The 487,688-nt window shown below is 38.9% G+C and overlaps 35 protein-coding genes, 1 long non-coding RNA gene and 1 pseudogene across 67 annotated transcripts; 20 read left to right on the top strand and 17 right to left on the bottom strand.

Annotated features, from left to right (window-relative positions):
- Positions 1-3,333: 3,333 nt before the first annotated feature.
- Positions 3,334-68,283, top strand: LOC139109717 (sodium channel protein 60E). Of its 3 annotated transcripts, none has more exons than XM_070669003.1 (21): positions 3,377-6,952; positions 37,484-37,692; positions 40,090-40,310; positions 45,950-46,130; positions 48,211-48,288; positions 49,878-50,019; positions 50,596-50,730; positions 50,882-51,096; positions 52,640-53,115; positions 53,721-53,809; positions 54,295-55,649; positions 55,806-56,121; positions 57,216-57,332; positions 57,451-57,609; positions 57,711-58,007; positions 58,183-58,337; positions 60,464-60,950; positions 61,079-61,398; positions 61,582-61,941; positions 62,086-62,454; positions 62,746-68,283. In XM_070669003.1, the coding sequence occupies exons 1-21, from the start codon at positions 5,591-5,593 to the stop codon at positions 63,122-63,124; spliced, it is 7,422 nt and encodes a 2,473-aa protein (XP_070525104.1). In that variant the 5' UTR covers positions 3,377-5,590; the 3' UTR covers positions 63,125-68,283. The 3 variants fall into 3 exon arrangements, 2 of the variants coding, with proteins under 2 accessions (XP_070525104.1, XP_070525105.1); XM_070669004.1 differs by lacking the exon at positions 3,377-6,952 and adding an exon at positions 23,517-24,577; XR_011546886.1 differs by lacking the exons at positions 60,464-60,950; positions 61,079-61,398; positions 61,582-61,941; positions 62,086-62,454; positions 62,746-68,283 and adding exons at positions 59,376-59,516; positions 59,788-60,457 and having other exon boundaries at positions 3,334-6,952.
- A 1,690-nt stretch (positions 68,284-69,973) lies between these two features.
- On the bottom strand, positions 69,974-71,198 carry Nd-18 (NADH:ubiquinone oxidoreductase subunit 18). Its single transcript, XM_070669028.1, has 3 exons — positions 71,030-71,198; positions 70,370-70,690; positions 69,974-70,280 (listed from the first exon to the last, which is right to left on the bottom strand). Exons 1-3 carry the CDS (start codon positions 71,086-71,088, stop codon positions 70,103-70,105), a joined length of 558 nt encoding a protein of 185 aa, XP_070525129.1. The 5' UTR covers positions 71,089-71,198; the 3' UTR covers positions 69,974-70,102.
- Positions 71,199-72,739: 1,541 nt separating this feature from the next.
- LOC139109726 (peptidyl-alpha-hydroxyglycine alpha-amidating lyase 2-like) lies at positions 72,740-75,784 on the top strand. 2 transcript variants are annotated; one of them, XM_070669017.1, is made up of 9 exons: positions 72,740-72,851; positions 73,273-73,527; positions 73,856-74,057; positions 74,224-74,366; positions 74,480-74,678; positions 74,834-75,026; positions 75,117-75,311; positions 75,389-75,498; positions 75,635-75,784. In XM_070669017.1, exons 3-9 carry the CDS (start codon positions 73,902-73,904, stop codon positions 75,746-75,748), a joined length of 1,110 nt encoding a protein of 369 aa, XP_070525118.1. In that variant the 5' UTR covers positions 72,740-72,851; positions 73,273-73,527; positions 73,856-73,901; the 3' UTR covers positions 75,749-75,784. The 2 variants fall into 2 exon arrangements, with proteins under 2 accessions (XP_070525118.1, XP_070525117.1); XM_070669016.1 differs by having other exon boundaries at positions 73,650-74,057.
- Positions 75,785-75,924: 140 nt separating this feature from the next.
- On the top strand, positions 75,925-78,807 carry Morgue (modifier of rpr and grim, ubiquitously expressed). The gene is made up of 5 exons (XM_070669013.1): positions 75,925-76,392; positions 76,742-76,867; positions 76,989-78,055; positions 78,136-78,307; positions 78,473-78,807. Exons 1-5 carry the CDS (start codon positions 76,249-76,251, stop codon positions 78,587-78,589), a joined length of 1,626 nt encoding a protein of 541 aa, XP_070525114.1. The 5' UTR covers positions 75,925-76,248; the 3' UTR covers positions 78,590-78,807.
- A 256-nt stretch (positions 78,808-79,063) lies between these two features.
- On the bottom strand, positions 79,064-80,793 carry LOC139109731 (uncharacterized). The gene is made up of 5 exons (XM_070669026.1): positions 80,032-80,793; positions 79,839-79,948; positions 79,646-79,744; positions 79,378-79,497; positions 79,064-79,300 (listed from the first exon to the last, which is right to left on the bottom strand). Exons 1-5 carry the CDS (start codon positions 80,347-80,349, stop codon positions 79,189-79,191), a joined length of 759 nt encoding a protein of 252 aa, XP_070525127.1. The 5' UTR covers positions 80,350-80,793; the 3' UTR covers positions 79,064-79,188.
- On the top strand, positions 80,781-82,836 carry LOC139109722 (complex I assembly factor ACAD9, mitochondrial). The gene has a single exon (XM_070669012.1). The coding sequence runs from the start codon at positions 80,902-80,904 to the stop codon at positions 82,768-82,770; it is 1,869 nt and encodes a 622-aa protein (XP_070525113.1). The 5' UTR covers positions 80,781-80,901; the 3' UTR covers positions 82,771-82,836.
- Positions 82,837-83,119: 283 nt separating this feature from the next.
- On the top strand, positions 83,120-88,622 carry LOC139109719 (periodic tryptophan protein 2 homolog). 3 transcript variants are annotated; one of them, XM_070669007.1, is made up of 16 exons: positions 83,120-83,271; positions 83,722-83,834; positions 83,945-84,039; positions 84,119-84,247; positions 84,324-84,594; positions 84,683-84,864; positions 84,967-85,213; positions 85,321-85,825; positions 85,974-86,311; positions 86,394-86,541; positions 86,632-86,800; positions 86,873-87,016; positions 87,095-87,169; positions 87,266-87,485; positions 87,557-87,638; positions 88,230-88,622. In XM_070669007.1, exons 1-16 carry the CDS (start codon positions 83,254-83,256, stop codon positions 88,380-88,382), a joined length of 2,889 nt encoding a protein of 962 aa, XP_070525108.1. In that variant the 5' UTR covers positions 83,120-83,253; the 3' UTR covers positions 88,383-88,622. The 3 variants fall into 3 exon arrangements, with proteins under 3 accessions (XP_070525108.1, XP_070525110.1, XP_070525109.1); XM_070669009.1 differs by having other exon boundaries at positions 83,121-83,271; positions 87,557-87,713; positions 88,230-88,368; XM_070669008.1 differs by having other exon boundaries at positions 83,121-83,271; positions 87,557-87,734; positions 88,230-88,362.
- On the bottom strand, positions 88,280-90,613 carry Alka (glycine receptor subunit alpha alkaliphile). The gene is made up of 8 exons (XM_070669025.1): positions 89,821-90,613; positions 89,628-89,721; positions 89,390-89,544; positions 89,170-89,325; positions 88,955-89,095; positions 88,653-88,882; positions 88,557-88,587; positions 88,280-88,385 (listed from the first exon to the last, which is right to left on the bottom strand). Exons 1-7 carry the CDS (start codon positions 89,942-89,944, stop codon positions 88,576-88,578), a joined length of 912 nt encoding a protein of 303 aa, XP_070525126.1. The 5' UTR covers positions 89,945-90,613; the 3' UTR covers positions 88,280-88,385; positions 88,557-88,575.
- Positions 90,614-92,772: 2,159 nt separating this feature from the next.
- Positions 92,773-108,580, top strand: LOC139109728 (very long chain fatty acid elongase 4). Of its 3 annotated transcripts, XM_070669020.1 has the most exons (8): positions 92,774-93,295; positions 101,641-102,251; positions 104,798-104,879; positions 106,245-106,432; positions 106,579-106,659; positions 106,779-106,950; positions 107,170-107,447; positions 107,526-108,580. In XM_070669020.1, exons 3-8 carry the CDS (start codon positions 104,801-104,803, stop codon positions 107,691-107,693), a joined length of 966 nt encoding a protein of 321 aa, XP_070525121.1. In that variant the 5' UTR covers positions 92,774-93,295; positions 101,641-102,251; positions 104,798-104,800; the 3' UTR covers positions 107,694-108,580. The 3 variants fall into 3 exon arrangements, with proteins under 3 accessions (XP_070525122.1, XP_070525121.1, XP_070525120.1); XM_070669021.1 differs by lacking the exon at positions 101,641-102,251 and having other exon boundaries at positions 92,773-93,295; XM_070669019.1 differs by lacking the exon at positions 92,774-93,295 and having other exon boundaries at positions 100,328-102,251.
- A 91-nt stretch (positions 108,581-108,671) lies between these two features.
- On the bottom strand, positions 108,672-111,335 carry LOC139109721 (coiled-coil and C2 domain-containing protein 2A). Its single transcript, XM_070669011.1, has 3 exons — positions 109,671-111,335; positions 109,320-109,471; positions 108,672-109,242 (listed from the first exon to the last, which is right to left on the bottom strand). The coding sequence occupies exons 1-3, from the start codon at positions 111,331-111,333 to the stop codon at positions 108,700-108,702; spliced, it is 2,358 nt and encodes a 785-aa protein (XP_070525112.1). The 5' UTR covers positions 111,334-111,335; the 3' UTR covers positions 108,672-108,699.
- Positions 111,336-111,679: 344 nt separating this feature from the next.
- Positions 111,680-115,711, top strand: LOC139109720 (squamous cell carcinoma antigen recognized by T-cells 3). Its single transcript, XM_070669010.1, has 7 exons — positions 111,680-111,749; positions 111,822-112,290; positions 112,533-112,726; positions 112,826-113,724; positions 113,816-114,437; positions 114,545-114,692; positions 114,795-115,711. The coding sequence occupies exons 2-7, from the start codon at positions 111,858-111,860 to the stop codon at positions 115,229-115,231; spliced, it is 2,733 nt and encodes a 910-aa protein (XP_070525111.1). The 5' UTR covers positions 111,680-111,749; positions 111,822-111,857; the 3' UTR covers positions 115,232-115,711.
- LOC139109729 (uncharacterized) lies at positions 115,708-123,509 on the bottom strand. 2 transcript variants are annotated; one of them, XM_070669024.1, is made up of 5 exons: positions 122,882-123,509; positions 122,755-122,798; positions 118,746-119,003; positions 116,992-117,337; positions 115,708-116,322 (listed from the first exon to the last, which is right to left on the bottom strand). In XM_070669024.1, the coding sequence occupies exons 3-5, from the start codon at positions 118,977-118,979 to the stop codon at positions 115,955-115,957; spliced, it is 948 nt and encodes a 315-aa protein (XP_070525125.1). In that variant the 5' UTR covers positions 118,980-119,003; positions 122,755-122,798; positions 122,882-123,509; the 3' UTR covers positions 115,708-115,954. The 2 variants fall into 2 exon arrangements, with proteins under 2 accessions (XP_070525125.1, XP_070525123.1); XM_070669022.1 differs by lacking the exons at positions 122,755-122,798; positions 122,882-123,509 and adding an exon at positions 120,669-120,807.
- On the top strand, positions 117,346-121,620 carry LOC139109735 (uncharacterized). 2 transcript variants are annotated; one of them, XR_011546888.1, is made up of 6 exons: positions 117,346-117,587; positions 118,365-118,891; positions 119,447-119,988; positions 120,413-120,931; positions 121,169-121,397; positions 121,497-121,620. It is a non-coding gene; the product is annotated as an uncharacterized lncRNA (long non-coding RNA). The 2 variants fall into 2 exon arrangements; XR_011546887.1 differs by lacking the exon at positions 117,346-117,587 and having other exon boundaries at positions 117,757-118,554; positions 118,736-118,891.
- Positions 123,510-131,129: 7,620 nt separating the features above from the next.
- LOC139109767 (uncharacterized) lies at positions 131,130-134,699 on the bottom strand. Its single transcript, XM_070669081.1, has 3 exons — positions 134,416-134,699; positions 134,211-134,294; positions 131,130-133,722 (listed from the first exon to the last, which is right to left on the bottom strand). Exons 1-3 carry the CDS (start codon positions 134,635-134,637, stop codon positions 133,525-133,527), a joined length of 504 nt encoding a protein of 167 aa, XP_070525182.1. The 5' UTR covers positions 134,638-134,699; the 3' UTR covers positions 131,130-133,524.
- A 187-nt stretch (positions 134,700-134,886) lies between these two features.
- Positions 134,887-135,863, top strand: Vps37b (vacuolar protein sorting 37B). Its single transcript, XM_070669079.1, has 4 exons — positions 134,887-135,028; positions 135,132-135,303; positions 135,373-135,455; positions 135,543-135,863. Exons 1-4 carry the CDS (start codon positions 134,897-134,899, stop codon positions 135,804-135,806), a joined length of 651 nt encoding a protein of 216 aa, XP_070525180.1. The 5' UTR covers positions 134,887-134,896; the 3' UTR covers positions 135,807-135,863.
- Positions 135,864-136,380: 517 nt separating this feature from the next.
- Positions 136,381-137,140, bottom strand: LOC139109766 (dnaJ homolog subfamily C member 30, mitochondrial-like). Its single transcript, XM_070669080.1, has one exon. It carries the CDS (start codon positions 137,138-137,140, stop codon positions 136,517-136,519), a length of 624 nt encoding a protein of 207 aa, XP_070525181.1. The 3' UTR covers positions 136,381-136,516.
- Positions 137,141-138,539: 1,399 nt separating this feature from the next.
- Positions 138,540-142,347, bottom strand: LOC139109758 (F-box only protein 21). Its single transcript, XM_070669071.1, has 9 exons — positions 141,952-142,347; positions 141,345-141,614; positions 140,808-141,267; positions 140,569-140,699; positions 140,329-140,479; positions 140,027-140,236; positions 139,591-139,668; positions 139,203-139,503; positions 138,540-139,139 (listed from the first exon to the last, which is right to left on the bottom strand). Exons 1-9 carry the CDS (start codon positions 142,107-142,109, stop codon positions 138,946-138,948), a joined length of 1,953 nt encoding a protein of 650 aa, XP_070525172.1. The 5' UTR covers positions 142,110-142,347; the 3' UTR covers positions 138,540-138,945.
- A 253-nt stretch (positions 142,348-142,600) lies between these two features.
- Positions 142,601-144,741, top strand: LOC139109763 (glyoxalase domain-containing protein 4). The gene is made up of 7 exons (XM_070669076.1): positions 142,601-143,011; positions 143,086-143,135; positions 143,259-143,521; positions 143,645-143,800; positions 143,910-144,100; positions 144,176-144,291; positions 144,603-144,741. The coding sequence occupies exons 1-7, from the start codon at positions 142,922-142,924 to the stop codon at positions 144,619-144,621; spliced, it is 885 nt and encodes a 294-aa protein (XP_070525177.1). The 5' UTR covers positions 142,601-142,921; the 3' UTR covers positions 144,622-144,741.
- Positions 144,742-144,820: 79 nt separating this feature from the next.
- LOC139109756 (endoribonuclease Arlr) lies at positions 144,821-148,794 on the top strand. The gene is made up of 8 exons (XM_070669069.1): positions 144,821-144,951; positions 145,043-145,336; positions 145,439-145,516; positions 145,604-145,657; positions 145,736-145,939; positions 146,107-147,286; positions 147,812-148,226; positions 148,335-148,794. Exons 1-8 carry the CDS (start codon positions 144,903-144,905, stop codon positions 148,566-148,568), a joined length of 2,508 nt encoding a protein of 835 aa, XP_070525170.1. The 5' UTR covers positions 144,821-144,902; the 3' UTR covers positions 148,569-148,794.
- Positions 148,795-148,928: 134 nt separating this feature from the next.
- On the top strand, positions 148,929-154,735 carry LOC139109759 (endoribonuclease Arlr). 2 transcript variants are annotated; one of them, XM_070669072.1, is made up of 6 exons: positions 148,929-149,340; positions 150,868-150,987; positions 151,983-152,156; positions 152,336-153,149; positions 153,372-153,801; positions 154,025-154,735. In XM_070669072.1, exons 1-6 carry the CDS (start codon positions 149,289-149,291, stop codon positions 154,262-154,264), a joined length of 1,830 nt encoding a protein of 609 aa, XP_070525173.1. In that variant the 5' UTR covers positions 148,929-149,288; the 3' UTR covers positions 154,265-154,735. The 2 variants fall into 2 exon arrangements, with proteins under 2 accessions (XP_070525173.1, XP_070525174.1); XM_070669073.1 differs by lacking the exon at positions 148,929-149,340 and having other exon boundaries at positions 152,353-153,149.
- An 8-nt stretch (positions 154,736-154,743) lies between these two features.
- LOC139109757 (DNA mismatch repair protein MutL) lies at positions 154,744-159,138 on the bottom strand. The gene is made up of 9 exons (XM_070669070.1): positions 158,963-159,138; positions 158,789-158,881; positions 158,298-158,558; positions 157,936-158,097; positions 156,676-157,846; positions 156,454-156,587; positions 156,258-156,381; positions 155,788-156,126; positions 154,744-155,298 (listed from the first exon to the last, which is right to left on the bottom strand). Exons 2-9 carry the CDS (start codon positions 158,879-158,881, stop codon positions 155,090-155,092), a joined length of 2,493 nt encoding a protein of 830 aa, XP_070525171.1. The 5' UTR covers positions 158,963-159,138; the 3' UTR covers positions 154,744-155,089.
- A 191-nt stretch (positions 159,139-159,329) lies between these two features.
- LOC139109764 (26S proteasome non-ATPase regulatory subunit 10) lies at positions 159,330-161,772 on the top strand. Its single transcript, XM_070669078.1, has 4 exons — positions 159,330-159,734; positions 159,805-159,903; positions 160,966-161,254; positions 161,493-161,772. The coding sequence occupies exons 1-4, from the start codon at positions 159,624-159,626 to the stop codon at positions 161,687-161,689; spliced, it is 696 nt and encodes a 231-aa protein (XP_070525179.1). The 5' UTR covers positions 159,330-159,623; the 3' UTR covers positions 161,690-161,772.
- Zip (myosin heavy chain 10) lies at positions 161,769-186,054 on the bottom strand. 4 transcript variants are annotated; one of them, XR_011546892.1, is made up of 11 exons: positions 185,072-186,054; positions 174,561-174,717; positions 174,275-174,393; positions 170,316-170,339; positions 169,813-169,842; positions 168,594-168,686; positions 168,253-168,415; positions 166,832-168,168; positions 163,222-166,757; positions 162,839-163,020; positions 161,769-162,367 (listed from the first exon to the last, which is right to left on the bottom strand). XR_011546892.1 is itself a non-coding variant. In XM_070669066.1 (10 exons), the coding sequence occupies exons 1-10, from the start codon at positions 185,426-185,428 to the stop codon at positions 162,241-162,243; spliced, it is 5,943 nt and encodes a 1,980-aa protein (XP_070525167.1). In that variant the 5' UTR covers positions 185,429-186,048; the 3' UTR covers positions 161,769-162,240. The 4 variants fall into 4 exon arrangements, 3 of the variants coding, with proteins under 3 accessions (XP_070525167.1, XP_070525168.1, XP_070525169.1); XM_070669066.1 differs by lacking the exon at positions 162,839-163,020 and having other exon boundaries at positions 185,072-186,048; XM_070669067.1 differs by lacking the exons at positions 162,839-163,020; positions 169,813-169,842 and having other exon boundaries at positions 185,072-186,047.
- An 83-nt stretch (positions 186,055-186,137) lies between these two features.
- On the top strand, positions 186,138-188,861 carry LOC139109762 (L-allo-threonine aldolase). Its single transcript, XM_070669075.1, has 4 exons — positions 186,138-186,880; positions 187,227-187,344; positions 187,516-187,599; positions 187,769-188,861. The coding sequence occupies exons 1-4, from the start codon at positions 186,827-186,829 to the stop codon at positions 188,653-188,655; spliced, it is 1,143 nt and encodes a 380-aa protein (XP_070525176.1). The 5' UTR covers positions 186,138-186,826; the 3' UTR covers positions 188,656-188,861.
- Positions 188,862-189,041: 180 nt separating this feature from the next.
- Positions 189,042-191,423, bottom strand: Eif3d1 (eukaryotic translation initiation factor 3 subunit d1). The gene is made up of 3 exons (XM_070669074.1): positions 191,160-191,423; positions 191,037-191,082; positions 189,042-190,638 (listed from the first exon to the last, which is right to left on the bottom strand). The coding sequence occupies exons 1-3, from the start codon at positions 191,334-191,336 to the stop codon at positions 189,173-189,175; spliced, it is 1,689 nt and encodes a 562-aa protein (XP_070525175.1). The 5' UTR covers positions 191,337-191,423; the 3' UTR covers positions 189,042-189,172.
- Positions 191,424-191,528: 105 nt separating this feature from the next.
- Positions 191,529-192,890, top strand: LOC139109768 (ATP synthase-coupling factor 6, mitochondrial). The gene is made up of 4 exons (XM_070669082.1): positions 191,529-191,725; positions 192,092-192,237; positions 192,514-192,644; positions 192,781-192,890. Exons 2-4 carry the CDS (start codon positions 192,098-192,100, stop codon positions 192,810-192,812), a joined length of 303 nt encoding a protein of 100 aa, XP_070525183.1. The 5' UTR covers positions 191,529-191,725; positions 192,092-192,097; the 3' UTR covers positions 192,813-192,890.
- Dnapol-epsilon255 (DNA polymerase epsilon catalytic subunit 1) lies at positions 192,623-201,241 on the bottom strand. Of its 3 annotated transcripts, XM_070669063.1 has the most exons (16): positions 200,967-201,241; positions 200,786-200,906; positions 200,490-200,708; positions 200,163-200,389; positions 199,845-200,085; positions 199,421-199,737; positions 199,104-199,350; positions 197,781-199,013; positions 195,132-197,711; positions 194,839-195,005; positions 194,468-194,756; positions 194,313-194,390; positions 193,962-194,227; positions 193,703-193,835; positions 193,410-193,621; positions 192,623-193,335 (listed from the first exon to the last, which is right to left on the bottom strand). In XM_070669063.1, the coding sequence occupies exons 1-16, from the start codon at positions 201,047-201,049 to the stop codon at positions 193,032-193,034; spliced, it is 6,717 nt and encodes a 2,238-aa protein (XP_070525164.1). In that variant the 5' UTR covers positions 201,050-201,241; the 3' UTR covers positions 192,623-193,031. The 3 variants fall into 3 exon arrangements, with proteins under 3 accessions (XP_070525164.1, XP_070525165.1, XP_070525166.1); XM_070669064.1 differs by lacking the exons at positions 200,786-200,906; positions 200,967-201,241 and having other exon boundaries at positions 200,163-200,288; positions 200,490-200,578; XM_070669065.1 differs by lacking the exons at positions 200,163-200,389; positions 200,786-200,906; positions 200,967-201,241 and having other exon boundaries at positions 200,490-200,626.
- A 404-nt stretch (positions 201,242-201,645) lies between these two features.
- On the top strand, positions 201,646-284,154 carry Pnt (ETS transcription factor pointed). Of its 5 annotated transcripts, none has more exons than XM_070669156.1 (11): positions 201,646-201,885; positions 207,948-208,057; positions 214,671-214,869; positions 258,985-259,101; positions 262,323-262,526; positions 265,787-266,050; positions 281,698-281,904; positions 282,188-282,496; positions 282,676-282,957; positions 283,142-283,439; positions 283,551-284,154. In XM_070669156.1, the coding sequence occupies exons 2-11, from the start codon at positions 207,953-207,955 to the stop codon at positions 283,612-283,614; spliced, it is 2,049 nt and encodes a 682-aa protein (XP_070525257.1). In that variant the 5' UTR covers positions 201,646-201,885; positions 207,948-207,952; the 3' UTR covers positions 283,615-284,154. The 5 variants fall into 5 exon arrangements, with proteins under 5 accessions (XP_070525257.1, XP_070525256.1, XP_070525255.1 ...); XM_070669155.1 differs by lacking the exon at positions 201,646-201,885 and adding an exon at positions 202,277-202,573; XM_070669154.1 differs by lacking the exon at positions 201,646-201,885 and adding an exon at positions 206,594-206,983.
- Positions 284,155-284,377: 223 nt separating this feature from the next.
- Positions 284,378-285,824, bottom strand: LOC139109848 (ZZ-type zinc finger-containing protein 3-like; annotated as a pseudogene).
- A 307-nt stretch (positions 285,825-286,131) lies between these two features.
- Positions 286,132-294,145, bottom strand: Snx16 (sorting nexin 16). 3 transcript variants are annotated; one of them, XR_011546898.1, is made up of 6 exons: positions 293,163-294,145; positions 292,702-293,010; positions 292,491-292,618; positions 288,898-291,272; positions 288,731-288,809; positions 286,132-287,664 (listed from the first exon to the last, which is right to left on the bottom strand). XR_011546898.1 is itself a non-coding variant. In XM_070669162.1 (5 exons), the coding sequence occupies exons 2-5, from the start codon at positions 293,430-293,432 to the stop codon at positions 292,382-292,384; spliced, it is 747 nt and encodes a 248-aa protein (XP_070525263.1). In that variant the 5' UTR covers positions 293,433-293,449; positions 293,717-294,145; the 3' UTR covers positions 291,972-292,381. The 3 variants fall into 3 exon arrangements, 2 of the variants coding, with proteins under 2 accessions (XP_070525263.1, XP_070525262.1); XM_070669162.1 differs by lacking the exons at positions 286,132-287,664; positions 288,731-288,809; positions 288,898-291,272 and adding an exon at positions 291,972-292,421 and having other exon boundaries at positions 293,163-293,449; positions 293,717-294,145; XM_070669161.1 differs by lacking the exons at positions 286,132-287,664; positions 288,731-288,809; positions 288,898-291,272 and adding an exon at positions 291,972-292,421.
- On the top strand, positions 287,634-292,223 carry LOC139109812 (b(0,+)-type amino acid transporter 1). Of its 2 annotated transcripts, XM_070669160.1 has the most exons (3): positions 287,634-287,767; positions 290,036-291,334; positions 291,462-292,223. In XM_070669160.1, the coding sequence occupies exons 1-3, from the start codon at positions 287,680-287,682 to the stop codon at positions 291,524-291,526; spliced, it is 1,452 nt and encodes a 483-aa protein (XP_070525261.1). In that variant the 5' UTR covers positions 287,634-287,679; the 3' UTR covers positions 291,527-292,223. The 2 variants fall into 2 exon arrangements, with proteins under 2 accessions (XP_070525261.1, XP_070525260.1); XM_070669159.1 differs by having other exon boundaries at positions 290,036-292,223.
- Positions 294,146-298,136: 3,991 nt separating the features above from the next.
- LOC139109774 (zinc finger Ran-binding domain-containing protein 2) lies at positions 298,137-300,148 on the top strand. The gene is made up of 4 exons (XM_070669097.1): positions 298,137-298,508; positions 298,674-298,999; positions 299,092-299,294; positions 299,367-300,148. The coding sequence occupies exons 1-4, from the start codon at positions 298,435-298,437 to the stop codon at positions 299,466-299,468; spliced, it is 705 nt and encodes a 234-aa protein (XP_070525198.1). The 5' UTR covers positions 298,137-298,434; the 3' UTR covers positions 299,469-300,148.
- Positions 299,653-304,123, bottom strand: LOC139109773 (integral membrane protein 2C). Its single transcript, XM_070669096.1, has 5 exons — positions 303,826-304,123; positions 302,461-302,952; positions 302,247-302,361; positions 302,018-302,167; positions 299,653-301,934 (listed from the first exon to the last, which is right to left on the bottom strand). Exons 1-5 carry the CDS (start codon positions 303,904-303,906, stop codon positions 301,837-301,839), a joined length of 936 nt encoding a protein of 311 aa, XP_070525197.1. The 5' UTR covers positions 303,907-304,123; the 3' UTR covers positions 299,653-301,836.
- A 968-nt stretch (positions 304,124-305,091) lies between these two features.
- LOC139109771 (transcription cofactor vestigial-like protein 4) lies at positions 305,092-320,209 on the top strand. 4 transcript variants are annotated; one of them, XM_070669090.1, is made up of 5 exons: positions 305,092-305,405; positions 311,721-312,007; positions 317,045-317,206; positions 318,123-318,314; positions 318,499-320,209. In XM_070669090.1, the coding sequence occupies exons 1-5, from the start codon at positions 305,107-305,109 to the stop codon at positions 318,576-318,578; spliced, it is 1,020 nt and encodes a 339-aa protein (XP_070525191.1). In that variant the 5' UTR covers positions 305,092-305,106; the 3' UTR covers positions 318,579-320,209. The 4 variants fall into 4 exon arrangements, with proteins under 4 accessions (XP_070525191.1, XP_070525192.1, XP_070525194.1 ...); XM_070669091.1 differs by lacking the exon at positions 305,092-305,405 and adding an exon at positions 305,825-305,981; XM_070669093.1 differs by lacking the exon at positions 305,092-305,405 and adding an exon at positions 306,519-306,829.
- A 7,100-nt stretch (positions 320,210-327,309) lies between these two features.
- Positions 327,310-334,977, bottom strand: LOC139109769 (sorting nexin-13). Of its 5 annotated transcripts, none has more exons than XM_070669084.1 (11): positions 334,801-334,971; positions 334,448-334,523; positions 333,281-333,393; positions 333,025-333,124; positions 332,863-332,949; positions 332,656-332,780; positions 331,943-332,507; positions 330,290-331,858; positions 329,952-330,140; positions 329,650-329,864; positions 327,310-329,416 (listed from the first exon to the last, which is right to left on the bottom strand). In XM_070669084.1, exons 3-11 carry the CDS (start codon positions 333,391-333,393, stop codon positions 329,086-329,088), a joined length of 3,294 nt encoding a protein of 1,097 aa, XP_070525185.1. In that variant the 5' UTR covers positions 334,448-334,523; positions 334,801-334,971; the 3' UTR covers positions 327,310-329,085. The 5 variants fall into 5 exon arrangements, with proteins under 5 accessions (XP_070525185.1, XP_070525186.1, XP_070525184.1 ...); XM_070669085.1 differs by lacking the exon at positions 334,801-334,971 and adding an exon at positions 334,619-334,751; XM_070669083.1 differs by lacking the exon at positions 334,448-334,523 and having other exon boundaries at positions 334,801-334,977.
- A 2,095-nt stretch (positions 334,978-337,072) lies between these two features.
- Positions 337,073-484,737, top strand: LOC139109770 (alkaline phosphatase). 2 transcript variants are annotated; one of them, XM_070669088.1, is made up of 11 exons: positions 337,073-337,648; positions 337,734-337,917; positions 338,118-338,230; positions 360,190-360,437; positions 438,668-438,842; positions 443,994-444,172; positions 445,642-445,849; positions 447,226-447,366; positions 457,448-457,642; positions 473,333-473,454; positions 480,170-484,737. In XM_070669088.1, exons 2-11 carry the CDS (start codon positions 337,907-337,909, stop codon positions 480,626-480,628), a joined length of 1,851 nt encoding a protein of 616 aa, XP_070525189.1. In that variant the 5' UTR covers positions 337,073-337,648; positions 337,734-337,906; the 3' UTR covers positions 480,629-484,737. The 2 variants fall into 2 exon arrangements, with proteins under 2 accessions (XP_070525189.1, XP_070525190.1); XM_070669089.1 differs by lacking the exons at positions 337,073-337,648; positions 337,734-337,917; positions 338,118-338,230 and adding an exon at positions 338,827-342,065.
- On the bottom strand, positions 407,682-438,658 carry LOC139109772 (caspase-1-like). 2 transcript variants are annotated; one of them, XM_070669094.1, is made up of 5 exons: positions 436,555-438,658; positions 432,675-432,925; positions 420,450-420,625; positions 416,190-416,310; positions 407,682-408,210 (listed from the first exon to the last, which is right to left on the bottom strand). In XM_070669094.1, the coding sequence occupies exons 1-5, from the start codon at positions 436,659-436,661 to the stop codon at positions 407,903-407,905; spliced, it is 963 nt and encodes a 320-aa protein (XP_070525195.1). In that variant the 5' UTR covers positions 436,662-438,658; the 3' UTR covers positions 407,682-407,902. The 2 variants fall into 2 exon arrangements, with proteins under 2 accessions (XP_070525195.1, XP_070525196.1); XM_070669095.1 differs by lacking the exon at positions 436,555-438,658 and adding an exon at positions 436,503-436,519.
- Positions 484,738-487,688: the final 2,951 nt, after the last annotated feature.

Here is a 487,688-nt window from a genome sequence, read left to right as displayed (position 1 = left end):
CTTCACATCGCATAAATAAACGAGCAGGCATCAGCACTTGCCGAGAGATGAGAAGTTCGCGGCGCTATAAATCCTAAGTAGGGCTCGGTTTCCGGAGGTTTGAACAACTTATCCTTCATAAGTCCCGCTGATGACGTTCCACATTCTAGAGTTTCGCCGTCCCTTTCCGCTGTCTCTGAAGACTATTATAGTGCGGGAGGACACACGAGAAATGGATGAAAGAGAAGTTGCAATCACACGCGGTAAGGACGAGTGGATACGTAAGAATGAAAAGCAATATCCGGAACATCCGTTTCTCCATGCATTTAATGACAAGCTCTTTGCTGTCGTTATAAAAATGCGTCGATCGTCACGTAATATATTTATTATTAAGAAAAAGGTACGTAATTTGTCAGAATCCCTCTAACAACCCTGTAATTTTCTAGTAATCGTCTTGATTAACGCGAGGTATATTTCAAAAGGTTTTTCTTTGCTAGAATATTAATTAGTTTTATAAAATATATTTTTCTCAAAATATAATGTATGTATATAATATCTCCGGCTTTTTATTAATAACACGGCTTTCTGGAATTATTAAAGATTTGAGAACTTTTACTTCGATAAAAACTTTAATAATTTTATACTTGTAAAAATTTTACTATTATATTGCGTGATACGTCGAGTATTTGAAAAACTTTAATCGATATATTACTGTTCTGTGGTAAAACAATAACATGGGAATAATGCGGTTTATCTATGAAAATCGTCTATTATTCTGCGTTAATAAACGCAGCATGGCACTTTGTCCTCGATCTAAATCCCTTTGAATACTAAATCAAGGGCATGGTCTATTTCATAATTACGTCATGGTTGCAACTACACATATACATTCCGCGCAAATGGAAAACCATAAGCAACGCTGATCACATTTATGTGGCGAAGGCGGCTTATCTAACATCAGTAGCTTATCTTACAAGAAATATTACGGACATCATGCCGTAGGACAGGATTTTGCAGCAGCCATGCGTCAAGATGCATATTCAGGCACATCCGTTACGAGTATCAAGATAAAGCTGAGGTTTTTTTTGGATTCACAATTTACTATACCGACGAACTTCTTTTTAATATTTCTTCTTTCTCGATCGACACGGCAAAAAAAGAGAAATTAAAAAAAAGAAAAAAAAAAAGAAAAAAGAAAAACATATTTGCAATTCAAATATTCTCATTTTTGCGCACGGAATAATATTACGAAAAATTGTAATTTAATTTTGTCGATGGAAAATAAAGCGAAGCCTAAGTTCACGTTAAAAATATCTTCGATAAGAATTGAAAGATTTACAGAGAAATTGTACATAAATGGATGTGACATGCCATGAAAATAATTCGCGTACTAATTGCTCGAAGCGCAACAGCTGCATTTGATTGCGGGAGTTCGTAATTGCGAATTACTTCCTTGTTACGCGTCACCTACTTGGGCATCTAACATATTTTGAAGAGGTAGAAAACCAGCGTAACATTTTAACGTCAACAACAATCGCAAATCGTTCAACGATCGCCTGTTAATTATTATAAATTATTTGACTGCTAAACTGCAACCAATCAAAAGCTCGTTATATTTATTTGTTCAGTTCAATATCTATCCTGCTTGATCTTTAAGCTGGATAAATAACTCTGTAAGATTGCTTGCGCGATGAAAATACCTTATGCTCGTGGGAATGTACGCGAATACTTTCCGCGAGCAATACATCGTATTTAACGTTTTGAAATTCGCGTGACGCAGGTTGGTGAGAAACGTACGTTGAAACCTACGCGTTTACAAATCGCAACCTTATCGACTATGCCGTACAAAGAGGATACGCACGCTTCACTTCTCTATATAATTAACTATCATTACCGCGTTGCCTTCGAAATTCGAATGCAATTACCAAATCGTACCCTACTATCGTTCGAGCGTTCTAAATGGCGAGGCAAGTAATATCGCTAATATCGTCATAATATGAAGTATGCGACATATATCTTTTGAAATATAGGTATGTCATTGGATAAGGGGAACACGGTTGTGCAAGAAAATCACGTCTAGCTTAAGCGACCAGATGGAAGCCAGTGCAAAATAGCGTCTCATATATTATCGGCACGCTTAAGATTCTCTCTGCATGGGTCATACTTCACCCATTAAATTTAATGTCACCTTAGTCGCCGGATTTATATTCCTCGGATATCACGTAACGTCGCGGACCGATTACTTCCGCTTCAATTCACGAGAGAAGGAAATAATCATTTAATAAAGGAGAAGAGTGTAAAGCTCTGAAAAAGGCAGATAAAAACTTTCTTAAAGATTGCTTGTATTCTTTATCGCGAGCATAAATCATTACGCGATTAAAATTTTTATTTTAATTACCGATTCCTGTACAATGCCGAATAAGAAATCGATCACGCTGTCAGGCATTGCACCACGAGGTTTCTCATTATCGGCGGGATAATAAGAATCTTTAAATTTATGCCGTAAAAAAAATGAGAGAAAAAAAAAAAAGAGGGCAAGTTGACGAACTTTTTACACAAAGTACCGACTTTCATAATTTATAACAAAACGGAAAGAACTTATTCGAAAGTTTTGATAACAATATCGCATAACGCTGCCAAGAGTGCCGTTTAGTATACGCTTCGCGATAAGAGAGCCGCTTAAACTTAATCGCTAACAAGTCGACAAGCCGATCACAGCCCCCAAGCTAAATCGTCGATTCTGCCGATTTCGTTAACGAAAATCCGTTCTTCCTGATAGCGCTCGGGGCTCGATAGCCGTTCACCGTTATCGCGAAAGCCTTTTCCGCGGCGTGAAAATCCTGATCGAGTAGCGAGGAGGCGAGAATGATATGTCGCTCGCGGAAAAGGAAGAGCCGTCCGTTTTCACCGTTTCGCGCATTAACCCGGCTCTCATCCGGCGGAATTTAGTGTCGATTGGCGGATTAATTACAGCGCGTATCCTACGAAACGGGGGTACCGTTCGCCCGGTCCGTCCGCCTGTTTGCCGTATCCTGCTCGCCACGACCTCCGCCACCGCCACCGCCACCACTTGCAGGGGGGTTGGCTGCGCTCGTCGTGAATCCACGGGTGGGGGTTAGCGTCAGTGGCAGCGGTGGGTGTTCGTGCAGGTGCAGGTGCGCGGTACCCCCCACGACGATCGCCGCCGTCACTATTACATCGGCACCAGCAGTAGCGGCCGCCACCAACACCATCACCATTCCGCGCGGTCGTCCCTTGCCACCCTCTCGTTCTCTCGACGCGTTCTCGCGCGTGTACGTGCCTCGAGACCCCGCCGCCTATACGTATACGTACACGACGGCCACGCCGACGAGGATTCCGTGCGGCCGGCGGCGTTCTCCGGCTCGGGGTGGTTCGATACGCGCGCGCGCGCACGGTACCGATGGGGGTTCAGTGCCGACAGTGCCGCCACAGCTCTCGAAAGAGACGCCCGTGATTTTGCACCCCCGCTCGAGCAGAATTTACCGGACTATACGACGAGGGTGCACCACGGCTCTCTCTCTCTCTTTCTTTCTTTCTCTCTCTCTTTCTCTTTTTCTCTCTCTCTTTTTCTCTCTTTCTTTCACCTTTTTTTTCTTTTCTTCTATCTCTGTCCTGTCTTTTTCTCTCGTTCAAACGTCTTCTCTCTTTATCGCGAACTGTCCCTTTTTCTCTGCTTCCGGCTTCTTTCTTCGTTTTCAATCGTCGTCGTGCCTCTCGCCCGGCTCTGTCACTCTCGCGTCACGACGACCACCTCGCCGTTACCTCGCCGGATGACGGATGACGAGTGAGTGTTAACCGTGGGGGATACCGCGGATTAAACCGCGTTAGTCTCGCTACCGATCTCGATGCCTCGTGGTGGTGGGTGCTGGTGATAGTGGTACGCTGATACGAGCCGAGCACGCTGCTCTCTCCACGAGAGCGTAATTGTGTGTGGGCGGACGCGCCTTCCCTCCCATCTTTATCCCGACTGGTGCATACCTTAACGAACAACCTGCCTAATCGCGTCCTGGTCTCTCAGTCGCCGACGGCTCGTCCTCGAGACTCTTTTCGCGCGCGATATTCTGCCTGAACGCGGACGAACGTTGAAAGGATCGGGGTGATCGACCGGCAGACGGCCACGTTTTGTGTTTCCGGCGTGCACTTATTCAAATCTCATCCTCGCGCGAAATGAAGGCGAAAATAAGAGTCCGCGAGCGGAAACAGTAAGAACGGGAACTAGGAAGCGAATACGCGCGTCGCCGAACTGTTGATCGGACTTATCGATTAAAAAACCGCGATCGACTCGCGGAACACACAACACGTTGCAATGCGATTTACGTGACGGTTTACGTGCCACAGTGACGTGGTTGATAATCGATGACGGCGCGAGTCACGAGGGCTCACGTGGTTGACTTTTACTTGCCTGCTACGTAAAGTGCATACACGTATATACATATATTATATATATATATATATTTATGATTAAATTCACCGGGACCGTCAATAAAACGGCTTCAAGTTTCAGCGGCCGGTAGACGCGCGGCTGGTCGATCGCTTATAGCAGCAGGTAATATCATGACACTTTGCTAGCCGCCGACATTCGGAGTGAGCTATGTGCAGGCACGGACTCCTTGACCTCTTAAAGTCGCGACACGACACGAGGAGTATACCACGCGAGTATGTGTAAACCGCTCTCGACGAAGCGACAAGGGTAGGCTCGCGAGCGACGGTATAACTTGAGGGTCTGGCGATCGAACCTTCTGCAATTTCAAGGGGCTCGAAAAAACATCGTCGGATCGTGCCTCGGCCGCGTATTATCGCGAGTCGCAAAATGACGTGATCATCGTCGTGATTTATCTGAAACGGCGCAACGGCACGCGCTTGCTATTTCCGACGAGCGGGATCGCTGGAAGCTTGAAAGTGCGAGAAACAGCAGGTTGGGAGCACCTTTAAGGAGTCGTTGCCATCCATCACACGTGAACGTTCCCCGGCGTTCTCTATTGCCCGTCAATAATAAATGTATCAGATATGTATCTGCTTATCAGTAACCGTAGCGAATCATCTTAAGATATTGGAGAAATAAATCATCGCGTAGTGCAGTTTTGCAGCATAGTGCATCGATATATAAATCTACGAGGCGGCGGTCTTTTATATTGTAAACTTCCGGCCTTGGTTCGCCTGGTTGTACGTTTTCAAAAAGAGGCACAATTTCTGTATTCAAAAAAATATTTTCGAATGCAATTATCGCCTGTTAATCGACGAAAGTGTAGCCGAAAGTAAAGTACAATTTGAAAAATATGTCGTACACGAGCTTTCGCTAACGTCGCGGTGAGAAGTTAAGCCAGCGCTTCGAGATAGCGTAAATGCGATCGCAGTGATAGAAAAGTCGTATAAATCGACGAGATAGAAAGAGACAAATCGGCAGCACGAAATTGCCAGTGCGACATACCGCGATAATCACTTCGTTTAAACGTTTCAAAATCCAGCCAGTTGGTACGAATCAATAAAAGCGTATTGATTGATATTAATCGAGCACCGAAACGATCTAGCGATAGCATGAGGCCGATGAAAGTAGTACAGAATCGAAAGGGATGATCGAGCAAAGGTCCCAATGACATCTCGGCGGGGCGGGAGCGAGGGGTATAAAAGTCCTCCCAGCCCTCCGAGCAGCGGTTCGGAGGACAATGGCTTCACGAACCGACCCCGGGTGGCCGGGCTCTACGTGAAGAACTTGAGCAGAGAGGAGTTGGATGAGTTGGCCAAGGAAGGAATTTACGGGCCCACCGGGAATCCGGATGATCGACCTAGAGACGGCGGTAGTCAGAGGAGTCTCGATATTCCGGGTAGCAACAGGGACTTTGACGATCTCAGAGGAACGACTTCCAGAACACCACAGCCACCCAGGAGAGCCGGCGACGCGGCTAGACGTCGAGAACCTGGCGGATTATTCGAGACTTTAACACGAAGGGATCATCATGGCTCGCTCCCGATGGAAAGAAGTTGGCCGAGGCGACCGGAGGATCGTCCAGGACAGGCCTCGCCGGATAGGTTTGCTCGAGGATCCTCCGAATTTCCCGTCGCTTGGAAAGAGTCTGGCGTACGACTTGGCATTGACGCATCGCCCAGAGGAAGTTCCATCGACGTGCGGGTTACGAGCGAGGAACCCAGGGTGGCGGCTGGACCGCGTCGTTTCAAGGACGCTCCCAGGCGCCCCGAAGTATCCCCTCGCGCCACTTCGTCGATGGAACATAGCGGGGACCAGAAACTATCGCCGCCACCATACGCGGGACTAAGTCCGCCGAAATATACCGAGTACGAGGAACCGAGTTTTCGAGAGAAGATTTGCCCCAAAACTGCGACAAAGGCTTATCAAATTGACGATAAAGAACGTCCAAGTTCGCCGTTGCTGGAAGAGGGCAAGGAGGATCCGCGAGATATCGCTAAGTTGCCGGATTCGCAGGCGGACACCGACAAGGCGAATGAAACTACAAGTCCGTCGGGAACGGAAAAGCTGACCTCACCGGAATTAAAGAAAAGTGAATCCCCGCCGATGAAGAGAATCGGCTCCAGAACGCAGGATAGCACGAGACTACGGCCGCCGCTGGCCGGAACCGCCGGCACTTCCGCCGATTCCGGCACCGGCGATTCCGGAAGCGCGGAGATTCAGGCGGATGTCGTAACCCCGCAGGCCACACCGGGTGACATTCTCAACACCGGGGAATCTAGGATCGAGGGGAGGTCGTCCGGTGCGAGGACCCCCGGCAGCAAGAGCGGCAAGCAAACGGTCAAGCCGTTCACGAAGGAGAGCAGATTGGAGAACAAGACTGTGCAATTAGTGCGCGAATATGGTTTTCAACCGAAGAGAAAGATGTCGGTGGAGGACGGCGCGGTACTGCCAAATAAATTTGAACCGTTCCCAAATGATCTCTATGGCAGGCCATTGGAGGAGATCGACAATTTTATCTACGACGAGGTGAGTTCGCAGTCTCGCATATATTCTATCTTTGCTTCGTCATTTTTACTTTATCGCTGCATAAAACTGTGTAAAAAAAAAAAAAAAAAATAGTTTACTTGTACGTCATCGTATGAGATATATGTATTTACAATATACACGAACAAAAGATGTATCGCGATTATGTAAAATATGATTAAATTCGCCTCAAAACGTGAATGTATGTTTCATCTCTTTCATTTTTGTGCTCAGTATATTTCAAAGAAAATTAAATCGTCTCAGTCGTGGCACGTGTTCAGCGAGAGTTATGCAGCGTTAATATTTTTAAACTAGAAAAAGATTTTATTGAGCTTCTGCGAAACCAGAACGCAACTTCAGTTAGGTATAATCGCTGCCAGCTTATCATAGCCGTATCTTAAATTCACAAAGCCTCGGAAATGTTAAAGGACCACGCGACTGGGGATCGTTATAACACAACGCCGCGATGCAATTTCAACGATCGCGTATTTCCAGTTTATATTGCAGAGTGGCACCAAGAGGCCGAGAGCAAATATCGGGCGAACGTGCGGGATTTTCGTTTCTGTAAATAAATTTCTTCGGCCGTAAAGCAAGTGAAACGAAGGTGGCAAACAATAAGCGACAGTAAAAAGAATCAATGTGAAAGTAGAAAAGAGAGTCTGCTGGCGAAAGGGGATGAATGTATCGTTGCGCACGTGTGTGCACGGGTGTGTGAGGGCGAACGAAACAGACTTAAAATACTGTAAGAAAGAACTATGAGGGAGACAAGAGTTGAAAAAAGAAGTGCACGGCGAAAGGTCGACAACGAAAGAGTAAAGTAACGATAAGAGAAGAAATGGAAAAAGGTACGAAGCGAGAGCAAACTAGGAAGAGAAAACTCGGCGAGGAGGAAAATGGGAAATATTAAGCGATTTCGCGGCGCGTGCATTCGTGCGCTACATATCTATTTATATTAAAAATCGATCGACCACGACTATTCGTGACCTGTTCTCAAATAAGGAACCCCCTGTCGGATCTGCGGGAGATTATGTGGGTCACAACATGTGGGTTTCTTTAATTACTCCCTCTGTCAGTTTCCCTTCGCGAGACTTTTGTTTATTACGGGGAAAAAAAAGAAAAGAGAAAAAAAAAAAAAAAGTTTCATTTACATTGAATGTTCGGAATTTAATCCAACGACTTTCAGAACTTTCGAAGTATTTTACGTTCAGATCTTTCGCTCGGTGCTAGTCGGTATGAATACTTGACGTTATTAAGATATCAGACGTAGAATGTGAACGCTCAATGTGTCGATATGCAATCTCTCGCACGAATATCTTAATCTTTCGATCAAGCTCGATTATATAATTTCAAAGATAAAAGTGCATTCTACTTAACGTTTTAATCATTAATTCTTAAAAGAGGAAACATGCATAAAGAAAATAATACCTTACTACTACTCTTACCTTTTGTGCAGTGTTTGTATCCGAGGGCTCGTCGCTCGCTACGTCATCTTGAAATTCTGCAGCGATCTGAAACAAAAAAAAAAAAGATAGATTAGAATTATAATCCAACGTTTCATATAGAATTTATCGCATTAATATAGATGAAACGAATGCAATTTGCAAGTTCATAGTTTAAAGGTTAAAAGATGTGAATTCGGTGCCGATTGAACAAAAAAAATCTAGCTATTAGTTTCGCGAGTCATTCTTCAAATTTTTCAGCAAAGCGAGAATTACTGGCGAAAAGAGAAACAGACCGTTATATTTTTCCTCGTGGTGATCTGGCAAGAGAAAACTTTCGCAATTTGTCTATCGGAATAACGTAAAAATCGCGTTAATGCAACTTCCATTACACGCCTGATCGTAAATTGTAATAGAGTGTACGCGCGCGAGCGTACGGAATTTTATTTATGATGCTGAAGTAGCAGGTCAATAGCAGGGTCAACGCAGCAGAAAGAAAAACCTCAAACTTCATTAATCTCGTTAAACTCCCTTTACATAAAACGATATGAATAACTAAACGTGTACTTGATTCTTTTAATTTTTGTTTCCCGAGAATGTAACACCGACAGGGTGCTAATTTTCTAGTTATATTAATTTTTTTTAGAAGAATTATTTCAAAATCCTTTTTTCGAAAAGTAATGCAATTATTACTTGAGTAAAAGTGGATGCGACAGACGCGTAATAAAATTAATTAGTATAATAAATAACTCTTTCATTTTTTTTGTCCTCCATCGTGGAAGCAAGTGGCGTGTAGAAAAGTAAAATTGCTTAACGAATTTATCAACTTTCTTTTATCGCGAAAATAAATTTGTTCAAAAAAAAAATCAATTACAAAGACGCTTGTCGGGAGATTAATTTTACAAGATTCCACATTGCAAAGTGCCGCAGCAATATAAATTGTTACATGTACATAATTTAATTTATACTTTGATCTCGTAAATCATCATCGCGGATACGTTTGCACGAGTTTATTTACATTGCTGAAGTACCAGTTCAATACCGACGTCAGCGTGACCAAGAAGAAAAACCTTGAGCTTCAGTAAGCTCGTTAGATTCTTTATGCAGGAGAGCAATGAATCTTTTCTTGAACAACCAGCGAGTTGTTATTGCCTCTCTCTTTTTCTCACTTGCTTTTTCAGAATGAAAAGGAGCGGACGTCGTCATATTTCTTTCGCGCTATTCCTGTCGCACCCAGAGCAAAAACTGCCGGTCCACCGGGCGAGTTAATGTATCTTTAATATCGCGCGAGGCGCAGAGTCGAGAGAATAGAACGTTCGGTAAGAATGGAAGAGCATTATTTATCGGATGCAACGCTTCGCTACCCTTAACGAGTTATTGCGCTTTTCGGTATAACGATCCTAGTGGCGAGGAAAATCCTACGGTTTTCTCCTTCCTTTTTTTTTTTATTTTCGACAGTTGACCAATATCATCGTTATTATCAGATTTTACCTCGGCCGCTTCTCTATGATACAAGTAAACTAGGTTGCAGTAATTATGTTAATATTCCCATCAGGATTTTTTTATTACGATATACATAGAACAAATGGAAATTGAAAATAAAACAAATTTTATTCAATCTCCAATATTTGCGATAATAGATACTCAGTCGCAAACGTAAAAATTTTTCTTTAGCTAAATATATATTTCACATGTTGACAGAGAAGAGTTTAAAATGGTTTGAATGATAAAAAAAAAATCTCTCGCAGATTATCCGAGGAATTTTAACAGAATTTTTTGTTCCCTTAAAAGAAAATTAACTTGGAGTGACATAAAATGAACGACGTTTTAAAATCTCGACGACGCGACGTTTCGATTACGTGCGTCTCGCTAAATGAAGACAAAAAGTTCTCCAGTTTAATATGGATGAAAATGCTTAATCCAATTGTGGCGATCGTTTCGTGGAGAAAAACGAGGTATTTTTCTCGCCAAGCCAAGCCAAGGTTCCAATATCCAGTCTGAGCTCTTTGTACGTGGATCACGTACGCGATGTTTGATCTACGATATTTTCATCGTCTGTCTACTATGTACATACGCAAATTGACGAATTCGGCAAGAAGGATATACAAAAGAATCGATACGAATATCTCCTCGCAATAATTTGCCATGAAACCTAACTCTACGTTTCAGAGTTAAGCCTACATTGATTGATAAAATAGATAACTCTAATTGATAAAACTAATTACATACAAAAATTAATTATCTACAATGATTTTTAAATATAATTTTGAGATAAAAAAAAAAGTAAAACTTTTTAATTTCTTATTTAAAAGTTTAGAATTAAAAGAAAACTTTTATTTCTATCTATGTTAACCGCTAATTATCCACAAGTAGACGTAATTAACTATACAATTTGCTTATCAATTAATTTAAATGGATTTTACCACATAAAGTTTTATTTCAGTTCTTACAGCTAATGGAACATTTAATGCCGCAAAGTAAAAGCAACGAAGCGATAAAACTACGAGGCGGTCTTCAACAAAAAGAAGAAAAAGTTAACTCGAAAATCGAAGAAAGATATATATAATTGTCCAAGAGTATACGACTTTTATAAGTTGAGCTACGTGTCGTTAACAACTGCAGAAAATAAAACTGCTGAAAGTGCTGAATGGCATTAATGAAAATACGTCACGTAGTTTTCTTTATCGTTTTCCTTCAAAGTTATATCTTGACCTGCTTCTTTGAAATTTCTATGAGAAATCGAAAATCTATTGTTATTGTCGTCACTAGTTCGGTTTCCACGATATAACTTTCTCGAATCCGTGCTAATTTTGTGCCATTAGATTAAGTATTTTTGCCCGATTGTTTGATTCACCGTGTGATGAATAACTTTATCGTAAAAACAGAACTCGGTCGAATCCAATACATCTCTTCAAGTATAACACGCTAAGCGGAAAGGAAAATAATGGAGTACTGTAAAAATTTTTGAAACAAAAATATCCATGGAAATAACGATAGCTCTTCGGTAACTTTTTATTAAATCCATTAATTGAAGTGATACCTCTAGATATAGAACGCATATTGTTTTGCAATATTTTAAGAGTAAATTATTTTATATAAATTGAACATTTTTCCACAGAAAAGCTTAGAGCAGGGTGTGCATTGATGAAAATCTCTCAATTTATATAAACTATCCTGTGACTATTCGATTGTATCGAAATAAAGCCTATGTAAAATTAAAAAGCAACACCATCTGTCGATTTTAACTTAATAGCCGCGAATCTTATTAGAAACAAACTAATATCGAATGTTGTATTTAATTCGAGGAAAATATTTTACGACGGAGAACTGCGTAAGCGTAAAATATCAATGATAAGTAAAACATCAAGGTCATTTAAACCTACGAAAGCTATGAGCACGTCGCCCGTTTTCCCCGTTGCTATGTTTAATTTCCACGAGACACGTGATCACGCGAGCTTTTTAGAGCAACCTCGCCTTAAGCAGCTACGAAATTCGTATAAGTTCCATGGCATATTGTTGCGAGGAAAGTGGTTTGGTCATTTTACTTGTCCATTTTCATCCCCTTCTTGAATAACGTGCCGTACGAAAGGGAAACACGCCGATCTTAGTGAACGATAAGAAAACTCCGAGAGTCGTTCGTTAACCGAAGCGTTCTGAGAGAAACTGGAAAGAACTTATTAACGTGCTAAACGAAAATTCTAAATTGAAATACATTGTTATACGTAAGACAATATTTAATTTTTTTTTTCTATGTCTAAAACTTTGTTACATAATAATATATACGTATAACATTTAACATATTGAAATTGTTAAAATAAAAGTATTAAATTAAACTTCCAAAGAGTGCTTATTGAAATCTATAACTGAGAATAAAATAATACATATTAAAATATATATTATTTTATTTAATTTCCAATTAGTTTCATTATTGACTAGATAAATTTGAAATAACTTTATAATTTAATTAATAGGTATTAATTTAATTTATGTTACAGCGATATATTAATTTCACTATAATAAATTCTTGGGGAAAATCAATAAAATTTTATGGCACGCTAAAGAGAAAAGATAGAAATCTCTTTAATCTGGCTGAGCCGCGATAATATTAAACACGCTTCGGGTAATTTCTTTCTCCAACGATAAACTATCGTTTATCATATTTTTGCTAATGTTAGATTCAACTGTTTCAGCCATATTTATCTTTGTCACAGATATTCTTGAGCTCGGTTGCGATATTCCTTCAAATATAACGATTCACGAAATGTATATCGCCAGGTCGGAGCCGGACAATTAAAGTAGGCCGTATTTCCGTTTAAATTAAAATTAATCAGCCGCAGTATGAACTTTGTTTCACATTGCGGTTAACTGTTGATGACACCTGACATTTGTGAGGCTCGCGGTGTACAAGTGAGCACCAAATATCATTGGCTTGAATCAAAAGAGAAGAATTTATAATTTAATTCGTTAAGCATAATACATCTACTGATAATGTCACTTTCCAATAGGTTCATATATAAGATATTTTTCTGAATCACATGTAAAAAATTTATGATATAATATATTTATGACTTTAATAGTTAATATGAAATTAGAGTTAATTTTTCTCTAACAAGATAATTTTCAGTAAATTTTGAATCGCGAAAATGTATTTAACAGCGTAAAATAAACGTAAATCAATAAGAAAGTGTAAATTAAATTTCAAAAAGTGTGTCAGTAAATTTTACATAAGTTCACTTTTGACAGAAAGAGAACAGTTCTTGATCTTATTCCTAAAAATGTTTAATGCTTAAAACAGAAAAGAACTTCACGAGCTCCATAAATTCGTCAGTGTGCCGCGAGAATGAGGGACTTTTTCTTACTGTGCGGAATAAATCATAACGAGTGATTTGCGCTATTATTTCGCAATTTATATTAATATCGCGCTCTGTTTTCCGTGAATCAATAACTGGTACTCCCAAAGACATTTTAAGCGGTTAACGCAGCGACACGACTATAAAGAAGTTAAACATTTTCGCTGCAAAATGCGTCACCGATGATGCACAGAATTAGCAGCGGAATTTATCACTGGTGCGGCATCTGCACGCGATACAAACTATCGATAACTTATCCACATGCCACGGCGAAGTATGTCATATATAGGAATATACGGTTAACGTGATAAAACAAAGTTGTAATTTCGTGGCATTTCCCGTACGCGGCCATCGCATCGTGAATACTTTTCATAATTTCTATCGACATCGGTCTAAAAATATTCGCGTTAACAAAATATATTCTTATCTTTTTTTTTAATTTTTTTTTCTTTTACCTTATCTTCATACCTAGTCATTAGTTTTACGAACAATATTCGCGCGCAACCTGCTTGCTAAGTTTCTTTCAGTTGACAACTGCGAAAGAATATAAGATACAATAAAACCATATAATCTCACAGCTGTGTACATAATGTAATTTACATTCATACAGTTCACATACTCTACATATGTGATAATAGTTGCAACAAAGTTTCACTGAAAAATTAAATATAGGAGAAACTTTTCCGCTGTATATTTTCACCTTTAGAAATTTAACGTAAGGCACCTTTAAATTTTTAATCCCCCGCAGTTCAAGCGAGTGTATGAACATAATTTAACAGTAAATGCTGTATTTCGGTCACATTATTTCCAAAACTGATTACGGCGCCATGTGTTCAATAAAACGAATAACTTCGAAAAACTATTCGACTAGTAATTTTCGCGGACCATTATTTTTTAATTTAACGCAAATATTTAAAGCCTGTTAGAGAAAAAGAAAGAAAAATAAGTACTGCAAAAGGAGCATCCGAAAAAACATAGACTCTTTTTCCTACTTTGTGAAAAGTATAGAGGAGGAATACGACAAGAACAGAAACTTCCATCGTTCTTTTGTTCCCTTTTCTTTCTTTTCTCTCTGCCTATTTTCCTCTCTTCGAAGCGTATAAATCACCTCACCGACGCGATAACAGAAGATGCTGTAAGGAATAGTCCTCGCGTAAAATGGCGTTTAAAATATTGCCGTAAACTCCAAAAATCGAGTTATCCGACCACTCGTACAATCTATTACTTCCTCTCTCCTCGTTATTTTCATTATCCTACTGCGCACTAACTGACGAATTATATAACTACCGAAAGGAATTTGCGAAGCATGGAAACTATGGCGATAAATTTTGTTTTGTAATCGGATTTGATGTTCTAAAAAAAGCGAATATCTCAGAGGAAATAAATGATTGCAGCGCGTGTCGCGCGCCTTTAGAATTAAGAGAGATATATAGGGAAATTATGGATTATTGCATCGCATTCTCACTGCGGCACATTCGTGCATTAGGCTGTCCAGGAAATGGATATTTGCTATTAAATTACACGATTAATAACAACATCAGTGAACGTCAGTCAGAGGAAGAAACGTCGATCGTTTTTGAGTGATATTAATCATAGCGCGGACATTTGTACCCATCGAATTGCGTAAATCTGTCAATTATGTTAAACGAATGATGTCAATGGCAAGATAAGTATATAACAATATTGTTTGACGCACTTGTAATCGATACGACAAAACACAATAATAAATTCTGAACAGATTAAAACGTCTGTTTATTTATATTTACCTGAATATAAAATGAAATAATACGACAAATATTTTAGAGAAGTACACGACATTCGACTTCTAGACTTTTACATTTGGTATTACGCCCGCATTTTAAATCTAAAAACTGCCGACGTGCTTCTTCACGCAGCAGTGGTAATAGCCTCTCATTATTCAGCCATTAGGCTGTCGGCATGTCGGAAGTATAACGCGAAATATGAGGAACCCCAGCAATACACAGCTTCGCGATCATTATTTCTTTATGTTTTTGATTATTGCTCTCGTTATTGCTCGGTAAATGGGGGAGGAATCTCGCAATTCGAACGCGACACGAATGTATTCCTTAAGAGAGAAATGAAATAACGTATGATTTTGATACTTTATTTTATGGAACGTTATTTAGATACGATCATGAATGCATTCGCGAGCTCTTTCGTTATAAAAGTCTCGTATTTCTGCAGAACGTGACACAATGCAGGCCGTAAATGGTAGAAACGACCTCCGTAAGTAGGAACGACCCCGTCGTTCGGATATTTTTATCTTTTTTCACAAAGTTCCATTTTACGACTTAATGGAAAATCGTCCCGCGAACGAAAATCGTTTACAAATGTGGATTAAGACGTTTTAAAGTGCGACATTATACGAAGCGGTAAAACAAAGCGAAGACGCGAGTGAATCAGGTCCAATCGTTTCTATTTCAGTTCTATCGAAGTAATTACCGTCGATATCAATTATACGCGAATAAAAATTTAATAACCGATAATCTCCTTTAAATTTGATAGCGGAATAAATTTATTGTGACATTTTTGCACGGTGATTTAAAGCGGGAGGCGTTCTGCTTAGTTTACGGAGACATTACCAATCTGACGTTAATGTACGTAACAGTTCTGCTTAATGCATGTATAGCACAATGCATTATCACCTGGCATTGTGTCGTATTATTATCTGTAATCCGGCAATCGCGAAGTAACGAATAACGTCATATATACCTTTTTATTAATTTCTATCAATTCTTTTAATCAACCCTGATTGATTTTCGAGATGAGATTATAATTCTTTGCGGATGTAAATGAGAAAAGCCCGGCCTCGATATTCGGATAGGCGCGATTCCCAGCAAAAAGCTCGACATGTCCGTGCGATAAAAAAATTGAGATGACCATGAGGCCCCGTCCTAGTTCTCTGTGATGTCGTCCGCCAATAAAATTAACTTCAATCAACGATGATTGCATGTACAAGCGGCACCGTTAGTTATTTCATAACGCACAATTTGACTCGGCCTCATCTCACGAAGCAAACGATAATAATTCGTTTAACGTAGGTATGTGTCACCGCGGAAAAAACTTAGGAAACTTTTTAAAAACTGCTGATGAGAATGAGCCAACGCGACGTTGTTAAATTCAAGGCTCAATTACGGCTCGTCCGAGACAAATTTGTCGCGCGTATATCTTGGCAGTTTATAAACGAGTAGAGCTAAGAGTAAAGTCAAACTAAATATGCGGAATGCGCCAGAATGAATTTCTGCAGATGTATTCATCGATGCAGTTTTAGGTTCCGACAATTGAATTCCATCGAAGGTTCCGCGATCGCGACCGAAACGACGTTACGTTTTGAGTCTACAGATACGCGAATCGCGATGCGAGATAGAGCGAAATCGCATTGGCATGGAAGCGCGGCGAGAGGCTTGTTATCGTTTCCTTTGCTGCGCTATGCGAATCTCACGCGGCCGGCATCGAATACAACTGACAGGCACTGCATCGCACAACTAACTTTGATTGCAGCTTATTTGAATTGATGAATGGGAGCGGCTACGCGGCTCACTGGTCTGATTAAATTGCGTCAACCGCGGAAGTGTACTTTATGACGCTGGCTGCAATTGATAATATAATATATTTAGGAAATATGGCGCATAATTTTGGCCGGGCGGTTCAATCGAATTAGCGAGCGAGCGTTGCGTAAAGTCAGCACACTACAGTAGATGCGGCGAAAAACGTTTAGATACTATTTAGATACACGGTCCGTGCTGGGCAGTGATTAGACGACCGATACTAAACAGATTTTGCTTCTTTCTTTTTTTTTTTTAATGACAACTAGTACCAAGCTATTCATTAGTTAAGAAATATATTTAATCTGCGCGATCTAACCACTAGCTGCAAAATCAAATTAGCTAAATAAATTTCCACTCGGGTGCAGTAAGAAATTATCAAAAAAAAAAAAAAAAAAAATTTACTATTTACTTCGCTATAAATAATTAATAAAATATATTTCAGCAGGCTTAATATTTCTGAAATTTAGGACAGTACAACGTTTTTTGCGGCCGCATTTTTATTCAGATCTTTTCAAAAACAGAAGCTTTTCTCTCACGTTAATATAAAATGGGCAACCATTGGAATCGATCGACCAGATGCGACTTATATCTACCGGCGATCTTGCAGGCGTGTTCTAAATACGGATCAGCCTATTTTCTCCCTTTTCGTTAAATTCGAAGATTATTTTCAATCGGGCCACGGCGATAAGGTGATTTCCTTTTATTGGGCACCTATCGATCGTTTGACTTTGTATGTGTATGCAATCGAATAACGATATCGCGAGCAAATGTTTTATTCTGTCACAATAAAACATTTTATTCCACGGGGGAACGATAAGACCCACTATTCTTTTACGCGGTACAAGTCCTTCACGAGTTCGCAAATGTAATCGTTATAAAATGACCTTAACAACTAGAACGGGCTTCGAAAGTCTCACTGTTAACACGGTACATGCATTGTTTACTTTGTTAATTTACCACAAGAGATTCACGGCTCTTAAGAGCGTCGAGTTTCATGCCACTTTCCTGCAAAGTTTATTATTATTTTCGTCCCACATTTTTCGATTTGAAATGCAAATACTGGAAAAAAGTATAGCCTTCGATACGAGGCGTTTCACGTATTACGACAGTCATGCCGTCAAGAATAAATGTCTTGTAGAAAAATAAATTTTTCATTTGAAAGGTTTAAAGCCGTGGCAGGCCTCGCATTTCACCAAGTACGGAAATAGAGTACAGAAGTTATATCTCCCCATAAAAACTCGAGTCCTAACTTACCGGCGGTCATTTAAATTCGTCCGGCTTGTGATTTTGTTTTACGCAAATTGATATACGCGTCGCGGAAAGGGACCGTTTCCTTTTATTTATATTACCTCGGTTATCGATTAATTAGGTACAAATATTCTTGACCAATGTCCGAACTTACGGGGAAGTAATGTACATGCAGTTATACGTTTTTGCGTGTGTGACGCGATATCGCGAATACCGGAGCGCGCGTCAAACGTCGCGCAATTGAAGGCCACGGCGACAATCAACGATGGCACTTTGCTGATTTAATTAAATCATTATTTATAGTACGGAACGCGGGCGCGTTTCGATGCGGAATTTCTATGCGACGGCGAGGCGCGTAAGCGGCCGATACGATTGGACGGCGCACACAACGCAAGTTTCACGTAGTTATATTGTAGCCTGACGGCACACAGCCGAATGCAAACGGCTGTTGTGAAGTCTGGTGTGAAAGGAACGCTGACGAGGTCTATTGGAAATCTCCTCACAATGGGATAACGGGAATCCGTTTCGCGCGTACGCGTACGTAGACGGCGAAGCGTTATAACGATACATCCTCGCCCTCCAGGATGCCCTGGCAAAAGAGCGGCCGAGACAGCGGGAGAGACGTGGCGAAAAGCGTTCCCGTTGAGGGAGGTGTTGCTCGGACACGAACTACGATTGCACGCGAGATAATACCACCGTGGCAAGCAAAACCGGAAGACTTTCGAAGAATGAAAGGCTAATCGAAAAACACGACTCTTTCTATTTTCCTTCCGGACGAACCTTTTATTCGCGATAGCGCAACATTGTCCAAGGAATCTTTTTACGCCCGCGCTACTTATTATTTATGCGATTATGCGACAATTTTAATTTCTTCTCGCGAGCAATCAAAATAAAAAAAAAAAAATTTTCACAACCGAGTAATCTAATTTTTATTCAATCTAAATATAAAAAAAAAATGTAATTATTTTTACTTTGGCAATTAGTTATCGTGCTTTCGTTGCACATACACTTAAAGAGAAAATGGTAAAAGTCTTAAAAACTTAGGACGCTATTTAAATTAAGATTTTTAATTAACCCTAGCGCGTGGAATAATGACGCCATTGGTTTCCAAATACAGAAAGAGAAGAAATACAGATGCGTTACTGAAATATATAATTTCATATCCCTGTCCAAACAGTTAGTTTGCACGTGGCTTGCGGTCGACGTCGCGTAACCAGAGCTAGAAACTCCTCCCGCTGCACGTAGCAATCAAAGCGGTGGTAGATTTGTTATAAAGTTTCTGCTTTCGTATATCTGAGACAGGAAACTTTTGCATTCCGTGCACCGGCGAAACTAATGTCAAATATATTTGAAATGAATACTTCTTTGCGAATTATGTCTAGCACCGAGCTAGCCATTAACTGAGGAATATATCTGATTTACGTCATCTAACCACTAACTGCAAATTCAATAGAATAGCTAAATAAATTTATACTCGGATTGTTTAGAAACCAATGGGCCCGTCTATCGGCTTGACCCGCAACAAAAGATATTGGATATTTGTACCGGAGAGAATAAGATATCGCGACCTTTAATAAATTCATATCACACGGCTGCTTCTTTCTTCCGGGCGATTTTCTACCAAGAGGTTTTTCAATATCGCGGAAGGCCGAGGGAGCCCGAGCAATCTCAAGCGTGATTTCAATCATCTCGTTTTTCCGAATAATGCCGATATCAATATATTATCAATTACAATAGATTACGATAAATTCGAAATAGCGTTTACGAATTTTATATGACGAAATGCATGCGGTAGGTATCATATGCGAGCCTTAAAAATGTGATGTGTGCATTTCTAAGAAATTTTCGAAATGTGTATGATAAAATTGAACAAACGATAGGACAAATAATAAAAGATAAACCCGAGTAATCCAGGAAATATTTGATAGAATCCTCGACATAACGACACGGTTTAGTTCTGGAATGTAGTAATTTGTTGGGATCTACTTAAGAGAGTTACAACAATTGCCGGACAAGTTTCGGTTTGTTCACGGCGAGTTTGGTAAACTTTCACGATGTACATAACATGAGAGAAAATATAACATTTCTCTCTCTAGCTCGCGTAAATTTAGGAACAAAAATCTAACTTTATTTCGCTTTTTTTTACAATTTTTTAGAATTATTTTTAAGTTTTAAAGCTTCTATAATTAAACGATTTTTATTGCAAAAAGTTTTCATGTTGATTCTGATTTGATTCATAATTATGATGTAAAGTTCTGCATAAATCGATTAATGGTAAATTCTCTTGCGAATATGATGGATTGTAGCAATAAAAGAATTCTCATTGTCACGAATACATAATGTGTAAAGCTAGCTAGCCTTCCAACTATCAGATACGTGTTATAGAAATCCCTCGACGGCAAGAAAGCAAGAAATTCTCGATTAATATATGCGTGAACGTCAAAGTTCTTGACCCGAGGCATTTTCAACGTAGCTGACAACATAATTTAGCGGTTATCAGGAAAGTGCCACAGTATGCAAACATGAATTAAGAATGTTACTTAATGGCCAATGAATAAACAATCGATAAACTAGAATCAGATTAAGCTTTCATGAAACGTGGTTGAAACTAGTCTTTTTTACCTTTTTTCTTTTTAATACAAAAAAAAATACAAAACGTTATTCGCACACACATTCACCGCATCTGCTACTTCGAACCGCAATAAACGCTGTGCATGCAGCTTTAATCATTTTGTCATAATTGACACAGAGCAACTGCTATCGGCATTTATGCGACGCAACGTTATTTAATGACAATGAATGATTCTACAACCTAACTCTTCACGTGCCGCTCCACGTGCAAAGGAATCGCGTATAAACGTGGACGAGGATCTTCGATTTTCACCGGCGTATGCTTTTGCGATATTGATGTACAAACGCATTTACGGACGACTTTTATGCAGCATCTGTCAGAGTATATAATTTTCTTAGTCAAGAATCACGTTATGACCGATAATACCGTAGTACTACTGTAGTAGCACAGTGGAAATGTAGACGTTCGCGGCGCCCACGCGCACAGTAGTTAATATCGTCTTGCAATCAGACATTCAAGTCTGCATTACAGCTTGAAAGATTGAAATGCTAATGGCTATAAGCGGCGAATAACGGGCACGACATGAATATCTACCCTGTCGTTATTATTGCACATCCCATTTAAGCGATTTCGTATTTTATTTTATTTTTTTTTTTTTCAAATTTATTTATGGAAATGGAAGGTGCTTGATAAAAATGCCTGCACTAAAAGCCACCGGTTTCCCGGTAACTCAAATTCCAAGTTTTACCGCATGCATCCGACGAAACGCTTTCTCACGATACAAGCCCAGAGGGTTACTTAATTTTATTTCGCGGAATAATTTTAATTAAAGCAGAGTTTTATTACATCAACGTCGTAACAATATCGTAGTCGGCAATTGCGAATGTCACGCGCACGTTTACGGGGTGAATTTATTCGACGAAATATACCCCTCGCGATTTCTGTAGGTATATTTTTTTTTTTCGCGTATGAGAGCCCGTGGTGACCATGATATTAATTAGTGTCAAGACCGAACTCACGAGCAGGTCAGCATTTTATTCCCGTGCGCGACATGGGTAAATGGAAAATCTAGGAATAGAGCTTAAACAAAGCGCTTGCTTTTTTTTTTTTTCTTTATCACCACCTACTTCACCCGACGCGTTTTTCTACTTTCGTCGCTAATGTCGTATACAGTTCCCGGGGATAATTACGTCTTGTTTTGTTTCACGCTATTCGGATTACGCGCACATTCCGACTTTAAGCTCGTAAGTTGACGTCGGTGTTACGTATTTGTGGTCTAGATACTCTAGATAAATTTAAACATCTCGAATTGCTGATCCCGTAAATTATTTCCGTTCGTGTATTAATACTTGACACGTTCGCGTATTAATTATTTAATAAAAGATGGTAATTACTGTCACGCAGCGTTCGAGAATGTAGCCGCGTGAATTAATTACTAATGGAAAATCCATCTTTTCTTGTAAACAGATATTCTCTTCGCGAGAATCCAATAAATATACTGACCGACCGGAAAGGTGAAAGAAATAGCGTGTCACAAATAAACGGAGGCTATTTCCACTATTTTTATTCATACTGATTTCGCGTGCAAAAACGTACACCTCTATTTACCTTTGCTCCGCAAAAATCTAACTATGTCCGGTCCATAAAAGTTTCCGCGTTATTTACAACGAAATAAGAGAAAAGAATTTTTTTGTGCAAAAAAAAAAAAGAACACGTTTGATCGTTCGCGGTGTTTTAATAATTTCTTGCAAAGCTACACAAATCGCGAACCAAATAATAATAAAAATTATAAAACGGAGAACGTGAAACGTTACATTAATTTAACTAATCTATACATCATCGCGCTAAAGAGTGTAATAAACGTTTTTCCCCAAAAGTGCGATTTCCGTGTACGATTTCCGTTAATATTACGTGCGACGTATAGAGGATAAATATTTCATCCCTTAGTATATTTGCGGCAATTCGGTTTAAACGCGCACTGATTTACGAAGGTAATTTTAGCAAAGATGCAAGAAGTACGAGCGATATTTCGTCTCAGCGTGTACAAAAAGTTAATTAAAAGCCACGTACTCGAATAAAGCAGCTATTTGTGCCGAGATAATATTTTGCGCTCTCGAAACTCGGACAAACGTTCACCGTGTCTTTGAAGAGGTGGAGGGGGCGGAATAAAAATGCGCGCATAAACGCGGAATATTCGTCGTTTTACGGGCGATATCGCAGCAGCACGTGTGCACGCCTGTGTATTTCCGGGTGACATAAGCCACCGCTAAAAAACGCCAAGCGTTACGCACGTTGAAATTTTATGCGTGATATATACCGCCGACGTTATCATCGTTGCGCGGAGGATGCGGCGTTATTTCCGTGTGTTGTTTAGACGTGAAAGCGGGGCAAAAGCGGAGAAAAGCAATATTAAAAGAATCGCATGTTGCGCTGAAGCGTGACGGCTCAACTTTTGACACGGTTCTTCAATTATTGCACGCGTGTTTAGTCGACGACTGCGCGCCGTTTCAAGGCGCATTGTGATCACGTCAGCGGAGAGCTGTCGATAGAGGGAAGAAAAAAAAAAAAAAAAAAGGATGCGTCTTTCGAGGCAGGAGAGAGGAGCGACTGATTGAGTGTCGGCGGTTTCGCTTTCGAATTTGTGGTATCCGACGAGCGGCGCTTTCGCGAGGAACAAGCCGGCTCTCGTCGCTTTTAATTAAGTGAATAGCACTTACCACCGGCAAGTAGCGTCGCGTCGTCAGATCCGTGGACGTCTGCTCCGTATCGCGACTCCATCGTGCGAGGGACTCGTCCTCCGATGTAATTGATAAATCCTGCAGGCGTCCAAGTGCGATTGTCTAGAAACAAACAATGGCACGTTAGTCCAGTTAATCGAAAAAAAAAAAATGAGAAGAATATTAATTTTTCTTACAGCTTAAAACTTTCACTTTGATCTTGAAAATTAAATAAGTTTAATTCGCTTTTAGCATTCAACGGTGTTAAATGCACGGAGTCGCGAGATCGCAGCGGAATAAGCCCTCGCTTCTCGTTTGCGGAAATTGCTGTTAAACGGACGGAGAGTAACGCGGGTCGGGACTCGGAGTTGACCCCGCTGTCTCATTTTTCCAAATTAAAGTAGAACCCCGCTCGACGCGTAGAATTTTTCACGTCTCGTTCGAGAGCCATTTCGCCCCACGCGCGGACGTACTTTCTCGCGTAATCGCGGCGCATCTCTCGAACTGGCGCCATCGATCTTCGCGTCGCGTGTGGCGTTACGCGATTTACGTCAGCAGACAGAGCGTGGCGGCGACACCGAAATATGACGAGATGCGAGAAAAACCGTTACGACGCGCGTCCACGAACGATGGACAAGAGGGGAGGGGAAGAGAGAGGAGGAAGAAACAAAAAATTATCGCCGTGGTCGCGTTGAGACGTCCTCCGCGCTCTGAATCTTATCGAATCCCCCCCGCGAGAAAGCAAACAAGAGTAAGTCCTTACCTGCGCTCATTCTCACATCGCCGGAAACAATTAATCTACGCGATCGCGGAGGATAGGGGCAGAGCGTCCGTTCGTCGCGGAACTTCGGCGGCCATTTTGGGTATGACTGACAATGAATTACAAAGAGTCTAGATAGGGGTCGATCGTTTAGGACAACTAGGCGTAATCGATATTAACCAATATATCGATCGTGGCGCTACTGGGCGCGAGATCAACCACCGTCCTGAAATTCGGTGCGTGTCGCGAATCTAGTCTAGGGGCCACGGCGTAATTATAATGGCCGACCGGACTAAGTGCAGGACACAGTTGCGATCGCGTACGTTTCGGGAAGGAGTGGGCGATGAGTCAACGAGAGTAACAGACAGTTGTTTACAATCCGGGCGCCGTCCGTCCACCCCCCGATCACCTGGGTTTCGATGCCACGAGCGAATGGATTGCATTCCGGGAATTGACCGGCGGCGCGGAAAAAAGTATGTGGCTTCCTTACATATTTTTAAGCGACATATTTTGTGTGCCAGCTATCGCGAAAACGCCGCGACGTACTCTCTTTGGAATGTCGAAGTTCTCGAAAGAAAAACGGCGAAAAACTCGTTGTCGCGCGCTCGGTAAGAATATTTAAGAATAATTATGTATTTTACGTTGTGATTTTACACGAAAGTGAAGCGAGGGAGATGGAAAGAACTCAATGCATCAACTCTTTTCATATTTATGCCGTAGAAGTATGTAGTATTCTTCTTCTTTTAGAGAATAAATACCGCTGACTCTTGAGACTTTTGTCGCGATTTCGTCGCAGATCTCGTCTCGGTGTATCCCGTGAACCGAATTCCCGATTCAATCGCGGATATTGTTCGAAAATTTCAGTTTTATCCGGATTTTCGTCTCAAACGAGCAATATTGTTACGAGTTTGGATATTATACGTCTCTTGCATGTAATTTTGTATGTCTGTATACATATATATTTTTTTTTTTACGACCAATATTTCGGAGCACATCAATCAATCGTTTTCAACGACCTTTTGGACGATCGCCAAGTATAGATGCATTTCTACTTCATTCTGCGACAAGCTTAAGTAGATCCGAATTCGGAAAATCCCTTTTCTTTCGCTTGGAAAGCGAAAAATTACGTTCGCTTATCGGCTCGTATCGAATGGTCCGTAAAACGTTTCTTCGATCGCGCTCGATGCACGTATACCGTCATATTCTGCTCGTGCATTTCTGTCGCGTTCTACCTGCCGATCTAATTCACGTAACGTTGCACCGCCGAGAGAAGATCGATAGCGTGGCCCGAGAAATGTACTGCGATTACACGGAAAGTGTTTGCACGCACGAAACGACCGAGTCGCCTCATTAGGCAGCAACGAACGGGACCGAGGACTTGAACCCGTCGTCGCGGGCAAATTTATTTCGCGCGATAATTCATTTCGAGTGAATATTCCGCACGAAAAGCCGGATGCCGCATTTCGAAATAAATCCACGCTTTATTTCCCGTCATTTATTGAATGAACGTTGTTATAATTACAAACGAAATTATCTTTACAATCGTGAGCCAGGACGATTCAGAATTTTTTTTTTGTAACTACTTAAAAATACAAATAGACATTAAAAAGGTAATTTTTTAAATATTTATCTTTCCATCTCTCTCGATAAGCAGAAGAGCTTGATTTTTGATTTGCGATTTTACGTATTTTTGACCTAATTTCGTTATTGATAAATGCATGAACATACGATCGAAACGTATTTCGTTTGGGAATAAGAGACTTGACGAAATATGACGGCAATCGAAACATATTGGCTGAGCAAAGAGAGTCACATTTGTGGAACGAGATATTAACATAGAGCGCATTAAAAACATTAAAAGATATATTCTCTAGAATTACAAGAGAGAAAATTATCCGATCGCGTGTGTTTGCACTTTTTATTTGACGTTTTCGTCCCTCGATTCGTTCTTTATCTCCATCTGATTTCTCGCACGATTTAGTGACCAATATGAAGAGACAGAGCTAGATCTCGCGTTGATTAAATTTTGACAAATCGTTAAGCGAAAAGTAGAGAAGGGGAGAAAAACACGCTCGTACCGTTGAGAATTATTTCACTAGCAATTTTCCGTCGAGCTCGATTTACTTTATTTCCCACCATGAATATTCACCGATTTTTCTGTATCGTCGCAGATTCGTCATTGATTTGAAAACGAAATTTATTCAGAATAAAAGTTTTATTGTAAACACAACCAACTCTTATTGCTTTTCTAACGAGGAAAAAAAAAATTATAAGCGTAGTTATCGTAATAACAATAATGGAAAATTTCGGCAAGAATTTATTCGACGCAATGCAGGAGATTCGTCGAGTGTTTATAACGATGTGTACGTGCAGTTTCAAACTCGGTGTCGACGAAATATTGGTGAAACCATTGTCAACAAGCTATTTCTCAATAACACTCGAATAGAGCCACCCGTTCGTACAAAATGTGAAAAAGTAGCGTTTCTTATCTGAACGAGACGCGAAAAAACAGTCTTTCCTTTCTATATTTTACTTGCTCGGAATACTTTTCATATGTTTGTCCGAAAGGTTTTGTTATCACGTTGCCCGATCATTGAGTGTGTCTTATTACAGTAAAATTTTCATTGCCGTAAGTTTGATTTAAGTTTGAATTAATTAATTTAACAAATTACCGAAAGCAAGCACTTAAATTGCCAAAAATGCCAACTAATTGTATTAATTATAAATTTCTATCTTAAAATTGAATTAAACATTAAAATAACAAGAATAGTCGTTTGTATCAAAGATTACATATCAAAGTTATTATTAGTCCGCAGAGCTCATAATTTTTTTTCCCTTTTTTTTTTTTTACATTTTTCATAAGAAATGTGCTCCGCTGGCGCGTTACGGATTCAAGTGAGGAGGCGAGTGCGGATAAAAATCGCAAAGGGGTATATAGAACACGGTTGCATCGCCGGTCGATGCGCGAGCCGCCGTTCAGTCTCACATAGCTGCGTGCACCGGGCTTATTATTTTCCCTCACGTGCGGCGACCTAAACTGCCGAGGGTGAATTTTACCGAAGGGAAACACGGCGTCATGTATGCGCGCATTATGCACGTCGATCGTGAGATTTGGTGTCGTGCCAAAAGAGTCACCGGTTATATTCATACGATCTAATTGCATTTGTTAACTCTTTATCAATACACAATCTTTCGTTATCTCCGCGAGATAAATTTTGTAGATGTCGAATTTAACTTCCCTCGAATAAGAATCGGCTGTTAGTTAATCGGTTACCCAAATCTTGATCTTCCCCAATGGGAACTTTCTGAAGCACATTGCTGATACTCGCCGAGTTTGAAAACATTTCCATTTACTCCGCAAATCCTTTTGCCGTTTGAAGAAGCTATTCGAGGGAAACTTATAAGGCTTATGCGCTTTCTTAGGATTTGACTCAAATATTTTTATTGAAAGATGCTCAAGGTGATATTTAAGATAAATTTTTAATTAATTATTTAACCAGTTTGTTTTTCCAGTTGGATAACCGAGTAACTAACTTTGACAAGTTACTTTTTTTTCTTTCTGTTTTATTTGCAAAGAAGTAACAGGGTTTTATTGAAAAGTCCATCGCGGCACATTGCTCTCTCTATAACGTACGCTCGCTGCAAACAAGTTTTTGCGGGACAATCTCATAAGAAATAACAAGCGCTCGGGGAAATTTGAAATAAACGAAATATGTAGAGAAGTCGATCTTGACCACGCCAAGCTATTACAATAATTCTCTTGTTTTTCTTGCAAGGTTTATCTCTAGCTCATTCGCTTTGCGCGCGTATTTTGTGGAGATCTGCGGATCGCGATACACCGTAGAGCTCACGTCGCGGTGATAAAGTTCAACAACGATATTGCATTGGTGCAATTTATTTCCATTCGAGCTAAATGAATTTTAAATGCGCGTGACCTGCGTTTTGACATTTCTACATCAAAGGTTGAATCGTCACTTCGGTTTAATTGAGAATACACATCGGCAAAATTACAAGTGGCATTTTAACAAACGTTTTACCGCGTTAAACGGCCATGGTTTTAATTAACATTAAATTAATTGCGTATTCCCATTTCGTAATTATTAGCAGCTGTGTAAGCAGCAACTTGTTGTTGCTCCTCATCAGTTAGCGGACGTTCTCATTTAGCGAACGAAGAAAATTCTATGCGCTTACACGCCGCGTGACTTTTGACTTTAAACCTCATTTTACCGAAAGTTACGCCGAAGGTGGATACGCGTTTAACACGCTAACGATAAAACTGTTATTCCTACAGTATAATTTTTAAAAACATTTTGACACAACACGCCTTAGTCATTTATTTAGTGATTTATACTTTGCCGATGCGATATTACATTAGAAGGATTATGTTGTTAGCAATGAACATATATTACATGAATTATTTCGAATAACATTTTTCTACCAACTCGTCAAATTTTTCATTGAGTTTCGTAAATTATTTAAATTATTATGCACGATAAGACGGATGTTAAATTGCAATGGTATTGTTATACATATATTTTTAGAGTTTTGTAACAATTCGGATTTATCTAGTCAGCTTTATGTCCGTATAAAAGTTTAAAATCATTGGCTTGCAAAATCTTTAATGCACTTTCGCCTGTTAAGGCACTGAAGTGGATACTTGTAGCGTCTTGACTTTCGCTGCTCGTCACGATTACCCATTCGTTTATTTTTAACTCTTTATTTCGATCGTCAAAAAGAATTAATGCGTCCTTAACAGACAATGCTGATTCGAGTGTATGCACCAATAAAATTAATTATGACAACTTCACGGAAACCTAAGCTTCGCTCCAGATTCCCACTTTTATTTTTTTTTTTTTTTGCATCGTACGCTCTGTGTATCATGCCAGGAATAATTCCGAATGGCGAGGAGATGGCGTAAAAACGGGCGGGTTTCGAGGTATAGCGAGGAATTAAATTGGTCCAAACAAACCTCAAAGCGGTAAAAAGGATTACGCTCAAATATCAGTAATTTGAATTTTAAATTCCGCACGGAATTTGCCCGTTTCGCCAATTACGCGGGAATAACGAGCAACAGTTCGTTCCTCGAGTGCGATAGCGGCCGTTCCGCGTGAATATATCGGTGCGGGCGAAAAAAAAAAAAAATGCGTTCGCTCCTCCATCGTGGAAAAGTTCTCGCCGCGAAATTCAGAACTAAAATCGCGTTCCTGATACCTCCATTACCTATTTAGGGTACGCGCGGCAATCTTACGAGCCCGTACGATCCGGCTGGTTGGTGCATTGCGCTGAAATTGCGCACAGTAAAAAGAATGTAAAAGAATCGCACGCTCCGCCTACCATTACTCCGCATCGCGCATTCACCCCTGGCCACCCCGTATCGTTTACTCCACCATCCCTTTCTCTGCGCCTTCTTTCGTTACCCTCGCCGCCTCTCCTGCGGCTCAGATAGCACCTGCATACGTATAAATAGTACAGCGACGTGGCGCGGCACGTTTACGGAGACGCGCGCGGAGGGTGTTTCAACCGCGACCTATTTTATCTTCAACCCTATCGCACCTGGATAAAATTGTATAATTCCGCTGCGTAATGAACCGGCTTTAAACTCCTCAAACCGTACTCAGCGAAGTATCACGTCGCATTGTTTTCGTCCTCGTGCGGCTCATTCCGTTTTCAAGCAGACGATTTCACCCTAATTACAGTAATTTACGAATAAAACCACTTACAATTAGCGAGGTGATATTATATAATAATACTCCGTGGAGAGAGTTCGTTGATTACAGCACGAACTTAATTCTTTACTTCAAAACTTCGGAATTGCGCGATTAACACGGTGGTATTAAATAGGAAATGTACTAATAAAAAACTTGGCCGGCGTTACTAATAGTAAATTGAATTGATGATAAGCCAAGAAAGCTTTTGTAAAAAAAAATTTTTTTTCTTTCTTTTTAACACAAAATATTGAGCCAATAATGAACTGTGAGAAATCCTTAAATTTATGAGCGTCTTTTTAACAGCAAGTATCGTGTATTAAAATGACATAAGCTATGGACTCTGAGCGACCTTTCGAGTCGACAACCCCCGAGATATACATAAACGTGTGAAGCACTTTTCTCACACCTGCTTTACGGAAATTTATTTTTAGACCGACGGTCTGCGGTCTCGGACTTGACTTTTAAGATAAGGACTTTTTGTCCAACAACTTGCATCGCGCTCGATTAAACTTTTGCGATTGGATCGCCGCGTGGCCGTCGGTTTTTGCGCCCGTAAACGGCGACGACGATCGCATGATTCAGTGCCCAGCGGAATCGATATTACCCTCATCAAGTGCAAACGTTATCCCGAGCACCGTTGCTTGTCTTTACGCTACATCGATCTTGCAATTAACGGCAGAATTTATCTGCAAACGCGAAATTGAGACCGCAAATGGTACGCGTGTTCCCGGCGTACGTTTTGTCGATCATGAATTATATGTATTATCCCCATGGAAAGCGAGAATAAGCAGGGCTTTTTTTTCGTTTCTAATTATTGAAACACGTTTATCAAAAACAAACCATTCTGTTCTACCATGCTGTAATCGTCTGTATCACTGTCATGACTCGACTGTCGACAGCATCCGAATTAGGAATGTACATGTCACCCTTACAGAGTCTCACATCCGCAGAGTTTAACGCGTTGCCGAAGAATTTATACCCCGCGAATATTACGAGTTACGATCTAACTAATGGATACAGCCTGATCAACAGTTCGCGACTGTTTTTATTACCTTTCACCATTTACGTCTGCTCGTCTATTCTGCGCGCTATACACAAGTAAAAACTCTTTCTGCGAGCTTTATACGAATCGCGGATATACGTAACTCTTATCGCATTTGAAAGTGTATGCACCGATAAGAACCTCGTTTCAATGAAAAACTTATGCATAATACATTTTTTTGTACGTACTACGTTTAAAAAGAACTTTTGCGCTCCGGTGTGCAGATAAAATCATTTTCAATGATTTCATGAGGTTTAGCAATTCTCGAGAAAATGCAGGTTTAACGTACTGAAATTCTATTCGTCACACAGATTATAATACATTCGATTAATAAAACATTTTCCGCGATTTATTCCAAGTTATTCTTTTTATGCAGCGTTAATCTTAGACGTCTAGCTTGCTTTTAGTCTATTATTGAATACGTTAACACACTTATAGTTGCGTATAATTGTCTCAACTGAGATGCTGCATTATGCACCTTTCTTACTGACAAGCTAGTTATAGTTTCATAAGGACTAAAATATTATAGTTATCTATTGTTAACACTTTTTTTAAACTTTGCCAAAGTATTATAAATATTATCTATTTTTCTCCTATTTTTTTTCTTTCAATATTTCGGAAAATTTCATTTAAATGCAAATAAAGAACGGGACTTAAACATTTTATATCCGCAAGTGCAATAGTTCCGCTTCCACAGTAAGCAGCTTAAAATTAACGATTGGTAGGCTCTCTTTCCCTCAAGTCGGATAATAAAATCGATAAAATATTACCTCCTCTGGCAATGCATAAAAACATTAATCTAAAAATATTACAGTGGATACGCCCTCGTGGCCACATCGCGGGCAAAAAGGTATTAATAGGCTTAGCGGCGCGAGAGAGCGCGGTTTTACACCAATAACAAATGTTAAAAATTTATAACCGGTTATTAATTTAAAATCACGCCGCGTTCGGATTCAGTTAAAGCACGATACGATTTACATGATATTCATATTCATCCCACGAAGCGTCCGAACAAAGAAAATGTACACAATTGCGTTGTAAAATAAAAAGGTCGAAGCATTTTCGCGAGGTTCTCTCAGAGTTTTGGGTCAAGAACGCGATTTTTTAATCATGCAGCCTGGATACGCGAACGGTTTGGATAGTAATGATAATCTAATATTAAGTTAAATTCAAAAGGTAACAGAAAATAGGGAGTGTAAAATACATGGCTACGCTTTCGTCAAGTTTTTCCGGGGTTTCGGGTCAAGAACGTGAGGCACTTGAACAACTTAGATACATGCACTTCAGCTTGCGGTAAATCTCACAAAGTTTTTATCCTACGCTTCGAACATACGTGTGTGGGAATATATTTTTTAGTACGGGAATGAATATATGATACGATGTAACGTTCGCGAAAATATGCGCTTTTTCTGGCTTTGTTTAGAACTTTGTTAAAATACATTTTTCGGCTGTCAGGATTAATATAGCGTTATTAACATTTTTAAACATTCCCTTTGAGAGAGCCAATCCTTCTTTCTGTGAAAAAATTATGAACGAGAAACGAGTGATCTTATAAATACGTCCAAATAGCATAATATTAATTAAAGCGCTTTTAATTATACCGACGGCTTTACTTTTTTAATATTTCTACGTTTGTTCGAATAATGATTAGGTACAAAATAAAACTTCTCTAAAAATATCAAATAAGATTCTATTTAGCTCCGTATTTTCCATCACGATATTTTTAATTCAAGTTTTTATAGAAGCGTGAAATGCAGTAGTTTATTTGTTTTAAAATGTTAAATTTTTAGTCTTTATCTTTTTATTCAGATTTTCAAGACTAAAGACAGTTGAAAAGAAAACGTCTCGAAAATGAATATGAATCGACAACGAAAATTCCTATTTTATTCAACTATGGGTTTAGATCCAAACAAAAATTGACTAATAGAATTTGTTATACGTACAATAGAGCAAGCTTATCACGGGTATAAGCGTTCGGCCGTTCGTAGCGATTCAACCGAAAAATCATTTACTTTACCGCGAGTTTTTTTTTTTTCAGTCGAGCTGTTTCGCGACAAGATCGATCATCGGACGATCGCGTCCTATGTATGTACATCCAATCCGGATTTACACGGTTGATGATCATCTCGGATGAATCATTCAAAGTAACTGCGTCGGACGAGCGACTTCTCTTTTAGAAGCAACGCTAAATATGAACCAAAAGCCAAAACTGTCGTATAATTGTTAAAACAAAATCTTCCTGATACTGTATGGTGTGAATATAAACTGCTCGGCAATGTTTTATGAAAAGGCAGAATGTATAAATAAAACAGAAACGCGATACAAACGTAAATTCAATAATATTTCCAATTTTTGGATCAAAAACTGGGATAAATTCACGTAAATTTACATACAGGATTCGAGTAAGAGATTTACATTTGCAGGAAATGAGCTAGAGCATCGTTTTGACGCAATGATAAGCGCGGTTGCTCCGTTTCGACGATGACCCGAGGACATTTCGCGATTTCCACCCACAGAGAACGGCGAGCACTCTTTTCCCACCTCCCAGAATTTTAATCTCAACGGCAAAAAGTTCAGCGTGAACGGTTCTGATAGCAGTAGTTTTTCCGCCGGACTTGCCACGGTTTGCGACGGAATTTTTAGAGTAGTTTGCGAGCCCCGAATCGAGTCCTTTATAATCGAAGAGATAGTCTAATGCTAGCTTTTTTTTACGCTTCTCGCTTGAAAGTAAATTATTTCGGCGATTTCGCACAAAGAATATTAAGACTTTTTAAAGCAAATCGTTTTAAATCTTTTAATCTAAAGAAACACGAAGCATTGTAATTAACATTACGTAGATTTTGAGATAACTTGTAGACAATGTACATTGTTGAGGCATTTGACACCTCTTACTACTCAGACAAGGTTGTCTTCAGCGCGGCATTAATTCTCGATCGTGTCCGATGCATAATGCTTCAGCTCTCCAAACTGTGTTCGCAACATCCTGGTAATTTGACCACAGTTTATGCTAAATACACACAACGGCATTTGTGCGATGTACATGAATGCACTACATAATTTATCGGCCAACGTATGCGGACTATTAATTCGAAGATAATGCGAAATTTTAAATAAATTGACAACGTGCTTTAATACCGTTGTAAATCTAATTTCGTTTTTTTTTTTTAATTATTTTTATAAATAATAATTAGTAATTTAAAAAAAAGTTTTATCAATTGTATTCGCAATGAGATATTTATTTCATATAATATTAAAGTACGATAAGAAAATAATCGCGACATACAATTACGACCCTCCGTCGACCCTCGTCAGGATATTTTACGCGTGCTTACACCCCTTGTATTCAATATTTTAATTTAAAACCATTTAATGTTGGTAAAGATTAAAAGATTTGCGGTGAACGGGCCATAAAATTATTATTAACACTTGAACAAATTAATATCTTTATCATACGAAATTTAATACAACTTTCCAATTCATTCCCGTCTTTATTATTAATCTTTAAAGTTTTCAAATTAAATTATTGCCAATTATAATGCAATCTAGCGAATAAAGCGTAATTAATTTTCAATGAAGATTTGATAGATTTAATTTCTAAAGTCGTGACAGAAGATCTTGTTAAACGATCATTAGGTGCCGATTGAACTCTGATAAATAAGACCGTGGCAGGAACGTAAATCTGTTTAATTATCTGACCGCTCGTTTCTCTAAAGGAAGTTATTGCTTAACCACGAGATTATCGAAGCCGACTTGACCGCGTGTATTAACGCGCATCCGGCGGAAACGCATGGATTATTTATCTGGAACAAGTACCAAGTGACACTTGGTGCTCGACGTTGACCTGGTTGCTTGACTGGTCGGTCGGCTGACTAGTGCACGTGTTGCTCATGCAGTCAGGGAGGAGATCGATATTAGTCGCTGCAGCGCGCAAACATGCCGGTTTCTGGTGGCGACGATGTCACCGGGTTCACATTCCAAGTCTAGAAGTAGACTTTAGGAAAAAGAAAGTACGCGAAACGATAGGGAAGAGAAGGAAACTAGCAGCGTAACATTTCGGAAATTGTCCGGTGCGAATTCGAATCGGCTGTACCCTATCAATGCTAGGTCCAGAAACTATCGGCACCAGATGGTTAAACGAGAACTGGTTCGAATGAGATTTCAAAAGAGAAAAAAATACCAAGTGACACAAAAAAAAAAAAAAAAAAAAGAAAAGAAACACTTATTCGCTAGTTGCCGCACGCGTTATTTGCATTGTTTTAATTATGCGATTGATAAAATCAATTGGGGACAAATTTGCAATCCAATTAACTCGGAGTATGTCAGAATCATTATTCAGAATTAGATCTTAATTTTAAACATAAATCTGACTATTTATTTAGCGATTATTTCCTTTTTTGTATTCTTGTTACGAAATCGACTAAATTCATTAATTATTTCTTTATATACGTCATAATTAAAAAACGTATTTCCAAACGTGCAATTGACAATACATTTTGCCTGAAGACTTTATCGAAAATTATTTTGTCTATATCACTCTTCCCGTGTTGTCGTTACTACTGGTAAACGTGTAACGTGACTTTGCTTAAGAAAGTTCGTGTAATACAGACTTTGAGAGAATTTCATAATAACACAAGTCAATTGGTTTGGATCGGCAAACTCAAAATATATCCGTTACAGAAGGCAATTGTTATTTAAATTATATTTCATGAAATACGAAAAATGATTTTATACTAATTTATTAAAAGACGAGTTTTTCATAAAATAGAAAAATAAAAAAAAAAGCTCCGAAATGGTGAAATATTCTAAAAACATAGATTACTCAAGTTATTTTTGAGAAGGTAAAATGTGTAGCGTGATACCTATTTCGATATAATCTAATCACAGACACAGTTTAATCTAATGTAGTAGATAGGTTAATGGCTGATTAAACCGGCACATTAATGCAAGATCAAGGGTTAAAGGCGCTAGACTGAGCAATCAACGGTTACCCTTAACATGCACACCTGACCCTTTCCGTCGGCATATAATAATATCTACGTAATTATGGCTCGACAGACAATTATAATTTGCAGATTAATAATTTAGATTTCACATTTGTTAATTAATTTAATTTACTTTAATGTTATTTAACAAGCTGCCTTTAATCTACAATATACATTGCGTTCTCGCACTTTAACATTTTTATACTTACAAACTGTTATCAGTTTAATTGTCTTGGGCTTTCTTTTCAACTTTGTCAAAGTAATGCGTTTAAATTACACGTTTGTCAATGTCTTACGATATGTTCAATTTGAATTTATCAACTTCCATCCAAGTATGTAACACGCACTTGCATTCGCGACGCGGCGTTTAATATTTTATTAATATTTAACACATGTATCGTTGATTAAAATACATTAAATTTGTTTAGAGATGATTGAAATGCAAATGGCAGTTTGAATTATGCACGCATTGCGTATTAAAATTCAAGTTATTTTTATTTAGAAAAATGTTATTTAAAATTAAAACTATATTGAAATCACAAGAGAGTAACGTAAATGCAGAATGTTCTATAGTCATTATAATCGAATTAATCTTCGTCACATTTTTTTAGGTATATAAAAAGTTTTCAGTCTAATATTTCAAATATATCTATAAATTGACAGGTTATTAAAATTTGTATCAGTATGTATAAGAAATAATATCTGGCCAAAAGAAATATCTTCATCGCTAAGTATAAAATTATACCGTATATTATAATCAGGTCTAATATTTCCAACATTTTAACACTGTTCTCTTTAACGTTTTTACTTTAACTACTCAAACTAACTGACGCGACTCGACAAATAGAAGTCGAATTTATTATAAAGTTCTGTTGGGAGAGACCTCTTGGAAACGTTATAGTAAATAAATTAACAAATACGACATTGCTCCGTTTCGTTAAAACAGATTCGCGGTACAAATATAACTCGTTATTGTTACACGAAGCTAGAAATATACAACTAATATTTTAATTTGTAAAACAGTTACTAAAAGTATAAGCGTATAAGTACCGGACTATAATTAAGAAAAATAAGTTGTGTTTTATTTAACGAATGTGTTTATTTTATTCCGAACTTAGGAACGTATAGAGTCAGAAACGTGCAAAAATCTATTTTTCAGAAAGTAATTAACAAATCAGCACTTTTATACAGAAAATAATATTCCCGCCGGCTTTAAAACCATCCTTTAGATTGGTAAATACCTCGCCGTCGGTTATCTGAATGCTGAAGCGACTTATTAATAATTACGCGTTGACCCACTGCCGCTTTTGGAGTCTGCGCTGTTTTAGCACGCTGTTTAAGCAACGAATGAGGTGAACCGTTGTGTTACAATTCGTTGAATATATATGGATAAATAATGGGAGTAAATTTTCTCTCTTATAATAAAATATAATTATTAGAAAATTAATGTATTAAACAGTTTTAGATTAGTTAAATAATTTACTTTTAATTTTTTCTTTTTTTTTCTCCCCTTTTATTTTATTAAAAGTGATAAATTAGCGTAATGATCTTTAATTTGTGATAATCCAGGCTACGATTCCTTTCATTTAGATTCGCATTAAATTTTGATAAATCAATAATGATAATTCGTTTGTCCTTCTGTTTCAGACGTTCTGTGTGGTATCGAAGCGGTTTCGCAAGAACTACATTCATAGGTTTACAGCGACCAACAGTTGGTTCATATTCTCCCCGTGGAATCCTATCCGACGGTGTTGTATCTTCCTAAGTACGAATCAGTACTTCGATTACGTGGTCATGGCTACTATCCTTCTTAACTGCGTCTTCCTGGCCATGACCGAAACCGTCGAGGAAGCCGAGTGAGTATAGCCCGATATCCCATGCATATGCAGGGTCTACTCGATTATCAATAAGTTGAATTCACATACGTTCGGTTATTGGGCATGTTAATTTTATCAAATATTAGTTTATACACTTGTGTATAAAAAGAAAAAGTCAATAGATCTTAAAGTGCCTGGTAAAAAATTACTCGCTTTATGATAGTCGAGATTAAATCTTTCTGGCGCATTGATTTCTTTGTGCGGACAAGACTATAAACTAAAATCATAAAACCGTCTTAATATTCGTTCCATAAACGCTTAATGCACTTAATATCTTTAAAACTCTGTTTCATTGCAGTTTTAGAACTATGAAATTGACTTGGTGAAATTGATAGCCTTCTTCTTTTTATCTATCTCGCGTATACCAAAATGTTCTTGATTATTTTTTTACATATCCAGAGAAACATCGATTTTATTTTTTGAATAAACATTATTTATTAAGCGTTAAGATTTACGCGGTACTTTTGTTATAAAAAAAAATACTAGTTTGTCTTATCTCCGTGCAAAAAATTACTTAAAATTTCGCTTATCATCTGGCACGTTGTGCACGCCACCTTAAGCTAGACTTGCGTTACGTTTTAATTAAGCTTTTGTCAGCTAATCGAAATCCATGCGGCATTCAGAGAGTTAAAGACAGGCCTGACGGGTTCTCCTTAAACATGTACAAATGCCGTTCGTTTCATATGTGTTCACTTAGCACGTAATCCTCTTAAGCTAAGTATCCTCCAGTGAGTAACTCGCGACAGTTCTCGTCGACTGCGGATAGCAATTCGTTTAACGTGCTTCCACCGAATATGTCTCGCGGTAATTTTCTGCAATTGCGGCCTGAACGAAGGCGTGCCAGATTATCTGGTTCTCCAGAATAATGAATAAACGATCACTTCAGAGTTCCTTTCAGCAAAGTTAATTGGCCTAACTCGTTCAATGTTGCGAATAATTTATACGCCAGGCAAATAATTTAATATCTATTGGAAAATATCAATTCTTAATGAACATAATTTTCAATGAAACTGAAAGGTCCGCTTAACTCTTTCTTTCCGAGTGGTGCGTTTATCATATTTATTTTTAATTACTTTTTTGTGATAAAAATCTTTAATTGAAAAAAAAAGGAATTATTCTAAGCGACGAGAGGATTACATCAGTCGACTTGTTTTAATTTTCTGTAAGCTACAGAATGAGAGAAGTCTAATTAACGGTACCAAATAATTATTAATTAACATCGATATACTGAAATATGCAGTACCCGTTATAGAATACCGGTATTTTGATCGCGTCGCGCTATTTTCGCTCGTCGGAACGTAATTTTGATGATCTCGCAAGCCCGGGCAAAATGTTCATTAGAATCGTTCGCGTCATTACGCGATCAAGGAGAGCACCTCATCATGTCGCACAAAAGCGGAAACAAAGGCGGGACGCGCCGTCGAGTATTCCACAACCTGGATGCGGAATGCAGGGGGATGCAGCGAATGGTGCAACGCCAATGCATCTCGGCGCGGAGAATGCCGCAGGGTGCACGACGTCCGAGACGCGGATGGAAGCTTTAAAGATTCGCTCTCTCTCGTTGCTACCCTCGAATTGGGTCGAAATTCTTTGCCGCCGTGCACGACACGAATAAAAGTCGAAGCGAAAAGGGGGAAGGGGGAGGCAAATTCGCGAGGGAAAATTTGCGACGTTGATCGTCGAAAATAAAATGACTTCCAGAAATCGCAAATAAAGTGGCTCTAATGTCTCGAAAAAAATGCGAACGGAATTTTTATTGTCCTCGGCTATTCCTTAACAGCTATTCCGTAACCATTCACATAATATTTCAACCCTGCCTGACAGCGTAAAAGCGATATAAAGATTTTTCATGAGACGGCTATTCCGTAAGCATGATGTATTTGTATTGTTGAGAAAGTTAAATTGATTGCGCACGAGCGAGCGTGTGTTTGTAATACCGCTTGAGATGATTGATTCGGTGCGGGCGGTTTATACCCAGAGCAAGGTAATTTATACGAATGCAAGTTTCGACCTGCATCTAATCTCAGTTTGAAGTCCGAGCTTAGTATATGTACGTGCGCTTTTAAAGCGGAGTAACGCGTAAAAACATCACGGATGCATTGCAGTTGATAACGATACATCTTCCCTAGGACGTAATTTGTCGAGATATATTACGAATCGAAATAATTCCTTGCATCTCCGAAGAGCTTCTCCATAAAACTGGAGAAGGGAGGAACTTTGTTACGGAATAAATTTGTCGAAACTAGTTACGCCGAACACTGCGATAACTCGGATATGTTTCATGTAACGTTTTGACTTTCGAGTAAACATGTCGACGTCACGGTAACGAACGATAGCGGGTACTCGATCTGATGTCCGACGTTTCTCGTGTTACAGATATATCTTCCTAGCCATATACACGGCGGAAATGGTGATAAAATCAATCGCGAAGGGATTTATACTGAACAAGTACACTTATCTGCGGAATCCCTGGAATTGGTTGGACTTCGTGGTGATTACAAGCGGATACGCTACTATCGGGATGGAAGTCGGGAATCTGGCCGGCCTCAGGACGTTCAGGGTGTTGAGAGCACTTAAGACTGTATCCATTATGCCAGGTAATATAGCGAATTTAAGGCACGTATCTCTCGCCAAGTTTGATTCGATCGAGAGACAAGAGAATCGAATAGAGTTTCTCACTTTGAATTAGAAAGTTTCAGCGACGGTCTTTAGTTTAGTCTTTGAAAAGTTTGACGAACAGCGGAAAGTTGAAGCAGTCGATTTTGATTAAAAAAAAAGAATTAATTTTAGTGGTATTTTACTTAAATAAAATTTACACGCAACGGTCAATTCTTTTTTCTCGATTAGTTAAAAAATGTGTTCATTGATATCGCGGATGAAATGAGAATTAATGGACGTTTATTGATTACTGTTACCAAGATATCAAGCACCGGTTTTTTTTTTTAATGCGCATGACTCATTTCAGTAGACGTATTAATCCGCTGCGAATTAATTGAACCGACTTTCGTATTAATTTTAGCTTTAAATCAAGCCAGCATTTATGTACCTTTCGTTGAAATGAGTATAAACGAATGCTCTGAATAGCTAAAAATCTCTTGGCTTTACGCGTCGCGACTTGTCGCGATTTAGCGATTAATCCATTCACATGAGAGAATGCAACGATAATTCCGCGAGATACATAAAAATTTATTGCGACCGTTTGCGTTTATTACCTATGTGCATTTCTTCACACGTATTATTATTATCTTTACAATATTGGATATTAATAGCTTGATCGAAATTACAATATTCTACATCAGAATTCATCGCAGTGTTCTGCATACATAACTAAACGTTCGAGGCATGTATGGCTCTTTTTTGCGGTCGCGTATGATTGCGTATTAATATATACATGAGAACGTTTAGCGGGATGTCGGTTCTGCTCGCGAATCACTTGCATTTATCGCGTAATCGTTTCTCTCTCGTAATCCCTTACAATATTCAACACCGAGGACCTACTCGGCAAGATACATTTGCTGAATTCACAACAGCCCGAGTGGAAATAGAGTCTAATTGTTATTTAGTGACCAGCTAGCCAATCTATGGTTTATCTCGCGGCTGTCTAGCAAAATTGTCCAGCACTAAGCCGGAAATGTAACTCTCAAAACGTTTTAGACAATTGAACAGTGGCTAGACGGATACTGAATAGTTTTCTTTTTTTGACAACCTTATTTTTTAAATCTGATTAAAACAAATTAGACTTACCAATCTGCAAGGATTTCAACGGAGTTTTAGTTCTGCCGGTGACTGTAACATAAAAAAGAAATAATTAATATAGACATGTCAGTTAATTAATAAGATTGATAAAAAAAAGAAAGATTTTATTTAAACAATTTATACTTACTTAAAAGTTGCTCCGCCGATGTATGATGCCCCCCGGGCCTGCTCCTCCTCTCAGATGGGACGTGACGAGCCATCCTTCCCCGCACAAGACACTCGCGAACGCGACCGTGATTTTAAATTCGCGACAATTATTGATCACTTGCGCGCGATATTTTTCGGCACTGCTGTAAAGAGAAAAACCTGAAAACAAGTTACTGGCTTACCGATCTGCATGAGCGTCAGCGGAGTTGTAGATTTCTGCCGGTGGCTGTAACATAAAAGAAATATATTAATGTAGACATGTATATCGGTGTAAAAAATTAATAAAAAAAAAGTAGAGGAAATCTTTTAATAAAGATTTTATTAGAGAAATTAATGCTTACCTAAAAGTTGCTCCGCCGATGCCTGATGCCTCCTGGTGGGCCTGCTCATCCTCTCAGATGGGACGTGACGAGCCATCCTTCCGCGCACTAGAAACTCGCGAACGCACTCCCGTATCGAAAAATAAATCGTAAAAGAAACGTCCGATAACTAGCGGCACTCCCGAAACGACCGACGAACCGGCTGCGGTTCGTATAATTAGATAACGGCGCGCGGCACTTTAATTTTTCACTGAACGATGCGTACCAGCGGAATTTCTTTCGACCTGTAACAGATAAATTTAAAAAATTATATTATTGATATTAAATCTAATTAAATTAATAATAAAGCAACGTTATCAAAAATTTAAAGTATTTAAATCCGAAAAAAAATTGATACTTACCCTGGGGCTGCTCCGCTGATTCAGGATACCCTTCTTGGGCCTTCTCTTCCTCTCAGGATGTCTGCGGAATGTCGGGTTGATCCTTCTTGAAAGGCAGAGTTATCTGAAACAGAAAAATTGTAGTTAGTATGCTGTTCTATTCAATGTATTAGCGCACGTATTGTTTTTATCTTACCGCGCGCGTGTTTTGGTTGCGGGTGACCGGACGCGAATTCCAGCGCTAGCACAGCTAGCTTGCACCGTTCCCCCTGCTTCCCGCGCTCCCCGCGTCTACCGCCGTTGACTCCCGGACCTTCGCAATGCGTATGAGAAACGAGCCAGCTGACTGCTACTAGCGAGCACCCGTCCCCTTTCCCCGTGCTCCTTGAGCTTCCTCCACCTATGTAAGATAGATGGGACGTGTCGAGTTATCTTTCAGCGCACGGGACACTCGCGTTAAATTCACGACTTCGACACTAGAAACTGGCTGCGATATAAAACGAAGTCTAAGAGTCTATCCTTTTTATTCTTTGGTCAATTATCGTTCTCGGCGGAATGAACGACGCCAACAATGTGCACGAAGCGGCGAATGAGACGACCCGCGATATTAAATGTTCCCCGTGCACTTTATGTTTCTCAAGTTCCTAACAGGAATCACTTCATTTAAACGGGATGAAAATTTCGGTCGCGACGAAGAAGACGGGCGAGAACTATGAGTACGCGAAATTGTCGTGGCGGAATACACGAGATTCACCTTCATTTGCCGGGTCGAGTGTCGGGGAATGGACAACGGCGGTGTCCTGCGGTTTGTCTGTGCGATTCGCAGGACTCCAGGGCGAGGCGAGACATAGGTACACGACGTGAGTTGTGAGAGAGCACACGCAAATGCCTAGAGATCTTCCTCTCGAATTCGGTGCTCTCTACGTGTTGTCTCCATGACCGCAGTAGAGCGAGTGACGAAGGCCCGTCGCGAGCTCGCGATCAGGCAATTGATGGAGCGCTGTGATTGGTCGGCGCGCTAAGGTCTTCGAACGAGAGAACTAGCGTCGGCTTTACATTGCAATGATAAAATCCATTTTCAATGAATTCAGGCATTACACTAATTTTTTAATTAGGATTATTATTTCCGTATCGCGTCACTCATTTAAATCTTACGGCGTAAAAAATTGATGTTAATTAATTGTTTAAAATAATTCTTTTGGAATCCTAATTGGTCTCTTTAATATTACTAACTCGCCTTATGCTAAGTGAGAATAAACGTCAGCTATCGATGTTGCTGTGTGTAATTTTTTAAGAAATATACATTTTTATGAAACAAAAAAATATTCGGATTATTAAAATACATTATTTTTGGGGCTGGCTCGAACAGAAGTTTTATAACGGCGACGATCTGGGAACTCGAAAGTGCAATAGATTTCGCAGTCACATAGAAACGCTTAATTTTTTTTCTTTTAAAAAGAGACTCCTCGAGCTCGCCGAACGCATCGAAAAAACGTAAACAGATTTACTCGGCGTTGAGCTCAGCATTTCCGAGAATGTGGTCAAGCTCGGCGCTTCCGAGAATTCCGTGCGAGAAGGACAGCGTTCTTGACGACGGGCCTATTGCCCTCTCACTTTTTTTACGCGGTAGTCTCTTTCTATCTAAGGGCCGAAATCTCTAGCGGTCAGTCTAGTTGCGGCGCTTCGGGCGTGAAACCGTGTCGCGAATCGCTCCGCAATTACGTGTATTTTTGACCGCGGATAGAAAGTTTTCGCATACCAATATGTGTCGACGTTGTCGACTCGGGAACGGACAATCATTTTCGGCACACTTGAGTTATCCCACTTGTCGTTCTATGCCTCGTTTCGTGCTTCGAAAAAGTATTCTGCAACGAAAAGGTTACATGGCGAGCGCAGCGCGCACGGAAGCGTCCAACGTGAATTACTCTGCGCGTCCGGCATTACCAACCCGCTTCACTCGTCATCTTCCTCGGCGACGTTCATTCCGGCGATCGCCATTATGAGTACGTAAGATCTGCATCTCGCGCGTTTTCTTCGTCGCGGCCATTCTCAACCAGTTTCGTGAGATACTCGAGGCAGTAAAGTGCGCGGAGACCCGTCTCATTCGCTGCTTAGTGCAAGTTCTTGGCAACGCTCATTCCGTCGACGAGAATCGACCGGAGAATCAAAAGGTGAGTCTCGAACCACGACTTACATCGCAGGCAGTTCTTTGTGTCTTGTCTTCTCGATTACCATCCCCTGGCCCGGGTCCGAAGGGTGGTGATCGAGAAAACGAGAAAAGAAATCCGAAATAGTAGGACTGTTCTCTTTCTCAATTCTCGGTGGTTCTCAGCGACCGGCGCTTTGCGATGTATTAACCACGGGCTTCGTGTGAGAATCGACGCACATTACGATAGTGTCATACGCTAACCACCGTCGCCGCGGCAAATGCCGTATCTGCCTCTCAGTCTACGAGTAAATACGATTTTTATCTTTGATTTATCGATGGGAGGAATTTATGTCTGTATAAAATTTACGAGAAGTTTATTTATCCTGTTTGTAATTCCTCGATATTTTCCCGAAAACAATTTTTAGAATTGAATATCGATTTATTGAAAATATTCGGCGTTCGTGATATCACCACTTAAGTCTCGACTTTGATAAATGTTATTATAAAAATCATTATAAAGTAATTTACATGTATAATACAATTTCAAATTAAAATATCAAATGTCATATAAATTAATTTAGATTTGCTTTATTTTATAAATTTCTGAATGCGTTTTAAACATTTTTTGATTTTATAAAGAATTTTACTAAATAAAATTATTTGTCCATCGTTAATTTCTTCGAAATTATTATGCAGTTTAGAAATAATGTATATTTAAACATTGACTGTTCTAAGTTTATTCGCGACAAATAAAAAGAAATGAACAAAAATTATCTTGCGAAACGAAACGCAACGACAATATTGACGTGACGCGCCTAGCGACTTCAGACTCAAGCACATTAAAACTTTAAACTGAGAGAACGCAAGGCAGAGAAGCTAGTCGCGAGGACAACTTGGTTTCCAAAGCTAGGTAAATTAAAGAGATCAAAAGGTATAATGGAAGACCATAAAGTAACGGTCCGTCTCTGGCTACTTAAAGGAAAAACACAAAGCTGAGGTCTCAGGACGGAAGCGGATTTAAGTTTCCACAGAGAACAGATGACGGCTAGGACTTGGTACACAGAGAATCGCGAACTTAAACCAAAGTTTCCACAAGAAACTCGAATACGGTGAATGTCATCTCGCTTGGTGATCTCATGGACCCCTACAGAGATTATTCTTGATATTATCGAAACCGTTCCGTTTCGCATCTATCGTATGTCCGATGAAAAGGACCGCGGTTTATCTTGACGGCTGGTCTGATATCGATACCAAATGCCGTGTGTGCAAATCGAAAAACGGCTCGAATGTACATGACCATTCATACGTGATTTATTGATTCGACCGCAAAAAAAAACCTTTTTTCTCTCATATTCCAATATCGGAGTCAAAGAAAAAAAAAAGATATAGATAATTGTAAAACTTTAATATTCTCGAGCGTGTATGATTAACGACAGGAATTGAAAATTTCTTTAATTTATATAAAATTGTAATTTATGTTGCAGGTTTAAAAACTATCATCAATGCGCTGCTACACAGCTTCAAACAACTTGCCGAAGTAATGACGCTGACTATTTTCTGTCTGATGGTTTTTGCACTGTTCGCCTTACAAGTTTATATGGGCGAACTTAGGAATAAGTGTGTAAAGCATCAAGAGCCGAATGCCACGCAAATCGACTGGATGGAGTAAGTTATTTTTATTACTACGTTCACATAAACTGTATTTTTAACTTTGAAGTTTTCTTTAAAATTGAGTAATATTCTCAGCAGTTTTATTTCCGTGACATTAAGAAAATGTCGAGCAATATTGATTTTATGCAAAATGTTTACAAGATTTTTATTTTCACGAATTAAATATGCATTTTTATCTTTGTAACAGATTGTCACAAGTATTTACCTATTCTTAAAATAGCAGATATGATATAAGCATATATTAAAATAGTAGATCTGATATAAGCACATTATTATTTTCTTCAAAAATTTTTAATCTATTATAAAATTTAAGATAATTTAAACTTGACCATTAATTAGCTTTTAGATATTTATATTTGTTATTATTCTAAGTCACGAAAAATTACATTGCATGGAAAACTACGAAATGGTATATTACACCAATAGTTAAAAATATGATTTCGCAAAATTTGTCAGAAAGACATGTTTCACAATGCAGTTGAAAAATATTTAATACTCTCACCCAAAAGTTTTTTGCACTGTTATTAAAAAAAAAAAACAGAGAGAGAGAAAGATTAGATTAGGCCGAAGAGATTGGGGCAGCAAATACGAAAACGAAGTAAACAAAGAACTGCCGGTACGTTCGTGTGGTCAATCCGTCACATCACGCGGTCAGCGTGGTGCACCGCGAGTATTCGTTTCCGCATCTTCGGCGCGAGCGTGGCGCGCGTTTACGAGCATCGCTATCGGGTTTCCGGTCGCGATGCCAAACGGGCCATTTGCCCCGTGCTTAGAAAGCTATCTGCCGACGGATCTCATTGTCCACGCTTTCCAGCCCAGGGCGGCATCGATCCGCATTTGGTGGCACGTCCCGTCGGATCGTGATGCGTGACGTGACGCTCTTCAGGGAGACGCACGGATGCGCCGTTACGCGATGCACCGCATTAAAAGTAAGAGGCACTCTCGGAAAGCACGGAATTCTTATTTTTTTTTTTCTTTTTTTTACGACGGCTGAGCATTCGAGGTGATTTATGCTGGGGATATGTGCGACGCTCGACGTGGAAAAAAAAAGTCTGGATGGTAGAAAAACGGGCACGTCGTATTATTTATGAACTCGATTCCGTGAGAAGGCAGTCTTATGATCCGTATGCGACGGGAATTCCGTTCGGTGGCTCCGTGGATTGTTATAAATTGTTATGGCGTTGCAAAATCTCTCAAGTTAGAAGAAACTAGCTGATTATAAAAGTAGAAGAGCAGGAAAATGCAACAGCCACGAAGAAAATATACTTGAGGTTCACTTTCTAAAGAAGCGATCGCGTATGTAACTTGGTACCAAATGCAACGATGCACTATGCGGCAATTTGTTCCGCTCAGTAGAATATACCGTTTTGCGTCGGTTAAACTGAATGGTAGGTTGTATTCCTGTCGCGGATAGGTATCGCTATGCGATATACGATGATCTTGCTGCTCAACATGATCAGGAAATGCGGCCACAGGCGAAAGCTCATATAAGCAAATAATACGAACATTCTCACCGTGTTAATTCTGCCAAATGGGACCGCACGATTCTCATTTCATATCATTTAGATAATTGGAGTTGCGGTTCGTAGTCAAATGCAGCGTTAAATGAAAACGAGAAATTAATCTTGCTCCACGCTGACTAAACGGACGTCGACTTTCTGGCTATTATTAATAATTAAAGCTTCGAACGTGATCAACGATACAATTTCTCTCCAAATAAAAAAAGAAACTTAGTGCAAATATTACGCCTTCCGTCGTACAATAATTGTGATTAGTTTACGATCGTTTATGAACGTCCTGTTCTACACTGTCCTATACTGTTCATATTTAGTGTTACAAATTCTTTTTTTTTTTTTTTTTCGTCCCAGTTCTACTCAAAGCCAATTGAATTTCTTCGCGCCGTATTGGACAGTAGCAAATTGAAGAAAATTGATTTGATAAATTGACTGCGGCGCGACAAGGCACAAAAAGACGGCGGATATATATAAAATTCTTTCGCTTTAAATCTCCGGAGATCGCGAGCCTAGGGGGTGCCGGGACAGGAACGCTAACAGAATTTTCGTGTCGCCAACAGGTGGACTTGGAACTCATCCAATTGGGCGTTTAACGAGGACGAGGAGCCGATCATCTGCGGCAACGTAACTGGCGCCAGGTTGGTATATCTCTCTCTTTGGTTATTGTCGATTCCACTACAGATAAGCTAATTTAAAAGAATGCGGAAAGTCACGTTACCCCGCGTCAACATCTTCAGAAGAGTGCCACTCGATTTTTCCCTTGCGAGCAGATTGCGAAGGTGAAAAATGACAAATTTACGGGAACGTTTCTTCAAACCGATACGTCTGTCCTGAAGCGAAATTTCTCAACGTCATGTTCACTTTTTTTTTTTTTTCTTTGATGCTGGAGAAATCGGCGGCCCTCGACAACCCGACGGAAATTTCAGCCCGTGCTGCAGAAAAATTTATCCGAAATCAAGTAGAGCGTCCACGAAAGATATCAGTTTTCAGTTAGAGAAATATCGCGTACCGTTGGAAGAGAAGTCAATAAATGAAAAAAGATTAATGGAAAGATATGTTAACGGAAATACCCAGCGGTATCTAATCAAAATCTAATTAACAATCAAATTAAAAATAATATATCATATTTAATAATAACAAGCGTTTTGTTTCATTAGTACTGTTTAAAAAGTATTAATACAATTAATTTCATTAACGAGGTATTTTTAAATAGGCTGCTGGTGGTAAATGACTTTTTTCTGGATCGTGAGAATCGTACAGTGAGAATCGTACCCTCCCGCTTCGAGCATTCATTCAGGAATTACGTTTAAGTGAGGATTATATTCGTTATAAAAATGATTCCTCTTCTGTAATGCGTTTGATCACGCGCTGGAAAACGCGTGCACGACGTAGCTGCGTCTAGATTTCCAGCCGAAACGTAATACTCGTTCGCGATGGAGCATAAATCATCTTGATTATCGGCAATTATGCAAAATTGCCGGCGAAATGTGGCAGGTAATCACCGACGATATATTGTACGATTACTTTTTATAACTGTCGGTTAATCACGAACTGCGCAAAAGTATTACCATTATGATATCCGGTTATACCCGATCCCGCGAGGGTGTCGTTCGTCGGGTACGTTTGTATCATGCACTCCGACGAACGTGCGAGGGGTATCTTTATATTTATTGATTTTTTTGGGGAGCATCCATTCCCCAAATGATTACACCGGGCCTCACGTACGCGCGACGGAATTCGTTCGGCTCGTATAAATAAGTTCGCAAAAGCTTTACGGCGCCGCGGAAACTTTACGGCACCCTTTCGGCATCCCGTGGAAAAGTAGGCTTTTTATTCGATCGATACGTCGGGGGGAGGCTGACGGTCTCTTTGCACTTTCAACGAGACATTCCTTTAAGGGACTCAACCGACCGTAAAAATATTATGCTTACGGCAATTTTTCGCGACACGTTTACGCTCAATTTTATAATGTCCATTTCTCCTTGCGCGGGAGCTGCCTGGCAGCCGATACCACGAACCGCGATAACGCGCGACAGTTTTAGTTTTGCAAATTAAAGCAAGTTAATCAAGAGCAATTGCTCTTGCTTAGTCTTGCTTGATAAATTGGATGTGCTCGAAAGTCGCGCCTTGATGATATACCGCGGACACTTGAAACGTTCTCACGACTATCGCTATCACTATCACGGATATTGCAATGTCGACAATGTGGGTCTTACCTATTTTCCAGGCACTGCAACGAGAGCTACACTTGTCTCTGCGTTGGCCCTAATCCAAACCACGGTTACACCAACTTCGATAATTTCCTGTGGTCGATGCTCACAACCTTTCAGCTGATTACCTTGGATTACTGGGAGGACGTATATAACAAGGTCGCCGTCTGAAAGATTTTTCTTTGTCTTCCGCGATATAAATGGGAACTGTAGACAAAAGTCGTACGCTTTTTCGTACCCTTAAATTTTTACGTCGCGTTTCCTAGAGAAAATTATATACAAGTTTTGATGGAAAGCTTTCGTTATTTCGCTCGGCCCAACGTTTTTATTTTTTTTTTCTGAAATAATATTGAATCGAGAAAATTGCTAGAATAGATTTAATGGAAATAATGTATAATAAAAACGCGCTAAAGTAAAAGTAATTGCTTCCAAGCTTTTTTTTGGACGCCAGTATATTCATATTTGCTAAATTGCTCTTTTATATGAGAATTTTAGGAAATTTTTCGGCTGCTGCAAAAAAGCTTAAAAAATATCATTTTTTGTTGAAACAATGTTATCAAATATCACGTATAAATTGAAATTTACGTCTTTTGCGGATGAAATTGAGATCGTTGTTTCTCTGAAAAACTTTTGGCAATGTAACAGCGTATCGATGTCGTAATCAATTATAAATATAAATATTTTATGTGCTATTTGTTATAGAAAAAAAAAAATGAATTAAATTTTGCGGAACAGGTGTTGTCGGCATGCGGACCCATTAGCGTCACGTTCTTCACAGTCGTTGTTTTCTTTGGATCATTTTATCTGCTAAACTTGATGCTGGCCGTCGTAGCATTGAGTTATGAAGAAGAAGCCGAGATTACAAATGAGGTACACGATCTATTTCAACTTTTCACCAACATCTTTATTTTGCTTTAAATCTCAAGATATTTAATTCGTTTTAAAGATATCATTAAAAAAATTAAAATGTGCTAAAAGAAAATAATTATAATAATACATAAAAAATTTCTTTCGCAAACAGGAACGAAGGAAAGACTTGACGGATCATCGTGAGGATTCGACGTTCAGTTTCGATCCGTCAAAGATCAACATTAAGACCTTAACGAAAGACAAACAGAAGAGGATAGACGCACGTAAAGGTGTCTTGCTCAGTAGTTATACGAGAAAGAAGACGCGTAGAAGAAAACGCGGCAGGAGCAGCGTCGGTCAGGAGAAAAACGGTGGTGCACGCAGCAGGTTTCTATATCTGTATTTACGACCGACTTTTCTGCGGCTCGATTTGTCACGACTATTGTTATCGGACACGCGTGTCGTGCTCGTTTACTGAGTCATACGAATAAAAGTCACACGACTTTTAGTCTTGTTTAACCGAGAAAATGCTAAATACTAATTTACATGTCACAGGTATTTATTTTCAAACACCCTGACGTTTATTTCTCGAAAAAAGAATTTACTGAGAATTATAAAAATTAACACTTTTAAGTTATAGATTAACCGTTAACCTACATGTATAGGATAGATTGAAAGCATTAATACTTATAATGCTTAAAAAATAGAAATAAAAATATCTAAATACTAATTTATAAAGCTTTTACACGTAAAGAGATTAACAAGATGTAATATACTCATAAATCTATTTTTGTCTTTATTCCAGAAAAAATAATGTTTTGTAATAAAACCAAGAATGGGGATATTAAAATATCCTTTCATGTTAACGCATTTGCTTCTCTAAGTAGAAAGTTGTAGCAAGTGTAACGAAAGTGGTCTTAATTCTGTCAGCAGCCCCGAGCTAAAAGTATTTGGTGCTTTCGTACGATTATCCTATACAGTGGGTTAAAATAATATCTAAAACACCCGTACACACACATATATATACAGAAATACATGTATATATATGTGAAACTTCCTGCAAAGTCATTAAACTGCAGCAGGTTGGTTCTGAAAAGACAGAAAATAAAAGAGAAACATCATAAACGCTCTCATTTCCAAGAAATTGTAATAAAGGAAAAGAAAGAAAGCACGCCTTGCAATCTCACAATAGTAGACTGTACGAGTAAAATGCATATTCCACGGGATTACATAAAATCCATCTCAAAATTATCGTTACTTTTCTTATCTGTTATCGACTCGTAGCTGTTTTATAATTAACGAAATTTTAATCAAACGTGTTTTACTTAATTGCACTTACAAATAATCTTTATTAGTTTTATCTAATACTTTACAATTATATTAGAGAATATATCTTTTCTTTAAATTATTTTTAGAAAATTTTCTATAAGTTTTCAATACACATTAATTAATCAATTTTGATAATAACTTGGAAGTTTTAAGCTCACTGGAGATATTATATTTTAATATTTTAACAGTTACAAGCTAAAATAGCCCGATTTAGTAACATTGCAATCAGGAAATACCTCACTATTCCCAGGGTTAATGTCATTACTATAAGCATCGATTTCGAGTTGAATCTAACTGGAACTCCAATGCAGTCTCGAGTCTAATTAGTGTAGTATTTCCAATAACCGTTAACTGCCTCGGTCTTAATCCTTTAAAAATACAATTTTTGAGATTACGTAACGATTTAAAATTTAATAACATCTATTTTGTATACTTGTTAAGTATTTATAAAACTTTTACATAGAATAATATAAAAAGTCACTGAAAATAATCACAATTTAATAATTTTTTCGAATATTCTGTAACATGTAAAACATATAAAAAGAAAAAAATTGTTGTGAAATTTATTACCTCCGAAATATAACATTGAATTCTATTGCAGATCCATTACACCCAGTCCGAGTCCAAGTCCCAGGCACTCCAGCGTACGGCCTTCCCACTTGCCACTTCAGAACATCAGCCCTCGACCGCCGGAACCCAATACGGTTCATCGACTAGCGCCGAATCGAGGTATGCTGCACTCCAGGCAAGCTAGTAACAACAGCAATCAACAATCGTCTCTGGATGACTCCGGAGTGGTAGATGACCACGATGGCGACGACGTCACGTCCGCCGAGGAACACGACAAGCGCGAATTGCGAGAACATCGCGTCGAGAAGTTACAGGAAAAATCCCCGAGAGAGCACGGTAGAGTACAACTGGCACAGCAAATGCCCCAGGATTGTCCACCGGCGCCAGTCACGGTATCGGTGAGAACCGGCAATCGGGAGATTCGAGTACTCAAGTGCAACGGGGTAAAAACGAAGAAACATATGTACGCGCTGCCGCCAGAGTACCTGTCGCATATTGTAGTTTTAGGTGAGCGAAAACTGTGGCATGCTGACACAGGGTGTGTTTGTTTATTGAAGTAATATTGCCAGTCATTAAATTGAAAGTTTGAAATATTTCCAAATCAATTTAAAATTAACTTTTTCACAAATAAAATGCTCCGGGAAAATTTATCACCTTTACTTTTCCAAATTGTTACTATAATTTAATTGAAATTTACAATTTTTAATGTTGAATGTTTCAAAATTACAACAATATTTGCCGTGCGAATGCTATTTTATGTAACTAAATTACATAAAAATGTTGTATTATTTAATCAATTTAACCCACGTAACATTTATCTATGTGTGCAATTTATCTGTGGTTAAAATCAAATAAAACTTGTGTTTTTCATAATTATATGCAAATCCGCAATTAACTAAAATATGCAATATTAAATTATCAAAGCATCCAATAGATAGTATTGATGAATTATTTATTCAAAATTAATATATTATTTAAAGATATATTTCACAAATAGAGGATTATAATTTTATTTTTATTATTTAGTTTGAAATATTCAAATTTGTTAAAAATAAAATATATTGGAAATGAAATAACGTACTAAGTAATAATTAATCATATTGTACTTACAGATGATCTTCCAGATAGAAACTGCGATAAATGTATTCAATGCTGCGTTGATTACGAAGGATGGCTGAGATTTCAAAATTGCTTGTATAAGGTAAATCTAATATTCGCTTTTCTAAAATCTTAAACACGGATCGGGGTTAGTTATCGCATTAGACGTGATTGACCTAAATAAATGACCACTAATTAGCGTTGGACAGAAGTAAAACACATTTAACGTTGACCTGATTTTACCCGCACGAAATAGTTTTTCGAGGCGCGTAATGATATTAGAATGTATTTTGCTCTCCGTCACGTTTCGCTAATTCAATTTTTGGAATTACACAAACGTTACGTCTAAACGTGATAGCAATATCTGGATATCGATTTCATTAACAAAATTTATTTTTTATTTTTATTCTTTTATTCTTAATTTCAACTTTATATTGCATAGTAAATAATTTATATTAAAACATATTATAATTTAATTAAACAGAATTCTCGTAGTATCACTCTAGTAAAAAGTTCATAAATTAAAGAACAATTATTTCGTAATCTTGTTGCAACACGAAAACAAATCGTAGAATAATTTTCGTCAAGGTGGTGAGAGATCCCCTGTTTGAGTTAATGATCACCCTCTGCATCGTCTTGAACACCGGCTTCCTAGCGATGGAGCATCACGGCATGAGTGAGTCGATACGGCAGGCGCTCAACATCGGCAATAAGGTGTTTACCAGTATTTTCACATTCGAATGCTTCCTGAAACTCCTGGCTTTGAGCAAGGACTTCTTCAACAACGGCTGGAACAATTTTGACTTAATCATTGTTTCCGCGTCACTTATCGATTTAACATTCGAGCTGGTGGACGGTTTGTCGGTGATACGCGGCCTTCGATTGTTGCGTGTGCTGAAGCTCGCACAATCTTGGACGACCATGAAGGTCCTTCTCAGCATCATTATTTCAACGATAGGCGCGCTCGGTAATCTTACCTTTGTGCTGGTGATCGTCATCTACATATTCGCTGTGATCGGTATGCAGCTGTTTAGCAAGGACTACACCCCAGACAAGTTCTATCCGGATCCGGTGCCGCGATGGAATTTCAACGATTTCTTCCATTCGTTTATGATGATATTCCGGATTCTGTGCGGCGAGTGGATCGAACCTCTGTGGGACTGCATGCGTGCGGAAAGGGATGACGGGCCGGGTACGTGTTTCGCGATCTTCCTGCCAGCTCTGGTGATGGGCAATTTCATGGTCCTCAACCTCTTCTTGGCGTTGTTGCTCAACAGCTTTAATTCCGAGGAGCTGAAGCAGAAGAAAGAAGAAGTCGGTGAGGAATCGAAGCTCGCGCGCTCGTTCGATCGCATACGATCGATCGTGCGAAAACAAAAGCACCGGAAGGAGAACTCCGAAAACGAAAAGAATATCCGGCTGGAGCAGATCGTGCGCGAGGTGATGGACAAGTCCGACAAAGAGAAGTATGCGATCCAGGAAACCGTGCTGAGCCTTCCCAAAGACAATATTTATAATAGATCGTATCAAGAGAGTCTTAATCAGCCGGTCTTCACGTACGATCCTATCTATCGTCAGGCCACTCTCACCACTTACAGTCAGAACGGCCAGGAAACGGTCAAAGAAAGTAAGAAACTGACCGAAAAGGGCAACAGCAACGAGACTAATCCCGAAGAGAATACTGAATTAGAGGTGCTCAAGGATGTTAATCCGGACGAGGAAGTGGCTATGCTGCCGGATGAGAAACCAGCCATTCGAAACGATGAGAATATAGCAAAACGTCCTTGGCACGCTCTCGTGAGTTACGTGGACGAACTCACAGTCGGAGGTAGACGAGACAGCAAGGGAAGATACATCGACGGGATGGGCTCATTTCCCGGGTTCGGCAGAAACAAAAAAAACAGGGAACCACTTGATTGCTTTCCTCAACACTGCTATCAAAAGTAAGATATGTTTCTAATTTAACTACAATTTAAAAAGTATAAAATCAAAAGATTACACATTAAAATTATGCATAATATGAGTTAAACTTAAAATAAAATTAGAAAACTCTGTTTTCGTATGAAATTGAATAACGTTTTATGGATATAATTTTTTAGATGTAGCTGTATCAATCGTTGCCTCGCCACGGACCTCGGCAAGAAGTGGATAAGAGTTCGCACGGCCGTCTTGTCGGTCGTAGATACGCCCGCTTTCGAATGGATAATCTTAGTTTTAATTTTCGCATCTTCCATAACGCTGTGCTTCGAAGACATCTATTTAGACGACAATCCTTTTTTGAAGAAGATTCTCTACTGGACCAATCTTGTCTTCTGCGCAGTTTTCAGCTTAGAGATGCTCCTGAAGTGGCTAGCCTTAGGCTTCTGTAAATACTTCACCAGTTTCTGGACAATCTTGGATTTTATAATCGTTTTCGTAAGTACAGATCAGAGCCTTGTATCCAGTCGATGTCAAATGCAAAACTGTGTGCGATTGCATACGTGTGGCATGAAATGTGTTTATTGATTCCTTTGCTCGCCTCCAAGCATTAAAATATACTCAATGAACCATCTATTACAAGCTTCAATCATCATTAAATTTTTGGCAACTTAATGATTCGGTAACTTTTAAATTTATGTTGATAATAAAAATTGTTATAATTATTTGATAAATTTAGATGGTTCAGCTTGTATATGTATATGATAAAATTAAATTATTCAAGTCGCATTAAACGAAACACGCGTGATAATTGTTTGAACGTTGTTTCCGTGTTTCTTTTTTTATGTGTTTTATGTGTGGCTCCGTGGATCCAGGTATGTTGAAAGTTATATGTCTCAGTACGCTTCCATTAGTATCGTGTTAATTTAAAATTATATTTACCGCAAACGCATGCGTATGCACTTTTTAATTATACGTGAATCACAAAATGAATGATGCATTATTAATTAAACTCACATATGCATAAAAGAAATAATTAATGACTTAGTCAAATCAGAGAAAATAATTATGAAAATATGATTACATCAACTTAAAAATAATACATATAATAAATATGCTAATAAATATAAGCTGATGTTTACTCATATTGTTATAATTTTGATATGTAGTATTGCACGTATTATAATACTGGAATTACATATAATGTCCTCAGGAATGTAAAAGGATGAAAGTTTTTATTCTTTCGTGCACATGTAGTTTATATTTATTGTATTTGCTTGCTCAATGTAGCTTAATGTAAATTTCATTTCTTGCGCAATTTATTCTTCTCTCTGCATAAGAATTCCATTATTTATCTATAATTTAACTACACAGTATACACATATAAAAAGTTTCCTCGGTTCTGTTTTAATTAAAATATGCAAAATATATATATATATTTTTTTTTTATCAATATATCATAAATAAATTTCAAACACAAATGTATTACTTAAAATTTAATTTATCTGAAAATCAAATTTGCATGATTTCTTTATGTAAAAGTTTCGATATTTGGAATTACTAAAAACTAAATAACGTCTTTTCTTGTACAGGTATCCATGTTTAGCCTTTTGATAGAAGAAAATGAGAATCTTAAAGTACTACGATCATTGAGGACATTACGCGCCCTGAGGCCACTAAGGGCGATTTCGAGATGGCAAGGCATGAGGGTAAATATTACGTAAAAAAAAAAACTCCTCTTGAAAATCCATTTAAAACACAGATAATGCAATATACAAACGCGATTTTTGCGTATCACTGAGAGCATTTTTTTTTTTCGGCTCGCAGATCGTAGTGAACGCGTTGATGTATGCGATACCTAGTATATTCAACGTGCTCCTCGTCTGTCTCGTGTTCTGGCTTATTTTTTCGATAATGGGCGTCCAGTTCTTCGGCGGCAAGTTCTTCAAATGTGTTGACGAGTTTGGAGAAATGTTGAACACTTCGGTGAGTACCGTCGTTTGCTTAGATTTTAATTACAAAGAACAGGAATTTTATTATGTAGTTTAAGACTAAATATTTTTCTAATGTAATTATTTGGATTTTAGATAGTGAATACCAAAGAAGAGTGTTTCAGCAAGAATTACTCTTGGGAGAATAGTAAGATCACTTTCGATCACGTTGGTATCGCTTACCTGGCTTTATTTCAAGTGGCGACCTTCGAGGGATGGATGGAAGTAATGGAGGATGCTGTAGATGCGAGGGGGGTGGATTTGCAACCGCAGAGAGAGGCAAATCTTTATGCCTACCTCTACTTTGTCATATTTATCGTCTGCGGTTCATTCTTCACGCTCAATCTGTTCATTGGAGTGATCATAGACAATTTCAACATGTTGAAGAAAAAGGTAAGCGATTGTCTAATAAAATCTTAAATAAAATATCTTAAATAAGTATTATTTTAGTCTCTGAGAAGTTTAATATAAAATTTAAAAATGTCTATTAATAAATTAACTTTATTAACAGTTTATACGAAAATTAGTTAATTTTTCTAGAATAGTAAACCAATGATTTTTCTTTCAGTACGAAGGTGGAGTGTTAGAAATGTTTTTGACCGAAAGTCAAAAACACTACTACACTGCCATGAAAAAACTCGGCCGTAAAAAGCCGCAAAAAGTTATAAAACGTCCGATGAATCAATTCCTCGCAATGTTCTACGACCTGTCCAATTCTCGCAGGTAATTGTACAATGCTTTGTGACAAAAAAAGCACCCTGATACTGTGAGCTCAAAGTACTATGTTGCTTATAATTGTTTCCCTTGATGGTTGTATTGATGTCACTAATAACATTTTGGTAATCAACTTATTCTTTATTATTTTGTTAAAATTTTATGAAAAATCTCAGTTTTCTGTGCAAAAAACATATTTATATTATAAATTTTAGAGATATTATTTTGCTATTACCTTATGTTACATCGACGGTCTCTTTGCAAAGTTACTTTTAATCACAATTTTTATTTGTATGCGATTTAAATCGTTTTTTATTAAAATTCTATTTTATAATAAAAGTTTTTATTTGTACTTTTATTAAGATCGTATTTTTAAAATATTATTTATGTTTAGTAATTTACATATTAAATTTTTCGTAATAATTCGATCGACGCAATTGTTGGATACCAAAATGTTAATCTAGCTTCTTTTCAAGATAATCAAATGCACGTGTGTATTGTTTGTTGCAATATAACGTAATGAATGTACGTAAATGGTGCGGTCAAAATGACGTAAAACGATATGCGAGTTCGATGTGGCGGTCGTACTGTGCAGCACGCATTCGATCACAGTTAAACGCGAGCAATGCGGCAGATGCATATTTTCCTTGCAATTCACAGACATCTTAAATTAAATCGTTAGTAAGCAGACGACGATTCTTTGCTCTATTGGCATTTTAATTAGTTGTTAATGTTAATTAGTAAACGCTTGTAACTATTATTCCTGAAATTGATCTTATTTTATAATTAAGTCTAGTTATTCGAATTCCTTTATGACCATCGCGCGATGTTAACGATTTAACGTAAATATAGAAGTCTGTGTCGCAAACTATTATTAAAAAGTAATTTCGAAGTCACGATTGTGCATCTCTTCGTTGTTCACGCCGCTGTGTTTGAATGCATGTTTCACAGAACTTTATACCATGTATGTTAATTGAAATTTATACGATTAAAGTCGTATAAATAAGTTTTAGCAGATTAAATTGTTATTATTACTATCATCGGCAGTCTACAGCGCATAAATAAAAAATATGAAACTTGAAGAGAGAAGAACGTTTAATGTTAGAAAAGTTTTCCATTATAATTTCCGACTTCAATTTCTTCATTCGTCAATGATAAGAGGACAACGTTAGATTTTAAACGAATGAGGTAAGAGAAAATATGAATAAACATTTTTAATTTGATTGAGCTATTTTTTAAAGGACTTTCCATAAAAATATTTAAATAATGTTAATTTTTAAGAAGAAGAACTGAATTATATTATAAAGTAGATAACTTTTCTTTTCTCTCATTATTAATTTAATAAATAATTTGCACATATTTTTCGATGCAGTAACATTTTCCATTTTCTATTACAAACGTATGCAAGCTGCTTGTAATATGTATACAAATATAGTACAGTGCTTGAATTTTTTTTCAGCTTCCAAGAGGCAAGACTGCAAAAGATAAATGTCGTGACTCCACAATCCGTTCTTCGGAGTAATGGGAAATCGATACTCAAAGGACATTAACGCTCTCACCGCCTCTAAATTGTAGACACACAATGTCGGTGTATAGTGATACAACTGTACATAATAGACGAGATAAGCCGCAAACTGGGAGTTTACGTAAACGTCGGAACTTTATAATTCTGCACGCAGGGTTTAGATATTCCCTTTTCTCGTAAAGTCCATGCAAATGTAAAATTAGCTGCACAATAGTGGAATATAGAATTATTACAACAGTCGATGCGTGAATTACGAATTCTATTACTTCAACAAAACTTTTCTTGACCAAACATACAGTTATAGAGTTACCGCTACATGTAACATGACTTACAATCAAGATTTTAGATGTTAACTAATTATAGCTGTATAATTTTTGCTCTATTTCTGAGGCACTGTTTTAATTTGATTATGTAAGAAAAACGAATGAATGCTAGAGTTAAATGTTATATTTGTTTCATCTACCGACAGCGAATACTATTTACGTCATTTTCGACGCACAAATGCTAAATGTGTATGACCTGTCTATATATTTTAAGAAGAATGATAATTAAGTTTGTCGCAAATTTATCACGTGGGAAAATATGACTAATTTTTTATACGATTTTCTAGATTCGAAATAGCTATCTTCGTTTTGATATTTCTCAACATGCTGACGATGGGAATCGAGCACTATAATCAACCACATCCCATCTTCTTCGTCCTCGAAGTGTCAAATGCATTTTTCACGACGGTTTTCGGTTTGGAGGCGATCGTCAAGATAATAGGTCTACGTTATCATTATTTCACGGTACCGTGGAATCTGTTCGACTTTTTACTTGTGTTGGCATCCATACTGGGTATTCTTATGGAAGACATCATGATGGACTTTCCTGTGTCCCCGACGCTCTTGCGAGTCGTGAGGGTGTTCAGAATTGGCAGAATCTTGAGGCTCATTAAAGCTGCGAAAGGTATCCGCAAGCTGCTCTTTGCTCTTGTCGTCAGTCTTCCAGCGCTCTTCAACATCGGGGCCCTCCTGGCCCTGATTACGTTTATCTACGCCATCATCGGCATGTCTGTTTTCGGACATGTTAGGAAACAAGGCGCATTGGACGATATGGTCAGTGTAAACAATTATATCGATTATAACTTAAAGATTTTATGTTGTATATAATTAAAAGTAATTTGTATCTTTTTAACAGCTTTACTGAAGATTTATTAAACGAAATGAAATATGTTGGTTTGTAGGTGAACTTCGAAACCTTTGGTAGAAGTATGCAGCTATTATTCCGTTTGATGACTTCGGCTGGATGGAACGATGTATTGGAATCGCTGATGGTGCAACCACCTGAATGCGATCCTACTCCGAACAGCCGACAGATGAATGGAGATTGTGGATACCCCTTGCTAGCAATCACGTATTTCACATCATTTATCATTATTAGCTACATGATAGTTATCAACATGTACATTGCCATTATCTTGGAAAATTTTAATCAAGCTCATCAAGAAGAAGAGATTGGCATCGTCGAAGATGACTTAGAGATGTTCTACATACGATGGTCGAAGTAAGATTTTATTTTTTATTCTGTAAAAAAAATGTTTTATTCGATAAGTTATACCTATAAAATATTCGAAAGTGTGCAGTCGTATATTTTCAGAAATGTTAAATTTGATAGCAAAGTAATAGAAAATTAATAACAAACGATTACGATTTTACCGCAATTTTAAATTAAATTTTTTTTTTTTAGGTACGATCCGCATGCGACGCAATTTATTAGTTTCTCGCAGTTGAGCGATTTTATAGCGAGCCTGGACCCGCCGCTGGGGATATCAAAGCCCAACGTGGTAGCGTTGGTCAGCTTTAATCTTCCCATCGCAAAGGGTAACAAGATTCATTGTCTGGACATCCTACACGCGCTCGTCAAGCACGTTCTTGGGCACGTCGAGGAGTCGGATGACTTCAGGAAGCTACAAGAACAAATGGACGTCAAGTTTAAGAAGCAGTTTCCAACAAGGAAAGAACTAGAGATAGTGTCTTCCACGAGAATTTGGAAGCGACAAGACAAAGCTGCCAGGTTGATTCAACGTACTATAAGGGAGTACATTGCGTGAGTATAATTAACTTTTGATTAAACATATAATTTTTTTTTTTTCATAAAATTAAAATTGTTTTATAAGGAAATAATTATTATTTTACTTTTTTCTTAAAATATAATTATGTATGAGTTTTTAAATTCAATATAAAATGGCAGGATGAAAAAGGAACGCGAGAGAATTGCTCAGGAAGTGGACTCGCAGACACAGACTTCGAGCCCGGGTGGCGTGGATGGTAAGGGCGGGAGCGGATGGAGCGGTAAGCTGTCGGCCCTGCTGCACGTGCATCGGGGTAGCCGGGCCAGTAGCCGCAAGTCCTCCAGGGCCAGCGACGCCAGCGATCTCAGCGAACTCGGCACCGCTTCGGCGTGGTTGTTCCCGAATCTTCCTCTGCTGTTGCTCTCCGGCGCCACCGGAACCCACGAGGACCTGCCACCCCCGGCGCTAACCGTGTCCCGTCCCTCACCAACCGCCGATCAACCCTCTGCTGCCTCCAGCTCCGGCTCGGACTCCCATGCTACCGTCAGGTTAGTTTAGTCTTTTACGCCTGTAAAAAAATCCTTAGAATTATTTAAGAGCTTTCTGTCATATTAAATAATTATTTTATGTTAAAATTGATCAAAATAAATTAAATATACCCAAAAGCTAACCTAAACGTTTTTACTTTTTTTTTCTGATCGAATAACGATCGACAATTTTATAAAATTATGCATATACTATAACTTTTCGTCTTCGATTTTAATTTTTTATTCACAGTTTTCGGAACTGACACGTTATTTGGAATACTTTGTATGTTAACGGCTCGCTTTTTGTTTCAGATCGCTGGGCCCGACGCTGGGCCGGCAGGACGCAGTGGAGAAATATCTGGAGGATGATGTACTCAGCCCGCCGACTTCGAAGCGCAGTTCTCTGCGGCCGAGCGGTACTGCTCTCTCACTAAACACGCTACAACGGGATATCAAAGAGGCGTTTAACCGACGATGTGGTAGTTTGAGACGTCGGACGGCGCCGCCAGAGCCGGTGCAGTTGCCGGTCGAGAGTAGCGACGTGAGTATTTTAGTGACGGAACCCAGTCCGGAAAACACGGCACCACCCTCGAGGCCACCGCTCATTCGGCAGCAGTCGGAGGCTACGGTGGTGCACGTGCTGGTGCACAGAGAGAGCGAGGAATATCAGGACACGCCGGACGACAGCTGATCCTAGTCGACGGTCACCACGCCGGATAGTGACAGCGGCGCCACTCAGTGATAATACATACGTAGACCTATAATATATACATACAAGTAGACTTTTCACAGCGCAGAAATAATTCTAGATAGGGCGATAATCAGCATGGCTTCTTCGAGGCGAATCTCCTCGAGACGAAGAGCGACACGTATGTTACGTTTGTTGCGTGTGTGAGTATGCATGCATCATCGAAATGTCAGATGAGAGATATACATATATAGCAATGGTTCTCGGCCAATTTGAGGCAAAAAAAAAAAAAGTAATCGTAGGATTGAGTAAGGTTGAGAGCCATTGCATTAAAAAACGAAAAAAGGGACAAGGACGAGATTGAAAAGAAAATTTCTGACAACTTTTCTGTTGCAAACATCGTTAGAGGAACCTGGATACTGATTATGATGTCGACGCTACTTGCTTTTTGATAAAAATGCATGTATCGTAATGCTGGGTTCCTTTGACGACGAGGAAATTACTTAAAGATGAATTACCAGCGTAGCGAAAAAAACCAGATGTAGCCGTTTTCGAAACAGAAACTTAATTTGTTAGGACGCATCAGTAACTTAGTCTAAATAACAAACGATATATTATCAATTTTGCTACGTAATAAAAATTCACAGTGACGCGATTGGCGAAACGTCATTAATATTATCGTAAATTCTAAGGTCAATTTACTGCTTTCCAAGAACATTTTAAGATATAAATCTTAATTAGTACATTTTAACTATATATTTCCAACGCCTTTTGATCATACTGATATGTACAAATTGTGTGCAGCGTTAGTTTCTACATTAGCAGTTTTGTCTATGCTATATATAATTAGTATTAAGTGTAAGCCACAAATAAGTCTTAGTAGTTTCGTCAGGAAAAGAATACTGCATCAAACGCGAGAAATAAGAAGCATTATTACGAGTGCATTAAGCTAAACGATGCATAAAAGTAATCGATATAAAGTATTTAATGCCAGTCAACATTTTGACGATTGCATTCGAATTCATTGCAATGTTCACTAATCATCAATCAATTGCTTTACAATAAGCGCAAACTATCGACAAATGAACTTTCTTCTAAGATAGCGACTATTTCTAGTAGTTTACGCTACCCTGGTAAAAGCATGCTTTAAAATTCATAATTATCATCGTTTGTTTTTTTAATGAGAAAAATCTTAATTAATTTAATTATTAATATATATGCTCAACGCTGAAACTTCAAGCTTGAAAATTCTTAAAATATTTCAAACGCACTAAAATATTAAATCGAAATTTTTTTTTAGATAATTGGAATATTTAATAATAACATTTCATATAGTATTATTAGACGCAATTTTAAAATTTCCAATTATCTAATAAGCCACAAAAATTAATTACGATAACTGGCTTACTAAAAGTAGCGTTTCAACACTTTAAATTTTATTAAACTTTTTGATATCACCGAATAACTTTTAATACTGATTTAATATGGCTTCAATAATCGAAAGAGCGATATTTGCATCCACGTGCATATAGAAACATTTCTCGGTTAGCGTCTAATAAAATCTTTTTATTACATCTCTACATTTATACACGTCGTGATCCTTGTCTCTTACGTCGTAATTAAGGGTGGTCGGACCAAATCTGGGCACATTTGAATCTGTTGTACGGTTTTCTCTTCACAGAAGAAAAAAAAAAGGAAAATTTAGATTGTTAGCACGTAGATAACGCAGACCGCCCGGAGTTTGCTACGAAGAACGAATTTTATCGGTATACAAAAAGAGTACTGCCTCAAATCTTAGGATAAATTAATTGCGTCACTAACGGCGAAAGAGATCGAAAAAAAGGAAAGAAAAATGAAACGCAGACGAAAATAATGTTCGAAAAGAAACTTTCTTCAGCGATTATCATCGTAACCAAAGTATTCCAATTCTCTTTCTTTCATCATGATCTCTGATCGGCGTAAAATAGGAGACGTTGACATCGTAGCTTAAAAAATGTGAATTAATTTTTATGCAAAGATTACATTGTTTATAAAATTATAAAGTTATTCAAGACAAAAATCTTTCGTGAATTAAGCAAAGGTGTGAAGAAACCACGAATATTATTTGCTAGTGCATTTAAAAGTGAGATGTTCACATTTTGGGAATCGAACAGTTCTAAAACTGTACGTTAATTTAACTCAAACAATATTCTAAAAAAAATAACAATACCTAAAGCTTTATTAGCACTAATCAACGTCGAACAAGTATAACTAAAAAATTTCTATTCTTCATACGTTTAAGTAAAATAAATTGAGATTTTTTTCAACGATTCCTATTGTCATTAAAAAAAATTAATTTTGAACTAAACGCTCGATTCAATCTTCAGCATTGATTTTTACTAAAATTCTTAAACAGATAGCTTTAAAAAAAAAAGTAAATATCTGACTACACGCGGTTTCAATAAACTTCCTAAGAGCAGCAATCTTTTATCAATCACAAATTCTTTATAAAATTGATTCCATTGCTTTTGTAGAGATCATTAGTAATCGAATTTTGTCAAATATTAGTAATGATCTTTTAATACTCGTATCTGATTATACATATACCGATAACAGGTTTAATTAAGAGAGGCAGATATCGAATACAATCTGAATTTTTACTAATCCGCAAAACAAGTCCGCTTTTTTACTGCAGCTCTTTGTTAATATTTTATATACATATATTATTATTTTTGTACGACACAATTTCTTTCTTTAATTTTTTAAGCATAATTCTATAAAATTTCAATATTAATAATGAAATTAGTGAGTTAAATTTTTAATCTTGCGATATTCTTCTTTCTAAGGAAGGAAGCGACGAATAGTGAAGCGGCTTTTGGAACATGTTTCTCTTGTCATTATTGGCACCTGATTGATTATTAATGCTAAATCTACCCTTCTTTGTTGTGGCGTCAAAGAAAAATGCTATCTTTCGCGAAGAAAAAAAAGCACGTGAGGACTTTCGCTAGATTTCATTAGAGATCTCTCGGACGAACGCGGGGAGGAGGAGTGGGAGGGGACGCACGTTCGAATTTCCATGTACAACGAATTATTTTAAGGAGATTACGCCGTTATTATTGTCTAGATAGACATTGTATTTCGAATTATGTTAGTGTTAACCTTCTGGGAAAAATTCCTGTCGTTCTGAGATGGAGGACCGGACCAACGTCCCTCTCGACGTTCTCCTCCTTTACGCGAGAACGTCGCTGCCGAGAAATCGTAACCTCACGTTGACCTATAGTGCCTATTAACAATTAGCGGACACCCAGCGATCGGGCATCGAACTGCCGGACTTCTGGCTCGCATAGCGCATACATTCGATCGGTACCTCTTAAGTCATTCGAACGTGAACGAAAAGCTGTTTAGAACATTTTTTTTTAATAAAAATTTTTTCGTCAGTTTTTTTTTTATTTTGTAATAAAAAAAGAACTCTGCTAAAGCATCAGAGGAGTCGTTTGAAAGTTAAAGGATTATTTAATAAAACGTTCACACGTATCTCTCAAATGTCTGCGCTGCGGCGAACGGCAATTCGCGATTGTGTAGAATTAATTAGGCCAGCCTAGCGTTTCATTAAGACATATTGCTATATTCGACGATGTAAATCAGACCGTAGCACCTTTGGCGAGCTTAACAATTTTATTCGCGCGAGAACGACAAAAAAAAAGAAGAAGGAAATGGGGGAAAAATAAAGAAATGTTGTCTTTGTTTTTTTTTCTGGGGTGGGAAGATGTTTTAAAAACGATAATTGTTTTTGGCGGCTCGAGAGTTCAGCGAACTTATAGAGATTCGCTGAAGAACTCTGAGATCCTCGGGAGCTGGTTTTCACGAGGCCATATACATATATACACGATAAAAACACGTCAATTAAAAATTATATATGCACACATACGGGAGAGAAAGAAAAAGGGAGAGAGCGAGAATACGTGCAAAGAATAAAGAACATTTAATGTTATTTATGCGAATGTAAAGTTTCACTAATGTTCTGTTGCAGACGCAAATAATTCTCTCCGATGAGAAAGAAAAGAAATTTCTGGAGCAAGCGTGTTTGCAAGTTCTTAATTTCACGTAATAAAATGGCCGGTTCTCGTCCCGTATGTGGCTTCGCATACGCGCTTGTACATATATGTATACATAGATAGAACAGGGAAAATTAAAGATATACTGTCCCTTCACGGAACAACGGAACCGACCGGACGTATCTCGGCTGCCGTTCTTTCGAGGAGCTGCGTCTCCTATGGCGATCCGTACAATCATGCGGGGGTGGCTTCACCCTGATACAGGAGAGATCATGCCCCGCATATTAGAACCTACGACTAGCCCTTTTTTCAATCGCGCCTCCGCGTGCGCGGGCGAATAATCGCGTTACGCTCAAACCTGCATATATCCATACTCGCTAATTAAATATATATACATGCATGTATATGCCAATATATAAAAAGTCATTCGATAAGTAATGTATTTATTTTGTCTGATATGTGTTCCATCATATTTTTGTCGGAATAGAATTGAGAAATTCAGTCTTCGAGGCAATAAACGTAATTGAAATTATGATTATTATTAATTATTAATTTTTTAATTAACTAAGCGTAAAATTAAATTAATAAATGTATGCTTTCTTTATATCCTTCACGTGATATATTACTTATCGAGCGACTGGTGTATATGTTTGATACATCACATGTGTATGTAAAACATACCACACGCATACGGTAATTATTATACATGTATAAATATGCATATAAAATGAGAACGGCGATTCGCATCGCTGTTAACAATATCGCTGTAGTTTTTAGAATTATGAGTGCGAGAGAGAAAGAAAAACGCGTTTCGTGGGGATGGAAGCTTTGCTAAGTGTGTTTTTTCTCGAGTCGATTCCTTCCTTGCTAATTTTTCTGCTTGAGATCGGGGATTTCGGTCATTTTGATCGGGAAACCTTCGCCCGTCGCCGAGCTCCAAACCGCGGGATAAGGGGATGATCTCTCTGTCGCAAGTTACGTATAGATAAATTGTACATTCAGATAACATAATTGCACAGGGCAAATTACATAGGGTACATATAAACCGTTAGTGTCTTTAAAAGTATCTGATTGGGATGTAAGCGCGAGATTTCTTTGCAACAATTAAAAAAAAAAAAAAAAAAAAAAGGAAGAAAAGGAGAGCTGCTCAATAAAGCGGCTGCTTCCATGAAACTTTATAATTATTATTAAAATTATTAGATACAATCGTTAATCTATTGCTTTTAACCGCAAATTCCCGGTGTTGTCTCAAATGTGTCTTTGCGGAACAATAGGTAAATCTTAAAAGAAGAACTGGAATTTACGTGCGCGAAGTTGGATTGTTAATCTCTGATATTAGATACTTATGAATTCAAAATTTTGGCTGAAGTTCTTTGTAATATTTTTTAATTTCTAATAAAATCTTGATGCTTAAGAGCGCAATCGGAGGAAAGGCTATTAGGATTATATTATTAAAAAAGATTCAATACAAAAAAAGTAAACCGGATTAATAAATAATTTCAAACTATAAAATATAATTATATTTTTAAAAGATAATTATTTCTCGAGAAGCATGATAAAAAAAAAGAATCCGCATGAGACGAGTTTAAAGTATGTACACCGAAGAGCAGATATGCTGTTTTCTGCGGCGACAGTGGCTAGCGTACGTACGTAATCTTAGGCGGCAGAGGCAGAGGATGGAGAGAACGGGAAGAAATCAGTCATCGGCAAACTGGCCGGCGCAGTATATAGATGCGGTACATGTGAAACTCGACGTGCACGACGCTATAATAAAGTCACGTTCGCTAGCTGCCGTCGTCATATCTGCCTTTCAGCGTACATACCTGTGTTACACTAGAAATTTAAAATATTATATGATTTAGCTAATAAATTGCTGGCAATTTAATGATATTCAAACGCTTTTCGTAATGGCAACTTATTTTTCTTATATAATTTTTCTCTTGCCATTCTATACTTTATGCGGTAGTAATATCGTAGGCCATTTCTCATATTTCGCTCTTATCAAATACAATTGCGCACGTTTTTTCCTTCGCTTTATGTCTTAATTATAAATAATTGAGGGTTCGTTTGCAACAACGACCTTGGTCAACTAATAGCAATTTCCTGTTCCTTTTCAGATTACAGAAACGTTTCGATATAAAGCGATTACTATTAATATTAAGAAAATTGCGAAAAAAAATTTTTACATAAAGTATCCTGACGATTAATCCTCAAATATAATCTCATTTGAAATGCGTCTGCATAGTTAAGCAAAGGAGATTATATTATCTTTTCATTCATTATCCTGATATACATTTCAAGTATAAAATTCGCCGACTTTTCGATTTTTAACGTTAACTATTACCGCGTTAATGTACGCTGAACATCTAAGCTTTTTTATTTTTATTTTTTTTTCAATTTCATATTAAGCATAATTAAAAGGAACGGTAATAATTGCAATATGTTCTTTAGATAAAGAAGAAAGGCTTAGTTAACCACACGAATGTAAAATCAAAGTGTAACAAGCTTGAAAGGAGATTCACATTTTCGATACGATACCAAGACGTTTTAACATGATCTCCGATAATTTTAGGTCAATCTTGAATTTGAATGCGTACTGTATGATACTTCTTATTTCGCTCCGTCTAACTTGAAGGCGCGCAAACTCGTCAATACACAACGTTGTTAACAATATTGTAGTATAATTATAAATAATAATACAAACGAAATATAACTAGAAATGTTAAAACGTTATCAGACAGACATTGCTTTTGTTGGAATGTGTCACCACTTCCGTTCATTGTCTTCCTTAATAAAAAATATCATTGTGCTAAATATATACATATATATTATATACATTTATTTGCAATATCATACATATTAATTTCATAATTATTTTAGACGACTACAATTGGCGATGCATTCATCTTACTCAAAATTAAGAACGATTATCTTGCAAGTCTATAAATTATTTAGTCGAAACTCTAGTACGTTTATTCCACGAGAAATTCACCCCGTAACTACGAGACTTTGGCTGACTGACGTTTGGTTTCTGCACGTAATAATCCCATCCCATCTTCTTGCAGTGTGTAATTGCCTCCTCTTTCGTTGCAAAATCAACTTTTATATTTGACATAGGATCTCCACTGCATTAAAAATAAATATTACATATATTACGAGCCTGACTAATACTTTTAAATTATTACATGTATAATTATTTAAAAATAACACTTACCTGGAGGTCCACCCCATCAATGGATTCTCCCAGCGTTCGCGTGTATCAAAGTCAATTTGCCAAAAGTGAATATTATTCGTTCCCGATTGCATGGCATTTTTGGCAGGCTGATAAATCCGTACTTTGCGCGTCTTTATATGCTCTTCGGGAACACCAGAAACATAACCAACGTCCTCATCAGCTACAGTAATTGTACTCTTCAAGGCTTGCATAACTTTGACCTCCTCTTTCGTCATTAAGGCCTCTTGGAGGTTCTTACGCTGTGGCAGGTCAGATTTATTTTCAATGTCGGAGGCTTTGGTCGAAAATAACCTGCTCAATCTGTATGAAAACTTTGTATAAGAATTTTTAAACACGTAAGCTTTTAAATAATTTTTTATAAACTAACGTCATGCTCCAGTTTTTGCATCGTAATTGTAACAATTTAAATATAAATTGTAAATGGTTTTCTAAGATTAAAAAAATGATTACAATCAAATTTGTTGCATTTACACATAGAAAAATTCTTAGAAGGTTACGATTTAAATAAATTAAAATATTAAAATAACATTTAATATAATTTAACATAGACTTAATCGATCTGTTATGTAAAATTTTGAGGTTAGACCTCCTTTATGTTTTTGCCATTGTTAATCTAAAAAAGTTAATGAAACAAGATACCCAAGACTGCTCCTGCTAATTCCACTCGTATACTGCTGCAGTAATGCGCGGGACGCCATTTCGTTTGTAAAACTGCGGTAAATTAAAGTTCGATGTAAAACACCTGATCATACGAAACAACTTTAGATTTGGAACAGCTGTCGGCAAAACTAATTCATTTCGCGACTGACAGATGGTGCGATGAAGTTCCGACACGGTTTTTTAAAACTATATTGCCATACGTGAAGATTATTATACACATTTTTTCATTCTATTTTAATTCTAAAAATATTCTTAGAAGTATAAAAACAATTCACTTTTACATTATTAAATCTAAATTCTTTTTCAAATAATTTTTAACAATTGATATACAGTTACTATTTGACCAAATATTATATTTTTTTTTATTAAATTATTCTCTTCTAATCGTCACAGTATTTTTTATTATTAAAATTTGTCTCCTTTAATTTAATTTATAATACTATTACAGTTTTTGTGAAGAGATCGTATCTTTTGTGCGTCGTTACAAGTGCTCAATCGATCGCTACGGGATGCGAGAAGCAGTAAGAGAGCGAAAAGAGAGAGAGAGAAAGAAACTGACCAGCCCTCAACGGTGTCAAAGAGTACTGAACGTACGCATGCTCCGACGTTCTTCTCTTAGGAGAACCAAGGAGAACTGCTGCGTGTAGGAATAATGCGTCGCGAGTGACACGGCGGTGGGCAAATGCAGCTCGCAAGTCTCGTAACCCTTCCCGTACCTTTCACATGTAATCCGGAATCGAAGTCAGGGTTGTTGCTCTCGCGCGAGACCAAGCCAGAGAGATGAGGGGAATTGTAAGTGTGAGTGAACGAGAATGTAAAATCATCGGGTTTTTCGGCCAATTAAATGTTCCAAAACAAGTCGTCCTGTAAAACATAGCTGATTAACGGAAGGATTTATTTATTCGCAACGATTGTCACGCGAGTACATCAAAATTAAACGAATAAGTATATAAATAAAGTTCTGCAAAAAAACAAAAAAAAAAAAAGAAAGAAAAGAAATTTCGATAGAAGTTTATAAAGTTCGAACATCTGGTATTTCTAATGGAAAATGTGTTGATTAATTACTTACGTATAGAGCGTAATTTATATAGATTATTCTCTTCTAGGACAGGACTGCGTTATGTTTTTTATTGATAATGGCTTTATGCACGAGAGTATATTCGGCGAATGCCAAACACATAATTACGAAAAGAAATTACAGCGATCAAAGCGTAAGAGGCTATTTGGCGGAGGTAAATGACTAAAAAATAAATATATTTTACATTATTTAATAAAAAAAATTTTTTTTTTTTAAAGTAAAAGATTAATTTCTGTATTTTGACGTTTTTCTTTTTTAGAGAACCTGCTGGTGGAATGAGGTGTGCAAAGAAGAGTTTCATAGCAAATTCCGGTGTCGTTGTCCGAGATGGTCTTATTGCCGTGCGCCAGGAAGATATTACGACGCACACTGTAGCATGACACGCACAGGCTATATATGGACCCAACCAGAAATGTCATTAAGTCTCGAAATCGATAAATAAACGATGTTGCAAAGCGTCAACTCTGGAAAGACGGATAAAATAGAAAGAATTAATAAGAATCCACTTTGCAAAATAAGGTTATTTTTAAGTTTTAATATAGTAGACGCTATTTTATTATTAACAACTCTTCAATGTTCAATATTAACTATTTCCTGTTTTTGTTTTACAGGGATGGTAATAAGAAAATCAAACAACTTTCATTTAAAATCAAAATCGGCGTTCGCGAAAATTTCGCGAATTTATTCACCGGTTAAGACGTGGCACGATTATATATTTCAAAGGTAATTTTCTATTAGCAGCTTTGTTCAAAATATAGGTAAGAATATTAAATAATGTTGAAAGAATGATATTTAAAAGATTAAAAAATTCCAATGTGATTTATATAGCGCATCGACGAACACTTATGCTGCCAAGAATTTATAATCGCTGTGTTCTAACTCTTTGTGATCACTTAATAAAGCTCTAATGGATTAAATTGTGAATAATCCTTAATCATCGTCCCAGAAATTTATTTTATACTTTTACATAATTTTGACACGTTACTTTAACATTAAAAAAGCTCTTTACTTTCTTTTTTTATAAAACGCAATATTTTAAGTAATCGCAATTTAAATTTTTTTTATTCACAATTTAACTTATATAGAAAAATATGCAACTTATGTTTTAACTTTAACTCTTTTAATTTAAGTCTAACGCTTCTAGTGCATTACGTGCATGCCTGGACCAAACAGTGCCGCTGATTACAGAGAGTATTGATTACTCTGCGAACAGATAAAAACTCTGACGTCAATGGTCTCCAGGATACGATCACTTGGCGTTCCTACCCACTTTCCTGGGATAGTAACCAGGACACCTGCGCGTGAATATCGATCGGCGCCCACCTGTTTACTTGTTGTGAATCCTCCAAGTTTTTAAAGTAGACGCAGTTTATGGCGAACAACGTCTAACAGAACAGCTGTTTGTACCAATTATTGATACTCAATTCGTTATTATTATTATTTTATCATTATTATTTATTAATTACAACCATTTGTTTCTTGTGCTCATTTACACTTGTCTTTCTTCTTTTTTTTTTTCAGTTGTATTTGCTACCACTGCATTTTAAGTCCCAAAATGCTGAATTTTTTTTCTTTACACTAAGTCGGATGATTGATCAACTTCTTCATTACTTTCTACATACTTTCTACATACTTGTAGCATTAATTAATTTGGAGATACATTTCCAAGTTACGGCAATTTAAATTTAACACGCTTGCGCGTGCTATCGATTTACCCGGCTCCTCAGTTTTGGATCCCGTCGGCTGTCGGATTTATGGGAGAGCAGATGAACAATGGCGGATGGAGGAAGCCGATTCTCTCGAGTTCTCTCGGTGCTCGCGATAGTGGTATTAAAATGTGTGACATCCAACGAGGGAGAGTTCGACAACGTAATCTACGACGATGGAAATAACTTTGACGGTTTCGAAGCACTCTATCGACGCTTTCACGTATGTGTAAAAAATTAACAGTTGACTATCATATTAATTAATAAATTACTACTTCGCAATAATGGAATAATATATGTTTCATACAATGTACGTGATCATTAATATTACAACAACATAATCTTGTCATAAATTCTTAATGAATATTCTTGTTCTCGTTACTGTACAGAATGAATTCTACGCGCCAGCATATCCCGTTGAAAATAGTTTCTGGCGAAGTCCCGAAAATCTTGGTGAGGTTTCCGGTGTCGCGGTAGATCTAACGGGGAATGTCGTGATTTTTCATCGCGGTGATCGAACGTGGAATTATGGGTGAGATGTGAATAAATTAACAAATAAAATTCAACATATAACAGTTAAATCTTGCCCTGTCTTTGAGCAATTAAATTTTCAATTCTTTTCGTTTATAATGTAATCATTTTCAGCACTTTCAACGATAATGCGGAATATCAAGAAAATTATAGAGGTCCTATTCGTGATAATACAGTGTTAACACTGAATCCGAAAACCGGCGAGGTTGTTCACGGTTGGGGAAATCAAACATTTTACTTACCGCATGGGATTCATATCGATCCCTATGGAAATGTATGGTTGACTGATATTGCTCTTCATCAAGTATTCAAGGTAAAGAAATACATATTAAAGACACACAATTTAAAACAAAACGATAAATCTTGCTGTTTGAACAGTAAGTTAGTAAAGCACGTTATAATAATTTTTTTAATAGTTGCTACAGTGTAAAAAATGTCACAAATATTGATAATTTATATTAATTATAGTTTTCAGCTTCCGGCGAGCCTCAGCTAGTTCTCGGTCAAAGATTCGAACCTGGAAACGACAATGAACATTTCTGTCAACCAACCTCAGTCGCAGTTTTACCGAGTGGTGAAATCGTTGTCGCTGACGGATATTGCAATAATAGGCTAGTGCTGTTTGACGGAAGGGGTAACCCCAAGTACACCATCGATGAAAGTACGTTTAATACCCCTAACAGTAATATTAATATTAATATTAATATTAATGTTAATGTTCAGTTTTTGCTTATTTTATCAATGATTTTAGGATTAGGATGGATTACTTTGAGAGTTCCGCATTCCCTGACAATATTGCCGAACAGACAAGTATGCGTCGCTGATCGCGAAAATTGGAGAATTGTATGCCTAGACGTAACATTTTCTGGATTTAGTCAGAACTTAGAACCTCCCTATTCGATCCGTCATCGGCAATTCGGTCGAATATTCGGCATTGCGTCATACCGTACGTAATTCATGATAATTACAGTTTTTCGTATATAAATAATTATTGTATCATTATTATCATGTAATTAATTTTAGATGGTTTTATTTACGCTGTTAATGGAATGACGTCTAATATACCGATTAAAGGTTTCACCATTGATCCTGTAAATCAAAATATAACCGGAATTTGGGGTCCGGAATCCTCGGTAAGCATTACATTTGATATATTTTTAATATAATAATACTTAAATTCTTATTATATATCATTTTCTAATACATTTAAGAATTAATTAATTTGTGCAGTGCTTCAAACATTAAATTAATTGTGTATATATTTTTCAGTCTTTTAAAATGCCTCACGCCATCGCTATATGTCCGTACGGTAAAGCCCTTTACGTATCAGAAATTGGTCCAAACAAAATATGGAAGTTCGATTTAGTGACCAAATCTAACTAAGACAGATATTGCACAATAAATATATTACAGTTAAAATCTGTCGTTTGACATTTATATAATAGAGTAAAGCAAAAATGAAATTTATGTCGAGCAATTAAACATATAATCCGTCTCTTCCACTACCTTAATTATTATAAAGCGTGAAAAATAATTACAAAGATTTTTTTTATTTATTCGTTTTCTAATTTAACGTCTGTTAATCTATTAATATTTTTATATTCTGAATTATTTACCTGTTTAGCTTCCCCTTAGATATTTTCTATCTTGTCCTATCTTTCGATGTATTTGCGACGACAATAGCGCTTTAAATCTCACAGCCGCAAATTTACTCTGAACTAATAAAATTGTTTTCTAATTAATCCTTTATAAATTCGTTAGTTTAAATAAAATCCACAATCATACGATTCGCAGCGCCACTGTCGCCACAGATCGGTGTCATCGATCTTTCTAACCTTTCTCGAAAACCTTGCACGGCACAACTGCCAAACGATTGTTACAAAATGGCAGGTGACAAGATTGTTGATTGTACGCAAAACGGTAACAACGAAAAAATAAGCGAGAATGGTGACTTGAGCCTCAGTCTGAATCTAGAGGATGATTTTGAGTCGATTGAATATGTTCCTTGTCCCGAATTTCAATTTTTGGTGAGTCGATCTTTACTCCGTTTCGTCTTTATTTTTTTTTTTACTTTAATTTGTGTTTTGCCATATTTTACCAACATTTTGCGTCAACACACGTGCATTTTTGTCATGACAGCGGTGATTCTGTAATAAACACACTTATTTTGAACTTATTAATGTCTCAGTAATTATTATAAATTATTTTCTTATGCGAGAGCTTTACTGGTTTAATCATACAACTTGGTTAATTTAAGGCATTTAATTTATTGCGAAATTATTATTATATTTTTGTCAGTAGTATTTTGGACTCTCGCGTTATTTTGTAGCTTTTTTTAAGTATTATAAAATTGTTATGAATATTTTTTATTTACAGACAACAGCATGTTACATTTGTAATGGATATTATGGGCCATGTTTTGAAGAACCAGTCTGTGCTACATGTCATGCATTTCTATTTCCAAATGATGTAGATCTGCTTCAAGTACCGATCTTCAGTGAAGTAAGAAAAATATAGTTCATATATTTTTTTTTATTTTTTATTTTTTAATTTTTTTTTATAGTTTATAATTTTTTATTTTTTTATTTTTTATTGATATTAATATTGAGTGTGTTTTCTGAAGAAAACAGATGATGAAGATTCAGGAAATGACGAGCCAACTGATCTATACTACAATCATGAAAGAAGAACTAGTCAACAGCAGCAGAATTCGCCACAAAATGTCAATCCAAATATTCCAAACGCACAACAAAATCCATTAAATCATAATGCAAACGTTTCACGCAGATGTTACGCACTGTATCAAAATGCAGCACCTCAGTGCAATTACCACGCGTTACAAAACGATTCAAGTAGCAGTTCAGTTGATAAGTGTGTAGGGGCATTTGCGCGGAATGTACCAACACAACGCGATGCAAATTTTGATCTGCAAAGTATGATTTGCCGAACGAGAAATGACTATCATCAAAATTGCGCCAACAGAAACGATCAAAATGTGCAGGATAGAATGGAGGAAAATTTACAGTGTTTGCCGGAAATGTTTGCTCTGGACCACGACGGTCAGAACAATGAACCCGGACACGATGCGGCTCAATATCAATGGAATTATAGAGTGTATGAGGACGCCGGTGAACCTTCGCGTCCATACAATTTATCAGAGCGATTGGAAGTACTGTCTAATCACAAACATATCGAACACGAACCCATCAATGAACCAGGTTTGGTAGAAAGATTACCGCCTGAGGTATTACTCGCTATCTTTTCTCATCTTGACGACATTAGCCTGTGGTCGGCAGCGAATGTCTGCCGACGATGGTGCGGTCTATTATCAACGCACGTCACGCAGTTACAATGGAAGCAGCATGTGAAATTACGCTGGCCTCTGTACAAGCCTATTGGTTGCGTAAAAAATTGGTATAAAGTATACGATTGTCTAGCTTCTTCGGCACCATGTCGAACTTGCTTGGCACAGACCTCACTGCGATCAAGGCCTTCCAGACTGGTGGAGAACTCTTGGCGAAGAAACAGATTGCGTAGCGAGCTCAAAAGTTTAAGAATTGATCCACCTGAAGGTATTGAAGCGATGCCTCTTGATCATATGTGTTGCCACTGGCAAGCTACTATTACAGGACCAGTCGGAAGTCCTTACGAGGGAGGATTATTTTATCTGTATCTGCAAGTACCATTCAGGTATGTATTAAAGAAAATTTATTACATATATCGTAATTTTTTTTTTTTTTTTTTGTTAAATAATAAAAACTTTTTTACAGTTATCCCATGTGCCCACCTGTAGTAAGATTTCTAACAAAAATACTTCACCCGAACGTGTCGAGACACGGAGACGTTGGTATAGACTCGATACATCATAATTGGTCATTAGCTCTCACGATATCTAAAGTTCTTATCAGTGTACAAAGTTTGCTTACGGATCCATACTGTCAAGTAAGTATTATCAAATATTCTGTTTGATAAAAATATTTCAAATAATTGTTTTAGATAAATATATTCCAATTTAAATATTTTTTAATCAATATAAGAAAGATAATCTACGTATTATCATTGTATAATTACATATTAATATTGATTAGCAAGTTTTGATGTGTACAGGTATGTATGGAACCAGAATTAGGGGAGATGTATATGAACGATCGCGAAAAATTCGAAGAAGTGGCGAGAGCGTGGACGTGGAGGTACGCAATGCACGACGTCGTAACACCGTTCTAGTGCACAACAATGTATAAATCACAATGAAATCGTGTATTTAATATATGTATTAATAAATTAACTAGATTTGTGATACATATTGTGCTAAAAAAAAGGGAAGCTTGACCGAGGACGACTGCATATTTATAAGAATTATTTGTTAATCATGATTATCTACTAGCGAAAGGATTACATCTTTTTTACCCCAAAATTCATTAAAAAATATATACATTAATATTCTTAATGTTGTTTTTTCAGCTCTGCCTCTCTTATAAAATAATCTTTATTAATCAAATGTAATTTGCTATATTTGATTTTTTTAAGTTATTACTCTTGCAGCACCAAGTAAGCCAAATTAGAGAACGTAATTGTTATTAAAAACTACATTATTAAATCGAATAAATAATATTAATCGTTAATTGCATTTAACGATTACATAATTTTTAATTGGGAATCGCGATTAACAATTAAATTTCTTTCAATAAAAGTGTAGTCATAAAGATATTATTAAAATGTCATCAAATATGCTTACATGTATAATATGGTTTAATTGTATATTTTTCACGTAATTATATATTATTAATTAAAAATATGTAATATAAAAAAGTCACTTTAAATTTTTATATATATTCAGCTAAAAATTTTACACGAGCACCAACAATTTTTGTTGGAACTTGTCGCCTGTATACGGTGTCTAATCCTCTACAATCTCGTAAATTGCTTATCTCATTTCTGCAACAAAAAAAAAGTTAAAACTCTTCAAAGTGTACAAATAAATTCGATACAAAAAAAAACATGTATATCATTACCTGCAAAGAATATCTTCTAAGTTAGGAAGCTGCTCGTCATTTTCGCACCAGTCTTTCCAATTTCTATACAATTGTAGCTCTTGTATCTCGTCAAGATAATTGTGACACATATTTCTCAAGCTACAAAATAATTAATTATCGTTAATCGCGAGATTAATCGATTAAAGAAATAATAAATTAATATCGAAAAAATTATTTAGTTTCGTTTTTTAAATTTTTATCGTACATAAAAGCATAATTTATGTAAACTTTTCTTTGTAAAACTTACTTTCTCTCCCAAGATCCGTCGGCTGACGAAGAGACAAGCTTATCGCCTGGTAATGAGTCAGAAATAATTCTTCTGCCGTCGATTTCTCGCAAGCTGTAACTACAAAAATCACAATTATTACTGCTCCAATGCAAAAAAATTGCGTATTAATTGTACAAAATTGTGTGCCAATAAAAAAAGAATATGTACTTACTGTCGAAAAGAATGGTTACAAATGGTTCTTAAAAAAAGTATAGTCTCAGTTTCGTTCAGCCAGTCGTCTAGTGACACCATATTGTGAATCTGCAGCAGAGTTTGATTAATCTGGAAGGAGATTATGAGCGACATATATAAAACTAATAATGTGTTTTTAACGTAAAAGCAGCTTTAGAATCCGTTGTGAAAACCTCTTCGGCGACGGCCATGCACATGCTGCATCTGACGCAAGCGGAGGACACGTCTACGTGCATCACGCCACAAGAATCTGCGATACAGGCGGCGTACGGGACGACTCGGACCTCTCCAAAACCAGACGATCTGCAGTCACAGTGAGGATCGACGGTGACGTTTGAATCTGTCGGAGGATCGGGAACACCGGGACGAACGGTCGTGGCACGTTCTTCTCTATTTCGACGAGCACGCGTTTCGCTGCGCTTGCCGAAGCTGCAGCCATTCGAAGCGAATGCGAGTGACAGAAAGATTACCAGCGTCACTTTCGAAACCATCGTTCCAGCTTCGTCACGTTGCTTTAAAATGTTTTAAAAGAAATGAACATGCTGGTTAAACCTCCAAAACGAAGAGCTAAACTTTCCACGTGTGAGAATGAGACAAGAAGGTTCGATTGCTCGAAAACTGAACTTGGAGCGCTTAAAATTTTAAACGCGTTCAATCGAGTTCAAGAGAAGATACAAAATATATTTTCCAGTATCTCACACAGTTCGGAAAATAAATTACCCGAAAATAACGCTATTTACTCTAGATTGGTAGTTTAATTCATCGATGAAATTGATTTAATTGATTGTACTAATTAATTAAATAGATCGTCAGCAATAATAACGTAGTTATCTTTTAGCAATCATATAATTTCGTAGTTCAGCGCTTACGTTTCGCGCACACAGGTGTCACTGAATTGACTGAACGAGTTCTATCAGCATTCAGCACAGTTCAGCTTGGTTTCGTTGCTCGATTTTGCTCGGTGTGTAACGAGCGTAATTAAGTATAGTTGCGCATGTGAGACGTCCGGATTTATTTCGACAAGGTATCTAAGCGCGACAACGATGCTGGCACGTCGGTTTCTGTGTAGGAGATTGTGGCGAGCCTCGTTCACGTCCGTTCGCCAGACACAGAGTCAGCACGCCTTGGACGCGATTAACCTCGAAACACGGCTGCCGGCTCCTATCGAAAAGGAACCGCAACGACAGCCGTTCGTCAAGAATCTGTTCCTCGCGGAGTTCGACAAAGAATTCATGTATTACTCCGAACCGCAATCCAAGAACAGGTATCAACGTTTCTTTGAATGGCTCGAACCCATCGAGGCGTATATGTCCAAGTGCCTGGAGAACCCGCAGAGTATTCAAAAGCACGACGTTCTAGCTCATCTCAGAGAGCTGGGCGTCTTCAGGGCGTGCGTGGAGGAGCGTTATCTCGGCCTGGGCTTGAATCACACGGAGTCGGCCAAGCTGGTGGAGGTCCTTAGCGCCTTACCTTGGCTAGGTAGTTATATAGTAAAAAATCACGTCGTACCTGTTCAAATAATCTCCACCCTGGCCTCCGACAATATCAAGGCAAAATATTTGCCGAAAATAGCGACCGGCGAATTCGTGCCTACTGTCTGCTTCACTGAACCTGGAAATGGGATAAATATACACAGTATAAAAAGCACAGCCGCGCAATCGGATTGCAACGATTATTGGATATTGAACGGCGAAAAAACATTTGTCGCTAATGGGCACGAGGCTAATCTATTTGTCGTATTCTCTGGTTGCGGTCACTTACACTCGATCAGCACCACAAATAATTTTCTGTCTATATTTCTGGTAGAGCGAAATTTTGGTGGCGTTATAAATAAAGACGTTATGAATCTGGTCGGGCTCCAGCATAGCCCTTCATGCAGCATCGTTTTTAAAAATACCAAGATTCCGAAGGAAAACATTTTAGGTGATTTAAGATCGGGAATAGACGTACTGATAAATATGCTCGCTCCGGGAAATAGAAATCTCGCTGCGCAAGCGGTCGGCACGCTGAGAGCTTTTACTAACGTAGTGACACGGAATATATTACAGAGGAAACATCTGGATAGAAATATGTATGAATTTGAAGGAATTCAAGAAGTCATAGGTAAAATGGCAAGCAGCTTGTACGGTATGGAGAGCATGCTGTACTATACCACCGGTATAATGGACACGTTCGAAAATCAAGATTGTACACTCGAGAAAGCTATGATGGAGACTTACTGCACTAACGAGTGCGTCAAGAATATTTACGAGGGATTGCAAATCGTTGGCGCACAGGCTTACTTGAAAGACAATCTCTACATACAAATATTCAATGATGCATTATCGTACACTCTTTTCGATAACTATACTCTCGATGCGAACACATATATAGCCCTCATTGGGCTACAACACATGGGCAAACATCTACACAAGCACATATTCAAGATACGAAATCCTTTCGACTTTCCCGAGTATATATTGAAATGGGCCTTTGGTAAAGACTATCGATTACGGTTAAAAATCGACGAGCATTTACATCCGTCTTTGGTATTAGGTAGCAGAGAGCTAGAAAAATGTATCACGAAATTGAAGGGCGTTTCATTACTATTGCTGGAACGCTATGGCATAAAAGTAGGTGAACGACAAATGGAAATGCGTCGACTTGGCGAATTAGCAACGACAACGTTCGCCTTGATCGCTGTTCTTTCGCGCGCTTCCAGAGCATATAGCATCGGTTTAAGAAATCATGAGCACGATCGACATATGGCCAACAGTTTTGCAATTCTCTCCATAGACAGAGTGCAGATTCTCACCGACGAAATCATATCTGGAGAAATAAACAATGGTGATAAATTTAATAAAAATGTTGCTGAAGTTATGTTTCAAAAAAAGGAATATTTTGCTGAACATCCATTAAAAAGAACTTTCTAAACTTCGTTTGTCGTATATATATATATGTATATATAATTTTAAAAAATATAAAAAAGTTACCTGATACTCATGTGATTTATAAATTTGAATTATATCGCGATCCCGATATATTAATACTTGCAGGTTCAACACTTGGAATTTATTAAATATAAATTTATAAGTTGTTTTCAGCTAAACGTTTTTTTCTTATATAATGATTAAGGCAAATTATATTTAAAATATAATTAAAATACATACGATCCATTTAATTCTCTTTTTATTTTGTTTTATTTTATTTTGCCGTGTTCTATCTCTTGATTTTATTCTAACGAAATCGATGTCGTCGATCTCTTTAACCCTTCTCCTACAACAGACTTCAGATATTTTCTATCTTGCTGAAAACTTTCGATGTATTTGCGGCGACAGTGGTGCCCTGAATCGCACGAAAGTTAGATGCTGTGCACGTGGATTTGATAAATACTTGTTCAATATTAATGAAACAAGATGAAATTCTCATATAAGGTAAAATATTTATTATTTAAAAAAATTCACAGTCTACGAGATATTTTTTTTACTGATCGTATTCAAGTTAAATCAAATTGCTGCTTTTATAACCTATAAAGTTGTATTATTTGTATAACTTCTTTTAATTATCATGAAATAAAAAGTAAAACGTGTATATAATATACACATTATAAAAAAATTTTATATTAATTTTTGCACGTAAAATAATTTTTACTATCAGTACGTGAAATATTATTTCTCGCTGTATTTCATTTTCTGCTGTACGAGTCTTTCTCGTAAAGACTATTAATTAATTTTTTTATTTTTTATTCTGTTAATAAAACGAGTCGTTTTTTCTTAAATATGAATAATTTTTCTCCGCGTCGCGGAGAGTGCAGGCTCTTTCGGGATGAAAGTAACAATATATAAATTATAAATTAATAATGTTTTTTGGTTTCTGTGTTGTAGTTCAGTAATTTACTTGGAACAGTTTATCGTAAAGGAGATTTACTCTTCTCTCCAGATGGATCATCAGTTATTAGCCCTGTGGGCAATAGAATTACAATTTTTGACTTGAAAAAGTAAGTTGTTTAAAAAGTATTTTAATATGAATTAAATATTAATATTTTATGTATATTTTATATGGCATTAGGCAATTATTTAATTTATATAAAAAATCGTTTTATTTTAGCAACAAGTCTATGACACTTCCTGTGGAAAGCAGATTTAATTATACTACTATTGATATATCTCCAAATGGTAGTATGTTAGTAGCAATTAATGCAGGTAAAAATTTTATCATATATTTTATAAAATTATATATTTAATAATATAAAAAAAATATAATTTAATTTTATATCTATAGATGGTGAAGCTCATATTATTAGTTTGATAAGCAAAGTAATTTTACATAAATACAGATTTAAAGGACGTCCCAAATGTGTAAAATTTTCTCCAGATGGAAAGCATTTTGCAGTTTGTAAAGGAGGCGGTGGTAAGTTTCCTATTCTAAAGTTTTATACATAAAACATGTAATAATTATATAAAATACCATTGTTTTTATGTTTCAGTTTTTATTTTTAATGCACCAGGCTTACAAACGGGCGATTATAATCCGTTTATCATGGAACGTGCATTTCATGGAGCTACTGCTGAAACAACGTGTATCAGATGGTCTTTTGATTCGAAATTGTTAGCGGTTGGTTCAAAAGATACCACAGTGAAAATATATAGTTTACAGAAATGGGCAAACTTTAGATGGATTACATTGGGTAGCCATTCTGATGTAATAGTGGCATGTTTCTTTGAATCAAAGCAATATGATTTATACACGATTAGCAAGTAAGATAACTTTTTTTTAATGGGAATATATAATGTAAAAAATTTAAATTTGCCTATATATATTTTTGGGAATTTTTTTTCTTTACAGAAATGGCCGAGTTTGCGTCTGGGAATGTACACTTGAACCAGATGATTGGGTTGAATGGGAACCACCTTCAAAAAAGGAAAAATCAAAGGATTCTGATAGCGAGGACGATATCGATATGGAAAAAATTATAGAGAAGACAGAGAAACAAAAAGCACGCGATGAACGTAAACTATTAAACGCAGGTGATTTAAATTATTTTTTGAAATTATTTTAATATTATAAATAATGATAAACATTTATAAAATAATTTTACTAATATATATTACTACTTTATATTTTATTAGATGATATACCACAAGATAACGAAGACGAAGCTTCTATAAACGACATAAGTAAAACAGGAATGAAAATGTTGGGTTATAAAAAGCAAGCGACTTATTATTTAGCAGATGAAGTTCATAAGCAGTATAAAGATGCAAAACTTACTGCAGCTGCTTTCCATCAGGATACTCATATATTAGTTATTGGATTTAATAATGGATCATTTTATTTGTATGAGATGCCACATGCTAATTTAATTCACTCATTGAGGTGCAGTAATATTTTAATTATAAAAAACATGATTTAGTACTTATATAATTTTGCATTATTATTATTACGCGTGGTATTAGAAATTAATTTGACTATTGATATTACAGTATTTCTCGACAACGTATTTCGTCAATTGCATTTAACTCTACTGGAGATTGGATAGCCATAGGATGTTCTCACGCTGGTCAGCTCCTAGTTTGGGAATGGCAAAGTGAAACATACGCCATGAAACAACAAGGGCATCGAACTAACATGAATTGTTTAGCGTACAGTCCTGACGGTCAATATATTATAACGGGTGGTGACGACGGAAAAGTTAAACTATGGAATACACTAACCGGATTTTGTACGCTTACCTTTCACGAGCATACCTCGTCGATATCTGGCGTTTTGTTCAGTCACAATCGAAAATTTGTCGCATCTGCTTCGTTGGATGGAACAGTACGGGCATACGATTTAGCAAGGTACAGAAATTTCCGTACTCTCACCTCACCACGTCCAGTGCAATTTGCCTGCTTGGCGATTGACGCTAGTGACGAGTTTCTCGCTGCGGGCGGTCAAGATTTTTTCGATATATATTTATGGAGCATGAAACTCGGAACTCTCTTAGAGGTATGTATAATTTTGTTTGTCTTCAAACGTTGACTTGTATCATTTTTATTTTTACTTTATTACTACTTAATTGTGTAGCTAGAATTGCATAGGTATAAAAGTTATACACTCAAAATTATACGTTTAATATTATAATACACTATTTTAGATATTAAATGGTCACGAGGGGCCTGTGGCAAGTTTGGCATTTAATCCCAATCCTACTAGCACAGAACTGGTATCCGTATCTTGGGACAAAACATTGAAAATATGGAATGCTATTGAAAATGGTTCCGCGCACGAGACTATACAATTGTCTGCTGATGCACTTTGCGTAACTTACAAACCAAACGGAGAAGAAGTTGCTGTCGCCACGTTGGACGGACAGATTACATTTTTCGAATGCAAAACGGCAAGACAAACGGGCTTTATTGAGGGTAGAACCGATTTAGGCGCTGGTAGATCCAAGACCGATCTTATTACAGCTAAAAAGAATTTACAGTCTAAGTGAGTGGATGATTTTAATACAAAAATAAGTATATGAATTAATATATTTTATAATATATTATTAAATTTAATTTTTTTTTAGAGCTTTCACTACATTATGTTACTCGGCAGACGGTACATGCATATTAGCTGGTGGCCGTTCCAAGAATGTGTGCATTTATAACATTCAGGAATCGGTATTATTAAAAAAATATGAAATTACTCAAAATAGATCTTTAGACGGTGTAGATGTAAGTAACAATAATTTATACTGTATATTAATTTTTTTTATATTAACATTAACAATCCAAGCTCATTTACTTTTAAAATAATTTTGATAGGATGTTATAAATAGAAAATACATGACTGAATTTGGAAATAGAGCTTTGATTGAACATCGCGAAGGTGGAAATATATCGTTACGATTGCCAGGTGTTAAAAGTGGAGATATGGCAAGTAGGAGAGTCAAACCAGAAGTGAGAGTCCTTTGTTTGCAATTTTCTCCCACAGGTAGGAATAGAAAATATTATCATACATTATTTTATTTAAAGTATATCTAATTAAGTAATTTTTATAAAATAGGACAAGCATGGGCGGCAGCAACTACGGAAGGATTACTGATATTTTCTTTAGATGTTGGATTAATGTTTGATCCATTTCAATTAGAACTTGGAGTTACGCCAGATACCGTGAAGGAAACACTTGACAAACACGATTATGCAAAAGGTATAAACATTTTTATGAAATTTTTACTGAAATTAGCAATAGTGAGAATAATAATTATAATTTAATTTTTTTTTTTAGCATTAATGATGGCATTAAAATTAAATGAAAAATTATTAACACAACAAGTTTTAGAAACTATTCCGTATAAAGAAAGTGAGTATACGTATATTTTTAATACATATAGTGTAATGAAATGCTAACAGTAATTTGATATAATAAATACTCGTTTGATTTTTTACGATATTACAGTTGAATTGACAATGACAAATATGCCAAATATTTATATCGAAAAGCTACTGAAATTTATTGCGTTAGAATTGGAGTCGACGAGACATATACATTTCTATCTTTTATGGATAGAAACGATTTTGACGAAACATGGATCACGGATCGATACCGCGCTTCAAATGCCGGTACTATTAATGCTACATAAGAATATGCAAAAAAAATATGACGACCTCAGTAGAATGTAAGTGTTGTATTACATTTTTTAACTATACAGTGCTATAAACGTCAAAGTAATTGCGTATATTTTTACAGATGTGACTTTAATCAATACACGATAAACTATATTTTAAGAATAGGAGATCTAAAATCTGCGAAAGATAAATTGCAGCATTCGGTAATCACTATAAATGATGAATCTGATCTTTCCCTAGAAGAAATGGATACGGATTAAACTTTGGTTAAATCTTTCGTAAGATAAAAATTTTGTACAGTAAGAAAATTATTTATTACAAATTTTTATGTAGCGAAAAAAGAATAAAAAGAAACATTTTATTTCTCGTATACATTTTATATCTTTAATCAATATAGTTACGAGATTTTTAACGAGATTTTAATGTTAATAAAACTAATTAAATTTTTATCACTTTATCATGGCGCTTTTAAGCAATACTATTGGCCAGTATAAAACAACAAAAATTAGAAAAAGTATAGGAAACACAATTCTGCTGTAACAATCTATTTTTTGAGAGCGTGTTTTATGCGTTTGCATCTGAAACTCAGATTTTAGCCTTAAAGTGGGCAATATATGATTACTAGTAGTATGCTTATTCTTTGATTTAGTTGTATAAACGAATTCTTCATCCCAGGTGTTTCGACTTTTGGCCATGGTAGTTAATCGCTAAAAATAATAGTGCAATATAATAAAATTTAATGTATATATAATTACAATGACGATAATTATAGCAGTTTTGTAAAATTGTTACAGGGGCAACGTTTAGACACAAACCGAGGACAAGTGAGAGTCCTTAGAATTTTGCGAATCATTTTTTACGTGTCGCATATCGAACACCTTGACTACAACAAACTCGCCCAGAGCTGCGAAAACGAACATCATGCAGCCAGCCATCCAGACGTCTAGTGCCTAAAAAAATATGTAAATTTTTATATTAGAAACAATGAATATCCATATTGAAAGATAGTTCCAAGTTGTACAGAACATCGATGAATGATGGAAGTTTTGAAATACATTCGCATAAAGAGATGTGAATTATTTGAAATAGATGTACAAAAATGAGAATTTATATTTGCATACCTATGTTCTATTTCGTATTTTAAATGAGTGTCTAAGAAACATTAAAAATTTTTTATTTTAAACAGATTTAAACATCTCTTATCGTAATCATAATACCTTGATGTATGCTACTGGCGGAATATCGCTCTTAAGACCGGTAAACATTGTTACGAGCGTGAGCATACTCGTCACCAGAAGAGCCACTCGACCAGGAATCGCATCCAGGTCCAGCCAGAAGCTGAACCAGGAGAGCATTACCACCAAAGTTGACGGTGCGAACGTTTGTATCAAGTGGTGACCGATCTGCCTCTCAAAGCGAAAGAATACCACCAGCCGCGAAAAGTTTCCTACGAAAGTTATCGATTTAATTTCGTATCTCTATCAAAAAATCACATAAACGTTAAGCTTTTTTTTTATACCATTTTTCTCGATCATATAATCTATAGTTTCTTCGAGTACCGCGGGCTTTCCGATGTCGTATTGCAAAAGTTTCAACTCGGGATTTACCGTGACTCCGCTTGCTCCCCATTTTAAGCGCAACTTCTTTCTGTTGTAAGAAACTGCAACAAATAATTCATCCAAGCGGACAAATTTATTAATTTCGTTTCTTTTATAGTTTACGCCTTATACTCACAGCTCTCTATATAAATTGGACAGATTTGAATATCCATCGGATACAATTGAAATTCCATTTGACAGGCGACAATCGCGTTAATTCGCGCGGAGTATTTAATCGTTTTATTTCGGTATAACGTGACCAGTGAGAACTTATGGCTTAAGGTCGCGATCTCTGAAAAATTATCAATGCGTGACGATTAATTCATCTACATGCAGATGATGCTGTTCGTGCTTACCGGAGACTTTCGAATTTAGGAAATATGGATCCGGTTGCCAAAGATTATCAAAGAATTCCTGAGGAAGTATGACATAATCGTCGCCTTCCTCGAAAATGTCTTCGGGCATATTTAACCGAGATTCTATCCAGCTTTGACTGACGAACATGTCCACGCTAATAAATATATATAAATTTGCTCGAATTATTATTTTTTATTTTTTTATCGCGATACCGACGATCTTATCGTTTTCGTTTACCGAAAATCCATATCCTCGACGTTGATAGAGTTAATGTCGAACACTAAAATGTTGAAATTTACCACCACAGGTGCGTCCGAGAGCGGCCTGATCTCTGCAGAAAGTTTTATTCTTTTATCACACATAATTGTTAATTATAATTAAATATATTAATGCCGAAAACGTAAATTCTCTTTGACGAGTCGCACCTTACCTTTGACGTAATGTTTCGGTAGAATTAGCCTCGACGTCATAGTGCAATTGTTGACATCCTCGTTGAACAGGCTACGAAGAAAATCCTGTCTCTCATCATTAAAATTCACGTCTGTTTGACCCATTACTGTTTATAACGCAATTTGTTTAGCCAGCCTCGTCGCTGACTCATGGGTAATTTCCTTATACTAGCTAAACGCGGAAAAATATCTCGGTTTTATAAGGCTTCACGTGAATCGTAATAGAACTGCTGTTTGTCTTTTTAGTTAGGTGACTTATTTGATGTTGCATACGCGAGAGATCGTTAGCGAGCGATTTAATACCGCATCTCTTTACAGAGAAGCAAAAGAACAGAACGTTTTCAGAGAACCAAAACTTTTTTTTCTCTTTTTTTCTTTTATTTATTTATTATTATTTTTTAAGGAAACGTTAGGATAGTTAAACGTTACAGGCGCGAATTATCAAATTAAGTAACGTAAACATCGGTCAACATTAATCATCGCAATAACGATTTCTCATAATGCAGTTGGCATTTCAAATCATCCTAGCTGTCAGTTTCTAGAAAATAGCATCTCGTTTTGTCGTACAACTTCAGCCGGACTTTTTTTTTTCTCTTTTAAATAACAATATACAAGATACGTTAAAAGAGCCGATCGGACTCTGGGTATCACTCATTCCGTCTTTCAGGCCTTTCGGCCGGAAAATCGTCGCGCACGATTTTTCTGTCGTTGATATTCGAAAGCGATAAAAGACGCGCCGCGACGCGAAGCGAAAATCACTTTTAAAGGAGCACGAAGTCATTTACCTCGAGGAACATACTTCCGGGAGAGAATTCCACCATAGGTGAAGCAAAACTACTGGAAGTGCGCGCATCATCTCAGCCGGATGTGATCGACTATCTACCGCGGCAGTTCTTGAGATCACTCGAGAAGCCAAGACGGGCAATTAGCTAATTAAGAAATAACCGCTTGCCGTCGCAATCTAATCCAATTTTACAGGTATCGTCACATCTGCCTTTCGCAATTGCCCGGTAACGAATTGCGTAACAATCCCCCTATTCTGCGTACGAACGCATTATTTGCGATCGCGTTGCTCCCGCAAAGCCGTCGACGAGAAATGTTTATCATTCCGATTTTTAACATCGGCTCGCTAATGGAATACACCGACAATCTGCATCACATTTTCCCTTTTTTTTCTTTTTATTCCAGCTACAAGTACAGCGCCCCGGACACGTGCTGCACTTCCCGTTCGCGTGGGCACGCTCCCCGCGCGTTTTATCTCGACGATTCAATTATCATTGTCGTGTTACGCGAGACGTTGATCTCGCAATGCTTTTAATATTTCACAATCTTCTTTTCTACGCTTATCTCTTTCTCCTCGAGTAATTGTACATGCGAACGCGAAGCTGCCGCGTGGAGAACACTTGCGTGCGCACGCGTACGTAAAATCTTATCATTTCGATAGCGCGCGCGAAAAGACGACGGGACCGATGGCCGAGAGGAGAAAATCTCGCGGGAGACAGAGGAGAAGAGAAAGGTGAGAGTGAGAGTGGGTCAGTTATAGGTGTCTGGCCTCGAGTTGCGGATAGCAGGTACCGATGCAGGCCTCGCCGAACGATTGAGAAGGAAGCGCAAGATCTCTATGACGAGAGTTCTTTCTTTTCCTTTTGGTCCCGCGCACTCAGAGCAACGGTACCATCCATTTAGACGATGACGACCACGTCACGCGCGTCTAAAACCCGACCCCGTTCGTCGACCTCGATGAGACCTGCCGTTCCCTCTGCTCGGCTCATCTTCGAAGGGCGTTACAACGGCCGGAGGGAGACAGATGACTTCGGGTCGTCGTCGAAGAGACGGAGGCTGCGTCATTTATTTTCGATTGTGAATTATTTATGTAAAAACGCGCGGCTAAAGGATATGATAAATAAGAGAGAGTCCCGCGCATTTTTCATTATCTTCTTCAGTTAATTTTGCAAAAATAAAGATACCAATGTATTTCTGTCAGAGAGGCCGAAATCATCTCTGAAAACTAAATGCAAATACTGTTTTTTTTTTTGTGCATAATGTAAGTATTTTTTTTTATGAATCTTGGACTAAACAATTTTTTTTTTGTTTCTAGTAAGTATTTAAGATTTTTTTTTTTTTTAATGCTTACACGGTGTAAATAATTACACATGTTTCTTTGAACGTGCCTGATCTCAGATTTTCCCGTTAAACAGATAGCCGTCTGAAAAAATGGTTACGTTACAAGATTGCCCGAAAGATCTAGGTCATTTTTTTTCACTGGGCGTACCTATATATAAGAGAACGGTCCTTGAACCTTACAACTATTTAAAAATATAAAAAAAAGTTATTAAAAAAAAAAATCCGGCATTGTTACACGTATATTTTTCTATGAGCGTTAAAACAAGAAAGAAAAAATTAACTAAGCGCCACACTTTAACTTAAACAGCTTGACTTTCGATTCTTGAAATAGAAGGAATACTTTTCCAAAGAACAATTCGCACTTTGTTCCAATGTAAGCTATTTATCGGAAGAATTTCACACCACCACCATGGGTGGATCCGCAAACATTGAAGAGGATGCTGGGCGCAGAATAAAGCACGTAGAAAGTTGTCTCCATTTTCTATTGTTCTCATTATTTCTACCGATAGCAAACGCATATCAATATCGCGACTTGGTCCAATTGGAGACCGTCAGAGTAGCGAAAAAATCAGCTTTCGGTGCGCGCTTTATCGGCACACTTTTATTGTTTATTGGAATGTCGCGTGATTCCAGCTCGTAGGACCGGTTCGTAATTCTTTCGATAACGACCGCCCACTCTTCGCGCACCCTTTGCAATCAGCGCCAGCGGGGCGACGAGAGAAGCCGGTTTGGTCCCGTGTGCACACGGGTGCGAGGCTCCCCTGTTGTAGGGTTGTATTGATTTCTATGATGGCGGCCGGCCGGCGCCTGCACCCTCTGCGAGCGGAGGAATGGCTTGGGAGTGTTGCTACATAGGGTGTTCCTATCACCGGGGACAACTCGGAAAAGAGTCGACGGCGGCGAGAGGCGAGGTGGTGAATCGAGACACGTGAAAGCTAATTATTATCGCGCGACGGAAACGTTAGATCGTGTCACGCCGGCGGCCACGTTACTTTCGATTCCGCCCCCGTGGTTCTCCCAGGAAAAACGTGCCGGAAGGGTCCGTTCGCGGAGTGATAGTGCCGAGATCTACATAGGGATCGTCGTCATGGGTGACGATCCGTGAGCAACCGCTCCACTGATCGTCTTCGCCGAGATCACCTGGTCCTCGCCTCGTTCGGCGATAAAACGGATCCTTGAATGTGAGATCACGCGTATCCTAACGGGACACTCTCGGACGGTCGTAATCCCGGCGACACCAGCTGAAGAGGGTCGTCGCCACCAAGTGGAAGGTCACTCGTGATCGTCTTCGATCACGCCGGAGAAATCAGCGTGGAACAACGATATTCTCAGGTAAAAGATAGAATATTTTACTTGATGGTGGCTTTAATGCCGCGATTAAGATAAAAATGATACCCGAAGGATCATCCAGCGCGTTAATTTCTCGGGAGGTATGTTACTTTGCGTGATAATGGAATCGCTTCGGGTATTTGCTCGAAATAATTGTTATTCGGGAATTTTGTGCAAACTCTAGAGAAAGTTCGCGCTAAAATTAGTATTATTCGTCTCGATAGGGACAGATAATTTCGAGGCGTTAGTTAAATTTGTGGTCATTAAATCGAGCACAAAACCGTTTACAGTTATTCAACCGTGACTGTGCTGCACTTGTCACTCGTCGTTTGCTCGCGAATAACTCGTTAGCTTATAGTTTACTCTCTATCGACCGACTTATACCCCCTTTCGTCATTTCGCCATGTGTCTTACTTTTAATATCTCGGTCATCAACTCATTACTGCCGCGTTACGTGCTCGATTCGCGCGGTGACGCGCTCTAAAAAAAATAAAAATAAAAAAAAAAATAAAAACAGCTTAAAAATTTTTGTAGGTTCGCCGGTTCAAATTGTTAATTGCCGTTCTATGCGTTATATACTTTTTAGCTAATGAAAAATAAATTATGCACCGCAGTCGCCAGTCGAGCGGCTGATAACGGTCGGCGATTACATGTGAACAAAATGTCGACTTCTCGTTCGCGATGATCGACGATTTCGAACAAAGGAATTACGGAATGAGGCTCGATTGAGGCCGCGTTCAGTAATTCGCATAAACAATTTAATGCGCTCTTTGACAAACCGCGGGAAGAGACGCGCGGTTTGCGCGGCCCGTCATCCCACGACATTTAACGAGACGTTCAAACGCGGTCAATCGCGCACTTAGTCATGTGACATGTGACAGTAGAAAGCATCACCGACGCGCGATTCAGGGGTTTTAGATAGCAGCTGGATTAAAATCGCTCGTATCCGCCTATCGCGATTTTTTCGCGACGAATTATCGTGTGGCACATCCGTTCATCTCCTTCATTGCGCATCGCTTTGATTTAAACCCTCATTTACTTTTGGATTTCATTAAAATTAAAGCCACAGTTTTTTCTTTCTTTTTTTTTTTAAATTTAAACATAAGGCACATGCTTTTCACGCGAGGAATTCTCGAAAGGCTTGACGCGTATTACGCCATTAACGATGTAAAATTGCGGCGAGCGCGAAGACATTCTTCGTATCCGAGAATAAGTTTTACTTTCGCTTCTTCTTCATTTGCCAGATGCCCTGAACGTACTGGCGCTGAGTGATACGGAGAAATCACCAGCCGAAAGAAACACCTAGCTCGCATTAAAAACTCGACAAAGATCTAAGAATCGAAGGGCTGCAGCTGCTCATTCATCCTCGATCGATCGCACGAACTCATTGTTAAAAAACGTTTTATGTAACGACAGTTAAATCATCGTAGTTAATAATCTGATGTCACTCTGCTATAATTTAATGACGAAACAGTGACATTTCTGATTTCAAACTCCTACTGGCTTTGTTTTAAATTTTAATTGGTAATTAAAAAAAAAATGAACGAATGATAAATGAATTGCTTTCCATTATCGCTTCGTATGCCGTTGAAAAACGAGAAAATTTCGCGCATCGAATGTCAGTTACTCTGATCAAGGAAAGTTGAGCTTGTGCCGCAGAGAGGAGTCAGTCGCATCTTGGGTGTATACGTATATCGCCAGGCCTAGACATTGACCTCGAAAGTGAGGTGATCACGGCCGTCGTAGAGACGTATCGAAGAAAGTGCGCCAATCCAGCCTCCAACCGGTTTGCATCTTACGTGTATCACTACGATCGAACCATTATGGCTGATTTCCTTCTTCGGAAGATTCTCTTGCCTAGGCCGATTAATTAGTCGTCAATCAACCGCGCTGCCGTTCAAAATCAAACACGCATTTGAGTAATACTTATTGGGAAATGATTGTCTTTAATATTTTGATTAATTAAACTGGTAAAAGCGAAAAGTTTAGTAGAAATTACGTTTACTTAGTTCTCGGGATAATTGGTCGTTGTTTAATTTTTTTACTCGATTATTCATACAATTGACACACGTTGATATCGACCAATTTGTTAAGCTCGTTTTTCGAATTATGGTTAAAGATTCTGACGATACTACTATATAGATAATCCACGCGTTACGGTACTTGCGGTTTACGTAGAAAGCGAAACTTAATAGCTTCAAGTATCGTATAAATATAAAATATAAAAAGACGGCAGTGAAACCGATCATCATATCGATATTATCTCTTTTACCTTGAACGATACGTGCTACGCGATGAGATTGTACCGCTGTATATAACATTTCACTTTTCGTATACGATGTCGGTCTATACTGTCCTAGAAATTGCCCACTTTCTCGAATTTAAAGAACAGAAATGACGTATTGTAATACATCTAATGAGATTATGATATGAGATTAATAATATTAATGAATATCTATTATCAAAATAAAAAATCGAACAATGTGTGTCTCTCAAAAAAAAAAAAAATTAAATGAACGAAACTAACGCTTGCGTACGCGCAAAATATTAATGTTAGAATTAGAAATAAAATATAACACATAATTAATTGTCGTACATTCCAAAGTAAATTAAAGTCTGTAAAGATTACTATATGCTCCCGTTTAAGTTTTGGAATGTCAATAATTACAATAGACACGATTCTGTGACTAACTGATGCAGGAGAAAGGAAATGCAACCACTCTCTATCGAACAACTTTTCCCTTCTTTCCCAGCAGGCGTTAACCATAGACTGGTTATCGCAAGAACAAACACGACGAAAGCAGTTTCACTTATTAGAATCGTCGGGGATTGCACTTTGTACCGATGACAATACAAATTGTGCACGAAAGACAAGCTTACAAATTTCAATAACTGTTGCGCCAGAATGCCACGCGATTTTGACGTAACAAAAGCGCGGATGGCCAACTGTTGCCTTCCTTTGGTCAATTTTTAACAAATATAGGTTGCTACTTTTTTAAAAACGTTCTTTAATTTTAAATCAACTCCATAGGCATTTGTATAAATTTGTATAAAATATTATTTGGCAAAACGATATTATTATTAGTAGCTTCTTGAACGGTATAGAAATCGAAATAATAAGTCTCGAAGACTTTTATGTTTATTAAACATGTTTACGACACACTTATGTCACCTGAGTTGTGAAATATCTTGCAGCTAGTTACGATCTGTTTTCAAGAGCAAATATTGAATAAATTTATAGTCCACTTTTACCGGTGTCGATTAATTCTAATCGTACAGTTGTTTCACACATTCCAGATCGTTGCGCTTATTATTTTATACATGGGAAATAGAAAATAAGGGATTAAATTGTAACACGTATGGCGCAATAGAACAGACTTTTTTCTTTCAATTAATCAAGCGTGTCGTAAAGTGCTTCGTCTTTAATGACGTGCTTGCAATTTTAGGATCAAGCTGGCGCGCTACTATTTCACACGCAGGAAGTTACGTGATTAAAACGATGAGGATTTGAAACTTGCACGTCTAAGATATATTGATATTTAACAGGTGATGAATTCTCAGAAGATCTACAACGGCCGGCAAATATTTAAAGAGACGCCAAATATTATTTCTTAAATTCGTGGTTGAGTAATACCTTGCGATGTGCGTTTCCGCAAGAGGTGCCAAAGTATGTCAGCTATCATTTTCCCAGGAAGTATGCAACATTGAAATCTACTGTGTGGCGTTGGCGAACTTAAATTTTTCTGCCGTGCGAAATTGTTTGCCAAGCTGGCTTGAATTAGGACGGTGCAACATTATGCGTCGCAATGCACGCATTACGCGTACGGAATGGCGTTGTTGTGGTATCAAAACATTTATGTTGAAAGGTTCGATTATATCAACGGCATCGTTTTGAGGTATTAAAATATACAAGCTAAATAGGTGCAAAAAGAAAATTAAAATTAAAAGATCTTTGCCGAAAACATATTTCAGTAGTAATATAAATTTTCTAAAATATAATAAGCTGAATAAATTATTGGAAGCGTTTCGTAAAACACGAAAAAATACACGACTGACCAACTTCACATCGAGTCGCTAAATAGAAATGCACACGGTATTCATCAAACTTTTAAATGCTAAAGACTATCCTTTACCGATTTAATTTATTTGTTATACATATACTATCAACTATACTATAATTATTATTTTACTATGCTATTGCTTTTCTATTGCTTTCAAATTACTATTACTGCACCGCTACATTTAATGTGACTGATTGCGAGCCAACCCTTTCTAATATTGTACGTTTAAAATTGTAGCTGTTCTACGGAGACAAACGAGTTTAGTTTTTTTTATTTCTTTAATCATTGCCATTCAGCTGCTTGTAAAATAGAGAGTGTTAAGTCGTCGTCGCGTTAAGTGTCGTCGCAAAGAGACGAACGAGGTCGTACAGCATGTGGCATTCTATCTTCCTTTCTCAGCTTAAGAGAGATGTCCGTCGCTCGGAGCGCTGTTTATTCATGAGGAGGCGACACATTCGTCCACTAAAATGATTTAGAGAAATTCACAGAGACGAGTACCTTGTGCGTAATGTGCCCTAGATAAATCCTAAGCGTGCAGAGTTGAAAAGTAGCCGCGAGGAATTTCTGAAATTAGATTTGCATCGCGCTAATCGTAAGATATTTCTCTGTCGCGCGAGCGATGTGCGCCAGTCCGGTTCCGCTTGCCGAGACTAACAATAAGATTAATTACATCATTACAGCGATAATTGACGAATGGTCGTGCTAATGATAATGGTATTTATAATAATGGCAATATCATAAATATTAATAACGGCACGTTCAAGAGCGCGATTGTTCGCGTTCGAAATATCGTTTCGAGATTAATATTTTATTAGCACCGTTATCTATTAGATGTTTCGTTATTACGCGGTGTTAAGATCCCGATGGAGAGGTCCCGTTACGATTCAGGCATCAGGCATGTGTATTAGTCACGATATGAATCTGTATGTAAGCGATAGCGCTGTTTTAATATTACGACGAGACGTTTGTTACGGTAATTCGCTAGAATTATTCTTTACTTCTAAAGCATCATTTAGTAACGTTTATACCGCGGCAATAAATAGCTGTACACGTAACGACAATATATTTAATGGCATTGTAGCATATTACATTTATAATACGTTGGTGTGAAACGCTTTATTATCACGATGGTGTACCGATATTCGATTGTTCAAGTGTGACACTTTCGAAATGCCCATGAGATATTTTATCAATGTTTCAAACTTCTCTACTTCCGAAAGAGCTTTAATATTCGGACAGGTAATCGATATACGTATAATATGCCGTTGACAAATTGAGTCCGACGCTCTGTTATAATGTGGCTATTAAATAATTTTATCGGTATTCGATATTTTGCAAAAAGAACTATTATACTTTCACTGTGTGTAATTAAATTTCGTGGCTGCGGACCAATTAATAAATATGCCAACATTATGGACACATTTCCTAAGTCATAACACTATCGAGAAATTAATTTCTCGTTAATATTAACTTAAACTGTTTTCAAAGTTATTAAAAAATATTGTATACGTGGCATTTTTTTTTTTTTAATAAAATTTTTTCTTTACGCATATTCTTATTTTATTTACGCGCGCGAACTGAGCTTTATAAATCACTGGCTGCATAAAAATTACAGCGTTACTGGCAAAGTAATGAAGGGTTACACGACATTGCGCCTTCGTTTAATTATATCATTATGTCATTAAAAGAAGTTGCAGCAAGAACATCTTACATACTTCCAAAACTTGTTTTCCGCAAAGACTTGGCCGCGACGTCCGTTTGGCGTGAAACCAGCCGAAAAGTGTGCTCGGAGGAAAGTTCGCTTCGGGGGATATATTAGCCAGATTTCTTTTCGCTTTTGGCCACGTGCATTCCACAATGCGTGTTATTAAATTATTTAATTAACGCTCCTATAATCCTGGAGATAAAAATTCTGTACACGTGACACGCGTCATGAAAGTGTTAGCTTACCGATTCCTTAATAAATGAACGTTTCTTTTTATAATGTCAAGGCCGAACGTATTTTAGCTTCTAACGGTCTGTCGTTACAAAGATAATACGTCAGATCACTAGTCGAAATTAAGCACAGAAGATCCCCGCCGAAAGTGACAAGTGTTCGTTTTCTTTCTCGCCCGATTCCGGGTGACCTTTTTCCTTCTGCCCATCTTTGGCTCGTTTCTGCCTCGCGCACAATAAAAAGAGCAATTTCGCGACGACGTGAATACCCGCTTTAGCTTCATACGGCGATACTCATCACCGATCATCATCGATACCCAGTAACCCAGCTACCAGTATCTCACCTGCTGATGTCCGTTTGCTCGGCCCACAAACCCACCGAAAGATCACGCAAAACAGGTTTCGTTTTGTTTCTTTTTTTTATTATTATCCCGGTGAGGAGTTCATGAAGCACGTGTACCGCTAAAACCGGCACCTTAAATTGCCAGAATCTTCTGATTGAACACCGGTTTCTCAGCTTTTATAGTCTGTTATTAAAATCATTCGGCATATAGACCAAAGGACCGTCAAGTTTTGTTTCATTATATTTGTCACACGTTAGACGTTATCGGGAACCCCTGGCTTTATTGACAATATTAATTAATGCATCGTTTATGAACAGTAGAACGTGTAAACGTTTATAAAATAAAATGTCATTTTATGGTACATATACCGAAGATCCTCGGGAACGCCGTAATCGGTTACTTTACACAATTCATTACGCGCATATTTCTAATTAAATTAATACCGTGCTCGTTTTATAATCACTATGCAACGTAACTTATTCATCTTTGCATTATCCTATAAAAAAAAAAAAAAGTAAAGCACGAAGAACGTTGAATTTTTTATTGCGGCAGTCAACTGTACGTTAGATGCGATGGAATCTAGTTTGCATTTCTCTATGCATCTTTCAAAGCTTCCCGTAAACTCCTTATGCAATCTGTTTCTTATCAGTTGAAATTTCCGCGTAAAGTTTTCAACAAGTGTCTACTAAGTTAGATTTTTTTTTTTTTGCCGCTGTAGATAAAGAAACTGCCTTTGCTCTTTTCGAGTCACGCGAATCGATTATCGGCGACGTATGAACGGACGTGTGAGCTTTTTGCGCGAGACAGTTTTTACTGGTGGTGTCGGTGAAATCTGCGAATTTATAGATAAGTGGTGCCGGTCCATTTAAGCGTAAATGGTAAATCATGACTAGGTGAAAGGTAAACAGGAACCGATAGAGGCCTCGGTGCGTGGACCAAACTATTTGGATTTTGGAACCGTGTTACACAGTCGGCGAGCGGTCCATTGACCCGTTTCAATTCACCGGAATTATCGTTGACATAGGTTTTATGCCTGCCACATCGCTTTCTCCTTGATAGCCGTTTTTCTTTTCACGCCTGCCGAAGCTACATTAGAGAAAAATTCTCTTTTCGTCGCGCCGACAAAGAAAACGGTTTACATTTCAGAACGGTGAAACGAGGGGGAGACGTACGTGTCTTTTGAACGCTTTAAAGGACCATCGAGAAAGGCAATCACTTCGCTGGGGGAACCAAATCAAAATTCAATTTGTCTCCTCGTTTACACCCGGTCGTTTTCTAATTCGCATTAACGCCATTCTGATAGTTTCCCAAATTAACGAGAGGAAGTTTCGATTATATTTCTTCGTCCTTGCCGGTTCGGTGGCCACTTTTCACGAGGCGGCCGCAAAAAAACTGTTGCGAGGTGACCGCGTGGCGATGTAGAGGAACTCTCGCCTGGAAAACGAGGCTACAACAGCAATGTGTAGCCGGTGGCACCTACGTGACGGCATTCCGCCATCGGCCTCAGAGACGAATCGTTCCAGTATATTTTTATATAAGAAACTTCTTCCGATCCATCTCGCCGATTAATCCTATTGATGATTGATCGAAACATGCCGGCATAGATCAAGCAAAATACCTAAAGAAGCCTTTTTTTAACGGGATTATCTACAAACGCGATTTGATTGCCGAATTGACGTGCTTATTGTGACAACGACGAGACGTGAAACGACGAAATGACGAGCTTTGTTGCTTCCTGAATTATATCTCTGTCACCGACACGTACATTACCACCTATTCTTGTATTCAACTCGTTACGCTTACATTAGATTACATTGCATAAAAAAAAATTAAATAAGCGAGCGTCTTAAGAGTATATTACGGGGCTGAAAAAAAGTAACGAAAGTTATGACGTACGATTAAATTCTCTTGCACTTATACCCGTTGCTTTTATATCTTATAATATATATATCTCTCTCATTTAAAAATCTCAATCTACGAATATTATTGTAGATTTGAATTTTTCAAGACGCAAGAGCGGAAGTAGAAATCGCGCGCGGAGGCAGATCCCATCCCATCGCGAGGCCTGCAGATAGGGGGGAGCTGACCGGCGACGGTCAAGAGGGTGGGATCCAGAAGATCCTCGATCCTACCAAGGCTTCGCCTTGACCGATCTCGGTTGATCTATCCCCACGATCGGTTCCCACTACGATCCGCGGTTTTGGCCTCGTTTGCGTTTACATCGCCCGTGCACGTTGGAAGATACCACCACCTCCGACGTGCCGGCCGACCACCACCAAAGCCGCGGGTGGCCCGAGGATACCAAGGTACCAAAGTTATAAAGCGGACCTGCTAAGCTGACGCGAGGCGCTGCCACTTTATCGGGCGACCACAACGTGCAACGTTTGTCTCCCGCTTTTTTCGTGAACGAAGAGAGAAGAGGCCACCCTTTTTGTTCCCGACGGACACCACTCGCGGTGTCACCTTCCGAGGCACACGGTCACCGGGCCATGTCATTCTGACATCAAATTGCGGGTGCGGTCGCAATACTCCCGGACACGATCCTGGCACGCCACTACACGCCCTATTGCACGCGCGAAGAGACCAACGAGGATCCGAATTTGTGAAAAAGTGCATAAGGTACTCCACAATTAAATAAAGATAAGATAGTTTTCATCTCTCGCGAGCGAAAGCCTTTTCTAAGCCAGGGGTTACGCGTAGGAGTGACTTTTACCTCGCGAGCTTTTCGTCTGCGTATTGCGTACAGTTAACTTTAATTATGACCAAGGATATAAGAGATTGCAGAAATTATTTTTGTGAAAGCCTTTGATATGTTAGAAATTGCTTATCGTTTAATGGTTTGATAATGAGTTATTCAGAGCTGATTGTTCTATCTTTATTTCTTTAGAAAGAAAGATTAAGAGAGATATATAGTTTTCTGATAAATTAATTTATCAGAAAGTTAAAACTTCCTGCTCTTAAATTAGTTTTGTAGTCTTATTCTCATTAGTAAAAGAAAAAATGTTGCAATGTCATTATTTGGAAATATGCAATCGTGCAAACCCGTTCGGTGACTCTCAAATTTTTTTAATAAGTTCTAAGAAATTTTTGCAAGGCAAAGATATTTTAATTTCGATTAAAAATGTAAACGTAATAGTTATTCAATTTTTACGACTAACAGCTGAAAGATACAACGGTAATAAAATCAAAGAACATCTCATTAAAATACTCATAAAATATTAAATTCAATTAAAAGATGTTTTATTTAAATATTAATTTGTAATAAATATTTATAAGCGTTTCTATTTTAGCTCGATTTATTTCTTATTTTATTTTACTGTTGATAAGCTTTTTAACAGATTAATAATAAATTTATCGGAATTATTTGAATGGATTGTACTTATATCTTTTATTACAAGCTTAACTTTCGCTGTTACTCGTTTATTTCATGAAACTTTGCGTGTATCTTGCGTATCATTACACGCGAAATGCACTTGAATGAAGATTAGGCTACGAATTTGAGAAAAATGGCAAAGATTTCTCTCTTTTATTTATTTCTGCCTGTCCGTGCCTCTCCGCCCGAAACGAAAGTGCAATTTTCACATTGTCACGCTTCATACGGTACTTAATGATCGCATTTATAATTATATTATATTCCAAGTAATTATATTTAACGAATAACCGCATTTTTCGATTATTAATTGCACCTGCACAACACAGATTATATTTGCTCCAATTAATAGATCATCATCATTAGCGCTACCATTAATATTCGCTGATTCGGTTCGCGTGTAAAAGGAGAAACGCTGCGTCACGAGTTATTGAAAATGTAACTGCTTAGAGACTTGATTAAGAATATACGATTTTCCTCGTTATTTGTTAAAGAGCTTTCACATCCTCTCGTAATTTATTATCCGTGTAAAAGCGAGAAGCTGACGATTCGAATGTTTTATCATTTAATTCTTTCCACGGAGAAATGAATAGTTGAATTTAAATTTAATACAAGTCTAACGAAAAGTAAATGTCGCAGCTGCTGACATATTCGTAAATGCCTTGGTAAATAATACGCGAGTGTGGATTAATAATTTGTGACTCCGCAGATTGTCACAAAAATCCCGAAATGTAATTCCGCGTAATTTTTTTTGCAAAATTAAAAACGTATAATACACACGCCGATTAATTATACGCAAAAAAGAAAATCCCTTTCGTTGCTTCGCAAAAGCGACGCATCCGTTGGAAAATCGATTGAGGGAAGGGGCGACTAATTTATTCTTCTCTTAAATACAGTGGCACAGCCAGATTGGAATTGCAACAATTACGCCACGAGTTCAATGCGAAATCGCTCGCTCAAGGAAAGTAACTTTCCTCCAAAGGATATGCTAGTTGATGTATCGCCGACTTGACAACAAGTTGCTTAGAGAAAGAAAGAGGAAAAAAAAAAATTATACAGAAAGAAACAAGTGTTTGCGTCGGGATACGTTTATAGCGACTTCGAGAGATAGCGGGTAATAGTTTCTTCGGAGCGTGAAAGTTATGTTGCGCGGTACATACGGCGAGTGAACGACCGGATGATGTGCATCGAGGAAATGGCTATTAAGAACTAATTGCGAGCTGATGCACGTACAGCATGTTTCGTTTAACTTGATCGCGATTCCATCTTTCAAACGTCTTAATATCACGCGGCACGAACGCAGCAATCTAATCGTATTTTTTTTTTTCTTTTTATTTTTAAATATTTTAAAAATTATATGTTTTTTAAAAGCAAGATAATATTTCATACGGGAGTTGATTAAATTGCGGAACCACATACTTGTCTTGTCATACGTATGCATTATTGAAATCAATTATTCGCGCTGGAGAACACAATGGCCTAATTAATTTGCGCGAGGTGGCAATTTTACGATTGCAGTCATTCAATGTGCTACGTCGGTGCAAATAAGTGTATCAGCGATAAAATGCATCGAGAGGCAAAAGTAAAAGAGAAAAAAAAAATTACAATACAGGGATCTGTGAATTTTAAACACGTGGCGAAAGTTTTTGACGAAAGACACGCAACATGCATACCGTATCGTAAAAAATAAATTGTGAAACAGTCAATTCTCCTGCAGATTAAAACCAAAAATAGCTCTTTTTTTTTTTAATGCTGGCTTACTAATTACGAAAGATGTTTAATTGATTTGTTGCAGGCGATGGCGAGTCTCGTTAATTCGACAGCACAATTCTTTAGCGATGCGTACGACTACTACCTCTGGACGCTGTCCCTTGCAGGTAATTATTAATTGAAATTTTATTACTATAAGATAGTAATATAAAAAAGAAAATTTTTTTTTTCAATTTTAATGTATGTACGTACTTTGATATTAGAAATTTGAATTTAACTAGAAGAAATTATGCGTGCACTACGCTTTTTAAAAGATCCCCCCAATTCGCGCGCGTTACATTCGGGGACATTAATTAATTATATTAATTATAATCGAGTGATCTACGGCTGACGGCGTGTTGCCGGTTTACTTACATTCGCAGCTTTTGGTTAGGTTAGGGTAAGTTATTTTCCGTCCATCCTTCCTTCCTTCCTGTCCTTCCTTCCTTCCTATCCTTCGTGGCAGTATTCTGGATTATCCTGACGTGTAGTAGTACTTGTAATCACTCGGCACTAAATTACACTGCTCTGCTTTTTTTTATAATCACTGTCACTAATCACTAATACAATTATTCGCGAGACGAACGACCGAAAAAACGACGGTGGATTATCGCGGCGAAGAAACGCGACGAACGATCATTCCTCGTATAAATTTGCGCTCTCGATGTTCGTGACGATGCTCACTTCCACTGGATTGTTCTCGATCTTGACACAAACTCGCTGCGACGTAAAGCGAGGTGCGAGAATCATTTTTCGATTCTCCGATCGGTCCTCCTCGGCGGATTGAACGATGCCAAGGAACTTGCGGCAAACGAGCCATGATATGAAATATTCCGCGCACTGTATCTTCCTTAAGTTCCTCCAAAATAATTTACTCGAAACGGAATGAATCGCGGCCGCGACGAAGAAGACGGGCAAGGGGCAGATCTCATGCCCTGACAATGGCGATCCTCTGAACGTTGCTGAAGGAGATGGCAGGTTGGTAACGTCGAGTGTTCCGCCGGCAACATAACCTTTTCTTTCCGAAGCACTTTTTTAACGCAAAAAATGATGAGTAGAGCAACAGGAATATAAAAACTGATAGTTTATTCCCGTGTCGACATTTATTCGCATCCGATGCGTATGCGTATGCGACACTTCCTATCTATCCGCGGTCGAAAATACGCGTAATTGCAGAGCGATTAGTGGACACGTCCGCACGCTGAAGCTTCCGCAACTAGACTAAAATGACCATTAGAGATTTTGGCCCTTGGAGAAAAAGAGACAAAGAAACGCGTAGAAAAAGAGAGAAAGAGACGCGAAGAAAATGATCCGATCGTTAATTGTTCGTTATCCTTCTCGCGCGGAGTTCTTGAAGCGCCAAGTCCTTTTCACTCAAAACAGAAGAATCGAGCGAGCTTTATACATTATATTATATGTATTATCAAATGTTTATGACGGACGAAAGCTATTAATATTAATATATTAAATTGTTAACACGGTTCGATTTTTAGATGAGAGGACGAGAGGATGGTTACTGGTTGACTCACCGAAACCAACGATATTATACACGATATTGTACCTCCTCATCGTCTGGGGAGGTCCTAAGGTCATGAGGAAACGAAAAGCTTTTAAACTTACGTGGGCATTGGTGCCCTACAACCTTGCCATGGCCTGTCTCAATGCTTACATTGCCATTCAAGTGTGTATCCTGTCTCGGATGATGAAAAAAAAATATCACCGAGCTCATTTACAATTTTCTTATTTATCTCGGTGCAGTCACTTTCGCTCGAAAGTGAATTTCTATGTCCTATCGTCTATCTCACATTTTTTTTATATTCTTTGCAGTTGTTTGTAGCTTCTACAAGGTTACGATATAGTTATGTATGCCAGCCAATAAAGCATATCACGCGCCCTGATGAACTTCAGGTAGGAAAAACCAATATAAATTATCAATTAATGGACAAACTTTTTATAACAATACGCAAACGATGATAGTGAAAAATTTTGAAAAAAATACTCAGTATAAAAATATTATCTGTGTTTAGATTGCTCACGCGGTTTGGTGGTACTACTTTAGCAAACTTCTGGAATTTTGCGATACGTTCTTTTTTATTTTGCGAAAGAAAGACAATCAGCTGAGTTTTCTCCATGTCTATCATCATTCTACCATGTTCTCGTTATGGTGGATCGGTATTAAATGGGTACCAAGCGGTTCTAGTGAGTATTTCAACATTAATTTTAGTCTGCTAATTATAATTACAATGATAATTATTTATCTTTAGATTAATGTTAGTAGCAACTTAATGGCAAGTGCCAGTGGAGATATAAGAAAGCTAAATATTGGTTCTTTATCTCCTATATTATTAAAATTTATGTTAAATAATAAAAAAAGGGTAAACATTTTAATGAGATATGTATGTTTGTGTGAACTTACAGCTTTCTTGCCGGCAATGGTCAACAGTTTCATCCACGTGCTGATGTACTCGTACTACGGTCTCGCCGCGTTAGGCCCTTCGGTATCTAAATACCTCTGGTGGAAAAAGTATTTGACGATCCTCCAGCTCATTCAGTTCACAACCGCCTTGATCTTGGGGATCAACGGTATCCGATCGGGATGCGACTTCCCTCTCTGGATGCAGTACGCTCTCGTAATCTACATGCTCTCCTTCATCGTTCTGTTCGGGAACTTCTACGCCAAAGCCTACATCGCGAAGGTCAGACATCGATCTTGCACGCGTTATCTCGTTCCATATTTGAGCTATCAATTTGTGACTTACATTTGCGTTTTCCAGGGCAAGCAAGTATACGCAGAGAAGCGGCTCGAAAGGATAAAAGCCGCCGAAAGGGCGATGAATGCGCGGCTCGACGGTGCGGCCAGCAACGGAAAGGCTGCGAACGGACACTCGAACGGATACGCGAACGGATACACGAACGAGAAGCCTAAAAAGAAGATACAGTGAGGCGATTCTCCTCGAGGGTGTCCCTGTCGAAGGGAGACCCGGTCCACGGCACTCGCGACACGCGACGAAAAAAAAAAACAGTCACATATGGGATACTCATCGCCGTCGGGTGGGATGTCGTGGTCCAGGATAGTAGCTTAACGTTAAAAAAAAAAGAAATAAAAAGGGAGTAAAAGAAAAAAATTAAGAAACTGATTTCTCGCTTAGATCCCGCACATTGTCGGGTTTCGTGCTTTCGCGAAGCGAAAATTTAGCACCGTGATTCCAAAGTTATCGGATCAGCAATTGTACATTCGCAACGCCACGCTGATTCCAGCAACTGTACATATATTAACAGACATATGCTGAAAAGATTCGGTTCAGAGCCGAGTGTGTTTTTGTAACGACTTAGCGTGATAAGTCTGGAGGGATGAGAACTCGCATACAAATTAATATGATATTTGAGAGGCCTGAAGTGAAAGGGTTTATGTACCACTATGTAATGAAGGTAAATATCAAAAGATCGTGTGTTTCCTCCTAACATATTTCTCTTTAGATAATTATACTGTTAATGTGTTTATAAAAATACATATACATATATCATTATAATGTAACGGATAATACAGTTGTTATAAAAATGGCATTGCTGCGCAATGCTTAAAACAAAAAATGCATTACGTTAATTCTTTATGTTTATGTTTATTTGTTCTTTTTAATAAGATTTTAAGATTTTTTTTTTTTTTTTTTTCTTAATTAATGTTGGCTTTTAACTGCTAGGTTTTATGTATTAAATACTTCTTTTCTCTGCATTTTTCTTTTACTATATACATATAGTGTCCCATTTTAAAAAGAAAACTTTTCAATGTAATAAAATTACGTGAAATAAAGCAATCGATTATGCATACACATTAATGAAATCATATCATTAACAATAATAAATTATGGCAGGATAATTTACAGACAAAACCCATCCCATTGTTCTTGAAGCTACAATTATTCTTCTCATTTGCATTAGTTATTGCATTAGTTAACCACGACTTCGTAAAACTGCTAAAGCCAACCATATAGAACATGTCTTGCCAACAAACCTTTGCACGTGACAAACGAGGGCAAATTCGACGGGGCCCGTGATATTTTGAATTTTTGTTGCGGCTATTTGATCCGTTAGTTCGTCAAGAGTGGCTTGACGCAAATTCAGGACAAAACCGTGCGTATGATAAGCTCTGTACAATTGTTTCAAGTTTCTCTTGTCCAACTGATATGCCATGTCACTCGGAATGTCGGAAATAAAGCTTCGCAAAACGCTTACTGCATGGCGATTAAATATCGTCGTTAAACCGAGAGCGCTGCGCCAGCTGGACAATTTGTCTCGTAGACCTTGCTCCATTTCTGTCTCTGCTTCTCTGTCCTGTGCATCCTTCTCGGGCATCGGTATTACCGCTGATTCTAACGTCTGAGCAGATCGGCTGGCTGATGCGACGACAGACGTGAGTGGCCGCCAATCTTTACTATTCGTCATATTGTATTTTAAGTTGTGCGGCAGAACTGACTTTTGCATATTTTCCCATATCTGCAATAACGTTATCGTTAGAAAAAAATTATGTAACAGAAAACAGAGAAATCACAAAGAACTTGTTTTTAACTAACGTCAGAATGACTAATCATGCGGGACACTTTCATCAATGAGCAGCGGCTATCGGTCAATTTATAATGATCCCCGATTTCAGGATCCCACAGGACGACGTCGTTTTCCTCGACGCTCAAGACAAACGCGGTCCATCGGCTTATCTGCGAGGAACCTGCGCGCAAAAATATATTTCAAATAAAACAAAAATGATGTTGCGAGCTAATAATTTTTTTTACACATGCTAATTCACAATTAATTAAACTTGACGAAATACTTTTCAAGACATTTTTTCTCAAATTTTCTTCAATCTTAAAAAAAAAAATTCTCGAGAGTTTGCAGGACACTCGTACGATACATTATTGCGTACCTACCTAATAATACATACGATTGCAAGCCGAGTCCTTGCAGCAGCGTCGCCAGCAAGGCTGCTCTGCCGTAATGGTCCACCTTGTTCACGTTTAAAGCCTGGCGCGGTGGTACAGGACCATAGTGCATCGGCAAGGACGGTAAAAGCATGACGAGCCGCGCAGCGTCGTCGGGGGTTTCGACACCGGCCACCTTGTATGGCGTCGCCAGACAGCGTTGAATTCCCTTTAACAAAGTATCAAGGGCGTTAGCTTCCAAGGACTTGGAATTTCCGGGCTGCTCCAGTCTCATCAGCACGTAGATCCGGGTGTGCGAGCGACCCGGGCTGGCTTGCACGTAGCCGAACGACAATACAGGGCTGAACAGAGGGGAAAGGGCGATCCATCGCTCGAGCTCCTGATAATTTCTGTGACTCTCCAGGGGTATCCTCGCCTCGCCGAGCCACTGCTGACCCCAAACTGGATGCTGGTCGTATAGTCGAAATTTGACGCAGTGCTCGCCGTTCTGCCTGGGTAGTTCGAAGTGCATGGTTTGCTGCCAGACGGGCGCGGGCCCCTCCGCCGTCGCGGTCGCGTGAACCACGTTGCCCCATTCAACCTCCAGCAATGGGTTGACCAGCGCGGATTCCTCTCTCACCGGTACCTCTACCCCTCGCAGCACGGTGATGGCGAGGATCGTTCTTCCCACGGTGTGACGCCTGCGAGCGCTGGACGACGGCCTGAGTGGCCGGTTAGCTTGGAATATGTTTTTCAGGGAGACGTCCAGCAGGGAGAACGCCGACTGTTCGGCCACGACGATGTCCGGCGGGTTTGTTTCGCGCAGCGTCGCTTTGCGAATTGCGCTAACATTCGCGTCGAAGGTCAGAACCGGGTCCGTCAGCAGGAAGTACTTGACGTCTCTACTGGCGGTGAAACGTTTGCGAGGAAGTCGCGACAGAGAGATGCTGTTCTGCGGATCGTTCGGGTCGTTGCTCGGCCTGTAAAGGTTCGCGCTGGTCTCTTCCTCCGGTTCGCTGCTGCCGTATGACGACAGGGAGATCGTGCAAACAACGGTCCCAGCGTGCATGTCGCCCGAGTTGCCGTCGATCGCGAAATCCACGTCCACCCTGTGGTCCTTGACGTTACGCCGCGACAGCGGCAGCGGCAACGGCAGCACCCTAGACGCGCCATGTCGCGCGTGCACCTGTATCGAAAGACTGTGGCACTCCGGGTTTCTTATCAGCAGCTTGCACAGCTTCCGATTGAACGGGCTGTTGACCCGGCATATCGGCTTTCCCTTGAACAGCACGGAGACAGACGTCATCTCGGGCGTTGCGCTGGTCTGGCCGCATTCCGGCGAGTGAACGCGAACGTGTCGCACCGCGAGCTCGACCAATTTCCCGCGGAACCGCGGCCGCGACTCGTAATTTAGTGGCCTGATGTCGTCGAGCCGATAAGGCTTGATTAATCTGCTGGTGAACGGGCTCGCAGAAACGTAGAGTCCGTCCTCGGCCGGGGAGTCTTCGTCGCGCGATCTTCGCACGTCGCTCTTGCGCCTCGTAAGCACTGCGCTCGTTTCCCGCTCGTCATCGATCACCGGATACGCGTAGCAGAGACCGAAATCTTCCTCGGTCTTTTCCCGAGAATCCCGCGCGAACCCGGTCACGAAGTCGATGCCGGGAGAAAACATGACGCGATCGCAGAAGAAAGTAAGGAAAGGATCGTTTGCGGCTGTCGTTTATTTTGTAGTTACCTGCGAATAATTGGGAAAATGTCACAATTACACTTCTGAATTATTTCGTAATAATTTTTTTTTTTTTCCAATTTGATGTGCATCTATCAGTATCTGATGTGGCACAATTCGTAATAAATTGCATTCGTACCACCTCGTAACTGTCAAGAATCACGTCAAGTTTGTTTTCGCGTTCGTAGTTACCATGGCGACGAGCACCGCCACCGCCATATGGTGGAATCGTACAGTTGTCGACATCTTTTGATGTTTCGTTCAACTAATTTGAGAAAATGGTCACTCGGGTAAAAGAGATTTCACACTGTACGAAACGATACACAAACTATAGCCTTGTTTAGTACATCAGTGAGATTCTGGTAAGATCGGTTATATTTTAGCTGAGGCAAACTTATTTCAACTTATTTGATCGCGTTTGGGTGTCTGTACAGGTATCAGCGAGCTTGATCGCGAAATTGATCGAGAAAATGGACGAGGAGATGGATGCTGTGAACGAAGAGCTTTTTCCGGAAGGAGTTTCGAATGAGGAAGAGATGGTGACGAGCGAAACGGAGGGAAGAGCTGACCAGGAAGCGGCAGAGGCCAAATCTCTGATAAGCGAAGACGATGACGAAGAGGAGGACGAAGACGACGTCAACGAGGCGGAGGTGAAATTCCTGGAGGCCTCCTTGTCGGCAAACTCATACGATTATTCCACTCACAAGGCCCTGATTAACAAATTGCACGCGATGGGCGAACTTGACCGCTTACGAGCTGCCAGGAACAACATGAGCAACATATTTCCATTAAGTCCTGAGCTCTGGCTCGTTTGGTTAAATGACGAGATAAAATTGGCTACCACTAACGAGCAAAAGGCTGAAGTGATCGAATTATGCGAGCGAGCAGTCAAGGATTACATGTGTAAGTTTTACAATTAATTTGTCACATATCACTGTTATTATTACGATAATTATTATTTATTTATACCACTATAGCGTTTATTGTGACTGGGATTGTGCATCAACCCTCTCTCATATTAATAATTTATAAAAATTAATAATAAAAAAAATTTGTTTATTATAAATAAATAATTAATTAAAAAATAGATTCAAAACTGTGATTTATATGGACTAAGAGATTACACTGGGATATATTGCTTTTAGCTGTAGAACTGTGGCTGGTATATCTACAATTTATCATCGAGCATATGGGCAAGGATGAAGAGAAGATTGATAAAATTCGTCAGCTTTTTGAACGTGCACTGACTACTGTTGGAATGCATGTGACAAAAGGAGCTATAATATGGGAAGCATATCGCGAATATGAAAATATGATACTTATTTCTATGTTGTCTTTGGTAAGGATTTATGCAAAAGTAATTGTACATAAAAATAAGATTTGTAGTGCACTTATTTTTGCCCTTTCTTCTATATAATTAAAAACTTCGAATTTTTAGGATGGTGAGAATGAAAATGGAAGAAAAAAAGCTCAATTAGAACGCATTATTAGTTTGTTTAAACGCCAATTATCTAGCCCTCTCTTAGACATGGATAAAACTTATGAAGAATTCAAATCATGGTGCGCTAAGTATAGCGCGGAAATAGAGAAATCTATTTTAAAATGGACTTCTGATGAGAAATCTATTTTAAAATACTATAAACAGAGTTCTACAAAATTGACGTCGTACCTTCCTTTCGAAGAAAAATTGGTTTCTGCACAAGGCCAAAGTGAACTACTTGATGCTTATAAAGGTTATTTACTGTATATAAAACAAAACAACTCTGATCTTATTACAATCTTGTACGAAAGAGCAATAACTGATTTAAGTTTAGAAACATCGATTTGGTTGGATTATATAACTTATTTAGAAAATAAATCACGAATGGTTCATGTATTGGATCCAATTTATCATAGAGCATCGAGAAATATTCCGTGGTGCCCTACTATTTGGCGAAAGTGGATGAGATCATATGAGGCATGGAACAAACCTATATCAGAAATACAAGCCATATTGGAGAATGCATTGTCCGCTGGTTTTTCAACAGCGGAAGATTATCGTAATCTGTGGATTGCATATCTCGAATGTTTGAGGCGCAAACTTGACCAATATCCTGACGAAGAAAGAGATAAACACTTAAATGTTATTCGTAAAACGTTTAACAGAGCGTGTGAATATTTAGCGAAATACTTCGGTTTGGATGGCGACCCTAATTGCGTTATCTTGCAATATTGGGCGAGATTTGAAGCGGTACATGCAGATGACATGGAACAAACTAGAAGATTATGGGCTGATATTCTCTCACAAGAGCATTCTGCAACAGCTTCTTACTGGTTGGAATATATAGTACTAGAAAAGTAATTACATATGTTAAAAAAAATGAGTTTTTTTTAAATAACTTATACTAGTAATTCTGTCTTATTTTTTAAAACATTTTTTAATTTATAGATGTTATGGAGATTCGAAACATCTAAGGAAACTGTATCAAAAAGCCTTGAGTTCTACACAAGATTGGCCTGAAACTATAGCAAACTCGTGGTTAGATTTTGAGCGTGATAAAGGAACTTTGGAACAAATGGAATTCTGTGAAATAAAAACAAAAGAAAAGCTTGATAAAACTATGGAAGAAAGACAAAAAGCGCAGGAACTTTCTTCTCAGGATGAATCATCTATTCTAAGTAAGAAAGCGAATAAGAGAAAGGCAGATGACGGTAGATGGAAAAATTTAGGAAGTTCTCCATCGAAAATCGTAAAATCTGACGTAGGAATAAAACCAAAATTACGAGAAAGTGTTTTAAATATTAATAGCAAAACAACAAATCCGGAGAAACCAGAAATTGCACCACCACCTGGTTATAAAACAACAGAAGATAAAGATGTGGATGATAAAAATAGTCAGTATGAAGTAGATGATATGATTGCAGTTTTTGTCAGTAATTTAGATTACATAACAACTGAAGACGAAATAAGAGACGCTTTAAAACCTGCTGGACCAGTAACGTCGATCAGAATGGTTAAAGATTATAAGGGACGCAGTAAAGGATTTGCTTACGTACAATTAAGTAGCATAGTGCGTATATTTCATTGCCTAATAAATTTTAATAAAATTTACTGTTTTCTCATAAAATTAAAAAATGTTTAAGTAAAGATAATAAGATTTTACTTTTTACCTTACAGGAGGCTGTGAAAGTAGCTTTGGAATTGGACAGAACGCCAATAAAAGGACGTCCAATGTTTATTTCAAAATGTGACCCTAATAAAAGAACGCGAAGTTCAACATTTAAATACAATTCTACACTTGAAAAGAATAAACTCTTTATTAAAGGTATAAAATCCAAACAGTAAAACTTTTTTTATTATATTTTCAATTTTTCTAAATAATATTTTCTTGAGATATTATTTCTACATATTCAATATTATGTTTAAGGACTTCCACTTACGACAACCAAAGAAGAATTAGAGGAGATATTTAAAGTTCATGGAGATTTAAAAGAAGTTCGTATAGTTACTTATCGAAATGGGCACTCGAAGGGCTTGGCTTACGTTGAATATCACAACGAAGCAACAGCTGCAAAAGCTCTTGTGAGCACGGATGGTATGAAGATTCAGGATAAAGTAATCAATGTTGCGATAAGTCAACCACCCGATCGCAAGAAACCTCAAACGGAAGAAAGTGGGGGACAAGTGAAATCATTGGGTGGAACATCGACGAGCCGTACAGCATTTGGTGTGCCTAAAACGTTGCTATCTATGGTTCCCCGTAACGTTAAAACAAGTAGCAGTAATGGCAGTGCAGCTTCAGATAAAAGTGCACAATTGATGAGTAATAAGGACTTTAGGAATATGTTTATCAGTAAAAAATAACTTGCTTTATAATACAGTCATATTTTCTTGGTGTAATCTATCGATATTGATTTAAAAAATTTTATATCGGCTAAGCAAAACTTATATGTTAGTAATACTGTTACGGTGAGTAGATTTGTCGTTCAAATTTATTTTTGCAAAAGTGCGTTATATATTACGATATATATGTGCAGTTAAAAAAAATCAAATATGCAGTAACAGAATTCTACGTTTTCATATACATTTAATTATACATGTGTATATATTTCTGTGCTTTTTTTTTCAGATTTTTTCTACACGTGTGTAAATGTATATTTTTTCTTAAAAGATCTTATTTTCTAGATCCATAACCAAATTCACAATCTATAAAAGTAGACGATTACTAACTCAGTATTAGTCTAATGTAAAATGGTACAAATAAATTTTTCCATGTTAAGATATACAAAGGAAAAAATATATCACAAGATAAACGATTATATAAAATAAATACCTTTAAATACATACGTATAAAATTATTAATATGTATATATATACAAGAGAGTGCCGAGTATAAAGATATTTTTATATATTGCTTGAAATGCTATATGTTCATGATTAAACGCCGTTTATGCGTTTGTCATGTTTGGATATCAGACTTTAGGATTAGGACAAAATGTACTTTACATGACGATATCACATATTGATGGAAAGATTTTTCCGAGCTGTTTCCTTCAAGATGCAATATTGGCAATCGAGTACATAGTTTTACAGCTGAAGCTGTGTGTTTGATACGTGATGATGTCTTTTGTGCCTCGGTGGAGCAACTGGCGGACTCTCCTGTGCCAAGAGCCTTCTTGCCATGAGCCACTTTTTAGCTCTACCGGCGTGATAGTAGTACGTGTAAAGCAATGCCATAGCGGCCAGCACCACCAACAGACATGTACCAGCAATAACAACGCTGAACAGCCAATACGGCCCAGATTTTGGCAACGGACTCGTATCCGTCGGCAATGTGTCCGTAGGGCTGGTAGTAGGTTGCTTCGGTAGCCTCGGCGGTAATTCTGTTTCGTTGTCTCCTATGACAATATCGGCACATGCACGAAATTCTTCCTGAGGTCCACATCCCACCGCTCCTAAATAAATTTATTATTTTGTAAGTATTTATTTCACGTTTTACGGAACGTCTGTCTACTTTTTACGCATATATTTTAATGAATTTATAATTATTGTATAACGTGCACGTTGTTTTCAGATCACGAATTAGTAATAGTTAATAAACTATTTACCTAGACTAGAATAAACTGTGCACTACGCTTTGTTAAATGAAGCCGTTACGATATCAACGTTGTGCAATAAAAAGAATTGCAAGTTTCTGAGTCATTCTTATTATGTAGGATAAAGTAATAGCACTTTCTATTGCTTTGATAGAATCTTAATGACGAGTGACAGAATTACCGATTGTCAGCACACGTCATAACTTTTAACGTATGAATTAAGAATATTAAATAGAAGTCTCAAAAGTATTTTTAAGTTATTTGTAAAAATAATGGCAAAGTAATCATAATGTTATTACGGTAAGAAGATCCAGATTATCTTTCATATATGAATATTTTCACATACATATATTTTAAATTAACTTTTTGTTAATATTCATAAATTTAATAAAATTGCTTCTTTTCAGAATCCACGAGCTTGTAACAGACAATGATTTTTGATGCTTTGATCAATTAAAGTATAATCTACTTTCACATTTTACATGGCGCATAATACATTCCGTGATTAATTTTAGACAACGGACATACCTGTGCCGTTACCGCAATCGCCCCAGTTATTTCCAGCGATATATCGCCACTGGAAGACGCATTGAGCGCAAGTCAGACCCCCTGGTAATTTATAATAGCCCTCGAAGACCCGGTTGCCGGGACCAGGATAATAGCGGGTGGATCCATTCTCAGCCTGCAGTAGGTGCTGATCCAGGCACTCCTGGGTGACTTCTCGATCTCGGTAGGTCATGGCGCAGGTACGGAATTCGAAATAGCCGTGATGGTTCGCCGTCAATTCTACGCGGACCGGTATGAGCGATCCGGTTCGATAACGCCGAGCAATGACTCCTTTCCCATATTTGCCACCCGTCTCGTGGGTACGTGGCTAAAACATAAAGTAAAGAATGTTTCCTGCGCGTTATATTTCCTTTTCGATATCGTAATATTACATGATGTACCTCTTTTTTTACAATATTCTAATATTAATCACATTATAATATTTTATTTTTAGAATATTACCAGCGTACTTATATGCGTGACAAGAAAGAGGACAACGCGAATGCGACAGAAAAGAGAAAAAGAGGAAAACGGATTTCACTTCTGTTTCGGGCTACTTTCGTATAGTACTATCAGACGTACGTATCAAGGTCAAGCATCCCGCATAAAAAGCCCCGCTATGAAAACGCGATCGGCTGATCGACTGATAGAAACACGAGACCGGATCACGAAATTTATGAAAGGTGCGATTAGTACTCGCCGTTTTTTCTCATTTCTTAAAAATCGTACATTCTACAATCTGCGCCGTGCACAAGGTGAAAGCAACTCTAGACTTATAATCTTTGATGTTGTAATCCGATGACTCAACTTGTAATTAAATCTAGAATAGAATTTCGTCTGTTATTCTGACTGGATTACGATACGCGATAGAATTCGCGACAAAATTCTACGTAAAATTTTAATTTATACGATACGAAAAATTGCAGAATTAAAACTTGTACATTTGTATTTCTCCTCCAAAAAAGAAGCGCGATTTTATTGTATGCTCGAGCACATAATTGAACAAACAACGAATCGATTTATGGTTGCAACGTCTGTATTATGATTAGGTGGTAAAGAAAGTAATTACATCTTTCTCTTGTGTCACGAGTCATTGCACGCCGCTTAATTCAGAATAATAAAACGTGCTTAGCAGCGTGGTGCATTTCACTCGCTTTCATTAGGGATAGAAAGGGAGAAACGAACAAATATTTAACAATAGTGTCGAAAATATTACCGTCAACTTGACGCTTGTTTTAAACTCTAATTACTTTCTCATTTGAACAGACTCTTTTTACCTTAGTATATTATATGTATATAATATTTTAAATCAGCCCAACAGGCAGACCTCCTATACTTGCACTGTATTATTTTAGAAATGTGTCGACATTACTACGATGGTATTGTGCGGTATTCCACGGTCAACGGAGCGAAGAATCGCGTGTAATGGTGTGTGGTCAGTGTTGCAAAAGGGACGTCGGGAAATAATTATGCTTTAGCGCCGTTGGATTATCATCTTTAACTCGCGAACTATCTTTGCAGACTTTCCATTGTCATTACAATTAGGTAAGTTTCTAAATTCGTATCTTTTTTGGCAAGGCAATGTATATCGTCTTGTGACATATGACTTATTTTAAAACAAAGTGATCAAATTATACGTATATACATGTACATAGCGGTTTGGAGAGATCGCTTAAGAGTCAGATTCATATAAACTATATATAATTTTTTATTCTTTTATTTTTAGAAAGACTCACCGTTGGAGAATCCCAGGGATCGCCGCAGATGCCGCAATTCCCTTTGTTTCGTTGCCATTGCCTGGTGAACCCGCCGCAATAACATTCGTGATCGTTATAATCGTGAGGTGTGTCGAAGCCGTATCTCCACATGGAGGCCCTCGAAGGTGGCTCTATCAGTCTTCCATGGGCAGAAACCCTTTTAACGACTAGCAGGCTTGCGATTAATATCAGACCAAGCACGAGGGAACGCATGTCGGTCGGGAAACGAGCCGGCCTCTGTAAAAGATTGCGAGTCGTCAGATAAGCGCTGATCGCGAATTAATATAACGCGATTTGTATTTGTACTCGAACGCGCATTTTAATTCGAAATTTTTCTTCTCGTGCTATGGATCGTTACGTGTATCCGCACCATGATTCACGCTACGTTAACGTTGTTCGAGGCTATGCTAATCGTTTCATCCGAAGGAGAGAGAATGCCTCCGTCGTTTTCCTTGATAATTGATTTAATTATATTAAATGCATTAATTTATTTGACGTTTATATTTAACAGTTGTCATATTTAGAATCGGCTTGGTGAAAATAATTTTTAGTAAACTTCTTTTTATCGCTACACATTTTTTTTTTCGCGTCATGCACATTGTAGTACGCATATAATCGATTAAGCCAATATGTTATTTTATTTTAAGTAAATGCAAATTAATTTGCTATTTTTGTTTCAGATATTATTGTAGGAACACAAAGTTAATTATTGTTTTTCAAATATTGTTGCGAATCTAAAAGCTATGATTACAACTATGTATTCGCGAGTGAAGAACCACGTATGAAGATGACCGAGCGGAAGTTTGATGACCTCTCTCTCACTGTGTGATATTACTGAAAGTTTTGTTCGTAAAGTAACTGAGAAAACACACACGCCAGTTACATACAACGACAACGATTAGCAACACGAAAGCCAGTACATTAGAGATCGCAAGAACGAGCTCAATCAAGGTCGAATAGAGTCTCCACGTTTCTTTAAAGAGCACTCTGTGGAATACATTTTACGCTCGACATGAGCGAACTCCGTCTACTTAATCGTTATCGTGGTTTCGATGCAGGCCCGAAGGAGTCACGAAGTCGCATAAAGTCAGAGTTTAAATGCCGCATTCGAAAGCTGCGCGAAAGAAAAGGACACAATGACGAACGAGCAACTGAACCGGTTATTACACCGACACTCCACGCGTATAGTATCCCAGATATTGTAAGATAAATATTCGTCAAGGTAAGAACTTAAAAATATATGGATATATTCAATCATAAAAACAATATGAATAATTATGAACGAATTAAAAAAAAAAATTAATAAACTCGCATAACAGATCTAATGCGGAAGAGTTATCGTCTTAGATCTAAAAAGTTGCAGTATACATATATGCATAAACAGCCTTCTCAAGACATTCTTGATGAAATAATTTTTTTCTCAAATTTAAATAACGAACTTACTTTTAACTTTAATAAAAATATTTTATTACGAGATAAAAGTAAGTGGTATTAATTTTTTTTTTATTTTTAATTTATTTTTAAATGGAAACTATAGTTGCTGTCTCAAGAAAATTCCTTTTCTTACATTCAAATAAAAATACAAAACCTTTATTATCAAGTTTTAATTATTTAGAACTCATACATTTTTTATTTTTTTTTTTTAGAATAAAAATGTCAAGTGGATGAATGAAACTAGGACTTTACAAAACGAGATAACTGTACGATGTGCAATCTACGATGTGACAGACATATTTTTGTTTCATGATTCAGTGATAAGCGAATGATCTTATCGCGAGGTTCAATAACTGAATGGATAACTGAACACGAGCAAAAAAAGAACGTTATTAAGAAAACGCGTTAAACCTTTAATCGTGATTTTATATTTAAATGGATTAACAGACTGACTATTCTCGTAGTTACCTGTTCATGAGAAAGAAGCGAAGGCTCTGCTTTCCAGCGGCACTATTCTCGCATCGGTCACGACAATGAGTCAGACCTGCGTGGCAAACAGAGTTCAGACCACGGAACCGGTCGGTAGACGACTGAACTTAACTCCAACTCGAGGAACTGACTGAGCGAACACTTCGGCCGTTCAGTGGTGTGGGAGTAGGTTATTAGAACGAGGTGTTCGTCCACATTCACAACACGCTCCGACGGGGCAAGGATGATGCGAATGATCCCAGGTAACTTTCCGAAAATTACCGTTAAAATTTATTCAGCAAATTTAAGTCTTTGTTTACTACCACAATTCTAGGAATATGTAAATTTTTAATCTTTTTCCAATTTATTTTAGGAATACTTCTTGAATATAGAAATTTTAATCAAAAATAATATTATATTACTACGTATAAAATATATTTTAAAATTATATTTTTTTATTCTTTATTAATGGAATACTGCAACAGCTTACTAATTAACAGATACACCTATAATTAATACCGCTACTTTTGAATCAATCCAAAATCGACATACGAAATTTGAATTCTCGAGAGCACGCTAACTGCATAAATTGGAAACTGTTCTGGTGTATCTCGACATGCTTGATGGAACGCTCAGGTGAAAATCGGGTTCGACGATCGATAACTTGCTTCCTCTGCAGGGAACCATGGAATTATAGGATAAGACAAAAAGAAGAAGGAGTTAACAATGGTATGTACTTTCCAACAAATATAAAAGAATATTTTAGAAGAAAAAATTAATTCTTGTGAATTATTAAAATAGACTTTCGAATAATTTTAATGTTTAAAGAGCCAGCAAGAGTCGACACTTTTATTGGTATATCACATCTGACTGGGATGTTAGAAGATTAAAATTTTTCCCACCTATACCGACTACAATCAGCATCCAGTTGACACGCATCTCACGCGTCTAGGTCATTAGAAGGATCGGAGTAATGACGAGAAGGCTCTTTCCATTTCTCAATGAAAGACTGGTGCCTTTCACGGACTTCCTGTCACATCGCCGTAACGAAAGCGTTTGTGCACGCATCGCGTTCGTCATGTATACCCGTTGTGCTTGATGACGACTGTACTTTCTCGACACGACTACTCGAAATGGGACAGAAAATATTTCCGGAGCTTATACTATGCGACAAAGTTGGCAAAGTGGCAAGACCTCGCTAGGAGAAAGATACAAATTGGCAAACGTGTCGCGAAACTCGCATCTGATTTCCGACCAACTCGCTCGATACGCTCGTCGAACATCCGCTTCCGGCTTTTGTTGCAGTACAGAAATTTATCATTACGTAGCGGCCTATCCAACTGATTAAATTAGAGAAGAAAAAGCTGTTGTAAACAATAATGTCCAGTTTTTTCAATTATCTTATGAATTATAGTACGCATTAATATATAAGTCTAATATTTATCTGTATTTAATATTTAAATTTATATATATTTGTGCCTATAATTTATCTTTTAGAAAAATTTGAAGATATTACTAAAAGAATTAAAATGTAAAGCGGCATGAAATAAATATTATAATCCACGATTTTGTCCCCTCGCTGCACAGCGTATCGTCCCGCCCGGATACATCTGCATTACGACCGGAATAAGAATACTTTCCCACGAGAACGATGGAAATTGAGCGGAAAGCGTCGCTGTGACGGCTAGTCGAAGTGCAAATATCCTGAAACGGAAGAGAATCACGCAAGGAATCTGCTCGTAGTGATTTCTATAAATTTCTAATCGATCAGCGGATTCGCACGGTTTATCAATGATACGCTTCTCAACTGCACATCTGACACGCGGAGCGACTTAATTAACTTTTCTTTCAATGTTCAATCAATTCCGAGTTGAAGAACAAATATATTTTTTTTTCCTAACAAGTCGTTGACAATTTCAATTTTATTAGACTAGAACAAACCATGCGTTTCGAGTACGCTATTTACGAAAGGTCTCAATTCGTGCGCGTCATTATAATTGGGGACATTAATTAATTATAATAATTTCTATATGATCGGTTCAAAAGACACAATTACAAACTACGAAAAAAAAATCATGCGACTTACCAATCTGCATGAGCTTCAGCGGAGTTGTACAATTCTCCCGGTGACTGTAACATAAAAAATAAAATATTAATGTAGACATGTTAATTAATAAAGAAAGAAAGATTTTATTCAACAAATTTATACTTACTTAAAACCTGCTCCATCGATGCAGGATGCCCGTCCAGAGCCTGCTCCTCCTCTCACAATCAGATGGAACGTATCGAGCCATTCTTCCGCGCACAGGTCACTCGCGAACGCGCCTGAATTAATAACTATCGCGAAAATTAATTAACACTGTCGCGCGTTATTTTTCGGCACTCCCGCAAAAAAATAATTTAGCGTGAAGCAAGCCAAGCGAGAGATAAGATGTTATTAATGTTAAGAGTTAGAAAGCAGTGACTAACGACAATCTTTCTTAACATTTCCGTCAAGGAAAGGCAGACTTTAAATTAGTCAGAGACTGTAATTAAAAAGACATCCGGTAATTTCAGGACACTACACAGTATAAACCCTCAACTACAATAGCAATTTATTAGAGGAAACTCTTATTCCTGCATGGGTGGATTCAGTGGTCGCAAATTTTAGACGGGCAACATACGTAAAATAAAAAGATTTTGTAATGATTTTATAATTAAATACGCGTAATTGCGGAGCGATTAACGACGCGTCCGCACCCACGAGGCTCCGCAACTAGACTGACCGTCAGAGATTTCGGCGCGTAGAGAGAAAGATTTCGATCGCGAACGAGTTTAAATTTATTTAGATTTTTTGCCGATATGTGTATCGGTAAAACACTTTTCTTTTAGTGGCAATTAAACATATGTAATTATTTACTTTTAGTATTAATATTAGATCATATATAAAGATATAATTACATTATTTTCCCGTTATTACCAAACGTTAGAAATCGAAACATTTTAAACATATAAAAAAGTTGATTCTATTTGAAATTCTTATGTCTTGTAGAATACTATGTTTTAACAAAAACAAATAAAGGTCACAGAGCTTATTAATTAATATTTGTTTCATTATTTGCAATATTTGTTTCGTCGATTTATTATAATTGAACTTTATACGTATCATATCGAATAAAACTTCAATTTCGGGGTGGAGAAACTTTTACAATACCTACTTTTTTGACAGTCTAGGATCCGAGCCGCGACGGAGAAGACGCGCGAGGTGCGGATCTCACGCTCTGTTAACGGTGATTGTCAGAATCCTCTGAATTTGACGTAAATGACGAGTAAAGAGAGTCGATGACGCCGATCACGCGGCGCAACTCACGTCGGACGCTCCGTGCGCTTTGCCGGTGACATAACCTTGTCTTCCCGAAACATTTTTTCGAGGCACGAAAGAACCACAGAGCGACAAGTGGAATGGCACACGAGTGCTTAAAATGATTGTTCGTTCCCGAGTTGTCGACGTCGACACTTATTCGCATACGAGACTTTCAATCAGCGGTCGAAAATACGCGTAATTGCGGAGCGATTAACAACACACCCGCACGCTGAGGCTCCGCGGCTAAACTGACCATTAGAGATTTCGGCGCGTAGAGAGAAAGATTTTGATCGCGAACAAGTATAAATTTATTTAAGATTTTTGCCGATATGTGCATCGGTGAAACGCGCTTTAATGCGCGTAGCTATTATGCGATAACTCAATCTCACGTTTCTTGATTAAAACGAACGCCATCGATCGGATCGTTTATTGTTAATGAGCGGATTAAATTTCTACATATAATTTAATTGGCGGGGTTCGTTTTACACCGCGTATCTGAAAATCACTCGCGCGTGCTGGCCACTAAAGCTCTATTTGACTTTACGATATCGCGGATGAGAAGCGACATGTCTAATTTTTATTCACAATAATCGTCGAAATAATTGAGTGGCTTTTTTGCACGTTATCACTCTCGCTTTCTACGGATTAACTTATTGTAAAACTGCGAACTCTCTTTTTCTTATACCGACAAATGTCTAAATAATTGCCTTTACGAGTATGCTTCGCGGGAAAAAAATTGTCCATAGCCGGTTAAATTATTTTCTTTTTTTAATATTAAAACAAACCATGTGTACGCTTTGCATCCGCTATTTTTCAAAAAGTTTGTTGTCAGCGGAATAAACGGCGCCAAAAAGAGGCGCATAACAGTAAAAATAAACGGGTCGCAATACAAAATTTTTCACACTCATTGGACACTCGCGGCATCATCCCCATGCCGACCAATTACAACCCTTCTCTTATCACCTGATAGGTGGGAACGTTTTTTCCCTAGTGCGCCAATTAATTACCCCCCCAACATAAGTACCGTTATCACGACCGCGCTACCCTCAGTCCGCGCCTAAACGTAGTCGGGAACGGATGTGTAAAGGGGGGATGACTGTTCCCTACCGGAGTTCAAGTTCAAGTTCACGGTCACTTCGATGAGTCAGCGCCTTGAGGAGTAATAATTAAATAAAAGTTTCATCGACGATACATCAAGATACATCAAGATACATCAAGACACATCAAGACACATCAAGATACATCATATTCAAGCAATTCTTTTAATAAATTGAGGAAGATAAACTGCGCGGAGAACATTTCATCGCGGCCCGTCTCATTTTCCGCTTGGAACAAGCTCTGGATATCGTTTGTTACACCGATGGGAATCGTTCGAAGGATCAAGAAGTGACAGCTGGATCTCGCTGTGCGTCACAGACAGTTTCTTTTGTCAAGATCGAGGATTTAACGGAAGCGTCGTGGACTATCCTGCGAGGGATCTAATGCGCGGAGAGCATTTCATCGCGGCCCGTCTCATTTTCCGCTTGGTACAAGCTCTGGACATCGTTCGTTACACCGACGGGAATCGATCGAAGAATCAAAAAGTGACAGTTGGACTTTGCTGCACGTCATAGACAGTTTTTTGGGACAAGATCGAACATTTAACGAACACTTAACCGAAGTGTCGTGAATATCCCGCGAATGAACTTTTGCGCGGAGAACATTATTTTATCATAAAACAAGGTCGTTTTTTGTGATCGAAATATTGTTTCGTGTTTTCGGAATAGAATTTTCGCGTTTTTAATTTTTTTTTTTTAAATTAATTATCGCACAGCCGTCGTACGCGTTGATCTTTAGTGGTGGTGTCGATTTTTCGTGCTGGTGTGACAGTGACCGTCAGTAATGGCCTGACTTACTGCGGCGACGACGCGTGTGAGCTAGGGTGCTGTGCGTCAGATCTTACCGCGTATCGCGTACGTGAGCCCTGGAGCACCGAGAGAAGGGAAAGTTGGAGGAAGGCATCTTCATGGTCTGTTCTGTTCGCGACCGTGTGTGTGAGAGAACGCATGAGTGATCGCTAAGAAATCATTATAGGCGCCTCTAATGATTTCTTAGCGACACTTATGTGTTCTCTCTCACATGCACGGTCGCGAACAGAACAGAGCATGAAGATGCTTTCCTCCAACTTTCCCTCGTTCTCTCGCTTCTTTCGGTACTCCAGGGCTCACGTACGCGATCCGCGGTAAGGTCTGACGCATAGCATCCTAGCTCACGCGCGTTAGCCGCCGTCGCCGTAGTAAGTCAAGTCACTATTGCCGGTCACTGTACATGCCAGTCGGGGAACTTCATTTTCTACTGAAGAGATTCGCGTTATGACGGAGGTGCGGTGCATTTTTTAGTATTTCATAAATTCTAATATAACAATTAATCTTTGTTTTATGATAATTTAAAATCTAAGAGACAGTACCAGTAAGATGATATTGACTAAAGACAATGACTATAAAAGAGACTGAAGCAGAACAGTAAAATAAAATGCGCTGAGAACATTTCATCGTGGCCCGTCTCATATGATGCTTGGTGCAAGCCCTGGACATCGTTCGTTACACCGATGGAAATCGACCGAAGGATCAAGAAGTGACAGCTGGATCTCGCTGTGCGTCACAGACAATTTCTTTTGTCAAGATCGAGGATTTAACGGAAGCGTCATGGACTATCCTGCGAGTGATCTAATGCGCGGAGAGCATTTCATCGACGATACATCAAGATACATCAAGATACATCAAGATACATCAAGATACATCAAGATACATCAAGATACATCATATTCAAGCAATTCTTTTAATAAATTGAGGAAGATAAACTGCGCGGAGAACATTTCATCGCGGCCCGTCTCATTTTCCGCTTGAAACAAGCTCTGGACATCGTTCGTTACACCGATGGAAATCGACCGAAGGATCAAGAAGTGACAGCTGGATCTCGCTGTGCGTCACAGACAATTTCTTTTGTCAAGATCGAGGATTTAACGGAAGCGTCGTGGACTATCCTGCGAGGGATCTAATGCGCGGAGAGCATTTCATCGACGATACATCAAGATACATCAAGATACATCATATTCAAGCAATTCTTTTAATAAATTGAGGAAGATAAACTGCGCGGAGAACATTTCATCGCGGCCCGTCTCATTTTCCGCTTGGAACAAGCTCTGGACATCGTTCGTTACACCGATGGAAATCGACCGAAGGATCAAGAAGTGACAGCTGGATCTCGCTGTGCGTCACAGACAATTTCTTTTGTCAAGATCGAGGATTTAACGGAAGCGTCGTGGACTATCCTGCGAGGGATCTAATGCGCGGAGAGCATTTCATCGACGATACATCAAGATACATCAAGATACATCATATTCAAGCAATTCTTTTAATAAATTGAGGAAGATAAACTGCGCGGAGAACATTTCATCGCGGCCCGTCTCATTTTCCGCTTGGAACAAGCTCTGGACATCGTTCGTTACACCGATGGAAATCGACCGAAGGATCAAGAAGTGACAGCTGGATCTCGCTGTGCGTCACAGACAATTTCTTTTGTCAAGATCGAGGATTTAACGGAAGCGTCGTGGACTATCCTGCGAGGGATCTAATGCGCGGAGAGCATTTCATCGACGATACATCAAGATACATCAAGATACATCATATTCAAGCAATTCTTTTAATAAATTGAGGAAGATAAACTGCGCGGAGAACATTTCATCGCGGCCCGTCTCATTTTCCGCTTGGAACAAGCTCTGGACATCGTTCGTTACACCGATGGAAATCGACCGAAGGATCAAGAAGTGACAGCTGGATCTCGCTGTGCGTCACAGACAATTTCTTTTGTCAAGATCGAGGATTTAACGGAAGCGTCGTGGACTATCCTGCGAGGGATCTAATGCGCGGAGAGCATTTCATCGACGATACATCAAGATACATCAAGATACATCATATTCAAGCAATTCTTTTAATAAATTGAGGAAGATAAACTGCGCGGAGAACATTTCATCGCGGCCCGTCTCATTTTCCGCTTGGAACAAGCTCTGGACATCGTTCGTTACACCGATGGAAATCGACCGAAGGATCAAGAAGTGACAGCTGGATCTCGCTGTGCGTCACAGACAATTTCTTTTGTCAAGATCGAGGATTTAACGGTAGGGTCGTGGACTATCCTGCGAGGGATCTAATGCGCGGAGAGCATTTCATCGACGATACATCAAGATACATCAAGATACATCATATTCAAGCAATTCTTTTAATAAATTGAGGAAGATAAACTGCGCGGAGAACATTTCATCGCGGCCCGTCTCATTTTCCGCTTGGAACAAGCTCTGGACATCGTTCGTTACACCGATGGAAATCGACCGAAGGATCAAGAAGTGACAGCTGGATCTCGCTGTGCGTCACAGACAATTTCTTTTGTCAAGATCGAGGATTTAACGGAAGCGTCGTGGACTATCCTGCGAGTGATCTAATGCGCGAAGAGCATTTCATCGACGATACATTAAGATACATCAAGATACATCAAGATACATCAAGATACATCAAGATACATCATATTCAAGCAATTCTTTTAATAAATTGAGGAAGATAAACTGCGCGGAGAACATTTCATCGCGGCCCGTCTCATTTTCCGCTTGGAACAAGCTCTGGACATCGTTCGTTACACCGATGGAAATCGACCGAACAATTATAAAATGACAGACTGCTGTGCGTCATAGACAGTTTCCTGTGTAAAGATCGAACACTTAACCGAAGTGTCGTGAATATCCCGCGAATGAACTTATGCGCGGAGAACATTTCATCGCAGCCCGTCTTATTTGCCGCTTGGAACAAGCTCTGGACATCGTTCGTTACACCGATGGAAATCGACCGAAGGATCAAGAAGTGACAGCTGGATCTCGCTGTGCGTCACAGACAATTTCTTTTGTCAAGATCGAGGATTTAACGGAAGCGTCGTGGACTATCCTGCGAGTGATCTAATGCGCGAAGAGCATTTCATCGACGATACATTAAGATACATCAAGATACATCAAGATACATCAAGATACATCAAGATACATCATATTCAAGCAATTCTTTTAATAAATTGAGGAAGATAAACTGCGCGGAGAACATTTCATCGCGGCCCGTCTCATTTGCTGTTTGGTACAAGCTCTGGACATCGTTCGTTACACCGACGGGAATTAACCGAAGAATCGAAAGGTGACTTAACTTCGCTGGATTTGACATCGTAACGTGACATCGTGACTTGACATCGTAACTAGTTTCTTGTGTTGTGATCGAGGATTTCATGTGAATGTCTGAGAGGAGGAGCAGGCCCGGGGGGCATCCTACATCGGCGGAGCAACTTTAAGGTAAGCATTAATTTTTTAATTAAAATCTTTATTAAAAAGAAACCTTTACTTTTTTTATATGAGTCTTAGTAACTAACATGTCTACATTAATATTTTATTTTTTATGTTACAGTCACCGACAACAACTCCGCTGAAATGCAGATTCGTGAGTCGCATGCTTTTTTTTTTTTTTTTTTACAAATTCCTTTAACTGTCTTTATTTTAATTGTTATATATGTTTTATGTATACTTATATATTTTTATATACATACGCTTTAATATATATTTTACTTTCAGAGAAATAATACTTTTTTTTTTACAAATTTCTTATTTAAATGTCTTTATTTTAATTGTTATATTATATATGTTTTATGTATACTTATATATTTTTATACACATATGCTTTAATATATATTTTACTTTCAGAGAAATAATACTTTTTTTTTTACAAATTTCTTATTTAAATGTCTTTATTTTAATTGTTATATTATATATGTTTTATGTATACTTATATATTTTTATACACATATGCTTTAATATATATTTTACTTTCAGAGAAATAATACTTTTTTTTTTTTACAAATTTCTTATTTAAATGTCTTTATTTTAAATGTTATATATGTTTTATGTATACTTATATTTTTTTATACACATATGCTTTAATATATATTTTACTTTCAGAGAAGTAATACTTTTTTTTTTTTTTTACAAATTTCTTATTTAATGAATTAAATAAGACAATTGTCTTATTACTTTGAATTAAAATACAGGCGCGCGCCTGTACACATATATTACATATATTTACTTGTACTAATATTAAATTGCTTTCAGAAAAATGATGTGTAGAATGCATCAAAAATTTTTAACCACACCGGTTGTACTTACAGAAAATATTATAAGTATATATAACCGACAGTCCGCAGTCTGTTTAAGTGGGACGGAAAATTTTTGTTGCATTGTATATTAAAAACTTATATTATCTGCCGTCTAAAATCTGCGACCACTGAGTGGATTTGGTCAAGTTCATGAGGCATAGAAATTAATATTCATCGATTGAGTTTAACATTACAAGAAGACCTTCGAGAGTTTATTGAATGTACGCTGGAAAGCAGATATGGCGTTTACTGCGCCGACGGCAGCTAGCGAACGTGACGTTAGAGTCGTGTACGTCGAGTTTCACATATGCCGCATATATGTACCGCGCCGATCGGATTGCCGAAGACCGATTTCTACCCGTTGACTCGTTCTCCCATTCCCTGCCCCTGCTGCCTATGGTTACGTACGTCAACAGCTGTCGCAGCAGAAAAAGCTATATCTGCCTTTCGGTGTACATTGTGAAACACCGTATCTATCGGTTCTATCGCGAGAAAAGGATTCTGCCATAGGCGAGGTCTACAACCTTCGCTTCTATTTGAGAAGCCTTCTACGCGCGAAATAACCGGTCCTCGCTCGACTCCCACCTACGAGGTTAAGTCCTGCCCGCAGCATCTTCAGCGGAGCGACATAAAAATCGGAAGATCACCGGTTTCGTAAGTACAGCTTAAAATAATTCGAGCTCTTTGAGAAATTTTTTGTGCCGTAGGTATTGGCGTGAAAAACATGAATAATTGATAAGGCTCTTGCTAGACTCATTTTGCATCGTACTTGACATTTTAAACAATATCGAGCCTTTTCTGTCTCGCCAGAATAAATCTTGCTGTAGAAACATGCTAATTTTCCCTCAAAAAAATACATTCAGTGTATATTATTTTTATTTGTATTAGCATTGTAACAGCCACACTTTTCAAGATTGCTAGAGATAACAGTTTATTGTAGTAATACAATAAGTATCTAGAAAGACACATTTCTTGTAGTTGGTAATATACATCGAATTTTTGAGCAATTTTACATAATAGGTTTAGAAATAATCGACAAATTTCAATATATCTTATCGCAATCGTACAGTCTATCCCAGTACATGATAAGCGTCAATGATAGCGCACACATAGACTCCCACAAAAATTTCATAATACTTGTAAGTAAATATCTATAATTGTGGATACAAATAAATTTAATTTAATTTTAATATCGTTTGTTTTCTACTGTATAATTATTATAATTAATTCACGATAAATTAAAATGCGTATATTAATTTTTTTTTTATCATGCCCTCATTTGTGTATGAATAAAAAAAGTCGTGGTGTGCGAGATGTGTCATTTTCGAGTTGTGCACCATATACTCGGATCTATGTATAGTAGAGAATGCGAATCACTGAGCGTCACAACGTTCTTACTGATCTACGCGATAGTATTGACTTAGAGGAGTTTCTTTAGAGACATCAAATGTCAGAAAACAGATGAATAGGCAATTTTTCTTTAAACACGTTGTTTTAAACTCAGTTACTTCGTCCGTAATAATTTCGATTACATCGTACATTAAATTCTCCGGTTTATCAATCGGTGAGATAGTAAAGGTAGATCCGAATAATACATCGATCCATAAATATTGTCAAGTAATCATATTGCAATATTCGCGTTCGATAAAGTGATTTACAATACAGAAGTACTTACGAGAGAAGAAAATAATTTTTGTTATCCTATTCCTTGAAAGTACATTATTAACAGGTTGTTATAGTTCAGTGTGTATAGTTATCGTATATCTAATTTCAATGTATTAAATGCAATTCTATGTCTTAAGGCAATAGTGTTTCTCATCTTTCAATTTTCCATAGTTTTACATATTTATCAAGTTTCTCCATCTTCATTCACATTACACTCATTTTCTGCAAATTAGAAAATATTGAATACACTCAGAGTATATTTTAAGAAAGAACACACAAGTGTTACTATTCAGAAATCTGTGGAAATACTTTGGAACTTTTGTATAATTGTTCACAGTGCTATTTTTTTTTTTTAATTATATATGTGTATATATGTATATTTTATTGTATAAATTGCATCCACGCGAAAGTTGTGAATTTTTTAAAGAGGAAAATGAATAGCTGTATATTCTAAATAAAGCATACCATTATAATTAACATTATTTGAGATCTAGAAATATAAATAACAAAAATATCGTATATTTAAGATTATACAATATAATGCATGTCGACAATAAAAAATTTTTAATTACATTTTATGATAAAAAAAAATTATAATAAAAGTTTTAGAACGTACTCCATATCACAATAATGACAAGTAAAATTGAATATGTAGATACAAATATAATATGGACATTTTTCTTATTGATATTTTAAATAATAATAAATTATATTATGTATGTTATAAAAATTTATGTCACTTCAGACTTTTTAAAAGTACTGAAATTGCTTGAGACACTAAAATCAATATTTTTAAAGCATAAATATCTAACTGGTCTAAAGCTAAATGTGAATATGCACAAAGATATCATGCTAAGCTTGTATTTTCTAATCCCAGTGTCTTATAAAGCTTCGATTCGTACATGAGGAAAAAAATAAATCTTTTGTGACCATTGTCCTCAAAATGGTATACAAGTATGTACAGATAAATCTAATGATTATGGAAAATACATAAATGTAATTTTTTTAGCCATACATTTGATGCACTACTAAAAAATTTTAACATCATCCAAAGAATAAACTTATAGTTACATGTTGTCCATTATCTATTAATGTGTCAAGTAACGATTAGCAGGGGCTATAATATTAACAATATAAATTTAATGTTAAACATAGTTTTTATATTACTCTCAATGTACCAGCGTATATATATATATTTGGCGCGAGGCACTACCATGCCTCTTGATATATACATATATGTATTGGCCCCATTGCCACATTTAAGGCAAAAGTCAAATAAGTTATTTGTTGACAACATCTTTAAAAAGCCTTAGAGTTTTATTCCTTGCTCTATTTCCAATTTTTAGTTTTTAACATTTGGAACAATACACAAGGAAATATAATAAATGTGATTTTAATTTTAGCAAAATTTTTTTCAAGAAGTGACAAAATTAATCTCTACTGTTGTCAAAACCCTGTTTTTTTTAGCCAATTTCTACAATTTGTTACATTATAAGTATTACAAAGATAATGGAAGGGAAGTATAATCCCACTGAATGTGACATTTAAATTTTAATTTGCATTTTGTGAAAAATATGTATTCTTTTGCTAAATAAAAAAAAAAGCATGTTGGAAGCATATAATGGATTATCATTCTTATTTTAGCTGCGGTGATTTGTGCCCTACAATCTTATTGCGCAACGAATTAAAGTGTCCTTGCACCTGTACAATTTGAGCTCTAAGTGAATCAGAAAGTTGTTTTTGTAACTGTTGAACCTCTGAAATTTCTTGACGGAGATTTTGATAATCTTTCGTAACCTGATGGACAGAGTGTAATAGGCGAAGCACAGATATCTGGGAAGCACAAAATAAAAAGCAATTTGATGATTAAAGGTTCAAAAAAACATTGCAGACAATAAAGTGCACACAAATGATTGACGAAAGTATAGGCGTATGACGTCACACATGACATATTTAATGCTAAGTGAAATGGATCACCCTGGCCTTAAGCAGGAATCTTTTGCTGAATGTAATATAACATTGTTTAATTTAATATGTTAGAAAAAACTATACAGTTTTACGACATAGTATATATACCCTTTTTAATTGTACTTTTCTTGCAATATTTTTTTTCTATTTTCACCTACAAATTTTAAGTAATCCAACATAACAGAGTAATCATCAATTTTTTTTAGATAAGTTAGAAATATATTTTTTAGACTCTAGTAACTCATCTATCTATTTTATATCGAACAAGTTGAATAAAGTACAGCTAAAAAGAACAAAATTTGTCAAGAAGTTTGGTAATCTTTACTGATAAAAATCGAAAAGTGAAATCCTACTTCGTCTTCTGGCTCCTCGAAGGCTTTCTCGAACTCGTCTATCTGCCACGCAATCATGTCCAGCTTGTCGTCAGCGTTCTGCACCTGAAAGATGACAGGATAATATTAATTCATTGCTCTCGAGGCGATTTGACATTTTGCAAACATGTTGATCGCTGGCCATTGTAGTTCGAAAAATATCTCACACAGGGAATAATACACTCACACTCTTCTCAAGATGCCCGATTGCGGATTCCATGTCAATTAATTTTTTTTTTTTGGCGTAATTAACGTTGTTCAATATCGAGAAAACGATCTCGGAGCGTCCAAAAAGGCGGCCGTGATTACTCCGGAATCGATCTGCTTCTCTCACGTTTGAAAAGCTCACCGGTTCATCGCGGAGCACAGTCGCGGAGTAGCAGCATTTCTCTCCGCGTAGTGGCAGCATCGTTCAATATAATGAAATGAGGTTTGTTCTAGTGCAATAAGTTACTGCACCAGTTCAGCAGTGCAACTGCTGAAAGAACAAATCTATGGAGGTTAGGTATAGCCGTAATGATAAAACTTGGAGACTTTGGAGTGCGTTTGTCATTACGTTCTCGCAAATGCGCATTTCTCAACGCTTTGGTCTCAACGCATTAGATTGAAAAACAAAAAACATAATCTGGAGTGACTCGCTGTCTCGCTGGAGATCAGTAATTTGAGAAATGTACAAATCGAATCAAGAGCCGGATATACCTGCAGCATTGGGCTTGTTATCTCATTTAGATAATGACGAGCTGAAGGAATTGTTGAACAACGATGGAAAATTTGAGGATATCGTAAAAGATATAAAACAGGTAATATTACTTTATGAACGAATGCGTCTAGAAATAAAATATTATTGGAAAATGCCAAATGTTACATGTATTATCTACTTATTGTCATAAAATGAAAAATTAGTTTAAGGAACTGGAGACAGAGAAGGAAATGCTTATGGCAAGCAACAGATCTTTGGCTGAATTTAACTTGTCTAAGCAACCTGAATTAGAGGAAGGCAAACAATTTTTAAAGGAGCTGAGTGAACAGGCTAATCAATTATGCACCAGTGTCAGGAATAAAATAGATGAGATGCGTGAGTTATCTTATATATTGATAATTAAAAAAAAAAAAAAAATTGTTGAAACTGTATACTTGTTCACAGGTGATAAATCTGGTACAATGACTGTTGATACTGCACTTGATTTACTACAAGCAGCTGCTGCTGAAATTGAAGAAGAGTCAGAGGTAACTTTTGTTAATTTATTTAACAAGTCTGTCTATTTTTTTTTTTTTTCCAAAAATTAAATTTATTAATTTTTTTTTTTAATATAGGGGATTGCCGAAAAATTTCTAGCTGGTGACATTGAAGTAGACGAATTCTTGGATCAGTTTTTATCACGAAGAAAATTAATGCATTTGCGTAAAGTAAAAGTGGATAAATTGCGCGAATTAATGAGAAAAGGGCATTTGAACAGCACTCCTGGCTATCCAATTGCTTCAAATTTCCCAGGAATAACACCTTCCATACCATATCCGACAGGGCCAGTAGCTATGCCGATGCCATTACCAGGAATGCCGGTTTATAGACCATATTAATGTGAAAAATTACGTTATGTATTTATTTGTTTGTATAATACACTTTCTTAATCGTGACACCATGCTGATATGTACACCGAAGAGTGGAGAGGGCATTTTCTGCGGCAACAGCGGCTAGCGTATGTAACCCTAGGCGGCAGAGGCAGGGAATGAGGGAACGGGAAAAAAACAGTCTTCGGCAAACCGGCCGGCGCGGTATATACATACGGTACTACATGTGAAACTCGACACACACGACGCTAAAATCACGTTCGGTAGCTGCCGTCGTCATATCTGCCTTTCAGCGTTCACATACCTTTTGCATACTAGCTTTCCACTATTTTTATATTAAACGTTGCTTTACTCAATATATATAAATTAATTACTTAAATTTTTCGTTACATATCTATTAATAGTAGATAAGATAAATATTCAGAATGACAGTATTTCTGAATAGTCTATCCTCTATTTATGAGATATTAAAATGTCTGTATTTTAGATATACATGAATGCAATCAATGCATTGTTGCATGCTATTAATTACAACTTTTATCATAGTGTAATATTTTTTTGAGGAGTATATGAAATAACGATATTCCTATTTTTTATCACGATCTATTTTTCTTATTTTACCAGTAGGTCTAACAATAAGTGGGCATATAAATAAAATTTGTACATTTGTTGTATCAGAAGATATATACAAATTTATACTATTATAAATAAGCATGGGGTTAATTTCCATTATTTTTAGTTTCTTTATTAGGTTTTTTAAATACTGGGATGTCTGTCTTTTCCCGAAAATATGCAGCAACTATTGTTACAGTTAATATCAACAGACTAATTTGTGCATATGACCGATCTTTTTGATAGTAATCATTTTTCTTCGAACGTTCATATGATTCTCTCCTTTCACGTGTTAATTTTATCTGTTGTCCATAGTGTGCTTTTGTCCATTCGTCAAAATTGTATATCTTTGATGATCCCGAGTAAACCTTGTCCTTGTAGTAAGACATAGGCTGCTCTGTAGTGGTTGACATCGTAGGCTGCCGATGCAGCAGTGTATTTCGATCATAAATTTTACGTTGCTCATAATTACTGAGCACTTCATAAGCCTCGGAGATATCTTGAAACTTTTGCTTAGCATACTCACTATCGTTTTTGTCTGGATGATATTGGAGAGTCAGCTTGTAATATGCTGTCTTTATCTCATTCTGGGTAGCGCGCGGCGTTATATTTAATATATCATAGAGATTTTTTTTACTGCTTTGTTTTATTGAATAAAATCGTACTAATTGCAATTTTGTGTAAGGCAGCATATTAAGTTTAAAAAAAGATTGTTCAAAAACTGTATGCATATTAAAAGTTTTTTATTAATGTATGTCTCATTTTAATACCTTCCTTTTTCTTTTATTTTTTTAATTTTAAAGACTTTTGATGCACCTGCAATGGTTCTTTGCAACCTTGTAAACTCAGAGACTACTCTTGTAAATCTAAAACATTCTGGAAACAAAATACATATTTATAAAACATCTTTGCTTAAAAAAAAGTGATTGTTGCCAGGTATCATGTGGCATTATTTTCGATATTAATAAATTTCGATTCAAGTTAGGGATCATTGTATTATGTCAATTATATATATTAATAAAACTTACTGTCTAATATTCTTCTGTGCTTATAGGTAATATGAAATTAGTTTACTGTCTTTGCTATGACTTAGACACTGTCGTGTACACAAAATACTTTGTCACGGTATTAACTAGGAAACAGGAACCTAATCGATCCAAATTATACAGCCACCTCGTCAGCAATATCCAGAGTTACTTTGCAAGACACTTTAACATTCAATTGCATTCAACATCTGGGTCTCTGAATGAAAGCTCCATCGTGAGCGTTTCCCATAAACATACATACGTAATATCTACGTCGGATTATCGTCGTATATTATTACACTCTGAAAAAAGATATAAATGTATATTATATAACTTCAACAAAATTTTAAAATATTGGCATCCATTCACGGGGAAAGCGTGATACGATCATAACCTCAGAAAAGCACCTCGCAACCCGAAAGAAATAAAAAGACAAAGGATTAAAACTATAATTCGTTCGAAAGAGAAATATTAAACTTTTCAATTACTTTAGATTCGGGAGCTGCAAATCGAGATCCATATAAAAAGAAAGAACGTTTTAAAAAAACTGAATAACGTTCGAAAGAGCATCCGACATTCTAAACAATTCAGTTAATAAAACCGCAGAACTAACATAAGTACGACATGTATGTAACATGTAACGACTCGTTCATTATTGGCCGCTAAAGTCAGGTCTAAATGCGTTTTTAGGTCAGAGAGTTTACTAATTACAGTAAGATAACTGAATAAAACAGACACTGTGATAACTGTCAATTCGTACGATTGTACAGAAAAGAAAATATTTATTAATGTGGTCTTTATCTAGATATCCGAGATATTTCCAATAGCTAAAATAAATTAATTAAGTCACATTGAATCGCGATAACACCTCGATATATCATTAATGACAAATCCATTTTTATTGTAACATAAAAAAAAACGCTTATTTTATTCAGCTTTCAAATAAATGATTGGAATAGTAATCTATTTTCGGTGTTGGCAGATTAAAACAATAAGATAAACGAATAACAATTTGCATCAAGTTTACAGTACTTTCTTTTTTTTTAGATATTAGCAATATAATCTTTTTATGATATCGCGTAATTAGGAACATTGTACAGACACATACATAATATAAATATATATTTATCAAATATTTTATATACAAATATAGATTTCCTTTACTATAAAAAGATATAAATCTTAATTTTTTAGAAAATCTTATTTATAATTATACATATTTCTAATGTAATACAATTTTTCTAATGTATAAATAATCTTATTAAATATAATTAATTATTTACATAATGCTAAAGATGTATTTGAATAGAGGATAATATTATGAGTAAAGAAATTAAATATTTTACATATCAAATTGAATAGAAAATATATCATTGTAATTTTTTCTTATATTCCGAAGCAAATCAGAATTTTATTTCTTATATATCACAATTCATATTTGGTAAATTAAAAGTATCGCAATGTTTACTGTTATTTGTTCGATAAAAAAAGGCATACTTATTAATTCCTGATCATGATACTGTTTCGGTAGAAACGACTGTCGGTGGACAGCGCATATTAAGAAAAGCTGTGTCGTATGGAAAATGTTTTGCCAGCACTTCGTTAGGTATATAGTGAGAGCCTGCAAACTTTGAAAAATATCGGCCGATCTCTTTGTTCTCAAGCCATGCTGACGCGCTCAAGCTATGTTCGTCTACTAAAGAATCTAAAATCAAAAGATTTTTTATAAAGTACACACATACACACATTTCTGAAGCTTTGTACCTACCTTGAGCAGCATAATATGTATTCCCGTTTTCACTAAGAATAATGTAAAATGGTTGATTCAAATCGTCAGAAGACGTACGACTCGTATCAGAGAATGAACAATAAGGCAAATGAGTACCACAGAAAATTCTGTACTCGTGTGCTATTTTCACTTCTGAATTATATTTGGCATCCCACCAAATTATCACGCCTTTATGATTAATATGTTCCATTTCACAACATCTCACTATCATTCCAACTGCATATTTTATTTTTTTCGATCTTTCTTTTGGTACTGTATGATCTTTAGTTGTTTGCTTAGCCTGAAAACAATACTTTTTCAATAGCTTTTAAATCTTTAAATGATGTATGTCATACACTTTTGATAATAAATTATTATAATTACGTACCTTAATATAGGACTCAAATGCTTGAAGCATCTCTATAATTCGTGTTGCTTCTACAGATGTTTTATCACTGTAGCTATTCTGCATACATATAAAGATACAAAATTTAAGAATATTTCTTGTATAATTATTTTGCACATAAATATAAGAAAATTAATAAAAGAAGTCAAAATAACTCAAAAATCGTTTCTCCTTTCTAGAACCCGAATTATTTTTTTCCGGACGCGGAAGTTTTAGAGTTGCGAATATGTGTTTGAGTGTGCACGTGTTCTCGGGAACACGAGAAAAAACTACCGGGCGTGAACGCGTAAACTGAGCAAGAGTTTAACAATATTTTATATAACACGCTTACTTTTTATCATACTGTGATAAAAGCAAAAAATAAAAAATTGTATAAATCTAAAAAATTTAGATCTATATATAAATTAAATTTACTTACCAATAATTTGTGTAATTCGGCTACAAGGCCCGAAATATTTATATGATAGTGTAGATAATGACGACACAGATTATCAATCGCGTCTATATTATTTGGTTCTACCATATATCGTAGTTCCATCAACGCGCGTCGTACTTGCAAGGCCCTGGTTTCATGATGTTGATAAGGAGGATTAACTAATTGTAAAGAGTTAATCATTCGTAAAACAACCTAAAAACATAGGACATATTTCGTTATCTAACTGTGCAGTGAGGATACAGTATTTAAAATAAAATAAAATAAGAAACAGAATAATTACTAACTTCTATAGAAGTAATTTCATGGTGTTCATTGAAACTTTCTATGGGACATCTTCTACCACGAGTTCTAGGACATTCGTTCTTGCTTCGAATAAATCCGCCATGTAGAATATCAATATAATAATATTCATCATCTCCATAGTTTTTTTTGTCACTATAAATAAAAGTTATACAGTTTACACATGTATACAAATAAATTAGAAAAAAAAAAAAATGTGTTTCTTAAATTAAAATTAAGCTTACAACTTTGGCTTCCAACTTAAAAAGAAATGAGTAGGAAAACACACGAGATCACAGCGTACCCCAAGTCTTCTAGCTACACTCTGGAATACAATTGCCAGAGATATAACATTTCCAGCTTTGTTTTCTAAAACCTATAAATTATAAATTATATTAAAATCATATTAATATTTGCAATACAGCAGTATCAGTATAAAAATATTTTGTAATATAATCGTAATATATCATAATTTACAACTTACACTATCTATAAGGATGTGCTCAGCTTTAGGACCTAATATATTAAATGGATAAGGCCCAGGAGAAGAAGAGAAATTTAATTGGTCGAACAAAACTATTCGAAGTACATCTAAAATTTGCTTTTCATCTTTTCTGCTCCATTGATTGTCTTTGATGTTATTGTATTTCCAAAAAGAAAACTGCTCAGCAGATATTGAGAATATTGGATGATTACAGTGTATATTTTTAAGATTTTCCAGTACTTGCTGTGCAATATTATCCAGTAATATTTCCACATCTAAATAAAAGATAAATTTATCAGGCTGATACCATTGTGCTACAATAGTAGCTGCCTGTTCTAAAAGCTGCTGTTCTTTTGGACAGCTTATAAATTCATGCCACAAGTCTCTTAAACGACGTTGTTGTATATATGTAAGAAGTTTCTTGCTGTAATATTGATGTGTCAAATTGCATTCAGATGATCTAAAAAACAATATGTATACAATTAATTGTGCAATTAAATAATTTATCTACAAAATAAATAATTTATTAAATCTTACAATGGAGACATGTTGAGTATATTCAATATCTCATCAATGACAAAATAATAACTCATAATATGTGCTCCCATATTTGGACAGAACAGGGTGTCACAGTGTACCAGGTCAACATCAGCAAGCTCATTCTTATTAAAAAATGTATCAGACATCTGTGTCAAGTGACATCGTAAATTATTTCTACATTTTATGCTTGCTTTTACTTCTTCCTTGAAAATTATGTCTTCTTTATCTTGTATCCGTTTATGATACATTTTCTTTAAGTAAGGCCATCTAATATTACAAAACAAAAATATATTATAAAAAAAAAAAAATTGTAAAGGCTAAAAAATAAGATAATTTTAAAAAAGACAAGTCTGTACTCTAAAGTTATAAATTCAGTATTTAAATTATTTTACATAAATTTTACATTTTGTTTATTAATATAAAAACGAAAAAGTAGAAAAAAAAAAAAAATTAAAAGTAAAAGAAAGTTTCGAAGGATTTGTAACGTCAAATAAACCTAGCTATGTACACAAGAAATCACATGTTCATGACGTGTGTAACTAAATTCGTCAAGTTTCAAGTAACGAAATCATAACGAGAGTTTTGCGGCTATTGTAGTTTTTACCTTTGAAAAAGCTTCCTGTGCCACAGCAGGTCATCGTCGATCACTGCGAGAAATCGCTTGCACGTCGAACCGAAATTAACGACGTCTTTAATGCCGATGCTTTCCTGCTGCAGGATGATGTCGATCAATTCGTTAGACAGGCTTGTTATCGTGGTCATCTCGAAGAATTTAGCACGGAGCACGCAATTTGTATTTATCAATCGTCATGCGAGCAGCTACATTCAAAACTGTACAGGTTGTACTTCGTTTAATCGGTTGTGTCGCTTGAATAACAAAAAAGCTTACTGATAACTCCACAACGCCATAACTTCACTCACAAACTCTCTCCCTGCTCTCCTATGTTTTTACAACATGGATCGGAATAATCCATAATAATTCACACACTGTAGATGGGACTCTTCACTTTTAATATGGCCGGTATTCATAGATTGTAGGGAGTACTGGAACGAATCATGCGCGCGTCGCGCGCGCGCTATTTTTCAATGTAATTTTATTTTTATTTTACGAAAGAAAACCAATCCAAAAGATGTTTTATTAAATTAAAAAAAAAAACTTGATTTGTTTTAGTAATTATTAAAAAAGTGGTAGCAAAATTTTTTTTCTTTTCTTATAAGTTTATCTGTCCTTCGGCGATAGGAACAGCATGCAACTGTACCCGAACATTTAATTACACTATACACTCTTGCGAATAGACGCAGTAGTTACTCTTTTGTTACTTTTCAAGTTAGTCGTTACAGTTACAGTCATTAAGGTTTATTAAGTACAGAATTATATAATTCTCGTATTGAATATTAATATCATCGTTCTAAGATCCTACACAATCAACGATTCGTACTCCACCTATTGCTAAAGATGGGCAAACCGACTGCTTGAAGCCTTGAACTGCGGAATAAACGAATGCTCCCCAGTTGTGATTTTTCTGGGTTTTTCTCAAGAGACGCAGTATCACACGGAATTTATTTGGAAAAAAATGGTCGCTGGACGAGCGTTGCATTTCGTGTTTAAGATACCGGATCGCGGATCAACGATGAAGTTCTACCGCGAAATTCTCGGGATGAAGGTGAGACTATTCGTTATCTTTTACATTATTCGGCAGAACTTGTTGATTGTTAAATTACGTGCTCTGTTTCGTAGGTGCTGAGACACGAAGAGTTCTCGGATGGATGCGAAGCCGCGTGCAATGGGTGAGTAATTACCCTCGTGACTTGTCATGGCACAATATCATTTCCTCATGACGACGCGATAATTATTTCGATTTTTTAAACGTCGAAGTGACATATATAAAATACTAAATTCCATTTTTACAGACCGTATGCAAATCGCTGGAGCAAAACGATGGTGGGATATGGTCCAGAAGACTCACATTTTGTGATTGAATTAACATACAATTATGGGAAAAAAGAATACAAAGCTGGGAATGATTTTAAATCAATTACTATATATTCAAAAGAAGTGATTGACAGAGCACGTGCAAATGGTTGGCCAGTGCAAGAAGAAAATGGAAAGTTTGTGGTGGAAGCACCTGGGGGATATAAATATCATATTGTTAATGAAAGTTCTACTAATAGTGGTAAATATGAGAATCTGTAACTTTTACAGAATACAAATATTAAAATATATGGAAGAAATAATATCACAATATAAAAAATATTACATGTTACTTTTTTTTTAATGCATTGGCTGTTTTAAACAGATCCAGTTGAGAAAGTTACTTTATGCAGCTCCAATCTTGAACATACCATTGCATACTGGAAAGATATTTTAAAATTGAAAATATTCGATAGGAAAGATAAAAGTGTGTTAATGGGTTATGGCAAAGATCAAGCCAAAATTGAATTTCAAGATATTGGTGAATATATATATAAATACATATATAACAGTTGATTTGTTATAAATTTTCATTACATTTATAAATAATGTTTATAAGTTTTAAATTAAATTATGAATTTTTGTATTAGGAACTGAAGTGAATCATGCAGAGGCATATGGACGCATTGCTTTCTCAGTACCATTTTCAGAACAAACTGCAATTCAAAAAGCTGTTAAAGAAAGTAATATACATAATCAAGGAAATAAAATTTTAACTGATCTGATAACCTTAGACACCCCAGGAAAAGCTTCTGTAAGAGTTATTATTCTCGCCGATCCGGTAAGTATATATTACTAAAACAAAACATTTACCATGCAATCATAATTTATAAATTTTATTATATCTGTTTTCTAGGATGGACATGAGATTTGTTTTGTGGATGATGAAGGATTTAGACAACTTTCTGTTCCTGATTATCCGAGTGAAGCAATTTTAAATAGATATATTGAAAAGGAAGAGGCGACCCAAGGGTAAAAAATTATTTTTTCTATCCCTGAAGTATTATTTGTAATTTACAATAAAGATTAATGGTGATGGAAAATAATTGTAAGAAGGTTCGAACTTAACGCATAAGTGATATAAGATATTGAAATAAATATATAATTATATTAATATATTATAAATATGTAATTATATCAATAATAATGTTCTTATTGATTTATAAAAACGAGTTGTATATCAAATTAGACAAGTAAATGTTACATATGATTATTAAATTTAATTAAATTTTGTTATGTAGTTGTTTAACATTATAATTTTTTAATTAATAAGAAATTTTCAGAAAAACCGATATCTTGTAATTATATTATGAAAATAAAAGATGCTGACGCTCAGAGAAGGATCAGGAATTTTTACGATACTCGACGTTTATCAGCTATAATGATATTGAAAGTATTTGTATTAGTGAGGTCAACAGGCCAATAATGCAATCTCTTAGTGTACGCGTTTTATTATCGAGAAAGACGCAATATACTAAGAAGAAAACCTGATAAACATAATAAAAATATACATATATTTATCGCCCCACAACCATTAACATTTCAGTTTTCTTCAAATCAGTGTGAAACTCGTTTGTTTAAAGATGAATATTCGAATTTTGTTTTTCTTTCTTCTTACACTTCTTATAACTGGTAATATATATTCACATAAAATTTTATGATAGAAAACTTGTCATATATTTCTATAAGTAATTTTTTTAATGTAAATTAATTTTATTTTTAGACAATGTAAACGCAAGAAACTTCGAATTCGGACGAAGCTCGTTCTTGCGAGGTGGCTCGTCACGAGGTGGCTCATCACGAAGTGGGTCGTCTCGAAGTTCATATTCTCCTTCGTCAAGATCAAGTTCTAGTTATTCACCTGGACACGGAAGTTCATCAAATGGACATTCAACAAGTTCAAGTTCCACTGGATATGGAAGTTTCTCTGGTAGACAAACAACAGGATCTAATTCTCAGGGATATAGAGGCTTACCAAGCGGGAGCCCAACAGGATTAAACCCGGGTAGAACTTCGAGTCAGTAAATTATATGATTTTAGTGTAATAATAAAAAACAGACTATTACTCGTGTTAATATTTCTGTAGTTAGAATATAATTAAATGTTGCTTTGGTTGTAGGTCAAACTTCACATCAGCAAAGTAAAGATGCATCTACAAATTTTTTACACGCTGAAGGAGGAGGCGCAATGCGACCCTGTAAGTGCAATAAAATTTAAACAGTAACTATGTGAAAGATTTTTTAATTAAATTTAATATAATATTAATACTTTTGTTTATGCAAAGCTCAAACTAATTCCGCACAATCCGGCCGGCCACCCGTATCTAACAGCAATACAGGTATTAATTTAGTTTTTACTTATTTATCTTTTTTTTTAATGGCATGTTTATTAAAAAATTAATTTTTTTTATTATTAGAAACTTTTAGAAATCATGGAATAGGTTTTACAACAGAGAGCAAACAGACTTCTGTATCCAACAATCCAAAAATATCGCATAATCCATCGGCACCGTACAACCCATCGGCACCGTACAACCCATCAGCACCATATCCACATAGTCCGTCAGCACCATCAACTAATAATTTTCCAAAACCTGATGTAATATCTTCGCAAAATCATGGTGTGTATATTTTTTAATATTTCGAGTAATATAATTTGTTTTTAAATCTTTAAAATTACATTAATAAAATAATAATTCTTAAGTGTGATTATTGATTAATAAAAAATGAGCGCAAATAAAAAATTCGACTTACAGTAAAGTTACATAATAATATATTTTTCTTACAGATCATACTTCTTTCGGTCAACCAGGCGTACCGTATAAGCCATCACATGACACTTTACCTAACAAACCTTCATGGAGTAATCCGCATTTTACTCCAAAGCAGCCTTATCCATCAGATACCGCTTCTACTAATATCGGTTTCAAGGATCACCTACGTCCTACATCTTCAATACCCGTTTCTTCCGCGCCTTATCCGCGTCCACCTTATCCTACTTCTGGAAATATCAATTCATATCCTTTTCCTCCTCCTCCTCCTTATTCTAGTCATTCTTACAGTCGTTTGAATCATTCTCATTTAACACACAACCCAAGTTACTCTGCCCCCAGTCACACATTTGGACATTCTTCTAGTTATCCATCGCAATATCCATCAATACATCACACACAATATCCATCGCATATTCCTCCACTTGTACCAGGAACATTCGGAAATCCTTACTCTACGCATCCCGTGAATGGACCATATGGTGCGGGTGGACACGCTTATTATCCTCAGCAACACGTCTTATCGCAGCCGGCGGCACAACCGTATATACCTGGACAAACGGTCATAATGGTTCCCGGTCAACAAGATAGTGGCAGAGGAATTGGTCAAATGGTGAAAGAGGCGCTCGTATTTTCTACAATTAACGCCGGAGTGAACAGGCTAATAAATCCGTATCCTCACTTCGGTCACGATTATAGCAGCTCTCCGTCGAAACCTAGCACCAGTACCAGCGAAACGCACATAACTTATAATAATCATTATTTCAATACTGCTCCTACGGATGGCAATGCTTCTCCGAGTTCGTCGAATGTACAATGGGGAAACACACCCTCTGTATCTCCTGTCAACTCAAATCCGGTGAATAATCCGGTTATTACTCCGGGTGTATCGACTCCTATAATTGTTCACAACGGTACCACAACATATCCAGTTGGCACTTCTTCAGTAGTGGCAAGAAATACGGCAAACAACAACGAAGTTCCTCCAATTGTACCTTCTGATGGAATTGCGGCCGGCAACGTGGTAAATAATCAGCAAGAAACGCCTATTTATTTTCCACAATATAAGATATCCGATGACGATTTGTTACTGTTAACCGAAGAGTTATTTGCAAAGCAAGAAGTCGACATATCTAAGTATTTGACGTTACATCTGCAGAGTAAATCTGAGAACGTAACCGATGCAGCTAGCGGACCGTAAGTTTTAAACATTATAAAAGATAACTTATAACGTATTAAATTAGAGCCGCTCATAGAGAATGAATAAAGTCGGATTGAAGGTTTTTAATATAACATACGAATAATACTTTTTCATTTGTCACGACACTCTTACAGAAACGATTAACAACTTATTTGCTATTTTTCTCTAACTCTGTTCTGCCCATTATATTTTTCATTCGACCGACCGCGACTGTTATCGACTCCCTCTCATTTGTTCGATTTTTCTACTAATTTTTCGATCTTTCTTTTAACCATTGCAGTTACTGTTTTCTTAACTTTTCCCTTCAATGACAGCCCGTGTATCTAAAAAGTTGTTTTCGCGTCGCTTTTTTTGTTTTCCTCGGGACTATTTTTCAATACATAATTTAGCTTAACCGAGCAATATTAATTTACTTCGCGGTCTATATCCTTCAATTAAAAATCAATTTATTTAAGCATTAAAGTCAATTCAAATTAAAAAAAAATTGTAAATAAATCTCTCATCTGATTTTTTATTTCTAGATTGATTTATGTGCAAAAAGAAGCATATGATTACCCAACAATCCTAGCTATTCGAGCGCTTTATGACAATTACGAACATAATTCCACCGTGAAAGAAACTCGTACGCCAGAGAAGCGAAAAAAAGAAGATCTTCTGTTAAATGTATTTCTGAACACGAACGTGATGTCTAAAGCGATGCGATGGTTGTCGGATCGAGGTTTTATCGATCCTGACGATTTCGAAAAAAAGGATGTTTTACGGCATCTGTGGTTGACCACATTTGACGGCGCCACTTCAGGATTCGAACGAGTGTTCACGTCTGAAAGTTATGGTTCGGAACTTCTTGGTGTACAGGACTGGATTTACTTTAATTATCAAGAATCGAACAAACGCATCGACTACATGGGATACACTGACACCATGAAACTTGGCGATGTGAGTTGTATTATGTAATATAGATGCAATATTTCAAATATACTGTTGATGTTATAATATTAGAATTTTTTACGTATGATAATTAATGACTTTATTTGCTTTTTATAGAAAGCCTCATTGGTGAAATTAAATTTTAAAATGGATGGCATTATTAGACCAAACGCAACGATATTCGTGGGCACGCTTCCTGAGCTTGAGATGTCGTTATATACAATATGCTTTTATGCCAGGCCGAATAATCTATGTCCCGTTTCTCTTGGCGGAAGCAAATTTAATATTTTCACTCATTCTTTCAGATATTATGGGAAAGATCTCATTGATCTTGCGCTTCCTATTTTCTAATTTTATTATATAAATAATGTTACATGAATAAAGACGCTTCTCAGGCGCGATAATACAGATTACCGAATGCACAAAGTGCATAGTTTTAATAATTTTAATAATAAGTTAAAAAAAATTTAATAATGAAATAATTTTAATATAAATAATTAATACAATAACGTAAAAATTGTAAAGGACTATTTCCAAAGAAAAATTAAAAAAATAAATATTAGAAAGGAAAACAAAAGATATTTTGTCATAAGTTTTTGTCTAGGAGAAATTATTCAATTTAACTGAAGAATTTATAGACATACTTCGTAGAGAAAGCACGAGAAATCTGCAAAACATCGCACAGCATTCGTAAATATTATTTAATTAATATCTTGCATTTTATAAAATTTTAACAATTGCTTAAAAAATTATTAAAAATATTATCAAATTAAATGTTTTAAACTCAAATCTATTTAGCTAAATCATATAATTTGACCGTAATTGCAGCTCTACGACGCAGAGAATCAGCGAAAAGAGAAAGCCTACATGGTATGAATCATTCAATGTTACGGGCGATGGTCGCCAACGTCTAGGCCGTTCAGTATAAGGTCGAACGACAGTAGTCAGCACTGCTGGCCCAGCAGTAGCAGGCCGACTGTGTGACGGAGCAGACAGTGTGTGTCGGATTTCTTCGAGTTTTTAACGGATTGTGACCAGAATTCGGCAAGAACGAACTGGGCAACAACGAATATGAAACTCAGGACCTGCCTAATCATCGCGATTGTTACTCTGTTTATTTCCGGTAAGCGCATTTATTATACCTACGCTAATGTTATAGATTATATTTAATTGATGGAAGACTGTGAGAATTATGTACGTGAGAACTGCTAAGATTTACACAAGACGCTCTTGCATCTTGCAATTTGCATTAAATTAATTAATAATGTTTTGCTTAACCAAAATAAATTTTTAATTAGAAAATTTTTTGTGCTTAATGTTTGAATAAAATATTACTTTAATTATTTGTAAATCAATTTTTAAGAAAAGGAAATTGTTTTGAGATTTCACAGAAAAATCGATAATAATAATTAAAATTAAAATTTTATTTAACCGAACAATTCCTTGAAATTAAGTTTGCATTACGTGTTAACACGGAAGCACAATTCGCGGAAACTTATGTGCTTCTGCCTATAATTTTACGAATTACCGAGCTAATTTATAGTTACTAACAATTTAAACGTAACATAGTTTTCAGATTAATCGAGCAATCTCACTACGCATTGAGCGAACGTTATGAATTTTGGTTGGCAAACTGGTTGTCGTATAAATAAAAAAAACCGATGCATACTTAATTTATTAATAAATGCTGTTCGACTCGTATAATATATTAAAAAAAAAAAAAAAAAAAAAAGAGAAAAGCTTGACACATGTATATACGTGTGTGCATAATAAAAGAATAACGTAAAGTGCACTCAACTGTTTAATTAGATGTTAATTAAATGGCGAAGAAAATTGGATAGAACGCTCTGAATCACATAAAACTTATGTAGAAAGAATTGATAGGCTCAACTAACAAATATAGACTGCGTAATAAGTGAAACCAGTAGAGTAAATTGCTCTTCCATGAGTAACAACTCGTACGTCACGTCGTCAATGTACGTTACTTATAGCATTATTCACTTGACAACGTTTACCATAATTGCATTACTGTGTCCATGATACCAAATTGGAGATTCTCATCGAACGTCACGTAAAAAAAGATAATTAAAACTACATTCAGCAAATGTTACATCGCGCAAATAATTAGAGGAAGCATTTATGGAACTTTGTAGCTCATTCGAATAAAGAAGTGCCATTAAAAATTAAAAATATGATACATTATATTAAACGAATGGCAATTGTCGCTACATTATATAATAATCTGTTGGAGAACAATGGGCTTGACGATCTGCACTGTACTATAATGTCGAATCATGAGAAATAAAAGAGAATACCAAGTTGTATAGATAGCTTGATAGTTACTCAATCAATGTATATCATGACGCAGAACGTCCTATCTGATGATTTATCCTAGTGTATATTTTTAAATATGTTTTCTTGAAAATTATAATTATACGCTAGTCTAACAAGTTACACTTTATTGTAAGTTAAACTTTGTTTTAGTATTGATAAAAGTTTTTCTTTCTGAATATTATTGCAATTTAAATTTTATCTGCAATTTTTTAGAGTAAAAATGAGGTAATTTAAATGCAAAACTAACGAGATTTCCAAAGACTAAAGTCCACCTAAGTATTAAAGAATTGTTACACATGTAATATCGTGTTTTCAGTGAGTACAGACGGTCGTAAAACCAGCGGACGAAGAAGTGGCAGCGGAGGATGGGGCTCCTCCTCTCGACGAGGAGGAGGAGGAAACACGAGAACTACTGCACGTCCTTCGCAAACAGGAGGTATATAACGTTATATTTACAACTAGCTTGTTATACATTTTTACTATTACTAGAAAAAACCATGCGCGCGCTATTTTTTAAAAGAAAATTTCAAAGTATAAAAAAAAAAACATGCGACTCACCAATCTGCATGAGCATCAGCGGAGTTGTAGAATTCAGGCGGTGGCTGTAACATAAAGAAAAATATTAATGTAGACATGAAATTCAGTTCATAAAATTAATAAAAAAAAGGGCAAAAGTTTTTATTTAATATTTTATTTAAAAAAATGTATATTCACCTAAGAGTTGCTCCGCCGATGCAGGATGCCCGTCCCGGGCCTGCTCCTCCTCTCAGATGGGACGTGTCGAGTCATCCTTCCGCGCACAAGTCACTCGCGAACACCCCGACCGTGATTTTACAATTGATCATTTTCACGCGTTCCTGTCCGGCACTCGCGTTTAGAATGAAGCCAAAAAATTACGCCCGAATACTATTCGAAACTCCCGGAACGACCGACGAACCGGCTGCGGTTCGTATAATTAATAAGATCGGCGGTGACGACACTTTCGTGGATAGCAGCGGATGCAGCTGCGTCGATCTGTAACAAAAAAAAATATATAATTTAATATATGGTAACAATAGAATCGATTAATCAACTAACACCGATGCGTAACATTGATTTTTTTAATAGGGAAGATTTAATATATTTTTCAAATATTTATTAGATTACTTGTTGGCCGATTCAATATATTGCATAATATTATGCAATGTGCACGCATCGTTGTAGCCTAGCAAAGAAAAAAAAAAAATCTCGTCGATTATATCGTTAAAAATTATTTCGAGTTAAGCTTCTTTTCGTAATCATCCGGAATTGCGTCGTGGTTTGAAAATATTTATGTATCTACGCGTTAAATCTCTTACAAATTCGATGAGTCACTACTTCTCCTATAGATACAATAGCTTTTTAAGGCATGCCTTGTTTCTTTTTTAATCTGGAATCTCGTTACGTTTATAGGCTCAAGTTCGAGTAAAATAGGATGGAACGTACCACCGAATAGTAACAGTAAAGCACCAGGAACCAGCAACGCTAAGCCGTCTGCTCCGGTAAACGAACATGCCTCCAAGACGAGTGCGACAAATGTACAATCAGGATATCCGTCAGCGAATCCACCGCCATACAGTCCATCGGGTATTTTTATTATTCTTTCGAACTTATAAACCAAAAAATAAAATCAGTAGGTTTAGACCTGGATCCTATAAGCATTTACTACAAAACAAAATTTCTATGACTTTAACTGTTGCAAAAAAAAGCTTAACATACTTTGAAAAAATGTTTTCCGCGTAATTTCGTTCGATAATGATTCCTAGGTGGATATCCTCGGCAGCCCAGCGGCAACCCGGGTTACAACCAGGGCTACCCATCGTACAACAATCCTTCGTATCCCGGTGGCCACGCGCCGTACGGTCAGGCGTACAATCCGTCAATGCATCACAACGCACCTCCGGCCTACACTCCTTACGGCGGAGGACAATCCTACGGCGGCTACGGAGGGCAGTCATTCGGTCAACCGTCCTACGCTCAACCATCCTACGTTCAACCGGCTATCGCACAAGCGCCGGCTCTAACCGTTCTCCAGCCAAGTCGACCCGGAATCGGTCAACTGGCCAAAGAAGCTCTGGTTTATTCTAGTGTTAGTGCCGGCGTAAGCGCGGCTGTTAACAGATTGCTGCCGGGTGGTATCTACGGCAGAAGTCCAAGTTACGGTAGCGAAGGCGGCGGCGGCGGCGGCGGCGGCGGCAGCCGCACCGAGATCACATACAATAATTATTATTATAATCAATCAACCCCGAATAATGGAGAAGCATCTGCGGCACAACCGGCGAACAATAACAACGGGGGTGCGCCTGTTAATTCTGGCGCAGCTAGCTCCGCAACGCCGGTGGTTCAACCACCACCAGAAGGGGAGAAGAAAACTGAAGCACCTAGCAACACCAATTCACCCAGTTCTCAGCCGGAAAATAGTCAGCCGGCCACGCCGAACTATCCGATTTCCAATGACGAGGTGAAGAAACTGTCGGAAAGTCTTTTCGAGGTGGATAAAAACAACGCATACAAGTTCATCACCGTAAATCTGCAGGGAGAGACGAAAGAAGACGGCACCGGGGATGACGCTCCTTCACCGTAAGTAGTCAGAATCGCTGGTTCGACTGATTCGCATAGGCCCGGTTTCACCAACGCGAGTTAAAATTAACTTTTAGAGTTGCAATCTTAAAAGTTAATTGACCGATTTGATTAACTCGCGTTGATAAAACCGGGCCTTAATCTTTATCTTGAATAAAATAACTCGCTGAAATTGTTTCGCGCATAAAGAGTTTCATTGTTTTTTTGATGATATAATTGTAGCTTGCTGGACGTCAAGCCGGAAGCGTACGAAATCCCGACAATTAAGAGCGTGTTGGCGTTGCACGATAATTACGAGATGAACGTTAAAACGAAGGAGACCGTCACGTCTGACGAGCGAAAAGAGGAAGCGGAGTTGCTCGACAAGTTTTCAGAGACTGACGTATTTAAAACGGCGATGAAATTCCTGGCCGATAAGGGATTCATCCCGAACGACGAGTATGAGTTCAAGGATACGTTGAAACGTATCTGGTTCTCGCAGTTCCAACGAGTGGAGGGAGAGCCGTCCAGTTCTGGCTTCGAGGCAGTGTTCGTCGCGGAGAAACTCGACTCTTTTATGATCGGGCCACAAAATTGGATTTATTTCGCCAAACAAGAGGCTCAGAAAAATCTTGACTATCGCGGATACATAAAAGATATCAAATTAGCTGATGTAAGTAACGTAGCGCTCATATCTTTGACGGTTTACCTTTATATTATATAAATAAGCGTATATGTTACATGCTAGGAGCGACTAACATGGCTAGTCAAAATTGAAAACTAAAATCCTAGAGTTAACTAAAAACACATCGGTGAAAAGCCGAGGCATAAAATCATTTCGGACTTTAACTATAATATATGTGTATATATTTATTACCCAAATTTTCTTTTTGTAGAAAGGAGAAGCTATCAAGATACGTTCGGCGTTCAATATACCTGACACAAAACATTCGATCACGACCCTTCTCGTCGGTCTCTCACCCGAATTGGAGATGGCTCTCTACACAATGTGCTTCTACCTACGTCCAAACGACGTTTGTCCGATTTCATTGGGCGGAAAAGATATTAATTTGGTTTCCACCAGATTCAACTACTTCGGCAAAGATATTTTGATCGCCGGCTTTGTCGCAGGATAAAATCTAGTACCGAAATCTTTTGAAGATTTTTCTATAAGTTGTGCGATAAAACTTTTAACAGTAGATACGTTAAAAGAAACGTTCGGACAAATCTTGCGTTAAAATAATTAGTAGATCAAAATTTATATGTTTACTTATTGCTTTTAGTTTAATATATGTATTTATCCAGCATGATACCTTAAATCGAATTTTGTGCTTTTATCCATTTACGTACAAATTTGTATTAGCGAACAAGAATCGATGCATGATCTCTTTTTTTCACGAATTATATATAATTTTATCTTTATTGTAATAAAATTGGAAGAGATATAATTAAAATGCACACTCTAAGTATTTTGACACTTTTTAACAATAAAATCGACTATTTAGGCGTCTCACACAAGGATAGGCACTGCATAAATTACCTCACTTTTCGAAATTGATATTGTTAGAAAACTGTCTAATAAATTAATGTTTATAATTGATAAACAAGTCTTTAATACAGTTATTTTTGTTACAATAATGAAAAATATATATTGCAATATTAAAAGAAAAAATTTGTATACTAAACAATCACAGTACTCTTTTTGTAAAATCAAAAATAATTCTTAGAAATAATATATTTTTTAAATAAATATATTATTTCTACTCGTGATATGTATACAATATATCTTAGATCAATACTTGCAGCTTCACATTAAAGAATATGGTTAATTCTTTTTAGTCTGTTGATGCAGTGCGCTTCAACGATGTAAAATTTAACTTTTTCTAAAATTTGCGATATATTAATCAGTGCAATAACTTTCGTAAATACATTAATATATTTTTTTAATTTAAATCTTACATTTAATAGAATGTAAATGAATTTGAAGAGATAGAACTTAAACGTACCTCAAATATCCTAGCGTTCTTTCCTTCCAATTCCGAAAATTCCATCATAGGTATTATAGTTGGTCGTCCATGTGCGCATCGATTTGGAAATTTCGTATATTTTAATAAATTTATAAGATTAATGCACTGCTCCAAAGTTAGTTTATCCCCAAATTTAATGGCACCTAAAAACGTTGAAAAATTAATTTTAAAAAGCAGAATAAAATAAAATAAAAGTTAAAAACAAAGAAAAGTAGAGAAACAATAAAGGTAGATATAATTGCCAGAGATTTGTAATAGTTTAAAATGTACACTCACCGTCAGAAATGGCATTCGTGGTGCTACGACGGCGGCTAGCGTACGTGATCTTGGCGTGATGTGCGTCGAATCTCACACGAAGCGCGCGCGTAGATGTGTCGCGGAGCACCGGTCACTGAGGACTGAGGGAGAACGCGGCCTACTACACCTCCCCGCGCTCGGCGGTCGAGAGTGGGGAAGTCACGTACGCCAGCCGCCGTCGCCGCTCGTCGCAGCAAATGCCATATCTGCTTTTCAGTGTACTCATCATTTTTAGTGCATTAACATCGCAATACATGAATCTTTGGCGCAATAATAATTATTAATTATTACACATATATACAGTATTATATTTTATGAAGCAATTAAATAAATACCATGGCAAGCTTTCGATGCTATAGCATTATGAATAGTCAACGGCAATGTGTTTGCTTTATTTGTTATATTACAACTTTTTAATACTTCATTTAATAAATTATAAATTTTTGGCAATATTTTTTCGCTATTGCAGGGATCATTATTCGTAATCAAACATTGCGGTATTGTGCGTATCAATATTGTGTTTTCCTTTGTCGAACCTAAACTTATGCCGTATTTCCTTAATAACATTTTATTGCGTAGAAGCAAATTATACATTTCTACAGGAAGTTCCATAGAAAGAGGATTACGTAAATTAACAGAAAGCAATTCGCCTTCGTTCGTTTGCACGTTATGTCCTAAATAATATTAAATTATTTTTATTATAACAATTGCGCTTGAAAAAAGACTGGCAATTAATTTATCACAAGCATATATTTTAAAACTAGTAAACTATTTCTTATTAAAAATAAAATATTGTAATATTTACTAAGAAGTAAATTCTCATAACGTATTCTTTCATGTACGGCATGTTGATCAATCATTAACAGAATCTTTATTTTATCATATGACATCCACGCGGCGATAAATTCATTATTAACTTGATTGATAACCTGCAAAAAAAAATATATATTAATAGAGTTCCATTCAAGACAGTTTAACGTATTAAAAATTAATGTACGTACCTTTATGCACTTTAACGACGCTCGTGTCAATTTAAATTCGCATAATTTTTGTTTTAACTTGCATGGGTGTACCATTGTTTTTTTTAGCTGCCAATTTTCTGTAACTGGATGCGCAATACATTTCTGTAATTGAACTAAATAAATAAATTAATGTTTATTAATATAATAATAAATTAATTAAATATGCAGTTTGTTCGTTACATTATACCGAAAATTACTTACGCGGAATTGTATCGTCAAGACTATAAAGGTATTTTACATCTGTCAATTTAACATTGCAACGTAAGAGTCCATATAATTTTCGTGGCAGGAAATAAAACTGATTTTGGTTTACATTTTGATTAACTTCAAAAAGTTGCCGAGAACGTGTGTTATTTTCGGAAAACACGTTATTCACAATCCTCGCAGAATCGTGTTTCTTATCATTCGTGTAATAAGTCCAATTTGACCATTCGGAAAGTGGTGAAATCTTATTTATGAAATCGTCATTGTTGCTATTGCAACAATTATAAGCTTCCTTGGATTCAAATGAATTATCTGCTGCACTGACATTTGTGGAATACTCTTGTGCTTTATCATTTTTATCTATTACCTTTTCAGCTGTATTTTTAAACAAATTCGTGCGTTTTAAAGAAACCATTTGACAACAAATGCCGTTTAATATTTCCTCTTTCTCATCTGTGCGATACTTGACGCTTTCGATATTATTATCTTCATTTTGTTTGTCGCAACAATTAGTTATAGTTGTCGAAGTAATTTTTTGTTTCTTGAAATCAATCATAGTATTTTTCATCACTAAGGACGTAGCAGTTTTACACCGGTCAACATCATCCCTAAAAACAAATCTTTTTGATATAAAATGCATTTGTTTCAATAGCTGCGTTTCACACAAGTAAGGCGTAACAACAGAAGTTGTAGCTTCTTCTACAAGGCATTTGAAATCACAGCTTTTAACGATGTTTAATATTTTTTGCATATCGCGAAACATGATACTCCTTTTTCTATTTTCGGTAACGAAGGTAAATTCTCTCTGTGGAAACGTGAGATAGAATAAAATAAACATTTTTCTTTCGTACAGATCTTGTCGATTGAATTGCTGGTCGCGAGACAGACTCAGCCTTTCTTTAAAGGCAACTTGGATTAATTGCAGAATAAGAGGGCAATAAATAGGTCGGTAATTTAAAAATATCCATTGCGTTGCGTTATTATTGGATAACCCCACGTAACCGTGATAATTCGCGTTGAATTTGGAAACTTTACATCGTACCGACCATACGCGATTCAATGGCAGATCTTTCTCAAATAGTGTCCTCAGAACTTCAACCGGACTGTGCGGTTTCGCAATTCGCAGAATAACCTTTTTCCGATCCTCGTCTCTAATCGAAAACGATACCTAATTGCCCCGATATAAAAGAAATGATTATGAAACAAGTTATTGTTACCAATTGGCAATTGCCATAATATAATTACATTATATCTTACTTTTGTCTCGGCGACAGCTATTACCGCGATAAAGAGACAAATGACCGATACATCGTACTTTTTACACAACGGTATATTGTGCAAACCGTAAATGGAGACCGTCGTGCCACACAAAGGTCTTTGTTCTATTTGTTTCAAAGTAGACGCTGGTCCCTCAAACACCTGTAACAAAAATCATTATTAAGAAAAGCAACAGAAAGCTATCTGAAATGAAATGTCCAATACGTACGTGTGTGATTGATGTAACGAGCAAAGTATAACAGAATCGTGTCTATATATTTTCATATTTGCGCTAACAATTTTCATTTATTTTATCAAGTTATAATTAATAAGAAGTCTAATGACGACGAGTAATAATATACCTTCATAAATGTTTTCGTAGAACATTGATGTCTCGAAGCGATCATAAGACGGTCAGTCAAGCTACGTATATCGGTCAAATAATTGGATTCAGCCGATTTGTATACCTGTTGATCACTTATGATGCTCGAATCGTACTCCGCAATATTTTTTAGCATGTCTTTTGATATGCCGACACCATTGTCGACAACTTGAATTTCCCGTTTTTCCGCATGAATCCTCACCGCGATCGCCGTGGCCTGTGCATTCAACGAATTCGCTACCTGTAATATTTCATGTGTGTTTGTAATTTATTACGCACAGTAGTTATGTTTGAAAACGCACGAGTGTACGCGACGCTAGAAAAAACATAAATGTTTAATTTTACATCAAGTATTACATATTTTAATATTTAATTACGATAAAAAATGATATTTTATGTATCGTTATTTGTATTCATAATTACATACAGGTAACTCAGGCGATAAAATTATGTAATTATAAAGTAACGTACCAGCTCTAAGACGCATCGTTCGAAAGATGCGACGTTTGATACTTCCAATGATTGTAAACTCGAATCACAAAGTTGTTCTATATTACTCTGCATCTTTATACAAACAAAAAAACAAAATTGAAAAATGTACCAACGCGCTGCTCTTTTTCTCTTTCTCTTACTTGATTATGTTACCTTCTAAACCTGATATTTTACAAAACGTAGATACCAATTACTTCCTTAAACATACAGAATGTATGTACGTGAGTGTTAATAATTTTAGTAATGCCATAAAGTTAAAAAATTCCATATGACTATTCTCCCATCGATGCAGCTCATCGTAAGTGATGCAGTTTGTGCATAGTATGTAGCCTTAGGTTAAAAGCATCCCAACCCAACGCGATTTACGTCGCGAGCGCCACGCCGTGATAATTATTATTAACGAATAACAAGACCGACGTCTAATAATTTCTCAAGATCGCTCAGTAGAGCAACATACGTCAAGTCCTTTGAAATTAAAGATGATGTCCATTTTACGTATAATTAACTATAAAATAATTAAAAAAAAAATTTTTTATTAGCACATTAGCTATAATGAATTTAATTTGACGCACACTTTCGTGCTGATTCGTCGATATATGCTACATGACGCTGTGTGTGTGAGTTGTACTGTGTTTACTATAAGACATGCAATTGTGACGCGTTGAAAGCAAAAGACAATCGCATCTTGCGATAACAATAGAGTGAGTCGCGTGTTCAAGTCACACGTTTCAAGGCAACCGCAGCGCAACAAACTGTCAACAGCTGAGACGGCCGAGATTTTCTGTCAGATCGTAAAGATCTGCAAAGATCAGTGATGATGTCGCAGCAAGAACCCACGGCATACGACTTGGCGTACCGCGGCAAAACTGCAGCTGTGAAGGTTTTGCTGAACGAGAACGAGAGGCTGAAAACGCAAACGGACAGTGTTCGTATCCGCATGGATTTATTTTGCATCGCTGCACGTTTTTGAGGTTATAATGCACGTCTTCTTGCAGAACGGTCGGATGTTGATACATTGGGCGGCTCTGGGCGGCCACGACGACCTGGTTCGGCATTTGTTATCCGTCAATGTACCGGTGGATCCTGCGGACGATGTAAGAAATGCAGATTAGGGAAAATGTGTGTGTGTGTGTGTGTAGTATAGTATCAAATATAAATGCAAAAATTGATAAAAAGTATACGTTAGTTGTCAACGATAGTTAACAGATAATTTTTTAAATTTTTGATAAATTTTTTCATCGGCTGTTGCTGTAGACAAATGTGTTTGTAAGAATGCTATATTTAATCTCATTTCGTCGCAAACTATAGCACGTAAACGCTTCCCTAATGAAATTTCGCCGGTACAATCGCACGAAGCAGTCGGCGACGAATTTCTCGCCAGTCGGAATGTACAGCGCGTCTGTTACATAAATGCATCATGTAAAATATTTAATAACGCGATACGCGTTTATGTTCAAGAGTCAACTTTATTTTTGTATCTCAAAATATCATATATCTTTTCAAAAGAATTATAATTCTTGCGTGCTGTGCATTGCCCGTTAAAGTCTTGTAGCCAACGAGACTCCACACAGACCATACACTAATGACAAACAGTACAATCATGTACATATTGTTTTTTTTTCTTTTTTTTTTCTGAAAATATCTATAAAAATAGTTCAAAATGCGTTATCTATTGTTAGTAGTATCAGCGGTATAGTTAAATTTCAGTGGATTATAGACCTACCTACTTAAAACTTAAATCATAATTTGAAAAAATCTAACGAGTAATAATGTGAATTAACATGATAACTTCAACGTGATATCAAGTAGAAATTACATAAAGCCATTCCATCCCTCGTTCCGAGAGGCGTTTGTCGAAAGAAAGATGGAGATCTTAATAATATACACACTTTAGGACGTATAATTATATTATAATTTTTCCAAAGATCATTTATAAGAAAAAAAAAAAAAACTTATAAGAAAATAAGTATAAAGCGAAAAATGCGTCAAAAATGCATTACGCGTTACATTTTTTTAGCATATCCTATTTTCTCTCTCTTTCTCTCCTCACACATACAAGCGCACGTAACATACGTCGCGTCATCACCGCGAGACTTTCGGCTAGATCCTCGTACGAAATCCAACGTTAAATCACGTCGCGCGTCTAAATCACGCAGACAAATATGACCCCGCTGATTCTGGCGGCATCAGCTGGCCGCGAAAAGGTTGTCAACACGCTGCTGACCGAGGGAGCAAACGTGAACGCGATGACGGTAGACGGCCACTCTGCGTTGCAGTACGCCGCGTCCAAGAACTGGAAGTCCATCTGCATAGCGTTGCTCGAGAAGGATGCGAACGTGAACATCGCGGACAAACGGGGCGCCACGCCTCTCCACAGATCTGCCTCCAAGGGTAACATCGCCATCGTCGAGCTCCTCGTGGAATCCGGGAAGAAATTGAACATAGGTAAACCGAGTTCTATGTGTCTCTCTATATGTGTGTACGTTATTGAAATGCAGCTCTCATTATAGTATAATAAAATATCAAATATAATCTATATATATATAAATATATATATATAAATTACATATAAATCTATATATAAATATTTCTGATTATAACTTAGAGAAGTACAAAGGTTCGCTCGCTCTCCCGATATCGAGGCGCAATTTCGTGCACTATGTTTCATGCTCTCATTTTTCAGATCAGAGAGATGCATATGGTAACACGGCGCTGCATCTCGCATGCGAGGAGAACCGCGTGGAAGAAGCAAAACTGCTGACGGCGCACGGTGCAGACTTGACGATCACCAACAAGGAACGCAGAACTCCGTTGGATTTCGCGAGTCCTGGACTGGCCCGACAGCTCGAGGAAATTAAGCGAGGGTCTGCGTCAAAGTGAAATGCTCCCTCGCGCAATTTTATTTTTTGTACGTCAAGTTTACGTTGATTAAGTTTCGTTAAATAAATCTCCTACAAAATTTATTCATGATAAGAGTTTCCTTCTCCAAAATTTATTTTACCTTTTCTCACTATCTCTCTCTCTCTCTCATGCTCTCCTTTCCTTACATATTATGTAAAATGCAGTCAACGTTTGCGTTCGTTCTATATAAAATGTATCAAAAGTCCTCTATTCGATTATTAGTTTCTTTTTCGCTGCTTCGCCTCTCTTGGCTCTTTCTTTTGGATCGTCGGCACCTTTATCGGTTAATCGAACTCTCGAGACGAGTTTTATCCCGTCGCAATAATATTAAGGCTGGAAACGCCGTGGGACATCGTTGGAACGATTTTTGATTTTATTCGTAGAGCTGATCTCGTACTCGCGACGCGAGACGTCAGTTTAGTTCCGCATAACGCGCCGAATCGAACAAAAAGAAAGCCAACACTCTCTCGACGCACGTATGTACATAATTCACAGAGATTCGAGAGCACATTGGACTGTCTCCGATCTACTCAATTGGCATTTTCTTCGCCGTCGATGCTCTCATCCTGCGTTGTCGAATCATCACCCGAGCCACCAGTTTGTACGGAACCGCGTTTCAGCCTTGTGGAGCTCAGACTTATCGGAGGACCACCGCGCCTTTAAACAAATCATACGTTTCATTAATTAGACGATGTGTCTCATTGTTAAAATACATGTGCGAAAATATGTACACTATCAGTCAGTAGTCTAAATATATTGTTTTATTTTATTTTTTATTTTTTTTTCATTTAAAAATCTTTTGGTAAAATTTAAATTTTTGCAATAATATATAATTGTTTAATAATAAAGAAATTTTTTATTTTAAAATTGTATTAAATCGGATTTTTAAAAATTGCATCGCCGAATCGTCGACTGATAGTGCATACTGTAAATCGAATAAACAAAATCATAAAAAGTATTAAAAAAAAAAAATAAAAAAAATCACATTCCCAAACAACTGCATTCAAGGAGTTGCCGAGGATGGGGGGTTGAAGTATATCACTATCACACAAGGCAGCAGTCCAAATCGGCATTATTATGTTCAAGGTTAGCGGTTTCAAATTAACCAAAAGAGCTCGTTTAACTCACTGTAGCACACTGGGGACACTAATGGGATTGTTTCCTAGCAAAAAACTCTCTCAGGTAGGATACCAATCGTTTTTTCTCTCTTGACACCTACACATGTCAGAAGTCGATCACTTCCTTCAAAGATAAAACACTACTTTAATACTGCCTCATTACGTTCGCCTAAGGTTACAGATACGTATGGCCTAGAAAGTGTAACATAACATAATGCATATATAAATCATCTAAAGGAATATACTATAGTATCCTTTACTTATTTAAAATCTTCCAAATATTACAACTTTTTACCCCCAAAGCCTTTCAATGTTTTAAGATTTTTTTTTTTCCACGTTATGTGTGCGTATACGTGTGTAAAAAAAAAAATAATTATTAAAATATGAAATTACCTTAATTTATTCTTTAGATGCGTTAATTCCCGTGTGAGCTCTTCGTGAGATTCTATCATGTCGTCCATCTCTCTCTGGGCTTTCCGCTTCATGGTCTTATGCCTGCTGATTTCCTCTTCCGCTTCGTCCAACTGTCTCTTTAACGCCTTCATCCTGACATTGACTTTTTCCGCCTGTTCTTTATATTGATCGGAGTTCCGTCTTTCATCTTCTAGTTGTAGGCTCAGTTCCTTTAATTTTTTCTCCAATTTACGATTAATTTTCTGCTGGGCAAATCTTTCCTTGGCTTCGGTCTCAAGTTGTTCATCGAGATTATTAATCTTCGATTCTAATTGTTGTATTGTAGCCTTGGTCTTGGCACGTTGCGCGGTTTCCAGCTCGGTCAACTTGGCTTTTAGCTCCTTATTCTGTCTCTCTAACAACATTTTATGCGACTCCAATTTTTGCGTGGTAGATCGCTCAGTCGCTAAGTCTGTTGTTAATTGCTCAATCATAATTTGTCCTTTTCTGGCACGATCCATTACAATTTCGGCATTTGACTGTTCCTCCTCTAATTCTTCCTCGAGAGTAGCAATTCTCGCTTCCAATCTACGTTTTTCATCCAACATCAGAGTACCTTTATTGGCGTTGTTATTGACTTCTTCTTGCAGCTCATCTCTTTCGTTTTCCGCGGTTCTCCTTGCGCGTTCGCTGCTAGCGAAGTCTTCAGTCAATTGCAATAAATCAGCTTCCAAACTTTTAACTTTTCTCTCGGTTTCCTTAGAGGCAGCCGCCAATTCATCTCTGGCGGCCCTGGCTTCCTCCGTCTCTCTAGTGCAATCCTTGATTTGAGCTTGAAGTTTTTTCAGTTGTTTTAGCGCGTCTTCCTTCACTTTATTGTGCATTTCCAGCTGTTGTTCAATGTCTTTATAATCCGCTTCCATTTTCTTACGCGCTGCGATGGCTGCGGCACGCTGTTTTCTTTCATCTTCGAGCTCTGCCTCGAGATCACGAAGCTGCTTCACTAATCCTCGACGTTTCTCTTCCGCCTGTTCTTCCTTAGTTTGCAAATCACGCTCGAATTGAGCTCGCAACGCTTGCATATTTACTTCTAATCGTAGTTTTGCATCCTCTGTGAATTGTAGCTCATCTTCCAGTTCTTCTACCTGCGATTTTTGCTCTTGCAGTTGAGACTCTAGTGAACGTTTTGCCTTCTCTAATTCGTGAACATTCTTGTCAGCAGTACCTTGGTTATTAACCAGCTCGTCCAATTCCGACTGTAGGCTTCTACGACCCCGTTCAAGTTCTTCAACTTTTTCATTAAGCTCGTCTAATTCACGAGTCAACGATAACACTCTTGTCTCTTTTTCGCGCGCTTCTCTTTCCGCAGCGTCTCGCTGTTCCGCATACTGTTCAGATACAGCTTTCTCTTCGGCCAGCACCTTGTCAAAATTCTTTTGCTTCTTTTCTAATTCGAGTACTTTCGCACGTTGCGCTTCTAGTTCGATAATACTGTCCTCCAGTTCCGCTTGGATCTTCTTTTTTGATTTGTCTAATTTATCATTGGCCGCTTGCAACTCTTCAACTTGTCGCTGGAGACCTTCAATGTCTTTCGCGCAACGTTTTCTGGCCTCTTCGAGAGCGGCGGCCGCCTCCGTTTCATCATCGGCACGTTTTTTGGCTTCCGCCAATTGTATATTCAGACTCAATACTTGTTTATCCAAGGCACGTTTTGCTTCCTCTTCCTCCTCGAGTTGATCGTGCAAACTCTCTTTCTCACTTTCTAACGCGCGCAGCTTTGAACTGAGAGCCAATTTTTGTCGAGTTTCTTCTTCTAATTGCTGTTGGAGTTCAGTAAACTGGGATTCGCAAGTAGCCGACGCCTTTAATGCAGCAGACGCTTTAAGTTCAGCAGTTTCTAATTGCTGCATCACACTTTCTGCCTCTTGTTGCAATTTCGTCACTTTCTCGAACAATTCTTGTTTGTTTCGTTCTACTTCGGCCAATTTTGCGTTTATTTCCGCTAACTGTTGCTCCGCTTGTTTACGACGACGATCCGATTCTTGTCTGCTCGCACTTACCGATCTCAATTCTGTAGCTAAATCAGCATTTTCAGCTTCCAGAGAGCCTTTTGCCTTTTCCAGAACTGCTTTTGTTTTTTTCAACGCGTCCATCTGTTCATTCAGAGCAGTCAATTCTTGCATATGCTTGTGACGCATATCGGCGAGCGTTCCTTCATGCAACGATGTTTCCTCTTCGAGATTTTTCTTCAATGTTGCGAGTTCTTGTTCTCGTTTGCTTCTCAACTCCTGTTGAGCTGCGGTGGTATCAAGAGAATCGAGCAATTCATTTTTCAACGCCTCGAGTTCCTCGTTCAAATCACGCTTTTGTTTCTCCGCTTTACCCCTGGCCGCTTTTTCAGCTTCTAAATCTTCCTGAAGTTCGGTTAATTGTGATTCTAATTCTCTAAGCGCTTTTTGAGCTTGAGCTTTAGCGGCACCTTCTTCGTCCATCTTTGCCATGATTTGATTGAGCTCCTCTTCGCGTTTGCCAAGTTGAAGCTGCATTTCCTCAACTTGTGTTTTTCTCTCTGCCAATTGCTCTTTCAAGTCTGACACTTCAGTTTCAACTTTTCTTTTGGATCTATCCACTTCTTGTCGTTGTTGATGATCTTTGAGAAGTCTTTCTTCGAGATCGGCAATTGTTGCTTCATGCTTAGCTTTCAATTTCGACAAATGTTTCGCTTTCTCTTCTTCCTCGGCCAAAGTTTGCGAAAGATCATTGGCACGTTCCTCAAGAATCTTTTTCTCTTTCAGTAACTTTTGATTAGTATCGTCCGAAAGAGCAAGATCTTCTTCTAACTTCTTGATTTTTGCGTCACATTGAACTTTTTCTAATTGCAATTTTTGTCTAGCAGCTTCCTCCTCTTCTAGTTGCTCTTCCAAATCGCTAATGTTCAACTGTAACTTCTTCTTCTCTTGAGTCAACGCGGCGCTTCTCTCTTCTTCCTCCTCGATACGCGCTTCCAAATCGTGCAAAATTTCCTCGAGCTCTTGCTTTCGCGCGGCCAGCCTAGCCCTCATCTCTTCAGCTTCCGCGCAAAGCTCGACCTCCGCCTGCAATTGCTCAGCCAGCATAGTTTTTTCTTCGATTGCCTGCTGATATTTGCGCTCGTATTCTTGAGCCGAGTGCAACTGTAATTCCAGCTTGTCGCGAACCTGCTTTAATTCATCCTCCTTTTGCGTCAGCTTTTCTTCTTGCTTGGTAACCTCCAGCAAAGGCTTCACCTTTGTGTACAACCGCCACCATTGCCAATTACGTAATTTCAGGTAAGCCGCACAGTTTCTCTGGATAATGCGGATCGCGTTAAGCTGTTGCAGACGTTTTTGATAATTACGTCTAGCCAAAAAACCGCGGCAAAAGGCTTGGAAATTGACAATTATATCCGTGATCTTGTAGTCTCTCTCTTCTTCCAAGTGAGCCAAAACCCCAGCGCGGAAAAAGATTTTTGATTGTCCAACACGATAAAGATTTGGATCGAGTTCCAATGCTTGAATCTACAAAAAAGATTTAATTATTTAGAGTACATTCTTATTATTTTCGATAAATATACAAATATAAAAATAAATACCATCTTTTCGCAAGCTTTTTTTCCGTCCATAAATCCTTTAGGAATAGCATTCGGAGTAAGCAATTCGTAGCGTTGCCTGAATTCTTGGAACGGAATTCTGTTAGGAAAGCCTTGCCGGCAGATACGAATACCCTCCAACACGCCGTTACATCGCAGCTGATCTAGCACAAGCGGAGCATCAATTTTACCGGCTCTCTTTTCGTGATTCGGAATTATACATCTGACAAAGTTCGGATTCGTATTACGCAATGTCACCATCAATTTGGATAACTGCTCTTTATACAATTGCGAAACCGTCCTGAACATGCCCTTTCTCGTCCTCGCGCCAAATTGTGTGTCTGTAAGCGCCTGCTGCGCCATACCGACGATCTCGGCGTCTTTCCAGATATGACACACAAACGGATCCTGCGAAGCCTGTAGAAGACTGACGACGTTCTCATTCAACGGATCCATGTTCTTCATTAACCACTTAGCGGCAGAATAATCCACCTTGCCAGCATAATGAATGATTGCAAAATCGGCCACACCGCGGAAGTCGGTCTTCATAAACTTCGGGTGAACGCTATGCGCGCCGACCAATTTTTCCACGAATGTTTTATCTGTTGCTTTAGGGAACCAACATTCTTCATCTAAAAGCGCCATAATGCCCATCGGTTTGTCGATTAAATCGATCGTTGGCTGTAGATCCAACCCGAAATCTATAAACTTCCATTCAATTCCTTCACGTTGGTATTCCTCTTGTTCTAAAATAAACATCGTATGATTGAACAATTGTTGCAGCTTCTCATTTGTGTAATTGATACACAGCTGCTCAAAGGAATTCAGCTCAAATATTTCGAAACCAGCCATATCGAGTATACCAATAAAGCTGGCGCCCTGCCGTTTCGTTCTATCAAGAGACCTGTTAATTCTGTTCACCAACCAACGGAACATCCTTTCGTAGCAGGCCTTCGAAATCGCCTCTACGGCGAATTCCACTTGCTCCTTCGTCTGAGCTTTAGTAACGAAATCACGACCGACTTTGATGCGCGGCTTCAGAAAGGCTTTTGTCATCTCAGTTACGCTTAGGCCCAATAAGTGCGAGATCTTCTGCGCAACCGTGTTGTCCGGTAACGTGGCTTGATCAGAATTTCGTTCCTGACGGAACTGCATCGAACCAAACAACATCACGGCGGAAACGATACGGAAGATGGAAGAAAAGTCCTCGTTGGTCATGCCCATGATGTGCATCGACTTCACCGTGGAGAAGAATTCCGCGGAATCGTCAACACCAGGAACAGGTAGAGCACCATTCGACAGAAAAGGATAGTGTTTAGGATCCTCCAGTATAAATTCCTCTAAAAAAATTAATAAACCATTATAAATTACGAGCACTGAGTTTGAATTAAAGATTTTTTATTTTATGCGTCGTTTTGACTTACTCTTTTGTTCCACTGAGGCGCCCGCCAATAACTGATAAAATATGTGAAAAGTCCTTTCATCTTTCGCTTGTCGAATGGCTCTCGACTTTTCTAGAAGATATGTTTCGATGTTCGCACCGGCTATATAACCGGATGCATCAAAATTTATTCTTATAAATTTACCCTGCAAAATGTGCACTATTATATAACAGCATTATTAATTGCATTAGGATTTTAAATAAAACAAAATGTTAAAATAAAACGCAAATTGCATCTCGAAATTATTAGTACGTATTTTAATGCAATTATTATTTTAGCTGTAAAATCAATGTTTCCAATAAAAAGTTATTAATGTAACTTACAAAACGTGACGAATTGTCATTCTTCACAGTCTTCGCGTTACCAAATGCTTCCAAAATGGGATTTGCCTGAAGAAGTTGTTGCTCCAGTTCGCCCTATGATAAAAAATTTTTATAATTAATAATAAACCTTATCGAGAATTTATTTTTCGAGCATGATGAAATTAGCGCTGAGCAAAGTAAACGGTTTACTGCGTACATTAAGAAATATTATAATAATATAATAAAAGAACTCGTGTATTTCGATGCAAAGCAAATGACACGAATAAAGTTTCTGCGAGTTCAACACATATTAATACTTTCGGTATTAAAAATATATACAAATTCTTTAGTATTTAGATACATGGACCAAATTATTACAGCATATCACAAACACAAATGTTAAAATTTTATATTGTATTGTTTGTATAAAACTTATTAAATAGAAGTTAATATTAATTGCAGAAATAAGATCTGTTAAAAAATTAATGAGTTAATAAAATATGTAAATTTTACTTAAAATATTTCGCCAATATAAAATACGATAACGTTGATGATTTAACGTTGACTATATACAATAATGCTAATCATGTACAATAGCTAATAAAAAACAGATAAAAAACGACGATAAGCGATTACAATAATCGCTATTGAAAAATAACAAAGATATAAAAATATAAATGAAAAGGACAAAGCTCGAGTTATTTCGAAATGTTGATCATTTAAACACGGGAACGTAGATTAATTCGGCCGGTTTATTTTAAAGAAACTCGACCAGCGTGAAACTTTTCGTTAAAGAGGTTTTCTATGAAAAATTGCCGCAAGCTTTATTCAAGAATAGGCCAGTTGTGGGTGGCAAAAAAAATTGCCCGTACTGCACAAGTATAGAGCATTTACCTTTCCACATTCAAACGTTGTAGCATTACTCATATCATTTCGCGACGTTAATTTTTTTTTTTTTTAATCGTCAGCACAAGCAGCAACGAAATCTTTCACGCTTTCTCGCTCAGCGATATAATAACGTATTACAATTAATACAAGCGCATTACGAGTGTTAAGCAACGAAGATCGACTTCTAACTTTTACGGCTTGTTAAACTGCAGCATATATAAAAAGAAAGGAACAATAAACGATAACAATTGTCGATAAAAGCAAGCTGTAAAGCAAGACACTTATCACGACACCACACCAGTATTAATATCGTTTCCTCCCACTTTTTTTCTCCCCTTTTCACGTTAATTACCGCAAACTTTTCCGTGACACCCACAGATCCCTGGGACCGCAAGCAGCAGGAAAACAGAAGAGGCAAGGGAAAGCTTTGTTAGTCACGAGAACAACGATAATTTTCATAATTTTTGCGACAATTAATGTCTCACAGAAGGGTAGTGTAAAGTAATGCAATTACACGCGAAACGCATGCAGGTACCGAGAGATCGTTATTTCATTACTTTTCTCATCAAGGATTTATTTCAATTTATCTTTCATCTCTGTATAAGATAATTGAGGGATATGTTTCTAGCTGCATAATTTTCGTATGTAATTTATTGCGTCATATCTTTCTTGCGCGAGATGTGTGACATTACTGCGATATTTTTCCTTCTCGGTACGTGCGTTATTGGAGACCAAAAAAAATAATAAAAAAAAAAGAAAAAAAACTTTGAAAGAGTCTGTTAGTAAGGGTGGATGGGGTAAGCGGGAAAATAATACGAAAGCCCGCCTCAGAGCCGGGTTTTTTTCTTGACTTACTATGATTAACGCTGGGCTCGGAGTCTAGGTGGACGTCCGCCAAAAGTCAGCACCGAAAATAAAAGAATTTTCACCATTAGATTAGATAGAATCGATCACGGTATGGCTTTCGAGTCGCGCGTTCAAGAAATCAATGGCATAAAAAAAAAAAAAATTAAAATAATAGTAATAATAACGCGACAGCTGCGGGACACTTTGTATACTCGGGAAATAACGCCCCGATTAGTTCGAAAGGTCCGTAGTGGCGAGTCGGCGAAACAAGCGAGCTTATTTGCTCTTTGTGCATGCGAAACGATCAGGAATGTGCTGGCTGTGAACAAAAGTAAGACGATAATGCAGCCAATGCGATAGCATGCAGTCGTACCGTAGGCGAGCGTTCTCGTTTACCAGATTTTTTTTTTTTTTTTTTTTTTTTTTTTACACGTACTTTTACGTGTATAAACGCCGTGCGATCGGCGGGGAAGAAACACAAAGAAATCTGATACGTTGAAAAAGGTCAAATCCTCTCCGAGATTTGTCCGCACGCGATCTAGTTGAACGAAGCGAGCAATTCTCGGTGCATGACTTTAATTAAAGATATATTTTCATAAAGGCATATGTATTATTAAAATACTAATTTTAATCGGAGCCAGCGATCTAGTTCCTTCAATATTAATCGTAGCTTCAGCTCTTTTGCTGCCTTTCGAGAAACAAAATAGTTTTAAATTCTCAATAAACACTTTTCGGTATATACAAAATTGATTTAAGAGAAGCGTGCAGCGTCCGATATATCAAATTACTGCAGAATTAGGTGTCTTATCTCTTCTGGCACAAACTTTCTCCAGATTCGTTGAGAAATGCAAATTACCCCTGTCACCATTTCGCTAGCCAACACTTTCGTGTTATTTACTGACTACGATTTCAACCTGATCAAAGTTTGCTGTACAAAGTATTAGGATTACGTGTGCCTTCGATATGCGTACTTATTATATACATTGACATGCTGTGTGTATGTACACGTATATACTGACTCGACTTAACAAAGGTCGTTAAAAAGTCAGACAGATAATACGAAAATTTAATGGCGTTGATTGCATGTTCTATGCGACCTATGCAGAGATTAGTTAGCGACAATTACGATCGCGACAAGCAGCGATAATCACCGCTGAGTGTCAAGTACCACAACGGAATTAGTTCAATATTCAAGAATATTCAACGCAATTCATTTCATTTACAATTACGATGCAAACTATTTCATTTTTTTTTTTTTTCTTTATCGCAGGTGATAAAATTTTAAATTATAGTAATAAAAATGAAGTACTGCAGATCCTGAAGTTGCCAGAAAAACAAATACTTGCAAAACAATTGTTTCAAACTTGTTAAAAAAAAAAAAAAAAAAATTAGTTAAATAAAAGGACCGAAAGTGGAAGATCTGGAGCAAATTCCCATTTATACTTTTATCTATGGCAGGCCTAGATTTTACACTCGGAAGATGAGTCACGCGCGGACAGGTCGGCTCGCGTGACTTGAGAGAATCGGAAAGAGACGCGACCCGATAAGTGGATCGTTTGTCTGGAAAAGGAGAGGTCCTTTGGTGCAACGAGCCCGATGCGCGCGTGCCTCTTCGACTCCGTCCTCCTTCCTCTCTTTCGAGTCGTCGCGGGTAACGTGTACGCGACGTAATACAAATCGATTGGGCTTAATCAACGTATAAACAAGCGTCTATCCGCCGCTCGAGTCGTAATGCGAACGCAAACTCATGGTAATCGAAAATGTGTTAAGGCTCTCTCGCAAGCTGACCTTCGATCGTAGTGGATGGAAGTCGCAATTCGCGCGAATCTTCGAAAGGAGCGCTCTCCTCTACTTTGCTCCTTTTGCGGCAGCCTCTTTACGTTTTCGACGGCTACAAGGCTGAAAGACCGATGGTGGGAGAACGTGCCACTTAATAAAATCGATTATTTAAGAAACAACGAGAGTTGCTCTTCGTTACCAAATTCGGTATTATCGCTATAAAGTTAAAAGCCACAATATGTATCTCGAGGCGTGAGAACATGTGTGAGACCAACATATGGTCGTCGTTACTTTTCCTTAAGTTTTTATCTGATTCACGAACACTAACAATACCCGTATGGCTTATAAAATTTAACAAAATTTTATAAAGCCAGATTATCCGAAGGACGGGACTAAAAAATAAATTTTAGTCCAAGATTGTATCCACATAAGGTTTTTTTTTTTCCTAAGGTTTTGCCGTTTTTTAACCGAGTTTCAGCGTAATTTACCAAAAAAAAAAAGAAAAAAAAAAGTTTATTTTCTGCGTATTTTTCAATTTATTAATAATGTTGCACTTTGCGCAATGGTTTGAATTATGCTCTTCAAGTACGCGGATGAAACGCGCGAGAACAAAGAAGCCATTGTACGCGAACCTGTACGGCAGAGGCTCTCAAACAATCTCTTCCTCTCTGTCTTTCTCTTGCTCCTTAATAAATGTCTAAAAAATATATTTATGTTACTTCAAAATTAATCGTTCGATCACAAAAATCTGTCCGAGCAACGACAAAGAAAATGAAGAATTTTAATGAATGACGCACGAAACGCTTGGCTGTCTCTTCGATATTAATTCAACAATGATAAATGTGGAAATTCTGTCATCGCGAGTTCGTGGTAAGAACGTCACAAATCGGATATCGAGGTTGCACTTCCGGCGACGGAAGCGAGTGGCGAGGTTTTTCGAGCTTCGGAAAGGCTGGCGCGATTGCGGTGAACATAATCGCTCGTTTAAGCGAAATTTCAACGCTTTTAATGCCGGTGGTCTGCATTGTTGCGCGTCAGTCATCCGTATTCGTGACATTAACACTTTAGAGCCCACACCGAAATAAACACATTTACGATAATTCGAAACATCAAATACTCCACAACTTATCGTCAAAAATTAAATTAATTTCCACTTTAAATTATATTAAAAATATTAAAATAATTAATTAAAAATCTGTTAAGCTAGAAATATGTTTGAATATTCTTTGCCGAGTAATAAATTAATTTTCGTTTGAAATTACATTAAAAAATATTAACGTATTGAATAATGTAAAATTTGTTGAGCTAAAAATATCATATTTAAGTTTTGCTTCCATCTATTCAGTTTAGATCTAGAAAACGAGCATGTTCTGATGACACTTTAACTAGGAAAATTAAAAAAAAAAAAAAAAAACCCAGTGACTAATTGGCTAAACATGTTCACGGTCAAAGATGCTAATCGTACAACACGATTGCTCTGGTAACGAACTTCGTTGTAGTTAAATCTATTTGTTAAGTGGCGCGTCAAATTGTAGTAATCTCCCGTTGTATCGCTTTCGATGCAGTCGCTTTGGTCATTAACCTTGGTAACGTGCATAGTTGCGAGCAGACGTATATGTATATCGCGTAAACATAATTGTGCGTGAAGTAAGCGGAACCTTTCAGCCGTAACGACATTATTACGCACACGCGAATGCACCGTCATTTTAGAGCGGTAAAAAAAAATACAGCAAAGACAATATATGAAACAAGACGGTACTTATGGAGAAAATTAAGTTTGAAGGTATCGGACGGCTCCAATTTTCACCTGCTTTAAATTATAGCGTTCGCATAGTCGTTCCGTAATTACGACGTCCGAGTTAACATACGCAACGCGTTTAACACTTCCTTCCGTCTCCCTTTAAATAAAAATAAGCTCGATGCTATTTCAAGTATCCCGCTTTTCAAATCGGCCTGCGTGCAGATTTCCGGGGACCGACAATGAGATCGGTCTCGCGCGTCTCAGAAAGCTCGCGGGGAGTAGCGCTCGCGTTTAAGGGAGCATCGGGAGGTTAAATGGCTCGTATAAGCCGCGGTGGAGTTGAATTCGCCGAGCGCGTGTCTTCGAGCAGCGAGTGCACGAGGGATTCGCCGCCGCGCAGCGAAAAAGCACCGACGACGACGGGGCGTGCTAATGGACGTTGACTTACCGCGTTGGACTTGGGTTTCGACGCGGCCACGTAGGCCAAATATTGAATCACTTTCTTCGTGTTCTCGGTCTTGCCGGCGCCGGACTCGCCGGTGCACAAAATCGACTGGTCCTCGCGATCTGTAACCGACACGGAACAATTTGTAGATTACAGGAAGAAGAAGAGCGCACGATGGAACACGGCTTCGGTGATCGCATCTGCCGATTATAATTTTCTTTTTTGGCCGGTAACGAAGATACTAATTCCACGTTAATGACTAATAATGTACGCCTAATCATGCAGTTACCTTGCAACATGGAACGGTAAGCCGTATCGGTAATGGCAAATACGTGTGGTGGCACCTCGTGTCTCTTGATGCCTTTGTACCTTTCCATGATCTTCTCTGTGTATATCGGCAGTCTCTTGTAGGGATTTACCACGACGCAGAAGAGGCCGGAGTACGTCTGTAACAAAAAAATTATTTTAATCGCACAAAATCAACGAGTCGACACAGTTCTTAAGCGTCTCCTTCGAGAAACGGAATACCTTATCTGAATCGCGCTAATTAGCAATAGTTTCGCGTCTTATCGTATCGCCCGCTTCATTCAGATTCCCCCAGGGTGACGAAAAGCGAAAGCATTCACTCGCGGACTCGCTCGCGTGACCTAATTGTTTCGGCGAGCATTGTTTCCGCTGACGCTGATGAGCATTCCAGGAATTCCTTCGGCGGTAGGGCGAGAGGGAGTTGGAGCGGCGCGTAAAGCTCCACGGAATGTCCGATCGGGTGACGTCACGTTCGCGAGCGCGAGGAGGTATAGAGAGCAAAACGGAGAGAAAAGTAGTAGAAGGAGGCCGTATACTTTTGATTCGCCGCTCTCCGGCATTTTCTACCTCCCTTTCTCGTACGGTCGCGCGTTCCTCTCGCCGGAGCGGCGCGTGCATATGGCTCGGAGTTGCCGTACGACCGGTGCTCCTGAAACCGAGAGCCTTGACTCTCGCCTTCTCCTCGGCGGAGACGGACTACGGCCGCTTCGAACAAGTCGTGGGCTCCGAAAAGTAAACCGCGACTCCAGATCCGGAGATAAACAGTGAAAACGCGCACGATTTACGGAGACTAACGCATTCGATTGTCCGGCAATTCCTTGGCGAGTGGGCGAGGCAAAATTATGCGCCGTAGAATTTGCATGCTGAATTTCTCGAATCCTCCCGCTTTCGAGATAAATTTACACGAAAGAGCACGTTCTTAAACGTGCACTTAACGACTCGCGGCCGCATTCTCTTTACGGAGAGATTATTTATTTTAAGGTTGACAGACGTCACTTTAACACGAATTATCACTCTCGTTAGCTAATTTAATTTCCGCTTAGCACCCGTTGTTCGTTCGAGAAAAGCCCGATGACATCTTTATGTAACCTTCGAGTGAAACGTAGATAACGATGCGCGACGGAGCTATCCAATTAGATTTAATAAGGTTCTTGATACGTTACGTGGAATAATATCATTGATATCGCATCGCGAGCTTTCCTGACCAAGATTATTTATAAAACAATCCATTATCGTCTACAGAATTTATTTCATAATTTCACGATAAGATTAAATCTTATCTAGCGGAAGCGTTTAGCTCGATTGAAAGCTACACTTAATTTAATTACTAATGTCAATCAAAATTATCCAGTTTTTTTTGTTCGTCATCCAGTTCTACGATTTAAAACAAAAGTGCACAATGTTTCGCTAATGATTCGCATATACGTTGCAGTTTAATATGTTAAGATGCGGCGGGATCAAAAGTGTTTGTAACGTGGAGAGTATCTCGCGTGTACAACGTCCAGACCCTTGTGATTAAAAGAATCTCTCCAGCGCGATATCTAGAAACGGAGCAGTTATTTAACCTTTTATCAGGACGAGTAAGATTGTATATGAATGGTGCTCTCCGAGGCTGTCTCGTAACTTGCAAAATAATGTTTACATATTTTCTCCCGGCGTCGCATTGTTCTCTTAATTGTGATACTTAGTGTAAATTTTACAAACGTAACGCATTGCCACGCCAATTCGTATATAGATGCATTTTTTAAAATTAAATCAGAAGAGAGAAATAGAGAGAGAAAGAATATGAATCAATCACCTTGCGGTCTTCATAATAAGTTGGTCTTTTTTTATATGCCGAGTGATCGATTTCGACCACTTGATCGCGAATGAACATTGTACCCCCTATTAATTTATATAAGCGAGAAAGACAGTTCGCCTACGCTCAGACGTGAATTATCGTTGTTTACGCATAAACGCCCAGCAGTGATACCGTTGCAACAGCCGCAAACGATACTCGTCGGTGGGAGACAGCAGCGGACGTAGGTGTTAATAAACGTTCCTCTCGCTTTTATCTGCCTTCTATTAAAACAAAGGCGCGTACGATCCGCACAAATTATTCGCGTCGTCATTAGGACGATCTCGCTCGGATAGATCGTCCGCTGGTTATCGGGATCTCAGTTGCCCGGGGATTTCTTCGGCCCCGTTTTCCTGCGGCAAGTCACGCGGATATCTGCTCTCAAAGATGATGACAAATCATCGACCGCCGGTTGTCTCCAGAAAACTGCCTGTCGCGTGATTCACCCGCGTTCGCTTTCCCCGGTTTCGGGCCCGCGGCTACCCGCCGTCATTCTTTGTGAAAGAAGCCACCCGGAATCGGTGTGTCGGATTTTTTTATTTTTTACAGAGCGATTTCCACGTTAATTTACCGCGTACTTTCACGATTATTACCGCTAAACATCGATCTCGTGTCTTTACGTTCACGTGGCATCATCGAGAAATAAATATTCTCACAATCGGATGGCTTAAAGAGTGATCGCTTCTCGCGTGTCCTCGAAATTCATGATTTTTCTCCTTGGCATCGTTTACGCTCGCGTTTATGGAACCGTAAGTTTCAGCGATTCGCGTAAAACAGCCGGCGATCGGTCCAGTTTCGATTCAATGGAACGCGACACTTTTTGGATTCCGTCGCGGCGCGAGCGCGAGAACACGGGGCGGAAACCTTTGTCCCCTTTTTTCCAGGCAGGACTGCGCGTCCGGAGGTCCTCGAAAACCGGTCCCCGGTACTCCCGAGTGTCATCGACCCTGCCCAACATTCCTGTTTATACCTCGCCGACGCGACGTGACGGGTGCGTTTTAAGCAAATCGCAACGTGCCGTGTGTTACATTTCGCGAAATCGACATCTTTCACCGCAAGGATACACTAATCTCCAAATGTACGCGAAGGTATGCTGTCGATAGACCTCGCCGAGTCCGGAAGCGCAAGTTCGAAACAAATCGACCGGACAGAGCATGAAATACGCATAGCAAAGTAAACGCAGAGTCTAACTTCTTGCAGAATTTCGGATTGTTCTTAAATTATGCAACTCTAAGTTAACTGTCGGAAATCTTTTTCGAGGAGCCGAACTTTCCTCCATTCCGCGCCGTGCGTGAAGAGAAAGAAATGGCGAGATGTTTTTTTTACTGTTAGAAGACGATATGTTTTATAAGATCTGATTGCGCAAAATTACATTTGCATAATGACGTCACGTATATGGACTATCGAAGACGTGCCGTATCTTTGTGAATCATACCTTCTACGCCGATCAAACGCAGCGATGCGTCACTCGCGGTGTTTAGTTACACGGCCGCGTGCCATGCACGTCTCGCGCCGCTCGTATTTTCTATTACGGGACATCGCTGGGCTTTTTTACGACGCCCCAGGGGGTTTCGTCAGAATTTTCCTTCGCGGACGAACGTGTAAGTGCGGGACGACGACCGTAAAAGGCATCGGACTCCACCGGATCATCTCGCGGCTGGGGGCCGCGTCTTTAAGGCGCCGACGAGTAAGCGGGTTAAGGACGCTCGTCCTTATAAGGACTCGTCTTTGCTTTTTTTTCCCCGCCACCCTGCGAAGCGTGTCCGTCCATCTCCTCTTTCACGCTTTTTTTTTTGTTTCTTTTTTTTCGCCTGCGGCCGGCCGCCTCTCCCAGCATCCGCAACGCGATCACCCTCGTCGAGACAAGATCGAAAGTCTCTAGACGGCGAAAGAGGCATGCGCGTCATCAAGTGCAATTTGTAACGAACGGTAAAAGCGTGATTGGTTGGATGCGGTATGCTTTTATTATCACGGGTCAAAGTTGCGGCTCGCGAAACAAGATCGTAAGCCCCACAACAAAGTCGCGAACGCACGGGGCTACTTAGGGGAGTTGGCATAAACTCGTGAAAGTGCACGCGGTTAATTTAATTCTCGTTGCGCAATTTAAAGAGTGCACGCGTCGCGTTTTCCGGCAGCCTTTAAAAGGACGAAAACCACACCTTCCCGTACCCGACCGGCCGATCGCTAAAAATGGTACCGTAATGCAGCAATGATTCCAGATACGGGAACGCGAATGTATGCCGTGCCATCTTATACCGAAGCCGGCAGCTAAACGTCCGTGCGCGCCGGTCTCGCGTGAGATACAATTTCGACGATGTGTCGATGGGCGGACGTCATCTCGTTGCCCCGGGGTGACATTTGCATCGCTTTGGCGAGTGGCTGCGGACAGGGGTCTTCGCTCTCGCCGCATCGTGAAACGCACTTGCGTGACAAATTTTAAACGCGCCACCGTTTCCTCGACAAATATTTATCAATGCGATACAGCGGTATCGCGAACGAGGTAATGCACGAGGCGATATTGCCACAACTTTATGCGACATTGCAATAAAACGGGCGAAGGCGACATATTTCATTTTTGCCGAACGATGCAAAAGCGAACGCATAGCGCGCTATTACATTGACAACCGTGTCGCCGATATCTATCTCGGTTCGGCAAATAATTGACCGGTGAGCGGTTCGCCGAACGTTGTTTGAAACCCGGTTAAAAGCCGCCTCATATTACGTATCGAAGATTGCGATTACACAGCGATGGCGTATCGGAGATCGATACTCGTCCAATGAAGACGAGAATCAAGATGAAACGCCTGGCGATTGGGATTGAGAAATTCTTTTTTTTTTTTTTACTTTGGAGCTCATTAGCCTCATTTATACCTAATTGCTTCAGAAGCGCAATGTAAAGCTTCAATGTAAATAAAATTTAAACGAGAAACTTTCACGCCTTGATTTTAATATAGACGCATAAAAATTTGAGAAATTTGATTTAAGGAAATTAAGTCGAAAGATTTTCCACGCATATGCGACACGATTGATCGCAAAAAGCGCAACGGCAAGTAAAGATAAAGCGAGGTAGTAAAATAAGCCACGCGGATCGGTAGTTGTCGAACCGTTACAGTCCAGATACGGCCCATATACGGTATGCATGGACAAAATCAATCGGATTCGCACCATATACGGATAGGGATAACGATGTATATACGCGAGCGTTGCGCAAGAGCGACGTTACGTCCCGGAGCAGCAAAATTACGAAAAGCGGCTGACGAGAGGCCTTACGAAAAATCGTATCGTCGGCTGCGCGCGTTCCGTGATAAGCAGCCGCCCGTCGAATTGCGACACGGATATAGAATGCAAGCGACAGGTGCAGGTGAGAAATGTAGAGACCTACTCGCGTCGCGACAATTAATAATAAAATATTCCGCTGAAGTACGAAACGTGAATGGAAGATGCGTGCAATTCGTATACACATTGCACGTAAGTAAAAATCATACGGTCTTCGCGATAGATTCGGTTTGTCGTATTAAATTAGAATGTCGTAACGATCACGCCGGTCGTACGGCGGCCCTGAGACGACCGAGGCGAGAATTCCGGAATGTCTCTACTCGCGCGCGGTATCTCCGCGCGCGCGGCGTAAGAGAAATTCCGCGTGCGGTTACTACACACGTCGCGAATACTAATGCGAATACTAATCGAACTAATGCCGCGAGAGAAGCGGAGACTTGCCGTAGCCGTGTGCACCTTTTCGCTGCGAATTCTAGTTTCGAGAAGCCGGTTAGGAGCAAAAAGAAGAGAGCTCATCGGTTACTATCGGGCGAGTATCGAACAAACTGTAGAATCGAATAATAAAAAGAATCTCTGAAAAAAAAGCTGCTCTTTTCATTATTTTTTAAATTGTATTTTACTTGATTAATTAATTGTTTCTATTTTTCTTGACGGACCTCGCCGACTCGTTGACGGATAGCAAACTCGCAAAAGTCGCTTACAATTAGACACATTTCGCCAAGGTGATTTTATTAAATCGTTAAAATGGCGTCTAAAGATCGGTCTCTTAACGAATATTCCAACCTTCCTCCGTCTTTACTCCTTTCCTCTCTGACGCTTTACCGCTCTCGCTCTCTTACCTTCTCCTTCGGAGACTTGGTCTACCTTCGGAGTCGCGTTTACCGAATCAGTCACGCGTGAGTCACGACTCTCATTCCGCGAGTCTAGGTTGAAGAAGAAAAAAAAAAAAGAAAAAGCAACGAGAAAGAAAAGGTAATTGTTGTTCGGGCTGCCTCGCTTTATTCAAAACTGCATCGACGTTGCGGAATAAGTAATCGAAAATTTGTATCTGTCAGCGAAAGCAGGAAGGCTTCGCCATTGTTCTCGATGTGACGCAAGCATAATAAATGACGAAGAATTAAATTCGTATCTTTAAGTCAGCGATGCCGATCCCGGAGACCACTCGCCACTTAATTTTAGCACGGAAATAGGAAACGATCGGCTCGCAGAAATTTCAATCGCCCGGGCTTATCGAGGGAACAAATTTTTTATCGCGATTTTGCCCGCCGCAGTTTCTCTCTCCCAGCGCGCGGCGCGACACCGGTTGAAATTCTGAGCATCTCTTGTCCAAACAACACACGCCGGCGAGAGACTTATGACGAAGCCCGTATGGAATTTCAGGCAAATCCCTGAACACCGCCGCCCGGTAACGGCACGACAAATTCATTAAGAGATGACCTAAAATCTAAACCCGTGCCTCTTACGAGGATCATAAAAACCTTGCCTCCGCGGTCGCATCTAGTCTCGTTTCACTCTCGACTGTATGATGACATCACTTTCCAACAAAACGCCCGATAAATCATCTTCCCTTTGAACCGAAAATTCAACGCCAAGTGCGTCGATTACGGTTATATTTTCGGGCTCATTTATGAGGCGCGTGGTGTAACGCGGAGCAGTAAACGCGCCGATTGCAATCAGCTTTTCGTCCCGAGGAAACGAAAACATTCCGTCCATTCCGTCATCTGGCCGGCAAAGGTGCCTCTTTAATGCCGGCATATAAAGTTACGAGTTACATCGTTTGGCGCGTGTGAGAACAGCTGCACGGCGCGCTATCTTATCGAACGAGACTATCGTTGAATATTTTCTTGCCAGGGAGGAAACACGAAAAGTGTGATACGGTAAAACAAGGAAGAGAATCACGACTAGGAAATTCTGGGATGCACGTTTCTTTGTTTTATCTCTCGAGTTACAATTCCGCGTTGTATTAAATTAAAATGTAAGTAATTCGAAAATCATTGAGAGGGTCGTTCTAACGATAAGATTTACGTAAAAGCGGTTTATTTTCACAAAATTCGGACTCGCGATTGATTCCCTCCGACATATGAAATGATCTATAGTCTTTCGCCAATGTTAGAGGTATCGGCGACAATATTTGAAATCCGAAGGAACGGGTTTCCGCGGGATCGGCTGACACCTGCTCCCAAGTGTGGGATCAAAGTCGAGGCGCGCGATTGTTCGTAGTGCGGTCGAAATTGGCGTGAGTCAGAGACTTGGTCGAGCAAGGTGGGGCAGAGCTCTTATCGTCCCGACGATAAGCTGAAACGTCGAGGAAACGCGATACCGGGGTATCGTACTCGTCTCCCAATGCGCAAATGAGACGGTCGATCATTGGCGCCGCCCAAGTACCTAACTCTCTCCCCGAATATCTGCGAATTTGGTCCTTGACCGCAACAGGCCCAGGTATCCTCTCTTGGGAACTTTACGCGCCGTTACGGGAATATCGTCGTTCTTTAGGCTTTTTTAGATTGAAAGGCGGTCACGGGCGTTTAAGATGAAAACTCGGTCCGTTCGCGTTCTCGGTATTCAAAAACCAAAAATCACAGGCCGCGTTTGACAATCGACCGATTACGTGAGAGTATCTAACCATGGAAATCCGTGGGCGCCTTTTGCTCGATATTAATTAATTCTCGCGCCGTAGCCGGCGCTTGAGACCCGCGGCGCAAGTATGTAAGACGAAACGTTTTTCCTTCCTACACACCGCAATTATCTCTTGCAAAACAACTTTCTTCACGGTATTTTTGCGCCGTGATAGTTCGTTACCTTATCTAACATTTTTCATCGCAGCCGCGTACTTTTATTCAAGGTTTTCCTCCACGCAATTCGATATTGACGTTGCGAAACGTAGTAGTTCAATTTTTTATTACTATTTTTTTTTCTTTTTTTCGTAAACGGGACAAGCCCTTTAGTACACAAGAAAGTTATCTGCGATTGCAATTATTTGCTGAAATTAATCGTACTTTCCCGATCGAATTCATTCGCGTCGCGCGAATTTTTCTCCGCTAATGCTCTCCGCCTCTCTTCGCGCCTCTTCTCCTTCCGTTCCCGTCTCACCTTCGGTCCGCCGACATTTCCGATATATCTCGCGTGCAGATTAATTCCAGACGAGGACGCGCGAGAGCCATACTGAACCGAGAGAGCTATCTTTAGTCCGCCATATGAGCGAAAGAGAGTGCGAGTACGGACTCTCGCACCGGTCAGAATAAGACGGCGGCCGATTTCTCGACGAACGTATATATTTTTCAAAACGCGCCCGACGGCCGGTTGGCGGACGACGGCAGCGCGGTATACGTATAATCGGCGCCGAGTTTTCTTTTCAATAAATTCTCCGCCCGCCGCCATCAATCCTCGTTTCAACATCGCGCGCGATCGCGACGAGGATATTTTTTTTCCTCCCCTTCTCCCCCCGATCAAATAGGCAGGGAGAATAAATGACCGCAGAAAATTTCGAGCGCGTTAAGATACGCAAACGCGCATACATTTTACGGTAGAGAGACTTCTCGCTTAATAAGAGCGCGAAAGGTATCGGCATTTCCCTCGGAATTTTAATTGCAGCCGAGAGCGTTTCCTAATCGTGCTTCATTCATACTTTGACGCCTCGGCACTAAAACGCTCGGTGTGCCGTGTCGTAAAAATAAATCCGTCCGCTCGAGTATCTTATCCAAGTGTACCGAGACCGTCGGGATCGATATCGCCCGCAAAAGCGACACGTACAGTCGGCTTAATTTTTATCCACCGCAACTCGATATTGAAACAACCGGGGTCTTTCTCTGCATCGGACACGAAGAGACGAATGTCTCATCGTCAGTCTGGAAATTTCCTCCACTCCATTCGCGGGCGAGACGCGGGCGCGATGCAGCGTTCCACTTTCGCGCTATTGATTTACTTATCCCGTTCATCTCTCAATTAACGCAGCGGGGAAAAAAAAAAAAAAAAATGCCAGATACACTAAATTGTTTTCACGCGACGATGTTCGACCTGAAACGAGGAATACCTCCGTTTTTTTAATATCGCGCGTTCTACTCCGTAAATATTTTGAAGCTGCCTCACGAGCGTGTCGCCGTCGAAAATTTCACGTTGATTTCACGCGGGCCGATTAATTTTCACGGCGGCACACGCGGTCGGTGAATTAATAACGCCATCGCGAATTCGAAGCCGAGCTTCTCGCGGACGCGGTGAGTCACTCGAGAGCCTCGTGGCAAACATATTAATTCCGCAACGAAAAGGAATTCCCGGCGTTCTTCGAAAAAAGGCCCCTGCGAAAACTTCCAAGCTGGTTTTGCTAGTCACCTTTAATTTTTGTTTCTTTTTTATTTCGCCAAAATAATTTAATTTTCCCCAATTCGTTATTACTATTTCATCTCGCAAACGTCAGTCGACTCGAATTGCAGCTCGAGTTAAATTCAGATTCTCCTCTGTATTCCCGGCACGTGTTCCAAAACTTTTCAGAACGTATTCTGATCGGAACTGCCTAGCCGTTTCCTAGATTTCTATTTAGCGCTTTCAAAGGGAAAACGGAATTCCAATCAAGACTCATTTCGGAAAGTACGGTGACGCGCAGTCGGATGTTGAGTGGACAAGATAGCGAAGGAACTTTGAAATCGAGGTTAGAATTAACCGACGTTGAAGGAACCGGCCCTAGGGGATGCGTGAAAGGGCCGACACGGCATCTGGCACTCGCACCTGCATTCGCGCTGGCTTTCCACGAGTCCGTCTCTCAGACGGTCAATTTTTAACGTCGCGAAAGAACAAAGGAACGAAAGAGAGGCACCAAATCATTCGCGAAGAAAAGAGAAAAAAAAAAAAAACTATCGGGTTATTCGCTCGAGAAGCGGCGCGAGCTGTTAAAAGCGAAATTTATTTTCCCGCGTCTGTTCCCTATTCCTCGAAGGTGAAACGAGTATTTCTCCGAGGAGCCCTGGAGCCTGCAATTTTTACAACCGTGGCTAGTCGCGCACGCGTTTCCAGTTTCACGCCCCGAGATGCCGAGTTTTGGGTCCCTCGACCAACTCGGACTTCTTGGAACCTCGGGACTACGGTGGTGACGAATCAATCCACAGACTCGAGAAAGAAAATTGGGTTAGCCGCTCCGGTAAGGTCGTCGAGGGCTCAAACGAAAGACCGTGAAAGCGGAAAAGAGAAAAGGGAAGAGAGAAAGAGAGAGAAAAAAAGAGGCAAGACTTAAATATCCACTTGAAACCGAACGGAAGAAGAGAGCGCGTTTAATCGTGCACTCTCCGGGTAAGCGAAGCAGGCGCGGTGCCAGAAGTAAGAATAAAGGAACAAGAGAGAGAGAGAAAGAAAATGAGAGAAAGAGACAGAAAGAGAAAGAGAGCCATACTCACGTAAATCAGTCCGGAGTAGTATCGGTCCTTGAGGTTATGCAGAACGGAGGCCTCGTTGAGACAGGTAAGCTCCGCCATGTCCTCGACCTTGTCGAACTTGGGCGGATTCATCTTCTGTATGTCGTCCTTGGCGACGAGCACGCGCTTGCCGGTCTCGGCGATCTCCACTTCGACCTCGTCGCCACGCTCGCCCTTGATGCCGGCGGCGACGAAGCCCTGGGTCTCGTGCGGCACCCACACCAGCTTCTTTTGCGTCCATTCCGCCTGGGTAGCTGGGTCGTTGAAACTGTTCCTGTCGACCGACAAGATACGCAGCTCCGGATCGGACCGGTCTACCCTCGAGTCCACGTCCGCCATCTTTGTTTAGCGAGCGCGCAACACTGACGCGGTAAAGCCGCTGCTCTTGCTCTGCTACCGCTGCTGCTGCTGCTGCTGCTCTGCTGTCGCGGACCTGCCCCTTGTGCGTCCCGACTGTACTTTCTCTCGTCCCTGTCTCGCGCGCGCGCGTGCACACACCGTTACCCGTTACCTCGTTTTCCCCGAACGCGCGCGCGTGTAATATCCGCGACTGGCCCGCGTACGCTCTGCGCTATCTTGTTCGCGACACGTTCGCTTCGGAGTCAAGAGCCCGACCGGAGCCTAGTCAGCGACGAGGACGACGACGACAGCGGCGGCGACGACGGCGGCCGCTACTAGCTGTCGCCACGATGCACGAGCAACGACGAGTGCGCGACGGCGGCACCTACACCACCGTCACTATCACTGTTACACCACCTCCACCTAGCCTTTGCTACCACTACCACTGCCGCGACAACGGACAGACTCGCCCTCCACGATTTCGAAAACGTTGTCGTGCCGGCGGACGACACATGTGACGGATTCGCGGCCGAATTGCGCGCACCTCCTTCTTTCGCTCCCGACAATTGTACTCTCTTTCTCTTTCTTCCGCGCCTGATCTCTCGCTTAATCAATCTCTCTCGACTCACGTCTTGACCGCGCCGATTGCAACTGCCGCCGACGTCGTCGAGCGTGACCGCCCGCGGCACATTCGACGATACGACCTCCGCTCCACCACCGCTCAACCCGCGCCATTGGCTGAGCGCCCTGGTAAAAGGCAGATTTACAATCGTTGGAAGAACCGCGACTCCGATTGGCGCGTTGTGTAATTTTTCTCGAGTCTAGGAGCACCCGCCAATTAAACTTACTGCACATAGACTTGTCGCGGAGTACGGTCACAGAAGACTGAGGGGGACTGAGAGTACGTCCTACTACTATCTCCATACTCGGCGACCGAGAGTGAAAGAAGTTACGTGTGCCAGCTGCCGTCGCAACAATTGCCATATCTGTCTTTCAATATACTCCGAGTATTCTATATAATTTTAAATACAAATTTCTATACTAAACGATTTGCTTTAGATCTACGCGTTTTCTAAAAAATTACGATAATAAATACGAGCAATGAGAACACATTGTTATTCTATCTCATTCCTTTTACAATTTTTCTTTTATCTATTCATTAATATTCATGTCTTAAAAATATATTAGCTTGTAATTTTTATTTTTTTGTGCACTAATAAATTTACCCCGATAACGCGAAAAAGCGCATTGTCACATATTTTTAGATAGATAAACCACCGCACTTAAATGTTATCGTTGATACGCTGATGCAAACTTATCGGCTGACTCGTTACGCGAGTGTCGACTAGACTAGAGAGCTCAGTGTTGATCAGTATACTCCCAGTTACGAGTGGTGAAATGTCGTACGGCGGTGTAAATAAAGGCATTCACGATTATGCGAGAGAAAAAAATGTAAGTGAGAAAGAAACATGTCTTGCTCTTTCCGTTTCCATTCGAGTCTCACTCGCGACAGTACGAATTCATTTAGCTCGTTATAATTTACACAATTATTGCGTACCAAAATAATTATGTATATAATCATGTATAATCTTAACAAGGCGTGAACAAACGCATGTAATTAATTATAACGCTTTACATACTTTGATGTAACAATATAAAATACGTAATTAAAAAAAAAAATGCGTTTTTTCTTCGAAACATTTTCTAAACTTCTAAAGACCCTGAAACTTGATAATAAAATTAGACTTCCGTTTCACGGGAACCATTCTAAATGGGTTAAGTTTACTTAAATTACTAGGCTATTATCGTTGATTTACGAAGCGACACGCTCACGAAGCCAACCGCGGCGATGAGAAAAGCTATGTTCGAGGCGGAAGTGGGGGACGACATATACGAGGAAGATCCTACAGTAAATGGTATTAAAAAATAATTAATCTATTTTTCAAACCGAGAATAATAAATTCGATTGTTTATAAAAACTTATCTTTGCCAAGTCACGACTTGATTAATATATCGTTACTCAAAGAGCACACTTTTATCAAACTTATCTTACATCTATTAGCTGATTCATTGTTCAAATATTGTAGAACTCCAAAGAATGGCTGCAGCATTGCTTGGAAAAGAAGATGCAATTTTTGTTTCCTCTGGTACAATGGGAAACTTGATCGCTAGTAAGCTTTTAAAAATGTATAAAGTTTATATATCTTACGTCTTCTTCAAAATACAAAATTTCAACTAGATTATGTCGTGTTAGAAATATAAAATTGCTTCTCGATTTTTCATGAACGTGTTCAATGGAAGTAGAATTTTTTTTTAACGAAAATTTTATGTACCTCTCAGTTATGAACCACTGCGATGTACGTGGCAGCGAGATCTACTGTGGAAACCAGTCGCACGTGTTTCTTCATGAACAGTCTAGCGCGGCGCAAATAGCTGGGGCGAGCGTTTGTACTCTGCCTAACAAAGATGATGGCACGTTCGATGTAAAAAGCCTTGTCGATTCAATTCGCGTGGACCGAATCCACGAACCGATATCAAAGTTGATCGTGGTGGAGAACACGATAAATGGAAAAGTTGTTCCTCAGTCGTGGATCGAAGAACTGGCTGTGGTAGCAAAAAAGCATGATCTTAAGATGCATTTAGACGGGGCGCGATTATGGAATGCTTCGGTCGCATCAAAAATCTCGGCGAAAGATCTAGCCGCTCCGTTCGACTCGGTTACTTTTTGCTTGAGTAAAGGATTGGGTGCTCCCGTGGGATCTGTGCTTTGCGGAAGCAAGAGCTTCATTGCTAATGCGAGAAGAAGGCGCAAAGCGCTGGGTGGTGCCACGCGACAAGTCGGCGTGATCGCCGCAGCTGGTATTATCGCTCTAGAACAGACAGTACCAAGACTAGTGGAGGATCATAGGAAAGCGTTGATTATCGCAGAAGCAATTAATAAATTGAATTCTAAAATATTTAGCGTAAATTTAAAAACTATGCATACCAATATGATATTTGTAAATGTGAATACCGATAGCGGTGTTACTGCTGGAACACTCATGCAGAGACTTCATCAAGTGAACGATAAAAATGAAGATGATAAGATCATAATCAGATGCCTGGCACTCACGGAAAAGTTACTGAGAATGGTTCTTTATTATGATATAGATGATACGATGGTAGCAGCTGCTGTTCGTAAAATAAGATATGCTGTAAAGCAATTAGACGATCAAGTAAAGATTTAATATTGAGAATGGTTCTTTATTACGATATCAATCGAAAGAGAAAAGTTTATAGTTGATAGTTGGACTATCCTGATTAAGATATCTATATTCTCTCGTTTAGATAACGGGTTTGAAATATTATTAATCGTATATTAAAATGTATGTTACGCATATTATGTAATTGAAATTAAGTTTTTTCAATAATAAAATTTTTGATATTAATAAGAGCACGCACTTCTAAAATTGGATAAAAATATAAAGTTACAAAATGCGAAATCTATTTTTTAATTGGAATCTAGATTATTTTTTAATTCTTATGCATATCTATTAATTTAGATATAAATATCTTAATTTATATTAATTAAATCAAGAAGCATTTGAGTAATAAAGTTTTACAAAATCGGATATTATATTGAAATCTTTTCATTTATTTTCTTGGTATTTCTTGGTATTTCTAATCCGCTTATTTCCACATAAAAATGTAATAAGAGCGTTAACCAATAATTACCGATCCCTGATGTAATGAACGTCGTGGCTGTTAACTTTGAAACGCGTCATTGACAGGCTCATCATCGTCTTCATCTTCCTCGCCCTCGCTCTCAAAAGTATTATCAGGAATATCGTACAATCGTATCATAGGCTTGTTTGGATCCTTCATTATTAAATATTTACCATCCTTCTGCTTCATGCAAATGTCAATAATGCATCTTAAAATGCCCCACGCATTATCCATGTTCAAATTTATCTGCGTGGCAAATTCATTTGGCTTGTACTGCTGAGTGCCAAGAATGACATGCTTGCTTGAATCTCGCACTATGGCGCGAGACACGTATCCAAATTTCAACTGATCTGAACCAGCTAGTAACGCTTGAACTGTCCATTTGGCGAGTTTGCAGGCGTTATTGCGTAATTCGTTAGCTAAAACAGCGCCACGTTGTGTATCTAATTTCTGACGCCACTCGACTCCATTAGCCAATTTCGAGTCCCATTCGTTCAACGCCTTGATCGTCAAGAATTGATTCTCATTGTTTGGGCCTTGCATCACAGCGTCGTGTTCACATCGAGCAACGAGAACTATACCGTTGTTAAGGTCCCATTTGCGATAACGGTAAGCTACACTCGCCACATCGCTTTCCTCTTCCTCTGCGATGAAAGGATTGCCTTCGTCGAATTTGTATCGTGGTTCATTTGACTTGAGAACTTGCTGCGAAAAATTATGATTAATAAAAGTCGCCTCGAGAGCCAGATTTCTTGGCGAATTCAGCGAATTGCCATCATCCTGTGGCGGTTCGACGCTGGTCTCGTTAACAGTCAAAAGATCAAATTCGGTGTTGTCTCGTTTGTCAAAAAACAGTTTATCGCCAATTTTCTCGATGACGATATCCCACGAATAATTACTACGCGTGCAGCACATAATGGTGGCTAAAATCGCATCAGTGGCATATACATTACCCTCGGTCTTAGACAATTTTCGAACTATCGGATCGTCAGTCGTAGTAACCGTGTGGAAAATACGATCAATTCTTTGCAACGGCTTCTCGCTTTTGACATTCACGCGGTCGTACGTCTTATCGTAATATTCGAGCGAACCGCAGCATGATATATCCTCGCCATCTTTTACACCGGGTAACGAAAGCTTAGCTAATCGAGGGAAGTCCATTTCCTCGATTGTTATCCAGTCAGGACGCACCGTTACAGAAGCGTCGCGAATTTTGATAGGTGGCTGATTTTTATGATTGCGTAGACCTTGTTGTCTACCCCAACGTTTCGCTTGTCCCTTACGCTCTCGTTCTCGCAATTTGAGCTTTCCTAGCTGCTGCATCTGGCTCAACGCACCCCGCTGACCACCGCGGCCACGTAAGTTGCGCTGATTGTGACGGAAGCGGCCACGTTGGTACGGCGGCTTTTGCACACGGGTAGTGTCCACCAAGTGGAAAGTAGTCTCGTCTTCGTCGTGATAGTAGGCATATTGACTGCCCGAACCAAACTGCGATGTATATTTATCTAAAAAAAATAATAATTTGTTATTTATACATATAATTGTAATAAATTAAAAAATATGCTGCATAGAAACAATGTTCCTAATTTTTAATGAATTATTTTATCCGTAAATCCTTCAAAAAGCAATTAATCTTTTTTTAAAACTTAAAAAATTATATTAAAAAAGAAGAAAAAATTTTTTTTTCTTTTTTTAATATAATTTTTTAACTTTTAAAAAAAAGATTAATTGCTATAAAATTAAAATGTAACTACTTAATATACAGCAAATAAAACATTTGAAGTATACAAGCAATTTGCAACGCAAAGTGCCTACAAGGCTTCCGGCCGCGTTCTCGTGGCTCGTGTCCCTCAAATTTTGAGGTTAAATGCACGTGAACTCAATCGTAAAAAGAGATACATACTTGGGAACTTCTTGTCTTGATACGCGGGCGTTGTCCAGTCCGAGATCTACAATACACGTGTCAATTAAGTAGGAGTAATGTAAAACAGACGTGTAAAGTTAATTTTGTTCGCGTGACGCTCACCTTGCCCAGTCTGTCGCCCTTCGAGAACGGCTGGTATGGGATATCTTTGAATTGATCCGGCAGCTCGCACGGACCCCAGCCATTGGGATTGTGTTGGATCGCCGGTGCTTGGAAATGCGCCGCCACCTCTTCCTTTGGGGCAGGATCGTCCAGCACCACCACGTCCACGTCCGTCATGCCGATACCTGGTTGAACTTAGCAACCCGCTTGCAGCCGCTTGACACGACTGACTGTCTTGACTACCGGAAATCCTCTCCGTACCATCTTGTCCGGCCGCAAGGATGCCAACTGTTCGTGCGAGTTCTCAATTAATTTTTTTTTCCAATTTTACACAAATTATTTTTTCCACACTCGCGTTAAATATTTGACTGGAAAAAGGAAAAGAAACTTAAGAAAAAACAAAAAATAATTAAAATAAACAAACTTACTAAATTCACACTGAGCTACGTATTTTTGTTAATATCTGGTTTATCGGAGTATTGGTATTCCTTTACGTCACTGTACGACTGTTCTTGTGAGTTGCAAAGAAGATTTCGAGACTCGTGTGGTTCAGGCGCTAAATAAAGGTAAATACGTTGATTATTTATTAACATGCACGTAATATGTGACATTTCTGTATTGTTATCATTATTGATTCAGTTTTAAGTAAACGAGGGTATGTTCGATCTGATCTAACCTATTTCGAGTAAATCTCGTCAAAAAATATTGCATTTATTACGTAAGAAACGTTTAGAAAACGATTAACTCATTGTAATAAACTTGAGATAGTATTTGAAAAATTGAATGTATTAAAAGGAAACTAGCCTATGTCGATGTAATCGGGATTGCCTGAAAATCTTATCTGTTATATAAAAAAAAAAAAAAAAGAGCTACTTGATGACAAAAAACACTACGTAAGTGCAAGGTATTCTTAAAAATAATTTCTCTTTCAGGCAATCATGCTGAGGTCAAGGCTCGTTACTGTGCACAAAGCTGTTAAACGTGATATTAGCATCAATGTTCCTGCTTTGCAAAAAGCCACTGATCCTATACAACAGCTCTTCCTTGACAAACTCAAGGAATATAAGTCAAAGAGCGCGTAAGTACACTTTTCTGGATTTCTAAAATTGTAGTAAGAAATATTTTTACGATGTCAATAATATTTTTGATGTAAAAACAAGGTTTAAAGACTTGTAGATAAAAAATATTTTCTGTAATAATTATATCGATAATATTAAACTAATTAATTTACTTCATCAAATTGTCCTGTAGTTAATGTATTTCTTTTTTTTGTGAATATTAAGGTCTACTAAAATATAGAAAATGTCAGATATAATATTACAAAAAAATGTTTCGTTTTTTTTTTAATTTAAAGAGGTGGGAAATTAGTTGATCCTAGTCCCGAAATTACAAAAGAACGAGAGTCTGAGTTAGAAAAACTTAGCGCGCAATACGGCGGTGGTTCAGGAGTAGATATGACACAATTTCCTCAGTTTAAATTTAATGGTATGTTATTTTATATTTTCTAAACATTTCTTTTTATATGCTAAAGTTATAAATCTTGCATCCATGCAAATATGTATTTTGTACATATTTACATGCATAGCTAAAAAGATTTAACATATGCTGCACTTTGTTTTAGATCCACCTGTGGACACGGGTCTTAAAAAGTGAATATGTGTCGATATGTATATCATAGAATATTCATGTACTGTTGAGCTATTAAATATTAAGTAATCCCTATTTAAAAAATGATGTAAACTAATTTATTCTCTCGCTTGGCTCACTTTGTGCCGCGAGAGTGAATGTCTTAATGTTTGAACGAGTTAATGTTTAATTTTTATTAATTTGTAAATTTTTATTATTACATAAGAAAAAACGATAATTTAATTACTAACCTGTAAAGAGTTTCGTATTCTCTACTATTTCTGCTAAAATATTCATTTTGCATTTGGTGGCTATCGATTTACATATATTTACATACGTTGTAACCTCGTCCCGGGAGATTAAATTATTGTATTCGCCCGAACAGGAACATAACATGTTCATATTTTCTCGTTTAATTTCCTTACACTTCCGACATTGTAAATCTTGCAATACGTAACCCATACTTTTGCGATTTAATTTGTCAATTAATGAAAATTCTATTTCTGTATTGTCATAAGCCGTATCGCAAATAGGGCATTTCCACACGTGTCTACAATAATATAATATAAATGCATATAATTTCATTATAATACACATTATGCATTATTTACACATCTAACGTACCTGTTATTTTCATTTGTGCAATATTGATCTTTACAAAGATCAATATCTCTCGTGTGATTACATGCTTTACATATAACTTCTGGTAGAACAAGAGAAATACACGGTTCTTTCCACTCAACGTTATCGCCGAAGCTGCCGACTCCAATCAATCGCAACAAATTTGCTTTCAAGTTATAAACCTCGTTTTCTACTTCTTTATCTAAGGACAAAACCTAGAATTAAAAAAAATATGTTAGAATCTTTAACATGTCAAAATTATTTTTTAATTGTTTACAGCATAATGACGATAATACCTTGCATACGGCCTTGATTAATTCAAGTGCGGGATTGATCTTTATATTTTCTTTTCCACCCATATCCACATTAGGATACTCCTCCAGACTTAATATCTTTTCTGATAAATTTCGATGTATTTTTTGTGTTATTCTGTAAATAATACAATTAGCAATCGTTAAAATTAAATTATCTATTTATATAATATTAAAAATTAATTGTTTTTTTATACGAAAGTTCTATATTTTAACGACTATAAAAAATGTAGAATATATATACTTGAATAGTCTTTGAGACATTTCTCCTGATAACAATTTTTTCGCAAACTCGGCTGTATTTTCCAGTGCACCTAATCCAAGTGGTGCTATAAATGATTGGCTTTGACTGTATCTTCTTCTCGGCCTTATAGTATTATTGACATCAGTCTCAATCATACACTGATATACTGCGTTTATATATCCTGCTATTATAGCATTAAAACTTGCTTGACATCCTGCTTCCTTAGGCAGGCATTCCATCAAACTCCAATTCATTATTATTTGCGGCTGAATAATACAACAAATAGAAAAATTTATGAAATAAGAACTATCGGTGCAATATTAAAAAAAAAAAAAGTGTTATTTTTTTTACCACGTCATCGTTGTCATTTTCAGTGTCCTCTTCTGTATTATCTTTGGATAATTGCCCTTTAATGCCAGCGTGATTGTGCTGTTAATTAAATTACGTATATAATTAATATTCTATTTAAAAAAAAATTATTTTATGAGTTAATTGAGTAATCGTACCAAATCAAGCCATATCAGATATTCCCAGCATTGGTCGTATGTAATTTCAATACTATGAAACAGTTCTTTGTTTCGTATGGTTTGAACAACAAACTCCACATAACCCAAAGCATCATTCACAGATCGTTTCTTCGTGCATACAATAATTTTGTTAAAATTCGCAAATACTATAATACAACCTAATGTTTTAAATTCTGCTATTAGTTGTATATACAACTTCTTCATGTAAGTGTGTAAAGTACGGCGTAAAGCAGGATCGTAAAGTAAAGCATTTGAAGATCTCAACCACCTGAAATCATACACGTGTGCATATTGATGCAATAAAAGTAATAATTACATAATATAATTATAATAGTAATGTAATGACATACCGATAAAAGTGAATCAGCTGATAGTCTGCAAATACATTTTTGTAAACAGATACTTCGAGCAACCATGCGTTTACCATGCTTCGCAACGTTTTAAACGCCGGATTGCAAAGAGTGATTTCATCGTAGCTGGGAATAATTGTCGCGGTCTCACCACCCATTGCCATTTCCTGTTGAATAATTCCATTAAATTATTGTAATTAAATTTTTAAAAGCTAATAGTGTTAATAAAATATAAAATTTAAAGACATATTTTTTTTGCAACAAGTTTTACGTGATATACGAGTGAGACTCACCTGAATAGATGGACGCTGTTGATTGTGAAATGCTACAAACGTGCTGGTTCCATCAATATCGTGAATATGATGATACTGTAATAATGCATTAACCGCTAGACTTTCTACATCCAACTCGACGCAAACGCTAGAATACGTTCCCGGATTATTCGCGGCGCAGCTTGAGCTTTCTTCGAAGTCTGTTAATAATCTATTATCGTCGTTTTCGCTGCCGCCTAAGTCAGGTTTCTCGGTGGACGAACACCACAGAACAAAATTGTTCCTATGCAAATGTCTGGCGTAGAATAAATCTGCACCGAAGAGCGTGGGATCCGCGGGTACGTTGCCAATAGGAGCATGAAAGAATCGGCATTGCTCCGCAATTAACTCAACAATCTGTTGACTCTTCAAATAGTGTTTAATCATCATTTTTGCGCCTATTTTTTGCCACTCTAACGTGCTGTACAAATTTTCAACGTCACGAACGTGCGTGCTGACGAGAGGAAATTCATTGAGAAGCGGCATTTCAGTGGTTAATGTCGTTTTGTCGAGAGCAGTTTGATTAATAATAATCGTCGCGCCGTGCCCTTCGTTCTTATACGTCGTTAACGCTGCCTGCAAAGTACGGCATACTTGTTGAAAATTTGTTTCTACTTGTACTACAAACTGGATATTTTTAGCCAGCTTGTTTATTTTGTCTTCGTCATTTTTTTCTAATATTGCTTTACGTTCTTGTGTGTACAACGCATTCATGTTCGGTAGTTGATTGGATGCGACTGAATCTAAAATAAATATGTGAGCTCTCTTGCTGGCACTTAAGAATAAGCCCCACAGTGCTCTTTGACGGTTTGAACTCCAGTGATGATAAAGAAATATGTAGTTAATCGATTCCGTTTGCTTGAGATAAGGTTGATAGGCAATACTTTTGAATTCTAATTGATCCAGAATGAAAGTATCCGCTCCGTCTGCCATTTTTCGCGCGACACGCGGATCGACTATACACACACATCCCAACTGCAATATAGCTCGAAATTCTAATGACATTTGTGTCTCGTAAATTCCTTCAATTTCTGGCTTACTCAAGTCTTCCAGAAGCTCTCGGCTGTGCTCTTGAAACAAAGATTCTGGCAGAGAATATCGATACAAGTTGTACACCGGACGAGAGCGTGGTAAGGATTTGAAACTTTTTTTCCAGAGTTCGTTCGAGCCTGGATCAGGCCTTGCTTTGCGAGTGTTTACATAAAATATACGAGGTACTACAAGACGTACCTGATGTAATTGTGTATCAACGAGTATCCACATTCGAAACATACCGGGCTCGCCTGTTTCTGACAGTTGAATAATTTGCCATGGAGTTTCCAATAATTTTCTTTGAGCACGTCTCAAAAAACCAGTCATGGTGGATGTATTAGTATTTCGTATAACTCCCCAGGTGATTTCATCATTTTCGTTAGTCTTGCTTTTCTTTTGCCGATGTTGATGCCTCTGTTTAGCTTGAAAAGCCCATTTTTTCTTATGAAATTCCAACCATTTAAGTCTCTCTTTTTTCGTTGTTCCCATGGGAGGAGGTGAACCCAGAGCTTCCTTCCAGCTTTTGGCTCTGATTGTTTCATCCTCGTCTAAATAATGTCTCTTTCTCTTGTTAACAACCGGAGTATTGAAGCTAGTGGATGGGCCTGCGAGATCTTCAATATCGCAAGAATTTTCAATGTTGTCTGTATGAGAAGTGTCCTTAACTCTAACAGAAAATATATCTGTAATTTTTTTCTGACGATGGGATGTATTTTTCTCTGACACTTTTTTATGTAACCAAGGTGGATGCTGCACTCGTGGAACTGGATTCGGTAAGCCTTGCATCGCCGCTGGTATAGTAATTATTTTTTGTATAGCGCTCCCGAGTCGCTCAATGTAATAATTCCAATCTAAAATATCTCTGATGTCATCGCTATACAATGTAAAATCCTTTAACCATTTTTTTAAGTAATGTCTGCGCACAGCCGGTTCCGATTGAAAAATAGCTAACGGTATCGCGCGCTCAGCAACTGGTGCGCTTTGTGGTTTATTCGCTATAATATATCTACAAGCTAAACCTGCATCTTTAACCATTTCGTCACCTAAAAATTCAGCTAATCTTTTAGCCGTAGAAATGGACGTGGACTTTTGTGCACCGTAGTCTTCTAATTTACGCGACATAGACTTGTTCTCGGATATGAGTTCGAACAATTCGGAGTCAGGCATATTTGCACACTTGCTGTACAATAAATCCAGCCAATAATCTGCATCTTTTGCAACAGAAGCGTAACATTCTTCTAACGTATTCCCTTTTAAAAAAGATTCAAAAACAGAGGCCTGAAAAATTTTTATTAATTGCAATTCACCTCTCCTTTTTACTTCAAATCCTTTTAATTCGGCTAGTGAACCGTCGAAATTAAAAACTGCGTATCGTTTTTTCAATTTCTTTCCTTCTTCTTTAGCAGCGGGTAATACCATTGCGTAATACGGTCCATCAACTTCGAAAAATATCGAATTTTCACTTTTAATTTCATATGTTAAATTATCTTTATCCACAAGTTCATGATACACTTCATTAGTAAATTGATCCTGTAAAAACCGAAAGAAAATGTAGTAATTAAAAGACAACATGTGTGTGTTTTATTTATTAATACATACCTTCACCATAAAATTGAGAACTGCATTCGGATACGAGACCGTGAATTCTTTTTTCTTTTCGTGTGTAGTCTTAACTGTAATGGAGTCTGGAAAAGACGCAGGTAAAACACACCATATGCCATCAGTATCCAATTCCAATGGACGACCGATTTGTTCTATAATTTCTCTCGCTTTTCTAATAATATGAGCTCCTGTGTAACATACGATGCCGCCCATTTCCATACTGTGCCATCGTGCTCCTTTTCTCATAACGTAGCCATAAAAAGAATTGAGAATGCATTTATGAGCAAGCTGAAGAGAATCGTACAAAACTTCTCTACTTTTAGCAGATTTTATGTCAGCAGCATCTCCTTTCTTGTTTGCTGCTTCTACTTGCCGTTTAGCAACTTTAGTTAATGCTTTATATTCATATCTTCTATCTCTAAATGCTCTCACAGTGTCTACATAAAACGAATTTTCTTTCTGACATATCGTTTGTATTCTCTCTTCCATTCTAGTAATTTTGGTTTTTTTGTAAGCTTTTTTACAATATTCGGTAAGTCTGTTTTTCTGAAATGTAGCCTGCTCTTTCGTAGTCAATTCATGGAAAGCTCTTTTAACACCACCGGGAAATTGTGGTGGAAATTTTTCGGTTTCTAATTGCTGTTTTATTCTTTGAAATTCACCCAAACTTGCAGGCAAATATTCGCCTCTCCACATCCAATTCATTTTTCTTTGGCAGGGAGCATTAGGCTTGTTATAGTCGCATACAGCACAATCCATTTCATTTACTATCGCAGAAGGCTGCAATCTATTAGTTAAAATTATATTGGGATACATAGCACCTACGTCTAAATGATAAATTACAGGGTTTTCTATTCTTAAAGGTTGATCTTTAAGTGCTTTTAACTTTATCTTAACTTCTTTTATTATTTCGTCAAAATTCGTCACCATATCAATCGGAACTTTTTCCTCTTCTTGTATTGTATGCTTTAAGGCATTTTCCACACCACTGATTAATTCATCGACGGCGCTTGGTATAATTTTAAAACGGCAAGGAATATCGTGTTTAAAAACACCAGATTCTAAGGCTTCCACGTGTCCACCCACGTAAGTTTCTTGATCCAGTAAATGGCCATCTTTTGTTAATTTATTCCATTCGGTTTCTTGTTTGTTAGGAAATATAATATTAGCTTGAAAAGCTTGTACCATAAGAAGAGATTCACACAGTGTGCCAGATCCCTTTCTGAGAACCTAAAAATAAATTATATAAAATAAAATATAGACGATTGTTTAAAAAAAAAACGTTTATACATCAAATAACATGCACAATATTTTTCTTACTTCATCAGGCTCCATAGGAATAATCGTGCATAACGCAAATATAAAGGGATGAACGTATTTCTGATAAAGATAAAATGTTGCCACAGCGTCAGAAACAGAATAGTTCGCGAGGACTTCAGGCTCTTCCGATGCTAATTTGCACATTTCTTCTGGATCAAGTTCCACTGGATCATATCTCAATTTAGCTTTAGCAACAGCTTTCAGATTTTGGGAACCCACTGGGAGATAAGAATCGCGCCTCACCCAACTAAAAAACATTTTACCAATAGAATATTTGTAGCGTTATATTATTAAATTATATTTCACAGAACATTTACCATAAACAATCCATGTGCATAGCAGCTCTACTGACATAAACACCTTCGCGATTTTTAGAGAAACCAATTTTTTCTTTCATATCTATATTATGTACAGCTGCTCGAGTTTCAACAAATGGCCAATCGAAAAAATCACCATTATATGTTACAAATATATGAGGCTTGATTTCGTTAATGTGATCAAAAAATCTCATTATAACTGCTTTTTCATTAAGCTCGTTAAATATCGTGAAAGGACCTTCAAATTCTGGTTTTGGTGTATATTCGAAGTCTTTTATATCTGCAGAGACTAATTCTCTATTAGTTATTAAATATCCCTAGAAAAATGTATTAATTATGAATTCTTTTAAGGAAAGAACAATTTATCTAATTAAAAGTTGTACAACTTAGTGATGCATTCTTTATATAAAACATAGAATGTTACCTGTCCATCTATCATATATGATATCATCATAATTTGATCAAAAGTAGCATCTGGAAATTTTAATGGCAATTTTGTAGTTTCAATATCATATGCTAAAACAATAGGTTCAGGTGGTTCTATTATATCTTCTTTTCGTGTAATTATAGGTGGTTCGGTACCTCTGCTTTTTACAGAATACCAAGTTCCACAGAAAATGTTAGCATCTATGGATACTCGCACATGATGAGGTACATCATGTTCCCTAAAATAAATATAAAATATATAATTAGTAAAAAATAATAAATATTAACACAGAAAAAAATATAAAAAAAAAAATACCTAATATCAAGAATATTATCCATATGATCTAAATTTTGTCGATTACTATCTTGTTCATTTGACTGCAAAGTAGTTGCTAACATATCTGTATAGTGAGTCTTGCTTTTCTCTCGTTGTTTGTTAATTCTAACAACACGCATAATATCACGTTTGACTTTTGTTAAATCCACAATATTTGCAAAAGAAAGTTTTAGGTATTTTTGCTTCAAACCAATCAAGTGATTAGGCTGAAATAATTATAAAAAAAAAGAAAGTAAAACAGTCATAAGAAACAAAACTTGTCTAAATCAAAAAGTTAACTGTATATAAACTAAAAGATAATCTTACCAAATCAAGGTCTTCCTTATAAATAGTCTCAATTTTTGTTAAAATTCCATTGTACTTCTTAAATAAAAATGTTGAAACTTCTTCAAATGTATCTTTACGACATAAGATATAAAAATATGGTGAAAATGGCAATGACACTTTAAATCTGGTAGCATCTTCTTCAATAAAGTAATAATCTACACCACTGAACAGACTCTTGTCATCCTCTGCAATTTCCGTCTACATACAAACATAAGAGTCTTGTAAATTATTTAATTGTGCGCAAGACATTGTATTTTCGTTTTGAGATTCCTTACCACATGCATGTTGAGCAAAAATCCTATTCTTTCCTTGAAATCAGTGACACGACGGAATCCATATACAGTGTCAATCCTTATGTCCTCTTTGATCTCGAGCAATCTTCCTAGTGCGTTTTCCCTGAAATAGTAAAAGTTCAGAAAAAGATTCAAACAAAAGAACCAAATTTTCAAGTCATACCCCGGCGCATTGGTCACTTGGTTTAGATTTCTCTTGTTAAACACGTTGGGACGGTCGGCCCCGGTATTTTTCAAGGTTTCCATTTTCAAAGATCCGTAAAGAGCGTAAAGCGATATTTCGACGTACGTTAATTAAATGTCAATCCTCGTCAAGAAAATCTTTAGACGAGTCAACAAACACGCACAGACCATTGCTATCATCCACTTATTACCCCATCGCAGCTCACAGCTGAACAAAGCCCGCCTTTTCCAACACTATTATATATATATATATATATATGTCTATGTAGCAGCATCGCTAACGAAAAGTCATCTCTTGATTGGCGGATCCGCCGCTATAGGCGAGCTGGTGTATCATTGCATTAGACAATTTTATTTTTTAAATACTTGATTAAAAAAATTAATTAAGCGATTAATCGAAGATTATTTAATAATTATTTTAACAATTTCTTTTGCGCTCATGCTAAAATCTTTCATTCGTTGTGATTAATATCTTTCAAGGAGTAAATAGTGCGCTTCTGAGTGCAGAAGATGCAGTTCAAGGTTCGGCTCTGATTGGCTTGCTCTCCCTTCTCCTGACTGTTTGAAATGGTTTAGCGCCACAGTGAGAATTCAGTAATGGAAGGCGTCGCGAGTACAGAGTCGTGTCTCGGGTGTCTGATCGTTTTCGCGAGTGATTTTTCGCGGTTGCAGCTCATGGACAGTGGATTTCGTGCAGAGCAATCGTTGTGAGGATCTTTCGCATCGGTTTAAGATCTTTCAGTCATCGTGCTTCATCGGGAACATTGTGAGTGCATGATATATGTGTTGCTACCGTTCGCCAACCTGACCAAGACTCCAGCCGGTTGCAGCAAAATCATGTTCGTCTAGGATTCCGTTATCTTCTCACTGAGAGACAACTAATTGGGGCAAAAATTATGGTGAGTGGTTTTTATTATTTAATTATTTGTGGTGACGTGACGTCATTTTGGCGATGCACCGTTCGACGCGAGAGATTTACGATGGGTAGGCTTATTCTCGCTTGTTTGCCGGCGGAAAAATAAAATAAAAATATATGGAGCTATAAGGGAGAAAAAACATAAAATATATTGGATAATTTGATATCCCTTGCTTTAATTAGTCTTTCAAAAATGAATCGGACTCGAGGCTGCGTTTCTATGCAGTCACTTTAGATAGGTAACGGCCATTTGCCGGTGCGCCGGCGCGGCGGCGGTGGCGTAGTTGCTCGAGGCACCAGAGCGCGGCGGGACTAGTCGACTCGTGACGCCGCGATACGTACGATCGTTCGCAAGCCGTTGGTCGTCGCCACCGGGCGTACTTGCGACGCCACGTTAGTAGCGCGCTCAGTTTCATTCATGAACGTCAGGAACGCGGCCATAGCGCTTTCCGTGTGATCTGTATTGTGTATATACACCGGGTCTGGGTACCACCGTGCACCGCGTCGTTGCGTTAGTGCTGCTGCCGATGTGCGTGCGCCTCGCCGTTGTACACGTGATTCCCGCTGCCCATCGCGTATTTGCATGGTGTTTCCCGTCGTGCGCGATTGCACCACCGGCTGGAAGCTACCGACGTTGAGCCTGGGGAACATCAGCTAGCGGTCAGAGACAGGTACGTCAACAGAGAAATGCCATTCTTGTTTACAAGTCACCGCCGCCGCGGCCGCTTATCCACAACCGGCGACCTCATCGCCAACGTTGGTAGCGGGCGGTTGCGTTGTACTTGTGCTTTCAGCGACGTTATGCGATTATGAATGGATCGTAAAGAGCAATTCCGCGACCGCCGCGCCGGTTAGATTTTCGCCCCTCGAGTGCTTTGATCAAAACTTCGTGTCCGACGCGTATTTATGTAGCGTTGTGTTCCAACTTGGCGCAACTCGTTCCGCAAATATCGCGCGTGAAAACATCTTTTTGTCTCGTCGGTGTAGGACGATACACTTTATGATTTAGCGGCGCGTCGTCGAATTCGGAGGAACGCCTCTTCGCATCGGGCTTCTAAAAATAAGAGCACCTTCCCCCATTCTGTTTGTAAATATTCGTCGGTTCTATACGCGCTCGTTTTTTACAATGCGCGTGGAAAAGCACCCAGAAAGAAATATTTACGCCACCAGTTACTTTTGTTCGATTTATTACTCGAACCTGGTATTCAAAGAAATTTTTTAACTATTTCTTTTCACATTAAAAAGAACCTACGCATTGTACAGATTGCGAAAGAAAATACGATGGTAGGAAAACAGAAAAAAATTTAATTTTAGTAAGCTGATTTTCCTAGACTTCGTCATATAAATATATATCGAAAAATCGATTATTGTTATAAATAAATGTTAAGGTTGTTCCGTCCCTGTTCAGGATATTAAACTCGCGATAAGAGTAAGTAGCAAACCGAACGGTGTATTTAGTTATCGTTAAAAACTGAACTTTAAATAAAAAATATAGAACATTTTTTTCTCAATCAACACTCGTCGGATTTATGTAGCTTTTCGAATAGAGATTTTTGTTTTTCTTGCGAGTCTCGTGACCACGGGATTATAAAAAAATCGTACGCTAAAGTAGCCTTATCGCAGAATAACAATGAAACCGACTGTGATAGCGAAGGCAGGCAGTATGATGTCGCCCGCTGCGCGCGAGGTTATCATTAATGTAAAGGGTCAATTTAGAACGTTAGCCGGAGACCAGTTAGACGAGAAAAACTTTTCGCCATTAGACTCGAAAGGCCGCGTGACATAAATCATGATAGGGACGTAAATCGTAACGACGGCGGCTTGAAAACTTGACTTGAAAGAAACGAAAGAAGCTTGTTTTGCCTTGGCTCTTTCCTACGCCCACGAGTTTGTTGTCAATATACGTATGTAGGTATATCATAAGTTGACTCCGCAACCATAAGGTAAATTTAATTGCCGTTGGATTCCAAAATTTTATTTTTAACTACAGAGCCAGGCTTACGATAGATGCAGATCCGAGCTAAGTTTATTTCAGCATTTACGGTATAACTTAAATTACTTAATCTATTTGGCAGCGTCTCTTGTAGCAAATAACGGCGACGATTTAAAACAATGTAGAGTCATGTCAAAGAAGGTAAAAGAGGAATGTGATTGCGTCAGATAGTTTTTGCAGAATTTCTCAGATCTTAAACCGTGGCGCGTCAACGTTGCGACTCGTCTCTTCTCATCGTTCCAGTCCCGCTTTCTTTCTTAATTCTCTCCACGGTTTTTTCCTCTTTCTTATCGTTTTCGTTTACCAGACGATGAATGGTGACAAAGAGCGAGGAACGCTTCGCAACAAGTGACACGAAACCGCGACGCTCGAACGACTCGAAACGGAACGTTGTTCTGGAATTAAAAAAAAAAATCGACCAGGAGTTCTATACGTTTTAATCTAAATAATCAAACACCGATGTTTAACCTTTTACGAGACGCGAACGGCGAAAATCCTATTTTGCACAGGTTTTCAAAGATATATAAAGTTGGGAAATTGAAATTGACAACCTGGGCTTTGAAATTTTTCGATTAAACTGTCTTGCATAAATTTTTTTCACGTTCCACGTATACGATAGAAATCCACAAAATAAAAATTGTGTTAGGTTGGTGATATAAAAAATTAGTAACGAGTAGTTTAATAGTTGACTTACGAACGTTTGGGTTGTCGAAATTAATTTGGGTTAGCAGGAGACTAATTTGCGGGTGGGTGATCGAATCTACTTGCGATCCATCTAAAATCAAGGGTGATTCATAATCTGTCTCTGGGCTATCCGTGATGTTGAGCTTGACATACGGGTGCGTGCGCATTAGATACAAGCGAGATACAGCGTCTGCCCGCATGTGGAAACCCAGTAACAGCCTCTTAAGAGACACCACGCTGCTTTCAATAAGATTGAGACAATAGGCACTCTACTTTTGCAACGGGTGGGCTACACTTTGGTCACGTATTAATACAGCCTATCGCGTTGTTTGAGCGTTCGAGAATATTGCGTCATTATTCTTGACGCAAGAACAAAATTCTAAAACGCGCGCACGTAACTTGATGAAAAAGAAATTGTTTAATTGGAAGGAAATTATTTTTTAACGGTGATAGGTAGATTTTTTAATATCACAGGGGCTACACTGACAATGAGAGAAGGATGTAAATTACTTTTGGACCCAACCATAGTTTTATGATATTTCCAACGATGAATATGACCGAGTCAGTTACAAATGTAATTGAGTTTGTCACGTTTATTGTTGGAAATATCATAAAATTGTGGCTGGGTCCAAAAGTAGCTATAATTTTCTCTCATTGTCGGTATATTCCGTCAAGGTTTATCCCAAGTTTCTACAAAACCGAGTGGAATGTACCTGTAAACGTATATGATTGCTTTTAATTGCTACGTGTATTTTCTTGGGACTAAAGGTTAACATAATGATTATACGTTACGCAATAACACTCGAGTACAATGGACCATTAACACCCTGCTGCATCGAGAGCATCGAGAGTGAATAGACTGAGATAAAATGCCTTTTATCCTTTTCACCGAGTAATCTTTTTTTTTTTTCCCCCAAACTTTTTCGTCTAGCTCGGTGGTTTCGTTTAAGAGCAGGTAGACACAGGGATAAAAGATGTTCTTATACCTGCGCGTCTTGGAAGCCGAAAAAAGTGTCTATGAAAATTTAGAGTATACTTTAAATTATCTAATCGAGGCAGCATCTCGAATCGCTTTTACAGTTAAGTTTGGCACAAAAGATATGTAAAAATACGATATCGAATTCCGCGAATTAGGATTTTTTTTTTTACTGGTTTTGAATCCGCTTTTAACCAGTTGTTATCTATCTGGGCACTTAGATTTTTCGATAGTGAGCACTTATTATCGATAAATCTCATGATAGCACGCGTAAGTGAAAAGAGAGACAAATGAAGTAAATAAGCGAAATTATATTTTATAATATTATACAATAATTAACGTCGAGTTTATTCGAATTTTACGTAGTTCACGAGAAGATACGAAGAAGTTTTTATGTAGTTTACATATAATCGATATAATAAAGTACATACATTAATTTTAAAAATAATGCTGTCGAAATAGTATTTATACGATATTATCGAACTTAAAATGTCGATAATGAAATAATCATTTTGAACATGTTATTGAAGTAGTTACTGCTCTGGTTAATCATATGACATATCACATGACGTTTGATTTTATTAATATGCGATGGTAATATCGACTGTCTTGAATCTTCAATTTATTCACGCGTTCTATTTTTGATAAAGCTTAGAAATAACGGCAGCTATTGATGTTTTAATGGCGGTACAATTTTCGCCCTTTTCTTTCTTTCTCTCTCTCTCTTTCTTTCTCTCTATTTTTTTTCTTTTTTTTTTGCGATAAACAGCTTCTGGGAACGCGGTTTCTGGATACGATATCTTTCATGTGTCGCAGATAAATATCTATATGATAATAAATTTCTTTCAATAAATTTCGGAAAGTCTACACTGATCACGCATTGTCGTAACAAGTACAATTGCACGTATACGCAGTTGGAGAATCTCGGAGCGAATTTTGATCTTCTCTCAATAAACATTGCGAAATTAAAACGTTTAGGCGTTCGCAGACATGAGGTGTCGGATGTGAGATGATTTATTACTTGTTAAATTTGGTAGAGGAACTTACTATGCTGCCTCTCAAATTACGATTTCGTCGAAGGGCGTTATCTTCGTGGAGATATCGATCATTGCCGCGTGATATGCACCTACTGTAATCCGTTTTAATTAGCCTGGCTTTTTATCGTTGTCAGCAGGGGTGCCGATAACTCGCAGATAAGTTCTTTCGGTCTGCTACGTAATTATTTTATGTTTAGTTGAGCGCATGCTATTGTACGGTATATAAGCTATCGAGAGCACGCGACGTTTATTATTTCTATAAGTTTCCGTAATAAAGTGCATTTGCATTCTCTCTTCAAGTAACATCTTTATCGAGAGCAGCGCTCGTTGTAAGCCGTAAAACAGCGAAGTTAGTAGTTATTGCACGGCACAATGGAGTTTGTAAACTATGGTATCGTATAATATTGTGTTATTATCAAGTATCAATTATTTTAAACGATATCTCTTAAGTGCGTTTGCCGTTTTATTTTTTTTATGCCGGCGATCAAAACGAGATTGTCGTCGCGAAAAACACTCGCTTTAAAGAAACTCCGTCCGCATATTTTGGAACCTCTTGTAGGCGCACTTTAGCTGTGTGTAAAGGGTCGTGAGAGTCGAGGTAGCCCAACATTTTCCGTCTACCATCTGGCGGTTAGGGTTCCAGCCAGAGTAACCTGATCTTCACGACGGATTCGAATACCTTCTTGCACTTCACATCGTCCTATCTGAAACAATAGCTTTCTTCCAATTAATATACGAGTTTAACTTTTTTTTATTGCATTGCTTTAAACTTTAAACAATGTCCCTAATTGAAGTTTCTCTCACAATATAATTGTTCGGTTTCGAGAAAAATTCATTGTCGCTTAATATAAAAATTTTTAGTATCTCGTAAATAAATGACAATACTTTAAATACGTTTTTATCGTTTTCTAAATTAATTTATAATTTTTATTATTTGTTCTGAGAAATTAAAAGGCTATTTAGAGGAGAAATTAAAGTTTGAAAGATTTTGAAATTTGAAATCAGTTAAAATGGTATAATTATTGATTGTAAAAATATTCCACTCGTATTGCCATGGGTCATTCTTTGCCGGACGATATCGACCGCGCACCTAAAAGTGGACTATTTAGCGGTTGATAAATAAATGTATCTCGCGTACCAGAATATCGTGCCAAGCCGGCGAAGTCGGTATAAAATTATAATTGGGACGTCGTGTCGTGTGATCTAGGCAAAGAACCACGCAAGCTCGAAAATTTAATCCCATGTCCCTTTTCGCGTGCGTTCCCTCACGCGATAATTTCCAACAATATTTGCATATCAGTGCTCGTTTCGCTGGACCTCGCGGCTCAGTAATTAATAAATAATTTCTGTTACAGCCAAGATGGACATGGAATCCCTGTACGACTACGAAGAGGAACAGGATTTTTACGAAGAAAGTCCTGGAACCAGAAAGAGCGGCTACCCAATCGATCACAGGTCCATAAAGGTAAGTCAATATGTTTTGTTCTTATTTGCGATTTACATTATTTTAATTGTCTAAAATAGTTATTACGAAATTACGGAACGAAGTAATTACAAGAAAAAACTTTTTTCGTAACATTTCGAATTGATACCGAATTTGCAACAGCCTGAATAGTTTTTAAAGTTTTTCTTTTATAAGTTTTATAAAAAATTGCATCTCGTCGAATAATCGTCTAAAGCATTCGTAATCGCGTAAGACGTGCCGTGGGTATTCCTCGTTCTCGACGACGACGTTGGCAAGCAGAGAGCGCGTTGGCCGAGCTGGTGATTGTGCGAGTGCCACTAACAATTCGTTCCTTGTCGCTCTCCGCCTTCGTTTTATGAATGAACGTAGAACCGGCACTCGGCTTCCCTCCCGTTCTTCCCCTCGCTAGCCCCCCACGCCTCCAGTCTTCATCTCTGTCACCGATTGACCCTCGTCCGTCTCGCCTCTGCCCTCTGCCTCCTTCATCTCTTTCTCTTTCTCTCTCTCCCCCTTCTCTCTCTTTCTCTTTCTCTCTTTTTCTCTTTTTCTCTCTGAGCCTTCTCCTCTTTTCTCTCTGTTTCTCCGTCCATCGCTCAGCGAAGCTGAACGCGTCTGGTCGCTGCTGATTCGTACGTTGCGAAGCAGCGAACAACAGTCTCGTCGAGACCCAAGACTCTTAGTTTCTTCGGCCGATTGACTCCTCACGGTGCTCTGAAAAATCTAACGCTTTGTAAAAATTCGCCGTTGCTCTGCGCAATCTTTGACGGTAGTTTTTCTTACAATTTCTAAATATAAAATTTATTTTATTGTAAAGTTTCTTTTTTTTTTTTTTTTTTTCATTAAAAATTTCTCATGCATCCTAATTCTATTGTTCTCGATGAGAAGACATTAATAGACATAATAAATATTCTGTTGAGTTTTCGACGAAAAAGATCAATATCGAATAACTAGATTTACGTGTCCAAGAAAATAGAAAACAGAAAACAGGAAATTTATTTTACATATTTATTACACAAAATTCTTAACGGAAATTCTTTATACTTGAGATTATTTTTTAATAGCTTATTCAATAGTCAATTTTCACGTGCCGTTTATATTACTGCATTACGTTGGAACTTATTGTTCTAAGTCTGGTTGGTTGCTTCTTAGAGATTGGGTCGAACCGGTTGAAATTTCGACACCGATCATTGTACCAAGATTTCTAAAAGTAGTTTTCAGAGGAAATAAATTTGTTCGGCGCAGTCGGAAAATATAGGTGGGAGGGGGGGAAAAAAAATTCAAGAATAGCTAACGATATCGTTTTTGAAGGAATGCATCACGCTTAAGTCGCTCGATCCGAGAAGCGGAGAAATCCGTATACCATTCGAGAGAAACGAGACGCGGAGTGGTGTCGTGCGCGGGAGGAAATGCGACGCATAAGGGAGGAGAAAGGGAAACTTAAGCCGCCAGAAATAGCATCCCTTCCCGCATGATGCAGCCAGACCTTCTGCATGCGCCTCCGATCGTTCTAGTCGCATGCACCGTTGGTCGCCCTGCCTACGTCATACATTTGCCTGCCACACCATGGCGGTGCGACAACTCCGTCGTCCTACACGCCACTCTCGTTCTTCAGTTTTTTTTCCCCCTTACCTTCCCATGTGACTGCGGGAGCGGCAAAGCCATAACGTAGCTTCAGTCGTGTCACTCCGCATCTTCTCCCGTGCCACACTCATATTTCACGTTTTACGAAGGAAAAGACGAGGAGGCGGGAAACGGGGCACGACTGATCCAGTTTCCCCTATATTTTGCGACGCCTCGCGTATTTTTACTCCCTCCCCTCCCTACCCCATCTATTAAACAACGATCGCTATTATTGCATCGTCTTTCATCGTTCGTTATAATATTTTCGTTACATGCTACCCACGTGGCTCATGCGCCTCGTAGCTAGTGCATTCGCATCCCACGCCTTCCATTCTTGGCCTTCTATCCGTTCTTTGCTTTCTGCGCACCCGGCGGCAAAGAAGTATAAAGGGACAATGTAATTTTAGTTCTATTTAGCGCATTTTATTTATAAAAATTTCTGCATCGCAGCTTGACTCTGTTGCCGTAGTTAATTCTAGTCCTATCGTTCGCTTTGCGTCTATCTCGACTCTCGTAAAACTTTTCGCTGCAACTTTTTTTTTTCCACTCATTGTTCGATTAGCTTTGGCTGTTATATCATTTCACGCTTTTGCCGTCGAATCTGCATTTTCTCCGATCATTCGTCGTAACAGGTCACGTGAGAGGTGACGTTAAACATTATCTTGATGATTAATGCACGCAGTGGTCGGAGTTATCGCTATTTTGTTTTTCATTTCGTTCAGCTGTGATTTCGCTGGGTTTTTTTTCTTTTTTTTTTCTGCCGTGCACTCTTACAACGCTTAAAGTAGACTACTACGATTGTTTTAATAGCGGGTTACCTAGCTGACTTAACAACTGATAACTCAGCCATCGATCTCGAATTAAGTGTGGGCGCGGTTCATCCGCTTCCTTCGTTGCACGCGCGATATATTTCTGCTAATATTGTCGTGCATTTTCAATTTTGCGCTCAAAGCCCGGATTTTGCAGACGTATCCATTTATAAACGTAATTATTTTACATATTTGATGCGCTTATACACGATTTAATTGAAGAGCGTATACTTTATTATTTCATTTTAGGTTCATTAAAGTTTGTTTCCTACTGTGTTCACATCGCCGAATATCGAATTATCGTCGGGAATCGTTGGCGAATGCCGCGAAATATAATATTACATTACACCGAATAATATTTAAGCTACTGTCACGTCGCAATCTGATGCAATTTATTTCGTGAATTAAACACGTACCAATTTGATTAACGACGGAAATTCTATACATAAATCACAGCCGCGGAACGAAAATATTCGTCGCGTTTAATAAGTAATGCAATCGCGATTTCATAAACAATGCAGTTATTATTTTTTAAATATAAACTTGCGGGGCGACGGTATTATAAGCCGGAGGAACGCTGATGGCATTGATTTTTCCGATAAGATATTAATGTGAATTGTGAATGGGCCGTTCTCTAATTTAATTTCGCTTGCATTCGAGGTGGATATAACCGTACCAACGTCTGAGCGATTTATTAATCAGCGTAATCGATAAGATATCCAGGCCGGCAAATACAACGCAAGAATAAATCTGCTTTTCGTAATGTCGTAATAAGTATCAGTCAATTTTCTGTTTTGGTATTTAAATTTAAAGTAACGCTAGTTTTTTTTTTCTTTTTTTTTTCTTTTTTTTTTACGTATCGGCAATTACGTCGGTTTTATTTTATTGTAACGAACGTCCCGAAATAATAAAAACCACAACACGTGTCGAGTATACGACTCGTCTGGTTTTTTCGCGTCAACTGTGCAGTTGATTTATCTTTTTTTTCTTTTGTCGAGTAGTTTACCTGAACGAAGCGCACTTTGCACATTGACTCATTCGCCGAGCGCATTCTCGGCATTGTCCATAGGTTTAATTACCAAACGACCGCCAGATGCACCTGTTCAGGCGACGTTCATTAACGAACGGCTCTAGCTAACGGTTTTATTAACGGCTTCGTAAATCAATTGCTTATCGGTGCGGCGCGTCCAAGATAAAGCGCCGCTACATTGTCGCCGGGACAATAAATATTACGTAACAAACATGCGATATCCTTGCTTCGATATCTGAAATGTAACTGGTGGAATTACGTCGCTCGCGCTTTTCGATTAAGCTCGCATTCGCGATGGAGCAATTGCATAATTACATACGCGCGTGACGTCGGCGTTAACATAAATTCATCACATTCGGGAACGTGGAGTGCAGCGTTTTAGTCGCAACGTAAAATCGGTATTAAATTTATGCATTGCGTTGGAGTGGAGATTATGATTATCGTTCGCTTTGACGAAAGAGTTTACATAGAGAAAATACCCTCGTGTCATCAGATAAATCGTGCATCTCGAAAATTCAAAAAAATCGTGTTTCTATATTCTCTCTCTCTCTCTCTCTCTCTCTCTCTCTCTCTCTCTCTCTCTCTCTCTCTCTCTCTCTCTCTCTAATTCTTTTTTTGGACATTTTACTAAAAGCGAGATGGGTGACAAACAACTTGTATAACACTTGGCGTCTGATGTAAAATTTATCTTATCGCTCGGCGGCTCGAAGCGTCGCGCGTGCAAAACGCGGATGACGTTTGCACTAAGATGATGTTTGATACTCCATTCATCGATAGAATTTGATGCTCAAGTATTATCGTACGTGTGTGGTCCGCCTACCTGGAATACCAAATACAGAGAAACCTTTGTCACTCGTAACGAAAATGTTTATGAAAGGAATATTTGTTAGATACGAACGTGCGATAATTCTCTCCGTCATACGTGCTTCGCATACTAACCATTTCTTTTTTTTACCGCCGGTTAACAAAAATATTACCAAATTATTCGTACCGAAATAAAACCTATTTACATTTACATTTTTATTTCTTTGGCTTTGCGCGCTTTTTAATCTCTAACATGCTTTCATTACGAAACGTGTAACGAATATCTGTCTCGTAGCTTTACTTTGAAAGAACAGAATAGTTTTAAAGGTGTGGATTACGCTTTTCAGGTCCCGATAATCCGACCTCGGGCACTATGCTCCGCCAATCAATACCTTTTTTTTTTTTTTTTTTAAATTTGTTATGCAAGCGAAATAGATTGTATCAAGCTTATCATGTATTCGCAAACAGTTTACATCCGTTAGGTCTGATATGAATTAAAAATCCTCAACGGACGCGCGGCTACACGCGAGGTTCACGCGTTTGTGACGAAGATAATAAAAAAACAAATCGTAATCGCAAATTGATAATGCTACTCCTGAATGAACATAATTTATCTCGCGATATTCTCGAACCCGCCGGCGTTGCTGATTTGCTCCTCCATCCCGCCGATCGCTGCGTGGCCCGAATAGATTTACATGTCTGAAAGGACTATTATCGGGAATACGCCTGAAATTCTATTTTTGTTGCGACGAAAAAAAAACGTTCGGTGCGTGGCCGCTCTTGAAATTCCGCGACCTGCCTCCTCGCAAATGTCATTGAGTCGCTCGAGTTTCTCATCTTGCGTAACGACGTGGACTTTATGTTGGGCGATTACGGCGAAGGTCGCGCTGTATCTAATACGGAATTACATTTCTCTAAAGTGCACTTTTGAGTGCGGAAGTCCGAAATCCCCCGGTCTCGTTCGTCTTTGTGATTCAGTTGCGAGGCACGCTCGTAGGATTTGTCAAACTCGTCACGGCCTTCGATACTATCGCTTCCCCAGATTGGCTTCGTTCTCGGAGATAAAAAATTTACTTGAACATTTGCGAGGAAGGTCGCGGTCAGGGTGTGCGTGGAAACGGCACGATTGTAAATTGTACGCATTAACATTCGGCCATTTTGTCGTAGATAACCGTCTCAACTCCTTTCGCTCGGTCACATCAGAGATACCCATCGTCGTTATATGTAGACGGCTCGTTCGTCAATGACTCGGTCACGTACTATTGCCTCGCGATGAATAGATGTTCGTTCAGCGGTTCGGCGTTGAATCGACGATGAAAGAGGAAGAGATGGGCGAATAGATACGTAAAAAGAGAGAAGAAATAGGGACGCGAGGGCCCCGCGGAATAGAACGTGAGAGGGAACTTGAGATTCTAACTTTCTATTTATCTATGTACACGTGTTGGGAGCTCGTTACCACTGATAACTCGACGAATAATTATCGTATGTATAGAAGGATTGTTCCACGAGTTCGAATTTAATCGGTCGCTATTAGCGCATTCGATTCACTCCGCATCAAGATTGGTCTGCTTTATCCAAGTCGTAGAAGACGTAGAGCAATATTAAGAAAAAAAGTGAAAATTATCTTGTCATATTTTATACTTTATTTTATCATCGTTTACTTTCTTTTTTTTATTTTTTTTTTTCTATTATTAGATAAGGCGACGTTTTTCATTAATTTAGTAATTTTGAAAATATTACTTTTGGGTTTTCTTCTCGAAAGACCGTTCGCAATTGGTCAACAACTAGAAGAATATCGAGTCCTATTGATATTTTAAACTTGCTTCGTACGAATCACATCCATTGATTCCCCGTAGTACTAGATCACGCGCATTACATGCTGTTGCGTCATTTCATCGCGACATTTCATTCAACTCGGAGTCTTTCGTACGAAGGTCAGGCGAGTCGTGACTATCGCCAGCACTCTCTCCGTTCTTTTTCTGCTCCAAGCTGCGTTTCTCCCCTCCTTCATTCCATTCTTCCTCACAAATAACGCATGCACGCCGCTTCCTTCTCCTTCAGCGAGCAACCGGTTATCTCTCTAATTTGCCTCTTTACTTTTCAATGCACGCGCAAATCTGTTCCTTTTCCTTAGTTCTTATCGCCGAAACGTCGAAATCCACCTAGCGTCCTCCGATTTCAGATGAATGAACGGTCTCGGATGTTAAATTTAAATGATCGATGAACGCGTCACAAAAACATGTCACCGTATTTTTTTTTTTTTTTATGTTATATATGTATATCGTGAAACTTTTTACATAGATAAAGACGGGCGTGTCAGCACGAGTTAATATACATTTTCATTTGTTAGCGTGATGTTCGAAGCATGGGTACTTTCCTGGGAGCAAGCGGCATCACCGATGGTAACGGCATGCTGACGAAATTATTGAAGCAAGAGATGACGTCCGACGCCGAAGAAGAAGGCTTGGTGCCAGCCCTTCCAGGCAGAGTCACCTCCATGCGAAAAGTGCCCTCTCTGTCGGACCTCTCCGATCCGGAAAGCTCCTTAGGTGAGTCTTTACAATCCCAATGCTTATATTATTTTTTTTTTAAAAGAATAAAAAACATCGCGATAAATAGTAATTCAAAACGATCGTGTTTACAAGTTAAAACGCGCATTTTATCATTCTGCTAATACAGCACGTGTCAATGGCGTGAGAAAATTTTACGAGACAGCGTAATAATCGTTGAGTTAAGTGGCCGTTCGCGGGCGTAGAGCGATTTTGTCAAGCTCAAAAATTAATTGCCATTTACATGCAGTTCGCTCGGGCGAAACAGCTCGCTTGCAGCTCCGTCGAGTATTGCGAAAAAGTTTCTCGCGCTTCTTCATTGATTTATTTCGCATGATGATATCAATGTACGTTTCTCGGAAGGAAAATAAAAGAGGCAAAACGATAATGCGAAGAACAGTGAAATCAGCGCTTTCGTCGCCACTTGAAATACGATCGACCACGATTTCGATATAGTGTTATGTTAACGTTAGATCCAGACACTTAAAGGTACACTTACATCCGATGACGCTCGCATAATTCGAGCACCGGCTATGCGAGCTGCACTCACACGCATATGATTTGTTCCATTAGATCGCGCGAGAGTTGTATCGTAGCTCTCTCACTATACCAAACGAAATAGTTGGATATTTATTATAAATCGGACAATTTTTTTTGAAACAACACCGGATCCGTTTAAATAATGTCGCGTAATAACTTTGCAAAACAGTTTTTCCCTTTGATTACGGAAAATAATTAATCAACACGGTGGAGCAATGTTTTCGTTACGTTATTTCATGCGCAGAAAATTAAATTTAAATTACACGAAAGATAAGCCGGGGATGATAGACGACGAACGAAAGTAATATACTGCGCTCGAAACGTTTTTTTTTTTTTATTTCGCTTCTTTGTCGTTTATCTCTGCAATAGCTCGCGCGTAATTAACGATAATGAGAGCAGGAAAGTGAGTTTTATCACAGTGAAAATCGGAATTTTCTAGGACGAATGCGTAGCGTCGAGTGTGGCAATGCGAGTCATCCTTGTTACTCGCGGCTCGTCGTGCGCGATCAAAATGTAGCGAGAATTTACGAATTGGATAATCAGCAGCATCCTCATTAAAGCCCCCCCACTGAACGCCCCCGCCTTCCATTCTCTTTCGGACGCGTGTATGGAGCTACGCATACGCATCGTACGCGCCGCGTCGCCCCCACCCATTTAGCCGTTCTTATCCGACTTTGAGAAGCGGTTTTTTTTAAACATCTATGATTTTCTTTTTCTATAATCGACAATCGTTTTAAATATTTAGACTTATTGTTTGAGAACGTAGACACAGATAATAGCCTACAATTTCTAAACGGTTACACGATCCATCCACGGTGTTCACAAGCAATAGCTTACGCTTACACTTATCGGCGTTACAAATCGATGAAACAGTCGTACGTAAAAAGCGAGATAATTAATTATTCACAGCAGAAAGAAAGGGAGGGAAACATTTAAATAATTAAATGAAAACCTTTTCGATCAACGAGAAAGATCTTATGTTTCTCTCAAAGGGATGCAAAGCGTTGCATTTACAATTATGGAAAGTGGTTGGAAAAATTTCTATCGTTCGAACAGAAATGTTGTTTAATAATATCGCAGGGTGTTTAGAAATCTAGCTACGAAGTGAAAACGTATCCCACGCAATTAGCAATTAGAACGTAAGCAATACCATAAGTAGATATGAGCGTGGGATATCAATCAGACAGTACGCCGACGATGCCGTAATAACGACCGTGTAATAACGCAACTTAAGCGCGTAAATCGCGTATAATTAACCGACCGATTTATCGCGTGTCATTTAACTTTCGGCGAGCGTGAATCACCGGCGGTTCTCTGTTCATTGCGGAGTCTACGCGGGTTGTACGCGCGCAAATAATTAAACACTTAAAATCGCACCAAATAAATTTGCTGTTATTCATCGGTTAGCGATCAATATTTGAGTTGCACCTTCACTCGCGTTAATTACCCAATTTTGAACTATCGTGCACTCGACGTGTCCGTGCGAGATCGAGGGCTGCGTCGCGAATGGTTTAACTATACATATAATTATTTTACATAAATTTATTTACACCAAAGTGAGCTATGAAACGACACAATTGTTCTTTGAATCTCCCGTTATTTATACGCTCGTAATCTTTTCACTTGCTTTTTTTTTTTTCATAACAGTCTTTAACGCCATTGTCGAATGATCGAGCGTTCGACCTTTGTTTACGACACGATGCCATCGATGGCAGTCGATGCTCGGAATGTTTTTATGCAAATAGCCATTGTCTATTCTGACATTGACGCGATGGCGAGAGATTTGTTTCGCGCTTCTTATATGTCGTTGCACATCGTAGAACATAACGCATCCGCGTCGCAAACGTAACACCGTGATAAATTCAGCCCTCGCTTTTTCGCAGGCTCGTAAAGAAATGTTGTCTCATAAATATGAATTCGAGCGTCGGACACCGTGCTTGCGAGACGGGTCAAGAAACTTTAGCGAAAAGTGCAGAGCGGTATTATTATAAGCAACAATTGAATTAAATGTCAGACGAATTGTTTAAGTTGCATTCAACAATGGGTTGTAAAAATAATTTTTCGAGTTTTTAAAAATTAACTTCGGCTCGTGTAGTTATTTTATGCACATATCATTAAATCTATGAGCGTGGCTGCAAGTTCTTTATTGTGCGAGCGCAGACTTTTATTCCCCGTCGAAAGTAAAGGAATATTTTTTTATTAACACGGGAAACAGTTGTCGTCGAGCTCACGAATAGCGAGTACAAGGTGTAATATTTCTTACTTATCCCGCGACCAAATCAACACCGGATGATCGAAGCTCGTTAAATTACGTGTCCTGACTTACTAAAAGGTCCCGCCCCGGTGTGCCCCTACCTTTTTGCCTCGTGCCTCTGTATGTTAATCATTAATCAGTGACACTACCACATACGTTTCAAATGCGGGAGGGCTACAACTTCTATACGAGATATTTGAATAAAGCGAAACGTCTCGATTTTATTTTGCTGGTATTTTATAATATATTAAATTTGGAGAAAGTTAGATTATACGGGAAACAAGTAATAATAATGAAAATTAAGCCGGCGTTTATTCTCGCGGTACGAGGCGAGTTAAACGAGAGAACTATGTCGCTAAAAAGCGGACGATAATGAAATCTCTACGTCTTTCTTTTTAAATCGGTAAACGCTCGTTGGGCACATTGAAACGCGTATAATTTTAAATTGTACGAGGGTAAATTAAATCTTTTGAATGTTTTATCTCGCGGTAATTGTCAATTTTGTCGGTATTTTTCGAACGAGCTTATTATATTTAATAAGTGCGCGTCTCTGTTTGGAGATTGAAAAGCAAACTCGTGACGTGTGAACCGAAATTCGTTCGGGCGTTGTCAGAAAGAGGGAGACGAATGGGAAAGAGAAACGGAGAAAAGAAATTGCCGCGGAGAAGCCCTGCACCTGCATGGGAATGTACCGAAACGACGCAAAGCGGCGAATGGGAGGTGTGGGCTTTCTGAAAGGACAGAGAGAAGAGGAAAGGCCGGCTAGACGGTACATTAGGTGTCATAAGTACCTTCACCAAATGACTCATTACGTGCATTCCTTGAAAGAAAGAAAGAAAACGGTTCGTCATTAAATCTAAACTTATATATACATATTAAAAAAAAAAAATCTGTTGAGCACGAAATTCGGAATAACGATACATTAATTTCTTTCTCTTTGTCTTTCCTTCACTTATTTAATATCAGAAAAATATCACGGTATTGAATCACGTTGCATAACTCGAGATAAAATAAACTTTGTTTTTAAACCTCGAATTATCAGAAAGATGCGCCTTAGTTCTCGGTTATCTAAATGTTATCTAAAAAATTGAATCAACTCCGCTTTCTTTGCCATTTTATTCGACTTTATAAAGACGGAGTGAAGTTTCCGATGAAATGTACATAAGAGAGGCATTTATGACGCCTAGTGTACATCGCGCGAAACGCGTAACCGCAGCTGTGCGTGCGGTCGAGCTTCTCTCCCTTCTTCATCTTGCCTCGTTCGCTTTTGCTTACCTACCTACCCGAGACCAGACGCAGATACGGTTCTCACGTCCTCGATCGTCGGCGACGGCGATTTGCAGTTTGAAACAAACCCTCACCGCGTGGCCTCGCTGAACCTGTCGAGCGTTGGTCCTGGCTTTCTTTCTTTGGCGGATGCTGCAATGTGTGCCCTCGAAGACGCGATCTCGAGAGTGGTCGGCCGGTCGTTTTCGAGAAAAAAAAAAAAAGGAAAAAAAAAAAAAGTTAAAGGCAAACCGCATGTTTTCCCGAACATCATTTTCGTACGCCTCGACTGTTAGCGAAACGAAACGAAACTCGAGAGCGCACACATGCGACCGCTCAGATTTAATTTCATTAATTCGAGTTTGGAAGGATACGTTACGATTGGCACTATGATTTAATTTTTTCACCCTAGTCGAAGGACTCGAGAGCTCGTAATATTAAAACTTTCCCACGTCTTTGTTTCTACTTTTTGCGTAAAATTAAATTGCTGCGTATCGATCGAACCAATAAACGGTATTTAGAGGAAGGGAAAAAAAAAAGTAGCAAAAATAATAGTCGTCTAAACGAGATCTCTTCTATTTCTCTTCTCGCAGCTCGCTCGATATTGCCCGTTGTTTGCACGAATCGATGTTGACCTCTCGATTGAAACGGCTTGCGTAGGTCCGTTTTATCTTTCCCCAGACCGATACCGATGTATATTGATCTTTACTGTCGTCTCTCTCGAAGAATATACGATAACTCTTCGCAAAGCGACGTTAATGCAAAACGTCAGGGGTACTTTGCGGCTTTTCTAGGAAAAGAAGAGAAATATATCGCCTACGTCCATTATTACTTTTTCATAACGAACGAGATCGCCGATTCGCCATTTTAGTTTATTCCATTACGTCGTTATCTTCTTTTATAATTAATTAATTTGTCTGACATCGGGCGTGATTAATATCCAGATTAAATTTTTAAGATAAGAAAAACGAGACGATTGTTACGACGCGAAAACATACTCGGCGCAAGGAGACGTTTCGTAACGCGCGTTGAAGAATTTTCTTCAAGTACTGGCACAGCTCGTAATCGCCCTGAAACTGTCTTGTCGGGTGTATCGAGCGGGATTAAAGATAGCATCGCTCGTGAAGAATGAAACGCCTGCCATTGACGTCTCGCGTTAATAAAGGGAGATCTGGCCGAGGGCGATATAAATAAAAAATGAACTTCAGCTTTCGCTATTCCGCAGCGTCTATCTCGAGCGCGTCTTTGGATAGTCTCGCTGTTAAATTAGCCTGCGTCTCGAATGTTTATCGCGTTATCGCTCGCGAGGAACATACGCGACGTGTAAATATTCACGCGAATGCACGTACGCGCATCGGCTCTCGGGGGTCTGCAGATTCGCTAAGCGTAGGCTAAATCCGAACGATTACGGATCCCAGTCCTTGTATGAAAATCAAGAGCTCCGAGCGAGCAGGTGTCTACCTCTGCTGGCTGATTCACCGGATGTTTTCGATGCGGTTTCAACACGTCGGCGACAGATAGAGCCACGAATACACGCGCGCGATCCGTCTTCTGCGTGAATAAGGTAGATTTCTGTACTCTCGAACGTATGTATAATACAGGAGGGTTCGCGTAAAGTCGCAGTGGAACATCCGTCCTCGAAAAATACAGCGTCGATGTAATTATTTTTTTATCTCGATTATTGATTATCCGCGATAGCTTCCTTAATATTCGGGGGGTTTTTTTTTAACGTTGATTACGTTGCGACATCCGTCACAAATCAAATCTTTGATTTCGCGTTGCGCGATAAGCGTTACTTCCTGTTTTTCTTTTACTTTTTTTTATAATGGAAATTTAATCTTCAAACGAATACTTTGCTTCGAAAGTTATCAAGTATTATACGCTAGGATCACGCGTACGATGTAGAATAAAAATTTTATTATTGAAACTTTTGTTACGTTTGCTCGATTAGTTTTGAAAAAATTCTTTATGGTTACGGATACATAAGACACGTTTTTTTATAACTGGAAAAAAAAGAAAAAAAATAGCGACATCCGTTTGCGCGCACGCTTACTGGGGAGAAGGGGAGATGCAGGAAAGGTGGAGGCCAGGGAGAGATGTGCAGCAGAGAGGGCAATGGATAGCAACAGGTTGTGACGTCACGAGGCGCCACGCGACTCCGCTTCATTCACGAGAAGCCAGAAGAGCGAAAGAGGGTGGACCAGGAACTCATAACCGATGCCTTACCTTTCCTGTTTTCTCACGTGATTCGACAAGCCGGTTTATCTCGATCGACGGCCGCGGCGCGGCACCCGGCCCGATCTGGCACTGGCCTGTAACGGTTCACGCCCAAGTCCAGCGGCAGCTTAGCTACGGAAATAGGTTCCCAGTTCCGAATTTATACGGATAAATTAACGTTTTGCTCGTACGACTGAGTGTCGGTAAAAACAAGAGGTATAAATCGCGGAGACTATCTTCATACGTTTTTAATTCCTTGTCAATTCAACGCCAAGCGCACCCTCAAGGGTCGCTCGTCTGTAATCAACGCGACGTTCATCTCCTTGCGTCGGAGAAAAAGAGAGAGCTTATCTCCCGTGAAATCGATATTTATTTTCGCCGAGCGAACGAACGCTAATTTCGTCCGTCGAATTTCTCTCTTTCCGTGGACGGCGTCGATCCCCCTCTCGATGCGCGCTGACCCAGGGTTCTTCAACCCCGCGACATCGTCCCGTGTAGCTGAGTCTCGGTTCGAATTCGAGTCGAGTCTATCCGTTCACCAGCCGCGGTGCTCCCTCTCGCCACGGAAAGACGGCGAGCGAGCGAAGGATGAAAGACGGCGGCGAGGCAAGGTGAACGCGACGCGAGTACCCCACCACGGACCAAGTAGCCACGCGAGTTCATTCATGAGATCGTGGGAACGTGCCTCACGGTGGGTCCGTTCCACCCCGTCCTCCCCGCGTTCCTTCATCCTCCCGGCACATGTTAGCCGGTCGGTTTATCTTTTCTTGTCCCGTCTCTCTCGGTCCCTCGCGGCCGAGCTCCTTCTCCCTCGCGTCTAGCACCTGTTTCTACCTCCTCCTCCCCTCCGCGCCCCTTTCCCATCCCGCTTACGCTCCCGCAATTCCTCACCCTAGGCCTCTCTCTCTTTTTACTCTCTTTTCCCTAATCATTCCTCCTTCTTGTTGCCGCATGCACTCATTTCTCTGCACTTAACTTCCCTCTCGCTCTCCTTCCGTTCGTCCATTCCTTCGCTATAATTCCACCTCGTACTTGTTGTTTAACCACCTATCCTTATAATTCTATCCTTAATAATTCCTCGTCCACCGATTACGTGTCGGTTTCGTTGTCAAAATCTCTCGTTTCTTCCCATAGCTTTCTCTTGCTTCGCGGGCAACATTGTGCCATGTGCCCGCGCCTGTGTCTCTCTCACCTGTTCTTTATTCAGATATAACGTATTTTTTTTATTTTTTTTATTTTTCTTTTTTTTTTTCCGCGATCGGCACCGACGTCTCTCTCGCACCACCTTTGTCAGCCATTCTCCCCTTCTCCACCATCTGCTCGTCTCCCTCTACGAGTCTGTTCCGCACGCTGCTTCGTTTTACCTGCTCGCGGCCACTCGCCCGATCGCCCCTCTCTCTCTTCGATCCTTTCCCGGGATCTACGTTCGGTACAGTGGCTGCTACAACCTCGGTCATTTTATCGACGAAAAACATCGAGAGAGCATGTTTGCCCGGATGGAGAACACCCTGGTCAGCCCGCGCTGGCTTCGAAAATGTTTTCACAAGCTATGTAAATCTCCCGATAGCATGTTTTTCCGACTCCTGAATTAGTATTGAAGATAACGGACAACCGTGGAAGTAAAACGAATTACGTAGGGATTTTATATAAACGCGCTACACGTAGAGTGACGTGATTTCTCACTTTTAACGATCGTATCTCACCGAGCAGGTTAAATAAAATCAGACCCGCGACAACTGCAAATCCTCGCTAGGAAATCGATTCGAATCCGATTGTGGGAAAGAAATTTCCGGCTGTTGAGCGTAAGATCTATTGTTTCCCGTCGGCCATGCGGCAATTAACCGCGTGAAATGACTTTCCTTGCCTTCTCTTTCTCTAAGAATTTATACATATAATTGGTCAAGAATATGTAACTACCTTGTACCTATTGTTCAGCTTACAGTTTTTAATTTAATTAATTAATCAAACATTTGTCCAACGCCAGTCGGCACAATTTCAATATTACGAGGCGAACGGAATGAACGTTTAGACGGCTACTTTTTGCGGGGTGTAAAAAAAATGAGAAACCTCCAGAGATTGTCGAAGGAACTTTCATGGTTTACTGTACCCGACGACCTCTGCGTGGCCGGCAGCCGGCGGAGACATAATTGCGGCTCGTAATCATGCTGCCGAGCCCGAGGGTATTCCTCGTTCTCCCTCTTCCTCCCCCTCTTTAACCCTCGTGGCTCGTTTCTACTTCGTCTTCCTTTCGTACCGTTGTACCCCTTCGTCTCTCTCGCTCCATCGGCGCCCGTCCCCCTTATCTTCGCTTTGCGTTTCTCCAGTTTGAAACGAGTAAAATGTAATAACGTTACGTCCGCGGAAGTTAAAGGCCCGAGTAGGAAGCCCGAAAGGGAAGAGATTTGATAGACATCGAGTGGAACCCCCCGGAGCAATGGTAGAGATTCTAAGGACCATTCAGTTTGACGAAGCGATCAGAAAGCTAGATGACGTAAAAATATGCGAAAGAGATCTCATTCTTATCAGAGACGTAATTAATATTTCATAATTTTATGATTAAAAAAAAAAAAAAAAAAAAAAAAACGTTCAAGTTTGCGATTAACATATACCGTGAGAAGTAATCATAATTTTTTGGTATTTTCTATTATATTTATACTACACAATATGATTATTTGAGGACGGAACGCGCTCCTGCGATTGTCTAATTAATTTCGTAATCGAGAGATCGCGGATTGACGTGGGGAACTTTACGTTCGATTACTATTGTTACATCCGTACAGTCGCTCCGTAATGACAGCACGTTTCGCAAATATGCCTGGTGGCTGCCGTCGCTTAGATATTGCTATATTATCGCGAGGAACGCGACGGCTAGGCCAGGAAGGTGGACAGACGAACCGTACGCGCGTTCGGTGCGTATCACACGCGCTATTACCCCTAGAAGATACGGCTCGCCGCGCCGCGCCGCGCCGCGCCGTTTTACGACCGAACGTTTATTCGCCATTTCGAGCCTCTTAACGTCCGCCGCGGAATATCGGGCTTAATATATCGGGACGCGAATCGTCCGCCTCTTTCCTTCGTTCCTTTTTCACCTTCTTTCCTCGTATTATGCGTGTTTTGCGGGTACCGCGCTGGGAGAACCGGAGACCAGAGAGTCGCGCGCGGCGAGAAGTTACGAAAGGGCCCCATGATTCGGCACGAAAGGGATATCCGATGACGATTGGATCGACCGTTCTTCCGACAAAAGTACACGCCTGCCGGAGATTAAATTAGCGTCGTTCTACAACGATCCGCGGCGATCTTAATCAGCTAGGTATCTTATAATTGCGTCTTACGCCGCTCGATCTTTTTCTCTTTTTTTTATTTTTTTTTTTTTTTAGCAGAGGCTAATTAACAGTAATAATACAGGACGGAGAATGTTTGTTTTCCTTCGAAAGATATAAGCATTGGCGAGATGCATTAATAACATCGTAGTTCGCAGTGACAATTTAATTTACAGGAAGAAAGCCATATCACATTGCACGGCGGTATGATTTGAGTTTCTTTGAAATTTAATAAGCGAATATTTCTTGAATTTTTACTTGAATTAACGTCCAATATTCGCAGCCTGAATTATCATGTCTTTAAAGGAACGCGTATAATTTTTAATATTATTAGGTCTCCCTTTTCGTAAGAGATCTTAATCTATCTCTAATGTTTGCACAAAGTAACCGCCGTCTTATTAGGAGGTAAAAAGTGCAAGTGCCATCGATGCGAATTAATGCGTGAAAAATTTCAATCGATGCCATTCGAATCTCGTCTCTCGGAAAAGTATAAAGAGGGGGACCCTTATACGACCGGGTGTAGCCGATTAGAGATGCCATTAAATATACGCGCGCGCGGTTGCAACAGGTACACGACCTGAAACGGGCAACAGCCGGCCGATGTTATTGCTCTCGGGAAGACGGTAGCCGGGGTAATTGATTATCTTGCGCCCTTTATACGTTACGAGCTTGCCCTACCTCTTAAATCCAGCCTCCGCGATCTAAGAGATGCGCTTCTCCTCGCATTTTCTATACCCGCAAATTATACGGCGGAATCGACGTTAGTTTCAAGGAGGGGAAAGAAAAAAAAGAAATAAAAAAAATTAAGAAAAAGAGAGTTAAACCGAACGAAAGTGGTCTACTCCGCCGAGACGAGGGATCGCGGGATATGCAAAGGAGAAGCACTATAAAAATCGACGAAGAAGGCGTTCGTAAAAAATAATTTACAACGCGTCCTTCGTTACATCCGCGGTATTATTACTTCTAATAGCAATACTATTTGTGTGAAATTATTATTATTATTATATTATTACCCACCTTTGCAATTTGCGTCGCGTTCTGTGTGCAACGGAGTGAAATGTATAATTGCATCTCAGACAATATATACGTATAATGCAAGTCGGTTAAATCGTTAATCCGCTGGGTACCGAGGTCTCGTGGTCGCGCGGCAGATTCGAAACAAAACGGCGCGATAAATTACGAATTAATTACGACGCGGCTCGTGACGCATCTTTCCATTTCGAAGTAGCGGAGTAGAGAAGGAGCAGTTGGACTGCGCGTGGCGATGGACTCGAGGCGAGGGCCTTGTCTTCTCGATTTTACGCGTATCGTGACTGCCTCATAGAATCCTCCTCTTTCCGTCGATGTATTATGGTTAACTTGCTGCTGGAGGCCGCTCGCCTCTGCCCGACCGCGGCTTCTGGTCTCCCGCGAGAGAGATTACGGAGATAATGGGACCCGAGTAGCTACAGCGCGCTGCACGGGTCCCCCGCTCCTAACAAATTGCTGGGTTCATTCATCCTCTCTCGGCGATATACAGGAGAAAAAGAAATAAAAACTAGACGCGCCGGCCACTCGAGGCACGGTACACGCGTGTAACTTGGCCCTCTCTCGCGTGGCTAATCGTTACGGAGTACTATGTTCCCGGTCTCCGCGCGGCGTCCGAGAATCGGCCGTCGACGACGGACGCTGGGTGGAAACGCGCTCTTCCCACGCGTCATTCAACACGCGATAATCGGAAATCTCCCATAGGGGCCTTCGAACGAAATCCTTCCACGTAGTTGACGATTTACTTGGACGCTAAAGAAAAACGCTCGTCCTCCGGAAAAGAGAAATTTCTTGCTTCCCGGGGTGTCGTGCGACTTTGTTGAACGGTGTCTCGGATTATCGCAGGTGCATTAATCACGAATAATTATACGTTAACAATATAATATATGTACACTCTAAAAAGATATACACGCATGTGTGTGGAGTACAATACATTCTGCATGTACACGCGCGAATAATTGTAAACAAACGCAGCGGTCGTGGATCTGTTCTTTACTTATTTAGAGCGTTCGTTATCTCACTCGCATCTCGCTGTTCTCCAAGATTGTTACACTTGTTGGAAATTATCGCTCTTTGTAATAACACTTTAAACGCTCGAGTGTACTCGCGCGTTCATTACATCTCGCCATATGCGTTCGTATTTCATTGGCAGGCGTGATTCAGGTTCCTCGAGAGGCGATAATTTCCATATTATCTAGTGACTAATACGCGTTTAACGGCAACCGAGAGCCTTTCTTAAACCTGTTTTGTCTCCACGGCTATTCCGATCTATATCTACCCGCGTGGAATAAATTTTTTTTTTTCTCCGAGTTTGCCCTACGGTTACAAGTAAATTTTCATCGACTGATTTTTTCGCAATTACCCGACTATTCCCGGGTGTTTTTAACGACGCGTCAATATCTTCATCTCGTTCGATCCTCTCGGCAAAGCTTGGGCTAAGTAAATGTGTATTCGAGCAAAAATGCTTTCGCAAATTTAACGCCGGTTCGCGATTGGTTTTTAATATTGACGATTGAACGCGCAAATATGCACAGCATTATCTTTCAAGCGGTCTCTCTTTCTCTCCCTCGGCAGTTAATTTCGAGAGAATCTTCGAGCACTCCTATCACGTAAGATAGCGATCTATCGAATAAATTTCGCGATCGTCATATTTCATGACGTGACTTTAACGCGACGCGAGTTATCTACGCCATTTGCTGAATAAATTATCCACTTTTAGCTACGCTAAATCCTAACTCGTTGCGGTGGGTTTTTGCGTGACCGGTTTAATCAATGCGGCTCTTTTTCGCGTTACGATCGGCTTTAACTATCGCAGCGTGTGTTGTACGCCCGATAAGAAAAGCGCGTGGGCACGCAGGACTTGATACACCCAGCGCGTGGAAAGAAGCGTCGATAAGATGCGAGTCGACATACTCCTTGACGTGTTTGCGCCGATCCCATAAATCGATAACGAGTCGCCGCGTGATTTGCATGAATTAATAAACAGGGTGTGCCCCCATAACGACCGTGCGATGCTATAATACCGTGTGTTCTAGAGAGTTAATTAAAGTTAAAAAATTTAATTCGATTTATAAGTGATTAGAGCCGGCTAATAATATCGTGTCCTCCATCTTGTTAAATAAATTGCGTGAGATATTTACTTAAATTACTATTTTTTTTTTCTTTTTTTTTTCTTTTATACTTTTTTTTTATGTATATGCATGTTGGAAGAATCTCTTGTAATATCCTCTCGTGAGTCTTCTACTGTTACTGCGTGCCGTCCACGAGTCGCCATTTTCTCTTCTGTTTTAAAAGTAGAAAACTTTCGTACTCGGATTGATAAAACCATCATCTGTTCTCTCTTGATTTCCTTAATCTCGGTTTCGTTACCACATCCGTCTGAAATATGGCGTATTCTCGGTCTGTTTTTTGCGATTATGCAAAGAATCGGTTGCTAGTTTACACCGAGTCGCTAAGAAAGATCCACGCGTCGATATGAAACGTCTTTTTATTACGAGCACGGAAATCGCGAATAAAAATAAACGATAAGAATAAGGTGAGTGTAATTTGAAAAAAATAATTAATTAGAGCTAAATATACCGAGAAACGATTCGATAATATTTCGTCGCTGCGTTATCGCGTAATATAAGTAAATTAAATCATGTATTTACTATTGACACGCTCCGTAATAAATTGTAATATCTATTGATTAAGTTTAAAAATAGCCCAGGTTTTTTTGCAGATAAAGTTTAATCGCGTTATTTTTAGATTTTATCGGCAAGTCGCTCTTTCGCACTGGTGTAATGCTGCGTACGTGGTATAATAATTTCAGTGCAAATCTCGCGTCCTGTTGGCGAAACAAGTTCGTCGTGGATTTGTGACTCGCGTGCCGATATCGATGTTAGAGTTCGACCGGATGTACGGCATCTTACGTAACAGATGCGGTTTCGCGGTGATCGTCCTAGCAGCTGATGCGTAGGAGTGGCCGAGTGAACCAGTTGACAGCGCCGAGCTACCGTCCATCCGTTTTCTCATCTCTCTGCTCCCGCTTCGCGGCGTTTTCGCTCTATCCCTCCTCGCCAAGTCCTCTTCCACGAGGCTCGCTCGCCACACGACCGGCACGCACCAGCTCGCTCATCTCTCCGCATTCATAAACTAGCGGCTATCTCTGTCCTTTCGCGCTTCCACCGTGATATCCGTCTTCTTTAAATCGTTTTTACTTCAATTCGCCTTTCTTTTTTTTTCTTTTTTTTTTATCATCACGTATCTTGTTTGCAAATTATTAAATATCGCCGTTGCAAATTGAAGCTACGAAAAAACCTATGCGGAACAAAAATTTTCTTTTGTGTGCTCGACGGATGGGAGTTGACGAAGTAACAAAAAAATGTATGTTATAATTATTAAATATAAAATAGTTTTTATTAATATTTTTAATATTCAGTTAAGCAAGGTCTCGCTTAAAAAAAAAGAAAAAAAGGATGTAGATATTTTCAATGATTAAAAATGAATCTACATTCGTGCAGGAAACGTAATATCTTATTTTGAATAAAAGTGGCAGAACTGCGAGAACGAGTTGTTGCGCGCCGGTACGACATTAATCTAACAATTGTTTTTTTTTTTTTTTTTTACAAATTTTATTATCTATGATTTACTATGGAACAACAACGAGCGCTGCGAGTAATAATAATTACGAGGTGATTCATTCGCGTGCAACTCATTAGTCTTGAATTTTTTTCGCCGAACGCTATCCTCGCTCATTAACTCGTACATGATTGCTGATACTCGAGGGATATCTGTCACTCGTAGTTCTTCCGCGATGAAAGCCGCGTTTCTTTCACCATTTTCTTGCTCGTCCGTCGGCCAGTGCTACACCGGTCGGTCTTACACCGTCCGTAGACCAGTTCCTACTCGGGTTTTTTTTTTTTTCTCTCTTTCTTATTCTCATCTTTCTCGCTCCTCTTTCCGCTTCCCTCTTTCTCGCTGAGTAACGCTTTGCCTCTGAGCATCAGCGGGGTTTTCGTTCAGGACGCTCTCGGCACAATGTCGTTAGTCCGCGAGATTAGCGTTTTCCTTAACATTATATTTATCCGTTAGATCATCTTTGGTGCGTGACCGTTGGCTATAATAGAACGTGTGAAACCCAGCATCAGCGAGCTGGTCATTTTTCATTACCGTTATTCTCGAATAATATAGATATACATTTATCATTATGCGGTGCCCGATGAGGTATGAATTCATAATTGAGAATTTATCGGCGTCGGCGCGGTTTGACACGTATGCAAATTGAGGAATAAATGAATTAAACGCCGCGGACATTTCTCACGGCGCGCACACGAGTGGCATTAGCGACGCTTAATTCGAGTCGTCGTGAAACACGGTTTCCCAGTTAAAGATGAATTTGTTACAAGCCCGTGTCGTTACGCCATCGATCCTCCGAGGAGGACTCCGCGGCGCGGCGCCTTCGGTTTTCGAGCGGACGTCACGGCGCGCGAGCCTCGCACGTTGATTAGCGCTGCGTCGTTAAACAAATAAAATAACGAAATATATAATTGATTCCGCCGCGAAGACGCCTCGGACGTGGAGAAGGCGAACAGGTTTCCGCCGCGTAAGAGAGATTATCGGGAAGCGAGGAGGCGATCCTAGAGAAACCGCCGTTGGGGCATCTCGCAGAAGAAGATGCATCAAACGGCGGCAAACGAGTTTTCGCGGCGATCCGTTTGCGGTAATCGCCGATGCAAATAATTGTACTTACCGCGCGGCGAGTATCCGATCATTCTAATATCACGTATCGGCCGATACCACTTGGGGGTTTATTATCAGCCGTAAAGATCTCCGGCGCTTTCGAGTCATTTATTTCGTAGCTCGTGACAAAAGCGACCACGTCGGCTTTTTGACGTGTCCATTTATCCGCCGTTGCGAATAACGCGACTAATAGCTTCCTTTCTGCGCGACGCGGCTTTGATCTTTTCTGGATATCCGCAGTTTTAGCTCGAAACGGTTCATTTGCTACCTGAATAATATCGATGTACTTTTCTAATTGCGGAACTCGCGAATTATCAACGCGAGTCTTATTGTGGCAAGCGGAAAAGTCTCGGTGATCGTTCTCAAGGGGCGTACAAAATTTCTAGCTCCATTCGGAAAATTTAATATCTAAAAATTATTGGGTATTTATATATTACGTTCATTAATTATACGCTTATCAGCGTGTCAGGAATATGTATATGTTATCGACGCGATTTGCTTCCATGTTACCTGCTCTGGTAGTTGGCGGGTTTAAGGTAAAATCGAACAGTGGAAGTAGAGGAGCGCGGCGAAGAGAGAGAGAGCCGGGATGCTGCACGCGAGAGCAAGGTGGGGAGAGGAGCCACGCGATCGAGATTTATTTATAAGTCGGCGAGCTCGAGTTCGCTCCTACATTCTCCCTCTTTCCCCCCTTTCTGCCATCGGCTCCACCTGCTCGCAATCTCTTCCTACGTTTCTCTCTTTCTCTACGTGACTTCTTGCCGTTGCGATACCCGCCGGTGTTGTCGGCCGCAGCCGCGGCAAGATCGGACAACGAGAGTTTCTTCATCCTCGCGTTGTACGGAATATCTCGCTTCTTTCTTCGCGTAGAAACGCGAGCTAGATCGCTCGCTCGAAAGAACTTACTCGCGCGCTTAATTAACGTTTGTCGAAAGGTATTATCGTTATTCAGCCGCGGCTATTAAAACAGATTTAGATCGCCGGCTATTATTTTAAGCTCCGCGCGCGTAAAATGGGATTTCAGTTTCACGCCATTCAAGCGCCTTAGTCGTGAATACGTCGATTTGAAAAAAAATTGTGCTTACGTACGGATTGCGTCAAGGTGCCGAGACAATTGCGAAAGTGAAAAGTTGCAGGGTGGGAAAATGGCAAAGTGGGTTTGCTGTCGGGAATGTTGTTGATCTTTTTCACAGCTAGCATGCATACGATAGCAATGTGACTCAGCATTCGGTAATTGCACGCCCTTGACGAGAAGAATGCTGCCTGCATTCGGAATTGCAGGTGCTAAAGATTTAATACGGCGTAAAGATGTATGCGATATCTAAAAAGGTATCGTCGCGCCGTACTGTCTCGTCGTACTTGTGTAAACGTATTCAAAAAGAGCCAACGTTCTACTTTCTATCGGCGCGTTAAATATTTTACAAAATTGCCAGGAAAGGTAGAGTTGAACGAAGAGATTTAGCTTTAGCGGATTTAATTTAGGATTGAGAATTCTCAGGTCAATTAATTATTCATATTCCTCTTGAATACAAAATTATGAAACTGTTTAAAAATTCACTTTCTTCCTTCGCATTTGTTTTTAATGGGCGGTTTTGTAATATTTCCTCGGTCGAAAGAAACGCAGTTTTTATCGTCAAATCGGAACGGCCGAGCGTCTATTTAGCGCGCAACAGGTTCTTCTCCTTCTGGATTTAATTTTGCCGGATCTTATCGTTAACGAGAACGTGAGTGGAAGATAATGGGCGGTTAATTAAACACGAAATAAACGTTAAGACAGCGTCTATTTACGATGTACGCGGTGCGTGCCGGCGCGCTTGAGCGGAGCAGATGCGTGCGCGTTCGCGTGTCCGGTCGCGACTCGATTTCGCGAAAAGCTAATTAAAAGTCGAGGATTGGCGAGGTAAGTACTTTCGGTACTTCGGTTCTCATCAACGATTCGTCACTCCGCTCGGGCGATTATTCTCGTTCCCTTTGCTGGATAATTAGGGTGGAGCGAAAGGCGATGCCACGCAAAATCGGCCAGTCGACAGTCGGTCGGGTCTCTCGGGATTGTGTGCGAACGATTTTTCGCCTTTTAATCACCTTGTAACGACTGAAAAAGTCATTTCACGTGAATTCGAGATAACGTTGCCGCGCTGCGCCAAGTTGAAAACGTCGAAAGAGGAAACTCAAAGTGCCGTATTCCGAAGTATCCGCGGTGTAGAATAAAATTTCAATAGTTATATTTGCACTTCGTGCGCCGATTATCGTTGCAACGCAAAACGTATGAACTTAAAGCGAGGAAGAGATTTGAGTAACGACCCTGAGCTCCAAGAGTACGAGAGTCGAGGGTTCCTCGGGAAATGTACATAAATCGCAGCTGTGTAATAGGGATTATTGCGACGTGTACTCCTCGCGAACGATGCCACGGGAAGGTATCTAGATACCAAGCGTGCGCAACGGGTAGAGGTAGGCGCACTCATGGAACAGGTTCGAAGTTACTCGGGAACTGGTCAAGCAGCGAATAGAAACAACAAGAGATATTATCCGATTGTATGGTCGGTTGCCGGCAGGCGTGCGTAACGGTACCGATCGTGTCACCGATTCGAGCTTTTCAGATTTGGCATTTTGCACGCGCGTTTCATTGAATCCACCCGGTCTTTCGTCGCAATTAAACATCTCACGACGGCGCGGCGTAGCGTCATTTTTTTTTTCTTTCTTTTTCTTCTCGATTAAACGCCAACTAGACATTCCAAGCAGCCTGTGCTGGGTGGTATCTGGAAAGACCAGTCCGCGTTTCCAAATAGAAAACCAATAGAAATCATACGTTGCGCGTTAGAAATGTAAGCGTTCGAGGATCCGTAATCGATTTCTTATTTTTCGAGATGTTCCCATCTACAGGGCGGAATCTTCCGTGCCGCCAACCGTGTCGATCGCGGTAACTGTATCGGTGATGGAGCGCAATCGTACAATGTATCGCGTTCGCGCAGTCGGAAGACTGGCTGGTAGTCCGAGTGTCAGAGTGGTTTGCGCCGCCATGCGCGAAAATTCAAGCCGCGTGGCCGCGGCGCGTCCATTTAAAACGCGCGGACAAGTGCGACGCGAGATGCGATTGCACATCGTCGTCTGCCCCACTAGCGTGGCCAGTTTGCGCAACGTTCCGACAGACGGGCTGGCCGGGATGAGGTCATGGCTGCCGTAGCTTGGCAGCCCCGGTGGTGCAGCACGGAGACGGATGACGCGACGCGCGGGCTATGCCGATGGAAAACTTCTCATCTCGCGGCGCATCCCTCCCTTCCGCCGCGGCTGTTCCTCTCGCTCGCCCTCGCGCAACCGCGGTCCGGGAATCGATGCGTGGGTGCAGGTTGGAGGCAGATAAGATACGGGAGGAGTCTCGTTTGTCCAATCCTCGATGGCTCTCGTCTCCTCTCGTTGCGTTTGCCTCTCTGCGAGGATTTAGCACTCACGAGGAAGAGGGGAAGAACGAGGCGTCCCGCGCGTCCGATAACTTTATCGCTTCGCCTTCTCCATCATGGCACTCGTTGTCCTACCACGTATGACGTACGCGGATTCGAACGGCACGTGAAAGACGTAATTATCGTCGCGTTCTCAAATTTTCTACCTCTTTCAGATTACCGAATCGCGTGTCGCAGATATGTTGCCGCTCTCGTCGTCTTTAAATAATATCGTAGACATGTAACGAGATCCGATGGACGACGTTTGGATTTTTTCGTTAAAGATGTTTACGCGATTAAATTATTTTATTGAATTAGGAATAATGCATGGCATTTTATATTTTCCGATAAGTTTTATTTTAATACTCGAATGCTTCCGTTTGAATAATTGGGTTTTTCGTACGAATTTATTTCGGAGATTTTGTAAGTTCGTGCTGCCACCTAACGAATTTGATCTTAGAAATTATAGCTTTTCCAAGGTCTCTTGTGGTCGGTATTTTCGAATATCTCCTCGAAACGTGCTACCTGCGATCGCAATTTCGTTCAATTCTGCCGTCGTTAATTCTCTACACGTGGCCCTAGAAATCTCCTAAATTTCGGTCTTCAAATTCACGGTCGTTGAGTATTGGAAAAATTGAATTTTATTTTTGAATTATCATCTACTTCTCTGCATTTATTTTTCCGTAAGGATACAAAAGATTATTCTCAAAGATACCAATAGTTAATATTAAACATAATGCTGCAATCGGCGTCAACGACAAGCGATTTATCATTTTCATTTATCACGAGTCGCCCCGATTACTTATTCACACCTGTATTCAATAGATTGACGTATAAACGTAAGATTGTTGCATCTATTTTTTTTCGCATGTATTTCACGCAATATTCAATGATCGCGGTACGGTGGCGAACAACGAGCGGCGTTGCGGCACGAGGGGACCAATGACGTCACCCTGTCACGCCTCGGCGGGCACCTGTTCCGCCATTAACATTAAGCTGGGTGTTATCTACGAGTATAGACTCGAAGGGAACGCACTTTCGACCGAACACGAGAAGGCAATTGTCTTCGGCCGCTGGACACGGCCGCCATCCTAGAGGCAGAGCGAAAGAAAGAAAAAAAATGAGAGAGAGAGAGAGAGAGAAAGAAAGACATTTCGGCATATGCTGGGCTCGGTCCGCCTTCGTCACGCTTCGTTGAATCCTGGCGTGCCTTTGTTCCTCCCGTATCAGAACAAACGCCAATTATTTTTTTGGCCTCAACTCCGCGGCTGCGGCCACTTGGCGGCGGTCTCGATTTTTATGCGCCTCTCTTAATTTTCGCATTTTTTAATGATATATTTGCTCACCAATTTGGTAGCGGTGGCTCCCAACTCCCTGCCGACATCGTCTCCGTATAACGCCGTGAGAGAATCTTATTAAAAAAAAATTTTTTTTTTGATATGTACAGCAGAAAGAACAGTCTCGAGTGTTCGGTTGTTGTACAGGGCGCGAGGACGCGCGTTATATTTAATTTGATGAAGTCGTCATAGAAACGCGCGGAACGAGAACGCTTTCGTTCCACCTTCTCGAGCTTGTTACAATAACAATGCTCACCGGTATGTTAATTGACGCGGCCGCGTGTAATTAATGTTTGAGCGTGCAGAGTTGGTGCATTTGGGCGCCCCCTTTCTCCGGAATTCATCGGGGCGATCCATTATTGAAAAGGCGCGGCGTGTGTGGGAAATTGGAAGGAAACGCCGGGACACGTGGTTACAGGTGTTCAAACGATGCACGCGGGAATGTGTCACAGGTGCTGCCCGTTCGCCCAACTTCTTTATTATCGTTTTGCATCGTAAATGGCTATTATTGGCCGCGGAGGGTGGTTTAGAAAGTCGAGGGTAAGCGCCTCTCTTTTCACGCGGGTATTAAACTTTAACCGTCCTGTCGCTGCCGCGCGTTTGCGTTCACGGGTTAACGCGAAGCTGGCACGCATTAAATTTAACAGGAAAATACACTGATTGTGAGAGAAGAATACGGTTACTTTCAGATCCAATTATAGTTTTATGACATTTTTTAACGATAAATTTGTTGTATTTAATCATGTTTACCGTTAAGAATATCATAAAATTATAGTTGAATCTGAAAGTGACAAAGCTGTTGATTGCGAAGAATAAGGCAAGGATTTTTTTTTCTTGATTTTTAGATTTTGCAAAATTTTTATCTCGTAAAACGGGCGTTCCAGTAAACGTATCGCGGGCACGTAAACCTGCATAGCAACTCGAGGGAACAGCATTGTTCGGCAAAGCAATCGTCGAGAGAGAAACCGCTACCGCGGCGCGATGGAATTACCACTAATAAAAGCGAATTCGTAACGCAATAATTCGTTTCTTATTCCGTGAAAATTAATTATCTACCTGGTTTACTCCGCGCGTCTAGGGTACCGCGCGAATAAAATTCACACGCGAAAATGCAAAAGCCGCGATACATATATACTATTAGACGTAGCACGAATTAATTTTTACTTCATTCATTTTATTCATATTTCTCACGTCACGGCGAGCATGTTTGATTTTTTGATACATTTATAAATCGGAACGCCTCACCCTTTAGTTATCACAATAAATCTGTGAAACTACTATTATTTATGAATAATGCAAGAATTTGAAAAATATAAAAAAAAATTTATTTTTAACTTTAACGATATAAGTTTTAAAACATGTCATCGAAGATTCTTCCGGCGTCATATTTTGCGGTCCTTGGGACTGGAAATATTTGTAAAATTATATCGCAAGATGATACCGGCGCGATGCGATGAGAACCCTTGTAGCAGTTTTAGCGGCGACGGGCCGGTCTGTCGGGCGTTCGGACAAAAACCGGCGTGGGAGCGAGTGCACGCAGGCTCCCACGAGTGTGCATTGTGCGTGATACACATCTATACGTCATTTACCTACCCACCTACCTACTCGCTTAACCGACTACCTTCATTTTTCACCGGCCAATGCGCCAACCGTGCGCGGCCATCGTCTGCGCGATATTCGTCCAGACCTGTGCTCTAATTGACCACCACCCGTGAAAAATCAGACAAGTCAAAACACCCGAACCTTGAGAACCGGGGAGAGTTCTCCGAAGCGCTTACTTCGGCTCGGGCTAGTATCATCGACGTACGCACAACTACAAGCATTTATGTAAATTAATATGTCAGCAGGAGGTGCTGTCCCCAATTTTTAAAATAACACAAACACAGTCAGCTGTACGAAGGTATCGGAAAAATTTCGAGACAAAACGGAGATTAAGTGGCAAATTAAAACAAAAATTTACCACAAGTAAGACATTTTTTTAGGAATTAAAAACGTTTCCGCGTATACATGCGAATGTCCAGCCTCGTTAAAAAAAAAGTCTTGATTGTTTTTAGCAATTTAATTAACAGTAAATCGATCGTGTTAACACATTCTCCGGAAATCGTGTTTTTTCATTAAACGCGCGCGGAGCTGAACGCTCGGGCCATTCGCATACGATATCGGTAAAGCGTGATAGAGCACCGAAGGGATGAAAGCGAGGACTAATGATAGCTCCGGGCTACGGCAATCACCTCTCTGCTGATTTCGAAGTGGCTGCCTCATGGCGACGAGTCTTCTGAAGGCTTATTTGCCACGATTTAATTAATTGCCCTTCGGCTTAATCCGATCGTCGCTTCTCGCGCCGCGGGGATGCTAATTCCTCGCGCTTGTAACATTTCGGGTATTCGTTCTCCCGTGATTTGCCGCCGCGCGACAATACCAATAAAAATATCTGGCGCGTAATTGCCGTGCATTTCGGAAAATATCGCTAATTAAAATAAAGACATTTCGCGGATGTCGGGGTTGAGGAGTTTTATTTCCCTCTTGTAAACATTAAATATTCATAAATACATTTTGCATTACGTGCCACAGACATCGATCTCGCGACGATTTAATTACCACTTCGAGCAACATGTGCACGTTCTATGACAGATCCTTTAACCGTCTCTCTAACATTAGCGCATTAATGTACCGTGTGTCATTTACAATTTGCGCCGCGTCGACCGGTCAAGTCCCTTTTTTCACATGTCTGACATCTAATATTAATCTAACGGAAACTTACAACATACATTATAGTTGAAGAGAAGTAATGCATTTAGCGTATGCACAACGAATTGGATCCCGGGGGAGGGAGGGGAGAAAAAGAAAACTGTGGCGGTGAATGAAATCACGTATGCGGTTGCTCAACGTATGTTCGCGCATAAAACCGGAATTCTTAGATAAGAGATATTTAAGAATGTACGAAGCTAATGGCAATTTACATGTGTGCGAGCGTTTTTCTACTCGACGAGCATTGCCAAGTAGTGACTGAAACGAGGTCTTGATTTCAATGTATCGGACGTTTACTGAGCCGTATTAAATTGTTGAAAATAATGGCACCGCGTTATTTCAATTATCGTAGTAATTTCTCTCTCTCTCTCTCTCTCTCGATTAAAAAAAAAATTCTTATTAATACATTATTTAGTTTTATTATTTTTTAAAAAGTAGATTATTATCCGAAAAATCAAAAGTAATACGCGTCAAGTTACAAATGGGTTCATTTTGTAAATTCTGCGGACTTGACATAAAGTTGCTACATTCTAATTACACTCGTCAAATTGAGGTGAGAGCTCGAAAAAAAAAAAATTTGCGCGCAGGGAAAGGAGGCGCAATCGCGCGAGATAACGGGCGAATAAATGTAAATGATTTCTACGTCGCGGGAATACCCGATGATCGTTAATTAAGCCGCGCGAGGAGGAGTTTCTCTCACGAGGTGGGCGAGCAGAATGGCGCCTGCACATGCAGGAGGGGAAAGAAGACAATGCCGGATAAACGCGGCGTGGGTACGTTGTATCGCGTTCGCGCGAATGCACGTGTTCCCTACGTGGGTCATCCGACCAGAGGCCACGCACTAATACAAACGCTCGTGTTTTCCTCGTATTTTTCGCTCCCGTTCCGAGAATAAATCTGAATAGCTCACTCTGTCGCAAATTAAAGAATGCCCTTTGCAATTTTTATTTTAATATCGGATTACTCATATTCAACCGGCATTATTTGTAGGATCGTTTCTGTAAATATATTTCCGAGTATCGTCAAGGGTTTCGCTGAGGTGCGAACGGCGAAGAGCGCGGCGAGCTTTCCTCGGATGCGGCAAGCTCCGTTTTTGATCAAGACACCTCGGGAGGAACGGGCATGCGTTAAAAGCATTTTAGCGGGCCGAGTCCCATTTCCAATTCCAAGGCTGCGGCTGGATTAACGTGCGTTTCGACTATATTACTCGCGGCTACTCGCTCGGCTCGGCCTCTGTCGAGTTACGATCCGACTCGTCGCACTCCGTCAGGTGCACCGAAGCGTAGTTCCACCTCTCGCTGCCGCCGTCCGCCGCCACCACCGCCGCTGCCCTCTTCGTGTACGTCGCCGCTGACCTCTGTGCTTCGAAAACGCTTCCAACGCTCCGCGCACAACGTGTTCCACTTGCTCCACGATACATACGGTCTCGTTAACGTAACCGGCGGCGATGACGAAACGCCCCTTGAGAACGGTCGCCGAAATTAGACGACGGCTAACTGCCAGCAAGCGCGTTACTCTCACGAGTCGCCGCTCGCCACCGCCCGTTTCGCAGATTAAATTCACCCCGGCATACAAATTTTTCTATAAAACGAACGAAGTTGACAAAGTTTACTCACGCCTATCGTCACCTCGAATAATTATTGCCACACCGCTGCATACAAATTTTCCGAATAATTTTGCGCGGAATTTTATTTATAATAATTTTCACTAACGTGCGCTATTTTCTTTGTGTTTCAGGTAAGTCTCAAGGAACTCTCGTAAAAAAGGCCTCGTCGCTTGGTCCAAAAAATTTTTTTTTTTTATGACTTCGACTTAGACGCCGGATTCTTTAAAGAAAGACTACGTATCTTATACAAGTAAGTCCCCGAGATCGAACCGTACGCGAAACATTTGCTCCCGTTTGGGCATCGAAATACGGCGTGCACGATTATTTTTTTTTCTCTTTTTAACGAGAAAGGGGAGGTGGAGAGAAAGAAACGCGCTTTATAAACATGACTACAATGCCGGCCGACTCTCGCTACATGCGACGAGGTTTGGTTAGGTACGTTTGAGGTGTGCTCATGTAGATAAGCTCCGATAATGACCGGACGTGTGCTCACCCAGCCAGAACTCTGCGAACTCCCTCCGAGTGTCCTGCTTCTTCTCTCTCTCTTTCTCCCCCGTCCTCATCCTCCCCCTCGTCACGCGGCGTAGTCGTACCTTTCCTCGCCGACAGGGTCCCTCTTCTTTCCTCGAAGAAGAGTCCTTCGGTACCACCTATCCTAGCCGAGTCTCGTGTGACGCATACGCGTCAGATTCGCACAGCGATGATTTTTTTTTTCTCTTTTTTTTTTCGTAGACCGAAAGGCGAGAACAAAGGCATCTCTCTCGCGCGCGCGAGTGTTACCGTGGAACGTTAGGGAGAGGGAGAGTCGGTACACTTTCAAAGTGTACATGCATACATACACGCGCGGTATTCTCTAGGCGGCTAGGCCAAAGAAAGAGGAGGAGGCTTCGCGATGTTTACGGAGAATGCGGACGGTAAAGAGAATGATCGCGAAAGGGGCGACAGCTTCTTCGGCGTCGCCGGTTTTTTTTTTCATTTGACTCGCTATAGCAAATAAAAAAAAAAAATTATATGAATCTCAAATAAACCTTTTCGTCAAAAGTGGATAGAAAAACTACTGTGAAATTAATGTTAATTAGTTACGTGAGGTTGACGCGGTTGATTGAAAAACGAGCCTAGGGTCGCGTAGGGCTGTCGATTCGACATATGTAAGTGTCTCGAAAGAATTTATCGGGGAAAGACTGGAAGCTGTATACAATCAAACGATATCTCATTTGCGTTTCTGCCGTGTCCGTGTATACAGAGCGGTCTATTGAAACCGCGGCTAAACCGGCACGCCATTGAATAATTCTTCCGCCGCGCGCCGGGATACGCGAGGCCTGACAGTCGGCGGAAGTGATCTGTTAAAATACAAGACGCGAGGGCCGAGGGCGGGAGGAAGGCTCGCTCACTCGCTCTCAGGTGCGAGACCGTGTAACGTCGAGCTTTGTGGCGATGAAGTGACTTGCGCAAAAGGCGGTCGCGGCGGAAATCCCGATAGCGCGAAATCCAAAGGCGAAAACAGCCAGTCGGGGTAACAGAGGTTCCACGTATGTACATATGTATGTACGCACGTTCCATCGGTTCCGATACGTCGCGGCGCATTTCGAAAGCGCGCAATCGAGAGAATGCATCTCGACTATATTAGCTCCCAGCTACGATTTAATCTCGCGCGGTTTCGCGCGCCGTGGCTTTCTTTGTGCTCCCCGGCGAGCCGTGTGGGTAATTGTCACGTTTGCATAATACGGATGCAACGTGGCCACTTGTGCAACGCCGTAGCCCCGGAATCGCCGGCGAGAGACGCGGCCCTTAAGAAATGACTTTGCGGCTTTGCTAAACGCGCATCGCCCGTCGATGCACGGTATTACGAAGGTAGGCTACCGCGACCAAGATTTATCATTAATTTTTCCAGTTCCTGAAATCCATCGTCGTAGAATTTCTAATCGGTCAAATCGCAATTGTTAACTTTGCTTGGGGATTGATTAAGCGAAAAAAATATGCCGTGTTACACAGGGTTAATAATTATTTGTCAACCTTAGATAATCTTTCGCGCCCGAGACGATTTTTTCCTTGACAAAAATCATTTTTTTCAGTCTACGACGCGCTGACGGTGTACGAGTGAGCGTTGTTGCATTCTGATTTCGATACACGTACCAAAATAACTTCTCCCCAGCCGGAGCTCTAACCGTATCCTATGTATGTACGTGCGCGCTACTGCTGCAGCTCCGGCGTCTCTCTCTCGTTTGGTCTCTCTCTATCTTCTTCCCTTTCATACCCTCGTATATCTCTGTCCTTATCGCGCTTATCTTCATTCATTAGCCCCCTCTCGCTCGACCGTTGCCGCCTCGCTCGCTCGCGCTCGCCTCTACCTGCTTCTTTTGCAGTCATTCATTACTAACTGTTCCCGTCTCTTTTCCTCCCCTTCTTGCTCATCCGGCGTCCCTTTCCGTTCGATGCGTTCCGCGTCACTTGGTCGTTTCTGAGTCCGCTTCCATAGATAGTCCTCGACAACGACTTATCTTTTGCTTGTTCGGACAACGGTTTTTTTTCGGTTGACATTGTTTCCGGCGTTATGTAATGCATATGTAGTTGGACATTTTATCAATAGGAGAACATATCAAGTTGGTTTGCATCGTTTATATTTTCTTTCAACGTTTTGGAGTAATTCGTTGCAGTACATTACTTTATAATTTTAACAGCGTTATTTGTTAAACGATATTAGTTATTATTACCATTTTACACAAAAGTCTTTTTTTGTCAGAAATTCACGATAACATATCTTTACGTGAAAAATAATTTTTTTTTTTTTATGGATTGCACAAAATTAATGCGCGACTAAGTATGTAGTCTTTTACTTTTTTCGAAAAAAATAAAAAGATAATAGACGGAAGAATATCACTTTCTTTTATCTTTTTCAAATAATAGATTTTCTTTGTAGTTTTGTCTCGTTTGTAAAACCAGTAACGCATATGCAAAGATTACGGTTCACAGTTTCCACAATTACGGTGTCCAAATTAAAGAACGATTTTGCATAAAAATAAAAAATTAAAAAAAAAATAAGAGTCACTTTTAAAGAATGATAAGAACATTTTAGAATAAAAGAGGTACCTCTCTTGACGGACGACTTCCGGTCGTGTCTCACTACCTTCGCTACGTCGTGCATTTTGCTCTATCCTCTCTCGACCTTTTCCCGCTTTTGTTTCCATTTTTCTTAATTTCTCATGCATTAAAAATGTTAAATTCGTAAAGAAAGGGCAATTAGAATTAAACGTTGTTTCATAACACGAATTGATCAATTGCAATCGAGTCTCTGTAACAATTTCCGGAAACTTTAAAGACGATGCTGGCCAATGAACATATTAAAAGCACATATTGTTTTTCGCAGAGAGATGTTTCGATAGACGAAAAAAAAAAAAAAAAAAAAAAAAAATTTAATAGCGAATCTTTAATAAATTACGCGTGCTGTGTAAATGTACAAGAAACGCATTAATAACGCGCGTCAAGTGGTGCCGATAAAGTCGATCAATCATATTAATTTGTCAATCTGAATAGATGGTAATTAATCGATAGGCCAGATTAATTGGACGTGGCATTTGCGTCAACTGTCGGTATTCTTCACTTTCAAACGCGTAACTCTTCGCAAACGTCCCGGCTATTTGTCCTAAATTTCCAATCGTGCCAAATCACGTGTCGAAGATGCTCAATAAGTTGACACGTGGAATTACGTAAGTCAGGAGTAATCGGGCTTTTTCATTGTAGCTTCGCGATATAACGTCGATGATAACAACGGAGATTTTTATTTCTCGCAGTCGTTACGCAGGGGAAACTTAGCACTTAAAGGCGCTACCACAGCAAAAGATTAATTAACATAATAAAGTCAGGTAAAATGAAGCTCGCGAAAGAGACGCTGAGAGATGCAAGTAAGGACGAAGTGATATAAACAATGTTTTGCCGGCAGTTCCGGTGCAGAGATCGTCGACATGCAGCGCATAGTAAGCCATAAATCGAGCTCTAGCGTATACTTATCGTTATCCGTGTGCTTCTTATACCGCACCTGCTTCAAGGTAATTACATGCGTGGGAGTTAAACCGAGAACTTGTTTCGAGGGTAATCTGCTTCCATACGTTACACGCGGGTATATTTATCTGCGTGTCTCGCTCGGGGTTAGTTCGCTTTCGTCGTATCTCGTATTGCGAACAATCGTTTTGTTACATGTTTATAGTAGTATTAAGATTTGAGAGACGTACTCGAGAATTGGATGGGGAATTTAGGAATTTAACAAAATAATTAAAAATTGAGATATTTTGCCATCTTTTTAATTGTAAAAAATTTTTTTTTAATAATCTTTTTTTTTTAAATACAAGATGTTTAATATATCTATGAAAGGTCGACACGAATTATTGTGTATAACAATTCGGTAAATCCCGATCTTGGTAACAAGTTACTCCTTTTTTTATGCAGATTTTTCGAAACATCTTGTTGGCCTGAACGTTCAGTGTCGAAGATAAAAATAGATGTTGAGTTGATGTGTGTTCGGAAAGAGAGAAAGAGAGAGAGAGAGGGAGGGAGGCCGGAAATTGTCGCCTCTTCCCTCTCTGCTTCCTACTCTTTCCTCACTCCTCCTCTCTTCTGTCGCGGCGACCGGTGGACTTTCACGCGGCAACGATCCGCGTTCCGATGTGCCGCAATAATCGCGCATTGCGAGAGAAAACTGTCGTTGGGACAATCCTTTCGAACGGCCGCCGGTCGCACAATAAATGCCGAAGTTTGACGAGAAAGCGGCGGTGATTATTTAACGCGGGTCGCGAAATAGTGTGGCAAATCACGATACGTTCTTGCGCCGTTACGCAACGATATTATGCCGTATTTTATCAGTCCTATCTTATGTCAAACATTTTTTAACAGTCGGTGTCTTCACGCTGCGTGGATTGGCGCAACATACGCCGCAGATTAATTAAACGAACAATTAACGCGCACATTTCTCATATTTTACAGATAGTCAGCGAGAAAATAAAATAAAATTCTATCTTACGGAAAATTTATGGCGCATAATTTTGTACTCGCTTCACGTTTCGATCAATAGCGTTTTATTAATAGCGATCCGATGTCGTAAGATTGTTTCGCGAAAAAGATCGCGAAATGATCCAGAAAAGGGGAACGGAAGCGTTAACGAGAGAGAAGTCACGGTTACGTGGCCGTGGGCCATACGCGTAGCTCGTCCGGGTTACCGGAAGTCGAGTGACCGTAACGCGGCCCAGGTGAACTCGATTGGTCAGAGAGGACGGGGATGCGATGCGAAACGAGGAAGATAAAGGTGGTGGTAGAGGCTCTTGCTCGCAATCCTTGCACGCGAGGGATTCGTTCTCGTCTTCCTGCGTAAACGCGGGAGAGGAAGTGGCGTATTACGCGTATCTCGCGAGTTTTGTCATTGGGAGCGTCTTTGCCGTTAAATTAACGTCATTTAGTACAGTCTTTTTTTTTTTTTATTTTTACTCGAGAATTAAAGAATCCACCTCGTAATCTCGTAGTATCTCGTGCAAAGTCGCGAGTCCGCAGCAAAAGGCTGAACTGTTGATTTAATTACTTCTTCCCTCTCTTTACTAACGAGCATCGAATGAATTCGCGATTACCGGCAAGTGGGCGAGCGGCCCGACTTTGTAGCGCATTATTTTCTCTTTGGACACGTCCACGGTGAAAAAGGACACGAGAAAAAAAAATCGAGAAAAGGAAGAGACGCTCGTCGTGTAAAGGAAATGACGTTGACGCGTGTGTCTTTCTCAAGTATACGAGCACCCAGTTTCAACCACTAGCACCGACCAACACCGTCGCCACCTTTTCCAACACCGTGGAAAGGAGCACGGCAATACGTCTCCCTTCCTCACGCTCTTTCGTATCTTACAAGTTTACGCGTTCTCACGCTCTCCATCCTACCTCTCTCTCGCTCTCTTTCTCTCTGCTTCTCGGCTACATCCCGCCGCTTCCAACGGTGAGCGTACGCTCCGATAAACGTTCCGCGTCTACGTGTGTATACGCGGCCGGTCGCGCGCGCACGCAGGCGAACACACTCCGATCGCCGAGATTACGAGGTAAGGCTTCGGGGGGGAAAGAGAGAGAGCACATCAGCTTCCTAGTTATAATAAGCGGCGCAAAAAATCAGGCAAAAACCTGCTCAGCCTTCGGCAAGTATAGGCCGCCGTCCAGCAGCAGCAGCGGCCGGCAGAAGCCCGGCCCGGCCCGGCCCGGCACGGCGCTCTCTATCGCTATCTATTCGCCTTCCTTTTGTTCCTGCATCCTCTCTCCCTTAGCCTCCGTCGTGCATCTTGTTTCCTTTTTGTTTCGTTGCGCCTCGCTCTTCCTCCTCCTCCTTCTCTTTGATCACCGTAGGTGTTACCAGAGAACAACCTGTACACCGCGGCCAGGCCAACTTCCTTCCTGCGGTCATCCTTTTCCGCCTCTTTCTCTCTCTTTTTCTCACCGCGTCGGGTTAACCCGCCCCCTTCGGGCGCACAATCTTTCTCCCCTCGCTCCCTTATCCCTCGCGCCGTTATCTATCACCGCGCCGTCGGTTTCTTCTCTCCCGACACCTGGGGCGGCGGCGCATCCTCCGGCTGCTCGTGGCTGTCCGTCACGTTCTTCCACCGCTTCCCACAACGTCGTATTGTTATTATTCCCCGACTATCGTACCTTAACCCCTTTCCTACCCGCTTGCACGACGATGATGCAACGCGCTTTATCAATTTCCGCGACGCTAATGGACGATAATAATTTTCTCGCGCCGCGACTTCCGGGTTTCTTAGCGCGCGACCACGCCACTTATCTCGCCCCCGTCGCCTCCGACGGACTTGTGAATGAGCTTCGACAACGCGCTTCGTGTAATTATTAATTAGCGCCGTGGCTGAGGGAAGAGCAGCGTCGCGCGCGCGCTACTCGATGCTCGTTCCGACAACGAGCCGATTCAGAGCGCGCCGTTCAAACAACCACCGAGCGCATCGCAATTACGTAATTATTTATCATAGTTACAGAGTAATTATAGAAAAAAAAAACGTTCTGTCGTTGTTATTTCTGTATTAATACTTAAAGTAGAAATACAAGCCGATTCTTTCTTGGAAAGTCAAATGAGTGACTGTCAAGATCTCCGCGTCGAAGCGCTTTCTAATTTAACCGGCTTAATTATAGTTCGTGTCGCTTATCGAAGTCTATCTGGAGCCAATAAGACGAGCATCGGTTGGTGGTCCAGATTAGAACCGAGCTCGCGATGGGATACCGCGTCTTGCCAAATTGTCTCTCGGCAATTCGCTTCCCGGTTAATCTATCGAGTCGACCGCGGCGTAACCGGTTGAGACGCAGAGAGAAAGAGAGAGAGAGAGAGAGAAACGCCCGTGGAGAGAGGAAGATCGGGAGATGTAGTCACATCGCACTCGTACAGTTATACGTATGAGAAGTGGCGTAAAATATAGCTCGCGGAATCGTGAGTGGCGGAACGGGAGAGGAGTGAACGTCTCATCGGTGTTTGACGGCACCGGGGCGAGTTTATGAATGGTCCCGAGGACGTGCCGGAAGTCGCTAGCCGCGCAAAAGAGATTTTTAGCCGTGCGCCCGCGGGCGGCGGCGAGTTTTTCATCGATCGCACGCACGCCATCCTCGGGCCGCGATTCCACCGTGCGACCGTAGAAAACTCACTAAAACCGCGTTTGCGTTAGCAACGTGTAATTACCGCGCGGCCGCCTTTTTATCGTCGATTATTCCGCCGACGAAGAAGCTGTAAAAGTGCCGCGCGACATCCGCGTTTCTATCCGCGCGTCGCTAAAAACTTTACCGTTCCGTGCGCCGTCATTCGCCTTTGTTTATGCGTCAATGCCAATTCAGCGCGCTCGTTATCGCGCGATCGTGCAGATCGAAGGGTCGCCCTCGTTGCGTTTCCTCGCGCAGATACTGTAATTAAAACGAGAGATGTTAATTTTATCGGTGTATGTTTATCAAGGCGATTGCGCTTTATGTAAAACGTAAGAAATACTTTTGACAATTTTAAGATCAAGTTTCCACGGAAAAAAATTAGCAATCTTGGACTGTTACGTTAAAAAAAAAAAAAAATAATAATAAATAGTACATTATCAAGTTTCGCTCAGCTGTGACAAAAATTGTACCGTGTCCCCATATGTGCCCTTTGTCGTATACGTATAAGCGGCGAAGGCCACCGTGCTCGGCTAGTCCACCCTGCTATCCGGGCAGTCGATGAAAGAAGGTCACGCGAGGAACTGCAGTCGTTCTCGGAAAGTGTCGACTCGTTTCTTCATCTAGCGTGACGTCAACGTCACCGACGACGACGGCAGCGGGAAAGAGATCAGATCTGTGCGTGGAAGAAAGGAGAGAAGGAGATGAAAGAGGTGGAGGAGGGAAAGGAGAGGAGGGTGCCTCTCGGGACGGTCGAGGTGAGCTACCAGTTAAAGCGCGCGGCTCGGGCATGAATGAACGAACCGGCAAACCGAATGAAGGAAGGAACGGACAGCGGCGGACCTGTGCGGCCCGTGTATTAGCTAACTCGGTATTTACTCGTCGTCACGGCGAACTCGGCGTGTGTACGTGCGCGTCGCCTAGCCAGCACATTCGTGTGCCTTGATTTTACACAGCTCGGCGGCTGAAATAGAAAAGGAAAGAGGGAGAGAAGAAGAGAGAGAGCGAGGGACAGCGCGCGCCTCTTCGTTCGTAACGTGCACGCCGACGCCAGTGTTAGTCCGCCGCGTGTGACGGGAGAGTATTCATTCATAAAACTCGGAGCGAGAGAAGAGTGGAGGACTAGAGGCCCGCCGCGCCGCTCAGCCGTCGCGTCGTGCGATCGTAGTTTGGTGGGGAGTCAAGTGTTTTTCGTCTCCCTCTCGCGTGTCCCTCCAGTTCCGTCGTCGATCTCACTCGTTCTTCCCGTTCTCGTGCTCTTTCGTACGTACGTTCGCAGTTACCTCTTTTTTTTTCTTGTTCTTTTTTTTTTCTTTTTCTTTTTTTCTTTGCGTTTCTAGTCGCTCCGTTAATTTCACCGGGATTTCTTCCCCACGGATAATCTACATCGCTCTCGTCTTTTCGTAATTTTGCGTTCTCACCTTCGCAAAGCCGCCTCGCTTAGTCGTATTTTCGGATTGTACTTCTGTATTCGCGTCTTCCTCCTCTCCGGATCCATTCAGCTGAAAATACCGACGCTCTTACGTGCTTCTTGGCCTATTAAAAATTCTCGTCTTTTCGCACGATCTTCTTTTCTCTTCGCCTCTAAACCTCTCGTCTGTCTTTTACTTTCCAAGTCTCGAATTGCTATCTACGACACGCTTCCCTTATAATAAACCGGTGTTTCCTTGCCGCCCGCCTCCCTCGCGCGTCCTCATCTCTTTCCGTTCTTACGCCTCGTCCCCCTTCGATCGACCACGTACATACACATAGCTTGACTGTCATACGACTTAGCCATCCGTGACACTGGAGCCCCGACGAGCGAGTTCCTCGCCGATCGCTTCTCTCGCCCTCCCGTTGTCGTTACCCATAGCGTGCGAAGAAAGCGTTCTTTAGCGCTTTACTCGCATTTTACCGCACCGTTTTGCGGCTCCCCCTCGAATACGGTTCCCCGCAAAATTCGCGTGTTCGCCCGAGTGAGTGAGTCGTGTGAAACGAATCCTCCTTTTTCCTCCTCCTTCTATCTCCCCGCTGGACCGCTGGACGCCCGTGAAATCCCGACCGGCCTCGCGAATACGTAAAACGCGATCGAAGACGCATCCACTTCCCCTTCCCGAACGAACTCTTCGATCTCCCTTCTCTCGCTGCTCGTCTCCCTCCCGGACGGGTCTTCCTTTACTTTTCTTCTTCGTCTCTTCTTCTTCTTCTTCCTCAGAGTCTCTCACGCTACATCTCTCGTTCTAGCTCTTTCTCTCTCTCTTTCTTTCTCTCTCCGCCGGCGTGTACGTACGCACTTACCTGCGGAACGCGGTCGTACGTGTCCGACAGTGGCGCTTCAGCTTAACGAACTCCGGTGGCGCCGAAGGAAAGATCGTTTCGTGGCCGGGGCGGCGGATCACCTCGATCCTCGACCGAGCGGCGGGCGATACACAACACACGGTCCCGAGTGCGAGGAGCGTCCGTGACGCGCCGGCGATACGTGCGTGCGCCTATCCTTGGCCTCTCTCAGCCGCGAGCCGTTCGACGCGCGGCTGTCTCGCGGGTGTGCGCGTCTTTCCTCGGTAGTTCGTCGCGAGTGCCGATCTTTGATCCCGAAGAAATCGCGACAAGGGCGGCCGACGAGAGCGCGCGCGCCAACTCGGACAAAGCGGAAAGGAGACGCGAAGCGGAGCAGACGGCATTTCCGCCTCTCCGACTCGGAGAACCGGGCGACGTTTCATATTTTCGGACTCTCGCTCCCTCCACCGCAGCCTCGCTCTATCTCGCCCCCTCTATTCCCTCCGCCTCTCGCCCCGGAGCAGCGAGCGGTTGCGCAAGCAGGTATTCGGAAATAACCCGTGTGGGTCGCAGTTATGAATTGATAGCAAACACATGGTGGACTAGTAGCGCGCCTCGTCGAGACTCCTGGATCTTCTCTCGGCCTCCTCGTCAACGTGCCCGGCCCGCCATTGACAAATCGAGATTGTCAGTGCTCGGCGGCCAGCGTTCGCAGCGCGGGAATATACAACAATTGGCGACCTCAATGGCACCGGACGATTGTTTACCGCGTGGACTCCCTCGCGCCGCGGAAAGTATACTCGCCGAGTGATTCGACGCCACCGGTCGGCATCTTCCTAGGAGTGAGCTATCTCCTTGTCGTCGGTACGTGTGCATTATGGGATAAATCATCGAGACTCGAAAGCTGAACCGGCGATAAACAGATCGGCATGTGATTTATTGGGTGTGCGAGATCAAGTTCGACGTTACGCGTGTCCGAAACTACGTCGGGGTCGTCTTTGCACCCGCGATTTAAATGATTTCGTCGCGGTTGACGGACTCCCGCGTGCCGAGGTACATCGAGAGAAAACGACCGAGGGCGGATACGCGAGCCGCCCGGTAGCGAAATATAAGAGACGAATGTGACTGAGAACTCTGGACTACGTGCATGTGCAGTGATCACACGAAATCGGCACTCATGTACGTTGATTACGGCGGCGACACTTATGCCGGAATGGGAATCAAGGCCATGAAGTCCTTTGGCAGGTCCAGAGGTAAGTCCCAAGGACGGCGCTAACCGTAGCCGCTTACGTCTGTCTCGTTACAGCGAGACGTAATGAAGCGTAAAACATTTAACATAATGATCCCGTAAGAGATTAGTCGATGGCCGTAAGATTTTCATCGAGGAATATTGCGCGATCCCGCGTCATTATCTATGCTACATTTTTTTTTTATTCCCATTTATTTATACATATAAAATGTGAATTAATATTGTAACTTGATTGTGAAAACGATAATCGCCTGGTATATCAGGGGGATTCGAGTTTCACGTTAGCTACGTCGAAAGAAAACGGAACTTAAACCGCAACATTTGTTAGTACATATAATTCAGAATTTTTACAACGCTCAGCGAATTAATTTACACTCATGTTTTATTCACAGCTCGTGGTATTATTCCTACGCTACTAACAATGCGTTATTCAGAAAAATAGTGTGTTTCGTAAGTAGCTAAGGGTAAAAAAGTCAGCGCGATCTAAAACGATAGGAGACTTAATTACCAAAACAAATCATGTCTCGTGGAAACAGTATATTTTTTATACATTTGTATAATTCCACAAAAAAGAAAAAACTTAAACCGTGAAGCTTAATTCGTAAATTAAATATTAATTTCATGCTTTTTCACTCGTATTTTAACGCAAGTTATTTTTTTATTAATATTTTATTTAGTTACGTTTGAACGTGTAATTACAAAAAGAATTGATCCTTGCGTTATAAAAATGTTTCGACGCTCGCGCGCTATGCTAAGAGGGTGGGTATATGTATAAATGTGGTTCCATGCTCGAGCCATGCGCACGCGTCCCGTTTCCGGAAACGAAGACTAACCCTGACTCTGACATTGGAGACGTCGTGATCGTGCCAACGTGATTAACGCAAACGTGACTTCGTTCCCGACAGATTGTAGCAGATGTCATCGACGCTGTTGCTCGCGCGCGAACATAATCCGTGCGCACTTCCTGCAGTTGGGAGGACTCGCTCCTTGGGTGCTCAGATTTTGATTTATCGTTACGAGATACGGCTAATCAGGGTGACGAAAAAAAAAAAAGAGAGAGAGAGAGAGAGCAAAGTTGAAATAGGCAACTCGAGTTATCGAACATAATACTAGAATTAATTCCCCCAGTAGAAGTAAACAGCTTATTCTTGAAAGTGGAGAAAAATTTTGCGCAACCATAGCTTACGACATTCCTACATTACCGCGATTTGCGTAAAAATAACAAAGCTGAATAATATACCGTAATTTTGTGTTGCTTTTAAAAGAACTTACGCAGCTGTTTTAACGTACGGAATTTTTTTTTACTTGTAATTTTTAATTTTGGAACGGGCTACTTGCGGGTGGGAGATTGTTAAGATTAAAACTACAGACGCCCCAAAAAGTCCGACTGGATGCGAGGCTCATCTGAGAGTCCGGTGTAGTCGAGCAGTCGTTTCTACGGCCTCCTGTGTGCGATCCTTAAGTAGGGGATCCGTCGAGCGAGTAGCCGCTGCTATTCGACGATACTTCCTGGCAACCGGTTTCGAGGCAACTGCTTGATCCGTTTTCTTCTACTTGCAGATATCGCAAGTAGAGCTCGTACTATTCAAAGTATTTCTGGTATTCGCGTATTCGATTAATATTGACAGCGCGATGGAAAAGATCCGCGCGGCCGCGGCGGATATTCGCGGGTATAATGTCCGAAGAGCGATTCAATCAAGTTCGCAGGCGGGCAACGTGCAACGCGAGTACATAATGAACGGGGATTAACCGCGCGGCATCGCGGAAAAAAAAAATACAGAAACGCCAGGCTCCCTCGTTTTGTTCGGCTCGAGGTGGAGGGCATCGACTTTGCGAGCGAGACAATCACGATCGTTCGCGGCAAATTTTTTTCCTCGTTTTACATCATTTTTAACTACGAGTAAGTACGTGAAAATAAAAAATTATAAAGCGCAACAAGATTTATAATAAATTCAAACGCCAATGTCTTCTATTAATCGTGATACCCTTTCACTTTTATTCGTTAGATCGGTCTTACGTTCGTGACAAGTTTTTTTTTTTTTTTTCTTTCTACTTTGACGCGACACGCAAAAATTCGGGAACGTAATGAAAGTCACATTTACTTTTTGTCAAACGAGAAGGAAACAGTAATGACTGTCGTTTTTCACATCGCTCGATCGAAATATCTATATCGATTGTTACTGCTTAATCATAAATTTTACGGCACTAAATAATTGTCGGTAAAACTGTCGCCGAGGTATTTTCTCCCTTTTAATAGCCGTGATAACGACCCGCCGCGCCTTTTTTATGGCAAATAGTTATTGTCATGATTTTAACGAAAACTATAAAGAAGATTTCTATAACGGTTGTTTAAATCTAATGATCGAAGAAAGCCTTTGTGGCTCGCTTAAAAGACATTCCGAGAATTTAGTTACCATTAAGTTCAGTATTTTTCTATGCCGTAATTCAAAGTCTAAAAACAAAACATTGCGGAAGATTTGGCGAGTTTGTTTTTAAACGCCAATGTTCTCACTTTAAAAAAAAAATGCGTACAACTTGAGAAACATATTTTTTATTTTCTGCGACTGAAAAGTGTCGTAGTTTTAATTTACAATTTTTTAAAATTTTAATCCGAAGTCGCGTTGTTAATAAAATATATTTAGCGCTTGTTGTGCATTATAAAGTCGATTCGCTTAAGCGAGCGCACAAAAATGAGATTACCGATAATTGCGCGAAATGAGAAAGCAGACAGTTTCGTGGCCATAGCGCAACGCGGCGGGGCATAATGCAAGCAGCGTAGTATTTCAATAATTCATTTCGTGGAAGTAGTAAGATTACACGGACGCTACAGACGGTGATTCTAACTTTCATTGTCAGTGCAATGACATAAGCATTGCGTTGCGCCGCGCGCAGTCATTCCTTTCGACTGACACGCGTACGAATCGTACGTCGTATTACAGACGCTAGAAAACAAGTCGTTTCCCGTTCGAGCGTTACATCAAGGGAATTATTTGCTCAGAGGAATCAAGAAGACCGTTTGGTGTAACGAGACTTTTGTCAATTAAGAAAGTTCAGTCGCTGCGGCTTTTTTTTTTCTACGAATCATTTGTTTTCGAGTTTAATTCTCAATCTGTGGCATCTGTCGCAAGTCAATCTCTTTGTGTGCATTCCGTGCAGCACGTGAGCTATAATCCGGTCGATTTATTATTATCATTTTTTTTTTTTTTTCTTCATTGATTCTGTAATTGTGTAAATTGTGCAACCACGATTACGAATTGCGCAATGAAAATCCGTCGCAATATCGCCTCGAATATACATGACGCTGGGCAGGACGCGCGCGCGCTCGTGTCGAAGTAAAAACGTGAAACCGTAAAACGAGACTTTACACATCCCAAATGCCCTTCTATTAATATCCCCGCGTATTGCAAAACCAGTCAGTCATATACCGAACTGATTATTCCGGGCAATTTCGTATCGATCCAGTTGACGATCGTCGGTGCTATTCGTGGGTTTCGATTTTGCGAGCGACTCGTAATTGCGCTTGCCGCGAGATGCGCTTTCCCGTTCTACAAATGCAATATGCCGCAACTCGCTGTTTAAGTAGCAATAATTTTTTATTGCGTCAACGATTTACTTAAAAAAAGAAATTATGTTGGATTTTATCCACTTCTGCGCACCATCGCGAAAAATAATTTCCCCGCGGGTTGATTGCGATAAAAAAAAAATTTACGAAAGGGGTTTCGAGCCGTGGCAAAATCTCTGCGACATGAATGAAAGGCGGCACGCGCAAGTCGTCCGTTCGCGTGCGTTTGCCCATACTAGCGAGCAGCGCGAATGGCTTGACCCGATTATGGCTATATATACATCAAAAAGTCTCGCATCTGGCGAAGATGTGCCGCGAACAACTGCAGAACGTTATCTTGGTTCCGGTTTCAAAATGAACCGGCTGTTTAGCTTCCTCAAACACTCGTAAAATCTGATGTATAGAGCCCAAAGTGGCGCACTTTCTCTCGTGGACATTAAATGGGCCAAATGAGGAACGCGTCGTCGTTCCTCTGTTCTTTTTCCTTCTCGAGACGTTAAGTTTAATGAATTTTCGTAAGCTCGAGATGGCCGCGATAATATGAAAACCAGCGCGCAATTGTTGACGGCGTTCGAGTTTGATATCTGATTTTTTTCCCCTCCTTTTTATTTAACATTTTAAATTAGTTCCTTCTCCGGCTGTTAGAAAAATACGTGCACGCGTACTTGTAATCTCAATTTGAAACGGAATGCCAACCGTAACGAATTAGGCCAGCCATCCAATGTTGTAGAACAACTTCTGCACAATATCAGCCTCGCGTTGCTTTTACGTCAGTTTCACAACGCAATATTGATCTTACATTGGTTTTATATTGATTTCACGGCGCGCAATGGGTCTCGAGTTGCTTTTATACGACTTTCACACGTAATCGGAATCACATTTGCGTAGTTATTATAGTCCACCAGCTGCTATGTCGGTCACGTTCGACGACGATGCATTTGCGAGTGCGAATCGTTCGCAACGGTCGGACGTTAAGGGGGAGGAAATCGTGGCGGTGTACCGCGGTTTTTCCATATAGAAAAAGAAACGATAAAGTTTTGATACGAATAGATTCACGGAATCTGACGGCGCGCGCGAGAGCAGCTAATCAGCAGGAACGATAATTGGTTCGCGGTACGCACAATTCTTGATGTCGACTTGACGCCGAGTGTCAGCTCGTTTTCGTGTATACATACGAATTATTAATCAAATTGTTGCGAGAGTATAGGCCGCGTCGCCAACCCAGGAAGTCAACCGAGGCGTTATCACCGGCTATTTTATCACTTTGGCCATATCTCGGCAAAACACGCACTCCGCGGTAATCGGAGTGTAACAATGGAGCTACTACGCAGAAAGATTTCTCTCATCTCGGCGTTAATAAAAATATCCATCTTGCTCGAACAATACAAGAACCCCGGGGACCTCTGTGACACTTATGAAAAATAGATTTTGTCTCTTGAGAGTCTTTAACGTTATCTTTCGAATATTATCTACGTAATTAGCTACGGTTCTCTTTATTCTGTGCGTTCCCTGTGATTTTTAAGCGTTGCTCCAAAATATAATGTCTTCATCTTATTCTGTACGATGTAAAAAATTTTCTAACTTTCTTATAAATTTATCTTGTAATTTAATTAAAAATTAATTTTTGTTATTACTATTAAAATAAAAGTTCACTAAAAATAAAATACAACAAAAGTTAAAAAATATCGCCGTTGAAAACTATATGTATTAGTGGACGTCGAGTCGGGATTAAAAGCTTTTGAAGAAGAACCGACAAACTACGTGAATTGGACACTCGTCGCGTATCCAAGTTTTTATTCAACGGAGCGTAGCTGGTAGCGCGAATTAATTGGCACGGACAACGATGGCAAATTGCGCAAAGATTACTTACGACTAATTATGGAATCCTGCCCCCGTTATCGCGGCGAAACACGCGGTTTCGCGATAATCGTCGGTTAACAATGACGCTACCGCTCGTTACCATCGTGCGCTCGCTATCAACTGCCGCGTGCAACAAGGACTCCTTCCTTCTCCTCGTCCCCAGCGGTTTATCAGCGATTTATCAGCGCTGGCAGCCGACCGTTTTGCGATTGCAATATCCCGTTGGGGGATTACCGCCGTCAGTCGTCTCCTTGAATTTTTTTGTACCCCAATGAGCTGATAATCTCGGTTTGTCCCAGCCGCCACCCCGGCGCACGATAATTCGTGGTTACGATAACGCACCCTGAATCACTAGACGCGCTATCAGCTCGAGATACAGAGCGCTCGCAAGTACGTGGCGACGATCGAGAATAATTTAGACACGTAATGAGCCTATCCAATCCGCCCGCGTTTCATTTTGTACGCTTCGGTAAGGCGTAGAAAATTTTCCTTGCTTCCTTGGGACTTCCACGGGATGAATGGCCTTACGGCCTAGTCACGGCGATGCGATGGATGAAACCAAACGTGCGCGGGAGAGCCACCGACCGGAGCAACAGGTGTATACCGCAGGAAGGCGGCAGGGTACCAACACGTGCTCGTACTTGCGCTCGTACATAGTTCGGTTTCAATGCGACACCCAACAGACATTACATCGCGGTCTGCGACCGCTAACTCGTTCGTTCGCGACATCCCACTTTCATTTGCGTCAATTTTAACGCTAGTACGTTGACCGAATATCATGTAACTTTACAATCTTGTCAACGACATTGGTGTAAGTAAATTAAAAGTTGATATCACGTTCTTTAATTTTGTATGCATAATGTATTAATGTCTTACATTATTTGAAATTCGCAGTTTATTTAAATTTAGAGTACGAGCTTCAGCTTTGTCGTAACTTTTTTTTTTTATTTATTTTGGACTAGAAATTAGGAGGAAATAATTTTTAATAATTTACATAAGAGCACTGACGAATTTGAAGACGAGTTTCTCTCGCGCAGTTTGCTCGGAACAGCTGCCGCAGTTGTTTGGTTGCCGAGTATTCTCGAGGTGTAGAGAAAAGAGGGATAAGCCAGAAGACGATGGTAGCACGTGCCCCGGGTCGGCTATACTCGTGAAGGTTACACACTCACCCTGGCATATTCCAGATGGACGGCAGGAAAAAATTTTCTTATAAACAACCACGGAGCTCGTGTTTCCAGCTTACATATAACATAGAATATTCGTTCGGCCTGATTACCGTCTTTTAAAACCATGGGAGGTTCGTGACTGATATTTTTAATTTTGTTACCGTTAAAAACTAAATAAGGACAAATTTATTAAATCATATATGACTCTTCGTCTGCGATTCTAATTTCTCACAGTTTTCGGGAGCAACGTGCTTGAAACGGCCTGTATACCGTGGAGAATGTCTAGTTAAGCGTATTTAATTATTCATGACTACAAATACGCGCTTTTACTAAGATTATCGGAAAGAGAAAAATATTTTTGTCGGCCGCGATATTAATTGCTTGGAGAACGTATACAACTTGGTCAATGCGCCGATCGACCGCAAATAACGTAAGCTTATGCAAATTTATGTTAAATGTGTCGGGGGTCAAATGCCATCTGGGTCGTGGGCATTGGGTATTTTAAATTTCCATTCGATTAAGTAAAGGATCGCACTCAGTCTAACCCGGGAATCAATTGATCCGATCAATAGGGCAAATGCAGTTTTATAAAGAAATAAAAAGATGGGGAAAAAAAAAAGAAAGAAGGAAAACTCGTTAATCCGCGATGCATCAACTGGCAACACCTGCCAGTGAACGTATCGCGATATCTCGATCTCCCCGTTATGTTCGGGCTACAAATGATACACTACGGATACCGATCGTTCTGATTTATAACGCAGGGCGTATGAAGCTTGCTGTACTAGAATAGGCACGAAATTCAGCAACAATACCTGCAACTTGAAATTTTATGCGTTAACGCAGATTTTTATAGAAATGCACTTAGTTTTTTTTTTTTTTTTTTTTTTTTGCATAATGCCTGCCAAATATCGCGCACGAGTCGATTATACGCGGCGTTAGCGCGAACGGCAGCGTAGAACCGCGAAGTTCCTGCGAAATTTTGTGCCGTTGAAATTCCACTCGCGTGGTCGCAGTTGCGCCGTTGACACGTGAATTTTTAATAGATCTTTTCGCACACCGCTCGCCTGTTCATCGTGCATTTGAACGTCGTCGGCGGACCAGGGCCTATCTTTTCGGCTGCGCCGCCGGGTGTCATTTCGACGCGTCGTACGCTTAAAACAAAAAAAATATATGAAGATTTTTTCTAATAATTATTAAAAAAAACCTCTCTGAATGCATTTTATAATAGAGTTCATAGTTACTCAAATTTTTTTTAAAACATATTAACGCGTTAAAATGTCCAATTAAAATTTCTCGCAGCAGAATTGCGTACCGATAGACGAGTTCGTTTCAATATCGTTATATCTTGCAGACCAGATCGCGAGAATAACGCTCGAGTGTCGTAAAGTACCGTCTCTCGTTCTACGTCGCGGAACAAGCGCAGCGACGACGACGGCGACGACGGCGACGACGGTGACGGCGACGGCGACGGCGAAGCACCTGCCTACTTTAGTGGCAGTTGCACCCCTCTTTATGACGATGCTATCTAAGATGGTTGTGCGTGCCCCCTTCGTTTCGCTTTTCGCTCGCCTCGTCGTTGCTCCGCTGCCCTCCGTGCTGGTAACCGTGCACGACACCTGACGCACGTACGCGTTCGCGCACACGTGCGTCATACACGCGCATCTCGCTCCATGAGAAGCTACATTAACTCTCAAGTGGAACTCTGGGTGGTAACTCGGGACAAGTTAATTTTTTTTAAGCTCCCTTTTGCTGTTTTTACATTTAAAGAAATATTATTTTTATTATTTTATAATTTTTTAATTATTATTTCAAAGGGAAATCGTTTATACCGATCGGATAGAAAGAATATACTTACGCATATATTTAAATGTATTTCATAGTTTTTTTGTATTTTTTGTTTAGATATACCGGCGCAAGTGCCGCCGTTAACACCTGGGACCAACAAGAAGATGACTGAGGCTCTGGAAGCCTCCTTCGCGTCTTGGGAAAAGGAGCGACTCCGCCTGAATATAACTAAAGGTCAGCTTTTATTCTCATTATTCTTGATTATACTTCTTCGTGATTATTCTTAAGCGCAGCCCTGTATAAGCTTAATTAAAATAATCGTATCACTCTTTCCTCGTAAAATGGCGTAATTACGAAGCGTCACGTGATTATAAAGCGCGCCTCGGCATCAGACAGAGGCGTTGAATGCATTTATTATGAGGCAAACTTTTTTTTTTTATTACATAATCTACAATTACAAACAATCGCTAATTGCGGAAATTCACGTGACGGTCGCCGTGTCTCCAAATTCAAACTACCGTGATTTTGTGAACATTTTTCAATCCGCTCAGATTAAACGAGAATCAGTAATCGTATCATTAATGCAAACATTGTCCTTTGATATTTTTAATCGTGCTAATTTATATGCATGCTCCGGAATTTATGATCCTTGCACCGCCTTGCCGTGCGAGTTGTTAAAAAATCGCTGCGGACACAGAAGGAAAGAAGGCACACGCACGCATACTCTTACATTCGCGTCTGCTTGCGTGCGTGCCTGCGTGCGTGCGTGCGTGCGTGCGTACGTGCGTGCGTGCATGCGTGTACGAGAGACGCGTAGACGGGTAGCGGGTGCGCGCGATGTGACGCGATGTGCGACGAGGCGGCCGGCGATGTGCAGGAATTGTGAATGTGATGTTGATGGTTCTGATGGGGAGCCGATGCCACACATCCGGTATGCGCATTCAGAGCCACGCGGGTGTGACGTTACTTCCGGTCTACATGCCCCGGGTTCGTACCCTCCAGGCCAGATCACCTACAGTCTGACCTCCGTGAACCGAACGAGCAACCTCCTGCTCCTCTTGCCATTTCACTTCGGGCCCTGAGACCGCCGCGCCGCTCCCTGATTCTTTTATTTCCAGAAAACATTAAAATGCCATTAATTCAGGTATATACATGTATATACTTTTTTATTTTTAATTAAAAAAAAATTTACAAAATCAATTTTAGAAATAAAATATTTCGATAAGCGACAAAAAATTTTTCAGTAGGATATAATTAATTGAAACATTTTTTTAATTAAAATAAGAAAGCTGAATTTTTCGTAAATATAATTAACAGATTGATTAAAATTTGTCTATGTATACGTGTGTTAATATATCAATATGTATTATGTCGTTGGGCTGCTTACTATAAAGAAAACGCGGCTCGCATTCACAATTACATTCTGTCGCGTCATATCACATTCGCTATGATTTATTCAAAATCTATCTCTCTTTTGAATAACAAATACAATCATAAGGATGGCTTCGCCGTATAAAAAAAAGAGTCCCAGTATCTCACATGTGATAATAAATTCTCAATCGCGATGCGCGGTGAAATCTGTTCAAGCCAACCAATCGCTCTTAAAGTTTTCGGATTTTAAAACGATATCTGCTTGCATTATCAGAAATAAAAGAATCCAGTTCTCCGATGCACCTGATCCGATGCGTCTATTATTTACGTCTCTTTAATGTATCGGCAGATGTGAAATGCGCGATTAGCAAATGTCAACACGCGCGGAGCACCTAGCTTGCCGTTCAATGTTTAATTGATGAAAGCGAAAAGGAAAAAAAAAAAAAAAAAAAAGAAAAAAAAGAACGAGAGAGAAATGTAAAGTAATATGTCGGTAACGAGAATCGATTATGTATGCGGCGATCGAGCAGTAACAGAGAATACATGTGCGGCGCTACGCGATACAGGCGCGAGCGTGGACTCGTGTTCGAATGCGAGGCGAGAAAGACAGTGTAAAGTCTGCTAACAACGCTTACGAGAAATAAGTTAGGCAAATATCGGTATACGATCCTCAAACATCGGCGGCCGCTTTGAACTCGCCGTGTCGTGCCGTTGCCATTAGACACTTTTGTTGCCTTGGCGTACTCGCTCACTTTTCCTTCCTATATTTATATTCTATTCTGTGCGAAAGACGTCAGTTCGCACTCGTACTTGATCGATTCCGCGAATAACGTCGCCCGGCCCTGTCTATTTTTTTAAATAAAAATAAATTTGCATTTGCGTCACGTGCTCGAGATCCTATATATTTATGCGACTGCCGAGAAAACCTCTGCTGTCGTATTTATTATCATTCATTTGCATTGCACCCTTATGCGCGAGGAGATTTTATCGGAAGAGATAGAATGAGTGAAAGGACAAAGAGTTTTACTTTTGTCTATAGAAGTTATGCTTTTTTTTTTTTTTTAATTTTTATTATTAATTTTTTTTGTAAGTTAGTGAAATTTATCGTTATCATTTCCGAACGAAGATAATCATTGTAATATGATAAAGCTATTTTTATCCTATCTTCACGTATCTCATATCTTAAATTTCTTTCTTTAAATTTGCCTTTATCTTTTTTTTCATATCGATTTTTTCTCTGAGGCAAAATTTTTAAAAACACCACGTTATTTAATTAAAATTGACTAGTATTTAAATACTTTTTTTATATTGCAATGGAACACTTTTTAATATTTCTTTAACATAAAAAGGCATTAAAATATACATAAGGTGTTCTAAAACAATGGAAGAATAATTAACTTTTATGCCAATTCTGCATTTTTTTTTTCGAAACATTGTATATATTTTGATCTTTCTTTTTTTACGAGACTAGACTTGAAATTTGAGACGTCTTGTCGTTAGTGCTAAAAGACGGCCGCGAGATTGTGCGAGCAAAGTTATATACATTAGCGAGTCGCTACGTTGGCAACTCCTGTTTGCATTATGAGCCCAACTGTACTTTTACGCAGCGAGATACCACGAAACAATGCAAGACACGCGTGCAAATATGGGCGCGCACCTCAAATGGGACATTCCGATGTTTCTCGGTATTGCTTCCACCAAAGATGGTCGGCATGGACTCTCGGACTAATGATCGCGCCGTCACAAACGGCAACGTATGTTCGCCGTTTCTTCGGCTTTCTTCTTTCGGCCGTCTAACCGGCGACTCGCTCTCAAATGACCGCGTACAAAAAGGCACCCGAACTTTTGGGTATTTTAGTTTAGAATTTTAGAGTAAGTTATCGTGCTTTATGTTTCTTTTTCATACTCGATAGAAGCGAAACGATAATTGGTTTTTCTCCGATCGATAACGAATTTGCCTTATCGCGGATCGCAAAATACGGCGATAAACAGTGGCCCTTCGGCGATACGACTCGCCGTGGTTAGTGCGAGGAACAATCTGGTTCTTATTTTTATTTTTTTCCTTTTTTTTGTTTTTTTTTCAGACCCAAGGCAATGGTCGGAAGCAGCTGTCGCCCACTGGTTGCACTGGGCTATTGGGGAATTCTCGCTGGAGGGTGTGGCGATGCAACCGTGGCAGCACATGACTGGGAAACAGATTTGTGCCATGGGGAAGGAATCCTTTCTAGCACGTGCCCCCGCTTTCATGGGCGACATCCTGTGGGAGCATCTCGAGATTCTGCAGAAAGGTGCGTGTTCCTCATACGAACGATGCGATCAAATCTGTCAGTCTACCTCGAACATCCCCTTGAGTGTCTGATGAATTTAATTCAATCACCATTTTTGAGATTGATTTTAATTAAAAATTCTTTTCTCTCAACGGAATTTTACACGAGGAAGTCTGATGGAACAGATCGCTAAAGATAAAGAATGAATGGAAAGATACAATACTTTTTTTTTTTTTTTTTTTTTTTTTGAAACAAAACATTGCGATCACTCTTGCGTTTCTTGCACGCCGGATGCACGCGAGGAGCCCCATAAGTTGTCGCAAATCCGGGGTTAATCGCGCGACGAGTTTGTCGCGCGCGTTACGCACTTTTTTCATAGCGAGCACCATTCGTCGACCGAAACCGATCGAATTTCCGTAAAATCGCGATGACACGCACCGTACGGGCAAAAGGACGGGACCCTGGCGAACAATGACGGGAGCGAGGACGGGGCACAGGGTGGTGGCCATCTCTCTCTTCTCTTCCTCTTTCCCCTTCGATCTCCCGTTTCGGTAGCGTTGAATCGACCCCCGGGTAAGGACCTTAGCTCGCGCGTAGCGCGAAGAGAATGAAGCGGAGAAAAAGAAAGACAGAGCCATAGAAACTCTTATTCCGGATATCCGCCGAAATGGTGCAGCAAACCATTGCCGCGGCCACTTAGACGCTTTTTCGGGGGCGGGAAAAGAATGTACTCGCGTGCACCAAAGAATTCACTCAAATTTCGATCTCGCGTACCGTCAATAGCCGAAGCCTCGGCGAGGATGGTCCCCTTATATTAGATCCTTCCGTGCTCTTTCATAGCGCGCGCGCTGAAAACAGCAAGTCAAGTTCGACCGTAGATGCGTTCGTCTTAGATTTGACAAAAACGCCGAGAAAATTCAAAAGAAAGGTACTTGCCCTAAATCTGTCCTTGCGCAGGATGGATTGGAGCAAGTGAAAGAGCGGCGCAAGTGGACAAACGTTTAATAGATCTAAATAGAATCCAAAATCACTACAAATAATTTTCCGCGCAGAGATAAAACTAAAACGCTCATATCTTTTAGCAAATTATTAAATTAATATTTATACCATATAAGTAAATATCTAAAAATTTTGCTTCGATTGTTAAATGTATAAATTAAGTTTTTGTCCGACCGTCAAACGTTTCTGAAAGCCGTGTGGCGGGAATGACTGAAGGGGAGACTTGAAAGGAGATAGGAATACAAAGATAGAGAAGGAAGGAGTTGAGTAGATCAAGACGGATAACAGAAGATCGTACGAAATGATGCGGCAGGAAGCGGAGGTTCGCTCGTGATTTAACTCCCGTTAAGTAAAACCCCCGTACTTCCTTATCGATTATTCATGTCGCCTCATCATTGGCACTGAAACCTCGGTTTAATCGACTAGCGTGATCTAAGGACGACTACCAACAGTAACTCGCCACGAAACTCAAGATTCGTCTCGAATACACAATCTCTCTGTTTCTCGTATCGAAAGGGAACGCGTAAATAAAAGCGCGAGTAAAGTAAAATCCTCAGCGCTGTTAATTCTCAAATAGAATACTGCAGGGATACGATAACTCAGTACGATTATCAAGCGTTAGAATTTTTGATATCTTTTTTTTTTTTTCCACTTTTTTTTTCACGTTTTAGAAATGAAAAAGGGGCACATGGGGCTGCGTGCGTGTTTCGCGACAGAGACGGGGAAAGAGTCGAATAAAACCGTCGTCATCGTGCTTTTCACATTCCAGCGGTGTAATTTATTATTGTGCTACGATTGTGAACGAACGTAGCCGGCGCGTGATCCGTCTGACCGAGGCGACGGTAATTTAACTGAAGCCTAGCGTGCACCCGACGCTCGCGCTCTGCTCGCAGCCGCGACACGACGTGGGTAATCGCTTTGATTCCGCGAATGAGAACGGATGTTAGGAAACGCTCTTGCGTTGTATAAAAAAGTAGAAACTAAAAAGTTGTATCTTCCTGTTGCGGCGATACCGATCGGATTCACGGTGAAATTCATTAATGCGATGCGTTTCGCCATCGTCGAGACGAACGATCGGTCTCTTTTGTACACACGTCGGCATCGAATGCAAACTCGGAGTCTTTTTATCGACAAATTTTTCTATTGCTCAATCTCTGGCTGAATAATTATTACTCGATAATGTATAAGCGTGAAACCGAAGAGAGAACAGCGCGTAGTGACTACGATAAAAATTTGCATATTAAAAGCGAAAAAAGTGTAACAGGGTGTACAGACACGAGAGGCGAGGAGTAAATATTCATGGCACGTAGGCAGTTTTACATTTCGAGTCTACGATTGTTCCACGAGAGTTCGTAGAAGCGTAGAAACCTAGCCGGCGATGAATCACAGCGATGGCGAGCGAGCGTCTCCTTCGCAATACGGTCGCGATGATGATAGTGCTACTCCAGATCGTTAATTACGATTGCGATCCGCGATGCGCGAAACAATCGTACTTACGGGGAATCACTTAATGACAAACAACGCAACATTTTATTCCTGTCACAATCAACGCGCGCACTGAAAAACTATCGGGGCACACATGCCACTACGATAGCCGTTATCACGCGAAGATAAGAACCTTAATTATTACGATTAACATGCTCGCTATCCATAAGGGTATGTGTGATCGCCTCGTATGTGTACGAGACGCTCATGTGCCCCGTGGACGGTGAACAATGCCCTAGAATAGTGCTCCTTTTCTTTTCTTTTCTTTTATTTATCGCTGAAGCTCTTGCTTTAGTTTTATAGTTATCATACGAATCAGCTCTGATACAGAACGCATTGAAATTTTGATAAAAAACAAAGAACATTATTTGAATTTAATTTAATCCCGTAACATTGTCGAACAGACAGTTTACAAAGATTTACGTCACTGATACACGTTTAACTTGAAAAACTCGCGAAGAATAAAATTGTACTGATCACGTCAAGGAAACGGGTTACGTAAGTTTAATCTCTTTTTTTGCGTTAATACAAAATGCAAAAAAATAATAATAAAAAAAGGAGATTTTTTTTTAGTCAACGTACGTTAATAATGTTAACAATCGTCGTTACAGACAAATATAACTTTACAGTTTTTTTCTTTACCCCCCTTTTTTTTTGTTTAAATTTACAAACTGTCGTGATTCTAAGACCGGTTTAAATGGCAGATAGGAAATTAATTGGGGATGAGACGCGAAGGCTTGTTTTATCTCGCGCAGAGATGCAGCTCGGTTGAGGATTTATCTCCGTTTTACATTTAGATGTCGACGCAGCGAAGGCCTCTCTGGAGAACGTGCCGGCGAACTTGTATGAAAGCGTATGCGTGCCAGATTTAGGTGATTTTTTGGGATACCAGGGTGGCGGTCATCAGGTAGCAACGCCAGAACATAAAACCCCGCCGACGCCCGCCAATTCGGCCACCTCCAACTCCTCCGGTCCTCCTCAGAGCGGTACGCAACAACAACCCCCGATACAACCCTCTTCGGGCGCGGTGTCCCTGCCATCGAGACAGTATCATAGCGATGGTAAGTCCAATTTTACTATTCCTCTCCGTCTTCCTTCGCCGCGAGTAATTAGCGAACGTAGGAGCCTTAGCAAAGTCTCGCGTACGAAATTTTCGTGGAACAGTCAACAATTGTCGAGGGCATCTCTTCGTCGCGAAACACCGAGGCGTTTCCCTAAAAAATAACGAGATCGAAGTCACGTTAATTTCCCTCAACAAATGCGCGCGCGCGCGGAAAAGGCGTCATTGACGATAAGCGTCGGACGATTGCAGCGATCTTCTCTTCCTATATCGTTCTGGCGGCCCCTTCCTTTTCCGATACCGATAATTACTCATATGCGCGAGACCGCTGAATTGCGCGGCAGGACGGTTTTATTTATTTCCCCCGATTGCAAGTGCAAACGAAAGCGTGGAGGAGTTTCTCATTGTTACGTCAGGTCCCGGGTGATAGCATCTCTCAGGTTGGTGCGTTTGCACGTGTTGCAAACACAAACCTCTCATTATCGTCACTGTTCGTTCGTTCATTTAGCATTTCTTAGTCGTGTCGCGGGGTGCCGCCTTGACGACAGCTTGCGATTTCACCGTATACGTAGAAATCGAATCGTCCAACCTCTCGGGGGGCTGATTGCGATACGGCTCGTTACGGCGCGCGACAGGAGCCGCTTCGTTTTCCAGCCGACGTTCGAAGCTCGAACTTTTATTTGGCCGCCCATCAGCCGGCGCGTCTTCAGACCTTTATGTAACACTTTTGCCTGGCCCATTATATTCTTCACGTATCGCGGTAATGACGGGAGATTATTGTTGAACCTGAAAAACTTATTCTTCTCTTACGGCCCGCGCACTCTTGGATTCCCGGCGAGCACGCTACCACATCGTATCTGAATAACAAACCAACTATCCCACAATCATGTATGATAGTTTGGAGATAACATCGGCAAATGATGTAAGCCAGCTCGCGGCATATTCAAACACATTTTTTTTTCCCCTCTCTTTTCCATTTTTTTCCTTTTTTTTTTTTTTACGGGATTGCGCGCGAAATGGCTCTCGTTATATCTCTCACTCTCTTGCGCGATGTTGTTCTATTCATTTAGAAATTTTGTACAATCCCGTGAAACGCACACGACGTCTCCCGATCGCGGTTGCCGGGCGAGAAGGATTCGCGCCGAGCTTTGCAGAATCTTTTGTTGAATGGAGCCGACGAGCGTCTGCATTGCGCAACGATTTTGTTATTGTAACGGCGCGTTGCGCAACGCGGGATTTCGCTGGCGTGTGCTCGAACTAAGGATCGTATTATTCACCGGTCACGAACCCAGGTTTTAATTTCTTCGCGGCGCGGAAGAACGAATCGCCGAGTGAAAATATCAACGTCAACGCTGGCGCAACGGGTCATATAAAATTTCTCTGTTGCGCCCGCCGTGACGCGGGGAGAATTTTTGCACAAGCGGGCGTGACCCAGTTCTTGTTAGACTATTAACGTTTGATCGTTTATCTGGCTTTGACCGAGTTACTTTCGCCGCTGTGTGCGTCTTATCCATTGTAGAATCAAATTCATCATTACGTGACGAATCAGCTCTCCCCAAGTGCGTTTTGCACAACGTACATTAGCGTACCGCTGACGAAAGACCAAGAAGCAACGCTCATGGTGCACCTAACGAACGTTCATAGCTCTTACGGGGGTATATTCGAATACATTTTTGCGTGTTAAAAATATTAAAAAATACAGCCGCGGAATGGATTTTTAAATACACCTTGCGTTGTCGCTAAATTGTTCCTTCCGGTTCTAATAATTGTCTTAAAATTATTCAGAACACGACGTCAAGTTAAAAAAAATCGGTAATTACTTAATTAATTAACAATTTATTAAATTTTAAAGTCACCAACAGCGGTATCGTGACTGGCTTCAAGTGCGAGAATATGATGCACGTTAGTTGTTTCGTTCCTAGGAACGTTACGAAATGGAAGGGAAAGAGATTCGCGTCGGGGGAGCTGACTTGCAATCGCGAGAGCTGAAACTGCGATTTTGCTCGCGTTACTATATCGCGAATTTTATCAATGGGAGATAATCCTTGTGGCGGCGTGCGCGCGTCGTTCCGCAATCCGTGACAGGCGAGTATGCCCACTCGCAATCGCAAAGTGCGTTGATGCCGGGCTCGAGGCAAGCGCGATAGAGCCACGCCGACGCGACGGACGAAACGGAATAGAATGGAACGAAGCGTGCGGCGGGGAGCGGAGGAGAACATTATAAAGCGAGTCTTCGTACGTAGCGCGCGGGTAACAATTACCCTAGCGACGAGGGGCCTTACGTCACCGCAGCAGTGACCGTGGGTGAACGAGGGAAAGTCGGGTCCTCTACACGCTCCGCCGCGGACAATAGAGACGACTCGCCCGCGCCGCGCCGCGCTACCTCGATGTAACGCGCACGCACGTATACACCTATACGTGTGCGTGGACGTTAATGAATGCGCTCGTACATCTCTCATCCCGATTTCAATCGTTCTCGTCTACGTGGAAGGCAGAATGAAACCCGCTACCATATTAGAACGGCTGAATTGGCCGTTGAAAAAAAGAAAAAAAAAAATATTCCCACCGTCGAAGGAATTTTAATAACTTCTTCAATTAATTTTGATTTTAATCGAAACGACTTGTCGAACTGTCATCGGCCTTCTTCGTTCTCGTGCGCTGCCTTGATTTATGAACAAAGCCGTACGCGTAAAAAAATGAGAGTTTATTTTTTGCAATGCGACTTGTGTAAAATCAGTTTGGAAGAACAATGCAGTTTTATACATGCGGTGGTATTTCCTTTAAGGAGGAATAAGAGCAAGAGCGCTGCTTAAGAATATCTGTCTTTGATATCTCGCGTGATATTTTGGCGTCCGTCAGATACTGAAATATCGCGCAAAATATCAAAGGCGGACTTTTTCGGGGAGCACGAAAATTTGGCAAGCACCGAGTACTTGTTCGCACGACGCCAAAGTGCTCCGGCTTGGCTGGTACCGCGTGTACGCGTCTTACCGTCGTCGTTACAAAGCGACCAACACAGACGTTCGTATAATAGACTCATTATTTCTGCTTGCTAAAGCACTGTTACGTTATGTATCACAGCTCTTCGAGGTCTCTGGTTCGACTCTCGCTTATCCTCGCTTTCGACCTCCTCGTGTTGGAACCGACGTATTTTTCTGTTACTTTTAGAATCGGAGTCTGTTACGACTAATGGTCAATTTTTCATTTCGATATTAAAAATTCAGACAATGTCGAAAATGCCTTAACGATGATAATATACTTAATTGAAGTCGCGTAACAAAATTTTTCTTTCTTTTCCTCAATTTAGTAATTCTTAAAAAGTTGCGTATTTACAGAAATAAGATAAGATTCGGCTGTATTCGATTATAGTTCTTCCATCCGTTTTTGGCTGCACGAAACAAGGTAGTGGGTCTTTGGGATGAATTTCGTGAACGTATCGACAGTGATAGCGCGTGCTGTCCATGAAGACAAGCGCCAAGCTTGTCGCGTATTCATTGCTTCGTGTCACGTAGCACGCGCACGTGCACGGATCTACAAACACGCGTAACGCCTATATGTGCGCGTGCATATTATGTATAAATTAACGAGAACGTGAGAGGGGAACGAGGGACCGAGAGTGGATCGAATCTCCGCGCGCGAAACCAACGCGTGTAGTTTCACGAAGCACCCGCGGTGCCCAAAAAAGGACCCGTGACGTCTGTTGCTAGCGTTTACGGCTGAGGAGAACGACGAACTCACTTGCGACCGCGAATACAATGATTATTTGTTAGGCAACCCCCTGCATTGTGATTAACGTCCAACGAGTTACGCGATCTCGATCGTTTCTGCCTTTAACAGCGATTTTAAATAATCATTAATTAAATTAATTACTCTAAAGTTTTTCTTTTCACTACGGAAAACTTTGCTGTGAGTCAATTTTTTTTTTTTTTTTGTATTTATAATTTATTGAATTTTTATTCCTGAGTAACCAAATCGGCGCGAGTTTCGGGAATAAGAATTAATCTTTTAGTTCGTTTCTCTGTGTTTTTATTGGTGCCGGAGGCCAAAGAGAATTGTACGCAGTTTCTCAAACCGGTATACTTAACGCGCGATTACGGCTACGGGAAGCTTAATAAGCGCGATAATAAAACCGTATTAAAACCGCAGTAGTGTGAACGGCACTTTGGGCGGACAAGAGATCCGCGCGATTTTCCGCGTTACGAGCAGAATCGAGGTAAGTCCAGATACCCAGTGCAAAACGAATCCCGTCAATCAGGTTATAGAAATTTATCTCAACTCTACTGAATTAAGTAATTTAATTAGTGGGACTTTTTTTTACCCTGTACGTTTAAGGTCGTCCCGAAGAAATCCGCGATTCGCAATTGCTGCGCGAATGCGTTTCTGGCGGCGAGTCATATGGTGCCACCGCAGATACTTAGGGCAAAAAAAGGATATAAAGGGCGACCGCGTAGCGGGATAGAAGTAGAGGAGGCTCGTCTAGGGATGAAGCGAATAGAAGCAGGAAGAAAGGGGCGCGTCTGCAGGACACGAAGGGGCGGGCGGGAAGGGTAGTTGGCACAGGTTGTATTCATTCACTCGTTCATTCATAGTTCGTACACCGCCTCGAGGGTCTACAAAGCCTCTTACTCATTCAGAACTCGTGACACGACCGTGCGGCATACGTACGCGCGTGTGCGTGCACGTACGTATGTCTGCGTTTCTTTTCTTTTTTTTTCTTTTTTCTTTTTTTTTTTTCGTCCTTTCTTTCCCGTTCGTGCGTATCGTGCTCCTTCGCGCCACTACCATCGCCGCCGCCGTTGCCGTCGTCGTCGTCGTCGTCATCATAGTCATCGTCAAGGTTTTCGTACACATACGCCGTGATGAACGACGTAAGGTAAATATACGAGTCGACCGGAAATAGAAAAGTACGTTCCCTCTCTGGCATAAATGTCTCGTGCCGCAGAGATCCTTTTTGGAAGAGTTTCAGCGTTACTTTAGTCAAATAATTCAAGTAATTACTTATTTGAATTAATAAATTATTCTCGGTAAATTAAAAATAAAGTTGCTTATTTTTTATCAATAGGCGAAACACAGTCGGTCAAATTAGCACATTTGGCATGTTCAATCGTGAACGTAAAAAATATCGCGATGAAAGTAAATAAAAGGAACGGGCGAGTCGGGACCAGAGGGAGAAGGTAGGGGCGAAGAAAAAAAAAAGCAGGAGCGATATTCGGAGCTCACGTTACAACCGGAAGTCGCTGGGCAGGACTGGTAGTAAAAGGAAAGAGAGAGAGAGGGGAACCTACCCCAATACCACTTCGGGGCGGCAAGATAGTTTTATAATGTCCTCGAGTACTTCTCCCTTAATGCACTCGTAAATGCACCCTCCTTAGAACCGCTTCGCCACCAGTATTGTTGCTCACTTCGAGAGCGTGTCTCGATTGAGAGAAAGAAGAAGAGAACCAGATCGTCTTGTGTGACTAGTTCTGTCGAGAATATACGTTATAATAGCGATTCTCTTTGCAGTAGATTTTACTGATATTTTCCGTGGACAGAAAATAAATAATAGCAATTGACAACCGTTTTCTTATTTTATTTTGTTTTATTTATTAAATTTTTTTTACATTGAATGGTTGCAAATAGTATTTTTGCAAATATATCGTGAGCAGAATATATGTACAATATAAAATTCTTACGCTTATTTAATCGTAAAGTATATTAATGTTTTTAAATGTCAATATAAATTCAATTTTATGTTAAAAAAAAAAAAAAAAAAAAAAAGAGCGGTAACGAAGCGCGCGCGTTCTTATTGTGCGGCCCTCGTAAGTCCCATTACTATTGCCGCCGAGGCTACACAAGAGCTCGAGAGAGGCACGAGGCGTAGGGGAGTGAGCGCTTCCGGTCCCCTCTGCATCACGTGCGAGACCGCCGCCGAACAGAGAAACCCCCGTTGCCTCGCCTCTCAACATCCGGTCTGTTGCGCGCCTCCGCCTCCCCTCCGGTCGCAGCCCCCTCTCAAAAATAGGCTAGGTCCTGTCCCTCTCGGCTCGCGTCGAAACGCGTTCATCACCACCGCGAGGCGCGGTACTTGGCCACGCAAAGATCTGCCGCGGCGAAACGCTGCGTAATCAACACCGGAATACTCCGGCCGGCGCGTTTCTTTGTCTCGCCCGAATCAAGTCGGAATACGTTACGTGAAATTGTACAACATCCCTGCGAATTGCGGCGCATTGCGCCTTTTATTGCTCTTTATTAGATTTTATGAAAGCATACGATTCCGCAAACTTTGACTCAGAGAGTAATTAATGAAATTTTATAAATGATAAGTGCACGTTGCGCGCATGTTTGGTAATGATTTTATCGATTATTACGAGGTACATGATTTTTATTAAGTATTTGCGATACGTACATATACATATACATATTTTATATTATTTTCGTATTATTTTTAATCAATGAAAACGACCAAGACATTATAACGATATTGATATAATGTGTGCTTTTGCAGCGATGTCTAATTAATTAAAGTACCGTGGTAATTGCGGGTCACATTGGCCTTTGCGCGTGTAGATGAGACGCATTACGTTTCACCATTATGAATTACGCCATTACTAACCGGCCGATTACTAACTTGTTATTAGCTTACTGGTTGCCGTTTTCCCATTGGCGATTTCAACGTGACAATCAAATTCACGAGATATGCGAGACTATCCGCATCGGACGTTTATTGCGATACCTTATCACTTCGTCTCCCGCTTTGTGCGAATATTTCTCGTTATGCGACGTCACATACGCGAAATCGCCCACGTATTGCCATTCTCGTTAAGAGATAATGACGGGAATTATAAAAGTTCGACTTGATGCAGCACGCACACAACTGCCATTTTTCTGATGTCGCTATTATTATCATTATCGTTACAATTTTATCTCGTTTACGCGTTATTGCGCTGTTTTTTCGACGAATATGAAGAGAATTTTTTTTTCATTAATTGAGAAGTGAACGCGATGAATATACATATGTGTAAAGTGGCAAGAAATTCAATTTTTTTTTTATTTAGTAATTTTGCAACATTTTTGTGCGGTATGTAAGACTGACTAAATACCTATAAATTATATAAATTATTACGTTATAGACTTAAAAAAAAAAAAAACTTGTAGAAATTATACATGTGCCGAATTTTGTGAGATAGATCTACATTTTTATTCACGAAAGTGATTACGGATCAGGCGTCGTTCGTCGTCGTCGACAAGCGAGATCCGAGTCGCATCAATCAAAGGTACGGGCGTCGGGTATTAACGTACGTAAGTGCGCGAAAGGACGCGATGACGATGACGATGACGATGACGGCAACGGTGGCAGCAGGTGGTTGAAGCTCTGAGGGGGCGTTTTGCGATCTCCCTTCTTCTTGCTAGCGATCTTTCCCCGCGCCCTCCCTTTCTCTCTCCTTCCTTGCTCTCGAGTTTCCCCTTGTTCACCCCCCTTGAACAAGCGGTCGGGTTTCCTATCTCGTGCCCCTCTACTCGTGATGCAGCCCCACTCGAGCGGGCACGTGAACTCCCACCTTCCACCTCCATCGTGCGGCACCAATGCGACACCGGGTATAACCGTGCGAGACGGTAAGAATCGCCGGTCTGGGCCCCACGAGCGGGGAGAGAGAGGAGGAAAATGCGATGGAGGATGAAAGAGACGGGGCGCGGAACGGTAGGGTCCGCGGAGGGCGAGGAGGGCCGCGCACCGTGGAGCGGAAACGGCGCGGCGCTTCGTCACAGTGACACGCGCGCTCGCGTCAAGTGGAGGAGTGCGCGCCAGGAGTTGCACGCGAGAGTGAGCGATCTCTGTGCCCGACGAGACACGTCTCCGCGTTGTTCAACGTAACGCGTTCGCAGTGGCGAGGTGCAATCCCGCGCGGATAGCGTACCGTGTTTGGCCGAGCGAGGGACACGGCGGATACCCTTTCGAAATTCGAGCCTCTTCGCGGGAGCGAACGGTGTGAGAGATTGAGACGTAAACGGCGAGTTTCAATCTCGTCCGTAAAACGGGTGGGAAGGGATTGTGGAACTGAACGCAGTGAGTAATTAGTAATCAGTGAGGAGTACCGTCCGGAAAATCGATCTCGGTTCTGCGCGCGAGCTGAACGCCCCGGCGAGTGATCGAGAAAATTACCCGGGAGATGATGAACGCGGTGAGTAATTAAGGGAACAGTTTTGAGAATTAAAGTCGATTGTGGAGCTGTGAACACACGGTGAACTGGCCGACCGGGGACCACGACCGCATCCCAGGTTGTGGGATCGTACCAGGACGAGGAAGCGATACCTGAGGACTACTAAACTCAGCTGCGTGCAGCTGAGTCAACGGAAAAGGAAAGAGCCGATGCGGCCAGCCGGGGAGACACCTGTTGCGTCGCTTTGCGGCTAAACGACAAACGATTCTCTGCGCGGGAAAGAAACCTCGGGTCTTCCGAGTAACATCTTAGATAAGAAAAGAAAAAAAAAATAAAAAGGCAAAGATATTGTCGATCGGTCGTTGAAATCTCCCGGTCCGGAATCTCTCGAGGATAGGTGACGTTCTGAAGAGTCTATGCCGACCGCGAGGAGCGGAGGGCGACGAGACCTGGCAGGAGACGATAACGCGAAGGAAACCGAGGAGATCGCCGCCGTAGTCGTCGCAACGAGCGCGTTGCGACACACCGCGCGATGCGCAACGTTCTGGCGAACGGCGTGTCGTAAGGTCGGTCGCGCGTTCGTCACCGAGGAGTGACCAACGTCGTCGTCGCGCGGGACAATCGAAGGCGACGTCACGGCGGGCGTCGTGAGCGTCGGGACGTCGCGGCCTTCGGGGCAGGCGCCGGGCATAATAGTCGACGCGTACGCGACCGGCGGCGATATCGGCGCGCTCACGACCGGCAGCAGCAACAGCAGAAGCAGCAGCAGCAGCGGCAGCGGGACCGGCAACGTTAACGCCGTCGCGTCTTCGGAAATGGTGCTCCAGATGCTGGACACGCTGATGACAGGCCACGAACCGTTCTACGCCGATTACCCCGCGTACCAAGAGGCGGAGCCTCTCACCAGCCATCATCCGCATCATCAGCATTCCCATCAGCACGCGATCACGCGCGGCAACGGCAACGGCAGCGGCGGCGGCAGCGTGCTGCCGCCGGTCTCCTTGGACGCGACCACCCACACGCCAGGTACCTTCATCCTCGCCAACCAGATTTGGACACTCGGAAAGATTTTTATTTCGATCACAGGTCGCGATACTGTAAACCGGCGATAAGATACTCGTTAAATGAGTCGTTAATCATTTACGCGTAGCTCCGAAGCTGCGATCGTGAGCTTGCCACTTGCATGCTATTCGTTAATTACTTATTAAACTCTATGATTTTTCGCGTACTTAATGTACGATTCGAGAAGTCGGTTAAATGGAGTTGTCGTACCGATTATACGGAAATTAACCGTGCGTTTTACTGTTCTTTTTCGACGATTAATTTTGGAACGTAGTTTATCGTTTTACCTTCAAGCTGCTAGTCTTTGTAGACAGTTTTCGGATTTTTTTTCAGACTCGAAGAAAATTTAACGATCGAAATGTATCGGCGTCTGGCGTAGAAATTATCGCGTTCTACATTAAGGTGTTACAGTAAATCCTAAGTGTCAATCGATGCTTATTATTTAATGCCTTTGTGGTTTCGGTCTGACGATGTTATCGAACGATTGTCTTTAGCGTGTGAGGTCAAAAGTCGGGAGTTGCATATGAGTAGACAGAATTATTTGCAAGTTACGCGATAACCCAGACGGCAATAAAATTCTAATAATTTTCAATCGGGGCCGTCTCAACGGCAAGATATTTATCACTTTTTCTTCGATATCAGTCGAATAAAATGATAGTTTCCAAATTTACGAATCTAAAGCTTCGAGAAACGCATACGAGAATCGATTGAACGCTACGTAATTTTTCAAATATCTTTTTATCTCTAAATATCAATTTATCTTACGGCGGTGTATCACAATTATAACATTCGGCTATCTGCATAATGGCCCGTAACTATGTCGTTACTTTGAACATAAGGATCTTTTGTTCGCGATGCACGTCTCTCGTCCTTCCCCGTTAAGGTGTGGCCCTCGTTAAGCCGGCAATAAAGCGTATCGCGCAAGGTCTCGGCGGCACACGCTTGGGAGCTCGGGTTACACGCTTCGGATACGTCGAATTGCACCGGGTCCGGAGATCAAAATTGCATCAACGTTGTACGCGAACCAAGATATCGATGTCGCAGTTCATAAAGTAAATCGAATCCAACTCGGTCGTCGTCCTGCCCGCGCGACCGATCCTCTTCCAAGGAAAACGAATAAATGCGACGATTCGCGAGCTGCGGTTTACCATTAAATCTTTAACCGTTACATTTTTTTTTTGTTACATGCTCTTTTGATAACTATGAATTGAAAATTAATGATGCTTTTAATTATTCAGATTAAGTAATTGTGAGCCTTTAATGAACTGACTGACGAGCGAACGATTTATTAAGGTGAATGAATTTTGAATTGTCGATTAATTAAGGCTGTTAAATTTTCTTCAACGATTTGATTCGAGATATTATTCACATTTCTATTTCATACCGGTGGAAAAAATTACGTATTCAAGATCGATCGTGTATTACGCGTCTAAAAGCTGTCCGCGCGCGTCTGGAAAAAAAAAGTCGTAGCGTCATGATTTTTCGTCATTCGGAGTCTGGGCACACTCGCGCGTCCGTCAGTATCGTTACGATGTGATTTCTAGATCATTAATCATCGGCTACGAGAACTTTTATTCGTGACGACAGTCAGGAGAAGAGTAAAGTCTTCCCACTTTGAAAAGACGCAATTAAGGGAGGGAAGTCCGTGTAACGCGAAAAAATTAATGCGATGTTTGGCATCGAATGAATAATTAAAACATGAAATTGACAAGTTTTCCGCGCGCGTAATTTTCTCTCGTGATTCTCGGGACTTTACTCAGTCTCTAAGAGAGAAAAAAAAAATAGCCTTTTTTCTATCCCATGCGCTCGATTTTTCTCTATCCGATTATTCCGCTTAGTGCCGATAATTAATAACGCGGAGGCGGTTGGGACGAGCGACGCTTTTCTTCTCGTAATACTCGCGATTATGTAGATTCCCCGGGTGCGTGAACGTGCGTGCGTGTGGCGTGCACACAGATGCAGCCGCGAGGTAGGCTGGAGTGTGGGAGAGTTCACAGGTCACCGGTCTAACGAACAATGCGCGATTTCGTTGTGCCGTCGTCATGGACGACTTTTTTACGAGCCGTGCTCATCGCGTCGCCGTGTACGTGTAACGCTCAGCGCGGGCGTGCGGACGTGTGCGTTTCAAGTAAAAGGAACGATTCAGGACCACGACAGGTACAAAATCCGCGGACTCTGGCACGGCCGGGAGAAAAAGCGGCGTCGTTTCGCGGCCTTTATGCATTGTTGTGCATACGCGATAGATAGACGGCGATAAAGCGGAGCACGGTCGTTACTTTCGTTTTAACGCGATTGCGGGGCCGTTAACGTTTTCTCTCCTGGCGCATTGTTTTAACGGCGGTGTTATTTATTTCAATAGAAAGAACCGTCGGGATGCCTCCGCTAAGTTGTACGCGAAGAGATTACGAAATCCATACGCGTTGCTATTAGCTAAAAAGGAATTCTGTGTTGAGTTGAGTTCATTATCATTTACTTATTCGCGTAAATCGGGGTAATAAATATCTTGAGCTTCGATAACCCGGTGTTTCATCTGGAGGTTAATACGCTTCACTACCGAGAACAGCGTAGTTGATTGATTTGAATATTCTAATTAGTCCTTCAAATTAAAAGAACATTAATCACGTTTGATAAACCTCGTCTTGAAACGTTTTGTTTTTTTTAATATCGAATTTATCGTCAGACGGCACGGAGATTAGGCGAACAAAAGTAGATGACGATTCCATATAACAAAGGTCGTGTGTGACGCATGTCGCTATTGTACGAAATATTAAATTAGATTTTTCCCGGAAAGCTCGATATCATTTCTCGAACACGGTTCATACTCGTTCGTCACGAAAGTGATACGAGAAAAATTGAGGACGCCGGGAAACGGTCCCGAGGCGAGGGTCCACGTGGCGAACTATCGATTTCGTCCTAACGAGAGTCCCGGATCCTGATGCAGATCGCAGCCATGAGTTCCTCCGGGCCGAAGATAATGACCTTCCGGCAGCTAGCGAGTCGAGAACATTCGTGAGGCAGGTTTTAATTTTCAAGAGGCCGCCGGGCTGCTCGGCGCGGCTCGTTCTCCTCTCCTTTCTTCCTCTCTTTCTATCTGGTGCCTCGGCAGACAGCAGCTGTGCACGCCGACCGGGCGTTTCATTCGATTTGGCACGTGCCACGAGGCTGCCGCCGTCGTTGTCGCCGCCGCTGCTCCTGTTACTGCCCGCCACCGCCTTCGTTGCTCACCGTTACTGCCGCCTAAGCGGCCGGCAGGCTTTGCCAGTCCTCGGCACCTGTTTCACAGCTGATACGCGGCTGCTGCTACTTTTGCCCACTCGATATGCCATAGCCCGGCGAGCCCGACCGTGCCTCGTTCCCACTTTCTCGCGCGACGGCTTCCCTCCGTTCCGAGATAGGCTTCCCCAGCTCGTCGTAGCTGCCGAAATGTTCCCGTCTGTTGATCTATTAATTAACGAGAGCTTTGGGTCATGGGGTTCGACAGTAAGAGCTACATTTAGGGAACATGCGTAATTGGAGAAAGGAAAAAAAAAGAAGAATATTTTAAAGACTTTATAGTTGTTAAAATTTTTTTTTAATTTCTACTTTACGGTTTCGATATTTTAATCGATCGTTGATTCAACGCGTTCGTCGTTAGATCTTTAGGTCTTAGGCTTTTTTGTTGCGGCAAGAATAATAAGTTAAACGCATGCACGATTACGTTGACAATTTGTGACCGTTCTTATCTGTTTAGCTTGTAAAAATGAAACGCCGTATGTCGCGATGAATTATACTTTGAAGATAGATGCGACCGCGTGCCAATCGGTCACGAAACGGCGTTAATTTTAACATAATAGTTGTTTGCGCATTTGTAGCTACAAAGTGGGAATAATAGTTAGCGGTAATTAGTAATCGCAGTTCGGAGTTATCTTGTTTCAGGAAAGTTAAATTTTTGCGATAGAAATAAGTTCTTTTTTTTTTTTTTTTTTTTTTTTTTCTTACTCTAATTATAGTTGGAGGCACATTTTTAAGCGCGTTATGCCTGAAATTCTAAACGATGACTGGCTTCGAAAAGAAAGATAGAAAAAGAGAGGAGAGAAAGATAAATAGATAAAAAGAGAAAGAGAGAGAAAGCCATGCGCGTGTGTGTGCAGCGTGAGGGCCAGCTCCAGGCTGCACTCCCACGCTCATCGTCCATGAAACACGGGGTGCGAGGTGCAGCTCCTACACGCGAGCCTCGCAGGTGTACTCGGAATATGCAGGGTCTGTCCCTACGGCCCTATTAACGACGCCACGGTCGCCACATGGACACGGGAGTTATGGGAAAGCAGGAGGGGCTCCGCGAGTAATTATTCCTACGGGAAAGCGCGGCCAAGACGTTCGTGATGTAACTGCCGCTGGACGAATCCACGGTGTCCTAGGGCGATCGCGTTATTTCGTCAGCCACATATCGACAAATTTAACCGTTAACGAAAGGCAATCGCTTGCCTTTTAGATATCTAACCATCGGGCCGTGCAATTATCAAAATTAAATAATTAAAAATGTTGGGGGGAAAAAAAATCTATACTTAATATTTTATTTCAAGAATTTATTATCCATCGCATCTTTAGAAACAATTTTAGAGCGAACTGAAAGGTGATATCTGAAAGCTGGTTCTGCACTGCCTCCCCCCGTTTGCAATTACGCTCAATTAAGGACAGCCAGGCAAAAATTAACGATTCGTAGCCGGTGCGACACCTGTTTTTCTTTTCCCTTCGTTATTAAAACGCAAGTGTGGGAATGTGGGGTGGTGACTCGTCACATGCGCGCGATAGAGCACCCTGTTACCCCGAAGTAAAAGCCAGTGGATTATGGTAATTCTCTGGCGTCTCTATCGCCCGCATTTCATCGCATTTTCACGTGTTACTAAACAAAAGATCAATTCTCCAGCGGACGCGTTAGTCGTTCCAACCGCGCCGCTTATGCCGTGTAAATGAGACCGGGGGGAGAGAAGGGAAAGAGGAGATACGCAATATTATAAACGCGTCAGGGTTCAACGATAAGAATCCTGGCGAGCCACCTGGCTTCGTCTTAACAGATAGAACGTATTTGCGGCGTCACCTGCTTCTTATTGACGCTCTGTGAATCCTAGAAATTAAAGTTAATGACTTGGCCTTCCCCTTGATTCAAAACACACGTCCCGTCGAAAAAAATCCGAGCCACCTCGTGTTTTATTTAAAATCAAGCTGTATGTTTTTTAATAGCGGTAGGATCGGGAAGGGTACATTTTCTATCACAAGAGCATTTTAATTAAATCATGCGTTTTCTTCTTCTTTTTTTTTTTTTGTTTTAGCCTACATTGTATTTAAAAAAAAAATAATGGTTTGTAATAAGAAGCTTGATTTCTCGCAAAAATGACATTACTTGATGGCTTTATTAGTTCTAATTATTATTGGCGTTATATTTTCCATTGATTTTCGTTTGGGACGGCATTGAAGATTTTTATTTATCGTGAAATATAAAGTAGCGAGCTCGAGTAGCAAACAAGAGTTTCGAGATAAGATACGTGAATCCACCATTCCACTTCCGACCGCTATCCTTTCTCATAGGGATAAACTCCGAGGAAGGTTGCTCTTATCTCTTTTTGTTCATTATTTAACGATATTTTGAGCCCTGAAAATGCCTCACCAAGTACGAGATAGGATAATGTTAGGTTTTAATCAGCAGGTTCTTCGAAAGTTGCCCGATTTAAAGAACGTATCTTAGACTGCGGTTGGTCAAAATCATAGTCACGGTTTATTTTCATCTACACCGCAAAGGTCTCGTCTCGAATCGCATGTTGCAACTACAATTCGCCAATTTGACAATCGCTATCACGCTCGACGGCGATTTAAACGCGCGTCTCGAAACGCTTCGTGCGATCGTAGAACGGAAGTTGAGAATAGGCGGAGTTCGTTCGGACCAATCGTCGAGATACGCGCCGCCCACGTGTCAGCGATGGTTCCTCCCTGCGGAGTGCCAGAGTGCCGTGACGAGAGATACAGCATCGTCTCCTCCTGCTTATCACCCGCAGATGCCGCGACGCGCCTTTGATTTTGATAAAAATAAAGGGAAAAGAGAGAGAAAAGGGATGCATCACAATTTCGATAGAAACGAAAAAAATTTTTTTAACCGAAGAGATGCTGAAAAAATAAGATATCACTCGGTGCTCGCTGATAAGATTAGGATGCGGTTTATTTTGAGAAAACAATGGACGCATTGAAATAATAAAAAGCGTTAATTGTTTAAGTGAAAAGCTCTTTGAAACATTTTTACTTAGCGTGGAATTAATAAGAATATAATTGTAATTGTAAGAGTTACAATTTTCATAAATTAATTCATTGTTTCGAGTTGTACTTAGCGTACTGATAAAAAATTGGTTTAAATTAAACAAATTGATGCGTTAAAATAAAATTAATTAAGACAAATTGTTTTTTCTTGAATTTACAGGCGGCTACAATCACCTCCGCAGCCCGGTGTGCCAAGACGAAAGTCAGCGAGACGAAACATCGCCTCCACCCCACAGCCATAGCACCCAGCCACCCACCTCTCACTCTAGTACTCCTAACAGTAATAACAACAATAACAATAACAACAATAATAATGCCAACAACGCGTACATCCATCTACGGAATTTAAATCAGCTCAAAACGGAATGTAAGTATTCTCACTCGTCTAGTATCGTGCATGCACGGTTTTGTAAATCGTGTACCAACTAAAATTTTATTTTTCAATTTTTAAACATGATAATTTCGAAATTATCTTTTAACTCTTCGAGACTGCTCTGCGAAGCGGTCACCAATTTTCAGTCAACTTTTCAACCCAAAACTTCGTTCGATAAAAAATCTCTGAGCGCGGTTAATTGCTTTTGAAAAACGTGTTCAACAAGATTTCAGGATTGTCGAAAATATTTAATTAACCAAAATAAATCATTTTGCAGCGAACTACAATAATCATCACATAGCCGAGCATCTTCAAGGCGGCGGAGGTGGCCTCAGCAGCGGGGGTGAACTCGCGGGTGCAGGTAGTAACGAGAGCGACTTGAGAGTCAGCGCTACTGCCACGGAGAGTTACATGACTCCGGCGCATTATTCGGGATACGACGAGGCATCCGAATACCATAGTTTGCCACAAGATCATCAAGCGCCACATCCATACAATTTGGACAGCTCGTCGGATTTCTATGGGGCCAGTGGGATCCATATCGAGCCAAAGTATCAGCCTTCACCGTTTAAGAATTACCCTCGAGGTTCGTAGCAGAGATTTATTAAAAGAGCAATGTTCCCGAATAACTATAATTTATTTATACTATATTAATCTATAATGTTAATATTATTTAATAAAATAAAATTAATTTTTTTACATGTAGCATGTTTAAAATTTAAATTGAGTCGATTAATTCAAAGTGACATTTTTTTTTTACTTCAGGACGCTACCACGAGGGTTACAGCGAGAGTGGAGGATACGGACAGTACGATGCAACGCCGTTCCAAACGGTTCCCGGAAGTGGAAGCGGTACTGGAAGCGGCGGCGGCGGCGTCGGAGGTGATCAATGGGGTGTTGGGCTTGGGGATCATCTTCCTCATCACCCTGCGTTTCTCGCAGGTCTCGGACCACGAGATTCCTCCAATCCTCATCATCCCACATCAATTGCCAATAATGTGGACCAAAAGCCGTTACTGCAGAGCTCAATGCTTGCCGGCTATCCAGGTAAATATCTATTTACCAGATAATTTTATAATATATCTGATAAATAGTTACCAAAAAATTCAAACAGTTGCTCCTCGAAATTTAATTTGTAATTTTTCAGACTTTTCAATAAGTATTTTAATAATTTTTTTACTGTAATTTTTCGTATCAAGCCTTAAATATATAAAACGACATATTTTTTTAGGCGGTCAACCGTGCTTTACTGGATCAGGTCCAATTCAACTGTGGCAATTTTTGCTGGAGCTCTTAACTGACAAAGCGTGTCAAGGTTTTATCTCGTGGACCGGTGACGGCTGGGAATTTAAGCTGACCGATCCGGACGAAGTTGCACGTCGTTGGGGCATTCGCAAAAATAAGCCCAAAATGAACTACGAAAAGCTGAGTCGAGGCTTACGCTATTATTACGACAAGAATATTATACACAAAACTGCTGGCAAGCGATACGTATATCGCTTTGTATGCGACTTACAAACTCTTCTAGGGTAAGTAAAAATTTAAAATACTTGACATAAATATTAAGCCTTCAAAAGTTATACATATGTATATCAGAATTGAAAATAATTATGTTAATTAATTTTGTTCGACGTTTGCAGATACAGTCCTGACGAGATACACGCAATGGTGGACTTGAAACCCGAGAAGAAGGAAGAAGACTGAGTTTTTTGTTAATGAACATGTGCTTTAGGACTGTATCACACAAATAAATGTAACAATACATTTTCTTCGCATTGAACATGCAAGAACGAAGGAAAAAATGAAAGGACAAAGTATCCATATAACGAAATTACTAAGAAATGATTATATTCAGATGCAGAAGACTGTGATAGTCCGTCTTCTTTATTCAAATGTGAACAAAAATCGAATCGGTCGTATGTACCAAAGACAGGGTCTGCATACCATTGGTGCCTAAAAGTTGAATAAATCATGAATTTGTTTCTAAGTGATTGATTTATCACAGCAGATTTTAGAGGATATTTATAGGAATAACTCGTCAATTTATACATATATAAATAAATATATATATATTTTTAATGTTACATGATTTTTCAACGCTATACTAGCGTCAAGATACTTGGTGATGCCGCTAAATTATTTATGTCTCATCATTTTAATATGTGTGTTATATCTCGTTGATAGATGACTCGATATGTGATTGTTATTACAATAATTTTACAATAAACTCATTACACCATATGCTATATAGCGAGCTTCTCAATTCGATATACTCTTATGCTTTTTTTTGTATATGTATAGATTTTAATTTAGACTATATAGATTTAAATTTAAACTATACTTTCTTCTTCCAAGCTCGCTTCTCTAAAAAGAAGAAACATGTATTTTATATTATTTCTTAATCCACTACTGTATAAATACTATTTTTATTAAATTCTTTGTTATATTATATTTTATTTATGACATGTTTATTTAAGTTATTCGGGTAAGAAATTTGGATCAAGATAATTGTAGGAGGGATTACTTAAATTTTGTGAAAAATAATCCAAATTATAAATTCTAGTGCCTGACGGTGATTTTATGGCAATTAATCTATGAGATGGATCATGTGAGGATTCTGTTTCTAATCGTTCTACTGCACAATCGCCACATAGATCAATTCCAATAAGACATTCTGCACAATGCCACCTGATACCATTTAAAGGTTCCTTACTACACACTGCACACTGTTGGGAAAAATAGATTAACAAACGGTAATTCTATATGATATATAATATAATTAAAAAAAGAAATAACACATACTTTATATCCGACATGTTTGCATCCAGGAGAATTTTTTTTCAGCTTTTACTTGGCGCAACAAATTGATTTGTCTCAATTCGAAATTATCATCCCTTCCTCCGTTTATTATATCGTCCTCTTGAAAAAATATTAATATTAATAATTACTAATTTTTAACATTTTATTCAAAAAACAGTAACATACACTTACAAGTTCTTTCGTTATAGGTTGTTCCTTACTTTCGTCTGAGAAATTAAAAGAAATATCTTGATGTGGGAAAAAAGTTAAATGTTTAAATAAGAAATGATTGTAACGATGTTTATTTAAACTTCGCATGAAATCTACTTTTACTTTAGGTCCTCTGCCTGGACTGGTAAGCCTGCTTTCGAAAGCTTAATAAAATACTTTAATACTCTGCTGGATACTTGTTTAAGTGTTCGATTCCCTATAAAAAAAAAGTGAAAATTTTAGAAACGAAACAATTTAGTACAAAATTTCTATCCAAATGTATACTCTTTTCATTTTCCTGTTTGATTTTCGATTACGATGTAGGTAATATATGTCCTTGTCGAATTTGTGGCTTCGTACGTATATCTGACAATGCAATATTGTATTGAGACCAGTCAACTTAAGGAATCTCAGCAATTTTTTGCGGACCAGGTAACTTGTACTGAATACGAATTATTACTTGTACGAATCTGCGGATTTTTTCAGCATGTTCTAGCCCTGCCTTGCAAAGCAAGGCTTACATATATTAGATCTGGTCTCGGTCGCTGCACTGCTAAACTAATGCATACTAGTGCAGTAAGAGTAAAACATATACTTTCTTTCACTCTAACTTACTGCATCGATTCAGCGTGTAGCGACTGAGAACAGACCTGTTGATATGATGCCGACGCTACCTAACTTCACTTAGCGCCACATCACGAGATCGTATTGTGGCGTTCATAGCTGCAGAGTATTTTTGAAATTATCTAATGGAAAATGCTGTTGATATCGTTTCGATTAAATGTCGGCTGATTAGAAATTATAGTTTAATTATTTTTTTATTTAAAAAAGAAATGTACAGATTTCATTGTTACTTGATTGTTTCCACTTTTCCGCGATGCTAATTTATTTTCTGAAATAACCATTTTTCGGTATGTACAGAGCTCAGCCACTTGCGCGTTGCCTGCTCGACCTTCGGTAGAGGAATGCGGGAGTCGTAGCGTCAAAGTTGCACGAGGCCACTCGCAACCTTTGTTTAGAAAAACAAGAGCAAATAACGTACTCAAAGTGCGTGCTTCGTACTGCCTAGTTATAATATAAATTTAAGTATAAACATTTCTCACAAATTTACAGGCACACGTACGTCGGTAAGAGTTATCTGTTATAAAATAAAATAGCAAAAATCAAAAGTTTTAATATTAATACTACTTTAAATAATTAAATACGGTAATATATTATATTAACGTTACTTTAATAAGTTAAGTTTAATTTACAATACTCAATTTACATGGAAATATTGAGTGAATGTACGCAATACGGAATAAAAAATTAAAATTAAAATTAAAATAATTACACATTAAACTAGCTCTTTCTTATATTAAGATTGCGTGAAAAAATTACATCACGATTAAATTATCGTTATCAAACGCAACTGATATTTCGGGATCCAAGTAAACTCGTTTCGCTAATAAAGATGTTACTATCTTTCGTATCAAGATTCAACTGGTTAGATTTTAATCAAATTATTATCTTAAATTAAGCGCACTTCATCCAGAATGCAGATAATTTCGTTGAGGCTAAAAAATAATGTTTGCAGGCCATAATTCCGTAATGTAATATTGATAACTATAAAATTATGCAACGTTAAATAAAAATATAGAGATAAGATAACTATATACGCACAACCTAGTAAAAGTTCTAACATCAGGAAACAAAATGATTGTTCACTTAAAATGTAACGACAGTTTAACAAATGATAAGAATTTCCGTAATTATCTCCATTCCTTCTGCGTAATCTGTTCTATGTATAATAGCCACTAACAACTTCTAGCTGAATTAATGTTTTATAAAATATATACGTAGTTTTAAGAAATATTACCTACAAGAAACTCTATTGTTTTATCGTCAATATAAAGGCATATCATTTATTAATACGTATTATCAGTATTTAATACAAAACGGTCGTATATTTAATTTATTTGTAGACATGGTTTCAAATAATGAATATCGAGTGATCTATGTGTATCTTTAGTGACACAGTAGTATTTAGTCTAATCGTCGGAAATGGCAACTACCTTGCTGTGAAACGATTATACAGATTCTTAAGATTTTGAAATACTAAGAAGACAAAATTAAATCACTATCTTATCTATTTGTTACTTGACTTGCAGCGGTATCGGCTACAAACTGATAGAAGCTTGACAACTTAGCTGATTAGATGTTTGTCGGTTCAACCGAGTGTGAAACAGGCTCGTAGAATTTGGGCAAACAAATCATTTAACGTACTCAGTTTATTCATGTGGGCTATAATTACTGGTTGCCAGATGGTAAGTCTGACAATCAAGCGCTTAACGCGGTGTAATGCCGATATCTAGAGACTCATTTATCTTCTCTAGCCTGGTGACCGGCGATTAAGAAAGATAGTGGGTCATGATGATCTGTGACGAGGATGAGTCTCGGCTTATCAGTACAAGTGTCTGCGGAGGGAAAAAAAAAGGCGACAAACCGATCGAGTCCAGTGTTGATTTGAAGCTCTGGCAGTGATAAACCCTCCCAATAGCTTCAGTCGCGTGCTACCATCGTGTGTGCGAGCGTTGTCGACAAGCTCGCAACTACCATCCAGAAGAGAAGATAAAGACTACCACTGCCGCCTCCACCATCGTCAAGCAAAGTCCGGCAATACATGCGATGCGTCACTGCATTTTGAATCACTGTTGACAGTGTTGGTGGATCAGTGCAACGTGCTCCACGCTCTCGTTCTTGTTCCTGACGGCAAAAAAAATGGCACATGAGCAAGTCGGAAAAATCGAGCTGAAAAGAGAGCTGGGGCTTTTCAGCGCCGTCAGCATTATTCTGGCAGTAATGATAGGTAAGACAACTCTTTTCTGGAAATTTAACTTTTCTCAAGAATACGTGAATTATAAGTCGCACAATCGTCATTTATAAACGCACGTCGGATCTCGATCAAAGTTTATTTCGCGTCTGCTTTGGATTTAATAAATTAAACATCGTGTATTGTATGCGCACACATTTCAGTTTTCACGTGCAACGTTCGTGTCACTTTGCCAAAATACTCTGTGAATTTTATCGAGATTGTGGAACACAATTTTCAACACATGCAAATGATAAAAAGAAAAAAAAAAAAAAAAAAAAAAGAAAAAAAAACGGGAACGTTAGTCTTTTCATTTTCATTTGTGGATTCCCGATCTCTGACACTCCCGTTCGCAATCGCGTTTAAGCGATAAACTGTAATGCAACACAAAGATCTCGTTCAAATCCACTGGATCGTGCTAAAAAAAGATTCGGCACGATGCGCACTCTTACTGCAAGTCATGAAAATTATTTTTATTTAGCATTGCACGGGGATATAATAAATAATTAATCGATAAAAAACTTCACTCCATTTCAATAAGTATTAAATTAAGTATGTTAATGAAATCGCAATTGTTCAAACGTAGAATTGTATAAAAGAATTGCTTAAAAGCGATATAAATTCGCTTTTCTAAACATCGAAGAACATCTGCGTCAAGAGTGAATTAAGAGATACCAAAAGTAATTATGTGAAAAAATAATTCCAAAAATGTGCGATGTTCCGAAATTATTTATTCTTTATACAGATGTTCTTCAATGCTATAAAGTATAATAAATTATTTTTTTTTATGTGCAGATTATTTTTCAGTTCGATATTTAAAGACTTTTATCGCCAAAGAATTAAACATTTAAAATAAAAATAAAAAAGAGTTATAAATAATCATAAAAAATATATTTTAAATTAAAATAAAACTGAATTTCTTTTTTTATATATTTGTCAAAAAGCCACTTATTAACTTACTTGTAATAATATGTGAGATGAGAACTTGTTCCGAAAATTTTGATTATTCTATTTCTGTTCCATCCCCTCTGTTTCCAACCTTGAAAATCGTAACGTTGTATTAAAATTAATTCACTTCCTAAAATTTTTCTAAAAAAATTAATAAGAATTTGGTGAAAAATACTCACTTATTTTTCCTTTATATTTCGTGAGTTTCGAATTTAAAGCAGCACGTGTTGAGAAACAAAGAAAGTCATTGGCCGACTTTCTCGTGCCAAAGTGTTCTTGTTATTGCATTTTTGTTGCGACCATCACTCGCCACGAAGTGGCGAAATCTATCTCATATATATACACATCGTACGTTATATATGATAAGTTCCGCACAATCACAAACCCATTTATCAATATTTCATTAAAATGATACAATAAGTAATAATCATTATAAATATTACAATAATTCGGATAAAATTATATTCTCGGAACTGTAATGGGGCAGCCTTTAGTACAAGACAGCAGTTTAAGAGCAGTTAACAGTAATTACATAATTGTATAGACCCAAATAAGATACCGCTTTATACATTGAAGCGCTTGTATTTTACAACAGATGATTGACAGTGTCCGGAATGGTTTCTCACGCGGCCCTAAAAAGCACCGGGTGTTTAAGAAACAAACATTTGAAATTGTAACATCTGTTTAAACAAAAAAAAAAAGTTTTACCACAAAATAAGAAACTTTATATTATATATAAATCAGCAGTAAGCAGAATAATAATAAGCAATTAAATTTTAAATTTAATTAAATTGCATTAGAATATCTATTTTTCCGTAATATGATTAAGAATTTTTCAAATTCTTCAATTATTATCGTTCGTATTAGAACATTTTAGCCTTTATCTACTTTAGAATTTCCACAGAATTTACAATTCAAGAGAAACAGATTAATTACTATGATATTATATCTGTGATCAAATTGTGATATCTGATATAACAACAGTGCAACAAATAACGTAACTAAATAACATTATATTTGTCAAATATTTCAATCTGATTGTCCCAATACTATAAAATCTCATTAATAAATATCTTCATAATAATAATAAAAATATAAATTACTTAAATATTCTTTTAACGATCAAAGAATAAATAGTTTGTTAGCAGTGGTCAACAAATATTTTATATATCAGCGTAATAATTAATATATGACTAAAAACGTCGGAAAGGTTAATCGAGATTAATCAGTCATTCACGTCATGAAACATTAGCTACTGTCGTAACAGACTCCACCAAATTAATATTAAACTGCAATCTCGTTAATTTTATTGTTCAGGTTCTGGCATTTTCGTATCACCAACCAGTGCTTTTGAGAGATCAGGATCTGTGGGATTTTGCTTGTTCGTTTGGATCAGCTGCGGTGTGCTATCTCTATTGGGCGCGTTAGCCTTTGCCGAATTGAGTACTGTGGTACCACGTTCCGGTGCAGAATATGCGTATTTCATAGAGGCCTTTGGACCATTACATGCTTACGCCGGTCAGATACCGGCGTTCATATGCTCCTGGATTTACGTGATGCTACTACGACCAGCAGAAGTGGCCGTAATCACATTGACTTTCGCAGAATACAGTGTGCAACCATTTTCTAAATATCTTTGTGGTTTATCTGTAAATTCTATGGCGATGTTAAAAAATCTCATAGCGATTATAGCATTAGGCTTGATAACGTACATCAATCTCGTCAGTGTCAAACTGTACGTAAAAGTGCAGAATGTGTTTACCGTGTGTAAAATAGTTGCCTGTATGGTGGTAATTGGCGGTGGAATATGGTGGCTAAGCTCCGGTCATGTGGAACTCCTTGATAAACCCTTTCGTGGCACCACCACGTCAGCTGGTAATATTGCTCTGGCCTTCTACAGCGGTCTCTGGGCTTACGACGGATGGAGTTCTGCTGCAATTGTCACCGAAGAAATTCAGAGACCTGAAGTCAACATCTTCCGGAGTACTATTATCGCGGTGCCTATCATCACCGTATTGTACGTATCCATGAACTTGATGTATATGTCAGCGTTAACGATGTCAGAGATGAAAAGCGCAGCGGCGGTAGCAGTTATTTGGGCGGACCGAGTTCTACCACCTTGGATGGGATTTGCAATACCGCTCGGCGTGGCACTGTCGACCTTTGGATGCGCCCTTAGCATTCAATTCAGCGTCTCCAGATTGTGCTTCGTCGCTGGCAGAGAAGGCCATGTGCCACGAGTTTTCAGCTACGTGCATATCGAGAAAATGACGCCGGCTGCGGCAGTGATCTTTCAATGTATACTCTCACTAGCGTGCATGATGCTAGGCGACATAGTAGCCTTGATTGAATTCGCTAGTTTTCTCATGTGGGTGTTCTACGGATTCGCGATGATATCGCTTTTAATTATGCGACGGACCAAACCGGACGCTCCCAGACCATATACCGTGCCTATCGTGATACCTTGGGTAGTATTGGCGATTTCCATCTTCCTTGCAGTGCTTCCAATAGTTTACGAGCCATCGATAAAGTATCTTTTCGCACTTGCATTCATCTTATGCGGCATTGTCGTGTATCATGTATTTGTATATAAAAAAATAAGAAATACTTTATCAGGTGAGTATAATCGGTTAAACAATTATTTTGCAATCTTTTACATGTATAAAAGATTTATCATAAAATATAATCTGTTTTATTTAATAATAATAATATATATAATTTACGATTTTGTTTCTTTTTTCAGACAAGCTGACGTTTTTAATGCAAGCATTATGTTTGATTGTTGCTCCAGATGGAAAAAAAGACTGAACAAATATTTTTTTTAATTTAATATGTATGCGTACGTAAGTATATGTGTGCATGTGTGCATGCGTGTGTGTATGCGTGAGTGCGTGTGTGCATATGTGGATAATTGCTCACATAAGGCATTCACTTTTCATGTTTTATTTCACAATTCACCAAAAAAAAAAAAAAAAAAACATTTTACACCTTAGATATAATATCGAGACGGTAAAGTAAGGCATCTATATTGCAATATACTCTGTTTTACTCACAATGTCATATTTATTATATCTGATAACACTTTAATATATTTAAAATTGTATCTTTATATAAAATTTTAATTAATATTCTACGTATACTTTTTTATAACATTTATTTTAATTTATCGAAACTTAATAATTAAACTTTTACATTATTAATGGTAGTGTTATATAAATAAAATGAATAAGAAAAATAAGATAAATATGTACAAATTTTAAAGAATTTATAATCTCATAAAATATTAAAAATATTAATTATTGAAACAAATATTTTTTATCTTTATTCTTTTTTGTGCCACTAATTAAAATTTTAATCTTTTAACGTAATAGTTATTTAAATAAATAATATTCATCAGTTATTATATCCAAAGTATAAATAAATGCAAAAATTTGCAAATAAAATTTTATATATATATAGCTTATTATAATACACCAATAAAACTTTAATATAATAACTACTATAATGTCCTATGTATAAAAGATCGTTCCCGAAAATATCCCATTATTTAAATATGCTTTAAAAAAATATTTTTTACATTATATACTATTTTTTATAATAGCACTAATTTAAAATTTGTATAATTAAATCAGATCTAATATTATAATTCAGTCTATAAAATCACTATTGAGTTGCACCACATTTTGAACAAGTTTGTCTTTCACTATAACAGTTTAAGATTTCACAATTTATTAAAATATTGTAGATAAACATTTTAGTGCTTAGTACTTACCTTAATATCTGATGAAGTTTTTTTCGGAATTCATTACACAAAGCTTTTTCGGATGCAAGTGCTGTATCACATTCTTTTAATTGTTGTCTCAAATTATATATTGTATCTTCCAATGCTTCAAATAATGCCTGTAAAGATTTAATATTCTATTAAGCAAAATAATATATAAATTATATTAAAATCTATAAATGTAATATATATTATAACAAACCCTAGATTCTTCAGCTGTATCAGATAAAGCAGGAGGTTCATCCAAACAGAAAAATTCTCTTACACATGATACACCTATGAGAAGAGGACTACTCAATATGCCATTAACAAATGTTTGAAGACCACATATCCTTTCTTCCAAAAAACTTGGAGCAAAATTATCACCAAGCCATTTTTTTCTTGGTAATGTTAAATGATCAATAGGAACTTTTTGCCTCTTTAATTGTGCAAGTAATCGTACAAAGTCTGTGTATCTACGAAACACAAACCAACAGTTGCCATTTTTCAATTCAACTCGAAGTTTGTAAACCTGAATATCAAGAACAGAGAATAAATCTTTTAAATATTTTTAAAGTACAATAAAAATAAAATAATACTTTATATGTACATAAATATTACTAAACATATATATATATTTACACAAAATTTAAGAATGTGGCAACTAAATTATAATAAACTAACTGTAAATCTAGATCTTTCCTCCATGATTTCGTAACCAACAATAGGTATTCTTAAGTCATCACTAGTAAGAGGTGACTGAAGAATATCTGAGTTGATATTGTTATCATTAGTATAATTAAATCGTTGCACAGTAAATGAGTTTGAGTGGCTGGATCCATTGGAATCAGGACTATCCAAAACTCTCAAAGTGCCTGCTTGAGAACTTCTTGTTTTATTAATTGCAAGTGTTACCTCACTGATGCAGCCTACACCAGCCTCTGAATTGGACATTTTTAACCAGGATAAAACTAAACAAAACCATGCATACTCGAAAATAAAATAGTCAAACAATAATTTAAAGCTGAGTTACACTAAACATGTGATAAATTAACATCAAAAGCATTTGAGATCAATTTATAAGTATTTATAATATCAAATATTACACAAAAAAGATAGGAAATTTAATAAAGTAACTTTAAATGTTAAAGGAACATGTATAATTTCTCACTTTGAACAGAAATAAATCTTGTGCTGTGTCAGTTTAATAAATCAAAATGTTCGTTGAACATACTAACCTCACTTATTTTAACACATAAGAATATAATGTAGAGCGCTCAATATTAATTCGTATTTTTATAATTTCAGCACAATCACGTGTATCACAGTCGTTTATATGACCATATTGTAAAAATTATTATTTGTTAACCGTCCAATCGCAGAGATATATGATCATGAACGATCAGTACCTTGTTATAGCCCAGTTATGGCCATATTGTGCCGGTTGCGACGGTGACAGCCAATGGTCGCAGATTTTAGACGGGCAACATACGCACACTAGGCACATGTCGTGTCGTGTGTGCCCGTAGCGCCTGCTAATGCCTCGGACGCAGAGAGCCCAACTCGGAATCGCGGCTTCCACGCGTACAGATATAGAGGCTCGTCCGTGTGAAGCCAGCGTTTCGGCTGCCGTCGGATAAAAGAAAAGGCCAGAGCTATACACTGTCTGTCCTTTTCTTTTTTTTAAATAAAAAGATTTTGTAATGATTTTATAATTTACTAAAAGAATCCATGCGCGCGTTATTTTTTAAAAGACCTCAATTACAATAGACGAAAAGAAAATCATATTTTACCAATCTGTATGAGTTTCAGCGGAGTTCTAAAGTTCTGCCGGTGACTATAACATAAAATGAAACATATTAATGTAGATATGTTAGCATTTAAATTAATGTAAAGATAAAGCTTTATTTTAATAAAGATTTTATAAAAAAGAATTAATTCTCACCTAAAAGTTGCTCCGCCGATGCATGATACTCTTCCTGGTCTTCCTCCTCTTCTCAGGATGTCTGCGGAATGTCGGGTCGGTCCTTCCTTCAATGCTACAGTATTATCTGAAACAGAAAAATTACGATTAATATTCTGTTCCGTTCGATGTCTTATTGAGCTATCGATTTCTTGAATCAAAATCAAAAATTTAACGAGAAAGGCGATAACGCGTTCTAAAGCGCGGTAAAAATAAAACGCGGGATAGTAAAATTATGATTAATATTCTGTTTTATTCGATTATTATTGAGCTATCGATTACTCAAGTCAAATTCAAAAATTTAACGAAAAAGGTGGTTGCGTGTTTTGAATAACGGTAAAGGTAAAAGCGGGATAGTGAATACCCCGGTGGGGGTAACACAAGGGGGTAAAGAATATCCCGCGCGATAGTAGGGAAAACATTGAAGGGGTTGGGGGAAGTTTTCGCGGTCATTCTACCGACGACTTTTGACCGCGCAACAAGGTGACGTGAACCTCGCTTGAAGTGACAGTTAGATTCTTGTGTCGGGATTCAAGGTTAATAGGAAGTGTCGTGGACTATCCCGCGAGTGTCTACCGCGTTAGGAATATTTTATATCGCGGCGCGTTTTATACCGGTGCTTCGTGCAAGTTTTGTGTCGTTCGTTACACCGACCGAAGTATTAAAGTGACAGTTAGACCGCGCTTACGTCTCAGGGTCGTGTTTAAAGATTTAACGGAAGTGTCGTGAATATCCCGCGAGTGATCTAGTGCGCGGAGAACGTTATTTTATTATAAAACAAGGATGCTTTTTCGTGATCGGAATATTGTTTCGCGCTTTCGGGATATAGTAATTCGCGTTTCAATTTATTTTTTAATTGATCGTCGTACAGCCGGAGTACGCGTTATCTCTTGCGGAGTGTCGATTTTCTGTCTGGTAAGACGTGCTAATAGTGTATAGTGACCGGCAATGATGACCTGACTCACTGTGGTGACAGCGGCTAACGCGCGTGAGCTAGGGTGGAGTGCGTTAGGCCTTACCGCGGATCGTGTACGTGAACCTTGGAGTATCGAGAGAAGCGAGAGAACGAGGAAAAGTTGGAGGAAGGCATCTTCATGTTCTGTTCTGTTCGCGACCGTGCGTGTGAGAGAACGCATGAGTGATCGCTAAGAAATCATTATAGGCGCCTCTAATGATTTCTTAGCGATCACTCGTGCGTTCTCTCTCACATGCACGGTCGCGAACAGAACAGAGCATGAAGATGCCTTTCTTCAACTTTTCCCTCGTTTTCTCGTTTCTTTCGGTACTTCAGGACTCACGTACGCGATCCGCGGTAAGGCCTGACGCACTTTACCCTAGTTTACGCGCGTTAGTCGCCGTTGCCGCAATGAGTCATGCCGTTATTAAAGGTCACTACTATTACATGCAATTCGGGAAACGGCATCTTCTGCTTGAGAGATTTGCGTTACGCCGGATTGTGCGATGCGTATTTTAGTATTTTTTAATTTCTATTTGAACAATTTTTCCTTGTTTTATGATAAATTACGCTCTAAGTGACAATGTAATAAAGTGCGCGGTGAATATTATGTGAGTGAGTGTGAGTGTGAGTGTACAGTTTTGCGTTTTTATATATTATACGGGGTGCCGTGTTTAAGTTATTATGTAATGAGTGATAGTGTAATAAAGTGCGCGGTGAATATGAGTCATAGTGTTATGAAGTGCGCGGTGATAATTATGTGAGTGAGTGTGAGTGTACAGTGTCGCGTTTATGTATATAATACGGGATGCCGTGTTTAAGTTATTACAAAACAAGGTCGCTTTTCTCGTTATCGGAATATTGTTTCGCGCTTTCGGGATATAGTAATTCGCGTTTTTAATTTATTTTTTAAGGGATCGTCGTACAGCCCGGAGTATTCGTCGGTCCCTCGCGGAGTGTCGTTTTCTGTTTCGTTAGCCGTGACTGATAGTGCGTGCGCTACTGCACGCAATTCGGGAAATTGGCATCTGCTGCTTGAGAGATTCGCGTTACGCCGGATTGTGCGACGCGTATTTTAGTAGTTTTAAAGTCCTATTCGAACAATTTTTTCTTGTTTTATAATAATTTAAACTAGGTACGAGTGATAGTGTAATAAAGTGCGGGGTGAATATGAGTCATAGTGTTATGAAGTGTTATGAAGTGCGCGGTGAATATTATGTGAGTTAATGTGAGTGAGTGTGAGTGTACAGTTTCGCGTTTTTGTTTATAATACGGGGTGCCGTGTTTTAATAATAATTTAAACTGTGAGTGATAATGTAAATTAACGAGTGATAATTTAAATTATGAGTGATAGCGTTAGGGGTTAATGACAGTATTTCGCGAGAGTTTCCAGTGCGCGAAAAGATGACTCGACGACGACGACGACGACGACGACGACGACGACCTCCCATCTGAGAGGAGGAGCAGGCCCGGGGGGTATCCTGCATCGGCGGAGCAACTTTAAGGTACGCATTAATTTTTAAATTAAAATCTTTATTAAAAAGAAATCTTTACTTTTTTTATATGAATCTTATTAACTAACTAACATGTCTGAATTAATATTTTTCTATTTATGTTACAGTCACCGGCAACAACTCCGCTGAAACTCATGCAGATTCGTGAGTCGCATGCTTTTTTTTTTTTTTTTTACAAATTCCTTTAACTGTCTTTATTTTAATTGTTATATATGTTTTATGTATACTTATATATTTTTATATACATACGCTTTAATATATATTTTACTTTCAGAGAAATAATACTTTTTTTTTTTTACAAATTTCTTATTTAAATGTCTTTATTTTAATTGTTATATTATATATGTTTTATGTATACTTATATATTTTTATACACATATGCTTTAATATATATTTTACTTTCAGAGAAATAATACTTTTTTTTTTACAAATTTCTTATTTAAATGTCTTTATTTTAAATGTTATATATGTTTTATGTATACTTAAATATTTTTATATACATATGCTTTAATATATATTTTACTTTCAGAGAAATAATACTTTTTTTTTACAAATTTCTTATTTAAATGTCTTTATTTTAATTGTTATATTATATATGTTTTATGTATACTTATATATTTTTATACACATATGCTTTGATATATATTTTACTTTCAGAGAAATAATACTTTTTTTTTTTACAAATTTCTTATTTAAATGTCTTTATTTTAATTGTTATATTATATATGTTTTATGTATACTTATATATTTTTATACACATATGCTTTAATATATATTTTACTTTCAGAGAAGTAATACTTTTTTTTTTTTTTACAAATTTCTTATTTAATGAATTAAATAAGACAGCTGTCTTATTTCCTTGAATTAAAATACAGGCGCGCGCCTGTATACATATATTAAATATATTTATTTGCACTAATATTATATTGCTTTAAGTAAAATGATGTGTGGAATGCATCAACAATTTTTAACCACACCGGTTGTACTTACAGAAAATATTAATAATATGTACAACCGACAGTCCGCAGTCTGTTTAAGTGGGACGGAAAATTTTTGTTGCATTGCACATAAAAAATTTACATTAACACATTATACCTTGAACATTTCGGACCAAACACAATTCGGTGACTCGGATTTCGTACTATTTAAAATTATTTAAGGATCCGCGATATTACCGAGAAGCGGATCTGAGATATCTGCCGGCGACGCCACGAAAGAACAGGACAGACAGTGTATAGGTCTGGCCTGTTCTTCTATCCGACGGCAGCTGAAACGCTGGCTTCACACGGACGAGCCTCTGTAGCTGAACGCGTGGAAGCAGCGATTCCGAGTTGGGCTCTCTGCGTCCGAGATATTAGCAGACGCTACGGGCACACGCGGACACGGCATTGTGCCTAGTGTGCATATGTTGCCCGTCTAAAATCTGCGACCACTGGAACTGATCACTGGTCAAGAGTAGTCTCCAAACAGACCGAGAAATATATTTATTATACTCGCAAGGCTTGCGAGCAACACATCGAAATTATGGCGAGATATTCCAGTGATTCGGACTCGGATCACAGTAGCAGATATAGGAAAAAACGGAATCGGAAATCAAGGTAAAAATGCAAGTAATTCGATTGCATTGTGTAAAAAGTTAGAAGGTTATGTTTTCTATGAATATTGACGTTCTTCTAGAATACTTTTGTTAAATTATTCATAAAGTAATATTTAATTAATTTTAATTATAATATTTTATAATTAATAGTATATAATTGCTGCAGGTCTAGCAGTTCCGACAGCAGTGATTCTTCATCGCATCGACGAAGATCGTCAAAACACTCGAAAACAAAGCGCAAGCATCGTTCACATTCGAGAAGTCGAGGAAGAGATCGGAATTCGAAGAATCATAAAGGATCTAGGAGCAGTCACTCAAGAGATCGAGATAAAAGACGTTACCGTTCTAGAACAGGCAGGTCACACTCCTCAGATCGTACAAGAAGAAAGGCCAGATCAACATCTAGAGAAAAATCTCGAAGTCCCAGCAGCAGTTCGCAATCAAATCAATTAAAAGTTAACACAGAAAAAATCCAAATTTTAACAACGAAAGGTAGGAGTATTAATTTTCATGGATATTACACTTAACATTTGGATTTAACTGTTTGTTATATTGAATAATGTAACATTTTTTTTTTTTTTTAGATGATTTTCCTATAGAGCCACGTTTTAAAGAAGGTGTACTTGAAGAAATAAACGCAGAAGGTTTTGTTCCCAAACAGTTTATTTCATCTGCTACAAAAGAAAGTAAATTTAAAAATATTGTTATAGATATTAGCTCAGACACCATACAGATTCCACCTGTGTCTAATGTTTCCAGTGGTTCAGAAAGTATATTTCACACATCAGTAAGTTTTTCTAATCTTTACATTTCTGTACTAACTATACTCGGGATAAAAGAGATATTTGTTCCTTTATAGATTATGATGGATCAAGAAGCAAGATTTGATAAATGGGTAAAAAAACTCTACACTTTGCGACAGAAAGCTGTAGCTGACATGGTACATACAAATGTTACTTGAATTATGATTGTACATTAGTATTTTTTGTTCATAATTAAATTTGTATTAATAATTTGACAATATTATGTATAAATAATAGTTTTTAAAAATAAGAAACGTGAAATAAATATAAAACAAGGTAAAATCTCTTTTGCTATAATAAAATATTGGTTTACGAATCATATTCGAAACGGTAACATTAATATTGACATTTATACGTATCATTTATTTTTTTGTCAGACTTTACAATTAGTTCGCGTACAGTTTTACAAATTTGGTTTTTTAACACTATAAAGCTAAGGAATAATATTCAAACTCGTGGAGATAGAAATGACTATAGGAACTCAACTACAATTATACGAACAGAGAATTGTATAACAATTTTATAATATATAATTTAAAATGCGTAGATAAAATTCGCATTGCTGTAAAATTAACAAAAGCTAATTAACAAGATATTCTGCATTTCCATCCCCATTAGAAAATAGTGGAACTATTTAATGTACTATTTATTGCCACCAGTGTTTAATCTACATGTCTACGGACATTTAAAACGGCGTGTACGCACCGCATATTTATACATGTGTGTTAATGGGGGAGTAAATAATATAAACCATAGCACATAACTAATACAAAATGAAAAGTGAATATATTCAGGCACTCGGTCTATGATCTGTACATATATTAATAAACACATATTTCTTTTATCTTGATTTGTTCGCGGAATTTAATAGATTTTTTTAAATATAAATATTAAAGAGTTTATTTCTAATCCACTTGAAAATATAACAGTTTTTTATTTGTGTAATATATCTAAGTGTTTGTTAAGATCTACCTCAATAATTTGTACATAAAAATCACTTTCCAACAATACATCTTTAATTTGCCGGCTTAATTTCAATATCAATTATAGATAATAATTCATCATACGAAATAGACTAGAATTTTGGTTCTTTATGCTATTAAAATCGCAGATAAATTTTTATTCACAAATTATTAGTGTAAAACATTCTGAATCAAAAAAACTCAGACACGCTCTATATATAAATGTTAGTACTAGATACATCTATACGTAATATTTAAAAGTATTGAACATCCGAGTACCTGGATACGTTTGCCGACATTTAATGCTGTACGTATACGTAACTGAAAATAAAAAACTTAAAAACGCCTTGTCTCTGTACGTGTGATAATACACAAAAATAGACTAATGGCAAAATTATGCATTCAGTCGCAATTTCTTATCTATTCCAGTTCTAGTTCTCAGTTTTCATGCATAATAAATTGGCAATAAACTGATACGTAAAATATGTATTTAAAATATGATATTGCATTATTAATATTTATTAAAGCACGTAATTTTTCACTATTAGAATAGCAGAAGAGATAAGCAAGTCTTAAATGGAATGTCCAAACCCACCAAGACTTCTCTTGGAGCAATATTTTACGTATCTTCAGTGTTTTTCAATCGAAACGTTTTGTAAAAATATGTATATAGTCACAATAATCTTGTAAATGTTCAATACGTTTCACATATTATTCGCAATTGCAAAAGTAACATATTTTTTATCGAAACACTTTTGAAAATTATTTTTAAATCTGTGATATTAATATTCGTGTTTTATACCTTGATATTTTATTGTATTTAAGCACTGCCCATAACACGAGCAATATAAAATTTTCTAAATAGAATTCACAAATGAATATATCTATAGATCGCTAATAATAACGGATCATAAAACTGCATCGTAAGCGCAACGATTTAGTGCATGACTATTCTATTGGTTTCATCGATCATTAACGCAGACATTTATAAATATAATCAACAAGCTGTGTGTTAAAATCCATAATAATAAATATTTTATTACTATGGTGTAACACCACATTTGCTACCTGTTCGAATAATATACCATAAGAACATGGAAGAAATATTAATTTTCCTAAAATCCTGCAGACATTATATCATCTTTCTGAGCCTTTTTTTTTAAATACTGAACCAATTGTTTATGGTTGAAAATCTTAGAACATTTTGAACTTTCTTTTTCTATTATATACTTCAAATCGACATATAAATCATTATACAATAATAAATCGCGCTTGCGTTGTATGTTATAATCTAAAATTAATAAAAAATGGAGTAATAGAAATGGAAAGACTTATAATGAACATCTCGATAAATGTAGGAGCGTATATTTGAAATATGATTTAAGAAAATACTAAAATCGCGAAATTAAACGATGCGCGATAAATGCAAAGTATAAATTCTAAATTCGATAAAATATTTATCTGAATTTGTTTTGGGCAGCTTATAATTTTTATACATTGATCTACTGGTGGTTTTAATACTCTAGAATAATTGAAAACTCCCTCTGCTCTATCTCTCATAGTTTCATTCGAAGTCGTCTAAATTTACGATATCGACTTCCATAATACTATTACCGGCAAACTGCCCGAACACTCCGCTTTGTGATGCACTGCGTTTCACAACTGAAATATTTAAAAACACAATATATTAAGAGTATGTCATTAACGAGATTTTACTTTATAGAACTTGAATTTTGATAACTAACCACTGGTAGAATTCACTTTCTGCAGTATATAGGTAGGCAAGTCTTGGCATTCACGCGCTATGTATGTACCGACGAGTGACATATCAGTAATTGGCGGTGTAATTACTTTCATGGTTTCACGTACAACTGCAGTGTCCACCTCATAGTAACCTAATATCCAATATTACGTGAGAGATATAGTTAAATAAAAAAAATCTAAAATTAAATTCCAATTAAATTACAGACTTACCATCCAACATTTTTTTAAGGAGATCGTACATGTTACGAGGTGGCAGTACACGCTGACGATTCAGTGGCATGACAAAGCAAGATTGACCGTCAATATCTATGATACCTGTTTTATTCTGTAAATAAATGTAAGAAATATGATTTGTAAGACGCAAGAGATCGCACCCTCATTAAGTTAGTCCCCGCTTACGATACAAAATATGATATTAACTTACAATATTAAAATCGTGTATGAAACGACCTTGTCGACCACCACGGAAATCAGGCACGTCGATCTTCTCGTAGTGCTCGTTCTCAAGATCAATCTCAAATCTCTCTTTGAAGAAACTGTTAATGTCATGATCTATGTCTCTTGCGATATCTAACGCATTCTGTTCCATAGCTCTGAGACTCTTGGCAAACAAGTCGGAGTCACCTAACAATCCCTGATGTACTGCGTTATTGCCATAGGACGCCTTATTCGTGTTGTCATATGGAATGCTGTACCAGCCAGTACGGAATCTACGCATCTGAGTTCTCGCATATTGCTTATAAATATACAGCCCACCGACCATGCCGATAAGTAGTATAAGCAATGCTAGAAGAAAGAGCAAAAATGTTGCTGTCATATGTATGTGATGAATGCTTCTTCTCGAGATGAAAAAACGGCTGACTGGAATTGAATCAACTTTTGGACGTCCCGCCTCAGGATCAGCTTTTGCATCCTCCTGTTAAGTAAGTATACCTATTATAATTTATTATTTTATTTGGTAAAACAAAAAATTTCAACAAATTTTAATGTTTAAAAATCGTTTTGTGTAACTTAAAGTTCCGTTTGAGAATTCTCTATTCTCTAATTAAACGTATCTTCAAAATATAAAATTTATTTATGTAAAATTCACGAAAACGCGAATAATCGTATGCAGAATTAATTCTAAAAATTAATTTCAAATTTCCACTTCTAAGTTATTCGACAAGTTGGGTAACAAAAAAATAATTCATTGTTTTAAAAATCAATAGAAGTAAAAGAGGGTCTTATGTCATTTACAATTATCCTTCTTTAAGCGTTTTATTTCCTTCTCTGCTTAATGAGTCGCGCGTTTATCTTTATTGAAGCACGAAAAAGCATAGAGCATGTATCTGTCATAATACATAGCGGTATATTTCGTCATTAATTTACGCGGTCTGCCGTTGGTGAACACGTAACGCATGTATGTATATATGGGTTACATCGCTACATGTCAACACTGTCAAACCCAAGCGCGCACTTGCGCCGACAGCATAGATACACGACTAGACATACTTTAATATATAAATTAACAATTAATGGAAATGCATATGCACATATGCATACATATACACATACATATTCGACGATAATTACGCCTAGTAATTATCTATGTATCCATTACGTGTCTATGTATATATATATATATGTATGTATATATGTATTAAGGGTTGCGTTAAGTGGCTTTGCTGCGCATTAAGGCAGCCGATAAATAATAACGATTCTATGCAGCCAGGACTCAAAACGGGGCTTGACGGAAGCGTCAAAAAGTAACGGTGCAAGAGACGCGTTCTAGACCGAGGTGTGTACTAACCGCCGCTTTTTCCTCCACAAACAATGGCTGCTCCATTTTGTCGGCCTTCTTCTCGGTGATCGCTTTCGTGATTACCGTCATCTTGAGGGCTTTTTACACTGAGGACGCCTGCAAAAAAGGTTGAGCTCGTACTCCGGATGTCGCCAGCCGTGGCAACTAGCGTAGACCGCTTGTCGGAGAGCGATGAGGAGGTTCCTCGTAGCCGAGAACGTGGAGTGGGGAACTCAAGACAAATGTATGGCGACGTACACAACCGTACAATCGGCTCCGAGCGACTGCGTTGGTGTTGGGAGTTGGGTCTGTTGGATGATACGGATAAATCCCTCGGAGCGAAGCGTTGTACGCATGTATAAACTACGTCATCGACCACGTGACTGATAGGGCATCTGTATTTTCTGATGCTGGCCAAAGGGATGTAATATACTTTGGCTGCAAGAGAGATTTATATTGACGTAAGTATTTTATGTTTTATTGCCAGATTTTTTCTCGCATCTGGTAAATCTGTTAAGCGCGACAAAAGCCCGGTAAAATGTTACGACATTTAAAAGACGTCTTACAGATGTCTCGTTTCTGATTCGAAACGTTTTTAAAACTTAAACGTTTCGAGTCAGAACAGAGAAGTTGAAACAATCGGTCCTAAATTATTCAATTAGTTGGAACATAAAAAAAAAAAAATAATTTTATTATATTTCTAGTTACTCTCGGCCGGAAGTCGGAACAAAATTTTTTTTAAATCCCGAGAAAATCCGCTACGAGCCGCCACCATCAAATCGAGATGTGGAGACCGCCAATAGACGCCACCACCAGTCCGGCTACTCCGGCTTACTTGCACGGTTCGCATGCACTTCGTCGAGAACCTGCATAATAATATATGCAAGTAATTCCTCATTTATATCCTGCTACGATATCCTACTCGCTTTGCCGACGAGTCCTGCAGTGGAAGCCGGGACGAAACGCCTCAACGCTAGATGCAAAGCGTCACACCTACGCATATATGTATGTAGCTGGGACCGCACGGACGGTACGAGAAGAAGAAAAAAATCAGTGAAGACTCGCAGCAGGATTTCGCTGGGACTAAAATGTTCGACTCATTACTGAAACATACTATTGCGCTATGATGCCGGATTCAGTGGTACACCATCCCGCTCGCAGCGACAAAAGTCGCACTGGCGTGTTTACAAGGCCTGTGGTGGAGGTTGGCGATCCGGCCGTTGCGGCGCGTCAAGCCGCTGCATACCGCACATTCCGGCGTAATGCCCGAGCGCGCGCGCGGATGGCGGGATGAGGCGCGGGCGGGAGGGACGAGCGAGGCGGGGACGAGGACGAATAGCCGAGGCCTGCCTGTCGTGTCAAACGGGCTGTGCCGCGCGCGCACGTCCACCCGCCCGCATACCGTCCGATTTTCGTGGCTTTCAATGGGAACGAGCTGCCGGCCGCGACACGACGCGTCGACGACGTGAGTGCCGGAGGCGCGAGCGACGATCGCCGCAACGAAGTCGGGTGACAGCCGTCGACGGCGCGAGGTCTGCCTATCTTCCCGCAGGTGCGGCGGCATCGCGGCGACATCGGGAGAGCTGTGGGTGAGTAAAGAGCATAACACACGCATGCGGTACCCGCGCGCGCGCGCGCGCGCGCAAAATGCCCGTGCACGCACTGTCAAATAAAGGCGACGCGGCGGGAATAAATGACGTGCCGGCGCGATCTCACCGCGCGGAATGCCGCGCGCGTACCGTCGTCGCACTTCCCATCTCGTTTCTTCGCTCTCTCTCTCTCTCTCACACACCGCCTATCTCGCCCGGTCTTTTTCTCCCCGCTGCCTCCGCTCTTTTTCTCGCCTCTTTTTGCATTCTTCTACGCTACGCTGCATTCCTCTATTGATTCCCCGCGAGTGTTGAGGGACGCGCCGCGCGGCGGTGGCGCCGACGACGACGATCGCTCGGAGTAGCGCGGCCGACCCGTCATCGTCGACGGTTTTTGCTTCGCGATCTTTAAACCGCAGGTCAGCCGAAGGTTCGAAAAAAAAAACCGCCTCGTGCCTGCGATCAGCCGTTTCCAAGAGGGAGATAGAAAGAGAGAGAGATAGAGAAGAATACGTCGAATAGACGCGCGAGATCCGACACCTCTTCTCGTCGTTTACGGATGAATCTCGCTGGAAGGTACACGTATTTCTATCGCATGAGGGCCGATTCGGGTTCCCCCCCTTCCTCCCCCTTTGCCTCCGCGCGAGATACCGAGAAAGTCAGCCGCGAGCGACAGCCCCCCGACGTCGACGTTTCGCGTCTCGGAATTTCACGACGAGTTCCGCGACGTCGAGTCCGCCGCGCTCGCCGGGACGAGCCGTCCGTATTTGCCAATCCGCGATTCTTTGCTCGCACAGTGGCGGTTCTACGCCGGGAGGTAACTCGCGAACCGTTCGATCCCGCGCCCTTTGACCCCGCGAGAAAACCGCCGCGTTGACAGATCAGGGACGTTGCGGCAGGGTAAACGGCGAAGTCCGCCCGTGCGCCGCGATTCCGACGTATCGCGTGCCCGACGTAGGAGAAACGGGAGAAACTCCGCGCGACGGCACACGCACGTGATACCCATCACGAAATCCGAAATTCCACCGCGGCGTCACGGGAGATCGCGCGGGGTCCGGAGATCGGCATTTCTTAAAATGGTGCGGCCCCAAGTCGCGGCTGGAATTCCGCCGCGGGATTCCTCTTGGCGCGCACAACGGGACCCGTCGAGATCGACGTGATTTTCGACGCGTTTTCGGGCTTTCGCGCACGAAAGCGGATCCCTTTACGCGCGACTCGCGACGGTGTCGTTTATTAATTCGTCATCGTTTCCGATTTTTCCGTACCTTTCTTACGGCGGTCTCACCGCCTTCCGCCCGTCGTCTGCACGTTCTGTCGCAAGTGCGGAAAATTTAGAAATTTAGAAAGTGCTCTAGACACGAAGGAATTCACGGGAGATCGAATCACAACGAAGGAGAGCAACGGATATTGTTCTCCAAATCAAGGTAGACATTCAGCTTTACCGAAAAATTTCTTCTTTTTTAATTTCTTTATTTTTTGCTCGGGGATAAGATACGTTCTATTTTATTATTCGATTTAAATGAGCTTTGCTTTTATACATTTTTGACGCGAGATACATTCCATTTTATTATCGTTAGGTGACTTTTAATTTTTAATTACATTTCGAGACAGTCTTATTAATTATCTTCTCCTTCTTTTTTTCTTTAAATGACGACTTTCACAAAGTGCAACAACTTGGAAAGTGCACAAGATGCGACAGCATTTGTGAAAGATCGAATCCACGAATTAAAGTGCCGGACTTTGTTCTTTATCCATTTAAGTGTACATTTCTTGGCCAGCTTCCTGCAAGTTGTTTCGACAGAAAGCTTATTGTAAAGTTAACTAGAATGTACTTATCTTTGTAATCAAAGTACTTTTTTATTTTTTATTTTTTTTTCCTAACGTTCGAAGTAAAACGCATTATTGACGTGAAATTTCGACTCTCGCATAAAATTTGGAAAGTATAGCGTGACATTTATAATATTCACAAAGGCAACGGACTTTGTTCTTTTCCAAATGAAAGTAGATGTTTCTTGGCTATCCTCCTGCCAAGCGTTTTTAGCAGAGAAAACTTGTCACAAAGTCAAATTCGATATTTAAATAACTTCTTTTCTTAGTTTTAGAAATGCTTGAATAGTACACGTTTAATTTTATTAACTTTTATTTTTAATATTTAGAAATATTATGTTACAAGACAAATCCGATTTTATTTTAGATATTTAAGTAACATTTAACTGATCTAAGGTAACACCTGGACTTTGTTCTCTCGCAAATAAATGTTTCTTGGCTGTCTTCTTATTGAGTATTTTAAGAGAAACTTTATCGTCAAGTTACATCATATATCTGTTCTTTTAATTTTAACTGGTTAATTCCTTCGCTTGTTTTTCTGGATTTGTAATAACATTCGAGTGCTGTTATTTTTACACAGTATAATTGTTAACTTTGTACACGCGCTTATCGTTTTTACATTTTTTTTATCCGCATCCCTGCGTCTCGATAGAAATGCAGCGTCTGCATCCGTATTACGGCAAATAGAAGAGAAAACGATTAGCTCGCTCGACGTTTCGTTCGTCGGCGCGTAAAAATTCCGTGGAACGCGCTCGCGTTTGGAATTCCATCGGGTACGTCGAACTTTTCTCGAGCGATTGCGCTGATCTTTGTTTAGGGAAAAGTCCAGGGCGATGAAACATTTTACGTCAACATTCAAACGAGCGAACTTGTTTGAGAATGCGAGGAGCAAAAGGGATACGTTTCGCGAACGAGGCGTCCCTCGCCTTCACGAAAATTTCTTTGTCAACGCGACCTTCCGTTCCGCTCGTTCCACTTCTGAAATTTTATCGCGCCTTTTCGACGTTCCATCGCAACGGAAGTCTCGCAATTCTCACAATTCACGCTCCCACATACCGCGACATTGTTGTTTGTACCGAACGGCAGTCGATTTGTTAACTTTGCGGTCGCGTAAATAGAAATCCGCGCAACGCGTTGCATCGCATCGCTTTGTCATCGGACGTTTCCTCGAGAAGTAGACCGTAAAGTATCGCGTGCTTGTTATTCGATCTCTTTCAATTTTTTTTTTTTCCCCCAACAATTTTGAGAAAATGTATCTGCAAATTGCATAAAAGTTCGTTTTATTCCCTCGGCGTGTTTTTCTTTTTCACCGAGACGAGAATACGCGCGAGCAAAATCGAAGAAACAGAGAAAGCGAGCATTTGAAATGGGAAATTTAAATGTACAAGCGGGTTTTATGTAATTCCCATTCGCATTGAAGGTTCTTTTTTTTTCCACGAGTTCGTCAACAAGAACACTCGACGAGAAATCTCGATCGGCGGTTTCGAGCTCTTGCGTTCTTGAGCTCCGTGGTCGCGTGTATAATCGCCCGCATACCACGTGCTATTCAGTGCGTATATATGTATATATGTATATGTATATGGGTACGTATACGTGCATATACGGAGTGTACGTAATGTTTATTTCTGACGAATAAATTTCTATTAATATCGTATTAATTTTTTTTTTTTTTGAGACAAGTTTCTGTTATTCATTTACAATTATTAGTAGCCACGTATAAGACTGATATAAATAATTTCTCGACATCAGTATCTCCTTAAATGTTACTTAAAAAATTAATTCTGATTGACAACGCTTACTTTTATTTTTCTGGCTTAAAAAAAAAAAAAAATTTAAGACAGTAGTTTTAGGACTCTAGACATTTGATTGAATCTTTGGATTCTTCGGTCAAGATAACACGTGGGAATCCGTCGATCGAGTAGTTACAGCGGCGTGACGTGACGTAGGTTGAAGGTGCGAAATTTATCGTGAAATAAAAACGTTCGTAAGTGAATTGCAAGTGAATTTCGCCTCCGAAATTCCGACGCTGTCGCGTCCGCGTATTTACAGACGCGCGTCGTTTCGCCCACAATGACGTTGCGTTACACGCGATGATTCTTGCGTTCGGTACCGATACACTTTATCCAGACCGTCTTCTCGTTTAAATAGCCGCCAGCTGACGACGTCGTTATTCATAAAGCGTTTACACTAGGCGGCATTCGTGTAAAATTGAGAGGAAGAGGCACGGCCGAGGAACGGCGCGCCTTTTGTGTAAACCAGATTTATCCTTCCAACATTATCTCGTTGCTTTATCGCTCAAGAAACTCGACGAACACGACGACGCGCGAAATCTGACGATGCCTTCCCGACAACGAGGTTTCCCTTAAAAAAGAGAAAAGAAGTTTTAAAAAACTTCAAGACCAATTGTTGTAAATTAACGCAAGTAATTCGAGTCTCGAAAAATTTGATATGGTCACGACGAGAAAAATTAATCCAGCAATTAAAATTATTAAGATCTTAATGACGATTTTATTTTTATTAATTTCAATTCTGACGATACTAATTTTTAACAAAGAATTAAAGAACAGATTTGCGAAGCATTTAAGAGAATGAAATAAAGTCATGTTTCTTGATTCTGCAAACTACTAAAGAGAACGAAGAATAAAGCTAAAGCACCGGAAAGAGTAGAGCTCGCAAAGCGGTAAGGAGGTGGATAAAAGGTTGTTTATATTGTTATGATGAAATCGTGATGTCGACCGTACGGTAGTGTTGCGAGAAGCGGGAAAAGCACGCAAAGAGGATGAGAAGGAACGAGAGACAGAGAGAAAGAGGTTGCAATTCAGATAGGAATGGCTTTGAACCAGCCGCGATCTTTTCTCTTTATTTTTAACTTCGTAAACCAGGTTTCCTTTCGCTGTCGAATATTAGAGCGAAAAATAGAAACGATCGTACCGGCACATCTTTTTTTTTAATTAATTTAATTAATTAATTTTTTAGTGATATTAAAAATAATTTATGTAAGACAGAAATTAATTCTTTATTAGTTTCTGATTTTTTAAATCGTGTCAAATGTATCTTGACATCAATCCTTTATCACATCTCTTTTTCGAATTCGTTGAAAGTTCTCCGCACACACGTTCATAATTCAACCATTACGTCTGACTAAACTGTCACGTAGACGTTATTTGACGTTTTACTCTTATGGAATACCTATCGATCCGATCGGTATCTTTAAACTTGGAACGTGGCGAGAAAACCTTAAGCTTATCGTACATCACGCGTTAAAATTCGTAGATTCGATAAAACTTTATTAACGCGTTTGACCGTGCCTTAACCGATTGTTCGTCATTCTTTCTGAATTCCATTGAACATTTTAATGAAAATGTTAAATCGTCGCGTCTGGCTGATATGTAACATAGGTTTTATTCGACTTTACACTTTACTTCTACTTGTGCGGTAAAACTTTATTGCGATTAAGTGATAAATAATGTCAAGTGTGATAGCGTTATCCCTTTAAGTGTGTTGACACATTGCTTATTGCCACTTTATATCTGTCGTCGTTTTTCGTCACGACATATCTGAAAAATGTTAAGTAATTAGTTGATAAATTGCGAGGTTGAATTCCATCGTTCTAAGGTTTTTTTTTTTCAACATCAATGTACAATTTTTAATTTCTGTAAAGTAAGAAGAATGTGACGATCGTACAACTCTTTGAATTTTGCAACTTAAGACAAAATGCAATACGGAGCACTGATGGAATAAACTGGACAGTAATAAAGTCATACTGTATTTCTTGCAGTAATTTTTTATACGTCGACAAGTTTTTACTGTTATAGCCGGCGATCGATTTAGCAAATAAAAGAAAATGTATCTTAATTGCGATTAAACTCTTCAAATGGTTTCTAGCAATTAAGCTCAAGATGTACTACGAAGTTTGTCGGAGGATTATCAGGGGTTATTAGATATTCAGGGGTTATTAGATATATTAGATTTTATTAGGCGATCACACATTTAATGCAAACATCGTTACGTAATCACACGCGCTGATTTATAATTACGTAATTTGTTTTAAATTAAAAAAAAAAAAAAATTAATGCTCAATTTAAAGCACTTTCGGTTCTATGCGGTTAAAACAAATTTATTTGACTCGCTTGGAAGTAAAATCGAGTCTAAATTCCTCGCGTTGTTAAAAACTGCGGGGAACGTCGTAATATCTAATTAAAGCGATTATCAATCGTTAACGTGCTACACAAACGCGAACGTGTCGATCCCATTGCTAGATACGTGGCGCGAGAAGAGGTCTCGCGAGAGGAGTGCCGGCGGGGGTGAGGGACTTCTCCCGCGAAAAGGGGGAGGAGGGGGGGAGGGAGCCGCGCGCGCCGATGGTGAGGGGGGTCCGCATTCCACAGACAATGTCACGTTTTTTAATCCCCGTTTTACTTTATTTGCGCCGCCTTCGGCCGCGAGGAAGGCCCAAACAGTTAAAGTTCGACTCTTGTCCCTGTACAGAGCGCCTGATTTTGCGACGTGGAAGCGCAGACGGGACAAGGACGACGTATCCTTGCCGCAAGAACGACGCAGGAGTCAGCGACGTGAGGGGAAACGAGGGCCCACGAAACGGTCCGAGGGTACGCGCGAATTCCGCGAGGGTGCCACTTGCGAGGAGGAGGCAAATAAAGGAGGAGGCAGAAAAGGAAAAGACAATTCGAACGAACGGAACGAAAAAAAAAAGGAAGACATGTCCGCCGTCGAGAGCGCCTTGGACGTCCTCTCCAGAGCGGCGACAATGTTGCAAGGTCAGTTCACGTCTTTTGATACTTTACTTCGCAATTTACTCCGGTCCGGATTCTCTCGATAATACAAGGAATGATAACACGAAATGTTCCGAGAAAACATGATAAAAAGAAAAATATTGCACATAAAGAGATAACTTTGTCCTCTCCTTAAGTTTGATAAAATAATCTTTATTTTATTACGAAATACAATTCACAAAAAGAAAAAAAGAAATTAGATTTCTTTTTTTTTTCGCTAAATATTGCAGGATGTTGACAATTTCGTTAAGAATAACGACGTACATTAGACATTCCTTGAATGTCGGAAACCCGAAGGTTTTATTGTCTTCGTGACGAGCGTCTTAAAAGACAAAGTCCTCGATAGTAAGAAAAAGTATGTCAAGTATTCCAAACTTAGAAATACTCAGGATTTTCAGGCGGTGATAGAAAAAAAAAAAAAAAAAGGTGTAAATTTAGAACGAAAGCCGTTTAAATCGGACTTAATCTATCGTCTTGTCATACACGAAGAGTCTTTCGTGTCCTTTTCCCAATACACTTCCAATATTTTTTCGATATTATTTTTTGAGGACAAGATAGCTTCAATTTTTTTTTTTTTTTTTCCAAGACTTAAACCGACTGATATGAATGCGGTATAAAGGCACAATTTGTCACGACGAAACGTAACGCGATTGAATTCCAGCGGAATGCGTGGACTTGAGAACCGCGTCAACTACTCGACGTGCCGCCGACATTCTTCGCATAATTTGTTCAACAGTCATTCTATATTTCACGCGCGTGCATGGCGACGTTAACGAAGGCTCGTTCGTATGCAAGTCGAAGCGAAATCGCCGTGGGTATCGCTATTATTATCGCAGGCGCCGAGTTATAATGCAACGTGCTATTACCTGACATAAATTCGCAATCGTAACACACTGTCACAATGTGCGCGATTGGTTTTTGTGTGGAATCGATCGCGCGATTGCGGGTGAGCAATTGCATTCTTCACTGCGTGCTCGACTACCTGACTTGCGAAATCCTCCTCGAATAATGCGGGCATTTAGCGTAATTAAACTTAGCGTAATTAACTAATAATGAAATTGGAAATTTAGTTAAACGCTGGGCAAATACGTTTTAATTGTAGGAAAAGAAAACAAAATTGTTTAAATTAGACTTTCGTACGTACGTAGCTAGCGAGATAATATATTTAAGCGATGGAAAGACTTATTAATTCGATTTCTTTGATGAATTTCAAACTAGAGTTTTATTAGGTTGATTTGTTCATCATTGGGCGCATTTAATTAAATTCTGCTGAGATTTGTTGAGCACTCGCGATATTTTCAAGTGTCGTAACGGGTTCTGCACAGTCGTCGTTTATAGGTGCGATTCAACATATTTCGGATTAAGTTAATGTGCGCTCAGGCCACGACGCACGTTTGCTGATCTCGAATTTTTATTTATCCGCAAAACGGCAATCTTTCGCTTACGCCGATACATTTCGTCAGGAAGTTCCAGGCAGAATGCGCCGTGTCTGCTTAATCTTCCACCGCGTATGTTTTACGGCTCGCAATCTGTCCCTCGAATAACGAATGCGAAGTGATGGAAATTAATTAATTCCAGCAAATCACGCGCGTAAACCGACGAGCATTAAATTACGTTTGGCGTCTACGATTCAACGCGAATGCAAAAATACAAATTAATATGCAAATGGCATCATCGCGCGATGCGAAAATAAGAGTTATTATTACAGTATTAAGTTTCATTGCTTTCACGATTGCTTGTTTCTACGTGTCAATTTTCGAAGGTCCTATAAATTTCGGCGAAATATCCTGCGCGATAAAGAGATCGGGAGTACGAAAACTGGAAAAAATTATTGTAAAGGAACGGTGCCTTAAACTTTTTTTTTTTTTTGTTTTCGCATTTGAATTAATGGAATTCACACGATATGCGAATAGTGCATGAATATCGAAAGGGTTTTAAAATAAACGCACGCTATCAACCTCGCTCGACGCATTCGCGCGTGCATATCATCGATGTGCCGTGCCGGTTACATCGTTTTATATACAGGGTCGCACAGAACTATTGTATTTCTCGAATTGAATTAATGTAATTTAATTAATTCGGGGTCTATATAATCTCCAACTTAATTAAATAACAAAAAAAGAAAAAAAAAAAAAGAAACTTAGGCCAGTTGACTTTTAGTTTTACTTTTACGGATTTATCGGCTTCATTAAAATAAATTTCAGCGTCCATATAAAATTATTTATGTCCTTTAAATTAATTTAATACAAAATTAAATTCACGTCACTTTCTAGTTTAGATTTTATCAAGAAGCGAGCTCGAACGAATTCTAATAAAATTTATTCCAAGAGTTATTCCGCAACGTATTAAATTTTAACAAGTGGCTATGCGTTTTTTAATTTGATTTCGAGCTGATTGTTCCGCCGAAGGCTACGATACAAATCGAGGAAAGGAATCCCGAGCGTCCAGTTTATTTTACCGATGTTAATATAATCGAAAAGCAGGTATACGCGAATTTTTCGTTCCTCGCGCACCCAGTACATCGTGTCTACCTGCAAAAAGAGGAAATAGAGAAAGAAACGGACCGGAGGGAGAGGCCGAGAGAAAGAGAAAGCGAGAAAAGAGACGAGTTGGCTTCCAGCCGAGCGCGCGCGCTTACAGTACCTTATAAATACACGCTTAATTCGCGACGTATCTGTGCAGGGTGCACGCTCGTATGCGGGCGTCGGCGTGTGCGTACGTGCTTGCGTGCGTGCGTGTAAAGGCAGCCTCCTTCGATCCCACGTGTGCGGGGAGTAGGGTGGCGGCGAACGGGCGAGTTGAGGCGGATGAATGAATGAATCTTAAGACAGTCGTGAGTGGCGCATTCACGAAACCGCGAGTGCGCCTTTGAGGGACGCGCTTTTCTTTCTTTCTTTCTTTTTTTTTCCGAGAACAGGCCGTTTTTTTCTTTTTTTTTTTTTTTCTTATCTCGGAGCTTCTTCTCGCGTCGTCGCCATTTTCATCCTCGTCGTCGTCGTTCCTCTTTCGCCGTGCACTCCTTACGATCGCGTTAAACATTTCGTTATCCCGCGGCTACGCCGAGCAGAGTGAGTTTGTGCGCGTCTCGCGGTTTTTCGAGTTTTCTCCCGTTCCCCCACGGAGTCGTTTTCTTCCCACATGCCGCAATCTTCCTTTCGCTCTTTTTGGTTTTTGAGTTCCTTCGGTTCTCCAACGGCGATTTCGCGATCTTGTCTTCAGCGTCCCGGTTGTTTTACATCGCAATCGTCCACGGGCCAATAAAGTCTTAACATCAGTTTTTAGAAGACGTGATGTGGAAGAATAAAAAAAAGTGACTAGTTTTCTATATATATATAAAAAAAAAGAAAAGTTTATGACGATGGGAGTTTTAGTGCAGGTTTTTCATTCCGCTCGTTAAGTGTTCATTTAATATTTCGTGATTAAAGACGATACGGGAGTTTAACTTTACCATTAATGCTCCCGAGACTGATAAAATGGAGCTCCCGTGTAAGAGAAGACACCTCTGGCAGCCGTGGCTTAACGTCGGTAGCCTCCGACTTCCTAAAAAATCGGAAGGTAAATTATTGAATATATAATTATCACGTTTGCAAAAGCTAAAGTCAAAATCGATTCTTATCAACGCGAAAAATAAACTAATTAGAATTAAAATTTTTACAATTTAATTCTATAAGCAGCCTAGACACGTTGCAATTTTATAAATTAAATTTCAGTAAGATAATCAATTAAAATTGATTTTATATTAATAACGGAATTTACGCGCCGATCCCGTCGAGTTCGATTTCTTAGTAAGTAGGCATATTTTAGTGTTTGATTTTACGATCCTGGATAATGTTGAAGACGATTAAGTTAAATTATTGCCAAAATATATTGCATTACAAGATACGCAATTAAAACGTACGTGGATGTCGAGCGCCGAGCGATGTTGCAAGAATGCTTTGAATCTCATCAAATTTCATTTTACGAACGGGAAGACCTTCGGCTCTCCCGATTTATTCGCCGGATAGGCTTCAGCAGCGGAAACGACGAGTCGCCCTATGATTTGGAGTCATAAAGGGACGAGGCTCATATGCGCCTTCGTTAATTATCAGCATACATATCGAGAACGTTAACTGACTCTTGAGCCAACCCTCCCGCTCCGCTTCCGCTCGACTCCAACGGTCCATTCATCTTTTCCCCGCAGTACGCACCTCTAAACCAGTTTCGCCATCTTCTTGACGATCCTCTCACGGCTATTAGGCACTTCCTGCCCATCCTGAGAACCGAACTCGTTTTTACTACCCTCCTCTCTCGTCCTTCGTTGTCCTCTCTCTCTTTTTCTCCTCTTCGTCCTCCCGCTCTTCGATCGAAGGCGAAGGGTTGTCTCGTTTGATTGGTTTTCCAATTTTAGACACCCCGCCGCTCGGAAATAGATGACCCTCGCGATTTCCGATAGATTCGGATCGATAACGCGTCCCTTCGCTAAGCGAGGTAAATAGATGTAAAGGGAGGAATTCTAGGTATGTCACGTTGTACAAGAGCCACGAGCGAGTCTTGGTAGACAATCAAAATTTCCTTTCCACGTCCGTACACTCTCTTTTGCTTATAAATTCTTTCGTTTGAATACGGGTAATACCTACGAAAATGTTGACAACCAGTCTAGTTGTCCTCTTACATTCATCACTTTTCTTTTCCGTACCCACTGTGCGACCGTCGATTCGAAGTAACGTTTGGCATTCCTCGCATTCCATTTTACAATGACAAAGTAAGGGAAAAGCCAAGAGGGGGAGAAGGTTTCTTTTTTTTTTTCTTACTCTCTCGAGTCAGAACGAAGCACGTTAGCGAGGTAGAGATATCGTCGCTCCGGGACGAGATAACGCGCGCGATCAGTGTGAAAGTAATCAGTTGACTGATATAACAGATCCTTCGCGATCGAGTTGTTCGCCCGAATCTTCGTCGGTCGATTAAGAGTTCTTCGTGTCAAATTAGCATCCGGAACGACATTTTCGTTCATAGTGTTATTTTCGATGCCTTTGTTTATTGCAGAAGAGAGGCCGAAGGTGACAAATCTGCATCGTAAGCCGAGCAGCGCGTGGCGCAAGGAGCGTAGGAGAGATCCAATTCAGAGTGAGGCGTTAGACATGTCAGCGGGAAGAACGAACCATCATAGCAGACCAAGCGTAATCGTTCCTGCCGCCCCGCAAGTTGGTAAGCAATTATTAATAACGATAAAGAGCTCCTGAAAAAAAAAAAGACTTTAGTATATTTCGGTATTACATAAAGTATTTCTGACCGAATAATCTGACGGGAAATAAAGAATAAAATAAAGTGACTTATATGTGCAATCGCGAAGTAATTGAATTTAACAATAAAGTATTTTGAAAATTGAATTAATATTAATTTCGCAGCGGCAAAGAGCCAAAGCGAAAATCCGTCGCTTACATTCTAGTAGGTATAATTAGATAATCAATTCGGTAATACTATTATGTAACGTGAAACCTTTCATATAAATTAATTCCATATAAATAATAATTAACTTAATTACTTTTAACTGATCTTACCTTCGCGTTATTTGAAATATTTTTGTCGACTTGTTTCGATTAACAAACGGATCTTCTGACCGTGCTGAGAGTCGTTAGGCGTTTCCTAAATCCCCATTGTCGTTAGGGGTGTCTGTATAGGGTGCTTTACGACAATGCACCGCCCGCTGCACCGGGATACTGTGCAGATGTGACGTATTTCTCACTGGACAGTTAATCTTCGGATTGTACCATAACTTTTTTTTACATTTCCCAGCGTGAATGTACTTTCCTGAAACATTTTCGTATTAATTTTTCAGATAAAGTTTCTGTTGCTTCTAAATTTTCGATACAAATCGTGCGAGATTTGTTCCTAATTAAGTATTATGTCTTTACTTTGCAATTCTTAAAAAAAAAAAAAATATTTATCTTTACAAGTATTAACTTTTATTTTGATGTTACGTAAAATATGATAAGACTTTCTAATTTTATGCGTACGTACGTTTTATGTATAATAATCAATTAAAAAATTGTAAATTAACAATTAACATACAGTGAACGAGATACGATGAAAGAGTTCGTTAATGTTTTTTTTTTTTCTTCAGGTATCGAAGATACCACTGAGATGCCGGCGACGACGTCCACCGTGGCTTCGGGTGGAAAGAGGACCGGTATGAGGAAGGCGGGTGGTGTCAGCGATCCAGCGATCGACGAGCACTTCAAACGATCTCTGGGTCCGAAGAAATATGCGGCTGTCTTCAACGCCACCAATGCGGACAAGGAAGCTGGCCTGAGTGGTAAGTACAAAAAGACACTAAATATTTGTTCTGCGAATGATAAAATAACGCGGCACTCTGGATTAACTGGATGAACCGGCCTTGGGTGATGATAGAATCTGTGGTCCAGGCTAGATTAATCTGAATCCAGTCTTGTCCTAGCCTCGCCTTAGCTTGCACCAATCTTAAAGGGTTCTTTGCGCAGTTGACGATCATTTCGCAAAAGCGCTCGGTGAGACCTGGACAAGGCTTCAGGCAAACAATCAAAACAAGGATTCCACCTAACTACCGGACAAACTCGCCAGAAATCGTGTTATCTTTCCTCGTCGTCGTCGTCGTCGTCGTCCTCGCTATTGCTAGACGATTGTGGTAACCCACTCGGGTGAAATCGTTCCAGTCTCGCTAAATATATATTAATGATAAGTCATAATCGATAAGAATTAGCTGAATCCGCGGTTGTATCTGCGTCCAAATAAAACTGCAATTAGAGATTAAAATATTTAAATAAGGCTATATGAAGAGAAATAAACGCACATGTTAGTATCAATTTTGATAAAAATGCAGGATTTAAATCGAGTTTTTGTATTGACATTTCGGAGGAAGGATATAAGAAAAGAATTTAAAAATATAAAAACTAAAAGGTTATTTAACATTATAAGGTTTTATCCCAATCACCGAAATTGGCATCTTCTCTAATTAATTATTTAATCAGTTACTAATTAGCGTTTCAAATATTATTCTTAAAAATGTTATAAATTCTCTTTCCAAATATAAGTTATATTTTTTAAAAGTCTAGATTTTTATATCTTTTCTTATATCCGATTTATATACATATATACCATTTTTTTTAGTGAATATCTTACGAATTATATCTTTTAGAATTTGTAATTATATTCTTATACTTTTTTTTTTTTGATCGGACTACTTCGTGGACTTCTTAATTTTTTTTTTTTTTTTTAATTGGTACGTATCGCATTGTGTAAGGAGGGTATCAAGTGTCCTTGATCTTCTCGCTTTTCAACTGGGTGCTCGTTCTCGTCGCTTTTTCATCAGACACGCGTTTAAGAAGACATCAGGAAAGTCGGCCTGTTGCACGCTGTATTTTTTACGGGCGTATTTAATATTATTGTATATAGGCACATATTCCTTTACTATGCCATCGTCACAGTCATTACCGTATAGTTCCGAGTTGCGTATGAATATAAAGTTATTTATTATAATGTTTCATACTTCCTCGCAAAGTAGTATATTTATATATATATAAATATATATATATACATTTGTGTATGTAATATTTACGTAAGCGTACGTCCATTCGTAGTAAGCAATGATACAGCCTCTCCCAGTAGAAGTAATTTTAATGAAGTGCTAGTTACTTTGTTATTTAATCCTGCTCAGTTCGTCGATTGAATAAAAGTCCGATTGCATAAAAGAAAATTTTCTCTTTTAATTAAATCAAACGTAGCTACATTTAATTAAACTAATTTGACAATTAGGAGCATTAAATGCTTACGATGTATGTTGCGTAATTAATTGGATCTGTTTGCATTCGAAGTATAAGTATATATCGCGTGCGGAAAATAATTTAGACAACTGCGGCTCTTTAACTTTCGTTTCCATTTAGAGAGGGGTTGGATCATTGTCCACGGGTATAAAGTGAAATATACGTTAAAGTAACAACACTATTCCGGAGGAGGTTCTTCTCGTAAGAGAGAAAAAGCGAATGGAAGGAACTGTAATTTAAAGCAGGGCACCACGTTAGTTATAAATATTGTATAAGTGTCACGTCTTTGAAGCGCCAGACTGTTTGACGCTGTAAAAGATAAAGCAATCGAACGGGATATGTATGTATAGGCAGTACAGCGCAGTAAAAAAAAAAAAGAAAAAAAAAAGAAAAAAAAAAGTTAAAGCAAAGATGTTTGATTAGTTTAGCAGTACCGTTAATTCTCATCTTATCTTTCCTTATCCTCCGATAGCGCGATTGCCCCTCGCGCATGAAACGCCAGGAATGATTCCGCTTCGCTTCCGTAACGCTAATTGCCGAATGTTAAGAAGAGTAGTACTGATTTCTAATGGTGCTAGGAAGTTCAGCGCGTACCCCAGCACGCACAGAAGTCAGTACCTCTACTTTCTTATTTGCGGAAATTCTTTCGACCGCTCTTTACCGTTGTAATGCAAAGTGTATACCGGGGAAACTTATGTAACGAGCTTTCGAAGCTGGATTACCCTGAAGCCTTACGTGAGGACGATATCCAGGATAAGACCAAGTGTTCGCGCGGAGAACTTTCCTCGCGATAAACGATATCAACACCGCCTTGTACAATATTAGATTAATTCGTGATCCTCGAACGCGAAGAATTCAATTTCATAAAATAGAAAATTTACTTCGGGTTCCTTCGGCCGACATATCCGTCGCGGTGTTATACGCACCTCCCTTCGTCGCATCACTTCGTCCTCGAGGCTCGAACTTCGGTAATTTCACTTTCCGGTTAAAAGATGAGGCCGATTGCCTTTCGCGACAATATACACGGCGAACAAACGTAGGTGCCGTTTCGAGTGCGAGAAAGCGTGGATATTCCTGGCCATCAGGTAGGTCTTCCTTCTAGGCTGCTCGCACTTGGGATCGAAGACGTGATCGATAAGCGAAAGGAGTTGCTCCCGATATTTCATGGGAAATCAACGTCGAGCAACACCGTTTCGATCTACCGCAGGACTTTCCCCGCAACGAGCAAATGTGTTATTCGTAGGTGGGCCCAGGCGAATGGGACAGACTGTCTCGGAAGCGCTCAGATGGCTTCCTATATGCAGGCGGCCTGTTCACTTGCCGTAAAGCAAAGTGGTAACTTAATATTAGAGTTGAATATAAGTACGGTAATCCCACACCCGAGTCCAAAGTAAGTCTACACCTTGTATCCCGCTCCCCCTCGCCGATTTCTCCCGCGCCCTTAGTCATCTCCGGACCTCGTTTCCCTCTTACTTCGGAGTACCTCGAGCGTAATAACGCGACAGGATACTAGATATCGGCGGTGCTCTTTACGCCAAGTGCAAATTGCCACCACCTTCTCCGTCTATTTAATCTTCGTTTCTCTCTCTCTCTTTTCCTATTCATCTCTTTTTCTTTATCTCTTCTGCAAGACGTCTTTGTTTATTTTTCATTAACCTGCCGTAGTTATTAGAACGTAATCTAAGTGCCTAATTAGCGGCTTTGCATTTAAATATTTTCATACTAGTAAGAACTGTTTTAAAAATAAAATAATTTGTCGAGAGATTTAATAAAATTAATGCAATTGTGAATAAGAGGTAGTTAGCAAGTTATACATGTGTGTGAATTTGAAATATTATTTAAGGACTTGTGTAATAATTTATCAAACTTTTACTTATTTCAGCTTAAGTCTTTACGTTAGGATAGAATTTTTTTTTCTTTAATTATTACACAATTAAATTTACCTGACGAAATTTTGTAATTAAATTGTGATAAATTTCTTTTTTTTTTCTCTTTTTTTTTCTTTTTTTACAGACAAAGCGAATTGTTCTGTATACTCCTACGTTGTCTTCGAGTGATTTTTATCGAAACGCGAGACAGGTGTTTTAAAAGTGCAGCCTTGTCACTAAGATCTATTACATTATTACTCAAACATTTCTTTGTTTTGCGCTGTTTGAAACATTCAAAAGCTACATTATTTTAAGCACATTAAACTTATTTAATACTTCGATTAAATTTCTCTTTTTTTACTTTGATATTTACCGATATTAAATTATTACCCAGAATCTATTTAATTAAAAAAAAAAAAGAAAAAAGATTTTTGAGGCCATTTAAAGACGGCAAATATTTATTTCATATTTTCCGTTTACCTAACTGGTTGAAACAAGGAATGTGAGTGCAAGGGTGAGTCTCTGAGAAAATGCGACACATCCCGCATAATTTATAATTAACCAGGGTGAGTGCCTTACTTCCGGGACACGCAGGGCAGCTGGAAATGGGCCAATGGATCGCATCGAAGCAGATGCTCGCGTAAAACGTACATTTTCCAACAACACGCAGGTGTTACCCGGCATATTGGAAAGGCATATTGACCCTAAGGCTGTGAATCCAAATTACGAATATATTCGTGCGCGTTTGAACGTCACTATGGCACTACAATATAAATATTTAAATGAGGGTGGAACACAGAAACCCCGAAGGGCGACTTGAAACTTTCATGGCACGATACATTCGAGACAAAAGTAAAAGTTGTCAAGGCCTGCCGAACGTAAAAGTGATGTAGCGTCACGATAAAGTAAATTTAAAAATATATACTGCCCGATCTGAAAGCTAAATATCGCGGATAAAACACGGCTTTGAAATTCTCTCGTTTTCAGTTTCGTTTTTAATGTCAGTATTTAATAAGCAGTCTGTAATTATATTTAATTCGTGTGAAAAAAAAATCGCATTTGAAGGCTCAAAAAGAACATGAGAAGCAGAAATGTACAGTTTGCTAGTACAAATTATTTATTCGCTACTTACGCGTTGACTGCGTTGATGATTGATAAGTAGCTATCGAACGCCGATCACATACTAGTTTCTATCGTCTGTAGAAACGTGACATGTTACAGTTTGTTGATGCCAGGTCTCTCAGGCGTATCTCGTTTCTGAACCAGATCCGGCCGACCGCAGGCCGGCGTCGTTTTTCCGTTTTCTTCTCTTACGTTACACGCGCGTACCGTATCAACGCCAACGCGGAATAAGCGAAAAACAAAGGTAGAAGCGGAAAGAAGGAGCCGAGAGCGCGACAATGTCGAAGAATGAAGCGGAGAAACGGAATGAAATACGTTTCGTTTCGCCTCCAGCGTCAAGGATTCTGCAAGGCATTTATGCAAGAAAAATCTAATATGTAATTTAATCGCTCTTAACGGTTTGATCTCGCGGCTATCTCGGAAAATAACTCGTGCAGGAGAGATAGCAGTAACTAATGTAAGCAAAGACGCAATAAAATCTGGCCGCGTGCGTATATCGGGATGAAAACGACTAGCGTCGAAGCCGATCTTTCACGTGAAAAGTGCAAATGTTATAACTCGAAGACATGCGTTAGTAAAATTGCAATGTCGAGCTAAGAAAAATTTTGACGCGCGTGTCAAATAAAATTAATATAAAAATAATAATAAGAAAAAGATTAGGTTTTTTTTTAAGTTACTGTATATTAGGAGTATGTTATACGGAAATGTCGTAGAAAATAAAATGTACGATCGCGCGGAGGGGAAAAGGGAACTGTAGAAATGGACGCGGTAAGGGACATCGTGCGTCGCGTTGATTCGTAACGCCGCGCGCCTTGCATCGAAATCCCCGGAGCCGCCCCCTGCACGAACATCGGGTCACCCCATTTGGGTCGCGCCGAGTCATCCCATTTCGAATACTTCCTACGGCGCGAATTATTATTCCACGACTTCTTGACAAATGGGCTTATAATCCTTGATCCTTCGAACTACACACACGCGCGCAAACACACGTGCGGAATAGATAAGTGATGCGGATCGATAACGCCCCCGACTGTTCCTCTCTCGTTTTAATTATTTTAATCTTTAATGATTCTCCTATTATAACGCGAGGGAAGATAGTGAATGCGATAAATTCAGATAACGCGATAAATTTGAAGATAAAAATTGTATAGCGAGCGTACACCTTCGTTTAAATAGATATATCTTTGCGATTGATTTTCCCCGGGAGAAAGAGGGTTTAATTTAGACATACTAAAAATTAACTTTTTTCATCGTCGTTCTATTCGCAGTAAAATTTTGCCGAGAAGGGATCGATTGCGGAAGGGAAGGTAGTCGCGGATGAAAGAAAGCGATGGGGATGCATTTTCGCGAGCGTCCAGGATGCGTCATGGAGATTCAACGCATTTTTTTTCTTCTCTCTCGTACACGTCGTTGCACTTTCTGAGTCATACCCGATTTTCTAAGCAGAAAAGTTCGTCACTGTTTACATATAATCGATCTGCACGCGTCCCTTACGTAATCCTATTACAAGGCCTATAACTCATGCCGCAGGGTTCGAGAGAGCACAACGATTGCGCAAATCCTCCAAATCGATCGTCTCTCCGTAATTGAAGGCTTATCCTGTAAATGACAACGCGTTGAAACCCTTCTCCTTATATCTAATTCCGATGGGATTCTCGCGAGATGCGAGCTGTGATTTTTAAATCGATGTAAAATTTTTAACAAATGTTACCGGTATTTCGAAATTGTCAAGTCTTAAGCGTCAATTTTAAAATCTAATTCGCTGCACATTTATTCCCATTGTCCTTAGTCCAAAGATATATCAAGACGACTTAATTAAGTTTTTGATTCGTAAGAGAAGTATGAAGGAAACGTATTCGCGAAATGGTTCGTGGCGAAAAGTATTTGAAAATAGCAACTAATTATCGTCGTTGAATGTATCGCGTGTTTTGTAACGCGAACGATATACGCGGGCTGTGATTCACCCTCCCGCTCCATTCATTCTTGCACCCTTACTACACCTCGTGGCGGGAAAACGCGCAGCCGCGCTAACGCCGGACACTTTGTTCTCCAAATTGTTTTCGTCGTAGTTTCGACGAGCCTTCGTTCCAGATTTGCTCTAATCACGAAGACTTGACCGAACAGAAGTGCAGCGAATCGCTGCACGCCGAAAACAAAGCGCCCTTTTGCGCGCAGCGTTTTCGAACGAACGATTTCTAATAATTATAGCAACGTTTAATCGATATGAAAAAAATTGGAAACAGACGAAAGAGATATGACGACTCTGATCGCGATAGTTTCAATCGTGTGAAGCGATACTTTAACGTTGCTTCGCGCAATTGTTTAAAAAGCGAGGCAAAGGGTATTTTAAAATAATACTCAGAATTTTTTAAGCGTTCCATAGGTACTACTCAAATTTTACACTTTGCAAATACTTCCGATTATTTTTGATGTATCACGATCGATGAAAAAGTTCCTCGTCACGTGTCGGTCTCTACTCCGTCCGAAAAGCGCACACTTGAAAATTTCCGGAACCGTGAAAGCGCGAAGAAACAACTCTGCGAAAATCGGAAGCTGATACACGTTTTGCGAACGCGTCCGTCGCGAGATGAACACGATGACTCGTTGCGTAGAGCGCAACGTTTTCCCGTAAGTCGCGCGTATAGGCGCGCGAATTCACCGTCACGGCGTACGGCGATTTTTTTTTTCGTTCGAGAGGGGGTGGAAAAACTCGGTTAACCGGAAGTGGTGCGTCGTCGCCGACGCTACGCTACGCGATTGCGACGCGACGTAAAACGACGCAACGTTAACGTGACAACGCGGGTACCTCGGACACGACTGATCGAGTGACCGAGGGGGTAGCATCGCGGGGTATACCCCTCCCCGTCACGCGCGGGAACACGCGCGCGGGCGCTTACGTATAGAATTACGCGTGTGTCCGGGCGCGGTGTGCGTACTACTGTCGTACACCCGGAGGCTCGTCCCCCCATTTCGTTTCGAGAACACGAGGCGACCGAGGGAAGAGAAGTGCGCTGCGACGGCGAGCGTGGAGTCCGTTCCCCCTCACCTTTCCCTGTCGTTCTCTTCCTCCACCGTGCGGCTTTCTTTCAGCTTCTCTCTCGCCTTCTCTCTCTTCATCCTTCTGCTCCCCTAGCAGGAACGCCACCTCCCCCCGGCTCCCCTCGTCTCCCTCCAACCCTCTTCGGCACGCTCTCGCGTGCGTGAATCATGCATATCGATTTTCTTTCGTTGGAGTAAGCGAAGGCCGTGTGGTAGTCGTGCACGTATGCCCGCCACTCTCCCCTTTCCCGCCTCTCTTTCTCTTTCTCTCTTTTAGCCCTCTCCTCTCCCTCTCCCTTACCCCCTTTCTTTCTGACAGAGCCCGGGGGCCGCGTCGCGCCACAAGCGAACCCCCTTCTGAAAACGCATACGCGCACGGTACCTGATTCTTTTCGCACAATAGCCCGTATTCTCGCTTTCTTTCTGCCCCCTTGCGCTTTCGTTCTCTCTTCCTTTTCGTTTACTATCCTCGTCCTCTTCTCCGCGTACCCCTCGTCGTTACGTCGCACGAAGCCCTCGACGCTCATTTCCCTTCCTCCCTTGCCCCTTGTACCTCTGACGCTTCGTCGCTTCTTCACCCCCCAATGCTATTTTGCGTTCCAACAAAATAACTTTGATATAGACACGCAGAAATTTGGAAGCATAGTATTCAGAATTATCATTCCAGTCCGCGTGGTCAACGCTACACATTTAATTTTTATTCCTATATTATTAACACAAGACTTTTGCAAGTAAAATTATCGTATTTTTAATTAAAAAAAAAAAATTACCTTTCAAGAAACTAGTTTTATACCGTTGCCATATTTTTCACGATATATTTATTAAATAAGAAGATTCTTCCATTTTCCATATCCGCGTGTCGCGTTGAAAGACCACGTCAGCTCATCAAGTTCTAGTTAAGAGAAGCGGTACAAAGTATAACGGGGGTTGCCTGTGGCGGAACCACTGATCGTCCCCCTTCATCCGGCCTTTCTTTCTCGACCATCCCTTTCTACCTCTCCCATCTTCGCGGCGGTAGCGGCGGCTCCCCGTTCTCTACGTGCTTCTACTGGCGAGCCCAGTAATAAACTTCTTTTGTTTTCGAACACCCTCCATTCTTTGCTTTCGTTTCTTAGCCGATGACAAAATGAGAGGGCTTGCGCACGCCCGACAACAGAACAATCGAGCCTGCTTGAATCGGCGGCCAACTCTATGCTTAACCAAGCTCGAAATCAGAATCGTTCACTTCGAACTTGCTCTAGCAACTTGCTCGGTATAATTTATTGGCTCAACGATTGCTGTAACTAGAGTCAAAGACGTTTAGAAACATAGCGCAATAATAAAGAATAATAAAGAAATAATAACCAAGAATTTATGTTACAATTAACAATTAATAGTTTTACGCATATTAAGGACGTACTTATCTATGGAAATAAGGCATCGGATACTTTTAACATACCTCAAGAGAACATGTTTAGAAGTAAAACTTTAAGAACTCCCCAAATTATAAATAGCTCCTTTAATAAGTAAACGTGATAAGTGTATGGCGTTTTAACATGAGATAGAAATAACTTTTTATACAGATGTACGATAGAGTAATGTATAACAATTTTATACAACTGCATTTCCGTTTAACAGAGTAAAAGTTCTTATAAATTCCCAAAAATATCTGAAGGACGCCATCGAGACTGTTGTTAATTTTTCGCTAATAAATAGGTACTGCTCGATCGAATGGCACAAACAATCTTCAGCGTAATCAGACATAAATAATTAAGTATAATATCGACGGTAAATTATACGTCTAAATCGATTGCATTCCTTTGCGTCATTTCGCATTGTCTAAAACTTAAGTAAGTCGTGATGTACGGTGTTTCTTTTACAATCTACGTAGTACATTGCAGTTTTGAGAATAGTCGTAAAAAGGATAATTAACTAACTAGCCGTTGTAGTTTAAAATGCAAGTGGAATGTTTCCATCGACCTTATTGCATTCTCCTACGAGGTAATCACAAGGAATTCGTGAGTTTCTTTTATATTACTCTACATTAATACGACGAGAGTAGCATTCCGAGCAGTAGACTCGGTATTATGTAAATGAAGTCCGTATATCGTACTTTTTGGCCACTAGATCACTTAAAATAACTGCACACGTCCGAAGAAGTTCGACACTGCTTATTTTTCTAACCACGCAACCAGTTATAATAGGTAAATTTTTATCGCGTTTAGCAAGAATAAGGAAAGACCTTATCATTATTGTACACGTTATATATGAAATAATCTACTTATAATTTAACGAGAGAGAACGAAACTAACAAGCTAAAATTTAAGCTTGTTTTTAATATCTTAGTTGTTTAGTATTATATTATTTCAATGTAATTTTTATTTAGTTTTTTCTAAAATCTAGAGGATATTATTTATTAATTCTCTCTCGATATAATTCGCTTATTTTTTACATTTGGTTTGCAAATCTCTTTCCAAAATCTTATAATATTTCGGACACATTTTGTCCTATTGGAAATGTTCCGCTAAGTTTTTCAACGTAACGAATTAACGATGAAATCAACAGGATATAACTTTTTCGACGTGCGCATCGTTGAACATGTAAATCGTTAAAATATGAAAGCGTATGACTTTCGTTTTGTTCCCTGTCGAAAGCTACAGGCGCGACGAGTATCCGATGCAATGGTATATATATATACATTATAGTTTAAGAGACTGTTTTAAGAGATTAAACATCCAATATCTTAATAAGCGTAATGATTGACGACGCCTTAACCTATTGAGCCCTGCATTAAATACTTTGTATTTCGCATAAGAAAATGTACACTAAAAAAAATCTGAAAATGATCGTAATCTAAATTCATACTTAGATTAAGTACACGTACTATACTATAATCTATAAAATAGCCTACAAAAATTACTAGTATTTTTTTTTAATAAAAGAAAAAATAATGATAAACATTATCTAGAAGAATAATCGATTTAAATATTAAAAAAAAACATCAATTTCTAAAAATGTTTGACTGCAAGAAAAATAAAGAGTAAAATAGAAAGGCTCAATGGGTTAAAGGCATAAATATCTTAAATATGTTTCTTTACGTTGGACACTTTGCACGAGTATTTTCTTAATATCGTTAATTTCTAAACTACCCACCAAAGAGAAGTATATTTTACTAAAGATTGATAATGAAGTCGAAACTTTTAATTACGTAGAATTTTTCGGCCACATAATCGTTCTTTTATACCATTGCATTTGGATATCAGTCTGTCCTATTCTTCCATCAGGATTTTACTTTACTCTTATTTTTCACCCTCGGTGATACCGAATAGAGCTTCCTGAAAATTGTCACTAGATTGTTTTGTGGAAATAGAGTCTCGACGACACCTTCCAGCAACACGTACAACAATCTTCTATTTAGTACGGGCCGCTGAAACAGTTCGAATACCCTTAGCAAGCCGCATCTTGTCGTCTCGCTCCCTATGATATGTTTCAATTCATCCGAGAGACACGAAAGCAAAGCTATCTTAGCTGCCACTCGCGTTCTGTTCTTCATCTCCGTGTCTCGTGGCGGTTTACTTTCGGCTTTCACGCCATTCGGCCAGAAACTATTTCTACAATGCATCATTAATTCACACTTAGTTTTCCATTTTTTTTCAGATTATTTTAAAATTGAGTAAAAATAAAATAATTATAATTATTGCAAAGAATAATTAAAGAAAATATACATAGGTATTATTTTGTATAAAAATATTAATATTTGATAAATATTAATTCTACTTGAAAATTTTACGGTTTGATACATCAATACTTAATTTATTTTAACCTAACCTAGTCATTTACTTACTTGAACAAGCGCAAGTATCCCGCAACTTTTGACGGGCTGGTCATGAACGACACGTATTCCACTATCCTTCTATTCACTATGTCTCCGAACATGGTACGAATGATTTGGCGAAGTAACGTTATAATCCGTCGTCTCAGCCATTGATTTCGTACTTTCAGATCAAAAATTTCATCCATTAACAGGAGCATAATTCGTAATGGAATATTATCATCAGTCTGTGGAAAATATAAATTTAATAATTTAATTGGCTGAATTAACGTATCTTATTGTTAGACATAAGATATAAAAAATATGTAAAATACCTCTGTATCAAGACCGGCGCTAACTTTGGTACTCTCGTAAAATATACTCGTTTTCTTTGGATTACCAAAAATTTTGCTCAAGTTATCCATCACGCCGTCCACTGTACTTAGCATATTATCCGGCATCGTTTTAACTGCCTGCGTAACACTTTTCATGGATGTCTTTAAGGGATTCATTAAAGTGTCGATCTGTATAAAGCAAATATATAGACAATTAATTTTTTATGTTACGTATTCAAACATGTTATAAAAATTAGTACATATTATTTTGTAATTTCTTATATCTTTCATAATTAATTTTTTAATTTTATGTAAATATAAAAGAGCTTTGTATTTACCGTTCTTGAAATCTGCCCGCCTGTGACGCCTTTATCATAGTCGCCTTGCTCCAAGAAAGCCAGTAATAAATTCTGCAATCCCATGTGACCGATCATAACCGCAGGTTTCGTCAATTGGCATAACCATGCGTTCAACATTAACATCCGTCTCTCCAATACTGTGCGCTCCATATTGTGAAAGGCCTTCTTCGCAGGGAAAGGTATTTTCGCTAAATCGTAATACTTTTCCTTGATCTTTTGATGCAAATCATAGAAGTCAGAATATCGTCTGTAGATATGCCATTTTTCTTTGTAGCCCGAATCGTAATTCTTTGTGACTGCTATCGCATATATACCGTATGTTTTTCCACGATCGCTGACGATGCCGGTTTCTATGATCGTAGCAGTGATCTCAAAACGGCCTTGCTGCAGCTTTTTAATCGCATTTTGATCATAGTTGTTCTCGTCTAATTTGACAAATTGATCCGCGTTAGTTTCTACATAAAATGAAATATCTTTCTTCTCAGTGATTTGCTCGATCTCCACGGTAGACCCGATACGCGTGTTTTTTACACTTTTAAGATTACTTGGATCCGCATCAACTTCATCGGATCCTTTATTTTCGTTCGCCTCTCCTATGCTCGTTAAACTCGTCGAAGAACTTGATTTCTTAGCGCCCTCCTTTACTACAAGCTTTGCATCATCAGTTTTGTATACTTCGGATAATTCTTCCAAAGTATCTAATTCGTTGTTCGTGCTCGACAAGCTTATGCTGTCCAAAGATTTTGCATCGTCTTCGGACACTGAATCTTTCAACAGATCCAGTTCTGCGAGAAGTTTTACATAAGCCAGTGATCTTTTGAAGCCTGGCAGAAATCTATCCTCATTTTGCAGTTTCTCGTAACAACAATTTCGCAGATCGTCAAACCATGTTTCTTTGACAGACTCCGTTTTTGTTCGCGTTAGTAAGCTTTTCACCAATGTATCATCCAGTTGCAATTTTGGCGATGCTTTATCACTCAGGTACTGCTGATAGATCTTCGTGGCTGCCTCTTTCAGATTATCCAGATCTGGATTTTTACGTTTAGTACCGATCACATTTGTACCAGATTGGGCACTTTGAATTTTTTGTAATTCAATATCTGATATCTGTTGCTCAGCTGAAACTCTCCAGCCATAAATATTCAGGTAAAAGAACAGGTACGCTTCTGCATTTATAGACGTCATATAATCAATAAAGTAACTGAGTGCGATGTTATTTTTTAGCAATTCGTCTAATGGTAAATTAACTAGTTTCTGGCCTGGTATGAGCAATCTGTTCCATTCTGGTTGAGCACCAATACCGTCCGCTTCCGTTTCCAAACCTTCTTGCATACCAATAATTCTCGTTTCCAAGATTTTCTTCACGTAAACCAAACTATTCAGTTGCTGCTTCACCGACAGATCGTCATCTCCTCCCGAATCTTTTGAACGCAAATGCGCTATTTCTTTACAAACTATATTTTTTGTCGCCATTAATTCGTCTAAATTGTCCGTTATTCTAATTACCGTTAAAAAGATATCACTTGGTAAACCACCATCCTTAGTACACTAAAATAAAAATATGAACTATTACATATTATTCAAATATAAATATTAAAATTTACTATCGAGAAATTTAAAGTTTTAACTTACCAGCCATATACACGCCTGATTAATATAATCAGGATCGGAGAAAAGATCCAACAACGGTCTGATTATAACGTTCACTAATAATTCCCTTAAGACAAATCTTACAGTCAAACAATCAAAGTCCGCCTTGGGTAGTACCAGGTACAACAGGATTTCAGATATCTCTCCCAGAAACTCCAATTCTTGAGTATCGTTCGTGCATATCAAATCCCTGCATATAAGATTGTTTTCCATTTGCACCTCGAGATCAAAGAATATCTTTTCTAGTGATTCATCCTCCTTTTCATCGCTAGATGATTCAATTGGCTCGGTAAGTGATGACAGATTAGGTATATAAAATTTCGATTGTGAATACCAAGAGACATCGGTCTCGCTCTTATTGCGTCGATGGGTGGGCGTCTTCTTTGGAGTTCCGCCTGATGTACTTGAGCTTGCACTACCTTTTTGGACTCTGTTTGATCGTAATTGCTTCATCCTCGCGCTTGCTTGTCGATACAACCTGACGTGCGAAGCCGCATCGTCAACAAGTCGTGTAGTCAAATAGGGTATCCAATCGACGCTTTTAACCCTGTTTTAATTATCAATATTTATAATTATTTATAATATAAAAAAAAATTTGCAAAAATAAATTTATAAATAAATTTAATAAAACTGAACGAAGCTAATATATTAAAAAATATTCTAAACTTAATATTAAAAATAATTCTTTTCTATACCTATTTGCTACGTTGATGGCGATTTTTTGGGCAGTATCTCGAACGGAATAGATAAATTCTTCGTCATCTGTAACAACATTGTACCACGGCTCCACGTAATCTCTAATCAAGAAATCCAAAATTTCCTAAAAAAAATAATAAAAATGTTACATCGAAGAATCAACAGATGATTTAATACTCTTTCATAATATTACTATAAATATGTACTTGCAGGGATTCATCAATGATACGACTACCAGTTATTCTCTTATCTAATGTAAATGTCATCTTTTCCTTAGACAGATCGAGTATATACTGTAACCGTAACACGTCAATTATGAATAATTGTTCACAAATAAGGTACGACCGAATTCTAACATTTTCATTTACCTGTCGGAACTTTTCAGTCTTCTTCGTTAAATCTTCCCTTTCAGATTTAATAACATTGTCGAGATTCGGTGAATACGTTTTATATATACAAATCAATGTCCTGTAACAGAATATTTTTTAAAATTATTTCTCGGCGTACATATACACATATTTATTATCTTCATTCTTTAAATATCACATTGAATATTTTATATATAATTTACATATTTGCATTAAATTATATGTACGTTCTTGTTTTATAATTCGGCTAGCTTACCCTAAAATTAATGCAAGCAAGCAGATAATAAGTTTTACAATTGTTCCTATGCCGAGGATGTAAGCAAGTAGAGTAACGGCAGCTCCAAGAACGCCATACAATGGAACGTTCATCTGTAAAAACAAAAAAAACAGTTATAGTATGACTATTATTATCTAATTGACAATTCTAAAAAAATTCTAAAATATGTAGAGATATATTAACGAATATATTCTAGAGTTCATACAGCTGCGCCATATGTCAAGCGTATATAATTATCTCCAAAGACATTTATCTCCAGTAATATAAGAATTATCTCTAGAGATAATTATGGTATATACTTAACATCAGCCAGGCACAGATAACGTGAAACAACTGTACCGTTAAGATTTTTTTGCTAACAATTTAACAGCTGCCTTCTCACATACGTCATTAAGTAGTAGGGTTTATCATTCGTAATGAAATAAGCAGAGAAATACAAAAGACATATATAATTTTTACTGGCTTAGATAAGCCAGTAAAAATAAGATAATTTCGAATGGAATTTTATTCGAGAAACTTAATATCTTGTGTTGATGATGTAACAATCTAAGTTTTATTTATTAAAAAAAAATTAAAGATAAATTGCAAAGAAAAAGAAATCGATAAAAAATAAATTAATTTAATGTTTTAAAAATGTTTTAATCAACCAATATATAAGAACAAATATTTTTAATAAATTTAATTTTACTAATATCGATAAAAAACGTGTGCATTAATAGTATAGTTCGGTGAAAAACAGTACAAAATGATAATAAAATTAACTCTTTTACAAGAAAACAAATCTGCAGATATAGTGAGAGCTTATCAAGATAAGAAACTGATTGAAATATAATAGTTAAATGATTTCAATGCAAACATAATCTCAAGATATAACACTCGAGATACAAGATTTAAAAAGAAATCAAACATGTAGCTCTTGAGATATTAATATTGTCACACATAGTATGTGCTATCCTGTAATATATGTAGTACACTGTAATATAATCATCATCAATAATAAAATGCAATAAACTGTCAGCAGATCTGTGCAGCTACCGTTTTGTTCCACGAAGAATGTTATGCAATGTAAAACACGAATGCTTTTTTTGCTGTTACATTTTTTTGTCGTTTGATAAACGAGTCATCACATTCTGCTATTCACTTTACCTCTATGTCTGGGAAGCTTCTCTACATTTCACAAAGAGATTTTATTCGCCAGAAACTCTCCTGCTGACGACTCGTCCTGGAAAGTAAAACAATTGATATTATTGTGCGCACCTTTTCTTCCTTGCGCCTGCCATCCCGCGTGCAAACAACATAAAACAACTGTCACACTACCGATACGTGTACGTCTATGCACAGTGGGCGCGTGAATGCGTGCGTCATCGACATCACGCGGCGTGGCGCAGCTCGAAGAGCTAAGGCGGGACACGGCAGGTGTCTCAGGGCGACGTGTACCGTCGTCGTCGTTGCGACAGGTTGAGAGAGTCAGGACTGGACCGGGTCCTCTTTTTACGCACCTTTGGTGATTGCTCGACGGGCCGGCTGTCGTCGTGCATTCGGCTGCGCGCATATTGCGGGTCCGCGCGACGACGTCCTCTCACGCTCGGCGAGCTAGTCAGCTAAGTGGCGCTTTATTTACATTCTCGTGGACGATGCGGCTTGATGCGCTGACCGATACGTTGGACGACACCATCATCCCACCGATACCGCACAGATTCTGCGTGAACGCGACAAGGACGAACGACGGCGCCTCTCTGGCGACGAACGAAAGGCATATAACCTCCCGGGAATCATATAAGTAATCGGTAATGTCGACTTGGCAAATTATCTGCTCAAGTTTTGCATCTTCGGTTTTTTAATTACTCTGAATGGAAAGCACGATTACTAAATTAATTAATTTTCTTGTAGAAATTACTGGGATCTGAAATTACTGGGTTAGTAGCGTTCACCGCAAGATGGATGCACCAGTCCGTGACAGTGCTAGACGAAACGGACGAAACTATAGTCAAATGGACTAGCATCCTACAGCTTTCTTTTTTTTTTTTCTCTCAATTAAAGAAAAAAATAGACGAAGCTATTAGAGGTTTAATGAATTAATAATTTGATCAATGCGTTATTCATACTGTTGACTTTTGTATAAAAATAAAAAGTCTGAAGAGGACGGAAAAAATATCAAGTAATAAATATTAAGAACGGAGCATTCATGCATTTAATAGTAAATATTAATTAACGAGCTTACAGAGAGGCACATTCGAGAGCGGTTAATTATTTAAAACATGCGTCAAGTATATTTTTATACGCTTTATTTTATTCAGTTGCCCGTGATATTCGGCGACTAATTTAACGCACTCATTTCAATCGTAAATATTTAATTACCGTAATCAAATGCATTCAATTAACGGAGAGACGGATGCTGCTGGTGAAATTTTAACGATTAAAAATTTGTTTTGTCAGATTGTCTAAAAATCGCGACTGCAAAAGCTGCAGAATCAAATTTGGAAATTTATTCGCGACAATGCCGATTTATTGCTCGAGTAAAGTCTGTGTACATACGTACTCGCCGCAGTTGCAAATTATTTTTCGAAATGGATTTCATCTGACTTTCAGATCGAATCACGGTATTAAAAAAATTCCGCGTGCGATGGAATACGATAATAGTTGGCCTTCTCGAATTCAGAATTAAATTCACCCTCGAAAGATAGCACGGTAAGGATCGAGTCAATGGTCACTTTGGGTTACCCTCGAGATTAGCATCTTGCGAGCAACTTCGGGGCTCAAGCCAAGACGGCGAAAAAAAAATTTTAATCTAAAATTTCAATGTTAAAATGCAAACACACGCGGATACCTCGACATCTTCGTCTCGAAAACCGATGCTCTTTTCGCGTGGCCGGCGTATCTTCTTGACCATGTAATGGGTCGTGTATGTACACTGAAAAGCAGATAAGACGATTGCTGTGACGACGGCACCAAGAGAACGCGACTTTAGCGTCGTGTGCGTCGACTTTCACATGTGCCGCATGTATTATATACCGCGCCGGCCGGATTGCCGATGACTGATATTCCCTTCGTTCTCTTATCCCTTGCCGCTGCCGCCTAGAATTACGTACGCTAGCCGCTATCACCGCAGAAAACGCTATATCTGTTCTTCGGTGTAGATCCCTCGCCAAGGCTATCACGGATCTATTGCACGGTGAAGAAGACACCAGAAGCTAGAGCACCTTGCCCGTCTTCGTCGCGGCCGGGATTCTCATCCCGTTTCGATTAAATAATTTTTGAGGAATTTGAGGAAAATAAATTGCGCAGGGAACATTTTATATCGCGGTCCCATCTCATTCGCCGCTTCACGCAAGTTTTTGGCGTTTATTCCGTCGACGAAAATCGACAGAAGAAATAAAAAAACATCTCGAGCTCGGTGAGCTAATAAAAAAACGTAGGTAAATAAAACTGGGCATCCAGCTGGACGCTTCTGAGAATTTAGTCGAGCTCGGACGCTTCCGAGAATTCTGTGCGAGAAGGACAGCGTTCTTGACGACGAGCCTATTGCCCTCTCACTTTTTTTACGCGGTAGTCTCTTTCTATCTAAGGGCCGAAATCTCTAACGGTCAGTCTAGTCGCGGCGCTTCGGGCGTGAATACGTGTCGCTAATCGCTCCGCAATTACGCGAATTTTTAACCGCGGATAGGACGGTTTCGCATGCAAATATGCGTTGACGTCGTCGATTCGGGATCGAACAATAATTTTATGCACTCGTGTGCTGTTCCACTTATCGCTCTGTGGTTCTTTCGCGCCTCGAAAAAGTGCTTCGGAAAGACAAGGTTATGGCGTAGGCGGAGCGCACGGAGCGTCCGACCTGAATTACGCCGCGCGTTCAGCGGTACCAACCCGGTTCACCTGCCATCTTCTTCACCGGCATTCAGCTAGTTCCGACGATCGCCATTTCGGAGCGTGAGATCCGCACCTCGCCCATCTTCTTCGTCGCGGCCGGGATTCTTCGAGCAGGTGATTTTTGAGGAACTTAAAAAATTAAGTGCGCGAGGAACATTTCGTATCGCGGCTCATCTCATCTCTTGAAGCAAATTCTCGTTTATACGGCTGACGAGAATCGACCCACAAATCAAAAGGACCTCGCTTTACATTCGTCGCGCTTCTTAATTTTAATTGTAAAAAATCGCCGCGATAATCCGCCGCCGATAAAAGGATCGTGCGTAATGAGTGCCGCGTTTTCGCGAGTGTCGAGCGGACTATGCTGATAGATGGTCGAGGGAAAAGAGAAACATCGCGCAAATTGCGAAGGAGCAGCTGCGTGAAACGCCGAGGGACGAGCTGACCCGGGGAGGCATCGGGCGACAGTGAAATGACCGCGAGGTAAGCAGTTTATTAATTCTTTGCTCCAAAATATTTTTAAGAATAATTTTAGAATTCATATTTATCTATATTTTTTCTGTTTCAGCGAAAGTGATCCTGTGTGATGAGTGCCGTGCTTTTTGCGAGTGTTGGATGAACGCCATCGGAGGATGATCAAGAGGAAACGAGAAAAAAGGAACGTCATGCAAATTACAAAAGAGCAGCTACGTGAAACGCCAAGGGACGAGACAGACCAGGAAGGCATTGAGCGACAGTAAAATGATTGCAAAGTGAGTCATTTACCAATTTATCTTTTTTTCAAATATATTTAAGAATAATTTTAAAAATGATATTAATTTTGATGATTTCGGCATGTGCATATGTACACGAGAAAGAGAGAGAAATAAAATTGTGCGCGCAATAATTATCTTTTGAAGAATTTATTAATTATTTTAAATATTATTTTAATATGAATGTATTAATATTGCAGATCAACATTACGCAGATCAACGTTACGCAAATCAATGCAGATCAACGTTACCCAAACCAATGCAGATCAACGTGACGGATTATACTGTGGCTGTGCAATCTTGCGTCGTACGAGTGAGTAATCTCAGGTTTTTATTGCTTTATTCAATGAAACTTGTTAACTTTTAAAATACTGTTTCTGGCGTCCGTATTAATTATTTATGCTATTTTTTTTTATTAATTAGTTTTTATTAAATTTTTCTGAAATGATAAAACATATTAAAACGTTAATTATTACAATTATATCTATGTTTTATTTATATTATATTAAAAACGTGTAACAATACCATGCAAATACTAGTATTTTGCAAATGTTAAACATTTAATTTTTTAACGTTTTTAAAATTAATACAACATCCGAAAAAAAATTGAATTTCTCCTACATTTGTGTATATGTTATTAATATGAATAATTCATTTATATGGCACATATAACTTTTTTTTTTAATTACATAGTGTCATAGTTGCTTTGTTTTACGCATTAATTTTTTTTAAATATTTTTTTTATTGAGTTACTTCAATAACATTATGAAAGTTTACGAAGAACTTCAATTTTTTTTATTTTGAACGATTAACAAGTTTCATTGCTGCATCTAATTACTCAAAGACGGGCAAGAATCTGTATTTACTTAGACAGTTAAATTCTGATATCAAAAATCGTCAGAAATTAATTTTGGCATTTTTCATTTTTCTGTTTTTTCAATATTACCGCGACTCGAATGCGACGCAACGATTTAAAAACGGGAGGGAAAAATTTTATTATTTAAATACTAGAGAAATAGCTCACTGGAGCGTCTCAATTTACAACAGATATCGGATTGCAAGCGCAGCTGCTGCGTCCTATACTTTTTTCTCTCTGCGATACTTACACGGTAACCACATGTAACGAGCGAGCTCGACGACCAAGCGCGCCGGTATGCTGGTGGCCGAGCTCTGGAATTTAAAGGTAGTCCCTCGTTTGAACGGGGATAATTAAATGTCTATCGGAAATTCGTCGGTACGGCCAACGGTCTGACCGTCGAGAGGTGATTGAACTACTCGGCTTGTTCCTTCTCTTTCTCTCTCGTCCTCCCTGCTTTCATCTTTTTCTCTCTTTCTCTTTCTGTCTTGTTCCCTATCCGGAGTCACAGGTGTCTGGAAACGGCAGTTCCATTCTATCATCGCATGGCCAAAGTGCTTCTTCGAGTGTTCTGAGGCTCATCGTCGTGTACTTAATTAATCATGCGGCGTCACTGATACCCGTCGCTAAGTCCCGCCTGCGGCTTTACCGTGCTTTTTCTAAACGCGCGAAATGCAAATCTGTTCCTGACTTGCATTTGTCACCGGCGTGTACTCGGCCGAGCCTTTCGATCGATTTATAAACTTTTCCAAGTAGGGTCAAGTGGTTTTTTTTTTTATAATTGAATCCCGCGTTCGACACCCGCCTGCATTTTTTCTTCATTACCCCACAAAGAGTCGCGAGCGAACGCGAGATATATCGAGCGCATCAACAAGCGTGCATACAAAAGAGGTAACATGTTAGTTAATTATTGACAATTGAGGTGCGGTAGATCGATAACTGTTTTTCTCTCGCGCGCGATACATTTTTCAATACAATTTTCTTTATTGCCCGTCTCACGTATCAGAAAAAAGGAATAGGAGGCCGGGTTTCGTTTACGCAGCACTCTGATCTGCAACCGGGTGCGCGTAGAATTAAATGTCGTGTCTTTATTTATCGGGATACCTAGATTGGGAGCGAATTTGGCACAGTTCGAAGGTGGTTGCGCTCAGGTCGCCGTGGCGTTTAGCAGCGCGGATGCGATCATTCGGGTTGGCACGGCGTCGTCGCAGTCGGCCGGCGCAACGAAAGCGAGAGAGAACGGCGGGCTCGACGGTACGCTCACGCCACTGCGTCCGCGTCCGCCCGTACGCGCGCCAGTATCCCTGTCCGGTCCGCGTTACACCAGGTTCACCTCACCTTCGCAACGTTCCTCGTGGTGTAATCGTGCCGCGTTATGGACCGCGTATAGATCGAGGATCTACATGTGACAATCAATCAACGCCAAATAGAATTCTCGCGACGGTGACAGGTGTTATCGCGGCGGAAAAAAATTAGAAAAAAAAAAACCGATGGACGGCTGGTGATCCTGGGATAAACGGCGGGATCGCGCGATCGAAACTCGCGCGCTGAGCTCTCGAGCCTTAATGTCAGTGACGGCGGGCAATACACGCTCGGAGGATTTTGCTAGAAAATTGGCGGAGGTCGAAAAAAAATAAAAAAATACCGAAGAGTCTGCTCCGCAGTTCGAAAATATGTACGCGCTCAAAGTGAATAGAGGAGTGAATAAAGGGCTTAAAAAAAAATAATGCACCTTGTGCCGCGCCTACGGTTGATCGAACTCAGAGTAGAGGAGGAAAGTGTTGCGGATAAGTTTACGCGATATTCTACGATTAGCAGCGAATGATGGGGCGTGCGAATTTTACTTGTCGTGGGACACCGTGATTACCGCGTTGCTCGTGTGTTCCGACATGCGTGTAAATAGTCGCGTTTGTCGAGTACAGTGAAGAATGATGTCTTTGAAGTTCTCGAGCTGTAGTACTTCATCTCCGGATAACGAATTTTCAGTAAACGGTTTCGCCCTCCCCTCGCTTTGAGAGTAAGCTCTGATTATACGAGGGTACGGAGGGCAAAGACGGTGATTTATGGTGAAAAAGAAGGACTGCGACAGGTTCCTTGGAGATGCGAGAAAAACGAGAACTTAGACGTGCACTCGCGTAGTCGTGTACTATATATTGAATCTAAAGCACGTTAATCGACTCGAACTTTATTGACAAGTATCAATTTAGTTTCCTCGTCACGGTAGCATGCGTATAAGAAGATACGAAGTTTCGCCTACATTCACGGTTATTTTCTATGAGAAGCAAAGAACTTTCATAATTGAAAGCTAAATTACTAGTAGTTTTACCTAGCTTTGAGCCACAATTTCTCGCCGTCTTCTTCTGCATTACGTCTTTACTTATAACACAGACAGGAAAAAAGAGAAAAAAAAAAAAATAAAATAGGAAAGAAAGATTTAGTTGAGAACATTACGTTACGCATGGTGCAACCGGAGACAAGCGAAAGTCTTTCTTTTCAAAAACTTAAGTCGACGGCCAAGATAAATGTTATCGAATGCTCTTGAAAGACTCGCAGCCAGCACCGCGATACATATTCCGCGCCCGAGGTAGTTGCACGTCGGATCGATTTCTCGTTGGCTCACGCAGTCGATGAGACACGGCCGACGAACGATTGTGAACAACGGATTAGCGGATTGTCCGTTCGTGTTGCGTTCGGCCATCATGCCGAACGGCGTGATTGTACAACGAGTGTTACTCGCGGTCGCGAGCCGCCGCGAGCCGAGTCGCCGCGAATTCCCGCCACGCGATACAACTCGCGTCGACGCGCCAGAAGCATCCGCGACGTTCATCCCTTTATTCGACACGCGCCCTTTGCTCTATCCCAGGTAGACGACACCGAGCGTGCATTTTTGCCGATCCCGTTACGCGATTGAGCGCGCCGTTACGGAAAAGAGACTAGGACGATGGGCGGCGAATTTCGCGAGGAAACGCGAGAAGAGTGACAGAATGCGGGAATAAGAGAGGAGCACGACGACGAGATACTGGACGCAACTTGAAGAGGGTGACACGGTGAAATAAGAGTACTCTGATCTTGCGAATGCCGCCTTCGAGCTGGTGATTTTCACGGTGAAATCCCGGCTCATCTATAGCGAGGAACTGCCGAGGAAGGGCATGAGGAAGAAACGTACGGATAGCACGTAGCGACTGGCCCCTTCTCGTTTCGGAGATGCGGCGCTATCCATTGCATATCAACGTCGCCCTCACCGTCGTGCTATTGGCGATTTGTTCGATCGTTGCGCGAGCTGGCAAACGGGGTAACGTTATCGAATATATTTGCGTTTATTTAAAATAGGGCCGTGTCTTGGCGCGCGATTTAGAAAGCTACGTTATATAAGAATTAAACAGTACCCAGTGCGGATTAAAAAGGCGATAAATGGAAAAAGCACTCGCCAAGAGGACAGAAACAATAGCAATTGTGCAACTCTTCCTTTTTATCAAAACCGTGGATTATTTTTTTTTTTTTTTTTTTTAGAGAAATTTAACAATTATATTAACAAGTTATTTTGATATTCTAAACATTAATTGTTACGTGATTCATGCTTTTATAAGCTTTATAACTTTAATTCTATTGTACAATACGTTTTAAAAGTTGGTATTAAATCTGTGTACTTTACATAATTTTGTACAGCCCACGCGTTATTAAAAATATTAAAGTTTTCTGCTGTTAAAGTAGATTATAAAAATATTATATGTACAGCAGATATTATTTCGGATAAAACGTTTTATTTCTAAATAAAATAAAATTCATATACGGCGAAGATGAGATTTTCGGACTGTAATAGAATTTTGAATAAGTCTTCGAATATGAATTGTATCGTGGTTAAAATGTGTCGCATCTCGCGAATTTCATTATTATTATTATTCCAAAGGGATAGTAGCTATGTGTGGAATATCGATTAGGAAAACAATTTCACCGGTGGAGGGTATCTTATAGCCAGAAAACGGCTTTTCATGGTCCGCAGGTGAATATAGCTCCGCGATTCTTGGCAGGCACAATGGATGCGCGTATTGTATCGTCGATTCGTTATCCTTACATTTCCGATTGAGATGGTTTTCGGTATGCTTGCCAGAGAGCAGAATTTTTCCCCCTGCCGTGACGTCGCCTTCGTAACGACACAGTTTGCGTAAAGCGCAGCTACCGCTAAACTGTCACAAATACCGCATTTTGTGAACTTTCTATTTTGATACTCGATCCAGATTATTTTTACTCGCAGGATAATTTAAATAGGGAGATAAAGATAAGAGGCTGTGTTCGAGAGGCTTCTTTCGAGAATAGCACTCGATAAAACGCTGTATGTATATTGCTGGTTGAGATAGTTATTAATAATGTTACACAATCGAAAATGTCATGCAATTAAGTATACTCTCTGCTATTAAAATAAATTTAAACCGCGCACAAATAACACGAATAATCGTAATATCATCGTCATTGAAATGACCACTGTTAAAACAGTTTAGAATATTCCTTTGACAATTTCACGTAATAATATCTAATTTGCGTTAATCAATGTTAATTGACTTTTCAAATTATTGTGTAATTGGAAAAGAAATACTTGTTAACGTTTAATAATATTAATTTTAAATATTATTTTTTAAATAATATATAAACCGTATTTCGTGACATAATTAATTAGAATTAATTAACTTTAAATATGGTTTAATTTGAAGTAATTATTTAACGTTGAAGTTTAAAAAAATAGTTGGGATATTCTTTGTTTTTAATATTAAATTCCGTTTAACTCGTTCGCAGTGATAACGTCCCACTGGGCTTGCCGAGCTCTCTCTGTCAATTAATTGTTCTAACTGCAGGTTTAATGAACGTCACTTCGTCATTCCCATATCCTAGGCCATGTTCAGACGATCTAGTTTAGTTTAGCGTATAATTTATGCATTCTGTACTACATAATGCACGTTTGCAACTTGATCAAGCTCATATGCTGTTACTATTTAATAGTATGTCTGACATGTGTAGAGCGTGTTACGCAATTCGCTTTAACGAACAATTTATATTTTCCTTTTAATTAACTTGTTCATAAATACAAAATATTGACGTAATCGAATAAGTTCAACGAATATGTTGACTTTTATTTAAGGCAACGGCTCTCCGCTAATTAAATATAATTTTTGTTTAACTGCAGCAACGCTATAGGAATTGTTACACGAAATGGAAAAAGTTCAGTTAGATTAGGATTAGGCGAAAAGTTCGCTTGTTTGTCCGAACGGAATTGTTCGTAAACATAAAACGAAACGCGAGCGCAGCTTACTAATAGCAAAACATTAAAAATATTCCGGACGCTTATTCTACACATATGTACGTATATGGGGAAACCTTACGGGAAGATATTTAGACTTTGTAAACACTCTTAAGTCCAGCAGCTTGTGCAACGCGGTGTACAAGTTTGATATCTAATAACAGTTTTCTTCGGGGACTCCCGAGTTTTTAGGAAGCCAAAAGTTTTCACGTATCGTGGATACTTAATAAGTTGAACGATAATGCCCAAGTAACCCGATTTGCAATTTAATACGAGGCCAAAATACAACCGCGATATACCGACAGATTGGAAACTTATTTATGAAATATTGAGCAAAAAGCTGTACAATAATATATATTTTTTACGATAGTTAGTAGAAGTTTAATTAATGATTTTGTTATAAATTGGAAATTATTGGATAAATTTAAACTTATATATTGGCCATTGATTTTAATCAAATGTATATTAAAATAAATTGGATACATGTACTCAAAACGGATAAAGAAAAAAAGAAGAAAAAAAGTTTGTTATTTTCAAAAGTGAAATATTATTAATTCGTAATTTACAGACAACCGCAGTTTTTTTTTGTTATATTTAATTATCTAACTTTACAACTTTTTTAACAGTATACAACTCGTTTATTATTAATTTTTAGTGACTTTCTAATTACAGTTTTTTGTTTTATAAGTATCATCTCTGTTTTTTTTTGGTCTATTTTTTTAATAGAAACTTTTAGAATTCGGATAGAGCACCGGTCATAGTTGCATGTCGACATTGAGTTACCCATTTACTTTAAATCAACTTCATATCAATGGCAGACATAAATAGTCGTATTGCAATTGACGACACATGAGATTAAAACCAAAGTTTATGGTAGAAGCGTTTATTGGAGTCGATAGTGAACGATTTAAACTAACGCCACTCTAACGTGCGAACAATGCACTACCTGAACAGAGTGTATTGTGTGGGCTTCTATTTCCCCATTCAAAGCCGCAGTGAATAAAAGCAAACATTTCCACTTAGACTAAGTGCTGTGGCAAACGTTTATCAATAGTTACTTGTAAAATTGTGACAAAAATAGTACGTAACACTTCATGTCACATGATTATAAATGACGTTTATTAAAAAGACCCGATCAGTCTCGAAAAGTTATAAGAAATATTTGAATAACATTTTTATAAACTTGAATTTAGAGGCAAATAGAAAAAAATAAGTAAATTTTTATAATAAATAAATTATAATAAATAAAAATTATAAGTGGGTCATATCGAATGAAATAGATAATGTTAATGAAAGTAATGGCAATAAGTAACATTTCGGGAACAATTTTAATATTTCTCTTCAAACTATTGCAGTTACCATTATAATAACATTCGTTATTCCGAAATTCATGTCTTATCGCACCAAGTTCCTCGCGTTAATTTATCACTGAATGAAATATAATTAAGTTTTTAGAAATAACAGAGTTTTATACGATATGTACATATATTCAGGCGTCTCTTTATCTCTCGTGCAGAGCACATAGATGCCGCGTAGTGAGTTAATTCGGTTACTTTTTATTACGAGTGACACGTACAAGAGGGGTCGTTAAATAACGCTCTTTATTAAAACGATGCTGCATGAACGTGTTACGTTTCCAAGATTTTAAGAGCGAATTACGCCGACATTCGCGTCGTGGATATTTTAACTATTAATACATGGATTCTGTAAACATCGCCTAATTTTTCTAAAACGATATATCGCACACTGGGTTTATAATGTTATTTTGACGTTTGAAGTAATTTGTTTGCTGCAATTTCTTCAATTGTAATGTTTAAAGCAATAAATTTTAAATTTTTTTTTAATAGAAGAAAAACAAAAATTAAACGTAATTATTTATTAATGTTTTTTTGTTTAATTTACTCTTAATTTAGATTTAAAATAAAGTTTTGAATAAAATATCTTTCTATTGCAGGCAATAGTAATTTTTTCATTACTTAGTCGACGGTATTTTCTCTCAAAAAGCAGTCGTTGAAGTCAAAATAATTTGTGTTAAAAAGACCGGGTTATTATATGTATATTAATAGACGTCTACCCGAAACAAAGGCATAAGCATTAATATACTTGCACTATTTTCTTATTAAATAAAAATCCTGCATTTTTCGTGAATAATCCGGCTATTCCGCTGCATTAAATGAGGCTGCGTTAGCTGGGCTTATTAATCTTTGTTATGCACAATATGTTTCGTTTTCCGTTGGTATCGCCAAAGCCCTTTACGTGTTTTTGACCACTTGATCTTCCGGCCCTCCCAGGTATGCGCACTGTCGCAATTGCATTCGCAATCTACGCATCTACGGCTGCATAACAATAACGTTTGTAATTGAAGTGAATCGCGGCAGTTGGCGGATACAATTGCGCGGTGTCCTAAACTGTAAAATGTCCCGCGACTACGTCGACTGCAGGGCGTGCATACAATTTGTGCGTTAGCTTGTACGCGCACGTTGCGCGAATACACCAAGTTGCAAAGTTTCTCCTTAGTAATACACAATTGATTATGCGATCGTGCGATAATACAGCCGATTCACTGTATAATATAGATTTCGTTCGAATTCGCATTACGCCATGCATAACGATTGGAAATTCGAGGGTGGGTTTCGGTGCTACCCTTTCAAATTAAGATGCAAATTTAGATTAAATGTTCTAAAGACTTGCACTTTCGAACGTACGTTTGTGCCGGAAATTTTTTAAGCGCAATTTATTTCTTAAATTAAAATCTCCACCATCGACGTTAAATTGTGTTAAAATTTTGTTAAAATGGTTAATGTCGCGAGTAATTGAAATATGAAGTTTTATTTACTCGCGGTAACGAAATATAATTTGCCGAAATCGCTTAATCTTTGACGTAATATCGCGGTAATGAGAGCGCCTGCAAAATTTTTCCGAAGAGAATATTCATTTGCAATATAGGATTTTTAATTGAAACAAAATGGATTCAAAATTGAAATTAATAATGACATTAATTTATTCATAGAAGGTAATTTTTTTCTTTTTTTATTTTTTTTTAAAGTAAAAGTAAAAAAATTTTGAATGTAGTATTATTATTTTATTTGTCGTCATTTGCGAGCTCTTACCTTTTATCAATTTTCGTACAATCTCTTAACGTTAGTAGAAATCTTGTTTTCCTTAATTTTCCGCTCTTCTTCCTCGCACGTTCGAGACATACGTAAACGTTATTCGAAGTAAAAAGATCATTACTAGTAATAGAACGAGACCACGGTCGCTTTATCTGGCCGCTCTCGGTAGAACTCAGTCTCTGTCCGAATACCGAGTACAGTTTCAGGATTCGAGCAACCGCGTACAACGCGCGGGATAATTACATGGGGATGTCAGTCGTTCGCGTAATCGTGCATCACGTGTGGCTTCGCTGCTGATGCTGACGTCCGTATTACCGGTGGAAATGCCCAGGGAATCACTGATGAATTGACTTAACTATTAAACGCATCATGTATCGTATTTGATTTACTGTCGCGCGAGCTTCAACGGCCCGGAAAATGACCGGCGCGATACTTTCTTTCCGCGTAAACGTTACTAAGACAACGTCAGATCGACTTCTCGTTTAATTCCGTTATGTGGCATTGACGCGAGATCCGATATCGTTCCGTGAAGTTGTATCGCGGTACTGTCTGTATGCACTAACAAGCTTAATGCTACATCTATGCGGTTGGCTCACTTAATTGGTATCAAAATCGGTGAGAGTTACAACTAAGTTGAATGCAAACTAGTCTTGAGTTACGTAACGGCTCGCTCGAAGAGTTTGACCGTTTGAGCTTATATTCACGTTGTACGCCAGACGTTCACGCCAGTGATATACGGCGCAGGCGGAAGGCACCATTTCACATTGGTTTCCGTTAAACGCTATCAGCCGTAACGTACGAGTAATATACCGAGGCTCAAATTTACGTCCCTCACGCTAGCAATCCTGTATATGTATATTCAAATTATCCTTGTAACGTCACGATCGCCCGAAATTCGTTATTTAATGAATGAAATGCGAGTTTAAGTAACCGGATTAAAACTATAGATTATGTATTCGAGCATTTGAAGGGTCCGCAGACGCGAATGTAGGTATAGTTGACGAGACAGGTTCGCTTCTTCACGATTTCCTCTTGAATATCCCGAAACAAAGCTTCGCGCATCTTTTTTCGCAACGGATACTAAGCACGCGTCTGTTAGATGCGCTTTTTCATATCTACTCTTTTTATCTTACCTCTTATCTTTCTATTTTTGAGACACATACGTACTTGAGTTTTTGAGGCAAAAGAAATAATGCCCGCGCAGAAGATGTTGCTAAAATAAAAGAACTTATTGTTGCGTGTGCAATTTACGAGCTGGCGCGCCCGATACATTATCCATCACGTTCGCGGCTTAGTGGTAGCTGGCGCTTTTATGCATTCGACAAATGGAGTATAACTATACGGTTGGTAAATCAAAGGGAAATTACAATTGGAATTTTTTATCGCACGCACGAGTAACGAATATGAATTATTTCTTGACTACGTGATTTTGAGAATGGAGCGCATCGCCATGAAAATCGCAAACGGCCAGGGCTTGCACGTTAAATATTGAAACAATAATTTACAGCGGCGCGAGCGAGTGAAATTCTGTAACGCTATCCGGAAAATAACATACGAGTTTTCCGCCTGTTTCTGATGCACCGCGCTATCTCGTATCGCGATAATAATTGGATTGAACTCGGAAAGATGGTTTATTGCGTAATCGACTGTCTTTCGCTAACGGTTTACAATAGAGAACCTTTCGATATCGCGTCTGATGCTTTTACTGAAACATTTCCTTTCAATTCTTCAGGCTCTTTATAATAGTCTGGGAAGATATATTTAAAAAAAAACATTTTACATTAAAGTCATGCACGTTGAATTATTTTATGCGTTTTTCACGTATATTTTTTAGTATTAAAAAAAACGTATTTTATCCAAGGATTGAAAAAAAAATTTTTGCCACATAAAACTGTAATAAAATGATATCTGAATAGCGACTTTTAATTTAGATCCAAAACCATCGTTAACAAGTCCTAATTTAAAAATTCACGTTATAACAAGGTAGATTTCAACGTTTCACGGTTCATTAACTATGTAAATTTCAAACGTAAAGCTCGTTTAATTTGTAGAAAGTAACAATATTTTTTTTTTTTTAATATGCAGGCAACAATAAAAGTTTACTATGTTTAAATAAAAAATTGCATATGTATATATGTGTATGCATGCCGTGGCACGTATAAGTTACATGCATAAAATCGTTATTTAGATTGTACTTATACCGAACTTCGATTTAACGTACGTACAGACTGAATCATGAAAAAGTTATATAAGTCTGCGCGACAACTCTCCAACACGCAGCAATCTCGTATATATTCGGTCACGTTTGGAGTTTTAGCGAACCTTTTCCGGCACTGTGCCGCTTATCAGACTTCGCGGTTTATGCGCCCCTATTGGAGCCACTGCCAGGATGAAAAGAGGTGCCACGGCGAGAGACGGAAGTAACGTTACGTAAATCGCACAGTTGGGGGTAACTTAAGTTCCACTTATCTCGCACCGCTTAAAGTTTTCTTCGTACCGCGCATTAAAATTCGAAGTCCGCGACTCAAGTACAGAATTCTTCGACCGTGTCTCTTCCTCATGGTAGAACATGAGAGCTTATGCTTTCGCACAATAATCTCTTAAATATAAAGGTCTAATATAGGATCGGATCGATCGTAAATAATAGGTGAAGATTGTAGTTTTGTTCCTTTTTTTTTTTTTTTTAATTGTAAGGTTGTTAAAATTGCTGCTAGTCGATTTAATTATTTATATTTATAATAATTATAAAACGTATAATATAAGAACAAACCGAATTAAGTAAATTTAAAAAACTCACGAAAGTCATAAAAATTACAGAAATATCTTTTACATTAATGTAACAAGATGGGTGCAACATATTCCTTTTAAATACATTTTTCATGCGGCGAAATTAAAACGGATAAAGGTTTCGGCTTTTCTTTTTACAAATGTATGTCTTTTACATCTTCTTTCTAATGAATATATTCATACGTTTTAAAGTTAAATTATTGTTCTTCGGTCAAAAACTATATCTTGATATTTTTTCTTTTATTTTTTTTTGTAATAATTTATGTGGTTTTACCGTCACAATGATTTATTTTTCTTTGGTCGCGGGGGAAAATTAGAAAACCAAGAAGATTATTTGTTATAATACCGACAGTGTTTTGTATTTTACGGGTTGATTGTACGTGATATTTTCTGGACAGCTTATCGCGCTGCAAAGTGTTGCCAGGAAAAGGGCAAAGAATCAAGATGCTAATGATCGTGTTTAGGAGGGAAAATATATTATACACAGTTGGCCTGCGTTAACTAAGCTTTACTTTGCAAATTCCCCGCTGTTATAGGTATTATGCTGCTAGTAAAGTTAGTATCGTTTTGCGACGTGCTAATTTCGGAATACATTTAAAGTTGATAGAAAGTTATTTTATTTTCACGTATAATTTATATTTTAAGCAAAATTATTCTAAACACGCTTTTAAAATATGATGGAAAATTCAACTTTCACATATGGCGCGTATAACCAGCAGAACAAACTGTACGAAACGAACAGAAACTTGATCTTGTTTATGTGTATAATAGATTGAGTTTCCCATTTGTTTTTTGTACAATTTTTTTTTTTTAATTTTTCCAAGTTTTTTTTTTCATCGTTTCTAACGTTACATAATTATCGTATGGCCTGTGCAAAATAATATTTATTTAAATTGATTTGGAATCCACTGCAACTTGACTGAATTTATTTGCGTAATTGTTTGCGTAGATAGATAGCTATCGAAATTTTGCTCAATTAGAGTTACCGTGAGCTGTGATTTCGATTATCTTAACTTAATCAATTATATTTGAGCGATTGTGAAATTATGGAGATTATCTAAATTTCGTAATATCACCGAAACCACGGAACTCATTATAGTAATTTTCGTACCTTATGTATTTAAACAAATCGTATTTCGAATTCGTCTCTCATGGGACTCGTTACATGGGAAATAACTTCATTTATATGCGATGTAATTCTATCGCTTCTACACAACGAATTATATCACCCATCGGTATAACTTTGATAGCTGCAAATATTGAATAATTTTATTTGCTCACTTAGCTTCGCTTCATGTTTAATGTTCTTTCGACGACAACAGATTAACAGTTTAATAATCATTAATAAACTGAAGCTCGTTCGTTTTTCCAATTTTTTTTTTTTCTGTATTTCATTTATCTTTCTTTCATTCTCTCTTGACTTTCTTGCTATATCGTCTATGCATGTCTATGCACGTCTCTTTCTCTTTTCCTGTATTCTTCCTCAGCTGTTGGGACTGTATCTTTCTATTTCTCGTTCTACATTTGAGCAGCCGCAACGTCGTTACAACCTTCATAAAACTTTGTGACCGTGCGAAGTTTCTACGAACTTTAAAATTTATTCGCACCGAGTTTATTGGCATCCCGCGAGAAGATCGGCAATCGTAAACGTTATTGCATAGCAACTACTACTACTATCCGATCCTTCGGTGTTGCGAGAAAAAAATAAATCTTTCAAACTGATCATTGTCAATCTCGAATTTGATTAATTTTACGATTTTAATGATAACGGTACAGTTTAAATATTGCGAAGGAAAAACAGGCTGTAAATGACTAATCCAATATTAATAATTCTTAATTTTTGAAAATAATTGCTAGGCGAGGAAAATTAAAAAACAATTTTATGTTTGAGAAAATATAAAGTTTTCATATTCTTACAATATATTAAATCTCCTGAGTTTTAATTTTTTTAATACAATAGTTGTGCAATTATATGCAAATATATTTACTGAAGTATAAAAAAAAAATATGATTTTTTATTATAAATAATGTTGAATTTTAATTCTGTGAAAAAATTTTGCTTTGAAAGTTTGTTATAATAAACTTTAAATTAACGTTTATCACATTTATAGTGCTTTTTTTTGGTAAAAAATTAAAATTTTACGGTAAAATCTAACGCAGGCACAAAGCGTATATTCATTACATACAATATTCGTTCAATCTGTTAATAAATAAATCGTGGTAAAACTTTATATTTTCAGAATGGGCTTCTGCATTCATTTTTATTCATATACCGATGATTATTCATGTGTATGAAAAATGCTCGTGTGCTCAACGACACGATGCATAAGAAATACAATCTCTCGAGTAAACCGAAAAACTTTATTGTTGCACTTTTATTCTGTTTTACGATGGTGTCCCGCGATCATAAATATCCTTTCGTATACGTTACAAACTCGAGAAGGGTGCGAATATTTCGCGGTACGAAATGTACGGATTTAAATGGTAACTGCATCTGTTGTTGAATTACGATCCCTAAAATCAATGAGTATATTGAATAATTGCTTTAGTGTAGATTAACCAGTTTGACCAATATTTCGATTTGGTTTCAGACATTATTTCCATAAAATTAATACAATAAATGTTAATTCTATCTTCGATCGTTTGAGTATTAAAACGAAGTATTATATGTATAACACCTTATTCCTTCATTTAACTCGAAGTGCAAACGTTACTTTACCAGAAACTCATTTAAAAATTAGTTAGAAAGATATTTAATCCCGAATATCAAAAAGTTGCGAAGAAAAATGAAAAAAAAAAAAAAAAAAAAAAAAAAAAAAGGAGGCTACGATCAAACTTTCATTAAGAAAAGGTGATTCTAAATTGTTCAAAGAATTCATTAATGTAAAAGGAGTACAAAAAGTTAAAATACTTTTACGTAAAGATAATTCGATTCTTTTTTTATTTCGTTATATTAATGATGCCTTGATATGTACTGAATAACACGTAAATTATTTGCAATTATATTCCGTTTGTTATAGAGATAAAAAAGATTAATTTATAATTCCACGATTTAACAAAATCGAGGGTTTTTTTTTTGCAAACTCTTCGGAATATTTCACTATTTTGTGATCTCGCCCATAATTGTGCTCTGGAAATATTTTCAACATGCAACTTTTCTAAAAATATCGTTTTTCGGTCAGGATTAGGGCAATTAACCTGCCACAGGCAGCGAAGCATTCAACGTCCGGTGTAATCTCTCACGCAACGCGCAAGAGATCCTTCGATATATTTTCATTGCTAGCCTTTGAGTTTGCGAAATTGATCGTGTTAGTGCGGAGGGAATTTATATATGCCGAGGCCGAACTCGATCCGAATTTATATCGCGCGACTTCTCGGCACGATCGCGCACCGAGTTTATTCGGCAAGTGCGTCCAAGCGCGGGAAAAATGGTAATGGCTCGTTAAAAAGCGAGCGGCTGAATGGTACCCTCGCCCTTTAAAAGAGCGCGATCAGTCATCAGGCCACTCTCTGCATTGTAAATGGCACAACCCCCGCGTCTAATAGAAAGCGAGACGTCAGCCTCCGTTAAAGGGTGCGGCGTGTGAAAATTTGCGTGGTTACCCGCAACTTTTTCTTCAGTCGCGCGGATATCTGCATCGCAGATGCGGCAGGTGAAAAAAAGTTCTCGCGGCTTTTCGCCGCTGCCACAGAGAGGGTTATTATAAATCGAGTCGATCGTTTGTAAATATTTAACCTTTGCGCCCTCATTTCGTTTGCACGCAGCTACTTCGGCTTTGCTTCACCCGACGGGGATATAATTTTTGCATAGTTTTTCGCGGAGATGGTTATTTGTAAAATACGCCGCACGTGTTCAGAGACGTCGGAGTCATTTTGCTGAATACGTGAATTATGCGAGAAATGTGTGCGTGTATTATAAGTTTTTATATTAGGCATTAAAAGCAGTATTTCTTTCTATTTACTTCAATTCGATATACGTACACGAACGTGATGTATAAAATGCGAAATATGAACTTTGACATATCCCATTCGCCGAGCGATTTGTAGCCATTGACGGGGATGCAAAATTTTTATATCGAATTTTCGATATGAAAAGCTCGAATTCCGTACTATCGTGGCCACACAAGGCATTCGCATAATTCGAAATCGCGCGCACGACGTAATTCCCCCGGAGACACCCTCGGGATATTCATTTCTTAAACATTTCAGTCCACGTTCACTCAAATTCAATCATCGAACCTTCACATTTCATCGCTGCGCTCGCATTTTCTCACGTCATAGTCGCTATATATTAGACATATTTATCTCTATGCACGTGAAATGTGTAGTTAATTTCCCTTGAAAACGAGAAGTTACGGTTGAATAATTAATAGATACTAGCTACGACAGCAACGTTTGGTTAACCGCCGGCGTGTTAAGCTCTCCTTGTGTTCGTATCATGAGCAGTGACCTGAGTAAGCGGTAATTACAGTAACTCGACCGCGCGCGCGATGTATATATTGTACGGAAACCCTCTATTATCGCCGTAATTCTTCCGCGATAGCTTTCTCTTAATTACGAATTTTGCGGGATCGAAACGCGGGGGCTCTTTAAACGTTATCGCATACCCCTATTAGAATTATTTTCTTGCACGCGCGCGATTTTCTACCACTTGCGCTATCTCGGTAAACGTGATTCCCGCGATCTTTCGATTACGTAAGCAAAACGATCGCGAGCGCCGGTGATAAACTTAAGGAGGCGATAATGTTGTTTCGGTTAACTTACACAGTACATAGCTTCGAGCGATTCGCGCGGCGCAGCGGCGATGGAAAATTAAAGTCGCAATCGCGAATCTGTTCTTCATCGGTGAAAAATCCAATACGCTTCGCATCTCGCGTTGTATTTCAACATCATCGTTTACAGTTTCACGATTGTATCCTCAAAAATATCACGAACCGTTGCACGGCCATTTAACGATCACGTACATAGTCGATTCCATTTTTTCAGTCGTCTAACAAAATAAAAAAATAAAAAAAAAAAGAGCAAAAAGAGAGAAATCGTTCGACACTATGCGCTTTGCCAATTTTAACGGGTACATCGTTCCAAACAAAAGAGATACATTTTTTTTTGTAGAGTTAGGAAAGGTACGTCAAGTTCATTCAAGTTCTTTGAGCTTGGATGCATCTCTGATACTATAGTAAAAATGTAACAAATCCGTAGAAAACGTTACAGTAAAGTAAAAAAAAAAAATATTTTTACGTTTCTAGTTTAGATTATCAAACTTGTTGTACGCTTTACGATCAAATTCACGCAATTAATCGTTGAAGAAAGCTATGTTCGTGCACAATATGCTATTTTCGTGCATAATATGTAAATTGCTCCCAACAGGACGAGTAGGATGCTGGGAGCTATTTGAAATGAAACTCTGGGAACTTGAAGTCTCTTGAGAATTTCAGATCTCGGCTTATATTAATTACGAAGCACCAATCAACTATACATATATACAGTCTCATAATTTATTTATATATGCCTGCAGGTCAGAAACGAATCGACTACAGGTTTAAAGTTCGTTTTATACGACGTATATAGTATATATATATATTTTTTTTTTAATTAAAAAAATATGTCGAGCACATTATTTTAGGAATAATATTGAAATGATATTATAAATTATAAAAACAGTCAGATTTTATATCTATGAAATATTGAACGTGTTGTATAAACGTTATAAATGTCGTTCAAATATAATGCATGCAATATTTTTTTAATCGCGATTTAACGTATAAAACTGATTATGAATAGTTCTTTATAATTTCATTTTACATTTTTTTTTATATATAAAATATCTATTCGTAACATTTTTTAATTTTATATCCTATTATAACATTTTTTCTCAATATATTATTTTGAATTTAATTTACTGAAAAACAAATTAACAATTAATATTTTTTTTTGTACTGGTAGAGATGATTCACATATTTTAACCACGGGCAAAAATTTAATGTTACCGTAAACGTAGATAATTTGTCTTAATTCTCCCGTCTCAAAAAAGCCGCGTCAGATCGAATCGAAATTATTGCTGTTGCTTTTTTCGTGATGTTAATTCGTTCTCTCGGCCTGTTTCGTATACCGCGAGAGCAAATGTCAGTTTTAATATTTATGCAAATTTCACACTTAATATGAAGAAACGCGCTACCGTCGGACTTAATATTTTTTTATATTGTCGCTAGGAGATTCGAAAGATTAATTTTGGATAGCTACGTACGTCGCCGAGATTGCTTGCCGCGGTTGTCGTACGTTGCGACGTGATCGGTCAGCTGTGCCGGTCGAAGTCCTCGCACCGCGCGCGCGAGAGACACGCATTCGCGCACGCACACGCGGCCCGCTGCCCGGACACTAGCAGAGGGATAAAGTGGGTTACCAGTGCGTCAGTTGACCTACCTCACTGCAGCGTGGTCGGCGAGACAGGCATCACACTAGTAAGAGACGATGCGAACATAGCGCGCGCGAGCCAAAGCTTCTGCTTATCGCTCGCAGCGAGAAACAAACGCGCACGACCTGGTCGCGGTAATTCAGTGGCCAGATTGTCGTTGAAAGTTATCATTAAATGTAAAGCCGTTGTCGTTCACGTAGAAGAATCAAGAGTAAATGACGCACGCTCTGTAATGTCTAATTTTCGTATAAAATTTAGAAGGTAAAATTTTGGGAAATAAAATTACATTTTACGTTCAACAATTTCTATGATAGACTGCGTTAAAACGTTCAAAGTTTTTTTATATTTATTTTATTTTATATTTTTAAGACAAACGTACGATATTTAATTCTGCCTTTCATCTAAATACTGCCGCATATATCAGTTTATTAAACGAATTTTATTGCAAAGTTTGCACAAAGTGCGTTTAAAGGAGCAGGTGTTTAAAGAAAGAAAGAACATATTTTAATCTTGTATGCCGATGCAATTAAAATTAGCCGTGTGTAAATTATTAGGTCTTTGCAGAATATTCAAAGGAGTTGGAGACTGCCGTCAGCAAGTAGTCGGCATTATACGCTCACGACAACTTTCGTTTGATCATAGAGCTTGCGTTATAACTGCCAATGAAACTCGCTCTATAGCCTTCTTAGTGCGACCTATTCTTTAATCTACGTCGAAGTTTTCATAATTTTTATCGTAGTTGCCTTCCATTTTTCTTGACGACAAAAATTTAGACTATACGGAGGATCCGGAAAAAGGACGCTTTTAAGAGTATCTAGCGAAGTTTGCTTTTTAAAAGGAACGTTCCACTTTATGTTTTCTCAAGTTGGTTGCAGACCGAGAGAAAAATCATTCTTTGTAAAATTGATTATGCATTATGGATGGTCGCAAACCTGAGTTTCTTGAATTTTTCTTAGGAATGTTATGAAAAGTTATCCCTGATTAAATTGAAAAATAAATTCTTACATTATCAAGCAGTATTAAAAGGATTATGAGAAGTTTACAATTAAAAAAATTTTTTTTTTTTTTTTGGATAACGTTATACTCGAAGAGAAAGAGTTCGATCTCGTTATTAGACACACGCGCATGCACGTCTCTTATCGTGCCTTCGTTTCTAAGAATCGGTGACTATTGAAATTTTTATTTAAGTCTTTTATCTGATTTGTATAAGAAGCCCTCTTGGGGGATAAGCAGTTCTTTTCTCAAAGTTGTTCGGGACTCCCGGCGGAATCTTTGGATAATTTTCTTACGTTGGTTTTCCCGCTTTTTCTTTCCATTTTTTTTCTTTTTTTTTTTAACGATTCTTTCTTAGCGCTACTCCGCTTTGTTAATGTCTTTCTCACTATCATACTCGCGCACTTAACAATCGCATTTCGCGCAAGCGTGCTGGCGCAAGTAAACCATTTGTGTGCTGCGCGAATTCTTAAGCTGGAAATTTTACTGCGACGTTTTTGTGGTCGCGCAGAGTCGTCGCCATTTAACATCCTCTTAACGAAGATTCCACCGTGAGATATAAAACTTAAACGTCGCCGGGACTTTGTCAGTTTCCGTACGCGGTAGAATCGTGTTGATAATTTTAGTTACCATTGTTATAGTCGTGCAGCTATAAATGGGGCTGGATTAGTATACTCGCGAAATCCGATAAAGCTATTTAAATAGGATTTTATATCGTCATTGCGTAGATATCCGGATATCGGGGTAACGCATTTGTGGAATTATGCGTTTGATAATATGCGCAAGTATTGTGCTTCACGTAATCGTTGGCTTAAGCGATAAAATATTTCACTCTTTAAATTTTTTTGTTCATTCAAAGTTATTTGTACGATCGGATTTATCTTCTATTAATATCAAAGTAAAAAATCTGCAGTAAGAAGTACAGAAATAATATTTGAACTTAGACATACTATTTTAGCTATAATTTATTTTTAATTACACACGTGTTAACTTTTTTATTTTAAAACTGAAGGCTGAATAACAATCGCAATTGTATCGATTAATTTAAAAAGTGTCTATGCACACTTTGTTTAAATTTGATTAAAAATTGATTTAAAATGCAATCGCGAGTTTTATGAACAGGTAACTGCGGCTCATGTGGCAAGCTAATAAAGTCATTTACTGAATTTACGAAATGATTTTATTACCGTGCAAAAATTTGTATTTCTTTTATTTTGCGCTGATTGCCAATTGTCCTCGAATTGATGGCCTCGCAGTGAACAACAACGCTCGTCATTAGAATGACGTTTCTGCCGCATGGAGTATTATTAATCAAACTTTGTGATAGAATTCAAAAAAAAAATTTAAAAATGACAGCACCGTTCAGCCGTGATATGCAAACGCGAGCTCGTCATGTCTAAAATGCATACAGAAGTGTTGTGTTCGCGCCGCGGCGTTTCTTATTCTGCCGAATATATTTCGACGATGCTTGTCTCGTCCAACGTGAACTCCGAGGCTATTTCTCACGGTAAAACCCATCAGACTCACGACGCGCCCGGATTAACGACATGCGGGAAGAATCAGCGGAAGTGCGAGTCGGCGAATGAAACACTCGCGAAATAGCGCGTCTCGCGTATTTTCGCGCTGCGGGCAGTCGGCGTCGTACAGTTTAAATTTTCCATGAATTAGCTGGAACAGTAGCTCCAGGAAAATTTCTGCTTCTTCGTGCCACCGGTTTAAGTTTTGGATAGTTAGTTCAACGCGGAACCTTCCTCCGGCGGGCTGCCGGGTAAATGGACAGACGGATAAGAGTTATTCCGCGTCTTAGCGCGTTTTCGGGATTAATAACTCGAAAAAAAAAAGTTCGGATAGATGTATCAACTTATTACGTGTATTATATCTGGATCGTGGGGTGGTTACCCTTTCGGGTTTAACATCTCCAGTCATTCTACTTTGATCTCCGATCGCTATTTTCGGAAATCCGTTATTGCATTGGTTTATGACACTTTATGGATCAAGCGGAAACGGTTGAACTTACCTATTATCGAGCCGTAACGGGGAATTGCTATGGGAATCGGAGAAACCGCAACCGCACGGCGGAGGGTTTCGTTTGCCGCAGTTCGGAGAAACTGCTATTTTCGGTAAACCTATTGCTCCAGGCAATATCGCTGCCGAGGTTCAAACGAGATCGTTTAGTCTTAAAACTCACTTGACATGCGACTCTACTTAAGACGTTGCGTATTAAGTTTCACTCCGTTCGGTATAAATTTGGTGTAAAATATGAATGATTCCTCGCTTTTGCTGATTGGAAAGAAAAATCGACGAAGAAGTAGTTTTATATGAGGAAGATAAAATTTTTTTAAATATATATTATAGCTTTAAATATTATTTTTACATTTTTAACGAGCAGTTATATGTCAGGATTTTGCGAGGCCAGACACGGTCTTTTTTTTTTTTTTAATGAAAAATCAGCAATATTAACTTTATCACGCTTTGCGCGATAAAAAACGATTGTGCCGGCGGATTAAAACGACATATAGTAGATTGCAGAAAAAAGAGAAGGGAAAGCGAGAGGGGAAAAAGCCGAGGGAGAGAGAGAGAGAGGATAAAAAAAAGAAACACGAGCGACGTTATCCCGCGAATATAATTTGAAGTTTACGTATCGGGGGAGGAGAGCAAAACGACTCTGCGTAAATACAAATTGTTGACCCGTCTTTTCTGAGACTCGAGTCCGGTTATGTGCGACCCGTGGCAATGTTTCATTTCGCAATTGTGACGATGTCGCCGATCCGATTACATTCCTCGTGCGTGATATATATATCAGGACGATGTTTGTTCGCAGAAAGGGAGGTTTGGTATGAAACAGCGACGCGAGCAATCGAGACGCGGATCAGGGAGGCAGCGAGCAGCAGCGTCAGCGGCACGACGCCGCCGGCCGGAGTGGCACGCGGCGTCGTCCTCTTTGTCGGCGACGGCATGGGGATGAGCACCCTTACGGCGGCGAGGATCCTCGCGGGTCAGCGTCACGGGAATCCGGGTGAGGAGACGCAACTCGCGTGGGAGAGATTTCCGGCGGTGGCGTTGGCACGGGTGAGTACAGAGAATATGCACATCATTTTTCCGCCTCTTTCTGTTCTCTTTTTTTTTTCCCCCCTTTGGTAACGCTGCACGTAGAACCGTTACTTTACGTGCATCAAATTTGTTGCGGTAAACTGTCCGGGGTCGAAGCACGCAAATCGTTAAATTGGCGCACGTAAGACCGAAGATTTACGTGTTGCGTCGAGTTCACTGTAAATTGGAAATTGAAAAATGTCTTCGAACGAACGCAAACGACGTTTTGTATAAGGCGAGTCATACTTGCTGCGCTGAAGCATAAATTTTTAGTATGCCTGAGTGGTTAAACACGTTTCGTTTTCGAGAAAAATTTTGTTAACAAGTTTAACGAAGTATTGGGCACGGGTATAATTTACACATTAGTTGTGCTTAATTAATAATCGTACATACACGTATAGGAACAAAGTTTTTATAAAAATTTATATTATTATTACACGTTTATAAAGTTTAAATTTTTTTTTTAATATTTTTAATATTTTAGAATTATTTTCTTTTGGGAATTTTTGTGCATAAATAATCGATGGTAAATATGATACTTCAGCTTGCCCGGATATTTGGCTTCTTATTGTATAACCTCTCTTGTTGACTTTGTGAATTCCTTGGTAAAGTTAAATTTTTCTTTGGCAAAAATTGGATCGGATATTATTTTTCAGAATTCAATTTTGTCGCATGAAATACTTCGATAACTATGCATGAAATGAAAATTCTATGTCGCGATAAAATATGTATGTACAAAATAACAGATAAATAACTAGAACATAGAATTTTATTAGGTATTTATCTGCGTTAGATGTCGATAAAACTTTGACTTTTAATGGTTTTTAATTAAAGAATTGCTGTTATCTCGAACTTTTTCTTAATTAGGTGATTTTTATGGTCGAAAGTGATTACGACATCTAATATCTATAACATTTGTGATCTATGCAGATTACACGGGTCGCGCATACGTAATTTTTTAAATATTTTTTTCTCTCCAGTTATAACGTGGATAACTTCGAGAAATTGCTGATGGTCGTTTATAATATGCGGGAAGAAAAAATTCAATGTGCTGAATTCACTTCGTTAAGGCAGCGAGATATTTGCATGCAAATTTAATCGAAACGTGTGTACACACACTTCTACACGGATCACAGATCGCTTATTCGTATTTTAATTAAGCTCATGGTAAAACGCTTATATGTTTTTCGTTTGTCGCGGACATATTTCGCATCAAGCATTACAAACAAAAGAATTCGCGTAATTAAATAATATTCGTGTCGCGGTTAATTAATATGATTAATGTAACATTTGTTAGTCTTGTTTTGCAAACGAATTGGTTAGGACTCTTGTTTCTCCTCCTTATTTTTGAATTTTTCGACATGTTAGGGTTTCTATGCCAATTTTATTTCGAATTTTCTTCAATTTTCCTCGGTAAACAAAGAGACAACGGATCGTAATTAACTTTGGAAGATGGAATTGAGAGAATAATTTAGCGTTGCTGGGAGATTTATTTTTATTCACACTTCTTTGCTATTTTAAGAAAGTTGAAGATTTTTCATCTGTCATTCTTTATTATATTAATTTATCAGTTCATAAAGCGAACATTTTTAATAATATACTAGAACGTTATTTGAATTAATTTACTTTTAAGAATTTAAATAAGTAACGAAATTTTAATATAAAGTAAAAGAAAAAAAAGCATTTTACTGCAATCTAATCTTAGCTAAATTTTATCTTAACAGGAATTTAATTCAGAATTTATTTATTAAGATGCTTTTCTTCAAAAATTAAAATGCTTAAAGTTAAAGTACAGTATATTTTTTAAATAAAATTATCGGAAGTTTTAAAACTTTCTTAAAAAAAAAAAAATTATTATCTGTGTACGATGACTTTTTATAATTATTACATTAATTAGAAATTTCTCTTTTTTGGTCAAACATTATACTATAACTTGTCAGAAAAATGTGTGCTCAAGATCAAGGTACACTTTTTAAACTTGAAATTATACGTGACGTGCTACAAGCTATCCGTTGTCGAAATTTGTTTTCCGTAAGGGGATTCAAACATCCATCACGAACCGATATCGGTGTTTGCGCACAAATGCGCAACCGTGTATGTATTATCCCTTCACGTTCGCCGTGAATCGTTCTGTTTCCTATCCACCCTTTCGGGCGTGGTTCTTCTCTACTTTTCACTCTAAGAGTGGCGCATTCCGAAGCTATCGAGAATCTATGGGGCATGAAACTTCTCCAGTGAGTGAAATCTCGAAGGATTTTAACGCTCTAACTCTGCATTGATTACGGACTTGCTTATTACCCGGTTGATATAATCTCACCTTCTCTTCTCTCGAGTAGATATTGAAAGCGAGCGAGTTTTCAGTTTAAGTGAGCTTTTGAATTTATGAGATACTTTCGTAGAACGTAAGACGCTCCGCATATGACGTACGAAACTTTACTCGAAAAATTTCTTTTATAATTTCACCGAGTCTTCTCTCCGGTTTTTCGTGGTGAAAAAAAAAAAATAAAATAAAAGCGTGCCGTAAAACGTTATAGAACTTTTAACTTTCGTGCTTTATAAATTTGTGCCGTTTTAGCAATACGCTAATTTGCGCAAATATCGACTTTGCCGTTGCATTAACTCTCGATGGTGGAAAGTAAATATTATCTCTGCGAATTGAAGCGGCACCGAGGCGGCCCCATGCGCTACGTCGTCGCAGAACCTTTTCTTTACCTCGTAATTTTTCCTGTTCTTTGTCAAGTAATATTATTGTTTCTCGTTCCTTTCTGCTGCCGTCTCTAGCACTCTTGTCCCTCGGTGACGCACCTGGGAAGTGTTGTTAGTCGGGAACAAAGTTTCTCGAATAGTCCCCTGGGAACTCCCTTACAGGACTAGACTTGGTGTTGATAGGGGACTTGTTTATTTTCCTGCAGATGTAAGCAGGGCAGCGTATACAACAGTCTCTAAACGAAAACAAAGTACAAGCTGGGCATTGTGCAATAAATATGGGTGGGCCATAACTTTAAGTAGTTTAGCGATCAACTGCCGTGCTTAAAATGTGCATTGCACTACGTGGGGATCCTTGGAATTTAATTTGCAATTTTCTAAACCGATGAAACAACATTTATGGAACAAATATTGTTAATCTTGAGCTAATGAATATGCTAAAGCGTGTGAACGTAATTGAATGGCTAGTCAGCACAATATCTTGGCTCGTAAGATTATCAAATTTTACATTATCATTACGTTAGTAAATTTTTTTATAACTTTTTAATAAAATCTTAATAGGCTCGCGTTTGTTTAACCTTAATTTTAATTTTACTACCGAACTGGAAGCCCGTATAGCTTTTTTATCCTCCTCGCGAGTAAATTTTTTTTTTTATACTACATTTGACGCTCGAGATTTCTCATATTTTATTTACATAGAAAAGCGTACGAAAATGTGTTATTCATGACATTAATATTTGATTTTGCAGTGTGTATCGCACGTAATTGCTCTGTACAATCGATTGTTAACCTTAAGCATTAACCGATCATCAAATAACATGACACCTGCACGATTGGGTATATATATACCTCAACGGTAGTGCGTCCCGCATCACCGGTCTAACGATTTATTGTCGAAACACGTAGTATGTGACATTTATCAGGATAATAATTAATTGTGGGTTGCACAAGGGAGGCGCAAGAATGACTAATGGCTAAACCACCCTCGCATTGAACCGACATCGATCACTCGCATATTTGCCATCTTCGAAACCCTTGGAAAATATAAATCGTGACTCCGATGTTTTCAAAGTTTAGCTGCGGATTAAGTTTGCGTAGCAAACAAAATATTTAAAACACCTTTAAATCATTGCAGATTATTCGTTTATGTAATAAGCGAGTGAACGAGTTATACGCGAAAGTAGGACGGGTAGATTAAGTTGCACGGTGCCGAAATGCTGGTAAATAATTACACGTTTTGACAATAAAATAAATGTATACGCGAACGCGTCTTTGTGACTAATGAACATAGGGAAAAGTGACACCACGAAATTGGGTTACATTAGTAATGACGCTTTTGCATGGAAAGAGATATATGAAAAGAGTAACAATATCACTAAAGGCAAATAAATTACTTAAATCACCGGCGACGTAAAGTATTCCGTCTGTACAGATTTTCGCGGACACACGCTGATTAAGTCTCTTCGCCGTGCTTTGAATATTTCGCGCTGTTAAATTTTTGAATTTTCTTTTTTCAACGCCGAGAATGACCGCGATGAGAAATACAAAGAGTCGGACACTGAGTCAAAGCGGCAGTCGGAATGGGACGAGCTTCTATTCTCTTCTTCCCCCTCTAGTCCGCAAACATAAAAATAATTCTGCACTCGAAACGCCTGCCCACTGACACGTTTTTCATCGTAAATTGCGTCAATTTAATCGAGGCACGGTCCGCTAAATATCGGACAAATTGCGCGAAATTTACAATTGCGCGTTTCATTTTGCATCGCTTTACCATGAAGTTTTCCCTTGACACATTTCCAAATAACATATTTAAGAGTGAGCTCTTTCAAACGTTTAATGCAGAGGTATGTTTCCAAGTGTGGGTAATTTATTTAAAACAATGAAAATTTTATTAAATTTGATTTTGTGATACGGAAAAACAAAGATTATTTATATGTATCTTATTGCTAGAAAGGAATTCTAATTTTATTACGCTTCTATTAATTTCTATTTCTTTCTATTAATTCTTTTTTTTTAATAAAATAATCTAAATTATCTGACAAATTTCTTTGCCAATTATAATACTAGTATCATTGATAAAAAATTAAACGCAATAATTAAAAAATGTTGCGAAAACATTTTTTATTCCGAGTATACGTGTACCATAAATAACTTTCCTTAAAACCTTAAATAAACTCCCTTTATGATTCAGGATGTAACCGTACACATTTATTCTCCTAATTTGAATAATTGATTATTTGGAAATTAATGACGTATACACCTCTTTTCAATTTATGCGCCTACATTTTCGGATGTTATTCACGCGGGGTTAATCTCGGTATAAGTAGAAATACGATAAATCCAGCGAGTTGACGCTTCCAATGCGATGGAGCGTACCGTTGCGATTTTCTCTTCCGTTCCGCGTGTATGCATAACACGTTTCGGGCATATTGCGATTCTGCGAGATGTTTCCATCCAACGGTTGCGGCGATCTCTCCGGACGGCCGAAAAGCGAAAATACATTGTAACAAACGACTCGTTTCCGGCGCGACCGAGGCGGGCACGTATCGTAAACAAATGAAGGACCGGGGACAAACTAATGAAACTTGCAAATCGATCACGTAGCAAGAACCGACGAGAAATTCGCAGTTTGATGGCGTAACGCTGCAATGCGCGTTATGAAATAATAATCCGCCGTCGACTCGTCGAAACAAATTAGTTGTAATATTTCACGCGAAGAAAATACGATTAAATGTGGCAACTCTGAATTTACGTCTCAAACAGATGAAATGCATCGACGCGTATTACGCCCGCGTATCGACAATATCATATTTTAACGCGATATGTAATCAAATTGCGGTAGAACACAATTTACGGATGTCTAATGTAAACTTGCGCTGGAAACAATTCATTGACAGCGGGAATATCTGTTCATTGAACGCGCATAGATACATCGGCAAAATTACGTTGACGTATAATACCATTGACAGCGATAGAATTCGATGACGATGCTCCGTGTACTCGATACAAAAAGGTAAAGAAAATTATTTAAAAAGAACGACGTTAGTTTCTTAATCAGTTTTCACAGTAGTTTATAATTTGTAATCGTAAAACTCTGATTGTGCACTCGCAGTTATACGTAACATTTTTCTTTATCCCTGTTGTTCTGGAAAACTGAATGCAATTTTTTTTAATGGATATGCAAATCTTTGAGTTAACGGTCTTTTTATGCAATGTTAAGTCACACTTTTTAAGTACAGCTCGTAAAATATATGAAGTCGTTATATTTCATGTGAAATGAATTATTATGGAAATTTTTTTTTTTTTTTTCTCAACGTGAAGGCAGCATTTTTATCATTTGTTTCAATGAATATTTATTCGCGTATAACCATATATTGAATAAATAAAATTGTGTATCATAGAATCATATTTCTTTGACGTATGACAATATATAACTTTTTATTATTCAAACTTAATAACATATTTGATGCTCGAAATTCACATATTTTTCAATTTACCTGTATGCTCAAGTTAAAATTGAACGCATCAAAAATATGGTTAAAATTAAAGAATTAAAGTTTGATTCGTGATTCTAAATATATCAAAGAGAATAAATCGTTATTAATAAAAATAAAAAAAAATAAAAATTATATTACATCTATATTAAATTATTTTTATTTTATCACATATTTTATATGCCTCACTTTGAGTACATTTTTCATAGTTACATAGAAGTGTAATGTTTTATAGTGAAATTATGTTTGCAGATTTGTACTTTACCAATGGTTACTCTATTTTATGATTACTTAAACTGTCTATTATTTCCGTGTCGGTGTCAGTTGAACGTTATATCAAGCATAGTGTATGTCTATTGAAACAGATAGAATAACAGATAGCTGTAACGTTGTAATATCACTCTCATGAATCATAGCGAAATGTTTCGCGCATATTCCTAGCTGTCCCGTAATGCTTAAGATAGATTTATACCAGGCATCCCGCAACTACAATATTTTAACAGTATATTCTAAGATTAATGAAATCGCAAATTTTCATCCGTCGTGATTGCAATAATTTCCGATTTATAAACGATTAGCATAAAATATAGGGTAATACTCGCGCGTATGCTTACACATTTCGAAAAAATTTTAATTACGTTCTTTTAACTTAACACGTATAACGCCGGATGTCATAATATTATGGCAGAAATAAAATTTTTCTGAAAATTGTAGTCGTGTTTAATTTTCTTGGGCAAGAAACGTTTTAAATTAATATTACTTTTCTTTATTATACCGGGGCTTGTTTCTTTTGCGTCTCTCACGTGTAAAGAGGACCTCTATTTACGAAGAAATTGGATTTAAGAGGCACGCACTTCATAATCTCTTTCTAGTTGTGCTCGGCTATACTCGGAAAATCGTATCTCCAGGAAGTTGCTTGAAAGTGCCCTTTATTGAAGTTCTCCTGCTTGTATTTTCGTATTTGAGCTGCGCTACTTTCATCAGATTTGTTTTCTATTTGCATACTTCCAAAAGATTTTAGCGGTGCCTCTGCTAAGCATTTCATGTTTTCGCACGAGTGATTTTAGAATAAGCGTAAAGTCAGATAACAGAAATTGCAAACCTTCCGTTAAATTCCGTAAACCACGTTAAAAAGGCATAATTATGTACGCGATGTGCCGCAACTATGGCATTTTGGCTGCCAGTGGTTGAATTGTTTCAGACTCGATGAATATTGGTTGGGCTTTTATCTTTTTACATTCCAATAATCGAGTTCGAAGTTTTCTGTTGTTTATTTAATTTTTTTTTAATATATACGGAGCAATATTTTAATTATTCAATACAGATCAACAACGTAATTCAAGAATAATTTTCTATAAAGTTATTATTCCGCTTATCTGTATTGTTTCGCTATCAATTCACGAAGCGTAATCATTCTTTACAAATACCTAATATGATTACGAGCAGACGCGTTTAATTAACTTTCGCGATTAATAACTTCGTCGTAATAATTAAAGCTGACGATGTTTGATGAGACGACTTGTCTCGAGGAAAGCAAATAGTTTCGAATTCGAGATGCAATAAAGAGTTTTATTAACAATAACTTTATGATTAAATTTCCTATTTATTAATATAATAATTTGCATATTAGTAAATTTCATTACATTATTAGTCAAAACATACGGGTTGTATAAAATATATTTGAAATTCTATTTAATTATTTATAGTAGTAATTAAATTGTATTGCACCTCCCTATGTGTCATTAACTTATTTCAATTCTACATATTGTTCCTTTAAATCTAATTATTTATGCGGTCATTATTTCAATTTCTCTGTATCATTTTGCGTTAATACGAAATGGCATTAGCCTTATTTGACGGTATTTACCGTCGACATTCTAAAGCATTCATTCAACACTCCAAAGCCGCTGCATAAATTACACGATTGTAGAATCTCATCCTTTCCGAATTTATGCATAAGTGCATTGTCTTGTGGCAATTCTCCAACCTGATATTACCGAGGCATTAAGCGCTAATGATGTATTATATCAGCGCATGATTATAATTAAGATTGACTGCCTTCAAGTATAACGCAAATCATAATGCAAATAGGGATACCGCTCGGATATTATTGTCTTGTAAATATTAGACACATAAAATACTTATGCGGATAGAAAATTAATGACTTGCAGCTATAGGCGATCTCAAATTAAAAAAAAATTACAATCCGATCATGAACCGTAATACTCGCCGTAATACTCGCCAACGACTTGCCAATTAAAGCCACCGATTTGCATACGCACGTGTTATCGTTACGTTAGCGGTTGTAAAGTCCGATAGACTATCGAGCGCCCTGTGCTTCCAATGACAAAAGTTTCGCATCAGTAAGCCATTTCCTAATACGATCAATTCCCGAAGGATTAATTAGCCGACGTGGATTTCTAAATAGTACGACAAAATATTTAGTTCTTTTATTAAAAGTGTGTGGCTTTTTTTTTTTAATTCGGCAAGATAAGTAGATTTCACACGAAAAATATTAATAAATAGAACATGATACAGGAAATGAAGATAGGATTGAAATAGAAAGATACGTAGGTAAGAAAAATAATGAAGGAGGATAATAAGATTTCGTGATACGCGTGTCGGTCATTTTGAATTACGGTGCCAACGACGGCGAAGTAAGTGGTAAAGTTTCTTAAAACTTACATTCGAACTGATGACTTTCCGTCAATAAAAGTAGATCATAGTTTGTAACAGACTTACAGAACGTGCCAGAAACTATTTTGGAAAAGTAAGGAGATGGAAACCTGCGCGATCCTAGTAGCAAAACTTTCATTATTGAAGTTGCAGCTGTCAAAACAACACCAAATTGTGTAAAAATATATATCGCGTTTTAAAGAAATGTTTCGTGCAACGGAGAATATGAATTAATTAGAAATATAATGATCCCTAGATTCACGTATATTTTGTGGCGCAAGTTGCTTCATAGCGAAAGGAGATCTGTGTCGACTTTAACAGTCATTCACACTCGTGAAATTAAACGTTGTTGCATCTGTTTTATATTCATGAATTCGTCAGTTGGGCTGATTTTCTACTGCCGAAGTTTCTATCGGTCCTCCCGACGGATATTAAAATGATAACTGGCCTGGCTAATGTGAGAATAGGAAAATTTATGGTTAACCATTCTGTTCACCGAGCAGTTAACTAGCTTGATTTAGCTAACGAACTCGCGACTTGAAGCGGTCGGCATCGCGTGTCGCCGTCAGGGATCCGCAACGCGATCCGATTTTGGTAGAAATAATGATGCAAGTTCGTATAATAAATCATACAAAAATAGAACGTACAGCGAAGCAAAAAGCTTTTCTTTCTTTTCAATAACCGCATTAAACAATGTACTATTCTGAATATCTCGCTTAAACGTTTGCAGCAAAATTTATCTTTACGTTAGAGCGGAAATGAAAAAGCATTTATTAAAATCTGCGCACGTAAGAAATTTTTTACGCCGTGTGTCAATTTAAGAAATTGAAGATTGTTCAGCGCTGTTGTTTTTTCTTTTAATTTTTTATATTTTTTTAAATTTAATGCTTAGGGTTGCACGCGAAATTTTATTGATTACAGCAATTAATAACTTTCCATACGATATATTTAATGTGCAGTTACTGTTTGTGCTATTAAATGATTAATTATGCGCTAATTGTCACTCAGTGCATTTGGATTTATGCATTCTTCATTCTTTGACACCTCGATTTGATTTATAACACATTTTGATTTGCCATAAAATTTATATCAATCAATTTTGGCACATAAAGTGATCATTTAGTGAGAATGACAAATTAGCAAATATGTTTTTATCGTCTTTGACATACAGTATTGATCGTGATTTTATCGAAGATCGTAGAAAAATGGATATCGTTAAATTTACATTACAATTTTCTGAATATCAACTACGTTCGACGATCGGATTTGCATATACAAAAATGCACTTTATTACGGATGATATACGTACTTTCTAAATTACTGCGGGTTTTCGCGTGCTCAGTACCAGTAATACGTTAACGCGCGTATCATTAAATGAAACATTAACGACGGTAATTGGCTTCATTTGTTATGTTAAGCCTCCATAAAGCCCCGATAAGCCTTGATAAGCCTCGATAAGCTTAGTAATACTTACAAATCGCGTGACACGTATACACGGTTTTCTCTTACTGAAGAAGTTGGATTATCTGTTGAAAATTTTTACTGTTAAAATATTAACTAGGCTAGATATTGCACAAATATTAGATTACCATCGTGCGTCCAGAGTGCGGGTTTCGCAAGATAATTTTGTGTAAAATATTATATCTATCCAGGTAATTAACTCTCCGCGTCAGATGAATAAAAGTCACGCACTGAACCATGTGGGATTAACTTTATCCTTGAACATTATCCATCTACAAATACATCATTTGAATAAAAATGCACTTTAAAACGGGTGCTTCATCGTTCGCGTACAGACCGCTTGCGTTACATTTAAAAAAAAAAAAAAATATATATATATAGCAGTTTAAAACCGCCGGAGTTAATTTAACCCAACATGGCTCGCCGAAAGTTGAAATAGTTCCCATATATTCTCTTTGTTTTTGATTTAAAAGAAACTTCTATAAATTATTTTCTGTTGTAATAATTGGCGACGTGTAAATCTTAATTTATATGACAGTGTTTTACTGATTTAAATTAATTTGTGTACACTACATGTTGCACAAATTTTCTTGTTTTATTCTTTAGCATTAAAGCATTTTATTTGTTTTAAATATTGCAGAATTTTTTCGGTTGTTATAGAAAGTGTGTATATGCACACTTAACGATTATAAATGATATTGCTTTCGTTAATTAGATCTATTTAATTTTTTGAAAACTGTTTCAAGTCATGAACTTTCGTTTCAATTTAACAGTTCGTTAGCATACGTTATCAAGGCGCAATAAATATTGTTATCTCTTTCAAGGCGTAAAACCTTTGTTAACTCCCGATGGGTACTAGGGTGTTCTAGACGGGACAATAGATTGTCCTGGAAATCCCACTGCGACCTATCATGGCTCACCGACAAGATCAATCTTTCTTTCTCGAACCCTTTTAAACCTCGAACGATCGATTGATAATATAAGACGTTGTACCAAGTTAAGATCGAGCTTACTGGACTTACTTGTGAAACGACTTTAAATCAGTTCGTTAAAAATTGGCAATTAGAGCGGGAGATGTTGATCGTAAATTGATTAATGGCAAATTATTGTATACATAATTCTATTGAAATTTTTGTTTCTTAAAACTATTAAAATATTTAAACTTTTTTTTTATCTTTTAAATTATCTTACATTTTTGGAAAGTTCAATTTCGTATGTAAAATTGATAGAAACAAATTTCTATCTCGTGTTATTTAAAGATAAAGATACGGAATCCGGCTCACATCGGTCCCTTGAGAGAACTTATGAAATCTTTTATTTTCGATAATATTGGTTTTCAAAACCCCTTTGCGTTTGTGGATTTTGGAAACTTGCAAGAAAAGCTTATCATTTAATTTCCTATTGATTGAGAGCAAAATAATTATGCGCAAAAATTTGAGATTTAATTGAATAAAAAATGTGATGTTAAATCAAAAGGTTATTTTTTTTTTTTTTTTTACAGAATAGAAAATAAATTCTAGTTGATTGTGCTGAAACAACATTTGTCGGAATAAAAAAAATTTGTGCAATCATAGAGAGATCATATAAAAGATTTGATATTACGGTCTTTTTACTAGACGTTATTCACATATTAATAATATGCATATTACCAACTATTTATTAAACGTAGGTAGCTCGTGCTTTGTGAATAAAGCGACGTGTGATAGAAGTTAGTCTTCGTCTTGGATAATTAACGCGCGAACTATATAAGATTATCAAAGAGTATTGTAGATAAGTTAGACGAAAAGCGCAGACAGTTTCACTTACGAATTCAAAGGACCATGTAATCCGCGCTTCGGGACAAGGAGATTGATGTGAATAGCTCCCAAGTGGCACGAATGAACCGTACGTCGAAGGTGGAGAGAGTGGAGGAAGACAAAGAGAGTTTCTACTAATGACTAATCGCTCTCTGACCGAATTTCTCCTCTTGTACCTAAGCACAAACTAATAGCGCCCGCTCGTCCGAAAACCATTTCTGCATTTAAATCAGCATCGGAATCAGGAACGTTCCGGTAAACGTTCCTAGGAACCGTGCATTTCTCATCGACATTGGCAGATATTAGTTTTGTTCTATACGAGATGTGATTTCTATATCATGGATCTTCGGCGGTCTAAAATAAAATATGATCGGTATAATACTTCGAGCTCTCATTCTCGTCGTTGAAAAATAAGTTTCTCAGGATAAACAAAAAAGAAAAAGAAAAATTGGCTTTCTGTTTTTTAATAATTTAGTCGATTTGTTCAATTTAAGAATGCTAAAGTAATATTGGTATTGAAAACAGTTTGAAGACGGTAAGCGTAAATGGGAACCGTAATTATATTACTGGCGTCTGTAATAAACGGTTATTAATTGCTGTAATCAATACTAGTGCAAGAGACCATTTGATATAGCGTAATGAATTGTGCTGCACTTGGTTCATATTCCGTATATTATTCTGTACCTGATGAGATGTTACACGAAGGAATTGTGAGCATTTCCCAACTGGGAATAGAGAAATTTCCAAAATTGAGAGCAATTCTGTCAACTGTGTTGTAATTGGTTGCTAGCGTGTTGAAGTAACGCTTAATCTTTGATAGTAGATAAAATACTCGACAGATTTGAAACTAAAAACGCGATTATATCTACACATATTTTTTATCAAATATAATATTGATCGGTTATCTGTTTTTTTTAGGGAGGTATAATTTCGTTGATGGATTTTTATTCATATTTTATATCTTTCGAAATTTTAAATACGAATAAAAAAACAAAGGAATTTTTTTTTTAATAATAGTGTTCCTGAAAATTTCACTATCAATGACTGATAAATGTTTGAGGAAGCTAGATAAACGCTTGCTTAAATTTGGCGGAAATTGGAAAACAATTTCGGACAGATAAAATCTCGGATATAATTTGCTTGTAACAAATGTCATTAGTTAGCAATGAATATTCATAAACTAGTGATTTGAATTATGCGATAACCATTTTATGCAAAAAGAATGAAGAAACAAAAATTAAATAAATTAATGAAAAAATTACAAGTAATAAAAAAATAAAAAGAGATAACACCTTTTTTTCTTTCTTCTCTTTTTATGTTTCTCTTTCTATTAAAATTATTTAAAGGCATTTTCAATATTAATGTTAAATCAAATGCATTACCTTATTTTATACAAAACTAGATGTTTATGTACATTATCGCCAAGGGGTAATTCGTATCCGATATTATTCACTAGATGTTAATGACTGCATCATCAAGTACATGGTGCTAAAATAGGACTAGCCGACGATGCGCCATTATTTGCGAACAGAATATAATTATGCGGAAACATTCTACTGTTTGTTTTCCAAATAACGTCCATCGTCCCTGCCATAAAATACGGTCGTTGAAATTGTAATTAATAGACGAGGTGGCGCGCGTAAATAACCGCGACGATATATACAAAGCGGCGAGTCTCAGGGGGTAACACGTGAGAGAACACCTGGCAGAGATCCAGAATAATGTTTGGTACAATTCCTGGATGTCGGTTCATCATTCGGGCATCGTGAGATCGACAGTCGGATAAGAAACGTAATCGATAACAGGGCAGGGGGAAAAAATTACGAACACTGCGGCGAAAGATCTTTTTTCTCTTTTTTTTTTAGACATAACGCACCGTGTATGCCAAAAAGCTCGTTTGTGAGAAATATTAATTATAAAAGTAGTAGGTATCTTTCAATTTGTTATCACAATTTTTTGAGAAGATTACAGAATTCGTTCTTTTCAAACAACATATAATTTCACAATTTACTTTGTATTTGAGTTTTAATATTTTAACAAGATATTTAAATTAAATTTTAATTAACGAAAAATTATCTATTTCAATATGATTTATCTTAATCGTCTTTATTTTGATGAAACGTATATTATATTTGATATTGAAATTATGTAATATTGTGTTTAAATATTCATATATTTCCTATATTTGAACCAGCATTAATTTTACGACTTTAAACTGGTGCTTTGCGATGAAGTAAATTTCCACTCGTTATTGGTTGTAAAGCTCGTAAATAACGTTCGTTTGGTTATGAAAGTAATTTTTCCGATATCGTAGCTTATACGATTTTTCCTACCCAAAAAACCAGCGCTATTGAATCGGATTTCACAAATTATTGAATTGCCTTTTAACTAGCTTTTTTTTGTAATTATCTAAAACGAAAGTAGCAATTTTATGGCAAATTTCTTTCATAAAAATCCCTTTTTTATTCTATAAATTTGAACAAAAGTGAAAAACTTTCTAATTTTAAAGTCGCTTGCTGGTTATACCTATGTACAAATTTTTTAATTACAAATAATAATAATAAATCATAAAATTTAGATGAATATTTAACGTAATATTTAACGTAACGTTGTTTTAAAATTATACGGGTACAAGAACATAAATTGAATGTATTGCGAAACTGTATTTTTCCGGGAGAAAAAAAAAAGTTTCTTCACAACTGTGAAATTGAAGAACTGCTAAGAAACTTTACCCGTTCAACGTACGGTCAGGACGAATGGTTGAGTTTTAGAAACGGAATATGCCGCATCAAAAATGCAGCTGGCCGCCTTTCGTCGTTCACATTTCCGGGATCACTACCGGCGTTTCAAGAGAGGCTCTTTCTTGAAAAGCGTTAACGCGCGCTGCAAGCCCTCAGTCTCTCCCTTTCTACCTCTATGTGTGGCCGAGGTTCGGCATTTCAGCGTAGTTCGAGCGCGCGGAATAACCGGAATAGTTTCCGAGTGTGCGGCTCTGGGAAACACGCGAACAAGGGCTCAATTCCGTTGGTCCCTTTCCCATGCAACGGTGCTTTCGTCTACTTAGCACTGCATGTGCAAACGCAGCATACAATGTCCCTAATTCTCGTAGTAGCCATCCAATTCTGCCGCATACCGATTGATATTATTCACTCTCCAACACTGAATGAAGATTTTTGGAACGTAAGATTCGAGTGGGCGAGAGAGAGAAGGAAAGGGAGAGAAAGATAGATTCGGTTACTTGACCTACTCTCTGGGCGAATTAAATTATTTTAATAAATAAATGCACAGAAATGAAAAGTACGATTATTAAATTAAATTAATAATTTAAATTTTAATGCGTTAATTTAAAATGCCATTTTTATTGAATGTATATTCGACGCATTTTTTAAATCGCGTAATATGTTATACTTTTTCAGAAGCGGTTATTGTAACTGTACATTAATCTAGCACTTGAAAATATTGTGTGCGTTGTGCACTGTTCAGTATTCGTTCGGTGATTTATGTTACCAGCTGCGAATTAGAGTAGCGCATGAATGGCGCCGAGGATAACCAATCTCGTACGTAAATTTGGTCTAGAACTTGCACATGACTGACTAATTGAGATTAAACGTGGTAATAATGCCGATATAAATCTTTGCTCTGCCTTGCCTTGCCTGATATTCGTATTGGTGCCAATTACACAGAGTATTCTAGGTATTCCCGCAATTTCTCACGACAAAATCGTTGACAAATTCGATAAGGCAAAACTTGCAATATTGATATGTAATAAATTCAAAATGAACAGGGGGTTTAGAAAATAATTAACTATTAAAAAAAAAAGTACATTAAAGCCACAATTCTTAATTTAAATACTTGGACTGAAATAAAATCGTAGGAAGAAAGAGAAAAAAAAAGAAAAAAAAAGAATTGTTTTTATTAGAATGCTCTCGCGTGTCTTTTTTAAGTTTCAAGTCGAAGACAAAGCAGATGAAAGTGAAGGCTCCGTAAAAATTCAATTTTGAATTTTACCGCGATATCGATCTTTCCTCAAAACGTGCGGTGCTTACACCCCCGTTCGTTTGCTTTCTGATATACTTGCGGCGTCATGCCCGCTATAGCGCAACTCGAAGAAACGCGTTAGCAAGTGACTACGTGCCGGCACTACAACGGGCTGTTCCTTATGGTCGAACAAGTTTTAGCTCCGCGTCCTGGAATGCTTTCAATCCCTCTTCGGGATCTCTCTTTTCGATATACTCGCGTGCGGTTTCCTGTTGCGGAGACCCCTCGCTCGAAGTTCGACGCGGAAAGTAAACTCGACTCTTTCGCCTCGCGTAGCCGCGTATCATTGTTGCGGCCAACGAGGGTGATATTTCTATTCATTTTTAAACTCGCCGCACGAATGCCGCATCAAAAAGCTTATTCTCGCGAGCAACAGTTCGGACTGGTATTCGATAAAAGCGCGTTTCTCGGTTTTACTTTATCTCGGAAAGGATAATCCGTTTACATTTGTTCTTCTGCAGTAGTTAAGGTGTATTTGAATATTTAATTATACCAAATGTCTTACTCGGAAAACCATCGTCATTCTCAGAATTTATCTTTCTTAACGAGGTCAATTGCGGAGTCACCTCTTCTACGCTAAGTTTTCAATGGTGATATTAAACGCCTTGGTGGCTAGGAAATACATTTAAATTGTTAAAAAAATGTAGGGTGTATCTTATAATTCTGAAACTCAATTCTTTTAAACTTGTCACCAATTAGAGAATTTTTTTGACGAGCTAATGTTAAAAAAAAAAAGAAAAAATTAGTACAGAACAAAATAATCTGTTACCGAAATAATTCTGAAGTATACAAAATATACATATACCTACATCTGTTTAATATAAATTTGTATTTAAATAAAACGAACGTTCATGATGAGTTGCATTATCTGCATTTGTGGGTTGTTATCTGATTTTCTTTTATGGTAAATATTATCGAATTAACGTACGAATTTATTAATTATTGATATGTTTATCGAATAACGAAGTAATTGCATCGGTATGTCTAAAAATTTAGTTATGTTTATCAATCGATATTAATTAAAACTATTTTATCGGTAACATGACGTACTAATAATGTGTTTGATTTTTAACGTTTGCTCTCTCCTGATAATAAATCCTTAAATTAAATAACAGTCTGGTTTCAAAGCGCCGAGTGATTTTAATAAAGTTCAGTAGAGTTCAACTGGAAAATTAGATTTTTTAATCAGTCTGGAGTTGAATCTGAAATTAAATCCCTGTCTGATTTTCAATGTTAACTAATTTTCGTAAATTCTAGAGCCGGCGATCTTTACCAATTTTTTTGATTTTTTTTTTTACATTTTTTTACGCGTAATTTTGTGGCCTCTGCAATTGGAAGAACGTACAGTGGTTTTGGGTATCACACGCAAAATCAGCGGAATTTCAGTCGATTATTTAACGACACTAATTACGAACGATTAAATCAATCGACTCAATAGGAACAATGCCGTGTCGGTGAGCCGCATCAATATTTGAGCTCTACCACATGCCGTAGCATGTACGCAGGTACTACGCAAACCGCGCATACCGTGCGTCATCCAACAAAATTGCAACGAACTATTTCGATAGAGAGCGAAGCGCGACCGCGGCAGGCTGCCGCCGTATTTGTAAATCAAACTTCGTGAAAGGCAGCGGTGCCGCGTTGGAACTTTGATTGTTCTTCTCGCTAATCGGTATAAAACGCTCCCAGACTTCGCGTGACGCGCAGCGCATCCGCGAGATTTGGCCTCGCAAATCGAACGCGATTCGTATTTCGCCGTGGATTATACAGGCATTAGAGTCAACGTCGCACGCGACTTGCAATCGATTAATCTCTCTTTAAATGTGCGATGCCGACCGACATGCATGCGAATGCTAACATATGCATATTACATTGACTAGTAGAGCGTTTGTGTAATGTCCTCTAATTTGATATGGATACGATTTCATCTCGCATCTAATGTCGACGTTTAGCGCGCGACTTGTCTAGCAATTGAATTTTAAAGATCCGTTAAGCGTTTGATAAGATCGCGGTTCGCATATTTTATCACGTTATATTACGACAGAAAAATAAAAAAAAAAAAAAAAAAAAAGCTTTACGCTTATAACCGGGACGAATATAATCTTCATCGTCACAGGAAAGCTTATTGCGCGCGCCGGGAAGATACATTATTTCCCCGAGTAATAACGTTATTAAGTAAATAATATTGCGCAAACTCTGCTTTAGTTGCATGTAAAACGGCGCATGATGCATCGCGCGCGAGAAGGTACTTCCGTATATTAGCGGGATGACATTTACGGACAGGTCTTGGCGTTCCCGCGCGAGCAGCCTCGCGCTAATGCTTTGCGAACAGCTGTGGCGTAATCGCGAGGGATGCAGAGCGGGCCGGTTGAATCCTCTCGCGGTACGGAAAATGCGACATCCGTTGCAAATGTCGTGAGCAGAGCTTCGAGAGGGGTAAGGTGGGACAACAGCGTCGCGCTAACGCGCATAAATCCTTAAGCACGCAATAAGGCAACGGCTGATTTTTTTCGCGGTGACGCGACACGGGGGCATTGCAGGTAAAGCGGGCGGAAAACCATCCGACCGCTCTAAACCGCCCCGGACCGCTATGACATCCGGCGCAGTTAGATCATAAATTGCTGGGCGCTGTCAACGGCTACAAATTGCGCCTCTCCCTTTCGCTCTCCCGGAAAATTGTGCGTTGTCCCGCGCTCGTGTATCATTCGCGTAGGTACCACTCGAGCGAGCGAGAGGATAGAAAAGAGGTCTGGATATCTGCAGTGTACTTTTTTTTTCTTTTTTTTTTTTTCCACTAGCGCAGCACGTACCGCGAAGATTATTCAGAAAGTTGGCGCGTCTCGGTTACCACGGACACTGATACCGAGCGAGATAAACGGTGCCAAAGCACACACGTTTCTTTGGCGAACAGAGATACATTACCGCTAAAAGATTGCGAAAATATGCGTAGTTTCTGATTTAGGTAATTAATTAACTGACTAATTTCTACGATTTAGGTTTCACGAACTTAACTCTATATTTAACGTTTTAGTAAAGTGAGAGTATGAATAATGAGAAGAATTACGTAAACTATACTAAGACTAATATTTATTTAAGTGAACAGCTAAAGTATTATTTTAAATTTTATCTGTGATCTCTTAGTTAAAAAAAAATTGCTCTCGAGTTTTTTTGTACGTACATATGAACCCCTTCAAACCAAATAACTGCTCGCTTGCTACTGCACTTCTACCGAGTATCATTCTACTTTTTTTTCTTTTTTTTTATACTATTTTAGTACTTTGAACAAGCTTCACAGTTGAAGATAAAAATAGATATGAGAGTTATATCGCGTTCACGAACTGTCCTATTTTAGAGAACAGTTTGCAGAATTGTTTTTTTCCACACAAGCTTGAAATTAGAATTGGTGTATCAAGTTCACGGTCAATCCAGTATAATATTAGACAAGTAAATTAATTTTGCTTCCAATTACACGTTAGTTTGTTAATTTTTGACGTGGAAGATATACGATTTTAACAGCACGACTGGGAACACAGTATAAATAGTTAAATCGCGAACTAATACAGAGCGAAACGGAGAGCCGCAAATTGTTTGTGCAATTTTAAACGAATCTAACTTTATCGGGATTGCAAATTGAATATCGATTCGAGGACATTGCGGTAGAGCGCTTAATGAAATTTTCACTAAGGAAAGACCCGCTTCGGGATCAAAAACGGTACGGCAAGGCAGGTCCTGCTGATCCCGACTAGATGTAGCAAACTGAGTACGGATCCTCGGGGTCCTAATAACACCGTCGCTTGACAGCCTGATGCTCGAGTTCATAGCGGTCGGGTTATGGCAGTGTTTGTTTTGAGACATCCCGGAGACTGGTTACGCGGTATTAGACGGTACAGGAACTTCGATTAGCTGTAACCTACGGGGGCATCTCTGAACGGACTGCTGTACATTAAATGCACAGCTTTCATGCGAGCATATGTATCAAAAGTTACTATCATGGAACGTATGCGCGCTGTCTATATCGGTATACGCATCTCTGTGTGAAGAGCGGAAGTATTCACGTGCCCGTACACAGAATAGCAAAAGAGCAGACAAACGTGCCCACGCTCTTTTTCGTTCTGAATCTGATAGTTGCGTGCAATCTGATATTTATGTGTGTACCAGTCCGTGCGTTACATCAGAGTAAAAGTCATATATAACATCGCCGAGTCTTTCTGCGAGAGGAATATGATTTAATGGTAAATTCGAAGACGTTTGGAAGACTTGCAACCTATTTCGAACGGAATGCGTTATTGCTGAAACACTTCGTGTAAATTGAAGGACTCGGGAGCGAAAATGAGTTCCATAAATTCCGTAAAATTTACGTTTTAAATAATGTTAAATAAATTAATTTTTAAATTGATTTAAATTTATTTACTTCTGGTTGTCTCGTTTTCTCGTCGGATTATTTAACCTTTTAATTAATAAAATTAATTTTCTATTGATAATAATTCTAAAAATTTTTTAACCTAGTATAAGTAGCATTAATTAAAAAAAAAATCGCGATTAATCGTCCCACAAACATTCCCCGGTAGTAATTTAAATGTTCGGAAGTCAGAGAAGAATAGAACACCAAGGTATTTCATTTAATTTTCCATTAAACGAAGCATCGAGTAACGACGCAAGTACTGGTTTTGCGAGCCAATTCGAAGACTCTTAGCCAATCTCTTTCAATTTATGAATTGGTGCCCGCCGCTCTCAAGATAGCTTTATGAATCGTATCACTTCCTGTAAGCTTCGACCAAGGATATAATAAAGCTCGTTCTCATTTTGACTTGCAGGAATCTATAGATTTTAAAGTTGTTTGCGCTATCATGTCGATGCTATTATTCCTCTGTTGCGATGCTAACCAATCGATAGTTAAACCAAGTCTATTACCGTAACAAGTTCTCTCAGTATTTTAATGTCTTTACTGTGAAAATTTTATTACACGCTATATTAAATGCTTTATTAAACTACAAAAAAAAGGATCGAAAGTTAATTTGCGAATCTGTGTTAATTTCATATTTTTTAAATTGTAATTTTTACAAATACACTCCGCTACACGTTTATCGATCCTTTCTTTATATTTAGCTGTACGAGTTTCGATATGAAAGAGCCTTTTGTATACAAACTCATACAGCATGTATGTACGTGTACCGTATGGAAACGGCCATTCCACCCACTATTGTTACATAAAGAAATACCATGTGACTGCATTTCTACGAGGCATAACATGAAAAGGTAGAACAGTTTGATAGCTATAAATATTGAAGGACAGTATTGAAGTGAAATTGATGTATGATTTGTGAAAAACTTATTTGCGACAAATAAAATTTGCTTTTATGAAGGTTACAAAAAAACGTATTACGTCAGGGCATCGTATATCTATTTTTATATTAAAAAAACTTTTTTTAAAGTTTAAGAAATTTTGTGGAGTAATAATATTCGTATCTCAAACGAAACATTAATTAACAGAATATTTCAAACTTCGTAATTAACATTAAATATTAAATTTAACCACGAATAAATGTGCTAAAGAGAGAAGTTAAACGGGTATTTAAAATTGCATATCTGTTACAAATCTTTGTTTCAATTAAAATTGTGTTAACAAATTAGCAAACTATATCTCACTATGTTATAGTATAATATATTTAATGAAAAAACTTAATTTCTTGTACAGTTTAAAAAAAAAATTTATTTAGGAAATGTCGGATACCGATGAATATTTCTCTCTAAGTTTTTTTTATGCAAATATTTTCATAATTCTTGCATTTGAGTGGCTTCGAAATCTCTCGTGAATTCTCTCAATTGGATCGATTTTGAGCGTCCCGTATTGCGAATGAAGAAAATGTCATGGAAATGCTAAAAGACTTAAGGTATAGCAGCTTGATGCCCGTTTGCGTCGTTAAATTATCCTTACAAGGTTCGTCGATATCGCGTTCGTTCCATCGCGTCGCTTTGAAGAAAAATGCCATTCAAGTGCAATGAGACTTTATTCGCGATCAGTCACGACGTTACGACACTAGGATAAAGTTATTCACGCGATTCAGCCGGCAGGGCGTTCGTAAGTCTTAGACGAGAGATCCGTCCGATCTAGCCTTTTTGATAAATCTTAGATCGCAAGGTACATACACGCGCCTTAGATCTTAAAATCTATAGTGAGAAAAAGAAAAAAGTTTGATTAAATTGCTCCGCCATAAAGAAGATTTCGAAGGCAGTCTCGGGCGATTTCTTTCTCTCGAGGGTCATCACAGTGGATAAAGTTAAAGGAACGGCGGAAATCCTCTTAATGATGTTTTACGACTTTTTAACGATCTCGTAGAATATTTAGCAGATTATAACTTCGCGGTTCTCTTTTCGCAGCCGGCAAGCAAAAGCGAACGACAATAATATTAGCGGATATAAAAATACTCCCTCGGAGAAGTTTTTTGAACGGTCTCGGTTAAAAATATAGATGTGGAAAAGAGTATTCTTCTCTCGAGGCGTCCGCGGAGATACGCCGCGCGGAAATATTCTCACGGAATCGTATAATAATTGAATAAGGGAAACGGATGAGACTTTCCAATGCTGTTCTCAGTTCTAGAAAAATGGAGAACGAAAAATGGAGGAGCGGCTCACTAATTGAGTTTCGTTCAACGAAATTTTTTTCTAAATTGCTAACGCATCCCGCTTGCATAATAGGAATTATATGCGTTGTAAAGAAATGCCTCGTGATAGCCGAGCTAAATAAGTTGCCGGGATCGTTCCTCGCATAACGATTTAAAATTTTACTTTGCCGACGACAAGCTGGTCTTCTTCTTTTCATGAATAAAGTAAGAAATTATAATTTTAAAGTTATATTACTCTTTTGCGTTAAAGAGATAATTTTACTTTCAGCTTTGGCGCAAAAAAACAATTTTTGACAATTCGATAAATTATTTATATTGAATCTTTAAAGAAATTAATTACTTTTTACATTGAACAGCCGAGCTCGTTAAATAGCGAACATTTTTCTACTCGTTCGGAATATTTCGCGGTTACTTTTAATCCAAAATGTGACCTACCTCTGCTCATAGAAGAGAATATTTAGGAGAACTAATTTATTAATTATTACAACGCATATTATAATAAATATATATTTATATTAATGTACAGTGGTAACCTAAATGCAATTATATTAGTATATTAATGATTAAAATTACATCGAAATATCAGACAGTGGAGCTGCTTCTCACGAATTATTTTAATTGTGCATAAATCTAAAAATACATTTGTATATGAACGTTATTTATTATTTAAAGCTGCGCATTTACGATAATGAATTTTTTTCCTTTTTAAATTATTATACTTTCACAATTCACGGCTTTTGTTCCTTCTTTTTTCTACGAGACGTGTAACGCGCGAGGATCATAAAGGGATGGAAAAACTCGAATGGGGAAGTGCAGAGACGCGGAAGATGTACTGTTTAACTATCGTTGTAAAAACCTTCTCTTTGGTTTCACCGGGAGAAAAAAGTCTCGTGCACATACCGTGTGTCAACCTTACGAATACCGAAAGGGAGTGATAAACTCTTGGTTTAATTTTATCAATTGAAAAAACTGTATTAGTGACCGGTCACTGATTTCGTTGAACTTTGTAATTTTTAACTGAACACATGCAGAGAACGCGGCATATTCTTTTCTACCGCGTGTCAATTAGGCGCCGTGGACATAATAAGCCCTTGTCGAAACGCGCGCGCCAACGTTATTCCGGCGGCGCGGAAATAAAATCGGTGCGTGTGAGATTATAACGCCGATACAAATCCAATATTCCACCGATATATGTAATACGCCCGGCAAATTGTCTAAAAGATCGAATCGTTTAAGCGCGGCACGTTTTACAATACGCACCGCCGGCGTCACGCTTTTAATAGACGGTACACGTAGAATTTAGTATCGTATGGTCCGGCGCGTTTAACGAAGTAGATGGGATTACCTGATATCGGCAAAGCTAGAAAGTAATTCAATGTTCGTGTCCGTATCGGCCTAAACCATTAACGATTCCGCGCTTTATTGAGCCAATATAGAATTAATTAAATTGTGACCACTAACATTAATTTTGGATTTTGCCAACTAATGAAATGCAGATAAAGCAGATTATGCTATTACGTGCTAATGTAACACGTGGCGCGCGTTAATACATATAATTCGGCATGATGTTATTAACGCAATTACTCCTTATTTACTTTCGTCGTATCTCTTCTACCGCATATTGGAATAAAATTATATGCAAACGTGGAACTTGCCAAATGTATATACGCAATAATTATCCAACATTATTTAATGAGAGTATGAAAGAAATAATAACGCTGTTGTGCCAGTGGCGGCGTATGGCGATATCTTCGTTATCCAGAAGCAGGGTCGGTATTAATTAATGATAAATAGTCAACGTCAGATACGAGAAAAATTGAACAAGTTGAAAATTTAATCATTAGTAATATTGTATATTATTAACAGCGGTATAAATTTACCCGGGGATTGTGATATTAATTTTTTTTTTTTATTTATTTTATCGCGGTACCTTTATCGAATTTCGTGTATAAACGATATGGCACGAGCTGCACGAGTAACTGTATGTAATTTTCGCCACCACCTTATCGCTCTCGCGACTGCTCCCTTGCCACCTTATCCGCGGGAGAGCTTTCCCTGAAGCGTGCAGCACGAAATCAACGCAACGGGTGATAAATTCGGGCGCAATAAACGCGTGGAAGCGATTTCGTGTGCGACAAAGGTGCACGTAGCTGGAGCAGGCAGGCATGTTCGTCCGGAAACGCGGAAGTGGACCGATTCTCCCGCAGATGTTCGCGCAAAATGGCCATTGTTATGTGCAGCCACGGTTACCCGCATTCAAGTTTACGCGATCGAGTATTCGCTTCCGAGTCACCGGGAGTCGACCCGCAAATGAAGTCCCGACTTCGCGCTACAAAGGATCGCAGCATCCGAAATCGCCGCATGCACTTCTGTGCCGAAGTAGCTTTCGCGTATACAATTAGTTTTAACGAAAGTGTTCATTTACCGCCTTACGTTAGAGCTCACGTTGAAATCGAAGAATATGAAAATGTCGACATTATTATCGCTTTTTAATTATAACAAATTAAAGGTAAATTTAATTTTACGAGTAATATCATTCCCCATCGGGGTTTCAGTATGCCAGCAGTAAATCCGCCTTGCAAATAATTTTTTTTTTATTCTGATAAATTAGCTCGGTGTATTATGACTCGACATCTCATCCCATCGCGTCTAAGGTCTTCAATTAGAATTGTCTATCGGCCGCAATTTCCGAAGGCGAATACGTGTCCCGGCGGCATAAAACCAGCATGCATTACCATAATCGTGCGCGCGAGCGTGCGCGTTTAAAGGAATAAACGGGAATAGCGGTTCGCGATCACGAAGGCAAACGCGGTCGTGGCGGTGCAACTCGTTCGTTTCCGCCAAAGCGAATTTCAAGAAAGGTACGGGACGTCGTTCATCATTCAGCGCTTTCCTTCCTTTTATCGAGATAGCTGCGACTCCCTCCGTTCTCTCTCTCGTTCTCCTCTTCTCGCGGTCGAGACAAGGAGAATCAACGAGGAGGCCGCCTTTGTCTGCCTAACCCAATTCGCGGTGCTTTTTCGAGCAGCTGCGCGATGAATCACGATTTTCTCGAATATTTCCCGGAATATCCGATGCTGCGCGCGCGGTGTTACCAAGTCGGACTTATCGAAGAATCCCTTTTAAACGGGATTTCCTCAACGTAGTTACGCGAGTACACATCGCGCACCGACCGTTTTTGCTCATTCGATATCGGGGGAAGTGCGCCGGACACACCGGCGATCGTTGATCGAAATTCGCGGCGTGATTGAATTGTTTGCGCGAACGAGCTAGATTCCGTGTGATAGTTACCGGTGTATCGTAGCGCATTTAATTTCATTAATTACTCACGCGGAGAAATGCTCCGAGTCTCGAATTTGGATCTTCGTTCCTTCCGGCGTTGAATTAAATTTAATTAATCCCAACCGGCAGTTTGCGCGTTCCGATGATGGGAATCTCTGTTCCGACACCACATATCTGCCCGTTTACACGCAATTAATTAATTTATACATACATACATATATATATATATATATATATATATATGTATATATATATATATGTTTATTTGAAAAGTAGTCCCTCGCAGGTATATCATTATTAATTGCATATTACTCCGGAATTGCCCAAGTTACGATTTATTCCGCCGATTAAAATTTCACTTTTATTCAATTTAATATTACGCGGATTTAACATTTTGAGAATTTTTACAAATAGAGCCGCAGAACTTGAAGTCCAATGTTTTAACGCGATTAAGAAAAACATTCTATGAGCATGTCTGGTAAGCGCGAATTACATTAGGACGTAAATAATTTCATACCGTGCGGAACCGCCTATGCTCTCACGTAGTTAAGTAGTTACAAAGGCTTCAAGGAAGCGGCGCAAAGTTAATTGTTTTTGGCGCAAGCGAGGTGCAAGCAGCGGACTTCCTCTGCGACAGCACGCGAGTTTCCACGCTAAACTTTCGTCGCAAAGCATTCTTTGTATGTAACGGCCAAAAAAAAAAAAAGGGGGGGACGATTTACTTGTTAACCCGCGTCGTAAAGCTTCATGCGAAGGATTTTCAGTAAAACCATTCTTCGCGTGTAAGTAATTAAGGTGATTTGTTACTTAAAATAAATTAGCTTTTTATTGACGTATATTCATTAACATATTTGTCAAGAAAATTGATTTAGTTGGTGAACGTCTCTATGAAGAAAACGCGCACGAATATATGTGAATATATACCGATATTTACCAACTTCTAACTTCTATCTCATAAAGTCTGCGCAAACAGAATTAAAACAAACAGAAAAAGTGCAGCCGAAGTAATTTTATTGATTTTCCAACGGGAAAGTTTTAGCGCGGTGCAAGAAAGTCTTTTTGAAAAATCCATATATCTAGATACGCGTATTTTTATATTAAATCATATTTCATACAGAACGCCTAGCGCCATACGGAAATAAATTGTGTTGAAAACTTCTACGTGATATATTGTACATAAATTTTACGAATATATGTATACATTGTATATATATATATGTATATATATATACATATACATATATATATTTCTCTATCGCGATAGAAGAAAATTTCGAAACTTTATAGCACTAATAAAAGCAAGCTGACGTTATCTTTAAAACAATTTAAAGACATGGTTAATAACATTATTGTCTGAATCTAAGTACGTGTCCCTCGTACAATATATTGCATTTACGACAGGCCCGCGCGTGCATTATTTTCACAGAAAATGATGATTATATCAACGAAAAGGTGAAGCACGATAACGAGGTCTGATGTTATATGCTGTGCACGTAATTGCATGAATATTTTTAATGGAGTATTAATCGCGTTTTCCATGCAGAGAAATTGGTTTACGTCCATTTAAGCTACGGCAAAACACGAAGAAAGATGCCGGTTTGATATCGTTATAAACGCGGCTTTGGCACAAATCTCATTTAACAGTGTAAGATCTCGGCGTGGTGTACTTAATGTTCTTTATGGAGTATTAATTTTGCGGCGGCGACTAGCAGTCAATAATAGAACGAGCTTTAATAAATTAATTATCAAGTTATGTATGTACATTTTTAACTAAATTACACTCTACAATTTATAATCCGCGCATGTAAAAGATTTAAAAAACTTTACACGTCCCGTATTTTATCAGCTAAAGCAAATGCTTGGTCGAGCTTGCAGAACAATTATATATCAATGTAAATCAATATCATGAAAATGTACTTTATAATAAAGCGAATGAAGTAAGTCTCGATACTCTTTCAAGTCAAACTGAATATGATAGGCGTCTTACGTAGATACTTGACTTTATAATAATTATTTTTTATTAGAAAAATAAAACGACGATATAGCCATGTAAGAATCTTTTGCGTAAAACTATAAATTCGTCCGGCCATAACGGTTATTAGCATAAAAGGTTTTTTTTATAACGTGCCGGATGGCGGATTAATCGCGTAATGTGTTTCTTCAAAGTAAGCAAGAAAGACAAAAGTTTTAATAAGCCCCTGCAAAAATTCCAGCGCTAAAGCAATACTTTACGTAATCTGCATAAACAGGTTGTAAAAAGCTATTTTTGTGCTGTTTGTCCATTTGTATTTCTAGTAAAGTGGATATTTATTCGTAAACTGTCTACAAAGCGATAGGATAATTCCGGGTACATTTCGCTCTCTTTCAAATGATGAGGTACATTTTCATCGTAAAAGCGTCGACGGGAATATACGTATATTTGTATTAATACCCATGCACTTGTAATTTTTTAACAATAACGTTCATTCTGTCACTGTTTATATGTCAATTAGAGATAAATTTCGTTGGATTTTTATTAAAATACCAAGTTATTGATAGATTTACTTTTACATAAAATTATATTTATTTTGAGAAAATTTATTTTGTCATAAAATTTATCAAGTTTTTATTATATATAAGTACGTTTAGGTTCGTACATAGATATTTATTTTTACCCGTTTTACGACACATCGAGTACGTCGTGTATCTATCTCTGACATGTCTAAACGACATATCGCTTTAGTCCGAGTATCTTTACGTACCTACCAACGATATCATGGTGTTCTTTCTCTTCGCGAACGAGGATGTACTTTTTTTTTTTTTTCTTTTTCTTTTCTTTAGTTTGACGACTTTCTTTCTCATTTTTCATTGGGCAATGTAACGTGATCATCCACTTACACTCTTGCATCTACAGCGTTCTCTTAATGCGTTTTGGCATTAGTAATATAATAGTCTGTTACTTTGGGTGATTATTTATACTGTGATCTAATCTGTTAACAATTGCTCGTTGAGCACAAAATTAACGCATACATTAAGAACGAGTTGTAATCGCGTGTTAGTAAATTTTGAATTGAACATTAGAATCACATTATGCTCGTGATACTTTACAATGCGTGCAACATTAATTCGCCTGTTTGATAATGGAAAATGATTTTGAATCACTGTGATACTCTTATAAATGAAAATTGATATAGCTGTAATCATCGTTTGATTATTCCTCCATTTACGTTTATAATTGCTATCTCATCATTAATTATTTAATTATTTAATTCCTCTTTAATCATTATTCATTACTTAATTACATTTAATCTCGCGAATTAAACTGAGATTCGACAAAATCAAATAAAACAATTAACGCAATGATTTTATATTATATCGAGTGAAGTATTAAAACAAGCCAAGTAATTGATAAAAAAAAAATATGCTTAAAAATTGTTTGCGGGTTCGTTATTGCTTACTGACGTAGCGATATCAGTTTCTTGAAACATTTTGTCTTACATATATTTCTGCGTCATTTTCAACGCGCGGATCTTACAACAGCGTTACAACAGAAATTTGTATTCCCGACGTAAATACGCTTAGGAACTTCTTTATGCTTGTCGGAGCACAAAATTTCTCTGGAGAACCATTTCTTTTGGCGGAGAGAAAGAAAGTCACTTTCGAAATCGGTTTACATATAATAGAATATATTTTAATCACCGGTCAAATGTATCGTTATCAATTTTACAAAATCTTTCTTAAGTAATTTTGTTTATTAATAATAATTTGCCGAATATATTTTTACCGAAGAATTATTTTACTTCTTATCCGCGGAGTTAATGATTTTTTTTTAATACTAGAAGAAACCTCAATTACGAACTACGAAGAATAAAAAAGTCATGCTACTCACCAATCTGCATGAGCTTCAGCGGAGTTGTAAAATTCCGCCGGTGACTGTAACATTAAAAGAAAGATATCACGTAACATATAGACGTGTCACAATTTAGTCGCTGATACGAAATTTGTTCTACAATCTATTCATTATTCCGCCTTGACGTTAGAGATAATTTTAAACTGGAAATGACAATTCGCAAAATGTTTTGCGCGAATTAAAGGACAATGCTGTACAACTTTAAAATTTTGCGTTTACGCGCGAGGAGAAAAGTATGCCCCATAATCGGGGGATGTGAGAGGGTTAATTCGATGGAACAATGGGTTCCGGGGTGAGTTAGGACTCGTATCGCGGACACGAGGTATCAAAAACTTTATCCGGCGCGTGACGGGAAAGCGACCCGTGCGAGTTTGTAACAAAAGTTCACCGTGAAGGCGCCCAAATGGAAATTACATTCGCGGTGACGGTCATATCGATCGGTACTCGTACGTGGAACGAGGCCAAAATGATCTGGATAAAACGGGATTTGTCTCAAAGGAATTCTCTAAGAGGATTCGTTGAGCCCTTTGATAATTAGTGCCGGTCGGTCGAGCAAATACCGTTCCTTTGTTTCGTGGTTAGCTAGGTAGATGTGAAAGTAATTACATGATACAATCTCATTTGGTTGTGCAATATTTATGCCTTAAACGGAAGCGTTTCGAAAAAAAAGAAAAGAAAAAAAAAAGTACATTGATGAAGTTAATTAAACCTCACCTTATAAAGTGTAAATTACTGGTTGCGCATTTGTCGTTGGTCATTATTCAGATCTATACGTGATTTTATAGAAACAATTGTTGAATTTTTATTTAGCATTCAACGATTTATTAAATTAATTGTTAAATAATTACGAAAACTTATATTTTATTAAAATTACGTCTAAGACAGTCATCGTTATATTTAAGTGAATTTGAAATACGTTTAAGACCATTAGGATTTCATTAAACCGTTCAATGGTACGGTCCCGAGCCGCCGATTTAACGATCTTCAAAGTATAGAAACGATCGCAAGTTTACGATCTGTCGTTACAGAAAACTTACGCGACGCGAACACAGTTGGGTATACTTGTCATCTGTCCGGAGACGAGAAATTCCATTTTCAGTGGTAAAGCGAAAAGTGGCGAACCCGAACGAGTTTCTCGTGACGTTATGTTTCCACTGTTATGGATAAATTGAAAGCTTATCCGCAACAAAGTTCCTCAACGCGCGAATTATTTCAGGCAGGAAGCAATATTTCTTAAATTCGCCGATGCTAACCTCTCCGCTCGTAGACGGATAATAACCGTCCTTAAGTCAGATAATCTCTATAATAAGTTCCTAGTTTCTTGTCTAGCGAAGAAGATGTCTAGACAGAAAAGGACGTAATCCGCGAGATACTTATTTAGCCCAAGAAGTTAAATTATTTTTCGTCATTAAGAGAGAAAAAGAGAAAGAAAGATATTTAACACAAACACGGAATGAAGAGAGAAAGCGAGATAGAGAAAAACGAAAAAAGCCTCATTGATTAAACATTTTCCATGTTTGATTAAAAAGTTTCTAAAAAATCAAATTTTGTAAGTTCCAAATATATTTGAGTTGATTAATTTATTAAATAATTATCATATAAATTATTTAATTGATTAAAATTTGGAACCTTGTTTTAGAAGTGGGTATTTACGAATTCTTTTTCGCATATTATATTATACAATGATTTTCTCTATACATTATTCTGGACGTATTATCATCATTTCATTTCTCTCTTTGTTACCGGTCATTGTGCGTTACGCGGTATATTCGTTCGATTTTCATCAAGAATGGAATAAAATAATGTTTTCGTGAGAATTAATTTCGTATATTGTTTTTATGTGAGAAAGAAAAACAGTTATTATTAAAACATTCCGATGTTTCACATATTAATTAATTAAGTTAAATATAAAATTCTATCATCTTCGCACCTATGCCCATAATATAATAATTATTTTCTCATTGCGGTGCTAAATGGGGTTTGATAACAGATAAGCGGGTTGATTTAGCACTAAATATCGTGCGAGACTAACATATTCTTATCTCGATATAGGAAGGCATTTGCCAACTCACGTGGACAAAATCCGAGTTACAATGGTATTGCGAGCCCTCTTTATCAGGCTATATTGTCGGTGTGCTCGAACAGTGAGAAAGAAGCAGGCAATAACGCTAGTAAAATGCGAAAGCTCTAAAAGTTAGTCGAGAGACCAAACAGGCCAAACTCGAGAAAAGTCTCGCCCCGATAAAATAACGGAAATGTTCTCGTCGGGGTGGCGGTCTCCTCTCCATCCTCGCTGTCTTTCCCCTCTCTCCCTCTCAATCGTCTATCTGGTATTTCCGTTTTACCTGCGACCGCGGTGCCGCTTCGCACTTTCGCTCCTTTTCTCAATCGCTCTCTTATCCTTTCCCTTCGCCATTCTGTCCCTGTCCCGGGGTCTCGGTATCAGGAGGGTCTCGAAACGCAAACACTTCGATTTTCAACGGGAAGACGGTGAGGGGGGAGGGAGGAAGGGGAACAAAGAAAACTCGTTGACCACGCTGATGTCGACAACTGCGCGACCGGAGCGAATCTACACACATCGATATTGACCAACTTTTCGTCCGCGCGCCGTCGCTTCCGACTTCCTTTCCCTCGCGCTTCTGCATCCCTGCATTCGAACCGATTTATGTGTAGAGGAGGCACCGACGACGCTTTCCTCCGGGTCGGCTGGATTATCTCGGGATCTCGTTGAAATACGGAACGTTCGTTCTGGAAAAATTTGCGGTACGAATTCACGCGACGGCGCAATCGTCTCGAGATAGAGCAGCCTTTCGGGCACAGGCGGACTTTAATTTTCGTTTCTTTTTATATATGCAACGGGCCATTGCGACGATTGCTGTCAAACTGACGTTGAGATAATTTATTAGGATCCGTCTGCGTGAATTAATCTTCGATGTCTTTATGTTAAAGAAAGGTTCGTAAGACAAAATTAAATTAGTTGAACGTTTATAAGACGTCAAGTGCACAAAATTTAATTTTATTCGTAGACTTCGGCCTTTGTACGCGGTCGATTTTGATTTCAATCTATTCGCGTATAAAATTTTTCAATATTTTCTGATAAATACAGTAATAATTTATTTACTGAGCACAATGGTGCGTTTTTTCATTAAATTAAAAGCATCGTTTATCGACAGAATTTATATTATGAACGGAATTAACGTATACGTCGGAAACTTATTTAAAATCTCGTCAAGACTTGAAACATTTGATTTACGGTGCTTGCCTATCAAAGTACGTGAGTTCTTTGTCTACACTCGAGATACTTCCGCGCACGTACATTGTTACAACTATTTGAATACGGTTTACATTGAGCTTGAAATAAAAAAAAAGAAAAAAAAAAGAAAATCAAATCTTCCGAACGGAGAAGAATCTACCCGCATAGCGAATTTTATTCTTTTTTGCACACTTCGCGCAATTGACGTTTTTACGGACACCAGTATCCGTTCGCGTAGTTTACACTTCATCAATCTCGACGGTGGGTATATCGAGCCCGTTGTATATCCGCCTGGCATCTCGATCCCGTTACCGCGCGCCGCGGATGCGGGATCCGATCCAAGATCCGCGACGGCGTGTTTCGCATACGTGACTTCTTCCATCCTGTTAGGCATCAACAGACATGCGGGAACAAGTTGAAATCTGAATCCAGGCAACTTCGGATATGAGGCTTTCGTATACCGGGATTTTGCGCGATACGTTTTCGCATTCACCAAAATGTGTCATGTATGAAACTCCAAGTTAGGTAACATGTCTCCAGCACTTTAAACGAATATTTTGATAAATGTCGGGGGCGGCAATGTCGACGTCTGATGTACCGTCGTATTTCCTTCCTTCGTGAACGCGGGCAACGTGCTTTTTGTTAATAATTAAAATTGTTTCCCAAAAGCCTCCCGGTTGTTAACAAGCAAATAAAAAATGCAAGTGTCGGGGTAAACCTTTCGGTTTTAGAAAGTATAGCAAAGATTAATTATAAATTTCTAATTTCTAATTTCACAGCTGCTAGGAATAGGTTTCTCTGTATTGTTTTATTTTTTTTTTTGTTTCCTTTGCGCTGACTTTTTAATTTTTTACTCTATAGGTCATAAATTGTGCACGTCAGATACGAAAAAATTATATTCGGAAAATTTTTTTAAATTAAAATTGTTTATCATCGTTAAAACTGACTTTTAAAATTCCGCTGCGCGATTCAATATTCCGTAGCAGAAGAAAAGTAATTTACATTTTTTTTTTTTAATACTATAGCAACACGTTTTAATAGTTATCTTATTTTACATATCTATGTAGCACGATTAACGGTGGAGTCTTTGGGTTTTGGAATATTTCTTTTATTGGATTAGCACGATTTTGTCCGCGAAAAATTATTTATGAGAACATAAATTGTAGGATCGCAATTCGTACGAACCTCCTCGTCATAATCCAAAAGTAGCTGGGATTGGGACTGTCGGCTCTTAATGCGACATATGAAGCGTCGAACGTGAACAATCGGCTTACGCAATAGCAGATTTGCCGCGGTGAAATGTAATAAAAAAGATTTATATTAAATATTAGTAAAAAGTAGCGTAGAAGAAATGAGAAAAGCATTCGTTTTATAATGCGTCCAAATTCGAGTTTTCTTTCTTTTTTTTTATGTTTCAATTAATTGTAATCGATTACAGTCGAATTGAAATCTATCCTAAGATGACGAAAATTGGGAATTGTCGAGAATCGTTGAGCAATCGCGGATCTAATAAATTTGCAATAATGCCGCATAATATCGCGATCTTGCTTCCGTAAGAAGATTTAACACTGTCGGCAGCAATCAAGCCGTTCGCTTACTTATAAAGTTCTTGTGGGGCGGGGCGGATGCAGTTCACCGTTCAAGAAGAAGTCTGTAATACCGAAGAACAAAAGGAGGTTAAATGAGGATAGGATCACCCCGAGAGTAGCACCATTGAGGTTCTTATGGAAACTGCAGTGCCATTTGAGCGGGGCGGAGAAAATCGTTTCTTGGATAAGGATGTGGACACGAGATAAATAAAGGAGGTCACGGGAAAGAACTGAATTGAGAAAAGAAATACAAATATAACGGAAGACATTCTGATTGGAAAATTGTTTCATCTTCGTAAAAGTACAATACGTTGATTGTAGGAGGAGCGACATTAATTTTCTTTAAATTGCATTATGATAAAGTGCAGATTCTCTTCGAATGAGAGACGGGGATGAAATAAATAAGTTTGACGTAAATGAGATATATGAATTTGGTATTTAATTGTGAAGTTCATTAAGTTAATCAGACGCTAAGCTAATATTCTTATCAAAGTGTTGCACTTTTTAAATACATATTATTGACGGGATAATTTATAATTTTTTAAATATTTCTTTAATCGCACGCTAACGTTTCAATAACGTTTTATTCTGATCTTTTTATTTTACTGTAACAGCTGTATTGTCACACGCGATGACGGGACGAATGGAAAAAAAATGTTGGGCACTCTTTTCGAATTCAATTCTAATTTAGCGGAGATATGTAACACTCCATGTTACTCAGGACGTTACCATTCAGGGACATTATTCGTGAGTTATTGATGGTTCATGCAAGATTCGCGTTACATGTCCGTTATCTGCCGAGCATGTAGATTGAGGTACTATGTACACATATAACGCGTCTATTAATAGAATAAACTATAATGAAGCCATTTTATCCTCGCTACAATAAATGGAAATTTTTTTTTTTAATTCTAAATAATTTCGACGATGCATTTTTATTACGTGAAACTTCTACTCTTAAACGTGATTTTGATTTCGCTGTAGTTATGAATTATCTGAAATGTCCGTGTCCACGGTTTAAAAGCTCGTTATTAATTTCCTTATCGAATTAGAAATACACTGCTCTGAAGAAAAGTTTCGAAAGACGCGATTCGTACCTCTTTATTGTTAGGCTGGTCCTTTATTCGAAACAAAATTGAATACAATTTCGTCGAGTTCTACAGAATGAACGTAAGAAGGCTAATTTTAATTCTCGACTGCAACGAATAAATACCAATAAACTTTACGTAACGTCATTGTTTGGGATAAATAGAATTAGGGCAGTTTCATTTCTCGGCTGGAAAGGCGGGCTTGCATTATTTCAATTAAGCGCCTTTAGTAGGAACTTCAACATTTGATGAGCTTAGCCACGGGTGCATGCGCATCTCCTATTCTGAATTACACGCATGTGGAAACGTCACGTATTAAAGCTGTATCCGCCGCTACGAGCTCGACTATTTCAAAGCTGCTAATCCGCCGTTGTCGCGCTGCCGGACGCCGAACAACGGGCAGAACCGAAACTGAACTGTAAATTGTGCATTCCCGTACCTTGCGTGGGAGCGCTGTTATCAGGCGTGCATCCAGCGACCGCGGCGCGGATGTTATCTACAAGTCAAAAGGGCGAGGCTATTGCGCGGCCAAGCCGGATAGAGCCGCACTCGTTCCTAGTTCACGAGGGCTAATTACACATCTGTCTTCCGGTACTTTATCGAACCGCGCATCGCAGACGCCTATTTCGTCAAAGTGCGACACTGATCGCAATTCCGTTGACGGTCGTCCGTTTGAAAGACCGATTCCGATATACCTGGACTCCGCCCCGTGTTCCGCGCTGCGCTATTTACACGTCGTATCATTGATTAATCGCCACCCGCGAACCCGACGCGGTAGATCGCGTTTAAGAATCAATCCGTCGGAAACACGCCCACCCACTGCGCGCTAGGCTCGAATATTGGATCATCGTGCACGACTCGCCGCTTTGTTCTCAAATCGTTTAGGTTTTAGAGGACACGCAATTAGCTCAATCCTCCCCGGTAATACCGGTGTTCCAGGGTACTAATACCTACTCCCTGCTCAACTCTAATCTCTTTAATTGCTTCTTGTTGTTATGTCGAAATGCGCGGCAAATCGTATACGTCGGATGATAAATGTTATACACGTGACTGCAATTCTGTTGCGACTGCAAAATGAGAACGTGAATGTTATAACCCGCAAACTGGGCTAATATGCGTTACCGTATCTGTCGCTGGTACCGAGAAATCGAAGAGTTAAAAAGCTCTATTTCCGAGAATACAATTTGAAGGATGTAGTCTTTCAAAGTGTACTTTGCTCTCCAATTTTCACAAAAAGCTTTAGTTACGTTTCGTTTATAATTTCTCCTTTGACCTGACGAGTGCTTTCGCTCCTCTCGCAATTTTTCTCGATTGTATTAGGAGAGTTGCCTCTCGTAGCGTTTAATGGCGGTGTAAGAAACGTAATGACATTAAGAAAATTGTTATTGGTTTTGCGAAGTTTAAAAGAAACTACAATTCCGTTCTCATTTTATTATAAAAGTTGTATAACATTTTATTGAAAATATATTATATTTACGTGTAATTTCAGCTAAAAAGATAAAAGAAAAAAAATTGTAATTAGGATTTCGTTAATATATACTAGGTATATGAAAATGTGAAATTGTTGGAATGATCCATTGTTGTTTGAAATTTATATTGTATGAACAAAATATGTTGCGTAATTAACCAATTTAATATGCACCTACACAAGTAAAGTCTGCTCGATTAATTTCGGTATTCCGGAAACGAAAGCGTAATATTGAACTAAGCTACTTGGAAGATAATACTCGTGGCACGATAACGGCCGCAGTCACCGTAAAACCTTAAGCGTAAAATGCAAAGGTACCATTTCTCGCAGACGCCGAATCGATCCGTGTCTCTCTATCTCTCTTCGCGCGCGTCCGGCACCGCCCTACAAATTAGACTTTTGAAAAGAATAATAAGTGCGCTCGCATGTTACGTACTCGCGGGAAGGATTTGCTTCTCGTGCCCCACGTGGGACTTGCCAAAGTAGATATCCTCTTTTCTTAAGCGTTCGCGCAACCTTCGCCTTTACAGCGATCTTTCGATAAACTGCTATTTCGCGTGCACTCGCGCGCTCTACAGACTTTCATAACTTTTCATATTTACGGTTAGTGCATCTATGAAACGGTTACGAACAAAATATCCAAGTTTTTTTTTTTTTTTTTCACTATCGAACTTTATGCACGGACATTTCGCGAGTCAATGTATGCGAGGGAAAATAATTTCCGTATATCAGTTGATTAGTCTTGTGTTTATCAAAAAGTTTTAGGACCGTGGCATCTAACACAATTAATTACACCAGTCGCTATAATAGCTGGAACATCTTTACGAAATTAACATGGAATTTAACGAAGAATAATTGCTCGATAGAATCCGTTCAATGAGGCTTTCCTAAGAAGATTAGTCGCCGCGGCGTAAATGTCACTTTATTATAATTTCCGACTTGGGAGACACGAATTGATTCGCGGGCCAATAACGCCTTGCGGTAGATAAATCCTTGGACTAACCAGAGACCCGTGGAACTTTTATTTATTACGCATTCCGCCACACACGCGCACACACACTTACACGTACGCGCGAAAGAAAAGATTTATTCCCGGCGATCCGAATGTACGAGCTATCTATAAAATGTCGGACACGCTCGCATAAAATTCACGCCGTCTACAGATCGCGCGGAATGGAAACGGAAAACAAAATGTCCCGTACTCGTACGTCACTAACGAAATGTTAGAATTATGGTTAGTGCAGCAACGCAGCGAGATAACGTCGGCTGCGAATCGAAATTCCGCGGACAGCCACGATCGCTATACGTTCCATTAGGCTAACTCGGGCTTTTCGAGCAAACGTAGACCCGCTGTCTAATATCGATCTCTTTGAAAAAAGCGGCTCTCAGCGAAGGGAGTATAAATATTTCCATTGAAACGTCGCGCACAAAGATTCCCGCCGCTGGATTTAATTAAGCAAACACCGCTTTCGCGATATTTCTGCGCGGGAGCGCGAGGTGAATTTATCTGTAAGTAAATCATTACAAAACGGCCGGGAATTTGTTAGTTTTATTGTCTCAATAAAAAGTATGAGAAACTGACGTGGCGATAAAAACTTCGGGACATTTGTCTTATGCAATCCGTCGCAAAACAAAGGAAGTAGTGTCGACGGCGAGAAACTGGATATATATATCATTGGGCTGGATACGGAAAAATTCACGGAAAGATTTTTAACTGCCAGGTTACAGAGGGTGACGTTTTTAGAATCGCGCCGACGGCGAAGGTTGCGTACTCGCGGCGAAAGAAGATTACGTGAGAGGAATATAGCGCGAAATCCTTGAAAATTGTCGCCGAGACGGCTTACGCACTACGCGAAAGCTTTAAATTTAATAGCGTAGCGCGTTCTGTTAAGTTCTATTTCGGTAGTAAAAGGAAGAAAAAAAAAAAAAAAAAGGGCAAGGTGGGAATGAAATATCGACAAATCACATTTCGACTTCTTATCTCGCGGAACTCTCTTAAAGATATTTAATGTTTATCGAATGCCGCAAAGGCGATTTGAAAGAACGTTTTTCATCCGGGAAACAAGAATCAGTATGGTGGTTTGTCTTTCTTTTTTCAATCACCCGCTATAGATCGCGATTTTGACTTCCATTTACGTAATTTTTTACCGTGAATTAAGTACCGGAGTAGTTCACTATACGGTTCCATCGGTGTTGAGGCATATAGAAGCCTTCTGCAACGTGGATATTTTACAAATGGCGTCGAGGCCGAGTAAATGCGGGTATCGCTTCCTCTTTTTGTGTGCGCGCACCACCGCCGACGGTAAAGCGAAATCTCAGTAATTGGCCCAGCCGCATTTCAAAAACGTCGAGCGACACAACGAAAGATACATCTTTCGCCATAAATAAAACCCGCTTACTGGCGAGTCTCGCTCGGGCCAGCTATCTCTTGCTTTCTCGAAATGCGAATTTCCGCCCCTCAATATTGCTAATTCAAAATGCTCACGATGCACTTGGACGTTTCGACAGGACGTTTATTATATTTTTGGATCGCTGCTCTTGAATTTTTTAGTTCCCCGCGTTTCTGTAGAATCGTTTCTCTCAAGCGACTTTTCCCATTTCGTTCGAGTTCAGATAAAATGAACAATTATACGGAGGTTTTTTATTTTGTCAAATTATTCTTAGTTTTGTATGGATTATTATTTATGGATTAAATATTCTTCTCTTATGAACAATAATTCCTTCTAAATTTTAAATAATTTAATATAGAAATATTATATCAATTAAACGATGATAATATAAACAAGGATAAATATGCGAATGTAACACGATAATAATTAATTAATTAATTTATAATTAGACATACATTCCCTATTGGATTTTATATGTAAAGTACGGTTTCGTGTAAATGTATATTTAATTTTCGTGTGTTGTTCGCGAAATTTTAAAAATAAAATAATATACGATCGAATAACATCCTCCCTTTTATCCTGTCTTTAAAAAGCCGTGCTAGATTCTTATCGCAAGTAAACAGCTCAAATTTTTATTATTTTATAAATTTTAATTTAATTCACCGCGTGTAATATACTTTACTTTTAAATACTTTCGCTTAAGTGTTCAAACTAAATTTTTACTATGAAAATTAATTTATTAAAATAGGCGAATAAAAAAAATTTTTTAGAACGGAATTTTTACGTAACGGAAAGCGATTGAGAATGTAGACTATATGTATACTCCGCAAGTAGTCGAAAAAAAATCGAAATCTTTTATATAGGTACGTACCGCTTATCATCGGCGAGGAGCACAAATTTCGAGGCTTTCTCCTTTTCTTACGATGCTGGGCCGGATTTTCTTCCGCACATAAAATAGCCGCCACACTCGCTTCTCCTCTCGATCCTTATCTGAAACAGAAAACAATTTTTTTGTAATCTCTGCTCCAACAATTCACGATCAGTAAATTATTTTTCAGCGCGTAACTAACTTAGCTAACTGCGCGTAACTGACCTGACTAACGACGCGCTCGATCGACCGGCGTTCTTCATTGTTCAGCCACGTCGTCACCGAACTGACCAGCGGCCATCGCGGTCCACGGTGACCTACTGATCATCGCGCGACATACGCCGCTCACGCCGTGAGCACTTGATCACCGCGCATATGTAACGTACGCCGGCTTCACGTTAGACGAAGAAAATTAAGACGGCACCGTCGATCAAATTCTACCTCGATTAATTTTCAACGATACGAACGATATTTCTATCGGCTGTGAAACTTCCGCGCGCGACAGTACAGATTAATCTCCGGCCGGTATATTCGAAGCTCGGTCGAAGAGAACTGAAACTAATTGTTCACGGCGATTGCCGCAGTGACGCGGATATAATTAACGCAAAAATACGGTTAGAACTTACTTTGAAAGGACGGTATACTTTTCGCGAGTCCTTTCCGTGTTTGGCGATGAGGTTAAATCGCGCCCGGATACATTTCCGCACCATCAGACACGCGTATTACTTCCGGTAAAAGCGGAACGTTCTCTCGCCAAGTGTTTGCGCGATCGGCCGGCGGAAGGAGAACGGGGGAATGGTCCACGCGCTCGCTCGCTCTACTCTTCCGGCTATCACCACCCTAACACCCTTTGTTCTTATCGGTCTTACGCGGTTCAATGCGTGATAAATAAATATATCGAATACTTATGCGTATCAAATAATCATTTTAACGTGGCACGAATTTTTATTAGACACGTCGCGGTATTCGTCGACTAGACAATCGTTAATAATTTCCGTAAATATTCCAAGTAAATAAATGTAATTAATATCCAAACGCATGTATAAATTAAATGGAAAAGAAAGAGAAGCGATTAAAGCGCCGTTTAAAGCACGTGCGTACATTTATGGTTCATTACTGAAAGTTATTGAATGTAAAATAGTTTTCTTTAATGTAAAAGAAGCAAGAGTAAATGATGCGCGCTTTGTAATATAATATATCGCGAAATGTAATTTTCATGTTTAATTATTAATTAAAATTCAATATCATGTATCGGGTTATATTGCACGTGTTTTAATCGTGAGTTGAAGAGCATAAATTTTGTCGCAGCGATAAGTAAACTTACGTTTTGCTCGAGTCGAATTTATTGTTGCCGCTTTGCCGCGATGCCGATCGGTTTTCTCGTTCGTCTCTCACTTCGTAATCGCAAGAACAAACGTCCGATGCCAAAGAGTTATATAATCTTTGACAATTTTAAATAATAAGATTATAGTTAAAAATCGCAAAATTAAAATACATGACGTAACTGAATTAAAAAATATCGACATTTTTATTATCTTTCTTACAAAAGTAATTACTTTTAATATTTTTGGAAAAATACTTCTCGCGCAAAAATTTTATACGAGGAAACGGGATGAACGGTATATTGCGGCCCGCGATGGTGATGCGAACGAACGAAATTTACTCTGTTTTCTACTCTAAAGTTTTATTTTGCATGGCATAGCTGTCAAAAAGTACCCCCGGTTAGGATCGTTTCCAGAGATGTCACGCGAACACTTGAGATAAATTTTGAATGTCTAATGCTGATAACGTGTATGTAATCATGGATATGCACGGTATGAAATGCAGGAAAAATGAAAACACACGAGGTTGCATGGTTATGACAGGGCTGTGCGGGAAGAGAGATCATTCTCAGCATTTTTGTAGAGATATCACCGAAGCGTACTACATATCTTGACTCGCCGTTTGACGTTGAGCTACAGCTGAAGAGCGATGTAATCAACGATACGCCGTAAAACACGGCAGAAATGAAAGCGGATGAAACGTATCGGAAAACCGAAGTTTTATTTTGCATAGATATCAAAAGGGATAGGTGCCCGCGATAGAGGGATGGGTTCTCAGCGCTCTGTCGCGCGAATGTCGCGACAATGCTTCAGCGATCTCGCCGCTTGGGGTTGTGTTACGTAAAAAAAAAAAAAAAAAAAAAAAAAATAAAACATATATGTATATATGTACATATATGTATAGTATATATATGTATAAAAGAAAAAAATGAGCGACCACGTTTACGCGTTGACAACGACGTCACGCCTGAAGGATATCCCGTTGGTCCGGAATTATGGTTCACATGCCGAAAGAGGGCTGGCAAAAAGATTACGTGGCTGTCGGCGCGACGTGGCGAAAATGCTGACCGGGTTGTTGGCCACCGGCGAATCGATAACGCCCCGCGAGATCGCGTCAAAAGCTTTTCGGCCACGTCGGGCTTCATCCAGCGATCCGCGCCATCGCGATGCACCGAAAGGCATTCGCGGATCAAAATGGATTATATCCCGGTGTCGAATGGAGGAGACACATCCCACCCGTTCGTAGTAATTTGCGCCAGCCACCCGGTGGCCACCCTTTGTCCCGATCGGGCCATCGCTTTTGCGAGCGTTTCCGCGGCTCGCGACGTGTTTCAACGGCGTGTTGACGGCCGGCGAATTAGTGGCGGTCAATAACATCGCGATGGTCAATCCCGCGTGGCGGAATTCCATATAGTTGCTTCGCCCGCAACGACAATGGACATCGGTGAGAAAGTGGGCGTAATCTGTGTTTCGCGGTAGCGCAAATGAATCACGTCGTCGTTCTCTCGATAATCGCGAACGAACCGATTGAATACACCTTGTAAAAGCCGAGAGTGACATATCGTATCAATTTTGGTTTCTTGTCGAACGCGTTTATTAATTACTATTAATTTTAAAACTTTACACATGATATTTAAATACGAGAACCGTTCACGTTATTTTTTTAAACGATCCTTTTATTGAATGCGTACTTTCGGTCGGTTATACTTTACCTTCTTTTGCCATTAACGGAATTGGTATTAATCTTCCCAATTTTAACAGCGACAGCAGTTGCTAGTTGCATATACGTATGTATGTACCTACGCGCATATATGTATGCATAAGTTGATGAATCGCGGATGCGATTTCTGGAAGCGGTTGCTCTTACCCGTCGCGCTGTCGTATTTTACCGAGCGCGGTGGCACTCCGTTTCTATCGAAACGAAACCAAAATAGTGATTCCCGCGAGCGCGAATGGGATGGGAAATGTGCGCACAGTCGCGAACATCCGCTCGCACCCGCGCGACGCTTGTAAATGGGATTAAGACGAATGGCACCTTAAGTTTACGCCGCGACGCCGTCTCGAAATGCTCGGCGAGTCGCATTCGTTTTGCTGAAATTACGGCTGGTGCGCGCTGCAGACTGCGTCGCGGGAACGGGACGATTAGCTGTAAGAACACGGCGCGGTATCGCGCGATCGTAGTTTCGATTTTACGCGGCGCGGGTGGCGCGGATTAGCTATCGTCGGGGAGCCCAAAATTACGACGTCGGGCGGGCACGTGTAGCGCACGGCGCAACATCTTGTAACTTATCTTCCTGTGCAGTATATAAAATGTATCGATGATACGGCCGCCTGTACCGGACTGATTTATTGCGAGTCGAGTCGAAACTGCTCCGAAAATGAAATACACCCAACTTGCACCGCACGCCGGAGCCTTAATTCTTTTTCTTTGCGAAAGGAAAGAGAGAAGAACGGGCTCTTCTCGTTTACGATTCGACAGCTCGTGGAATTCGTTTATCTTTACGTTGCCTCGCGGTGTTACGAGCTACTCGGGTTGCAAAGCGCATTCTTTTTAAATGCCCGGATTATGTAACTCGCGACGATCAACACATGCTAATACATTTATGTACATCTGTGAAATACGGTCCCACGTTTTCCGCACGTATTATTTTATAAGAGAATGCATCGTAAACCCGCGGTTGGCGGTTCATGAAAAAGATATATATCGGCATTGTTTGCATATTTATGACGGGGGAAAGTCAACATACCCCTGCAGCGAGGAAGAACGCGATTGGAATTTCTTGATATACGCGAAGGGGAGCTTACCGCCGTCGCGATAGTGAATAAGCTGTAAAATATCAAACGCCTCGAATCATAAAAAAAAAAAAAAATTGCGGCGTTTGCATACAGAGTTCGTGTACTTCGCGCGTAACTCTTGTATGCATCCATCCATATTGATCGGATCAACGATACGATCGTCGAACGAAGTGGTTTCTACTCGACGCGGTGTGTACTCCACGAGCCTCGATAAAGAGACACGAGGGCCTCCCAAACCAAAATCCCTTTCGATCGCGCTTCAGACAAGCCATCCGTACAAATTCGAGAGTTCGCTTTTCGAGGGCTCCACTTAGCAGCACGAGGAGATAGGGTCGATTCGCAATCATTCGAATTGCCAGCCAGAAAGTCAAAACGGTTTAAAGAATTTCCCGACAACGTCGGACCTTTCTTCGTCCCGGTGATTGAATCGCTTCTTACCGCGAGCGCTACGCTTCACTGTTCTTATGTTCATACGTCGCACGTTCACTTTCCGAACGGAAGTTCCAAATTGCGAGCGATAATCTTGAAATCCGTGACTGATTATTTTCGGGACCAAAAAACACACGTCCAAATGTTTTTGATTTTAGAAAAGATAAAAAGAATTATACGAAGAAAAAGTGTTACGTTTATTATCATCGTGCCAGTAATGTTACGAATTAAAGGGATATATTTTATATCCTCTATTGAATTGTTAAAAATCTTTTTTTTATTAAAAAAAGCTTTATTTTTATTTATTAAATATGCAGTTTATTATATGAAGAGAGATTAGTCGTATAATTTTTTAGTTTTTTGTTGCAAAAAAATTAAATACGAATAGGAGAAATAAATAATAAAAAATGAACAATGAATTAATAATAAAAATATAAATACCTGAAAGAATAAATGGTCATATAATAGGTATTACGTTGTGTTTTAAAAAATAATCTCTGCGAGCCAACTTTACATGTAGAATAGTCTTTTACAATATTTTGTAAATTTATTGTAAAATTTTTTAATATATAAATATTTCTATATTTTTATTAAATTCTTTTATTGCATATATTAATCAATAATACAGCTGTTAATTAACAACAAAATTATTTTATTGAAAAAAAGTTTACTAAAAACGAAATAGGATTTATTTTACTTTTTTTTTCTTTTTTGCATTATTCATAACCAATATAACAAAACACCATTGTGAATTTTATTAAACTACAAGTAAAATAAAATATAGCGTTGATTTTCAGCATCAGTTTTTAACAATATTAAGATTATTTTTTTTATTACATCAATATGTACGGTCGTGGTCAGAATGGTTGCAACACATGAAGTTGCAACATGATTTTAAGAAACAGAAAATGCGAACCGCTACATTCGTTTACGTGCAATACATAGATCTGGTCATATCTATGTATTGCACATGAACGAATGTAGCGGTTCGCATTTTCTGTTTCTAAAAATCTTGTTGCAACTTCATGTGTTGCAACCGTTCTGACCACGAGTGTACCATACAAAATATGATACAAATTTTATTAAAAAAAAAATAAAAAAAAAAATTGTAAAAAAAAAAAGAAAGTACATATCGATTTTGGAAATGAGTTTATAATGTGCAAATGTTCGTTCACTGTAATAGAAAAAGATTAATATAATTTAATATTATTATTTAAATTACTGGAAACATTTTATTGTCAAAAGGATACCTGCGTGGTGCATCGTTACGTAACATTCAGCAGTGCGATTAAGCGATACTGAGATTTTCTGTCGGGCATATATACGTATAAGTAGTTTGTATTATCGCCGAAGATCGATCTAGTCGTGGCACGAAGGGGATTACATTTTGCGATAGCATCTGGTTAACGGTATAATTCGTGGATTCCACTTCGCGTCTTCCAAGACAAAGGTTAATAGCGTCTAACTCCTTTGACCGCAGGTATCTAATCTGACGTTGAACATAGCGTCTCAGTCGCACGCATTGCGGTTAATAGACCTCCGGATCTTCCCCTGTCAGTTCACCGATAGCGCTAGGATAGATATTAAGGGGACATAATTAGTTTTCGCTAATTTCTCACGAGCGCGAACACTCCGTGCAGCGACTCCTGCCTGTCACGTTCGGTCTTAAGAAAATTTTCTATCGTCTATTCATACACGTAGATAAGAAAATTTAAGTAAACGTAATTTTATGGCAAGTTAAAATCGACCATCATCACGTTACAGTACTAATTAAAGTGCTAATTGAATTTTTGTATAAGGAAAAATATTGATTAACTGTTCGCGAAGAGAACTGTCTTTACATTTGATATGTTGAGACGAATTTGAATAATGAGAAATTATTTTTTAATTTGATGTAACGTACATCGAATAATTTTATCTTGGAGAATATTTAATTTAATTTAATTTTTCATTGAATATTTTTAATATTTGTGAGTATTTATCACTCTTTTTTTTATGAAGTAACGGGAGAAGGAACATTTTTATTTATAATGTAAATAATTTTTACAATTAATATAAGCGATAATTTCTTTTTTATTTCTTCTTTTCGTGTATTATATTTTTAATTAAATCCTTTACGAGAACTTAACAATCCAGATGTGTTTAAGTCGGAGCCGGGCGATGATCGTTTTCGAAAAGTTCGACGCCTCAAAACAGCTCGACTGGAATCAATCTGTCGATTTTTGCCAGAGAATCCATCATCGTAAGTTCGTTCGAGAACGAATGTTTTGCCACTCCTACGTTACTTTTTCGTGAATCTCGGTTTCCTTTTCCTTCGACCCGCCGTCGATATCGTTCAGCGCCGACGTGCGCTTGTACGGGAAGTACACGAGGCGAGTTAACATCGAGACGATCGACGGGATCTGCTTTTTCCCGTGAAATCTCTCATTCTCCGGCACGTAGGATTGATACTCGATGGCGACGCGTCGGTTAACGAAGGTCATTAGGCTGAGTAGATCGCGGCTGCGACCGTGTAGCTCCAACTCTTCGCAAAGTGCCTGTATGAACCAGGATCCCGAGTCCGGATTGCGCCACGAGTAAAAACCTGAAAGTCGTAACGCGCGGTTTACTCTTGGACTGCATCGAATTGATTTTGCCTCTCCGATACGTAATGAGATACACTTCGCGCAGCCGAGATGTATGGAACGCTATCGATAGCGGATTCTCGGTAAAGTGGATGCGCCGGCGAATGACCCATGACCCGCGATAGTGGCAAGGGAGCGATATACAGCGGGGTGGAAATTTAAAACGTTAGATAATATATGTATCGAGCGCGCGTTAGTTGTACACGCGACACTTACGTACACCTTCTCTCTCTCTTTTTTTTTTTTTTTTTTTTTTACACGTTGAAAAATGTGTAATTTTTTTTCTGGCCTCCGCTGAAAAAAGGAACATAAAGCCTTTGAAAGTATAACGACCTATATGCGAGTAAATAAGAATAGTCTGTGTATTTTAGCAGCTCGAGGCGGAGTGGCTTCTAAAGAATTCCCAGAATAAAAATAAAACGGAAACTAAAATTAATTTTATCGAAACTTATAGAATTGTTAAATATAGTTTACGACGGGCGAGTTGACAGATTTGTTACGACTGAGATAACTCAGTCCCTAATAAAAACTTAGAGCTTTCTAGGGCAATAAGTTTAAATTAATCTTAACTTTCCTCGCATATAGGTACGAGCAACCGCATACTCCTTGCTAATTGTGTTGCGCGGAACAGATATATTTTAACCTGAAATTACAAAGTTCGGTGTTACCTTGGTACAGCACTTAAACTTCTTAGGAAAGCCGCGTACATTCTACATTTAGATGGCATCGAGTCTTAGACCTCACCTAATGGGCTCGGGATTAAGCGAAGTAATGCAGGATTAGAGATAGTAATAACGTTATATGAAACATGATCTTTATAAAATGTTCTTGTAATAAATTGTAAAAGAAAAAAAAAAAGTTATAAATATTATTGGCATGGTTTTAGAAAGTTATAATTATTATGTACTTTCTTATACTTTTTTGAGCATTAACTTCAACTATCTGAAACTTAGTTTTTTAATGTCTTAGATCGCGATCTTAATATTAATGTAAAGTGACGAAAGCGTAACTTCAACATTACTCACCGAACGTAAAATAAATTTGAAATTAAAACGTACGTACTTATGAGATAAGTTACGAATATTTTTTCAACTGTTATTTTTTAAATTTATCTTTAGACATCTTTACGCCGAGTAGCGTTGATACCTATCAAAATTAGATCGCCCTATCTCTCTATCTATTACTAATTGGATTGTAATTCCCGCGATTCTCTAATCCGGGATTACTTTACATGCTGCGTTATAGGTGTACACACCCGGATCTTCCTCCGGTTAAACTGGTTAATTATTTCATCTTTAATTTTGCTATTCCAGTGATCTTACACTGTTAAGAGCTTATCGTCGACTTTGGCTTGAATACAGCGTGATTAGCTCGATGTTCTTTGTAAATGTATTGAATATTGGTTCGACAATGTTATTCAATCGCGTACATTTTCAAGTTATAAGAATGTTATCTACGCGCTCATTGATAAATCTTAATAATTGAACAGTTATAAGCGATGTAAGGTATCGCCGTCATAAAGAATTCGTTGCATCTGACAGGCTGCATTGTAAGATCGAAGTGTATTACAGGAAACGCATTGTTAGAATAGGCAAAAACACACATTTGAATCTACTTACTATTCAAGCATGTGTAAGAATACGTAAGAGAAATCGATTTCTTGATATATTCTGACAACGTGTTCTACTTAAATGGCGTATACAACGTGCGCCAGATTTCTCTTTGCAGCTATTTTTATCTGAGGATCTTGCACCAACGTAGATGGATTTTCTGCGAAAATTCAAGTCGTAAGTGTCCCACGAAAATCTTTAAACAAATTACATATGTATCTACAGATCGCGAGAAAAATTATTTAACTTCAAACTTAACCAGAAAACTTCTGAAGAGTTATCGAGAATTACGAGCGTTCACGTTAAATTTTTCATATCGGGCTTAGAGCTGAGTTTTTTCTCTTAGTTAATCGACGTCGCTCGGCGCATTAATTTGTCGCAATAATTTACACGCCATTTGCCGTTTTGCCAGCTCGAGGGAATCTGGAGCAACACGCGTCGAGCGCTAACAATAACAATAAATACGTGACGCGAGACATCTTGGTGTTTCATGCACGTTTACGTGTGCTCTATGATGTATTAACCATACGTTCGCTACCATAGCGAAGTGTTAAATGCACGTTCGCTATCACCATCGGTATGTTAACTACGCGCTTATCTCCTACATGGCATATTAATGACGCCTTTAGCATCGGGCCAGGTGTTATCCGCGAATTCACCACCGTCCACGTTATTAACAATACGTCCACTTCCTGTTGCATATGTAGACGGCATGCATACACGCTCACCATTAACGAGTGATCTTCTTCCTTGGGATATTAATAGCGTGACTACCCGCGTGCCACACATTATTACACCGCGCAGCCATTATCTAACCGCTGGCTACTACGCGTACTTTGTATCGTAAAGAGAACTCTCCCCCCCGAGATGAGGTTGAATAATCCCATTTATTCGCTTAACGATCGTCAAACTACTTTTAGTATCACTCGAATAGATTCACTACGCAATCGGTATGCGCGCGTTAGATAGATCATTAATAATTGTCACGCGGTGCATTAATGTACGTCAGGATATTATTGAGATTTTAACCTGCACGCGCCTCATTTTAATAGACTCGTCGCGTTCAATCCGCGGATATTAATTCGTTAATATCGCCTGAACGTGCGCGATCGGACAGGTGTAAAATAAAAAATATATATATAAAATAAAATAAAAAAAGAAGTGCCGCCCCGGCGATATGAAAAGCAATCTGGACCATTATTTGCATGCCTCGTGACGAATATACGTGGCGTCTTCTGTTTCTATTACAAACAAATTCTGTTTATCGAATTTGCTTAATGCGGCAGACCGGATATATTCCGCAAACATCATTTTACAGAGAGAATATACTTGCATTACACAAATTCTGTTTGCTCTTCTTAATCGATATAGACGAAGGCGAAGTAGATGTGAGCAAAGTTGCGAGTAAATTTTGCGGCGTATTTTCGCAAATAAGGTGCTTCGCGACCGTGCGAAATTCAATTTCAAGGCAGCCGATGTTGACGCGTAAGTAGCAGTTTTCGAATATTTTTGTTAAATTTAGTAAGGAGATTAGCGTATCGTCTTAATTTCATTCGGGAGTATGCCGCTGGCGTCGTACAACGGCACTTCGGTAAAAGAAAGCGTTATTCGTGCTTCCACGGAGGTGGAATTCATCCGCGATCGATTCACACCACGTGCAAATGGCATTTCAATAGCAATTTATTTTCATAAATGAGATACGCTTTGATAACAACGTGCTAATTTCGGTGGATGCAATTTGCGATTATCTGAGCTCATAGTTATCTCGCTTGGCAATCGACAGGTATTTTTCATTAATCCAATCCCGCAGGATTGACATCGCGTGGTATGCTTTGCCGCTATACGAAACTCTCGTTCGCCAACCTGCCAACGCATTTGTTGGTTTGCCGAGTTTCGATGTATCCTCCCTTTTTTTTACCCCCCTTTCCTACTTTTTCCGTTTTTTTCGCGAATTGTCGCGCTGCAACTCGTACTGGCAATAAATCACTGAAACTACGATCGTAACAAAGTTCGCGCTATTCGATTCCAAATTTAAGCGAATCTCAGTCAAGAGTTTGCAATATTTCTTTTATAGCCTTCCGCGATATTCCCACGCATATTGTCAGTGCGTTCGCATTAGATTTGCAAAGTTCGAGATATCGCACAGTTCTTTCCGAAATTACGCATAGAACACGTTTTCCAACTTCGTTATATTTAAAGGAAAAATATAAAAGGCGCTTCCTCTAACGTATAAAGAAATTCTTTAAATCGAAAAGAAGTAGTAAAATATTGAAAACTAGACAATCGTAAATATCTAAAAACGTTTTTATGCCCTGGGACTCGGAGTCCTAAAAGTTTTCACGTTTTATAGCTTTGATTTATTTGATTGTGACATTTATTAAAATTTATATGTTGCATATATGTATATTCAAATGCAATTTTGTATATAATACGAATCGCTGATATCGTGTAAATAACTTTCATATCGAAATAATTACATCAGGATATTACATAAGTACATATTTTCGGACAATAACATTTATAATTACAAAATTATTAAATCTTGTAATAAATATGGATTTTATCACTCATTTTCAAATCTTTTTGAAATTATAATTATAAATTTTGCGACCGAGAGGAATGCCGCGATTTTGTATTTAATTCGCTCTTGTAATTAGCTCGGTTTGCAATTAATACTCTGGTAATTATTTCTTTGTAATACAATTCTTTTCTCTTTTATGTAAATAATTTAATGGATTTATAAGTGAAGAGAATTATTACTCCTTTAGGATTTAACTTCTGGCTTCTCACCCGAAAGAATAGACAGCTTACGCTTTATTCGTCGTAACTGTTTGCGGGAATAAAAATATTCTCGATTATATATTTTATAAATAATAATGATAATGATAAAATTATTATTATTTTTGTGGACGCGTTAAATATTAAATAGTATTTAATTTTGATTTTTAAATAGAATTTCTTGGCGGCGAGGATAATGTGCCGCGTAACACGTGTATATCTTATTTGATTTGAGAATTGGCTAAGAGAATTAAAACAGAATCCGACTTTTATCCGCCGGCTAATGGATATACGAGAAAAATATGAAATTGAAAGAGGGAAAGAACAATGCTTCTACATCGACCTGCAAGCAGAGATAAAAGAAGAGAGAGAAAGAGAGAGAGACAGAGAGAAAAAAAAATTGCAACGTGAATCTTGGCCGCGAACGGACCGAATGGCTTCAAAATAATCGTTTGGACGAGCTTGGACGGTATCCAAGTTTGAGTCACGGAACGTCTCTCGGTTCTCCACAAAAATGCCGATTTATTTCGTATCGATATCTTAGAAATTGTACGATTATTTTCAACTCGACGCGCCTTTTGTTTCCCGTAACAATAAATCGGTACATCGTGTTACATGCATACCATGTTTTTTAAATGTCTTTTTGGTTTCGTTTTTTCGTTACATCGGTGTTTAAAAATACACCCGGAAAATACGCTTGCGGCACAATTCATGGTTTGATTTAGATAGTACGTACAACTCTATCTTTTATAAAGCACAGCTGGTTTTGCAGCGTCGGCCGTAGAAATTATACTACTTCGTAGATTCAGAGAAAGAAAAAAAAAAAAATTTAGTTTACACAGGTTGAACTTACATTTTGTTTTACAAAGTTCTTCGTACCTTTTGATAGAAAATCGCTGAAAAGCAAGCTCAGGCGTCGTACACTTCTCTCGATTACATTTTACTACATGAAACGTATAATTGTTATCACCAACCTAACCTACCCGTGCCAATTTGCAATTATATAAGTTATACAATTTTAATAACAAAAGCCTCGCAATCAGCTGCAACGTTATCGAGTATCGAAGACTTTAAAGTGGCTTTTGCGACGTTCGACAAAATGTCCGCGAAGGAAACTCCGCGAGGAACAACGGGAGAAGCCGGGAATGTTAGACGCTCGTGCGTATTGTATATTGCTATCGCATGATATATCGAACTATTGTAATCGTATTTAGGTTGAATGCTAGATGCAGCTCGATTCGAAACAGTATTACGAACGCGCATGTATCGATTTATCAGTTGACTGATTGACATTCTCGCTAGACTCCACGCCGTTGTTGTACCCTGTCAATGTGTGTGCCACTGTCAACACAAATTCTCGCACTCCATTAGTAACGGCAAGTCAAATGTTTGCACGTAAGCGGAAACCGCGCGAAAATGTATGCGTCGTATTATGCAGTCGTCGTCGTCGATGCTCGTAACGTATTCGCTTTTAGAGATCTTTTTAGCGAGCGATTCCCAGTTGTATTACACGCGGAAGCGCACGGTAGTTCCAAATACGGTCGTACAATCGAGAAAGAGAGTGAGAGAGAGAGAGAGAGAGAGAGATTCCATTTGAGATTTGTAAACTCCTCCTAATGAAGAACTTAGATTCTCGAGAATTTCCGCCCGCAGTTTCCGTACGTCACACGTCGAATTATACACGTGAAATTTATAAACAGACCGATGCAATCCGAACGCACAATGACTGGCATAATAATTGGAAATTTCAAAGAACAGCTGGCTCCTATCGGAGGTATTGAGTTGCAAATATTATTGGTTTACATTCATTAACGAGTTTCGGTCGGTACGGAAGCAGAAGAGCGTTCGGAGGCAAGGTGTAATCGAGGAATTGGCGTAGATTACCTATACATCATGCAGGCCGTTCACGATGCCTGCATTATTCAGAATAAGCTGCTTATGACGCTATAGAATCTCGGATGTGTGCCAGAAGAAGAAGCTTAATTCGCATTCGCCATATCCGTTTATTGTTTAGTAATCGAGTATATATATCTCGTTAATACTTGATGTCTTCCGCTCAACGGAGTATGAAAACTGGCACTGAAATGCGCTTCAATGCAATTATCGTCGGGGAGTTTGAGCCGCCAGGAGCTTCCGGGGAAGGCGTCACGACGAGCGCAAAGTGCGCCGAGAAATAAATATATAAACGAGAATACAAGGAAATGATACGTAACAAACTTTTGTTACAACAACGATAAATTTAAGGGTGCGTGAATTTTGTTGACGAGCCATCTCGGTTTCTTGGCGATAAAAAAAATTTAGCGGTAAAAAGTTTCGTTACTTCTCGTATTTTAGTTAAGGGTAACGTAAGGTGAAATAATAGAACTTTGTAACAATCAAGTCTTAAATTGGATATATATATTTTTTTTATATCTTTCTATTAGGAATGCGATACTTTTTCGAAGCCTAGGCTCATTGATTTTCGAAGTGGAAATTCCGCAAAGGGAAAATATTACGTGTTGGCTTCCATGCTCAATTTGACAGGTTGTACAATTTCATCTTACGTACCTATATTCGACGGTGTGATTTATCGTGTATCTTTCAAAGTAAATGCTTCCAATATGTTAGCGTTACACGTGCTAACGATGAATACCCGAAGGCTTGAAATTTGAGTAAACATCCTCATTAGCGAGTACCTACCATGAGGGGCTATTCGTTATTTGCACAAGCTTCATTCAGGCGGTAAAAGTCAATATTTTTTTTAAAAAGAATTATTACAATTACATATTAAATATAATTCGAGTTTTCAGCAGGCTGTAGCTGAATATAATAATAAAAATCATCAGATGTACGGCTGATTAAGTTACATATATTAATTAGATTAACTTATTGCTTATATGTATAATATTTATTTAATTTTTTTTGGAGCTGAAGTTTAAATTTCTCAGCTGATACGCCCGCTTTAATACGAAATAATTCATTCACCTTGCATCGTTTGCAAATCACGAACAATCTTATTCGCGAAATTATAATGTCTCTCGCCAAAGTTTCAAGTGGGTATTGGGTAAACGCGTATGTCAGTAAATTGAATTTGGGAAAGCATGTCGGAAAATATATAGTCCTGCATGACTGGATTATCCGCGCGCGACATTCCTATAACTCTTCGTCACACCGCGCCGTCCTAGAGAACCGTTTTCGTTCAGATTCCCTGCATTATCTTGGGACGGGTTGTTTCGAAATGGAGCTTACATGTGCGTTTATGCGCGATGGCAATTCGATGTATGCAATTCGATACCCGTTCGTACGTATAAAGCGATTGAAAGATATATCCTTTTCTCTCGTGCGATTTCAAGATTTACATAAATAAATTAAACGAAGCCAGCGCTGTTAAAAAAATATATATTATATATGATATTACAATTTTATTTTTTTATTTTTTTTTTTTTCAATGTTCTTATATTTAAATGTTCTGTTATTTTTAAAACGAAGTGAAAATCGACATTTACGTTAAACCGTAATGTTTTTATAGATTTCTATGATCCTCCCATACTTACTTATATGTCTATACGTACCGTCGTAAGTGGCGTAGGCGACCATGATATCTGCATAGGTCGGTATACTGTACGTGGGCCCCTTACTATCTGTCTCATGAATAATTTTCACTCCTTTGTCCAGCCGCGCACCGCGGCATGCCTGCGGAAAAGAAAAATGCGCGCGTGAGCGACGATACTAGATTTTCCCGGCACGTAAAAGATGCATGAGATCCACGACGGCGAGAGATTTTCCTACGTGCAAAAACGTCACGGGGAATTGTTTAAAACGCTTCAACGTCGCGTCGCAATCTGATTTGCAAGATTATTAAACCGCTTACGAGAGCCGTGCAATATTTACGCGTACGACTTCATTCGCCGTCCAATAACGCAGCCTCGAATTTTGATTACGTTAATATTCCCTCCTCAAACCATTACTTATGAATATACGTATTCAAAGATATTATGTACGTACCCGAAAGGACATGTGCGCGTGTACGCGAAATCGCATAACCAGTATTTATATCCACCGTGTGTTCCACATTCTCGTTGTGTTTAACATAGAAAAATCGATATGCAACATGAACCGTTATCGGCTATTCAATTACATAAACATGAAACTACATAAACATGAAAAAGAGTTGCAACGATGCAGATATTATAAAACATTCAGTTTCCGATGGCGAGGCTGAATTCAATCCGTAATATTATCAACAAAAATATCATAACGTAATAAACTGTTAGAGTACCATTTTCAATATTTTACATTTCGACTTTTGAAATCAAACGAATATCATTCGCGTGTTATTTAATCGTATCGTACATATATGTATTGAACAAATTTTCATCTTTATCCCGACAATTTGTTCGTCTAATGCGGAAATATTATTTACGGGATGCTGCACTTTTTTTTTTTAAATATTTTTGCTTGATACGCGCGTAACGCTTAAGTTATTAAATTAAGTTCGAATGTGATGGAAGTTACTTTAAAATAAAATAACGAACGCACGTATTTTGCGTTACTTTAACAACAATGGACATTATATAAAACGTCAACTTATAAATTCAGCGAATCTTGTTTTCTCCGATAATTGCACCCCCGTTTTGCAGTAAAACGTTGCTCTGCCGCCTGATATATTAAAGAGTTAAATATTTAATGGCCAACAGCCAAGTACTGCAGTTGCTTCTCTTCGGGAAAACAATAAACTGGTAATAGAACGTACGAGACAATTACACGCAGATCTATCGATGTTTACAGCGTCGTTAACGAAAGACGAGCTCGAACCCGAAGTACAGCAAAGAAATATGGTGGCTACTTGCTTGAGGCGAGCATGGTTGCACACAATGCTTTCAAGTGTGCATAAAATGGTGTTAGTTTCGATAGGTAGCGCTTGAAATTTGTGCGGCCGTACAATTTACATCGCTCGCAAATTATCGGTAATCTCAATCCGCATACAATACCTATTATTGCTCGTATTATAACTATCTCACGTTTCTACCGTGTCATCGTCATATAATTTCATACGATGTATCGGGCGAATCATTAACGCGGGATCGATTACAGTAGCGTTTGCCGGGGAAACAAATTGGCCGACTGACTGTGCGAGGAATTTACTTTCGAAATAATCGACTCGGCATCGCGGCGTGATCTAAGATAATTATGCCCCGCGAGTTACTATCCCTTTGGACCTTCGAATGCATGGCGCGCGCGCGCGCGTCCGTTTGAGACTCGAGACCAAATTATTAATCATTTCGATCATTACGAGCGCCAACTTTATCGCGCTCATTTATCCCCGTCGCGCTTTATCTTTAGAATCATCGATCCTCTAACTCTATTTGGGACGAAAAGCGGTAATTTCGAAAGATATCCGGCAAGTTAGCCCTCCGCTTCTTTTTCTACCGTGACAAAGTAAATTACAATCATTGTCAGAATAGTTGCTCTTGATGAATCGTTTCCGCGCTGTCTCTGCAATTCTCTCTTTCAACTGATACATCAATCGGCGACTTTTTAATCAATTTATACTCCAAGAAGTATGTGCAAGCGGTTTTAATATTTAATTATTTATTTTATTTTATATCAATCTCAAAATCGAACCCAGAATCTTCCGCTTTTTTTAGATCTTTAAAAAAATATTTCTGTCGCGCCTAATTTGCTTTAATTTTTTTTTAAGACGTTGGAGAATTTAATCGTTCTGTACGTATAATTCTCAAGTAATATAACTAGAAATGTACCTAATATTAAAAAATACGTTGCCTCGGATAAATCTGACTGTACACACTAATTGCTCGTATCTCATAATGAAATTATAACTTTTATATCTTCCTTTTTGTCACTTGAATATGTGTACAGCCATACAAATGTCGCGCGCGAGCATAAAGGCGATAACGCGCCGAGAAGTTTTCACGTTTTCCCGCCGTTTAAAATATTCGGGCATTCGGCCGACTAAACATTTGCCCGTCGAGCGGCGCGAAAGCGAGTATGACGGAACTACTCGCGGACGAGAAGAAGAAAAAGAAGCGATAGAAAGGAAAAGAGGAAAAGAGTAAAAAAAAAAAAAATAAAATAAAGGGAGAGGAGATAAAACAAATGTATAGAATATTGCGCGACACGAATGGCCCCGCTCGGCACTTTTTAATTCGGCCGGTGGCGAAATCCCCGAAACGATGCGCGTGCTCGCATTACTTTGGGAATTATGCAAATAACGGTTTTTGCCGTCGCACTCTTTCCCCAGCGCGGATGGACGGGGAGTAATCTTAATTACTGCGGCATTTCTAGCGCGCGAACAGTTTCCATTACATCGCAGAATGCACATATTTCATTGGCTGCGCCCGCTAAAAACCCGACGGCGCACTAATGTGCGCGAGCCCGCAAATCCCTCGGGGATCGCCGTGAGGCAGATAAATGGGGGAGTGTCTCTAAATGGAAAACGATCTCGGTAGGATTATGCCCGGGGAAAGAATTAGATCTAGCGGCGGCATTGTTGTCGGTATTACGACGCGGCCGTGCCGACCCCCGATCGTTTTCGAAACGCGGGACGATCGTTCGCAATTACAACGCCATGCCGTATTTACAGTTGGCACTTGCTCTCGCCGTAACTCCCGCGGAATAGCCATCCGTCTCGGTATCACCAGCTTCGATGTGCAGCGCCCATCCGTTAGAACGCAATTGCAAAAATTCATAAGGAAACTTCGCTGTGCTCTTAATCAGAAACATCCGGATAATGGATATTGATAATAAATATTATAACCCGTCTCTTCAACGAAATGCAAGTGTATTAATTACATGAAATATTTTGACTGTATCGAGCATCAGCAGTTATTGAATACGATCAAATATCTTGACAAGGAAGTATAATTAATTAAATAAAATATGTATGTACTATACGTACGGCTTAAGTTGTATTTGGAAACGACGGGAAAGAAAAACGAATAACGATACTTGTAGGCCGGCCTGTCAATTTTTGTAAAATGATATAATAATTTTGTACGCTTTTTCGATCAGAATAACCGACACGGACGTCGCTCTTGCTATTACGTTACGTTACGGGCGTATGGAATATACAATTGCATTTAACTAAATTTATATCCGCCGCGCAAGAATATTGTATATCAAAATCAACCGGAAAACGTAATATACTTTTTTTTTTTTTTCCTTTTTCGACCTCGCGTTTTATCCTACTCCCTAACGTTATTAAAATACCGCTGTATTTTTATAAAATATAAATGCGGATAGTGCAAAAATCGTGGAACGATTTTACGTGCGGGTTCTTCGCCGTCGTCTCAAATAAATAATTTAAAGCTAATTTCAATGCGCATATTTAATTTCGACTTAGCGCAAAAGCATTCGAGCCGCGGTATTTATATAAATTTAAATAATACAAACCGATATTGATTGTATTTGTGCGAATAAAAAGGATTGAGATATCACGACGCGCCGTTTGGTCAAAAGGCAAATTATGGAAAGGTATTCCTCGCCCAAGAACCCGCGCGCCTATCATGGAAAGCACAATTAACTTCAACACCAGGGCGTACAATAGCTTATATTAACCCATAAATCACTTCACATGATCCGTATAAATCTCCCGCGAATTACTCAGCATGTAACATCGCTTAGACAGTTCACTCGGGATGATCCATCACTCGTGCGATCGTCCGCAGCGAACGAAAGTGGAAAGCGGGTTCCTCTTCTTTAAGGGCGGAACCCGCCGCATTGTTCGCCGAGCACATACGGGCGTAACGTACCGCTACGATTTCGCCCGCTCCGGTTCTTGTACACGGCGAACATCCGTTAGATAGGCGTACCTGAATGAAGAACAACTTCGGTTTTCCGGCCAGGCTAGAGCATCGATCGCCCGTGAAGGGGGTCCATAGCATATCGACTGGATACAGACTGTCGGTCGAATGCAATAGACCCGACTCGCCGTGTGACATTGCGACCACGATCAGGCAGTCGGCATCCGTGTGGTCTTCCGCAGCGGCTTTAATGAAAGGATTAATTAATTCCTCGCGGTGGCCGCTAATAGTCGTCGGACGCGGTCTGGCCTAATAGTCCGTGCACAAACAAACTACGCCGAGGTGAGATTGTGCAGATACCGTTCGCTACATCGCTGCGCTTCCGCCGGCGAATTGAAAACGCTACGAACAGCTGTACCGCGCGGCTTCCGGAGGGTTTGCGCGACTCGCGGCATTAAGGAATTAAATGAAATTTCCTCGAGGTGAAATACGAAGTAATTTATTAGTAAGGCACTCTAAGCGAGTTGTAATCACGGATCGTAAACAATTAAAAATTATATGTACCTCTTTTTTTTCTTTTTTTTACGGCGATTGGAACGTAAATGAGTTTTTCGTGAATTGTTACGCGAGAAGTTAAACCAACATTCTTCAAACAAAGCGTTTTGTCCGGATTATTTTATTTAGTTTCATTTCAAGTGAAATACTTTATCTGTTAAAAATAAATGAAAAAAAACGAGTATACAAAATTGTCTTGATAATCATAAAACGAATTGCCTTTATGAAACAGAATATAAGTTGAGCCATTTGTTTCATTTTTAAAGAACATGTTCGAATTGTTTCTGTGCGTACTAACGTATCTAATATATAATTCTGTAGAAATATAGAAAATTAATTTTAAATGAATATAAATGTTCATACTTTGAATTCTATTTTGTCGTCTATGTGAAATAAAAATGTTTATTACGCAAGATTATATTTTTTATTCTAATTTATAATCTTTTGACGTCTTAGTAATATGATCAAATACTACTTTTTTTTTTTCTTTAATAAAAGTCACCGCTTATCGATTAGATGTAATTCTTCAGAAAATACTCTTCTTTAATAAAGAGATTGATTAATTTATATCTAAGGTAACGATATCAGAGGTTATTTATTACAATATACGTATTATGACGGTTCGCAGTAGGTTAGTGATTATTACAGCACTATCGTTATTTTGCCACAACGAAATAATGGCGTAAAAGAAGCAATATTTTTTCTCTCCCTGTTGTTGAGAGGGAAAAAAAATGCAAAACTACGCATAAACAATAGAAAACTTGGTTGGTACACGCAAAAAATTCTTTTTTATGCTGGAGTATGCATGTACCATTGCAGCATTACGAACGTGTAATATTTTCAGGTATTGCCGTTTTCACCATTTCCATGTTTTCATCGTTTTATCAATCTTGTTGTTTGCTATTACGACAATTCCATTTTTGTAGTATTGCTCGTTCGATTTTTACCATAAAAGAATTTTTTTTATTCGCTCACTTAGTTTTTTTTTTATTTTTTTTTGTTTTACACACAAGATTTAATTGTAATTTAAATATCTTTAAAAATTGTATTAATATATTATAAAGTATGAACGTGACCTGATATAAAATGTTATTGATGATTGAACAGAGTTGTGTAATAAATAACAACACATCGTTCACGTTGGTAATAATATCAGATTGTGTTGGTCTTGATTTTTAATATTAATTTTGTAATTTTCTAACGAGCTAAAAAAATGCTTCTAAATTAAAGACAAAAAATTGTGAAATAGTTATTTTCGTATTGCTTTATAAAAACCTCCGTAGGAATTTAATCCTTTCTTCATTTTTCTGAAAATCCAAGGATTTGCGAGTGTATTCTCTTCTATTTCCACTTCGTGCGCGCTCTTTTATTTATTTTTTCCCTTCTTTTTCCTCTTTTCTCTTCTTACAAAGCTTGTAAGCATTATTTGTTTCTTTCATACCGTTGGAAACTAACAAATGAAATTTGTGGATGATAAAATTATTGAACGTTTTGATCGCGATCTTTGTTACGTTTATGTAAAAAATAATATTACACATTTTGCAAGTGAAGGTAAATAATCATCGATGTATCGTGTGTTTAAGTCCTGATAAATTTCATCTTGCCCTCCCTTTTGCGTGAAACATTGATCTTTGCTTTCGAGCGAGAGCATTATGCTCAACGACGGTCGATAATCCAATTAATTCGCGCTACCTCGGTCCGGCAATCCCACGGCACTGGTGTAATTAAGGAGTTGGATATAAACCATATAAAAGGCACGGGGGCTGCCGCAAAATTCATGCGCGGTATATTCAGCTCGCAAGTCACACATGATGCGGGTGGGAAAATGTTTCGCAAAAAACTTAGCGTGATTACGCGAAACGACATCGTCGTTTGCGCACTGATTCCTCAGAGAGAAACGCGTTTGCCTCTGAATTTACCGTGGACGGTAATGGAAATTTACTCTGGCCGCACACGCTCCAGTACGAGGAAGAAAAAGGATCTTACGTTGTGTAAAGGAATCATCGTGGTCGTGTAGTTACCCTTGACTCGATGTCGTTACACTATATAGAAAGGTAATTGAGTAAAGTATTCGTTGCGGTAGGCAATTATTCGATATCATCTTTGTGACCCGCAGCGTCGTTCGCCTTGTGTTCGTTAATTATCTTTTGTTGGTTATTTTAAGTCACGAAGGGAATTCGTTTTTAACTAAATCGATGCATCTTATTGTTAAAGTAATTTAAATTTATATATAATATTTATTCTATTCGCTTTCGACTTTTCGTAGATTTTAATTCCTCTAATGCCTTCACAATTTTCTCAATGTAATGTATTAAAAAAAGAATTAAGATTATTTTACAATCATAAATAAAAATAACATAAAAATCTGTACCGTAGGTGTGTTGCATTTTTATTAAAATATTCAGTTCAAAATATGGTAAACCGAATTTATAAATTACGATTTTTGTTATTAATACGTAAAATCGACAAATTTAATAACTATAACTACAAGAAGCATAAACAAAATGTAATAATGAAAAATAACGAAAATGTACAAACAGCGTAAAAATACTTCCTCTATCCCTCCACCCACGAAAAATAGAACAATACGTGGATTACAAAAAAGGTAACAATTTTGCTGCTCCATTGGACTTCATTCGCCAGCGTCATCGATCAAAAACCGTATCCGTGAACAAACACGAACTACGAACGTTCTATCCCGTTTTGACTCCGTCATAATTCAAGGTGGCTCCCGACGTGTAGATATCGCCGTCGTTCGAGCGAAGTATAAATTGCGCGAAGTACAGTCGGCCTGTTGTAAATTTAGCGCGGCGGTATACTACGCTGCAGCGGTACACGGGCAGTTAACAACTCGATGAAGCTCTCGCTAATAATATTCTAGTGAAATATTCCGTTCTGATGAAGGCGCGGGCAATAGGGTGCCCCTCGTGTGCGATCGATACAACCACGACGCGCGCTATAAATTCGAAAGTTTAATACCGGCGCTGGTTGATAGTTCTCGAGTGAAACCAACCCCGCGTGGCGAATGTGCGGGATGAACTGGATATCGCGTATCTTCTCTTTGTTCTCGTATAACCGGAGGTAAAATCGGGCACCGTTTGTTTCGACGTCGAGGCCACAGAATGGGGCCTCGAGTGCCGAAGAGTTTCGGCTCGGTGAAGTTATTCGGGCGGAACTTTTGTAATCTTTACGGTTAATAACGGCGTTGTCGCCGCGGATGTTACATATTAACAAGTATCGACAGAAGTTTACTTGAGATGTTTAACGGCGACGGATAGAGAGACGCGAAGAGACGCGCCGTCCATTTAGAGTTTTGATGAGGAAAATTCAGTGTTCGAGTAATCTGTATTCAAGAGGAGGTTCACGATGTCGTGCACCTCGAGGAGATTGGCGAGCGTGGTCGGTGAGATAGGTGCGAAGTACTCGCGCGGAATATGCGAACAGCGCCTGTGTCATTCCTTCGTGTTACAGAAGTGGAGAGAAGGCATGAATTACATGCATTAAGAAATGTGAATAATTATGACGTGTCTGCGGGTAGTCGCAATCGTGCGCGAGTTATTCGAGAAACGCGCGACGGGATCGCGGGCGCCGACGCATTTTCCAGCGATATCTGCGTACCTCGATTTCGTTTCAATTTAGAAGAAAATTGAATTTGCCGTTGTTTATTTCAAAAGTTTCGTACGTGAAGTTTCAAAGGAATTGCGAGTCAAGGAGTACGTGTTCTTATAGCTTTTTCTATGGGTTGTATTAAGGTTGAGATTGCTATCATACCGATTTATTTATTTGTAGTCCCTTTAACAAATTACCTTCTCAACAAACTGAATTTATTAAATCCAGATCTTTTAATTAAACAACAAGCAGCTACGGGTAAAGAATAAAAATTTATTCTCGAAATTGTGGTGGTGATTTATTTCATACTTTACAACTAAGTATGAAATAAACGATTACACATGTTTGCGATACGTTGGTACAATATGAAAGGTTAGATGTACTCTCATTAAAAAAGAAAAAAAAAAAATAAATTTTTAATCAAAATATTCCAATTAAAATTGTAAAACATATCGTTGCAATGTATCAATAAAATATCGATGCTAAATAAATGAAATCTGCGTATAAACGAGTAATATGCATCAGGTAGATTATACTAAGGGAATGCAAATAGTTACACACCGAGTTTTAAACTCGTTACACTTAAACGGGCTTGGCAAGGTTCAGGATTACTTCACTTTACGGCGCTATTCCACCCTTCGCCTAATTATTCATCTAATTATTCATCTTACCATCGAAAGCGTTCCTGAATAGCCGAGAAATTCTTTACGTTCACTCTTAAATTATGCATTGAAAATCAAATAAACGCTTCTTTAAACGAAACTAAAAAGTATTCATTATAAAAGATTGAAATCTACAAAAAAAAAAAAAAGGTTTTGAAATAATTATTAACATATTTTTCTATTTTATTTAATACCGTCGAGGTAGAAAGCCGATTGAATTAAATAGAAACACTTTAATTATTTAAAGCTTTCGTACTTTTGGTTGCGTTAAAATTTTTTTTATTCTGGGAAAAAAAAAAGAAAAAAAAAACGCGTTGCGCATTGAATAAGTCATTAAATTTTTCTCTACCTTGCCATTTATTATAAATAAATCCATCACGAACCTTGTCAAGATTATCGTTTATCTCTGTGAGCGGATGATCAAACGGAAACAGAACGGATATCATTTTATGGGAAAAATATAGACGGTAAAGCGATAATAGATTAATATTCTCGCGCTTTCAATGTAACGCTAATGTACACGAGTTTCAGGTGAATTCTCCGCAAAAGAAAGAGAAATATACGGTGCCGATAATATAAGCAAATGTAAAATCCGTCAAAATATATCCATCGGCAGTTTAATTCTCCATTTGGCTTTTTCGTTTTACATGATTTTTTTCTGATCAGAATTTTTGTGTCGGGCATGCAGTGTTGCATATATATTTATATTTATAATATTATCGAACTGTTTACGTACATGGTTTATCGGAAAAAATATGCCGGGCAATATTTTAATTAATATAAATAACAAAAACAATGTTTCAATATTTGAACTTTAGATTTCTTTCGCGCAATTAATTATCCCTTTCGCTTGTTACATGACCGAAATTTATTTCTCGTACGTTGACAGTCGAGCGTTAAAAAAAAAATTCATTTCCCAAAAATTTATTGCACAAGAGCGGTTAAACTCTTTTTTTACTTTTTTTTTTTTACGAATACGACAAAAGTTGCGCGATAATAGTTGTAGAAATATGTCTCGAAAAGAAATTCGCGTTTCCGCTTGACGTGCTAGGCTGACGATAGAGTTCCACGGTACATTTTATGGCCGCACTTTATCGAGCCAAAACGGCTTTGTTGACAAAGAGTAACTCGCGTGGACACAAGTTGCAAAAATCATTCGTGTGTATTTCTCCCGTTTCTGACGTCACGATTTGACCCCGGCTTACGCGGATATTGACGACCCTTAAGGCGAATAAGCCACCGGTGTAACCGGATAAGAGCTGAGCTATTGTGTAATTGAGTTTCGCATCGTGCTCCGCGTAACTCGAAAAGGTGGCTTACGTATCCACCGTCGTTTTCCCTCACTTTGCATTCCGACGGAGAAAGAGGGGGGGAGGGGGAGGGAAAGGATAATACGTTAGGTGGAAATTCCAGGGCGCTGGATGCTCCTCTTGTTCCCCGGAAGATCATCCCGGCTACTTTTTAATCCGTTGTGCGTTAAAGCATTACTGCTCCGTGCTGCGCGATGTGGTAATATTATTACCCCGAGGCCAATCTTGCCTCGTTGCAACGCACGCGCGATTTTACGCTTTTGTATGCAGATAAAATAGGGGAGGCACAGAGCACGCGTTATCTCGACTACCTATATACGGCCGATCACATCCGAGGATTAATATCGCGTTTAAGATACACAACAGAAGATTATTTCAAACACCTGAAACATTTATATAATCGCTTTTTGTTTTTTCTTTTTTTTTTTCCCCGTGTAATTCTTATGGAATTGATTTGCAATTTTGATATTAAATCATGCGCGCAACTAATTGCATCATTATTAGATCATACTCCACACATGTACGCTTTAATAAATTATTTGTTATGTGTGCGGGATGTTTCTCTTGATAATATTGCTGAAATAGAAGCGATCAACAGATTCGTTAATATCGCTGATACTTTCATGAATAAATTTGGAATTATTTGAGTTAATTATGCACATTTATTAAGCATTGCCATAAATAACGTGCGCTACCATCAATATTTTTAACCGCTATATATTTTTTTGATATCATTACCGACAGTTATATACTTGAAATACCGTTTTCTGTGCTGAGATTAAAATAATTAATTGGGCTTCGAAATTAGATCCCGGTATATTTTTAAGGAGAATAGAATTTTTTATTAGACTAAGTGACCCGCAAGCAGAATTCACAAACGACAGTTGTTTTTTTTTTCAATAATTTTTTTAACACCCGTGAGTGCTCTTTCTTGAAAGATTCTCAGAAACAGGGAGGGAAATTTTTGTTTTATTACCGACGAGAGACCCAACCGCGATATCGAACGGTCCATGCAAATTGCGGACAATCATTCTTTCAAAGCGCGTAAAAATCCCGCCGGGGCGGTCACGATGGCAAAACGAGGATTTTCGCAGGCGGCGCCGCGAACTGCAGCCGGCAGGCGAATCTTTCTTAACGGAGGGCGGCCCGCGTGCGCGGAATTATTAAATTGCAGCGTATATTGTTATGCGCGTTGCGAACGATTGGCTTCATCGTGCCATCGTCGATACACACCCCGGGATCATCGGGACACCGGATGCTGCGCTCGCGGTCGCCGCCGCGCCACGGGGATCATTGCGTCACGCCGAGCATTGTCGACTCCACTGAATATCACGATTGTAATCAGACCCCAGCTGTACGCGCTACGCGGAATTTCGAAATACACCAAACAATTCGCGCAAATTTATTATTTTTTTTCTTTTTTCTTTCTCTTTTTCTCTCTTTCTCGTTTTTTTTTTTTCTTTTTTTTTCTCTCGACGTTTATGATGCCGTTGTGGCCGCGCATTGGGGAAACTGGAAAATGTCGCTAGTCAACTCGAAGCAACGTTGAATTTTTACAAGCGAAGTCTGCACGTCACAGTGCGCGCAATATGTAAACTAATTGTTTTTTTTTTTTTCCGTTGATCCGCGTGGAATATGACGAGGCGATATAACGCCGCGGGTTTCCTTTCTTCTCTCCGAAAAATATTTATCCACTATGAGAATCGAAATTATAATTTCCAAGTTTCTTTTCCCCTAGAGTAATTAATTTTTTAATTACATACGTCGGTATTAAACAAAATAAATATTTAATAAATTTCTGTAAACTATTAATTGACGTACAAAAAGAAAAAGAAATAGATTCGAATACGATTTGTTTTCTTCATCTTTCGATTAGCAGGAGATGGAAATGCGTTAATGTATACACTTGCTAAACGTAGAAGTTTAAGGTCTTCGAGTCCTGATTGAAATTCAAAGTAATTTAGAGATTGTACAGCGCTGACTGAAGTAGTGGAAATAATTTATGATCTTACAAAGCTGGTAGGCAATAGAACTAGTTTAAGCATTACGGTCCAAAGTCAGAAGTGACTTAGCATTGAAATGGCCTAATATTGTATAATATAGACTGCGAACTAAATGCAGCGGTGCGTTTTGCACAATGTTAGAATGGGATTAAGTCACTGTATTACGGGAACGTGTGTAATATGAGGAAACACGTAACGCGGAAACTTCAAGCGCAATATGTTCTTACCCGAAGTGAAATATTCTTATTCCGAGATATCTGCTCTCAACGTATCGGCAGGAATCTACGTTTCCTCGAGCATACGTAAACCTGTGCATGCCAATATGAAGTTATCGATTACGTCAAAAAGCTACTGTCTCAAAGGATTCGTCAGAAAATGTACGGATCGCCAAACACGCGCGGGAGAGAAAGTAAATCTTATTTAGTCTGTTCGTGTATCGGAGTTATGCGAACGCGGAATTAATAAAAGAAACGACATTTGAAGTTTTCTTTTTATTTTTTTCTCTTTTTTTTTACGGTAGCTTAATACTCAAGTTAGTCTAACAGTAAGCAGAATGTTCACTGTACTTGTACTTGACACGTTAACTTCGAAAACCTGTTTCTCGAGGACGCCGTACACAGTCCTTGCTTCTCGAGTAAGTGGATGCTGCGGCCGTGTTGACGAGCCTGTCAAGGAACTGCGGCATCGCGACAGGTATCGCGCCTTTCGGTAGGGAAGTGTCGGCAAATATCGGGAGTGCTTTACGTGCCGGTGCATCGTCGCGCACGCTCCCGCCGTTTGCCGTAACCGCGGTAAATGTTTGCCTGTCTCCTGCCGCAATATCTTGCGATTACGGCCGCGCGGTAGCGGGTGCCGAAACCGGGAAGACGACAACGGTGCGGGACGTGCCGTCGCGGATGCCATCGCACGTGTCGCGTTACCCCGCGGTCTGTCATCCGCCGCGCCGACACTCTTGACTGCGACGCGGAGTTTGTTTTCGGCACTGAGACGTGATCGGAAAATTCACGGGAAGAGAAAGAGAGAAAGAGAAAAAGTACGACCCGTGTCGTATCCATCCCCCTCGGCGATTTTCTGGTTGATTGTCCGATCGACATGTGGAGAAGCTTCCTAACTTGATTTCTCGTTTGATCTAACGCTCCCCGAGTGGAAAGTTATTTAGCTATTCTGATTTTGCAGCTAATGGGTAGATCGCGCAGATTAAATATATTCCTTAGCTAGTAACAGTCGAGCGAGCGTTGCGTAAAATCAGCACACAACAGTAGACTAGTACGCGGCGAAAAACGTTTAGATATCCAGCTTTTTTACCTCGTTATTAATTTAGTTAGTAATAATTGTCTGGTACTTAAAAAAAAAAAATTGCCAAACTAGTCTGAATATATCGATAATTTTATACCTATAAGAATGGAACGTGTTATTTAACAATAGCAATTTAATTCATTGAACGTCAGTTTTAATTAATTTTTCCAGTTTTATTCATTAGTCCCGAAGTTTACGTAAGCTTTAATTTCCATGTGATTTGTAATAATTATTGTAGAAGTTGTGAAGTACCTCCCTCCTCTTTCTCTTGTTCTTTTTTGAAAGTAATTTGTGAAGGCATTTAATTAAAGTAACGGTAATTTGTCGAAAGACATTTATTTCTTTTCCTCTGTTTTTTATTTTTTAATAAAAAAAAATTTTTTTATTTTTTATATCAATTTGAAACCAATTTTTAACAATGTTTTATATACTGAGTGCACTTATTAAAGTACAGCAATGCGAAATCAATGCGCCACGAAGCAATCAATTTTATCAGCGATTTTATGCGAACGACTTTAATCTTCGCTTTATGATCATTAATTACCTTTATAGCTTTTGTTAAATCGAGTTTGAAAGATATGTACTTTCTTCGCGGAGAATGCGACTTAATTTGTCTCTGCGATAGACAGTTTTCAACTTTATTACGTTTTCCCGTTATAACGTCGTAAACATTTATAGATGAATCAATTTTAAAATCACATTTACTTTTTGAGGTTTATCGGGCAGCATCTTCGATCTTTCCTAGCAGTTCGCCACTTTTAGTATCAATCAAGTTAAAATACCATTGAGAGAAGGAACTTTAGATTTAGGAAATAATTTTCTCTGCACTTGGACCATGGTATCTCGTTGCCTTATCGCCACCGTGACAATCTCGATGGAGAGTAAGAATTATCGATACAAGAGAAGAAAAACGGCGGCGGTGCAACGTGCTCTCGCATTGTTGGTTGATCAATGGGGGGAAAAGAAGAAAGCCGGAGCTACAACGACACGCGGACCGTTTCAATTGAAAAGTTCGGGGCCCTCATTCGACAGTCGATTCGCGTTTGTGCAACTTCTAGAGGTAGGAAGCCCGTTTCGCTCCGGCTTACGCGGAACACTGACAGACGAAATTAAAGCATCGAGCCTGGCGGGGATGATAGTTTGCGCAAAGTACGAAAAAGAACGATTTATTTATGCGACAACAGTTATAACGCGCGCTGACCACAGCTTTCCAAAGTAAATGGATACTTCTATCTTTCCAAATACTTCTGATCTAGTAATCGAATACGTGTAAAGTTTATCGGCGAGAGAGAAAGAGAAAGAGAGAGAGAAAAATTCGACGGGATTTTCTCCGTTTACCGCCGTTGTTTCTTTCACATATCGGTGGAAAGCAGAATTCGAGAAAAGTCTGCTTTAGTTGCTCCCAAGGGAAGTAGCGAACGAAAATTTGCTGCATTTTTGCGCGGCCAAGTTTTGAAGTGCTCTCTTCTTGCTCCTTTTGTTCTACCTTTTCCTTGTATCAACTCTTCTGACGGATTTGTCTCGCGCGGTCAACGACGTTGTTATCTGCTCGAAATTTCGGTCTCGCGAGATCAGTACTTGTACTGAAACTTTTTGCCTACTTTACTGGGTATTTAACAGCACGCGTTCTAGTCAGACTACTATTAGTCGCTCGCGGGAAGCAAATGTTTCGAACGCACACGCGACATGCCGCGTGAAGCACGGCGACGATTAGAATTTAGATGCAAGTGGTAAATGAATACGACTTGATAGAGAGCATCATGTCGTGCGGAGGTGAAGGCGCGAAAACTTTTCTTATCCAGCGCGAAGTTCCGTAATCATCGGACTTTCCGCCTTACTTTCTGCGGCACCTGCCGCAGCCGTATTCACGAGATTGCTTTGTTAGTTATTTGTTGAGAAACTCGGTTCGCTGCGACGAATAGTCGTTTAATGAGCTCGTCCCGTTGTAAAATGTTTGTGTAACTCGTCGCCGGGTCTTCTTCATCGACGCGCATCATTATCCGCCTCGCGTTAACCGTCGGAATCCACCCGCCCGTTTGCAAGCGCCGCGACAAAGAATCCATCGGCAATTATTAATGCATTTGGAAAGCATTCTCGCTTTTGTAGACGCGATGCCATTAGAGGAGCGGAAGATTATCGAACGCGTGAAATTATTTGAGTGATTTAGTTATAAAAGTTAGTGGCTCTGACTTTTTAACAATTTCAATTTAATTTTCAATTATTAATATCTAATATCTCTTTTTTTTAATTTTTTTTTTTTGACGCGCATGTATTAGAGTTTTATCTTTTACACTCGTTTGTCAAATTGAAAACAATTAGACTTGGACTAGTACATTTATCTAACGAACTACGAGACTCTGTACTAAAAGGATTTTTAGAAAGATTCCATTTCGTGAATTTAATCACGATGATATCAGGCGTTAAAAAAAATGGATGAAATTGTTTTCTCGTGAAGTTCTTTTTCCTCTCTCAAACGGTAATTAAGTTCAAATTCTTTAAAAAGTTTGCGATTAAAAGTAAGGGAAAAGAAGGATTCCCAAGTGCTCCGTATTTTCTCCCAGTCTCGAAAAAAATCCAGTCGCTTTGTCGCTAGACGCGAGACGGAACGAAAGTACGCTCATTGTGAACGGATAAGAAACGATGGTACACAGGGCTAACGATGTGGTTGCGTCAGCGTGCAATTTCGAATGAACAGAAATAATGATATCGTTTCCGAGATTTTTTTTTTTTTCAAACGAGAACCGTTCGTTATCTGAGTGGCGCTCAGGAACCATCGTCATCGGTTTGATCTGCCGTTGTGATAAGTGATACGTAACAAAGAGCGACGGTTACAAGTGGCTTACCGGAAGCAATACTCACTCGACTGTAAGACCGTGGATATTGTTTTGACTGCCGGATCAGTGTAAACTCGAACGTCAAACTCGAGCTTATCTAACGACGTTTTGAGATCCAGAGCGTCTTTTACGGAGCCCTTCCTTGTGGCCATGTTGTCGAAATGAACGTGGTTCAGAATGAGCGCTACTCCTCTACTTTTATGCGTCATGTTGTATTCTTCGGCGGATTGATCGATATCGACTTTTATGGCCTTTTCGGCATCGACCGAGTCTTTACTGAAAATATTACAAAACGCTGAAAAGCTATTCAAATTAATTTAGAGACATTTACAGAATTTAGAAAAACTTCGAGAAGAAAGTTATTGTAACATTTAAAGTCAGTATGTTAATACTTTGCGCTTTGATTTAAATTCAAATGCGAACCATGGTGCAGCGAAGTCATTTTACTTCAATAACAATGGTCGATATTCCTTGAAATTATAATTATAATTAAGTTCGCGATGGCTGCAACATTACATTTTCGTTATCTTATCACGGAAAGTTAGTAATGTTATTCGAAAACTGAATACTAAGGCGAGTGCATAAGTTCACGGTTCTGTTTCGTTAATTAATGTCGAAAATGACATTGCGGGATATTATCTCGGAATATGTTGAAGGTTCTAAACTTTTCGCCGGTCTTGATATGACGAAATGGCGAGAGCAGATAAAGAAATTTACTATTATACGTTACGCGAGATCCGAGAAACAAATGATTCCGTAGTTCCGCCATTAATAATACAACGGAGCTGCGGAATGAAACGGGCGGAACCTCAGTATAGTTATTTATATCTTGGTTGGATCTTAATTAAATTTTATTTTCTCCGCAGAAAAACGTGTTTGAAAACGGAAATATTGTATTAATATTAACGTTTTTCTTTGCTTCACGTTTCACTGTAAATTAAAATGCTCGATACCACAAATCTCAAACGCAAAAATCAACACAGCTTCCATAAAAGAACTCGCGAGTGAAAAGACTGGCACGATAACAGTGGAATATTTAACGTAAAACAAAGAAAAAGAATATCCGGCAGGAAGCTGGAAGTTGCGGCGAAGACTAGTTTCGTTTTCATAATAGATTAATTATCCCGGATTACTCTTGATGCACGTTTATTTAGAAAAAAAAAAGCAAAAAAAAAAAATATTGAAAAGATATAATATTTCCGCTATTCTTTATTATTTTTCAATATTCTTCTGCATTAAATGAACTTTTATAAGCGCGTGCATTAACAGAGCGTACAAAGAAACAGAGAAAGAGCGGGAGAGAAAACAAGTGGACGGCATTGCGGACTGGCAAATAAATGCCAGTAGCATTTAGTGTAATGTCTCTTTGTACAGTTGGTGTAATTAGGCGGTAGCTAGCTAGTTGTAGAATTCCAACTTGAGGACAGTCGCAAATAGATGGCCCGGCCAATGCGCGCGAGGGGCGGCGAGGAGGGGGAGGGGGACAACGAGCGAAAAAGAAAGAGAAAAAGAAACGGGCGTATCCGGAACGTTTTGCCTCTTTGCGGTTGCCTTTGAGGGGGAAATATCGAAGCATTTCTCTTCTTAAAGCGATGTGGACGGCGAAAGAGAGGATCTTGCCCGGAAAAGTGCGCCCTGAGTCTCTACTTCGTACTTTCCGCTCACGTGCCCTTACGCAGACGGATATCCTGTTTAGCCGTGGGACTTGGGCACAGCGCGGCGGCGGAATCATACCGCGGTCAATTTAATTTCAACTTAGATCGCAATCGTGAACTTCTGCTGCGATTCGACGGCGGTTTTATCTTATACGCCGGCTCGCTTTCGACTTCCCGCGGCTCTCGCACGTACGCGCGATCCAACTTTCGCGAGTTACCGCGATTACGGCTGCGCCCGGATCGGGCCCGGCTACGCTGGTCGAAAGTAAATCGGTGGTATTATTGCGCAGAATAGCGCGCGAGGATGAGATGGTGGAACTGTCTGAGCCCCATTGAACCGAATGGACCGTAAACTCGAAGCGTTTAATCCTCGCGCGGTTAGGCGCGTGCTCGTAAAAGTTCTTGGTCTGTCTAAGGGTCAAATGCAGTCCGTAGTCGCCGCGGTATAATTTGGAGTAAGCATATTAAATTTAGCCAGCATAAGGCGTTTTATTTAATTTCTAATTCGATCTAGAGGAAATAACGAGGCATGAATGTTTTACACGCGTAGATATACCTAATTGTAGATTAATAAAAAAAAAGTCTGACGTCTCACGGTAATCAAAGCTTTAAAGTGATAAAGTCATGGGATTAAAGAATCGGTACCAAGGGTCGCGTTTGAGTTTTATAGACGAACATGCTAATGTATATATCACATTTATGAATACATGAAAATGACGTGCGGACATAACCACCGACGTATATCATGAAGAACATTCAAAATATGTAAGGGATGTGTGCGAGGGGAAGGGGGAAGGGGCGGGGGAGAACACAGAGAACGGATGTGACAAAACCACTGCGGGGCGCTTACGAACTAGTCATAAACGTGGTGAGCCAGTGGCCATTACGAGACAAATGTTCGTCGTGGGAGAAGTGAGTTACCGGCATTACCGCGAACGCTGCGGCGTTTACTTTGGGCTCTAAAACATTTTGCGCCTAACGGCCGCCAACTCTCCCCGCTATTATGAATATAAATCTAAAACCCGCCGCGGCTACCCGCTCGCGCAAACTCCCCGCGTCTCCTCTCTTCGGTATCTGACAATTACACCAACCATGCGTAATGCGCGGCTACGGAAATAGCACGCGCCAGAACACTGCTCTCTTTTTCCATGTACATGAAAGAATCTTGATTAAAAACAAAATTACAAAAAAAAAAAAAAAAGAAATGCAACATTAAGTAGACTAATGGATTTAATTGAATATATAAATCAATTAAAAAATAAAATTTGATAATTATTTTATAATTAATTGGAACCGAATAATTGAATTAAAATAATTGATTGGTTATCTTTTTATTTATATAATTAATATGGTTGTTTAAAATGCGGAAAATATATTTTTTTTTGTTGCACTTTGTGCGATAAGCTCGATTCCACGTTATCGCGATTGAAACCAGAATGTGCGTCACTTCGTACGACTGATCTTGAGATTAATTCAAGAAAATGATAATGCATTATAGCACAGGTAAAATTTTCTTATCGGATAACGTTGCGGTCTTTGAGTAAAAAGAATACTTTTGGTTGAAAAATAACTTAGAGTTAAAAAAAAAAAAATAATAATGTTCTCGATTATACGTCATCACACATCACACGCAAATAAATTGCATACAAATTCGCAGCAGTATTTAAATGAGCATGCAAACAAAATAATCTGAGAGTGATTAAATCAAAGTGAAAAAGTAAAATAGCTTTAATGTCAACATTTTATTTGATTCACATATTTCATTCTTTATTTGTAACCAGCGTCACGTATTATAGGAAAACAGATAAAGAAAGAATTATCTTCTGAACTCTTTAGAGATAAAACAAAACCGACTGTGAAAAATAAATGCGAGATAAACGATATATTCAGTACAATATCAAATTTTTTTTTATGATTTCTATTTGCAAGAAGAGAATTATGTAAAAGAAAAAAGAAAGAAAGAACGGAAGATTAGCATAAAATTTTGATATTATACATTAGCAATACTATTTGTTTTATGCGTATTTCGGATGCAATTTATCGGTTTCTTTTTCCAATGAAGATTATAGAGGAGTTACGAAGTAGCAAACGTTAGTCCGGGTAAGCGAGTGGAAGAAGAAAAGCGAGAGAAAATAAGCGTCGAAAAGCGCTGAAAAGCGCACCTATCGTGCCAGTCACACGTCGATTATTTGCAGTACCTCTATATCTCTGCGCTTTATATCGGTCGCGACGTGACGAAGTGGTGCTTACTTTGCCTTCCTGAACGGCCATCCGTCCGGCACGCTCCGCTGCGATCTGTCCGGAGTCGAAACAGCCCGCTGTTTCTGCTGCGGAATGCACTTGTCGTCCGCCTGCATGTTGCCCCTGTCGGTGCACCTTCTAACGATCTCCCAATTTGCGTTTGTTCGTGACGCGACCGTCCGCTTTTACCCGCACGCCAAAGAGACACACACGTCGAATTTATCTAATCGACGTACTTGGTCGAGGAAACGCCTGATAAAAGGTGTCGGCGATAACGCTCGACGATAATCTATAGCGCCTTCGTGCCTATCGAGGAGAGCCAAAAAAGCTGCGTGTCGTTGCATATCGCGAGCTGCATAGATTTTGTCGAATATTACATGATATATAAATATATATTTTTTTTTACCGTCAATATAAATCGTTAATAATATCTTGACCGACAATTTTTTTTCTCTCACTCTTTGTACGATATCGAGTATTCACGTATTCGAGTGGAACTGGGAGTCCTTAATTTGTCTAATATGAACAACTGAATCGTTATCTCTCCTCTCGCTAATTTCATGCTAGGATATTAGGGTTTGTGGTGTTTAATCGGCATATGGCTAGTCGTTATTGCGGGTTGCATTTCGCCTCGGGCGTTCTACTTTGCCGCTACTTGGCGATCGACCGTGTCGTGCGGCTCCGCAGTTAATCCATAACGTATTTGAATTGACGATGCATGGCTTTTAGTATGATAATGACGAGTGTGCTTTATAGGTGTTCTTGCGCAAGAGGAAATCGGCACTTCTCGGCCGATGTTGTAGTGTCGGGATCGCATAGTCTTGAAATAGGAACTCGCACACTCGAGCGAATCAATTTGACTTTCCGTGAAGCGAGGGAATACTTAAACGGCCCAGTCGTATAATAAGAAAACCACCGGGGCATTAGCGGTATTTTACGCGAAAGCGTCGCCTTCAAACGTCGCCGTAAGAATTTATGCGCGCGAGTTTGTTCCAGCCAGTACCTTACACGATCGATCTCTAAAACTCAATTTAAGAAGCCGTTCATTACGGAACGTAATCGGGATTCGTGACGAAGAAAAGTATAATAATCTGAAAATCGTAAGTGATCCTCGATAAACGTTTGGAAAGATTATTTTAATTTCGTGAGAGTAATTGATAGCGAAAATTACTTTAAGACACGCATATATTATTAACCTCTTTCTTTTACATGCCGAATGGTTTTTTTATCTGTGATAAAAATTTTTATTATAATACTTTTGGGCGTATTCATCGAGTGGCCGTTTTCGGGTAATTTTTATTCTGATGGGGAATGAAAAGCGGCATATTTTTATTCGCGAATTGCCAGTGGTAATAGAACGCAGCTGTCGTTTTCATCAAAGCTCGCAATGGGTTGAGTCGGGCGAGCCGATGGACGGAAATGTCCATTTGCTCGTTGCAGTGCTTACCCTAGAGCGCTGAAAGCGACGTGCGGTTCCTAGACAGCGGTGACACACTTCGACCCATATCCTGTTATCCGACGAAAATCGCCAGTCATGACACATAGGGACGACCGTCCACTTACACCGGAATTTCTCTTTACCGTGAAACTTATCATTCCACCCTCGATGCTCTTAACGTTCGCGGAACTTGATGTACGGCAACGCCTTATTTACGTGACCACGGACGCGTTAACCGTATGAGTAAACTGCGAAATTGCCAGCAGCGGCACGAAGTGTGCGGAGATCCGGATTATTCTTATCCCTCGAGTTTAATACGCGAACGAAATATCGTTACTTTAATTGTTAAATATTTTAATTGCTTCTGCAATTGAAATTCAAGGGGAAAACTTCAAGTTTCGTGGACGTATGAACTGAAATGACCGAAGTATATAAATTTCGTTTAATTTTTTACGTGCGGCAATGGAGTTTTGTGGAAGAGAAATTGATTGAGGGATTCGCAGATGAAATAAAGTGCGAATCGCTTTCGACCTGGTTTTACGTGAGAGTTATAATTTACTGGGATAGGTTTTTTTTCCCCCTTTCTCGCAAGAATAAAATTTTCTCCGGGTTGTGACTTTGCATTAATTGCATTTTGATTACACGAAGATATGTAATTTAATTCCCGTTATTTTGTTTTTCTAGACGTACAACATGGACGCCCAGGTTGGCGAATCGTCGGCATGCGCAACGGCACTGCTTTGCGGAGTTAAAGCCAATTACGAGACCGTCGGTTTGGATTCATCGGCACGTTTCGAGGACTGTTACTCGAGCTTCGATGCGCGCGTTCCTTCACTTATAAATTGGGCCCAGGATCAAGGTAAGTTTTCCCCGCCCGTATACGTCGGCACAAGCCGTGAAATTATAATATTTAAATAATTACGCAAACAAGAAAACGAGTGGCAAACTTGTGGAAATTTCAGTTTAGTGTAGCGCTAATATTTTAATGAACTTCTTAATGAACGAAATTGACAGGGTCTATCAAAAGACGAAATTGGAACGCATTTTTTTTTCTTAAAGTCAGTCGGGGGAGTGAATTTCTTCGAATAATGGGGGAAGGGTTAACAAACGCTTTATAATTAATATACAGCCCCGGACACGTACAGATTAATCTTTCTAATCGGGTCGTTACTTTCGACCGAATTTCACGGGGCGGCGTTTACGATCCCGCGATCTCGTCATTATGAGCAAACGTAATTAATCTGCGCATACATCCAATTTACCAGGGACGGGCGTTAAAACGATTAAACTGCCCAAACACGGCGCACGATTAAATGCCCACGTATAAATTGAATTCGCGCTTGCGCTCGTGTCGCATCGCACATGCAGCGCGCATCGTATTCTTGGCGCGCGGCGCTTGACCGGAAGCCGATATCTAATTTACGGCTGGCGCTAATTGCACCAAGCTAGAGCGATTCCGCCTAATGGAAGATTTCACGTGCTGTTTATTAAATCGCGCCGTATATACGAGAATATTCTGGACGTGGCCCACCCCAACTTTCGCAGTTTCACGCCTCGTATATCGAAGCTCGGGGTGTTTACGGCGTCGCACACTAATTACTGGATTTGCGAGGAAGCAGATCAGAAGACTTGAAAATTCTTAAAGCCAATTGTCATAGTATTTTTTTTTCCCCCCTTTTTTCTTTAGTTTTTTCGTATTTTATTTTTATTAATTTAAATTTTTCGAAAAATGAGAATAAACGTGCCTACCCAGCACGCTGTTCGAGGCGATCGAGTGTGAGAGTGCATTCTATTGTGTTCGCCAGATGTAATTTACGCGCGTTTAATTTCCTGAAAGACGATCTCGGAGTATTCGCGTACTCAATCCGTAATGCCAAGCCATTCGAGACGCGTATCGTGCCGTAAAGAAATCTTCCACGTGGCCGCATTGCGCGTCAAAGGCAAAAGCGTACTATTCGAAACAGCCGTCTTGTCGACGGTAGTAGAAAATGCAATTAGAGAAAAGCGAAATGGTGCTCGCGACGACGTCGACCAGCACCGTCAAAGGCGCCGTTGTTACGCGACATTGTCTACGTGCTGGGTAAATCACGCGGGCTATTATAGCGTTTTATTACGCCATAGCTAAAACGGCCGCTGTAAAGCTAGATCAAAACTGTCAACGTTTACGTATATACTCCAATATTATATATAATATTATTGCGGAGAGCTTTGCCGGGTGTCTGTTGCAGAAGTAATTATCGACGGTACCATTGTAATTGCTTCCGCCGCAAAATTGTAAGTTTACGAGTGGAGAGTGCCGGCAACGGTGGCGAATTAACGTTACGCACGTCCCGTGTTTCCCGGCCCGGTCATTAGTAATCGCTTACGGTATGTTTGCGATGGCCGGTCGCGCCCGCAAAGAACCATCGCGCGAACGAGCGAGCGCGTTGCGGTGTAATCTGCTTGTAATGTAATTTCTTGCTTACGCGAGCTAAAGCGCAGATGTTTGTGAATCTCTCGCGCGCGTCGGATAAGTAATAAACACCGGGATATACGCGATATCTTCGCCGAGGGGTTGCCAAGTTCCGGCAACGCGTTGAATTCACTCGACGAGCGATCGCCACCCTCGCTTCACCCTCGGCTTTCTCGAGTAGGGCGGCCTTACCCTCGCAAATTCGAGTGAGAAATAGTATACATTACGGGGGCTTAACGTCATCGTGGTTGGGGATTTTACAGGTCGGTTCCAATTAACAGGAAGGAAAGCGCTTTTTTTTTTTTTTTTTTCCTTATTGAGACGCGCGATATTGCGATATATGTCGCGACAGAGCCCGGCCGACCGCGTATCGTTTCCGCGCCCGTATCTACGGTAACAAACAGCAGCATTGTGTTTTTGAGCAGTTGACACGTTGCCAGAACCGGCCGGCGCGACCCCGGCAATATGTATACGAGTGTGTACGCGTAGCTGACACGCGCGAGCCACCGGCGTTGTGTGCACCCGCGGCTATGAAAGGACGAGCTTGCTTTGGCACGATCATTAAGATGAATGGCCCAGCTGATTAATCGTGCGCCGTTTGCCGTTGACACCCCTGGCTTTCCGCGTGGCCGCGCCGCGGCTTTTTGGCCCCCTCGTCGGCGGTTTGTCACGTTCTTTAGTGTGACGGTTGCGACGACGTGGTGCTGATGCACGGCGGCGATGTAAAATTCGACGTCGAACGAACGAAGAGGCGCGGGGAAATTGAAAACAGCGGGAGACAGCGGAAAAACGATGGTGGGATAGCGGAGATAATAAAAGCGATAATTGAGAGCGAACGGAACCGTTATCTATCACTCGGGGAATAATCGTCGCTTTTGCCTGCAATAAGGCGAAAAACGCGGAATAATAAAGCAAACACTAAAGGGGCGAAAAGAAAGAACGGGCAAATTAGGATGGATGGAGAATATAAGAAAATAGCAACAGAAATTAAAGCGTAATTTCGACGCATTAATTTTTCTCTTTTTGTATAATTTCTTTTTTTCTGTTTTAAACTCATGACATGCACTCGTTATATTATATATATATCGTTGTTTTTTTTTTTTTTTAATTGTGCTCCAGCAGAGAGATATTTCCTTTGTTTAACGCGACTGTAATTATTATATGTGTATCAAAATTTTGTAAAAAAATTTCGCTTTTTATTCGATTTACTTTTTATCTTGCAACATATACTTATATTTTAATACATATACACATATATATTTTTTTTAAGTCAATTTACTCCAAAAAAAGCTATTTTGTGTACTTATTGCGATGTTGCGTGTGATACTGGTGCCATTAAGTATCGACATTTAAAATAAAGTATCGCGGGATCGATATCCGATTTTATAGCGGATCGACAGTGGTGTGTCTACATCCCGTTAGATGTAAACCCAGAGATTCGAAATGTCATTTTCCGATATCGCGATTTCGCTAAGGAGTTCGCGCATTAAAGCGACTTCGCTCGCGAAAGGGATAAGTTGCGGGAATAAGGATCCCTGTCCTCGAGCTACCGCGCGACTTACTACGGTCCATTTCGTGCATCTCGAGGGGCGAATCGAGATTCCGCCGGTTCTCATCCGGCGTTCCGGAACTCCTTGAATTATCATCTTGAATCGCGGGTCGTGCACGACCTACGAAATCGCACCATCGTTTCGCCCATCGGAAAGCGGGGAACGAATTGAGTACGACCGCAGAGGATCCGGCGGACGATCCCGCAGGAATATTTACGTTCGCGAACCGCCGACCCGAGAACATCTTGATGTAGGCCACCCCCGTTCCCTTTCGGCGAATTTTATGGGCACGCATAGGAAAAGAGACCCAATAAGGTTGGCTAAATTTTTTTTTTTTTTTCTCGATGACTCGAAGCTGAGAATGAACCGCCCGGAGTTTTCTATAACCCCCCAAGTGTGAATATTCGAGAAAGATTTTTAAAACTTGTCTGGCAAAAATCCGACTGATACACCTGCTGTTTTTATCAACTTTTTAATTTGAAACTTCAGATTACTCGACAGATAAGCCTCAAATTAAATTCCTCTTAAAGCAAAGTCACTTCAAGTTAACAAAGAAACGAAGTTCCGCCGTCATGCCGTTATTAGGGGGCCCCTGCTGCCTGCCAAAATAATTTAATTTCCGAAACAAGATATATAATTAAATATCTCTTTAACGACTTCGGTGTTTTTATGCAAGGTTTTTTCAACTTTTACTGCTGAATTTCAATTATTCAAAGAATGTGAAAAGAAGGACGGATAATTTGTGTAAAAGTTTCACACAAGATTTTCGCATATATGTAAAATAAAGTAAAAAACGCTCTAAATCACTTTTTATGCGAAAGTGCGATTGACCTAGTTGCGTTTTCGAATTTCAACTTCTTAATACAGAAGCGTAGGGTTTCGGAATTTAATCTTTCGAGTTGGTATTGATAATTACGTCTTTGGCGGAGAAATAACGTTACAAATTAAACGGGATCACGTAGTAATAATTTCGAGTGCAGATATCGAGATCAAAGGGTCCCTCGGCGAATCTTTAATGAAGGACCACGCATCGACACACTCGAGTCGATTAGCATTGAACTACCCGCGTTACAGCCACTCCCGTAATTACTGACCTCGGCAGAGAGCGGCACACATTGCACAAGCTCTGCGTGCCAACTTAATTCCTTAGCCCATTCGCGTTAAGCAAAATCTTCGAGACGATGCCTGCCAAGGTTATTGCAAACCTTCGCGTAATTAAAATACAATTTCTAACTTGGACCGGTGCAGTGCATTTTCGATTTTTCTATCGCCACCCAAGCTTTCAAATACAATAAAACATATTTTTATTATTGTTGAAGTATAAAAACATTACGGAATACTGCGCGAGTGGATTTAAATTCGTAAAAAAAAACGTAAAGCCTCGAGAGTGTTATTAGTTTTAAATATTTCGAGGTAATCGCGCTTTTCAGATTCGAATCGAAATAAAATATTAAATATTTATCGAATAGAGAAATTAATCCTAGGATTTCAAAAGAAATGTGAGTCTTCAACGGGATTAGAATTTACACCTGCGAGCAAATAGCTCCTAACTGCATCTCCGCTAAGCACGATACACTCGATTTGAAATTCCTCTGAATAATACATCGTTTGATTTCACCGGTAATAATCCCCACGGCTCTACCCTCCAGGCTCGGTTCGACATTCTGAAATCCACTTCGCCCTCCAATGAAGTATAAATCGTACTGATTCGCCTCGAGGGTCGCTACTCGGGGAAATTTGTCTTCCGGGTCTACGTCAGTGACGGCGCACGCTTGGCTCGCTTAAACGCGATAAAGTCGGACGCGGATACGAACGACCGCGAGGATCCGTAGGGGTGATTTACGAAAGCACGTACGCGCGCCGGAAAGTTTGCCGGTGGAACAAGGAGAGAAAGCGGGTGGGTGGAGAGATAAAAATCAAAGTAGACGGAGAGAAAGAGAGAGAGAGAGAGAAAGGAGAGGGCGAAACTCGTCGCGGAAAAGCTATAATTCGATTTTTCTGATCGCAGGCAAATCGACGGGTCTGGTTACAACCACCAGGGTTACACACGCGACTCCGGCGGCTCTTTATGCACACGCGGCCAGCCGTTACTGGGAGGACGACGGCAAAGTGCCACCTGCTGCACGTACCTCTTGCAAAGACATCGCGCGTCAGCTGCTCGAGGACGAGCCCGGCTGTAACATCACTGTACGTAATAATATCCTTGCGCTCATATGTGGCGGGAATATTCGATACTTTTTGCTACTTTATGCAAGCTCGATGGCTGTATTTCCCAGAATGTAGCTTCGACAAGTAAAGGAAGTGAATTTCGTTTTGATATTTATGCTTTACTTTGTACATTTCACACGTTCTTTCAATTGCAGTCGTACTTTAAATCCTCATCCCCTATCGTTTTATAGCGTTTCATAATTTTTTTTTTTGTTTTTTTTATCCCTTTTTTTCACTTTTCAAAGCTACGTCTTATTTCAAGTTTAAATTTATCGGAAGCTTTAACTTGAAAGTTTAGGTTTTAAATAAATTTAAACTTGGAAGTTAAACTCGATAAATATCACTTTTAATTCAAGTCTTTCGGAAAATGTGAAATTAATAAAACTTTTACGAGCGCAATTCGCTCAAAACGGATAACTGTCAATGAGATAAAATAAAAAAAAAAAGAAAAATTAAGTGTTTCGATATTCTATTGTCCGTTCCGCGACGAGTTGAAAGGTGCGACAGTCAAGAAGATGTAAATCCTGTTCGGTGCGATTACATTTGCCGGATGTATGACGCATAGAGGTTTTCACAGTTATGATTCGTTCTTGCATACGAGCGGACGTAAAACCCGTATCGGGGCTCGTTCGTCTCCTTTATCACGCTTTATTGCGCCTTCTATCTTGTACCGATAGACATGAAACATACATATGTCTCGCAGTTTATTCACATCTTTTATAACGTAATGCTTGTTTAGTGCTTTTCTCTTGTAATCAAACTGATGAAATCAACGGATAATAAATTGCTACAGCCCGATATAAAATTATTACTTACGCGAGAAAGAAAGTCTAACATTCATAAACTAAAAAAAAAAATTTTACTTTATTTTATTAAATTTTTTTAAATTCTTTGACCAAAAAATTGAGAAACCTAGACCGATTACAATTAGAAAGACACATTGCGCTCCGCATTTAAAATAAAATATTGAACGACCAAACGTTTGCGTATTAAAAACGAGGGGGAAAAGTGCATGGTAATGGTCGAACTAAGCGCGACAGGATTAATTAGAGATCTTTATCTTTCGGAATAACTTGTGATGTGCTATTTTTCGAAAAGGGGTCTTTGCTTCGAAGTTTTGAACGAAGCAAAGAAGTCCGCGGGCGATTTCATTGGTGCGCCTGCTTCTCGAGAAAGTTGAGGCAAAACTTTCTTTCTCATTAAAGTCGGTTCCGCGTGTCTCGTCATGGATAGGTATAGTCCGACAGATCGAGAAGTATAGCGTTTCGGGTAAAAACTCAAATCTTTCGGTTTGATGGAGAATATCTTATCGAACAAAACCGGCAAATCCAAAAAAAAAAATTTGTTTACTAAAATATTCTATTGAATAAAAAAAAAAAAAAATTGTCTAAAACTATATGTATAAAAACCAGCATTGTAACGAAAAGTACGTTATTTTATCGGCATAGGTGATACTTGGTGGTGGTAGACGTCACTTCGTACCAAAGGTAACTTTGGATCCCGAAGAGCCGGATAAAGAGGGCAGGCGATTGGACGGTCGTAATCTCATCGAAGAGTGGTCGAGAAATCATCGTAAGAGGAACATAGTTGCGAAATACGTCGCCAACAAGGAGCAATTTGAGAAAATCGACACACGAAGAGTGAGCCGATTGTTAGGTAATTAATACTGCTGTTTTATCAGTTATTCGTACATTATTACATTGCGTAAAAATTTATCGTTCATTATTCATTGAATGAAATTGGAGTAATAACCCTGAGGCTACTGAAACCATTGAATAAATTAATAAATAACTTTTTCCTGGGTTATTTGAAAGAAAATTTTAATAATTATTTAAAATACTTTTTTTTTTTAAGGTTAATTAAGGCACATGACGTAATTAATAAGTATTGCGTAATTATAATTTACAAAACTAATTTGTATACGAAATGAGTTATTTCAGTATATTTCAATTTCAATGTGATTAGCTAATCATGCATATATATAACTTTGTTGATACTTTGAACAAGAATTATGTTGTTTACAAAATCAAGTGAAGCAATTGAAATTATTCAATAAACGAGAGGTATTTTGCAATATAATATCAATGACGGTAATAAGAAATTATATCTAATAATGCTGTAATATTTGTTTAATAATAATATTAATAATGGAGTTGAAAATATAGAAGAAAACATGACTACGTATTAATAACGTTATTTAAAATCGTTGCGTAGCTCAGTTACGAATTTAGAATTTGTGGAATGCATGACCGTTCCAATGATTTACAAGAATTTAATTTCATCGACTATTCATGCTTTAGATTTCGGCATAATGTGATTAGCTGCTGTATTGTATTAATTGCACGCTGTTGTCAGTCCCGTAATCAGTGTATTAATTATTAGACATTCAGCGTTCGAGATACGAGATTACGTCGTGTTTATCGATTGCTATTGATGACTTCTCTGTGTACGTAGCTAATAATAAGTTAGAATGTTAACTGTTGATCAATGGAGCGAATTTTGAGTTACTGTTACGTCATGTTCACTCAATTAATGTCAGTCATCAATAGTGTAATTTGTGATACATATATAATATAACGCAGTCAAAATAAGGATATTTATAATACGCCTTGCTTTGAAAATAAATTTTAATACTATAAATTATAAAAAAAGACGAACGGTATATGAATTTATTGCAAATAATAAACGCTTGCAAAACGTAACGAAATATTAATTTATATAAAATTAAAAAAAAAACATGTGTTTAATTCGAATAAAATAATTAGTTTAATTTCTCCTTTTTGATTATTTTTAAATATTTATTATACATATTTTTAAATTATATTATTATATGTTATCAATTCTGTAATTTTAGTAGCCCTTCTATTTTTAATTATTTTCTTTTTTTACATTTTATATACCTATACCTTTGCTTCCATTTTGTGCGATTTGTTTTTCCTACGAGTTTCTCTCACATTTGTCCGTAAGGTTCCGAACTTATTTCCGCGTAACGCGATCCGATTACTTGCCGAGACTTATTTTCTTTCTCGCAGGTCTCTTCGCCTATTCTCACATGGACTTCGACGTTGACCGGAACACGAACGACACCGGCGATCCTTCTCTGGCCGAGATGGCGATTAAGGCGCTTCGGATACTGGCGAACAATCCCGAGGGATACTTCCTCTTCGTAGAAGGTAAGTCAAAAGTTACGACATCAGAGAGAAAGAGCCACTTACAACTTTGTTCGCGGCGGCGAAAGGAGTAACAGTCGCGAAATACATCTCCAGTGAGATATCAACACACGAGAGTTAGTTTGCGGCATCACTCTGAGAAATGAGAGTTGGTGTTTTTATACGCGCGACAACGCATTTGCATTGATCGTTTCTAAATTAAAAAAAAATAAAAAAATAATAAAATAAAAAATTCGCGAGGAAAAAAGACCTATTAACAATAATTTCGTAAATTTAAACCGAAAAAGCAAGATAAAATTAGTAAAATATTTATTTTATCTTACAACAATTCGCGAAATTGCAAATTAGATACGCTATTATAGTAATAATAGCATTTTAGATCAATTTTAACACACAGTTGTACATTTATGAAGAGACTACTATCTTCGTAAACGAGCTTTCGGGCTTTTATAGCAGTTGACCACTTCCTCAATGTGGTTATGGTTTCCGATATGCGTATTTCGGAATACTAATTTCCATATTTATACTACGTACATATACATATGTACACAGTGTCTACAATACATATACGTATACGAATCGCTGTTAGTGTATATTAATATTCTCGAATGTATGCCATTGTGACCAATTGCCTGTGGGAAGTTTTGCGACTGACAAATTTGATTTAAATATTACTTTTAAAAATTTAAGCCATGTTACTAACACATAAATTTCACGTGATCTATAAAAACGTAATTAGATTCTGTTATTGAAACAAAATATATTATCAATATGTTAAACGTATTAATATACAGAGACTCGAATGGAAAAGTAAAAATTAATTGGCTGTCAACCGGCGCGGCGAAAAACAAATAATTTATTCGGATGAAGATGAATGATGATGATCGATGAATGTACGGTGATATCAAAATTCATGATGACGTCCGACCGTATGCTGCTCTATCGATCTAACGTCGCGACCATCGCGCGGCGACAAGTAGGGTTCGTATAAGCGCGAAATGGCGAGATTAAAAAAAAAAAAAAAAGCCATAAATGACGTGCGGGAGGGGAAAAAAAGCATTTGCAATTCAATGCGGTTGTCCGACGTATGAAAGCGGCGCGCTTTTATGCAAGTTCGCACATTCCAAATTTCGATTTAGTCAGCAATACAATAAAGCGCGGTTATATATGAGCGTTGAGTGCATTATGATAAATCATTTCCTATGTATTTGGATTATTTGATTCTGTACATCGAGAATGCGCACGATTCGTTTCGGCGAGTTTTAAAAAAACATTGACGCGTCCGAGATGACAAATAGCAGACAATTCATTATGGGATTGAATTGCGAACGGACGACGGATATTAAAAATTAAAAGTACAGATTAATATTTTTTTTTTGCAGGGGATTTTAAAATTATACATATATACATTTTTCATAACGCGCTCGAGATTAAAGTAAAATTTTTTTTAATAAAAATTGAAACGCACGTTTCTTTATAATTTAAATTTAGTTCGAGTGTTTTAAAACTGGGTACTAAAAATTATATAAATTATGTTTTTACTTTCGAAATCAACGAAAAGAAGTTTAATGTGGTAGTTTTAATGTATATTAAATTTTGGCCACGTCAGTGTTTATCTATTATTAACGTAACTGGTTTTTATATCGCAAAACAGTTTTGCCAGTTGAATTCTATTTATTTGTAGCTTATTAATAACTTATGCAAGTTTAACTTCTACTTTTATAATGTATCAGTCACATATTGTGACAAATTTCTTTGTAATTATATAAAATACAGCAAAGAGAATAAAGACAAACCTTTTTGTGTAAGAAAGTTGAATTAACATTTTGTAGAAATATATTATTTTCTGTGAATAACCAGTAATTGACATTTTGCCATATCTAAAAAAAAAACAAAAAAAGAAAGAAAGAGAAACGTTGAAACCGACGTTTCGATTTTATAAATGGGACGTTATATCGGAAACCATTGATCTAGAATGTATCTTTGTTGGCAGATTGGAACTCCGCCACATTTTCTCGCGTGTACATACATATAAATGAGTTCGGAAACTTCGCACCGAAGCTGCTTACGCGAAGTAGCTACCTGCGTGCACTTGCAGATTGCAAGAATTTGATTAACACTTTCCGGGCGGATGGTTCGCGGAAGTGTGTTGCCAGTTTTTAGTCGGACTGACGTATTACAGAAGTGTATGAAATATATTTATAAAGCTTTGCCTGCATGTTGCAGAAAAAAAATTAATTATTTACTGTTAAAAAAAAACAACTTTTTTAATAAATTAAATTTGCTGAATCCAACATTACATTAATTATTTTATTTTTGTCAATTATACTAAATTAAATTATATTCTTTGTACTAGACTAATATTAAATTTTGTCTATTTTTTTGTTAAACATGCGAAAAATCCTACATACGTTTACATTTAATAGTGGGTCACTTGAGCACGATTGTGTAATGAGAATAAAACAACAGGGTTCATTAAGAACTTCGTTTACATTTTAATCTACGCGACACGATATGATATATTTTTTTCACGATGCGTGTTTCATTGATTAATAAAAACGGTAGATTAATTATTCGCTTGACAAACGTGTGCTCAACAACTTTGCTTGCCAATAAAGAATTTTGTAATTAGAATCGATAGAAATAAATTAAAGGAGTGTCTTATCGCGATCATTCTCTTTCCTACTTTTATTTTTTTGAATAATTTTCTGCAACAACATTTATAATTATTTAATATACGTGAAAACGCGCGCATGTAAATTGTCTTTGAGACAGATTTAACTTTGAGAGCATATTCTCTTTCTGTATTTTTTATACGTTCATATATTTTTCACATTTAGAAGCTAAAAGAGGGCTGCGTGGTAGGAAATAAAAAAAAAAGAACCTTTCTTTTCAAATTATAAATATTCTTTGTCTGCAGTGTATATGGCTTTTTATCATGTGCGTGAAATATGTGGCAGTATATTATGGATAAAATATACGCACCATACGATTGCAGACAAAGAGAAGGCGCTCTGTAATCATGACATATTTGGTTTATGATTTACGGTGCACATTTTAAACTTCCATGAATATTTCTTGACATAATGCAAAATAATCAACCGATCCGGATAATTTTTTACGTGTTGCGTATTTTGTATATTGGCTATTTGCGATTTTTTTTTTAATAATCGCGGATATTATATTACGTTTACTTTTAATTTAAATATTAAAGCAAATTTTTATAATACTTTGACACGTGTGAGGTTTTATAAATAATTAAATGTAAACTGTAATCTCGGAATCAGCATGAGCGACCTAAGCATGAAAATGGTATATTGCGGTAACGCGTACTGATTGCCGAGTTTGAGATCATCCGAGCACTTGCAAGGGAAACTTCATCAGAGGACCTGTTCCCGTTCCGCGGTCGCGTTTTCCTCGTTTTGCTTGCAATCGGCGCCCAGATCTCGATGCCGCGACTAAAGTTTCACAGCGCGCGACAACTGTTGCTCCCGGCTACTAGTTGGGAAAGTTCGCTGCACCTTAATACATTTCGATGCGATTTACCGCTCGCAGATCATCGAAAGTACCACACGAGTGTCTCTTAATGTGTCGCAAGCGCGTTAATCTAATGCAACGATCTTCTGAACTGTGAAAATACGGTTTCAAGTGGCAAAGATGTATTTTATAATCGCCTGATAATAATATATATTTTATCGATAATTACTTTATCGTCTGTGATTAAGAACGCGCATTTACAAAGAAAGAGAATATAATTTTATTTATTTTAAAATTGATATTAATAAAATAAAGACAGAAATTGAGCGATAAAGGGCATGCGACCGACATTTCGTTTTAAGTTTTCCGCTCGTGCTTTTTATTATAGCCTCGCTTTCAGATACAGATTTTCGCATTGATTATTCAAGAAGAAATAGCGAATCTCAACCGGAAGTCGTATTTTCCCGTCAGCCGTTCGCAAAGATAAACGCATAACGTCCGGACTTCCTGCTAAGCCCTTATCCGAGATAAACCTCAAGTCGACCTGAGGCTCGTTTGCACGTCGGGCCGCTGTCGGCTGAGTTTCAGTAGCCGATGGATGTGTTTACACGTCACATTCTCTGATGCATAGTTACGCGGTCAGGTTTTGGGTAGGGCAGGGAATGTCAGGCTCGGAAGTTAAATGGGTCATCTGAATATTAATTCTGAATGTTGCACACGTCGCTGGTCGGGTGGATGCTGGTAGTGATGTGTCTTAAGGGTGACAGTTAAATAACAACGCGTGTCTAGTTAGAATCATTCGACATTTTTACTGAAATAATGTGATAATAATATCTTATCGCAACTGAAGTAACGAGAAATCACATCACTTGAGTCCATCAATGTAATTAATTAAATAAAAAAATATATATTAAACAATACTAATTGATTTCCTCTTTATTAGTTTACTGTATTAATTTCCTTTCTTTTAATTAATTACTACGCGCACTTGTTTCAATCATATTTCATACAGTATGTACGCTTACTAATTTAAAAAAATTTTAATTACAATAATGCTGAAATATATTTTGTTTCCACAAGTTTTCGATTAAAAAAAAAGGTAATATATTATATTTGTGAAATTATTTACTATATTTCTTTACGAGGAAAATAATGTTTGAGAGACTCATTGTTTGAGAATATCTTTCCCTCTTGATGCATGTATCCTCGTTTTCGCGTGGAATTTATCGCAGAAAAACGAAACCCGCTTATGCGATGCTTAGAGCTCACGCGTTATTCCACCACATAATCTCCTTCATCCTCAAGGCTTTGCGTCATTGAACGAACAAGAACATGTATTATTACCGCGCGATAAAATATCTTTATTGCCCCTTGAAACCATATTTTTGTCGAGCAAACGGCTCAAACGTCGCCCATGAATTTCTTATGGAGCGAACAGTAAGATTTAATGCTTATTGTAAGGTTCAACTGTCAATCCTGTGTGTTCTCTCTACAAGATAACGCTTCATCGTTACTTGACGTTTCAATCTGTTTTTATAAAGATGAGACATTTTATTTTATTAAATATTACGTTAAGCCGTTTTTATCGTAAAATTTACTAAAGCAGTTCTGCGCACTAAATCTGTGATCTCTGGAAAGTAATTTAAATTTTTGTTTCCAGTATTATTTCTGTACGAAAATCTTATTAAACATATACGAGACGATAATGAAAATTATTCGCACGAGATCAAAATGAAGGGTAGAAATATGTTCGGGATATAATTTTATATCTTTTTTGTAAAGAAAATAGTTTTCCCTCTATAAAAGTTATTTTTGCGAATTAATGTTTGGTCTACGTCGCTCGTAAAAAGAGCGATAATACCACTAAGTTAACGTCTTATCATTGTTCCTAATCCGACGAGAGAACTCACTTCCGGCAGCGCTTTTAGCGGTGGTAATGTGACACTAACATTAAAAACAGGAAAATGAAACGGAGAGGTCGTGATTAGATAAAGAATAGCTTTTCGTCTATGTATACTGTGGGCAGCGTTTACATTCACAACTTGGCGCATGGTAAATAATTGAAAAGAATAAATTTAAAATAACCGTGCCGACAGAATAAAACACATTAATTACGGGAATAAGGTGATACGCCTGTTATTCAAAGAACGGTAATTATTACGGTATCTCATTTTCATTAACTTTCAATCATGAAATTCATATCACAAGATTTATATGAGTATTAATTAATTAGAAGTCATGTACCTATCGTGCATAATGAATAGTATGATAATTATACGTAACGCGTTAATTAAAGATCGTATATTATTTCGAAGCTAAAATTACTCGAAATCGATCGCGTTCTCAAATGATTTAATCCTTTTACACATGCGCTCAGTTGAAAATAGCGGAAAACTAATTTTGCAGTAAATGCCCCGCGTTGCAGTGCCGCGGTATTTACTTTGAGTTTCAGTTAGGAGGCCAGCTGCGATGTAGAGAAGCAGATACGAGCCACTAAACCAACGGGGACTCGATAGTCCCTATAAAACGGGCTTCCTAAAATTAACGGTACGAACGTAATTTGCCGGACGCTGTCCGTCCGAATTAAAATCTAAAGTTCGCGAGAGAGGTAAACGAACGAAGACAGCCGCCTGACTCGCTGTGTGTAGTGCTTTCCACAAATCTTTGAGTACTATTCCGATAGGTAAGCGCCCTTAAACAATCCCGAAAGCAGAAGTCAAATTCGGGACGCGTTTGCACTGCAAATTTTGCAATCGTCAACAGAGTTTGATAAACCGACCGTTAAAATTATAGAGAAGTGAAATTAGAGAATTCAAACATCAACGTTTCCTCGAGCTACAAATTAATTAAAAGGCTTTAAAAGGTCTTTTCTACAGGTACGAGAAAAAACATCTTTTTTTTTTTTTCTTTTTACATGCGTTATTATGTAAACTAAATTTACGAACCGAGAATCGACGTAAAATAATGTTTCCGAATAATTAATATTTACAAAATTATTCGTGCGAATCGTCGCACGTTGATGTTCTTTTTTTATCTTTGCATTTCGAATTGTTGCCGGCATAAGGTCTATCTTCACTGCTGTCGACTAAGTGGCCATTAGGGGAAACTGGTGCAATCAGAGATACAGGCGAGCTCGTAATAATCGTAGCTTGTAATAAGCAGCCGTCATAATCGAAGTGCAGTGACTGTTCAGTGAACTGCATGTTCGCCAACTGTCATCACTAAGATAGCGCCCCGGCATTGTATCGAATAGCAGCAATCGGAGTTTCACGGATAATCAAGATCGCTCGGCGCAAATACGAAGAAATAACAGATTCGTCCATATAACGGTCGCTACGGCGGAAGTAGTAAATTTCATTTATGCAATTTACATAAGTTTATCTCAATGGGAATTAGTCTAACAAACGGAATTACTCGAATAAATCCGCTGGATCGAGGCAAGCTTTTCCGTTGCGGGAAAATTGTGGCTGTGCGACAATTCGCGACCTTATTAAGGAACCTATCTCGGAAAATATCATATTTCCGGCGACCATCCCGCGCGCACGAAACGACTGACCGCATACATTATTCTACTTATGGGACACTATAAAAGGATACATCGTAACGCCCATGACGACAAAGTAAAGTAGACGAAGCGAATCGAAATATATTTTAGCATCTTATTTTTACATTTCCCGGTTGTTTCATACACTAATAGCGAGTATTTCGAGTGAGCGGCATAAAGATAGAATCGAAATCAACGCCAATTTCCGCTTTATTACTGCGGCGTTGAAACGCGCTATCGATTGTCCGCACTTTAATCGCGCTTCGGCGAAGGCTAACAGCGACGAATGGTTCTGCCTCGCTGTCGTTCCTGCTGGTCGCAGTTTGTCGGATTCTCTTTGTTTTTAACGTTATTTTATTTCCCCGGTGACATTTCGGTATTTTTTATTTTATGACGTTTTTCAGCTGCTTGCCAGACGAAATAGGCAACGTAGCGATATACAGTTCGTTGCGACGTACTCGTCAATCGAACACCAAGGCGTTCTTGATAAATATTTTCGATTCCTTCGTACATACCGAAGCCATTTTTATTTATTGTACGCGACGTAAAAGGGATGCCATTGTATCGAACTTAATGACTGCAATTGCGCTTGCTGAGAAAAACTTTCAATTTCAAAGCAATGTTTCAAAAGTAAAATTGGAAACTTTAGGTTGTTATTTAGATTATAAAGTTTCGATAAAGAAAGTTTAAACAATAGGTGTCTTAATTAAAAGATAAAAAGATTTTTATTTTATAACATTTTCTAAATGCTATTTGAAAATTTATTTAAATTAAAGAAAGCAAAATTGAGATAGCTTTAAAACAACGTATACTTCAAAAGATTTCTTTTTTTTTTTTTTTTAAAGTCAAATTGTCTGAAAGAGGTTGAAGTAACAGTCAAATTTATCGCAATTATTACACCTATCTCAAACGCGAAATTACCGCTTGCGATATAATTACTTCGTGGACGCATAAAAGGATATTCATACATGTCGCTTCCAAGTCAAGCAGATTAAAGCTGGAGAGACTCGAATAGAGTAAAAGATCAAATGCAACAATTACATATTTATCTATGCGTGGGATCAGTCGAGCTCTTCAGGATGATATCTATAATGAAGCCCAGCTTTGCAGCGTACGGTAATTGGATAAGAGCCTCGATCGAGTGAGTTTGTACATGAATGACACGCGTATAACGAGAGGATCGATGCCGTTCACTCGTGACATGCAAGCGATGCAAGTTCTTAAGCATCGCCCGGCAATTGAACGCCGGCCGTGATATAGTTTATCTCGTAGCTTCTTTACAACTTTTATTCAGCAGCGCTCTTAATGATTGTAAAACCAGCGGACGTACCGTGATCCGCGTCTTTTTACACTTAACGATCGGGGTCACGTTGAGAACTGAGCGCGAAAGTATCACGAGAAAACGTAGCTAAACTTTATCATTCAGAAAAAAAAAAAAGAAATGTTTTAAATATATTTTATACTGTGAATATTAATAAAAAAAATCGCGCTTATCGGAACCGTCATAAATATGCATGAAATAAAGCCTTTCACGGAAACTCACGTGTCACCCTAGATAACGATTCGATAACAGTCAAAGCTTTGAAAGATATCGGTAAATATGTAAATTACCATAACAAATTATTACCATAACAAGTGACAGGAGACTATATCTGTGAATTGATTATGGGCTGAATATGTTATAACTAGATGAAGTGGTGGGCTCAAGGCTTGTGTGAATAATGTTATTCGATACACCAAAGGATGACTAGCTGTAGGAGTTATTGTTTCGTATATATATAACAGTTGACAGAACCGCAAGCAATGCATCCGACGCACTGACCGTATTTGTATGGATCGAAACGGGACAGGTCAGATGTACGTCATATGTACGCAACTCCGCGCGCGAGTACATAGCGGGCTATCGATAATCAAAAGGTAGCTGAGTATGAGAGATGTAACATAAAAACTCTAGTATCTCTTCTGTATTTTTACTCTACTGTTCTCTCAATTTTTTTTTTAATTTTTTATTTTTTTTATTTTTTTTTTTTATTTTAATTACACAGTCTCGTAATTTCGCTGAAATCGAATGAAATCTCTTTGTCCAATGGTTCAGGTGTCTGATCAATAAATTTAATTGAATATTTGTGTATCTTTTTGACACTTAATAAATACAAATTGTTAAACAATCGGGCTTTATGTGGATTTCAATGATAGAGAATTAAGCTTTGGCCGGCGTACTACAATTGGTAGTGTTCTTTCATTAATTTTCTCGTTATCTATAATAACTGGAAAATAACGTTGTAACTCCCCTTTCTCTTGCTCTGTGTGACAATTTTTGCGGCTATTTTTTGATCATTGCTATTACGGCGAACGCTCGCGTGCGCGGCTACGCCACCATTTTGCCATGATAGAATTATCACGATGATCGAGTTAAGTCCATTCGTGTAACTTTGTTAATGCGATAACGGGCACCGCTGCTCTCATGCAGACCGTAACTATGTGGGTAACGAGTAACGTCTCACCCATGATTGACACCACTGATTAAAATCCAATTGAAAACTATTAATGAAGCTATCAAATGACAAACGTTCTATGAGCCAACTTACATAGGAGTAAATAAAACGTGAACGAACTTCGGATAGAATTCACGTCCTTACTTAAGTCAACGGACGACAAGAAACACGTAATAACAATTAAAATTTTACTCTAATTGACTTCAATATAAAGAATCGCAGCGTATCTAAATAAACGCCCTTTTTTTTTTTTTTAAAGTTGACCTAAAAAAAATTGGAAGTCGACAGAGCTACAAAGACTTACATTTGAAACTATTTTAATTATCTGAGAAAAATAAACTTCACGTACTCGATATGAAGAAGATATCAAATAAATTGATACATTTATATAAATTTGACACATGTGTATAAAGAAATATGAAAAGAAAAATAGCGGAAGTCTTTAAATATATATATGAGACACGAAGCGTTGCCTTATATGAAGGTAGTTGAAGTAGCTGATAATTTTAATAAATGGTGGCATTTCATGAGCGTTTCATGAGCGAGATCTGTCGGCGTTTCATTTCAGGTGGGAGAATCGACCATGCGCACCATTACAACAATGCTTATCGCGCCCTGTATGAGACTCTAGCTCTGGAGGAAGCCGTCGAGGCAGTTATGAAGGAGGTCGATCTCACGGAAACACTCCTCGTGGTAACTGCAGATCACTCCCACGTATTAACCCTTGGCGGACTGACAACGCATCGTGGGAATCCCATATTCGGTGAGTTACCACATGCATTATGCCTTTAGTGCGCTATATCCGTTGCGCAGAATGTAAATGAAGTAATTCCGATTGTTAGAATAGATTAATTAATTAATGAACTGTCAATCAAAATGATGAAAGAAGAGAAAAAGAGATATAAAAGGAAAAAGAAAAATTTAATAAGAAGTTATATATCTTATATCCGATAAAAATAAATAGGGATTTAAGTTATTCATTAATTATCAATGATAATTGTCGATTTATTAATATTAATTGTATTTAATAACTCGTTTGTATTCGCCCTATTCTTATTTTTTAATCAAATTATATAATTTGACGTAACTAAAATAATTAAAAAACGTGTAAAAGAATATAGATTCGACATAGGTTTTTTTTTTTTTTTTTTTTTTTTTTAATTATTATTGAGCGCGGATTATTTCGAAGTTTCATAATTTCGTTTATCTCGATACCCGTTTCTATCACTCGAACTTAATCATGGACGCGCGATTCTGATAACCGTGCGTGAAAAAATTTCGTACAACCCGGGCGATCGGTTCCAACTACCGTAACTTGCCGCCGTTGAAAAAGAAAACGGTCCTTTTCATTGTTGCGGGAGTTCCAATATCCGGAAGAGATGCACCGGCAACCGACTTTTGACCCGAAAGGCAGCCTCGCAGGAAACATTATTGGATCACACGCGCGAATTAATCGAATGAATTGCCAAGGATATATATCGTCGGTGGAGTTTAAGCTCAGCTTACACGACGCTTTCCTCCATTAGCCAAGTGTAGAAAACTCAACTACGTAGCTTTCCCGTGACTTCGGTTTCTCGACGGCGAATTAAAAATCTCAGAAATCTTGATCTACGATTTCGTAATCGTTAATCGCGCGTTTTTTTTTTATTATTTGAATGGCAAATAAAACACGGAGTATTAGGATTTTGTGTATAACGCGCGCGCTCGTTTTCGCTTCGTAGCTGCGGAAAAGTTGGAAAACTTTATTGGAAAGCAAGGGTGTTTTATCGGAGACGCTTGGCTATTAAAAATACATCTGATACCTTAGATTTTAGCAAACGTGTTCGCTTAAACTGTAAACATTTTCACTTTGTAAAAATGGCAGTACTGTACTGTATAAGTTCTGACGCAAAAATGATGCATAGCGCGCGCTGCTATCTAGCTTTAGCATCTAGCACAGACAGTTCATCGAAATTCTATCAAAACTTACGCTTTGATGGATTATTTACTGTTATCCGCTGCAACCAATTTTCTGTGACGTGCCGATAAAACCGAATACTTTCGGCCGGGCTTCTAACTGGTGATATTTCCCCCGGTGCAATATTTTTACTAGACTGTCGACATATTTTCGGACAAGCTATTGCTATTTGCCAGTGAAAGCTCTGGGTGAGTCGCGCTTTACGGGAGTCATCCTCCGGGATGGCCCGTCTCTTTCGTTTCCTTCGACCGCCCGTCTCTTTCCCTCCCTTCGATCACCCGCTTTCCTCCGCTTTAGCCGACCTACTACCCGTGAAGTAAACGACGACGTAGCGATCCGCGGCGAACGACGCGGAAACGGTGGCTCGTAAGCAATCAAAAGTGAACTCTGCTCATCCGTGACAACTTTTTCGCGAGTTAAATTCAGCGTGCCCGCGCTGTCTTTCCCTCTCTCATAGTACCAGGTGTTGACCCGAGATTCACAACGATTTGAACGCTAACGTCGCAATCCAATACCGGGTAAGCGACGCGAGCACGCTGTTTTATATGGGGACGCGAGCTCGTTCCCATTGAGTGGCGGAGGGTCCTGTCCTTCCAGCAGGACAGTTCTGGATTCAATAAGATCCAATCTACTTGGACAACTTCATGACGGCGCTCGTCCGCCAGTTCGCCCGGTCGCGGTTAAATTGAATCGCCGGGAAACGTAAAGGATGGCTTTTTCGGCCAATCGTATATGGGAGTCACAAAGAATTCACTCGTCTCGTTTTTTTAATAACAGTTATTTGAGAAAAAAAAAAATTAATAATAATATCGAACCGAGACGCGTCTGTTTTTCGATATTCGACAATCCTATATTTCATTGTGCGTTCGGTACTTTCCTTTCTGTGAAATTTCTATCGAGATATTCCCGGTTGAGAAATTAATCCATTCGCATGACTTCGCGAGCTCTATCACAAAGGATTATTGTTTTACGGAGTGTGCTGTTTGAAATTTTATGTACATATGCTTTTATTCGTTTACTTTAAACAAAAAAAAATTTTCTTTTAATTTCTTTGTTAATACGTTTGTGCTTCCAAGCTAAATTATGCAAGAGTTATCGAATTTTAAAATACGTCCTTTTTGAAATACCAAAGATTTGTATTTAAGTTTTTATTTTTAATAATGATTGAATTGTTTTGAAGTTTATACAAAAAATTTATCGTAAGCAGAGTACAAACAAAAATAAAATTTCGACAAAATTGCTTTGCTGTGGGCTTTTTCTTTCTACACATGCACTTTTCGTCCAACAAAAAATATTTTTATCCTTTCTTTTTAACAATTTAATTTGGCCTTTACATTAAAATCGAGAACAGATAGATTACTTCGCAGTAATCTGATACGTATTTGAATGCAATAAATATATTTGACATTTGATGAATTAAAGAGAAGGGCATGACCGTTAATACAAATCGTTTATTATGTAGAGTGCTATTCAGAATTGGAGGGAGAGGAGGGGAACCGTTTTAACAAAGAGATGCAAGTTTATGCGAGCAGTGCAATAATTTTTAAGTCCATTGATATTGCAAGCTTGCGTCCCGTAAATTTTCCAACCGATCCGCGATGAATTTACTGGAATTACTCGAGTGGAAGATATCCAATAATGCAATCCCTCATCATGATTATGCTCAATAACATTCCGCATGATTTAATAGAAATTTATATATATGCTTGATAGCGGACATAATCTGTACGAGATAGCTTTGTTAATTAAACAGATCGCTCGCTATGCAAGTTTACACCATCTGACAAAGTTATTTCACCATTGATTAGAAATTGTTTTCAAGGTATATTAAAAAGAGTTCTGTCCGAATTCAAGTTTCAAATTTAAATACTAATGCAACAAATTGAGATTACTATCAGTTAATACTTATTAAATTTGTTAAATAATTGCTAAATAGAAAATTATACGTTCGGATAAACGGGACGATCTAGATCTATTATTTTCGAAAGTAATTTATACTCTGCGTCGGTTGTATACAACCGATACATCTCGTAGAAAGACTCGTGCCGATTCCATTTTTCGCGCCCGTGTTGATTGCCATATCAATAAATAGCGGTTGTCGAACCGACGAATCTCGCAATTTGCCCATTGCACCGAAAACACGGTATTGGACGCTTTTAATTTTTGGCACGTCAAATTTCGTTTGCATTTGTAATTGAAAAAGGGGAAAAAAAAAAGAAAAAAAATTCGGGGTACCGTTATATGGACGTATCGGTGTCACCCAATTCCGGCGTACCGGCACTTGGCTTGAATTAGATTCAATATTGTTCGATTGCGCTTCCAAATTGAAACCGCAAGTAATTTCGTATTCGGCTATCGAATATATAACGCTCAGAAATTTCGCTGATACTTTGCAGTCGCGCGCTAGCGGGAAAAACCTATCGGACTTATGCAAGGTGCTCTGCGTCGCGTAGGGAATCGCGTAGAAAAGCTTGCCTTTCTTATTTATCTGGGAAATTCAATTTTGTCACCTGAGCTAAATATTACAGGGAAAAAAAAAAAAAAAAAAATGCGCGGAGAAAGATGCCACCCTCTTAATTCCGTCGTAATATAATTCTTGATCCTCGTGTCACCGCGGCGAGGCGCGTTCGTCACGTTGAAATTCCGAAACGAGGTCGCGCGCGAGGTCTCATAATAAAAGTAATGAACGTAAGCAGAGGCGTTAAATCACGCTGTTGACGTGCCGCGTGGAAATGCAGGTCTCGGAAAAATGTTTGATACATAGGGATCGAGTTTTTGTTCCCGTAACGTTCCGCGGCATCGTCCACGCTCCAACGACGTAAACCGAAATGAATATGCAGTCGTTCTTATATCCGCTCGAGGCATTATAATCGCGGCAACGTAGTGTTTCCAGGTGAGACACGACCTGAGAGAATTTAAAGTGAAAATAACGAGAGAGAGGCCGTATTCGGGACGATGTAGATATTCTCGACGTTGTCGTGGCTATCAAGTCGCGCAGGCACGAATGTGCATAAATATCCAAGTAAAAATATTTAAATGACCGGTGTAACATCTATTTAACACGTTGCTACAATGTTACCGTTTACCGACCATCTAATAAATTCTACGTAGAGTAGGTGCTCAGTAAGAACGTAACAGCTCTCTCCACTTGTTTTCCAAGCGTCAGCTCGACGAATATTATTTCGCGACAATTAAATATATAAATTAACAAGTATAATGTGCGCCAACGTTGGAAAATTCGGTCAATTATCGCCCATCGAGCGGAGCTATTTACACTTTAATCCGCATTTCTCTGGTAACCTAGTTATTTCAATGATCAGATCTGTAAACATTGTTGTTCAGACATTTGGTTACCGAGCAACAACAATTATGTTATAGATTTTAGATATAGCTTATCTAGAGAGCGCACATTAAACGCACGCGTATTATATTTTATAAACACGATTATCTCGTCGTTTGTAGCGTTAAACGTCATTTGACCGTTCGAAATATAAAGAGTTACACCCATGGCGCAATGTGAATGGCGTATTTTAATTTTAATTCAAAAGCTGTGATATTGACTTTGCAACAGAAAAATTATATAAAATAAAATTACGTTAATAGAATACGTGCACGTGATTTATAAAATATTTAAATCTCAAATAATGGAATTTCTCCGACGACGCTATAAATCATCTCTCAATCATGTCGACCGTTCCTCATTGAAAGTTTAAGATAGCTCATGTTAGCTCGGAATAGAAATATAAAATAGAAAATACCTGGGAAACCTAACGTGTCCGTAATAATAAATTTAAATTGCAGCGACCGGAAGGTTCCGTCAATAAAATTTATTCATTAGCCTTTGTTGTCTTTATTGTTGCTTTTACTTCCGCAATTACAAAATGTTACGGAAAATTGAAGAAATGCTTCCATCAGTAAATTGTGTGAGAATACTTAATGTCGTACTTAACTGCTTGAGCTCTATAACTACCTGAGACTTCGAGCTTTTGCATTTGCAGCAGCGCATTTAAATAATATCATGAGCTAACTTATCGTACCATAGTTTCAGGTAAAAAGGAACGGTACATAATGCGCATTATTAACCCTCCGAGAGAACACGTTTTTTTTCTTTTTTTTTCCGATATTTTTCCAGTCGAATACACAGATATGTTTTTCGACGTTATAATACCTTCCTTATCGTAAGATAAAATTTTTTTATTTGAAAAAAATTTATAAAATATTTGTTAACCGAATCATCGATATCGTAGTTATTTTAATAAAAGGAAAAAATAAACTAAACGTTTTATTTTCGACGAATCACTGAGTGCAATTAATTTCAAACCAATGTTACTTTGATTCGTAAATTCGTGTATTTACACGGTAGGTTAAGAAATTTTTTCTCACGTACTTTTTTAAAATATGCGCTGTAAATTTTTCTGTATAATTCCGCGTTACAACTTTAAAATTTTATATTTAAGGGGATCACGTACCTACGTGAGATGATTTTCTTCTCAACTTCTTTATCGTTAAAAAAAAAAAAAAATAATAAAAAAATCAGAATTACCAAAATTTAATGTATCACAAAATTCAATATCGATAATCAAAATACTCGCTCTTGAGAGAATTATTTTTCCGCGATTAATGGAAATACCATAACCAGCCAGTTCGCGGCCTCGTAAAGAAACGGTCGCGAAGCCATGGGCGCAGAACGGCGGAACGCAGGTTTCGGAAAAAGACAAGTCGGAAAAAGCGATAGAGGGAGAAAAAAAAAGAAAGGCATATAGATAAGAAACGAAGAGAAATGTACTACGAGCGATTCGCGCGACATAGCACCCAGTAACGCCTTTTATTACCGACCGTTCATTAAGCCGGGTTACTTTGCTCACGCGAGTGTATTGGATGAAGCAATTAAAGCACGCGCCGGTTCGAGATATAATTTATTTGTCGCGGAGTTACGTGAAGTTACGCGCACGCCCGTGCCCGGTAAGAAGTTAATTGCATTTACGCCACGGTGACTAGCGCCGATATCGATGCGGACTGATTTAGAGATCTTAACTCCCGATTGCTTTCGCAGTTACGGAACGAAATGCCGAGCGCTGTAACTATTTGCCGTACGTATGTTTAAAGTGTACATTTTCATTCGCAATTTCTTAAGATGTAACGAGCATCGCGAGAGGCAAAGCGACGTCAGTCCATTTCTTCAGTGAGAAACATAATTTTTCACGAGAGCTTTATCAACGAGGAGCCGTGTTTCTTGTTGAAAAATGAAGAGATTTGTACAAATTTATTTCTAGACAGTCGTCCAAGATTTAGAGTTCAGCTTGCAATTAAGATTGCGGAGAATTTATTACTTCGACACAAACTCAATGAGGGAAATTCGCTACGCATTAATTGACGCACGGTTATATGCTCTCTTGTTTCGTATTAAAACGAATTAGAATTTTTTTTTTTTTTTCGTGCAATTAATTCGTTTCCTAATTTTGCGAGCAATTACGTGAAAGGCATTCGGAGTCGTTCCTGTAATTTTCGGTCCGCTTGTTACTGCTTATAGGTAACGCGATACGTAAAGAACTCTCTTAATTATTTTAAGAACAAACCCGAAAAAAATTATACTGGAATGAATTTTGTAATAGTTAGAATTTTGTTTTAATGAGAGTTTCTATTATCAACGATGCAGCTTCGTTTTAATTTTACACTTGTTCGCAAATTTATATAATATTAAAGAAAGATTTTAATTTATCATATTATTTAACGTTTACGACGAACAAAATTTAGAAAATTGCGAGACTTCGCTGGAGGATAATTGAAATACCGTTATTTCGACGCGGCATTGTTTTCAAGTTTTAATTTTGTATTAATGCGCGACAACTAGGCGCTTTTATCGGCAGACGTGCTCGAATTTCATGTTAAATTGAATACAAACTTTTCTCGAGTCTTATTTTTTCGTCGTTTCCGACTGAATTTCGTTTACGTTGCGCGCGGCAACGCTTTTGAGCGCGCCTTTTAGGCATGAGCGGCAATGCCAACAGTTCTGCTTTTGTTCGGAAGAGTTTCGACTAGTTTCGCTCGTGGAGCAGAGAGAAATGGTGTTACGGTTAGAGATTTTATCTCGTTCACCCTGATTTCGTTCGCGAGACGACGGCCGAGGCCGTCTGCGAGACTACGCGGTGGCGGTACACGCTTCCGGTTTTACCGGTGTATGCAAAGTGAGTTCTTCCGTTTTCTCCAAACGGCCGTGATCGCGATCGTTAATAAAGCAAGAAATATCTCTGCCGGAGTATTTTTGTTTAAGATGCTCTCTTCGTGTAGCAGTAATCGAACAAAATTTAATCATTCACGCCAGACCATTTCGTTTCTTAAACGTATACTTTGAAATTATTGTCGATTCGGTATAAACATGTAGACTTAATTCACCTATTAATTAAAAATAAGATATATCGCAGTCAAACTAAACAAAATGAAACTCACCCGCATGTCTAAAAGTTATATCTGATAAGTAAAAACAATTTTTAATAATTTAGAGCGTTTTAGTTTTCTAACCTGTTCAACGAGATGGCAAAAAGAAAAAAAAAAGAAAAAAAACCACGTTTTGTCGTGAAGAAAAGAGATCTTTAGTCTGCTCTTTGTACCAATACGCCAAGTTGGAGTAAAGCCATTGGATCCTAATACCTTTATCTTAAAACCTAGTTGTGTGCTTCCCTTATACGCAAGTCGCGAGCAATAACCGCGATCGAAACCAACGCATTTGAATCGCACGTCGTTCATCCGGGGATAATGTTTTCCGTTGCTATAAAAACGAAGCGTTTCAACAGAGTGACGCACGACTGTTGTTGAGTACGCATCAGTGCGTACGCATAACTGCTCATATAAAACTGCTTTTTACAACGACGATTGTGGCAAAGGCTATAAAGAGGGTTCGCCGCGCGATTTCAGTTAGGTATCCTCAACGATTCCGGCCGCGGGCTCCATTACGGTCGAACGGTATCGTATAAACGCCGAAACTTTAACCGACCGGTGTTCTGTGCACAGTTTCAACGCACTCTGATCAACAACGTCACCAATTTCAGAGAATAATTGAAACGCGTGACTCGCGCTATCGAAACGATGAGCCTGTTTCGTTCGCAAATTCGACAATCTCTATCATCGATTTCACAACTGTAAAAAACATATTTAACAACAAAAACCAGTTATCGCATTTTTGACTAAAACTCGAATTCGATGAAAATTGTAAAAAAAAAAAAAAGAATTTAAAAGAAAAATAACTCGCGAATACTTTTATTCAATGCGTTGTGTATGAAGTATTTTAAAATATTTTAAACAGTTATTCTCTAATTATATCTACGTAATTATTTTTTCATGGTTTTAAATAGTTTAAAAATAATTTCCGATATTAAAAAATTTATTAAAACAAATTGTGCAATGCAGCTTCTACCTTCTACCATACTAAAGCTCAAATATGATATTTATTAAATACATACTTCGTTAGTAAACTAGCAGAAACTATCTAATCAATTATTCAAGATGACTGTTGTTTTTTGGATTAAATAAATTGTGGATTAATTTAAAGATATCTACAAGTACGCTCTCATAATGATTCAATGTCAATCGAGTTTGATCATGTCCCGATAAAGTAGCTTGGTGGCTTCTATCGATTTACCTAACTTTCGCACACCTATGAAGTATCCGAAATGTAACGAAACGAAGTACAACTAGGGATAAAAAGAAGCAGAGCACGAGTAAAAGAGGTGGGAGGATTCTTCTGCCTCGGTGTCTCCCAATTTAATTTAGCTACAAACCTCTTTGGAATCCGAGGAAAAGTTGTGAAACATCTAAATCCTACGCTTTTATGTAAAGTTGCAAAAATACCTCCGGAACAAGTAATTGCGATGACAATCGAATAAGTTAGAATTTACGTCATTTCGACATTTTAACTGGATGAAATTAAAAACGCCAAAGTCGGCTCAAGTAAGAAATAAAATTAAAAAATATTGTGTTACGTACTTTGCGCTACGTATTTTGTCCTGTTTTTTTATTATTATTTTTTTAATTATTGCTAACAGTTTGTCGTCTAACTTATATTTTATTAAATTTTTAATTTTTTAAACGTATGGGACCGTAATTCTTTTTTATTTTAATTTTACGAAATATCGTTTGAGGAATACTGTTCAAGTTGAATCGGAATTGCGGTTCGACAGAATAATCGGACGAACGAGATGCTCGGTGGAGGACCGGCCAGTGTGTCCAATGTATTTTGAAGCAGGAAATAAACGCGAGTTCTTCGGGACTTGCAAAACTCACCGGACGCGTATTCGAGCGAGATGGCTAAGCTCGTTTATGTGGGACAGCAACTAGAGCAAGAAAAGCTTCAGTTCTCGCGTCTCATTTCTGCAAGCGAAGCGGTCTTTATTCACTCGAATCCTCGGAAAATGCAACGACGATTATTTACAGCTCTTTTTTTTTTATTATATTAATCAATTTAGGAGAAAAAATTATGATAAAAAAATTTATAAATATATATATATTTGGAATTTTATAGGAAAAGTTTTTTTTTATATTAAAAGACGTTGTTAAAGCCCATCATCGTAGGAAGGTATAAGAGCTCGGATACGTCACCAACGTGGCTTGAATAAAATAAGCACGGTCATTCAAAGCCTGACAATAGCGTACTTGCGTGTATACATATATCACGGAACGTATCATGGGTTTTAGAATTCTGCAGAGAATGACCAAAGAATGACAAATGTCTTCTTCTCAAATGGATCTTATATGGAAATAACTGAGAAAAAGATTTATATTTATATTGATCGACTTAAATTTAAATCACAATCCCGGACAATAAAAGAATTAAATAGGAATTATTAAATTAAATTTAATAGACACCGGTAAAACATAAAATTGAAAGTATATCGAGCACCCTGTATCGAAAGCCATCTTTTATCGTAATTGGGACTGGAAATTAATTATATATAATTAGAACGTAATATAATTTCTATACGATCGAAGTCTGTATTCTTTTGGCTCAAGTCCGAATATTGAACACGTGTCGCGCGCGCACGTTTATGTGAAGATCCTCGCAGCTGTGATCTATACATTGCAGCTGGCGTACCGTTGAAAGTAATCTCATTAAAACTTGATAAGTATTATAAAATACGAGCAACTGAATGTGCTAATTATTTCATTCAATCATGATCGATTAATTTTTTCTTTCTATTCCTTAGTAAACAAACTTAAAAAAAAAATATGTTAAACAGTAACTTTTATTTCATATATTTTTTAAATACAGCAAAATTAATGAAAAGCTATATGCTCATGCTAATTATTTTATAATTTAAGCCGGTAAAAGATTTCTTTTTTTTATCCCGGATATACGATATTATTTTAAATCGAACAAAAGCACGGGAAAATTAAATAAAACAAATAGAAATATCTTCTTTCTCAATTTTCTCTCTTGGAGATATGAAAACTGGAAAATGTAGAACACCGGCACGTACGTATAAGCAAACCGTGTGTAAGCAATGGTTAAAGCGTTTTCTTCGCGAAGGTTCTCGAGACGGGCTTTTCGTGACACACTTGACATCTTAATGCTTTCACGAAGAGCAACGTGACGCAAAACTCTTAATGAGTACATAACGTACATAAAGTGAAACCTAGCGAGTTCAAGTATATGATATATGCGGTTATGAGATGCAAGTAATTGAAAATGTAGCTTGAAATGAAAATAAGTGCGCAAACCAACCAGTGCAAAGTGCATGACTCGCGATACCTCTGCTCGATTGAAAAATGACATTTGACCGACTGCAAAAAGATGCCCGTATATTCAATCTGGCACAGAATCGCCATAAAACCCACGATAGCGCGAAGTCTTTGAAAAAAAAATGACGTTATATTGGAGATGTATTAATAAGTACGTATTCATACTTAAACTGAATGCATTTTTAGTTCGATATTTTTTTATGAAACATTGGTATATTATAATTTACGTGTCCCTTACGTCTGAGTTCTTACGTTTTGATATTACGGATAATACCGATACCCTCTACGTTCGCGTTTGCGGTCAAGAGATTTACATAAGAACATTTTAGAAAAGTCCTGAACGAATGAGCTTGCGGTATCACTCAAGAGAAGATGGAAGCTACGCGATTAATCCGCTAAGAGCTACGACGGTTGCTTGCCACTCGAGCGGAAGAATGCTTCTTGCTTATGCCAATCGGCATTGACTGTTGGCATTCCGAAGAAAATGGGTCAGAGTAAAGAGCAACGGCCAGCAATCCGGAGAGTGCGTTTATCTCGATCGCGATAATTTATCACCATAAATTCAGGCGGGTGCGAAGAGATAGCGTGATGTTTTTGCGACGTCGTGGTACATATTGCTTCAGGGTGGCGCGGAATTCAGTTAAGCGAATCGTGAACTTCACGGAATACCTCGAATTAGTCGTTTGGCACGTCAGGTTTAAATTGACGCATGAGGTATTAAAAAAAAAAAGGAATTCTTTAAGGAAAAAGTGTTCTCTGTTCGACGACTCGTTGTACGACACGATTATTATAATTATTTTAAAATATTTAAACCGATATTCCATCTTTAAAACGCCGCAGTGGATCAAATCCGGGTTTACGCAAATTTTTCTTTTTAATGATTAGTATATAAAATAATAAAGACATGCGACTCACCGGTCGATGCGCAGCAGCGGAGATTATCAGCAATGATGAATCTGCAACAAAAAACATATGAATTTTAATTGTGAAAATGCTACAAAATTATATTTAATATAAAAAAAAAATTGAAACGCGTCTCTCATTAATTTATCAATAAAATAATTGAAAATAAAAATTTCTATCATTAAAACGACAAAGCTGTTAATATTGTGCAAAGAAGAAGTGATGGCCTTACCTCAGGGTTGCTCCGCCGAAGCAGGATGTCCATCCGGGACCTCCTCCTCCTCTCAGAATATTGGGCTGGTCATCCTTCAGCACAAGTCACTTCACAAAACTCTCGCGAACAACCCGGATATAAATTAATATCGCGCGACTATCTACGACTCTCGCCAAACAAAACCGACGAACCGCCGGCGCTTCGCCCGCTTATTTTCGGCGACGGACACAAGTTCAGCTTCCCTCTGGATTTTCATCTGTAACAGAACAAAAGTTTTGCACGGTTAATCGAGTATTCGTAGCTAGAAATTGTTAAATTTACTTTCGAAATATGCGGCTATTATCGAAATTTATCGAATTGCGATACCGTTTCCGGGAGAATATTTTAGTCCGTCGAAGAATAGACGGTCTTTCGTTGGAATTCAAGAAATGCCTGTAAATCAGTTTGGGTACGTCCTGTCAGGCAAGACCTATCGTGCCAGGACGACGAGAATCACGGCACGCTGCTGGAGGCTCGACCCATTAACTTAGAAATATATAAGATCACGGAAGCATATCACGAAGTCGGAAAGTTATGCGATAGTGGTCGCTCACGAAGGTACACCGCCGGAAAGTTAAATTACGCAGTGAATCCAGGACTTTTATGTTAAGGCTCGATGAGAATTCTTTTATATGCGAATGTAAGACTCGGCGATATCGCTGCTGGCTGAATTCGCGATCACGAAGACTCCGAAATGGATATACTCACTCGTCAAATTCTTATTGGAGCCTGTCTCGATCTCACGTGGATTCCGACACGAATATTTTTATTAACTCGATTGAAATATACGTGATATAATCACGATTTTGTTCATTTGACAAGGCGCGAAAAATGTGCCATTCAATTAGATTTAATTTATTCATGATTTATTACGCACAACGGCTTTTTCTCTTTCTCTCTCGACTGACGATTATTCTAACAAAATCTCTTAACATTTTGGAAAATAATTTATTTATAATAAGATTTATTTCCTCGCTTTCTCGAGTGCAATATCGAGTCATAAATAACTACCATTATCGGCGTGAAATCAAGTTTGCGTAATCCGCTGGGTGGACTTGCTTTTCGAGGTGCGGTCTCTGACGATACTTTACGGTATTAATTAATATCTAATGACACAATATTGGCATGTAATCGGCTCAGCAATATTGTGCAGGGTATTATTAAAGTGGCACGTGGCTCGTGGTCACGTTTCAACATCGTCGAGAAGCTCAGCGAACGGGACCGACTCGGGGCGTTCTTTTAATTTTTTTAGACGCCGTCCTTAATTGCCCGAGTGATATTATGCTTCACGAGTCACCCTTCGTACCCGCCGTCCTTAATTTTACATTACGTAGCTTTATGTAACGAGGCGATGAAGCACATCGGGTATTATTCACGACGTTCTAAAGTGCGGAGTGCTATGTAAACGACCGGAATGAGGAGCCTGTATGCTACCGGGGAAAATAAACCGCCATATTATATCTCCCTCGCTATTTACTAAACGCGAGTGGTGCGGCGTAATGGGCGCTAAGCTTTCTTTCGAGCTTGATTAACTTGGAGCCGGGAATTGGCGGTTGTGCGGCTTCAAATTACTCGAATAACTTAACTTGTACTTCGCTCTCGACGTAGCGCCGGCTAGTCTTTGGACTACCCCTGGTATATTAGCTCGCGGATAATAACTTTCTTCTTCGATCTGACTTACGATTCCGTTCGTGTTTCGAGAGCTGTAAAAGTGTCCCCATTGATTATCTTCTTCGCCCGAGATGCACGTACATCTTTACGAATGCAAATTGAAAAGAAACTGTCACGCAATGGATCCTTACGAATGAACTGTTTTATCAAACGGTTTTATTAAATAATCGCGTAAATGCAAATTTATTTCGCCGAGATTTGTACAGCTATTTAAAGGGGAATATCCTTATCGCGCCAAGATGTAATCTGTACTTTACACGTTGTTCGTTAACGCGGTGACGTTTAAAGGATTTATTTGCAGCAATTTGTAACGATAAAAAATTATTGACTTCTCGAACGATAGTTTTCGCACGCATATATATATCCATTTATCTTAGACTTTTACTTTACTGACTCTCTGGAGGTAGGATATTACCTCGCTGACTTCCTGATCCCTCTTTGCTCCGCTTAACGTGTAATTCGTGAGTTCCAACTACGCCTGAAAGGAGCGCAAAGGCTCATTTCGTTCCGGACGCTGTCGGACAGCCTGAAGTAGCGGCGCATTTCGCTATCCCGTTGCCGGTATTACACGTCAGGTCGGACGTTACAGATGGGCAATTAAAGTGTTACAACTTACCCCCCGCGAGGTGCTTAGCATCGCCAAAGACGCGCGATGTTTACTGTAACGCTGGCCGTTCTTTTACTCGTCTCTTTTTCTCACGTAATCCAACTGCCCTATCAGCAAGCCATTTAACTCGTTTGACGCGAGATGAGAGATTTAAGAATCTTGATTTAAAGTACTCCGACTCGCCCGTCATCGGTAGAAATATTTTCGAGAGCTAGGCCGCGCGCGCTCGTCCAACTGCAAGCAAATAACGTCGGTCTCTCGATGCTCGAAATACCTTCCGAGTTCGCTCGCATTTCGTGACGACTTCGCGTTCGCCTGGACAGCAGCGTATAATGGTAAATACAATTACCTTGCTCCATCGAGGTCTCGCATAAAATTAACAAACAGATTGACGGATCGTTATGAACGATTTCCTACGGCCAGACGGATTTCTCGTTATTCCTGGTCGGCCGATGCCGCGGCACGCGAAGTGGTTGGTATATGCACATCAGTCAAGAGCCATGACGTGCAACCGGCAACAAGCGTGCAATTACTCGAAGAAGCAAGAAAGTGTTTCGGTCTATCGGGCGTAAAATGCGAGGGGGGAGGAAGTTTAAAGAGAAGCGGCACCGACCGCCTCGATTAGAGTGAACGCCCGTGCGTTCGCGCGGGCAAATAAACGGTTAAATTATACATTGTTAACCGACGGACAGACTGAAACGGCGCGGCGGCGGCGGCGGCGGTGGCGGTGGTCTATTTTTGAAGGTGGCTGAGCGCGGAGGAAGAAGAAAGTCCCTTGAATAAAACATATCCACCGCCGGGCATGTCCCGGAGTTTCTCCACTCGTCCTTTCGCTTCGCGGCCCCGCTACATCTTCCTCTCCGCCCTCTCTTTTTTCATCCGCACCACCGTTAAACCCCCCGTCCGTTCTCGGCAAGATTATTCGGGCAACGCCATGTAATAGCGACCCCGTTGATGGTAATAAAGCGAACGTGTTGCGCCCGAGAAACTTGGATGAATGAAGTTTACGGTCGTAGTCGCGGAATTGTCCGAAAGTGTGACAATCTCTAAAAGGGGGAACGAAGCCCCGTTAAGTCATTGGTACTTTACGTACATAAAATCGTTTAACTTTCTTCTAACTGCGAGAAAACTGGAATTGCCTTCGAGTATGAAATTAAATCAGTTTCATAGCCGTGACATTTGACGACGTCATTTTAATGAATACTTGAATCGAATCTTGTCAAGCACTTGCTGACAAATAAGTTTGAAATTTTGTTTGCTCCGTTTAGAAATTAAACCGTCGATAATACCACGGGCAAATCGTTTGATCGACTCGTTTCTCTGTTATCAGGTTCCGACAGCAAAGTGTCGGATGTCGACGGACAACCCTACACGACGTTACTTTACAGCAACGGCCCAGGTTACACGCATCCGCGGAATATCCTGCGCGAGGCTGGGAAAGATTCCATTCAGGTAAGGGAGGTTTATTCTCATTTCCGTACGCGCGAAAGGTAGTTCGCCAGTGTTTATTGGATCGGAGAATGATCGAGTGGCGAAATCGAGACCGCGCTCGAAAATCCATCACGTACCATCGCTGCTCCATCGTGAAATATTCTGCCAAACACTTCTGACTGCCTAGCTCCTACCATTTTCTCCAGTATTCCGAAATACCGCGTTCAATGGGCGTTAGGAATTTTTAATCTTGCTGTAAAATTAATGAAGGGACCACACGATCGAGCACGAGGTAAATTTAATTTAAAACGAACGTCAGAAGATACATAATGATAGTAAGCGATAATATTTTGTTCGAAACTGAATTATCGAGGTAATTATATCTCAGTTTTTTCTAAAATATTACTATTTCAATTTAAATATAATTTAAAAAAAGAAAATATATTAAAATTAATCTTAAATTCAATTTTTTTTAATTGCTCGATAAAAGATATTTTACGAGCACGTATATATTCAAATATTGAAATTTTTTCGCCAAGTATTTGATTTTATTTAATCTTTCTGTAACAAGATTAAATTTTCTTTTTCGTAAATCTTGCCGACAAATATCCTGCGGTATTCAAATGTATCCAAATGTATAGCAATTGGAGAGAAATTGCAGGCTGCGACACATGTTCAATCGCGGAAAGCACAACGAAGTGCACACATCAATTTTTGGTTACTTTATATATTACACCTTATTTTTTATTTTATTTTCGACAAATCTATCCGCCGCTTCGCTGTTTATTGATTTAATTTCCTTCTCTGGCATCGCTTTTCGAGAATCTGTATTTATCTTTCGATTGCGTTACATTGCGCGAACCCGCTTTACAGCTCTCCACACATATCACGTGTTTACGGGGAGATTTGAATTTATACTAATCTGCAAACAAAAATGCTTTGTATGCTTCACAACTATCCGTGATTTCTCGCGCGTCCACCGAGTTTTATATCATTTTGTATTTACAACATATCGAGCGGAGACATTTCGCATCCCTCTCTCGAATATTTACCCTACGGATACCATTTGACATTGCCCGGGAGTTACGTCGCGGGACACGAGTTGGATCATCCCGCGCTTTTATTCACACTTCGCTTTATATATTATCATACCGAACACGTGCGCGCAATAATTTAGTCTCCGATACGGCAGGTATGGATATTAGTAAATTTTGCGCGGAAAATTCGGTGCGCTGTGTATAATTACGATTTTACTGCCTTATTTAAACATAATATACCATACCGCTGTGTCACTACAAGATTAATTAAATTAATCTTGATTAATAGAGAACGTGACTAGGTACCTGTAATGTAACGTATCAACCCGTATGCATATTCTTTTTTTTTTTTTTTTTTTTACGAAACGTCTGATCTCGGAGCTGAAAATATTCCAAATTGAAGCGATATGGAAATAGAAAAGCCCGAAAAAATCTTTTTTAATTAAATTTATAATAATTTTACGTTCTTAATTGTTCAAATATTTAACGTTAGAAACTAAAAAGCCCTTTTTTCTTTCTTTTCTTTATACTCGGCGCGGCCGGGCTCGTTATCGCGTATATACAATATTAAAAATCCAGTCCGTCGAGATTACAAAGTAACAATCCGCGCAATCTTTTCGCTCGCGGCGCTTGGAATGCATTGAGAAAATTCGTTCTAAAGTTATAAAGATTTCATCTGGCGATGACTCTCGAGCATGATTATTCAATTCGTCGGAATGCTCCGTCAGAGTGAATCGTCATAAGCGGGGAAGAAACTGATTAAAATCTGGATGGCTATTGGGGCGATAAATTACGTCGACCCGCCAGTCCTCTTTCACTAACGATTCTTATAAGTTGCAAACGGTCGAACGAGACATTTCGTCACCTTAAATAGAATTCAGGCGACGGTCTGAAAGAGGGTACTATAAATGGAACGTCGGATGACGAATCGTTGTTTAAAAGGAAAATTTACAGTAAAGCGTAACGACTGTTTAAGTACCTGCCAACTTTCTCGAGATAATTAATGATAAATATTTAAAAAACAAATTTTTTTTTTCGTGAATTTGAACCCTCGTGATTCGATGATTAAAGAGGCACAAAGTGTACAAGATATCTCTACAAGCTTAGAAAAATCTTATTAATATAAATCGTGCCTTTTTTTTCCCGTGGACAATTTTGTACGTCTTTAGCCTCAAAAATAAATTACCTTGCAAACTGAAAGCTTTATCGTTATGTCTGTTGGAATGAATACAATATAATGCTACCGTAGGTACATAGCACGAGCCGGGATAATATCGCATAATATTCCTACGATAATATCGCGTAGACCCCGTTCACGCGGTCGCATTTTCGTACGGGCTATCATGTAAACGTAAATTCGCATAAATCGATATCACGCGAAACAAGAAGCGCCCGTATTTTACACGGAGAGATTGCTCCCGTTTTACGGGAATGTGATTTACACGGTCTATGTCAGGTATGCATTAAGCGCGTAAATCTGGATCCACCGGCCGGTATTAGCAGCAAATCTCACGACCATAATACAAAGTACGTAGTAAACGCGATGGGTACCAAAGTAAACAGCGACCTAATTTCAGTGATCGAAATTGTTTTGCGAAGAGGATGATTCAGAGTCACTATCCGTCTTCATAATTCGATCTTTAAACGAATTATTAAATAATTGAAGCAAAATTATTACGCTGCGACGTAAAATATGATTAATGACGCTATCGGTATAAGTAACATTTAAAATTAATTGTGCCATTTAAGGGCACGAAGGTTCGTTGTTAAAGCAAAACCCGATATATTGCAAAAACATATTGTTATAATACGATACGCGAAACGTTAAAAAATGAGTAACGATAAATGTTCGTGTAAACGATAATGTTTCTCGTTATTTATTTGTTTCTTGTTACGTGGGTTTTTCCTCGTAATTACTTTTTTTTTGCGGCTTGCAGAGTAACAATCAATTCTCATATTTTTTTAATATCTTTTTATTTTTTTTACGAATAAACGCGACGCTATATCCCGATGCTAATTGTAAAAATAATTTTTGCATAATAATTTTCATTTTTATGTACATTTTTAGCGGTGCATTGACTCGTGTTTGCTTTACAAAAATGTTCCACCCTGGTGTTTCGACTTTATCTACTCTTACATTTTATATGTACCGACAAGGTGCAATAAAAAGATACGTTATTAACCACCTCAGTGATTTACGTCTGCAATTACACGCTGGGAGTTAATGCTTCAGATATATCCAGGACGAATTAAACACTGTGCCGGCCTGATATCGAGCTATTTAGTAGACGTCGGCTCCCTTCGTTCACGCGATATGGCGCGCAAATTAATGAGAATTTTTCAGCTTCGATAATTCGGCCACTCGCATCGCCAACCGTTTTCTTTCGTATTATGCTGCGCGCTTCTCCGCATTCCTGAAGCGTAAACTGGTACAAATCTGTTCCACCCTGTACGATCGACTTCACCCGGATCGTAGTGGGAAGAAGAGGGTGTATTTCACTCCCACCCGAAATATCCACTTCTTGTGGAGTCTTAAAGTAACTCTTTCAGCTCTTTATTTGCTCAGTTATAATTTTTTTGCTTTGTATGAAACTTCCTAGTACAGTTCTTTTTCTTTTATTTTCTTTTTTTTTGTTATTAACGTTGCGATTTTAACGAATCTGATAAATTGAAAAATTTTATATAACTTATTTTATGATAAATGTACGCGGGATAAGTGAATTAAGAAAACAATCCAATCCTCTACGACATTAGACGTTTCTTTAATAAATCTAATGGCCATAGCCGTTATATAGCTTTTATATTTGATCCTTTTGTTTATCTCGGTAAGCGCCCGGTGCCCGGATCTATTCTATAGATTTTGTTGCCAGGAATAAAGTGTGCGAGGTATGTTTCGCTCCGCGATATCTCCAAGGATTGCCCGATAGAAACACCGAGCTCGGCAGGATGTACTGATGGCAGATAACGCTAACCCCTTACGATATTTAACGCTCTCCCGACGGGTCGTAATTTCTTGAGACGCTATTTTCCACCGTTACGTCCTGCTCTCCGACGGATCTGCCTAATGTCCCAACGTTGTTTTACACGATCGTCGCGACAGGGCAAATATTCTTTCGAGGAAACGCGTGGATGACGCCCCAGGATTTTGAATTCACACGACACCGGTGGAATGTTTATCCACTTATTTTCAACAAACCCGACCGTTCGCGTTATGCAATTACAGTCGAGCAAGTATTTTGTCGCGGAGAGGATTCCCTTGGAATGTTTCATGTAGATTGTCACTGTGGGGATTGACAATTGGAAAATTGTAGAAATTAAATAGCTAGACGTCATTTTGTACAATGAGATACAGATTGAAATTAGTGAAATGTCTGTCTGTAGAGCAAACCTAGCTGTAATTTCTGTTAACGCGAAAGTAATACCGATTTATTAACTTGTAAAAATGATTATGACGAAAAGGTGAAAAATTTGTTTAATTGCCTGTGACGTGTGATCCGAAATATCTCGGCGTTTTTATAAAAAACATACTTATAGATATTTGTTTAAAAAATCTAAAATGAGGTTTTTATTATTTAGATATGCCCTCTAGATTGTGTCGATAAAAATAATAGATATTTAATTAATAATAAAATTTTTCCAGCATCCTAACATTTGTTGTAAATTTTTTAATATAATTTTATATTTTTAAGAAATAGTAAACTAAAGAAAATCACGTCTTATTTTTCGAATTTACGATTTGTTGGAATTTCTCTCTTTCTTTCTGTTTTCATGAAATTTTTCGTTTATTCCTTCAATTCTAAAATTCTAAAAGAGACTTGAAAAATAAACTTTCGCGAAAGAAAAAAAAAAAAAAAAAAATCTTTTCATTTCTCTTTTCTCGTTGATAAGTTTTATAATAAGTATTCTTTTCATCTAGCTTTATATATTTTTCGATACTCTTAAGTAAAATACAATTCCGTTTTGTGTACAATTCTTACAGACATTGAATGAATGTAGCGCATCTTTTTGAATTCTATTCGAGACTGGCAATGCTTACTGCAGAATTATTGATATTTTGCTTTCGATACTGAATATCCTTTGCATGAATAGTTTGCCTGCAATCTCAGTTGGATCGAAAGCTGTTTCGATGACTGAAAAGAGGTATTGAATATACAAATATTAAATGATTCTACTTAAATCATGCGACACGATAAGTATACCCAGCCATTGAGGTTACAATATCCAATGCTAAGGCGTCATTTTTTCGATTTTCGTCATGAAAAGAGAAGGTGAAAGAAGGAAATCGTGCGCGCCCGTCTTACTAGATTCAACACAAGAATGAAGAGAGATTGAGAGACCTTTTTATTCGCGACTTTTTAACGCGCAAAAAATCGATTTTGATTAAATTGATTATAATTTCTTTTGAAACCTTTGTTTACCGGGAAATAAGCGTGGGAAAAGAAAAGTGAATAATAGAGGGATGAAATAGGCATCTTCGCGTCGTTATTATCACCACTCCAACCGTATTCTCGGCACTTGTTGTCTCTCCTACGGGCATAAAAAGCTTCGCTCCACCCTCATTGCGCAAAACCACTTCTCCGCGTGTCGACCGCACTCCACTCCGGGACGAGCCGTGGCCTTTCATCTGATAGCCAGGGTAAGATCGCGGCAGAGAGTCTACGGTGTCTCGACGAAATATTGTGAGAGAATTCCCTTTTTCACCGCAACAGCGCGCCTCATTTGAGCCGCAGGCGAAATAAAATGCAGAGAGAACTGCGGCAGATCGTAGTTAGAACTCAGGGCGATATCTTTTCGAACTGGCCGTTTTAATTTCGTTCTCTCGCTTTAGTTCTAAAACGTATATGTCGTTTTCGCAGGAAGTTCAATTTTAAAGCGATACGAAATTTTTTAGATAAAAAAAGGACGATATTAATTTTTTGGGGGGGAGGTTTTTTTTTTTACTGATATGTCAGTTGTAGTGTTTTTGATGTGTTAAAAATATTTATTTTTTTTTTATATTCTACGAGTCAGATTTTATTCAAGAAATGTAATCTTGCGTGTCAAAAAAAAAAAAAAAAAAAAAAATGCAAAACGCGTTTCTCTAGGGAAATAAAGTGTACGTTTTTATGTGCGATTTGCGGATGCGCGCATATGTATGCACATATCTGCGACAATTCGACATTTTCCGCTATAACGTTTTTCAATTTATATGTTAAACAGTATGAAGAGTTATATTGCTGTTTTACTACTATATTTTATATAGCCGCAGTTGTAAAAGCTGCCTCGATTCATTAAAAAATAATGCTTCGCTACCCAACAATCTACGAGAGAGAGAGTATTCTTGCGTGAAATAATGAACAATTTTCAACATTTTTTTTTTCCAAGAGAATTTTTCCCCGCTGTTAAACAAACGACATCTTTGTCGAACATTTTAACTCGAGTTAATTCTGTAACTTGTAAGCGATAATAAGAAAACATTGCAATTCAACAATTATAATAATCACGCAAGTTCCTAATGAGATTTTTATTTTACGAACTAACGTATAAAGCAGTTTAAATATGTGGCTGGATTTGATAATCCGTCGCATATTTAACTTGTCAATTTGCATTCTTATCGACCCCCCTCTGTATTGTCTCTCGAGACGCACCGGGGTGCCCCGCGCGATCTCTCCCGTCTAGCTTAGGCGCAGTAATTGCATCTGTAACGACTATAATTACAGACGGCGGGCGTGCCGAGGGCGTGGGCGACGCACGGGGGCGAGGATGTGCCGGTGTTCGCCATCGGGCCCCTCGCGGGCGCCCTGTTCTCCGGTAGCGTCGACCAGAGCTACATCCCGCACGCGATCGCCTATGCCGCCTGCCTGGCCCATCACGCCAGCCGTTGCTCCCGGGATCCCACGAACAGCGCGAATGCCAGCGACACAATGAACGCCGCCCCGATAAGCTGTCCTTCGGCTGAGCCGAACAGCGCGGCGATATCTAGCGACGTGATGAACGACCGTATGCGAAATTCACCGACCAAATCCACCGCTGGTCCTCCTCGCTCTTCGCCGACCGGTAGCATCGCGCAGCTGACGCTGTTGCTGCTGCCGTTGCTCCTGCCGCTGCTATCGCCGCTGACCGCTCCGATGCCCGCCGTTCTACCGATTTCCCGGTGTCTCTTCGAAAGGACGAGTTAATGCGCTCCGTTCTCCCGTGTCCGAGCAGGAGATCGGGCCTCCTGCATGACGTCGGGGTACACGACAGCGCGGAGAACCCACCGGCGTCCTGGCGCGTAATAATGGCCGACCGGGCGACCGCAATGTAAATTTAACAGGGTGCGCCGGTCCTTCGAGAGTGGCTCCGAACGAGTAGCGACCCACTGGCGCGTCTCTCTCGGTGAACCGTTGTACGGACTGAATGTCAACAACCATGCCTGCAAGGGTTCGAATGTCGTCGAATACCGATGTAAACGCGCAACGTAACGTCACGGTACACCGCGCGGTGTACATTGGAAAACTCTGCAAGATCGCGGCGAGCTTTAAGAGCGATTTCAAGAGCTGTTCGTGCGAACCTTCTCGGAAATAAGGCCGCGCATTTGCGTATCCTCGCGCGAGAAATAACGAAACGAAGATGAACTCGTAAGCGATACGCCGCGTGACTTCGACGAGACGAGTCGACGGCCTATTTGCTTCTCAGTCCTCTCATGCATCCGCAATCGCGTACCTCGGAATACAATCGAGCACTTCTGTTTTACGATAATAGTTTAATTGATACAAGTTTCCCGTTTGAGAGATCACCCAAAGGCTCTACAAACTTCACTAATGACTAAAGCCCTTTTAATAAAGCGCTTGAATGAGAAGATTGGAAGAGTTTCTTGTTTCAAGAGCCTTCAAGAGGAAAATTATAGCATTTCCTAATATACTTTCAACATTGATAATTAGTGTTGATAATTACTTGTTTAAGAAAGAAATCTTTCTGATTACTTTCTCTTACTTTTTTTTTGGTTTTTCCCACCCGAAAGAAGTAAATTCATGCATGAGAAGATTAATTACAGTGGTTGACTCTGCGAAATGTTTCAGAGCTATCGCTACTTCCTGTGGCCATTTCTTCTCATCAATTTAGCACGAAATATATTTTAACAAAGACAAAGATTCAGTTGAGGTAAAATTTACTTGAGGTCAAATAAATTTCTTTCAAAAAAAAAAAATTACACCGCGAAATCTATGAGCATTATCTACATTTTTGTCGAAGTAATAATTTCCCGCCAACGAGGAAGAAAAGTGAAAGAGACCGGCGATATTTCCGACGCATTCCAGAGATACCGTTCATCTATCTTCTAAATGGCGACTTACTGTAATTTTCAACTGCATGTTTCTTGCCGTACGACAGCACAACGAACAATTACGCGGCCTCCAATAATCTGTCCAACGAATAGGCCATATAACAGCTCTCGTGAGAATTCCGAAGTAACATAAAGTGTAAATATATATGTTAAGAACACAATGTATAAAATATAAAACCCACGTCCACACATCGAATGTAAACTATAGATAAGATTTTAATCAGCGAATCGAGAGAGATTCTTTATCAACATGACACGCTAACACGCTGTTTTTATTATTTAATCTCTTTTTTTTTTTTTTTTTTTTCAGCGAGGATTATTTTAAATTGAACCAGAAACGTTTACAACGCAAGTAAAATGATTTTTCGCAGAATTTATTTTGCACCTAGCCTGGCTGGGAGAACAGATAACTCGCGGATGAATTTTCGCATTTTGTGTATAGAAGATATTACGTTTCTTCGCTCATGTTGCTCTTATTTCGAGCTTCTCGTAACGTAGAGTAATCTTCAAAGTAGTCGTTCGCGATTTCGTCACGACGGCGGATGGAGTTAACCGAGCACCGTTGTCCGATTTATTCTGATAATTCGTCGTCCCGTTTTTGCGATTTGCTCGCTTTGAGCGATTATTATTGAATAATCCGCCCGGCGCTGTCTTTTCAAGTTTATTCGTAATGTATCGCGATATCTCGCTGAGTGGGGAATCGGAAATCTACTGGCGGCGTTGGTAATACTCATGTATTTGTGACTAGTACCGAGGGAATTGCAGCTACAAGCTGCGAGAGTTATCCTGTATTCAATTCTCTGAAATCTATTCTCGCAAGGAACCGCTTCCGTTTCCAATTTTGATGAGGCCGTACGAATTTTATAAAACGCCTTTCGCACGGATTTACTGGCCCGGTGAGAGGTGATTTTGCTTTTTATGCGCTGAATCGCGGCTTTGATTTATAGCCCCTCAATAATTTGTCGAACTAATTGCGCCAACAGATTGGTGTTTTAGCTGCTTCAGCTGGCGAGCTAATGAATTTAAAACCATGAGTAAAAAGAAAAAAAAATAATAAAAATAAAATCGTGTATTATTTTCGCGCGCGAGTCTTGTTAACTAAATATTAAAATAATATTTACATTTTACTTTAAATTGATTATTAATTTTCACAGCATACAAAAGCGTTCGCAGATTTGCATTTAATAATTTATTCGATTTCGGTCTTTTTTTTTTTTTTTTTTTTTTTTAATAAACAGTAAATATATTGCAAAATATTTGCAATTGATTGTCGTTGCGCGTTTTTCTACCGATATTCGCCAGAACCTTTCACGAGATTTACGCCGATGAAATCTAGCAATTTTACGCAAAAAGAAAAGAGCGCGTTGTTAAAGAAATGTTTCCTTTCAAGAATAATACGTACGTTGAATACGAGAAACGTTAGAATACCTTTGTAAATATTCGTCAAGTAATATTATCTCGTTTTCAATTTCACTGCATCGCATATATATTTTTCAGTTTATGATTTTTCTACTCGCGAAGGAATGTTTCACATTTGCAGTTCTGCCCATGGCACTCGCAACCGGCGAAGACATTGGCAAAGATAGCTGCAGCGTATTCACTATTTTCGTTTTTCTTATCAAACGTGCTGACATAGCAAGGATTTCACAGCGAGGATAAAGGTCGATATCTTTCGTTAAGAACGGCTTATTTCTGTAGTATTCATTTTATGCGGGATATGAAAGCCAAAAGGTATTTCGCGAGCGTGCATATGTCGGACAATGTCTTTATTTCACTTCCGACTTGCGCGAGCTTGCTACCCGCGGTGTTCAAGTCAGCTTCAAATTTGCAGATAAATGAAAGCTCAACGTTCATAACACGTTATATCGCACATGTGTATGCAAATGGCATCCCCAATGGTTAGAGTTCAATGACGGAGGAGAAGCAAGGTAAATTAATTCCCGGGGTGCCGTCATCTTTACAATCGCGCCGCGCAAAAAGCGATACGATGTTTCCACGGATGATGTTAATTTCTCCGCACACCGCACACGCCGGAACAGTTATATGAATGACGAACGGGATCTGAATATGTACCTCGATGCATCCCGACAAGAACGAATGGAACTTGTCCGTCGACTTGTTATCCCGAAAGCGAATTGCCCAAGCGACGATTACGATTTTCACGACTCAGCGCGAGTTGGATTACGCTTAGTTTTGTTAAACGCGTCGTTCGCACAATTCTCTAGACCTTTTTTTTCTTTTTTTTTTTTATTCGTACTCGCACCGCTTGAAACTTGAATAGAAAAATTTAACGTAGGAACTTACTAGCAAGTGCGTGTTTTAATTACTGTGTTCTAGACAAGCTGCGAATTGTTTGAACTTCAAATTAGAGCAGCGCAGAATTGCATTTACCATAAACTTGTCACAAAGCTGTTAGTCAGTTCGTGACAGGCTTATCAAGCCGCGTGCGGATTCGCAAAAGATTTTGATGGTGTCCGACAGTAACGCATTAACGTGAAACCGACTCTCTGGCGTGGACAATTTTTGTTATTAAATGACAAATTAGCGTTTTATTGATATTTAAACGCATATAATGATAATGATGCCGGCACATTTATCACGAACAAAATTACATAAATTGCAGCATTTAAATTTTCCATAGGTGATAATGTTGTCAGCCACCATCGACTTCCGATTAATTTTAACGACGAATAAATGAAAATGTGTCGATGCACCGCATAATCTAAAACGTTTAATTACCAACACGTGACGCGTGGCATTCAAGCCGAGCTTACACTTTGAGGGACTTATGTTTATAGTAGTATTTTAGCAATCGTGCGACGATTCACGTGAGACCAAATTGCAACAAGAGAACGCGATACGACTTCACCGATCTATATATTTCTGTAAAGAACATCAACACGAATTATTACGAATGTAATTATAGATATCTGTATACTATTGTTTCATAATAAAAAAAAAAGAAACCACAAAATATCTGTGTGCGTTCCATTATATTATCCCTTCTTTCCATTTTTCCTCTTTTTCTTTTTCTTATTATAATCGAAAAAAAATTAAAGCTACTTAAAAAAAAAATGTACTGCTAATACTAATAAAAAATACTAACATAAAACGCAATCACAAAACATTATCGATTATTTATCAGAGCTGTTGCATAATTTTTTTATGATTTAATTGCACGAGCAAGAGTGAAGAGATAAAGCTAGGCATTGTGAAATAAATTGCACGAGCGGAAAGCCATAAATTTATTTGCGTGATGCAGCGATTAAATACGAAACTATCCCATTCCCCTACCCAAGCCGGATAATTCAGGATAACAAACAAATAATCTTTTTACGTCCCAGATTATGTCTGATAGCAATAGCTGCAAGATGAAGTACCTTGATTCTTTTCTCTATCGCGTTATACATGATTGTGCGAAGGGTCAACGGCGAACGCAACATAAATCCGCGGCGGGATACGATAAATCTTACGACGTCGTATTATGATTACGCGCGAGCATTATTCCGTAAGTGGCATATAACTCATTTGCTCTCAAACACACCACGGACGCTCGTAGATCTTTCGCGGTCTTCCGCTAATGCGGCCTAGGTGTTGTTCGGAGCGCCCTGTAGACAGCTATCCCCGAAGTTTCAAGGGTTTACCCGGCGGATGGAACATATACGGACGGCTCACGTCAAAATCCTTTTCTCAGGTACGTCGACAAGCGATAGTGGGAGATAAAAATGCGGCGACAATCGATTTAGCTTTATTTCGAGTTCCATGTTTTACGTAGGCTCACGTTTCCCGCACGCTTTCACGTCCGTCTTTCGATATTCTTTCGTTAAGAGATCGGACAAACCCGATACTTTACCGAAATTCTTTTGTTATATTGTGTATTTATAAGAAGCAAATTAATAATGATAAAAAAAATTAATAAGATCGAACGGCAATTTAAATGCGCAATTGATCGCGAAACATTCCTCTTTGATGACGTAATAAAATTGCTGATTTCTCGCTCCGAATTTGGATACGAATGCAACGGTGACAATGTGCCGAGTCTGATAAGAGCTGGTAATCATTGCGACTACTGAATAGCGTAATAGTAACAGCCTTCTTGAAGAACTTTCAAATGAAAACTACTGGCAATGGAAGTGTGTTATCTCAGTGTAACAATCTTCAATCTACATCTTAGAGTAACAATCTTCTTAATGTAACAATCTTCAAATAACGACACGATACATTAAATCGTAGTATACTAGCTTTGAAACTTTAGAAATGGCACGTTAGAAACTCGCGTAGTTCACGAAGAGGAATTGCATCCTGTTACATGTCCGTGGCAGAACTTTACGAGGCTATAAGCATGTTAGACGATTAAACTGCCTTGCTCGTACGCTCGAGAAACATTTGTTACTCGGGAAAAAAAAAAGAACAAAAAAACTTATCTGTTTGAGATGATTGAAAGATGTTGTCCATTTAAAAATGATCGGATACTAGATAGATGAAGGTTCGCGCACGTTACACGTCGCGGTTATGTGAAAAAATCGATGGAGTTTTACGTGTTAATAAAGAAATTGCGGTATCTCATGTATACATTGCAGATTAAGTTTACGGAATGCATTTTAGATTTCGCGTCTCGTTTATGGTGGGTGTTGTTTCATGTATTACAAGCAGGAAAGTGTAGCATCGCTGCTTCGTTAAAAGTTTGTTAGCGCAGCATAAATGTGTAATAAGTAACGTTACGAAGTGAATGTTAGCGTTAACAAGTTATCATAAAAGATACTACGTGTCTCAAAGCATCGTGTTTCCTCTCATCACAAAAACGCCCCGGGGAAAAAGGTAACGAAGAGCTAAGTGTCTTTCTCTAGAGAAGTTATTTAAAAACTTTTCATGCATATTAAAAAATACGATTTAATGAAATTTAAAAAAAAAAAAAAAACCTTGCCGCTTATATCGCCGCTTTGATGCTTAATGTGTTTTTGAGAGTGGCAGTAATAAATTTATTATTTGCTTAAAGACAAAAATGCGATAAAATTGAGATGCTCTATAGGAATTTTTATTATTATCAACAGAAACTTTTCCTCTGAAATTGCGCTTAATCTGGAAGAGAGCTGTCCGGCGGGCGTACTTTATGCGCGATCGGTATTTTCACTTCCCCATTCTCTGCCTCATTCCTGCAAGTCCTATAGGAGAGTCTGACGCATTCCGAGATAGTGCAAATCGATAAGAAGGCATCCACCGCCCCAAATACAAACACACGACTTTTTTTCCTTTTTTTTTTTTTTCTCCGCGTTAGACGTAAACCGTGCATAAAACATCGCTCGATATCACGATTCTGGGTTCGTTTCTTGCGCCAGTTCTAAATTTCAAAATCAAATTTTCATGGGTCGAAACTTTCGAACCAGTCATTTACAGCACCATTCTAAAAACTATTCTTCTGAGTTCCTATTTATACTTAAACCGCCGCATTGGAAAGGGATACGCTTCGCGGGTTTGGCAGTAGGAAACATAAATTTTCGCAAAGTGGAATTCCGTCGGAGACGTATCCGCGTGCGCCGGTATCGATTATATTCTTCTAGCCGCTCGATTCCGTCCGGCGTGAATTGAAATTGAAATTTGTCATCGTGCAACAAGTAGTTAACGTTTTGGCAATTATCGCGCTACGCCGAGCCCGATAAAGCGTCACGAGTGTAAACAGCTGATAGAGTTTGGCGATGGAACTTTCGCATTAGAAGCTTTTTGCGTCGTCGAGTTCGGTATTACGCTTTCGGAAACTTTCGATCGGTTCGCATTATTTCCGGCAGCTGCCTTTCGTTTGCGTTCGCGCCAAGCTGCTTGCGGCCATGCATAGAATCCTTTATCCTGAATATTTACTAGCGAGCTCATTAACATAACATTTGATCGATAATTACGCGGCGTTTTCGCTTTTCACCGAG

Source organism: Cardiocondyla obscurior, linkage group LG18, assembly GCF_019399895.1.
Source record: "Cardiocondyla obscurior isolate alpha-2009 linkage group LG18, Cobs3.1, whole genome shotgun sequence".
Taxonomy (NCBI): Eukaryota; Metazoa; Arthropoda; class Insecta; order Hymenoptera; family Formicidae; genus Cardiocondyla; species Cardiocondyla obscurior.
Note: the sequence above shows the minus strand (reverse complement) of the source record. Positions and strands in the feature narration are given on the sequence as shown.

Coding starts and splice junctions, on each gene's coding strand:
- LOC139109717 (XM_070669003.1), top strand. CDS start 5,591: ATGACATCTCGGCGGGGCGGGAGCGAGGGGTATAAAAGTCCTCCCAGC. Junction 48,289..49,877: donor GGCAACGTAACTGGCGCCAG/GTTGGTATATCT, acceptor CCTATTTTCCAG/GCACTGCAACGAGAGCTACA. Junction 61,942..62,085: donor ACTATAAGGGAGTACATTGC/GTGAGTATAATT, acceptor ATAAAATGGCAG/GATGAAAAAGGAACGCGAGA.
- Nd-18 (XM_070669028.1), bottom strand. CDS start 71,088: ATGGCGTCCCGCGCATTACTGCAGCAGTATACGAGTGGAATTAGCAGG. Junction 70,691..71,029: donor ATTAGCAGGAGCAGTCTTGG/GTATCTTGTTTC, acceptor GTTTTCATACAG/ATTGAGCAGGTTATTTTCGA. Junction 70,281..70,369: donor TTGATGGGGTGGACCTCCAG/GTAAGTGTTATT, acceptor TTTTTAATGCAG/TGGAGATCCTATGTCAAATA.
- LOC139109726 (XM_070669017.1), top strand. CDS start 73,902: ATGGCGGATGGAGGAAGCCGATTCTCTCGAGTTCTCTCGGTGCTCGCG. Junction 74,058..74,223: donor CACTCTATCGACGCTTTCAC/GTATGTGTAAAA, acceptor GTTACTGTACAG/AATGAATTCTACGCGCCAGC. Junction 75,499..75,634: donor TTTGGGGTCCGGAATCCTCG/GTAAGCATTACA, acceptor TATATTTTTCAG/TCTTTTAAAATGCCTCACGC.
- Morgue (XM_070669013.1), top strand. CDS start 76,249: ATGGCAGGTGACAAGATTGTTGATTGTACGCAAAACGGTAACAACGAA. Junction 76,868..76,988: donor AAGTACCGATCTTCAGTGAA/GTAAGAAAAATA, acceptor TGTTTTCTGAAG/AAAACAGATGATGAAGATTC. Junction 78,056..78,135: donor TATCTGCAAGTACCATTCAG/GTATGTATTAAA, acceptor ACTTTTTTACAG/TTATCCCATGTGCCCACCTG.
- LOC139109731 (XM_070669026.1), bottom strand. CDS start 80,349: ATGGTTTCGAAAGTGACGCTGGTAATCTTTCTGTCACTCGCATTCGCT. Junction 79,949..80,031: donor GCATGGCCGTCGCCGAAGAG/GTTTTCACAACG, acceptor ATCTCCTTCCAG/ATTAATCAAACTCTGCTGCA. Junction 79,745..79,838: donor TGTAACCATTCTTTTCGACA/GTAAGTACATAT, acceptor TGATTTTTGTAG/TTACAGCTTGCGAGAAATCG.
- LOC139109722 (XM_070669012.1), top strand. CDS start 80,902: ATGCTGGCACGTCGGTTTCTGTGTAGGAGATTGTGGCGAGCCTCGTTC.
- LOC139109719 (XM_070669007.1), top strand. Junction 84,248..84,323: donor AGTTTGTAAAGGAGGCGGTG/GTAAGTTTCCTA, acceptor TTTATGTTTCAG/TTTTTATTTTTAATGCACCA. Junction 87,639..88,229: donor AAGATAAATTGCAGCATTCG/GTAATCACTATA, acceptor AAATTGTTACAG/GGGCAACGTTTAGACACAAA.
- Alka (XM_070669025.1), bottom strand. CDS start 89,944: ATGGGTCAAACAGACGTGAATTTTAATGATGAGAGACAGGATTTTCTT. Junction 89,545..89,627: donor GTCGAGGATATGGATTTTCG/GTAAACGAAAAC, acceptor TATATTTATTAG/CGTGGACATGTTCGTCAGTC. Junction 89,096..89,169: donor TCCAATTTATATAGAGAGCT/GTGAGTATAAGG, acceptor TATTTGTTGCAG/TTTCTTACAACAGAAAGAAG.
- LOC139109728 (XM_070669021.1), top strand. CDS start 104,801: ATGGCGAGTCTCGTTAATTCGACAGCACAATTCTTTAGCGATGCGTAC. Junction 106,951..107,169: donor ATGGGTACCAAGCGGTTCTA/GTGAGTATTTCA, acceptor GTGAACTTACAG/CTTTCTTGCCGGCAATGGTC. Junction 107,448..107,525: donor CCAAAGCCTACATCGCGAAG/GTCAGACATCGA, acceptor TGCGTTTTCCAG/GGCAAGCAAGTATACGCAGA.
- LOC139109721 (XM_070669011.1), bottom strand. CDS start 111,333: ATGTTTTCTCCCGGCATCGACTTCGTGACCGGGTTCGCGCGGGATTCT. Junction 109,472..109,670: donor GCAATCGTATGTATTATTAG/GTAGGTACGCAA, acceptor TTTTGCGCGCAG/GTTCCTCGCAGATAAGCCGA. Junction 109,243..109,319: donor GCATGATTAGTCATTCTGAC/GTTAGTTAAAAA, acceptor ACGTTATTGCAG/ATATGGGAAAATATGCAAAA.
- LOC139109720 (XM_070669010.1), top strand. CDS start 111,858: ATGGACGAGGAGATGGATGCTGTGAACGAAGAGCTTTTTCCGGAAGGA. Junction 112,291..112,532: donor AGCAGTCAAGGATTACATGT/GTAAGTTTTACA, acceptor TATTGCTTTTAG/CTGTAGAACTGTGGCTGGTA. Junction 114,693..114,794: donor GAATAAACTCTTTATTAAAG/GTATAAAATCCA, acceptor ATTATGTTTAAG/GACTTCCACTTACGACAACC.
- LOC139109729 (XM_070669024.1), bottom strand. CDS start 118,979: ATGCGTTCCCTCGTGCTTGGTCTGATATTAATCGCAAGCCTGCTAGTC. Junction 117,338..118,745: donor ATCCCTGGGATTCTCCAACG/GTGAGTCTTTCT, acceptor TTTATGTTTTAG/CCACGTACCCACGAGACGGG. Junction 116,323..116,991: donor CGATTGCGGTAACGGCACAG/GTATGTCCGTTG, acceptor AAATTTATTTAG/GAGCGGTGGGATGTGGACCT.
- LOC139109767 (XM_070669081.1), bottom strand. CDS start 134,637: ATGCTGCCACTACGCGGAGAGAAATGCTGCTACTCCGCGACTGTGCTC. Junction 134,295..134,415: donor TCGGGCATCTTGAGAAGAGT/GTGAGTGTATTA, acceptor GTCATCTTTCAG/GTGCAGAACGCTGACGACAA. Junction 133,723..134,210: donor TCGAGGAGCCAGAAGACGAA/GTAGGATTTCAC, acceptor TGTGCTTCCCAG/ATATCTGTGCTTCGCCTATT.
- Vps37b (XM_070669079.1), top strand. CDS start 134,897: ATGTACAAATCGAATCAAGAGCCGGATATACCTGCAGCATTGGGCTTG. Junction 135,029..135,131: donor TCGTAAAAGATATAAAACAG/GTAATATTACTT, acceptor ATGAAAAATTAG/TTTAAGGAACTGGAGACAGA. Junction 135,304..135,372: donor GAATAAAATAGATGAGATGC/GTGAGTTATCTT, acceptor ACTTGTTCACAG/GTGATAAATCTGGTACAATG.
- LOC139109766 (XM_070669080.1), bottom strand. CDS start 137,140: ATGCATACAGTTTTTGAACAATCTTTTTTTAAACTTAATATGCTGCCT.
- LOC139109758 (XM_070669071.1), bottom strand. CDS start 142,109: ATGACCACGATAACAAGCCTGTCTAACGAATTGATCGACATCATCCTG. Junction 141,268..141,344: donor ATACTCAACATGTCTCCATT/GTAAGATTTAAT, acceptor ATTGTTTTTTAG/ATCATCTGAATGCAATTTGA. Junction 140,480..140,568: donor TTAAGTTGGAAGCCAAAGTT/GTAAGCTTAATT, acceptor TTTTATTTATAG/TGACAAAAAAAACTATGGAG.
- LOC139109763 (XM_070669076.1), top strand. CDS start 142,922: ATGGTCGCTGGACGAGCGTTGCATTTCGTGTTTAAGATACCGGATCGC. Junction 143,136..143,258: donor TGCGAAGCCGCGTGCAATGG/GTGAGTAATTAC, acceptor CCATTTTTACAG/ACCGTATGCAAATCGCTGGA. Junction 143,522..143,644: donor TGAAAGTTCTACTAATAGTG/GTAAATATGAGA, acceptor TGTTTTAAACAG/ATCCAGTTGAGAAAGTTACT.
- LOC139109756 (XM_070669069.1), top strand. CDS start 144,903: ATGAATATTCGAATTTTGTTTTTCTTTCTTCTTACACTTCTTATAACT. Junction 145,658..145,735: donor CGTATCTAACAGCAATACAG/GTATTAATTTAG, acceptor TTTTATTATTAG/AAACTTTTAGAAATCATGGA. Junction 147,287..147,811: donor ACCGATGCAGCTAGCGGACC/GTAAGTTTTAAA, acceptor TTTTATTTCTAG/ATTGATTTATGTGCAAAAAG.
- LOC139109759 (XM_070669072.1), top strand. CDS start 149,289: ATGAAACTCAGGACCTGCCTAATCATCGCGATTGTTACTCTGTTTATT. Junction 153,150..153,371: donor GGGGATGACGCTCCTTCACC/GTAAGTAGTCAG, acceptor ATATAATTGTAG/CTTGCTGGACGTCAAGCCGG. Junction 153,802..154,024: donor AAGATATCAAATTAGCTGAT/GTAAGTAACGTA, acceptor TTCTTTTTGTAG/AAAGGAGAAGCTATCAAGAT.
- LOC139109757 (XM_070669070.1), bottom strand. CDS start 158,881: ATGCAGAGTAATATAGAACAACTTTGTGATTCGAGTTTACAATCATTG. Junction 158,559..158,788: donor AACGATGCGTCTTAGAGCTG/GTACGTTACTTT, acceptor GAAATATTACAG/GTAGCGAATTCGTTGAATGC. Junction 155,299..155,787: donor AGCATCGAAAGCTTGCCATG/GTATTTATTTAA, acceptor CAACGTTTTTAG/GTGCCATTAAATTTGGGGAT.
- LOC139109764 (XM_070669078.1), top strand. CDS start 159,624: ATGATGTCGCAGCAAGAACCCACGGCATACGACTTGGCGTACCGCGGC. Junction 159,735..159,804: donor TGAAAACGCAAACGGACAGT/GTTCGTATCCGC, acceptor GTCTTCTTGCAG/AACGGTCGGATGTTGATACA. Junction 159,904..160,965: donor CGGTGGATCCTGCGGACGAT/GTAAGAAATGCA, acceptor TAAATCACGCAG/ACAAATATGACCCCGCTGAT.
- Zip (XM_070669066.1), bottom strand. CDS start 185,428: ATGGCGGACGTGGACTCGAGGGTAGACCGGTCCGATCCGGAGCTGCGT. Junction 168,169..168,252: donor CGCCTCAGTGGAACAAAAGA/GTAAGTCAAAAC, acceptor TAATTTTTTTAG/AGGAATTTATACTGGAGGAT. Junction 162,368..163,221: donor CATCTAAAGAATAAATTAAG/GTAATTTCATAT, acceptor ATTTGTTTAAAG/GCGCGGTGGTCCTCCGATAA.
- LOC139109762 (XM_070669075.1), top strand. CDS start 186,827: ATGTCGTACGGCGGTGTAAATAAAGGCATTCACGATTATGCGAGAGAA. Junction 187,345..187,515: donor GGAAGATCCTACAGTAAATG/GTATTAAAAAAT, acceptor CAAATATTGTAG/AACTCCAAAGAATGGCTGCA. Junction 187,600..187,768: donor AATGGGAAACTTGATCGCTA/GTAAGCTTTTAA, acceptor TGTACCTCTCAG/TTATGAACCACTGCGATGTA.
- Eif3d1 (XM_070669074.1), bottom strand. CDS start 191,336: ATGACGGACGTGGACGTGGTGGTGCTGGACGATCCTGCCCCAAAGGAA. Junction 191,083..191,159: donor AGGGCGACAGACTGGGCAAG/GTGAGCGTCACG, acceptor CGTGTATTGTAG/ATCTCGGACTGGACAACGCC. Junction 190,639..191,036: donor TCAAGACAAGAAGTTCCCAA/GTATGTATCTCT, acceptor TATTTTTTTTAG/ATAAATATACATCGCAGTTT.
- LOC139109768 (XM_070669082.1), top strand. CDS start 192,098: ATGCTGAGGTCAAGGCTCGTTACTGTGCACAAAGCTGTTAAACGTGAT. Junction 192,238..192,513: donor GAATATAAGTCAAAGAGCGC/GTAAGTACACTT, acceptor TTTAATTTAAAG/AGGTGGGAAATTAGTTGATC. Junction 192,645..192,780: donor TCCTCAGTTTAAATTTAATG/GTATGTTATTTT, acceptor ACTTTGTTTTAG/ATCCACCTGTGGACACGGGT.
- Dnapol-epsilon255 (XM_070669063.1), bottom strand. CDS start 201,049: ATGGAAACCTTGAAAAATACCGGGGCCGACCGTCCCAACGTGTTTAAC. Junction 199,738..199,844: donor CATATATGATAGATGGACAG/GTAACATTCTAT, acceptor ACATTTTTCTAG/GGATATTTAATAACTAATAG. Junction 199,351..199,420: donor ATGCACATGGATTGTTTATG/GTAAATGTTCTG, acceptor AATGTTTTTTAG/TTGGGTGAGGCGCGATTCTT.
- Pnt (XM_070669154.1), top strand. Junction 208,058..214,670: donor TCGATCACAGGTCCATAAAG/GTAAGTCAATAT, acceptor TTCATTTGTTAG/CGTGATGTTCGAAGCATGGG. Junction 262,527..265,786: donor TCTCGAGATTCTGCAGAAAG/GTGCGTGTTCCT, acceptor TTTTACATTTAG/ATGTCGACGCAGCGAAGGCC.
- LOC139109812 (XM_070669159.1), top strand. CDS start 287,680: ATGGCACATGAGCAAGTCGGAAAAATCGAGCTGAAAAGAGAGCTGGGG. Junction 287,768..290,035: donor TATTCTGGCAGTAATGATAG/GTAAGACAACTC, acceptor TTTATTGTTCAG/GTTCTGGCATTTTCGTATCA.
- Snx16 (XM_070669161.1), bottom strand. CDS start 293,432: ATGTCCAATTCAGAGGCTGGTGTAGGCTGCATCAGTGAGGTAACACTT. Junction 293,011..293,162: donor AGGAAAGATCTAGATTTACA/GTTAGTTTATTA, acceptor CTTGATATTCAG/GTTTACAAACTTCGAGTTGA. Junction 292,619..292,701: donor ATACAGCTGAAGAATCTAGG/GTTTGTTATAAT, acceptor AAATCTTTACAG/GCATTATTTGAAGCATTGGA.
- LOC139109774 (XM_070669097.1), top strand. CDS start 298,435: ATGGCGAGATATTCCAGTGATTCGGACTCGGATCACAGTAGCAGATAT. Junction 298,509..298,673: donor AAACGGAATCGGAAATCAAG/GTAAAAATGCAA, acceptor TAATTGCTGCAG/GTCTAGCAGTTCCGACAGCA. Junction 299,295..299,366: donor AAAGTATATTTCACACATCA/GTAAGTTTTTCT, acceptor GTTCCTTTATAG/ATTATGATGGATCAAGAAGC.
- LOC139109773 (XM_070669096.1), bottom strand. CDS start 303,906: ATGACGGTAATCACGAAAGCGATCACCGAGAAGAAGGCCGACAAAATG. Junction 302,362..302,460: donor TCATACACGATTTTAATATT/GTAAGTTAATAT, acceptor ATTTATTTACAG/AATAAAACAGGTATCATAGA. Junction 301,935..302,017: donor GAAAGTGAATTCTACCAGTG/GTTAGTTATCAA, acceptor TAAATATTTCAG/TTGTGAAACGCAGTGCATCA.
- LOC139109771 (XM_070669090.1), top strand. CDS start 305,107: ATGAGGCGCGGGCGGGAGGGACGAGCGAGGCGGGGACGAGGACGAATA. Junction 305,406..311,720: donor CGACATCGGGAGAGCTGTGG/GTGAGTAAAGAG, acceptor GTCCCTGTACAG/AGCGCCTGATTTTGCGACGT. Junction 318,315..318,498: donor CAAGGAAGCTGGCCTGAGTG/GTAAGTACAAAA, acceptor TTCTTTGCGCAG/TTGACGATCATTTCGCAAAA.
- LOC139109769 (XM_070669083.1), bottom strand. CDS start 334,839: ATGCACGACGACAGCCGGCCCGTCGAGCAATCACCAAAG. Junction 333,125..333,280: donor TTGCTTGCATTAATTTTAGG/GTAAGCTAGCCG, acceptor ATTCTGTTACAG/GACATTGATTTGTATATATA. Junction 331,859..331,942: donor ATCAGGCGTGTATATGGCTG/GTAAGTTAAAAC, acceptor TTTTTATTTTAG/TGTACTAAGGATGGTGGTTT.
- LOC139109770 (XM_070669088.1), top strand. Junction 444,173..445,641: donor AGCCCGGCTGTAACATCACT/GTACGTAATAAT, acceptor TTATCGGCATAG/GTGATACTTGGTGGTGGTAG. Junction 447,367..457,447: donor ATACTTCCTCTTCGTAGAAG/GTAAGTCAAAAG, acceptor GTTTCATTTCAG/GTGGGAGAATCGACCATGCG.
- LOC139109772 (XM_070669094.1), bottom strand. CDS start 436,661: ATGCAGGCGGACGACAAGTGCATTCCGCAGCAGAAACAGCGGGCTGTT. Junction 420,626..432,674: donor ATCCACGGTCTTACAGTCGA/GTGAGTATTGCT, acceptor CTTTCATTAAAG/CCGCTGCGGAAGACCACACG. Junction 408,211..416,189: donor CGCCTACGCCACTTACGACG/GTACGTATAGAC, acceptor TACGACTTTCAG/GTTTTTACTCGTGGCGCAAT.